At 41.8% G+C, this 576,716-nt stretch overlaps 1 protein-coding gene, 5 long non-coding RNA genes and 1 other non-coding gene across 26 annotated transcripts; 5 read left to right on the plus strand and 2 right to left on the minus strand.

Moving 5' to 3' along the window:
• The first annotated feature begins 118,376 nt into the window (after positions 1-118,376).
• Positions 118,377-138,628, plus strand: LOC108406077 (uncharacterized). 4 transcript variants are annotated; one of them, XR_001855351.3, is made up of 5 exons: positions 118,378-119,156; positions 120,932-121,080; positions 123,141-123,324; positions 132,035-132,239; positions 136,154-138,618. It is a non-coding gene; the product is annotated as an uncharacterized lncRNA (long non-coding RNA). The 4 variants fall into 4 exon arrangements; XR_012127925.1 differs by having other exon boundaries at positions 118,377-119,156; positions 121,006-121,080; positions 132,035-138,628; XR_012127923.1 differs by having other exon boundaries at positions 132,035-138,628.
• Positions 138,629-179,322: 40,694 nt separating this feature from the next.
• On the plus strand, positions 179,323-210,036 carry LOC140845132 (uncharacterized). Of its 2 annotated transcripts, none has more exons than XR_012123843.1 (3): positions 179,323-179,480; positions 183,425-183,505; positions 209,501-210,036. It is a non-coding gene; the product is annotated as an uncharacterized lncRNA (long non-coding RNA). The 2 variants fall into 2 exon arrangements; XR_012123848.1 differs by lacking the exon at positions 209,501-210,036 and adding an exon at positions 186,568-186,683.
• Positions 210,037-225,563: 15,527 nt separating this feature from the next.
• ZNF438 (zinc finger protein 438) lies at positions 225,564-434,360 on the plus strand. 10 transcript variants are annotated; one of them, XM_073228980.1, is made up of 9 exons: positions 225,564-226,072; positions 230,372-230,441; positions 276,839-276,908; positions 283,177-283,236; positions 341,491-341,563; positions 395,681-395,748; positions 415,958-417,767; positions 419,110-423,331; positions 430,932-434,360. In XM_073228980.1, exons 4-8 carry the CDS (start codon positions 283,218-283,220, stop codon positions 419,741-419,743), a joined length of 2,604 nt encoding a protein of 867 aa, XP_073085081.1. In that variant the 5' UTR covers positions 225,564-226,072; positions 230,372-230,441; positions 276,839-276,908; positions 283,177-283,217; the 3' UTR covers positions 419,744-423,331; positions 430,932-434,360. The 10 variants fall into 10 exon arrangements, with proteins under 10 accessions (XP_073085081.1, XP_073085080.1, XP_073085079.1 ...); XM_073228979.1 differs by lacking the exon at positions 276,839-276,908; XM_073228978.1 differs by lacking the exons at positions 230,372-230,441; positions 276,839-276,908.
• A 21,115-nt stretch (positions 434,361-455,475) lies between these two features.
• On the minus strand, positions 455,476-492,477 carry LOC140847770 (uncharacterized). Of its 7 annotated transcripts, none has more exons than XR_012127932.1 (4): positions 492,289-492,475; positions 491,624-491,909; positions 479,378-489,003; positions 455,476-458,886 (listed from the first exon to the last, which is right to left on the minus strand). It is a non-coding gene; the product is annotated as an uncharacterized lncRNA (long non-coding RNA). The 7 variants fall into 7 exon arrangements; XR_012127927.1 differs by lacking the exon at positions 455,476-458,886 and having other exon boundaries at positions 468,587-479,503; positions 486,647-489,003; positions 492,289-492,477; XR_012127930.1 differs by lacking the exon at positions 455,476-458,886 and having other exon boundaries at positions 468,587-479,503; positions 488,847-489,003; positions 492,289-492,459.
• Positions 492,478-494,541: 2,064 nt separating this feature from the next.
• Positions 494,542-505,569, plus strand: LOC140847771 (uncharacterized). The gene is made up of 2 exons (XR_012127933.1): positions 494,542-494,682; positions 504,384-505,569. It is a non-coding gene; the product is annotated as an uncharacterized lncRNA (long non-coding RNA).
• A 16,673-nt stretch (positions 505,570-522,242) lies between these two features.
• LOC140845140 (uncharacterized) lies at positions 522,243-559,714 on the plus strand. The gene is made up of 3 exons (XR_012123863.1): positions 522,243-522,278; positions 529,905-529,995; positions 558,024-559,714. It is a non-coding gene; the product is annotated as an uncharacterized lncRNA (long non-coding RNA).
• Positions 536,999-537,105, minus strand: LOC118967722 (U6 spliceosomal RNA). The gene has a single exon (XR_005054940.1). It is a non-coding gene; the product is annotated as a U6 spliceosomal RNA (small nuclear RNA).
• Positions 559,715-576,716: the final 17,002 nt, after the last annotated feature.

The following is a 576,716-nucleotide window of genomic DNA, read 5'->3' on the forward strand; positions in this document are numbered from 1 at the left end:
GCATTTTAGTTCTTCATATAGTTTAAACTTTATAAGACTTTGTCATCATTATCATCATCACCATCATCATTTTGTAAAATCAGTGTTCAATTATATTTACCCCAAATAGTTATTCTTTCTCCAGTTCTTCATGATTTTATGATATTTGGTGTTTTCATCTGTGATCATTTTCCTTCTTTTGGCCTACTGGCAAAAAAATTATCTCAGTGTCAGTTTTTGTTGTTTTGAAAATCTTTATGTTACCATCATCTGTGAAGAACTTTGGGGGATATAATTCTAGACAAGCAGTTGTAATTCAGTACTCTTAGTTCTGTCATACCATTGTTCTTTGGTTTCCATTATTGCTGCTGAGAAGTTGCAAAACAATCCATTGGTAAAAATTTTCTCTGGCTGCTTTGAAGACTTGCTTTGTATCTTTTTATTTTAAGCAGTTTCACATTGATGTGCCAGGAATATTTATCTTCTTTGTATCTTTTCTTCTTGATGTTTACATAGTTTATTGATCTGTATTTTGATGTCTTTTCATCTTTTGGGGTAGTCATCTTTATCACTTCAAATATTGCTTCAGCTTCATTGTCCCTGCTCCTCACAACACTTTAATTACATGTTTTTGGACCTTTCACTATGCCTCACAAGTATTTCATATTCTTTTTTTTATCTCCCACTCATTTTGACTCTGTTCTTTAGTATTGATATTTCACATTGACCTGTCTTTGGGTTTACTTATCCTTCTAATCTCTTGTACATAATGTTGTTAAAACCATATGTAGGGCTCTTAATTTCAACTCTTGTCTTTTTCAGCATTTTAGCTTATTTTTGTCCTTTTCTTCTATTTTATTGAACATGTTGACCGTGATCATTTCAGTTATTATCTACTGAGTCCAGTCACCAAATGTTATAGAAATCTTCCTAATCTGTTGAGTTTTGGTTGTATGATCCCTCTCTTGGTGTGCTAATTTTTAAATTAATTCTGGGCATTGTATATTTAAAAGTCATACAGGCTCCAGATCATGTAATGTCTCTCCAGAGAGATTTCACCTTTTCCTTTGCTAGGCAGGTAGATTGAAGACTGATCACCTAAACCCAATCAAACACTAAGCTTTGTTCACAGGAGGTAAGGCCCACTTACCTCTCCAGGGTGAAGCTCTCTAGGGCTTCCAGGTGGATTTGTTCACTGGAGCCTTTCTTTCTGTCTAGTCCTTAACTTTATTATTATTGTCTCTTCAATCAGAAACTCAGATCTGTTTTCTGTGACCTTTGTTCCTAAATTCTTAGTTTCTTACCTCATGCAGTTTCAGATTTTAATAGATACATTGCAGAGTACCTGCCATGTGCCAATACTCCATCTGTCCCTTTCATGACTTTGTTAAAGGAAAATTCGTTTCATGGAGAGCCATGGTTCAACAAAAGACCAAAAGAGAAAATGAAGTAGAGATGTTTATTACTCCCAGGTCCTGGAGCAGGTACATGGCACTCTCAAGGGGCCACACAGAGAGATCAAGGCTAGGGGCAGGCAGAGAAAGAGCAGAGCCTGGGCACATGCCTTTATTAAGGTCTATGAGTGGCATGCTTTGGTGTCCTGGGCTAAGGCCAGATCAGTCAGTTCAAACCAAAAAGAGTGGGGTTTTGGTAAGCTCAAAGGGGTGCAAATGAAGGTGGCCCTGAGAGATGGGGGAGACTATTTATCACAAAGGCTGTTTGGGAGGTCATATCAGGAACTTACATTTGCTTGTGACTCTGGGGGCTGTTATCTAGTGTATGCACTTGCGTAAGGGAGCTAGTGTCAGTTAAGGCCGCTTGGCCAAACTAAATATATTATAGGGCAGCAAATACCATGGAGTGGCTGAGTTAAACTCTCAACAGCACCTTTTCAGCTGAGTACTAATCCTTCAACCCTTGAATTTTGTATCTTCAGTGCTGCAGTACCACCTAAAACTCTGCTGGTGTCTCTCCCCAGTAGCCATCTGTCCAGGCAATTTCCAGATTCTAGGCTCCAGCATTGGCAGATTTCCCTAGGGAAAAGCACCTACAGATTCCCAGATAATCTTTACGCTGTTGCTTCTCCTCCAGAATCTTTAGAATCTTGGCCTCCTTCTTCCTGGTTGCTTCAGTATGTCATCAGTGCATTTATATAGGTATTTTGTACATCACATTTTCAAAATTTTCCTTTTTTTTCTCAATGGGAGCATTGGTGTACTTTATTGCAACCTATCATATCCTAAAATGAAAGTTGATCTTTTCACAGTAAGCTTTATAATTGAACCATGTTTTAAGGGATCCAGGTTTTTTATGTGTTTCTGAGTGAGGTCAACCAACAGTATTATTTAAATACTATGCACTTAATGTCAGATAAATTATATATAATTTGGAAGGAGCCTGGAAGAAATTCTTACTTAAAGGAAATGAAATATTTTTAATGTTTGTAATCTGAACAAAGCATTTCAAGAAATGTTTTGAAATTGCAAATAATGTAAGAAAATCTCTATGTTGCAGGAAGGAGATACTACCCAACAACAGAAATTGTGCTATCTCTTTTCTCCCATGTGATACCTTCTAGGATTAGGGATAGGGAAGTATCTGACCAGTATCAGAAACATAAGGAATTCTGCTGACTCACAGGGAAAGCCACCTTGCTAATGACCAGGATCAGAAAAGCAGAATGAGAATTTTCTATCCTTAGACATGAAAAGCCAAAGAGATAAAAATCCCTCTAAATGAAGACCAAATTGGTAATGTGGATAAACTACTGGGATATAGATATAGATGTAGAGTTAAGAATAAGTAATAAAGGTTAAGATAAACTTTTTTCAGTACATGTAAACAGCTAGAGAAAATATGAGAGAGTTCCAGTTTGCCAGGAGGGTTATCTTTCTAAGTATAATGGAATCTGGTGCCTCATTTCTCTTCTTAATATCCTCAAGCACACACTTATGTTTATAATCAAGGTAATATAAGACTCTGGAACTATCTTGGACCTGTTAACAGAAAAGAAGGAATTTGAGGTTCAGGAATCATCAACTTAATGTCCAGCCAGTCATTTCTAGGCCCACTGACTGTGGACACTGATCCTCCTTTAACATTTAGAAGCCTTTCAACTTATTTTTCTGGCCGTATTCTCCCCTGCTACCCTACTGGCACTTATAACTTACACTCCAGCCATCCCAGACTACTTGCAGTTCTGCAGATATGCCCTGCATGGTTTAAACATCTAAGCTTTTGTGCATTTTGGTCTCTCTCCCTGGAATATACCCTCCCATTTTATCAACCCACTTTGTTCTTCTTTTTCCAATCTCTCTGTTTAGAGTAATCTTACTTATTTTTTAGTACTCTCCCATGCCTCTTCCTCTTTTAAATCTTTCTATTCCCTGCCAGATGTGACCTGTTCTTCCTTTAAACTGTTATAACACTTCACTTACATGTCTCTTAGGACTTTTATTATAATGTGCCTTGAAGAAAAAAATGTTTGTATTCTTGTATTATCCCTCTTACTAGACAGTCATCCCTTTGAGGAACAGGCTGTGATTTTAAAAAATCCACAGCAGGGCCCTCTAGAGGGTTACAAATACTAGTCAGTTTATAAATATTTGTCTAATTAAATATGGGTGACATGTGGCCCCCATAGGCAGTTCACAATACAGATGTTGTTTTCCTCCAGGTTAGCTGGAGCATGTTTCTCTGACTCCTTACTTTTTCTTTAAAGGTACACCTGATTAAGTAAGACCCGCGCAGGATAACCTTTCTTGTGGTCACTCAGAGTCCAAAGTCAGTTTATTGCCAACTTAATTATGGTGGTGATATCTCATATTTACAGGTTCTACCTGTACTCAAGGGGCACTATCACAAACATAATGGGGGCATTTTAGAATCCTGCCTACTTTACCCCTCCCTTTTCTACATCCTTTTTTGTATATCTCACCCAAATGGTGGTCAAAGTGTGATCCCTGGAATATCAGCATCTGTATCCCTTGGAACTTGTTAGAAATGTAGGTTCTCAGATCCCACCCCAGACCTATGTATCAGAATCATGGGGGGCCCAGCAGTCTGTGTTTTATCAAGCCCTCCTGGAGTCTGGGATGCACACTCAAGTTTGAGAACCACTGCCTCACCCACTGGTCATTTATCTAATGCTATGTTAGAAGTAATTCCCTCTTTTCTCTGCTTTGATTAAAAGCAAAACAAAAAATAGCCTAACCATATTCTACTAGCTGTTTTATCCTGTTAATGAAGAACTTAAAACACGAATCCCAAAGTCACCATGCGGGGGGCTTTCCATATGACTGTGACTTGCTGGCAGCCACCCTTTCACTCTCTCCTGTTGTCATTTGCCAGCAAGGGGAAAAGAGGAGTAATTCTGCATACAAGCCAACTGAATTGATTGGGTGACTCTGCTTATCCTTTCCCACTTCTACCTTCCTTTTAGAATTTAAATAATTGTCATAACTCTGGGTTTATTATTATTTCTGTTGTTGCAGCTGCTGCTTTGTGGGAATAAGTAGAGAATTCTTATGTAATAAATGAGACATTTCCTAAGGCTGATAGTGGCTAATTAATCTCAGACATTAGCACTGAAATTATATAAAATACATGCTACAGAAATAGAGATATTGCTACATCTAAGTAGAGCCATGTTATGTATAAGAATTAAGGTACAAGAAAACTTTATGTGCAGGCTCTCCACGATATAGGAAGTGAAATTTAAGCACTACATGTTTGCTCCATAACCAAATTTGTAGTATAGTTGAGTTGCTGAATAACTTAATTTCATTATATTTCAGTGAAATTTTAACCACAGAAATTAACCAGTGTCCAACCTGATGTTTTCCAAATCCAGAAATATTTTAAACAGCAAATGTCTGTATATATTTCCCATATATTATGGAAAACATCTGACAAAATTGGCTAACCAGCACATTTCTGTAAAAAGAGATCTACTTTTACATTGACTTTCTTTCCTTGGCTTGCTCCTATCCAAAGCAGGTTTCATGAGCATAGGTAAGGCTTTCTGTATGTTTTGGCCTATTATTGAATCCTCAGCACCCAGAAGATGGTACTTAGCAAATACGTGGACTAACTACTTTTTCTATCATTTTTTAGAGAGGTCTTCCCAGGGTGGAAAATAAGATTGACTGAGTTGCCCCAACATCCCTGTAACACATGAGGACCATTGGCTGCTTCAGTAAGAACCCATCCTCAGCAAGAACACAGCCTGGGTTTTAGTTATAACTCAACCATGTAGATTACATGTGAAGCTAAACTTACAGCTCAGTCCAAACTTCTTGACTTGTAACCAGAGATTTTCTAATGTAGAAATGTATTCCATGGGGCATGTGCACATGGGTGTGTATCTAAGGAAATACATTTTTATATACTTCCTATATTCATGTTTATTTTCAGTCATATTCAACTAAAATCAATGAATTTATGTGGTATCTTCTGCAATAATTAGCTCCCAGCAAGGTGTTGACAGAGACAACTTCAGAGCCAGCTCACCGGGAGGCAAGCAGTGATGAGACAAAAACTGGATGTTGGGAGGTAGCAAGAATTCTCAGGCCCCTATCCTTCTTCTCCTCTTCAGGGAACAGAAACTATAACCCAGGCCCAGAAGTTAAGGGAGAAAGTATAGTCCAGACCAGGGCTATTTGTATTTCTAGAATTCACATGAATATAATTAGAAATGGTGAAAAATTAATTACTGTATATACTGTGCAGTGAGCAGTCAGTGTCTAACACTTCCTTACAGAAAAGGGAATGCATCTTTCTTCTTCTTTTCACACAGTTTATAAGGGCTTCCAACTTCTGGCACCATAAGTGATGGTGGCCTCAATATGGCAACTTGTGCTTTAGATTGATCTACCTATATTTCATAGTGTTGCCCAAACTTTCAAATTTCATGCTGCATTGGATAAATGAAGTGAAGCTTCAAATATCATTTTACCCAGAAACTCAGAACCCTTGGAAATTTATGTAGCCCAAAGAGTTCCTAAAATATAGAAGGAGGAAAGCAATACTAATTCAGAGCCAAACCTGTCCAGTTCGGGAAAAAAGAACCCTGCATTTCTGAGTTGCCTTTTTCCCAAGTCTTCATTTGTCCTACATCCTCCTCTGTCCCAAAGAAAACTGCTTTCCAGCATGGGAATCCCATGTTACTTGTATGCACTGGCAGGGAAGAACTTATAGCTCCTTTGGAAATGTTTCTTTTTTTTCCCTCTCAAAATGTTTTATTAGTTCCATTCTGTCTTTTAGGTATATACCATCATGGGTGTCCCTTCTAAGGCTCAAAAGAAAAAACTAAACCTATTTAGTAACTAGTTTTAATTTTTAAAATGTTTTATTTGCCTGCATTCAGTCTTTTCCTCCTGATTCCTTCCTGTCTGTACCTGTGGGTGACCAGCCACGTCCCCACGTGTCTCCACTCCCACTTTCTGTTGGAAGTGTGGACCTTTCCACAGTTCCTCAACTTACAGTTTCCTCCTTCAAGTTTTCTCTAACTTATTTGCTCTTCTTTCCCTTGCCTTCCTCACCTCTCTTCCTCTCACTGAATATTGCTCATGCTTAATTTTTCTGCTTCTTTTCTGTCAGCTTGGGGCATTTCAACTAACTTCCTAAATTGAGGATTTTTTTAAAAGAGCAAAATTGTAATCCCTAACCAGACCAGAATCACCCAATGTGGTTCTAAAAGCAGCTTCTTAAAGCTAGTAGCATCTCTGATGAACTTGTCTATTCAAGATTAGCGTATTTGTATATTTTGAAATTTAAAAACCCTAAGGTCCATACACCTGGAATACAATGTTATATGTCAATTACATCTCAAACCCTTTTAAGTCTTGTTGAAAAACAACTCTCACTCAGTATAACTCTTCACTTCCCAAACTGACACCCCAGAGACAGCCAAGGTCAGTTCCTTTATCTGCTTTTCCACATTGTGGGTAGTATACTTAGAATACAGGTTATTGGTTTATGAATTATAGATAATGTCAACTTCATATAATGGTAGGTGAGGCTATAGTTGTAACTATATTAACTAAGTTAATTCCACCCTCCACCCCCAAGCTTCCCAACAGAGTGAAATTTCAATTTTTGGCTCAATCAGCATTATTTACATTAATAGAACTACATAAATCTTCTTTGTTGCTCATTTAGGTATGATACTTTGATTGGTTCCTTTTTTTGTATAGCTCCTTATCCTTCTTACAATTAATAATTCCTTTGTTTATACTTTTATTTGCTAAGTTTCTGTGTCTCTATCACTATTTTTCTTAATGACATGACATATCTGTCCAACAACTAAAAAACTTTCCCAAAACTAAACACAACAAATCAATCAGCAAAAAAAAAAAAATCAATCAACAAAATCCTCTCGGGGGATTTTTCTCCCATGGTTTTCCATCTTCTTGCTTAAATATGGACTTGATATTCAGAGCTGCTGCACAGCTGTCACTCTGGAACATTCTTTCATTTACTCCTGGGAATTTTCTTAGTCTCCTACATCCTCTATTTCCTGTATCTCAAGTCTACTTTTTTCTTCATTTATATCCTCTTTTTTGTGAAACATATTCTCTAATAGTTTCCTGAGAAAGAGAGTACATAGGAGGTAAAATTTTTGAGCCTTTGAATATCATAAAATGTTAGAAATAATAGATAAATTGTCTGGTTGTAATGTTTTAGGTTGGAAATAATTTTGCCTCAAACTTTTGAAGACATTTTTCCATTGTGATCTAGTTTCCTGTGTTGGGAATTTTGATAATATTTGACACCTGACTCTTTGCAAGCAGCTTGCTTGTTTGTCCTTTTGGGAAAGATTTCAAGATCTCTACTTGCAGATGTTCCTTAATTGCATTGATGATTTTATTTTGATGTGGGTATTTTCTTCCTTATTGTGCTAGCCTCTTTCAAACTGGACGCATTTATCTTTTAATTTGGGAGCATTTTCTAGAATTATTTGTGTATACTTGCCCTCATTCATTTTCTCTGTTTCCTTTAGGACTTGCACATAATTTCACTTTCTAATCACATCTTTATTGAGTTGTTTAGTTCATAAGGCTCATTTATGGCAAATGATTTTCATGACTATTTCTCATTTTGGAAAAAGGCATTGGGGAAGAAATCAAGTGTCAATCGAAAGAATGATTTATCTTACTCTTACTCATTTTTTCCTATGTAAATCTTGCTTTTATAATTTTTTAAGGTAAAGAAACTCCTGTTGGTCTTACTTCCTTTTCTTGTTAGATGCTAATGCTTTTAAATCCCAGCAATATTAATGACATCATTAATAATTACTACTAGTAATGGCTGCCATATGGCTACTATTGCCTCAGGCTCCTTGTAAAATCAGAATCTCAACAGAATTGTGAATATTAAATGAGGCATAACACATAAAGCACTTGGAACAAATACTGTACATATTAAGTGATCAGTAAATCATAGTTACCCATTTTCATCCCTTTTTATGTAAGACTAGTATTATCCCCATTTTACAGATGAGGAAACTGAGAGATTAAATTACTAATACAAGGTGAAGTAGCTAGCAAATGGCAGAGCTGGGTCTTTATTTTCTGCCACACTTACTAGTGGCTCTCCTTTCATGTCCTTTTTTTCCTACTGATGGGTACAACTCACTCACCCATTCTAAAACACAGTTGTGTGCAAGGTCAAAGTTGGATCACCAAACACTAGAGACTGTGGACTTTGTTGAAGATACTCCAGAAGCCCATAGAAAATTGTCTGCCCCAAATATGCTAAATACTCTGTGTGGAGTCAGGGACCAGAAGCATTTTCCATTGCATATTCCAATGCAGATTACCAATGCATGTTCCAAAACCAGTGCACTTGCCATGTGTTCTACCCCATGACATCACGGAAAGGCTAGGCTTTGCTCAGTTAGACTGTGAGGTTCCTCAGTTAGTGGTGCACTGGAAGGGTTGTTAACTGATCCATGCAGTATGTGTTAAAATGAGAAAGGCATGGTGTCCTCTGCAGATGAAGCAAATGGAATGGCCATCCATGTTCTTTATGACACTTTCCCAAATGAATACGTTCCATTGTGCAGGCAATAAGTATGTTTTCCCAATCAGTCCACAGAGTTCAGTCCTTTGAAGCTCTCCTGCAATATCCCCATGTTGTAGCCAAGAGCTGTGGGAGCCAAGTATCTTGTACATTCTCAGGCCTTGCCCAGCTGAAGCAGGCATCCTGTACCAAGGAGTGTGGAATGCTCAGCAGAGCTGGCTGCCATAGGTTTCACCTCTGATTTTGAAACTGGAAAAATACTCTTTTTGATAAACTTGGACACACTTTTGGACAGGCCCATTGTAATAGACAACTTTTGAACTAGAAATAACATACATGAGAGTGGGATGAAAAGTATCATTGCCTTTCTCACCCTTGAAAACCTCTTAAAATTTTTAACAAATAGAAAAAACACTGGAGGAGGAGATGGACTGTGTTTTTTTTTTTTGTTATTCTGAGCATATGTCCTAGAAAGGAGAATGTCCAGGACAAACAATTTAAGATAATGAGATAATGGAAATACAAGAAAAAAAGACAACAAAATCTTAATAGTAGTCAGTCTGTGTCCTTACCCTGCCTCATCCTTTTCTCATTGAAAACCCAGTTCCTCAGGACTGCTTTCATGTTTCTGACAATAATAGAACACCCAAGAGTCTGGAAGCCAAAGAACCAGGCTGAATGGTATAGCATTTCCAGAATGTGCTCTACCTCTTCTTGTCTTAAGGTTGACATTAATATGAATGGACTGAGGGTGGTCAGGTGAAATGGATAGGATCAGAACCAGAGGGAAGGGAAGGTGCTAACTCAGGCTGGGCACCTACTAGGAGTCAGACACACCCAGGCTCTGTCCATACATTTCCTATTAATTCCTCAACATGGTGAGATAGTCACTTCTAGTCTCATTTTATAGACAAGGAAAATAAGTCATTTAGAACTTGCCCAAAGCTACACAGTGTACAGAGGAGGAGCTTGGTATTAAATTCAGTCTTGTGTTGATCTTTTAATCAATGCTCTTTTCACAGTACTGTATCTCTCTCTCTCTCTCTCTCTCTCTCTCTCTCTCTCTCTCTCTCTCTCTCTCTCACACACACACACACACACACACACACACACACACACACACACACACACACACACAGCTATTGTAGACTAGCTGACCTCTAGAGATATAGTATAATGTGGTTAATTTAATAGGAAACAGGCATAGAGCTAGGCTGCCCCTGTTCAGATTCTGACTCTGTTAGTTACTAGGTATGTATGTGGCAGTGGACAAATGATTGTACGTAGCCTTGTGACTTAGTTTCCTCGTCCGTAAACTGGGATAATATCAGAAATTATCCCATGAAGTTCTTGCAAGGTATAACAGAATTTTACATGAAAGGTACTTTAAATAATGCTTTCACAGAAAAAGCATTCAATAAACAAAAATGATTTCTACAAATCCAGTATGGAGAGAGGGGTATTGTATATGATCCAGGGAGAGTGGTCATGGAGCATTGGTATTATACAATCTCAGTTTTTTTAAACAATCTCATTTTTAATGACTGATCACCATGTCTTCTCAAATAAGAAAAGACATACATTTCATATGATTTCAAACTGATAAAAGTGGGCACACCTATTGGGAGTAAGGCCAGTGCAGGTCTCAACAAGACAACATTTGTGCAGTGGGAACTGTGGGGAAAATGTACTCCTGAAGTGCCTCCTTTTATAAAAACCTGTCATAGTAGTGGTGGGATAAGAATTTACCCTCCCAAATGGAGGAGATTCTTGGATAAAATGCCCCTAAACTTATTGACTGATTTTATTATCAGATGCATTATAATACAGCTAGGTGAGTAATTCTGAAAGCCACTTAGTGGCAGTAATCTCCACACATCATCTGTTCATGGACTCTAGGATTTCTTGGCCCCATATCCCCCTCAGTTGCCTCCATGATGGACAGTGAAGAAGAAAGGAAGTAGGAGATTTGGGGAAGGAGAGATTGAATATTGAAAAGTCCAGTGCAACATTTCTCAGAAGGCGGAACCAGGGAGCAACACATGTAGTAAGGACGTCTCATTCTTGCCTCCTGCCTCCCCACTGGCCCTGTTGCTTTTGGCGGGAATGCAGAAGGAAAGCAGGACCACCTCCTGAACATTGTGTAGCATATCAGGATGTGGACTGGGGGTTATGACACACAGATTCCCAGCTGGCCACTTGCTGTCTGTGAGATCCAGGGCAAGTCATGTGCAGTAGCGGGCTTCTGCATATTAAAGCAGTAACATCCACACTTCCTATCATTTCTCACATCCTATGACTGTTCTATGATTCTTTTTCTCTCTGAGCCTGAAATTAATCCAGTCAACCCAAGAAAGCATCTAGTTCTGCAAAGACACACAGAGCCAGCAGCCACCCATCATAGTTCTTAATCCCTCTTGTCAGTTGCAGGTGGTGTGTACTACTCAGTGCCCCCCACCTCCCCCGCACCCCTGACAATGTGTCCCTCTCAGCCAGCACAAGAGCAGCGCAGCCTTAGAAGACATGAAAGATGGATGCTTCCACCTTGACCTTACATCTCCCTTCCCGACATATCTTCATTACCCCCATCCTTTCCAACCATTACTTCTCTCCTTCCTCTTCACCCACAGGGCAAGGAGAATCAAAGGCAATGGAGGGAGGTTCTCAGGCAAACCCTTTTTACTGTAATTTATTAAATTATACAATAGTTTTCCAAGGCTCTGTGACCCAAAGTCAGAAAACTAGCTGAGTCCCTCACAGGAAAATACAACATTAAGAAAAATGCAATCCAAAAGGTAGGCAGCAGGGATAAAAAGAACTTTCCATTTTGTATTCTAAATGTCAGTCATTAGAGTTTTAATTGTAGGGCAAATTGTTTGTTGAAATTATTCTGCAAATAACAGCTTGTTAAGGCTTTTGAGGAGAAATTATCTTGAGGAATATTATTTAACTCACTTTCTACTTAAAATTTGCATTAGGACAACTTTAAGTACAATGAAACACATTTTAATAATTGTATATAATATTTAAGTGATGGATGACCACTTTAAATTTACATGCCAACTATGTAAATGGCCTTAAATGATTTTTCACTATCCTAAATAAAAGATTGGTAAGTAGTTTGAGATATCAATCTGAGCAGGATGTGGGTCTATCATTTATTGTTTATTAAACTAAAAGGATGCTTATCAATCATTATTTAAAACAACTCCCATTTGGGAGGAAGATTGATTTGCTAAGATAAAAATTGTATTTTAGAGTTGAAATGAACTCTAACAAGTAGTTAACTTTAATAAGTAAATTGGTGGTAAGTACATACAATTTCAGTTGCTAAAGGGTTAGTTTGACTTCAAGTAACTGCACTGTTAGAGCCAAGAACAGTGAGATACCTTGGGAACTATAGGATATTCTTGATAGATGGACTGGCAAGTGTTTAGGTTCTCCAACCTACACAACACATCAACACTTCACCATAGTGTAAACCCTGAGACTCAATGTTTGTATATTGTCATCTAGACTCTACACTGTATTTCTTTGGTGTTTCATTTTTAAAAGACTTTTCCCTAAAACCTTAATATCAGAAGAAATGATACAAAGTAGAAGTAGTTTAGCCATGACCAGCAACACAACCTTTCAAAGATATTTGTGAAACAACATGAAATTCTGTTGACTCTTCTGCGGTAAAAACTTTGACCTAAGTCTTTAAGTTAATTGAGTCCCTAGAGATGAGTTAAATAACATTTTTAAAGTAATTCTATTTTTTCACACAGCTGATTTTTTCCAAGGAATGCAGGATACATTTACAGATGATTTTGACCAGATTTTGTTGATAAGGAATTAAGTTTGTTTCAGTGGGGTATCTGGCTCCTTGATTCATATTGATTACCTTTCATGAAACATATATTTCTAGTAAATTATTACAGCTGATTTGGAAGTCACTAACTTTTATTGCATAAAAGTAAAAAAAATACTGCATTGTAATATTGTAAAAAAATGTTTAAATTTGGATATAAAATTAGTTGAAGTGGTTAATTCATAATTTATCCTTGATTGTATTATTTTATAATTCTATGATACTTTAAAAACTGAAAAAAAAAAAACCACTCTTATGTAGTTACCCTATTTAAGAGTCATTTAATTTTCTGTACTTTTACAGCACCAACTTCAATTTGAGACATAATATGATGTGTCAGGGCCAAAATGGACAGAAGATAATTGCATTTGATGTCATTTAAAAATAAAAGTTACATGGGGCTGTAAGTTTTAAAGTATTTCTCTCAGAGCTGACATCGCACATATATGGAATTCATTTGCTTATTTATTCAGTATTAATCCCAATAAACAGCTACTGAAGCTTATTCTCTATAAACCACTGAACTAAGTGATGGGAAGATAACAAAGAGGAATAAAATAAAGCCCCTGCTTCACGGGAGTACATTTGTTAGGCTGATTTCTTAGCTGCTGTAACAAAGAGATCCAAAATAAGTGGCTTAAATAAAACAAAAATATATTTATTTCCCTATCGTAATCCACAGGTGTGGCCAGGGCAACTGGGGGTATTCTGCTACCCCAAACGGGGCTTCAGGGATTGCTCCAGTCATCAAATTTTCCAATCAGCAGGAGGAAAATTAGCAACTTGCGGTTAAGGGTGTGACCCAAAAATTGCATGTATTATTTCTGTGCACCTCTCATTAGAGTGAATTTAGTTTTGCATCCACACCAGACGAATGCAGTGTCTCTGGGCCCAGGACACCCAGCTGGAACTCAGGCAACTCCACTAATGACAAGAAGAAGGGGGAACTCAGCAATTACAGGAGTCAAAAAGAATATTGGCAACAACACAGATGAATCCCAAAAACGTTAGGTCAGGAGATGAGGTACTGTGTGATTGCATCTGCATGAAACTATGGGAAAGGTGAAATAGTGTGTAGCTATTAAAAAGACTTTTCCCTGAAATCTTAATATCAGAAGAAATGATACCAAAGTAGAAGTAGTTTAGCCATGACCAGCAACACAACCTTGCTGTTTTTGGAAGTCACTAACTTTTATTGTATAAAGATAAAAAAAAAATACTGCATTGTAATATTGTAAAAAAAAGTTTAAATTTGGATATAAAATTAGTTGAAGTAGTTAATCCATAATTTATCTTTGATTGTATTATTTTATAATTCTATAATACTTTAATAAGTATCACCTGTTTAATAAAATAATTCTTATTTTTGACTAAATATTACTATATATTTTTCTATTACTAAAAGTTCAAATTCTATCTCTGCAACATTCTAGTTGGATTAATCTGGCAAGTTTCTAGGCTTTAGGTTTGCTTGTTATAATTTAGAAAATGATGACCTAAAAACAGGCCTGTTGTGAGGATTAAGTGAGATAATTCATGCAGATTGCATAATATAGGGCCACACAGTAGGCTTTTAATTATGAGTTTTTCTACTTAGTCGAATTTTCTGTCTGATTCTCCTTGCATGAAGATCATACTGATTTAATTGTTGTTCTTTAATATGTGTTAATTGATTGGGCTAGTCTTTTATCATGTTTAATGCTTTATAAAGGAATTAAACAGTATTTGGGATGGCTTATTCTCCCAAGCAGACTACAGAGTAATGTTTTTCCTATAAAAGCATGTCTCAGCCTGGCTTCTCCAAATCCAAAGAGCAGAAGCCAAGACAGAAGATTTAAGCATACTAGGAAGTGCAGCCCTCAGGGCTACTGTGTGCAGGACAGGGTGGGTGAAGGCGGGATGCAGAGGAGCCTGGAGAGGGAGCGGTTATCTGCCCCCTTCTGCTCTGTGCAGCTGGGTGTTGCATCCCGCAGTAGTGCCCTCTGAGAAGTTGTATGAACAGCATCTCAAGCCAATGAATCCAGGGAGGGGAAGGGGAAGATTTTTGCCCACTGGCCCTCATATCTCATCAGTTAACTTCAGGATTGAACATGACCCAGGGGCATGTTAGGCAGAATCCCTGCACAGAGCTCAGGCAAAGCCAGCACAGGATGGTGAATGCTGGGTCTGGAACCAAGCAGGTGAGGCTGAGAGCTTCCGGACAGATCCTGAGAGAATGTAATTTGGGCTAAGTTAACATCTTTATATTACCCAGCTTGGCCATTCTGGAACATAGCAATAATGTTTGCCGAAGAGAGTCATCCCATTTATTCCTAAAGGTAGGTTCTTACATTCTCTTTGATTGGTCTCCATTAGGACCAAATTAACAACAAAAAAAGCTGTATTATAAAGAGGGGAGAGAGGGAACTCTCAGTGAAGAAAGCCTGCCTCCTGATGTAACCACAAGCCCTTCTGAGGCAGCTCACCTTAGCTAAAGAGAAAATGGGGGCACAGCGGTATTCTTTTTAAAGTCAAAAGGATTCACTACTGCGTTTGGGGAAGAGAGCTCATGTGTTCCCTGCAAAGGAGCCTGGAAACGGAAGGTCACTCATCACCCTCTGCCCTGCTCCCCCTCACTCCCAGTCTGCCTCACAGCATCTTCTCTTCTTCCCAGATGCTTATAAAGGTCCCTCAGAGCTTCATCCTGAGCCGAAAGCTGCTCCTGCTAAAAAAGTGGGTTTGAGAATGACCATGCAATGGGTGTCCTCCCCTGATCCTCGCTGCCTCCCAATTGTAAATTCTTCTGGGACCAGAAATTACATCCCAGGCACTGTAAGCATCTCTAATGGATTTATAGACAGAATTTGCCCCATCATTTTACATGCTATAAGTCTGAGAGTCAATTAAAAGTGATCATTTTGCATTCAAGGGAATAAACTGTGTGGGCCTGGTTTTGTCCCCTTGTTCAAGGGACTTTTAATGAAAGCCATGTGGAACATTTGTGATGCTGAGCTGTACACAGGGCATCTAATACGGGTAATCCATACCAGTTCCTTGTCACAATGATTGTTCTGGGATGCTCTGAGCTTTGAGTTGGGTCTTGTCTACCCACAGAATTGCTGCATTCCCTTTGGAAATATTTTACTATTCCCTTCCATGTCTAGTTGTACTAGTGTTATTATATGATATCAAATTGCCATTGCCAGTGCCTATTTATTCATTTGTGTGTACCCATGTTATTATTTACTGTATTTAGTCCATTTTGTAGTATTTTGTGACCTTCACTAGAAGTTCAGCGTTCTTGGCAGGATTTTTCCCTTTGGCCACAGAAGAACCCTGTATTTCTGTGAATCCTCTCAAGAGATGGGGATATAATAGCAGCAGCTGAAGAGATGAAGGTAACTAGGAACAAAATAAACATCAAGTTCAGAAAAATACTGAGGAAGAATTTAGAGCCAAGGCAGTTCTCTTTTGACACTGAATGTTCCATAGGATTCAGTGGTAGTTAGGCTGCCACATGGCAATTATGGACAAGAAAAAAAACACTGTATAATGACATGTAATTTAATGTTTTAAACACAGATGATAGAGTTATGATTATAGATTTTACTCTTAGACCCATGTGGGTGATTAATATTACATGCTGAAATATACAGATATGATGAGCAAAGAACAGAGATTTCTAATGTAGCTTTGTTTTTATCCAGAACAAATAAAACTTTAAGACTTCACATACACACAAAATGAAAATAATGGGTAGACAATGTCAGCACCTAAATTTCTCTTAATATTTTCAAAGTGTGCTTTTTTAATGTTAAAAAAAACAAGGACACTATTGGAAAGCCAAAGCTCATTGAGAAACACAATGTCTCTGAGTTAGCATTCCACAAAAATGAGTATCTCCTTCTGGCACGGATTGGTTTTTCTTCAGCATTCCTGGCTGACACAGCCACGTTTCTTCAGTTATACATGCTATTACCCACGAGACTCCTGGGCAGTCCCACCCAAAAGCATTCATGTTGCTATTTTACCATAAAATTCAGCCTTGTGAGTGGTATTTAAAAAGCAAAACAAATGGGGTGCCTTAGCGCAGAAAGCAGCCTCCCCTCCTGGATTGAAAAGCAGGTACACTTAACACTCCGGTTGCTGGAGTTTCCATCTTGCTGAGAGAATGGTGATTTCCACGTGCAGAAAGCTTCACCTTGGTACACAGAGGCTGCCGTAATCTTTGGGGTTTTTCCCCCAAGATGTTTTAATGCATAAAATCTTAAATCTAAAGCTGCTTTTGAGATCAGAGAGAAATATTTAAACATTTATGCATTCAGTTCATGATTCAGAGATTTATTTATAAGACCATTGATTTTGGGACACCCCACTCTTGCATTTAAACTGTTGAAGTGAGTCATATTTGTGGGAGGAAATTACTACCAGAAAGTACCACTAACTTATAAGCATCTCTTTAAAATGTCCACTCACAATCTGCAATTACTGTAAATAACAGGCTACCAGGACTTGCTCTGCTTTATGGCTCTATATATTTATTATGATTGCATTAGGCTATATCCAAACATACTTTCGTCACAGAGGAGTTCTTGGAGGAGAAATTACTCCCTTTATTAAAGTATCAATATAGATTTCCAAGTATGTAGGATTGAAAGATATATCTCCAGGTCTCCCTTCCATTGTAGGGAACAAAGCCCAGAGAACATCTGGCTCAAAAGAGAAATAATAGATTCCAATTGGTGGAAAATGTATATGTATGATTTGTGTAACATTAAAGATCAGAGGCAACCCATTGAAATTATAGCAGGCGCTTCCCTTTTCAATACCTCAGTGCTTCTCAGGCTGATTTGTGTCCTCCTGGTAGGGTCTCTGATTCTCCTCTCAGTGGCTGATGATGCCCACATCCCTCTGACTCACGCAGAGTGGCTAGTTCTCATGAGCCATGAGGCCAGAGTTTCTGAGAACATCCTGCAGTTAGAATATCCATGACTCGTTCCTCAGCAGCCAGTGCCTGAGATTTCACAGGTAAGATGTCTGGTGAGCTCATGTTGTAGAAAGGAGAAAGAAAAGGAGGGAATTTGGGGTCTGGAATCAGCCTAAATAGGGGACTGCCTTGGCAGGGGTTGGGGAAAGTGTCAGAAAGGAAAGGCTGGGATTTTCATTCATCAGCTCTGGCTATACTTGATGATTTCCATGCCATAGTTTTAACCTTGCTGAACACAACTCAGCTATGATACCAAGGCCTCCCAGTCTCCTCTCAAGCTCCCTGGATTCCTGAGCCAAACACATACCCATCTTGATGGGTTTAAGACTTAGCCAACTATGTAACCTTCTGGAACCCATTCCCATTCATTCATCACTCATTCACTCATCATATATTCAGTGACCATTTACTGCCTGCCCTCTTGAGTGTCAGCTGTGGTGCTGGTGCTAGAACACATCTGTGGATGGAACCTAGTCCCTTTTCGTCATACCACCTGGTTGTGGAGATAGTGACAATTTCAAAACCATATGAAAAATACTACATAGGGTAAGTGGGTGTTATGGGGATACATCAGACAGATGCTATACCTGATATGGGAGAGCAGGGAACACTGTCCATGAGTGCCTATGTTTAGGCAAAGACCTGCAGGGAATAGGGGATGGCAGGAGAGTGACAGGGAGCGAAGGTAAAATACTCTATGCAGAAGGAAAGGTCAAAACCTCTGAGATACAGGAAGTGCAATTAGGTCACAGTGGATGAGGCAGGGGGTTGCACAATCATGGAATGATGACAGAGGGAACTCCCTGCAGAGACCAGGACATGAGGGATATTGTGTTTCCATCAGAGCAACCATCTAACAGACTTTTTTACATGCAAGCAGTCTGTGCAGGTAGTGATGAAGGCTGATGGGGAGGCATTCATATAGGTGGGCTAGGAGTGCATTCTGCTGCACCAAGACTGCCATGTTAATATAAATCACAATAGACTGTAGGGCAAAGGGCACTGGTAGGGATAAAAGGGAAATGTCATAATAATAATAATAGAGGAATAATTGACAAAAGCCAACCAAATCATGAATTAGCTTAAGACATAGCAACAGCATATGCAAAGCAAAAATTGACAGCATTACAGGGATAAACTGACAAATCTACATCATAGTAGTAGCTGTTAATAAACCTGTATTAGAAATTAATAGATAAAGCAGACACAAATTAGTAAGGAAAAAAGATATGGTGATAAATATTAAATTGTGATTACACCTCCCCACCCCCAAGCAGCCATACATGTGTTCCTGGAGCAGCTTGCACAGCTCTTGGGAGCCAAGTGGGCAATAAGGACCTTGTCCTCCAAATATCAGGGATCTGTGCTATAATTGCCAATTGCTGCCTCTTCTCCCAAAGGTCTAAAAAAGCTGGCAGCTACTGTTGCAAGCCCCTACCTCTCTAGCTGAAGTAATTTCCAGGGCATTTAAAGGGCCAGTGCCTTTCATTTTTCTGTATTTCCCCTTTTGAGATTCAGCCATTAAAGTTTAGAATATTCAAAAGTGACTGTATATACAGAGACAATTAGAAAGTCACTACACATTCCCAAGGAAATGTGTGGATTCAGAAAAGATCTGACAAGACTTTACATTTACACCTCAGGCTGATACTCAGCATGGAGGTAGCCTACAACAATTGAAAAGAAAAACAAAAAAAAGAGCAAACCCTGGGGAAGGAAGAGGCTTATTTCCAGAGTTATGACATCATTAGATGCAAATGTCTACTTCTAAACAAAAAAATCACAAGGAATAAAAAGAAACAGGAAAGTAAGCCCCATTCAAAGGAAAAAAGTAAACTGTCCCAGAGAAACACCAGATAGTAGGCCTACTAGACAAAGACTTAAAACCACTGTCCTTAGGATGCTCAAAGATTTAAAGGAAGATGAGGAGAAAGTCAAGAAAACAGTGTCAAGGAAAATATAAACATTAGTAAAGGGATATAAAATGTAAAAAACAAAAAGAAAAATTCCAGCTAATATGTGGAAGTAACACAAATCTCCAGACAAGCAAAGTGTGGTAAATACATACTATGCAATGTTATTCAGCCTTAGGAAGAAAGGAAATTCTGATACATATTACAACATGGAAGACCCTTGCTAAGTGGTATTATGTCAGTTTGGAATTTCAATGTTGCTTTTCTTGCTCAATGATTTTAAAGAAATTGACTAATGCCAGTGTGATATTTTTCTGTTTTATAAACTGCATTCATATTCCCACCTAAGGCATGCCTCTATGTATTGGTTACTACAATATTTCAGAAAGTGTTTGAGACATTTCTTTAAATTATGTACAATACAAAATGTTGGTGTTTTGTATGAACCACAAGTGCAGCATTCCTTAATTCTTTTTTATTTTCCACAATTGTTATTTAAAGAACCAAGTATGTATTGCATGAAAACATTATGACCTTTTTCTTTTATTTTTTATACTAATAATCTCTAAGATAGCTGGGGAAAAATTATGCTAAATGAAATAAGCCAGTTATAAAAAGGCAAATGCTGCATGATTCCACTTACATGAAGTATCCAGTGTACTGAAAAATCATAGAGATGGAAAGTACAATACTGATTGCCAGGTGCTGGCAGGAGGGGGAATGGAGATCCAGTGTTTCATAGGGACAGAGTTCCAGTTTTGCAAGATGAGAAGATTTCTGGAGATGGATGATGGCGATGGTTGTGCAATGTTCTGAATGTACTTAATGAAAGGAGTGTAGAGTATTTGCAAGGGAATAGTTGAAATAATGGGTCACCTAATCCAAGCTGGATAAGAAGGGAGTGGCAAGAAATGGGGAGGAAGTGGAGAGGTCAGTGGACAGGAAGTTTGACTGGGGTTGCAGATGAGTGAGAGGTACTGGGGTTACCTGAGCAGGTAAGCTGGAAGGAAAAAAATGCTACTTGGAAAGGTTTGAACTGGTGATAATTCTGGAGTGGAGCATTTTTCCCACTTTGTATATCCTGCATGTTTTTCCATTTCAAAAGTCATAGCTGTATCTCATGCATTTTAACATAGCATTCCATTTTACAGAAGTATCAAATTTAATTAACCAATTTCTTACTGCAGTGGTTATTTTAAATCATAGTAACGAGCTTATTATTTAAACTAATAAATTATGATCCTTATAGAAATCCTCATCCAGGGGTCTCTAGAGACAAGTGGAAGAAGTCCTGGGAGACTCGGAGGAAGCCGAGGCTGAAGCTTCTGACTGGTGCCCTAGCCAAGAAGGTACAGGCTTGGGGTGTGCAGCCCAGAGTCCTTCTGCACACTTGGTCATGTATGGAGAGAGATCAGATTCCTCCAACCTGCCCATTAATGTATATGAAATACTAGTTAAAATAATTCACCACATTGCTGCTATGTGAAAAGAGCCATATTAAGAACTAGAAATGCAAAAATGCTCTCAAATATAGAAGGTATAATTATGTGAGGACATAAGTTATATTACTACAAAGTTAAACCAGAGGCAGGTTTAGCAAGAAGTGAATGGGACTCAAGTGTCAGTGCCCCACACTTACAGGGGCCCCTCTCAGTGCAGTGGGAGAGACCCTATAAACATATCTATGTGGTCATACATTTTGGTAAAATTTGCAAAAGTCAGATTTTTAAAAAACTGCAGTTAGTTCCACTGCCTCTTTCTCCCTTACCTTCCCCTCTGTGGGAATGCTCAAGGACATCTGAGAACCAACAAATGTGCTGAGAACACATTTGAGGTTAGTGAAATACATGAATGGGGCCACAAATACTTTGTTTTAGAATGGATTGATTGCCAGCTGCTCTGGTGACAGAGTGATATCTAGAAACATCTCACTATCCCCTGTGCTGACTCCCTGGGCACCCACGGCATGAGGCTTCATCATGACAGGAACATACCTTGTGGCACCCAGCCCAGGAAGTGAGTGGGTACTGTGGGAGACACAGGCTGAAAGTGTATGGAGCCAGAAGCCAATCTGTGGAAAGTCCTTCTAATCAGACATGGGATATGTAAACAGGGCTTGGTTCTAAGCAGATCCTGGTCAAAACAGAACTTTACGAAGTCAGGAATACTCTCAGTAACACAGCATAAACAGTTACACAGGCATCATATACTTTTTTCCTTTCTCTTAGTAATTGCACAAAATAACAGGATGTGCAAGAGGTATCTGGGCACAACCTATTGGCATTACTACAGGCAGAAGTCTGTCTATATATGGAGTTGTATGTTTTATTCATTTCAGTTATCAACAGTTAAAAACAGGGACCAGCCATGCTAAGAGAAAGATTGCATTGTCTTTCCATTTTCTCTATAGAAAATATTATAATTAAGTAGCTCTGATTGGTAGTTACTTAATGAAAATGTTATTTTTCTAGATTTTGGAAGCTTGATTCATTAGTAAAATTTGATTTTGTTGTGATTTCTTTATTCTAAATAGATATTTCCATACTGAAGTTTGGATCAATCACATTGAATTATTTATCCTAAAGAGGGCTCGCCAAATGTTTAAATGCCAGGCCCTGCAGAACCTAGATCTATCTACCCCAGTATAAAATAAGGAGTGTGACCAGAGAGAAACATAAGGGCTCTGTGAGATGAAATTATTAATTATAGAGATGATCAAGGAGGGGCTTCAGCTAAGCTGTGATCAAATGGAAGAATTTGAATTCTGAGATATGGCAAATGATGTTCTGAATGAAGAAGGGAATTCTCATAACCTTTTAATAATTCTATCCGTGGACCTACCTGCTCAAACACTGTTTGTTATTGACATATTTCCTTCTCTACTCATATCCATTCTGATTGCATATCTAAAAACCTTTTCTGCTGATGTTTTGCAGACGTGGGCTCAAGGGGTATGTTAGCTTGGCAGGTGTTCACCAAAGGGAATTTCATGGGGTGGATTCTGGGTAGGAGTTTGGGCTTAGAGAATTGTGACAATTATGTATGGCAATCCCAGCCTTATTATATGCATTACATAGAAACAGAGCAGACTTTCTCCCCTGCTCCTCAATTATGGTATAATTAGTGAACAGGAGCCAGAGAGAGTCCTATTTTTAAGCTCTAGGCTGGAGTCACTGTCATTCATACATGAGAAGGAAACATCATTATATGCAGAGGTCAAGGGCAAGAAGAGCTTCTCCTGTGGAGCAGGGTTTGGCCTCAATACCATTTCACCATGTCCGTGGCTTGTTGAGATCATGTGTGTACAGGTGTGTATGGGAGACATGGGGACCCAGAGAGCAGAGACTGAGACCAACCATGTTCTGTGAAGGATAGGGCACCCCTAAAGGGAGTGGGAGTGCCTGGTTGCTGTGTCTACAGTCGCCACCTTCCCCATCTGAGGCTGCTTCTCCCATTGGCAGGCTCAGCCTTCCCTTGACTTTGGGTAACTTCAGCACCCAGTGAGCATGCTATGAACCAGCCACCATCAGCTGGGAGAAGACAGCCTCAGAGACCCTAGGAGCTCAGAACTAATGCCAGAGTCAGGGACGAAGAGCTGAGTGGTTGCCAAGTCATGGAAGAAAGCACTGCAAGCAATCGCCTGGTGACTAACATCCTGTTATCCGGGCCCCTCGGGATTGGCAGCCGAGCTCTGGATTTCAGAGGCACGTGACCTCCTGCCAGGACAGCCCATGCTAGCTTTGCCCAGGGCAGGGACTGTTGTTGCATATGACCCTGGCCAGGCCCCGTCCCTGTGCTCTACTGGCCCTGTGGGTCCTCCTCTTGCAGGACCTCTGATGGGGATGTGGAACTAACACCCTGAATGACCACTTGCCAGGTGTTAAACCCTATGGTGGGGACTTTAATATTTGCTACTTCATGCAATTTTCTCCTTACAACTATCCTCCAAGACAGGTAGAGTTAGCTATTTTACAGATAAGCAATCACAGACTCAGAGGCTGGGCCTCATGTAGGTCCCATCTATGATCCTCTTCTCTCTGGCTTTATTTCCCTTTATCCACCTTTCAGGAAATGTGCTTTCTTTGCTATTCTTCAGAACTGGGGATAATAATATCTAGGAGATTGTTTTGAGGATTAAATTAAATCCTTAATATGAAACTGCCTAGCATGTGGTAAATACTTAACATACAGCCATTTCCTTATTTCATCTTATTCTGCCTTCTGCTTAGAAAACCTGCCTCACCCTCAGAATCTGGGCTTGTCACATGTCTAGTACGGCACCAGAGAACATAGGTAGGGTGTAGGAAATCCTGGAGGGATGAATTGATAGATAGTCAATGGAACCATTAAAATTCCATTTAAGGTTTGCAAAAACCTGAAGACCACTCTTTTCACCTATGCTGTGTTCCTCTTGACTGCCTACTATTTGGGTCTGTATCTGAACATCAGATCTGTCTTTTTGCTGGATTTCTGTTCACTTGCTCATCCTCACCTGTCCACAGGAATGTGCTTCTCTGAGTCACATAGTGCATTGTCATTAGGTCCCAGGTTCCCCTAGCTGGCCTGTACCTTTTCTTTCCAAAAATTCTGGACTAAGGAGGTGGAACAAGAGAGACTGGGGTTAGCTGCGTGAGTGGTCCTAGTCTTGCCAATGGGTTTCAGCCCCGGGCAAGTTCACTATGGATTCAGTGTGACCAAAGAAAATGACAGCAAAATGCTCTTGGGATGAAAGGGTTATACCCAACTTTATTTCCAGGTGGCAGGTCAGTCACTAAAATCCCGTTCACTCAGAGCAAGTCTGCATGCAGCAAGCCAGTCTCTGTCTCTGGGCCCCTCTGTCTGCACAGCTGTCCTCTGGGCCTCTGTCCTCGGTGCTGCCACCACTCCAGCCTCTGCTCTGCTCTCCTGCAGCCTTGCAGCCCTGCCACTGTATCATGCCCAGAGCACTGGGCAAAGCTCTGTTTATAGAGTCAACAGCCATGTATTGCCCACAGGTGTGCAGTGAGGTAGTCAACCAGGGCTGGGTGAGAATCCTGGCCACAAGAACTCTCATTTTATCCACAGTCCTGAAGATGCTAGTCTACCAAGACTAGACTTACATAGGACACAGGCAACATTCACTGTAGAGTAGTTAGTTAGATCTGGCTGAGCAAGGCCACCTGCTGGCTCAGCACCTTTCCAAATCATTAAGCAATTTTCTGAGAGCCTGGAGTTTGGAATCAGAGAAAAAGTGTTGGATAAAGGTACAAGTAAGAATTCTATAGAATCTTTTTCCCTCTAGCCAGAAGCTCCATTAAGGAAATTTATTTTAGTGTTTTGGAAGCACAATTTTAGTTCAGTCATTGGCACTTCCAGCCATTACTTCTCAGTCAGCAGATTCAAAGGAAGCTCAGAGGGAAAAGCCCAGGGCTCTGAGCCATCTCCAAGAGCTAGGCATCACTGCAGCCATGCCAGGAAGAGGATGCTGGCTCCTGCTTCAGCCTTGTTGAGATATGTTAGGGGTCACAAGGATGATACCTGGTAATAAAGGCAAAACCTGCTTCTAAATCTTGATCAATCTCCAAAATTAGTAGTCCTGGAAAGGGCTGAAGAAGTCCACAGGAAAAACTCCCTAGAGTAAAGAAGGGTGCATTGACTGAGCAGTTACAGGATGTCGCACAGCTGTAGTGACTACAGGGTGACTGGCTCTTCGGCTCCAGACTCTACGATCCATTCCATTTCTGGTCAGGGAGAATATAGGAAGCCTTTGGTGTCAGTTTGGGAGTTCACCATCAAATCGGTCTTGCTCTAGTGCCCCCTCTGATCTTGCACTCCTGAATCTGGTAAATGGATTCTCACCTTATGTTTTTTGACCAAGTCACACCTTTGATGCAGAAGTTCCAGACCTGCATCCTCATCCTTCTCCCACACGCCTGAGTTCCTTCCTGCCTCAGCATTTGCAGGACTGGAAGCTTGCCTTACCATCACAAGAACTTGCAGGTATCAGATCCTCCTGTGGCTTGTCAAGTCTGAAGCCGAATTAGCGTGCTCAGTGCTGAAAGCTTCAAGGATGGCCTGCTGTAATCCACTGAATCAGCCAAATTGTGTGCCATCGCCCCACCACAGCTCCATCTGTCTTAACCTGATGTTTGACGACATCCTGATCATGAAAGTATAGCAGGGTTGATTACCCCTTCTGTGCCCAAAGTTTGTATCTGCATGTGGAATCCTAGGACATAAATGGAAGCCACTAAAGCAGCAAGATATCCAGAAGTCCTAGGGAGATCACTGAACAAGAAACATGATCACTCTCCTTCTGAACTAAAACCAGTCCAAAAAGCCTGGCTTCTCATCCTGCATGTGTTCATTCATGTCAACTTTCCAAGATGTATGGTACTACACCATATGCCTTCATTTCAAAGAACTATTCAATTAAGGATCTTTAACTGCTGTGAAGCCACAAAAACTTCCCTAAACAACTATACAGACAGAGGATCACTTCCAAGACTGAGATTTTGTTACCTCATTTTAGGCATTCTAAATTAAGCCCTGGGAAAACATTTTACTGCTAATAAATAATCACTTGTTGTAATATGCATTATTGCCAAAACAATAGGCTACATTAGTATCTATTCATGTTGTTAGAAGTGGGAAATAAGACCTGAAAATACTATTCTGTATCCCAGTATTGAGGAAAAACAAATGTTAATTTTCATCGTGTCATGTTCTGTTTAAGTTATCTATTCTAAAATACAGGCATGTATTCACCTTCAGTATGATGAATTTATTTGCTACTCAGTCACACTTTATTTCTTAAAAATTTTTCTCCAAAACAATTTTATATGATAGGACACAGATGAACAAAACAGTCTATGACTTATCAGTTGATAAATAATGCATTGAAATTCACTGAGTGTTGATGAAATTTTGTATTTTAATAGAGGAGCTGTATAATAAACTTTAAAATTTGTATCTTGAAGGTTTAAAAAAATCTTAGTTCAGATTCTTGTGTGTGTTTCCTTCTGGCTGGGTTACATTTCAGAACATGTTCATTTTTTTTAAATCCTGGATTTTCTATATATTTATTCCAATTTTTACAAATATTATCAACTCTTCAACTGGAAAGTCACAACCTATGATTGAAAGGTTTGATTTGAGCTTTTAATCCATAAGAAAGGAGTTCTGAAAATTTAACTATTTTCCCCTAGTGGTTAATCTTAAAGCATAATTTAAGAAAATATTTGTCTGAAATAAATTTGGATGGCTTTGAGAGAACCTAAGGCTATTCCAAGACTTTACAACTTCATGATCAAGCCCCCCTGCAGCCACACAACTGAGTGGAATTAACAGGGAGTGAACTGGACATAAAGAATCAATGCTTTAAAATTAAGTAAAATGATTTAAATCCAAGTTAACATAGTTAACTAGATAGTGCAGTGAGATTCACAGTGGCTAAGTAGAAATCTCTGCTTTCTAAAAGAAACACTAAACCAACTAAGTTACAGAAATTGTGATGTTAAATAAAAAGGACCTTGAGTTTGCTGAACTTTGTAAGGATGGAACAGAAAAAACATTAATAAAAGGAAAATTACCCTAAACATTTTGGGTTTTATTTTTTCAAACCATAGAGTAAATTTTGGCTTCACTAGCTGACCCATGTTCCCAACGAAGCAGCCAGAACTTGACGGACTCACATCCCAGAGAAAAGAGATATTCAGGAAAGCTCAACACTTGGCATCAATTTTTTCTTTAAGACATTCAGTGAATCTTAAGCTGTATAGCAGGCAAAGTCTAGGATACTAAGCAGAAATAACTGAAACAGAGTGGGAGTTTTGACAATCTCATGGCACTTGGGAAATAGAAGTGAGATTTCAGAATCCGACAGAAGGATAGGGGCCCTACTAAACACCCAGGCTTTCACATGGGACCCCTGGAAGTTACACCAAGTCTATAGGCAAACCAAGTCTTAGAAAGATTACTACTCCACTTCGAGTCAACTCAATAATCACATCAAAAAACATGCATTTTTCTAATCACAATGTTAATCATTAAATACCTGGCATACCAAGAAATAGGACCCATATGGACTCAGCTATTAGAGTTACCAGACATGTACTTAAAAATAATGGAGATTACTATATCAAAAAGTGCTGAAATCAAGATGGAGAATTTTCCTAGTATGCTAAATCTAAAATATAAAAGAGCAAATGGAAATTCAAAAAGAAAAAAGTAAAACAATGTCAATTTATGTAAATAGATGTATTTTATAATTAATTGTATACAAGTGAAAAGAGGATTGGGAAATATAAACAATATGTTCAACAAAAGTAACCTAATTAACAATGCACCTAACAATGATTAAATGTATTTTTTCCAGGTCATATTTGCCAAGTTTTATCAAAATTCCTCATTTGCTAGGCCACAAAACAAATCTCAACAAATTTCAAAGGATTGAAATCATGTTATCTTACACAGTAGAATTAAACTAAAAGTAAAATAAACAAAAAATAATCACTAAAAAATCCTCAAATATTTGGAAGTTAAGCAATTCATTTTAAAATAAGCCTTGGATCAAAAAAGAAATCCCAATGGGACTAAATGATATTTGCACTAAATCAAATAAAAGTATAGCATATCAAAATAAGTTAAATGCTGTGCTTAGACAAAAATGCACAACCATCAAATCCACATGTTAAAAATAAGAAAGTTTAAAAACAGTGATCTCACTAGTTAACTCAAAAAATTAGGGGAAGAAAATTCCCAGCAAATTAAACTCAAGAATGTAGGTAGAAGGAAATAATAACGATAAGAACAGAAATTAATGAAATAGAAAACAATAGAGAAAATCAACAAAGCTGAAATTTGGTTCTCTAAGAGACTAAGTTCTTTGAGGACTGAAAAAAAAGAAAGCTTACATAATCAATATCAGGAATAAAAAGTCACTATAGATCATACATTTAAAAGATAGTAAGGGATATTGAAAATACATTTCAATAACAAATTTGCAAATTTTGATGAACAAGTTCTTAAGAAAATACAATTTACTACAACTGATCCAAAAAAATGGAAAATCTGAATATCTATTTAAAACAAATCTGTAATTAAATACCTTTCCACTTACAAATCTCCAGGAACTGCTGACTTCATTTGTGAACATTTCTAAACCCCGAGACATATATACCTCTTCCCTTATAAAAACCCTTCCCAAGAATGGAAAAAGAGAGGTACTTCCCAATTCATTTTTATGAGGCCAGCATAATCTTGCTATCAAACCCTAGCAAGAACAGTACAAGGAAAGAGAGTTATAGGCTCATTTTTCTCATGAACATAGATGCATGATCCTAAACAAAATATTAGTAAATTAATTCCAGCAATTTATAAAAACAAAAGCACATTGTAAAAGTTGGATTTATTCCAAGAATGCAAGGTTGATTTAACATTATAAAAATCAATAAAATGCAATTCACCATATTAACTGAATAAAAGAGAAAACTTGTTGATCCTGTCAATAAATGTAGAAAAGGCATTTGATGAAACTAAAACTCCCATAATAATTACAAGGAAAGAATTTAGCAAAAAGCATAAAGAAGGGAAGTTCCTTAACTGGATGAACAAGTACATACAAAAAACTTGGAGCAAGTATCATACTTAATTCTGGTATATAAAAAGTTTTTCTCCCAATACCAGGAATGAGATAAAGATGCCTAGTATTACCATTTTTATTTAACATTGTAATAGAGGTCTTAGCCAGTACCATAAGGCAAGAAAAGTAGAATGATTAGAAAGGAAGAAATTAAACTATATGTAGAATATTCAAAATAAGCTACAAAGTATTATGCTTTATAAGATAACTTAGTAAGGACACTAAATAAAAAATCAATACAAAAATCTTTTTTATTTCTGTGTGCTAGCAACAGAGAATTATAAAATGGAAAAAAAATGAAGTATGCCATTGATAATAGCATCAAAATACCAAACATCTAGAAAGATATCTCATAAAAAATGTGATGTATTCTATGCAGAAAATGACAAAACATAATGGAAGTAAATTAAAGAATACCTAAATATATGGAGATTTATACCACAGACTGGAAGGCTAAAATTGTTAAGATGTCATGTTTCTACAAGTAGCTCTCAATAAAAATTTCAGAGGACATTTTTTTTTATGTGTGAAACCAACAACCCAATTCTAAAATTTTTATGTGGATAGAAAGTCCAGAAATAGCCAAGATAATATGAGAGCAAGCTAATTTAAAGAACTTAGACTCTCATATGACAAAACTAATTATGAGATTATAATAATAATAAATTCAATGTGCAGTTTGCACAGGAAGAAGCAAACTGAAAAATGAAATAGAACAGAAAGTACAGAAACAGACCCAAATATATAGTAATTTGATTTATGACAAATATGATACTAAAGTGAAATGCAAAAAAGATGGTCTTTCCAATTAGTGGTGTTGGACCAGTTGAATACCCATACCCATATTGAAAAAGAGAATTATACTCAAAATCAATTCCAGATAGATTGTATATCAAAACCCAATAAACTTCTGAAAGAAGTCACAGGAAAACCTCTTCATATTTTTGGGGTAGGGAAAGACTTCTAAAGAGCACTATACGTAATAGATAAATAGGACATAATAAGCAAATAATATATCATAATTGGTAGAACTACAGAAAATTAAGAAACTGTTGATTTAATGAAAATGTTGAGAGTAAAAAGGCAGGCCAAGAAGTTGGGTGGTGACTTTTGCAGTACATATAATCTAAAAAGGACACAAATGTAAATGTATAAAAACAGCTTTAAATATGCAAAGAATTCTTACAAAGAATGAGAGAGAACCAATTGGAAATGTGAAAAATATACAGACAGCTACTCCACAAAAGATATCTAAATGGCAAATAAACATATAAGGAGGTGCTCAAAATCATTACTTAACAGGTAAATGCAAATTCAAATCATAAGATACCACTACACATCCACCTGGATGGCTAATATGAAAAGGACTGGTAATACTGGGTTTTGGCAAGAGTGTGGGCCGGCTGGAAATTTAATACACTGTTGGTGGGTGTGTAAATCGGCTGAACCCACTTTGGAAAACTGGCATACTGGTAAAAGTAGAAGAGATTTATACCCTTACAAGTCTATTGGTCTTAAGGAAATAATCAGAAATTTTGACAGACGTTGATTATTTAAAACTCAAAAAATTCAGCATGTTATAAAGAGAGGTTAAATGTGACATAACCATCACTTTCACATACTCACCAGGCATTTGTTTACTATGTGTTTACGAGACACCAGGCACTGGTGATAAAACACTGGACAGACAGACAAGGCTCCATGCTCTTGGTGAGCAAACATTCTAAGAATGTCTAATGATGGAGGAAAATGTTCAAGATAAATAAAAGCTTGTTCTGTATATATAGACTTATATATATATATATGACATATATACATACAGGATGGTCATGAGGACCAAATTAAATCAAGTATAACAAGTGCTTGGCAAAGAGCACTTTCAATACGTGTCAGTTTTTCCTTTCCTTTGCAGTCTGCACACTGACTTTGTCCTTTGCTGTTCTCCCTCTTTGTTATGGATGGTTTGGTCTGCTGCCATCACATATCTGCATTTCTTTTTTTTTTCCAAGGCATTTTGGGTTTATTATTATTATTAAAAAATATACCTATTTAGTTCAAAGTCTTTCTTAAAGACTTTGTAAACTCTGAGAATAAGTTACAATTTGAAGTTATTTTAATTTTCTGAGAAATTCATTTTAGGCTTTTTTTTTTTTGAGAGGGCATCTCTCATATTTATTGATCAAATGGTTGTTAACAACAATAAAATTCTGTATAGGGGGGTCAATGCTGAATGCACAATCATTAATCCATCTCAAGCCTAATTCTCGTCAGTCTCCAATCTTCTGAAGCATAACGAACAAGTTCTTACATGGTGAACGAATTACATAGTGAATAAGTTCTTACATGGTGAACAGTACAAGGGCATTCATCACAGAAACTTTCGCTTTTGATCACGCATTATGAATTATAAAAATCAGGCCAAATATGAATATTCGTTGGATTTTTATACTTGATTTATATGTGGATCCCACATTTCTCCCTTTATTATTCTTATTCTTATTTTTATTTTTAATAAAATGCTGAAGTGGTAGGTATATGCAAGATAAAGGTAGAAAACATATTTTAGTGTTGTAAGAGAGCAATTGTAGATGATCAGGTGTGTGCCTGTAGACTATGTGTTAATCCAAGCTAGACAAGGGCATTAAAACATCCATGGATGCAGAAGATTTCTCTCAAAACAGAGGGGGGTGAGGTTCTAAGCCTCACCACTGTTAATCCCCAATTTCTTACCTGATGGCCCCCCTGCAACTGTGCCTGTCTTAGGTTGTTCCTCCCTTGAGGAATCTTACCCGTCTCTGGCTAACCAGTCATCTTCTGGGGCCATACAGGGAGATGTAAAGTTGGTAAGTAAGAGAGAAGCCATATTGTTTGAAAAGGTTAGCTTTTTCTTCTTTGCAGATTTATGCCCTGTGGCTTCTATGCCCAGCACTTGTCTCGAGGTGTCTTTACCACCTGGAGGAATTATGATGCTCGGTAAATTCGATATGAGGCACGAATTCTATTTAAGGGTTGTAATTAGGAAGGAAGAAGAAAAGCTATAGAGGTAGCATATGGAAGAAGACATGGGAGGATTGATTATTTCTTTGACATATCTTCTTGTATAGTACCTTAAGCATGTATAGGTTTTAAACTACTAACTAACTTGCGCACACATATTAACATAATAGGAATATGGTGACATAAACTAAGCAAATCTATAATTACCAGCCATCTCCAGTGAAGCCAAGAAAATCAGTTAGGCACCCTAGGCATTTGTGAAAATTTGTCTATGATATGATGGATATTGTCCAACTGTACTTGAACAGTCTGAGAGAAATCAGACAAATTAAAGCAACCCATTTCTGGGATCTGTTCACATCCCATATGTTCTTTTAACTGTAGATAGTCTATAGTCGTAAGATTTTGGAGTGCTACAACTTGCACCCCTCCCAACTCCTGGTTGAGTTCCAACAGTACAGATCCACTTAAATTCGTTGTCTCACTGTATGCACATGACAGCCTAGACATCTCCCTCCTCATTCCAGTGACAAGTCCAGGAAATGGTGGGATGGACACAGCCACAACCGCAGCATCGCCCAGATCCCTGTGGAGGCTTTTTGATGATCATCCCCTGGCTCGAGTCCTCCAGAGAGTGCTGATGCCGGAAGCTCCTCTTCATATCGTATCTTAGTTCATTTTCTGGGTAGCCAAGCTAGGCTTTGATCTTCTGCATAAAAACAAACAGACCCTTTGCCCACACTTTGACACTGCATTTCTTTATAGTAAGTATACTTTAACTTTCAACCAAAATTGCATTATTTTGGGGGTTGCCTCGTATTTTGAGAGAATTCCCATTGCTTTAAATAGTTCAGACCTGCAGGAGAAAGATCTTCAGGCAGAAGGGCTCGCCAGAGCATCTCCAAGCATTCCTTGAAAGGAGTTGCTTTCTTTACCGTAGAAACTGATAAATGCTGAGTTTCTATGGTTACTATTAATGTGAAAAATCTCCAGTTTTAACCTCCTAAATAAAAGCAAGGGGGTGTGCTGATCTTTAATAGCATGAGAATATATCATTGACAATTTCCAGGCTGCTCTTACTTAGGATGCTTTTCTTTGTAGAGTGCAGTTAATTCTGGGCCAGACTCAAGCATAAACTCCAGTGTTCAAGAGTTTCTCAAGCAGCCATAAAATTACATGCTTGGCAGGAACTTGCCCTAAAACGTGCCCTTCATGGTAGTCTTTTCTAAATTTAAATGATTATTGGGACTATGACCTTTCTATTCCTAGTATACACCATGTATAAGGTAGAACCTCTCCCTCTGGACAGCTAACAGTTTCCCTCAGCAATTAATGATATGGATTATCTTGAAGCCTGAAAATTTTGACTCATATCAACTTTTTTACTTCTTATGTTATTATGTGTTGGTTACCTGGTACTCTTATTTGAGAACTGCCAGGCACCTGGGGGGGCATCTGAGGGGATAATCATTACATTTACACACTAGTTAGGGAGTTGGTCCACATGCAGAGAACAGCTAAAGGATGGTGATGGGACAGCATGAAGCACTACTGCTGCAATCAGGCCAAGCACTGACCCAGTGCAGAAGGCTATGAAAGTGCAGACAAGACAGGCAAAGCTGGTTTCGAAGGGTGTCTTAGGCCGTCGTGGCTGCTAAAACAAAATACTAGAGTGAGTGGCTTGTAAACAACAGAAGTTTGTTTCTCACAGTTTGGGAGGCTGGAAGTACAAGATCAGGATGCCTGGTGGGGATCTGGGGAGGACCCTCTTGCAGATTGCAGCCTGCCAACTTCTTGCTGTTTCCTCCCATGGTGGAAGGGCCAGGGAGCCTTCTGGGGTCTCTTTCATAAGGGCACAAAGCCACTCAAAAGGGCTCCACCCTCATGCCCTAATCATCTTCCAGGAACTCACTTCCCAACACCATTGCATTAAGGGTTAGGATTTCAACATATAAAGTAAGAGGGTCCAAACACCACACCATGGCAAAGGGAATACCAAACATTTATTATATATCTATATATATGGGTATAAAGAGAGTTACAACAGCTAACCTAATTGAGCACAGTGTGTCAGGCAGTGTATTGAGTGTTTTGCATTCCCTGTGATGTGAGTACTATGTTATCCCAGATTTATGTATGTGACATTTACATATGAGAAGACAGAGGCAGAGAGGTAAAGTAGCCTCCCCTTGCTAATAAAAGTCAGGACCAATTCTCGAACCTGGGTTAGGTTTTATCAGAATGGTTCTAGGGACTGCTCCCCATCAGGAAGGCATTCCAGGCATGATAAAGTTACAAAAAGGACCAGGCCTTCCCTTCCCTTCCCTTCCCTTCCCTTCCCTTCCCTTCCCTGACACCCTCCACCCCCTTTAGTTTTCCAAGCTCCTCAAAGCCTGATTACCTAATCCTTTCTCCTTTCTTTTCACAACTTACTTATTTCAGGTTATGAGAAGGACTAATTGCCCTGTATTTTTCAGCTGTCTTTGCCTTTCTCTGTTTTGGAAGCCACTTGAACCACGCACATGATAAAGGGCATGAACATTTGGGGAACATCTGCCTATCGATCTCTTTCTTTCACTCTCCACCTTCCTCCCTCCCTTCCTCTCTACTTACCCATCTCTCTTTTTTCCCCTTATTCTTCTTTCTAATAATAAGCATCTTTAGAAAAAAAAATTTAATACTTCAAGTTCTTTTTTGCCTATCAATATTCAGGATGATCTTTGAGATCAGGTACTATTTACCTCACACATTTTGAGTTTTGATGAAGCAACTAACAGCCATAGAATTTCCTTATGAACCCTAAAGTTTTTTCCTTATCTACTTAAACAGGCCAGCACAACCCATCATGTAGTTGCAAAGCCCTACTTTTTAACATTTCTAACCCATAAAGAAGAGAAATTTAGACTTAATAACTTTGGGGCACTTCCATATTTAGGTCCAAGTCTTGCTCAGTTCATCTAGGCCAATGTACAACAGGCAGAATAACAGATGGGCATATGGGGGATTGGGCTGAGTTTTATGGGTTATGAGCATTATGCACCATACTTAAATTACAGTATATCCACAAAATGGAATACTCCACAGCAATAAAAAAAGAATTGCCTACTGCTAGATGTGACAGCATGGATGAATCTCACAGACATAACTTGGAGAGAACAAAACAGAAACAAAAGATTACATACTTTGTTATCCCTTTTATATGAAGTTCAAGTACAAGCAAAAAGTATCTCTGATGATAAAAGTTAGGTGGCTTCCACCTAGCTTCCAGTTATGAGTGTTTGGAAATCAGCAGCCAATTTAACTACACTTCTTTTGTGAGTGTTCTGTCTTTTTCTCTAGCTGCTTTTAGAATCTTCTGTTTTTCTTTGGTTTGGCTGTGATTTTTGAAAAGTTCAACCTGGTTGGAATTCACTGGGCTTTTACTGCATCTAAGGATTGATGTCTTTCAGCAACTCTGAACAGCTGTCTCTTTGAACACAGTTTTTTCCACATTCTGTCATCTCTGTAGATATGAACTCTCATCACTAATATGTTAAACCTTCTCACTTCCTCCTTTCCTCTTAAACTCTCTTTCACATTTTCCATCCCTCTTCTCTCCAGAGTTTATTCATTTCTTTGGGTTTATATTCCATTCACTTCATTTTCCTCATCAGCTGTTAGTCTAATCTGCAATAAAGACAGTCCATTGAGTTCTCAATTTCAATTGTTATGTTCACTTTAAGCATAGTAAGTAAGTTATTCTATGCCTGGTATTTTCAATATCTGAAGTATTTGAGAATTTGTTTCTTTTTTATGTTGTTTCTGCTGAATTTTGCCAACGAAGTCTTCTTTCTTTGAGTGTTGTGTGAATTTTTCCTGATTGTTCTGGAAAGTCATCTGTGCAGGAATTTTTGAGGACTGATTTGAAGCTGAGTTCCTCTAGAAAGGATTTTTCCCTGCTTCTCAGTGTCACCAACTCCAGGCCATTTTAACTTAACATTTTCAGCCTGCATTTTCCTGTACCACCCAAGTAGTATGAATTTAGACTGCTGGCTTATGGTTACAAATTCCCAGTGGGAAGAGGAGGATTTATTTCTTCCCACCTCCCATCCAAAGTGGAGACAAGTTTCCTTTCTGCCCTGTTCTGAATATCAAAGTTTCCTTCTCATTCATTAGGACCATAGCTTAGAGGTTCCTATGAAAGTCCCCTTGGGCAGACCTATGCTTTAGCGTCTGTGCTCTGCACTGTATTCAGTTATCAAAGCAAAACTCAGCATCTCTAGAGTTTGGCCACACACCTTCAGGACACAAGTGGGATTTGATATTAGCCTGCCTCCCAGGATGCCTGTTTTCACTTCTTTTGGGGTTCTACATGTTCCTTAATTTAGCCTGCTCTGGGATACATTCAAGTTAATGAGGAACGTTTTTCAACATTTAACTAGTGTTTTAGTTTGTAGGCAGAGGGATCATCCAGGATACTTAACAACATACCTCTGGAAACAGAAACCCCAAAGTCTGTTCTGTAGAGGTTGATTATTTTCTGCCTAGAGTTTCAATAATGCTCTAATTTAATCACTCAGTTATATAAGGTATATGCAGGTTACTCTTAGATGAAAGAGTCTTTCTTACCTGACGTCAGAATTTAATTTGGCAGGTGACTAAGGCTTATTTGAGGTAATGTCAGTGGTAGAAAGCCTCAATGATATTGAAATTACACCTTCACATTTTAAATCAGTCCAAACATTCTTCACTATTTCCACATTGAAATAGTTGGAAGTTTGGAATGGGTTTTTTAATGCAATTATTCTTCCAAATGCATAACATGGCACCAGTCCGAGCACTGTGACTATCTCCAAAATGAGCAGAATGAATCCAAATCCTACTGTCAGAGTCTGGCCTGTGGGAGAACGATCTGTTGGTTTACAGAGAAGGATAAAGACCATGGAAGTTGTTCAAGTCTGTTCTGTGAATTGTCTGCTTTCGCTCCCTCCTGCTCTTTATTTCCTACTTCTTTCCACAGTGTATCATATTTTCATAAAAGTCACCAGCTTGGAAACTCCATTCAGAGATCAATCACAGCACTCATGAGTCAAGCAAGATAAAACAATACATCCCAGACAGTCATTTCTCAGAATTAGAATTTTTCTGTTTGATAAGGAATCTGTTTGTGAACAGTTATTCTATGATTGTAAGTCTGGCAGGGAATCAGATTAGGAAAAAATGAAAAAAATAAATACATTTTTTAATAATTATGTTTAAATGAGAAATGCACAGGACATAATTGATATTTCAAGTATTCTTTTAAAATATTTTTTCTTTTTTTATTCTGCTGGGTACCTGTGAGTTCACTGTCAGTCCTTGCTTCCCCAACCCTTGAAATCACCACTATCCTAAATTTTGTGTTTATCCTTCCCTTGATTTTTTAGTTTACAGTTTTATGAAATACCTTTGTATGTTTGAACAATATATTGTTTAGTTTCGTCTGTCACTGAACTTTATAAAAAGGATGTGTGGCCTTCTGAGACTTGTTCTTCATTCTACATTGTTATGAATATTAATCATGTTATTGTGTACATCATTCTGTCACTGCTATGTAATATCCTATTGTTTGAAAATATCACAGTTTATTTTTTTATTCCCTTGCCAATGGTCGTTAGTGTTGTTTCTAATTATTTTTGCTGTTTTGAACAGTGCTACTAAGTACATTCATATATATGTTTCTGGACACATACGTGCAAGAGTTGGGGGAAATTCTTACCTAGGAAAATTACTGAATTATAAAATGTGTAAATATTCAACTTTATAAAATAAAGCCAAATTGTGTTTAGAAAGTGGTTGCACCAATGTCTGTTCTAATCCTTAGTATGTAAGAGGTCACCTTCATTTGCATACTCTCCAATAGTTTGTATTGTTAGATTTACTTATTTTTGACAGTTGAGTGTATAAAAATATCTCCTTTGTGGTCTTGATTTGCAATTTCTCTGATTCCTGAAAATCAAGCATTGCTTCCTTCATGTGCTGATTGGTCATACAGATTTCTTTGTGAAGTGCCTTTTCATATGTTTTGCTCAGTTTTCTATTGATTTGTCTTTTCATTACTATTTTTCTATTGCTTTGTAGATTTTTTTTTTTGAGAGGGCATCTCTCATATTTATTGATCAAATGGTTGTTAACAACAATAAAATTCAGTATAGGGGGGTCAATGCTCAATGTACAATCATTAATCCATCTCAAGCCTAATTCTCGTCAGTCTCCAATCTTCTGAAGCATAACAAACAAGTTCTTACATGGTGAACGAATTCTTGCACAGTGAATAAATTCTTACATGGTGAACAGTACAAGGGCATTCATCACAGAAACTTTCGGTTTTGATCATGCATTATGACCTATAAACAATCAGGTCAAATATGAATATTCATTTGATTTTTGTACTTGATTTATATGTTGATCCCACATTTCTCCTATTATTATTATTATTTTTATTTTTAATAAAATGCTGAAGTGGTAGGTAGATGCAAGATAAAGGTAGAAAACATAGTTTAGTGCTGTAAGAGGGCAAATGTAGATGATCAAATGATCAGGTGTGTGCCTATGGACCAAGTATTAATCCAGGCTAGACAAGGGCAGCAAGACATCCACGGATGCAGAAGATTTCTCTCAAAGCAGGGGGGGTGAGGTTCTGAGCCTCACCTCTGTTGATCCCCAAATTCTCACCTGATGGCCCCCCTGCGACTGTGCCTGTCTTAGGTTGTTCCTCCCTTGAGGAATCTTACCCATCTCTGGCTAACCAGTCATCTTCCGGGGCCATACAGGGAAATGTAAAGTTGGTAAGTGAGAGAGAAGCCATATTGTTTGCAAAGGTTAGCTTTTTACTTCTTTGCAGATTTATGCCCTGTGGCTTCTATGCCCAGCACTTGTCTCGAGGTATCTTTACCACCTGGAGGAATTATGATACTCGGTAAATTCGATATGAGGCACGAATTCTATTTAAGGGTTGTAATTAGGAAGGAAGAAGAAAAGCTATAGATGTAGCATATGAAGGAAACTTGGGAGGATTGATTATTTCTTTGACATATCTTCTTGTAGAGTACCTTAAGTATGTATAGGTTTTAAACTACTAATTTGCACACACATATTAACATAATAGGAATACGGTGACATAAACAAAGCAAATCTATAATTACCAGCCATCTCCAGTGAAGCCAAGAAAACCATTTAGGCACCCTAGGCATTTGTGAAAATTTATCTATGATATGATGGATATTGTCCAACTGTACTTGAACCATCAGACAAATTAAAGCAGCCCATTTCTGGGATCTGTTCACATCCCATATGTTCTTTTAACCATAGATAGTCTATAGTCATGAGATTTTGGAGTGCTACAACTTGCACCCCTCCCAACTCCTGGTTGAGTTCCAACAGTACAGATCCGGTCAAATTCGTTGTCTCACTGTATGCACATGCCAGCCTAGACATCTCCCTCCTCATTCCTATGGCAAGTCCAGGAGACGGTGGGCTGGATGCAGCCACAACCGCAGCATCGTCCGGATCCCTGTGGAGGCTTTTTGATGATCATCCCCCGGCACAAGTCCTCCAGAGAGTGCTGATGCCGGAAGCTCCTCCTCATATCGTATCTTAGCTCATTTTCTGGGTATCCAAGCTAGGCCTTGATCTTCTGCATAGAAACAAACAGACCCTTTGCCCACACTTTGACATGCCCTCTATACCACTGTGCAGAACTCATTGGAGGTCAGCACACAATAACTGCTTTTTTTTTTTTTTTTTTAATTTAGAGAAAGGAATATTATCAGAAAAAAGTACCTCCATAGCTGATCATCTGACACCCTTTAAGTGATCAACATTAAGGATATTTCAAGCATGCATTGATCTTTGATTTACCAATAGTTTTATCCTGTTAAGGAGTAATCCCCCTTTTCTTTCTTTCTTTCTTTTTTTTTTTTTTTTTTAATTTTTAATCTACACTTACATGAAGAATACTATGTTTACTATGCTCTCCCCTATATCAGGTCCCCCCTAACAACCACATTACGGTTACTGTCCATCAGCTTAGCAAAATGTTGTAGAGTCACTACTTGTCCTCTCTGTGTTGTGCAGCCCACCCTCCCCTTTCTCCCTCCCCCCATGCATGCTAATCTTAATACCCCTCTTCTTCTTCCCCCCTCTTATCCCTCCCTGCCCACCCATCCTCCCCAGTTCCTTTCCCTTTGGTACCTGTTAGTCCATTTTTGGGTTCTGTAATCCCACTGCTGTTTTGTTCCTTCAGTTTTCCTTTGTTCCTATACTCCTCAGATGAGTGAAATCATTTGGTATTTCTCTTTCTCCGCTTGGCTTATTTCACTGAGCATAATACTCTCCAGCTCCATCCATGTTGCTGCAAATGGGTGGATTTTTCCACTTCTTATGGCTGAGTAGTATTCCATTGTGTATATGTACCACATCTTCTTTATCCATTCATCTACCGATGGACATTTAGGTTGCTTCCAATTCTTGGCTATTGTAAATAGTGCTGCGATAAACATAGGAGTGCATCTGTCTTTCTCAAACTTGATTGCTGCGTTCTTAGGGTAAATTCCTAGGAGTGGAATTCCTGGGTCAAATGGTAGGTCTGTTTTGAGCATTTTGACGCACCTCCATACTGCTTTCCACAATGGTTGAACTAATTTACATTCCCACCAGCAGTGTAGGAGTGTTCCCCTTTCTCCAAAGCCTCGCCAACATTTGTTGTTGTTTGTCTTTTGGATGGCAGCTATCCTTACTGGTGTGAGGTGATACCTCATTGTAGTTTTAATTTGCATTTCTGTGATAATTAGTGATGTGGAGCATCTTTTCATGTGTCTCTTGGCCATCTGTATTTCTTTTTTGGAGAACTGTCTGTTCAGTTCTTCTGCCCATTTTTTAATTGGGTTATTTGTTTTTTGTTTGTTGAGGTGTGTGAGCTCTTTATATATTCTGGACATCAAGCCTTTATCGGATCTGTCATTTTCAAATATATTCTCCCATACTGTAGGGTTCCTTTTTGTTCTATTGATGGTGTCTTTCGCTGTACAGAAGCTTTTCAGCTTAATGTAGTCCCACTTGCTCATTTTTGCTGTTGTTTTCCTTGCCCGGGGAGATATGTTCAAGAAGAGATCACTCATGTTTATGTCTAAGAGGTTTTTGCCTATGTTTTTTTCCAAGAGTTTAATGGTTTCAGGACTTACATTCAGGTCTTTGATCCATTTTGAGTTTACCTTTGTATATGGGGTTAGACAATGGTCCAGTTTCATTCTCCTACATGTAGCTGTCCAGTTTTGCCAGCACCATCTGTTGAAGAGACTGTCATTTTGCCATTGTATGTCCATGGCTCCTTTATCAAATATTAATTGACCATATATGTTTGGGTTAATTTCTGGGGTCTCTAATCTGTTCCACTGGTCTGTGGCTCTGTTCTTGTGCCAGTACCAAATTGTCTTGATTACTATGGCTTTGTAGTAGAGCTTGAAGTTGGGGAGTGAGATCCCCCCTACTTTATTCTTCTTTTTCAGGATTGCTTTGGCTATTCGGGGTCTTTGGTGTTTCCATATGAATTTTTGAATTATTTGTTCCAATTCATTGAAGAATGTTGCTGGTAATTTGAGAGGGATTGCATCAAATCTGTATATTGCTTTGGGCAGGATGGCCATTTTGACGATATTAATTCTTCCTAGCCATGAGCATGGGATGAGTTTCCATTTATTAGTGTCCCCTTTAATTTCTCTTAAGAGTGACTTGTAGTTTTCAGAGTATAAGTCTTTCACTTCTTTGGTTAGGTTTATTCCTAGGTATTTTATTCTTTTTGATGCAATGGTGAATGGAATTGTTTTCCTGATTTCTCTTTCTATTGATTCGTTGTTAGTGTATAGGAAAGCTACAGATTTCTGTGTGTTAGTTTTGTATCCTGCAACTTTGCTGTATTCTGATATCAGTTCTAGTAGTTTTGGAGTGGAGTCTTTAGGGTTTTTTATGTACAGTATCATATCATCTGCAAATAGTGACAGTTTAACTTCTTCTTTACCAATCTGGATTCCTTGTATTTCTTTGTTTTGTCTGATTGCCGTGGCTAGGACCTCGGGTACTATGTTAAATAACAGTGGGGAGAGTGGGCATCCCTGTCTGGTTCCCGATCTCAGAGGAAATGCTTTCAGCTTCTCGCTGTTCAGTATAATGCTGGCTGTGGGTTTATCATATATGGCCTTTATTATGTTGAGGTACTTGCCCTCTATTCCCATTTTGCTGAGAGTTTTTATCATGAATGGATGTTGAATTTTGTCAAATGCTTTTTCAGCATCTATGGAGATGATCATGTGGTTTTTGTCTTTCTTTTTGTTGATGTGGTGGATGATGTTGATGGATTTTCAAATGTTGTACCATCCTTGCATCCCTGGGATGAACCCCACTTGGTCATGGTGTATGATCCTTTTGATATACTGTTGAATTCTGTTTGCTAATATTTTATTGAGTATTTTTGCATCTACATTCATCAGGGATATTGGTCTGTAATTTTCTTTTTTGGTGGGGTCTTTGCCTGGTTTTGGTATTAGGGTGATGTTGGCCTCATAGAATGAGTTTGGGAGTATTCCCTCCTCTTATATTTTTTGGAAAACTTTAAGGAGAATGGGTATTATGTCTTCTCTGTGTGTCTGATAAAATTCCGAGGTAAATCCGTCCAGCCCCGGGGTTTTGTTCTTGGGTAGTTTTTTGATTACTGTTTCAATTTCTTTGCTTGTAATTGGTTTGTTTAACTTTTGTGTTTCCTTCTTGGTCAGTCTTGGGAGGTTGTATTTTTCTAGGAAGTTGTCCATTTCTTCTAGGTTTTCCAGCTTGTTGACATATAGGTTTTCATAGTAGTCTTTAATAATTCTTTGTATTTCTGTGGAGTCTGTCGTGATTTTTCCATTCTCATTTCTGATTATGTTGATTTGTGTTGACTCTCTTTTTCTCTTAATAAGTTGGGCTAGAGGCTTATCTATTTTGTTTATTTTCTCAAAGAACCAGCTCTTGGTTTCGTTGATTTTTGCTATTGTTTTATTCTTCTCAATTTTGTTTATTTCTTCTCTGATCTTTATTATGTCACTCCTTCTGCTGACTTTAGGCCTCATTTGTTCTTCTTTTTCCAGTTTTTATAATTGTGATGTTAGACTATTCATTTGGGATTGTTCTTCCTTCTTCAAGTGTGCCTGGATTGCTATATACTTTCCTCTTAAGACTGCTTTCGCTGCATCCCACAGAAGTTGGGGCTTAGTGTTGTTGTTGTCATTTGTTTCTATATATTCCTTGATCTCTATTTTGATTTGTTCATTGATCCATTGATTATTTGGTAGCATGTTGTTAAGCCTCCATGTGTTTGTGAGCCTTTTTGTTTTCTTTGTAGAATTTATTTCTACTTTCATACCTTTGTGGTCTGAAAAATTGGTTGGTAGAATTTCAATATTTTGGAATTTACTGAGGCTCTTTTTGTGAGCTAGTATGTGGTCTATTCTGGAGAATGTTCCATGTGCACTTGAGAAGAATGTACATCCTGTTGCTTTTGGATGTAGAGTTCTATAGATGTCTATTAGGTCCATCTGTTCTAGTGTGTTGTTCAGTGCCTGTGTGTCTTTACTTATTTTCTGCCCGGTGGATCTATCCTTTGGGGTGAGTGGTGTGTTGAAGTCTCCTACAATGAATGCATTGCAGTCTATTTCCCTCTTTAGTTCTGTTAGTATTTGCTTCACATATGCTGGTGCTCCTGTATTGGGTGCATATATATTTAGAATGGTTATATCCTCTTGTTGGACTGAGCCCTTTATCATTATGTAGTATCCTTCTTTATCTCGTTACTTTCCTTGTTTTGAAGTCTATTTTGTCTGATATTAGTACTGCAACCCCTGCTTTCTTCTCACTGTTGTTTGCCTGAAATATGTTTTTCCATCCCTTGACTTTTAGTCTATGCTTATCTTTGGGTTTAAGGTGAGTTTCCTGTAAGCAGCATATAGATGGGTCTTGCTTTTTTATCCATTCTATTACTCTATGTCTTTTGCTTGGTGCATTAAGTCCATTTACATTTAGGGTGACTATTAAGAGATATGTACTTATTGCCATTGCAGGCTTTAGATTCGTGGTTACCAAAGGTTCAAGGTTAGCTTCTTTAGTATCTTACTGCCTAACTTAGCTCGCTTATTGAGCTTTTATATACACTGTCTGGAGATTCTTTTCTTCTCTCCCTTCTTATTCCTCCTCCTCCATTCTTCATATGTTGTGTGTTTTGTTCTGTGCTCTTTTTAGGGGTGCTCCCATCTAGAGCAGTCCCTGTAGGATGCCCTGTAGAGGTGGTTTGTGGGAAGCAAATTCCCTCAGCTTTTGCTTGTCTGGGAATTGTTTAATCCCACCATCATATTTAAATGATAGTCATGCTGGATACAGTATCCTTGGTTCAAGGCCCTTCTGTTTCATTGCATTAAGTATATCATGCCATTCTCTTCTGGCCTGTAGGGTTTCTGTCGAGAAGTCTGATGTTAGCCTGATTGGTTTTCCTTTATAGGTGACCTTTTTCTCTCTAGCTGCCTTTAAAACTCTTTCCTTGTCCTTGATCCTTGCCATTTTAATTACTATGTGTCTTGGTGTTGTCCTCCTTGGATCCTTTCTGTTGGGAGTTCTGTGTAATTCCATGGTCTGTTCGATTATTTCCTCCCCCAGTTTGGGGAAGTTTTCAGCAATTATTTCTTCAAAGACACTTTCTATCCCTTTTCCTCTTTCTTCCTCTTCTGGTATCCCTATAATACGAATATTATTCCTTTTGTATTGGTCACATATTTCTCTTAGTGTTGTTTCATTCCTGGAGATCCTTTGATCTCTCTCTATGTCAGCTTCTATACGTTCCTGTTCTCTGGCTTCTATTCCTTCAATGGCCTCTTGCATCTTATCCATTCTGCTTATAAATCCTTCCAGGGATTGTTTCACTTCTGTGATCTCCTTCCTGACATCTGTGATCTCCTTCCGGACTTCATCCCACTGCTCTTGCATTTTTCTCTGCATCTCCGTCAGCATGTTCATGACTTTTATTTTGAATTCTTTTTCAGGAGGACTGGTTAGGTCTGTCTCCCTCTCAGGTGTTGTCTCTGTGATCTTTGTCTGCCTGTAGTTTTGCCTTTTCATGGTGATAGAGATAGTTTGCAGATCTGGTACAAGTGACCGCTGGAAGAGCTTCCCTTCTTGTTGGTTTGTGGCCTTCTCCTGGGAGAATAGCGACCTCTAGTGGCTTGTGCTGGGCAGCTGTGCGCAGACAGGGCTTCTGCTTCCTGCCCAGTTGCTTTGGGGTTTATCTCCACTGTTGCTGTGGGCTTGGCCTGGCTGGGGCTGTTCCTCCAAAATGGTGGAGCCCCGTTGGAGTGGGAGCGGCCGGGAGGCTATTTATCTCCGTAAGGCGCCTCTGTGCTCCCTGCTGCCCAGGGGGTTAGAGTGCCCAGAGATCCCCAGATTCCCTGCCTCTGGTCTAAGTGACCTGTCCTGCCCCTTTAAGACTTCCAAAAAGCACTCTCCAAACCAAAACAACAACAGCAGCAATGAGAGAGGGAACAGAAAGGAAAAAAAAAAGGAAAAAACACGCGATTTTTTTTTTTTTTTTTTTGTCCTCAGGTGCCGGTCCCAGGCACCCGCTCACTGGTCCTGCTGCCCTGTCTTCCTAGCACCAGGGTCCCTGTCCTTTCAAGGCTTCCAAAAAGCACCCACCCACCAGTCCCGCAGGGAAGGAACGCTTGATATTCTTTGTCCTCAGGCGCTGGTCCCAGGCACCCGCTCACCAGTCCTGCCGCCCTGCCTCCCTAGCACCGGGGTCCCTGTCCCTTTAAGGCTTCCAAAAAGCACTCGCCAAAAAGAGAGAAAAAAGGGAAAAACGCGCAATTTCCTCCATCCTCAGGTGCCGGTCTCAGGCACCCGCCCACCAGTCCCACAGGGAAAAACGCGCGATATTCTTTTTCCTCAGGCACCGGTCCCAGGCACCCGCTCACCAGTCCCGCCGCCCTGCCTCCCTAGCACCGGGGTCCCTGTCCCTTTTAGGCTTCCAAAAAGTACTCGCAAAAAAGAGAAAAAAAAAAAAGGGGAAAAACGCGCGATTTCCTCTGTCCTCAAGTGCCGGTCTCAGGCACCCGCCCCCCGGTCCCACAGGGAAAAACGTGGGATATTCTTTGTCCTCAGGCGCCGGTCCCAGGCACCCGCTCACCAGTCCCGCCACCCTGCCTCCCTAGCACCGGGGTCCCTGTCCCTTTAAGGCTTCCAAAAAGCGCTCGCCAAAAAGAGAAAAAAAAAAAGGGGAAAAACGCGCGATTTCCTCCGTCCTCAAGCGCTGGTCTCAGGCACCCACCTGCCGGTCCCGCAGGGAGAAACGCGGGATATTCTTTGTCCTCAGGCGCTGGTCCCAGGCACCTGCTCACCGGTCCCGCCACCCTGCCTCCCTAGCAACGGGGGCCCATCCCTTTAAGGCTTCCAAAAAGCACTTGCCAAAAAAAAACCGCTCCGGTTTCTTTCCACCTGCCAGGAGCCGGGGGGAGGGGTGCTTGGGTCCCGCCGGGCCGGGGCTTGTATCTTACTCCCTTTGCAAGGCGCTGGGTTCTTGCAGGTGTGGATGTGGTCTGGATGTTGTCCTGTGTCCTGTGGTCTCTATTTTAGGAAGATTTTTCTTTGGGATATTTTCATAGCTCTATGTGTTTTTGGGAGGAGATTTCCGCTGCTCTACTCACGCCGCCATCCTGGCTCTGCCTGCCGCTTTGTGGATTTTTAATGTAATCTTCATAAGAAACATTTATTTGTTAAGTGTGGCAGATATAATCTCTTAGATGTAGTTTTGTTTTTTACTTCCTTTAAGTGTAATCTTCAATAAATAAAAAAGAGTCCCATCCCCGTGTCCCCAAAATGTGAACCATTCACTTAACAAATAGTGAACATGCATTTTATGCTAACTGCTGTCCCAGGTGCCAAGATATCACTGTGAATACAGCATCAAGACCTTTTTGTGAAGTTGACTTTCTGGTGGGCTCATTCTTACCTATACTACCCCCATAATGTATGGGAACTTTCAAAGCTATTTCAGCTTTTGTCCCCAAGAAAATGGAGCCTCTGATTCTCACTCTGCCTTCCTGATGGACTCTAAGCAGACAAACAGGAGACCCTTTCTGACTTGATGGAGAAGGGCAAGATTAGCCCTCATTTTCTTAAAGCTCTTTGAGCAGCATCCCCATTTCAAGGGACTGACGGGCTCTGCATTCCAGCTCACTGGAGAATAACAGCCATGTCACGGTGAGGTCCTGTCCTCCAGCGCTCCCTGAGCAGTGTTCAGGAAAAACAAACACTCTTAGATAAATCCAGCCTAAGCCTCTGAATGCTGTTTCAGTGTTTGTCTCCTGCAAACTCTAACTGGAGAAGGGAAGCCTCCCTGAGCACCCTGAGGGCAGCATGCCTGCAGGTGAACCACTCTCTCTCTGGACTCCGGCCCTCCCTGCGTGTATGTGCCTCTGTGAGCTGGGGTGCCTGACTCAGGAGCTTCGAATTTCTCTTGTCTTTGGAAATGACCACAACATTATTTGGTAGGGAGGATGGAAGCTTTTGCCATCTAAATATCTGCCCTTGAGAATAACAGGCAATGCTCCTTGAGTAGGTAGGGGCATTGGTGAAGTTTCCACGTGTGGCTTAACCACCAGCAGTCCAGAAGAAAACAGGAGTGACTGACTTCCTCATGTCAAGTGTCATTCCCTAGCACAGCTAGTATTAGCAAACACTTACTGAGCCTTTACCTCTACTCATAAATACTCACTCTTTTCATCTTCACAACAACATGCAAGGCAGCTGTTATCCTCATCTTCAGGAGGAATGGGAGCAAGAGAGGCCAAGGTTATACAGTTTGTAATGTTAAGGTGGGAAGGACCCTGACTCCCCACTTCCTGCCCTCAAGGGAAGCTGGTTTACAACCCCCCTGACAGTTAAGGAGAGTTGGACTCAGCCTGCCCACTTCTGAGACAGGAGGCTTCGGCACGTGCCTCCCAGTGGGACACAGGGTAGCATCACTGGCAGGATGCTGCTGTGGGCACATTATCACCTGCCAGTGGACCCTGAGGCCAGGAAAGAAGAAAAGGGCCTGACCCCTGACTCCACCACGCGACCCCTCTCCGCCCTCCCAAAGATGGGAAGGGTGTCATTGACCAAGTTGCTCTGTTTTGTTTTGCTTTTACCTCCTTTCAACCAGGCACTGAAAGAGCTCTGGGTCTTGCAAGCTCACCCCAGGGGAAGAGGTATCGAGTGGGCCAAGAGGAAAAATGAATCAGCTGGGCAAGGCCAGTTGGCTGTCCCATTTCCTGCAGCACTAGCTGTCTGGGTCTATTTCTCTGCATTTTCCCAGCCCCACCGACCTGATGAGTGGCTGCCGGGCCCAGAGGGTCCCAGGCCTTGCTGCCTGTTCAGGCCCTGCCTTCTCAGCTGGTGCTGCAGAGGCTAGGGCGCTCACCTAAATGCAGTGGGCCCTGCTCCAAAGCTGAGTAATGGTCATCGAAGTGCTTGAGCAGCAGTCACCTTGATGTTTGATTTTCTTCAGGCCTGTCACCCAATTGCTCTCAAATACGCTGTGTCATTTTGAGGGCTTAGCACTAAGCAGATTTACCACAAGGCAATAATCACAAAGCAGAAATTGGAAAATCCTTGATTAAAGGCACTTTTGTCTTCCTTTTATTGGTCTTTTGGGTGTTATCATCTTCTACCATGAGTAAGATAGCAGCCGGCAGCCAGGAGAGCAGGGTCTCCACTTAGAACTGGTTCACCTTCAAGGATATAACATTTTGACTCCATCGGTTTTACTGCTTTTGGCACAGAGTGCTAGTTCTCTCTGAAATGTGAGTGTGAACTTGTGGCTCTAGAAAAAAGGTGCTTTATGGCTGAGCAAGTTTCTGCAGCTGGCACGTGCAGAAGCCAGGGTTCTATAGGCCTTTCCCTTTTGGTTTTCTAGTTTATTAAGTCAGGGTTTATTAAATTCTGTCTGCATGTGGTGATGCTGCAGATGTTAGCTTTACCTTCCATCTAGGAAAAGGTGCCAGAGAGTTTCTTTTGGGATACTCTCATATGTAAACTATTAGCTAAAGATAATAACACAGGGATTTGCCAACAAGCAGGATGGCTAAGGACTAGTTGATAGAGACGGTTTTGTTAATCGAGTGTTCTGGAAAATAACTTTGGCATAGTCATTCACACCAATTTGCAAAGAATTAGAGTTCCAGACATAGCAAAATTGTGCCAAAACCATGCAACCATTCATTGATGAAGTCAGGAAACATCTGAGGAGCTTGTTGTAAAAAGCAGCTGTTTTGCACACGAGTGTAAGCTGTGGGACTGGGTCAAGGTGGTGAGGCAAACGATTGTTCAGTACTTAATGATGACCATCAAGAAGTAATTACTCAATGAGGCAGACATTTAGGGAAATTTGGAGAAAAGCCGTAAGTCATCTTAACTTTTATAATAGAAAAGAACAGTATATGGTGTGTGGGTTGCTTTAGGAAGTGCACGGGGAGTCAGAGCCTGGGCTGAAATTTGAGGAGGGCAGGATTATTGAGGAGTCCCAGGAAAAGCTTCAGGATAGGTAACAGAGCAGTCAGAGCCTCGGGGAGCAACTTATGAGAAAATTGGATTGTTCATTTTAGATTGGAGCCCAGCCATGAGCCAGGCTCCAACCAGATCCTGAGATCTAGAGAGGAGAGAACAGGACCACAGTCCCAGATGAGCAGGGACATCTGTACAGTCCCAGCACAGAGATGCAAGCATGAAGCAAAATTAGGCAGGGGACTAGGCATGTTGGGTAAACCGACATGGTGCAAGATGCCTTAGGAGTCACGATGTTCCTAGAAAGGGCCCCAGGGGAGCAGACGCCCAAATGATAATGATCGAAGTCCATTTCCAGGAGAGCGAGGAGCCAGGCCTGACTCAGGGTAGGAATTTGGGCTGTTTGCTGCTGCCTGAACGTCTCCCAACCAAGGCTGCAGGGGCAGGGGCAGGAAGTTGGGCATATCACTCCCGAGGAAAGAGCAGGAGTCCCAGCCTCACATGGCTGCACAGGGCAGGCAGGCAGAGCAAGTGCAGGAAGCCAGCAGGCATCCAAGACAGTAGGAAGACACTGGCGAAGACAGGAGCTCAAGTCCAAAATACTTTCCTGGGTCTAAGTAAGCTGAAGATAAGCTCAGCCTGTAGTCCACAGTTCCCAGCAACTAGTCTCCAGTGGGCCCAAGACTGAGGAAGATAAAGTCTGTAGATTCAAGACAAAAACACCAGACCTGAAGGCCAGAAGCTCCAAAGGGAGAGGTAGAAGCCAAATATTTACAATACCACCACAACAAATGAACCTAAGGGGAAAAAGAGAGAAGACACCTAACAATACCGTATGGTTACAGAAGTAGCCCATCTGTGAGTTCATGTTTTCAGGGCCATGCACAACGACAGAGGTGGGGTGCCTGACCATGAATGAATATAACAGAGAGGCACGTGAACCTACAGAATGCAGAGCAGAAGTGCAAAGGGCCGGACTCCACTGAGACTTGCAAAGACACCAAAGTCAAGAAAAGGCTTTCAAGCCGTCAGGGCAGTAAGATCAGCAAAGAAGGGACAGAGTCTCACTTGTCACATGAGGGAACCATCACAGGAGATGGAGAAAGAAGACAAATAGAAGCGACAATTGCTGTTTTACTTCCTGCTTTATGTTTAGAATATTCTTCACATCTAGTGGGGGTAAATAAAATCCTACCTTGTTAAGTGGGATGAAGCCTTATTGAAATAGGGAAGGACATAGCCAGACCCCACTGCACTGCTCTAGTCAAACTCAAATATCCTCCAAATGGGACAGCTCTCCATTTCCAGGAGCACCAGGACTGGGGTGTACTGCCCCCCTGCACCCTGATGCCAATACTTTAAACAAATGTCCAGACTTTGTCTGAGAAGGAGTGAAGCCCCTGGCGGGTCTCCAGCACGTAGACTCAGGCAAGGCTCCCAGAGCCCCCTGTGTCCCTCCAGCATGGAGCCTCTTCTCCCTAGCCTGGCCAGCCTTGGTCCCCTCCTGTCCAGAAGATCCCATGGCTAAGGCCTGCACTTGCCAGCTCGCTGACCCATTGGAGAGACTGCTTGAGGCAGCACAGCACTTCTCAGCACTGGCTGCCTATTGGAACAGTCAGGGAGCTTATAAAACGTGTAAGCCAGCTTGCCATATGACACATGGAGGCACAATCTCTGGGCCCCAGGGTTTTTATTCTAATGTGTAGACACGGTTGAAAACACTGAGTAAAGTAAGCTGTATGTTAGTTGGAAAAAGTTAACTCGGGTTCATATTTGCCATTTATGCCACTAGGAATATCATTTAGTTTATTATTTTCCCCATCTGCAAAGTGGGGACAAGAACACTGCTTCTGCCTAGATTAACAGGTTATCATGAGGTCAGCTGGATAGCATATATGGAAGTAACTCGGGATGGATAATGCTATTTGTGTAATTATTATACCCTGCCATAGTGCCTAGAAAGAGGGAGAAAAGCATTCAAAGTCAGCCAAATGGTCACCAGAATGAAGAAGGGCCTCGCTGAGTATAAGCTGCCTCATTTGGGCTTCTTTCTCCCAGTTATTGTACATTTTTGCACAGCCAGTTGAAATATAAAAGGTTTTCATTAAGAAAATAAAACCAAGAGCATTTAGATCTCCTTCATGAAAAAATGTTTAGGCTTATCTTATTCTGTCTGGATAGTGAAAGTTTCTAAGGTGAGTAGAGAATATTCATTGCACAGTGTCCTGCTAACTTCAGCAGAATGTGTCCAGGTGTGGAGAAACATTTAATTTAGGATTTTGTGACTGTCGCCACTTTGTATCTCATTTAGGATTTTGTGACTGTCGCCACTTTGTATCTCATGGACACAACCTTAAGGCTGCCAGCTTCTAACAGCTCATGTTTCTTTCTCTTCTTTCTGCACTTACGTAAAGTTTAACAGTTTAAGATACAAGAATTCTTATGTTAACAGTAGTGAGGAATACTAGAAAATGCATAGTTTAAAAATACTTTGCCCAGATTTTGGCTTTTAAATACAATTATCAACTAAAAGGAACCAGGGCTCCTTGGAGAAATTGTTGATTCCAGGTATAGAGTAAGGGAAATTGTAACCATGAGCTTGGAACGTCTCAAGGTGCCAGAAAGTAATGAAGCACCCTCAGGATGGCAGAGATATGTCAGAAGGACACAGGAGCCAACCAGCGGCGGCCCCCGCTGGCCAGATGTGGGACAAATCTTGAGCACCAAAATATATAATGATATTAACAGTGAGTGAAATATGAATGTGTGTGTCCACACTCATATAAGCTTTTATTAAAGCTCTTCCTTATAAGGGAGCGCCAATTCATAAAAGTAGGATGAGTGATGGGGTCAGGAAAGTCACCATTTGACAACTGTCATAGTAATACTTATTCAAGCAGAAATCATCAACAAATGCCTAAAGTAGTGGGTAAAAATTTGAGAAGGATATTTACATAATCTAAAAATATCTCCCCACAGATTGCTTATTAATTACAAAGGGAAAAGTAATAACATTACAGTGGGAAAACCTGATTGGCCCCATCTTAACCAAGGCATCAACACTGACACACCCTAAGGTCCATCCAACAGAAATCCCATAGGCTCCACCTTCAAAATATATCTAGCCAAACCGTGATCATCTCCTGCCAAGAGGTTGCCATTCACCTCCTCGAGGGTGTCTCTGCTTCCACCTTGTCCAAATACAGTCTAAAAGCACAGCAGCTGGAAGGTACCATTAAAATGTGACTCAAATGATGTCACTTCTCTGAGCAAAACTTTCTTGAGCCCTCATCACATGCTGAACTAAAGCCCATGCCCCTGCAATGGTCACAGACCCTGAAGGTCTGGCCCCCACGTCTCTGGCCTCCCAGTACAGTTGCCCTTGCTGCTTTATGTTGACCCCTCTACTCTCCCTTGAATGCATCAGGCATGCTCTCTTCTCAGGGTCTTGGCACCTGCTGTCCTTTCTGCCCACAACGCTCTTTCTCCAGATATCTGTCCACCCTGCTCCCTTGTCTCCTTTAAGTCTTTGCTCAGATGTAACCTCTTCAATGCAGCTTTCCTCAGGAACTATCTAAAATCGCAACTCCCCTGCTCCCCTACCCTGCCAACCCTATAGTCTTCCCTGTGTTTTCCTCTGAATCTGCTAACTCTTTTCTAATGTACCCTGTGATGAGTTATTTACTTAATTATTTATTTGTAGTGTCTCACACCCTAACGTTTAAGCTGGGAGAAATATATTCCCAGAACATAGGACATAGTGGGAACTCAATACATAGTTGCTGAAATGTCAAGTGAGTATATGAACTGATTCCATGCCTACTATAATCTGTGTTAGGCATGGCATGGGATACAAAAACAAAAACCCCCAAATAAACCAAACTAAAGAAAAATGTTTGCCATGGTCCCTAGCAATCCAGAACCCCAGCAATTGAGCTGCAGAAGTGAAGTGAACACAGAGAAACATTAGCGCACCATGGAGAGCTAAGTTCTTGGTGCCTTCTGGCATGTGAGCCCAGTTCCAGGGAGGCTCTTCCCAGGGACTGGCGTCCCAGAGGAGGTGAGGAGCTGGCTTGGGAAGGCAGGGGGGCAGAGCTAGGAGAGTGACCCCCCATCCCAGGCACAAGGACCCTGTGCTGAGAGACTTTGTCCAGAGCCAATGGGGAGGGAGGTCATGGGGTACATGCTAGCTGGGTGGCCAAGTGTGGGTCAGACCAGACTGTGCAGGCATTTGCAGCCCTCAGGGGCCTTCATATTCCCACCCCACTCAGTCTATCCTGGCTCTGGGGCTGGGTTCGCTGTCTTGGGTTTCACCCCCTGGATTGCATTCCTGAGACAGAGATTTGAGGCTAGTGATGTGTCCCTGGGAGTGATTCCAGGAGAAGGTGAGATAGGAAATGGAAGGAGGCTGGTACTTGGGCACAGATGAGCAGGCAAGCACTGCTGGCATGGGCCAATCCTGTCGGTGGCCTGGGGAAACAGAGTGGACGGACCTCAGGGGATTCCCTCGACTCCCTTTCTTCATTTGTGAGGGGCCGCTGGGGCATGGGGACATCAGCTCCTGGGCACCCGAGCCTGCCTGGAGCAGAGCTGCAGGACAGAGTACTGCAGGTGCCCATGGTGCCCAGGGAGAGCTGCGGGCACCCAGAGGCAGGCGCTCGCAGCAGCAGCAAGCTCTCGGGTTACACATTTTATACTAAGGAGAAAGGCAAGCTGTAGAAACCATAAGCATGACTTTTTTTTTTTTTAAATAGAAGGGAGTAAGAATTCTCTTTTCACCACCTCAGTGCCTGTCCCAATTTAGAATGTATGTGAAACTCTAATTCTTGAAAAGACCCGGAAAGAGCTGGCACAGGTCGCAAAGCAGACCATGGAGGCCTGCTGACCACTCCCTTTGCAGTTCAGTGACTAAATCACCCCTCCCGCTAATGAGACTGTCAGTCACTATCAGTATCATCAAGCCTAGAAAAGGTGTCCCCCACCCGCACCCTGTGGTGACTGAGTATGGGGCCAAGAAATAAAACAGGAGTCACACCTAGTTCACATGCAAGGGTGAACAGTACTTGTAAATTGAACGTTTTGAGTATTCAAATTTAGTTTCAAGACTCCCAGGTACAAATGAAAACCCACTTATCTCCCGGCTGACATATTTGAATGTAAACAAGATCACAAGGCCTTGGGCAACCAGATGCCGAAAGGGAAACACCTTTGACCTCTGGCTTCCCTTGGAAATAATAAGCATTCACACAACGCTCCCCATTGTCATGCCTGCAAACACTGTGGGCAAAGCTTCCAAAGGTCAAGAGCTAGAGCCCTCTGAAAAAGGGGAACTCGGCTCTGGAAGGAAGAATCAGGGTTGTAGGGAACAGCCTGCACACGGTTCTGATTGCTGAGTGGGAAACACCCTTGAACTCTGCAGGTCTGTCCAAACCATTTCCCCAGAAGCAGCCCCACCTTCCACCTGCTGGTAACTGGAGAACACCGAGGCACTTCTTGTTCTGGCAGATTTTTCTTGACTCCTGGACCTGCCAGGAATGTGACATTGTGGGCAGCCAGCCAGGCCTGGGCTGTGGGAGGCTGAGGCATTTCAGCAGCTGCTTGGGGAAGGGCAGCACATTTTAATTGTCTCGGGGCAATTACCATAGAGCTCAGTTCTCCCCAACCTTTCAAGAAAGTAGTGTAAAGGGACCCTTTATGGTCCCATTTGGATATTCAGTGAATGAGTCAGTAATCAGGACCGTGGACTTAACCTAGGAGGAGGAAGGGAGGTCTGGCTTTCTCTTCAGGGGTGCTGTGTTGGGCCCTGCCCAGGGACTTCCCTCCTGTCTTGGAATTGTGTCCATAGCTGCCCAGAAAGAAGCCCTCTGCTTCTTCACCAGCCGCTCGGGGCACAAAACGAGGTCCCTCATGGAATTGTTGCAATGATTCCTTGTGTGTGTCAGGAAGGCCTTCTCACCCCTTCCCAGGCTGCAGTTCAAGGGCGAGAGAAGATATATCCTCCAGGCGGCCACCTCAATGCCACCCTGGTGCCACATGGCCTGGGCGGGCCTCCCCCAACCTCTGCTGGCCTCCAGACCCCGTCATCATCTCACCTCAGACCCTTGACCCCCTTCTTGGGTCTTCAAGCATCATCTTGTTTGCTTCTCACAGATGCACTGGGGCTGGTTTTCTGGGAAAGGCAGGGAGCACAGAGAGGTTGTGAGTTGGTGAGGGGCACACAGTTGGCAAGTAGAGGGGCTGAAATTCAAAATTGGAGCTTTGCCTCCAATCCCAGGTCTCCCCCCTTTATACTCCAGTGTCCTCCTCGGCCTCCCACAGAAACAACTACTGTAAGTACCAGCCTGCCATCACATATTAATGGAAAAGGGATGGTGTCCCCCTCCCTCTGCTCTGAGAGTTGTCTTACCCAAGGACTGTTGCCTTGCAGGGAGTGGTTCCTGGGTGGGAAAGATACTAATGACAATGACAGAAGCTGCCATTCATTCAGCAGGCGCCCAGTCACTAAGCTCAGTGACTTATAATCACCTTTTTCAAATTGATCCTTTCAACAGCCTGTGATTTAAGTAATATAATCACCCCCATTTACAGATGTACAAGCTGAGGCTTGGTGAATGACTGTGTCCTAGATGCCCAAGCCAGTGAGTGGTTAACCAGGAGATGCAGACCCACCTGGGTGCTCCTGCCCTTGCCCTGTGTTTCCGGGCATCTATGTCCCACCACCCAGCAGCCGCCTCTCTTAAGCTGTAACTACAGACCACCCAGCCAGTGCACGGAAGTCCTGCTACTAACAAAAGCTAACACTTTGGAAGTACAATTAGGTGCTGAGCACTGTTCCAGTCACCTTCCCATATTAACTCAGCCCTCACAACCCCTCATTTCACAGGTGGACAGCTCAAGGCATAGAGTCCAATAGCTTGCCCAAGAGTACCAGGGTGGCTGGGGCCCCGAGGTTCATGATCTGACCACTGCGCTCATTGCTCAGCTGCAGGTAACAGGCCTCCTTTTACCCTCCGGGTCAAAGGTTGAAGGTAGACCTGATTCAATAGACACCCTATCTAGAAACGAGGTACTATTTGGATTGATTTTTTTTTTTTTTTTTGAGGCAGAGGGTTCACTCTGGCAGGGACTTGGAAGACATGGCAGGAGCATCTGCGTGATCCGGCCTCAGAAGCCACCAAGAAGCGTTCTGCTTTTGGAACTGGGCATCAAGGCCGTATGGACATATGCTTTGCTAATAGCACTGCTGGCAACCTGCGCTGCTGGCAGGGGCTGCCAACAGGGTGTCTGTGCTGTGCGATGGGGTGACAGGAAGCTTTCATCCTTGGTAGTGATCTCCTGCTGAGACAGGGAGCCACCTGATGCCACCAAAAATGGCTGCCTGTGCCCAGAGTGTGGGGATTCTCAGACAGGACAAAGCACATCCTCTCATTTCACATGTGACCTCGATTTTAAAGGATTGCATTTACAGTGGATCTTTTCCTCTTCAGCTGTGAGCTGTAGCAAAAGGAAGGACCCCTGCCTGCGAAGGACCTCTAAGGTCCAAGGACCTGAACCTGAACAGTGTCTCATGCATTTTGTGGGACACATGGGGTGTTTTCCTGCATACACTACAGACAAATACACGCACACAATCCAAGAACCCCAGAGCTAAAACCTGTCTTTCCAGCATCCCTTCCTGCCTTCCTAAGTAATGGCAGGAGTCATTTCCTTTCCCGGGAGAAGGGAGAGAAACCCACATTGTCGACTACCTTTAATGGGCCACTTACCATGCCAGATGCTTTCAAAGGCTCACTTCACTTAGTTGTCGCAGAATCGTCCCACTTAATCCTCACAGAGATCATTTGACCTGAGAGTTACTATCCCCACTGTACAGACTCAAAGCCGTTACGCAACTTACCCAGTGCTGTAACGGTCTAGCTACAAATGCCTTGAAAACTCTTGGGTTGCTAAGGCTCAAAGGAAAGGGGGAAATGAAAGACATAACTTTACCCGACTCAAGCTTTTCTAGGAGTGTCCACATGTTTCCACATAGTAATTAACAAACAGAATGGCACTGGGTCAGTCCCATCATTCTGCCCCCCTGATTATTGGATAAATGCATTTTTCAAACGGTGTTTTCAAATTGAGTTGTTTTGTCCCACAGTGGGAAATGCAGTGCTTTTTTACCTTGGTGGGGCTCTCCCAAAAGAGGGCAGTGATTTTCACAGAAATCAAAGAAAACATTCTCTTACAAATCAGTAACTAACTTTCGTTTCTCACTGTCATGGGAAGGGTGCCTTTATGGGAAGATTGCCAGGAGACAACAAAGAAATCTAGGTAGTGGTGACATCACAGGGCTCCACGCCTCCCCTGGAGAAAATGCTTCACGAGGTTGAAATGACATTAGGTAGACAAACTCTCAGGATCCAACTTATCAATATTTGATAAGCGCTACAGCCAAGACATGTGAAGATAGGTTCGTCCTGCCCACCTTGCTGCCTAGACAACCACAGCAAAGATCCGCAGTCAGGCAGTAATAGATTTGCGTATGTGGCCATTGTACTTACACTCACCCATTCATTTATTCCACAAACTTATTTAGTTATACATAAAGCACTTTTCTGGGGGCTGGAGGAAGAGCAAGGAACAAAACAAAGTCCCTGCACTGATGGTATTTCTATTTTACTGGGTGAGAAAAAAGATAACTATATACACACATATATAATATACTACCTAACATCCAATGTAATAATTGTATTACATTAGTATATTATATAATAGCATATATGAGTATATATAATTTAATACTTACTAATTCTAGTTTAAATGTTAGTTATTTAAATATGTAATAATTATATATATATAATATACATACACACACACACACACACACACACACACACACACACACGCACAAATACATATAAAATCTCAGTGCTGCCATGGAAAAATATAGGTAGGGAAAAGTGAGGATGGGGGCAGAAGCAAAGGGTGTTACTCTTTCAAGTTGGATGGTGTCAGGGCTACTGTAAAATGTGACATTTGAGCAAAGACCTGAAGGAAGGAAGGACATGGTCAGTCTGACGTGGGGGTGGGGTGGGAGGCCTGTTCCAGCCGAGGACTCAGGGGCCTCCGTGTGCCAGAGGAGCAGCCAGAGGCCCCACCCCGGCAGCTGGGGTCCGGCGGTGCTGGGGCCCTCCTGGGAACTCCAGCGCCCACTGGGAGCGAGCAGAGAAGCACTGGGGGGCTGTTCCTGATGAAGGATGCCCCGCCCACTGAGAACAATAGGGAACAGAAGCGCTCTGATTGCTGAGTGGAAAATAGGCCCAAGGGCAGCAAAAGCAGGAGTTAGGAGGCCATTTAGGAATGTTTTCAATAATTCAGGCAAGCGATGATATCAAATATCTGCCTGTAGGTCCACTAAGCTGAGTACAAAAAAACTTCCTCCTGGGTGTCAGGGCCAGAGAGCCTGGTGACTGAGCAGGAGCGGTCAGTAGGGCGCCCGCCGGGGAGAGAGCCCGGGGAAGGGGCAGGGAAGGGCCATGGACAGCCCCCGACCCCACCGGGGCTGAGCAGTAGGGCAGGAACAGGAAGGGGATGGGCGCCAAAGGAATGTGTTTTTATTTCATTTGATTTTCTTAAAATGTTTTTTATTTAGGTTAATATGTAACATTATATACGTTTCAGGTGTACAACATTACAATTCTACACCTTTATGCACTACAAAGTGATCACCACAGAAAGGCTAGTTACCATCCACCATCTGCAACTGAGCCTCCTCGCCCATTTCACCCACCCCCAGCTCCCTTCCCCACTGGCAACCACCTATCTCTTGTCTGTATCTAGAGCTTGTTTTCATATTGTTATGTTTATTTAGTTTTTTTAGACTCCACGTATATATAAAATCAGCAGATGATGAAGATGGAGAAAGAGAAATTGGAGATTTCTCGTGAAATTGTGAAATTTCCCCTAGGAGAGGGACAGCAGAACCCCAGTAGGGATTTCCAGGCACATCAAAGTCCTACTTGATGTTAACATCTTGAATTTGAAGTGAGACAAGTCAGATTGGTTGTGTATTTTTCTCCAACTACGTTCAGCTGCCAGGTTCAAGTAGAAAATGGAAGGTTGGATTCAACTGAGTTAATTTCACAGGGAAGAAGAACAAAGGGAGAGAGGCCAGGATGTTGAGAGCTCCCAGTTGAGAGCTGCAAGCAAAGACTATAATTCTAGGTCTTGGGATCTGAACTGTATAAGGAAAGAAGAGAGGCATGAGTGGGTTGATGGATAGTAAAAAGTTGTAGTTCAATGGATTGTAGCTCTCCATGGCATCAAAAAATTGTTGGAATCTTAAGGGAGTAAAGCACAAAGATAGGAGAATGGGTTGTTGGAGGCAAAATTTATTTGCTAACGGAAAAAAGGTGTATTAGTTTCCTATTGCTGCTATAACAGGTCATCACAACATGTGGGCTTGTAACAGATGTATTATTTTAGAATTCTTAGAGGTCAGCATTCTGAAATAGTTCTCACTGGGCTAAAATTAAGGTGACAGCAGGGCTGTGTTCCCTTGGGGAGGCTGAAAGAAAGAATCCATTTCCAGCCCACAGTTGTCACCCACATTCCTTGGCTCATGACCCTCTTCCTCCAATTCAATGCCAACAATAGTGGATTGAGTACTTCTCACATAGCATCATTCTGACTTCCTCTTCTGCTTCCGTCTTCCACATTTTAGGACCCTTGTGGTTACATTGGGCCCACCTGGATAATCTAAACTACTCTCTCTATTTAAAAGGTCAGCCTATTAGCAAACTTAATTCCCCTTTGCCATATAATGCAACATATTCACAGATTCTAGGGATTAGGGCATAGATGTCTCTGGTGGGGAGTCATTATTCTACCTACATAGAAGCTGTGTAGATTTTGGTAAAGGCAAGGTCCAGGTATGAATATTGTAGTGGGTGGCTTCAGTGTGTTAGAGGACAAGAGTCACTGGAGAAAAGAAGGTTCAGGAAATGAGAGGCTAGGATTTTGGAAGAATATTGAAATAACCAATAATTAGAATAGGAATAGTACTGGAGAGAATAATAGTTAATTGGGTAATAAAAATCATCAAGGAATGGAGAGTAATGACCAGGGATAAAGCAATTTTCAGTAATAAACTGTTGGGTGACAGGTGGAATTGGAAATAGATGCAGCTGAAGTTGGGGTCATGGGAAAAGAGTTTTTCCAAGCTTTGCATCTCTAGAAAAAGATTCATAGAAGGTAATTATAATCAAGAATTCCAGAAATGCAGAATTCCCTTACTGCATGTCTCAAGGTAAGCTATCATAACTATAAGGTATTGTTCTAAACTTTTCAAAACTTTTAAATACCTATTACATTTATATATGGTCAACTGCAAAATGGAAACAGACAAATCATATTGTTCCTCTTTCAGAGTTTGGAAAATAAGAGATTTATTGATAGCAAATAAGTGGAACCATTAGATCTATCTTGTGCCCATTCAATTTTTAGCTGAGTTACTAGAGAAATGATGGGAAATAAAAAGCATTTGGGGAAGTATTGGAATAATTTCTTTCCTACAGGAGATTAAACTCTTGGTTCAAAAATCCCTTTGGGGGATTAAATATAAGCATTTTTGCACTTACAAAGGCAGATAGGCACCTACATGTGCAATTTTACTTCTAATTTCATGACATCCCCATTTTTCCTAAAGTCCCAAGGGTATAAACCTCTTGTCTAAATGCTGGGATTTATACAGTAGAATGGACCAACAACATAAATCACAAGAGAAGGTATAATTAGGTGCCAAATGAGTGGTACAGAAAATAGTAGTTATGAGTCCTGAAGAGCAGTGCATCACTGAACTTGGGAATAATTATGGGAAGACTGCACAGAATCTTGAAGAATTGAGATGACTGCATAGAAAAGAGGAAAGACAGAATGCAGGGGGGAAGAAGGAGAGGAGAGAAATTGGAAATGAGCTTAGAGTATTTGGGGGACAGTGAACAGCCTGACTATCTGTAAAATGTGGGCAAAGGGACTTTGAAGGTATATTTGTGAAAGAGAATTAAAACTTTTCATGAAAGGAACCCCAAGAACCTATTATTAATACGGTTGATGGATTTGTTTCAGGATTAACAGTTCGTACATCATTGCAATTGATTTCCACATATGTGTTTTAAAAGAACATATTGAAGCAGAAAAAAGAACACTCTCATACTCTGAGTGAGAAGATTCTCATAAGATTATATAGGATCAACTTGAATATTAAATTTTTTTCTGTGATTTTTCTGTACCTTTTAAATGTTTTTAGCTTCTTCTGAAAAACTGGTTTATGAAGACAAAACAAAGCCCCTCCTTTAAGCTGGGATAGCAATGCTTTCCTTACTTCAAGAGCTGGTATGGGGTCCCAAACTCTTTCCCCAGACTTTCCCTTGCTGTCTTAAAAATATGTGCTGTCAAGAAGTAAAAAGCTAACCTTTGCAAACAATATGGCTTCTCTCTCACTTACCAACTTTACATTTCCCTGCATGGCCCCGGAAGATGACTGGTTAGCCAGAGACGGGTAAGATTCCTCAAGGGAGGAACAACCTAAGACAGGCACAGTCGCAGGGGGGCCATCAGGTGAGAATTTGGGGATCAACAGAGGTGAGGCTCAGAACCTCACCCCCCCTGCTTTGAGAGAAATCTTCTGCATCCGTGGATGTCTTGCTGCCCTTGTCTAGCCTGGATTAATACTTAGTCCATAGGCACACACCTGATCATCTGATCATCTACATTTGCCTTCTTACAGCACTAAACTATGTTTTCTGCCTTTATCTTGCATCTACTTACCACTTCAGCATTTTATTAAAAATAAAAATAATAATAATAATAGGAGAAATGTGGGATCAACATATAAATCAAGTACAAAAATCAAACGAATATTCATATTTGACCTGATTGTTTATAGGTCATATTGCATGATCAAAACCGAAAGTTTCTGTGATGACTGCCCTTGTACTGTTCAACATGTAAGAATTTATTCACTATGTAAGAATTCGTTCACCATGTAAGAACTTGTTCGTTATGCTTCAGAAGATTGGAGACTGACGAGAATTAGGCTTGAGATGGATTAATGATTGTACATTGAGCGTTGACCCCCTATACTGAATTTTATTGTTGTTAACAACCATTTGATCAATAAATATGAGAGATGCCCTCTCAAAAAAAAAAAATGACCTAATAAAACTAAATCTTTTAAAAAAAAAAATATATGTGCTGTCATGTGGAAGTAAGTAAAAATATCAGTAAATTGTGGCTACTTTGATAGCACTTAGAGAAAGAGTCAGATGTTTGAAGAACACTTATTATCAAATGAAAAACAGATGAATGATGATCAATAATGCTTTGTGTAGCCCTGAGTTGCCACAATGGAATCTAAATCAGAGACATTACAGGGAGAATCCCATGCACAACTCATCAGAAGGACTGAGTTACAGCAAAATGAGGTCCAGGTTAGGAATGTGGAGGCTGTGGAGAAATTCCCTGCAAGCAGATTATTCTGAGCTAAATTCTCCTTGGCAATATGGCCATAGAGAAGAATCATGAGTATCACAGAATCATAGTACACTGGGACTGGAGGGATAGAGATTTTCTCAAATCTCACTCCCTAATTGATGTTTGAATTTCCTATCCAACCTGCCTTCCTCTTCTCTAAATAAATATATGTAGAGATGGGCAAAGTCAGTGGTATGCTGGTTAAATGCTTAACAATTGAATTCCCTAAGGAAAAAAAAAGACTCTAACTTGTAGCATTTGCCCATTTCTATGGTGTAAATACACCCACCATTGCCTATTCAAGTTACCAACATGGTATCACTATTATGTATATTTCCACCATATAGATGCAATAGAAGTGAATAACCACAGGAGCATAGGTAATAATAAAGCATAGTGAGATCATTAGGAAGTGATGAATTTCAAATATTTTACCTTTAAAAAATATGATTAGTTTAATTGTAATATTATAGGATTTAATTTATAATAATGGCTGTACATAATGAATTGGCTTCTGTGAGCCAGCACAGGCTTAGTTCCAGCAAACCGTTGGGAACAGCCCTGGAAAGGGATACAGGGTCGCCTTCCTCCTGGAGGACCCTCAGCAGGTTCTGATCAATGGTGATTCCTCCGTATCACCAGTCAGCATTCGGTACTCAGCCTATCTTCACAGCTTCTCCCATTTCTCTATAGTTTCTCCCAACAACAAACACCATTCAGAAAAAATTAGCTCCAGTAGATTAATGATCTAAATATAAAAACAAAACTATCCTAGAACTAGGAGATATAGAGCTGGATATTCTTATAAACTTGAGGTAGGATAAACTCATTAAGCATGACATAGTATCCAGAAACCATGAAAAAAATAAACAGACCTGATTTAATAATTTAAGACTTTTGTATAAGAAAATATTTCATTTTTTAGAAGTTCAAGGAAAGCCATAGAATGGAAGAAAATATACATAGTATATCTAACTGTTTAGTAATCCTGCTGTATATAAATGCTCTCTGAAATCAAAAGGAAGAAGACAAAATTCCAATAAAAAAATGGGTCAAGGATATGAACAGGTTTCATAGAAGAACCATAAATATTGGTAAGTATCCGAACAAATGCTTAGAGAAATTACAGTAGAATGATTAGATGGCTTTCTCACCTAACAGATTATTAGTAAATATTAAAATGTTTGCTAATCACAGTATTGGAGAAGGTGTGGGAAAACAGGTGGTCATACACTGTTGGGAGAAGTGTAAAGCAGCCCACCCTATTTGAAGAGAGAGAAACAGCACTACCTAGAAGAGAAAGACATTAAATTAAATTCACATACCCCTTGACCCAGCAGTTTTGTTATGAATTTATTTAAATTTTTTTAAATGAGTTAATACATATGTACAAAAATGTTATAGCATGGTTACAACTGCATAATGTTGCAAACAATAAAGATTCTCTAATAGGAGATTGTTTAGAAACCTGTGGTGTGGCCACACAATGTGAGACCATTAAGCTGTTATAGATTTGAATGTGCAAATAGAAATACTCTCCAAGATATATAATTAAGTGGAAAAAGGTACCAAGCATATTTAGAATTATTCCATTTACATACATTAAAAAGGATATGTGTGAATATATTGGTATAATCACAACTTTTTCTGCAAAGAAACAGAGGAAACTGTTAACAGGCATTACTTTGGGTAGACACTAGAGGTTAGAAGATGAAGGGTGTTTACTTTTCATTTTCTATCTTCTTATACTTAAAAAAATCCATTATGTTCATGCATCTTTACTTAAATAATAAACTCTTTTTTTTTTTAGAAATAAATAAGAGTGTCTTCATTTTGGGTCTCCAGAAGCAGAGGATTTGAGTGTGAGGATTCCTTGGGGGACAAACCTAGGAAATATGACTAGGGGAAGAAGGAAGGGATATGGAAGGGAAGGACATCAATCAGGAGTTTATTGTCAATCAGTTACCCCAGTGGTCAGCGGGAAATTCTGATCCACTATAAAACTCACACCTCCGAGTTAACTCACCAATGGCAAAGGAGCCAAGGTGTGTATCTGTTAACTCCTGTGAGTCACTGACGTCTTCTCTGGAGCGTTTCATTCCATGGGGTCTATACAGACAGAGCAAGCTCTAGTGGCTGTGGGAAACCTCAGGCAGAGTTGGAACAGCCTGTATGGTAATTAATGGCAGGTGGAGCAGACACAGGTGTGGCACTAAGCAGATCTGCTACAGAGATAGTCATAGCACCAGATTGCAGTAAAGAAATAAAGGTGCATATTTGCTGACCTAGCAAGTTCACATGTAGGAATCTGCCTCCTGATGTAATAACACATAGCCCTGATCAACAGCACAGGAAGACATATTCTACTGCAGAATTTTTAAGACAGTAGAACCCAAAGAAAGAACCAATGTGAATGTCAATCAGTAGAGAGCAGATTAAACACATCATGGTGTACCCTAGTATGAAGCCAAGGAAGAGAAGGAGGTATGTGTTATTAATTTTCATTAAAAAAGTTCCTGAGACTCACCACATTGTGTAACAATATATTTAGTAGGGTCTCACTTTTGTAAAGGGAAACAAATGAAACAGGCAGGTAAAAACAAAAATTCCCAGTCCTATGTGTGTGCATGATGTGTACATAAAAAAAGGTCAGGAAAGATAAGCAAGTTGCAGGAGGGAATACAATTCAAAGTATACATTATTGTATGTTTTAATGTATTATTATGTTTACTTACAAGAACCCACATTACTTAAAAGGGGGCTAGAAAGAGTACCCACTTCATAGATTATTGCCAAGACTGAGATTATACCTGTAAAATACTGAGCATGGAGCCACATAGTTAGTCTTCAATAAAAAATTGAATATTACTGTCAAAGCAGGTGACTTTCCACAACAAGAAGAAACCTTGGTGTAAAGTGTGTCAGATGTTCACCTCTTCCCACACTTACTGACTCACTTATTTGATGACAGCAAGGGCCTCCCACCAGGCAGGCATAGGAGGTACCTCAGGAGAGAGGACCAAGCCCTGCCCCTGTACTCCCATCTACCAGGCAGACAATAATCAAGTAAGCGTGCCACACGTCAGGTGGTCAAAAATGATCTAAAGGAAAATAAAGCAAGGTGAGGGGACCATAGTGTTGGGGCCATCTTGCTAGTGTCTATAAATGGTCTCTGCTAAAGTCGTATTTAAGCTGAGACTTAAGGAAGCAAGGAGAGAAACCTGTGAATATTTGAGGTATATGTTTTCAAAGAAGAGGCACCAGTGAAGGACACAGCCCCGAGGTAGGCACATACGTGGCTTGCTGGAGGAAGAGCCAGAAGGCCAGGGTGGCTGGAGCAGAGTGGGGCACAGGGTCGGGTGGGGGGAAGGCCAGCGAGGTCCACAGAGCATGTGGGTCCTGGTGGGCTATGGCCCAGCAGGAGGGTCTCACTGACTGAGGTGTAAATGTCTGAGGGGGTGGGCTGGGCTTGGTATTTTAACATCACTTTGGTTGCCACATGGAAAATGGGTGAGGAGAGAGCAAAGTGTGGAAGGCGAGGGGATGAGGTTGTTTACACTAGCAGGAGAAAGAAGACCCATGCTACGATCATGGCAGTGAGTATGGGGAAGGACAGATGGGATGATGTGGAAGGGTTACAAGGTGAAACCAGCCTGGTAATTAATTAGATGTGAAGTATGAAGAAGAGGGAAAAACGAGTCATGAACAAAGCTGCCATGGAATGGAAATTGCTATAGGGAGCAGCTAGTAGGAAGTCTTAAAAGAAAGGAACCCCCAGGATGGAGCCTCCAGCCTCTTGCCCAGCCACATCCCCTTCTATCTGTTACACACTTCAAATCTCTGGCTGCACCAACTTACTGAGTTACTCAGAATGCCCTGGCCCTATTTGGCTTACTAGAGGACTCCTATTCATCATTCAAAACCCAGCTCTGTATCACCACCTCTGAGTGGCTTACTGCTACAGCTCAGTGAATGCTGCAGCTCAAATGAATTATTTACTCTTCTGCGCCACTCCAGACCTGCTCACAGCTTTCCAGCCAATGTTAAGTAGCACATGTGTGTTGCCGATGGATTGTGGGAGTGTACTTAGGTCACAAGGTGTCCAAGCTGGGCTTAGAGCAGCTGGAGTTCCTGGCCAGTCATCTCCAGCTATGAACAGCACATCCCTGAATCCTACACCAATATTACCATTTTCTGTTTGTACTATTCCCTGGGGGGAAAGGGGTATGCACTCTGCTAGTTGTACAGGAGGCTAAATTGGAAATATTTTAGTCTCAGTTTCAGTGGAGGCCCCAAAGCAATAGATGAAACATTCCATAGAGAGCTGCAAGATTTGCAAAAAGTGCTTATGAAAACCAGTTTTATACTCTCAGCCAACCACCCACGTCCAGACTATAAAAGACAAGGGAGAGCCAAGAAAAGAACTGAAGTTTACAGTAGAGAACTTTCTGGAGAGAAAGCTAAGATGCAGGGCTCACCTAGAAGAATGGGGTGACTCGCTCTACTTCAAACCAATGTAGAGGGGCTTTGAGGAAGTATTTGGAGGGTTAACCTGTGTCCTCTGAAGCTTGAGAGGGAGGTGTGTGTCATGCCCCACTCACCCGCAGGCCCCTGGGGCCTTGCCTGGCCTGTTTGCTTCTTCCTTGCTCTCGGCTGCATCTCCGGTTCCTGACCTGGCCTTGGGATCTTGCTCTCTCAGGCCTGTTGGATCCACCTTATGCCAACTGCTCCTGACTGTGCTTCTGCCTTGTGAAAACCCTGCTCCCTGCCTGTGGCTTGTCTGAACTCTAGGATCTGATAACCCAGTTTCTGGCCCTGGATCTTTCCAGCCATCTCTGTTGAATTGCAACCCAACCCTCATGTGGTCTTATTGGTCATGGAATCTTGGAGTAATTGAGTTTTTATTAGTAAAAATGGGGATGAAGTTAGGAGGTAAGAAAAATCATCTGCTGCCCAAGATCATAAGCTGCCCTGGAAGGAAGGTGTTTCTGAGGAATTGGGTCAGACACCTACAAAATGCCTTCAGGTGTGGGTGTCTGTGACAGACTGTCTGTGACACACTGGTCACGGCCAGCAGCACCATTCTTTGAAACTCAGAAAAGACCACAAATGAATAAAAGTTGTCTAATAATGTATCATTCACACTGATAAAGCTCTGGAAACAAAAAGAGAACTTTGTTGGTTAGTCTGGCAAGTGTTTTGCTTTGAATTACTAAAGCATCATAAATGAAAGGCATGTTCCTGGAATCTTTAAGCTAGGTACACAAAACACTCTTAATTTTGTAGGTGGTTTGTTAAGGGGACATTTACTTACCGTATGTTTGCCACACATTCGAGGAAATGAGACATCACCTTCCCTAAAGCATATTTGAAGTGTTCTCCCTGCATAAATGGTCTCACCAACCAATATCCCTTCACTTTCTCATTATCATATACAAATCCAATCACATGCCTTGCCTATTTTCTTGGAAGCAGGCAGAGTACAGCCCCAGTGGGAGGCCAACATAGGCCCACAGGAGGGTCACAGGGAGGTCTGGGTCAGGGGCCCAGAAGCTTTCCCAGAAGCTTCCAACCTTCTTCTTCTTGAGCCCAGGTTCTGGGATCCAGAGGAGGCAGCACAATGGTTCTGCGTGCAGCCCTCTCCCATCACAGAGAGGAGGAAAGGTGCTTAGTTAGGCAGCAGAAAGGACTCTGGGCATTTCTCTTTCCTTCTCCCTAGGCACAGAGCAGGCACTGGGGTGCCCTCTTCAAGTTGGGGGTTAGCTTCTGGGAATTTCTAAGCCCCCACACAGGACTACATTCTTCTTCTTCTTCAGTCCCAGTACTGCCTCTCCCTCCCCACTACAGGAAAACCCCACGCCAGCCTACACAACATGACACAATGTGGCCTTGTGATTTCAGGGCCATCCAGAAGGTGCCCATGCCCCTCTGAATCCTTCAGTGGGGCACAAAGGCTTTTATTCCTCAAATAGAGATGGAGCTGCAGTGTGAACCAGAGATTCCCTACCTCTGTGCCAACCAGGTTAACAGGTATATTGACAAACTGACCCCCTCAGTTCTCCCCATCCGGGAGCCTCTAGCTGTAGTGCCCATGACCTGCAAATATTACCATTCCCTATGATGCCATGATGGGAGGACAGTGTCAGTAACAGCAGATCCCTCCGGGAGGAGGCTCTGAGGAGGGGGACCAAGTCCTGCCAGAGATACCCTGTAGTCCCTCAGCCTTTGGGCCCATGCACATTCCTAATCCACAGGAGGAGCTGCCAGTGGGTGCTGGGCAGGCCTGAGTCCTGATGCTCCCTGAGCTTTGGAAGTGCAAGATTTCCCATAATCCCAACCTCCCTGAATCCTTCCCAGCTGTTTTTGTTTTCAGCTTTTACCCAAGGGTAGGATCTGCCTCAGCAAACATCGTGCCCTTCCTCAACCTGGCCTTGTGTTCCGCATTCAAAGCAGGCAGGGGAGCACATGGCTGTGGCCTTAATCCTGTGGTCATGGGGGAAATGGCCTCACATTATCGCTCAGCAGGAAGACTCTAGAAGTGACAACCATGCTCATCTTGGCTGGGGTTTGTAATATAGCCTCCCCACCCACAACTAATGCAGGAATATTTTTATATTAAAAGTATTCTGTTTTCTAAGCAGCAGCTAAACTGCTTTCCCAGAGGCAGTTTTGAAACATTTCAAAAATGGTAGCTGGTGAGTCAAATATCCCTTTATTCTTTCTGTTTTCTCTCACTCTGAAAATATATATGTATATATATATATGCACATATTACACTTGGAGGCATATTTTCTACAATGTAAATAACAAAGAGAGCCTGTGGCATTTGGAATTCTGGTGTTAGAAGAGATGGGTGCACACACACATTTCAGTGTGTGGTTTGCACACTGTTACCCACCTTGCGCATGGAGCACCTGCAGCCTCTGCCACCCTCTTCATCTGTATTTACTGATCTGATCAGAACGGTGTTTGGGCTGATGTCCTGCTCTGGCACCACTGCACATATAGAGGTTCCAAGGCCAGCAAATCCAGCTTGGACCCAGGCCATTGCCTGTTCCCAAGAGCATGTGTCTATACACATATCAGGGCCTGTTCACTGCTGCTTGGCATAACTGTTGTCAAGGAGAAATGAGAAGCCTTGGGTACCACAAAAGCAAAAACAGAATAATACTTAACATTTATTTATATGTGCTTATTTCTTAGAGTTGTAAGAACTGTCTTGCGATTTTGGGACTGATTTCACAACAGTCTTCATTTTTTCTCCCACAGAGTCCAGGAGGGAATCTCGCCTCTCACTCGGTGTTCAGGCCTGGCCTTGGCTGTGTGGTGCATTGTATCACCCCCTTGCACATGGGCAGCATCCTTTGCACATGGCATGGTTGTACGGGATAAATAAAGCAAGTGCTGCGTGCTGCATTCCATTGCCATGGCTCTCCTAGCAGCATGGTGCCACTGACCTGCCCAACAGTCACCTTTTGTCTTTAGCTCTATCAGGCCATGTGGCCATATAGCCTCACCAGAAAATTCAAAGGATATTTTGCAAATGAAGAGTGATTTCGAGCTGGAGCTTTGAATCTGTTGCTTTCTTCCAATCTGCTAATAGCAAACTAGACAGACACCAGATTTTCACTTTAGGAGCAGGACCTCCCCAAAGAGGCCCTGGATGTGGAAAAGCTGAGTCTGGAAGGTCCTCATCCTCCCCCAGGTTAGTGAACCACCTGAGTGCTGTTGGCCAAGTCGTTTTAACTCTAGATCTTACTCTCCTCTTTTTCCAAGTGAGGAATTACTTCTAACAGTTCATGGTGCTTGTTAACAATGCAGATTCTTGGTCCTACACCAGTTGTCCTCCTGAACCAGTGTCCCTGGGAATGTGCATATGAATTCTAACCAAAGGCAAATGGATGGCACTGATGAAAAATTGTAAAAACACTTACTAACTAGCTTTCCAATTTTGTTTGCTTGGCACATGAGGATCAATGCATGTGTGAGGATTGGTATGTGTATTGTCAGGAACACCTTTTTTCTTTGATAGATTTTTACAACAACTCCTTTTCTTTGCTATTTCTGATTGACTATCCTCCCTACAAAGCTATATATTAGGTGTTCTACCATTAAAACCTTTTGAGCACATACTTCCAATATATACACTTCAAAAATGTGCAATATTAGCACCTATTCTTATTTATGTACTTTAGTTTAACATAATACTTAGGTTTCATTTATTACAGTGCTTTGAGTTCACTGTAATAAGGGAAAATATGTTTCACAAAGATATGTAGGTTCAGGTGGGAGAGGTGCCTTCTCTTTTTTTACTAAACTATGATACTGTTTTTTTAAATTTCTTCTACTACTTATCCCAAGGTTTCTTACAGGCTAGTCAGTTTCTATTTTTTCTGAATGCTGAATGGTTGTCATTGCAATTTAGTTGGAAAGGGTGGCACTTTTTATATTTCTAACAAACATATTCAATACATGATAAAACTCTTCATTTGGAAAAGTTGGGGGGCCTTAGAAAATTCTGTGTTCAGGATTTTATGTGATACAGATAGGAGTTTTTACATTTGTTTCTGGCCATAAAAAGAAACGTGAATCAGAAACATTTCTGAACATCTATTTTCAAAATGCTCTTCTCATAGCCTGGATTTATTTCAAATGTTGTTACTTTCTCACTCATTTTAATATCATGTTCTCCCCACCTTAATCTTAAATGGATAGATTAATCATATTTGATCTCTGAAAATACCTGCTGGCTTGTATGCTAGCCCCTTATAACCACAAAAAAGAAAAACCCAGAATATTTGGAACACTGGTATTTGTAAAGGAATGATGACTATTTCAAGTTTAATACTGCTTTTAGGTACTTTGCCATGAGATAATTTATAATTCTCTAAAGGCACCGAAGATTTTCAAAGTCATTCACTTATCTCATTAAGATTCTGTATCTTTTCTTTTTCAAGTAATCACATTGATGACATCCTGTACCATTGTGTGGATTTCGGTTGAGCTTTCTTGCTGCAGTGACATACTCACAACCGATGAGGCAATGAGTGTCATAGGGGGAGCAGCTCTGTGCATTTCTTCAGGGTCTTTCTTTTTTAATTCTGTCAATGGTGCCAGTGCATGATGGATGCCAACCCCCACCCCCACCATTTATTCTTACTTTAAAAAGCCTTCATTGTTGAGCATATATTTTTCTTCACTAGGTCATATAAAAGCATTTCTTCATGTATTTTATTATTGAAACAGTATCTAGCAGCTCAATTATGGGGTCATGTTAGAAGCATCTCAACTTTCATTCACTCAGCAACAGTTCCTTCAGCAATTGCCTCATAGTTTGCAATTTTTACTAACACTTTGTGTCTTCTAAAAGGATTGATTTCTAACTAAAGAGAGCATTTTAATGTTTTGCCATTGCTTTATGTAAAGTATTCCTCTGCTGCAGTTTCTCTAATGGCTATTTGCTATAAGAAATCTCAAAAGTGGATTCTAAATATGTATAAAAATTCAGTAAATTGTTTTAAAATCCTGGACTGAGAATCATACAACTTTACACTTCAATCAAAACTAGAGGCTGTATTTTTATATTCTGGATTCTTCATTGCAAATAGCTTGCTGATCATGAGAATTTTGCTCCATCATCTTCTAATACTGCAGAGCAATACTCTACACTTAAGTCAGTGTTCATCATTAACAATAATGGATATGAAAAATTATATTTCAAATAGAATTTTTAAAATAACTTTAATTTGAAATAATTTGGGGTTTACAGAAAGGCTGCTAATATAGAACAAAGAATCCCCATATACCCTTCAGGCAGCTTCCCTAATGTTAACATTTATATATCCATACTATATTTATCAAAAATAAAAAATTAGCAAAACTATTATAAACTACAGACTTTGTTTGAATTTTTCCATTTCTTCCATTATTGTCCTTTTTCTGTTTCAGGATCCAGTCCAGGATATGATGTTTTAAATTAAAAATTTTTTAATTTGACCAAAATAGTCAGTAGTCAATGCCACATAATAATTTTGTAAAGATTTGTTTAGTTGAACTTAAATTATATTATTTGGCATTCCTGTTCTGCAAAATGTTAACTGCAAAGTGTTACAAGATGCTAAAAGCAGGGTGTCTCAGGAACTCTTCTGTGTGGAATTATGCTATCTTCTACTGTACTTGAAATGAAGCAGTCTAGCTTGTGGACTGAATAAGATGACAATCTCCACATATGTATTAAGCATTGAAGAGTCTTTATTTCTTCCTTTTTCTTTCTTAAAGACAAGAATTTAAAAAAAAATCTTGAAGATAAAAATTCTCAAATTTTCTTTCATTTATTGTCTTTGCAATAAAGTAGACATCTTTTGTACCTCTGGGGTACATGCATCCCATTTAGAGAACACTGTACTAAATCATATTCAGGCTTCTCTGGTTATTCAGAGAATTTACGCTAAACACCTACTAATAGTAATAAGGTCTAAACTAGGAACACCGGATAATTTCAGTGTCTGGTTTTCTACTGACTAATTTATGTATTCCTGAATGATTATCAGATTGAGTAATCTATTAACGTAGTTCGTATACACCAGTACATTTCTCCAGGAAGCACTGACTAAACATCACTCAACAAATAGTTCAAACTTCATATGCCTTTGGCAGGGTGGTGTAGGAAAGACTTGGAGATAGGGGTGGATAGCCTTGCAATACCCTCTAAGTCACACCAAAGGCTGCCTACCCTCCGTGACTGGGCCAGCCTTATGTTTTAACTACTGAGACTGGCAACTCAATCCTTGATAGCTATGTCATTCATTTATTGCAGGAACAAATGATGTCATGATGCTGTCATATGCTGCCTGATCCCTCTTCAAGAAGGAGGGATCTGCCAGCTACTGGGAATGTGCTGGAAGGCCTTTACTGTCACCTCTCTTTGGGGATTGTCTCAGATGAAGGAAACCACCTCCCAAGGTTCCACCTACTTCCAGGGTAAGCCATAGTCCAGTGACTGATCAGTCCTCAGGGTATGAAGGCCTGGCCCCTCATCCCATCTTAGGACAACTTTGAGCGACCATCCTAGCTTCAGAGCTCCCTGGGGATAGCCAAAGCTTTTGCTGGGAATCCATCACTCCCTATGCCCAATCCTGCTTCATTTCCCTTCCCTTCTACAAGAGTTTGCCCTGATAAACATCCTCTGCATGAGTCTCAGCTCAGTGTGCCTTCATGAAAACCCACCTGCCATGTCTGCAAGTGGCCAAAAGTCAAGCAGTACAGACAGTGTGCAAAGGAAAATAAGCCCACCAGAATCTGTGGATGCTTCCAGAGATGGTCTTCTGTGTGTTAATGTGTATATATAAAAATATGTGCAACTTGGTGGTACAAGGCATACACCACAGGTTCTGAAATTCTCATCTAACCTAGAGAAATGGTGCTATAAACAAATTTCTGGATGCTATAGTTCTTTTAATTGTCTTAATTTTTTTCTATTATTAAACTACAGGCTGTAGATTTCTTAGTTCTCACAGAACTTCTATCATTTTAAACTGACTTGTGTATTAAAAATAAAAAACTTAAGTAGGATTTTTTTGTACTGTTGCCAGACCCTCTTCTGGAATAGGTTATGCATTTGATTCTTTGAGATTTTGTTTTCAAAAATGTAGCACTTGACTTTTTGCCAAGTAAAAAAATAAACATTATTCCAGTGCAAAAAAAAAATATGTGCATACATAGCTATACATTTTGGTCCCTGTCTTATAAAAATTGTAGCACCTTATATTTTTAAAAATTTACATCTGTAAAAATTTTTGTTTATTTTTACATATTGCTACATAACATTTTTAAATTGCTGCCTAATATTCCATTGTATGGATATCCATAATAATAGCTACCATCTGAGTGCCAACTATTTGCTGAGCACTCTTCCACCCTCTTAATATTTATTCGGTGCCTGTTGATAGAGTGTGTATTATGGTCTAATCACTATTCTAGGTGCTAGGGATTCTAGCAAAGATTATCTCCTGCTTCACTTCAACTTGAAGAATTAGCTGCTGTTATTATCCCTATTTTGTGGTTGAGAAAGCTAAGGTTTAAGTAACTTGTTCAAGGTCACATGCCTCGTAAGTAGAGGCACCAGAATCCTAACCTGGCAGCTTGTCTCCAGCGCTTCTGCTCTAACCACTCTTGCACTTTCTTCTGTCCCTTCTGAATGGTCAGTCATGCTGTGTGCAGTTGGTGGCTCTTATAAACAATGCTGCAGTGAACATCATTCTCATGTATCTTTGGGTGCTGTCTCCCTAGTTTTAAAAAGGACTGGGAAAGGGAAACAGGTGAGCTCATTATTGAACAGGATACCTGTTAGCTGTCCCAGGTCATTACCCAGGTCATTTTGAAAGGTGCCTTTCTTCAAAATCAGGGTTTTAGGGAATCAAAGGATACTACATTCCATTCTCGATATAAAAATTGTATGTTAAGCTTTTAAAACACTTTCATGCAGGCTCTGAGCACTGGACGCATATTTGCAGATAGGGTAATACCTGGATTATCATTGCCAGAGTCTCTGGTGGAAAGTGGAATGTTTTTATTGAAAAGTCTCTTGTTTGTGTTTCAGACAGAAAGGAAAGCAGAGCTGCAACCTGGGTCTGGTTTTAATCAAAGCATAATCTTTATGAGACGATGTAAGGTTGAGAAATTTTTAATCTGATATTTTTTAAAGAAAAATACAAGCATGAAAATGATACAAATCAATCAGTCTTGAGAGTGTTGGAAAAGAAATCTCTTGCATTAAAGAGAAGCAGGAAATTCCAGAGAAGTTTCACAGAGGAGGTGGAAAACCAAAGTGCATATCACTATTTATTAGGTTATTACTTAGTATAGTGTAATAATTGGTTTTGTTGAACAACCAAATTCAGTTTAGAGGAAATTGCAGAGCTTGTACTCCCTGAAGTGAGAATATAACAATTTACTGAACATATTACAAACTCACTATGTGTCCCATGATCCATTGGCTCTTGAAATAAATAATTTATCCCTTCAGAGAATCTTCCCATTCTGGTCATAGACCAATCTTAGATGATTTAATGTCTAAGTAATTTGGAATGTCTCTATAGATGTTCTTGAAATTTTCATATATTCATGTAATAGTACATTCCACTGACTGGGGTGGGGGGAGTAATTTGGCATGACTTCAAGGTCAGTGGTTGAAATTTAAAGGCATTTTCATATAATGCCCTGGTATACTGGGAATAGTAAAATCTCAGTCTTCCAATAAGCTGCAAAACTGTTAGTGGATTTCTAGGTAATGTTGTTTAGTGTTAATGCTCAGTGGAATATATTTTTCATTAAATATGAAAGTGGTCCAAGTATGTTTTATACCATGTGTGTTAACTTTACTATTTCCTGGAGTGTCTGTAATTTCAAAATTAATCCAGTGTTCTTTTGTATGTTTTTGCATGAATTTTTTTTAATAGTCACAATGACTCAACTATGGAAACTAAAAACTGGCAAGAAAAAGCCAATAAAAGCATAAGGAAAGTTAAAAGTTTCAGAGAAATGAGATTTACCAAATGATATATAGTTCCCTCTCCACCAAAGCTTTCAATCTTAATTTTATTCTAAAATGGCTCATTTAGTGTTGATTTGAGCCAGTTTCATAACATGAATCAAATCATGAAGGTTAAAAGACTAAATCAAACACCATTTCAAAATATATCCTTGGATTATAAAAGAGTCTCTTTTCTATTTCCTATTGTCTTGTCTCTTTCCAAAGCAAGAAATTTAAATTTTTATGTGACTAAATAGTCACATGTCAGAATAGAGTAGGACTTAAAACTTCAACTGTTTTGGCTTATGCATTTCACTTTCCTAAATCCACTGCAAAAAGAAAAAGAACACTGGATAAATTAAGTATCTAGTATTTTCCTATCATTATTCTCCATTTATTTTCCTTTGCTTTAAATTATACATGTTTACTAGAATGAATACTATTGCCTATTCTCCTGTTGCTTAAATCCCTTTGTCTACAGAAAGTGGTAAGAGCTCATCCATTATTTAAGTTACTGTTTCTATAATTGAATTAATACATATATCTACATGAGCAAGTAAATTGGTAGAGTGAAGGTCCACACAGATTTTCTGCTTAAATACCCACTTCATAATCTCTGGACAGATGCTTAATAATGAAAACACATTGCCAGAAATGCCCAGTTTTAATGTTTGGTGATGGTGTAAATAATACTGTAAGAAGAAAAACCTAAATCTCTTAGCAAAATGATGTTTTCTTAGTTTAAAAGATTCCTCTCTTACTCTCTTAATCCTCTAGGGCCCACTGTGGAAAGTCAGAGCTATTAAATCTCACTTTGCTGAGTATAAGTCAGGCTGATGTATGTCGAATGCTCTGGATTATTCAGTATAAAACTTTGGGGTTTGAGCTTTCCTTCATTATCAGTCCAGCTTCACTCTGCCACTTTTGGGTGTCCCCAGCTTCAGTTCCCTGGCTCTGACTGCAAGATTTTCACCAGCCCCAGTGTCTGCTTCTGTGAATGAAGGAGGTAGAGTGCAAGAGAATTTCAGGGCAGCTCTGTACAGAAAGTAAGTGTAAAAGCTTGAAGTTTGTGGGAAAATAATATCTGTCACTTGCCCTGTAGGTGTCCACTGTTGAACCTGCACATGTGTGTTTGTTTAATATTATAAATTGTCACATTTTAAAAAATTTTTTATCATTAATCTAAACTACATGAAGAACATTATATGTACTAGGCTCTCCCCTTCACCAAGTTCCCCCCACAAACCCCATTAAAGTCCCTGTCCATCAGTGTAGTAAGATGTTGTAGAATCACTACTTGTTTTCTGTGTTGCACAGCCCTCCCCTTTCCCCTACCCACCACATTATACATGCTAATCATAATATGCCCTTTGTTCTTCCCTGCCCTTATCCCTCCCTACCCTCCCATTCACCCCAGTCCCATTCCCTTTGGTAACTGTTAGTCCATTCTTGGGTTCTGTGATTCTGCTGCTGTTTTGTTCCTTCAGTTTTTCTTTGTTCTTATACTCCACAGATGAGTGAAATCATTTGGTATTTGTCCTTCTCCGCTTGGCTTATTTCACTGAGCGTAATACCCTCTAGCTCCATCCATGTTGTTGCAAATTGTAGGATTTGATTTCTTCTTGTGGCTGAATAATATTTTTCCATTGTGTATATGTACCACATCTTCTTTATCCATGCATCTACTGATGGACACTTAGGTTGCTTCCATTTCTTGGCTATTGTAAATAGTGCTGCAATAAACATAGGGGTGCATCTGTCTTTTTCAAACTAGGCTGCTGCATTCTTAGGGTAAATTCCTAGAAGTGGAATTCCTGGGTCAAATGGTAAGTCTATTTTGAGCATTTTGAGGAACCTCCATACTGCTTTCCACAAAGATTGAACTAATTTACATTCCCACCAGCAGTGTAGGAGGGTTTCCCTTTCTCCACAACCTTGCCAACATTTGTTGTTGTTTGTCTTTTGGATGGTAACCATCCTTACTGGTGTGAGGTGATATCTCATTGTGGTTTTAGTTTGCATTTCTCTGATGACAAGTGATGTGGAGCATCTTTTCATGTGCCTGTTGGCCATCTGAATTTCTTCTTTGGAGGACTGTCTATTCAGCTCCTCTGCCCATTTTTTAATGGATTATTTGCTTTTTGTTTGTTGAGGTGCATAAGCTCTTTATATATTTTGGATGTCAAGCCTTTATCGGATCTGTCATTTATGAATATATTCTCCCATACTGTAGGGTACCTTTTAGTTCTATTGATGGTGTCCTTTGCTGTACAGAAGCTTTTCAGCTTGATGTAGTCCCACTTGTTCATTTTTGCTTTTGTTTCCCTTGCCCGGGGAGATATGTTCATGAAGAAGTCACTGATGTTTATGTCCAAGGGATTTTTGCCTATGTTTTTTTCTAAGAGTTTTATGATTTCATGACTTATGTTCAAGTCTTTGATCCATTTCTAATTTATTTTTGTGTATGGGGCTAGACAGTGATCCAGTTTCATTCTCTTACATGTAGCTGTCCAGTTTTGCCAGCACCATCTGTTGAAGAGACTGTCATTTCCCCATTGTATGTCCATGGCTCCTTTATCATATATTAATTGACCAAATATTTTTGGGTTAATGTCTGGAGTCTCTAAGCTGTTCCACTGGTCTGTGGGTCTGTTCTTGTGCCAGTACCAAATTGTCTTGATTACTATGGCTTTGTAGTAGAGCTTGAAGTTGGGGAGTGAGATCCCCCCCACTTTGTTCTTCTTTCTCTGGATTGCTTTGGCTATTCGGGGTCTTTGGTGTTTCCATATGAATTTTTGAACTATTTGTTCCAGTTCATTGAAGAATGTTGTTGGTAATTTGATAGGGATTGCATCAAATCTGTATATTGCTTTGGGCAGGATGGCCATTTTGATGATATTAATTCTTCTTAGCCAGGAGCATGGGATGAGTTTCCATTTGTTAGTGTCCTCTTTAATTTCTCTTAAGAGTGTCTTGTAGTTTTCAGGGTATAGGTCTTTCACTTCCTTGGTTAGGTTTATTCCTAGGTATTTTATTCTTTTTGATGCAATGGTGAATGGAATTGTTTTCCTGATTTCTCTTTCTATTGGTTCATTGTTAGTATATAGGAAAACCACAGATTTCTGTGTGTTAATTGTGTATCCTGCAACTTTGCTGTATTCCGATATCAGTTCTAGTAGTTTTGGAGTGGAGTCTCTAAGGTTTTTTATGTACAATATCATGTCATCTGCAAATAGTGACAGTTTAACTTCTTCTTTGCCAATCTGGATTCCTTGCATTTCTTTGTTTTGTCTAATTGCCATGGCTAGGACCTCCAGTACTATGTTAAATAACACTGGAGAGAGTGGGCATCCTTGTCTTGTTCCCGATCTCAGAGGAAAAGCTTTCAGCTTCTCGCTGTTCAGTATGATGTTAGCTGTGGGTTTATCATATATGGCCTTTATTATGTTGAGGTATTGCCCTTTATACCCATTTTGCTGAGAGTTTCTATCATGAATGGATGTTGAATTTTGTCGAATGCTTTTTCAGCATCTGTGGAGATGATCATGTGGTTTTTGTCCTTCTTTTTGTTTATGTGTTGGATGATGTTGATGGATTTTCAAATGTTGTACCATCCTTGCATCCCTGGAATGTATCCCACTTGGTCGTGGTGTATGATCCTTTTGATATATTTTTGAATTTGGTTTCCTAATATTTTATTGAGTATTTTTGCATTTACATTTATCAGGGATATTGGTCTGTAATTTTCTTTTTTGGTGGGGTCTTTGCGTGATTTTGGTATTAGGGTAATGTTGGCTTCATAGAATGACTTTGGGATTATTCCCTCCTCTTCTCTTTTTTGGAAAACTTTAAGGAGAATGGGTATTATGTCTTCTCTGTATGTCTGATAAAATTCTGAGGTAAATCCATCTGGCCCGGGGGTTTTGTTTTTGGGTAGTTTTTTAATTACTGCTTCAATTTCTTTGCTCATAATTGGTGTGTTTTTGTGTTTCTTCCTTGGTCAGTCTTGGAAGGTTGTATTTTTCTAGGAAGTTGTCCATTTCTTCTAGATTTTCCAGCTTTTTAGCATTTAGGTTTTCATAGTAGTCTTTAATAATTCTTTGTATTTCTGTGGAGTCTGTCGTGATTTTTCCATTCTCATTTCTGATTCTGTTGAAGTGTGTTGACTCTTTTTCTCTTAATAAGTCTGGCTAGAGGCTTATCTATTTTGTTTATTTTCTCAAAGAACCAGCTCTTGGTTTCATTGATTTTTTTCTATTGTTCTATTCTTCTCAATTTTGTTTATTTCTTCTCTGATCTATATTATGTCCCTCCTTCTGCTGACTTAAGCCTCATTTGTTCTTCTTTTTCCAGTTTCGATAATTGTGACATTAGTCTATTCATTTGGGATTCTTCTTCCTTCTTTAAGTATGCCTGGATTGCTATATACTTTCCTCTTAAGACTGCTTTTGCTGCATCCCACAAAGTTGGGGCTTTGTATTTTTATTGTCATTTGTTTTCTATATATTCCTTGATCTCTATTTTAATTTGTTCATTGATCCACTGATTATTTAGGAGCGTACCGTTAAGCCTCCATGTGTTTGTGAGCCTATTTTGTTTTCTTTGTACAATTTATTTCTAGTTTTATACTTTTGTGGTCTGAAAAGTTGGTTGGTAGAATTTCAATCTTTTGGAATTTACTGAGGCTCTTTTTGTGGCCTAGTATGTGGTCTATTCTGGAGAATGTTCCATGTGCAGTTGAGAAGAATGTGTATCCTGTTGCGTTTGGATGTAGAGTTCTATAGATGTCTATTAGGTCCATCTGTTCTAGTGTGTTGTTCAGTGCCTCTGTGTCCTTACTTATTTTCTGTCTGGTGTATCTATTCTTTAGAGTGAATGCCATGTTGAAGTCTCCTAAAATGAATGCATTGCATTCTATTTCCTCCTTTAGTTCTGTTAGTATTGGTTTCACATATGCTGGTGCTCCTGTGTTGGGTGCATATATATTTATAATGGTTATATCCTCTTGTGTGACTGAGCCCTTTATCATTATGTAGTGCTCTTCTTTATCTCTTGTTACTTTCTTTGTTTGGAAGTCTATTTTGTCTGATACTAGTATTGCAACACCTACTTTTTTCTCCCTATTGTCTGCATGAAATATCTTTTTCCATCCCTTGACTTTTAGTCTGTGCATGTCTTTGGGTTTGAGCTGAGTTTCTTGTAAGCAGCTTATGGATGGGTCTTGCTTTTTTATCCATTCTATTACTCTGTCTTTTGATTGGTGCATTCAGTCCATTTACATTTAGGGTGATTATTGAAAGATATGTTCTTATTGCCATTGCAGGCTTTAGATTCATGGTTACCAAAGGTTCAAGGGTAGCTTCTTTAGTATCTTACTGTCTAACTTAACTTGCTTATTGAGCTATTATAAACACTGTCTGGTGATTCTTTATTTCTCTCCCTTCTATTCCTCCTCCTCAATTCTTTATATGTTAGTTGTTTTATTCTGTGCTCTTTTGTGTTTCCTTTACCTGATTTTGTGGGTAATTGATTTTATTTTTTTCCTTTTGTTAGTATTTGGTTGGTCTCCTTTCTTTGCTGTGATTTTGTTTTCTCTGGTGACATGTATTTAGTCTTAGGAGTGCTCCCATCTAGAACAGTCCCTCTAAAATACCCTGTAGAGGTGGTTTGTGGGAGGCAAATTCCCTCAACTTTTGCTTGTCTGGGAATTGTTTAATCCCTCCTTCATATTTTAATGGTAATTGTGCTGGATCTAGTATTCTTGGTTCAAGATCCTTCTGTTTCATTGCATTAAATACATCATGCCATTCTCTTCTGGCCTGTAAGGTTTCTGTTGAGAAGTCTGATGATAGCCTGATGGCTTTACCTTTGTAGGTGACCTTTTTCCTCTCTCTAGCTGCCTTTAAAACTCTGTTCTTGTGCTTGATCTTTGCCATTTTAATTATTATGTTTCTTGGTGTTGTCCTCCTTGGGTCCTTTCTGTTGGGAGTTCTGTGTACTTCCGTGGTCAGATAGATTATTTCTTCTCCTTGTTTGGGGAAGTTTTCAGCAATTATTTCTTCAAAGACACTTTCTATCCCTTTTTCTCTCTCTTCTTCTTCTGGTACCCCTATAATGCTGAGATTGTTACTTTTGGATTGGTCGCACAGTTCTTTTAATATTGTTTCATTCCTGGAGATCCTTTTATCTCTCTCTTTGTCAGCTTCTATGTGTTCTTGTTCTCTGGTTTCTATTCCATTGATGGCCTCCTGCATCTTATCCATTCTGCTTATAAATCCTTCGAGAGATTGTTTCATTTCTGTGATCTCTCTCTGGATGTCATCCCTTAGCTCTTGTATATTTCTCTGTAGCTCCATCAGCATGGTTATGACCTTCATTTTGAGTTCTTTTTCAGGAAGACTGGTTAGGTCTATCTCCTTCTCAGGGGTTGACTCTGTGATCTTGGTCTGTATCAAATTTTTTTGCCTTTTCATGGCGATAAATATAGTTTGCAGAACTGGCATGTGTGACACCTGGGAGAATGTCCCTTCTTGCTGGTTTGTGGCTTTCCTCTCCTGGGAGAACAGCGATCTCTAGCGGCTTGTGCTGGGCATCTGTGCACAGACAGGGCTTCTGATTCTTGCCCAGCAGGTATGGAGTTAAGCTCTGTGGTTGCTGTGGAGTTAAGCTCCATGGTTGCTATGGGCATGGCCTGCTCAGGCTGCTGCTCCGTTATGGTGGTGCCGCATAGGAGGGGAAACAGCTGGGAGGCTGTTTATCTCCATGAGGGGCCTCCAAGCTGCGCTGTCACCCAGGAGGTTATGGTGCCCAGAATTCACCAGGATTCATAGCTGCTGGGCTGAGTGTCCCAGGACTCTTCTGTCCAGCTGTGGCGTCCCTGTCCCTTTAATACTTTCAAAAAGGACTTGCTTTTCTTTGTCCCAGGTGCTTCAGCTGTGGGGACCTGCTCACAAGTCTTACTGTCCTGTTTCTCTAGTTTCCAGCACCCCACACATGCACTGTGTGTCTGCGCTCTGGTGCAGATGGCTAGGGCTGGGTGTTTAGCAGTCCTGGGCTCCCTCTCCCTCCCTGCTCCGACTCCTCTCCTCCTGCCAGGAGCTGGGGTGAGGGGTGCTCGGGTTCCACCAGGCTGTGGCTTATATCTTACTCCCTTCATGAGGTGCTGGGTTCTCACAGGTGTGGATGTAATCTGCCCATTGTCCTGTGTCTTCCGGTCTCTCTTTTAGGAAGAGTTGTATTTGTTGTATTTTCAAAAATATATATGGTTTTAGGAGAAGATTTCTGCTGCTCTACTCGAGCTGCCATCTTGGCTCCACCCTAAATTGTCACATTTTAAGGGAAAATTTATTTCATTTTAAAAGATTGCCTAGTACATTGCAGCTTATGGAAGATAACCTTCTGTGAATGATAAAATGAACTTACACATACCCAGTCTGTTTACAACAATTTATTTTAAAAATAAACACTTGGGAGCATAAGAACAAAGCAAAAACTGAAGGCAAAAACAGCAACAAACTCACAGAACCCAAAAATTGACTAACAGTTGCCAAAGGGAGAGGGACTGGGGAGGAGAGTGGGAAGGGAGGGAGAAGGGGACTAAGAGGCATTACGATTAGCACACATAATTCAGGGGGCATGGGGAAGGCAGTACAGCACAGAGAAGACAAGTACTGACTCTTGAGCATCTTACGACACTGATGGACAGTGACTGTAAGGGGGTATGTGGGGGGGACTTGATAATGGGGGGAATCTAGTAACCACAATGTTGGTCATATACTTGTACATTAATGATACCAAAATAAAATGAAATAAAAAATAAAAATAAACACATGGTGAGGGTAATATGGGAAAGAGACAGAGAGAAAAAAGAACTGATCATAGCAATTGTATGGCTCAGAAAAATTTATTTATGGAATTAGATCGCATAACTGTGGAGGCTGGCAAGTCCAAAATGTATAAAGCAGGCCAGTAGGCTGGAAACTCAAGCCAGAATTGAACTTGCAGTGTGAGTCCATAATCCATAAGGCAGGCTGGCAGGGTGGAAACTCAGGCAGGATTTCTGTGTTAGAGTTTTGAGGTTGAATTCCTTCTTCTCCCAGAAACCTATTTTTGCTTCAACTGATTGGATAAGGTCCACCTACATTATCAAGGGTAATCTCTCTATAAAGTCAACTGATTGTAGGTGTTAATCATATTTACAAAATAAATTTGCAGCAACATCTAGATTAATTTTTGTTCAAACAACTTAGTACCATAGCCTAGCCATGTTGACACATACCATTAACCCCCAGAGTATTGTTACTTTCCCCACTTATAAATGAGAAAACAGACTCAGAGAAGGCAATAACTTGGTCAAGGTCAAACCATGAGAATGAAGTGATATCAAACTTTGGCCTGTATAACCTCAATGTCAGTGGTCTTGATCACAAACTCTGGCTGCTATTTTAGACTAACTGCTAAATTTGACAGAGAAGGCCTAAAGGAAAGGTCCCTAAATCTGGTAAGTTTGGTTCAAGACAAAGGTTTTAAAAGTAGAGCAGTCAAAATGGAGTAACAAGAACCATATTTACCCTGGTTACATTTACCCTGAAATAACTGAAAATAGGCAATGCATATGAAAACAAGAGTTTGAAAGACACTGGACATGTGGCAGTAAAAGGAGAGAGATCCCTGGGAGATTAGAAACAAACCTCTTGAACCCTACAATTATCCAAGGCTTACAGGGAAGTTTCCAAGTAGTGGGGAAGTGAGGGGTCATCCAGGCAGACCCCAGTGGGCTCCCTGAGTTGAGGAGACAGAGATGAAAGTTTGGGGAGGCCAAGGCAGCTAGAATGAACAGGAGAGGAGGGAGTTATATGGAGAAAAAACTCCATAAAATGTAGAGACTCTCCCTTGAGGCTTTAGCTGACAATCTATCAGCACATGTGCATGAAGGACTCCCAAGGCCAGGGGAAGAACCATCCAAAAGGGTAAAAGTAAACAGCTTCCAGAGATCACACAAGGTCAGAATGAAAACAAAACAGCATAATACATGCTTCCAGGTGGAGCACCCAGAAATGTTTGCCTCAGTGGTGTGGCAAAATTAGATCTAGACTACATTATCTTTGGTTCTGCCTAACAAACTTTAAAAACAAACCAAAAATGATTGAACTATTTCCAAGTAATTTAACTGTGCTCCAGAATAGAGTTCAAGAGTAGTTACAGTAATACAAAACTATGTGTGTAGCATAACAAGGTAAAATTCACCTAAATAGCACCTAAAATTCACAATGTCTGGCATCAAATTAAGATTACTAGACATGCAAAGAAACAGGAAGTTTGACCCATAAACAGAGGAAGAAATAAACCAATTGAAACTGATCTAAAATAACAAAGATGATAGAATTGGTAGACAAAGACATTTAAATAGCTATTACATGTGTATTCAATATGACCAATAAATTGAAGGAAATATCCTGCATAATTAGTAACAACATGGAAAACATAAGCTCCAAGTTGAAATTTCTATGAAAACTACAATGTCTGAGGAGAAAAATACATAGGTGAGACATTGCAGAGGAAAATATTAGTGAACTTGAAGGCATAGTAATAGAAACTAAACAAAATTAAACTCAGGAAACAGACTCAGAATAATAAATAGAAACTGTAAGCTGTGAGAACTTTGAGTGGCCTGATATATATGCAAGTGGAGTTCCTAGTCTTAGGAACTTCAAACTAGGAATTGAAGGGAATTCCCTCAACTTGATAAAGTTTACCAATGAAAAATGTATAGCTAACCTTATACTTATGATGAAGAACTGAATAGTTTCCCCTGAAGTTTAGAAACAAGACAAATCCAGTCATTACTTCTATTCAGTATTGTATTGCAGGTTCTAACCAGATTCATAAAGCAAGAGAAAGAAATAAAAGATATACAGGTTGGAAAAGAAGTACAACTCTATGTATGACATTATCATCTATGTAGAAAATCTTAATGAAATTAAGACTATGAGAACCAATAAGTGGCTTTAGGAAGATGGCAAGATATAAGATCAATATATAAAAAAATAGTTATTTATATGTGTGAAATACAAATGAACACTTAGCTATTGAAATATTTTAAAGTTCCATTGATGATTGCATAAAAATTTCAAAAAACTTAGGGATAAATCTGGCAAAACATGGCATTTGACTTGTACACTTAAAACTATAAAACATTGCTAAGAGAAATAAAAGCCCTAAATAAATGCAGTGTTTTATCAGTGGCATGGGTCAGATAACTCAGTAGCTAATATGTCAAATTTCCCCAAAACTAATCTATAGAAAATAACGCATTCCTGATCAAAATTCATTCTGCAGAATTTTTTTTTGGTGAAAATTGACAAGCCAACTCTAAAATTCATATGGAAATGTAATGGACCTAGGAAAACCAAAGCAACTTTGAAAACAGGAACAAAGATTTTATATTACCTTACTTTGATATTTATTAGAAAACTTCAGTAACTAAGATACTGTGATATTGGCATCAAGACAGATAAATAGATCAGTGGAACAGAACAGAGTAATTAAGATAATATAATATTGGTATCCAGGTAGAAAATATGATCAATAAAAAAAATGTAGAGCCCAGAAATAGACTCACACCTTTATAGTCTATTGATTTTTTTACACAGGTATAGAAAAAATTCAGGGAGGAAAGTAATGGAAATGGAATAATTGAATATTTTTATGCAACAAAATTAAATCCAGTCTAATTCTTATTACACTATATTAAAAAATTAAGTCAAAATAGATCAGAAATCTAAATGTAAAACTGAAATTGTAAAATTTATAGAAGAAAATTATTGTGGCCTCTGTTGGCAAAGATTTCTTATATTCAACACCAAAAGAAAAATATGCACACATACAAAATTAATAAATTGGACTGGATCAAAATTAAGAACAGCTCTTCAAAGGTTAAGAAAATGAAAAGAGAAGTCACACAGTAGGAGGAAAAGTTTACAAATGCCATATCTGATAATGAACTGATAGCCACAATATATTAATAACTCCCAAAACCCAGTAATGAAAAGCAAAAAACTGTTTTTTAAATGAATAATAGATTTGAACACAGAATTTACCAAGAAAGATGTATAGATAGCAAATAAACACATGAAAAGATACTCAATATCATTATTTATTAGAGACAATGAAATGCTACCATACGTCTATTGGGATGTCTAAAGTTACAAAGACTAACTAACCATATTAAGTACTGACCAGGAGCAAAAGAATTAGAACTCCCAACACATTGCTGGTAGGGATATAAAATGGTGCAATTACCTGAAAAATGGTTTGACACTTTCTTAAATAATTAAACATGCAGTTACAATGTTATCCAACCATTCCACTTCTAGATGTTTACTAAGGCAAAATCAATGCTTATATCCACACAGAGACTTGTATATGAATATTTATAATATCCTTGTTTGTAATAGCAAAAAAGAAAAGAAAAAAGGAAATAACAAAACAAAATAATATTGAATACAACACAAATGTTCATCATCAAGTGAATGAGTAAACAAGTTGTGACATATCCATACAATGGAATACTACTTAGCAATAAAAAGGAAGAAGATACTGATTCACACAACAACAAGGATAAAGCTCAAAATAATTACACTGGTGAAAGAAGCCCCACAAAAATATCACACACTATATGCTTACATTTATTTAGAACTCTAGAAAACATAAACTTATGTAGAGTGACAGAACATTGGTTCACTGGAGAAGAGAGGAAGTGGTGAAATTAAATACAGAAAGACAGGAGGAAAGGTTTGGGGGTAATGGACCTGTTGATCATTTTGATTGTGGCAATGGTTTTGTAAGTGTACACATACTTCAACATTTATCAAATTGTACACATTATATATATATATTACACTGTTTATTCATTATGCTTCAGTGAGGCAGTTAAAAAATAGAGCAGGTCTTGCTAAGCAAAAGCAATGCAGTAGGGGCCCTGAGACAAGAAGAGGCAAGACCTGAAGCAGCAAGACCACTCAGGAAGATGCTGAGAAATCCAAATGTCTTTATATCTAAAATCAGACCGACTGACACCAATTTTATAAAAATAACTTTAATACAAACTTATGAATTTAGGTCTGTTAAGGGATTCCTGCCCCGTGGAGCTGCCTTGTGGTGGAGATAAGGACTATGATAAGATTTTAAAAATGGACATAGGCCCCATCAACATGTTTTCACCAGGAACTGAGAAAAGAAAAGACTGGTTCTGGAGTTCAGGTGATTACATATATTTTCCCTGGAGGAAAGCTAATGATAAGAATGTCCCATGAATTTTTATTAATCTTTATTAAGATGTATTTTATGTTACTGAACAGAGCTGTCCTGAATCAAATTGTGCAGACAAAAGTATCTCATCTCTCCTGAGGTCCCACTACTTCTGTCCCCATTGCCATCCACTGAGGTCGTTTTCCTTATAGCTCCCACACCCAGTCCCACTACTAGCTCCTCAGCCACTGGGGTTCCCTCCCAGTGATGTCTGCTTCCCTGCATTCTTAAGTTAGCCCATCCCTTCCTTCCATCTTTCTATCCATTCAGTGTGTAGATCATATAGGAGGAATGAGGATTACTAAATGGATTCACACTCAGGCTGGTACATCGAACTAGGGCTAACTCCCTTAACCTCTGAAGAGAAATGTTTATTTTCCAAAGAGATGCTTACTTACTCCAAACAATGACTCTCTAAAGGTAGAATTTGATACCAAATTATGGCTAGTTCTTTGGGCATGGGATTAAAAGGTGTGTCTCAAAACAAATCTCCAAATTTGGTGTCTCCAAATCTTTCCAAGGTAAGCCATAAACACTGACTTCTCACATACACACTGCAAACTTTGCACAGGAAAGAATGGGATCAGGTATGGATTTTTTTTAAACATAAGAAACCAATACACTGATCTAAAGCTGCTGCCACCTTGGTAAGTTGTTTCAGATGCTGCTAATGCTCAAAGTTCAACTTAATAGTTCCAGTGATTTAGCTCAATATCCTTGTTAATGACCTAGAGGATGGAGAGTATGGCAGTGTGGAAAAATTTGCTGATGACACCAAAGTGTTTAGGTTGGTAAGAGCTGAGGAGGATTGGGAGGAACTTAAGATAGATCTAATAAACTTGGATGGCTGAACAAATACAGAGACTGATAATATCTATTACAAAGGTATTAGATATTGAAAGAAATCATTTGAGCACTACATAATTTAAGCAATACATATTGATGGGCTTAGAATTTATGTTAGTCTCAAAGGAAAAAGACCTATGATAAGAATCAAATTAATGAAACTATTTCAGTAAAATTATTAGATCTGCAATGGTGCTCCAAAATAGTCTAGTTCATGCAGTGGGCAGGGCTGAGTGCCTATCTATCAAGCTTTCTTCTGATGACTTAGCTGTGGTGTTTTCCCTCAGTTACTGCCATCTCTGCTCTGTATTAGGGAAGATGACATTTACCTAGCCCCAGAAAATGAATAAAAAATGATCTAAACCAGCAGTCCTCAAAATGTAATTTCCAGACAAGCAGCAGTAGAAAGACCCAGTAGCTTATTAGAAATGCAAATATTAGGCCCCATTCCCATTGTACTAAATCTGAAACTGGTGGTAGATCACAGCAATCTGTATTTTAACAAACCTCCAGAGATTCTGATTCATGTCGAAGTTTGAGAACCACTGGTCTAAACCCACTATGAGAATCTCATTCCTCTAATCTTTGCCAATGATTACATAAGGATAAGAATTGATTCCCTTTAGGTCATTGAGATACAAGTGAAGTCTGCTGGGGAATTCAAAGAAAGTACTTTGTCTCTGATAAAAAGAAAAAAGATACTGCAGCATTTGGCCATAGTTGTGTGAGGATGTGATGTCTGGAGCTGCAGCAGCCATCTTGTGGCTATAAGGGGGCACAATTGTGAACTTCAGAGCAAAACAATCATGTCTTTGTGCCACTGAATTAACAAGCCGTGGCATTATTCCACCTCTAGGGTATCTGGCTATGTGGAAGTAAACCCCACTTTTGGAAAGGTATGCCATCCCTTGCATCTGAAAGCATCCCCAAAAGTGCATCTCTTCCTTCTCCATTGCAATATAGAGGAAGCAAACCTCAAAAGACAACTGTTCAGAAATAGTGAAACAAACTGGAACACAGTTCTCCTTGTCTTTCAACCACCTCACCATCTATAATCTCTAATATTAAAGAAAGTGTATTTTTGAGCCTCACTGCTCTTATATTCTCTGTTAATAAAACAAACATTTACTTTTTCACAATTATTTGTAAAGGATCTTTACTAAAGATGTTTTAGTAATAGAACTATTTATTATCCTATATATATGGTGTCAGTACACAATCCATCTAGCTCAGGGCACTGAGTGACTAAAAGGCACATTGGGAAAAAGTTGAGAGGTATGGTAGTTCTTGAACTTAACCTTAGAAATTTAAAGTTGCACACAATGCACTTTCATTTGCCCTAAATACCCATTATGAGTTGTCCATTTATGAATCTGCTCACCTTTAATATTTCTATTCATATTAGGGATTAAGAGGTCACAAGATAGTGGCAAACAACATCTGTGGGATCACTTTCATGAGATACAAAATGCCAATACACCTGAATGGTAGAGGTCTGCATAGAGAGCATGCAGAAGGCATTTCTTGCTGAGTGTGTCTTGACGTGCTGGCAATGCGCATTGCTTGAGCCTGTGAACAAAGTCACCAGAAAGAGGGAAGAGTGAGAAGAACAGTCAGATAAATGCATCATTTTCTCAGCTTAACTTTAGACAAATGTTTTACAACGAAGCTCCCCAAGTGACTAACTGCAAATGCAGATGGCTCTGTCATCGTACCCTGGAGGGTGGGGGACTTGGGCTTTGCAGGACTGACAGCAGGACCTGTTCCAAAACCAGCTGTCTTCCACTGAGAATTCCCAGTCAGCCATCAAAGAGGACTAGCTCCATTGAATCTAGCCCTCAGAGAGAGTGAAAGGGAGAGAAGACCCCTCAGAAACAAAAAGCAGAACTTGCAGGATTGTAGGGCTTAAGACCAGTACCTTCTTTGCACACAGAGGCATTAAGGAAACCAGCAGCATCTGGATCCCAGATGTTCCAAGAGGATCTCCCTCTGAGAGGAGGCTGTCCTAGTCTGTCCTGGAGCTCAGAGCAGAGAGAAGGTTCCCAAGCACCCAGGCAGGAGGGTGAAAGGGTTCGCTCTGGCGATAGGCAAGAAGTCAGGCTTCTTTATCCAGGCTGGAGCCTTGAGGTCAAGGTTGCTGTTGTTCCATTTCCTCCCCTTGGAAGAGGAGCTTATTCCTGTCCCACGGTGGAGTGACAATGACATAATGTAGGTGATGGGAGAGGTGTTTGATCATGTGGCTTATAAAATTCCTGTGGCAGAGACATGGCTATGTACTCATCACAACCTATTTCCTAGACTCCTTTGCAGCTAGGCAGGGCCATGAGACTGAGTTCTGGCCAATGGAATGTAGGCAGATGTGACCTGCATCATGTCCAGGACTCACCTGTAAAAAATACCTCAGCCATGCTCCACAACCTCTTTCTCTAGTTTGGACATATGTGTAGAACCCAGCAGACAATTTCAAAGCCCTAGGAAATGATGATCCATGAGATGGAAGGAGCTCAGATCCCTGAGAAACTACACAGAAGGCCACCTGCCTAGTAGGATCAGCCACATCAGATTTTGCTAATGAAAAATACAGCTGTTATTGTGCTAAAACACTCTGGAGTGTGTGTAGTATCAAACATTACTTACTCTAATATAGGCTCTGAATATATGCTAGGCGAAGAAACTGAGAGAGAGGGTAACTGAAGTGGGGCGGGGACGGGTGTCAGAGATGGCAAATGCATTTAGAGAGGTGACACACAGTGCTCAGCACATGCAGCTTCTGCTCACTTAGTGATCCTCCCTTATCAATGCTTGTATGCTCTGAATGAAATCTCTGGGAACTGACTGGTCACCCCCACCTCCAGCTGGCTGTCAGTGTCTATACAGATAGCCAATGGGGCATACTAAACAGACCTTAGTGATTCCAGGGTCTGAAAGAAATTAGCTCAGGCCAGTCACCACCATGTAAGTTTTCTTTTGTAGAAGGCAACAGTGGTAAATACAACCCACACCATCTTGAGAAGCCTGTGTGGTCACTGCCATTCAATTCATCCATGCTGATTGTTGGCAAATGTAGGGAGGATTGGTGAATGTATAACAGGTCAGTATTAATTTTCACTGGCTTAGTAACTAACCTGTAAGGTTTTTTTATAGAAATGTGTTCAATGTGAAGGGAGTGATACTGAATTCTTATTCCAGAAATTGGATTGCAATCTCTGAAATAGATATTTGCAGGGAAAAATATCCTGCCAGATGTTTTTTATGCATGAATAACCCAACCTTAACAAATTCATTTCTAAGGCTCAGATGTTACCTTGCTTTTGTTTTTTATTGTGGCAAAATATACATAATATAAATTCACCATTTTAATTATTTTTAAGTGTATGAGTCAGGGGCATTTATGACATTCACAATGCTATGCAACCATTATCACTATTTTCAAAATATCCATTTCTTAAAATCTGTTTTCATCATCCCAAATGGAAATTATCTAACCATTAGCAATAACTCCCCATTTCCCCTTTCCCCAGGCCCTAGAAACATCTAGTCTAGATGCTGTCTCTATGAATTTGCCTAGTTTAGATATTTCATGAGAGGGGAATCATGAGATATTTGTCCTTTAGTGTCTGGCTTATTTTACTTAGCATATGTTTTCAAGGTCCTTCCATGCTGTTGTAAGTATCAGAATTTCATTCCTTTTTATGGCTGCATAATATTCTTCTGTGTGTGTGTGTGTGTGCACGCACATGTGCACCACATTTTGTTTATCCATTCATCTGTTGATGGACAATGGCTGCTTCCACATTTTGGCTATTGTGAATAATGCTGTGGTGGACATGGGTGTACAATTATCTTTTCGTGTTCCTGCTTTAGATTCCTTTGGGTACATACTTAGGAGTGGAATTGTGGGATCCTATAGTAATTCTACATTTATCTTTTTGAGAAACTGCCAAACTGTTTTCCACAACAAACCTGCAAGTTTTTCAAAACAGAGATTAAAGACAAACTTGAGAGGAAGCCTCTTGTTATGCCTGGGGAGTGCCTGAGCGATTACAGGGAGGGGTAATCTGGAGACCTCATTAGCAAAGAGTATGTCTCTCTAGTCCCTAGTACTCTCTCCGGGGCAAGCTTACTAAAGTGGTCACACCTGAGTGGCCCCTAGATTCAGAGCTGGATTGACTATGGAGCTAATGAAGCTGAGCTCAGAGCCCTTCACTTGCATTGGCTCCTTTCAGTGCCCCAGGAAGGGCTCCTACATACAATATGATCTTTTTTTTAAAATTTTATTTGCAAGAGTAAGATATTTTAACTAAAATCAGTTATAAGACCACTGCCCCTTTCCACTTCAACTTCCATTCCACATACTCTCCTTGTGTTGAGTGGCATCAGAATGCCACGGGCATTTTGGAAATTTGGCTGAAGGGAAACTGAGTCGGGGATACATTTAATTTTGGTTTAAAAGCTGTATTTATGCAGACTGTGGTTTCTTTATGGCAGAACTAAATTAATACTAGTTGTCTCAGAATGGGGATACTCCTATCATTCACTATAGAAACTCACCAACATGATGACCCACAGGAGAACTGAAAGGGTCCTACACTACCCGGCAGGAGAGAAATGGTTTGAAATGTAGAGTCATAAACAAACCTGTAATAAATTCTCCCAAACATCAAATGCATAAAATCACAAGTAGAAGATTTGCTTTTCATCAATGCTGAACCAAAACAGAAGGCCTTTCCTGTCAAGATTTATGCTTGGCAACAGAGCATATACAATTATCAGTGTACCATACATTTTGTTCTTTTTTAATGAAACTTTCACAAAATAAAAATGATGGAAATTACTGCAGTTGTAGGGAGGGAATATATTTATCAGTTCATATTTGAAAGAGACTTTACAGAGACAACAATCCTAGAAATGTACATGGTATGACTTATGGTTGAGTAATGGCTGAGGAGATGAATGAAACTTTCCTAATCTATCAGTAATAAAAACCACATTTTGATCAGATGTGCTAAAAGAAATAACTAGCTTATCTTTCCCTTCTTTCTGTAGGAAATATTACAAAATTATTTTCACAAGGCAATGTCTACAAAGTATACAGACTACAACAAAGGTAGGGGGAAGTAACATAAGAGTGGCATCAGATAGGTGGTAAAATTACATTGCTTTCTGGATCATGTGATGTTTATGACATTTGTGAGGCTTTTCACAATGTGTGATTTATTGTGAATTTTTTCCTCATTCTAAATAAAAATACACTTTCATAACAAGTTTTATATTTGTCATTTTGGATTCTGTTTCTTAAAAGGTAAATCTTTTCAAGATTGTCTGAACTGCAGTCCCCACAAAATGTGGGTCTGCCTCTGCCTAGATGCATCATGTCTAGCCTCCAATGACTCACATTCATGCAAACTCATATTCTTTTCTGTGCTTCTCTGGCATGCCAGGGTCCTTGTCAGAAAAACCTTTAATAACCTGCATTCCTCCCTATGACCCTCATTCTGCATTTCACCAGCCCAGCTTTCCTACTTCTGTGACTCTTCATCTTAGAGTAGGGCTCCACCTCCCATCTGAGTTCCTGCTGCTTGCTTTGATTTAGTAGCCTCCCATGGTGGGCTAAATATTGGCCCCCAAAGATATCTAGGTCCTAATCCCTGGAACTATGGATGCTACCTTCTCTGTAAAAAAAGGATTTTACAGGCAAGATTAAGGACTGTGAGATGGGAGATTATTCTGGATCATCCCAGTGGGCCCTAAATATCCTTACAAGAGGGAGCAGAGGGGGATGTAACACAGACAGAAGAGGCAGTAATATGACCACAGAAACTGGACTGGTGCTGCCATGAGCCATGGAATGCCAGCAGTGCCAGAAGATGGAAAAGGCTCTCTCTCGGAGCCTCTGGAGGCAGCAGGGCCCTGCTGACACCTTGGTTTTGGTGTGAAACTGATTTTGGACTTCTGGCTTCCAAAACTGTGGGAGAAGAAACATGTTTGAAGCCACCTGGTTTGTTATAGCAGCCACAGGAAATGAACACACCTCCCAACCTACAGTCTATTCTAAAGGATTAAATGTTCCCCATTCAGGTAATTCCTGGGTGCAGTATTTTGGTCGCAAAACCCTGTTTCATGAGACCCCCTGTCCCATGTCCTACCATCCTCAGGGGACAGAGAGCCCACCTGTGGAAGCTCCCTTGCGCCCTGTGGCCAGTGGCGCCCCAGCGGGAGAGGCGGCCCTTTTACGAGCACTGCTCTGGTCCCGCTCCTCCTTTCCTGAGGAGTCTCTTCAATGGGGTCTGTGAACTGCCATGATCACTTACCCAATAACTAAACAAAAAAATGCTCCAAACCTGCCTCCTTGAAGAATCTTACCTTCCTAGGGAAGAATGTTACCTGCAAGTGTTTTGTTTTCCCACCTTGTCTTTCCCCTCTGGGGAATGTTGATTATTTATTCTGGAAGTTGCTGGAGGAAAAGACTCCTGGCTTTTGAGTCAAGTAAGTCTCTGAATAGCTTATGATTATGTGCAGGGCTAGGCAGAGCTAAAGATGGCTAAGACATGCCTCCCACTCTCAGGTTGCTGAGACTCCACCAGGGTGAGAAGGAAGCAAAATGAGAACACAGGCTAATATTTACAGTAAAAGAATGTGCAAAACTCCATGACACAGTGTGACGGGGGTGCAAAGCAGGGACAGATCACATGGAGAGTCAGGAAAGCTTCCCTGAGTAGGGTCCACTTGAGATGGACCTGGAGGGGTGGATTTTTCCAAGGAGAGCAGACAGGGTAAACTGAGCCACTAACACAGGAAAGCCCAGGCTCTAAGGAAACAGCAGTGGAAAGGAAATGAGGGACCATAGTTGAGTGCAGGGGTCAGCAAACATTTTCTAGAAAGGGCCAAAGAATGGATATTTTAGGCTTTGCAGGCCACATGCTCTCCATCACGATGACTCAACTCCGCCATCATAACATAAATGCAGCCATAAACAATATTTAAATGAATGGATATGGCTGTGTTCCAATAAAACTTTATTTGAATAAATAGGGAGTGGGCCAGAACACCCAGCTAAGGAAACTATAGGCCCTGAGAAGCCATCAGAGGTCTGTGAGCAGGATGACATTGTAACATTACCAAAGCTATATATTTGGAAAGGAATCTGGCCCTTAGAGTAATACTAGAATTGTAGGAAGTGGAGTTGAGTGTGGACAAAACAGCTGGGAGGCTGTTTGAGTGTTTTGGGTAAGAGGCCAGAATTAGGGTACTAAGCGCAGAGATGAGAAGGACAGATTTATAGGGCATGGCAACTGAGTGGCTGCTGAGAGAAATGGAGAGAGCTGGGGGACCAGGATTTAGGGATGATAGGGAGAGCCTGTGAGCAAAATGACAAGGGGGATTTGGGGTTTGAATGTACCACCGGATGGTTTCTGCACTCGGCGGGGTGGGGGAGGTGTCATTAGGCAGCTGGTGTCAGGCAGCTGAGCCTCTTTGCACATGCCTGAGGCCACAAGGGACACAGTTGACAGGGGGCTCCAGTGTAACCCCCATGGCACCTGACAACCCCTGTGTCCAGCAAGCCTGGGCTCCGAGCAAGCAAGGACCAGGACCCAAGCTGCTAGACATCTCAGAGGATAGCCAGTGCAGAGCAAAACCAGTCCCGCCAGAGGCAGGTTGAGGCCATGCCAAGTGATCATGGAAGCTGTGTGTGGGGGCCAAATTGCTTTTTAATTACATTGTGCTCCAGATAAGGCAAAATTTTGTCTCTTGCAAAGCATGTATGTGGAGTCAGGTAAGTCCAGAGGAGGTCAGGCCTGGTTGAAATCCAGGAGCAAAGAGTCATGTTGCAGAATTCATTACCATCCCTTCGACCTGGGAACTGAGAGCCAGAGGGGCAGGGCACAGCGGGGAGACTGTGTGCGGCTCCATGGAATGTGACCAACACATTCTGAAGAATTGAACCCATTTAAAAGGAATAGGTGATTCTGAAAGAAAATGTGCTATTGTACCACAAACATCTCATCATTGCCCTCTGGAGCTTAATATAATACCCTCCTGGAAGAGTCATATAAAGAATGGCTTTTTGCCAGTGTCCTATAGAGAACACTCTCCCTGCTGCTCTGCATGCCGAGACAATTCAGTTGAGAAGGAGCCACATTAGAATTTGCCACATTTATGTTTGACAAAGAGGCAGTTTACTCACTAGTTACACACCTTCTTGCTGAGATGCAAACTCTGAGGTCTGGCAGATATTGAAAATGCTATTTTGATATTTCATGCACTTTCTTGGGAATTTATTTTGGAAGTGGAGCAATAAGCAAAATATTCTTGATTTAGAAATTAAATATAATGCTACCATGTGTGGTTATTTATTTCTCAGGTAATCAGTCAGGAAAGGCTAGTAAATATATTCACAGTGGTTTCAAACATGATTCCAGTCAAGTGACTAATCTATTTTCTTTTCATATGTTATATGATTTCTTAAAAGGATGAAATAGTAAAAGCATTAAAAGGGACTCTCAAACTCAGATCATAACTATGAATATAAGATGGCCAATTCTATAATGGAATGAAATGGCTTTAATTTTGCTGAAACACATTCTGTTGGTGAAACCAAACACTGTTCATTATATTAACATGCACAGTATTTCATATATAACTGGTTATTCCAAGGCTTTTTGGCAACTTACAATTTTTTCAAGATGAAGTTTCAACCAACCATTCATCAAGGTCCCAGGTAGTCCAGTTCATGCACACCCCCAGTCATTGCAACAGTTAAGTTCTGTTGTACTTACATGCCACCTGCTCTGCTTATACTTTTGGGCAAAATAGTTAAGAAGTGATTACAAGAAAAAGGGGGATGGGTTAGGTAGGTAAAGAGCATAAAGAGGTACAAACTTCCAATTACACAATGAATTAGTCACAGGAATGAAAATATAGCAAAAGGAATACAGTCAACAACATTGTAATATCTTTGCATGGTGACAAACAGAACTGTACTTAGTGTGGTGAGTATTTCGTGATGTATATAATTGTTGAATTGCTAATGTTGTACACCCGAAACCAATATAATATTGTATATCAACTAAATTTAAATTTTAAAAAGTTAGCTGGGCCTTTTGGAAGCCGTGATGGGAAGGTCCAGACGCTGCTCTAACAGCAGTTTGGAGGACCCGTTTAGAGACATAGGTTGACCAGGAGTTGTAGATTCCTGCCTGCACTTGAAGACCCACCACGAGCAAAGGCTTGGAGGCTACAGTACTGAGGCCTTGTGCCTATAACCAGGTGACTAACCAGCTGGTCTTGCACTTCAGACCAGCTCAGCTTCTCCTGGCTCTGCTCGGGGGTCAGAACAGCTTAGGGTAAACTAAATACAAAGCATCTTTGGGTACTATTGGTGTTGGTGTTGAGAGAAAGGTAGCTTCTCTCCCATCAAAAGGCCTCAGACACAGACCTGCTGGGCTGATAACAAGGAGACTTGCCCGCTGATGACCAGGAAGGTTGTGGAGTAGGGCAAGTTGTCTAATTTTCCCTGCATGTCCCTTGTTGTGCATTTCCAGGCACCCTCTTCCTTTCCCAGGGACCCAAAGATCCCCTGCTCTCAACCATCCTTCCCCATCCCTACCACCAAATACCTAAAAACCTTAACTCACACAAGTATATGCATGAGTCACTGAAATCTTAGTGGGAAACTTTCAATGAGTATCTTCTCCTGTCATACTGGCATAGAGCCCTGAGCTCAGATGGTAGAATTAAGGATTTTGTTTCCTGCTTAAGGATTTCGGGCAGTTAACTGGGAGCAGAGGAGGACACGGGCGGAGCATCTCTTTATGCAGATGGCAACCCCAAGTTCATCCCCACCCTATCCACACCCTAGGTGTATGTAGTGAATATTTGGAGACACAAGATAGAAACAGGCTGATTCTTAGAAAAGAAATGTGGATGGGAAAAGCCAGTTCACCTGGGCTTATTTTCATGAATTACATGGTTTCGACCATTGTACATGACTTTCAGAAGTAGGAGGCAAATGGAGATAATTACAAAGTCCCCCTCCACAGAGATGAGTCATCTGTCTCACTGTGGATGACAGACATCTCCAGATCAACGCTTCATGATTCCCCTCTCCAGCCGCTCTGGTTTAGCCCACTTTCTCTAGCCCCAGCTGACACCTCTTTAGGGCTGTAGCCTGAGAAAGGAAGTGTCCCACTGTGATGAGAGGGTTTTCCCTGGTGACATCCATCCAGCTGGCCACAGTTGGGGCTCGTCTAGGAGCCCACACATACAGGATATCAGAATGTGCCAAGATCAGCAAAGATAAGATCTTTGCACAGAATTCCTCCAGCCTAACGGACAAGGACACAGGACTGAGTGGCAGATCTGAGTCCAGCCCTGGCTTCCAACATCTTTGGCCCATGGAACCAAACTGCACTTAGGGAGTGGCCTGGCTGAAGAAACAAGTCAAGGTTCTAGCTAAAACCCTTTGAGTACTTTTGCAAATCAGACGGAAGCAGCCCTATCAGCAGCCAGGAAGGCCAAAGCATCCTGTGGATAAGCTCCAAGTAGTTTGGATATAGGAGAGTTGCTCCCACCAGGGAGCTCCAGCATGATACACAAGCGACAGCTTTTATCTGTTTAGTCCCACACGCTCCTGGACGTTATCTTTTCTCGTCTAATTGGCCTTGATGCCAAGCTTCGTGACATAATGAAATTAGAAAAAGCAACTGTGAAGGGAAAGAAGAAAAGCAACTTGTCGTGTGACATGTGATACAATACCTATCCTGATAGGATGCAGAGCTCCGGATTGCCTCATCTCAGTGGCTGTGCAGCAGTGGAAGAAATTCCCAGCTGATCCCCACAGGGGCTTCCCAAAAACAGACAGTGAAGGATGGGTCTAGCAACCTCAGAGAGGTGGTTCTTACTTGGCACCCCAAACTGTCACTACCTGATTAGCCTCTAGAAACATTCAATCTTCCCATCTGTAACTCTGGGGAGGGGAAATTCTAGGGCAAAATACCTAGCTGAAACCAAAATCAGTCCAGGGGAGAAATAAAGTTTAAAACCTGCTTATTGCTTAGAAGAAGTTGTCCCGCGTCTCTCTCTCTCCTGCTGCGGCTGAAGCGAGCGAATACTCCACCCAACCTCTCAGGTCCAGATAAGCCCTTGCTTGCCCATGCAATTACCCATTGATCTGGAGATGGACTACCTCTCTCCACCCCTTGCAAACACCTGTTGATATGAAGATGCACTAAAGCCAGACTAGAGATTCTGGAAATACTGCAATTTTACCCACACCACCTGTGGAAGGAGGAATATTTCATTGGGCTGGAAAAGATTTCTGCTCAGAGAACTGGGCTGTGCTTTCCAATGGCTATTATTCCAGCGGGCAGGAAAATAGCCTCCTGTGATTGCATTCCTGTGTTGGGGTAACAATTCATTTGATAAACAGTTAATTGTTGGATTCTATTTATCTTGTTAACTATCAGTGAGTCATACATTCTGCCTCTGGTCAGAGGACAGCCCTGGGAGGCACAGGTAGGCTTGGTGACACTCCTCAGCCAGTTCTGTTGTCCAAGGACCCTCCTCAAACTTGGTCTACAAGCCAATGGCCTGCTCCTCACTTCCACGTTCTCAGTCTCCCAGGGAGCCCTGGACCATGTGCTGTGAGTTAGACTCTGCATGTGCATTCAAAAAGCCCACCTTGTCTGCAGGTACTATGTCACTGTATAAAACAAGGACAAGAAGGTTGGAGGAGATGGAGAATCTACTTGAATTTTCACAACAGATGTTTTTGTCTTTATTTCCCCATCTCCAGGAGGATAGTAAATGCAAATTTTTCATTTGAGCAATTTCCATCCACTTTGGAGGGCCCCTGTCCTCTAGCTGCGAAATGTGCCCAGCTGCTCCTCAACCAAACTACGTGGGACGGTTCTGAAGGGAGAAAATCTAGTTTGCATACTTCAAATTAGAGCACACATTAAAGTGTGCAGGCAGCAGAGGTTCACACCAGCCCAGTTGCAACTCATGTGGGCCTTAGGGAAGGAGATGCTTGAGGCTTAGCAGCTCCAACGGCCCAAAGAGGTGGAAGGAGATCTAGTGTCGATTAGAAAAAATGTAGAGATCACTATAAAATGTTTTGAAATTTAAATGGAGCATCTTTCTTATGCAGGTGTACCAGGGATCAAAATTTCAAAGCCTCCATCCTCACATAGGCCCAGCTTCCAGTTTGTAGAAGGCGAGGAATCCTCATTAGCTTCCCTTTCCTCAGCACTGAACAACCTTCCACAGCTGAACTGCCAGTGCTCACTTCCTCAGTAAATTCAGTGTCCCTGGAACTCCAAGGCAAGCAGAAAACTCCGGAAACGGAAACCATGAAACCTGCAGAGTTCCCAGAGGAAACTGGACTGCCTGGAACCTTTCTAAAACAGGTGATAACTGAGCAAATTACAAGTCAGGAAAACCGTCTTTGGTGAGTGAGCACTTCTAAGCTTGGGGATATTTTCACTTGACTGAGAACGTTTGGACTCAAGGTTTTGGTTTTAAATCTGGACTGGAAAAAATATGTGGTGTGATTTTCCCCTCAGGAGAAGAGACCAAAGGACAATGACTGTGCTTTAGGGAAGGCCAGGGCCGGTGCCCTTCTCCTCTTCCAGCTGCTTCATGACTCTCCACTGACTATCACTCTGCAGCTATGGCAACCGGCAAATGTTGACCATGGGGCTGGCCCTCCACAAGTTCAATCACATAGAATTTTGGTGACAGGGATTTTCAGTTTAGTAAAATTCCACTGTTTTTCTCAAGTGGATATAAAGTCCTGCTGACTTCCTTTGTTTCTAATTAAAGACATATGGGCCAAGGATGGCTGCCTCCTTCATTTTACCTCTGCAGAAAGCAGCGTGGCCTAATGGCATCCCAATTTGCCTGTCACCAGTTTGCTGGGCAGTTTTAAACAGGTCACCTGATCTCTTTGCAACCTGAGAGGAATATGCACCTCGTTGATGGGTGTCCTGCACTATTTCACTGTTTGGTGATATCGACTGGTAATAAAAATGCTTTAAAAGCAAAGCCCTGGGTTGTCAAAATGCCCATCCATCACCATAAACAAATTTATTCCATAACACTTCAGGTCTTTAGAACTAAATTGAATAACTGCAAAAAAGTCTCTTTGAAATAAAAGAGAGAAGGACCAGGTAATAGCCTGCTCTGAACAGTGAGTACACTACCCTCTGGGAGTGGAGATCTTTTCCTACTTGGGAGGCTTTAACTCTGTGAGCACTGAAGCCCTGGGAGAGCATAGACTGGTAGCAGGTTTAAACACACCAAGAAGCAAGCTATGAGTTTGTTATCCTGGTCACTTTGTGCCTTTTCCCTGCAAAATACACACTGAAAGAAGTCATATTCTTTTATTTCAGATACAATGAACGCTGAGCACCAGGCCAATCTTTCCAAATAAATCAGTGTTTAATTAATGTATGGTGCTTCCAGAAATGATAAGAATTGGAGGAGACAGAACTAGCATTTACTCAGTACAGACTCTATGCCAGACACTGTACCAAGTGCTTGCATTAGCTCATTAAGTCCACACAAACCTACGGGGAAGGTAACTCGGTTCCTCTACTTTAGGGAAAAAGAGATTGCCTTGCAAAGAGATTAAACAACTTGCCCAGATTCCCACTGGTTGGAGGTAACAGAACTAGAATATGAACTCGGGCAGTGTAGCTTCAGGCTACTGTCTTAACGATATGCTACCCAGCCTCCAGGCTTCCTTTGCTACCCTGATGGAAGAGCCCTGGCCAGGTTAGAATTCTGATTCACTGGCCATTCATTGACCTGGAATCTGGAACTCATTCCAGAAATACTAATTTCCTCTCCCATCTTTTTCCATTAGTCCTATCTTACAGCCATAAAGGAAGACATATTTTGAAGAAAGACTCTTCTCAAGTTCAGGAAAGAGCAAAAGGACAACCTATTTAAGATCTTTCCCTCTAAATTGCATGAAGATTTAAAAGGGTAGAGCCTTGTTAATTGTGTCTGATTAAAGCTGGAAAAAATATAAAGTGTATTGCTTCATGGAAATTGAAAAAAAAAAGTAAGAGGATAGAGCCTGTCAATATTTCTAAATATACCAATCCCAAATTGTTGGGGATAGCTGCATGAGGCATTTTGGTAACAATCCTTGTCAGAGTCTAAAAACTAGTCAGTGTGACTCACCAGAAATGTGCTCAAAGGTTCTCCTGTTAAGTACACTTGGAAAATAGAACATCCACCTCCTAATGGAAACCCTCTGAGGTGGTTCCCTGGGGATCCAAGGGTGACTTTGTTGTTACATCTTCCTGGGAGTAGCTTTTCTCTATTTCCTTCTGGAAGGAGGTCAGAAGCAAAGAGGAAGGGTCTTCTCCATCCTAGACCACACTGAATGAGATGGAAACCTGTCGTAATTCCAACCCCTTCAACTCAAATTCCCTGAAATGAAACTGTCCCAACATTTAGTGGACAGGTTTAACTGCCAAAAGGACAGAGGGAAAATATACTGGCAGGAAAGGGTCTCCAAAGGATTCACACTTGACTTGGCCAGGTTCTTTGCACAGCACCACAGGTAAGCTGCTGCCTGCATTCTGGCCACCATTCATGGTGACCATAAGCTGTGGGCACATTGGGCTTTATCAGGGTAAATACTGTGTTTTCATGGTTTTGCTGATGGCGGTATATACCCAGAAGATTCCAAAAAGTGTCAGCTGGCCACCTGCTGTGAGAACAATCCCAAAGCCGTTTCCACTAAAGGAGACTCATGTAAGAGCTGGTCAGGGCTGTGTGAGCATGCTCTTTTGTTTTTTTAAACTGGTTAGTGCTGTTCAGAGTCCTGAGGAGGATTTTTGCTCTCATCTCTGCCTGCAGGCAGCACACAGCCCCACCACCACATCCTGCCTCACCACCTCCTCCTCCCCTTTCCCAGCTCCAGAGGCCAAGATGGGAGGCTCTCATGACCCTGTGCTTGGTGGGAGGAAGCCAGAACCTGATACAGCTGGCTTTCCTGGGGCCTGGTCAGAGCATTTATCCCTGGGTCTGTGCTGCTTTGCTCACCTATTTTTAGACGTGTGCTGAAGACCTTTCCGAGCGTGCAGACATAAGCCTCTTTCAGGGCTCTGCCATGCCAGGGAGGAGAGTGTTGTGCTGCTGGCCTGCTGCACACCTGAGCTGGGATCCAGGCGCCAGTTAAATGTGGTTTGCTTCAATGTCAAACGTAAGAGAAGCCAACACCCTGAATCAACTCCCTCTGCCTTCCAAGAACAACACCTGAATTTTCTCTTCTACCTTAGCAGCAAGCAGGGGAGGGTGGAAGGTGGCTGAAGAAATCCGGTCACATCTAAAGGATGGCAAGAATGTACCCCTAAGGAATAGCCCCTCACAGAGCACTCAGGCCACGCCTCCCCAGCCTGGGCACACCCTCCCGTGCCCACACCACTCACATGTCTCCAGAGCTTGTCACTTGTTGCCTCTGAAGAAATGACTTTGATTATCTGCTGTGTCCCTCAAGACCTGGGTCAAATGCCACCATAACCTTTATCACCTTAGAGGGACTGATGAGTGGCTGTCACCCTCACCTGACCGGGCCCAGTTGAGAGAGGGGGGCTGTGGGGAAGTTGGGGCTCCTATGGCCAGGATCCTCACTGAACTTAAACCACCTGATGACATAACTGGCCTGTTGCTGGGCTGCCACTTCCACATCTTTAGGCAATAAGCTATTATTGCATTATATAGAGAGCTCGGCCCAGTGCTCTGGGCAGAGGCAGAGATGCTAGTGCTCAACCTACCACCGGAGAACAAGCCTGGAGCTGAAACCCATTGGCAAGACAATTGGCATAGTTGGCAGGATTCACTGTTGACCAAGGAAAAGACAGGCTGCCCTTATGGGAGGGATAAATCAGCGGGCTGCCCCTATGAATGGGGAGACAGTGGATCATCCCCCAGTGGGTATGTAGTCTGAGGTGGATTGCCTCCTAGAGGACTGGGCCCCACCCCAGGACTGGAGGCAAGTGGAGGTGACACCTGAGGCAGTAGGAGTGGCTTTTGATATAGTAAGCAGATCCTTTGAGAAGCAGAGTGCCTGTGAGGCAGCAGGGACTGTGGGTTGGCTGCTTCTCACAGTCTTAAAAAGGTCTACAGAGGAGACCCAAGAAATGGCGGTGTGAGAACGAGAGCTGAAAACTTCAGTAGATTCCTTGAGAAGAGAAATGGTATTGATGCAACAAGGGGCATGAGAATGCAAGCTGCAGACTTCTGTGGATGCCCTGAGGAGGGAAACGGTATTGATGCAGGAGATGGCGGCACAAGAACGTGAGCTGCAAACCTCTGTGGATTCCCTGAGGAAGGAGATGGCATTGATGCGGAAGGAGGCGGCACAAGAGCACCAGCAGCAAGGAGCCATTGGAGACGAGATAGAAGCACTGTCAGGTGCTCTGAAGGAGGAAGAGGCCATCAAGGAAAAAGAGGAACTCCTGAGGGAAGCACAGGTGGAGGTGGCACGAGAACATCAGCTGCGAAGCATTGAGCTGAAGGTAAGAGAGCTTCTGAAGACTGAGGTAGCATTGCTGCAAGGCACAGTAGAAAAGGTAAAGATTGTAGCAGAGGAGGCACTCGGGGGAGGGGAGAGAAAGGTGCCATCAGCCCCAGAAATGGAGGAGCTGGAGCAGGATGAAGGGGTAGTGCCAGAGGCACTGGCGCCTCCTGTATTGAAAGCACGCCCAGTGGTTGTAAAGAAAATAAAGACCCAGCAGCTGAAATTTCCCCAAGGAGAGGAGCAGCCCCCTCCCCAGGTCGTGGAGCACTCTATGCTCTGCCCCTATACTCAGGCTGAGCTGGTGGATTTGGGCTCCTGGTTTAGACAGAAGCCCTCGGAGTCAATATCAGTTTGGCTCCTGTGTTTGTGGGACTTAGGGGTGGATGGAATTGTTCTGTCGAGGTCAGAGATAGGAAAGCTGTCTTCCCTGACAGTGCAGCCTGCCTTGAGGCAGAGATTACAAAATGCACATCAGACCCCAGGAAGTCACTCCCTCCTCGATTGGCTTATGGCTGCACTTCATGCTGTGTGGCCCAATCTGGGTGATCTGCCATCCTCTCCTGTTAGATGGCAGACATATGCTGAGCTCTCATAGCAGGTGCTGTGAGAGCTAGGCATAAGAAATGCCATCTAAAGTCCAGAGAATTATGGCCAAGATGAAGAGATTTTCCAACTGGGATGAGAAATGTTGTACTTCAAATAGCTCCTACATCCCTCTTTGGGTCTCTAGTGGCCATTCTTTCCCCTCACTTAGGGCAGCCCATAAGCGAGGTGACATGTACAGTAGCAGACTTAGGGGAGGCAGAAGCAACGAGAATCCAGAAAGAAATAAGACCTGTTACTCACAAGAAGAATTTACAGGGCCCTATGAAGGTTATGAAGACCCAGATGTGGATTGATTTAATACAGCAGGAGCAGATGGAAGGAAATTAGATGGAAAGTCCAATAGGATCTTACTGGAGCTATGGCAACAGCTGAAACCAGAGCAGCAGTTTCAGCCATTAAGACCAAAGAGGCAGAGGTCAGAGACAGAGCCACGAGTCCGACCTGTGTGTTTGCAAGAATTCCTGCTGGAGAATGAGCCAACCTCACTTGAGCCCACACAGGAAGGTGATTGGGGAACATGGTTTGACTGAGCAAAAGGTCAAGTTACCTACCCTGAAGGACCAGGGGGTGACCAGAGACAACATGTTGAAATAGCTATCCATTGGTCCCCAGTGAACATACAATGTGTCCCGGCTCTGGTGGACACAGGGGCTGAATGTTCACTGATTCATGGTAACCCTGAGTGGTTCCCTGGGACCCCCACTATCGTAGATGGATATGGGGGTAAGGCTATCAGAGTGAAAAAAGCCCAAATCCCTTTGGGAAAAGGGCATCTACCCCCAAAAGAGTGTACTGTGAATATATCTCCTATCCCTGAGTATATTTTGGGGATTGATATCCTACAGGGTCTATGGTTGCAGACCACTGCAGATGAGCTCAGACTGAGAGTATGTGTGGTGAAGGCAGTTCTGAGGGGACATGGTAGGCACCTGCCCATAGCTTTGACTGTGCTTTGGTGGGTGACTAATACCAAACAATATAAACTGCCTGGAGGGCATAAAGAGATAGGAGAAACTCTCCAGGAGATGGAAAAGGTGGGTATTATAAAGCCCACCCGTAGTCCTTTCAATTCCCCAGTGTGGCCAGTAAAAACAGATGGCTCCTGGCTTATGACTGTGGATTATAAAGAACTAAATAAAGTCATACCCCCTATGCATGCTGCGGTCTCCTCTATTGCAGGCTTGATGAATATCCTCAGCCATGAACTAGGAACATACCATTATGTGGTGGATCTTGCTAATGCCTTCTTTTCCATTGATATTGAGCAGGAAAGTCAGGAACAGTTTGCTTTCACATGGGAAGGATGGCAGTGGACTTTGACCATCCTTCCACAGGAATACCTCCATAGCCCCACCATCAGTCATGGACTTATATTCCAGGACTTCGTTATATGGGAGAAACCACCAATGGTGTGGCTATACCATTATACTGATGATGTCATGCTCACGTCCGATTCTCTTTCAGATCTAGAAGGTGCAGCACCTAGATGTGCATCTGCCTTTACTACAGCAAAATGGGCAGTCAAGGCCGTGCAGGCCTTGAGTGTGATAGACCCATCAAGGCCCTGTGAGCTGGATGTTGATATCACTGAAGATGGTTATGGCGGGGGTCTCAGAGGCTTGAACGAACTCGCCAACCCACTGGATTCTGGTCACAACTCTGGAAAGGGGCAGAGGTACAATACACTTTGATAGAAAAACAGCTGGCTGTGGTATATCATGCCTTGCTGGCTAGAGAGCCCGTCACTGGAATGGCCCTCATAAAGGTAATAACCACCTATCCCATCTTGGGGTGGGTACAAGACTGGACCCAAAAGTCAAGGAGTGGTGTGGCACAAGCACCCACACTAGCCAAGTGGAATGCTGACCTACAGCAGTGTAGCGCCCTCTCTAGAAGCTTCTTGAGTGAAGAACTCCAATGCTTGTTGGGGCCGGTGACATATACTAGTGAAAAGCAGGAAGAACTTGCTTTTGAACCATTAGTAGTGGAGAGTCCCTATTGGGAGGGAAGAGCCCCTATACCCAAAGATGCATGGTACACAGATGGCTCCAGCCGTGGGCAGCCCCTAAATTGGAGGGTCACAGCTTTCCATCCTAAGACTGAGACAATATGGATGGAAGATGGTGAGGGGAAGAGCAGCCAATGGCCAGAGTTGCGAGCTGTGTGGCTAGTAGCAAGGAGCCCTCCCCTATAATTGTCTGCACTGACAACTGGGCTGTCTATTGGGGCTTGACCCTGTGGCTACCAACCTGGTACCATGCCAACTGGCTGGTTGGTCACTGACCCCTTTGGGGGCAAGAATTATGGCAAGACTATGGGCCTGTGGTCAGACTAAAATAAATTACAGTATACCATGTGACAGGTCATTTGCCACTGGCATCCCCAGGAAATGATGAGGCAGGTAAACTGGCCCAGATATGTTGGTTAGAAGGAAAGCCTGCCTCTGATGTAGCCCAATGGCTACATCAGCATTTGTTGCATGCAGGGCAAAAGACAATGTGGGCTGTAGCCCATCAGTGGGGCTTGCCTTTGACCTTCAAAGAAGTTAGTAGAGCCCGGCAAGAGTGTGTCGTGTGCTCCAAAAGGGACTTACACCGAGTTCCACAGCAACATAGGACAATAGCTAAGGGGCCTATACCCCTTGTCAGGTGGCAAATAGACTACATTGGGCCTCTACCTGTGTCAGAAGGACATTGGTATGAGATAACTTGTGTGGACACAGCTACTGGACTTCTGGTTGCTTTTCCTACCCGTTGTACAGACCAGCAGGCAACCAAAAGAGGCCTGGAGTGTCTCTTTGCTGCCTATGGCCGACCACAGGTGATTGAGAGTGATCAGGGCACCCATTTTACTGGACATACACTGCAAGAATGGGTACAACAGCTGGGAATGAAGTGGAAGTTTCATGTGTCATACAATCCTACCACAGCAGGCATGATAGAGAGGCACAATGGCTTGTTAAAATCCGGACTAAAGTCAGATACCAATAGTCTGCTGGATGATCAGTCCTCTTATGGACCGTGCTATGGCGTTTGAGTGAGAGACCCCGAGAGGGAGCTCTGAACCCCATAGACATGTTAACACATATTGCTGCCTCCCCTATACAACTGCAAGTACAAACAAAGGAAGAATCACTGAAGTCGAGGTTTGGCCACTAGAATAACATCTTGCTGCCAGCACCAACTGCACTGAACCCCAGAGACTCCATTGAGTGGATGTGGCCTTGGACCTTTCGACACATGGACCAACGATGGCTGGCTCTCCTGGCACCTTGGGGACAAGGCCTGGAAGCTGGCCTCCTGTGTATTCCTGGAATAACAGCAGAGTGGCCACCAAAGGTTACAGTAGTATATCCTGAACAGCCAGAAGGTAAAAGCATCTTACCGGGAGTTTTGTTTTATCATTTTGGCCAGTGCATGCACCTCCAGTAGCGTTATATATAGAGCTTTCAGTAACCCCCATGGGGAAAGGAGTAAAACGTATGGTATACTAGACCTGGAAGGGACCCCCTTCCTGCTACAGTCCTATCAGGACCACTCTCTTGCATGCATCCTACCTGATGGACAAGATTTACCTATGTTGGTGACATTCAAACATGTGTCCTATCGCCCCTAAAGTCTGTGTGGATTGGGAACTTCCTCTGGCTTGAGAATTATAATTTTTGTATCAAAATCTTGCTGTATCTTAATTTTTATTATCTCTAAGTTGTTATCCTCTGTTGCTATTGTGGAATCTGGTTACAGTGCTCCAGCTTTCTCACACAGGGACCATTGCGGAAGATTGAAAGTGTGTAGATTGTAAGGTGAGAATCCTGGAGGGGTGGACTGTGGGGAAGTTGGGGTTCCTATGGCCAGGATCCTCACTGAACTTAAACCACCTGATGATGTAACTGGCCTGTTGCTGGGTTGCCACTTCCACACCTCTAGGCAATAAGCTATTATTGCGCCATATAGAGAGCTCAGCCCGGTGTTCTACGCTGAGGCAGAGATGCTAGTGCTCAACTTACCACAGGAGAACAAGCCTGGGGCTGAAACCCACTAGCAAGACAGGGTCCATGTCTCTCCACCTTATATGCAGCTGTGCCAGGCAATACGTGTGTGCAGTGGGAGTGGGGAGCATGACAGGGATGCGTGGGAGATGAGGCAGCAGGCGGGGCTGGGGCCAGTTTGTGAGGCATTACAGGTAATCCCACGTAACAGGTGTTCAGTGAAGGCTGAATGAGTGTAAAACAGATGACATGACATCAAAAGATGTTATAATTTAAAGCCAAGAACCAGTTAATAGCCACAACTAGAAAAAATAAAACTAGTTACTTCATGTTCCTGGGTTTATTTGTACTTATAAAGCTTATTAGTTTAAGGAAGACTTTATGAATTGACTCTATTTATCAGTTCAAGACACTTATGACACCTAAATTGGGTTGGTTGGGCCAAATGTTACATGTTCAAAATTGAAACAGAATTGTAAAATATTGAGTCTACATCTCTGACCTGTCACCATTATCAGCCATGTTCAGGCAGAATATCATACCCAAAATAATCAGAGTTGATGAGAGGAAAAAGGAAAAAGAACTAGAATTCACAAGCTGGCAGTGGCCTTTGCATGAAACAAACTATTGCCAGTCACTCAAGCACAATATTCTGGCAGTGATTTTGCAGATATTTATGCAGAACACCAGAGCTTAGTCACCCTTACTCCTGGGCCAGGCCAAGCAGGGGGATCTGGACTGGGAGCTGGACAAGGAAGGCAGCTGGGGGCACAGGTGGGACTTGGTCCTTTCTGAGGCTGGCTTTCTGGGCAGGCCTCCAAGGTCCTGCTTTGTCCCTCCCACACCTGTGGACACTTGATGCAAAGAATTTGTCCCCTCCTCCTTCAATGTGACCTTCTCTGTTGCCAGAGTCCACTCCCTCTCTGGGGCATCTGCCTAGCCTCTTTGGGTGGCTGAGTCCCCCTGCCCATCTCCTCCTGTTGGATTTGACAGTTAGTCCTAAGTGCAACTCGTCTGACCACTTTGTCAGCCCCACACACCTCAGCTCGCAGGAAAGTCATGTGCTCAGCCCTGGTACCGAGGAGTCTGTTGTGTATGACCTGAGTCTCCACTTTATTAAGATGGTAATTGGCCAGGCATGAGGTAAAACTACAAAGCCAGCATCAGAAGGCAGGGTTTTAGAGCCAGGCATAAAGGTCAGGCGACCAGGTAAATTCAGCACAGAGGGGCCCAAGACCACAGAGAGGCACGGGTCAGGGACTGGCATGGGAATAGGTGACCAGAGCAGGCCTGACTCTGACTGGGGACAGCCCCTCAAGAACAAGCAGATTCTCAATGCAATGACCCTAATATTACTGTTGGCCCAGGTCTGGCAAATCAGCCTCCAGGTGACTCTCTGGCTTGGTTAAAGAGGGGCTCATGGTTATCCCACCCCAAAAAAGGAGCTAAGTTCTACAGAGTTCTGGGAAGATCACTAGACCAATGGTTCATAATCCAAGGGTGTAATCAGAGTTATCCTTGGAGTCTTTTCAAAATCCACATATAAGGGTCTCACTCTACAAAGGGCAAATTAGAATCTCAGACAAGTTTGGGGTGGGGTGAGCAGGCAAATATAACATTACACTCAGATACAACCTGCCATTCCCTGTCCCAAAGTGGGTTGCACCATTCTGAGGGCAGAGACCATGTCTTTTTACTTTATACTTAGCACAGTTTCTCCCATAGAATAGGCCTCAAATAACATTTGTTAATTGATTGAATGAACGAATATATGACTACATAGACAAACACTTCCAGTGGCTGAAAGGACTGCTGGTTCTGTCAACAAATACAGGGAAGCAACCAAGTTTCTCATAATGGATTTTTAACTACAGTTGTAAGGAAGCCTTCTAGTTACCCATTCATAAAAGCAGCTAACTATGATAACACTAATGTGTATTTTACCAACTAGCGTGGTACAGCAATATACGATGAGGTTACTGAACGAAGCATGGATTTGTATTAACATCATAGATGAGAGCATAAAATGAAAGAAGGCAGTCCACCTAACTCGCAATTAATTATATAATCTGAGGCTTAATTCTGGCTTTGCAAACAATAGGAACCATAATTACATGTCTAGAGCCCAAATGGAATCCCACAAGTGTTTGACAAGTAGCACATAAGGATGATGGAGTGGTTTACCCATGAGCTTGACCACAGGGCCACCCTGGTGAGTCACGATTTCAGGTCGTGGTACGATTTCTCATTATTCTCCATTCTTCTACAGAGAGTATATTGAGCTCTGGGCCACTTGATGGATGTGACTCTGTGAATTCAGACTGGACTGCTGTCTTTAAGGATCTGACCCATATATAGAATAGCCATGCAAATTAGCATGGGCCGTGGGCCAGAAAAAAATTAATCCAGGCCTAGAAGCAATCAAGTAAAAGGTGTCAAAGGGCAATCAAAGAGGGAAATATGATTGGTGATGCTCTAGTTTCCAGGCCTCTCTAGCTCACCACTTTGTGATTTTTTTTCCTTCTGTATAGAAAACTCAAAAATGTCAGAAGAGCTGGCAAAAATCTTTTCAAATATTTATGAGAAAGATATTTCATGTCAAAAGTTGAATTCAGGGATTGAGAGAGGCCTTGCCTGCCATCAGATCTCAAATGGCCTCTAGGCCAGCCCCAGTCTTGATCTCTGAAGCCTGCTGTGCCCAAACAGTACTTGCCACACTGGGTTGTTTTGTTCACTGGTTTTATGGTGTCTGTCAGTCTCCCTCATTGGACTCTAAGCTTCTCAAGGTTAAGAATTGTGTCTGTCTTGCCCGCCTCTGATTTCCAACAGGAATTTTCAGAGTGCAGTTAAATGTATTGTTTAATCTTTAGAACAATCATGTTAGGTAGCTATTATTAGCTTTGGTATAAGAAGATTACTTAAGTGACGTATCTGAGAGTGCAAACTTAGGAAGTGGCAGAGATAGGGCTCATATGAAGAGGGCAGAGCCCACCAGCTTTCTTTCTGCTCTACAGATAACTAAGTCAATCTATCCCTGGAACAGCAGTTAGCTGCAATGACAGTTCTGACACTTTGCCAAGCCTTCCCCCCAACACTTCTCCTTCCTGTCACTGGTCTTTCTGAGTCCACTGCCAGCACGCTCTGTCTTCCTTGCTGACTCCCACTAGAAGATATTCTCTATTTGGATATACCTTTCCAATTTATAATTAGACATAATTTAAAAGTTCTCCAGGAATGGATAAATTTCCAAACAGAAATTAGTCACCTGCCTAGGATTTATGGCAACAAGCACCATCTGAATATATTAGTGACTTCCATGTGATTTCAGTTACATGTGGAATCTAAAAAAATAAAGCAAATGAATAAGCAAACAAAGCAGACTCATAAACCCAGAGAACAGACTGGTGGTTGCCACAGGGATGGAGGTAGGATATAGGTGAGATAGACCAAGGGTAAAAAGAGGTGCAAACATCCGATTATACAATAAATAAGTCACAGGGATGAAATTACATCATAGAGAATATAGTCAATAATATTGTGATAACTTTGTGTGGTGACAGATGGGAACTTGTGAGCATTTTGTCATGTATATAGCTATCAAATCACTATGCTGTATACTTAAAACCAACATAATATTGTACATCAACTATATGTCAATTTAAAAGAAAGAATAGAGTACATCAGAATATTAAAAACAAAAGTAAAATAAAAGCATATTGCAATTAAAAAACCAAATATTTTGGTACATTGTTGTAAATAAAATATAGCATTGTCTAGGTACTGAATAGATAGTACAATGAAATAGGTGTAAGAATATGGGTATTTATTATAACAAAAAGATGTCATTTCAACTTAAGAGAAAACACTGATTATATATAATACATGATGATAAAATAACTGATTAGTTCAAGAAATTTCAGTTGGATCTTTCCCTTCTTACCGCTAAAATATAGATGCATCAAATAAGTAAATATAAAAAACAAGGCCACAAATGTACTGGATAAAAGCAGAGATGAATATTTTTACAATCCTGGAATGAGGAAAGTTTTCTTTCACCCCAAGTTTATACTAAGACCACATATAATTTTATATTTCATATAGCAAAAAACCACAAATAACATTTAAAGAGTGATAATAAACTGGGAAAAGTTATTTGGAAACTATATAACAGACCAAAAGTTATTATCTTTAGTATACAAGAGCTCCTTGGAATCAATAAAAGGAAACAAATAACCCAATAAAAAGGGGAAAGGATACATATGTATAGGCTTTTTACAGATGAAGAAGTACCAAATATATGAAAGTATGCTCAACCCTTAATAATAAATATTATTACACAAATAACAATAATTAAAGTGTGTGTGTCTCTGTGTGCTTACCTATCAAATACACAGAATAAAGAGACAGAAAACAGCATTGGTGGCATTCAGGGAAATAAATGGGTGTTCCTGTGCACTGGTAGTTGAAATGTTAATTGGCATAACTTCTGGAGGGAAGTTTATATATATACACCCACATTTAAAAGATATACACTTACTCTTAGCCCAAGAACTGTAATTCAAACTATTTTTATTTTAATTGTGGTAAACTACATGTACTACAAAATTTACCATTTTAACCATTTTTAGGCATACAGTTCAGTGACATGAAGTACATTCACACTACTGTGCAACCATCACCACCGTCCATGTGCAGAACTTTTTCATCTTCCCCAACTGAAACTCTACACCCGATAAGCACTAACTCTCCATGCCCCCTGCCCCCAGTCCCTGACAACTATGTTCTACTTTCTGTCTCTAGGAATTTGACCACTCAAAGAAGCCATTTAAAGGAGAAAATTTTACAACAGCTATATATATATATATATATATATATATATATATATACACACGAAAGATGTATTCATTCAAAATGTATTTCCTGAGGCCCTACCATATGCTGTCTAACAGACACCATAGATGAGGTTACCTGTCTCATGCACAATGGCAATCGGGAGCAGGGAGACAGGCACAGCAGCAGTAAAGCATTAAGTTGCCATAAGTACTATGGAGAAAAGAAACATTAATGTCATCGTGATTTTGTATCACTATCCAAAATTTAGATAGGGCAGTAAGAAAAAGGTGTCCCAAGCACTGTTTATAGTAGCCAACAAATTAGAAACATCTAAACGCCTAAGCAACATCCCCACTAAAGTGCAGAGTCCATCTGGCTGGAGGTCAGCACATGACAGTTCATTGCAGGAGGTAAAAGCCTTTCTCAGAGCTAACTTCATTAATCCAGGGCATTTTGGAGTACAGAGTAATTTAGTGGGGTACATGTCAATGCTGCTTTATCCTGAGAAAGAATGTGTAGATGGCAGTTTCAAGTGTTGGATGCCCAACTCTTCCTAAAACTGTAAAACAGCAGAGCAACCAAGAGGTTGATCTGTATCTTTGTGTGGTTTTACTTTTGTCCTGGCAGGATAAGCAACACTAGAAAAAAATTACAGTGCGTGCACGGGAAACACTCTTCCCTCTTTCTTTACTGACATTTTGGAGAGCAGGCGTAAGAGGCAGTACTGTTGGTCGTGATAAAGCTGAAATATATGGAACAATTTAAATACATCAAGTGCCTGGCCTAACCTTAGCCTAGGCAGGAAATTCAAGGGTAATATGACACTTTGCTGTTAAGTAATGCCATTGGAATAAAAGCATGTTTGGGATGACTTTTGGCTTTAACTTGGAATTTCTGTTTCATTTGCTTCCAGAAAGAACATTTTTCCCACCCCTGAAGTTCTTGACTTGTATTTCAAAAGTTTTCATAACTGCGCTAAGTACAATGTATACAAACCGGCCTTGAAAGAAAGCTGTACGTCATAGAATATGCTGAAAACCAAATTCAGGATCTCAGTGTTAACTGGGAGTCCACAGCAGCTTCGTGTAATGTAAAGAGCAAGTCACAGGTTAGAGACCCCACTCCACTGCTTCTTAGCTGTGCGAGCTCCGGAGGCTTGTTGGCCCCCCCATTCTCTAAAAGAGGAATGACAATAATACCTGCTCAGAGGGGTTTTGTGAGAATAAAATGAAGAACGTGAAAGGTAAAGCGCTAGCACACAAAATGGCTTTTCCCTTATTCCCTGGGCTTCAAAACTGAGTCCGATATTACTGACACACTAGAAAAAGAGTAAAATAAAAAACTGAAATGTATTTTTGTCTGAATAACTTGGACATAGTCTGACTGATTTCCCTTGTTGATTTTAAGTCATATACTCCTCAGTCCTGCCTCTTCAACGGAGTTTCAGGACCAACTGAAGCACCATCTTCAGTTTCAGAGGGCCTTAGACTACAGGAGCCTCTCTAGACAATTGGGATAGCAGGGGGCACTCAGACCCATGGGACAAATTGCTAGAAAATCCGCAGATGCTTAGCTGGGGGAAGATGATGGGGGACCTGAAAGCTGTCTCCAAATATTTTAAGGGTAATATCATGTGGAAGAGAAATTAATTTATTTTGCATGGCTCCCTAAGTGGAGACAAAGCTCCATATTACAGATGAGAAAACTATATTTAAAAAATAAGATCATAGGGAAGGATGCTTCTGAGGACGAAAGTTCCACACAGATTCTATCAGAGAATAGAATCTCCCTGGGAGTGTATGGGGAATTAGGCATCAGAAAAGGACTGGATGAGATGTTCTCCAGGCTTGTTTTTCAGGTCAAAGAGGCTGCAATTCAGGTAGCTACATAAATGCAACATTTTGCTGCAGGAATTTAAGTAAGAACAGCCACAACGAGGTGTAAGGCACGCACAGGAGCACACGGATTATGTTTACGTGTGAACTCTAACCTTCTGTAACAAAAGAATGTCATGCCACATTGGAAACAGGGCCTTTAACTGCTAGAAATGAAAATGTTCGTACTTTAGATCAGGGGATCATATTTTATAGATTCATGTAGACACGGGCCAAATGAAACTAACCAAGATCGTAGTCATTAAGTTACACTTTAATTTTATCTCCCCCTCCCCCCGTGATTTTGACATGTGATTAAAAATGAACCTGGACCTTTGACCTACCAGTTTTGTTTTTTTTTCTTATTCACCTGCAAACCTCTGCTGATTATTTCATAGATTGGTCAACTTAGTCAACTGCTTTTAACGGCTAAACATTAAAGCCATTTAGAGAATAAACAGGAAGCTAGTGTTTAGGTGGGAGTTCCTAGGAATTTTATACTACTGACCACAGAGGCCAGAAGAGAAAGGAAATGGGAAAAACAGTATAAATACCTGGGTGACTAATGACTGTGCAGCTTAGCTGACTTTTCTGAACGTTTAACGGGAAGCCTCTTCCAGGGAAAACACCCTGAACATTTCTCAGGAGCCCGCGTGGCACTGAAGGGCCCGATAGGAGTGTTTACTGCACGAGCTTGGTCGGTTTTGTTCACTACCTACGGGACAGAAAGATTTTCTGCCAATTTCTCCAAGCGATGGGCTCTATTTGCATGCGTGGTGCAGACATTTTGCCGAGCACCAGGGTTCCCAGGCCCCCGATTGTAAAGGATTGTAAGGCCACCCCTTTCCTCGTTCACATGATGGCGCCTAAGAGGATTTAGAATCAGGCGGGCACATTTGCACGGCCTTGTTGTGAAGAGGCAGCTGGAGCGCGGTCGGCCGGCCTGGCGCAGCCACCGCGGGCCCAGGGGACTGCTTTGTGCGCCGAGGGGCCGCCGCGGGGGCGCCTTTGTACGCGACGCAGGCCTTTCTCTCCTGCCCCCAGTCTCCGCCGGGCCTCCGCCGCCGCCCCCTACGCAGACTTTTCACTCCAGCCGCCGGATCCCCCTGCGGCCGCATTCCCAATGCAGAGGAGCGTGCGGGGCTTGGGGCTGGCCATCTGCACGCGGAGATTGACAGCAGCCCGAAAGGTCAGTGCCTCAGCGATTTCTGCCTGAACAGCAGGCCACCCAGGCCTCCCCGGCAACAGGGACATCTGCTCCCCTTCATTTAGAACACTGGTTCTGATTTCACCCGAGCCCCTAGCTTAGCACGGTCCTTGGCTCCGGGGGAGGGGCCGAGCATAGGCACCGCCCGCCCGAGTCCCGGTCTCCGGCAGCAGCTGAGTGGGGAGGGGGCGGGGGGCGGTGCTGGTCCCTCACGTGACCCGGGTGTCGTAGGCGGGGGAGGGGGCGGCTCGCGGAGGGGGAGCGCCGGCCTTAGGGCGACTGCGATTTGTGGGCGTCCCGGGTGTGCAGAGGGACCGGCTTCTCGGGTTCGGGGAGGGGGCCTCTGGACCACCCTCTGTAGTGGAGGCTTGGGCGGCTCGTGGCCTCTCCTGGGGGCAGATGGAGTCTGGCCTGACCCACCTGACAGGGAAGAAGCAGCGGATGGGCAGGAAAGTTTGTTGGAACTAGAGCAAGAAATCCAGCTCTGCCCGTCCCCACGCGCGACTTTGGGCGGGCAGTTCTAAACAGGCCGTCCGTGGGCAAGACCCGAATGCTGCCTGGCCGGCTCATATCAGTACTCATCCTGCCTTTTGGGCAGAAGGGTGCAAGGTTGAAAGAACTGCATTTCTGTTGAGTTTTCTGCACTGGATCACAAGCTCCTTGAATGCAGACACTGCGCCTTACTCATCATTGTGTCTCCAGCTCGTAGCACAAATGTATGGAGACGAAATTCACGTGTGTGGTCGGGCGCGGGAAGCGGTCCTGCGTACGCTGAGTGTAGCTCTTCCCTCTCGTTTTTTGATATGACAGAAAACCGGACGTGGTGGGGAATGAACATGTGCATAGGGCTATTAGTTAATGAGTTTGTCCTCGCTTCCCCTTCTTCCCCCCTTTCCCTTTCACATTTGATTGAGTTCCTCCATGCCAGACACCAGGCGACAAACCAGGGATATGAGAAATGGAACTCAGCACTCAAGGTGTGGCCAACTTTATAAGGGGCGGTTTGTGCAAGTGAACAGCCAACCAGGACTCTGGTGATGGGTACTGCGGATGGCAGTAGGAAGGTCCCTAAGCCTAGCTTCCGGGTGAGAGGGGTGTCTCACGGGAGCCTGAAAGAGTGAGTGGCCGCTTAGCAGGAGAAGGGCCCTTTGTCCCATTGTGTGACACCCCGAAACCTGTTTACCTCCTGCTCATCCTTCAGGCCTCAAGTGAAATGCCACATCCCTGGTGGTTTGACACGATAAGGTCTTCCTGTTAAAGAGATCTGCAGCACCTCCCACTTCTCCTCTGTGATACCTGTGACCTGTGCACTGGGCCTGTACATTATCACTGTTCAACTGTAAGCTGCTTGAGACAGAAACTGGTCTTTCCATTCACAGGTTGTCTCCACACCCACCACAGTGCCTGTCCCACTGTGTCCCTAAATGTCTGGTGAACCGAGATCAATCATCAGCCTTTTCTTAAGTTAATGAGAAACCCATTCATCCATTTTCTCAGACTGCTCCACTCTGAGTATCACATGGGAACAGAACCCTTGGTTTAGAATACATTATTTTTAGACATCTTGCAGCTCTGTGACTTCAAAACTGTCTTCTGCAGAATCAGTGTGAGGTAGGTGCTCCTCAGAAAAAGATGCTGCCTGTAACAAGTTTGGGGAAGGCAGGTTGAGCCCTGAAAAACAGATTTCTGAGCTGCAGGATTTCTCTGAGCCTTTAATACGCTCATGCAGTGTCCTAACCCAGATTCTTGTTTTCCAGAAGCATCTAGTAACATTTAGCAGCTGGGGTATGGATGAAGCTAAATGGTAACTTTGCTGCTCCGTTTCCACCAGCTCCACCTAGGTCCTGGGAGGTGGAAGGGGCAGCTGCAGGGAGAGCAGGACCAGATGGATTTATCAGCATGCAAGGTGGGTCTCCTCTTGGTTTCTTTGTTACCCTGTGGACAAATTTGTTCCCTGTTTTTGAAAGTAAGGAAACAACGGAGGATGTAGATTAAAGAGGCATTGGAGGCATAGGGCTACCTGAATTGGAATCCAGCTCCACCACCTCTTAGCTGTGTGATTTTGGAGGCAGCCCTTAGCCTCTCTGTGCCACAGCCACTTTATTTATGAGTGGAAATAATAGTACCAACCTGATGGTGGTGTTAAGAGTTTAAAAGCTCTTGTATGTATTTAGAATTTTCATGTTGGATATACATTGTATTTCATGCTAGTAATTGATTAATTAAAATTAAATATTCAACCTCTAATCAGTTAATTTAACTAAGTCTTGTGTTAGTGGAGAAGATCACAGAGGACTATGGCCTGAGGGATGAGTTTTTCTCGGATGAGTTTTTCTCTGCTTGCTGCCTTCTGAGCTCAAGAGAAGCATTCTTGACCTTCACCATTGCTTTTCCAGTGAGAAGGATGCTAATTCTTTAACAGCATTTTCTGGGCTCTCTCACTAAGTAAATTTAAGCTTTGATTTCATTACATTTTATTCCCAAATAGAGGAGAGGAGCAGCTGTATATAAAGATTAAAAACTTTTGCTTACAGTCAGTTTTCCAGGACTGATTTAGTGAAAATTGAAAAGTTCCTCAGCAACGGGATTATGATCCAGGAGACCATAGTATTTTAAAGAATAGAGACCTACTTACAGTTAAAAAGTAACCAGGATTTTGCTTTGTTTGTTGTAGCCTCATTTGACTGTGAAAAAAATCAAGACAGATTCAAGAACAAATTTTCAGGGGCTATATGTTAGACCACAGTGTGAAAATTCACACTGTTTAAAATTACACTTGATCTGCCCAGCCTGAAAGAAATCTGCTTCTGGAAATTCAAAAGTACTCTAAAAATGAGTGTAGAAATGGTTTCTTACCCATATGTATAATATCAACAGTTTTACTTCTTTGAAAACTTATTTTCTCCAAAGGATATTAACTTGGGCAGTTTGCTAGGCTAGACATTTGGAGTAAATCTGTTCTCAGATATAATCTCCAATGCATTCATGAAAGTTTCATACTTTGAAAGAGGAAGCAAAAGACATACTTAAAAACTGTTGGCTCTTTTCACAGATAGAATCTTGATGCCCAGAACAGTGTTTGTGGCCCAAGTATCCTGATATCATTTAACTCTTGCAGGGGGTCAGTCCTTAGGGATCAGCAGTTTGCTAGAGATCAAAAGATTCTAAGAAGATGCTTTAAAAAAATCCATTTTTAGAGCTGGAGTGTGTACCAGGCACCTCTTAGGTGCCACTACCTTTAGCTAATAGGTATTAGCTAATTGTCAGATCACAATGTTGTACACCTGAAACCAATATAATATTGTATTTCAACTATAGTTCAATTAAAAAGGAAATACACTACCTGTACCTAATTCCAGATGCTGATGCAATCTCTAAGCAGCTTCTTGTAGGTGCATCCTAACAGGACTTGCCTCATGCCCCTGCCTCACGCCCCTGCTTGAGCTTCCACAGCCTGCCCTGGGCCACTCTCTGAAATGCACTGGACTTAGTTTGGGGGCACACCTGTGACTCATGAAACATAAGTGCTAATGGATAAATGCTTTCCTTTCCTCCCCCTATGAGCAGTCCTTATGTCTTTCACACACATCCTCAGGCAGCCCAAAAGGAGCCAGCAACCATTCACTAGGAGCTGTGGCTAACCTCTTATTTCACCCTTGTATTTGTTTTCCATCCTTCTTGCCCCTTACTCATCAGATTACACTCCCCAATAAAGTGTTTGTGCTCAAGCCCTTGTCCCAGGATCTATCATGGGAGACCCAGGCTAAGTCCAAATCATTTGAACATTTCCATTTTAATTGAGCTATAGTTGAAATACAGTATTATATTGGTTTCAGGTGTACAACATTGTGATCTGATAATTATATACTTCATCAAATGCTCACCATGAAAAGTGTAGCTACCATCTGTCACCATACAAAAATATTACAGTATTCTTGACTATATTTCCTATGCTGTTCTTTTCAGGCCCAAGACTTGATTTATTTTATAATTGATACATTTTGACAATATTTTTTACCAAATGGATGTATAGTATCTCAGCTGTCTTCACACCTTCTCATCTCACCCCTCTTTACACTGTGAGTCTCCATTCAGCTATTACGTGTATGAAACAGTCGATGTACCTTCCTCTCTCCTTGCTTTGGATAAGGTGAGTCTTCATGAAAATGGTTAGTCATGTCTGCCTTTGCTTCAGCGACAGCAGGACCCAGAATGAAGTTTGTAGTCCGCATCTGGCAACTGATCAGCTACTTTAGCCCTGTGCTTTTGTCTACTAACTTTAACCTGGCTCTGTTTAATTTTTCCAGTCAGTATTTTTAACTTCCTCCTAAATGTTTTATTCACTCATTTTATCTTGCTCTATTTATGGATTTGGGAGTATAAATAAGCAAAGATCAGTGTGAGTATGCCTTAAAAAAATTCATATTTCCCAAATGTCTCAAAGTCACATGTAATATTTTTACCAAGTGACAAAGCTGTTTAAAATGACAAGAACATCATGGTCTTTAAATATGGCAGTGGAAAGTTTTATGGTCCTCATTTGGAGAACATTTACTGAATTTGTTTAATCACTAATAAGCCTCGGAATTCATATCGGCCTCCTTCCGGGGACCGGCCACATTGGTAAAGTTTTTATGGATGCAGTGGCCGGGGGCATGTGAGGACATCACATCCAAAGTATGAAATGATTTTTTTCAACTTACACTTCCAACCACTAAGATGGAAGCACAAAGCCTGATAAGTGCATATGAGCTCTGGAAGCAACCTATTCCATGCCTGGAATACTGCTTTCACCAAAACTTTTAAATGTTAGCAGTGCTGAGGGAGGATCAGAACAAGGAAGGGCTCTGCATTAGGTCTAGGTTGCTGTGCTAGCAGCCCTACCACTTGTGCCACGTGCACCAATAGGCCTTCTAGTATTACAGGTGTCAGTGGTGGGAAGAGACTCCATGCGGAGTTTTTGGCAAACCCCAATGGGAAAATCACAATGCGGATACCCAGGGGTTGGGAGCAAGGCTATGCCATCTGCAGCAGAGAACTCCCCCACTTTTTAGTCATAGCTGTGGCATGCTGTGGGGACCTGGTAGAGACAGAGCACCAAACCATGGGACACCAACTGATCATGTGGCCAAAGCAGTGGGTCATGACTAGGCTCTGTCAGAACTGCCATGTTGCATCACAGGAGAGGTAAGGAACAATCCATTGTGAGACTGCACTGGTTGCTCTGGAATTAAATACAGGCAGGAGCAGAGGACACACCTAAGCTGCACAGGAGCCCCATGCCCCCCTCTTTTACTTCATCAGCACCCCCCCATCAGCTCACACCTGTGACCACATGGGGGAACCTTTATGATCAGCCAATTGAAGAAGGAGTCCAAGTTTGCATCATGGGCCGGCTCTGTAGGTGGGAGCAAGCTGAAAATGGGTGGTGACTGCCCCACAGTCACCTTGAAAAGTGGCCTTGAAAGACAGCGATGAGGGAAAGCATCAGGTGGTGTCCCCAGCCATCCACTTTGTGTGGAAAGAGAAGTGGCCCAGAGGCAGACCCATGGGTAACAGCAGATGGCTTGACCAAATGGACAGGTCCCTGAAGGAGAAAAACTGACACAATAAGGAGGTCCACATAGACAAGTTTGTGGACCTGTGAGAGGTGCACAGTGTGAATATCTTGTTGTCACACAAGAGGGAGGACCAAGCATGCAGGAGATAAAATGACTAATCAACTGATGGCAGCCAGAGGCACATGAATAGAAGAGTCATGGTGGCAGGGATGGAGGCTATGCACAGGCCCACTAGCCTGCGCTCCCACTTGCCAAAGCTTTTCTAGCTACTGCTCTGCCAAGTGGCTAACATTCTAGCAGCAGAGAGTGATACTGAGTCCCTAGTACAGGGCCATCCCTCAGGGGGCCCAACCAGACACTGTAGCAAACTGGCTGCACTGGACGTCTTCCACCCTGGAAGAGGCAGTAATTCATCTGAACAGGAATTAACACATATTTTGGATATGGGTTTACATTTCCAGTTCCTTAGAGTCTCAGCTAGCATCACTATCCCAGGCTTGCACAGTGGTAAGCCCACTGTCATGGGATCCCACACAACATCAGATCAGACCAAGGAACACACTTTTCAGCAAGGGAGTTGTTGGAATGGGCACAGGGCCATGGACTCCACTGGGTCTTTCTCATGCCCTACCATCTAGAAGCTGCCAGCCAGCCAGAGCATAGCATAGACAGACCCATTGAAAGCTTGCATGATATGCTAGCTCAAGGGTGATAGCTTGTGAGGCTGGGGTACCATTCTCCAGGAGGCGGAGCAGGCCTTAATCAAAGACCTGTATGTGGCATTGTGTTCACAATGTAGGACACGCGAGTCCAGGCACAACAGAGTAGATGCAGGAATGGTCCTGCTGATCATCATACCCACTGACCTACTGGAAGACTTTGGGCTTCCCATCCTCACAACACTGAGCTCTGTGGGTTCTGAGGTCCTGGTTCCTAAAGGTGGAAAGCTTCTGAAAGGGGACACAGCAACTGCCCCGTCGAACTGTAACTGTGGCTGATCCATGGGCACTTGTAGCTCCTTGTGCCAAGGGGCCATAGGCCAGAAGAGGAGTCCCCTGTCTTGGAAGGGATCATTGAACCTGATCATCAGGAAGAAGAGAGGCATCCTGTTATATCCAAGGAGGGCAGGAACAATGTAGAACCTAGGGGATCTACTTCGGTACCTCTTGGTACTCCCTTCTCCAACTCTGAAAGAAGACATACCACAGCCTGAGAAGGGCATAGTGGCCAGGGTCTCAATGCAACAGGGATGAGGGTCTGGTCTCCTCACCAGGAAAGGCACCAGATTGGCAGAGGTCCTTGTTGAAAGTGAGAAAAATCTGCACTAGATAACAGAGGAGGGAAAAGATGAGTAAAGCTGTCAGCCTGAAATGAGCAGTATCTATTATTTGTCCCACTGACCTTCTTTTCTAAGTCCTTACTGGGAACAAAAGCTCACCGGTATCTTGGAGGAGCTTTTCCCAGAACCTATAAGCAAAAGAAGAGCCAAATGCTGCAAGGGGTGGACTGTAGTGGATGCTTTCATGCACTGTCCAGATTCCTATTCAGGAAGATTCCTGGTCAGGAGTGAAGGTCTTATTCCCCAGCTGCTGGGAGTGCCTCAGAAGTTGGCCCTCAGCTGTTAGTTTGTGGGTTTGCCTCATCTAAAGAAAACTGCCTGGTGATCAGAAAGTCACACCTCCTTCCAAGGACAACCTGTATTGAGTAACCCTCTTGCACCAACTTGGGACACTTCTGAAAGGCCACCCCAGGTCCAGAACTCCACGTGGGGCAGCTGATGATTTCCCTGAGACTGCTTCACATCTCACCTTCTTCCTCTGTCTACTCCTGTCCTGCTTTTCCCCTCTTCCTTCACAGGAAGTGATCCCAAGAGCACTCCCTAATAAACTGTTTCCCTGGGAACATGACCCATAACAGCCAGTAAAACTTGGGTTATTACCAGATGAGATAATTCATATTCATAGGCCAGTGAGACCTGTGAATGAAAAAACTCTGCTTATAAAAAGGTTATTTCTTATTAATACCCAACTGTAATTATGAGCCTCTTACTAGTTGCCAATAGATTTTGATCAAATACATATATATGAGCAAAGTGAACTCTTTTTGAGAACTTTTGAATACATTCAATCTGGGCACATCTCACTGCAAATGCCAGTTTTCCAACCCTGATTTCAGTTCTCAGTTTGGATTTTAGTCATTTCATAAAAAAGAGTGTATTTACACAGAGAGCTAAGTAGATGCAATCATTTCATCAAAGAGACTGTATTTCCACAGAGCTAAGTGGATGCTGACATTCCTCAGAATTTTGATACGTGGTCAGAAACTAGAGGAGAACTTGTGGATTCATAAACTCATTCCTAGGATCCTAAGGTTTTGTGCCTTCTTGGCATGCATGGCTTGTTTTTCAGCCCAGTCAATTCTTAAAACTGAACCAACCAGATAAAGCAAATGTTTAGTAATTCAGATGGATGCTGGGGTTCACATTCCATGCAGAAATTAAAACATTTGATTCATTTTTATCAAACATTATTAATCTTTTCTTAAATTATGACATTATCTTCACCCAATACCAGCTCTATAAATTCTGTGGAGGTTTGGGGAGCTCAGAACAGATCAAGAAAATGGCATTAGTATGTCCCCAGCCGCCATCTCTTTGTGTGAGTGTTCACTTACTTCTGAGTTCCTGGACAAATCAGCAAAGCAGTTTTTCTTCCTTGCCACTTCCAGTTTAGGACATAGGAGACTTTGGGAAAAGAACAAGGTGGTTTCTCCAAGTTGCACAACAAAAAATTATTGGTCTAAGGAAGTAGTTTAGAAAGCCTCTTCAACAATTTAGCACTCTACACAAACAGAGTAAGTCTCTATGCTCCACTGCAAATTCTTCTGTACAGACTATATGCTGAGCCTATATCCCCTCAACTATATATTATCATTGAGGTGACAAGTATAGAGAAAATGCACACATGATCATTTGCTGACACGAATCGTGTAACAAGCCTAAATGGCCGTATTCACAGGCAAATGCTTCTGACAAAGATACCATGGAAGATGAGCATCCACACTTTGTCTTTTGACGTAAGAAATTGAGAACTTCTTTCCCTTTTCATATGATCCTTCTGAGGCATATGAACTAGACTTTCCACTTGATATCAAACTCCTCAGATCTTTTGTTAAAAGGGGCATATAGGCTATTCATCATGCGATGGTGTCATGTCACATGGTCCCAGTGGACCACACCTGACCCTTTTCCCTCCCAGCTCCCCCTAGCTCTGCCTTTCATGGTTTGGATGATCCTATCAGCTCAAAACATCTCTGGTTAAAAGGAAGGTAAGAACCAACCCCCTGAGCTCCTCAGCTTTGAAGGGAGGGCACAATAGCTCTATGCTCCCATCATAAGATGGCTGCAGAGTCTGGGAAGAAGGGGTGGATGTGGAATGGAGAGGTGAGGAGAACCAAGCAGTTAGGTGAATGTTTTAGGCCAGGTTCTGTCAGGTTGAGTCAGAGCTCATCCCTTCTAGGCCATGTGCTCTCTCAATCAGAGGAGGCCCCTTCCTCACAGCACCTGCACAACTGACTTGGCCAGCACAGGGCCGGTGTCCAGGTGAAGAGCTCTCGAGCCAGCAAAGGGCAGGTGTCTAGGCAAACAGCTTCCAAGCCTCGCTCTCCCGTTTGCCTCATCAATATGCATTTTGATATCAAAATACTTGCAACAGTACTTTTCCTCTTCCTCTCAAAACCGTTTGCATTTCACCCAACACTTCTCCACGGAAAGGCTGCCTGCTATTCGCAGGAAACTTCTCTGCTTTTGGTGGCCTTGTTACTCTCAGCTGTGATCAGCCACCTGCTGGGCCATTAGTACCCTGGGCTTCTCCCAGCATGCCAGCTTTAGCTCCTCATATGGTCACACATGGAGTAAGGCTGCAGCCCCCAGTTGGTCTCCAACTTGAAGTGAATGCTCCCCACCCTGAGATCCAAATGACTCCTCCTCAGTTTCTTTATGTCTGTTCTGCACAAGAATCTAGAGCAGCTCCCGGATGCCCTGGCGGCGGGTGAGCGCCCTCTAATCAGAGACAAGGCGTTTCTTTCTCACCACAGGTTCCTTGGCTGTTGGAAGAGTGCTGGCCCAGGGGTGCCCCTCAGTGACTCTTTGTTGCCTCCGGTCCAGCCAGCCCTCACGGGCAGTCCCTGCGCAGGGCCCTGAGCAGGCAATAGGACACAAAGATTGCACTGCAGGAGATCAGGGTTGGGATGCAGACAAAGAGCAGAGACTAATGTTTAAGCAGATCATTTGGTTCGACATTTTTAAACGCTATGAGACAAGAGATGGAGATCAGGCAAAGTGATCCGGAGATGACATCTGTGGAAGCCCTGAGGACAGTAGCATCCATTTGCACTCCTTGAGCCAACAGTGGGGCCACCGGCCATCTGCTCCCCTTCCTGCCCTTATCTGTTTAATCTAAGTTCTTCTTCCTCCCCAGCCAGCCAGCTCTTCTGTTTGGAGGAAGCGAATCTGCTTTCTGTAACCCCCAGGACTGGCCGGATACTGACTGGCCATCTTTGTCCATTCTTGCCTTTCTCTGTGAATATATGTTCATTCTGTCCCCCAAAACTTGCTCAAATCCAAGGGATCTCGGCAGCCTTCCCTAATGAATTCTCTTCTAATCCCTTTATTTCCCTCCTACTCAGATTTATGCTCTTAACTTGTACAATCTGACTCTAAGGATGCAGATAAATCACACTGGCCCTGGGCATGATCTGGACTTCTATAGATAAAAGTTATTCAAGGAAAGTGTCAGGATTCTCCAGATGCACCTTTATAAACACAGGAAATGTAATGGTATAGCATTGCTTTTCGATGTGGAAATCAACACAGTAGATCCTGTCCACCTCCTTTTCCTAGGAACTCCTGGTGTCTGCATTTCAAAACATAGTTCTCTACGTAAATTTGACACTGTTTATAGATATGAATATCTGGGGGGAAATCTGAAGGGGAAGTGTATTAAAATACGCTGCATAACCACTATCAATTTTTATATTTGACTCCCAACTGAGTAATAGTCTCTTTAGGAATTTATACACCTTTGTATTCTTATAGAATAGATAAGGAAACAAAATAATAACAGTAACTTTATAATTGTGCCTACAGCTTGACAGTTCACATCTAACGTAAATGTCACCCACATGGAGAAACTGCCCTGAAGCTACAGGAGAATTCCTGTTGTTTTTCTTTCTGCTCCCAACATACCTCATCATCATACCTCTAGGGCAGCACTTCCTGTAAAATTCTGCAATTTATGTTACACACCTGATTCCTTAGCATATAAATGTCTTCAAGGTCGGCAACTGTGGCTCTTTGATTTCACAGTATGCTTCTATGGTCTGGCTCATGACAGAGCTCAGTATACTTTACAAATACCTAATAGGTAAATAAGTGAATGAATGTGGTATTTCTGTATTAAGTATTTGATAAAAGCTTGCTATATGATTCATCAGTTATAATAAAATAAAGAAAAATACAAGCAGATAAGTCTTGCTAGTAACTGTGGAAAACTACCCGTGGGAGAAAGTTTGGAGTTGTAGATAAGTCTCTAAATTTTCCTATGAATTTTTTTATCCCTTTTATAGATAATGAGGAGTTCATTATATTAGTTGGGACAGCACCTCTGCAGGGGTGTGAGGTCGATTTAACTAAGTCCTGTGGTTCCCTAAGAGTTAGAAAAGAAAAAGCATTCCAAGAGTTTAAAAACTTATACAACAAATAGTTACAATGTAAATTATGGGGTATTAGATGCTTCTCTGAGTATTTTCTCCTTCATGCTTAAATGTTAATCTCTAAGTTATGTGCTGTAATAACAGATCCAACTGAAAAAGTGTTTCTGGCACTAATGTGTAAAATATGTACATGCAATTTGAAGACTGAAAAACGGCACATTCTTTGGTGGGTATAAAGAATGGTATCAAAGTTACTGCTACTCTAGGGAAACAGAACGTGATTATCTACAAGGTTAGCTGATTTTAAATACTGATTGCCAAACTGTTCAATAAAATATGAATACTTATCATAGCAATCGTATCACATGTTACATATCCTATATTCCCAGGGTAACATGCCCCTTCTTAAAGAAACATACTCTAACTAGGTAATGTCAAACATAAAGTGAGTGGAAATTGAGACTGAAGTTTTTCTTTCCTATTGGCTGCTCAATTGGACTTTAACCTCTAAGAAAAGACTTAAAGTATAAACAACAGTTGGTATCCATGGTAACATGCATAAGAAGGTAGTTATTTTTTCTTTACATTTTTAAATTTCAGAGTTTAATAGCATATTATATGCATTGCTTTAGGCCCACAATTCCTCCAGTTGGTCATTAAGTATTAGGAAATGCCCTCTCTGCCAGTCCTTATAGCTTAAATAAAATGCCACTTACAAGTCTCATGAACAAAAGAGCTACAGTGTCAGGGTGAGCGCAGGTTGACTATTGTGATTTGGCCTAGAAGCAAGTACCCCAGACCATGTAGCCCAGAAGCCAGGCTTATGACCTGATATTGCATTCACAAGGACACCTTTTCAGTTACTGTTAATTAGACTCAAGAGATCACTCTGTCAAGGTGAACACACCAGAAAAACAGTGCCAAACCCATGTTCTCATACCGTCAACTGGCTGCTGTAGGAATGCTGCAGGGACAAAGAGTTCTGGATAAATGCAATATGTGTTAATCCCATCTTATTGTGGAGCACCACTCCCCAATGTACCAATTTAGAAGTTCAAGTTTTCTATTTGCTTTAAGAAAGACTCATTCACAACAGATCAGATAATTGAGGTGTCGAGGGAGAATTCACTTAAAAATCTGATGCTCTTTCTACACATCACTATTAAAGCATTTTAGTAGTAATCTGGAAAGTTCTGTCCAAGTTGAAACCAAAACCCCTTTTTCTGGCTACAGAGACTCCCTTTCCTCAGCCCCTGGATACCTGGATGTCTTACACTAGACAGGTGCCTGCCTCACGACTTGGGCTTGGCTGCAGAGATAGCCTTCATAAACCCAACTCCAGATGACTTGTGCAAACAGAGGGAAAAATACTTGCTGAAAACTGGAGCTAATCTAGGAAGCTATAAATTTAGATTGGATTTTTCTTCTAAGAGTTTATTTGTAAATCAGATTTTGGAACTGGAGCAAATATTTTCCCATAGGAACTTAGTAATAGATGTGGCTTTGCAAATTCAACCCCTAATGTAAATGAAATGTTACACATTAGCAAAAATATCCTTTACCAGTTGTATTTTTTGTCTTTTTCAGGTGCATTATGGATTAAATGGGCTTTGTGGGTTGATCTAGGACCTAGACCATCAAGTACAAAGGTTTCTTTGGGAAATCAGTCTCCTAAAAAAACTGGACTTGAGGAATCCTCCTGCTGCCAAAACCTTACTGAGAAGAGAAAATTCCCTCCAATGAATGGCTCTGGCGATGACACTCAGAGACGAGGAGGGGCAGGCTATGCTGTGTAAGTGACATTCATAAATTTGGTGTTTGTACTTTGGAAACTACCAGCACTTAATTTAGAAAGTATTACAGCTGTATTAGGCAGAAGGCGAACTCAACAGTGTTTAGACCAGGAAGTCAAAAAGGAAAACAAACAGTAAAGCAAAATATAGAACCAAGATCTGAACAGAGATAGTTGGCGGAAGTAAGCAGTTCATGGCAGGGTCATGAGCAAGACCCATGTTTCAGTGCCAAACAAGGCAATGAATATAAACATTTCTTTACTAGATTCAGTAAAGAAATGCAAGGGCAGCAAACCAAAGGACTGTGATGCTGATCACGCGAACTTTCTATTCTTTTGTCCTTTTTTTATGTAGACTCTGACAGTGAATATGTTCTCAACAGTCTAAGCTCTCATGAAGTCATGTATCCATCCCACTCTGCAGCCATGACCCACATTCTAGGTACTTCCTCCACCCCCCACCCCCCAAGAAGCTGTGAGCAGCCAAAGCTCTCTTTCTAGGTAATTTCCCAATTGTTTTTGCCCCCAAATGGCAAAGGAGTTCAAATATTTTTTCAGCCAGAATGAGGAGTGAGGTGAGATCAGGAAGAGGAGCAAAAGACAGAGCTGTGACCCATGAGAAAGACCAGGAATTAGTTTAAGAGATTGTCAGGGGATAAGGGCCCCTTTGGAAGAGAGAAAGTGCGCATACAACATGATTCCTGGGAAAAGGAATTAAAGCATAGGGCCAGGAGGAAGACAGGAATGCTGAGTGAGTTGCATGAAATGATGCTTGAAATCTCCCAGAAAAAAAAAGTTAGAAATGAAAAATGTATGTGATTAGTTTGTATTTTTATGGTACCTCGGAGGGAGCAGAAGATAAATTCCTAAGCAAGAACAGCAATTGTGGGGCTGACCAACGACTCCCCAGATTGCCAAAATTGGCAGTTTCTGCCCAGTTTACATAATACCTAAGGTTTGGGAAAGTCTCTAGTGCTCTGTAGTCTCCCCAGAAGTACTTGACTTTCTGTTCTGTTCACCAAGCACTTGGGCACCTTGGAGATCTTGACTTTACCGGCCCAACTCTAGCCGTGACCTCAGGGAACCACAATAGCTGGATTGGAGTACAAACCCCCTGTGTTTTGAAGGAGGGGAGAGGGATTCAAATGCTATGTCCTTTGTCATCATATGTATCCTATCATTTGGGGCAATTTGTCTCAATTGCCACCATTAGAACAAAATGGCAGAAGACAGATTTTTTTAAAGCTATTGAAAAATGTTTCCCAGGGTCAGTTAAGAAAAGGCCCACACTATAAAATATTATTTCCACTGCACTAAACTCAAAAGTGGCTGTCTGCAAAGAAGCTGTTGGAAGAGAAACGAAAGTGACAGTCTGATGGTTGGGATAGATTGAAAGCATTAGGTAAAATTACATCAATGGTAGGAGACTTTTCTCACTCCTCTGGACCTGGAATTTTGAGCATTTGTGGGACTGGATCCAGTCTCATTTTTCAGCACTTCATCTAGAGTCTTAGTGCTTTCAATATATTAATTTCAGAATAGTGTTTCTTGCTACTTAGCTCAAATAATCCCTTTTTGGGTGAACTAAGTGAAGGGGAATAAGAAAGTCAATTTAAAAAAGAGTTATGTTCAATCTATTGAGATTGTTGGAAACCTAACCTCTGGGACGGCTGCCACTGTGGCCATTCCCTGGTGGCATAGTAACTCCTTAGCTCCATGATGTTTGGAAAGTGTGGTTTGGACAACACAGATCATAAAAATAAATCAGTCTTCCAAAGGTTCATCCCAAGAAGTTCACACTAAGGTGAACACAATACTGGTTGTCTATATCAGAAGGGCTCCATTTCCAAATAGGATTTGAGTTGGGAAAAGGGCTTGTATATGCTATCCTGGCAGTTATTTCATAAACTTAATTGTGTTTATTAATGTATATTATCAGAGTAAGTAACCTTTTACCATTTCACTGATTCGGGTACACTGGAGGAAGATCTTTCTGACTCCCTGACTGTCTGGATTATGAAATAATTTGGAGCACAATGATTGTTTAAAATAGTTTCACTTGACTGTTTGTTAGCCACAGTTTTGAGGGAGCTGCTTCAACAAAGTAATACAAGTGAGTTGTCTTAGCTTGTCCATCATTTGCATCTGTTCCACAATGTTACCTTAAATTGGACTGGGTTATATTCCCTTTCCTTCTGAGAATCACAGATCATCAAGAGGTGGAAAGGGAAGGAGAGATCATATAGCCCAAAGGCTGACAAACTTTTCTGTAAAGGGCAAGATCGTAAATATTTCAGACTTGGCAGGCCATATGGTCTCTGTCATAACTACTCAACTCTAGATGGCATGAAAACAGTCATAGATGATATAAAAACTAATGAGTGTGGCTGTATCCCAACAAAACTTTATTTACAAAAACAGGCAACAGGCAGGATTTGGCTGATGGAACCTAGTTTGTCAACCCCTGACCTAGTCCCATTTCCTCACTCTGCAGATAAGGAAAAGGAAATCTAGAAGACTGGGAATTTCCCAGAGTTGTTAGAAGGTTCATAGCAAAGCCAGATTCCGAACCTACAAATTATATGTAGAATCTAGCTTTATTTCCACCATACCACATCAGTTCTGACTCATTTTGTGAAGCTTCTACCCTGTAGATGACATGGATTTGAGTCAGAAAGTAGTATTTCAAGAAATTATGCACCAGTAAAGTTCAATTATTTAATAAAAAGCACTTTGAAGAAGAGATTTTGTAGGAGACTGTCACTAATTAGTGGCATTACTCTGGGTGCCATTGTTATGTTTAAAGATGGCATTAAGGGAGTTAAAAATGGAAAGATTGGTATTATGTCACAGGGTCTCATTTTAACATGGTTTTTCGCTAGAGTTGATTTGAATAAAGCTAGCAAACTAGGGTTTCCAATTCACCAAAGAACAGTCAGCCTCTACTGCAGAAGTTCTTAATATGGAATGAAAAGGGTCTGTGAATCCCTAAATTCATGCAGAAGTTTCTGGGCTTGTGCTGTTTTCTCAGGACAGTAGGTACAGCTTTCTTCACATCTCCAAGTGAATTTGTGACCCTGAATTATAGGATTCTTAAGGTGAGAAATTCCTGCCCAGCCAGGATGCCGGAACTGGCCACCAGAAGGGGGCATAAACAAGCTCCAACCAGTCACATCCCTGTCCTCACACATGCCCTCAGTGGCCGGCTCATGAAAGGGTTTTTAGCTAGCCACCAGAAAATCCAGAGGGGAAGGAAAAGTAGTCCTGATTTTGTCAGCACAGATGAGTACCCAGCAGCGTCAGAGGGCCCCGCGCAGTGAGGTTCCAAGTCAGGGGCAGTGTCATTGCAGATTCATAGCAAGACCTCAGTCAGTGACTGGGGACAGGGAAGGCCAAGGATTGGTACATAAATTCAGCTCCCAGAAGCTAGTAAATAGGCTTGACTTCCAGCAACATAGTGGACCGAGTTGACTCAGACATCTCTCCTGTTACTAACACAGAGAAGTCCTGGATGAAATAGAATGAAAAGAAAGCTTGTTGTTTTTCAACACAAGTTAAATTATAAAGAAAGAAATGCAAACTCTCACATGCCAGAAGCCAAGAGTGAACTCAAAGCATAATGGTCAGCTTCAGCTGAAGCCACAGTAGCTCAGGAGGCTAACAGCTAGACCCTTCATTCCTGAGCGTGGGTGAGAAAGTGGCCTTGGGTCTACTGATGGAAGGAGTCAGAGGAGAGGTTTAACCCTGCGGCTACAAGGGCTATTGGTTTATGAGAAGGGGTCCAGAAAAATCTATCCAATGGCTGGAATAGGTTTTAAGCTTTTTGTGTGGCCCAGGGCTCCAGGTAGGAAAAAATAAACTTAAAAGCCAATTTGTAAATAAAATTAAAAGCCAATCTTGCATTTGATGTTCAGTGAAGGTATCTGAATTTACAACATACCTGGATTGGGAATCTCTGGCTGAGGAGAAAATGGTTCAAACTGGAGTATGCTTGATGTCCACAGATGCCTTCACAGAACTAGGGCAGACAGCTGACAGCCCAGGCCCATGTGCTCCTGGGGAAAGATGCCATCTATGGAAGAGGAGCTTGTACAAGATTTCACATACACATGCACACATGGCACTAAACCATCATGGGAGAAACAGAAACCTGAGGATGATTGAACAATCTAGAAGAGACTCTAAAATAGACATTTAAAAAATATAAAATACAATGTAGAACCATTAGGAAGAATAAATGAAAGACAACAATAACAAGGGTTTGAAAAAGCACCATATAGACCTTATAGAAATGAGAATTATAATCATAGACCTGTGAAAGTTTCTACATAGCTGAGAAGAACTTTACTGAGCTGGAAGGCAGTGCTGGCCAGAATGCTAGGTACGCAGAAAGATACAGACACAGAAATCCAAGGTCACGAGGAACACACGGACAGCTTAGACTTCAAGGCAAAGGCATCAAGACAGCTCATGTCTCCTAGGTTCCCACCCTACTAGGCCTCGGGTTCCTGAGGTCAGAATTGTCAGGAGATAGTGGGCCTACACCTGGAAATCTCAGGCCTCGGGAACTCCTGGTGAGCAAAACTTGGAAAAAGGGGGCTATCTTCCTGATAGTCCTGACTTACCTGCCATCACCTCAGTCACCTGTCCTCCAAGGCTACCCTTCCTCCCTTGAGAGGAAGAGGGAAGTGTCCACCTTCCCTCTAATTTCTTATTAGGTCTGTGATCCTTCAACTGAGTATAGCCTTTACATGGCCTTAAGAGCTGTCAAGAATGGTTTTCTAAAAGTCATACTGAACAAGGTTTCCCTGAGCAAGGACCTGACCCCAGGAAGAGGAGCCATATCACCAGGCCTGTAGACCTCATCAGGAACCTCAGAGAAGGCAGTTTTCTCCCCCGAGCAGGATACTTAACAAAAGGATGGACAGTAGGATGCTCAATCTCAAGGTCACTGAGCAGCTTCCCTCTGTGGAATCCCCTTGGCCAACTGTTGGTCCCTCATCCATGACCTATTTCTGGCCTGGTCTTTGAAAACTGGCTGCTACTCCAGAGACCGAACATCTGATCCCTTCTAGTTTGGACCTCAGATAACTGAACCACATTCTCCTGCCCGCTTCTCCCAGGCCTGATGCCCCCTGCCCCCAGCCATTTTGGGAGATATTTTCACAGCCAAGTAAGACCTTTCCAGAAGGTGAATCTGCCCTTTGCTTCTGTTGCTAGGAATCAATTCCTTTTCTGAGAACCTTCCAACAGGTAGGAGAGCATTAGGGGAAACACCTTTGCTTCAGGGGTCCTGGAACAGCTTGATTTAGAAGCTGGAGATGAATTTTCCCAGGAGCTTCACCATGGAGAAGCCTGAGGAGCTGTGCTCAATAGCGCTTTGCCATCGTTTGGGCAGCACACATGAACGGCCAAAGAAAACACTGCTGCTAGCACTGTGACAATGGGGTGACCCCTCTGGGGACAGAGCCTCAGAGGGGCCCTGCCACCACTGGTTGTGAAAATGCCCTCTCCCTCCTTGGCCTGTTCAACATGCCCTGGTTCCAAAGCTGAATCAGCAAGGCAAGCCAATTCTGGGACAAAATGAGCACCTTTGTTATCTTAAATGACTTGTACCATCTCACTCCCTGTATGAAGCAAAATGCCTCTTAATAAAATCACCTTGGTTTCCATAAGTATGTAGTACATTATCACAGTGATGATTTTATTAGGCCACTGGAAGTTGTCCTCCAAGGGTATTAAAAGGTTGGCACCAAGGATGTCAATCTAATAGGGGAAAGCTGAATGACCACTTTTCTACCAGAAACTAAAAGCTTAGTTTGACTCTGGCTATCTGAACAGATCTTCATATTAAATGACATCTCAAGGCCAAATCTGTAGTCAAAATATTATTATCCCAAAATAAAATCCCAAGGGGACCCACTTAGATAGGCTACTTCTAGTAAAGTATTATGGGAATAAAACATTTTCAATTCAGTTTTTGCTCTTGGGTTAAAAGACACAAGCAGGAAGATGACCTATTTTGAGTTTGTCTCTCTGTTCCCCATAAAGCAGACCCCATATACTTTGGATCATCTTTAGCTTTGATGTGTACACATGATACTTTGTCTGGGACCTTTTGGTAGTGATATAGCCACAGCCCAGACCATTCGAAAGATGGGTGGAATGGAAGGAGTACAAATGCCCTCTCTGTTGAATGCCTTCTAGGGAAGCAGAGTAATGGCTGTAAGAAGAGCTGCCTGGGTCCAAGTCCCAGTTCTGCCATTAAATGGCTGTGTGACTTTGGGTGTGTCACTTAACCTTTCTGTGCCTTGGTCTTCTCACTGTATAAAGAAGATAATATGAGCCTATATTGTAGAATTGTTTTGAGGATCAGTGTATAATACCTGTACAGCACTTACCTTATACTAAGCTAATTATTAGCTAAGTGAACCTTCATTTCCAGAGGAAGAATATAATACCACACACCTAACAGAAGAATCCCACCTAAATTCCATATGCAGAGGAAATTCTTTTCTGGCTATGTGGCTGCTGAGGGAGATACAGACATTTCCAAGAATATTTGGGCATTCTTAACTGAAAGGACATATTTTTATTAAACAACAATGGGACATTGGTAGATTACAGATGTAGAGTATCGAGTGGGAACAGTCTGCACTGCCCTAAGTGCAGGCTCTCCCAGCAAATGAAGGGAGGATTAGTGCCTTGCTCAGAGTGGTATTGCAAAATAAAATAAAATAACCCATGAAAAGTGATCAGCACAGTGCTCTGCACAAGGTAATCACTCAACACATGTTAACCTTGGATGTACCTAAAACTCAGGCCAGGGGCCCTAGGCAATCCAGGAGGGTTGTGTGGTATGTGCTGGAGCCAGGACTCTGGGGCTCCATGGCCACTGCTTTCACAATATGCCTCTCTGCTCCTCTTCTTGGGATTCTGCGAACATGAGGGCCTCCTAGCCTGTTCGCAGGAGCTGACTGCATACAGCACAGGTTTTTTATAGCATGCTCCCCTCAGCCAGCAAGGTGGCTGGTACCCATCTGAGGGACACCTCCCTCCAGTGACTCAGTGATGCCATTCTCAGGGGGCTGGGGGGTGTTGATAAAGAGATCACTGACCAGAGAACTGCTCTACAATTCTACAGCGTGTTGGTCCTCCAAAGCCCCAGCCCCAAAGTCACCCTGCAACCAGGAAAAAAATAAAGTATTCTGTAAACTGCTTTTAAACACACCAATTATTGGGCCAGCCAATATTATGCAACAGAACCCTGTAACAGCTCACAGAGCAACCACTTGATAACACTGCTTATTCAGGTTTTAACTATTGAGTTTTTATTCTTGCTGCTAACTGATGGGATTCCTTAGCTCCTATCCATGACTGCAGATGGCTGCAGTGGCCTACCACCACAGTGTTTGTGGTCTAAGATTACTCAGAGACCTTGAGGAGCAACATGATCTAGCACCCTGGCTTTCTTATTTTCCTAAACAACAAAATAACCTTAAGGAGTAGAAGGCAGGGAGGTCCCTAAAATGTCTGTATTTAATCTACACTTGGATCTGGGAATACCAGGAATAAAATGCTGATAAGATAATGTTGTAGCTCTATCTGCAGATGGGTCAGCCTTTGAAGTGGCTGACTGGCATTGTGCTGTACTGTCTAATTAATAGAGGATTTTCCTATGCATTATCTCATATGATTCACCAAGCCCCTGTAGAGTCAGTAGGACATTTTATAGTTAAGGAGATTGAACCTCTGAGAGGTTGTAACTTGTGCAAGTTAATAGAGCTCAACAGATGTACTGACTATTGATCCTTTCGAACCAGATCCTGTCCCAGTGTCCTGCCAGCTCCACCCCACAGAGCCGCCCCATGCCCCACAAGTCTGTGCAGAGTGTAGCAAATGTAACTAACCCTGGGTCCAAGGAGCCCCCAGGAGCGATGCAGTGAGACCATGAAGATTATTAGAACAATTCAAACAGCTTGATAGGATTTAATTGTTTGGAAGGTATTCAACATGGTATTTCCAAACACTAATGGAGAATGCTGGAGACCGTTTTCCCAGATAATGATGCTACTTTAATTTTGGAGAGTTATTTCATGTTTACAAAACACAATTTTCTTCTATGATCCCAGACACAATCCGGAATTGGTGTGAAAGTTTGCATTTTTATTAAAGAAATAATGACTTACTGGAAATAAGAAACGATGATGGAGATGAACACAAAAAGGGAGACGGGCAGGTCCTGCCTCCATCCCTCTCCCCACTTACCTGCCACTTGCAGGCCAGGTATACCCAGCAGGCTGGATATCAAGCCCTGAGCCCATTTCCTCCTGCCCTTTAGGGCCCCAGCCACTTGACTTTGTTACTGAGCCAGCTTTCTGACCTCATAGGGATATGTCTTTTACTGCCTGGAAAGGTGTTTTACTGACTCAAACTGATGCCCATGGAGGCATCTGAAAGCAAGCTATGAGTGAGCCAAATTGTACAGGTGTAGCTGGTAGGAATGAGGGGCTGAGGAAAGCTTTGAAGCCTGGAGGGGTCTGCAGAAGGATGAAGTATGAAGCCCTCCCCCAACTGGATGGAGACAATCCCCAGGTGAAAGTTAACCTTTTTAATTTTGTTTTTAATCTGTAGCTAGAGGGGCTGTCCTGCCAGACCTTGGCAGTGTGCTCTTTTTGGGTGGATTTACCTGTAAATGCCACTCAGGCCTCCACATGGGAAGCAAGGCCTTGAGGAAGGATGGGAAGAGATTGAGCTGCAGCGGGGCCCCAGCCAGGGCAGAACAGCTGAGGCTGCCTGAGTGCAAGAGGAGGGTCGGCAGCCCAGGTTACAGTGCTCAGGGAGCCCGGGGCCCCGGGCCCACTCCCGCAGGAGCGGGCACCTTTCCTCTGGTGCATTAGAGAGCCTTCCCACAGTCTGTCCTCACACAGCCACCAGGGTGATCCTTTCGAACCAGATCCTGTCCCTAGCTGCCTCAAACTGGTCTACCCCTAGAGGGCTTACCTCCTGCCACTCCTCTTCATCCCGTTGATCCAGCCCATGGCCTCCCGCGTGCTTCCATCAAACTGGCTTGCTCCTGCTCAGGGCTCCTGCACTGGCTGTACCCACTGCAGGGGAATGCGCTTCCCCAGAAATTCAGAGGCCTGATGTCCATCCCCAAATCCTGAAAACTTGGATCAGATTTCCCTTTCCCCATGCAAACTGCCCAGCCTTCCTGTCTCCTTACCATGCAATTTACTCATGTATTATGTGTGTGGTCTGAGTTCTGTCCCTAAAATCTAAACTCCCCAGGGGCAGGGGTGTCTATCTCACTCATTGACATGTCTCCAGTGGCCACATAGTGCCTGGGGCCTGATTAGGGTTCAGTTAGCATTCGCTGGGTAAACAAAAACATCCAGGGGGCTGGGTGCAGAAGTGATGGTCCTCAGTTACAGACTGGGGCTGCTCCCTGGTGTCCTGTGTCCCTTTTGTGTGAGACAGGACCCTCTGGAAGCTGTAAGTGCCCACATCAGCATCCAGGGTTCTGGAAGAGGGGCTTGAAATGCTGAGCAGGAAGTCTTGGAGGCTCCAGGAGAGGCGGTGAACTCCAGCGTGGGATAGGGGCAGCCAGTCACTCTAACCCCTCCATTGCCTTCGCTAGGTGACCTCAAACCTTGCTGGCCCTGAACGGGATTGGCTCTAGCACTCAGCAGGATTGCTCCAGGGTAAGGTTTTCAGAGCTAGCTAGGAAAATATCAGGACCAGAGATGCTACCATAATTAGGAAGGATCAGTCCAAAATGAAAAAAATGGGGCTCCCTGTTAAAAATGTGTAAGAATTGCAAGATGGTGGCAGCAGGTCACTGAACCAAGTGCAGGGTCCTTCTGAGGACTGACCACTAATTGCATCTCACAGATCTCCCTGCCACAAAATTCCCCATGACAAATATAGATCACCTACTATGCCTGAGATGTGTAGCATGTTTCTCCCTAAGGAAAGAAGCCCTAGGGTGCAATGGGAGACAGTCCCAGAGAAAACCTAAAGCTACCAAGAATGGTGTCCTTGGAACTGTCCAAAGGCCCTGATGTCATACAGAAGGATGGGGGTGGGATGAGGAGGTAGCAGAATGAGGTAACATCAAAGGTGGCGTCTGGGGCCAGGCTGGGTTGATGTCCATGAGAAATGAGCAGGCAAGATTCTGGATCATTCTCCACCCAGAAAAGCGGTCTGTGATCAGCAAAAGCTATGCAAAGAGAAGACAATAAAGAGAACTCCAATTTGGAGGAAGAAAACCAAGGTTGAGTCATGGGTTGTGGCTCATTATGCTGGAAGCCTAAGGCCTTTCCAAATGAATTGGCTGAAAGGGGGCACGGCCTTACATTCCTGACACTTGGTGGGCATCCAGCAATACCAGATGCTGAGGTAGGTCCTATCACTTCATTTCAATGGCGCTTCCCAGTTTAAAAAGTGCTTCCATCTACATAGTGACTTCACTGGATTCTCTATGCTACCAGGTCAGCAAAGTATTGTTATCCTCAGACAGGTCGACAGGTTATGACCAGCCCAGGTTGACAGAGTTGGTAAGGCCACTGAGGGCACAAGAACTCAGCTCTGCTGGCTTTGAGTCCAGTGCTTTCTTCCTTTCTTCCATGATGCTTGTCTTGCCTGAGGGGGGATTTTCCCTGGCAAGTTCACTCTGGATTCTGGGAGACTGAATAACAACAAATAACAACAACCAACCCCCAAACTCTGGGGTAACAGGGTTTATACGAAGCCTTGTTCGCTTGGTGGCAGGTTGAGTGCTGGAATCATGTCTGCCTCCAGGTCCGTGGCTGTCTCTGCCTCCCGGCAGAGCACTGGGCAGAGCTCTTTGTAGAGTAACACCAACTATCAGGGCTCCTGGCCAGCGGGTATGGAAGCCGGTGCCTGTGCAGCATCAAGCACCTTAGAGCCAGGGGAGGCTCCTGGCTCTAGGAACTTCCAGTTTCCTACAATGCTCTTGTTACTGGATGCTACTGTCTTCCCAGAGTTCAGGGCCTGAGACAGACAGACAAATGCAGGCCAGGACATCTCAAGCAGATGGCAACACATTGACCACTTGCCTCCAGCATACCCATACCAATACTCTCCAGTGCAGTGGAAGGGATGGTGAGCTGCTTCGAGACGCAGAGCACTAGCCCTAACCTTGGGGAAAAGGTAGCTTTTCAGAGGTCTTGGCTGGTTCCCTCATACAAACATAATAGGAAATGCTTTTGGGGTCATCCAGTAAATGTGAACTACAGATAAGTACGAATTAATAAAAACGTAGTATCCTGAGTGTGTCTGTGTTTTGAAATGGTCCATTAGCCTCTTGTCAGAAAGACTCCTTCCTTCCAAGCATTGCTGGTTCCTGCACTAAAAGGTGTGCATACAATTCTCCAGATCTCATAATCACGCACAGCTAATGGCTTTGTGAACTGTTACCTGCAGATGCGCAGTGCCAGTGGGTTTGAGTTAGATACCTCAATCACTGGCATTTTCTCTAAAACTTCACAAGTGCAATTAGCCATATTAATGAAATAATCTTGTGTTTTTTTTTAGAACTGAAGCTGCATGTGAGTCACACAAAAAGAAAACGCATCTTCCAATCATTTCCACTGTAGAACAGGCACATGTTAAAAACAGCTGAATTTATTTTTCCCTCTTCAAATTCTGCAAAATTTACACCCGGGTTTACTTTCTATGCCAAGTTTCAGAGCTGAGCAAATTTTTATGGTCTACTTATAAACCCTAGAAAAACAAGGTTTATAGGAAATGTTGACACAACCTTAACTAAAGTGGTGCTAGCTGACACCTCGGTATTTTCAATTTGGGGATTTCTACTGGGAAAATATAAATGCTAATTCAGCAAAGGTAGCCAACTATAATAAAAATGTAGTCTTCCTGTTCACCTCATGAGCTTCTACTTCAAAAGGTGCTAGTGCAACATGGAGGTGAGTTCGAAAGAGAATGCCCAGTACATGGGGCACCTGCAAATAGCTCAGTCTCCTGGTAACTGTAAACTTTGCCTGGGAATGCATGACCTCACCATGAGTCATGGCTCCCACTGCAGTCCAGTCAGAGAGGTGGCGGAAGATTCTAGGTCTTTACACGAAACATGTCTGCTACCCTCTCACTGCACACCGCCAAACCTGCCCTTAATATAGACAAAAGTAGATTTATTTATGGACCGGTAAAGCAAATCTCTCAAACGCAGAGAAGCCAGAATGATGAAAGTTGGCATAAAGGCACATGATAGAAGATTGCTTTTCAGTGCAGGAGGCTCAGGCTGGGGCCAAAAGTGGTGCCAATAGAACCCAGGTATAAGGGCAAGCCGAACGTAAGGACAAAGAGCCAATGACAAGTCTGATTTCCCCATGCCCTTAAACAGCCCAGATGAGGAGCACATGTGTTCCATATTTAGGCTTTGATTTTTACTTTTTTTTCTTCTGGCACAGGAGGAGGTCAGGCCCACAGATAAAGACTGACACACACAAATGGCCCATAAGAGGGGGCAATGTGAATTAAGCTGAAGTAAATGTTTTAAAATCCTCAGCTAGATAGACTAAACACCACCAGCCTAGCAGACAGGAGACCCAGCTGTCTGTCCAGGCACTCCCACCAAGGAAACAGGACTCTGGGCCACCTGAAAAGCCTTCCTTGTGTCTCTGTTTTGTCATCTGTGAAATGGAGGAGGTGGTGATTAGGAAGTAGCGTCCCTGCAGTGTTTTGTGAGTTTTAAACTGCAGGATAAATGGGAATATCATGTTGCATTCACTGTATTTATACTTTGGGAAACTATGCTCAGAAAAGGGAAATATTTTCAATTGAGGGACAAATCCTTCAATATAGAGGAGGAAAAAACCCACCCTAGCATATTTGTAATTGCATTTGGCTCATCCTAGAACTGATTTAGAAAGGCATTTACTGCTGATAACTTTGCTTTTGTGTAAAGTCTAATTGCCACTAAAAAGGCCATTAGGGTTACCCCCCAATTACCATCACATATGTCTAAACTTTACCAGCTCCCAAGGGACCACTAAGTTATATAGCTTCATGAACAGAGAGGATTTTGGATGAAAAATTTTTCCTCCCAGGTTTCTAAGCCTGTTGGCAGCATTTTCCCAGAATGTTTTCAAAAGTTTTCGCAAGCTATCCTCATAATATTGGCAAAAAATATGAAGCATAATTAAAGACTAATGCTTAACTTCTGCAGGCCGTGCCTTTTTTTTTCCAGGTTGAAAAGGAAGACAGTGAGTTTCTGGATGTAACTGTCAAGACTAAATGATTGTTCATTTCCTGCAAATTGGGAATAATGTAATAACATCCAGCTGGGGAGGTAGGTTGTGTTACTTGCTTTTTCCTCTTCCAGAAGCTGGGTCCTTTACCAGCTTGGAAATATTTCTGTATGAATGTGCCGAAAACCTATGGGGAAATGGAAAGAACGACAATATTCTAGACATCAGCAGTCAGTTTGATAGTCTTACTGGTACTTGAGAAGATTCTAATAGTAAAGGTATACAAAGACTAACTTAAAATGAGGTCTTTGGGGGAAAAAAAGGAAGGAGGGATTTACAAAGCCACAAAAATCTTCCTCTAGAATTGGGCTGATTAAATTATACCTGCTAAAATATATACCTGCCACAATTACCTGCTAAAATTATGCATGCCAGTGACTGAGTTTGAGAGAAATAATTTACAATAATGAAATATTTTCACCCAAGAGAAACAGATTAGTACAAATCAAAGTATCTGTGTCTTACTAATGCAGTCATTACCTGGAACAAAAGAAAACATAAATTCAATGCTGAGTTTAAAACTGGAATTCAGCAAAATGTAATCCCAGGCACTTATTTTAAATGCATGATTATATTTTGTAGTATAATAAATTTCATTTGGGGGATTAAAGATGGTGGCATGAGAGGGGAGACAGAGACCTCCTCCTAAAACCATGTATAATATGAAAATATAATTAATACAACTAGTCCTGAAAGAACAACAGGAAAGAGGGCTGCACCAGACTGCATACACCTGGAGAAAAGAGCAGACCTCATGGAACAGGGTAATATACTAAAGCTGTGGCCTGGTGGGACCCAAGCCCTTCCGCCACCCCAGCTCACTGGTGGTAGGAAGTGAAACAGAGCGGGGAGGGGGTAGAGGCCTGGGACTGCTGAACATCTAGCCCTGGAGATCTGCTCTGTGAGCACAAACCTACATTCCATGATGCTCTGGTGATTAGTGAAGTTGGAAAGCTAAGTCAGGCGGAATACCTGGAGAGATGGAGATTCCAGCTTCTTGTGGAAAACAGGAATTCACATCCAGCTGAGCTGGGTGGGCAGTCTGAGAGACTTCCTAACAGCAAGAGGGCTGCTAAAGGGGCAAGGATTGCACAGAGCTTACTGCTCAGGAAAAAGGACAGGTAGACAAAATTGCCCAGCAGGTTGGGAACTTAAACGATCTTCAGGTGCTCCATCCTCCTGGCTGACTATGCAACTCGAAGGCCCTCCACCATGATACACAGCCTGCTGTGTCTTCCTCCAGCTAGCCTTCATTTAGCTCACACAACAACAGCCCCTGCCCTGGCATCAGGCCAGCCAGAGGGAAGCCCCACCTATGGCAGCTACCAACACAAAGCATAAAGGCTTACACCTGTGTGATAGGCCCACTGGTTCAGGCAGTGGAGACAGGCATAACAGCTGGGAAACAGGAAACACCTCTTTCCTCACCCCAGGCACCAGCACCATTCCCCTGCCACCCACAACATAGCTCCAGGGGCTGACAGCTCCAGAGAGTAGACCTTCTGGGCACTAGAGGGTGCCCCATACAAATAGGAAACGTCAAAGGAACTGGTTCAAAGCAAAATCTCAACACCAGATAAAGGAGTGAGACTGAATTAATAAATCTTCCTGAGAGAGATTTCAAAATAAAAATCACAAACATGCTCATGGAGGTACAGAAAAATATTCAAGAACTCAGAAATGAATTTAGGACAGAGATCCAGTCATTGAAGAGCACAATGTAAGGTATTAAAGGCAGATTAGATACAATGGAAGAGACGATAAATGAAATAGACACTAGGGAAGAGGAATACAAAGAAGCTGAGGCACAAAGAGAAAAAAAGGATCTCTAGGAATGAAAGAATACTGAGAGAACTGTGTGACCAATCCAAATGGAACAATATTCATATTATAGGGGTACCAGCAGAAGGAGAGAGAGAAAAAGGGATAGAAAGTGTCTTTGAGGATTGGGGAAGGGATAGTCTCTCAGACCATGGAGGTGCACAGATCTCCCAACACAAGGGACCCAATGAGGACAACACCAAAACATATAATAATTTAAATGGCAAAAATCAAGGATAAGGACAGACTATTAAAAGCAGCCAGAGAGAGAAATAAGATGACATACAAAGGAAAACATAGTACGCTATCATCAGACTTCCTGCAGAAACCTTACAGGTCAGAAGGGAGTGGCATGTTATATTTAAGGCAATGAAGCAGAAGGGCCTGGAACCAAGAATACTTTATCCAGCAAGATTATCATTTAAATTTGAAGGAGGGATTGAACAATTTCAAGATAAGCAAAAGCTGAGAGAAATTAGTCCCCGCAAATCATCTCTAAAGTGTATTCTGGAGGGACTGCTATAGATGGAAGTGTTGCTAAGGTTAAGTAGCTGTCACCAGAGGTAATAAAAAGGGATACTAAAAGAGTACAGATTTTGATACCTAATATATAAAGAATGGAGGAGGGAGAAAAGGAGGGGAAAAAAAGAACCTTTAGATTGTGTTTGTAATAGCATACTAAGTGAGGTAAGATAGACTCTTAGATAGTAAGGAAGTTACCCTTGAACCTTTGGTAACGATGAATCTAAAGCCTGCAATGGCAATAAGTACATACCTATTGATAATGACTCTAAATGTAAATGGTCTGACTGCACCAATCAAAAGACATAGAGTCACTGAATGGATAAAAAAAAACAAGACCTAACTATATGTTGCTTACAAGAGGCTCCCTTCAAACACAAAGACACACACAGACTAAAAGTGAAGGGATGGAAAAAGATACTTCATGCAACTAATAGGGAGAGAAAAGCAAGAGTTTCAGTACTTGTATCAGACAAAATAGACTTTAAAAAAAAGAAAGGCACAAGAGACAAAGACAGACATTACATAATAATAAAGGGGTCAATCCAACAAGAGGATATAACCATTATAAATATCTATGCACCCAACACAGAAGTACCTACATATGTGAAACAAATACTAACACAATTTAAAGGGGAAATAAAATGAAATGCATTCATTCTAGGAGACTTCAACACTCCACTCACTCCAAAGGACAGATCAACCAGACAGAAAATAAATAAGGAGACAGAGGCATTGAACAACACATTAGGACAGATGGACCCAATAGACATCTATAGAACTCTCCACCCAAAAGCAGCAGGATACACATTCCTCTCAAGTGCACATGGAACATTTTCAAGAATAGGTCATATACTAGGGCATAAAAAGAACTTCATTAAATTCAAAAAGATTGAGAAGTGGAACTAAGATGGCAGCATGAGAAGGACAGTGGGAATCTCCTCCCAAAAACATATATATTTTTCAAAATACAACAAATACAACTATCCCTACAAGAGAGACCAGAAGACACAGGACAACAGCCAGACTACATCCACACCTGCGAGAACCCAGCGCCTGGTGAAAGGGGTAAGATAAGATACAAGCCGCAGCCCGGCAGGACCTGAGGCCCCTCACCCCCGCTCCCGTCAGGAGGAGAGGAGTCGGAGCGGGGAGGGAGAGAGAGCCCAGGACTGCTAAACACCCAGCCCTAGCCATCCACACCAGAGCTCAGACACAGTGCCTGCATGGGGTGCTGGAAACTAGGGAAATAGGACAGTAAGACCTGGGAGTGGGTCCCCACAGCTGGTGCCCCTGTGACAAAGAAAAGCAAGTGCTTTTTGAAAGTCTTAAAGGGACAGGGACCCTACGGCTGGATGGAAGCATCCCAGGTCACAGTCCAGCAGCTGGAAATTCCAGGGAACTCTGGGCACACTAACCTCCTGGGCAACAGCTCTGAGACCCCTCGCAGAGGTAAAGAGCCAAACAGCCCCCAGTCCATTACCCCTCTGGGGCCCCGCCATAGCAGAGTAGCAGCGTGAGGCTGGCCACACCCACAGCAAGGGAGCTTCCTCCATATCGCAGGGCAAGATACAGAGACCCAGTCTACACGCAATTGCCCAACACAAGCCACTAGGAGTCGCAGTTGTCCTAGTAAAGAAAGGCCAGGAGCAAGTGGAAAGAGTCTTGGCTGTTCCAACTGACAGACAAGTCAATAGCATACTACTGCACCTATCAACATGAAAAGGCAAAAAAGTCTGATCCAGGCAAGACTAACCCAGACATCTTCGACATCTTCTACATCTTCCCCTGAGAAGGAACCTGGGGAGATAGATTTAACCAATCTTCCTGAAAAAGAATTCAAAACAAAAGTCATAACCATGGACTTGCAGAGAAATATGCAAGAACTAAGGAGAGAGAATACAGAAATAAATAATCTCTGGAAGGACTTCAAAGCAGAATGGACGAGATGCAAGAGACCATTAATGGACTAGAAAACAGAGAACAGGAACACAGAGAAGCTGATGCAGAGAGAGATAAGAGGATCTCCAGGAATGAAAGAATATTAAGAGAAATGTGTGACCAATCGAAATGGAACAATATCCGCATTACAGGGGTACCAGAAGAAGAAGAGAGAGAAAAAGGGATAGAAAGTGTCTTTGAAGAAATAATTGCCAAAAACCTCCCCAAACTAGGGGAGGAAATGGCCTCTCAGACCACAGAGGGACACAGAACTCCCATGACAAGGGATCCAAGGAGGGCAACACCAAGACACATAATAATTAAAATGGCAAAGATCAAAGACAAGGACAAAGTATTAAAGGCAGCCAGAGAGAAAAAAAAGATCACCTACAAACGAAAACCCATCAGGCTATCATCAGACTTCTCAACAGAAACCCTACAGGCCAGAAGAGAATGGCATGATATACTTAATGCAATGAAACAGAAGGGCCTCGAACCAAGACTACTGTATCCAGCACGATTATCATTTAAATATGAAGGAGGGATTATACAATTCCCAGACAAGCAAAAGTTCAGGGAATTTACCTCCCACAAACCACCGCTATAGGGCATCCTACAGGAACTGCTATACATGGGAGCACTCCTAAAAAGAGCACAGAACAGAACACCCAACATACGAAGAATGGAGGAGGAGGAATAAGAAGGGAGAGAAATAAAGAATCATCAGACCATGTTTATACTAGCTCAACAAGCGAGTTAAGTTAGACAGTAAGATAGTAAAGAAGCTAACCTTGAACCTTTGATAACCACCAACTTAAAGCCTGCAATGGCAATAAGTACATATCTTTCAATAATCAACCTAAATGTAAATGGACTGAATGCACCAATCAAAAGACACAGGGTAATAGAATGGATAAAAAAGCAAGACCTATCCATATGCTGCTTACAAGAGACTAACCTCAAACCCGAAGACATGCACAGACTCAAAGTCAAGGGATGGAAAAAGACATTTCATGCAAACAACAGAGAAAAAGCAGGTGTTGCAATACTAGTATCAGATAAAATAGACTTCAAAATAAAGAAAGTAACAAGAGATAAAGAAGGACATTACATAATGAAAAAGGGCTCAGTGCAACAAGAGGATATAACCATTATAAACATATATGCACCCAATACAGGAGCAACAACATATGTAAAACAAATACTAACAAAATTAAAGGAGGAAACAGAATGCAATGCATTCATTTTGGGAGACTTCAACACACCACTCACTCCAAAGGACAGATCCACCAGACAGAAAATAAGTAAGGACACAGAGGCACTGAACAACACACTAGAACAGATGGACCTAATAGATATCTATGGAACTCTACATCCGAAAGCAACAGGATGCACATTCTTCTCAACTGCACATGGAACATTCTCCAGAATAGACCACATACTAGGCCACAAGAATAGCCTCAGTAAATTGCAAAAGATTGAAATTCTACCAACCAACTTTTCAGACCACAAAGGCATGAAACTAGAAATAAATTGTACAGAGAAAGCAAAAAGGCTCACAAACACATGGAGGCTTAACAACACGCTCCTAAATAATCAATGGATCAATGACCAAATTAAAATTGAGATCTAGCAATATATGGAAACAAATGACAACAACAACACAAAGCCCCAACTACTGTGGGATACAGCAAAAGCAGTCTTAAGAAGAAAGTATATAGCAATCAGGCATATTTAAAGAAGGAAGAACAATCCCAAAGGAATGGACTAATGTCACAATTATCGAAACTGGAAAAAGAAGAACAAATGAGGCCTAAGGTCAGCAGAAGGAGGGACATAATAAAGATCAGAGAAGAAATAAACAAAATTGAGAAGAATAAAACAATAGCAAAAATCAACAAAAAAAAGAGCCAGTTCTTTGAGAAAATAAACAAAATAGATAAGCCTCCAGCCAAACTTATTAAGACAAAAAGAGAATCAACACAAATCAACAGAATCAGAAATGAGAATGGAAAAATCACGACATACTCCACAGAAATACAAAGAATTATTAAAGACTACTATGAAAACCTATATGCCAACAAGCTGGAAAACCTACAAGAAATGGACAACTTCCTAGAAAAATACAACCTTCCAAGACTGACCAAGGAAGAAACACAAAAGTTAAACAAACAAATTACGAGCAAAGAAATTAAAACGGTAATCAAAAAACTACCCAAGAACAAAACCCCCGGGCTGGACGAATTTAGCTCAGAATTTTATCATAAGAGAAGACATAATACCCATTCTCCTTAAAGTTTTCCAAAAAATAGAAGAGGAGGGGATACTCCCAAACTCATTCTATGAAGCCAACATAACCCTAATATCAACACCAGGCAAAGACCTCACCAAAAAGAGAACTACAGACCAATATCCCTGATGAATGTAGATGCAAAAATACTCAATAAAATATCAGCAAACCGAATTCCAAAGTATATCAAAAGGATCATACACCATGACCAAGGGGGATTCATCCCAGGGATGCAAGGATGGTACAACATTTGAAAATCCATCAACATCATCCACCACATCAACAAAACGAAAGACAAAAACCACATGATCATCTCCATAGATGCTGAAAAAGCCTTTGACAAAATTCAACATCCATTCATGATAAAAACTCTCAGCAAAATAGGAATAGAGGGCAAGTACCTCAACATAATAAAGGCCATAGATGATAAACCCACAGCCAACATTATACTGAACAGCAAGAAGCTGAAAGCTTTTCCTCTGAGATCAGGAACTAGACAGGGATGCCCACTCTCCCCACTGTTATTTAACATAGCACTGGAGGTCCTAGCCACGGCAATCAGACAAAACAAAGAAATACAAGGAATCCAGATTGGTAAAGAAGAAGTTAAACTGTCGCTATTTGCAGATGACATGATATTGTACATAAAAAACCCTAAAGACTCCACACTGAAATTACTAGAGCTAATATCGGAATTCAGCAAAGTTGCAGGATACAAAATTAACACACAGAAATCTGTGGCTTTCCTATACACTAACAATAAACCAATAGAAAGAGAAATCAGGAAGACAATTCCATTCACAATTGCATCAAAAAGAATAAAATACCTAGGAATAAACCTAACCAAGAATGTGAAAGACCTATACCCTGAAAACTGTAAGACACTCTTAAGAGAAATTAAAGAGCTCACTAACAAATGGAAACTCATCCCATGCTCATGGTTAGGAAGAATTAATATAATCAAAATGTCCATCCTGCCCAAAGCAATATACAGATTTGATGCAATCCCTATCAAATTACCAGCAACATTCTTCAATGAACTGGAACAAATAATTCAAAAATTCATATGGAAACACCAAAGACCCTGAATAGCCAAAGCAATCCTGAGAAAGAAGAATAAAGTTGGGGGGAATCACACTCCCCAACCTCAAGCTCTACTACAAAGCCATAGTAATCAAGACAGTTTGGTACTGGCACAAAAATAGAGCCACAGACCAGTGGAACAGATTAGAGACTCCAGACATTAACCCAAACATATATGGTCAATTAATATTTGATAAAGGAGCCATGGACATACAATGGGGAAATGACAGTCTCTTCAACAGATGGTGCTGGCAAAACTGTACAGCTACATGTAAAAGAATGAAACTGGACCTCTGTCTAACCCCATACACAAAAGTAAATTCAAAATGGATCAAAGACCTGAATGTAAGTCATGAAGCCATAAAACTCTTAGAAAAAAAACATAGGCAAAAACCTTTTAGACATAAACATGAGTGACCTCTTCTTGAACATATCTCCCTGGGTAAGGAAAACAACAGCAAAATGAACAAGTGGGACTATATTAAGCTGATAAGCTTCTGTATAGCAAAAGACACCATCAATAGAACAAAAAGGAACCCTACAGTATGGGAGAATATATTTGAAAATGACAGATCCGATAAAGGCTTGACGTCCAAAATATATAAAGAGCTCACCCACCTCAGCAAACAAAAAACAAACAATCCACTTAAAAAATGGGCAGAGGAACTGAACAGACAGTTCTCCAAAAAAGAAATACAGATGGCCAACAGACACATGAAAAGATGCTCCACATCACTAATTATCAGAGAAATGCAAATTAAAACCACAATGAGGTATCACCTCACACCAGTAAGGATGGCTGCCATCCAAAAGACAAACAACAACAAATGTTGGCGAGGTTGTGGAGAAAGGGGAACCCTCCTACACTGCTGGTGGGAATGTAAATTAGTTCAATCTTTGTGGAAAGCAGTATGGAGGTTCCTCAAAATGTGCAAAATAAACTTACCATTTGACCCAGGAATTCCACTTCTAGGAATTTACCCTAAAAACGCAGCACTCAAGTTTCCAAAAGACAGATGCACACCTATGTTTATCGCAGCACTATTTACAATAGCCAAGAATTGGAAGCAACTTAAGTGTCCATGAGTAGATGATTGGATAAAGAAGATGTGGTACATATACACAATGGAATTTTACTCAGCCATAAGAAAAAAAACAAATCCTACCATTTGCAACAACATGGATGGAACTAGAGGGTATTTTGCTCTGTGAAATAAGCCAAGCAGAGAAAGAGAAATACCAGATGATTTCACTCATCTTTGGAGTATAATAACAAAGGAAAAACTGAAGGAACAAAATAGTACCAGAATCACAGAACCTAAGAATGGACTAACAGGTACCAAAGGGAAAGGGATGGGGGAGGATGGGTAGGTAGGGAGGGATAAGGCGGGGAACATGAAGGGGGGAATTAAGATTAGCATGCATAAAGGGGGTGCTGGGAGAAAGGGAAGGGCTGTACAACACAGAGAAGACAAGTAGTGATTCTATAGCATTTTGCTATGCTGATGGACAGTGACTATAAAGGGGTTTATAGGGAGGACCTGGTATAGGGGAGAGCCTAGTAAAAATAATATTCTTCATGTAATTGTAGATTAATGATAACAAAAAAAAAAGGAAAAAAAAAAAGAAAAGGGGATTACTCCTTGATAGGATAAAACTAACTGTAAATCAATGATTAATGCATGCTTTAAATATCCTTAATTTTGATCATTTAAAGGGTGATCAAAATGATCAGGTATGGAAGTACATTTTTCTGATAATATTCCTTTCTCTTAAAAAAAAAGCAGTTCCTGTGTGGTGCTCTCTAATAAGTTCTTCACAATGGTAAAGGGCATATCAAAGTGTGGGCAAAGGGTTTATACAGGATCAAAGCCTAATTTGGCTACCCAGAAAATGAACTAAGATACGATATGAAGAAGAAGTTCCATCATCAACATACTCTAAAGAGTCATTCCAGAAGATGATCATCAAAAAACGTCAACAAAGATCCTGGCACTGTTGCAGTCATAGCTGCAATCATCCCACTGGTTCCTGGAATTGCCATTGGAATGAAGAAGGAGTTATCTAAGCTGGCCTGTGCATACAGTAAAACAACAAATTTGACTAGATCTATACTGTTAGAACTCAACCAAGAATTAGGAGAAGTGCAAGTTGCAGCGCTCCAAAATCTTGAGACTATAGACTATCTACTGTTAAAAGAACATATGGGAGGTGAACAGTTCCCAGGAATGTGTTGTTTTAAATTGTCTGATTTTTCTCAAACTATTCAAATTCAGTTAGACAATATCCATCATATCATAGATAAGTTTTCACAAATGCTTAGGGTGCCTAACTGGTTTTCTTGGTTTCACTGGAGATGGCTGGTAATTGTTAGGTCTGCTTTGGTTATGTAACTGTACTCCTATTATGTTAGTGTGTGTGTGCAATTTAATTAGTAGTTTAAAACCTATACATGCTTAAGTTACTCTACAAGAAGATATGTCAAAGAAATAACCAATCTTCCCATGTTTTCTTCCATCTGCTGCTTCTATAGCTTTTTTTCTTCCTTCCTAATTACAACCCTTACATAGAATTCGTGCCTCATATCGAATTTACCAAGTATCATAATTCCTCCAAGTGGTAAAGATACCTCAAGACAAATGCTGGGCATAAAAGCCACAGGGCATAAATCTGCAAAGAAGTAAAAAGCTAACCTCTTCAAACAATATTGCTTCTCTCTCACTTACCAACTTTACATTTCCCTGTCTGGCCCCGGAAGATGACTGGTTAGTCAGAGATGGGTAAGATTCCTCAAGGAGGTACAACCTAAGACAGGCACAGTCGCAGGGGGGCCATCAGGTGAGAAATTGGGGATCAACAGAGGTGAGGCTTAGAACCTCACCCCCCCTGTTTTGAGAGAAATATTCTGCATCCGTGGATGTTTTGTTGCTCTTGTCTAGCTTGGATTAATACTTAGCCTATAGGTACACACCTGATCATCTACATTTGCTTTCTTACTGCACTAAACTATGTTTTCTACCTTTATCTTGCATCTACCTACCACTTCAGCATTTTATTAAAAATAACAATAATAATAATAATAATAATAAGGGAGAAATGTGGGATTCACATATAAATCAATTATAAAAATCAAATGAATATTCATATTTGACCTGAGTGTTCCTAGTTCATAATGTGTGATCAAAACTGAAAGTTTCTGTGATGACTGCCCTTGTACTGTTCACCATGTAAGAACTTATTCATTATGTAAGAATTTGTACACCATGTAAGAACTTCTTCGTTGTGCTTCAGTATATCCGAGACTGGTGAGAATTAGGCTTGGGGTGGATTAATGATTGTGCATTGAGTCCCCTGTACAGAATTTTATTGTTGTTAACTATTAACAGCCATTTGATCAATAAATATGAAAGATGCCCTCTCAAAATAAATAAATAAATAAATAAAACACAGCTAGTTTTCCCTGACTTCCAAAAAAAAAAACAATTATCAAAATTGGAAAAAGAAAAACAAATGAGACCTAAGATCAGCAGGAGTGACATAATAAAGATCAGAGAAGAAATAAAATTGAGAAGAATAAAACAATAGCAAAAATCAATGAAACCAAGAGCAGGTTCTTGGGGAAAATAAACAAAATAGATAAGCCTCTAGCCAGACTTATTAAGAGGAAAAGAGAGTCAACACACATCAACAGAATCAAAAAGGAGAAAGGAAAAATCATGATGGACCCCACAGAAATACAAAGAATTATTAGAGAATACTATGAAAACTATATGCTAATAAGCTGGAAAACCTAGAAGAAATGGACAACTTCCTAGAAAAATACAACCTTCCAAGACTGCACCAGAAAGAAACAGAAAATCTAAACAGACCAATTACCAGCAACGAAATTGAATCAGCAATCAAAAAACTACCCAAGAACAAAACCCCCGGGCCAGATGCATTTACCTCGGAATTTCATCAGACATACACAGAAGACATAATACCCATTCTCCTTCAAGTTTTCCAAAAAATAGAAGAGGAGAGAATACTCCTAAACTCATTCTATGAAGCCAACATCACTCTAATACCAAAACCAGGCAAAGACCCCACCAAAAAAGAGAACTACACACCAATATCCATGATAAACGTAGATGCAAAAATACTCAACAAAATATTAGCAATCGAATTCAAAAATACATCAAAAGGATCATACACCATGACCAAGTGGGATTCATCCCAGGGATACAAGGATGGTACAACATTTGAAAATCCATCAACATCATCCACCACATCAACAAAATGAAAGACAAAAACCACATGATCATCTCCATAGATGCTGAAAAAACATTCAACAAAATTCAACATCCATTCATGATACAAACTCTCAACAAAATGGGTATAGAGGGCAAGTACCTCAACATAATAAAGGCCATATATGATAAATCCAGAGCCAAGATCATACTGTACAGCGAGAGGCTGAAAGCTTTTCCTCTGCGATCGGGAACAAGACAGGGATGCCCACTCTCTCCACTGTTATTCAACATAGTACTGGAGGTCCTAGCCATGGCAATTAGACAAAACAAGGAAATACAAGGAATCCAGATTGGTAAAGAAGAAGTTAAACTGTCACTATTTGCAGATGACATGATATTGTACATAAAAAACCCTAAAGACTCCACACTGAAATTACTAGAGCTAATATCGGAATTCAGCAAAGTTGCAGGATACAAAATTAACACACAGAAATCTGTGGCTTTCCTATACACTAACAATAAACCAATAGAAAGAGAAATCAGGAAGACAATTCCATTCACAATTGCATCAAAAAGAATAAAATACCTAGGAATAAACCTAACCAAGAATGTGAAAGACCTATACCCTGAAAACTGTAAGACACTCTTAAGAGAAATTAAAGAGCTCACTAACAAATGGAAACTTATCCCATTCTCCTGGCTAGGAAGAATTAATATTGTCAAAATGGCCATCCTGCCCAAAGCAATATACAGATTCAATGCAATCCCTATCAAATTACCAACAGTATTCTTCAATGAACTGGAACAAATAGTTCAAAAATTCATATGGAAACACCAAAGAACCCGAATAGCTAAAGCAATCCTGAGAAGGAAGAATAAAGTGGGAGGATCTCACTCCCCAACTTCAAGCTCCACTACAAAGCCACAGTAATCAAGACAATTTGGTACTGGCCCAAGAACAGAGCCACAGACCAATGGAACAGAATAGAGACTCCAAACATTAACCCAAACACATATGGTCAACTAATATTCGATAAAGGGGCCATGAACATACAATGGGAAAATGACAGTCTCTTCAACAGATGGTGCTGGCAAAACTGGACAGCTACATGTAAGAGAATGAAATTGATCACTGTCTATCCCCATACACAAAAGTAAATTCGAAATGGATCAAAGACATGAATGTAAGTAATGAAACCATAAAACTCTTAGAAAAAACATAGGCAAAAATCTCTTAGACATAAACATGAGTGACCTCTTCTTGAACATATCTCCCCGGGCAAGGGAAACAAAAGCAAAAATGTACAAATGGGACTATATCAAGCTGAAAAGCTTCTGTACAGCAAAGGACACCATGAATAGAACAAAAAGGTATCCTACAGTATAGGAGAATATATTCATAAATGACATATCCAATAAAGGGTTGACATCCAAAATATATAAAGAGGTCACACACCTCAACAAACAAACAGCAAATAATCCAATTAAAAAATGGGCAGAGGAGCTGAATAGACAGTTCTGTAAAGAAGAAATTCAGATTGCCAACAGACACATGAAAAGATGCTCCACATCGCTTGTCATCAGAGAAATGCAAATTAAAACCATAATGAGATATCATCTCACACCAGTAAGGATGGCTACCATCCCAAAGACAAACAACAACAAATGCTGGTGAGGTTGTGGAGAAAGAGGAACCCTCCTTTCTCCTGGTGGGAATGTAAATTAGTTCAACCATTGTGGAAAGCAGTATGGAAGTTCCTCAAAATGCTCAAAATAGAAATACCATTTGACCCAGGAATTCCACTTCTAGGAATTTACCTTAAGAATGCAGCAGCCCAGTTTGAAAAAGACAGATGCACCCCTATGTTTATCACTGCACTATTTACAATAGCCAAGATATGGAAGCAACCTAAATGTCCATCAGTAGATGAATGGATAAAGAAGATGTGGTACATATACACAATGGAATACTACTCAGTTATAAGAAAAAAACAGATCCCACCATTTGCAACAACATGGATGGAACTAGAGGGTATTATGCTCAGTGAAATAAGCCAAGTGGAGAAAGACAAGTACCAAATGATTTCACTCATATGTGGAGTATAAGAACAAAGGAAAACTGAAGGAACAAAACAGCAGCAGAATCACAGAACCTAAGAATGGACTAACAGTTAACAAAGGGAAAGGAACTGGGAAGGACGGGTGGGAAAGGAGGGATAAGGGTGGGAAAAAAGGAAGGGGGCATTATGATTAACATGTATAGTGTGGGGGGGCACAGGGAGGGCTGTGCAACACAGAGAAGACAAGTTGTGATTTTACAGCATCTTACTATGTTGATGGACAGTGACTGTGAATGGGTATGTGGGGGGGACTTGGTGAAGGGGGGAGCCTAGTAAACATAATGTCCTTCATGTAATTGTAGATTAATGATACCAAAATTAAAATTAAAATTAAAAAAAATTAAAAAAGATTGAAATTGTACCAACCAGCTTTTCAGACCACAAGGGTATGAAATTCGAAATAAATAATGCCAAGAAAATAAAAAAGCCTGCAAACATGTGGAGGCTTAACAACGTGCTTCTAAATAACCAATGGATCAATGACCATATAAAAACAGAGATCAAGCAATATATGAAGACAAATAATAACAATAATTAAACAACACAAAATCTGTGGGATGCAGCGAAGGCGGTGCTAAGAGGGAAATATATTGAAATACAGGCCTACTTCAGGAAAGAAGAACAATCCCTATCAATAGTCTAAACTCACAATTAACAAAACTAGAAAAAGAAGAAGAAATGAGGCCCAAAATCAGTAGAAGGAGGGACATAATAAAGATTAGAGCAGAAATAAATAAAATCAAAAAGAATTGAAAAAATAAACAAACCAGATAAACCCCTACCCAGACTTATGAAGAAAAAAGAGTCTGCCCACATAAACAGAATCAGAAATGAGAAAGGAAAAATCACTACAGACACCACATAAATACAAAGAATTATGAGAGAATATTATGAAAAATTATATGCTAACAAACTGGATAACCTAGAAGAAATGGACAACTTTCCAGAACAATACAAACTTCCAAGGCTGACCCAGAAAAAAACCAGAAAATCTGAACCAACCAATTACCAGCAAGGAAATTGAATTGGTAATCAAAAAACTACATAAGAACAAAATACCTGGACCAGATGGTTTCACTGCTGAATTTTATCAAACATTCAGTGAAGACCTAATACCCATCCTCCTTAAAGTTTTCTAAAAAGTAGAAGAGGAGGGAATACTCCCAAACTCATTCTACAAGGCCAAGATCACTCTAATACCAAAACCAGGCAAAGACACCACAAAAAAAGAAACTTACAGACTAATATCCCTGATAAACATAAATACAAAAATACTCAACAAAATATTAGCAAACAGAATTCAAAAATCCATCAAGAGGATCATACACCATGACCAAGTGGGATTCGTCCAATGGATGCGAGGATGATAACAACATTCAAAAATCCATCAACCTTACCCACCACATCAACAAAAAGGACAAAACCACATGATGATCTCCATAGACACTGAAAAAGCATTCGACAAAATTCAACATCAATTCATGATAAAAACTCTCAACAAAATGAGTATAGAGGGCAAGTACCTCAACATAAAGGCCATATATGGCAAACCCAGAACCAACATCATACTTAACAGTGAGAAGCTGAAAGCCTTTCCTGTAAGATTGGAAACAATACAAGAATGCCCACTCTCTCCACTTTTATTCAACATAGTTCTGGAGGTCCTAGCCATGACAATCAGACAACACAAAAAAATAAAAGGCATCAGGATTGTTAAAGAAGAAGTTAAACTGTCACTGTTTGCAGATGACATGGTATTGTACATAAAAAACCCTAAAGACTCCACTCCAAAACTACTAGAACTAATATCTGAATTCACAAAGTTGCAGGATACAAAATTAATACACAGAAATCTGTTGTACTCCTATACACTAATAATGAAGTGACAGAAAGAGAAATCAGGAAAACAATTCCATTCACAATTGCATCAAAAAGAATAAAATACCTAGGAATAAACCTAACCAAGGAAGTGAAAAAACTATACCTTGAAAACTACAAGACACTCATGAGAGAAATTAAGAAGATATCAATAAATGGAAACACATCCTGTGCTCATGGACAGGAAGAATTAATATTATCAAAATGGCCATCCTGCCAAAGGAATCTATGGATTCAATGCAATCCCTATCAAAATACCAATAGCATTCTTCAACAAACTAGAGAAAATAATTCTAAAATTCATATAGAACCACAAAGACCCTGAATAGCCAATGCAATCCTGAAAAGGAAGAATAAACTGGGGGGAATTACACTCCCTGACTTCAAGCTCTACTACAAAGCCACAGTAATCAAGACAATTTGGTACTGGCACAAGAACAGATCCAGAGACCAATGGAACAGACTAGAGAGCCCAGATATAAACCCAAGCATATATGGTCAGTTAGTATACAATAAAGGAGCCATGGACATACAGTGGGGAAATGACAGCCTCTTCAACAGCTGGTGTTGGCAAAACTGGACAGCTACATGCAAGAGAATGAAACTGGATTACTGTTTAACCCCATACACAAAAGTAAACTTGAAATGGATCAAAGACCTGAATGTAAGTCTTGAAACCATAAAATTCTTAGAGGATAACATAGACAAAAATCTCCTGAATATAAACATGGTCAACTTTTTCTGAATGCATCTCCTCGAGCAAGGGAAACAAAAGTAAAAATGAATACCTGGGACTACATCAAACTTAAAACTTCTGTACAGCAAAGGACACCATCAACAGAACAAAAAAACAAAAAGGCATCCTACAATATGGGGAGAATATATTTGTAAATGACATATGTGACAAGGGGTTAACATCCAAAATATATAAAGAATTCATATGCCTCAACACCCAAAAAGAAAATAACCTGATTAAAAAATGGATGGAGGATATGAACAGACAGTACTCCAAAGAAGAAATTCAGATGGCCAACAGGCATGTGAAAAGATGCTCCACATCACTAATTATCAGGGAAATGCAAATAAAAACCACAATGAGATATCACCTCACACCAGTTAGGGTGGCCACTATCAAAAAGACTAAGAACAACAAATGCTGGTGAGAATGTGGAGAAAGGGAATCTCTCCTACACTGCTGGTGGGAATGTAAGCTAATTCAACCATTGTGGAAAGCAATATGGAGGTTCCTCAAAAAGCTAAAAATAGAAATACTATTTGACCAAGGACTTCAACTCATAGGAATTTACCCAAAGAATATAATTTCTCAGATTCGAAAAGACATATACACCCTTATGTTTATTGCAGCACTATTTACAATAACTAAGATATGGAACCAACCTAAGTGTCCATCAGTAGATGAATGGATAAAGAAAAGGTGGTACATATACACAGTGGAATACTACTCAGCCATAAGAAAGAAAGAAATTTTACAATTTGCAACAACATGGATGGAGCTGGAGGATATTATGCTCAGTGAAATAAGCCAGGTGGAGAAAGACAAGTACCAAATGGTTTCCCTCATTTGTGGAGTATAGCAACGAAGCAAAACTGAAGGAACAAAACAGCAACAGAGTCACAGACTCTAAGAAGGGACTAGTGGTTACCAAAAGGGATGGGTATGAGAGGGCAGGTGGGGAGGGAGGGAGAAGGGGATTGATGGGTATTATGATTGGCACACATGGTGTGGGGGAGATCATGGGGAAGACAGTGTAGCACAGAGAAGGCAAATAGTGACTCTGTGGCATCTTACTACACTGATGGGCAATGACTGCAATGGGGTATGGGGGGGGACATAATTGCAGGGGTGAATGTAGTAACCACATTGTTTTTTCACATGAAATCTTCATAAGAATGTATATCAATAATATCTTAATAAAAGTAATTAATTAATTTAAAAAATTTCATTTGGTGTTTCATGAATGTATTGTGATTATATCAGATGTTAGATACTGAGAGATGGAGTCAACATTTTGCTTGGAATGGTGGCTCCTGTTTCAACTCATCATTATAACTAATTAGAGAAAGAAGAGGTGGGACAAGACAGGATGATTGGATTATTCAGGTTTCCAGCTTCCCCTGGGAAGGTAAGGAAAGAAGGAGAGGTCAAGGCAGAAGGGAAGTCCTTGCCAATGGAAACTTCCAGCATCATTGCCCATTTCTTCCAGACCTGTGATTCGAAGAAAAGAAATCTGGGGTATGAGAGGAGTGTAGAGATGGTATAAGTCTCCTGGATCACCGTGGGCATGATTCTCAACCCTGGCTAGGCATCAGAATTACTGGTAGGCCTTTAAAAAATAGAAACATTTGGGTCCCATCCAGTTCTGAGGTAAAGTTTGTACATGACATCTGTATTTTTTATATGTATACTTTTAAGAAACAAAAACCCACAATAAATTCTGCATACTGAGCCAGGGTTGAAAACCATGGGTAGCAGATAGTTGGGAATAAAGAGAGGTGAGTTTGACTATAGTGCACTTTATCTAAGTCTCTTTCATCTTATTTGAATCTGAGGAAAGAACGGCACGTCCTGAAGTCTATCAGATGTCTGCAAGGTGATGCGGATGACAATAATAAAATACCTAATGCTGCTGGAGCTCTTTTGGGATGCTTGCCTGACAAGGCACTTACACATCCACTATGCCATTTCTTTCCCTTAGTGCTATGAGGCAGGCACACAAGAATCATCACAGATCAGAAAATATGCCACACCCTGCTAAAGCCCCAACAGGGCTAATGGGTGGGCTGGTCCCCATTTTGTGTCTCTTCCCCAGCTGCAGTTTTTTACACCAGACAAATGTTTTTGCAGCATGCCTGGGGCGGGAGGCAGGGTACTCTGCTCTCCTGCGATTTTTATGCTCCTGTAGCCAAGACGTGAGAATTCGGCAGTCAAACACTCAGCTCCCCAGCTGCCTGCAAATGGAGAGGAGGTTTGTGTTTTGTGTTCACCTCAAAGAGTTGGCTTCCATCCAGCAGGTAAGAGAGATTTTTGGTTTCCATTTTACAAAAGTCCTTCTCTTAAGTTAACATATCACATCTTCCATGTCTATTGTGCTGCTCCCTGGGATTCAGCAGAGAAGACTAGTGAGGAGAAAATGACATAGTCAGGACAATAGCCAGATTCCCCTGGCAGGCCTTGTGGAGAAGCACCGTGGTGGACTCCTCACCTGCCAGCTTCTTTCACATCAGGAGAAGCAAATGGTTGCCTCCTTAAGGATGGATGAAACCGCCGAGAAATCTTCCAGTTGAGTTTGGTTTATTTCCCAGATGCCTGACTAAGCTTTCAGAAAATTGCTTTTATGACTCACCTATTCTGATGGAAAGAAATAATGATCACAGCGTTTGATCATAGATGGGTAGAGTTAGAAGTCACCCTTTTCTGGGGAAGACTTCATTGGGATTGGACTTGAGAACAAAGATATTTCAAAGTATGGCTCTGGCAGCTCTGCTTTTACTGATATGATTTATCTAATTAGTGAAGTTACTTCATATTTTATGTTAACATAAAAAAAAACTTCCTGAGTAAGATTATCTTCTGAAGGTGACATTTTAATAGCTACCACTGTGGCCTAAGGGTAGTGTTAAAATGATGAATCAGTCTCTCCACAGACCCTAATATTTCACAGATCAATAGAATTTATTGTCTGTATTGGTTTACCTTATCATGCAAAAATTTACTCATAATAAGTATCCCTGTGGTTTTTATAAATTAGTGGGCTGACCATTTTATCAGAATTTATCTTGTATATGTGTGAGTTTAAAAGATTGGTGTTTTAATTACGTTTAACTCATGTCTGGTTTCATAATAGCCTATAGTAAAACATCTTTTTGACAGTGGCATAAAGGAATATTTTATAGAGTTGAATATACGGAATGTAGCTAAACTTTTAATCCATGTATGCAGAGCCACTTTTTGGAACAGGAATGGCAAATGGGTTTCATTTGAGTAGTGACCAAGTAGGAGCTCAATGAACCATTAACTCGAGAAAGCTGGTCTGGGCTCAGCAAGCAAGCATGCAGAGATTGACTAGTGATGCCTGCTGTGGAAGGATGATGTCCTGGTACCATCTCGCCACCTCTGCTGTGGGAAGCAAGGGAAACTACTGAACTATGTAGTGAATGAACATTTCACTACAAAGACTGTTGAGATGTGTCAAGAATTCCTCTGATGGCATGTTTTTTTCCAGAGCAAAGACTCAAAGGATATTGATATATTCAAATAGTTTTAGATTTAAGAACATTATTTAAAATGTTTAATGCATAGCTGGGTGTGTAGAAGAATAAGATATTCATTTTTCTCCACATACTACGCTGTTATGTGAAATTTTGGAATTAGGTCTGTCATTATTATGGCAGTGAATGTCAGTCAGAATCTTCAAATTAAATAAGCTGCTCACAAATAAGCTTTTTTCTCGAATTCCATCAGCACTGAGTTACCCTCATCCTGGTTAGTTTGATTAATGTAGTTTTCATTGCATTCAAAGCAAATGCCATCATTTACACTGGTATTATGGCACCCACAGGGAAGTCATAAAGCCTTTCATATTTCCAAGTTCCATCTTACAATATTAGTGCAGATACAACTCTAGCGAAGTCATTTGTTTCCTGTTAAAGATAATATAAATGGAAAAGCAAAGTGGGGGTTATCCCTCTGGAGAAACCATGAATTTAAGATGAGTAATATTGTGAAAAATAACTTATTGATTAAATGGCCTTTTCATCAGAGTGAGTTAGGTTAAATTGCAAAATTTAATTTCAGATGGAAGAAAACATCCCTAAATTATACTGCAAATAATGACATATTTATACATATATCTTTAGCATGTTTTCTACCAAAGATATGTCATTTCAGGTCATGTTCATTGTGTGTTTCCTGGTTGCAGATTATTTTTCTTACTTTTCAAATGGATAAACACTTTTTATTATTCATTGATTGGGTCCTTGAAGACATGAGTTAACTAGGAAGGGTCTGGTTCTGGGACTCTAACACAGCCAGGCAAGTGAACTGTAGTGAACAAAACTCTCCAAGAATTTGTTTCTGTAATACTGCTCCCACTCTCTCTTAGCTAACCAGTCTGTTTCCTGAGACACTCAGTCAGCAAATCACGGTCCCACATTTCTAGCTGCCATCCTGACATGACCATCAATCATCCTGTCACATTCAGGTAAAGGGTTTCATGGGGTTTTTTTGCTTTAAATCATGAAAGTAGCTTGCTTGAACTACAGGAAGAGGCAGGATATGATTTTTCTGAATACTTACATTGCTGTGAAATAGGGTACACTATCTTTTCTGTTTCTGTCTATCATCAGTCTTTGGGGATGTCTGGGGGCTGTGTGATGGGGCTGGCACTGGGGCCTGCCTGGAGCCATGTGGCATTCCTCCTTTGGGGTCATTGTTTCAGAGATGGTTTTATTCACCAAAATGGAAATTTTCTCCAAACTTATGTATACGCAGAACCTCTGAAAGAATGCCTGTGAGGAGAATTTGCTTTTGTGGCCAGCAAAATAGATTCCCCCCCAAAATAGTCTTTTTTTGAATGTAGATATTTTGAGCTAAGTGAGTAGAAAATGGTCATTTGCTTATATTTCACCATTTGGCAGAACCTTCTTTTAGAGTCTGTGTCAGGCCTGCTGGTTGCCTATTCAGTATCCATTCTCCCTTATTATTATCAGCGATGTGTCCAGTGAAAAGATTTCATTTGCCAGACTTCCTTGCAGGGGACACTGAGATGGAAGTCTATGTAGTCGGGTGGAACTTCCTCTGTCTGACTGTTCCTTGACTACCCTACCTCAAGGGAGAATTTTCCTCTTTCATCCTTTGTCAGCATATTACTAGCCCATGAAACTGGTCTTAGCTCATGTGAAGCTTCACCCTTCCAGTGAATAGTTTGATAAAGGTTATTAGAAAATAGAGGAGAAAAAAATTTGGTTATGTTAATGCATCAGCCTATAAAACAAAAATGAAAGCGTGCCACTGAGGTTCTTATTAATTTAAATCTAATTACAAACATATTGCCTTGGGAAAATCTATGTATGATAAATCCAAGTAGGAAGGTGATGTTTCACCATTCTATGCATTTACAAGGATAGGTTGGTTCTTTTAATCAGAAAACATTAAGCACTAAGAGTTACTAGCAAAAGTGCCAGGTGTTGGGAAAAAATTATGAGACATGGTCTGGAATCTTCTGGAGTAGACAATCTAATGAAGAAGATGTACAATAAAATAAGCATTCAGGGTGGACATGTACAGCTGCAAAAGGTGTGCACTGGCCAATATCAGTAGACATTTTCACATAGACTATGACATAAATGGTGCCCCACTGCAAGGCATGGCCTGTCCAGTCATATAGGTGATGGCCCTTTAGAAAGGTGGTCTTTCTAAAGTGTGCTAGGTAAGCTAGGTAGAGGATGTATTGTATCATGAGAGCACATAGCAACAGAACCCAACCCAGCCGAGGAGGGGACTTCTTGGAGTAAATGCCATTACAACTAAGGCTTAAAGATTAGCCTGAGTTAGACCAAAAGGAAGAAGAATTGTCCAGGGACTCAAAGGCCAGGCAAGGGATCATGAAGCTGTGTTCACCAGGGAATGAATATAAAAGATGTCATAGCGGCTCAATTCTGCTGGTCATTTAGAAGGCTTCTTTCTCTAGCTTTACAAATTAGATCAGCTGCACCCAAACCTGACAGATTCTGCAAAAAAGGAACTCCTCACCTACCACCTCTGTTTTCTAACTAGGTCTCAGCTAGTTAGAATTTGTTCTAACTACACCATAAAATACAATTTGTTCACAAAGCTCAGGCTAAATGTGACACTCGGGGAAGATACCCTGATTCAGACAGATGGGTCCCAACCACAGGCTCCTGTTCCTGCCACCTGTTCAGCTTTATCAAATGTCAAGCATTTTTGACTCAGGGAAACTCGATCAATCTGATCTGTGACACTCTGCCTAAAGTCTTTTAAAGCTTTTGGGATTAAAAAGTGATTTTGTGGGATAAAGTTTGAGTGTCTTAGCATGGTTTACATGCTATGCTCACCTCCCACAAAGCAGGGACGTTTCTGTCTTGTCACTTAGCATTTAGCACATTAGCTGGCACAAAGTAGCATAATGGAATGAATGAATGAATGAATGCATGCATGATTGAACAGTTGGTCAACCTTGCCATGCCCAGTTTTCCCATCCAATCTACTCCAAAAAGAGGAGGACTGCCTTCCAGGCAGGGTAAGCCCCTCTATCCTCCTCAGTTCTCACAAGAGACTGCCGTCCTCCCCACAGTTCCCACCCTTTCTGGTCTGCCCTTCCCTGGCATCCTGGAGTGGTGGCCCTCCAGGCACAACCAGTCACAGTCATTTCCAAATCCCTGCAACCTGACACTTATCAACAGTTTGGTTTATTATCCTAAAGAGAAAATTGCATTTGTGTGAAAAGATATATACATGAGAATATTTGCTGCAGCACTGTTTATAATATGAAGGCCCAAAAGTCCATTAATAAAGGGCTGGTCCCATACATTATGGAATATAACACACAGTTGAACAGGAAGCAATCTTAAAATGGAAAAGAGAGAGTCTATTATATTTCATCAAATCTGAGATACTATCATCTTTAAGATGCATCATTTTTTATGATACTAAGGAAAAAAAATAAATGCTGTCAATTAAAAGACAATGCTTTCTTGTTACTAGAAGACTATTAAGTATTAGAGCTCTTAGACTTAGGCATTTTTTTATTATGTATCACTCTTGTGCATAATAAAGAGTAATAAATTAACGTGTCTGAAACTTGTTCATATTTAGAGTCCAACTCTTCTGAATACTTATGAACTTGGAGTCATCGTGTCTATGCATCCATCAAGAGTGTTTGGATGCTAAATTTTTAAAGAATATGTGAAAGAGTTGAAGGCTCTGGGCTCGTAAGCTCTAGAGTTCTGTAGAATTGTCCAACTTCGGATTTTTCTTTCAGGAATACTGATGAACTACTTAAGGTTCACTTCCAACAAACTGCCTCCCACACTCCTCTCTCAATAATTTTGTTCCCAAGGGTTGAAAGAAACTCACATCTTGCTTATCAGTTTTCTCCTAAGCCATTAACACACATTGTGTATGTTTGGATGCTTTTATGAATGTGCCTGCAATGGCTGTTGCCTGACTGGGCACAATGCAGCTCAAGCGGCAGCTCGGTCCCAGGGGTGCAAAATGTTTTTTAAAACAAGGCACTTTAGAATCAATTTAATATTTCATGTCAAAAATATGCTGAAGAGTGACAAAAACATGTACAGTAAATACATGTGTAGTATATATAAAAGTATGTACTTTTATCTATTTGTACTAATATGAAATACTGTAACATGAGGGATATTCACCCAAATACTATCAGTAGTCATCCCTGCATAGTGATATTTGAGATGGTTCTACTTTCTTTGTATTTTCCTGTAAACTTAGCACTTTTTTTACAGTCAAGATGGAGCATGGTTTCAAAAATAATAAACTTATTTCTTAAAAGAAGAGGTAGTATTTATGGGAAATTGCCTAAAACATATAATTTGATTCTGCACCCTGGGATAAGTATTAGGAGGTCTGTAAGTCTCCTAAAATAGAACCATGCTTTTTATTTCCACATCACACCTTGCATAAAATCTGAACTCCTGTCCAGGACCCACACACATATTTTCTGCCTGCAGTCCTAATGCTGTATCTTCTCTCCACTCACACCACACATCTGCAGTCCTTGAACACCCAAACTCTTGTCCCCCAGTGCTCCACCTGAACCCTGACACTTAGCAATCAGCTTGATAGGAGGCCATCCCTGACCACCCATATAAAGTGGACTTCCCCTTGCTCTCCATTACCTGACCCTACTTTGTTTTCTCCAGAGTACTAGTGGGTGATAGTGTTTTGACTTCAGCCCCCTTGACAGCTGATAGAAGAAACATCTTTACAAACTCATTGCCTTTTTATTTTAAATAGCCATTGGGAAAGTTAGCACCGTATTACACAGCCTTCTTTCTGAAGACCCATGGAAAACAAATTCTCTTCTAGTCTCAATACCAAGAAGAGTTGTGCTCTATTTGGGCAATTTGGTTTGTAGATTAAATAATTGATTGACGATGTGATCAGAGTTCCCTTGTTTGGAATGTGTGCCCCTGAAATTTAGAACCAAACTTGTGGTCCATTTTCAGCAAATGCATAGGCACCCCTACAAATATATTTATTTTTTATTTTGGTATTATTAATCTACAATTACATGAGGAACATTATGTTTACTAGACCCCCCCATCACCAAGACCCCCAACAAACCCCATTACAGTCACTGTCCATCAGTGTAGTAAGATGTTGTAGAATCACTACTTGTCCTCTCTGTGTTCTACAGCCCTCCCTGTGGCCCCACACATATTATACATGCTAATCATAATGCTCCCTTTCTTCTTCATGCCCCTTTATCCCTCCCTTCCCACCCATCCTCCCCACTCCCTTTCCCTTTGGTAACTGTTAGTCCATTCTTGGGTTCTGTGAGTTGTCTGCTGTTTCATTCCTTCAGTTTTTTCTTTGTACTTATACTCCACATATCAGTGAAATCATTTGGCACTTGTCTTTCTCCACCTGGCTTATTGAACTGAGCATAATACCCTCTAGCTCCATCCATGTTGTTGCAAATGGTAGGATATGCTTTTTCTTAGGGCTGAATAATATTCCATTGTGTATATGTACCACATCTTCTTTATCCATTCATCTACTGATGGACACTTAGGTTGCTTCCATTTCTTTGCTACTGTAAATAGTGCTGCAATAAACATAGGGGTGCATCTGTCTTTTTCAAACTGGGCTGCTGCATCCTTAGGGTAAATTCCTAGAAGTGGAATTCCTGGGTCAAATGGTATTTCTATTTTGAGCATTTTGAGGAACTTCCATACTGCTTTCCACAATGGTTGAACTAATTTACATTCCCACCAGCAGTGTAGGAGGGTTCCCCTTTCTCCACAACCTCGCCAACATTTGTTGTTTGTCTTTTGTATGGTAGCCATCCTTACTGGTGTGAGGTGGTATCTCATTGTGGTTTTAGTTTGCATTTCTCTGATGACTAGTAATGTGGAGCATCTTTTCATGTGTCTGTTGGCCATCTGAATTTCTTCTTTGGAGAACTGTCTGTTTAGCTCCTCTGCCCGTTTATTAATTGGATTATTTACTTTTTGTTTGTTGAGGTGCATGAGCTCTTTATATATTTTGGATGTCAACCCTTTATCGGATCTGTCATTTATGAATATATTCTCCCATACTGTAGGATACCTTTTTGTTCTATTGGTAGTGTCCTTTGCTGTACAGAAGCTTTTCAGCTTAATATAGTCCCACTTGTTCATATTTGCTTTTGTTTTCCTTGCCTGGGGAGATATGTTCATGAAGAGGTCGCTCATATTTATGTACAAGAGATTTTTGCCTATGTTTTATTCTAAGAGTTTTATGGTTTCATGGCTTACATTAAGGTCTTTGATCCATTTGGAGTTTACTTTTGTGTATGGGGTTAGACAATGATCCAGTTTCATTCTCTTACATGTAGCTGTCCAGTTTTGCCAACACCAGCTGTTGAAGAGGCTGTCATTTCCCCATTGTATATTCATGGCTCCTTTATCCTGTATTAATTGACCATATATGTTTTGGTTAATATCTGGACTCTCTATCCTGTTCCACTGGTGTGTGGGTCTGTTCTTGGGCCAGTACTAAATTGTCCTGATTATTGTGGCTTTGTACTAGAGCTTGAAGTTGGGAAGTGAGATCACCCCCACTTTATTCTTCCTTCCCAGGATTGCTTTGGCTATTTGGGGTCTTTGGTGGTTCCATATGAATTTTAGAACTATTTGTTCCAGTCCGTTGAAGGATGCTCTTGATATTTTGATAGGGATTGCATTGAATCCGTAGATTGCTTTAGGTAGGATGGCCATTTTGACAATTTTAATTCTTCCTAGCCAAGAGCATGGGATGAGTTTCCATTTGTTAGTGTTCTCTTTAATTTCTCTTAAGAGTGTCTTGTAGTCTTCAGGGCATAGGTCTTTCACTTCCTTGGTTAGGTTTATTCCTAGGTATTTTATTCTTTTTGATGCAATTGTGAATGGAATTCTTTTCCTGATTTCTCTTTCTATTAGTTCATTGTTAGTGTATAGGAAAGCAACAGATTTCTGTGTATTAATTTTGTATCCTGCAACTTTGCTGAATTCTGATATTAGCTCTAGTAATTTCAGTGTGGAGTCTTTAGGGTTTTTTATGTACAATATCATGTCATCTGCAAATAGTGACAGTTTAACTTCTTCTTTACCAATCTGGATGCTTTGTATTTCTTTGTTTTGTCTAATTGCCATGGCTAGGACCTCCAGTACTACGTTGAATAACAGTGGAGAGAGTGGGCATCCCTCTCTTATTCCCGATCTTAGATGAAAAGCTTTCAGCTTCTTGCTGTTAAGTATGATGTTGGCTGTGGGTTGGTCACATATGGTCTTTATTATGTTGAGGTACTTGCCCTTTTTACCCATTTTGTTGAGAGTTTTTATCATGACTGGATGTTGAATTTTGTCGAATGCTTTTTCAGTGTCTGTGGAGATGATCATGTGGTATTTGTCCTGCTTTTTGTTGATGTGGTTGATGATGTTAATGGATTTTCGAATGCTGTACCATCCTTGCATCCCTGAGATGAATCCCACTTGGTCATGGTGTATGATCCTCTTGATGTATTTTTGAATTCGGTTTGCTAGTATTTTGTTGAGTATTTTTGCATCTACATTCATCAGGTATAATGGTCTGTAATTTTCTTTTTTGGTTGTGTCTTTGCCTGGTTTTGGTATTAGAGTGATGTTGGCTTCATAAAATGAGTTTGGAAGTATTCCCTCCTCTTCTATTTTTTGGAAAACTTTAAGGAGAATGGGTATTGTATCTTCTCTGTAAGTCTGATAAAATTCCACAGTGAATCCATCCGGTCCCTGACTTTTACTCTTGGGTAGTTTTTCATTACCACTTCAATTTCCTTGCTGGTAATTGGTCTGTTTAGATTTTCTGTTTCTTCATTGGTCAGTCTTGGAAGGGTGTATTTTCTGGGAAGTTGTTCTTTTCTTCTAGGTTTCCCAGCTTGTTAGCATATAGAGTCTCATAGTATTCTCTAATGATTCATTGTATTTCTGTGGGGTCCATCATGATTTTTCCTTTTTCGTTTCTGATTCTGTTGATGTGTCTAGATTCTCTTTTTCTCTTAGTAAGTCTGGCTAGGGGCTGATCTATTTTGTTTATTTTCTCAAAGAACCAGCTCTTGGTTTCATTGATTTTTTTCTATTGTTTTATTCTTCTCAGTTTTATTTATTTCTTCTCTGATCTTTATTAAGTCCCTCCTTCTGCTGACTTTGGGCCTCATTTGTTCTTCTTTTCCAATTTCAATAATTGTGACTTTAGACTATTCATTTGGGATTGTTCTTCCTTCTTTAAATATGCCTGGATTGCTATGTACTTTCCTCTTAGAACTGCCTTCACTGTTCCCACAGAAGTTGGGGCTTTGTGCTGTTGTTGTCGTTTGTTTCCATACATTGCTTTATCTCTATTTAAATTTGTTCATTGATCCATTGATTATTTAGGAGCAGGTTGTTAAGCCTCCATGTGTTTGTGAACATTTTTGCTTTCTTTGTACAATTTATTTATAGTTTTATACCTTTGTGGTCTGAGAAGTTGGTTGGTAAAATTACAGTCTTTTTGAATTTACTGAGGCTCTTTTTGTGGTCTAGTATGTGGTCCATTCTGGAAAATGTTCCATGTGCACTTTGGAAGAATGTGTATCCTGCTGCTTTTTGGTGTAGACTTCTGTAGATGTCTATTAGGTCCATCTGTTCTAGTGTGTTGTTCAGTGCCTCTGTGTCCTTACTTATTTTCTGTCTGATGGATCTGTCCTTTGGAGTGAGTGGTGTGTTGAAGTCTCCTAAAATGAAGCATTGCATTCTATTTCCTCCTTTAGTTCTGTTAGTATTTGTTTTTCACATATGCTGGTGCTCCTGTATTGGGTGCATATATATTTATAATGGTTATATCCTCTTGTTGGACTGACCCCTTTATCATTATGTAATGTCCTTCTTTATCTCTTGTTACTTTCTTAGCTTTGAAGTCTATTTTGGCTGATACTAGTACTGCGACACCTGCTTTTTTCTCCCATTGTTTGCATAAAATATCTTTTCCATCCCTTGACTTTAGTCTGTGTATGTCTTTGGGTTTGAGGTGAGTCTCTTGTAAGGAGCATATAGATGGGTCTTGCTTTTTTATCCATTCTGTTACTCTGTGTCTTTTAATTGGTGCATTCAGTCAATTTACATTTAGGGTGATTATTGAAAGATATGTACCTATTGGCATTGCAGGCTTTAGATTCATGGTTACCAAAGGTTCAAGGGTAGCTTCTTTACTAACTGTCTAACTTAACTTGCTTATTAAGCTATTATAAATACAGTCTGATGATTCTTTATTTCTCTCCCTTCTTATTCCTCCTCCCCCATTCTTTATATGTTAGGTGTTTCATTCTATACTCTTTTGTGTTTCCTTTGACTACTTCTGTGAGTAGATTTTATTTTTTGCCTTTAGTTAATATTTGGTTGGTCTGCATTCTTTGGTGTGATTTTATTTTCTCTGGTGATATCTATTTATCCTTAGAAGTGCTCCCATCTAGAGCAGTCCCTCTAAAATACCCTGTAGAGTTAGTTTGTGGGAGGCAAATTCCCTCAACTTTTGCTTGTCTGGGAATTGTTTAATCCCTCCTTCATATTTAAATGGTAATCATGCTGGATCTAGTAATCTTGGTTCAAGATCCTTCTGTTTCATTGCATTAAATATATCATGCCATTCTCTTCTGGCCTGTAAAGTTTCTGTTGAGAAGTCTGATGATAGCCTGATGGGTTTTCCTTTGTAGGTGATCTTTTTTCTCTCTCTGGCTGCCTTTAATACTCTGTCCTTGTCCTTGATCTTTGCAGTTTTAATTATTATGTGTCTTGGTGTTGTCCTCCTTGGGTCCCTTGTGTTGGGAGATATGTGGGCTTCCATTGTCTGAGAGACTATTTCCTCCCCCAGTTTGGGGACGTTTTAAGCAGTTTTTTCTTCAAAGACACTTTCCCTTTTTCTCTCTCTTCTTCTTCTGGTACCCCTATAATGCGAATATTGTTCTGTTTGGATTGGTCACACTGTTCTCTTAATATTCTTTCATTCCTGCAGATCCTTTTATCTCTCTCTGCCTCAGCTTCCCTGTTCTCTGATCTCTATTCCATTAACGGCCTCTTGCACCTCATCCAATCTGCTCTTAAGTCCTTCCAGAGATTGTTTTATTTTTGTGTTCTCCCTCCTAACTTGATCCTTGCATATTTCTATGCAGGTCCATCAGCATGGTTATGACCTTTATTTTGATTTCTTTTTCAGGAAAATTGGTTAAATCTATCTCTCCAGGCTCCCTCTCGGGGGTTGTCTGGGTAATTCTGGACTGGATCAAATTCTTTTGCCTTTTCATGGTGATAGAGGTAGTCATAGGCAGTTGGCGCGTGTGTCAGCTGGGAGAACAATGTCCCTTCCTGCACATTGCCCTTCTCTGCTGCCTGTGCCAGTTACCCACACACATGGAGCAGCTTCCGATTTTATTTCCTGAACCACCACAGGTGGGGCAGCTGTCAGGGCAGCCCAGTGTCCCTCAGGGAGAGCAGGCGTGCCTGGTGTGCTTTCCTGCAAGAACAGTGACCCTTCACGCCCTGCTCCTGCTTCCTCTGTCTGTGCTGGGCTGCCGCACCAGCGGTGCCTCTGAGTCTGACCTGGGTGGCTGTGGAGGAGGCTCTGGGCGGCCACTGTGGGCATGGCCACTCTCAGGCTACTCCCCTGCTGTGGCTAGGCAGCGCAGGAGGGGAAATGGATGGGAGGCTGTTTATCGCCATGAGGGGTTTCAGAGCTGCATTGCCTCCCAGAGAGCTGGTGCACCTGAAATTCCCCAGGATTCCCAGCTGCTGGGCTGTGTGCCAGGACTGTTCCATCCAGTTGTGGAGTCCCTATCCCTTTAAGACTTTAAAAAAGCACTCTCTTTTCATTTGTACCAGGGGCACCAGCTGTGGGGACCTGCTCACAGGTTTTACTGTTCCATTTCCCTAATATCCAGCACACCATTCACTGTGTGTCTGCTCTCCCAGTGCAGATGACTAGGGCTGGGTAACTAGCAGTCCTGGGCTCCCACTCCCTCCCCGCTCCAACTCGTCTCCTCCTGCCGGTGGGCTGGGATATGGGAAGTACTCAGGTACCACTGGGCTGTGGCTTGTATCTTACCCCCTTCATGAGGTGCTGAGTTCTTGCTGATGTAGATGTAGCCTGACCGTTGTAATGTATCTTCTGGCCTCTCTTTTAGGAATAGTTGTATTTGTTGTATTTTCAAAAATATATATGGTTTTGGGAGGAGATTTCTGCTGCCCTACTCATGCTGCCATCTTGACTCCTCCCCTTCTGCAAATATTTTTTGTATATTATTTCAACAAACTGGATTTTGGACCAACCATGGGCATGGATTAACCTTATTTTTCCTACCCTAGCTTTCTTGCTCTATGTGCACAGCTTACTTATATTTTACTTTCCCTTCTTTTGTGACATCTATTTTAATAGTCACTTGCATGTTTAGAAATATGGTCAGGTGTATATAAATTGCCTGTTGTTTTGTGGTTTTTTGTGGTTTAACAGTAGGGTGGGAACATGGGGCCACAATTTTAACCTTCTCCTCACATCCACCCAACATGCCTTTCCAACTCTGCCCTGACATGTGCTGTTTTCTTCTTGATTCTCCACTAGAGTCTTTACCACAATTTATTACAAAGATTTGCTTGGGGGTCTTGCCAGCCTTGAAGTAGAGCATTGTGAAGCAAGCCTATTCCCTTAGCCATGTCAAAATGCAAATTTACAATTAATAAGGCTTGGTCAAGCCTTATTCCATAACCAACACCCTCCACTGATAATTGTAGAAAGCTTTTACTATCCACTTACTCATTTTCAAATGTTTTGTAATTTTTATGGGTATGATCTCTTTACCATCAGAAGGGAAAAAAGATAAAGACCTACATGTAGGTTAATCTCTACAAGGTTTTAGTCTTGTGTTCCCAACCATCCTTACAATGGAGTTTTAGAATATGAACTAAGATGTTTGTATACAACAGAGAATACCAAAAAACAAGACATTTATTTTAGCCTACAGCTGATAATAAATCATATTATAGACAAAATATTCCCTGACTCTTATGTCTTACATATACTTCATCAAAAAAAAACAACCAAATCAGAAAGAACACCAAAAAAGTAGGAATGTCCATATCAAAAATGGAATGAATTCTATCACTAAACAGATAAATCTGTTTGTTACTAGAAAGTAAGTGTGTTTGACCACTGCAGCTTTAAGGGAGAATTCAAAGAATCTGATCTGTGGACCATTCAAGATTCACATGAAATTTAGAGAAAGAGCAGACATCTTATTTAGAATGATTAATGGTCCATGCTGTGATGAGCAAGTGTGAAAAACATATGCCGCCTGGTTTTATGTGTTTTGACTGCCAGATGGTGCCTAACTCCACCCCTGACCCTTCCCTCACTCCCACCCATGCCAATTTCTGCCTTATCCCAAACCCTCTCCCCAGTAATCCCCAGTCCCAAACCAGTAGTACAGGGTGGGGAGCAGTGATGTGTAAGGCTCTGGTATGAAATACACGTGTCTGTTTTGCATATCATTGTGTAAAATGGAAAACTGATATTAGACTGATTTGTTTTAGGACATACGTTGACAGCATCTAAGTGTCACATACTTGTCTCTCCTGACGCTCCTCTTTCTGTCCTCATTGTCAGGACAGTTCCTAGAACATAGTAGTTATGTAATAAATGTTACTGTCTGAATGAATCAATGAATGAATAAATAAATAAATACATGATCAGCCCATAGAACAACCCAACAAAAAAGGAAATAAGTGAATTTGGCATAATTTGGTCTCTGCAAACACGTGTTTTATCCCACTGCTCTTGAGTCATTATGTAATAGGCTGTTGTAGAATTTGATGGAAATTCACTTCAACCTTTTCATTTTGTTATTTCCAAACTATACCGTTTTCCTTTCTTGGAGAACTGTGACATCATTTGCTTTACTCTGGTCTTCCTGAAGGGCTTCTCTTTTTTGAAAGATACCCCAGTGATACTGTGATCACATATGGAATCACTTTTCTTTACCCAGATAATAATTCATCGGGCTTTACAGCCCAGACTCTCTTCAGGCTATATCATGTTTTACTGGGTATCAAATCCTCTCTTTTTATATACAAATATATATTTTCACTATGAAAGTAATGTAGCCACACAACACTATATATATATATATATATATATATATATAGAGAGAGAGAGAGAGAGAGAGAGAGAGAGAGAGAGAAAATAAGGATAAAGGGAGAAAAAATTCACTCAAAAGACTCCAATACAACCATTAGGATTTTGATAAATTTTCTTCTAATACCTTTCCCTATACATCTGTTTTTACACAGTTTTATTTACATGGTTGTATTCAGTAAACACAATTTTATTCTCTGATTTTTTTTTTAACCAGTAAGGAAAGTAGAAACAAAACTAATTATTTAGCAGAGACAATTTAATATGAGAAATTAGCCTAGCAGGTATTGGAGAACTGAAAGCGCATAACGAAAACCATGAAATAAGGTATAATAAGGGCAGGAAGCAGCCACTACCTCTAGGGCTGGAAGAACAAAGCAAACGGTCAGAGTAATCTGACCCTGGAAGCTTGGGGGAGTGGACTGCAGAACTGGGCCCCAGACCTCAGGAAGGAAGCACCATCAAGGCCTCTGCAGGTTGCTCTGCGGGGCAAGTTACAAGGCTGCTTCTGGATGTGGGTAAAAAGCTGGAGGCTAGAACCAGCCGCTGGTGAAATCACCTGCCACTGTCCAGAGGGAGGCACGTAGTCAGGTAATTAACAGGACAGGAAGCACAGGTGAGTCTGCCCTTCTTGGGGCCCCAGCCTGCAGGTTCCCTCTAATGCCCCCTATTGGTGAATCGAATAGGGAGAACAGTGGGCAAAGCAGAAATTTATTTGCTAAGTTCCGGCTCCGGCATTCCAAAGCAGTGCGGGTTCCAAGATGGGCAACAATATCTGAGTCACCAACACCTATCTTAAGTTTAGTTTGGGGTGTTACTACACAGCCTACATTTTTAATGGCTGTATCATGTTTACTACAATGGTTGTACAGCATTTACTTAACCATTTCCATATTGTTCGACATTCCAGTTTAAGACCAAGATTTTGCCTTCAAAAATAAAGATGCAATGGAAAAGGTGCGTTTGTTTTTCCATTCCCTAAGTTCCTAAAAGACTAATCTTTGTGTCCAAGGACAGATGACAAGTGTTATGACACACTGCATATTTCCAAAATGCTTTTCAAAACAGTTGTTTCCACCATGAGTAGGGGAAAGTATCGCTAACACAGAAGAGGGGCAAAGCCTGCCACAGCCACAGCCTATGCGGTGCCCTTGTACAAGTCAAGACATTGCCTTTGTTCCTCAAAGGTCCACATCCTGATCTTAAACAAACTAATAAATTAAAACTTTACATAGCTTATAGCAATTAAGATCTATGTTAACAGTTTTGCAAACATTCTAGACTAGTATAAGGTGATTTGATCTGCAAACTTTTTTAGTATAGGTCAAAAACCATCTTACTGGTTTAAGCAATTCAGTTGGAGATGCTTTTTTTTCCTTTCTCTCTTCATCTTTAATTGTTCGTTGAGCTCATGCACCCCAGGGGCTCAGCCCCTTATAAAAGCAGAAACTATTCAGAGGAGTCCTACCAAGACTTGTACTTAAAGGCCTTAACTCTCCTAAAGCCATAGAATTAAGTAATGTGTGGTGGGATCCATTCAGTTGGTGAGCTTGACAATAATAAATTAAGAGTGTAATGCATATACAAAACTCATGGCAGACTGTATGCGAAAGCAGTTACCTTTTCCAAAATGTTTGAGATAGCGTGAGTAACTCTCTGCCTTTGAGTTTATATCCTTATCTTTTTATTTTTAATATTAAAAATACTACCTTATTATTTTTTATTTCTTAAGATACCAGTGATTTGGAAAAAGTCTGTAAGGGATTACTTAATGTCTTAAAATAATGTCTTCTAAACTAATTTGTGTTGATTATCCAGGGGAGGGGAGGATACATAATGTGAGAAAACAGACATATTCTTGGTGCATGCATGTGCAGGTTATTTTGACATAGAAAGAATTATATAAAATTTTATTCTTTACAGTAATAGTATGCATTAACCATACAATGAAATATTGCTGGATTCTATATCTTTATAATGTTTCTATATGTTTATAATTCTATATCTTTATAATCATATAAATAAATTTATTTTTAATATAGTTATATAATGTTTATATGTTTTCATGTATTTTATAACTTGTGTAACTTTATATATTTTTATACAATTTATATATTTTTATAGAAATTTGTATAATAATGTTACATAATATAAACATATGTATTTATATAATTTATACAATGTTTATATAATTTATATAATGTCCTTTGGATAAATAAATTCACAAATCAGAAAAGCATCCCTTTGGGTCTCATTATTTGAATCAGAACACATTGTATATAAATATAGACACACACTATGTATCTACACACATGATACCCACACGAATGTACAAATTTGTACATCCATTTGTATTTGTATTCATGAACTCCTTCTTGAAGGGATAGAATCTCTTAATAGATGACCATTTCCACTTCCTTTAATTAACTTTAATAAGACAGGCTTCATGTAGCAGTTTGTTCTATTAAATCTAATCCATCTCTTCTCAGCTCCCAAATTTATGATCTCTAATTTCAGCACACCTCATAGTTTTAAGAACCATGAAAATGATGGCACGCATTCATGCTGACTTACGATGTGTTGTCAAGATATTTTCTTTGTTTTGTCCTTTGCCCACCAGTCCATGGAGGTCTGTTGAGTGCTTTTCTGTTTTCTCGAAGGGATAGAAGGGAAGGCAAGAAGACAGGGAGCAGCCTCAATGTGGCCCCAGACCTTCCTCAGGGCGTGGGGTGCAGCTGCCACCATTTTATGGTCATTCCTAGTACATGTTAGGCAATAGCAGAGCCAGAGATAAGGGAGAGGAGCCCGTGTTTGTGATCAGCATCGGGTTTCAGGGCTGATGACTTTACTCCTCAAAGATAAATAAATAGAAGCAGCAACATTTGGAGCCAATCTTGAGGGACAGTCACAATTCTGCAAATATGTGGTTGGGAGGAAAGAAGGATAATGGGAGAAAACAGAAGGAAATCCATTCTTATTAGAATCTCAGCGGAGTCACAAAAAGCCTGGGCTTTGGTGTCAAACCGACTTGGGTTTAATTCCCAGGTCTGCCTGTTGCCAGTGAAGTGACTTTGGGCAGCTCCATGAGCCTCAGTTTCCACATCCATGAAATGGGGATAAGGCAACTACTTAACCTTGGGATTGTCATAGGGGTTAGGACATCTGTTCTGTGTGAAGGGGTGAGCGCATACTATGGCTCCATGCATGAGCATAGCAGGGGGCATCTGAAAAGACCTGGGAAAGCTTGGGAAGTAAGTGAGAGTGTGGAGTGGCACTACAGGGGTGCCTGAGGAATTTAGAAGTGAGATCAACACTGTGCCTCTGTGGACAAAGAGGACACATTCTTTGAGATGACATCAAGAGGATAACATGATTTGTTGTCAAAAACATTGTTATCAGAAGTAAGAAATGATATAAAGAACCTAAGAATGGAGTTTGGGATGACAGCAAACGAGTATTTGGAAAAAAATTTCAAAATGCTTAGGGAAACAGAATCAAATGAGTTGAGCTATGATGAATGTTTGGATAGTAAATATAATGTAAGTGGTTGCTATCATTATTAGCAGCAGCATCACATGGGCCCTAATGAGGAAAAGGCAGGAGGAAAGGGAAAGGTTCAGAGGGAGGGCAGAGGATGGAGAGCAGGAGGCCAAGCGGCCAAGCACGCATCTGTCTGAGGTCTCAGGGGGTTCCAGGCCACAGGGCAAGTTGAAAAGAAGGTTGGCCAAGTGTGTGCAGGTTCTGCAAATAGGCTTGGCAGGGGGCCCGGGCAGCCCTGAGCTGGTCCCCCTCCCTGATCTCTGGCAGAAGTGGGTCAGAGCCTACCGACCTTTTCAGATCACCCACTCAGGTCATTCTAAAAGGATAATCAGTCCAACTCAAGCACACCTGACCTTCTACAATTTCATCCACTCAGTCCTTCAGCTCCCTCCTTCCTGCTACCTCTGCCTCTTCTAATTTGAGGCTCAAACTGTTGTTCCACAATGAGGATAAAACATCTTAAAATATAAATCCTGAGAGTAGTATGTTGCCTAAAATTTACTGCTCGCTGGGTGTAATGAATCCAGCAGTAGCCATATTTCATTTTTTCTGGAATCTCAGCAGAGTGCTACGAAGTCTGGGTTTTGGTGTCAAAGAGACTTGGGTTTAATTCCCAGGTCTGCCTGGTGCCAGTGAAGTGACTTTGTGCAAGTTGCTTCAGCCCTGTGAGCCTTGGTTTCCTCATCCATAAAATGGGCATAATGATGATATTCAGCTGTGGGACAGTTGCAAGGATGAAGCCATCAGGAGTGGCTCCCTGTGTGGGCACAGCTGCTACTGGTACTGTTCATGAGTGAGTGCTTCAGGAGGCAGGGGGATGCTGACCACAGAGAGGGGGAAGGGCAAGGACAGGAGAATGAGCCTTGGCTGGGCTTGAGGTTGGCCTCCATAACTTCTGCTTTGCACAACTGTACCCTTGTGATCTCTAGCAAACTTCGTTGTCCAGCTATGTTATGCCCACCCATGTTGTTCAAGTAACTTATGAGCATAGCTTCATTTTAAAATCATTTTTTTCCCCAGAGGCATCCTAAATCAAGGTATGGAGGCCTGGAGAAGGGAAGGCATTGGAGTTCTAGACCTGCTCACTTCAAACTTCAAAAGGTCTGTATGAAATTTCTAAAGAAATGGGAATTCCCTACTGCATCAGATTAGTAACAGTAGTAAAAGTACCGCACCTCAGAAGACCAAACAGTGTCATTTGCAAAAGCCCTTAAATGAGAAGGCCCATTCCCACGTCACACTTCTGGCACCTATCCAAAGGCACCCAAGTCTTCTCTGTGCTCCTAGGCTGCACCCTAAAATATCTGCATCAGTCCCCCATGCTGGCCAGTTCCCTTCCCCACCTGGTCCTGACTGTCCCAGGTCATGGCCCTAGACCTGCTTCTTGCTCCTGTGACCTGTGGTCCGATGCTGTCCCCAGCAGGCTAACCTCTGCCTGCCTTCCTTAGCTCCGTTTCTCACCTGCTCCTTTATCACACGGCTTCACAGTAGTTCTGACCCAGCTCCAGCCTCCCCCTGCTGCCCGTGCTCAAGCCAGAGCGCCTGCCCTCCAGCTTCTCTCTGCCTCCAGAAATGGACCCCAGACCCATATCACAAGGAACTTTCCCCACTCACAATAAACTTTTCCTGTCCCTCCTGTATTTGTCATTTTCCTGCTTCCCAAAAGCAGTGATCTCTTCAGAGGTAAGGACCTTGACAGAGTCAAGTCAGCATGATCCATGTGAGCATGGATGTGAGGGCAGATGACTATTAATACTCTGCATAGACGCTTTGTGACTCAGAACATCTTAGAAATATTGCTATTGTGTACAAATATGAATGCTGGCAATCAGAAGGAATTACATTTACCTTATTTCCCACTAGACACAGGATTTTTAAGAGAAGTGGCATTTCATGCACTTACTTTTTTAAAAAAGTAAACGTGAGTTTTCTCTTCTTGTGACCATAATCTAATGAGCATAAACACATTAATTTAGGCAGACTTAGTGAAAGCTCCCCAATTCTTTCCAGTAACATGCAAAGAAAGCAAAGAAATTCCTGTTTTGTTACCTCTTTCATTCTTTCCTCCCACCTCCTCCAAAGGTCCCCCATTTCTTCCTCTGCCCTCACCCACACACACATGTGCACAGGCACAAACAAGGAAGATGGGTTAAAGTCAGAGAATTCAGAAAAGTCAGAATAGTATTATTTATGGTTGAGAAATCTATTTTTCTATAACAGTTTTCTACTTGAGAAGCCAGCTCCAGTGCTCAGTTCCTTTTCCAATGAGCTTTGTGTGGTAATATTGTCTATCTCCATCCCATTCCTTGGAAGTTAATTTTTATTTCACTTTATTGATGCTGCTCGATTGGAATGTGTACCACTTGAGCCCCTGTGGAGAGCTGAGCAGGTGTGAGTAAAGAAAAACATCTTTTGTTAATAGAAATATACCCTGGGAGTTCACCGAGTCACTGTAATTCCAACTGCTTTTATGAAAATTCTGTAAATTCTCATGTTGTGAATTTCAAACAGAGTTTGGGATGCCAACAGCCTTTAATACAAGCCAAAGATGTGGTTGTTTCTGTGACTGAAACACATGTTCTGCTTTCTTTCTTGCAAAAAATAATTAATTTAGCTATTTAATTAGAATGTTTAAACTGCAGAATATCATGTTAACTTTGAGTTCGACTCTCCCTAAAAAGGAAATCTTACTGTGATCAGCCTATCTATCTACAGGGTTTGAAGTTCCTGGGTAACTTTCTGAAGCCTGAAGGAGTTCACCCGTTCATCTGGGTCCAGAATGACCTGGCAATCGCATTGCTCTTTCCCAGCTCAAGTCCTTGCATATTTAATTTAGAAGCCAAGGGAATGGGAACAAGTCTCTCAAACCTCTCAGCTTCAGGGGGTGATGTTTTAATTGTCTGTGTCAGAGCCTCTTGGATCAGCTGCCACACAGAATTGAGGGCTGAAGCCAACCCCAACTTTCTTCCTGGTTTGGGGCCAGACGTGTATGGTGTCGTACTCCTCCAAGCTGGAAGGAAAGACGTCATCTTGGTATATTACAAAATTGCATGTGTCATTAGAAAAAGATGTCAGAATACTTTTTTAAAACTGTTTTCTCAGGTTGTATTGCCCAAGTGTATCTTGGCATAGACAACTTCAGCTTCAAAAATTCCAAGCTGTATAGAGTTTCACATAGCTGAAGCTATTATATTTGGTTATATGCCACTAACACCTTTCCCCCCTCCCCCTCCTTCATTCTTGCAGAGGAGTGAAGTGATGACTGAATTCCTACTAAAAATTTCGTTCTCTTCTCCTTGCAACCATGGGGTCTATTCTTGACAGGATCACTTATCTGCTCCAAAAAGAAAATGTTGAGTTCACAATGGTGTGTGGCCTTTGGGGATTTATTGGATAAAGCCTTTAGAGTCAAAGCTTTCTCCATTCCAGGACAACTTTCAGAAGAATGATCCAGCAGTCAGCCCTGATAAGCCTGCCAAATTGCTCATAGTTGGCTAGAAACCACAGGCGACAGGAGGCCTTTCTTTCCTCTGCAGAGCGGTGGAGCATCACTGGACAGGAGCTAAGCACCCTCGCACAATGTTCAGGCTGAGGATAAGGTCTTGTAAAGGACCAGTTTCAAATGGCAGTTCAACATCTTCACTTCTACGCAGTCATGCAGAAAGGAAGGTCACATGTAGAGAACAGATGTGCCTTTTTTAAACCTATGTTTTCATGTTTTCCTATACTACTTGGCAACTGGGTAGAGAAATAACAAGGGCTTTGATTATGTTTTTCCCCAAAGTTCTCCACCAGAATCTTACGGGGCATGGCTATTCCTCTGATAGACTTGAGGATGCTCCCATACAACCCAGGGAGTTCTCTGGAAACATAGTCCTTAAGGGCAGGGACTGAGTCTAGTCTCCCAGGAAGTCCCAGTCTTGCCAATAATCTCAGCACATAGAAACTGAGCAGGGCTGGACTGAGTGCAGTCGTGTCTGCACCCAGAGCCTGGCTTTATTTCCAGGCTGCATTACCTCAGCCTTTGAATGTTACTATAAGCAGTGTTGGAATTTAATTTTGGTCCCCTTGGTCACAGTGTGTAAGAATATTTGCTAGAAAATTACAAATGAGAGTCAAAAAAATGATGTTCAATAATCGGCTCTGCTCTGGCACTTTCACAGATGCTGACAGTTCTGCCCCCAGCACCGATTCTAAGTGAGCTGTGATTTGAATATGCCTATAAGATGGTGTGATCCCTGAAGGGAGTGATCTGGTGACTGGTGGAGTGGGAAAGAGCTGGAAGGTATGTACAGGCCCAGCCGTGCCTGGCATACAACGCCCCTGAGTTAGCTGCTCACCTTCTACCCAAGCAGAGCTAAACCAACGCAGGCATCTGATAACCAAGAAGGAATAACATGTTGGGAGTCAGGAAACCCAAGTTCAAGGTACAGAGCTGCCTGAATGAGACCTGTGCCCTCAAGAAAGTCACTTCTATTCTCAGAGCCTCATTTATCTCCCCCTACAGAACAGGTCTAGATGGGACAGTATCTGGCTGTCTGTCCTAGAACGTGACTCTTCCTACACACACCTTAGTGCTGCACTGCTCATGGTGGCTGACCCAGTTCTCCTTCCCACACCAGGCAGACCATAGCCCACGAGTAGCAGGGCCCTGGGAAGTATGACGGGAGCATCCTGAGCTTCTGGGAAAGAGTCAGGGACCTAGGACTTTAAGGGCACACCCACGTGGGACAGGAAAGCCAAGACTGGCAGCTGGCTCTACCTCAGTACAGGAAAGGAAGAGATGAATTATGATTTCTCATTTCTCTGGCATCTCCACTGTAGGAAACAGCACACCTAACCACCAGATTCTATGCGAGTAAGAGTTGGTTTCCTTCAACTGTGTTCTTACAACAGCTCTCCTACTCATCCTGTCCTCTCTCCTGCTGACTGCAGAAATGCTGGGTTAAAATGTTTCATAGTAACATGAATTGCAATCATTTAGGTTAACAGATTTACATTTATGCCTAATTACCATGCAGCAAAATAGCAATTACGTGCATTAGAAACATTGCAGTTGCAGTGAGGTTTATTCAGTTATAATACTTTGGCCTGTTCGTGGATGCTCAGTCTTCATAGTTCTGGAAAACAATTGAAACACTGTCCTTTTATCATCCAGGCACTGAAATTTCTGGGTAATAAAACCTAAACCACTGGTTCTCCAATATTAATATGTAGAAAAATTAGTTAAAGTTGTGGAGTGTTTGTGCAAACGCAGATCAGTGGGCCCACCACCAGCAGTCCTGCGTCAGCAGGTCTGAGGAGGAGCCTGGGGTCTGTCCTGCTAACTGGTACAACAAGCGAGGCAGATGCTTGTGGCCGGGATTGAGAGGATGCAACTGGGGAGATACTGACCTAAATCCCACCCTTCTGCTTGTCACTGACTTTAGACTTGTCTGGTTCTGCCTGCCTCCCATCTCCAAACCTAGAGAGAATGGACTTCCTGAGCACCAGCCCTAGGTCACGACCAAACATCATCTCTGGTGGCTCAAGAGTCACCTGTGATAAACCTGAGTTCCAGCCTTTTCTGTTAATTCTTGCTCTGTCCCTTTGCCTCCTCATGTAACTAACTGCAGTGAGCTGAAATTGTTTCTACTTTGTTATATTATTTGTGTCTATACACCTTAATATTCCTTTTGGAAAATGATTTCCAGTTCTAATGTGGGATTCCAGTCTCTTTTCTCCCAGCCCCTAGTGAAGGCTTTAGGAGTTCTTTGGTCTCCCCATACCTCCTAGATGATGGAAACAGAGATCTCTAACTCTGGGGACCTAGAAAAGGAACCAGAGTGGGGTTGCTGTCAGGGCTCAGCCTTCAGATGGCCACTCCCTGGGCTGCTTTTTTTTGCCTTATGTCAATTAATTCTTTTTCCCCAAGAATTTTTGGGTTTGTCCCATTGCTTTGATTTCCATGTACCCACCTGTTTCTTTGGATCAAGGTTTCCTTCCTTCTCTGGCTCCTAAGCCTTGGGATCAGCCATAAATTCCCTCCCACTCTACAGCTCCTTAAGTTAGCCACAATCCTTTAATCCTTTTGAAGCTGGAAACAGCTGGGAACAGGCTGAGGGTAAAAAGCAAAATGAGACCCATGGTTAAGTCCAAAGCCTCCCAGAGGCCACGTTGTTCCTCCAGGCTCGCGGGCAGGGGCCTGGGGCCTGGATGCTAACCCTGGTGCTCCTTGGTCTCAGAGGCCCTCCCTGACCTTGAAGCCTGAATCCCATGGCTGACCCTCCTTGGCTCTCCTGGTCCTTCTCAGCAGCCTTTCTTCCTATTTCAGTCTGCAATTAATTGATTTCATGCTCCCCTGGCCCTGCCCCATCTCCCCAGGAAAGACAGGTATGGGGACAATGCTAATGGTGAATTCTAGGACTCCTCGAGATCCCCAGAAAGGTCCCTTTATATTTTAGAGAAACAGTCTGTTATTCCAGTACCTTTTTTTTTTTTTAACCAAAGTAAGGCTACATTCTCTTCCTCCCAAGAGCCAGGGCTGGTATGAAAGCATGAAAAAGCATAGGACTGTGAGGGCTGGTATCTAGCTGTAAGGAACAACAAGTGGCAGCTGACAGCATGCAAGTGTCCATCAGAAAAGTTGTGGTGTCTGCCTGTCTAGCATGCTGTCCCTTCATCCCTGCTTCAGGTAACAAAGAGCTTTTCAACAGCTATGCCCTCTTAATTCATGTCTCTGCTCTGCCTTGGGTGGGGGGTGAGGGGCTGTCTGCCTAATTCCAGGGTTCAACGCTGTAGTTATAAGCCCCAGTTCAAATGCAGCCATTGCAGCAGCAAAGGCAGACTTTGGAAAGGCTGTTCTGTGTAGAGATATCTGTGCAGCCTCCGGAGTGGAAGGAACTGGATTAAAATCACAATTTACCACTTACACAACCCTGGGCAAGTCACTTAACCTTTCTGTATCTCAATTTCCCCATCTGTAAAATTGAGGTAGCAAAAACCTACCTAATAAGGATTTCTGTGCGGATTCAGCATGTTAATCCATAGAACATGTTAGTCCATTTAGAACATGGCAGGAATATATTAGGTGGTGTCTAAGTATTAATATTATTTTGCCTCCATCTACCTCACTCCTGGGCTTATTTCTCAGTTCTCTCAAAGATGCCTGACACTTCCATTCAAATTGTTGCTTGCTCATTCTCTCTTTTTTTCTTAACTATCTAGTCAAGAGCAACATGTTTCTCAGTAAGTTGCTTTGTGATTTCTTTCTAAAAATGCATAAAATTTCTTAACATCACTTTGGTCACATTAGATATCTTACAGATGCAAATCAACTCTTGCAATTGATCAATAGAAATGAGGTTTGGCAGGCCCGGAAAATTGCATTAGTTCATGATCTTTTTCTGGGCAAGGGCCACTGGTTCAGCCCAATAGAATTAATAACCTTCAGGAAAAAAGGAAAAAGAAAACAGTTTGATTACAACACTAATGCTAGGAACCTATGCATTGTATTTTTAAGGAAATAAATATTGCAGGTGTGGATAAAATGAGAGTTCCTGTGGTCAGGATTCTCACCTGGCCCTGGTTGACTAGCTCACTGAACACGTGTGGGCAATACATGGCTGTTGACTCTATATAAGGAGCTCCGCCCAGTGCTCTGGACAATACGGTGGTAAGGCTGCAAGGCTGCAGGAGAGCAGAGCAGAGGCTGGAGAGGTGGCAGCACCGAGGACAGAGGCCCAGAGGACAGCTGTGTGGGCAGAGGGGCCTGGAGGCAGAGACTGCCTCAGGGCATGTAGACTCACTCTGAGTGAAAGGGATTTTAGTGATTGACCTGCCACTGTGAAAATAAAGTTGGGTATAACCCTTTCACCCCAAGAACATTTTACTTTCATTTTCTTTGGTCACACTGAATCCATAGCGAACTTGCTGGGGGCTGAAACCCATTGGCAAGACAGCGGGCCTTGGGGCCACCTTCCCCGGAGAAGTGAAGCTCAGCTTGGAGCAGGTATCAGTGCCTTGGGGGCCACCTGTACAGCAGCCCACAGCCTCCCCCACTTGCACCGTGTAGCCCCACCAGCTCAGTGCTAATGTAAATGTTGCCAGACTACCACTCTTTGGTTCACTGCAGCATTTTCTAGACTTGAGAGCAGCCCAATCCGGCCCTTGAAGTTACTGTTTCAGGAACCGATTTTTGTTTTTATACTGCTCTTTACAAAGTTGCATAGTTTTCAGCAGTCCACTCCAAATTTACTTCTTTATAAACTCAGTTACCTTAATACATGGTTTCATAGAGCACAGAGTTTTATGAGAAAAGACATGTCACATGAGAAACACCCATATTATCATTCAGTACTTAATTTCAATGTGTCTTCATTATCTTCGTATGGATTTCAAGTCTTTGAGTCTTGAAATTACCAAAAGGAAACTTAGATTGTTCGTTGGTCTGGAAATGAGATGGAGCTTTGGTTCAGTGTTGACTGGTTTCTGAGGTCAGTTGGTGGTACCATCCAGACTTCAGTTTCTGAGCTACATGTTGGTAATATAATTTTTGGTAAGGTAATTTTTATAAAACCAGTGTATTTTATTTTTATGTTCTATTTGTTCACTCTCATAGTTTCTCTCTCTTTCTCTCCCTCTCTCTCTCCTTCTCTTTCCTTCCTTCTTTCTTGTCATCCTAGGATAGGAGGGCTTATTTTATTAAAGCTTGTTTCTTAGTGACTATTTTGTTTTCAGTGTTGTCAGTATGATCCCTCATGCTATAAGATAAGAGACTATTTTATATTTCTTGAAAAAGAAGTGAAGAAAGAAGCTACATATCATATTAATAATATGAACTTAGAGGGATTGCTCTGCCAATATTTTGCACATAAGTCCTTGGTTACCTTGTCATGTGATGTGTGAGTCCTTTGCCCTTAAAGATGATGACATCAATTAGGAAAAGTTCATTGGTGTTCATACAGAATATGAAATACATACAGATCAATTCCTTGTTATAATATTTACTGAATCATTTTCTTTATATACATCATTTAATTTAAAATTCATAATAAAATCTAACAAATCAGTAGCCAATGTTGGTTTAAGGTTAGTTATGTGTCAAATATTCTGAGGATTTCAGTGCCCATTTATCAACTCATTTAATCCTCAAATCATGCCCAAGAAGCTAAGTACAGTAGACTTTTGAACAACATGGGTTCGTTTGGCATGGGTCCACTAATATTATGCTCATTTTTCAGGAAAGGAAACCGAGGTGCAGAAAGGCTAGGGCATGGTAAAGCTGGCATGGAGAGCTAGACATTCTGACCCAAAAGTCTGTAGGATAAACCTCCCTGGCCCTCACCACCACTGTACTGCCTTAGCCATGAAAGAAATATCATTCCCATTACATAGCTGAAGAAACTGAGGCTTGGAAAAATTAAGTATTTTGTCCAAAGTCACAGATGTTCAGTGGCAGAATAGGGATTTCAACTAAAAAACATAGACACTTGACCACTTCACTCCTTCCTGAATTTTTGTGCTTCTCTGTCAACTCAGGCTCCTGTAACTCCATTAGATTCCCTTGTCTCTTGAATATTTTTAAGCCTTCAGGTAAAAAAGTCTCAGGGCTTTTCATTTATGACTTTTGGATGTATATATTTTTCATTTATTTTTTACGGTGTATGTAGAAATAAGAATATCTGATTTAAATAGGAAGTCTGTAGTAAAAAGACATCAATTAAAAGAGTTCTCAAAAAAAGTTCTCAAATGTTCAAAAAAAATTTTTCCCATTTAGAAACTCTTCTGAATTGACAGATGACTGGATGTTCCTGATAGCTTTGAGATTCCCCCCAATTTCTCTTTGGGATTCCCTAGAAGATAAACAAAAAGATTAGAAGTGGAAACTAAAGCTGCAATGACCAGATGTGAAAGGCCAGCCTGATTCTCCTCTTATCATTCAAAGGGTTGTACAGAGGAGCATCTTCTTAGATTGAAAGTCACATACTCCTCAGCCTGAAGCAGAACAGGACAGTTGCTCCCTGAAGAGACTTCACAAGCTTCTAACTCGCCATTCTCTTACTGTGATACACCAGTTGGCACTCACAAGAAAAACAGGCATATTCCCCAACTTTGGAACCAGTAAAAGCCACACTCTGCTTCTGCCTACCAAGGTCTCCTTTTTGTTCTGTCAGCTTCTTCAGTTGTTCATTCATGGCCTGGGTGATGGTAGAAGGTAGAGCAGAGAGAAGTGGATGGGAAGTATCAGAGAAACAGTTTAGCAGCTCCCACTGGAAGAAGGTATTTTCAGATAAAGAGGCATGCTGTTCCCAGGAGAAAAAGGGATAGGGCTAGGCTGATAAAACTTAACTGGAGCTCAGGAGATCTACTTTAGATGAATACCAGACTTCATAAATTGAGCTAGGCTCTACACATCAATCCTGTTCTTCAACCTGGCTAGGAGATGGGTGCTTGCCAGTGTCCAGACCCCTGTTATCAGGCCAGCGCATCCATCTTTCAGGTGTTGTGAGCTGAACCCTTCTCCAGAGCTGACAGGAGCTGCCTCACCTGGAAATGCAAGGAAGATTATGCCCTTTCCAGAGATGACATTCAGCCAATGACTGATGCTGTGCAAAAGGCCAGATCCTCATTGAAAGTGGACCAGTGTTGAGGGGCTGCCCACACTCCACAGCCCCCATGGGCTCATTTTGAAACTAGACTTCAGCAGAAGCCACATATTCACCTAAATTCTTCCTCAGCTCCATCCTGGTTCTCTCACTCCCTTGTAGGTTCTATCTGCAAGCACTCTCACTAAATTACCCTACAATCATCCCTGTCCCAGGCTTCTAGGGACACAAAACCTCAGATAATCTACTGACTTAATTAATAGTAGTTCTAGGTATACTGAATATCTTATAAATAAAGGTGATACAAAGACCCCTTATATGTGTAGTTTTTCTTTCTTATTTTATAGATGTCCAATTCATTCCAAAAAATACAGAGCCAGTATATTTTGTGGCTCTTGAAATGCATTGCCAAAATTTTTTTTATAGGATTTGTCCTGATTTACTACCTCCAGCAATGTTTCAGAGTAGAAGCAACAACAAAGCAGCCAGCATGTGAAACCAGCCTTATTCCAAACTGTTAAGGTTACCATATTGCTGCTTTTACTTGTGCACCCTGGATTGCTAATGAGGTTGAACATTTCCCCGTGTTGTTTACTAATTGTAGCTCTTCCTTAGGTGAATTTCAAATCTGAGAAGCAAATTCTTTGCCAGGTTTCCAAAAGTTTCCACAACCACAGGATTAATGTTGTCATGTGTGAGGGCTTTCCAGTTCCATGTAAGACAATTCTAAGTTTAAAAACTGGGCTAAGTCATCAGGATTGTTTTTCTTGTGTAGAAAGGTTAAAGTAAAGCAGATGTGGAAGTAGCCTCCAATGCCTTTTCTCATGATCTTATTATTTGTCAGGGATGTTAACTCTTGAACTACATGCAAAAGAATGCTGAAGGAATAATTTAATCATGATTACAATTACTTTTTGTCTCATTTTATTAATAAAAACAAACAGAGTAAACACCCTGAGCATAATTGTAACACATGACTTCACTGGCCTTACTCCCTGGGCCCCCGTGACAAGCTTTTTGTTTTCTCATTCTTCTTCACTACCTTCTTCCCTTTCTTCCCCTCACGTGCCCTGAATGCAGAAATCCCCCTGAATTTCTGTCCTTGGGCCTTTTATTTTTTCCCTTTTACCTTCTCCCTTGGTGTTTTATTTAGAGTGTGAAGTTAAGCTATCTGGAGTGATTTTTCCAGATCTTTCCATTCCAGTCAGGAGTGGGAAATTTCTCAGCATTCTGCACAAATCAGCAGTGCTCTCATGCTGATAGAAAACTTCCTAATGAGGACACACTCTCTTCAGATAGTGCTGTTTACTAGGAAATGCCACAGAGATAAAAGAGATGTTGCTAGATAATTCCTGATACCACCACCTGACCACTGACTTGGTGTGTGAAGAGAGCTTGCTTTCCACAATTTTTGCTTCTTGGTATGGGAATAGAACAGAAGTTGTTGGACAAATCCAGCCCAAAACAAGTCTACCCTTAAAACTTTAAATTACTTACCAATATCTAAACACTAGGAGATGTCATATCCAATTTCTAGCTTCTCTTAAAAAGAAAAAGATATGATATATTAGCCTACAAACTCCTACATGGGAAGAATCTATAAGCCTGGTAATGGTTCCTCTCTTTAAATGAGGCATGTGCCTCCAGTTTACCACAGTCCCCACGGCTCCCAATTGCCTCCTCATATTCCTTTGCCTCTTTGCTTGATACCCTACCCTCTTTCCCTCCCTTTCTGTTATGCACTTCTTCCCTGTCTGAGATTCTCTCCCTTCATGCTTCTTTCAACTTACCTCTCTATGTGGCATATCCTCTTCCATTTAAAAATCCTACTTGGTGTCACCTCTTCAGTGGAGCTTTTCTTGACTGCCCACTATCTCATTATCTAGTTAATCATTGACTCCTCTCTACTTCTCTCTGTGACATGTATGCCTGCATGTATTTATCTATAAATATTTGGCAACCCGTGTATATTGAGAGACTAGCACGCAACAGACACTCTGTAACGGGCATATGAAACCAAATAAGCTACAATCCTGGGCAGCATGGAATGCAGTCTGTGGAAAATGCTAGGATAAAATGTTGAGCAGGGTGTTGTGGAGAATAGAGGAAAGGCCTCTTCATCTGAGCCAGGCTCTAGAGTAAGTGCCTTACTTAATCTGATATTTGAAAAACAAGGAGGAATTACCTCAGCTAATACTTTGAAGAAAAGTCAGTTTCAGGGAAGGAAAACAACTGAGAAGGCACATGATCATAAAATGCACAATGTATAAAAAGAATTACAATCAATTCTACATTGCTACAGTTAAGAACATTCCCTGGAGTAGCAAAAAATGAGGCAGAAATCATTTTTAGCTACTCCCTTTATTTAAAACCATGTTTTTTTCCTTTGATTCCACTTTAAATGGTAGAATTAATTAAATATCACAACTAAATAAATAAAAGCAATTATATTTTAGAAAAAAGATTTAATTTTTAACTTGAGACCTACCTTGTAATCTTAGTTATGTGATTTTATGTGCATACTGAGCCTGCTATTGAGCTTTCCTTGGAAGCAAGAGTTTGGAAGCAAGAACGTAATAAAGGCCATTTTAACAAGCCTGTCATGTTGCTTTATTTTCACAGCCAGAAACATAAAAATTAAAGAAGAAAATGTTACAATTATAGTCAATCAACATTGGATAAGGGCATGCGAGCTCACTTATTTTGGGTAAAATAAGAACCTGTTTTATCCAAAATATTTCCAAATTATTTTCTGGAAGTCACAACTAAATCAAATCTGATTCCCCAAATCTTGCAGAGGTTGTTGGCAAATATAAAATGTTAGTGAATAAAAATTTCCTCCCGAAGTTCGAATGGAATTTTGTGCCACAGTATCAGGAAAACATTACCTGAGTTAATCTTGCAAGCAGACTAGATGACATTTTATATTTTTCCCCCGAAATCACTTTCAAGAATTAAGTCAGAAAAAGAAGACACTTTTTTAACAACAATTTCCTCTCCCTATGGCTGGATTTTGTTATAACTGCCTGAAGTATGCTTAACGCACATTAACATCAGTATTTACCTCTTAAAACTTCAGGTTCCATATACAAAATTTCAAATATATCTGCCAAATATGCCAAGTACCAGTGAAAGTTACTGGTTTTGAAAATTTGAAGTAATTCGTAGTTTCCTTGATGTATTAAAAATAAGGCCCCTGAATTCTTCAGCCAATTATTTTTCCATTTGATAACTAACAAACTTCAGAATAGAGCATAAGAACTTTGTCATGAATGTTAAAATAATCACATAGTAAAGAATATACCCTAGTACTTTTCATGGGGTTGACTCTCTTGATAACAATATGAGGCATTATCATAGATTGCTGGCAGGGTTCCAGATGCTTAGAAGTGGATATTTCTGATTTTTTTCCCTTGCTGAATTCCTCACTGTGAATCCCATGTTGCTGGAGCACCATCAGTGCTCATTCCTATCAATTTTTTTTGGCTCATTTGTTCAGAAAAATTTTGACAGTGCTTCAAAAATATTATTATAAATATATTAGCATAAATGCATTGTGTAGCACAAAGTTCTTGGGGGCAGTCATAAGATGCATCAACTTAATAGTAAGGAAAAAAACAGTGATTTTTGATCGTTTGCAAAACTCAATGTGCAATAACATCAGGTAAGGCATTCTCAAGGCTGACTATAGAAAAAAATTCTAGAGTAACTTCAAAATATCCTTAACTTTTTTGTAGCACTCAGAAAGCAAAGTTCCCTGAGAATTCCCTAGTGATGTGAAACCTGGGTCAAATGGTATTTCTATTTTGAGTTTTTGTAGGAACCTCCATACTGCTTTCCACCATGGTTGAACTAGTTTACATTCCCACTAGCAGCGTAGGAGGGTTCCCATTTCTCCACATTCTCACCAGCATTTGTTGTTCCTACTCTAATCTATGTTGGCCATCCTAACTCCTGTGAGATGATATCTCATTGTGGTTTTAATTTGCATTTCCCTAAAAATTAGTAATGTGGAGCATCTTTTCATGTGCCTGTTGGCCATCTGAATTTCTTCTTTGGAGAATTGTCTGTTCATATCCTCCACCCATTTTTTAATAAGTTTACATGTCTTTTGGGTGTTGAGGAGTGTAAGTTCTTTATATATTTTGGATGTTAACCCCTTGTTGGATATGTCATTTATAAATATATTCTCCATTACTGTAGGATGATTGTTTGTTCTCCTGATGGTGTCCTTTGCTATAAGAAGCTTTTTAGCATGTAGTCCTATTTGTTCATTTTTTATTTTGTTTCCCTTGCCCGAGGAGATGCATTCAGGAAAAAGTTGATCATGTTCATATTTAACAGATTTTTGCCTATGTTTACTTCTAAGAGTTTTATGGTTTCATGATGTACATTCAGGTCTTTGATCCATTTTGAGTTTACTTTTGTGTATGGGGTTAGACAATAATCCAACTTCATTCTCTTACATGTAGCTGTCCAACACCCGCTGTTGAAGACATTGTCATTTCCCCATTGTATATCCATGGCTCCTTTGTTGTATATTAATTGACCATATATGCTTGGGTTTATATCTGGTCTCTTTAGTCTGTTCCATTGGTCTATGGATCTGTTCTTGTGCCAGTACTAAATTGTCTTGATTACTATGGCTTTGTAGTAGAACTTGAAGTCAGGGAGCATAATCCCCTCCCCCCCATATCATTCTTCCTTCTCATGATTGCTTTGGCTATCAGGGTCTTTTGTGGTTTCATATGAATTTCAGAACTATTGGCTCAAGTTTGTTGAAGAATGCAGTTGGTATTTTAATATGGATTGAATTGAATCAGTATATTGCTTTAGGCAGGATGGCCATTTTGACAATATTAATTCTTCCTATCCATGAGCAAGAGATGTGTTTCCATTTATTGATATCTTCTTTAATTTCTCTCATTAATGTCTTGTAGTTTTCAGAGGATAGGTCTTTCACTTCCATGGTTAGGTTTATTCCTAGGTATTTTATTCTTTTTGATGCAAATGTGAATGGAACTGTTTTCCTGATTTCTCTCTCTGCTAGTTCATCATTAGTATATAGGAATGTCAGATTTCTGTGTATTAATTTTGTATCCTGCAACTTTGCTGAATTCAGATATTAGTTCTAGTAGTACTGAAGTGGATTCTTTAGGGTTTTTTATGCACAATATCATGTCATCTGCAAACAGTGACAGTTTGACTTCTTTCTTGCCAATCTGGATGTCTTTTATTTCTTTGTGTTGCCTGATTGCCATGGCTAGGACCTCCAGTACTATGTTGAATAACAGCAGGGAGAGTGGGCATCCTTGTCTTGTTCCCTATCTTAAAGGAAAGGCTTTCAGCTTCTCGCTGTTAAGTATGATGCTGGTTGTGGTTTTGTCATATATGGCCTTAATTATGTTGAGGTATTTGCCCTCTCTATGCATTTTGTTGAGAGTTTTTATCATGAATGCATGTTGAATTTTGTCAAATGTTTTTTCAGCATTGATGGAGATGATCATGTGGTTTTTGTCCTTCTTTTGTTGATGTGGTGGATGATGTTGATGGGTTTTCTAATGTTGTACCATCCTTGCATCCCTGGGATGAATCCCACTTGATCATGGTGTATGATCTTTTTGATGTATTTTTTACTTCGTTTTGATAATATTTTGTTGAGTATTTTGCATCTATGTTCATCAGGGATATTGGTCTGTAATTTTCTTTTTTTTGTGGTGTCTTTGCCTGGTTTTGGTATTAAAGTGATGTTGGCCTTGTAGAATGAATTTGAGATTATTCCCTCCTCTTCCACTTTTTGGAAAACTTTAAGTAAGGAGGGTGGGTATTACGTCTTCACTAAATGTTTGATAAAACTCAGCAGTGAAACGATCTGATCCAGGTGTTTGATTACCAATTCAATTTCTTTGCTGGTAGTGAGTCCATTCAGATTTTCTGTTTCTTCCTTGGTCAGCCTTGGAAGGTTGTATTTTTCTAGAAGGTTCTCCATTTCTTCTAGGTTATCCAGTTGGTTGCCATATACTTTTTCATGGTATTCTCTCATAATTCATTGTATTTATGTGGTGTCTGTAGTGATTTTTCCTTTCTCATTTCTGATTCTGTTTATGTGGGCAGACTCTTTTTTTCTTCATAAGTCTGGCTAGGGGTTTATCTAGTTTGTTTATTTTTTCAAAGAACCAACTCCTACTTCATTGATTCTTTCTATTGTTTTATTCTTCTTGAATTTATTTATTTATGCTCTAATTTTTATTATGTCCCTCCTTCTACTGACTTTGGGCTCATTTGTTCTTCCCTTTCTTGTTTCATTAATTGAGAGTTTAGACTGTTTATTTTGGATTGCTCTTCTTTCCTGAGGTAGGCCTATATTGCAATGTACTTCCCTCTTAGCACAGCCTTCGCTGTGTCCCACAGATATTGCAGTGTTGAATTATTGTTGTCATTTGTCTCCATATGTTGCTTGATCTCTGTTTTTATTTGATCATTGATCCATTGATTATTTAGGACCGTGGTATTAAGCCTCCATGTGTTTGTGGGCTTGTTCATTTTCTTTGTGTAATTTATCTCCAGTTTCAAACCTTTGTGATCTGAGGAGCTGGTTGGTATAATTTCAATCTTTTTGTTTTTATTGAGGCTCTTTTTGTGGCCTAGTATATGATTGATTCTTGAAAATGGTCCATGTGCACTTGAGAAGAATGTGTATACTGTTGCTTCTGGATGGAGTGTTGTGTATGTCCATTAGGTCCATCTGTTCTAATATGTTGTTCAGTGCCTCTGGTACTTACTTATTTTCTTTCTACTTGGTCTGTCCTTTGGAGTGCGTGGTAGGTTGAAGTCTCCTAAAATGAATGCACTGCATTCTATTTCCCCCTTTAATTCTGTTAGTATTTGTTTCACATATGTAGGTGATCCTGTATTGGGTGCATAGATATTTATAATAGTTATTTCCTCTTCTTGAACTGACCCCTTTATCATTATGTAATGTCCTTCTTTGTATCTTGTGACTTTCTTTGTTTTGAAGTCTATTTTGTCTGATACAAGTACTGCAACTCCTGCTTTTTTCTCCCTATTAATTGCATGAAATATGTTTTTCCATTCTTTTACTTTCAGTCCATGTATGTCTTTCGGTTTGAAATGAGTCTCTTGTAGGCAGCATATAGACGGACCTTGTATTTTTATCTATTCAGTGACTCTATGTCTTTTGATTGGTGCATTCAGACCATTTACATTTAGGGTAATTATTGATAGGTATGTACTTATTGCCACTGCTGGCTTTAGATTCATGGTAACCAAAGGTTCAAGGGTAATTCCCTTATTATCTAACATCTAATTTGACTCAGTATGCTATTACAAACACAACCTAAATATTCTTTTTTTCTTCCTTTTGTTCCTCCTCCATTATTTATATATTTGGTATCATATTCTGTACTCTTTGTCTATCCCTTGACTGACTTCAGGTGTAGTTGATTTGATTTTGCATCTGCCTAGTAATTAATTGTTGTACTTTCTTTGCTGTAGTTTTACTTCCCCTGGTGACAGCTATTTAGCCTTAGGAATACTTCCATCTATAGCAGTCCCTCCAACATGCACTGTAGAGGTGATTTGTGGGAGGTGAATTCTCTCAGCTTTTGCCTATCTGAAAATTGTTTAATTCCTCCTTCAAATTTAAATGATAACCTTGCCAGGTAGAGTATTTTTGGCTTGAGGCCTTTCTTTTTCATTGCATTAAATATATCATGCCACTCCCTTCTGGTCTGTAAGTTTTCTGTTGAAAAATCTGATGATAACCTAATTGGTTTTCCTTTGTATGGGATCTTTTTTCTCTCTGTAGCTGCTTTTCAAAGTGTGTCCTTATCCTTGATCTTTGCCATTTTAACTATTATATGTCTTGATGTTGTCTTCTTTGGGTCCCTTGTGTTGTGATATCTGTGCACCTCCATGGCTTGAGAGACTATCTCCTATCCCAGATTGGGGAAGTTTTCAGCAATTACCTCCTCAATGACACTTTCTATCCCTCTTTATCTCTCTTCTTCTTCTGGTACTCCTATAATGTGAATATTATTCTGTTTGGATTGGTCACACAGTTCTCTCAATATTCTTTCATTCTTAGAGATCCTTTTTTATGTCTGTGACTCAGCTTCTTTGTATCCCTCTTCTCTAATTTCTATTCCATTTACTGTCTCTTCCATTACATCCAATCTACTTTGAAATCCCTCCATTGTATGTTTCATTTCAGATATGGAATTTTGTAATGATTGAATCTCTGTCTTAAACTTGTCCCTGAGTTCTTGAATATTTTTCTATACCTCCATGAGCATGTTTATGATTTTTATTTTGAACTGTCTTTCAGGAAGATTGGTGAGTTTGGTTTCATTTGGCCCTTTTTCTGGGGTTTGTGAGATTTTGGTCTGAACTATGTTCCTTTGACATTTCATATTTGTGTGTGGTGCCCTCTAGTGCCCAGAAGCTCTAGTCTCTGGAGCTGCTCAGCCCCTGGAGTGAGTTTGGGGGTCACAGGGGAGTGGCGCTGGTGCCTCGGGGTGGCACCAGCTTTCCTGCTTTCACGCTGCAGTGCCTGTCTCCAGTGTCAGAGCCAGTGGGTCGAGCACACAAGTGTGAACCTCTGTGCTTTGTGTCCCTAGCTGTTGTAGGCGGGGCCTTCCTCTGGCTGGCCTGATGCCAGTGCAGTGACTTCTGGTTTGCGAGGTGGTGCCTGCAGGCCAGGAGGGAGGTGAGGCTGACTGTGTGTCACAGTGGGGGCCCTCAGAGCTGATTAGCCACCTGGTGGATGGACTGCTCCTCAAGTTCCCAACCTGCTGGGCAGAGCACACCCAGACAACCTTGTCCACCTAACCGTTTTCCCGTGCAACAAGCTCTGTGCAATCCTGGCCCTCTCTGCAGCCCTCTTGCTGCTAGGAAGCCTCTCAGACCATCCATCTTTCCTTTGTCCCAGAGCTGCCAGATGTAGATCCCCATCCTCCACAAATGGCCGGAATCTCAGTCTCTCAAGCACTCTTTCTGTCCCAGCTCTGCAATCCCACCAACCTCCAGAGCACCACACAATGTAGGTTTGTGCTCCAAAGCAGACCTCCAGAGCTGGGTGTTCAGCAGTCTTAGGTTTCCACCCCCTCCATGCTCTGTTTCTCTTCCTCCCACCAGTGAGCTGGGGTGGGGGAAGGGCTTGCATCCCCACACATCCTGGCTTTGGTACGTTACCCTGTTTCATGAGGTCTGCTCTGTTCTCCAGGTATGCAGGCTGGTGCAGCCTTCTTTCCTGTTGCTGTTTTAGGATTATTTGTACTAACTATATTTTCATACTATATGTGGTTTTGGGAGAAGTTCTCTGTCTCACCTCTCATGCTGCCATCTTGAATCAATCTTCCTCTAGTTAGTCCTACTATCCAAAGGTTTATAACTAACTTTCATTTAAGGAATAACTATGCATCCTTTTTACTGAAACATAGTTTCATAAAACTTGGGTTGGATTTATTTGAGAAAATACTGTATTGTAGTTTATTATGTGTCCTGAATGTAAGGTTGGAGGCACTGGAGGGAGGGGTGAGCATATCAGACACTGATGACGTGCCAAAGTCCCTGGCTGCTGCCCCCTCCCAACCTGAAAAATGTGTCTTAGGCTAGCCAATCCTTGCACCGCTGTAAATCTAAGCTCTCCCTCCCCCTACCTTCTTTAAAAACTCGCTGCCTGCCCTGCTGAGCATGACTTCCCCAGCCTGTGATAGCCAGACCAGGAAACATCACCCAGGAATTGCGCTCAAATAAACTGCCTGGCCCTTTGTTGCCTCTAGTAGCCTGCTTATTTTGACTAAAATTTATCTTACATTTGGTGCCAAAAAACCCGGGAAGGAGCATGAGCGCGGGGCCCCGACCAGCCACCGGTGGTCCCGCCCCCTCCTTCCCCAACCTGGGACCTCAGCCTGCTCTCTGCTGTGTGGACTATTTTCTGGTGAGTCTCTCAGTTTCCTGAGGTCTGTTTCCCTTCCTAACTCCGTTTCACCTGGTCCATTCGAAATTGTAGCTACATCCAGGTTGGGACATCCAGCCGCTTGGGCATCCAGCCCACCCTCTCTGGGCATCTGGCCTGCCCCTGGCCCTGCAGTGTGGGAGACGTCCTTCACCCAGGCTCCCAGGATGTCTCCCCTAACTTGGCACACCTGGGACAATGGGCGCTCCTCTCAGCGGGATTAGTTGGGGAGGTGACGCAGACATGGGGAACCAGCCCTCAAAAGCAGAGCTCAGACCCGGTTGCAGTGTCTCATTTCTAATTTGGCTGCTCTATATTTGTCCTGGGAAGTTCCCAAACAGAAGCTAGTCTTTCTTTGCTCTCAGTCTGGGCCTCAGTCCCTTGGACAACCAATCTCGCTGGCCCCCTGAGGGAACATTCAATTTTAGCCTCCTCACTGACTTGACTAATTATTGCCACCCGAGCAGAGAGTGGGGTGAAATCCCATATGTGCAGGCTTTTTGGACTTTGCGCTCCCACCCAGACTTTTATGTTAAGTGTTCAAAGACCCAGGTTCTCCTGGCCCGATCTCCAGTTAAAGACTGTCAGCCTCTTACTCTGCCCAGTCCTTCTTCCTTTTCAGATCTGCTGGAGGACCTTGGTCTCCCACCTCTCTCAGCTCACTACCCCCACCCCTCTCCACCACCATCTTTAAGTTCTTTCTCCTCCCCCGTGTTGCTGCCATCTTAAAGTTCTACATTCTCAACCACACCGTCTCCCAGCTCCTCTCCTCTTTTCCAGTGGCTGCACCACCCCCTCCCCCTCTCCTTCCACCTTCACCACCCTCTTCCCCCACCAGACCACGCTCCTCCCGCCCTCCGGTTCCAGAAGCCATGGATAAGACTCCTCCCAGCACAGACCTGCCTCCTTTCTCTCCCGACCCTACACCCCTCCCCACACCCACCATTTTGTAAGTGGTCTGGCATGGTTGTTGGGAGTGGGTGAGCTGGGCGTAGCAAGTGAACATCTTAGTGATTGTGTATTGCAGTGTGTGTGCCTGCCTGCAGCCTGAAAATTTTTTTAGTGACTTAGAATCTTAAAGTTTTGCTAAATTAAGTAAACATATTTTGTGCTTAGACATTATGCTGTAAAGCACATGGTGTCAGGAATTATAGTGTGTTCATTAATTTGTTGATCTAAAGAATGCTAGTGTAATAGTTTACAATAGCCCACTTCTCAAGGTTCACTGAAAATTAAAGTTCCTAATGGTTTTGAAGTCTAATTAAAGATATCTATTTAAGAGCACAATACAGCAAAACTAAAATTTTGTTTTCAGTTAAAAAGAAAGTTTTCTTAACTGTTAGTCTGCTCTTAATGTTAAAAGATTGCAAAGAGTTCTCTAATTGTTTAATCAAAACAGTTTCTCATGCTTAAAATCTCAATGAGTTGTCTGAATATTTAAGATAATGAGATTTTAATATGAAAAAACTGAAAGCTAAGCTCTGCTAATAACTGTGTAACCTTCTGTATTTGCCTTTAAAATCTTTTGTCGTCATTCTAGTTAAATAGAAAAGTATTGTTTCATAGTAACTTATGATTCTGTTTAGACAAATGCCTTAAAAAAAAAACTTTAACAGCTTCCCAAAATCAAATTCATAAAGGTGCTTTTATCTCTAGTTAATTCTGATATTTTCCAGAGGGCCCCTGGAACATGTCAGAGGAATTTTTTCTCATTAGAGAAAGTATTTGGCCAATTTAGCTTAGTTATCTGATACAAAATTACCTGCTAAATTACCTAAAAAGCACTGTCAAAGGGAATAATACTAAACTTTGTTACTGAATGTTTTGTGTTAGAGAAATATCCGAATTTCCTTATGTCAATTGTCTTACAGTAAGCTCTCACCAGATCTTTAACCATTATCATTTGTAAGTCTTTTGTCATTTATAGTCACTGTTTTATTACTCCTAAACTAGTGAAGAACTAGATTTCACCAGAACAAGTATTAGTTACAGAAGAAGTAAGTTAAAAAGGCAGAGGAAGGACCCCAAACTCCACTCCATGACCTGGTAACCATGGCCTTTAAAATCTTTAATATCCATGTTGAAGAACATGAGAGGAGGACAGTGTCCCAAACCCAAGCCTTCATGGTGGCCCTGTGGCCAACAGGACAGGGGTCTCATCACACCAAAGACCAGTCCAGAGCTTGTGAGCCTCCAGGACCCTGCTTCCAGTGTGACCAAGAAGGCCACTGGGCAAAGAGATGTCCCAACCCGACCAACAAGCTGACTAAACCCTGCCCAGTTTGTGGTAAGAGATGTCATTAGAAAGTAGAGTGCCCAGTTGGGGAAAGTCATCCTCCCATGACAGTCTCGTAGGAGGCAGGTCCCCCTGAGAAACTCTCCTCCAGACCTGCTGAGCTTATTTAAAGACTGAAGATGCCTAGAATTGAACACCCCTATCACCTTTGCCAAGCCTGGTGCCACTCTATAAGTAGTGGATAAGTCCATCTCCTTTTTAGTGGACATGGAGGCTGCCTACTCTGCTTTACCTTCCTTTCACAGGCATTTCCATCCTTCCCAGGTCTCAGTCGTGGATGTCACAGAAACCCCCTCTAAGCCTCTAGAGACAGGTACAGTAGCCTACATGTTTGAGAGCCATCTTCTTACCCACTCATTTCTAGTCATCCTGTCCTTTCTTTTCCCTTTGTTAGGGAGAGATCTCCTCTCCAAGCTTAGTGCCTCTATCTCCCTGTCTCTTAGTCATCCCCAACCGAGCTCACTCATCCTCTTAGCCAATGTAAGTTGTAGCCCTGAGCCCTCCACAGACCCTCCTGTACCATCAACTGGCATTAACCTGATAGTCTGAGACACCTCTACTCCTGTAGTGTTGAGCCATGATACTCCAGTCCTCATCCATCTCAAAGACCCATCCTCCTCTCCTTGTAGACCCCAATTTCCTATTTCCAAAGCCCATCACAAGGGCATGCTACCTATCATTAACCATCTTCTTTCCCAAAAGCTTCTGGTACCAACTAATTCTCCTGTAACACTCCAATCCTCCAGTCAAGAAGCCATCGGGGGCCTACCAGCTTGTTCAAGACCTGCAGATAATCAACAAGGCTGTAGTCCCTGTTCACACAGTCATCCCTAACCCTTATACTCTCTTATCTCAAGTTCCCCCAGACACCTCTCCTACCTACCTTACTTCTCACTCCTAAGAGAGATACCCCCTTGTCCCACCCAATGCTCATCTTTCCATTCTTTCATCCAGGCTGCCTGCTACGAATAAGCCTCAGTCTGTCTCTCATTGTCCAGACTACAGTACTAGACAGGGCAAAGCCTGAGTGATCATGCTAGATATATCTGTCCTGAGAGGCAAAGACAACATAACTGCTAGAACCTCCAGCCACCGATAGAGAGGTCAGATAGTAGAAGTGAACAAGACCATATGGGTACATCAATACTTGCCCCTTCCCTCCAAGCCTCCTCTGGCCTCCCACCAGCCTCAACCCTACCCGTGCCACCCCTCCTCAGCCAGAAGTAGCTAGATCAAGTCGGCATCCATTGTAACCAAAAGGCTGGAATGTAAGGTTGGAGGCACCGGGGAGGGGACACTGATGACGTGCCAAAGTCCCCAGCTGCTGCCCCCTCCCAACCTGAAAAATATGCCTTAGGCTAGCCAATCCTCGTGCCGCTGTAAATCTATGCTCTGCCTTCCATTACCTTCTTTAAAAACTCACTGCCTGCCCTGCTGAGCGTGACTTTCCCAGCCCATGATAGCCAGACCGGAGAACATCACCCAGGAATTGCGCTCAAATAAATTGCCTGGCCCTTTGTTGCATCTCGTCGCCTGCTTATTTTGGCTAAAACTTATCTTACACTGAAAATGGCTCTAAGCCCGGGGAGAGGAAATCCCAATGCAAAATACCTCTAAAAACCGAAATCAGTCATAGAGGGGAAATAAAGTTTAAAACCCATTTATTGTTTTTGAACTGCAGTCTGGGGCCTTTTCTCTCTTTTCTGCTCCAGCAGAAACCAAAAACCAGCCCTCACCCTCACCTCTCAGGTACAGATAAGCCCTCTGTTGCCCAGGTAATTACCCATTGATATGGAGATGAACTTCTCTCCATCCCTGAGGAATGATGCAAATGCACTAAAGCCATACTTCTTTCTACCACTGAATGCTTATTGATATGCAGATGTACTAAAGCCAGGGGACATATTCTGGAAATGTTACAATTTTACCCACAATGACCTAAAATGCATTTTATCAGTTTAATTCTATTCATTTACCTCAGCCTGTGTTTGTGTGCATCACACTCCTAATCATGGCAAAACCCTAGAGGAGGCTTTGAAAACCATAAACATTTGGGAGCTATTTTGATGACAGTCATCTAATTTTAGAAGTAAATTATGGCAGAGAACAATAGTTTGATTATGTTAAACTATAGTTTGATTATATCAAGTATAGTCTACATTACTACTCTATATTTTTAACTGTTCTTCTTTTCAAAGGTTTTCTCAATTATGATTTAAAGGCATGGAAATAAATACATATAGTTTATAGATGTTAAGTAACAGACATGAGGATCCATTTCAGGAAATTAAAATGGCTACTTGAGTAATTTTTCTTTTAAGTTAGGTTTATTAAGAAATACAGATTTTCTTATTCACATAAATTATGGAATATTTAAAATACTGGAAAATTGGTAATAAAATTTCACACAATTGACTTGAAAAAGAGGTTTGTTTAAAGTTTTTCACCAACTGTCTGGAATGTCAACCAGAGGAGAAAGTATAAAACATATTATCTATTTTTAATGTGGTGTTAGCACCCCTTTATTGTATTGCTTACTTTATGGTTTTCTGTAAAATTATCATATTGATTTTTGATATTTTTTTATTTGTTTGTGTGGGTAAAATTGAAACATTTCCATAATATCTTGCCTGGCTTTAGTGTATCAGCATATCAATAGGTGTTCAGAGGTGGAAAGAAGTATGGCCTTAGTTCATTTGCATCTTTCTTCAGGGGTGGAGGAGTCATCTCTATATCAATGGGTGATTACGTGGGCAACAGAGGGCTTATCTGTACCTGAGAGGTGAGGGGGAGGGCTGTCGGTGTTGTGGCTGCTTGAGTAGAGAAGAAAGATGGCCTGGGACTGCAGTTTGTGAGTAGTGAACGGGTTTTAAACTTTGTTTCTCCCTTTGACTGATTTTGGTTTTTAGAGGTATTTTGCTCCGGGATTTCCTTTCCCGGACTGACAGTTTGATTGATTTTTTGTTTATTTAAATAAAAAAGCATAGACCAAGGAAGAAAATTTTGCCATGCAAATGTTAATGGAAAATTACTTGGGATACTTTCCAGGTTTTAAAATTGAAGTTGACACTTCTGTGGAGTTTTTTTTTATTATTGAAATCAAAATATCTAAGATTTTATGAGAACAACTGAAATCAGGAGATGGACCTGAATGTTAAAAGATGGGAGGAGAGAAGAAGTGAAATTTGAATAATGGAGAAACTTCAGCAAATGTCTCCGTTTCTTAGCAGCATCTTTTCTGTTTCGAAATTAAGTCTTTGTTGATGTGCTTTCTTTCTTGCTTTCCTGCTCAAGGAAGAATGTTGATCATTTTCTGAATTTACCAGCAATTGGTGTGTGCTGAGGGTTCATTTATTTCTTACAAAATGTTGCTAACTCACTCCTGTTCTCTTAAATTTAAAACAGCTGCTACCCACCGGCAGGATCTAAATCTTAACAGACATAATTCCAGATTCTTTGTATGCCTGTATTACACTATTGTTAATAATAATCACTGTCCATCAAGGTGGCAAGAGGACAATGTGCATCTACGCACATATTTTCTCTGTTCATATATAAAAAGCTAAAGCTTTTATTTTGTTAATAAGAACCCATGATTTAACTTAAAAAAGAACCTCTAATTGCTGATGCTGTTTAAAGCACTATAATTTAGTTTTGCTTCCAGCACCACTGTACTTTCAATGTTACTTCCTTTCTCTGCAGTTATGTTTTTAAATATTATCTGTGAATTAGAGTACCTTATTTACTGAGAGAGAGCAGCAGACAGGTCCAAACTCAATGTTAAAAGGCAAAGCAAATTTGGGGGAAAAAATGTGTTCTTTAACTTCAAATTGGATTATTTTATTTTCAGAGTACATTTTTATAATTTAGGACTTATAGTCTTATAACATTTATTTGTAACGAAAACAACAATTCCAACTTTTAATGAATTCTTCATTGTTTAAAATATGAATTTTGACATAATTATTCAATACCTGGATTTTCAAAGGTACAAGGCTTTTTTCAGTTTTATCTTGTTTTTACATTGTTACCTCACCTAAAAGAAATTTTGTTTTTCTTTCACTGACATTTTCCTGCAAACAACTATTCAATTTCTACAAAGACAGATTCGTCTGTTTTGAAAAATGCTAATGATTATTTTCATGCATAAGATAAATCACTGAGAGAGACAATGAAGAGTTCAAAAGGTACTTCATGTTCCATCACAGTGAAATCCAAATCATTCTTCTCCGCAGTGAATTCATGGTTTCCTGCAAGATAAGATCTCATCCTGGAAAGGACTTCATCTCTGAAGAAAAGAGAACATAATTTCTCAAGGGAACTCTGGTATCATAATTCATAAAATCAAATATATCAATAAACACAGCTCTTCTTTTAAAATAGTCATCCAAGTCCAAGTTGGACTTGGAGTCCAACATATTGATGTTGAATTGTAATATGTTATAATAACATAAATATGTTGAGAACAAATATGTGTTTAAATACTAGAAAGTTTTTCATTCTCATGAACAAAATTAAAATGCCCAGTAATCCTTAATTAATACATTTAGAATCCCATCCTTAGTGATGAGAATTAACTTTGCAATTTAATTTGACACTTTATAGTGTGAAAAAGAAAGATAAAAAAATAAGCCTCTTGAGGATAGGAAGACAATTTCTAGTCTCTCACCAGCCAGTCCAATTTAATCAGGCCTCTCTCTCCCTGTCTTTTTTTATTTTTACTGAAACCATTGGTGTTTCCACCCCAACTCTGCCCAGTCCTCTTTTTAATAAACAGAACTAACTTTAAAGATCCAAAGTTTGGATTTCATTTCATCTTGAAGTGTTTGCCTGGATTTGTTGCTGGTCAATATGGTAGTCCAGAATTAAAAGATATTTTTAAAAAATACAGACTATTAAAGAAGATACATGATATTCTAAATAAAAGATACCAGGAATCAACTATAGCAAAGATTTCCAAAAGTTTAATACTTTTTAAAGTGTTAAAGTATTTCAAGTACACCAGCTTATCTTGGTATTTATTACTCATTTTTTCACCAAAAATGTATTATAATCTATAATCCACTGAAGATGGCACAGGGCCACCATTCAGTCCCAGCCTAGAGGAGCTCACAATTTAGTAGGAGGGTCAGACAGGTAAACAAAAAGGGTTCAGTATTGAACAGTAAATTCTTAAAGGGTTCCTGGTTGGTGCAGGGAAAAAATGAGATGACTTTGCAGAGGAGGTGACATCTGATCTGAGGTGTAACAGAAGGATGAGCTGAGGGTGACAAATGGATCCTTGGCAGAGAGAAGACCATACACAAAGAAGAGGGGAAAGGGAATCTGGCAGTATAGATGTATGGAGCTGTCCAAAGGACAGAGTCACTGGTGGTAAAGAAGCTGAGAAGAGAGAGGGCCTGGAGCCAGCCTATGAAAGCCTTTGTATGCCAGGCTAAGGAGTTACTACTTTAGTCTGTAGGCAAAGGATTTTAAGCAGGGAAATGACATAATCATCTTTAAGATTCTGAGAGATCAGACTCTCTAAGAAATAGTCACTGAAGTCCTGAGATTTGCATGCAGCAATTCATATGGGGAGTAATTTTGGGACAAATACCTGTAAGGGACAAGTGGGAGGAGGGATGGGAAGAGGGGGAGCACAGCTGTCAAACAGATACATCTGAGGCTACAGATGATCCCATGGGGAATTCAGGAGCTAAAATGGCCATGCAGTTGTCTCACTTTGAGGCAAAACAGCAAGGCCTTTTTTATCCACTCTGAGAAATGACTAGAAGCTAGCAGTATCCAGGGAGGGTGGGGTAACCTTGGGCAGGGCTGATTCCTGCAGATGAGAGCAATTCCTGAAGAGGCACACAGCTATGAGCCGTCACTGACCCACACATCCAGCAGCTGGACCAAGTCTGTCCATCCTGAAGAGGTATCTGAACAATGTGTCACAGAATTCAATACAGAGTTTTCTGGTTTTTGGTGGTGGTGGTGGTGATTTATTTTTTCAGTCTAAACCTGACCATAGGGAGAAGGATGGTCTTGAATGAGGAAAGATTGGTTAGAAGGAGATCAGATGGGATTTTGTGAAAAAGGATGATGTCAAAGATGATGTCAAAGATGCCTTGGTAATTCAATGAGGGAAAGACAATCTTTTCACAAATACTGTTGGAGCAATTGGCAAATTATATGGAAAAGAAAAGAACCTCAACTCTTGCCCCAAACTATACAAAAATCTAACTCAAAATGGATCATAGTCCTAAATATGAAAGCTAAAGCTATAAAACTTGTAGAAGAAATCAAAAGAGAAAATCTTTGTGACCTTGGATTAGTCCAAACTTCCTTAGAATACCAGAAAATAAACAATAGAAGGGCCAAAAGATTGACACTATTAAAGTGAGGAGAATGTGAAGGAACTACAACACTCATACAATACTGATGTGAGAATGTAAAATTGTACAGCCACTGTGCAAAGCAATTTGGTAGTTTCTTAAAAAGTTAAGGATATACTAACCATGAAATCCAGCTCCATTACAAGATATTTACCCAAAATAAATGAAAACATAAAAGCTGTATTCCAAAATTCATAGCTGTTCAACCTATAATGGACAAATGACTCAAATGTCTGTCAACAGGTGAATGGATAAGTTGTGTTATAACCATTGTATAACCATACTGTATACTACTTGGCCATAAAAAAGGTTTGAACTATGAATACAACAGTATGGATGAGTCTTAAAGCCATCATGTTAAGGAAAAGACACCAGATACCAAAGACTATATTATTCTCTTTATATGAATCTATTTCTATAAAGGCAAAAGAATCACTGGTAACCAGGGGCCATGGTCAGGGAGGGGATTAACTACAAAGTGGCACAAAGAACTTTCTGGGTGATGTGACTATTTGACTATATATCAGAATTGTAGCAGTGGGGGCACCAATGTCACTCACCCCGACACAATGACACACCCAAGTCACTCATTGAACATTTATTATTTCTGAATTTTATTCTATGCATGTTACTCGTAAAAATAAGTGAAATATACAAAGAATTAAGTAGCACTTAAATGGCTGCAAACCTTTTCTTCAGGTTGGTTTCTCAGAGGGAAGTTCTTTCATATAACCTTCAGTATTTATTCATCGACTGAGGACTGACAGTGTATCAGGCTGCACCATGCTTTTCATAAATGGCCAATATTACTTAAAGAGGGGGAAATCTGGTGAATAAAAAACTTCAGTTTTAATGTTTTAGCTTCTAGTGAATCGATCACCAAATCCATATTAAGAAACTGGTCTACATTTGACAAGGATAAAACACAATTGACCCTTGGTCAATGCATGGATTAGGAACACTGACCCCCACAGTAAGAAGTCTGGGTGTAACTTTTGGCTCTCCAAAACTCAACTATTAATGGCCTACTGTTATCTGGAAGCCTTGCCAATAGCATAAATAGTTGATTAACACATATTTTGTATGGCATATGTATTATATACTGTATTCTTATAATACAGTAAGCTAGAGAAAAGAAAATGTTTTTTCAAATTTGTCAGGATCTCCAAAAACTTTCCCAATATATTTATTGAAAAAAATCTGCATATAAGTGGACCCAGACAGTTCAAACCCCTCCTGTTCAAGGGTCAACTATAATATTCTAAATTTCAAAAAGCCTTTAAAATAATTTATAAAGTAAAATTTCAAAATAATTTAGTATAAAAGGGGCATCTGTTTTCTTGGATGTTTTTGCGTGTAAAAGTAAAATGTAGTAGGTACTCACTTAATTGGATAGATACAGCAGGAATGAAAATTTTAAAGTGAAAAAAGTTATTTTCTATAAGTAAGAAGACACTAATAACAAGGAAAATGTCTAGCTAAGGAAAATATTTGACATTTTTCTCAACTGTTAGAATCAGAAAACACAAACATCTCTCTGAGGGAAGGTTTCATCCTCTATGTCTTAGGCTCTTCAGGTATCATCCTAAATTTCTAGTGACATTAGTTCTGCCTCTCTACTTTGTATTCACTTTAAAAAGTAGCTTTGCTACAATCAGAAAATAAGCAGAGTATGAGAACTTATTTATGACAATAAAATGTTATTCAAATATAGGGTATTTTCCTGTACACATATCAGCTTTTGTCTCATCCACAATTTTATTCGGTGACACACCCGAGTCACAAGAACTATCACATTTAAAAAATTTTTTCTAAATTAAATCTAATCTGACTCACCTTCCTCACATCTACAGAAACCTAAGCTGATCTCTAGCTTCCCTGGGCACACATACATCTCAAGATCCCATGTACACATGAGCCTCTCACAGGCCCTGTGATTGGTGTGAATCGCTCCCAACACCTGACACACCCCAACCCCCACTCCCAGCTGTCAGCTCACCTTTCACCTTGGTGGCTCTTTAAGTATGGATCCTGGACCAGCAGCATCATCTGAGAATTGCTCTTTATTTTAAAGTTCGTACACAACCCCAATGTACGGTGAGGGCTGATGATCATTGTTCTGGATATAAGAAAAATGATGAAGATAAAGTTGTTGAGCCTCTCTATCATGCCTGCTGTGGTAGGATTGTATGGCACATGAAACTTCCATTTGAATCCCAGCTGTAGCACCCATTCTTGCAGTGTATGTCCAGTAATATGGGTGACCTGATCACTCTCAATTATCTGTGGTTGGCCATAGGCAGCAAAGAGATGCTCCAGGCCTCTTTTGGTTGTGTGCTGGTCTGCATAACAGGTAGGAAAAGCAGCCAGAAGTCCAGTAGCTGTGTCCACACAAGTCATCATGTACCAATATCCTTCTGACACAGGTAGAGGCCTAATATAGTCTATCGGCCACCTGAGGAGGGGTATAAGCCCCTTAGCTATTGTCCCATGTTGCTGTGGAACTCGGTGTAAGTCCCTTTTGGAGTAGATGACACATTCTTGCTATGCTCTACTAAATTCTTCAAAGGTCAAAGGCAAGCCCCACTGATGGGCTACAGTCCACATTGTCTTTTGCCCCACATGCAACAAACACTGATGTAACCATTGGGCTACATCAGAGGCAGGCTTTCCTTCTAACCAACGTATCTGGGCCAATTTATCTGCCTCATCATTTCCTGGGGATGCCAGTGGCAAATGACCTGTCACATGGTATACTGTAATTATTTCAGTCTGACCAGAGGCCCATAAGCCTTGCCACAATTCTTGCCCCCAGAGGGGTCAGTGACCAACCAGCCATTGACATGGTACCAGGTTGTTAGCTACAGGGTCAAGCCCCGGTAGACAGCCCAGCTGTCAGTGCAGACAACTGTAGGGTAGGGCTCCTGGCTGATCACAAGAGACACAGCCTGCAACTCTGCCCATTGACTGCTCTTCCCCTCACCATCTTCCATCCTTATTGTCTCATTATTAGGATGGAAAGCTATAGCCCTCCATTTTGGGGGCTGCCCATGGCTGGAACCGTCTGTGTACCATGCATCTTCAGGTAGAGGAGCTCTTCCCTCCCAATAGGGACTCTCTGCTACTAATGGTTCAAAAGCAAGTTCTTCCTGCATTTTACTAGTATATGTCACCAGCCCCAATAAGCATTGGAGTTCTTCACTCAAGGGGCTATTAGAGAGGGTCCTACACTGCTGCAGGTAAGCACCCCACTTGCCTGTGTGGTTGTTTGTGCCACACCACTCCTTGGCTTTTGGGTCCAGTCTTGTACCCACTCCAAGATGGGATAGGTGGTTATTACCTTTATTGGGGCCATTCCAGTGATGGGTTCTGTAGCCAGCAAGGCATGAAACATGGCAGCCAGTCGTTTTTCTCTCAAAGTGTATTGTGCCTCTGCCCCTTTCCAGAGTTCTGACCAGAATCCAATAGGTTGGTGAGTTCATTCAAGCGCTGCCAAAGACCTGAGACATAATCATCTTCAGTCACATGAACATCCAGCTCACAGGGTCATAATGGGTCTATTACACTCAAGGCCTGCATGGCCTTGACTGGCCATTTTGCTGTATTAAAGGCAGATGAAACTGTATCATCCCAGTCTCACCTGATGCCCTTTTGTAACAACCATATAAGGGCTACAGAATTTGTGCCAAGTGTGGGATAAACACTCTCCAGTAGCCTAGAACACCCGAAACCTCCTGTAGCAATGCTACAGTTATAGGGGTAGGAACGACCTGGACTTTATCTATAACTGCTCCTGGTTTAACTTTGGTCTTACCCGGCCAGACGACCCTCAAGAATTTGACAGACAAACCAGGTCCCTGAACCTTGGTGCTGTTCACAGCCGATCCTTTCTCCTGTAGATATTGCAGCAGTCTAAGTGCTGCACCTTCTAGATCTGAAAGAGAATCAGACATGAGCATGACATCATCAATATAATTGTACAGTCTCACCGTTGGCAGTTTCTCCCATGTAGCCAAGTCCTGGGCTACAAGTCCATGACAGATGGTGGGGCTGTGGAGGTATCCTGTGGAAGGATGATGAAAGTCCACTGCTGCCCTTCCCACATGAAATCAAACTCTTCCTGGCTTCCCTGTTCAGTGTCAATGGAAAAGAAGGCATTAGCAAGATCTACCACATAATGGTATGTTCCTAGTTCATCAGGCCTGCAATAGAGGAGACAGTAACATGCATAGGGAGTATGTCTTTATTCAGTTCTCTGTAATCCATAGTCATACACCAGGAGCCATCTGGCTTTTTTACTGCCCACACTGGAAAATTGACAGGACTATGTGTGGGCTTTATAATACCCACATTTTCCAGGTCTTGGAGAGTTTCTCCAATCTCTTTATGCCCTCCAGGCAGTTTATATTGTTATATATTAGTCACCTGCTGAGGCATAGACAAAGCTTTGGGTGGGTGCCTAGCATGTCCCCTCAGAACTGCCTTCACCACACGTACTCTCAGTCTGAACTCACCTGCAGTGGTCTGCAACCAAAGACCTGCATGATATCAATCCCCAAAATATACTGATGAATAGGAGATATATACACAGTATACTCTTTTAGGGGTAGATGCCCTATTCCCAAAGGGATTTGGGCTTGTTTCACTCTGATAGCCTTACCCCCATATCCATCTATGATAGTGGGGGTCCCAGGGAACCGCTCAGGGTTACCATGAATCAGTGAACATTCAGCCCCTGTGTCCACCAGAGCCAGAACACATTGTATGTTCACTGGGAACCAATGGATAGCTATTTCAACATGTGGCCTCTGATGCCTCCTGGTCCCTCAGGGAAGATACCTCAACCTTCCCCTCAGTCAAACTGTATTCCCCAATCACCTGCCTGTGTGGGCTCAAGTGAGGTTGGCTCGCTGTCCAGCAGGAAGTCTTGCAAACACAGAGGCTGGACTTGTGGCTCTGTCTCTGACCTCTGCCTCTTTGGTCTTAATGGTTGAAATTGCTGCTCTGGTTTCAGTTGTTGCCATAGCTCTAGTAAGATTCTATTTGACTTCCCATCTAATTTCCTTCCATCTGCTCCTGCCCATATTAAATCAACCCACTAAATTTGGGTCCTCCTAACCTTCATGAGGCCCTTTAAATTCTTCTTGTGAGCAGCAGACCTTATTTCTTTCTGTGTTCTCATCGCTTCAGCCTCTCCTAAGTCTGCTACTGTACATGTTACCTTGCTTATGGGATGCCCTAAGTAAGGGGAAAGAATAGCCACTAGAGACCCAAAGAGGGATGTGGGAGCTGTTTGAAGCACCATATTTCTCATCCCAGTAGTGAAAATCTCTTCATCTGGGGCATAATTCTCTGGACTATAGATGGCATTTCTTATGCCTAGCTCTTGTAACACCTGTTGGAACTCAGCATACGTCTGCCATCTAACAGGAGAGGATGGCAGATCACCTGGATTGGGCCACACAGCATGAAGTGCAGCCATAAGCCAATCAAGGAGGGAGTGATTCCCTGGGGTTTGATATGCATTTTGTGATCACTGCCTCAAGGCAGGCTGCACTGTCAGGGAAGACAGCTTTCCCATCTCTGATCCCAACAGAACAATTCCACCCACCCTTAAGTCCCACAGGCACAGGAGCCAAGCTGATATTGACTCTGAGGGTTTCTGCCTAAACTGGGAGCCCTAATCCACAGCTCAGCCTGAGTGTAGGGGTGGAGCATAGAGAGCTCCATGACCTGGGGAGAGGCTGCTCCTCTCCTTGGGGAACTTTCAACTCTTGGGTCTTTATTTTCTTTAAAACCACTGGGTGTGCTTTCAATACAGGAGGGGCCAGTGCCTCTGGCACCACCCCTTCATCCTTCCCCAGCTCCTCCACTTCTGGGGTTGACGGCACCTTTCTCTCCCCTTCCCTGAGTGCCTCCTCTGCTACAACCTTTACCTTTTCTGCCATGCCTGGCAGCAATGCTAACTAGCTCTTCAGCAGCTCTCTTACCTTCACATCAGTGCTTTGCGGCTGGCATTCTCTTGCCGCCTCTGGCTTTGCTTTCCTTGGGAGTTTGTCTTTTGCCTTGATGGCCTTTTCCTCCTTCAGAGCACCTGGCAGCACTGCTGTCTCATTCTGTAAGGAATCTTTTACCTCTTCAATGGCACCTCACTGCCAGTGTTCTTGTGCTGCCTGCTCTCACATCAATGCTATTTCCTTCTTCAGGGAATCCACAGAAGTTTGTAGCTCGCATTCTTGTGCTGTCATTTCTTGGGTCTTTTTCAGGTGCATGTCCTTCTCTTCTGTAGATGTTTTTAATACTGTGTGAAGCAGCCAACCCACTGTCCCCACTGCCTCATGGGCACTCTGTTTCTCAAAAGACCTACTTACTATACTAAGGGCTATCCAAACTGTCTCAAGTATCACTTCCACTTGCCTCCAGTCCTGTGGTGGGGCCCAGCCCTCTAGGAGGCAAGCCACCTCAGACCACATACCCTCTGGGGGACAATCCACGGTCTCTCCATTCACAGGGGCAGCCGGCTGAAGCACCCCTCCCATAAGGGCAGTCTTTTTCTTTGGTCAACAATGAACCCTGCCAACTTTCACCAATTGTTTTTGCCAATGGGTTTCAGCCCCGGGCGAGTTCCCTATGGATTCAGTGTGATCAAAGAAATTGACAGCAAAACGTTCTTTGGGGTGAAAGGGTTTGTTACCCAGGTTGTTCTCCCAGTGGTAGGTCGAACACTAGCATCTTTGCCTCCACTCAAAGCACTGGACAGAGCTCTTTACAGAGTGCAATAATAGCTTATTGCCTAAAGGGGTGGAAGTGGTAGCTTAGCAACAGGCCAGTTACATCATCAGGTGGTTTAAGTTCAGTGAGGATCCTGGCCATAGGAACCCGAACTTCCCCACACCTGTTATCTTGGGTTTTTTTTGTCACTTACAACCACATCTTATCCTATTGTCAAAATCAGTACTTGCCATATGACTAGAAAAGAGAATCTCTCCAAACTAAAGACTAATTAAATGGCCACATTCTATGTAGCCTCAGAGCTTACTTGTAAGTGAAATTTAAACATGACTGTGACTACCATTTGTGGTATAGAATAACACTTGGATTTGATAATTAACAGGAATTGACCTCCCTTCTCTCATGTGTTACATGAGGACAGAGAAGCTGAGGGAAAGAAACTTGCATGACGCTCTGTTGTGAGAGCATGTGTTCTGTGAATGCAATTAATACAGCAGTTGCATATGCCAGGCCATGTCATGAACCGAATCTTCTCTTTTGCACTTTAATTTTTCTGAAGTATTTTTCTTTTGTGCTTAAATGCCAAAAAACAATTCTTATTGGAAAATCCATAATGCAAAAATAAAGGTTCTTCTCTAGAAGGCAGATAGAAAAATTATGAAAAATCTATTAGTAGGGGAAAATGTGACTATTGAACAACCATTAATTCACTCAGAGTATTATCAAGTCTTTCGGCCAAGGTGTTCATTTTGCAAGTTTCATGATCCTTCTAACGCTAGAGACTTAAATGATCAGGCGCTTTATGCTCAAGATCCATTGTAAACTCAAGTGCTTTCAAGGGCCAAGTGGGTAGGTTAAATAGTCCTGAGGTAAGATGATGGGAAAATGGGGAACATCTGTGCCTCTGAGGTCGGCAGCTTTACTTCAATGATGAATGCTCTGGGTGAAAGAGGAACAAATATCATTAGAGCTTCTGATTTTTCAGAAGAGGCCAAAATGCTTGCTTTTTAAGTGTGCTATTTTTTGATAATCCATTCAAGAATTGAAAAGCACAATGTGGACAAATCAAACACCTCTACAAGCTGAGTACCAACTCCAGTTTAAAGTCTAAATGTAATTGGATCTGAGCTTGTAAAATGGATTTTAAGTATTTCTTAAGTTTGGTCTTAATACAACTGTTTAATTTAGTATAACTGGTTTAAATTTAATTAAAAATTGTCTGAACCCAACATAAAGGGTAAATAATAAAAGATAATTTGTCAAGTAGATAAGACACATGCTGAATTAATTGCCATGAGGACCATCATATGCCTTTAGAGCCAGATAAACTTCACTGAGATAAAACTCAGAAAACTTGTAACATGGTTTTCCCAGGCTAACAAGGCCTTGGGGATAACCAAGTTTTGGTGACAGCAGTGATAACTTCTGCCTCCTATATTCAACACACCTGTCACCTCAGGGAGATGACATCCCTTCTTCAATTGAATTCAATAAATTTGTCAAACACCTTTTATGTGCCAAGAACTGTGTTATGGGCCAGCAGGGACACAAAGTTGAATAAATCAGTCTCTGATTTCAAAGAATTTATAGCTTAGTGAGGAAGAAAGAAGCATAAGCAATTATAATATGCGATGTGGTACTAAACCAAAGATGCCATCAGTTACAAGATAGACCATTATTTTTGTACCACTAAGGAAAAATTCGTTCTTGTGAAGATGAACTAAAGATTTCACACAGAGTGCTCAGCAGTGGTGCTCAATAAAGGTTGGCTATCATTAGCAGAGGTAATTCATGATAGAACTTGAATTTGAGGAAAGAGTAGGTTTTTTTCTAAGGGAGAAAACAGATTTCAGGGAGGAAGAACAATACACAAAGAACTAGAAGCCTGTTTCTGGAACATTCCACCTGTCTGCTGTTTTTCAGTAGGTCATGTTTTATCCTTGATTGATTGTAAATGTTCTTGACACCCTCTTCTTTGTCCTGCACCTTCCTCCCCTGCCCTCCAATCCCAACACACCTACAAAGGTAGCTTGATTCTTTCAGCTTTATACTCAAAAGCATGCACCTGGCCTTGCACTCAATCACGAACTTGGCTCTTCAAAGAAATGACCTTGGTTCCTTGTCTTCCACTTTGCTCCTCAGTCCCCCATCCCACCCTCCTGTTTTGGGGAAGCCTTTGTCCAACATCTTTTAAGAGGATTAATTGCCATCCCCTAATGCGTGTCAGTTTCTTTCAGGGGATTTCATGCAAAAAGGGTTCTGGGTGGTCTGCTCTGATTTCCCAGAGTTTCCCAGAGGGGTAACATTTTATTAGGACATTCACATTGAATAATATGGTGTGAGCCTAACCCCCTTTGAGGTTTGGAGAAGTTACTGGACTTGCATAGAAGAACCCAGTTAATAGCTGACGCTTTCAGTGTTTGCTGTTTTGCTGCATTATTACTCAAAATGTGTTTTGCCAATGGGTTTCAGCCCTGGGCAAATTCACTATGGATTCAATGAGACTGAGGAATGACAGTGAAACATTCTTGGGGTGAAAGCTTTTATTTCCTGGCTTGTTCTCCCGGCCATAGGTCAAGCACTAGAATTCCCTCTACATCCAAAAGTCTGCAGATCAGTATTCCTCCTTTATCTCTGCCTCCACCCAGAGTACTGGGTAGAGATCTTTATATAGTGACTCAGTCAATAATAGCTTATTATCTATGGGTGTGGAAGTAATTGCCTAGCAGCAGGCCAGTTACATTATCAAGTAGTTTAGGTTCAGGTGAGGATCCTGGCCATAGGAACCTGAACTTTCCCCACAAATATTTTTCCTCCTAAAGGATTTTTCTCCTTAGTATTATTTTTATTTACACACTTGTCTTGCCAATGGGTTTCAGCCCCAGGCAAGTTTGCTGTGGATTCAGTGTGACCAAAGAAAATGACAGCAAAACGTTCTTGAGGTGAAAGGGTTATACCCAACTTTATTTGCAGGTGGCAGATCTTTTTACAGTCAGCAGCCATGTAATGCCCACAGGTGTGCAGTGAGCTAGTCAACCATAGCCAGGTGAGAATCCTGGCCACAGGAACTCTCATTTTATCCACAGATGCAAAAGTTCTTTTCTAAAAGGGGAGTAGTGTGTGTAAAAAGAGCTCCACCCAGTGTTCTGGGTGCAACATGGTGGCAGGGCTGCAAGGCTGCAGGAGAGTAGAGCAGAGGCTGGAGTGGTGGCAGTGTCAAGGACAGAGGCCCAGAGGACAGCTGTGCGGGATGACTGTGCAGGCAGAGAGGCCCAGAGGATGGCTATGCGGGCAGAGGCCCAGAGGACAGCTGTGCAGACAGAGGGGCCCAGAGGCAGAGACCAGCTTGCTGTATGCAGACTCGCTCTGAGTGAATGGGATTCTAGTGACTGACCTGCCACCTGGAAATAAAGTTGGGTATAACCCTTTCACCCCAAGAATGTTTTGCTGTCAATTTCTTTGGTCACATTGAATCCATAGTGAACTTGCCTGGGGCTGAAACCCATTGGCAAGACAGCATGTTTAGTAAGAAACCCTTGAATTTGAGTTCATACAACCATTTCTGAACACTTATTTCCTGAATACCTACTTAGGGTTAGATATGCAGCTAAAAGTTGAAGAAGACCAACATTGTTCCTGCTTTCACAGAGATCACCATCCAGCAGAGGAGGAAATTAAAGTAATTTTCAAGGCGAAGAGCAAAGGCTGCTTAGGGAAAGCATCTCAGGAGAGGTTCTGGTAGAGACCAAAAGGATGGACAGAACTAGCTACAGAAAGGGATGGGGAAGAGAGGTGATAAAATGAGACATGAAATATTTTGCAAACCATGTGACACACATCTGAAAGATTATGTGGCTATTACACATACATTCTTCTGTAGCTCTCTTACCTCTGTTCCTAGTCTTCCTTCCACTGAGCTCCCTATCTCTGTTCCCTTCTCAGAACCATCTTTTATTCTGTATAACTCTTGTCTTATAGGTGTTTATTATATAATTTGTACAATTTTGAGTTTGTGCTGGGGACAAGAGCCTTTCTGAATGTAAGAGAGACTGATTATTGTGTTCATTACCTGGGAAGAGGTCAGGAAAAAAAGGAGGTTGCACAGTGGGATTTGGTTTCTCTTGGCCTTGATTCTGAAGTGTGAAATATGCATAGAAGGCAATAGAGATCAGTGTGTTTGGCTGTGGATTCTGGAATATGGGTCCAAATCTTGATTCTGCCACACAGAGGCTGTGTGACATGGGACACTTGACTTAGTCTTTTGTACCTTGCTTATGTTATATGTAAAATTATTATAATAATGTTTTTCAAACTTTTTGGGTTGAGATTATCATACCAAGTATGTTAACATAGCAACTCAGAATACACACATATTACAGTAACACTAGTTTCCCAAAATTTGTGTTTTAGTACTACCCTTATTACATGTGTGTAGCTGTGGGTTGAAAAGGGGTATCAGCTCTGGAAAAGTTCACCCTGGATTCCATGAGACAAAGAAATCACACTGAACATTTGGGGTAAAAAGGGGTTTATACCAAGCTTTATTCTCACGGTAGTAGGTCAAGTGCCAAAATCCCATCCATCTCTGGGGCAGTTTGTAAGCACCGTGCAAGTCTGTCTCTGTCTCTGCCTCTGCCTCAGATGCTACCTCTGTTCCAGGCTCTGCTCTTGCCTTCAGCCTCTGCTTTCCTCTGCTCTTACCACTGGGCAGAGCTCTTTTTATGCAACATGTGCCTGCCTAGTAGGCTAAGTATTACATCATTGCACGTACACAGTGGGTGAGTAGATTAGAATCAGGTGAGGATCCTCACTATGGAACTTCCATTTTCCCTACAATGTGATACAATCTGATATTATAAAAATTGCCCTTATTACATGTGATACAATCTGGCATTTTATATTTTGGTTTCTGATTGGTATTTTCCAGGGCAACAATCCATTAATGGGTTACAAAATCAATTTAGTGGATCATAGTAAGCACCTTAAAAATGAAATAGAAGCATCCATGAGGAGACAGGCTGGAAAATAGTGAAGAAGAGCCCCGACATTGTGGTCAGTCTTTTGGAGATAGAATTTACCTATCTTGGACTTTCCAAGACCCTGTTTCTTGCATTGTTATATGAAACTCAATAGAGATCAGTGGTTTGGGCTGTGGGTTCAAATGTTGACTCTGCCACACAAAGGCTGCATGACGTGGGACACTTGACTTAGTTTCCTGTACCCTTGTGTGTAAAATGGAGATAAAACAGCAATAACTCATCCAGTTGTGAGGATTAAATGAGAAAATGCAGTGCCTGGCACATATAAGCACTCAATATAAATTAGCCATCTCATTTCAATCTCTTTTATTTCCCTCTAGGTTCAGCTTTCCTCAGCTTGCTAAGTAGGGCAGAGAGAAGAGTGACAAAGTAGAGGACTCTGGGAGCCAGATTGCTAGGGGAAGCAATCACCAAAGTGAGAGAACCACCAGGGGAAGAAGTTAAAACCTCAAGGGCCAAGGTGAAGGTCCTTAGTTGTTTCAGTGCTAACTCTTAAATGTCCAGGGTTTTATTTTCTTAAAGAAAGCAGTTCCCTTTACAGTCCCTTTCTCTGCTACCAATATACTTTTGGCCCTAGCTCCTGGCTACTTATCTAGATCAGATTCCCTGTTGATTTCAGAGACTGAATATCATTGTGTATTTCTCCACAAGTTTTTACTTGACATTTCCTGAGTTTCTTCTTTTTATTTGGGTACAGTTTCTGCTTGTCAGTCATTTCTTGTCCACATTACTTCCTTCCTGAATCTAGCAATATAGGGAGCTTTTGTTGTTGTTTTATATCTTGGGATATCAAGAGAAAAGAATAAGTAATAAGATAGAAGAAAATGCAAGTGCTCATACCACTTACAGAGGCAAAAGTATTCTACATTAAAAATATTTAATGCACTTGGAAAAGTTCACCCTGGATTCCATGAGACAAAGAAATCACACTGAACATTTGGGGTAAAAAGGGGTTTATACCAAGCTTTATTCTCATGGAAATCCTAAACCATTTCCACTCCAAAAATGACAGATGACATTTAGTTGTGGGACACTCCCATGTTTATCTAGAATTACATTAAAAAAGAATTCCAGTTTTGGGGATGACACACATAAAACTTTTTAAGCATGTAAATAGTGAAATGAACAATTTCGAGGTTAGAATTGTTTGCAAGGAAAAATAGAAATATAAAATATAAATACTGATACTTAAAAATATGCAGAACTTTTAAAAAGTGCTAATTTTCTAAGCCTGTGCTCCACAGAAAAACCTTGTTAAAATTATAATGTACAGACTACAAATTTCTTACATTATTTGATAATGATCATTAACCACTTGTATGAAAGCAAATGTACAAATATTACCCAAATAAAAAAACTTCAAAATTTTAAATAAGTAGGTTTTTCCCGAGTAATACGAATGCTTATTTTTAACTAGTTCAGATGTCAAGACTTAAAAGTTTAACATTCCCCTGTCATCACTCTTTCCATGAAAATACTACAGTGTTTTCAATGAAAGTGTGAACAAATCACTGTTTCAGGTTTTACTTACACTGGAGCTGTCTGGCAAAATCCTATGCCTGATGGAGCCATTTGCTGTGCTTGCAAATAAGTTTTAAAAAGTGAGCCTTGCTTTCTTCCATACTTACTCCTTAGGGCCTGTTTCCAAGGCCTATTTTTCCTATTCCTTAATTTATTTTTCCCAGAGATAGGTTTGTCTGAGCCACTTCTTACCACTGGTTCTTTTTTCCTGCATATAAAAGTAATACAAGAATCCTACAAGCCAGAAAAAATCTGTTAATATATTGTCAGTTCTTCAACCCTCATTGTCCGTCCATGGGACCGACCAGAATTCGTCGTTTGTGAGCCTAACAGCACAGACCCGGGTTGGGCACGGGAACTATCGCCACGTTAGTGGGAGGTGGTAGCAAGTTTAGCATAGCGAAGGCGTGTACATCTTTGTTTATACAGATCACAGTTCCTTAAATTTGGTAAAGGTTAACGGCAGACTGTAAGCAGCTTCATTGCACCTAAACAGTTAATCCAGTAGGAACGACGAAATTTAGCCAAAACAGCGGGGCGGCAGCAGAACAGAGCTGTGGGATCCTCCGCCCGCGCCAGAGGAGGAGGTAAGAGCGGTCTCGAGGGGCGGGGCGTACGCGGGCGGGGGCGGGGCTGCAGTAGGGGCGCGGGCCTGTGGAGAAGTGACTCCTCTCGGCCCAGGACATCTGGTGAGGCGCGAATGGCTGTTTGCACACGTGGGGAACTTTTAACGAACACGTGAGGAAGGCACGCAATGTCTTTGGGAAATCTACCTCACAACTCGGCGTCCTACTTCAGACCCCTGGCTGAAAGCTTGTTTGTTGTGTTCCCGGGGATCTTCGCCCCCTTTTACTGAATCTCCTCTGCCCCTGGCCACACACTTGAAGAGATTCTCTCAGACATCCCGATCTAAGTGTCCGGCCTGCGCAGCACGCCAGAAAGCGGCCACGCATTCCGTCTGCGTATGCGCGCAGGGCCCATTGCGGGGGCGGGACCGCTGGGGAAAGGGGCGCGTCTCCCGCTGCCGCGCGGGGGCGGAGCCGTTGGGGGCGAGCTCCTGGCGCCCCGCAGCCTGACCTCCCCGAACGCCGGGTCCCGTGACGTCACCTCGCCGTGACGCGCACGCTGTAGGAAAACTGTAAGTTTCCGAGGATTCCTGCAGCTCCCTGGGCCTGCGTGGCTCGCCTTGCTGCTAGCATTCCCGGTGTTGGTGGTGGCTGTGGGCGTTTGATCCCGGGGCGATCAGGGGAGCCGCCGAACGTGGTGAAGGGACAGGTGCCAGCTCAGAGCGGGAGCGCCCGCGCGCCTCTGGGGCGGAGGGCGCAGGACTGAGGAGGCGAGGGCGCGCGCCAGCCCGCACCTTCTCCACTGGGGCCTAGAGGGCTCCAGAAGCCGGCCAGCGGCGCCAGGGACGGGGCGAGACCCCATGGGAGAGTTCCTTTTTTTCTAACTTGATGAAGGGACCTTAGATTTCCCTCAGCCCTGGAATTTGAGCGTTCCTTCAGAGACTCCATATCCGGGACGCCTTTGGGAATACCTCAAATCGCTAAGGACAAATTGTAAAGATAACCACCCTCTACCTCAGTTTCCCTTTTGTATACAAGGGAGGCGAAGCAGCCTCTGGCCTCTCTGGTTATCATTTGCATAGAATCGGGAAAACTGTGAGAGCACATGAGGTAACACAAGCATGTAAACTCGCTAGGAAAATCTTATAAAAGGCTATCGGCTATTCTGAGAGTGTGGTGTGACCAGTGGGCTTTTGCCGGGTCAGATAAGTAGGGATCTTCACAGTTTGCTTCAACATCTCCTTCCCCCAACTGATCATTGATGGTTCTTGAGCCTGATGGGTTGGCTGAGCTATTGTCACAGAACTTAGTGGCACAGTGATAAAAAAATTATGTAACTGGTATCATTATCACTGTTATCTTGGCAAATAACAAGAACTCTTTGGGTTTTACAGAGGAAGCTTTTAGCACGTTGGAAGTAATACATTATACTTAACACAGATACACTGAGTTTTAGGGTTGTTATTGTGTGGACTTGGAATATCCAATTGTCATATCTGAATTTTTTGTCTTGTGTAGAGTTATTATATTATTGAGTGAGTACTATACTGTAATGCTTATCAAATTCAGGGACAGGGTCAAAGTCAGGGACAGATATCTGTGAGGAACATTGAAGGGAAGAATAGTGTGCACACACTTCAGGTTGTATTTATTCAGAGGGCTGAGAGATAACATTTCTGTAAATTCAGCTCAAGGGCATAATATCCTTCCTTTCTAGTTTGAGAAGCCTTAGAGTCAGAAAGCAAGGGTTCTAATTTTTGTGCTACCAGTTACTAGCTTTGAGTCCAAAGAGAATTCACCCACACTTGGGACTTCTTCTCTCTAAGATGAGAGATGATGGAGTATCTGCTGTTGCTTTTTCAAGGATCAGATGAGATCATAAATGTGAAAATAAAAGACGGTGTAAGTACGGTGTTCCTAAGAAACTGGCGTAGGTCCCCTAGCTGGGCAAGAGGTGTGTGCATTCAGAAGTCAGGTCCTGATTCAGAACTAGAAATAGAGCAGCAGACAAGGCAACGTCTCCAACTTAGTGGAGCTCATGTTCAGTGGGGAAATAAGCAACAACAAAATAGGTCTATAATGTAATTTCAGGGAGTAATTAAGTACAGTGAAGGAAAGGAAGATAAGAGAATGACAGTGGGACCAAAGGAGGTGGGTGATTGTTGAATCAGCTGAAGTGAGAGGCAGAGCCTGAGGTAAAAACATTTTTAGGCAGGAATAATGATAGCAGTAAACCCTTCCATGCAGCTTACTCTATGTGAGGCACTCTTCTAAACTCAATTAAATTGAGTTTTGCAGAATTCAGTAAATCAAATTTTTACAACCACCATATGAGGTAAGTCCTAATATCTTCATGATGACGTGAACACACAGAAAAGTTAAGAGTTTGTGCAAGCTTGTGCAGTTAAAATGCAATACAGACAGATTTGAACTTGTGCATTCCACCTTCTGAGTCCACGACCCAAACAGCGTTACTGGATTGCCTCACAGCAGGAGCAACAGGGAACACTGCTCTGAAGAGGCAGCTAACCTGAGGTGGCCAAGGCATAGCAAGGTGTGAATGTTTAGAACACAGCAAGGAGTGGGGAAAGTGGTAGCAGATGATGTTGGAGGGTCAGGCAGGCTGTGGTGAAGTAAACATTGTTATTGGTGCTACATATGATGGAAGACCAGTGGAAAGTTTGCATCAAGGGAGTAGCATCTGCTTGCAGCTTTATTGGATGGAGCATTAACTGTAGGGTCATGGAGTAGGGAATATTGAATATGGGGAGTAAGGAGGCCATTGTCATAGTCTGGAGAAGAGGTGGTGATGTTTTGGGCTCAAGGAAGTAGTTGTAGAGGTGGTAATAAGTGGTCGAATTCATGATATACTTTTGAAGGTAGAGCTACTGATGTGGAGCAGTGATGACATCAGGTTTTAGCCTGGAACAATGAGAATAGTGGTGCTGTTGAGTGAGAAGGGAGAAAAGGGCTTGGGAATAAATTAATGAATTATGCTTTGGGCAATTTTAGATGCCTGGTAGACATGGTAACAGTACTAGTGTGAGCAATAATAGTAAGCTTTCTGGAAGCATAAACTATACTGGGCAAGGTTTTAAGCAATTTTACAGATATTATTTAACCATTATAACAGTTGTATGTGCTAGGAACCATTGTGGTACCCATTTTACAAACAAGAACATAGGGGTACAGGGAGGCTAAAATTGACTTACCTACAGTCACCCCACTTCAGAGTGATGGAGTTGGGAATCAAACCCATACAGTTAGGTTTCAGAGTCCCTGCACTTAATCCCTGTAACTACTTTCAAGTCAATATGTTCAGTAGGCATTGGATATATGAATCTGGAGCTCAGGAATAGTCAGGACTGGAGACACATATTTATATTTCTGAAGAGAAAGCCTGCTTTTTTTCTTCGAAGCCTTTGCTGGCAAGGGAGAAAAGAACATAAGCAGTGGGGCTGTGCTAACTGGCCTTTCATTACTTGGTTAAGTTCATGGAGCCAATGTCCAGTATCTCCCTTTCATGAGGGCCCATGAGGGTTAAGTCTGTATCTCTTGACTTCTCTATCTCTAGCCCCAATCCAGTGGCTGCCATAGAGTAGATGTTAGGGATGATTTTTATATAGAGGACATTTGGTTAGGTTTTGGGAGCTCGGAGATAAATAAACCATCGTGTTCTCCCTGGAGGAGCAGTCTAAAAGGAAAAACCTGTGAGAATAAAAGTAGAACAGACTAAATGCATAAATGCATGCTGATTAGTTCATTCTGGCCTTCTACAGCCCCTTCACCCCATAGACTTGAGGGTTGGAATATGAAAGGGTCAAAGGAACAAAAAAAATGCCTGAGCAGTTGTAGGATGAATTTGAGGCTCCTCAAAAGTTAATTTCCATAAAAGAATTACTCAAAATCTTGCATATTTTGCTATATTTGCATTAGTTTTATTTGGCAGTCATACAGTTTTTACCAAATGAAATAAGTTCTGATATTTCAGTATCATTGTGGAGTGATGAGTTTTTCCAGCTCTTTTACCTCAGTGTTGACAGGGCTCACTAGTGGAATAAGGGAGTTGGCTTGAAATGTTGCAGCTTGCATAACAGGTGATGGAGGGCCTGTGTGAAGTATTTAGGCAGGTTTCCACTGGGTTAAGTGTGTCATGCCAGACTTCCACTTAATGGAATAAGTTTTTTTCTCTGCTGATCATCTTTTTACTGTTAAGATACATTTTTTGTCATAGGAAGGAGCTCTGGTGATATATGTCAGGTGGAATTAGAGATCACATCTCATATCTGGAACATTATAGAACATAGAAACTAGAATAACATACCCCAAAATATGTGTCTTATTTCTGTAGATGTCTTTTAGGGTGCATAATAACCTTAGCAGGTCTGTCACAATTTTATTACTTCTTTGCATGAGTATTTCAAATGCGAATGATTAGAAGGTTACATAAAATTATACCACTGTAGATTTTATTCAGAGGTTTTTTTTATGACAATATATATAAAATTATATTTTGTTTAGTTTTTAGGTTTCAGTGGGAAACTTGATCTGAATAACAAAGTCCACCATCACTCTTAAATAGGAATCCTCTGCAAATACAAATGTAGAGATCTACCATCTGGTTTTGCAGTTCACAAAATTTTAAGTCTCCTATTGTAGCTCCTTTAAATTTAATGGAGTTGAAATTATTAGTATTTCTTTATACCACAATTGCACTTAGCTTCTTTAAGAATATAGTTACAAGTATATTGCATAAAATATCTTAAAGGGAGGCGGAGCCAGGATGGCGGCGTGAGTAGAGCAGTGGAAATCTCCTCCCAAAAACACATAGAGCTATGAAAATATAACAAAGAAAAATCTTCCTAAAATAGAGACCACAGGACACAGGACAACATCCAGACCACATCCACGCCTGCAAGAACCCAGCGCCTTGCGAAGGGGGTAAGATACAAGCCCCGGCCTGGTGGAACTCGAGCGCCCCTCCCCCGGCTCCCGGCGGGTGGAAAGAAACCACAGCGGTTTTTTTTTTTGGCGAGTGCTTTTTGGAAGCCTTAAAGAGACAGGGCGCCCGTTGCTAGGGAGGCAGGGTGGCGGGACCAGTGAGCGGGTGCCTGGGACCGGCGCCTGAGGACAAAGAATGTCCCGCGTTTTTCCCTGCGGGACCGGTGGGCGGGTGGCTGAGACCGGCACCTGAGGACGGAGGAAATCGCGCGTTTTTCCCCTTTTTTTTTCTCTTTTTGGCAAGTGCTTTTTGGAAGCCTTAAAGGGACAGGGACCCCCGGTGCTAGGGAGGCAGGGCGGCGGGACTGGTGAGCGGGTGCCTGGGACCAGCGCCTGAGGACAAAGAATGTCCCGCGTTTTTCCCTGCGGGACCGGTGGGCGGGTGCCTGAGACTGACACCTGAGGACGGAGGAAATCGCGCGTTTTTCCCCTTTTTTTCCCTCTTTTTGGCGAGCGCTTTTTGGAAGCCTTAAAGGGACAGGGACCCCGGTGCTAGGGAGGCAGGGCGACGGGACTGGTGAGCGGGTGCCTGGGACCGGCGCCTGAGGACAAAGAATATCCCGCATTTTTCCCTGCGGGACCGGTGGGAGGGTGCCTGAGACCGGCATCTGAGGACGGAGGAAATCGCGCGTTTTTCCCCTTTTTTTTTTCTCTTTTTGGCGAGCGCTTTTTGGAAGCCTTAAAGGGACAGGGACCCCGGTGCTAGGGAGGCAGGGCGGCGGGACTGGTGAGCGGGTGCCTGGGACCAGCGCCTGAGGACAAAGAATATCGCGCGTTTTTCCCTGCGGGACCGGTGGGTAGATGCTTTTTGGAAGCCTTGAAGGGACAGGGACCCTGGTGCTAGGGAGACAGGGCAGCAGGACCAGTGAGCGGGTGCCTGAGGACAAAAAAAAAGAAAAAATCGCATGTTTTTTCCTTTTTTTTTTTTTTTCTGTTCCCTCTCTCATTGTTGCTGTTGTTGTTTTGGTTTGGAGAGTGCTTTTTGGAAGTCTTAAAGGGGCAGGACAGGTCACTTAGACCAGAGGCAGGGAATCTGGGGATCTCTGGGCACTCTAACCCCCTGGACAGCAGGGAGCACAGAGGCCCCTTACAGAGATAAATAGCCTCCCGGCCGCTCCCCCTCCAATGGGGCTCCACCATTTTGGAGGAGCAGCCCCAGCGAGGGCACGCCCACAGCAACAGCGGAGATAAACCCCATAGCAACTGGGCAGGAAGCGGAAGCCCTGTCTGCACACAGCTGCCCAGCACAAGCCACTAGAGGTCGCTATTCTCTCAGGAGAGGAAGGCCACAAACCAACAAGAAGGAAAGCTCTCCCAGCTGTCACTTGTACCAGCTCTGCAAACTATCTCTATCACCATGAAAAGGCAAAACTACAGGCAGACAAAGATCACAGAGACAACACCTGAGAAGGACACAGACCTAACCAGTCCTCCTGAAAAAGAATTCAAAATAAAAATCATGAACATGCTGACAGAGATGCAGAGAAAAATGCAAGAGCAATGGGATGAGATGCAGAGAAAAATGCAAGAGCAGTGGGATGAGATGCAGAGAAAAATGCAAGAGCAGTGGGATGAGATGCAGAGAAAAATGCAAGAGCAGTGGGATGAAGTCCGGAAGGAGATCACAGATGTTAGGAAGGAGATCACAGAAGTGAAACAATCCCTGGAAGGATTTATAAGCAGAATGGATAAGATGCAAGAGGCCATTGAAGGAATAGAAGCCAGAGAACAGGAACGTATAGAAGCTGACAGAGAGAGAGATAAAAGGATCTCCAGGAATGAAACAACACTAAGAGAACTGTGTGACCAAGCCAAAAGGAATAATATTCATATTATAGGGATACCAGAAGAAGAAGAAAGAGGAAAAGGGATAGAAAGTCTCTTTGAAGAAATAATTGCTGAAAACTTCCCCAAACTGGGGGAGGAAATAATGGAACAGACCATGGAATTACACAGAACCCCCAACAGAAAGGATCCAAGGAGGACAACACCAAGCCACATAGTAATTAAAATGGCAAGGATCAAGGACAAGGAAAGAGTTTTAAAGGCAGCTAGAGAGAAAAAGGTCACCTATAAAGGAAAACCCATCAGGCTAACATCAGACTTCTCGACAGAAACCCTACAGGTCAGAAGAGAATGGCATGATATACTTAATGCAATGAGACAGAAGGGCCTTGAACCAAGGATACTGTATCCAGCATGACTATCATTTAAATATGATGGCGGGATTAAACAATTCCCAGACAAGCAAAAGCTGAGGGAATTTGCTTCCCACAAACCACCTCTACAGGGCATCCTACAGGGACTGCTCTAGATGGGAGCACCCCTAAAAAGACCACAGAACAAAACACCCAACATATGAAGAAGGGAGGAGGAGGAATAAGAAGGGAGAGAAGAAGAGAATCTCCGGACAGTGTATATAACAATTCAATAAGTGAGCTAAGTTAGGCAGTAAGATACTAAAGAAGCTAACCTTCAACCTTTGGTAACCACGAATCTAAAGTCTGCAATGGCAATAAGTACATATCTCTCAATAGTCACCCTAAATATAAATGGACTTACTGCACCAATCAAAAGACATAGAGTAATAGAATGGATAAAAAAGCAAGACCCATCTATATGCTGCTTACAAGAAACTCACTTAAACCCAAAGATAAGCATAGACTAAAAGTCAAGGGATGGAAAAACATATTTCAGGCAAACAACAGTGAGAAGAAAGCAGGGGTTGCAGTACTAATATCAGACAAAATAGACTTCAAAACACAGAAAGTAACAAGAGATAAAGGATACTACATAATGACAAAGGGCTCAGTCCAACAAGAGGATATAACCATTCTAAATATATATACATCCAATACAGGAGCACCAGCATATGTGAAGCAAATACTAACAGAACTAAAGAGGGAAATAGACTGCAATGCATTCATTGTAGGAGACTTCAACACACCACTCACCCTAAAGGATAGATCCACTGGGCAGAAAATAAGTAAGGACACAGAGGCACTGAACAACACACTAGAATAGATGGACCTAATAGACATCTATAGAACTCTACATGCAAAAGCAACAGGATATACATTCTTCTCAAGTGCACATGGAACATTCTCCAGAATAGACCACATACTAGCTCACAAAAAGAGCCTCAGTAAATTCCAAAATGTTGAAATTCTACCAACCAATTTTTCAGACCACAAAGGTATGAAAGTAGAAATAAATTCTACAAAGAAAACAAAAAGGCTCACAAACACATGGAGGCTTAACAACATGCTACTAAATAATCAATGGATCAATGAACAAATCAAAATAGAGATCAAGGAATATATAGAAACAAATGACAACAACAACACTAAGCCCCAATTTCTGTGGGACGCAGCGAAAGCAGTCTTAAGAGGAAAGTATATAGCAAGCCAGGCACACTTGAAGAAGGAAGAACAATCCCAAATGAATAGTCTAACATCACAATTATCAAAACTGGAAAAAGAAGAACAAATGAGGCCTAAAGACAGCAGAAGGAGGGATATAATAAAGATCAGAGAAGAAATAAACAAAATTGAGAAGAATAAAACAATAGCAAAAATCAACGAAACCAAGAGCTGGTTCTTTGAGAAAATAAACAAAATAGATAAGCCTCTAGCCCAACTTATTAAGAGAAAAAGAATCAACACAAATCAACATAAACAGAAATGAGAATGGAAAAATCACAACAGACTCCACAGAAATACAAAGAATTATTAAAGACTACTATGAAAACCTATATGCCAACAAGCTGGAAAACCTAGAAGAAATGGACAACTTCCTAGAAAAATACAACCTCCCAAGACTGACCAAGGAAGAAACACAAAAGTTAAACAAACCAATTACAAGCAAAGAAATTGAAACAGTAATCAAAAAACTACCCAAGAACAAAACCCCGGGGTCGGAAGGATTTACCTCGGAATTTTATCAGACACACAGAGAAGACATAATACCCATTCTCCTTAAAGTGTTCCACAAAATAGAAGAAGAGGGAATACTCATTCTATGAAGCCAACATCACCCTAATACCAAAACCAGGCAAAGACCCCACCAAAAAAGAATTACAGACCAATATCCCTGATGAATGTAGATGCAAAAATACTCAATAAAATATTAGCAAACAGAATTCAACAGTATATCAAAAGGATCATACACCATGACCAAGTGGGGTTCATCCCAGGGATGCAAGGATGGTACAACATTCGAAAATCCATCAACATCATCCACCACATCAACAAAAAGAAAGACAAAAACCACATGATCATCTCCATAGATGCTGAAAAAGCATTCAACAAAATTCAACATCCATTCATGTTAAAAACTCTCAGCAAAATGAAAATAGACGGTAAGTACCTCAACATAATAAAGGCCATATATGATAAACCCGCAGCCAGCATTATACTGAACAGCGAGAAGCTGAAAGCATTTCCTCTGAGATCGGGAACCAGACAGGGATGCCCACTCTCCCCACTGTTATTTAACATAGTACTGGAGGTCCTAGCCACGGCAATCAGACAAAACAAAGAAATACAAGGAATCCAGATTGGTAAAGAAGAAGTTAAACTGTCACTATTGGCAGATGATATGATACTGTACATAAAAAACCCTAAAGACTCCACTCCAAAACTACTAGAACTGATATCGGAATAGAGCAAAGTTGCAGGATACAAAATTAACACACAGAAATCTGTAGCTTTCCTATACACTAACAACGAATCAATAGAAAGAGAAATCAGGAAAACAATTCCATTCACCATTGCATCAAAAAGAATAAAATACCTAGGAATAAACCTAACCAAAGAAGTGAAAGACTTATACTCTGAAAACTACAAGTCACTCTTAAGAGAAATTAAAGGGGACACTAATAAATGGAAACTCATCTCATGCTCATGGCTAGGAAGAATTAATATCATCAAAATGGCCATCCTGCCCAAAGCAATATACAGATTTGATGCAATCCCTCTCAAATTACCAGCAACATTCTTCAATGAATTGGAACAAATTCAAAAATTCATATGGAAACACCAAAGACCCCGAATAGCCAAAGCAATCCAGAGAAAGAAGAATAAAGTAGGGGGGATCTCACTCCCCAACTTCAAGCTCTACTACAAAGCCATAGTAATCAAGACAATTTGGTACTGGCACAAGAACAGAGACACAGACCAGTGGAACAGATTAGAGACTCCAGAAATTAACATTTATGGTCAATTAATATTTGATAAAGGAGCCATGGACATACAATGGCAAAATGACAGTCTCTTCAACAGATGGTGCTGGCAAAACTGGACAGCTACATGTAGGAGAATGAAACTGGACCATTGTCTAACCCCATATACAAAGGTAAACTCAAAATGGATCAAAGACCTGAATGTACGTCATGAAACCATTAAACTCTTGGAAAAAAACATAGGCAAAAACCTCTTAGACATAAACATGAGTGACCTCTTCTTGAACGTATCTCCCTGGGCAGCAAAAATGAGCAAGTGGGACTACATTAAGCTGAAAAGCTTCTGTACAGCGAAAGACAACATCAATAGAACAAAAAGGAACCCTACAGTATGGGAGAATATATTTGAAAATGACAGATCTGATAAAGGCTTGACGTCCAGAATATATAAAGAGCTCACACGCCTCAACAAACAAAAAACAAATAACCCAATTAAAAAATGGGCAGAGGAACTGAACAGACAGTTCTCTAAAAAAGAAATACAGATGGCCAACAGACACATGAAAAGTTGCTCCACATCGCTAATTATCAGAGAAATGCAAATTAATACTACAATGAGGTATCACCTCACACCAGTAAGGATAGCTGCCATCCAAAAGACAAACAACAACAAATGTTGGCGAGGCTGTGGAGAAAGGGGAACCCTCCTACACTGCTGGTGGGAATGTAAATTAGTTCGACCATTGTGGAAAGCAGTATGGAGGTTCATCAAAATGCTCAAAACAGACCTACCATTTGACCCAGGAATTCCCCTCCTAGGAATTTACCCTAAGAACGCAGCAATCAAGTTTGAGAAAGACAGATGCACCCCTATGTTTATCGCAGCACTATGTACAATAGCCAAGAATTGGAAGCAACCTAAATGTCCATCGGTAGATGAATGGATAAAGAAGATGTGGTACATATACACAATGGAATACTACTCAGCCATAAGAAGTGGAAAAATCCACCCATTTGCAGCAACATGGATGGAGCTGGAGAGTATTATGCTCAGTGAAATAAGCCAAGCGGAGAAAGAGAAATACCAAATGATTTCACTCATCTGAGGAGTATAGGAACAAAGGAAAAACTGAAGGAACAAAACAGCAGTGGAATTACAGAACCCAAAAATGGACTAACAGGTACCAAAGGGAAAGGAACTGGGGCGGATGGGTGGGCAGGGAGGGATAAGGGGGGGTGAAGAAGAAGGTGGGTATTAAGATTAGCATGCGTGGGGGGGGGGGAGAAAGGGGAGGGTGGGCTGCACAACACAGAGAGGACAAGTAGTGACTCTACAACATTTTGCTAAGCTGATGGACAGTAACCGTAATGTGGTTGTTAGGGGGGGACCTGATATAGGGGAGAGCATAGTAAACATAGTATTCTTCATGTAAGTGTAGATTAAAAATTAAAAAAAAAAAAAGAAAGAAAAAAAGAAAGAAAAGGGGGATTACTCCTTGATAGGATAAAACTATTGGTAAATCAAAGATCAACGCATGCTTGAAATATCCTTAATGTTGATCACTTAAAGGGTGTCAGATGATCAGCTATGGTGGTACTGTTTTCTGATAATATTCCTTTCTCTTAATAAAAAAAAAAAAAAAAAAAGCAGTTACTGTGTGCTGACCTCCAATGAGTTCTGCACAGTGGTATAGAGGGCATGTCAAAGTGTGGGCATAGGGTCTGTTTGTTTCTATGCAGAAGATCAAGGCCTAGCTTGGATACCCAGAAAATGAACTAAGATACGATATGAGGAGGAGCTTCCAGCATCAGCACTCTCTGGAGGACTTGTGCCAGGGGGATGATCATCAAAAAGCCTCCACAGGGATCCGGACGATGCTGCGGTTGTGGCTGCATCCAGTCCACCATCTCCTGGACTTGCCATAGGAATGAGGAGGGAGATGTCTAGGCTGTCATGTGCATACAGTAAGACAATGAATTTGACCGGATCTGTACTATTGGAACTCAACCAGAAGTTGGGAGGGGTGCAAGTTGTAGCACTCCAAAATCTCATGACTATAGACTATCTATGGTTAAAAGAACATATGGGATGTGAACAGATCCCAGAAATGGGCTGCTTTAATTTGTCTGATGGTTCAAGTACAGTTGGACAATATCCATCATATCATAGATAAATTTTCACAAATGCCTAGGGTGCCTAAATGGTTTTCTTGGCTTCACTGGAGATGGATGGTAATTATAGATTTGCTTTGTTTATGTCACCGTATTCCTATTATGTTAATATGTGTGTGCAAATTAGTTAGTAGTTTAAAACCTATACATACTTAAGGTACTCTACAAGAAGATATGTCAAAGAAATAATCAATCCTCCCATGTTTCCTTCATATGCTACATCTATAGCTTTTCTTCTTCCTTCCTAATTACAACCCTTAAATAGAATTCGTGCCTCATATCGAATTTACCGAGTATCATAATTCCTCCAGGGGTAAAGATACCTCGAGACAAGTGCTGGGCATAGAAGCCACAGGGCATAAATCTGCAAAGAAGTAAAAAGCTAACCTTTGCAAACAATATGGCTTCTCTCTCACTTACCAACTTTACATTTCCCTGTATGGCCCCGGAAGATGACTGGTTAGCCAGTGACGGGTAAGATTCCTCAAGGGAGGAACAACCTAAGACAGGCACAGTCGCAGGGGGGCCATCAGGTGAGAATTTGGGGGTCAACAGAGGTGAGGCTCAGAACCTCACCCCCCCTGCTTTGAGAGAAATCTTCTGCATCCGTGGATGTCTTGCTGCCCTTGTCTAGCCTGGATTAATACTTAGTCCATAGGCACACACCTGATCATCTGATCATCTACATTTGCCTTCTTACAGCACTAAACTATGTTTTCTACCTTTATCTTGCATCTACCTACCACTTCAGCATTTTATTAAAAATAAAAATAATAATAATAATAGGAGAAATGTGGGATCAACATATAAATCAAGTACAAAAATCAAACGAATATTCATATTTGACCTGATTGTTTATAGGTCATATTGCATGATCAAAACCGAAAGTTTCTGTGATGAATGCCCTTGTACTGTTCACCATGTAAGAATTTATTCACTATGTAAGAATTCGTTCACCATGTAAGAACTTGTTCGTTATGCTTCAGAAGATTGGAGACTGACGAGAATTAGGCTTGAGATGGATTAATGATTGTACATTGAGCGTTGACCCCCCTATACTGAATTTTATTGTTGTTAACAACCATTTGATCAATAAATATGAGAGATGCCCTCTCAAAAAAAAAAAAAAAAAAAAAAGGCAAAGACTTGTCCAAACCTTCACAACTAACAAGTGACTAAACAAGGAGAAAAACACAGTTTTCCTGAGGTCCAATCCATTCCTTTTTCTACATGGCCACAATGAGTGGTTGGTGCTCATGACTAATGTGTTTGATCTCTGGTAAATTGTCCAGCTTTAGACAATTTTGTTTACTAAAACACAAATTATCATAGCTAATCTCTCCTTAAGTAAACACCCAACCTCGGCACATTTATGGTTTAAAGTTTCATTGCTCACTTATTTCCTCTTTCCTTAGTTTTACTTAGAAAATGCATGTCTACTGGATTTTAGAAAACTGTTCCCCATAGGCTCTTTACAGTTGTTAAAAAAAAAGAATTAAATAACACCCCACTAAAGAGGGTTTTCACTTTGGCACACACACACACACAAAAAAAAAAATAATAATAATAATAATAATAGAGGGAGAAATGTGGGATCAACATATAAATCAAGTACAAAAATCAAATGAATATTCATATTTGACCTGATTGTTTATGGGTCATAATGTGTGATCAAAACCGAAAGTTTCTGTGATGAGTGCCCTTGTACTGTTCACCATGTAAGAATTTATTCATTATGTAAGAATTCGTTCACCATGTAAGAACTTGTTCGTTATGCTTCAGAAGATTGGAGACTGACGAGAATTAGGCTTGAGATGGATTAATGATTGTACATTGAGCATTGACCCCCCTATACTGAATTTTATTGTTGTTAACAACCATTTGATCAATAAATATGAGAGATGCCCTCTCAAAAAAAAAAAAATACAAAAACAACAACGAAAAAAAAAAAAAAGCTTCATCCGGACACCCTTCTGTGGCCCTGAGCTGTGCTAATAAAATACATAAACCAAAAAAAAAAAAAAAAAAAGGAAAATATCTTAAAGGGCCTGTTGATTGCTCAGGCTTTGTCACTTTTTAAGTTTATGCTCAACAAGGGCAGGTTGATGGTTATTTAATTGTGCCAGATAGCTCCCAGCAGAACAGAGTGATAGTAAGTCCTATCTGAGGACAACAGAAACCACTCTACTCTAACACTGACCTGATGAAGTGCAGTATCCAATAACATGTAAAATCCAAATTTCTTTTAAATTCGTATCTACATAGCAAACTTAAAAACTACTACTTTATGTTAAGAGTACAAATGTAAGTATATGGAAATTGTTTCTTATAGCACAACATGTGTCTAGCCCAGTGATGGTATGTGGTTACCTTTAAATAATAATTCTTCAAATTCCATTTCTTGTCATTTCCTTTGTATTTGCATATTACCTTAAACATATATATACACATATATTTGCAGTTATAGCTGATACCAGTTTGTGTATTTAGCACTGTAAATGTTTGAATATATTTAATTTAAAAAATTTAGATAGATAAGTACTACTTAATTTTGATTCATTCCATATTTGGTTGCTTAAAAATGAAAATCTGGAGGTTTAATTTTTTTTCCCACATAAATATTAATGACTAATCATTTGTAAGTCTGGGTGGAGACTAAGCTTTTGTGACAGGTTAACTAAGTTGTCACCCGAAAAGAACACCCAGGAAGAAAGTTCTTAGAGAGCGCTAAACAAATACAGCATGTTGATGGAAGGGATAATTTAACTGTCACTCCCTACCTTAGCCGTAATTCTGAGATGGTACTACAGGATAGCATTCTTTTATGTGGTTCTTACGTTGCAAAACTGCTAGTTTCAAGCTGCATTCTAAGCCACCCATCTGGAGAAAGGTAAATGGGAGATAAGTACTGGAATGTAGTAGAACTATGGATTTAGCTCAGTGGATCTCAATTGGGGATGTTTTTGTCTGCTCCCCCCTGCTCACCCTGGGAATGCATAACAATGCCTAGAGACTATAAGATAAATTCTAGCTGAAATAAACAGGCGACAAGAGGGAACAAAGGGCCAGGCAATTTATTTGAGCACAATTCCTGGGCGAAGTTCCCCAGTCTGGCTATCACAGGCCGGGGAAGTTGCCCCTAATCAAATAGGCGGGGAGTTTTTATAAGCACAGGGAGGGGAGGGGGAAGTGGGCCATGCCAGGGTTATGTGGGGAATTTTTTGTTGGCTCAGGGTCAGGTGATGGACAGCTAGAGGTCTCCTCTGTCTGGATGGAGGGGGTCTGTATCCGGGGGTTTGTCGGCACGTCATAGACTGGAATCCAGGAAGAGCTGTTTGTCCTTCCCCATACAGCACAGAGCTACTTGGTGCTGTCTCTGCTCCGCCTGCATTGTCCTCGCCCTTCTCCTTCCAGTGCCTCCAGCCTTACATTCCAGCCTTTTGGTCATAATGGGTGACAACTCGATTTGGCTACTTCTGGTTGTCAAGGGGCATCGCCGGGGGGGCGGGTTTCTTAGCATGTAGTTACATTGCTCTGACTGCAAATATCCTGCCTTGCTTTCTCCAGAGGCTCTCACCTCATTCTAAAGCCTATGGTCTCTGTCTCATTCTCCCCTCTACAGATGGAAACTCTAGCTACTGCTAGGGAAAAGGGGCGATGACTGCTCTGGCTGCTTCATGCTGAGAGGGGGTGCAGTAAAGGGTGCAGCTAGGTTTCCATCACTGGTCAGTTGAGAGGGCCTCGGAAGGTTGGTGCTTCTATTCTGGGTTTCATTTCTATTACTATTTGCGGTTTTGTGGCTTCTAGGCAAGATAGAACAAATTGTGTTATTAGGTTAAGTAGCAACATCTGGAGTTGGATTTTCTATTCTGGAAGGACAAACTTGATGAGATTAAGAATGCATGGCTGAATATGAGAACTAGAAATATGAAGAGTCTAATTGAGAATCACAGCCAGGTACCATGGGGAAACTAGAATTCTGGATCGAGTTTACATCTCAATGACTAGTATTAGGATTTAGTATAGATAAGACTGCATTATTGAAACAATACTTTTCTCTAAAATCACCCTCATTTTTATCAGAAGTAGCCAGATTAAGAAAATAATTAACAGTTGGCTTGATTATTTGCATAAGTGCAGCAAGAAGAGTAATTGATTACATGGGATCTTTTAAATGTGCTTTGCTGGAACTTTTTGTAAGGAATTTCAGATTGAACTTTTAAAGGCCTCTCAAGGCCAGACAGCCAAGCCAGACTTGCCATCAGGTTGTGCCTGCAGTACCTGTACATTTGGGTGAATTCCTCTCTTCTTGAGGTTCTCAAGACATTCCTGAGGTTCCTGCACCTGACAGGAAGTGACCTTCCTTACTCACCTGGTAAGGCTGCTCAGAATTCTGTAAGCAAGGTACCAGGCCAGTTCTTCTAAGGGGCTTTGTTGGCTTTATAAAGTCAATCTTAGTTCCTTAAAGCTGTCTGTTCATATCTGAGTTTACACACATTTTTCTCAGGTATGACGTTCTAGTCAAAGCCTTGGTAATATAACTAGTGTTTTTAATTGGTCCTCTTACAAGGAAAGCAGATTCTTATTGAACTTGTGCAAATAAACATACTGCCATGAAATATAAAAATAGTCACGGAGAGTTTTTAAATTTTGGAGGGATCAGGTAGAGAGAAAGATAAAGTTTCAATTCATAAAGTTTCAATTCTGCTTATAAAGGCAGTTTTTACTAAACTGTTGTCAGCTTAAGAGAAAAAGCTTAAAACACTTTATCAACAACATTTGAAACAAAAAGCCACAAAATCATTTTCCTTAGTTTACTTAATCCTATGTAATTAATACCTGTTCTGCTGAAATCTAGTTTTTTACTAGTTTAGGAGTAATAAAACAGTGAGTATAGATGACAAAAGACTTATAAATGACAATGGTTAAAGATCTGATGAGAGCTTACTGTAAGACAGTTGTCATAAGGAAATTTGGATATTTCTGTAACATAAAACATTCAGTTTAGCATCATTCCTTTTGACAGTGCTTTCTAGTAAATATATATCAGATAAATAAGCCAAATTAGCCAAATATTTTTCCCGATGAGGAGAAAAGATTCTTCTGACGTGTTTTAGGGGCCCTCTGGAAAATATCGGAGTTAACTAGAGGTAAAAGCACTTTTTTGAATTTGATTTTGGAAAGTTGTCAAAAGAAAGTTTCTTTGGCATTTGCTTAAATAGGATTATAGGTTGCCATGAAGAAATACTTATCCATTTAACTAGAATGACAATAAAAGATTTTAAAGGCAAATACAGAAAGTTACACAGTTATTAGCAAAGTTTAACATTTAGTCCTTTGATATTAGAATCTCATTTTCTTAAATACTCAGACAATTCATTGAGATTTTAAGCATGAGAAACTTTTGATAAAACAATTAGAAAGCCTTTTGCAATCTTTCAACATTAAGAGCAGACTAACAGTTTAAGAAAACTGTCTTTTTAACTGAAAACAAAATTCTGATTTTGCTGTGTACTTGATATCAAGACTCATTTGCTTTAATTTCACATAGCATGACTATATCAATTTTTCTACAAGCTTTCTACAACTTTCTCTTTACATTCAGTGTTCTCCCCCTTTAAATAAATAGTTGTACTTTAGAACAATTACTTTCTTTTACCCTCAACAAAACAAATTTCCATTCTTTATACTTTCTCTTATTAAAACACACATCTTTAGCATACAGAAATATTTCCTTATTATATTAAGTAGTTTTCATTAGAACTTAAAACCATTACTTTAACCTTCAGTGAACACTGAAAAATAGGCCACTGTAAACTGTTACACTAGCATTCTTCAGATTGATACATCTATGAACGTATATTATCATTTTTGGAAATGTACTTTACAGCACAATTTCTCATTAGGCAAACTTTAAGAATTTTGGTTACCACAAAAATTCTCAGGCTGTTTGCATATATATACACTGTTATACATTAATACAGTATTATTATTAAGATGTTTATTTGCTACACTTGTTTACGTATTTTTAGCAACCATGCTAGATTACTTACAAAACTTTTACTAAACATTAGATAAAGTCAAGCTTTTCTTTAAGCATCTTCTTGAAATGTTTAACAGATAACATCAATTTAAATGACTTTAAGTAAACTTTGGCAGCTGATAACTATAAGGACATGTCTGTTTCAGTTAAACTTAAATTAGCATTAATGCTTAATATTTTTTATTAGATTTTCTGGAAGTTTTAGAATGCCTAATTTTCACAAGTGCTTGTTTTTAAATCAATTTTTATTAATACCATCCAGAGGTAGGAAAATATTTTTTATTTACACACTTAGACACACAAACATACAAATTGAGACATAATGACTACAGTTAGCAACACTTTTTATATAAAAACATATACACAGACAAACTGATATAAAGGTTTGAGTTGCTAATATTTAATTGCTTTCTTTCTTTTTAGCTTCTTGTCTGTGGCTTCCAGAACCAGAGGGCGGGAGGAGCATGTTCCGGTGGGGGAAGAGGGCGGTGAAGGCAGAAGGAGAGGGGGAGGGGGTGGTGCAGCCACCAGAAGAGGAGAGGAGCAGGACAACGGCATGGTTGAGAATGTAGGACTTTTAAGATGGCAGCAACATGGGGGAGGACAAAGAACTTAAAGATGGTGGCGGAGAGGGGTGGGGGTAGCGAGCTGAGAGAGGTGGGAGACCAAGGTCCTCCAGCAGATCTGAAAAGGAAGAAGGACTGGGCAGAGTAAGAGGCTGACAATCTTTAACTGGAGATCGGGCCAGGAGAACCTGGGTCTTTGAACACTTAACATAAAGGTCTGGGCGGGAACGCAAAGTCCAAAAGACCTGCACATATGGGATTTCACCCTACTCTCCACTCTGGTGGCAATAATTAGTCAAGTTGGTGAGGAGGCTAAAATCGAAAGTTCCCTCAGGGGGCCAGCGAGATTGATTGTCCAAGGGATACTGAGGCCCGGCCTCAGAGCAAAGAAAGACTAGTTTCCGTTTGCGAACTTCCCAGGACAAATATAGAGCGGCCAAATTAGAAATGAGACAACACCACAGTGGGGTCTAAGCCTCTGCTTTTGAGGACTGGTTCCCCATGTCTGTGCCACTCCCCAACTAATCCCGCTGAGAGGAGCACCCAGTGTCCCAAGTGCTCCAAGTCAGGGGAGATGTCCTGGGAGCCTGGGTGAGGGACATCTTCCACACCACAGGGCCAGGGGCGGGCCGGATGCCTACAGATGTCCTGAGGCCTGGGGTAGGGACATCTCCCACACCGCAGGGCCAGGGGTGGGCCGGATGCCTACAGACGTCCTGGGGCCTGGGGTAGGGGCACCTCCTGTACCGCAGGGCCAGGGTCAGGCCAGATGCCCGCAGACATCCTGGGGCCTGGGGTAGGGACGTCTCCCACACCACAGGGCCAGGGGTGGGCTGGATGCCTACAGATGTCCTGGGGCCTGGGGTAGGGATGCCTCCCGTACCACAGGGCCAGGGGCGGGCCGGATGCCCGCAGACATCCTGGGGCCTGGTTAGGGACATCTCCCCAACCGCAGGGCCAGGGGCAGGCCGGATGCCTGCAGAGGGTGGGCCGGATGCTCAGGCTGAATGCCCCAACTTGGATGTAGCTACGATTTTGGATGGACCAGGTGAAAACGGGTTAGGACAGGAAACAGACTGGGGGAAACTGAGGGACTCAACGGAAAATAGTCTGCGCAGTGGAGAGCAGGCTGAGGTCCCGGGTCAGGGAAGGGGGGGGCAGGGCTTCTGGTAGTCAGTTGGGACCATGCGCTCACGCTCCTTCCTGGGTTTCAGCACCAGCTGTAAGATAAATTCTAGCCAAAATAAGCAGGCGATGAGAGGCAACAAAGGGCCAGGCAGTTTATTTGAGCACAATTTCTGGGCGAAGTTCTGGGATACCCTCTGGCTATCACAGGCCGGGGAAGTTGCCCCTAATCAGATAGGCAGAGAGTTTTTATAAGCACGGGGAGGGGAGGGGGAAGTGGGCCTCGTCAGGGTTATGTGGGGAATTTTTTATTGGTGCAGGGTCGGGTGATGGACAGCCAGAGGTCTCGATGGAGGGGGTCTGCATCTGGGGTTTGTCAGCACTTCATGGGACTGGAATCCAGGAAGAGCTGTTCGTTCCTTCCCCATACAGCACAGAGCTACTTGGTGCTGTCTCTGCTCCGCCTGCATTGTCCTCGTCCTTCTCCCTCCAGTGCCTCCAGCCTTACAGAGACATTTTCGGTTGTCACAACCCTGTGTAGGTTGGTGGAGGCCAGGAATGCTCCAAGGCCTGTTTTTCCTATTCCTTTATTTATTGTTGAGTACCCTACAATATAAATATAAATTTATTTATTATTAAGTACGCTACAAAGCACAGACAACCTCAATAACAAAATTATCCTGTTCAAAATGTCAGTACTACTGATGTGGAGAACTGTAATATGTCACTTTCTTTGTCTTTTTTCTGTTTCTCTTTTTTTGATGCTTAGGCAGAGGTTGAGGTGGTAGTTTTAAGTGGCAAAAACCTGACTTGAGTAAAAGACTGTTGAACAGCTTTTGGTTTGTTAGAAAACTGAGTTAATTTGGTTCATTTATTGCATGGAAAATAATTCTTGCATCTAATAGCCTTGAATTTTCCTGGTTGCCAGTGTGTCTGGTGTTTTTGGTTTGTTTTTAGCCATGAGCTTTTTTTTCTTAGTAAAATTAATTTAACTTGGGCGTTATATAAACCTGGGTTGTAACAGGTTTGCTGGTATATGAATCCCTTTCATTTTTGTATTATTGAATTTTACTATCTCACAGTTATATGGTTGTTTATATATTTCAAAAATCCTTTTTGCATTAATTTTCATCAACACCCCATGAAGTGTGTAGGGCATATATATATTACCCTCACAGTTGGACAGATGAGGAATCAGACTTAGATCAAATGACTTTCCATATATATCATAGCAAGTTAGTGACAAAAGCAAATCTAGGACTCAGAGGTCTTGATGCTTAGGTTACCAGTTACTGTTATCCCATTTAATCTTTCTGACAGTCCTGTAAACTAGTGCTATAATTCCTATTTTATAGATGAGGAAAGTAGTTCGGAGATATTAAGTAACTTATTCAAGGCTACCCAACTCATAATGTAATTTGACTATTTCCACTGAGCTTGCTGCCTCTCCATGTATTCTTCTCTAATAAATAAATTTGACAGCTTCTGGATAAATTTTCCAAATTCAACCTAACCTGAGTGAATCTCTTGACATTGTAGGGGAGGAAAAATTCTCCTCTGCCCTCTTTGGGTCTCTGGCTAGGCCTAAGAATTAAACGTACATAAAACAGGTTAACAGGAGAAAACATACAAACTTTATTAAACTTTTACATGGGAGCCTTCAAAGAACTGACCAGAGCAGGAAGCTTTTGTACATTTTAGACAAAGAAAACAGCACATTTGTGAAGAATTGGCAAGATAAAGGGGTTTGGGCTAGGGATAGTAAATGGTGAAGAAGTAACTAGGAAGGTAAAGGTTAGCTTAACAAGGTTAGTTCGTGCACATTTCTCAGCCCCCAAGTCCCCATCTCTGGTGATAAGAATGTCTTCCTTCTGTTATAGGGAGGTTACCTCTCATATGGGAATTCTATCTCTTGCTTTCAGGAAGAAAAAAGGAGAGTCAGAGTGTCCTCTCTCCTGCTATTTCTTAAGTACCTTTAATTCAAATAATTCAGATGTCAAAATAACCTATTTTGGGGTGACATTCTGGTCTCCTTCAGCATCTAGTGAGATGCCCATGTTGTGACTTGAATCAGTTGGTGATGCAGTGTTTGTAATCCTACCTTGACTGGATTTGAGTGGAAGCTTCACTGGGCTTTGATAAACCATAAGGTAGTGCTACATGTATTTAGAATTTATTTTTGAAGAACACTTAGTCCAGATGCAGCCCAAAGAGATGGCTCTTAGCTGTGTTTGCATGTTCTTTAGTGAGGTAGTCCACCTGGCATCATTCATTTTGCCATTCTGATAGAGGAGTTTATATCTGGGATAGGATTCTTATCCTCATTTCTTTATTAGAATCCATAATATTTTCTTCAGCCATCTTTTATGTCAAATTTGAGTCTATTTGTCATACTTTTTCTCCATGCTGACTTTTTCTCCATACTTTTTCTCAGACTGACTTGACTTTAACAAACAAAATGATAACAATGGTTGGTTCTGTTTTCCTTTCTGAAACATATAGAGTTCATTTAGTCTAAATGAATACATCATTTTTATGAGGTCGTGAGAGCTAATGATTGTCACTTCATTTTGTAGAAAGCTGAAAAAGATGATCAGTTTGCCCAATAAATCAATTTCAAAGATAGAATTTAGGATTTAGGTTTTCAGATCTTAAAAAAACAAGTTGCAGTGACATTTCCATTAGAGCAAAAACAATGTCTTGTGGAATATTTAATCAGTTATCATTTTGTTTGAAGATTACTTGATGAAGTTCATTTCTTGGTGTAAGTTTCAGTAATTGGAAATTTTAGTGTTTCATCCATTGGCTGGATTTAGACCATTGATAGTATGAAATTGTGGGTCTGGATTGAGAGGGAAAGGAATACACACCTTGTTAGTGCAGTTGTGTATTGTGCAAGAATATTAAAATGTGAAGATTCCCAGTTTTCCACAAAACTGCATTATCATAACAAGAATATTTCTTTTACCTCCATGAAGAAAAATGCCAAATCCAAGTAGTCATAGTATTTATTACATTTCTGAGGAAAGAAACACCCCTTAAGGGTGGTTGAAATAAAGCTGAATATCATACTTTTCAGCAAGGGGAAATGTGCTTGCAGGATATAGCCCTCCAAAAAGGCAGAAATATATTTAGATAGGATTTTGGGAAAGCATGAGGTTTTAGAATTGGCTTATTTTCAAAAGTGAGACAGTTTAAAGATTGGCCAACTTTAAACTTGGAGTTTAAGGGACTGGCTGGCATTGAGGAGCAAGGGTACTAAAGTGAGTCAGTTGCTGATTGGCTGACATTTCAGCTGAGTACTTAAGTGGACACGTTGAGTAGAGTGTAAGGATTGACTGATTGGGGCATATTTAATTCTGGGTTCTGTGGTTGCTTACTTGTTTCCAGCTTGGGCCAAGAGCCATAGAATAATCTTTTCCTTTCTTGAAGTTGGAGAATTGGTACTTTTTATTTCCCACATTTATGTCAAAGATTTATGTTAGCAATTGTGCTAATATAACACTTGATTTTGCCTTCTTTCTGAAACTTAAAAAAAAAATGAGTGCAGTGAATATTATTTGTTTTCTAACTACCAGTCTCAGGATGACATGATATTTGGGACCCAGGCTGCTTCAAGGATTATTTCTATATATAAAAAGGTAACATGTTATTTATGGAAATACTTTAATGCTTTAAACATCATGGTGAAAGCTGTGTTACTTTTATGTTTATGTTTCTCCCTTGTGGGAGTGTGTCATATCATATACCTGCCAAAAATAGTTGTGATGGATGCTGGAATTATAAAACTAAAAGTTCGTTATATTGCTGTTGTTCAAAATACATCTAGAAGTGATTGCTTTTGCATGTTAACTAGGAATTATTCTTATCAACATATTAGAAGATTTAATGATTATATTGTACCTTTTATATAATGTAGGTTGAATTAATTAGTATTTTATATAAGGTAGCTGAATCGTTTACCACAATTATATCAAAGCACCATTTTTTATAAAGTATTTCAGTTTAATTTTATTTTAGAATATTTTTATTCAGAATGAAATAAAGAGCTGTTTATGACTGTCTACTGGAACTGTGACAAAAAGTAGATATTTAAAAAAAATTGATCTCTCACAGTAATATTTTAGTTTTAAAAGCATTTTCCTCTGGAGATGTTAAAATAAACTTAGAGGGCATTCTTTATCTTAGAAATTAGAGAAGTCAAAATGAGTTTTTGGTGTCCTTTCTTTTTTGTTTCTTTAAAATACCCTAATACTGTATTTACATATGAAATAAGTTCATAATATTTGAAAAATAATGAGTTCAGTTGTGTTTATATTGCATTCCCTATTTCTTTAACCTACAGCTTTTGTGTGATCCTTCTGTATTCCTGATAGGTCTTATCTAGGCATAAAGCAGCATTTGTGATTTAGGTAAAGCATTTTTATGTGAAAGCTCTTTGAAAATATGAAGCCTGATTCTTGTTTTTGTTTACAGTCCAAATTTCTGACCTGCTGTATAGTTAACTTGAAGAGGTTAATCTTAACGAAGTACTAAAATTAATGTCATATTGTTTATTAAAGGATATGCAAACTCTTATCCTTAACATTTAAATTTTATAAATTTATACTAAATAGGTACTTAAATTTTCCAGGAAAAACCTGTCTTTGATGCCTGAATATGGTTACTGGGATTATTTATGTGCTATCTACAGGATTTCAAATGTGGTTTTTACTCTGTGCAAACACCGTGAATAGTTAGTTGAACTTTTATTGCCCACTGATGTGATCAAAAGGAGAATCCTAGGTTAAGTGATCTTTTGTAGTAAAATGGAAAAAACATGAGTTAATGACTATAAGTCCAGGGAGAAGAAATCCCTAGGCAAAATACCTCTAAAAACCAATATCAGGCAAAGGGAGAAATAAAGTTTAAAACTGGTTTATTGCTCACAAACCTCAGACCTGGGCCATCTTTCTCCTCTGCTCTGCTCCAGCAAAAGCAAACCTGGCCCTCCTCTTGGGTACAGATAAGCCCTCCTTACCCATTGATATGGAGATGAATTTCTCTCCACCCCTGATGAATGATGCAAGTGCACTAAAGCCATACTTCTTTCCACCTCCTCTGAATGCCTATTGATATGCAGATATACTAAAGCCAGTTGAGATATTCTGGAAATGTTACAATTTTACCCACAGGCGCTTTACAATTTACTCATTGCCCCTCTTCCAACCAATCTAATAACATACAATAGCAATAAAATCTTGACGATCCTCAAGCCAGAGGATTCAGCCTATGCAGATTAAGTAAATGTACTTTACAGCACAATCTCTCACTAAGCACAAAATATGTTTCTACACTTGTTTACTCATTCTTAACAACCATGCTAGATTGCTCACAAAACTTTTACCATTAGACAAAGTCAAGCCTCTCTTTAAGCATTTTTTTCTTGATTACAGAAACATAATCATGATAATTTCTCCAGCCAGAGGATTCAGCTAGGTTCAAAGTCCCATGCATATTAAGTCCAAAGCTTGTCCATTCCAGCCATCATGCGGCAGCTGCAGCCAGGGTGCACATCCAGGCCACAAGACTGTAGAAGCAAATAACCATGATTATGGGGGGTCACTTTGCTGTTACTCCAGGAATACACAGGAGGCCAGGTTCCAGGCCTTTTCCCCAAGGTGCCAGAAGAGCCAGCCATCGCTGGTCCATGTGTCGAAATGTCCAGAGCCAAATGCATTTTATTACTAATTGCTGCAACCATCCTTGCAACACATGTTCAATAAAGTAGGTGCCTTGATTGCTCTCAATCACCGGCAATGGGCCACAGGCTGCAAAGAGATGCTCTAGGCCCCTCTTGGTGGTTTGCTGATCTGCACAACATGCAGGGCACTCCTTCCGGGATCGGCTGACTTCTTCAAAGGTCAATGGCAAGCCCCACTGATGGGCTACAACCCACATTGTCTTTTGCCCTGCGTGTACCAAGCACTGATGTAACCATTGGGCCACATCAGAGGCAGGCTTTCCTTTTAGCCAGTGTACCTGAACCAATGCATCTGCTTCATTATTCCCTGGGGATGCCAAGCAAATGGACAGTCACATGATATATGGTAGATGTCTGTGCCACACCACTCCATGGCCTTTGGGTCCAGTCTCTCACCCATCCCCCAACGGGATAGGTGGCTATTACCTTGGTTGGAGCTTTTCTGGCGATGGGCTCCGTAGCCATCAAGGTGTGGTACACAGCAGCCAGTTGCTTCTCTATTAAGATGTACTGGACCTCTGCTCCTTTCCATAGTGACCAGGTTCCAGCTGGCAGCAGAAGCAGCAGCAATGGCAGAAGCAGTAGCCTTAGGCTTGGGCCACAGGCTAGGGTTGGCATGGCCAGCAGCGGTGGTGGTGCCTCCACGACCACACGAATGTAGACATGTCCCTCGGCACAAGCGCCACTTCTTCCCATCATTTCTTGGGGTGGCCCTCCCAAAGGTCGCACCCATTATAACGTATTTCAGGTTGAGAGGAACCCTGCTGACTGCACTAGATGTAAGTCTGGGGAGAGGAATATCAGTCAAAGGAAGTTTAGCAAATAAAAATACAGGATACCCTGTTAAACTTGTTCATATGTTTAGTATGTATTTTTGTATGTTGTATTTAAACAACAAATAATTTTTTAGTATAAGTATATACCATGCAATAGTTGGGACATACTTATACTAAAAATATTTTTATTGTTTATCATTAATTCAAATTTAATGAGGTATTTTCCTGATAACTTTAATTGTACCTTCTGTGAATTGTCTGCTTATGTCTCTTATGAAGCTTTCAATTTTATTTCCTGTCTTTTGTTGTTATTTTTCATGAGATCTTGACTTGTACTGGATATTAATCCTTTAGTTTATTTAGGTGTTGTAAAGATACTTTTCCATTCTTTTGTCTATCTGTTAACTTTGTGTAGTGCCTTTTGTTGAATAACAAGTCCTTAATTTTTATGAAGTCAATTCCTTCAGGATTTCCCCATGCTGTTTATACTTTTAAAATCTTACTTAAATCTTTCATCACTCCAAGGTCATAAATATATTATCCTCCTTTTTATCATTAGTCTCATAGTATTACCTTTCATATTTAGATCTTTAATCCATTTGGTGGTATTTTATGAGAAGAGTTATTAGGAAGTGAGGTGAGATAGGTAATAGAGGGGGACTTCGGCTATAAGTGGACAAAAAGCCAATGGAGATCTTCAACAGAGGGTGCCACAGTCTGAAATCTGAAATATACTTTAAAAAAAGCTCTCTGATGACTATTGAGAAGAGGTTGTGTGAGGTATGCAGAGACTGCTAATTCTTCTCCAGTGTCTAGTTTATCTTTTTGTCTTTTAGTATCAGAACCTCTCTGGTTTAGCTAGATACATGGCTACCCACTTAGAAAATGTATTTTCCAACTTCCCCGGCCTAATCTGGTGACTAGGTTTGGGCCAGTTAGATGTGAGCAAAAGTGGTATATGAAACTTTGGGGATATCTTCTTAAAGATAAGGTGTTTGTCCTATTCCTCTCCTTATGGCACTGCTCTTCCAACTGACTGGAAAGCAGCAACAGCTAGAATGAAAACAGCTGCCTTCAACCCAGAGATAGAATTCCTGTGATGACAATAGCAGAGCCATGCCCCATCAGCCTAGGTCCCTGGATGACCTTGTGCAGCAGAACCAACTTCTACTCATCCTTCCCTGAGCCACCTGCCTATCTCTATACTATTTCAAGGAAGAGAATAAACTTGTTTGAGCCACTACATTTGTGGCTTACCCCATACCCTATTTAATGCCAAAATTGGTACCTGAAGTGGGGTGTTGCCATAATAGCTAAAATGCATGGCACTGTTTGAATATTTGGTCAACATGTTAGGCACCAATTTATATGGTAGACAATTGGTGACTGTTATTATACTGTGATAAAACATTTGGTGAGACTGTCACCCCTGATAACTTGACAGGCAGTCAATTTGTCTATCCAGTATGTACCTCCAGGGAAGTGCTTAGAAAGAATGCTAACATGAAACTGCTCAGATGAGTTAACTACTCCTTCCTGCTTCAGTGAGGAACTACAAGAGGGCATCAAATAGGAGGATAATTAGCAAGTTTCCAATTAGAGTTGGTAGGAAGTAGTACCCTTTCCTAAAGGAGGGTCTCTCTGCTCTGAATTGACTGAAAAGGACAGTAGCACGGGTATTGCAGAGCTGGAATAAACTGCTTCTGTGTTCCCAACAGCAAGAGGTAATATTCATTCTGAGGAATCTCCCACTTGATTTTCTTGATCAGACAGTGGAAGTCAGTCCAGGCAAGAATCAAATTAAGGATTTACCTTCTCACCCAAACCAGTCAGTTAAGCTAGCAAATATAAAGTCTCAGTTCCCTAGAACAACAAAGGTTATTTTTAACTCATAAAGTCTCTGTGGCTCTGCTTCATATCCTCTAATACTCCAGGCCAAAGGAATAGGCATTTTGGGGACATTGCAATTCTGTGGCAGAGGGAAAAAGATATGACAGAACCATCTGCTTTGACATGGCATATATTACTTTTGTTCATATTTTATTGACTAAAGCAAATCAAATGGTTGAGCCTGAAAACAGTCAGGCAGGAAGGACCATTTCAAGTCACACAGCTTTCCCTGCTGTAATTGGGGTGTGGTAGTTTAATCATCTGGCTGTGAATCGGATGACCTCAAGATAGCTAGCCTTAAATTGAGGGAGAAAGGGATGGATCTGCCCAGAGGCCAGATAATAAAAGGAGAGAATCGACAAGCTTAGTAGCTACAACCAGACTGTCTTTACTTGTGGTTACTTTGACGTGGCACTGACTAAAGACAGACGTGTTAAGTTTTTGAGAGAATTATGTTGCCAAAGGTGCCACGTGTTTGACTTGCAAAAACTTGAGATGGTTTGACTTTGTTTGATACCTGTAGGGTGTCAGAGCAATTTGTAGAGCAATCCTTGAGGCCCAAATATACACCAGCAGGAAATAGGTCATTAGCTCTTTGCTGCCTCTTTCAGGCACTTTCACTCCCAAGTCTACCTCATTCTGGCCAGAGGGATAATGGAAAAAAAGTATCTGAAAGATGCAAAACCAGGTGACAGAAACCAAGTTTAACCAATGGACTTGCTTCCCTGGTAGAGCAGGAATTCTTTGCCATTCCTGTCCAACAGTATTTCATTATTGGTAAGAATATGTATTTGTCATTATTTTCAGACTGGAAAACTTAATTGCATCCATCCTATTTGCATTCTGCCGTATATTGGTGTGGTGGATGGGCAGGGGTGGAGAACAGAGGTACTCTTCTTAGCTTGTAGGTCACCAGACTGGGATGGAGCCATACCGTTTAGAAAAGAGAGGACTGTTCCAGAGTGGGAAGAAGGTTGCACTCTGACCTCTGATGTTTAGCTAGGCACATAGCCCCTACATAAAAACTGTATTTTTTAGGCTCACTGTGGCCAGATGAGGCCACATGTCTAAGTTGGGAGTGGAAGTGATGTCTGCAACTTCTAAACCACATTTGTATTTAAAATCTGCTTGTCTCTCATATTCTTTTTACCCCACTCCCATGAACAAGGTGTTGATGAGCCAGCTTCCATCATAGGGCAGTCCCCCAGGGAGTGGTGGGACAAGAGAGAAGAAGCCCCAGTCCCTAGACTGAGGAGAGCCGCCACCTTCCTGAGACCACTTGTTGCACCCGACTATTATATGAGAGAGCAATAAACTCCTCTTTTGTTTGAGCCACTATATTCTTGGTTTTGTTATAGCAGTTTAGCCTATATTGGCATTATTACAGATAGCAATGGTGTAAGCTATGGTGTAAGGAAACAGACATAGAAAGTTAGATTTGGAATTGTTATTAGTGACTTTTTTTTTCAGTTGCAGCTTTTTATTTATCCCTTCTATGAAAGTTTATCTTTCAAACTGTCTAATGAAGAGTTTAGAAATAAATTATTTTACTTGAACATCACTCCTGTTAGGATTATGATACCTTACTTCTTATTTCATATGCATATGTTTTATATATTCAGGTAAAAATTTTGTATCCTGATATTTTCATATGATACTCATCTTTGTTGCTTTCAAGTTATTATACTTACGTAGTTACTGTTATATAACATTTGGTTTTATCATACTTAAAATTTCATTATTGTTGGCTTCTATGGACTGAATTGTCCCCCTAAATTTGTATGTTGACACCTCAATCTCTCATGTGATTTTGGAGATCGGGCTTTCAGGGAGGTGATTAAGGTTAAGTGAAGTCATAAGGGTGGGTCCCTGATCCCATGGCAGTGGCCTGGTGCCTTTACTTGAAGAGGAAGATACACCAGAGCTTTCTCCCTGGTGAGGGCCCAGAGAGAAGGCAGCTGTCTGTAAGTCAGGAATGGGGCTCTCACCAGAACTAGACTGTGCTGGCACCCTGATCTCAGATTTCCAGCCTTCAGGACTGTCAGGAAATACACATCTGTGTTTTCAGCCACCCCATTAGGGCATTTTGTTATGGCAGCCCAATCTAAGATAGAACCCAGGCTTTTAACTGGGCTACATGCACTACATCTAGAAATCATACAGTCACTAGCAAAGCAGACTGTGAAGAAGGGCCCCAAAAGGTTGGACAGCAAGAAGAATAATGTTGCTCAGCTGAGAGAGAAGCATTTTAAGATTAAGGATGTGAATATTAAACTGATTGGTCCAGTACATTCTGAATGCATTTTGAATTAAGAAGTCATCAGTATTTTGGAGAGAGTAGTGTTGTATTTGAATAAAATCCAGACTGTAGAGGGTTAAGGAAATGAGGGGGGCAATAAAAATAGTTTAAACTTTCTGTGAAGACACTTGGCTGGGATGGGGAGGGGGCAAATAGGACAGTGGCAAGAGAAAGACATAACATCTGGGGAAATATATATTATTTGTTCATTGTTTGTTTTATGATGGGAGAGATGTAAGCACTTATGTGCAGTGGGGGAAAATCAGAAGAGAAGGAGAAGTTGAAGATGTAGAAGAGGAAGGTAGATAACTGATGGTATCAGATCCCTAAGGAGTGGGATGGTTTGAGTTCCGGAGCACTGGCTGAAGGTTCACTTTGGGCAGGAAGGCAGATACCCTTCCTCTACTCTCTCAGGAAGGAGGTAGCAGTGTGCACTTTGTTGGTCAATTGGAGTAGAGGAAACGAGGTCGTCTGACCTAATAACCTCTCTTTTGTCTTTGTAGAGGTAATGCCATTTGCTTCGTGGAGGGAAGGGTGGGAAGCTTGAAGAAAGAGATGGAAATTTGGAATTGATTCTGTAGGATGTGAGAGAGGGAGTTGATTGAGAGCTCAAAAAGGGATTGATGGGTAGCAGTGAGCAAGGGCCTACTGAGATGGGGGACTGTGTGTTTGCAGAGTCTCCAGTCCACATGGATGGGGCCTTTGATAGCAGTGATGTCTTGCCTGGGTGTGGGAATGAAGTAGATTCATAGATTGGCTTAGGGTAAGGACAAGCCAGCAAATCTGGGCACGGGAGTGGGCAAAACTGGATTATTAGGTTATAGTGGACAAGAAGTGAAGCTTGGAGCATGGCTGATGGGTCAAAAAAAAAATAGGGGAGTGGAGAAAAACTGGAAGTGGAAACAGTAAGATCAAGTATTATTCATTCATTCATTCATTCATTCAGTAAATATGGAATATTTGTCTGCCAGACACTGTTCTAAGGTAGTATGGCTACCTAGATCAAAGTCCCCACCCTGGTAGAGTTTATTTCTAGTGGGCAGGTAGGTAGGTGACAAACACATACATATAATTTCAGATGGTAAGAAAATGTTGAAAAGAAGATTAAAGAGGGCTAAGGGAGTAGAGATTGGTGCAGACACCATTTTCGGTAATGTGAACAGGAAGAGGCTCTTGGAAGAGGTGACCTCTGAACAGACTTGAATGTAGTCACCACACAGCAATGGGAGAAACATCCCAGGGTAAGGAAGCAGCATGGCAGAACCCTAGCTGGAAGCTTGCCTGAGGAGTGGCCAGGGCACAGGGGTGAGTGAGGAGGGGAGAGGTAATTAACAAGGACATGATACTTTAGGGCTGCAGTAGGGTATAGGATTTTATTCAGGTGTCATGGGAAAGCCATCAGAAGTTAGAGACATGTTGTGATCTGTCCCACTTTTTTGAAGACTCATGTTAGCTGCTTTGTGGAGAACTGATTGGGAATGGGATGTAAGCAATCTAGAGAGCTACAAGGTTAAGAGACTGTGGAGTTTAAGATTTCATTAGTTGAGTGCTTCTGGGTGAAGGATCCCACTGCTGCTCCCTTAAGCAGACACACCCACTCCACAATAGGCATTCTTTTCAGTGGATAAAGGCCTGACCTGACCCTTGGCTTACACCGCACCCTTTCCTGTTTTCAACTCTGCTCCTCACCAGCTTTGTTACTCATTCTCCCATTTTGTCCTCACCTTGTCTTTCAGATCTGATGCACATTGTTGTGTGCCTAGCCAAGACTTCCTCTAGATTCAGGTTTTCAGATCTTTTTTTTACAGTTTGATTTCAGCCTTCAGAAAACTTACATGGAAGCCCAGTATGGAAAACAGGTGAAGAGAAGTGGAGGTGGGGAGTGCAGTGCTCTGTCCACTTATGGCCATGCCCAGAGCCCCTGAGGCAACCCTGAGACGCCCCAGAAAACCCCTAGCCTCCCAGTTCACAGTGTGGAGAAGCCCTGCATTGATCTCTGATGCTTCCTTTTGTGGCAGGTTGTCCCTGTGATTACCTTGGAGAATGGTTTGCTTCTCCTGCCAAGCCTTCTTAATCCTTAGGCACCCAGCTAGCACAACAGCAAACCTCACACCCTCCAATTACAAAGTGGTGTGCTGAGGGCACTCAGAACGGTGAGGAGGGTGTCGTACATCTTTCTGAATGTTAGTTTTATTTGCAGGCTGTTACTTAATTTACTAAACTTAACAGTAAATATTAATGTGGTTTTAATTATAAACCATGAGTTCTATCTGTCCTCAACAAAGTCTTCTAGTGACCCCAATTAAGAATGTCAATTTTTTTAATAACAAAAGAAAATAGATGTATTATGGTTTAGAATGTAATATCTGAGTGAATTCTTTAAGGAAAAAAACACAAGACCAAGAAAGGGCTATGCCTTTAGTTTTTTGGAAATTATCCGGTCCCTCTGCTTTGCATTAGGAATATTTTGATAGACAAGTTTGGAACTTCCTTTTTAGGTTGTTGGATTTGTAATTCTGTATATTTGTTTTTATGTTTAATAGAGATAATGTAACATTTTTATTCAGCATGGATTAGGAACTGGCCATGATAGAGACTTTGAACCCTCAGGCTTTTCTGGTTAAAGGTGAAAATATGAGTATTTTCTTCCTTTAGTCCAGTTTCAGTTTGACAATGTCATTAAAATAGGCATTGCTACCTATAAAAAAAAGGATTTATAAGAACCAAGTGTTGGCCTAGTAAGGCCAGTACTCAAAACGAGGCTATCCTAGGCTATCTAAGCTTTAAATAAGCTTGACACTGGATTAAAAAAAAAATTAAGGTTATCACTTATATTAAAATCTGTAATGTTTCCTCTGAGTTAAGGGTGGATCTTTAAGCAATAAGCTAAAATTTTATTTGGACTGTTTGCCATTAAGAAATTGATTTAGGGGTAGGAATTTTGCATAACATTGTCAAATTGTAAGAATAACAAGGGCAAGGACCTGGCCATGCTCACTGATGCATCCTGAGCTGCCAATAAGTCGCATAGGGCCTGGCCTACCATGTAACACTTAATATTTTTTGAATGAATGAATGAATGAGCCATCTTTGGTATAACTGTGGAAGTAATATAGGCTGGTTATAGATAGAGGCCAGCATCAGAGTTGAAGGAAGGCACCTTTCTGGGTATGCTGCATATGGGGCCTCTTTAAATTAATAAAAATAGGGGCACAGCTGTAAGTTTTTTTAGTCTGTCAGCCACTTGTCAAGTCTTTTTAATCATATAATATGCCAATTCTGTTCGTAAGAAGGGGTTAGCAACATTGAATCTGATGCAAGTAGCTGTACTAAGATTAAATTAGATACACAGAGTGGGAGAAATATGTGCAAATCAAATATCTGACAATGGACTTGTATCTAGAATTTATAAAGAATTCTTACAACTCAATAGTAAAAGGGACAACCCAATTTAAAAAAATTGGTAAGGAATCTGAGTAGATATTTCTCTAAAGAAGACTTACAGATGGCTAATAAGCACATGAAAAGACGCTCAACATCATTAGTCATAAGAGCTTGCAAATCAAAACCACAAAAGATAGTAATTTACATCCACTAGTTGGCTATAGTAAAAGACAGATAATAACAAGTGATGGTAAGGATGTAGAGAAGTTGGGACCTTCATATGTTGCTGGTGGGAGTATAAAGGTGGGCAGCCATGTTGGAAACCAGTTTGGCAGTTATTTTAAAGGTTAAAATACAAAGTTAACATATGTTACCCAGCAGTTCCTCTGCTAGGTATATACCTAAGATAAATGAAAACATCCACATAAACACTTGTGCATGAATGTTCATCACAGCATTATTTCTAATAGTTAAAAGTAGAAAAATTCCAAATGTCTATCAGCTGATGAATGAGTAAACAAATATGGTATATCCATATATTACTCAGTGTAGAAAAGAAATGAAGTACCGACACCTGCTGCAACAAGAATAAATCCCAAAATACTATGCTGAGTGAAAGAATCCATATATAAAACATCATATATTGTATGAGTCTATTTATGTGAAATGTATAGAACAGGTCAATACATAGGGGCAGAAAGTAGACTGTGGGTTGGGAGGGTTGGGGAAGGGAGATGGGAAGTGGCTGCTAATGGGTAGAGAGTTTCTTTTTGGGATGATGAAAAAGGTCTAAAATTGTAGTGATGGTTGCATAACTGTATGAATATACTAAAACCAATGAATTGTACAATTTAAAAGGGTGAATTTTAGGGTATGTGAATTATATCTCAATAAAGCTGTTAAAAAAAGAATAAATAAGGTAATATTGTGGGAATATACTTTGAGCAACTCAGATTATTATTGTAGTTTGACACTAAGGCCTCCAAATAGTAGCAGGATAGCTTAGATGTTTTTCCTTGCCTGCAGACATGTGATTTTTTATACAATGACTCAACTTTATAAAGCTATAACTGTAATATAAAATATTGAAAATGTTGAAACATAAAATGAAAATTGCTTGGCTTTCTATTTTTATTTAATAAGATTTTCTGGATCAGTTAATTAGCAGTAAGTAGAATGTGTCATTAAGGAATTAGGTTTTAGAATCATAAAATTTTAGAGCTGGGAGAAACTTTAGAAGTCATCTGTTCTAGTTCTTCTCACTAGTTAGGTCTACAGAGGTTAACTAAGATATTTTAGGTCACAAAGTTAAGTAAGTACTAGAACTGAGTCAATGTCCCTTCTGTTGACTACTATTGATTTTGGTGCTATTATAGTATAGGGACTAATAAAATCAATAGCAGCTACTTAAATGCTTCCTATGTAATATGTACTCTTTTGGGTAGTTTATATATGTTATCTTGGTTATTCTATACAACAGTTTATAAAGATGACTCATTTTACCTATGTATTAGTTTCCTATTGCTGCTGTAACAAATTAACAAAAACTTTATGGCTTAAAATGATGCAGATTTATTATCCCACAGTTCTGAAAGTTGGAAACCCAAAGTGAGTCTCACTGAATGTTAACAGGGCTGCATTCCTTTCTGGAGGCTTTAGAAGACATCAGTTTTCTTGTCTATGGCTTCTGTAGGGTGTTACATTCCTTGGCTTATGGCCTCCTCCTGTCTTTAAAGCCAGCTATGATGGGTGGAGCCTCACATGCAGTCTCTCTGGTTCTGACTCTTCTGCCTCTTCTCCCTTTAAGGACCCTTGTGATTACTTTGGGCCCAGCAGGATGTTCCAGGATACTTTCCTTATTTTAAGGTCAGTTGATTAGTGATCTTAATACAACCTACAGCCTTAATTCCTTGCCATGTAACACAACATACCACAGATTCCAGGGATTAGCACGTGGATATCATTGGAGTTGTTGGGTGGTGTAGCTCTGGGCCAAAACAGCTTTCAGCTCTGGGCAAGTTCACTCTGGATTCAGTGAGACTGAATAACAACAATGCAATGTTGGGCGTAAAAAGGGGCTTATACCAAGCTTTATTCTCATGGTGGTAAGTTGAGTGCTAGAGTCCTGTCTGCCTCCAGGGAAGTCTGCAAATAGCAAGTCCCTTTCTGTCTCTGTCTCTGCTGTGTAGCCTTAGCCTCAGGTGCTGCCTCCACTCCAGGCTCTGCTCTCACCTCCATCCTCTGTTCTCCTCTGCTCTTAGCACTGGAAAGAGCTCTTTCTATAGCAATAAAGTCAATAATGGCTTATTGCCAATAGGTTTGCAAGTATGTGCTTGCATAGCAGGCTAAATATTATATCCTTGCACATACACAACAGATGAGTAGATTAGGATCAGGTGAGGATCCTGGCCATGGAACTTCCATTTTCCCTACATGTGGGCATTATTCTGCCTACCACAATCTGTTAGTTAGCTTAAGAGATCTGGGATCAGAGAGGTTAATTATCCAAGGTTGTAACATTAGTAAATGAAAGAGCTAATATTTTGATCCATGTCTATTTCTTAGCATACCTTTCATGATAACGTCCTCATTTCTACAAATGCCACTTGATTCTGGTCTAGATGAGTAAATAGTATGGTAAGGAGTGTTCATAATGAATAGCTCTTACTTATTAAAGTAAAATCAACATTTACTTTAATAATATTAAGAAACAGGCTATGTAATTTTGGAGCAATTAAAAGCATGGTAGAGAAGCATATTTATTGAATGGGGAAAATGTTTTTGATCACCAAAACTTTCAGTTCATTAATAACCTTCCCCTTTTCTCTAGTCATTAATTCCCTTCCTTCATCAAATCTTTCCTTATCCAGCCTAGCTGATCCAGTTTAAATTACTCTCTAGCAAATTCCCTTTGGAACTCTTTAATGTCTCTTGTCTGGCAAAGCCTCCAGACTGGATAAGCCCCACTAGCTGCCTGTTGGTTTCACTCTAATGATATTTAGCAGAGTCAGGATTGCCCAGCAGTCTTCCCATGTGCTTCTATTAGCTCTCCCCACAGCACATCTCCTCCATTCTTTCAAGCCTCTCACCTCTTACCAGTGTTACTTGACATCTTAACTGGTCTCTAGGCAGTGGACCACAGGAGAGCACTCCTTCCTTTTAGGCCCACTCTTTCCTTGGCCTTTGTCACACCACCCTTCCCTGGGTTTGCTTTTCCCATTCCAGCTGACCTTTTCAGCCTTCTATGTGGGTTCTTCCCCTTTTGCCTGACTTCTAAAAGAGGAGTCCCTCAAAGTCTTCTTTTTTCTCACTTTGCAGTTTTGATTTTTAAATATGGTCTATTTGAATAAGTATCCCATATTTATGTCTGTAGCCTAACCTTGGCACTAGTGACATTTTGGGCTGGATAATTTTTAGTTGTTGGGGGCTGTCTGTGTGCTATAGGATGTTCATCAGCATCTCTAGCATTTGTCCACTGTAGAGTCCCCTCTAACCTAGATGTGAGAACCAAAAATGTCTCCACACATTGTGGGATTTTTACTTGGGGGGCAAAATCAGCCCCAGTTGAGAACCACCAATCTAGCCTAAAGCTCTCTTCTGAGGATCTAAGGGTAACATCTTTTTGGCAGCTCTGTCTGAATATCTCATGGGCATCTCAAATTCAACATGACCTATGTGGACTCTTGTTGTTTGTCCCTGATATACTTACTATACCCCCAGCTTTACTCATTTCTGATCATTTATGACCTTGCAGGTTATCAGAGATACTTTGGCTTTTATTCTGAGTGAACTAGAGAGCTCTCAGAGTTTTGGGCTAAAAAATGATAGGCTCTCACTTAGGTCAGATCTGTGTTGAGAATGTACTATGAATTGGAAGGTTGAAGCAGGAAGACTAGTTCAGGACCTACTGTGGAGATCCGGGGGAATAGGTGGTTAGCAGCTTAGACCAGGGGGGTAATAGAGGAGATGGTAAGAAGTGGTATCTTCGGTTTAAGCCTTAAGTACAAATGTCTCTGAGAAGAGGAATGCATTGTATCATCATGAAATTACTATCTTAGTGTGATTTGTTTATCAAGTATTTTCTGAGAACTTGGCAGGGGACAAGTTTTGGTGGATCCAAGTGAGAAGAGAGTGGCCAAAGCCAAGGAACTTGTGGGGATGTTACTTGAATGAATGCAGGCCAGAATGGGCAGTAAAATGCAAGACCACACAGGAGAAGTGAGACACCCAGTACAGGGAGGCCCACCTCACGGTCTTGCCCAGGACTGGCCCTCCTGCTGTAGAACATGTACCTGTGGTGGGCCACATGGAACACACTGAAGCCAGGAGACTTGCCTCCACTAGATATTGGAAGCAGGTCATTAGCTCAGCAGCAGTGAGTTGCCTACTGGCCTTTGGAGTGGGACAGGGTTTTGTCTTACAGGATTGCTCTACACATTTCAGAACACTTAGGATCTCTAGTTCTTCACTGATGGCCATGTGTGCTCCCTCATTGTGACATCTAAAAAGTCCCCCTCCCGGGAACCCTCCTACACTGCTGATGGGAATGTAAATTAGTTCAACCATTGTGGAAAGCAGTATAGAAGTTCCTCAAAAAGCTCAAAATAGAAATACCATTTGACCCAGGAATTCCACTTCTAGGAATTTAAGAATGCAGCAACCCAATTTGAAGAAGACAGCTGCACCCCTATGTTTATCACAGCACTATTTACAATAGCCAAGAAATGGAAGCACCCTAAGTGTCCATCAGTAGATGAATGGATAAAGAAGATGTGGTACATACACACAATGGAATATTATTCAGCCATAAGAAGAAAACAAATCCTACCATTTGCAACAACATGGATGGAGCTAGAGGGTACTATGCTCAGTGAAATAAGCCAGGTGGAGAAAGACAAGTACCAAGTGATTTCACTCATCTGTGGAGTATAAGAACAAAGAAAAAACTGAAGGAACAAAACAGCAGCAGAAACACAGAACCCAAGAATGGGGTGGGGGAGAGGGGGCATTACAATTAGCATGTATGATGGGGGGAGCATGGGAGGGCTGTGCAACACAGAGAAGACAAGCAGTGATTCTATAACATCTTACTATGCTGATGGACAGTGACTGTAATGGGGTTTATGGGGGAGACTTGGTGATGGAGGGAGTCTAGTAAACATAATGTTCCTCATGTAATTGTAGATTAATCATACCAAAAAAAAAAAAAGTCCTTCTCCCCACCAGTTTCCATGCTCCTATGGGAATCAGATATGCTCAGCTACAAACCACTTGGCGAAGCCCCCTTTTCTAGTTTAAAAATTAACTTCCATAACATGAAGCCAAAAGGCTGTGACATGCCAGGCCCTTAAAGAATTCTTGGATTATTTGTTTGCAATATCAGAGACTTATAAAGTGCAGTGCTGAATACTGCCTCTAGTACTTTAAAATTAGCATTGATTTTTATTGTTGATGCATCCCTTGCATGTTTTCTGTCTCTAATATGTACCTTAAAATATTAATCCTTAATTCTTTAATGGAGGATGTAGGTGTCTTGGGGTCATCTCTAAAGACAGTGCTCAGCATACCTGCTCCAGCTGTCCTCCCTGCATTGTTATATAAGGAAATTTGAATTAAAATAAAGGAGTCTGGATGAAAGGGAATTCCCTTACTGTGTATGAGCAAAGGGAGTGGGAGTAGGATTGGAAGAGGGAGGTTAATGGCTATATGTGAATGTTTGTGCACATCATGTCTTGACCAGGTGTAGCTGGTATCAAGAGCTAAATATTAAAAAATTGCATTTTAGAAAAAGTAGTAGAAAATGGAATGTAACATTCATCCAATTTGTGAAAGATTTGATAACTTGGTATTGGAAGAATAAAAAACTCACCAAAGAAGAAATCAACAGTTTAAATACATGAAATTTCAGACTTATTCACAATGAGAAGCTAATACAGAAGACTGGAAGGAATGCTCATATCAAGTGTGACTAAGGGTTGACATCTGTAATACCTGAAGAGTGTTCTCAAACTTAATGAGGAAAAATGTATTAAGATGTAGTACTTAAGTGGACAGAGAATTTTAGCAGATAATGAGTAATAAAGATAGTAAAAATGTGGGAATATGTTCATCATCACGGGTAATCAAAGAAATGTATTTAAATCAGCCTTGAGTTACCCATCCTATTCTTTTGAAGGTATTGGGAATTAAAATAAGTCTCAATTCCAGTGAGGTTTAAGGAATTGGGGCCATTCCCATCTCCTTGTTTCTTGTGCTGTGGATACTCCCAGCCATTGCATTTCCCTGAACATGATATGTGATTTCAGACTCATGCCATGTCCATACTGCATCTTCCCTCTTTCCCCATGACCTGTTGACTTCTTACCCTTGAGGCTGCTATCAGATGCAGGGGTGGGGCAAGGCATCCCACCCAACTCAGAGCTACATTGAAGTCCTGGGTTGAGTCAACCCTGTCATTTGACTTGAGGGTTCTTGAGGGTAGGGGTGGTCAGTTGTAACTTGAGACTTGGCAAAGAGTAGTTATTGAATAAATGCTGAACTAAATAATTGAAACTTGGTTTTAATGAACTACAACATATCAAGATGATGGAATAACATAGTGACTGAAAATGTAATTATGAGTGTAATTTATGGCAGAATTTTGTAACCAAATACAAAATGGTATGCTTACTGTGATTTCAACCACACTTGAAAAGTAATATGCAAAAAATGAAATTTTAAGGATTTTAAATTATAAATAAATACTTGTCCTTATTCCATAAAAATAACTTTTTAATCTTTATGATAAAATGTTTACTTTAAAAAATCAACTGGTAGGCTTAACATCCCCCTTTCCCCATCAAAACTAAGTCTCATTGTCTTGTTGAAGTATCTGGTTTAATTATCAGGAAATAGGGTGTGCCTCCCCAGAGTGGAGGCTCACAAGGAGATCACATTTATGTGAATGTGAATTAGGTCTTCCAGCATATTTGAACTTTTAGTAAGCTTGAATGTATATAGCTTGAGAGATATTCTTATTTTTTGTTTTATTTTCTAAATTATTTCACCCTGTAGTTTTATGGTACTTAATATGTTGTAGTTTATAAGTGCATTCACTTTATTAGTGCTAGGTTCTACCATTGATTTCTTTAACATATTTTGAGTATGTACTCTCTGCCAGTGGTTGAGATACAGAATGCCTTTAGGGAAGTCCTTGTCTGGCAAGAAAGATAGACATCTGATCATGTAATAAACAAAATGCAGTACGACTCAGAGGGAGGAAGAAGCAGCTATTTTCCAAGGAGACTGGAAAGCTAAGGTGACTCTTCTCCAGTGAGATGATTCTTGGGCAGGACTTCAGGAGATGAGCAAGATTTTTGCCAAAAGGAGAAAAAAAGAAGAGCATGAACAGAAGGGTGGAAGTGTGGAAGTACATGATGTGGAAGTACATAAAGTGTGGAAGTCAGAAGCCACTGACTTTCTAGAGGGATATGACATAAGATTTGTATTTTGGAAAGAAAACTGAGGTTGGTATGGAGAATGATTGTAACAAGGCAATATAAGAGTGGTTCTCATTCTTTTCTGCTTTTATTTTACATGCTTTCCTATGTGACATGCTTTATTTTTGTATGCTTTCCTTAGATATTAGATTGCAGCATAGATAAGACAAGCTTTTTATTATTCATAGTTCTGGCCAGCCAACCATATGGCCTTTCTCCAGATTTACAGCTGCACAACAAGAGTGTCTTTTCTAAAATTCTGGATGAGAACCAGTAGGTTTGAGGAATGAGATCAACTAAGAGGCCATTGCAATGTTCCAAACAAGAGGTGATGGCTTAAATCAGGGCAATAACAGAAATGGATAGGCAGAAATATATTTGGGACATTTTCCTATGTAGCCTTGGTGACAGAGTTGATATGTGGGGTAGGGAGTAAAAGAAATTATAGATCAATGTTTCTCAAATTTTAATGTGCATCTGAATTGTCTCGGAACTTAGTTAAAAGGTAGATTCTGATTCAGCAGGTCTGGAGTAGGGCAGAGATTGTGTCTTTCTAACAAGATTCCGGGTGATTAACATTCTGGTCCATGGACCAATCTTAAAGTAGCAAGGGTAAGATGAGTGTCAGGCTCCAGTGACTAGATGGTGATGTAATTAACTGACATGGGGAACACAGGAGAAAAGAAAAGTTGGGGAGGATCTGGAGGTTAGAATGAAGTCCTTGTGGACATTCAGGTAGAAAACTGTAGATAGCTGAAAATGTGAATCATCAAACCAAGAGAGAAATCAGGCTTAGAGATACAAATTTAAGAACCGGTGTCCCAGTTATAGTAAAGCCATGAGAATAAGTGGCACTACCTGCAAGAAAGTGATAAAGGTAGTATTAGAATATATACTTATTCCTCTTTTCTAGAATTTTACTGTTCCATTTAAGTGACTTTAAATCAGCAATGGGGAAGAAATCAGATAGCTTCCTCCCTTTGAACAGGTACAAATTCAGGAGTGGAGAAGCCTTCTTTGAAAGCCCCCTTTGTTCGATGGTAGTGACCATATATCAGGTTAAATATTCCATAGATCAGATTAAAAATGTATTGAAGTACCTTCTGTAAGAAAACTGATTCATACAAATATGTATTAAACATCTTCAAAATGGCAGAAACTTTTCTAAACTCCGGGGTTAAAATAATAGCAAATAAAATGTATCTCTGACATGACAGAGAGGCAAAATGATTACAATGCACTGTGAGATATACTATGGTGGGGGAATGTAACAGGGATACATGACTCAGTATGCAGACAAGAGACAGCCTTCCTGAGGAAGTAGCAGTTAAGCTGAGACTAAAAGGCTGAGTGGAGGTAGCCTCGAAGAGGACAGGAAGGGCATGACAGCACAACTTGGAGGAGAGAAGGCCCTGAAGGTTGAAGAAGGGGAGTGTGGCTGATCCATGGAGTGTGAAGAGTAGACAGAAATGCTAGATGGGATTGGATTGATGGCAGTCTGTGGCAAGGCCCATTCCCCTGGGACTCAGGAGAGGGTGGAGGGACAAAATGATTTATTTTCCAAAGGAAAAGCATTATTCTGCCTGAATGTAGTTCAAACAATAGACTTATGTGTATGGTTTTCCAAGAGCTTTATGGACTGACCTAGCAATGGAATGACTTATAGTGACACTGTTTCTATAGGAAAAATATTTTGAAAAGGTTTCAGAAACTGTCTTATAATTTAACTTCCAATTTTTTTTCACTATTTGGGGACTGCTTGGACAGGCACACAATTCTAATGCTTTCTGTTATTTGTACTCAAATTGTGCTTTCTCTGGTATTTATCTAAGTGGCTACCATGTTGATTTTCCCCCCTCTGAATCAAATTAAAGGTATCATTCCACAGATGAGGTTGAAATGTTTTCTTTACTTGAACAGATTTAAAAAATGTATGAAAATACAAATAGAAATCTTTTTATAAATTGGTTTTCAGAGGGTTTGTTCTTTAAAGTGAGGATTCCCTCTGTGAATTATATTGTGGTTATAGTGTTAAAGTATGAAAAATGAAACTGACCTCGAAACTTAGAAAGTGAAAGGGATTGGTATGGTTTTACTGTTGAAGTCAAATGGAACGTGGAAGGTAAACAATGCAATGATGAAATGCCAGCTTTTAAAAATAATAACCATTAGTTTATCAACATCATCATATTCATGACTAACTGATATTATCCTTAAAAACACTAGATTTTTTAAAGCAGAGAAGATCTGTTAAGGCCAGTCCCTTTATAAAGTAGACCTATATGGCTTCATTTTGTTTAAAATAAATGAAACTTCAGGGTGAAACTCCCACAAATTCCCATGTCTCCAATAGGCAAGGTTAATTTTATCCACACCCATTTCAGTGAAAATACCTTTCTATATCAGAATGCTTTTGGCTAGCAAGTAACAGAAGACCCAACTGAAACTGAAAATAATAAGTATATTTTATGATCTCATGTAACTAGAAATCTGGAAAAAATAATGGTTTTATAGATCGTTCTGTAGCAGCTAACTGATGTCATAAGGCTTTCAGGATCTTTCTGTCTTTCCATCCTGCCATCCTGGATAAGTTAGCTTTTATCCTCAGGCTTGTCCCCCCTGGTCTCCAGATGGGAGGCAGCTCTAGGCACATATCCTTAGCACATATTTATATCCTCACACCAAAGCACCCAAGACTGTAAAAAAAGGTGTCTCTTCCCTTAATTTGTGCTGCTATAACAGAAAACTGTAGGCTAGGTGGTTTAAACAAACATTTCTCACAGTGCTAGAACCTGGAAAGTCCAAAATCAAGATACCTAAAGATTTGATTCTTGGTAATGCCACTTCCTGGTTTGCACACAACCACCTTTTTGCTGTTTGCTTACTTGGTGGAGAGAGCTCTAGTCTCTTTTGCATTTTAAGGACATTAGTCCCATTATGGGGGCTTCACAATATAACCTAATCTAAGCCTAATTACCTCTCAAAGATACTTCCAGATACCATCACATTGGGGATTAGGGCTTTAACAAAGGAATTTTGGGGGGACACAAACAAAGGCCATAGCTTCTCTCTTACATTTTTTAAAGAGAAAAACACTTTCCCGGAAGCCTCCCAGACAACTAGTCAAATATCCATCATATAACCCATTTCTAAACCAGTCAGTGCCAAGGGGTATGGGAGTCCTATGAGTGGCTTAGACGAGTCAAGATTCACGGCCCTACAAAGAAGAACAAAATTAGAATTCTGTTATCCAGGAAGGAGGATAGTGGGGAAGGCAACCACTAGTGCTTTCCAGACCTTCAAGGCCAGGTCTTCTGCCTGGGTTTTGGGTCCTTTTCTGCCTCTTAGATGACTTCACTCTGTTAATCATTATATCTTACCTGTATTTTTAGTGTCTCTCTTTCACGCTCACTCTTCAAGCTTATTGAAAGAAGAGTCCTCATGTACTGTCTCCATTTCTCTTCCTCCAGGTTATTCCTTGTATCTCTTGCCATCTGGATTCTGCTCCTCCATTGTAAATAAACCTCCTCTTCTGTCATCATCAGTGCCCACCTGATTGTCCGATCCTTTGCTTCTATTACTGGTAGTGTTTGGCTGAGACCAGTGCTTCTCCAGAGTTTCTAGTTCAGTAAGTCTGAGCTGGGGCCTATAGACTTGAACTTCCTTAAACTCTCTATTACTGATTTTACTAACCACTCCCTTTTTCCTTGAGTTTCAAAACCTGCACTTCTTGTTCTCCTGTATCTATGTTTTATTGATGAATGATGGTGTCCTTTTTCTCAAGTAAGAAATCTGTACTTCACTCTGGTTCTTTACTCTTCCTTGCCCCCAAATGCAGTCAACTGATGTACCATACTCTCTAAATTAATCTCTCACGTGCATCAATTCCTCTCCATCCCTATTGTTCCTGCTTCAGTTTGAGCCCTCATTTCCTTTCACCTGTACTGCTGTAAGGCTGTCTAAAGTGCTTGTCCTGTGTCCAATCTCAGACTTTCTCTTATTTATACTTCATACTGTTGTAGAGTGGCTCTTTTTTTTTAATGCAAGTCTAATCAAATTATTTCTGAGCTATAAATTATTTGGACTTATACACCTTCCAGATAAAATCCAGGCTCCTTCCTGTGCAAGCAAAAGGGCCTCAGGATTGGGTCTTTGTCCACCTGTCTAGTTTGTGCTTCTCTCTACTCCCCTCCCTTCCTGTACTTCAGTATTGCCTCAATTCTGAGTTCTCTTGGGCTCTTGAGCCTTTGAACGTTTTCTCTTTGCCTGAAACACTTTTCTTTCCCTCTTCACTACATTGGTAGCTCCTGCTTATCTTCCAAGATTTAGCTCAGGGATGCCTCTTCTGTTGCCCCACTTCCAAGGCCCCTATAACATTTCTGACACCAAATACCATAGTGTATTTCTTCCCTACATATATGTATAACAGTAACAATATTATACACAGCAGTAATAGTAGTATAACTCCAATTGGGTACCCAGACCCAATTCCAATATGTGTAAATATTTGGGAGGGGGTTTTCCCACACATACTTACACCAAGCAATTCTCAAACACCAGTAGGGTGTCAGAGAACTTAACTCGATTCTGATGCTATCTGTCCGGAGACAGTACCAGATTCCTACGTTAAGGGCTCTGTCCTAACAAGCTTCCCTCTACTCCCCACTCCAGATGCCAGTTGCAAGCCCCAGGCAGTTACCTGTGCTTCTGACCTACAGATTGGAGGTTCCCATGACCTCCCCCTTAGGTTCAGTTAATTTGCTAGAGTGGCTCAAAGAACTCAGGAAGACACTTAGGTTTACCAGTTTATAAACGATACTGTGAAGGATACAAGTTAACAGCCAGATGAAGAGAGACATAGGACAAGGTCCCAAATAAAGGAGCTTCTATCCTTGTGGAGCTTGGGGCCTGGCTTGGTGGCACATGGAGGCAATCTAGTTCCCCAAGCACAGAGGCCCTCTCTGACCAAGAAGCAGGATCCAGCTGAGCAGAGCAAGCAAAGCAGAGTGCAGAGCAGAGCAGAGAGAGCTGAGACCTCTTCTCACAGGTTTTGTGAGGACTTCATTGCATAGTCATAATTGACTAAATTCCTGGCCATTGGCTGTATCCTTGGGTGGGGGTCCAAAAGTCTCTAATTAACATGACAAAACACCCATTTTACCTTTAAGACTCCGCAGTGTTTTCAGCAACTCTGAATGAAGACCAAAAGTACCTGGGAAATATGTATTTCTTACAACTCATTATATCACAGCCCCTTTTTTCCATTCCTGGGAGCTAGGTGCTTCTTTTCTGTATAACCATATAAAGTATATGAATTATACTCATTTAACACTTAAACACATTGCAGAATTCCAGAGGTTTATTTGGTGGTTGCCTCCTCTAGACTAAAAGTTCTTTGTGGGCAAAGATTGTTCTTTTCATCTGCTTCTTAATATAGCACCTAAAATAATAATTAATAAATGTTTGTTGAGTGAATAAATGTTAAGGGCTACTTTTAGTGACAGAAACTGGTCATAAATCCAAATCTGGATAATTTAGGATTGCAAAACAGTTTGGATGGTAACAGAAACACTTTAGACTTTATATCTAGTTGGATTTGCTCAAGATTCTGGTGGAAGTTGAGGTCTTAAGAGTCTGTGAAAGGGCAGGGATGGGGGTTGTTGATATATTGTAGAAATCATTTGAGTGATGTTCAAATTAGGTTTCCACTTAGTTTCCTTGAGAGTTTGGATGAAATTTAGAAATTGGACTGCTGTTAAGTGCTCTTTTATATATTAAGAACTCTGTCCAATAAGGTGAGAAATTCTGATTCCAAACTTCTCTGATAAACGTATATGTAGACCAAATGTACCTGGGAAATATGTATTTCTTGGTCTTTGAGGAAGTTTTTGCAAATCTACTGACAACTGGTGGTAGTTACCAAGTTGCCATCTCTGTGATATATGAATTTTATTTTTAACATTTTAAAGGTTAGCTTACTCATCCATTATTTTTGAAAAATATTTATCTGCCAAAATTTTCATGGTGTTGTATGCTCTAAGCCTGCATTGTCCATGTGGTAGCCACCAGCTGCATATGGCTATTTAAATTTGAATTTGAATTAGTTAGAATTAAATTAAACTAAAAATAGAGGATGAGTGAAATGGGTGAAGGGGATAGAGTTACAAACTTCCAGTTATAAAATAAAGTAGTCACGAGGAAGAAAGTAAAGCATAGGGAATATAGCCAATAATATAATTTCTTTGTATGTTGACAATAACTATACTTACTATAGTAAGCATTTAATAATGTATGTAATTGTTGAATCGCTATGTTGCACATCTGAAACCAATGTAATATTGTATATCAACTATATTTCAATAAAAAATTGAATTCCTCAATCATGCTAGTCACATTTCAAGTGCTCAAAATTGTATTGGACCATACAGATATAGGATATTTTCATCATGGTTTTAGTAATAATTTAGTCAGAGGATTAGAATATAATCTCAAATTCCTATTTTAAAAACAAATCCAAGAATGTCCTTTAAAAAAGTATTTCTATTATAAAATAAAAGGCTTGGAAAACTACCCAAATCAAACATATGGCTTAACAAATTATTGTAATTCCATTAACACCTAGGTCAGAAAATCGAACTTTGTCAGTCACCCTTGAAACTCTTCCACGTGTCCCTATATATGAATCACAACCTCTTTTCTCCCACAACCATTATCCTAATTTTCATAGTAATCACTTGCATTTTTTAAAAATTATTTATGGAGTTAATTTGCTTCCTTAGACACTACAGTTTATTTTTTATTTTTTATTAAGGTATCATTGATATACACTCTTATGAAGGTTTCACAAGAAAAACAATGTGGTTACTACATTCACCCATATTATTGAGTCCCCCCCATACCCTGTTGTAGTCACTGTCCCTCAGCGTAGTAAGATGCCAGAGTCATTACTTGTTTTCTCTGTGCTACACTGTCTTCCCTGTGACCTCCCCCCACACCATGTGAACTAATAATACCCCTCAATCCCCTTCTCCCTCCCTCCCCACCTGCCCTCCCCCACCCCTCCCCTTTGGTAACTGCTAGTTCCTTCTTGGAGTCACTACAGTTTGGTTTTAACCAAAATGAAAACATTTTTTTAGAGATACAGTTCTCAAGGCATAAAATTAACCCGTTTAAAGCATAGAATTCAGTGGTTTTAGTATATTTACAGAGTGGTACAGCCATCGCCACAATCTAGGTTTAGAACATTTTCATTACACCAAAAAAACCCACCTTTACCTATTAGCAGCCTTTGCCCACCCCTACCCTGTCGACTACTCATCTACTTTCTGTCTTTATAAATTTGCTTATTCTGATTTTTCATGTAAACTGAAAAATACAGTAGTATGTGCCCTTTTGTATCTGACTTCTTTCACTTAATGTAATGCTTTGAGGTTCATTTTTGATGTAGCACAGCCTACTTCAATCTTTTTTATTGCCAAATACTATTCCATTATATGGATATGTTACATTTTGTTTATCCATTCATTAGTTGATGGGCATTTAGGTTGTTTCCACTTACTGGCTACTATGAATAATGCTGCTATGTACATTTATCTGCAAGGCTTTTGGGTGGGTTCATGTTTTTTGTTGCATCAGATGGTACTTGTGTGTTTTAATCTTTTGAGAAACTGCTAAACTGTTTTTCTAAGTAGTTGCACCATATTGCAGTCCCACCAAATTCTCACCATTTGTACACATCTTCATCAATACTTGTTATTATCTCTCTTTTTGATTTTAGCAATCCTAATGTGTATGAAGTGGTATCTCATTGAATATCAAATTGACCATAAATATATTATTTTCATTTTCATTTCCCTAGTGATGTTGAGCATCTTCTCATGAACTTACTAGCCATTTGTAAATTTTCTGTGGAGAAATCTATACAAATCCTTTGCTCATTATCTTATTTTTAATTAATGAGTTGTAAGAGCTCTTTATTACTGGTGTAGTTCTCTTTTAGATATGTGCTTTATAATTATTTACTCCCATTCTGTGTGTATTTTCATTTTCTTGATATAAAAGGTTTTAATTTAGATATATCCCAGTTTTTCTATTTTTTTCTTTTGTTGCCTGTACTTTTGGTATCATATTTAACAAATTATTGCCTAATCCAAGGTCATAAAGATTTACTGCTCTGCTTTGCTCTTACGAGGTTTATAGTTTTAGCACTTACATTGTAGAACCTGAACAATATATTATTATAATTTTTACTCTATAAAATCTTACATCTTTTAAAGAAGCTGAGAGAAGAAAAGAGAGCAAATACTTATTTATAGAGTTAGTTATATTAGCTTTTCTATTTTTCATTCTTTTCACATATTTCTGTGGAATAGTGTTATGTTCTTATTCCAATATAGCCTTGCTTTTACCTGCTGCTTCTGTGTTGTTATTGTCAAATACAAAATTTCTGTATGTTATTAGCCCAACAGTTGTATGCATATTATTTTATTGAGTTACCCTTTAAATTAGTTAAGAAAGGGAAGAAGAAACAAGCAATTACAGTGCCTTTTATAATTATATACATAATTACCTTCATTGGCACTCTGTTTTTTGTATGGATTCAAATTACTATTTGCTGTCATTTGCTTTCAGCCTGAAGAAGTCTCTTTAGTATTTCTTGTAAAGTGGATCTCCTAGCAACAAATTATCTCAGTTTTTTTCTGGGAATGTTTTGACTTCACCTTCATTCTTGAAAGATAGTTTTGCTAGAGCTAAGATCCTTAGTTCACAGTTTTTTACTTTCAGTACTTTCAATATTTGATCCTGTAGCTTTCTGGTCTCCTCTGCTTCTGATGGAAAGTCAGCTACTAATCTTATGTCCTGAGTCATTTTTCTCTTGCAGCTTTCAAGATTTCTCTTCGTCTTTGTCTCTCAGTATTTTGAGTATATTGTGTCTTGGTGTTTATCTCTATATTTATCTTCTTTGGAGTTTGTTGAACTTCTTGGATGTATAGATTAATAATGTTTCTCATCAAATTTGGGAAGATTTAAGCTATCATTTTTTAAAATCTTTTTCTGCTCCTTTCTCTGTTTCTGTGGTGTTCTGTTCATTTTTCTTCATTCTTTTTTCTCTGTTCTTCAAATTGCATTTCTATCAATCTATCTTTAAGTTCTCTTGTGAGTTCAAATCTATTTTTGAGCTACTATAGTGAATTTTCCATCTCAGTTTTTGTACTTTTCAACTCCAAGTTACTATTTGTTTCTTTTTAAAATAATTTACGTATCTTCATTGATATTCTATATTTGATGGAACATTGTCATCATACTTTTCTCTAATTCTTTATACATGGTTTCCTTTAATTCTGTGAACTTTTTGTAATAGCTGATTTAAAGCATATATCTGTTAAGTCTAACATCTGGGCCCTTTTAAAGTCAGCTTGTATTGATTGCCTTTTTTTCCTGCAAATGGTTTTGCTGTTTCTTTGCACATTTTTGTAGTATTTATTTAAAAGTGGACATTTAGATAACACATTAGGTAGCAACTCTGTGAACTGTTAATCTTAGGGTTGGGGGTTAATGTTGCTCTCTTGGTTGTTTACCTGTTTCTAGTGACTTGACTGAACTGACTGTGTGAAGTCTATTTTCTAATGTACAACTTCTGATGTCTGCTCAAATTTATTTTCTTGTTCTTTCCTTTCAGCATCATTTCACCCCTTGGTCAGCATAAGCCACTTACTAGTCAAAGGCTGTGCTTCTGTTCTCCTAGCTAGGTAAGAGTTCAATTTTTACTGTTAAATGTGTATATGGTTTGGGGAATGCTATCATAGAAAAAGGAGTTTAGGTATTGGCCAGTGATATATTTCATAAGGGAAAAACAGGATAAGTTATGGATTTTCTCCTTTAATTTTAGTGGATTTAAAGATAATTAATTGGTTCTTTATAATCTCTTGAGAGTGACCAATTTAAAAAAATTATGAGAATTAAACATATTTGATGGGTTTTAATCCATTTCAATTATTATTATTAATGAAGCTGAAATTGTTCCATTTTGGCCAGTGGGAGAGCCTTTGAGTTGCCTCCTGAGTTCTAAAATCAGCTATTTCTGCAAGAAGCCCTGGTTTCTAAGGGATGCTCATTGATGCTGAATTGGTCATTGTTTTTAGGATTTTCTGTAAACAGCTCAGAAATATATGCACATATTTAAGATAAAATACCTCAAAGATCATATTGATATGTCCAGTTAAAACTGTAGGCTACAGTGCATAAATTTTCCTTCTGTATCTTCTTTCCTCTGTGCCAAGAATCCTAGTTTTCAAGGACATAAGTGATTATAGAATTAGAAAATCCCATAATTACTCATTTATTTTTATCCCATGTTGCACAACAGTCTCAGAATGACAACAATAATACTGCTAAAAACATGATTCCTGAAAACATTAAAAACATACTTTTGCATATACTTTCACCATCTTGAAGCACTTAGGACTGACAGTGTCTTCTAAGACATTGTTTTTTTAGCAACATAAAGCATTCACTTAGCAACATTCTAGAGTACCTTTGTCTCAGACTTCCTGCTAAAAAGGCGGTACAAGAGGACTAAGACATGACCCTGTTCTCTCAAAGCTGGGTTATTGGGTCATTCTGGTGTAGGAAGGTGTAACCCATAGAACCTGAGGTTTTATTCTTCTTCAAAGGTAATGTTCATGATTTTTAACTGCGTGCTTCCTAAAATAAAACACTTTCATTTTCTACTCTGATCAGGGAGTGGCTTCCATTGGGTGGGGTTCTTGATACTTCCTAATCTTGATACACATGCTACTATATATGTTTTATATATATATACTATATGTAGATAGATATTCTATATATACTACTATATATACACACAAACATATACACACACTATGTAGGAGATGTTATAAACCATATACTATCACATCTTTTGTGCAGAGGTAAAGGGTGAGACAGAGAGAAGGAAAGGCAAGGAGAGAGAGAGAGCTTAGTTTAAGGAATTGGCTCATGTGGTTGTGGGAGCTGCCAAGTCTGAAATTTGTAGGACAGGCCACCAGGCAGCTAATTTCATAAGAGGTGATGCAATCTTGAGTCCAGAATTTGCTGGATAGTATAGTAGGCTGGAATCTCAGAGTTTTTATGTTTCAGTCTTGAGACAGAATTGCCTCTTCCTTGGGAAAGTTGGGTCTTTGCTCTTGAGGCTTTCATCTTATCGGATGAGGCCTACCACATTATGGAGAGTCTGCTTTATTTAAAGTCAACTGATTGTAAATGTTGATCACATCCACAAAGACCTTCACAGTAGCATGTAGACTAGGGTTAAACCAAACAGCTGGCACCATAGTCTAGCCAAGTTGACACATAAAATTAACTAACACAATCAGGTTAACCATTTAATTTATTGTTCAGACAGATTCTCTTGAGAATAAGGAGTACTGAAAAATAATAAAGTTACATAATTTTACTGACTGATAAATTGTTTTAATCATATTGATAAACTTATAGTCCTATTAAGTTGTTTTAAAAATATATCTATTTCTGAAAAATATTAACATAGTTCCATGTACATAAAACCAAAACTGTTCCATATTGATTTTTCTCAACGTAAAAAAAAATATAAATGGAATTCGCAGTAGAAGTTCATACACATCATTTAGATTCTTGGTCATAATTTATATGTAATATTGTATCTCTATTTTTCTGAAAGAAATGTTTTGAAACATGGCTGTATTATTTTTAATTGTTTCATAAAATTGTCTTCTTCATAGTTTCATTTTATGGTTGCCAATCTTAAAGTTGTTGACTCTTTTCAATAGTTACTCTTCACTGTAAATCATACTTTTTAAATTTGAGAACATAATATCTCTGTAGTAGAAACCTGGTAAATGCTCAAAGCAAATTCTCCTAACTTGAGGTTATTCTAAATTTTGGTTTTTATAAGTTTAATATGAAAATATTTCAGCCCATGTATTTTCATAGATACTGTCTTTTTTTTTTACTCTCAATAGAGTACCATTACTCAACAAAATTTTTAGAAGACAAAGCTTGTCAAATAAATTGTATCTATTTGGAAATTTTTTGAACATTTTACCAAATTTAGATGCTGCTAGATTGTAAGCATTTTGAAGTTCAATTCATCCTAGTATGTAATATACATTTACCTGATTAAAAAAAAAAAGTTCTCTGTGTAAACTGAATCTTGAATTCAAGATTCCCAAGTGACTGAACAAAATGAAGCCAAGATTTAGACTGCTTGATTGAAAAAGTTTAGTGCTATTGATGATTTTACAAAGTGAGTCTTAGAAAAGCCCCAAAGATTTTCAAGATATGTAGCAAAAAGAGAAAACATCCTGCCATGCTGTATTTTTTTTTTTACTCAGCATCATCTTTGTCACATAAAATATTTTAGTTCTGTTTCTTTATGTGTGCATGTTGATGTATATTTAATAATTTGGAAATTTCTATTGGTAGACTATCACATCTTTGGAGGATGCAATTTTTAAACGTTTGCTTCTACTTTATTAGTATATTGCAGCGTTTGTGGTCCAGTGTAAATGATATGTGAATCACAGCCATGTCCAAGTTTATTCCATAACTCTTAAATTAATAAGAACACTGTTTTATATTCTGTGGTTCTATACACGACCAAAATTTTTATTTATCACTGTACAAACAAATAAGTTTATCTTCATTACTCACAGATTCTGTTTTTGTGGATTCTCCTACTCACAGAAATTTATTCATAAACCCAAAGTCAGTACTCATGGCACTTCTGTAGTCACTCATGGACATTTGCGGAGTGAAAAAAAATTTGGGTTGCTCAATTCACACATTCCCAGCTGAGGGTAAAACAAGGCAATTCTCTGCCCTCTTTTTATTCTCATGCTGCAAACAAGTATACTTTTCATGGTGCCACATTTTTTGCATTTTCATGCTTCTTATTGGTGATCTGTTTAAAATGGCCCCCAAACACAGTGCTGAAATGTTATGATTGTTCCTAAGTTCAAGAAGCCTGTGACATGACATGTTTTATGAAGAAAATGCATATTTTAAATGTTTCATTCAGGCACAAATTAGTGCTATTGACTGTGTTCAATGTAAGTGAATCAACAATGTATATTAATGAAATGTCTTTAAACAGACACATAAAATAAGGTTATATTTGATCAGTTAATGAAAATGTTGTGGCCAGTGCCTCACAGAAACCTAACTCTCCTTTCCTCTAAGAACAATAGCTTGCTATTCGCTAATTCAGTGCTCATGGTGACTTTATGAAACTTAGCTACTGTGAGTAATGAAACTGTCATTTAGCTTTGTTGTAGAGCTTTTTAACTGAGCTTAAATAGCAGTTATAGAAAGTTTTACAAAATGAACTTCCAAAAGCTTTACTTTGATTTCATGAATTGGATGAAAAGAATCAAATCATTATTGGAATTAACTAATTTTTCTATTTGATGTATCTCCTGATATGATAGGAAGTTCTCATTATTTAGTTGTGAATTTTTTCTGCTAACAGAACCAAAAAAATAACAGCTGTCACTTAACTTTGATGATATAAATGAGATAATTTGTAATCAGAACTGAGAGACAAAAAGCAGTCATTTGATCTAAATGAAAAGTCATGCTTTATAGAATAATATGTAAAACATCTTCTCTATCTTATTTTCTTAAATTGGTGTCTTTAAAATTGTCATTAGCAGGGGCAGCAGCATTGAATATATCTTTCACTTCTACCCAGGACTGAAGGAGTTAGCTTGTTCCTAGCTACTCCTGTCCTAGTGCATTTCCTTTTTCTGAAAGTGGCTTGAGTGCTGGCTTTCAGAATCATATTTTAGTTACAGCCCATCCAGAGATGGGTTACAGCTCAAGTTTTTCAGATTTAACCACATGTTACATTTAACCACATGACTGTGTGTTCAATGTAAGTGAATCAACAATATATATTAGTGAAGTGTCTTTAAACAGACACATAAAACAAGGTTATATTTGATCAGTTATTGAAAATTGGCAACTGGATTCACTGCACATGCATTTCACACTGCTTGATAAGATCATGGGTAGAGCCTAGAAGTAAAAGTCCTGGCCTATTAGCATGCTACCATAAAACAAAACAACGAATCACTGGAAAGTGGAAATTCCAGGACAAATAATAAAAACTTGGTGGGACACTAGGGCAATGGGCATAAATTGGGACTGTGTTAGGCAAACTGACACACATGGACACTTTAGAAGACCATGTGAATTTTTTCAAAAATCTCCTAATCCCAAAACTCTTGATTACTATTTCCCTGTCAAAAACGCTGTGCCCTCAGTATGATTCACTTGTTTGTGACTGTTTAGTAATTTCCACAGCATTATGAACATGGAAGAGAACGTGAAGCATTCTTAGTTTTATTCACTGTGGCATTTCTTTTTTTCTAGAACATTTTCTATTTATTTTAAAACTTTTATTCAATTTTGCATGCTAGAGATGTTTAATACATTATGGAATTATTCTCCCTTAAATTAGTTCTTTTGTTCTTAATAAAAATATCATACAGTAATTAAAAATGAAATTTGGGAGTGAAAGGAAAGCAGTTTTTACATGTTTGATAAAAATGGATTACCTGATGCTGGCAAAACTGGACAGCTACATGTAGGAGAATGAAACTGGATCACTGTCTAACCCCACACACAAAAGTAAATTCAAAATGGATCAAAGACCTGAATGTAAGTCATGAAACCATAAAACTCTTAGAAAAAAACATAGGCAAAAAACTCTTGGACATAAACATGAGTGACTTCTTCATGAATATATCTCCCCAGGCAAGGAAAACAAAAGCAAAAATGAACAAGTGGGACTATATCAAGCTGAAAAGCTTCTGTACAGCAAAGGACACCATCAATAGAACAAAAAGGTACCCTACAGTATGGGAGAATATATTCGTAAATGACAGATCCAATAAAGGGTTGACATCCAAAATATATAAAGAGCTCATGCTCCTCAACACACATAAAGCAAATAATCCAATTACAAAATGGGCAGAGGAGCTGAACAGACAGTTCTCCAAAGAAGAAATTCAGATGGCCAACAGACACATGAAAAGATGCTCCACATCGCTAGTTATCAGAGAAATGCAAATTAAAACCACAATGAGATATCACCTCACACCAGTAAGGATGGCTACCATCCAAAAGACAACAAATGTTGGCGAGGTTGTGGAGAAAGGGGAACCCTCCTACACTGCTGGTGGGAATGTAAATTAGTTCAAGCATTGTGGAAAGCAATATGGAGGTTCCTCAAAATGCTCAAAATAGACTTACCATTTGACCCAGGAATTCCACTTCTAGGAATTTACCCTAAGGATGCAGCAGCCCAGTTTGAAAAAGACAGATGCACCCCTATGTTTATTGCAGCACTATTTACAATAGTCAAGAAATGGAAGCAACCTAAGTGTCTATCAGTAGATGAATGGATAAAGAAGATGTGGTACATATACACAATGGAATATTATTCAGCCATAAGAAGAAAACAAATCCTACCATTTGCAACAACATGGATGGAGCTAGAGGGTATTATGCTCAGTGAAATAAGCCAAGTGGAGAAAGACAAATACCAAATGATTTCACTCATCTGTGGAGTATAAGAACAAAAGAAAAACTGAAGGAACAAAACAGCAGCAGAATCACAGAACCCAAGAATGGACTCACAGTTACCAAAGGGAAAGAGACTGGGGAGAATGGGAGGGTAGGGAGGGATAAGGGCAGGGAAGAAGAAAGGGGGTATTATGATTAGCATGTATAATGTGGGTGGTGGGGGAAAGGGGAGGGCTTTGTAACATAGAGAAGACAAGTAGTGATTCTACAACATCTTACTATGCTGATGGACAGTGACTGTAATGGGGTTTGTGGGGGGGGCTTGGGGTAGGGGAGAGACTAGTAAACATAATATTCTTCATGTAATTGTAGATTAATGATAACAAAATAAAATTTAAAAAAATGGATTACCTGAGTATGATTATAATAATACTTTGTATTTTATTATAGGATTAACTAAAAGGATTTACCATATATCTTATGTCTCTTTGATGAAGCCTTGGGAAATAGGTAAGTGACAATCATTTTTTGAAGACAAATTTCTAAAACACTATATAATTTAATATCTTAGGTTCCTAATAAAGTAGGCAGTGAGGCATATCTTACTTCAGTGATTTACCTCTTTTCCTCTTCAGGTTCTCCTCAATCAAAACTAATGTTTTAACAGTAGCATATTTAAATGATATTCCTAATATACCAATAAGTCATAATTTCTAGAGAGCTGAAGGCTTACTATCTATAATAATTATGAGGCCAGTTTAAATAAGCACACGAGTTTGGCACATTCCCAAACTTAAAGCAGTAGAAAAAAAAAAAAAGTAAATGCAATATACTACCCTGGATATTGGGTTTTAGAACTGAAGAAAGACATTAGTGGAAAAACAGGTAAAATCTAAATAAGGTCTGTAGCTTAGCTAATGGTAATGTGCCAATGTTAGGTTCTTAGTTTTGATAAAACCATGATTATGTAAGATACTAACTTTAGGGGGAACTGGATGAAGGTTATACAGGAACTCTAGTTAATCTTTGTAACTTTTCTATAAATCTAAAATTATTCCAAAATAAAAATTTACTTAAAGCAGGAAAAAAGGAGTTTTATTTATTTGAAAATTATATTTAGAAGTAGTTTTTCTATGTATTAGTTTGAAAAAAGAAAATTATTAATTACCTTTAAAAAATCCAGATACCATAAAATAGAGATGCAGGGAGATATGTAACTATAGGTTTTATTTTTCGGTTCATAGGAGGTGTGGGATTTCACTTCTTGGACATTGGCATGGTGTCACTGAACATCTCCTTGTACTTGGTTACAGACTTGCTCTTTGATTCCTTTAAAGTACTTGTATGTTCTTTGGTAGTTTAGTAAAGTGCTTTCTAGTAACATAAGCTGGACCTTTGAATGGTTCTCAGTGCACTGTTTTTTTCTTGTTCTTTTCTTTAATGCAGTGTTAAAAAAAAAAAAGCTTGTGTGGCTCCGTGGTTTGGAGTTGAGACCCCCTTAGTGTGGTTTTGTTCAGATGTAGTTGAGCTTCTAGGTCAAGTACTAGACACAGTTGACCTATTGTTAAAAAGAGTGTGAATAAAGATGAACATAACTCTTAAATACCCATTTCTATAATAGAGCTAAAATAATTGATTGCTGTCAGATAATAGAAATTCTCAGTTTCCAAAATGAACTCTAGCATTGTAACTCTTTTAAATTTCTATAAATATTAAAAGACTATAAGAAGGGAACTCTAGTTTGCTGAAACTATTATATAACTTTTCCTTAATAAAAGTAAAATAGCCCTGCTGGTCTTATAAATGGCTTCCTGCCTCTGTTGCCAACTTTAATGATTTTAATTAAACTTATATTTCTTAATGGGAAATAGAAATACATTATACTTAAAGGATATAGACAATCAAAATAATAGACCCAGGCCTGAATGATTCTTGTAGAATAATTATTAGGTTTGGAGAGTTCTGTTTTGCTTGGTGACATATATTCACCAAGAATTGGGGTTATCAATCTCATGTTAATAGAATTTACATCATTACTTTTCAGTTGTGTAACATAATTGTGTCAACCTTGGTAGGGAGCTTTAGAAAAATGGAGAGTTTTTGCAGGACAAGTTAAAATTCTATTGCTCATATAATGGTTTACACATAAAAACAAAAAACCGTTTATTCTGTATTAGAAGAGCAATAAAAGTGTTGTTTTTAGAGGCATGTTTTATCATTCAGCTGGCTGACTGTTATTTTGTGGTCATCTAAAATACAAATGAGAATGGTTAAGATGTATTGAGCACTTTTTATGTACCAGATACTTTATGTACAATGATCTAATTATTTAATCTTCACAAACACCTGTGAGATAATTGGTATTCCCTTTATAGATGAGGCTGGGAGAGTAATAGACATCTCTAGGTTAACCCTGAGGGCAGAAAGAACAGGGCCCATAGTTTGCAGTACCTACAGTTTGGTTTGTCATGCTACCAGCTTCCAGGAAATCCTGAATCCACGGACACATGGTAAACTTCAGATTACTTCAACTCTTCAGGTAAAAAGTTGGCTGATCACACTGGGTGACGTAGAGCAGACTTCCCTGGAGTGACTAGCCCTGGAGTACAACCTCCTGTTCCCTGTTTCAGCCTTAATCTGGCTTATTCTACAGTTCCCTAATGTGTCAGTTGTTCTCTGTCACCTGATTAATGGCTGAACACTCACTCATTGTGTGCTTCATTGATCACATGCCAGGAACTTTTGGCAGCTCTGAGGAACATGATCTCAGCGTGCCTCCTTGTCAGTGTTGGGCAACTAGACACTGTTAGCTGGGGTGGGAACTTGGATCAAAAGCTAGGACACATTCCAGAGGCCACGGTTGGGGTAATTCAACAGCTGACACGTGAAATGCACCATCCAGACTCAGTTAATAGGTCAGGAATCAGATATAGAGTAGGCACGTGACTTTGAAAGCTGGTTTCTGAAGAAGATTATGATGGTTAGCTGTGGATTCTGTAGTTTGTGGATATAAAATAATTCTCACTGCTTTTTGAGGAAGAATAAGAAGTTACCCGATTTTGTTCTCTATAGCTCCGTACATTAGGCAGAAATTTCTGTTACTTTCCCCCCCCCTCAGTTCTAGCTATGTCTTTCCAGAACTCTAAATCTCCAATCCCTCTTACACCTGAAAGCGTAAGATACACATAAAAACATAAAATCTCCTTTGCTGTCTACTCTTCTTTATGGTCTCCAAAAGTTGGCATTCCTTAGGACTCAGTCCTCAGCCACCTTCTACATTTATGCTGTATGTTGTTTCTTGTGATCTCTTGCTTTAAATGCCATCTGTCCTCCCACATTAATTTTCTTTCCTCAAGCTCCACCTTCTATGTCTTTCTATTCAACATTTCTATTGAAAGTTAATAAACATTTCAAATTTAACATGTGTGAAACAGAACTCTTGAACTTTCCTCCTGAAATCTGTTCCTGCCTCCTCCTTCATCTCAGTAAATGGCCCACCCAGTTGCTCAGGCTAAAAACTAGAAGTCAACTTTGACTTTTCTCTTTCCTTCTTAATCCACATCCAGCCCATCAGGCTTATATGTCCTCCTTTCAAAACATGTAAAATCCCCCTCACTGCTGCCCTAATGGAATGTCACTTATAATCACCACGAAAGATTCCCTAGATGGCTTTCTAAGTCTTCTAATCGGCCTCCAGTCTCTTCTTTGCACCACTCCAGTCAATTCTCCATATAGGAACAGCAGAGGTGTTTTAAAGAAATGTTAAACAGTTCCTGTCATTCCCTGTTCAAAGCCCTTCAGTGGCCACCCACCATACTCAGGATAAAGCCCCAAGGCTCACTGTGTTCTACCAGGGCCTGTGTGTTCTTCCTGTTGACTTTATTCCTACCATTCTGCATCTTGCTCACTTGGCTCTGGCCACAGTTGCTTTCTGGCTGTTCCTTAAATTCTCCAAGTCCATTTGGAATAATAGGCTAAATCCCTCCTACTCACCTATCCTGTACCCTCATTCCAGTCAGCTCAGTCTCTAGCCTGGTATCAGTGGAGGTCGATGTAGAGCGAAGAAAAGTACATATCCAGGTCTCTCCAGCACATGCAGTGGGAGAGGTCACACTAGAAATTTTGCAGTGTTTTTATTCCAAGTTTCTGTACCTTGAATTGTTCAAGTGTGGGAGGGACTAGAGATTGAGAGCTCCAGAAGGAGAAGCTAGAATCAGTGCAGGAAGTCACAGTGAGTTCTGCCAAGTTTATGAGCACTGTAGTGAATAAGTTGGTAACAGTGACTTCTGCATGCAGCTCGACTGTACTCTGTCACTGCATTGTGGCTTTTCCATCACTGACCGTGGGCACATTGAGGCTGATCAGCCTGGGGGATGTTGTGTAGGAAAAATGTACTGAGTAGAGAAGGGTTTCTAGGTCTTCCCATGTTAGAGATTGTATCAATTTTTAGACTTTTCTGTTTTCAGAGCAGTAATTCTCAGAGTCCTCCTCAGATTCATCCTCCTATGTTTGTGTTGGGAAGCTCTCACCAGTAAGGAGTAAAGCACTTCTAGGAGAAATTTTCAGTAGTTGAGGGAAAAGAAGAGCTACTATCAAGGTCAGCCTCCAGCAGATTGGCCAAGTCCTCATCTAAGGAATTTACTTTGAGTCAATTTTCTTTCTCCCATGTTCTATTTAAAATTTATTGTGACTGACTTTGGTCTAAAATAAACAATACATACATACACAAATTCCCTAATGGGTTTTAGTTATTAAATGGAAGTTGACCGAGTTTAGAAATAAACAATGTGATATTTGAAAATAACTTTTGATCAGTTTGCTAGAAATGGAAAATTCACCTCACCTTACCCTTTCAACAGAGGGTCTTTGAGAAGCAGCGACCATGTTTGAATATTTCAGTGAGAGTGATATAGTAATTCCTTATCTTTTCTGCGAAAGGCAAAAATATGATTTAACCAATAGAGAACTTCACGTTGTTAAGTGCTTTTAGTTAGACCTGAATAAGGCTATTCATGCAAATTTAAGTTTCTTTTTACTGCTGAACTGTGGAACTTGGAATTAATGACATAAGAAAGAATAATTTTCTAGTTCTCTGTGATACTAAAGTACTTTATATTTGATCAGTCCTGGTAGCTACCACTTAAATAATAGGAAGACTATCTAAAAGCTGCCTTCAGCTAGACACAGCTTCCTGCAGCACTGGGCCTGACTCAGCCCAGCATGTTTTTGGCACACTGTACGAGGTCAGTGTTCTTAGGAATATACTGCTCTCATTGTCTAAGGATGGCCTGAACTCCTTAACACGTTTTCACCATAAACCTCTTTTCTGTCTTTTCTGAGTTTTTTACTTTGCTGCCCCCTTTTCCCATTGTACGTATTTTCCTCCTTCTTCTTCCTGGTTAGTATTTTGGCTTCACCCAAACAAAATTGCTGCACTGACCCAAAACATAGAGTTTAGATTATATCCTGTATTGATATTCCTGTCTTCTTTTGAGCCAGGTTGCTTAGGAACTTACAACCTCCTTGATTGTAAAGGTAACATAGGCATTGCACGTGTCATGGCTCCCGACCTCTTGCATCTTGGCAATTGAAGTTAATTTTGCATCTGGCCTTAGCAGAAGATGAATATATCCACACTCCCTTTAATGCCAATAATGAAATAATAAATAAAACGAAAAAGTTTGCTAAATGTAATGTACTTCTCTGTCAAATTCAACTGCTTAGGACAAATCTGAGAACAAGGGATGAAGTGAAAGAGACTTTTAATCTATATACAGATGATGTTTGAAAGTTCAGATCTTAAAATGGTATGTTAAGTTCGCTTAGAGCCTCATTTACTCATTTTTCCTCTTTATAGTAGTAAACACATAAATAGCACTGTGTTTTAAGTGCTTTAAGTATTTTAGCTAATTTAATCATCACTGAAATCCTATCAGGTATATACTGTTATAATCCGCATTGAATAGATGAGGAAGCTAAGTCTTGGATGGGTTACCTCATTGCCCATAATTACATAGCTTGTTTTGTCAGAGCTGGGATTCAAACTCAGGTGAATAACCACTTGTTATATAATGAACCTTGAATTCTCTAACTCTTAATTCTTGGAAAAGGCCTGGTTAACAGATTTCTCAGACCACAACAGGTTAGAAGTTATAAATTTTAAAGAAAATATAATGAGCTAAGATTCCCATTTCAGTGTGTCATTCCTAATAAAATAATTGCTCAATAATACAAAGATATATGTATAGGGGAGTTCTATATAATATTATCATAGCAAAGTCATTATCATAGCAAAATAACTGAAAATAATTCAGAAGTTCAATAATAGGAGAAATAGTTAAACTAGGGGACTGCTATTCAAACTTTAATGTATATATAAATCCCCTTCTATCTTGTTAAAATGTAAATTTTGATTAATCTATGGGGGGGCCCAAGATTCTACACTTCTAACAAGTTCCCAGTGGTTCTACTGATCCACAGGCATCACTCTGAGTAGCAAGGAATTTCAGTACATTCATAGTATATGTTTGTTAAGGACAGGCCTCAGACTAGGGAGAGGTAAGTGTGGCTCTGTAGCTGCTTCACTTATCTCACCCGAGTCCTGTCCCTAGCTAAGAATCATGTTTCTAAAGACTATTCAGTGACTGTCAGTTGTGCTTATAATATAACTTAAAGGGGATTAAAAAATGGTATCAGCACCATTATCTCAATTTAAATTAAGAAAAACTATATGTATGTATGTATGTATGTATGTATGTGTAGGCTTAGCAAAAGTCTGTGAGGAGAATGCCAAATACTAAGAGTTGTTTTCCCCTGAGTGATAGGTTTATAGATGGCATATATTTTTATCTTTATATGTTTGGCATTTTTCAATTTTCTGTAGTTAGTCTGTATAATTTTCTAGATATGGTGATTGAAGTTATTAGACTCTCAGAAAACTGTTTTCTCAAACTTGGTTCATGACACCCTATCCTTGAAAGAAACATTTGCTTCCTGCCACCCACGTACCTCTCTTCAGCCTCCCAAAAACATCTGCTCAGTTTTCTTCTCAATAAATATATAAGCTATTAAATGATTTGGTGGGGGATTCCGTTTAAGGCTTCAGTCAGGGCATCTATCATCACAAATATTAAGGTGCAAATATTTTTAAGAATAAGGGTAATAAATTCTCTTTGGGTAATTATGGGTTAGGTGTGGAAAATCCTACATTTCAATATTTATATTATTAGTTTTTCAGCATATCTGAGAGGCAAAATCTGTGGGGTTTTTGTATTCAATTCCTAAGAAAAAAAAATTAAAATAAGTACCTTTATCTTGCCACCTCTCTTAGTAAGGTGTGCTGAGCAGGTTTTAGAGGGAGATTAGTTTTCCTTTCAACCTTTAAAGTTCAGTAACTTGAAATCTAGAAGTGAAGTACCTGACCCTCCCAATGGAGCAGGGAAGGAAGTAGTAAGGAGATAGGATAGAAAAGCCTGATCTGTTAAAATCTCACCCTCCTTGAGAGGAGGCAGAGCAAGAATTCCTGAAGTCTGCATAAGCATGCTCTTGAGAATCTGGCTGAACACCAAACTGTGCATAGTGTGCATGTATAGGATGAAATCCCTAGAAGCTGAGAAGGACAATTTGTGAAGAATGAAAACTGACTGGGTCTTTGTAAGATTGAGCCCTAGAATAAAGGTTCCTGTACACAAGTCCTGAAAGAGCTCAAAACCAAGCCTGCAAATAGTAATACTAATCCATAAGTAACTTAACTGTCTGCCAGAAGAAGTTCAATTCTCTTTAAGTGAAGAGAACAAATCCAGTACTCAGCAACATAAAATTCACAGTGAATTACATCCAATCAAACATCACTTGAGAAATAAAGAAGCAGGAGGAAAATCCCATAATCAGGAGATAATACAAATATATCCTGAAATGACAAAGAGAATAGTAGAGAAGTACATTAAAATAGCTATTATAAATATGGTCTTTATACATAAACATAATGAAGAATGAAATAGAAGATATGAAAAAGAAAAAATTGGATCATCCAGAGAAAAAAAATTACAGTACCTGAAAGGAAAATTTTACTAGTTGAGATTAAGTGCAAATTAGCTCTTTCAGGAGAAAAGGATGGTGAACTTGAAAACATAGTGAATGTCTAACCAAAAGCATAGACAGAAAAATATTGGAAAAGATAAACAGCAACATGGTGTCCTATACAATAACAACTATGGGTCTAATGGTCTAACATAAATGTAATTGAAGTCTCAGGTTTTAAGGGAGGGCAAAAGAGAAAAAAATTTTTCAATAAATAACTGTAAAAATTTCCCTAAATTTGAAGAAAATTATAAACCCATGGATCCAATAAATTTAATAGACCCCAGGCAAGGTACACACCCAACACACATGCACAAGGCACATAAGAAAATTGATGAAAATCAGTGATAAAGGGAAAATCCTAAAAGCAGACAGAGAGGAAAAAATAAAGACAAAGGAATAAAATTAAGAATGGCAGCAGATGTCATCAGAAATGGTGCAAACCAGAATGCAATTTAATGGCATTTTTCAAGTACTAAAAAAAATTATCAATTTTATATTCCACATACTTATATTCCACATACAATAAAAACTTCAGAAAATAAAGGAGGAAAAATAATAAGAAAGAAATAAGAATTTTTTAAGGCAAAATTGAGAAAATTCATGACCACCATACCTATAGAATAAGAAATATTAAAGGAAGTTCTTCAGGCACAAGGAAAATGATACCAACTGGAAATATATAAAGAAATAAAGGATACTCAAAATGGGTCACATATGGATAAACATGAACAGTTTTTTCCTCCTATTTTAATTTCTTTAAAAGGTAACTGTTTAAAGCAAAAAATAATGACAGTGTTGATCTAACAGGGCTTATAAAATAGGTAAAAGTAAAATGTATGATAGTAATAACTCAAAAAATGAGATGGTGAAAGGAAGCATACTGTGGAAGGGACCTTATACATAAAATGGTATAATATTGTTTGAAAGTAGGTCATTACTTGGTTAAACCATTACAATGGTTAAAGAGAACATCCATGAAAAAAAAGGTTTAAAAGAAATTTTAACTAGTGAGGAAACCAATGGCAGATATAAAATGAAATCTTAAAATAATCCAAAAGAAGACAGGAGAAAAGGGAAAAAGGAACAAAGAACAGAAGGGAAAAATAGAAAAACCTATAAGGACATGGCAGGACCACATTTAACTGTATCAGTAATCACTTTAAATGTAGGTGATCTATTCCAATTAAAAGGCAAAGATTATCAGATTGGATAAAAAAAAAAGAGTAAACTCTTTTGTCCTCAAGAAACCCTCAAAATAGGTTAGAAATAAAAGGGTGGAAAATATGTACATTGTAAGCATTAAGTGTAGGATACTAGAATGGTTATGTTAATATCAAAATGCTGTTCAGAACAAGTGATGTTAATAAGGTTAAAGAGGGAAACTTCATAAAGATAAATGGGCCAGTTCATCAAGAAAAAATAACCTTAAATTGAAATGCAACCAAAAGTACATTGTCAAAATACACAAAGCAGAAACTGATAGACGTGAAAGAAAAAATTGACAAATCTTTGCTTATAGCTGGAGATTTCAAAACTGTTATCAGTAATTGATGGAATAAGTGCAGAGAATATCAGGAAGGATATAGATAAGCATAACAACACTGTAAATCATCTTGACTTCATTGACGTTTATAGAACATTTCACTCAACACTAGCAGAATATATATTCTTTTCAAGTGCACAAGGAACATTCACCAAGATAACCCACCATAGGATAATATATACAAGTCACATTAAGTTTAAAATGGTGGTAATTGTGCAGTGTGTCCTCTGACCACAATGTAATTAAATTAGAAATCAATATTACAAGGATATTTGGAAAGTCCTCAATATCTTTTAATATACTACACCCATCTAACACACACGTTGGTCCAAAAAAAAGAAAAAAACAACCCCAAGGAAATTAAAAGATGTTTTGAAGTGAATCAGAACAAAAATATCAAAATTTGTGGGATGTATCTGAAGCAGTGCTGACACAAATATTTAACTTTAAAAGAGAAAGGTATAAAATAAATGATCCAAATATTCACCTTAAAAAACTAGAAAAAGAATAGTAAACTAAAACCAAAGTAAGTACAAGGAAGGAAATAATAAACAAAAGAACAGATAGCAAAGAAATAGAAAACAGATAAGCAATAGAGGTAATTTAGGAAACCAGAAGCAGGCTCTTTGAAAAATGAACAAACTTCTAGCTAGTGTAATCAACAAAAATAAAGAGGAGATGCATGTTACTAAGTATAATATCAGGATTGAAAGAGGGGACATCACTATAGATTCTACAGAAATTAAAAGCATATAGAAAGAATATTACAAACATCTTTTGGAACTAAGTTTGACAACTTTGATGAAATGGGCAAATTCCTTGGAAGAAACACATTACTGAAACTAATTCAGGAAGAAATATAAAACTATAATATCATATCTATTAAAGAAGTTCCATTCCTAGTCAAAAACCTTTCCACATAAGTAAACAAAAACATACATGTTTTAACTGATGATTTTATCAAATATTTGAGGAAGAAATAATTCAGTAAACAGAGTAAGGAAGAACACTTCCCAACTCATTTTAGGAAACTAGTATAACACTAATATCAAAATTACATAAAGACATTACAAGAAATCTATGAATAAAATATCCTTCATGAGCACAGGTAAAAAATTTATTAACAAACATTTAGCAAATCAGAGGATTCTGGGAAAAACATGGCAGAGTAAGAAGGCAAAACTCCCAAAAACACATAAAAAAAGAAAATACAACAAATAGAACTAAACCTGAAAATGACCTGAAGACTGCAGACATGACCACCTACATCTGGGGAAGAAGAGAAGACCTCACAGAAAAGGGTGAAGTGACAAAAAAAAGATCCTGCAGGACCCAAGTCCTCCTCTGAAACCAGCTGACAGGTGGGAGGAAGAGGAACAGAGCAGTGAGGGGTAGGAGCACAAGATCACTGAACACCGGCCCTGGAGACCTGCTCTGGGAGCATGAACCCACATTACATGGTAACTCTGGAGATTAGTGGGGCTAGATAACAGAGACAGGTGGAACATGTGGGGAGACTGAGATTACTTGGAGCTATCTACTCAGGAGAAAGAGCAGGTGGACAATACCTCTCCAGCCCTTCTTCAGCCCAGAAGGTTGAGAACTCTGGGGAGCACCAGATGCTCCATCCCTCTTACTGGCAATGCAGACCTGAGGCTCCTCCCTGTGGTGCATGGCCTACAGATGGTCCACCTGGCCTGGAAGTGGGACCAAACTTTGCTGTTGGTAGGCAGAGGGAGACCCTCCTAGCTTTCTCAGTCCTGTTTAAGCCCAGGTAGGGAACTGCCAGTGGGAGCCAATCCCAGGAGCTCCTTCCTCCCAGCAGGCACCAATCCTACCTGCCTGCAGCACCCGCCACCACTGCAGGCCAAGTGGCGCTAACTCTGACCACAGCAGCTCCAGCAGTGTAGCACCGAGGCTTCTCCCTGTGCACATAACCAGCTGATGGCCCACTTGGCCCAGCATTGGTGTCAAACTTTGATGCTGTGTAGGCAGAGGGAGACCCTCTGAGCTTTCTTGGCCCAAGCCCAGGAGCTCCTTCCTCCTAGTGGGCACTGGTTCCTCCCATCTGCAGTTCCCACTACTGCTGCAACCCAGGAGGGTGTGGCCGTGCCCACAGCAACTCCAACAGAGACTTCTGCACTTATCACAAAGACACAGCCAAAGCAAGCAGGCCACCTGAAATCAGATCACTACAAGCCAGACAGAAAGATGCCCCACCCACTGTGCACTAACAGATTGGCTCCTGCACTGGAAAGTGAAGTGTATTGAGCTTCTGGGCATCTCCTTCATTAAGTTATTACTCCATAGGAAACACTGAAAAAAATGAGTAAGAGGAGTTTGTTCCAAACAAAACTACAAGACAAAACACCAGAAACAGGGCTGAATGAAACTGAAATCACCAATCTTCTTGATAAAGACTTCAAAATAAAAGTTATAAACATGCTTACAGATATACAAAAAAAATACAAAAGATCTCAGCAAAAAGATAGACAATCTGCAAAAGAGCCACCAAAGCTGAAGAATACAGTATCTGAAATGAAACATATAATGGAGGGATTTAATAGCAGACTTTACAGGTTCAAGAAGTTGTAAGTGATTTGGAAATTAGGGATCAAGAAAACAATGAAGATGAAAAACAGAAGAAAGGATCTCTAGGAATGAAAGACTAATAAGAGAGCAGTCTGACCAATCCAAACAACAATATTCACATAATAGGGGTACCAAAAGGAGAAGAGGGAGACAAAGGAATGTAAAGTCTCTTTGAGGAAATAATTGCTGAAAACTTCCCCAATCTGGAGAAGGAAATAGACATACAAGTAATGGAAGCACAGAGATCTCCTAACAAAAGGAACCCCAGCAAGACAACACCAAGACACATAATAATTAAAATGGCAAAGATCAAGGATAAGGAGAGAGTGTTGAAAGCAGCCAGAGAGAGAAAAAAGATTACTTATAAAGGAAACCCCAATAGGCTATCAGCAGACTTCTCAGCAGAATCTTTACAGGCCAGAAGGGAGTGGCATGATATATTTAATGTAATGAAACAGAAGACCTTCAACCAAGAATTCTCTACCTGGCAAGATTATAATTTATATTTTAAGCAGGGATTAAACAATTTCCAGACCAACAATGTCAAAGGAAATTGCCACCACTAAGCCAGCCTTATAAGATATGTTAAAGGAACTGCTGTAAATGGAAATGTCCCTAAGGCAAAATAGCTTTCACCAGTGAAAATAAACCCACAGTAAAGGTAGTAGATAAATTAATTTCCAGGCAAGTATGAAATTAAATAAACTTCTCAAAAAACCAGTCAAGGAATACATATGACACCTAATATGTAAAGAGTGGAGGAGGAAGAAAAAGAAGAGGGGGAAAAAGGTACTTCTAGATTGTGTTTGAAATAGAGTAATCAGGAATTTGAGATGAACTGTTATATGCTAAGGAAGCTATCCTTGAACCTTTGGTAACCACAAATCTAAAGCCTGCAGTAGATACACATACAAGAAGGAAGAAAGAGAGAAGAGGAAAAAGGAAGAGAGAGAGGAGGAAGGAAAGAAAGAAAATCAAATCACAACACTAAAGAAATTTATCAAATAATAAGAGTATAAGGAAAAAAGGAACAGAGAGGAGATGTAAAAACAACCAGAAAACAATAAAATGTCAATAAGTACATATCTATCAATAATCACCTTAAATGTAAATGGACTGAGTGTACCAATCAAAAGATGTAGAGTGGCAGAATGGATAAAAGAAACAAAACCCGTCTATATGCTGCCTATAAGAGACTCATTTCAGACCCAAAGACATACACAGACTAAAATTGAAGAGATGGAAAAAGATAGTTCATGCAAATAATAGGGAGAAAAAAGCAGGAGTAGCAGTACTTAGACAAAGTAGATTTCAAAACAAAGAAAGTAACAAGAGAGAAGGGCATTATAGAATGATAAAGGGATCAGTCCAACAAGAGAATAGAACCATTATAAATATCTATGTGCCCAATATAGGAGTGCCTGAATATTTAAAACAAGTACTATCAGAATTAAAGGGGGAAATAGACTATATCACATTCATCTTAGGAGATTTCAACACACCACTCATATCAGTAGATCAACCAGACAGAAAATAAGGAAACAGAGGCACTGAACAATACAGTAGATCAAATAGACTTAATAGATATCTACAGAACACTCCACCCAGAAGCAGTAAGATACACATTTTTCTCAAATGTACATGGAACATTCTCCAGAATAGATCACATACTAGGTCACAAAAAGAGCCTCAGTAAATTCAGAAAGATTGAAATTGTATCAAACAGCTTCTTAGACCACAATGGTATGAAACTAAAAATAAATTACACCAAGAAAACAAAAAGCCTACAAAGACATAGAGACTATACAAAATGCTTCTAAATAATCAGTGGATCAATGACCAAATTAAAACAGTGATCAAACAATACATGGAGACAAATGAAAACAACTCAACAGCCTGAAAACTGTGGGATGCAGCAAAGGCAGTTCTAAGAGGAAAGTACATAGTAATACAGGCTTACCTCAACAAGAACAATCCCAAATAGTCTAAATTCACAGTTAAATGAACAAACCAGTAGCCAGTCAAATCCAGGAGTATATAAAAAAAGGGGGTTATTTTAGGGATGCAAGTTTGTTTAACATTGGAGAATCCACTAGTACAGGTCTTCATTTTAACAGGGACAAAAGGAAGAAATCTATATGATCCTGTCAATAGGTGCAGAAAAAGTATTGGACTAAATTTAACAGCCATTCATAATAAAATTTCTCAGGAAGCTAGAAACAGAAGGGAACTTTCTCAGTCTGATAGAATACATCTACACCTTAACCTCTAGCTAAAATCTCACTTAATGTCAAAAAATAAAATGCTTTTCCCCTAAGACAGGAACCAAAGCAAGAATGCCTGCTCACAGTCCTCCCTATGTGTATGTAACATTGTAATGGAGGATCCAGCCAGTTTAATGGCGATAAAAAGAAACAAATGGCATGCAGACTGGCAAAATGTGTGGCAGAAATAAACTGTCTTTATTTGTAGACAGTGTTATCATATAAAGAGAAAATACTAAGAAATCTCCAAAAGCCACTAGAATTTATAATTGAATTCAGAAAGATTGCAGGACATAAGGTAGCTATAGAAAATCAGTTGGATGTGTAGCAAGAAAAAGTTGTGTATTAAACTTTAAAATGTATATGGAAATGCAAAGAACCAAGACAAAAAATAACTTGGCAAAGAACAATATTGGAAGGTCCTTACTATCTAATTTCAAGACTTCCTGTATGTTTTGAAGCTACCTCTTTAAAACTACAGTGATCAAGACAGTTCTGGCCTACGGTAAGCATATGTATTAATGGAATAAAATAGAGAACCCAGAAATACACTCATACATATATGGTCAATTGATACTTGACCACAGTGCCACAGCAATTCAATGGAGAAAAAAGCCCTCAACAAATGGTACTGGAACACTTGGATATCCACGTGCAAAAATAGTAACTTCAACTCTTATTTTTACTTACAGAAGTAACTTGAATCATGGATCTAAATATAAAATGACCAAAACTATAAAACTTTAAGAAAAAAATTACAGAAAATATTTGTAAACTTGGGATAAGCAAAGATATCTTAGGACACAAAAGGCATGAACCATAAAAGAAAAATGACAAATGGGACTCCATGAAAATTTAATCTTCTATTCTTCAAAAGACATCATTAAGAAAATGAAAAGGCAGTTTTTAAACAGAACATATTCACAATACATACACCTGACAAATGACTTGTGACCAGAATATATAAAGAACTTTACAGCTCATTAATAATAACACAACACAGTTAAAAAAAGTAGGCACAAGAAAATAATGCCAGTGCAGCACAAGAAAAAGGATTCAACATCATTAGACATCAGAAAAATGCAAACCAATATGGGATACCATTGTATATTCATCAGAATAGCTAAAATTAAAAAGTAAAAAAGAGCAAGTGTAAGTAGACCAGTTGGAACTTTCATATATTGCTGGCAGAAAAGTAAAGTGATAAAGTCATTTTAGAAAACAGTTTTGACAGCGTGTTATAAAGTTAAACATATTACTCCCATAAGACCCAACAATTTTACTCCTAAATATTTACCCAGGACAAATGAAAACATGTTAACACACACTTGTACATGAATGTTCACAACAGCTTTATTCATAATTTCTCCAAGCTGTAAGCAACCAATGTCTACCAACTAGTGAATGGATGAACACATATTGGTATATCCGTGCATTGGATATGACTTGGCAGTGAAAGGGGATAAAGTACTGATAGATACAATGTGAATGAATCTCAAAAACCTTTGCTGAGTAAAATAAGCCAGACACAAAAGAATTTAAACTGTCTTCCACTTACTGGCCTGGGAAGATTATTTATTTTATCAGAAAGGCTGGAAGAGACAAATCTATAGTTACAATAAACAGAGAAGTTATTGCCTGCAGGTGGAAGTGTACGATGATTCACCTGGATGGGGCATGAGGGAACTTTTCGAATGATGGATGTGTTCTGTGTGTTCAGTCTCCTGAGTGGTGGTGATTACATGGATATACACACACACACACACATATGTAAATGAATTGAAATGTAAATATTTTATTGTATGTAAATTATACCTTAGTACATTTTTAAAATCTTTCCCAACTTTTGAAAGTTGTTTTACTAGCAAAAGACTAATTATTTTTTCCTGTATGTTTCTTTTGTATTATTATTATTAAGGTTTTAATAGCAAAAGACTAATTATTTTGAAATATAAAGGTTTCACAAGAAAAACAGTATGGTTACTACATTCACCCTTATTATCGAGTCCCCCCCATACCCCATTGCAGTCACTGTCCATCAGTGTAGTAAGTTGCCACAGAGTACCTATTTGTCTTCTCTGAGCTACACTGTCTCCCCATGACCCCACACACACCATGTGCACCAATCATGATAACCCACAATCCCCTTCTCCCTCCCTCCCCACCTGCCTTCCCTAACCCCTCCCCTTCGGTACCAATACTCCCTTTTTGGAGTCTACGAGTCTGCTGCTATTTTGTTCTTTCAGTTTTGCTTCATTGATATACTCCACAAATGAGGGAAATCATTTGGTATTTGTCTTTCTCCACCTGGCTTATTTCACTGAGTATAATACCCTCTAGCTCCATCCATGTTGTTACAAATGATAGGATTTGTTTCTTTCTTATGGCTGAATAATATTCCATTGTGTATATGTACCACATCTTCTTTGTCCATTCATCTACTGATGAACACTTAGGTTGCTTCCATATCTTGCCTATTGTAAATAGCGCTATGATAAACATAAGGGTGCATATGTCTTTTAGAGCCCAAGAACTTGTTTTCTTTGGGTAAATTCCTAGGAGTGGAGTTCCTGGGTCAAATGCTATTTCTATTTTTAGTTTTTGAGGAACCTCCATACTGCTTTCCACAATGGTTGAACTAGTGTACTTTCCCACCAGCAGTGTAAAGGAGGGTTCCCCTTTCTCTGCATCATCGCCAGCATTTGTTGTTCCTATTCTTTTCTATGTTGGCCATCCTAACTGGCATGAGGTGATATCTCTCTGTGGTTTTAATTTGCATTTCCCTGATAATTAGTGATATGTAACATCTTTTCATTTGCCTATTGAACATCTGAATTTCTTATTTGGAAAATTGTCTGTTTATATTCTCTGCCCATTTTTCAATAGGGCTATTTGCTTTTGGGGTATTGAGGTGTCTGAATTCTTTATATATTTTGGATGTTAACCCCTTGTCAGATATGTCATTTACAAATATATTCTCCCATACTGTAGGATACCTTTTTGTTCTGCTGATGGTGTCCTTTGCTGTACAGAGGCTTTTTAGTACTATATAGTCCCATTTGTTCATTTTTTATTTTGGTTCCCTTGCCCAAGGAGATGAGTTCAGGAAAAAGTTGCTCATTTTTATATTCAAGATATTTTTACCTATGTTTTCTTCTAAGAGTTCTATGGGTTCATGACTTACATTCAGGTCTTTCATCCATTTTGAGTTTACTTTTGTGTATGGGGTTAGACAATAATCCAGTTTCATTCTCTTGCATATAGGTGTCCAGTTTTGCCAACACCAGCTGTTGAAGAGGCTGTCATTTCCCCATTGTCTATCCATGACTCCTTTATCATATATTAATTGACCATATATGCTTGGGTTTATATATGGTCTCTTTAGCCTATTCCATTGGTCTATGGGTCTGTTCTTTTGCCAATACCTAATTGTCTTGATTACTGTGGCTTTGTAGTAGAGCTTGAAGTTGGGGAGCGTAATCCCCTCCACCCCCGGTTTTATTCTTCATTTTCATGATTCCTTTAGCTATTTGGGGTCTTTTGTGGTTCCAGATGAATTTTAGAACTATTTGCTCTAGTTCATTGAAGAATGCTGTTGGTATTTTGATAGGGATTGCATTAAATCTGTATATTGCTTTAGGCAGGATGGCCATTTTGACAATTTTAATTCTTCCTATCCATGAGCAAGGGATGTGTTTCCATTTATTGGTATCTTCTTTAATTTCTCTCATGAGTGTCTTGTAGTTTTCAGCATATAGGTCTTTCACTTCCTTGGTTAGTTTTATTCCTAGGTATTGTGTGCTTTTTGATGCAGTTGTGAAGGGAATTGTTTTCCTGATTTCTCTTTTTGCTAGTTCACATTAGTGTATAGGAATGCAACAGATGTCTGTGTTTTAATTTTGTGTCCCACAACTTTGCTAAATTCAGATATGAGATCTAGTAGTTTTGGAGTGGATTCTTTAGGGTTTTTTATGTGCCATATCATGTCATCTGCCAACAGTGACAGTTTGACTTCTTCCTTGCCAATCTGGATGCCTTTTATTTCTTTGAGTTGTCTGATTGCCATGGCTAGGAACTCCAGAACTATGTTGAATAAAAGTGGGGAGAGTGAGCATCCTTGTCTTCTTCCTAATCTTAAAGGAAAAGCTTTCAGCTTCTCATTGTTAAGTATGATGTTGGCTGTGGGTTTGTCATCTATGGCCTTTATTATTGTTGAGATACATGCCCTGTATACCCATTTTGTTGAGAGTTTTTATCATGAATGGATGTTGAATTTTGTCGAATGCTTTTTCAGCATCTATGGAGATGATCATGTGGTTTTTGTCTTTCTTTTTGTTGATGTGGTGGATGATGTTGATGGATTTCCGAATGTTGTACCATCCTTGCATCCCTGGCATAAATCCTACTTGATCATGATGGATGATCTTTTTGATGTATTTTGAATTTGGTTTGCTAATATTTTGTTGAGTATTTTTGCATCTGTGTTCTTCAGGGATATTGGTCTGTAATTTTCTTTTTTTGTGATGCCTTTGCCTGGTTTTGGTATTAGAGTGATGTTGGCCTCGTAGAATGAATTTGGGAGTATTCTCTCCTCTTCTACTGTTTGGAAAACTTTAAGCAGGATGGGTATTAGATCTTCACTAAATGTTTGATAAAATTCAGCAGTGAGGCCATCTGGTTCAGGTGTTTTGTTCTTAGGTAGTTTTTTGATTACCAATTCAATTTCTTTGCTGGTAATCGGTCTCTTCAGAATTTCTGTTTCTTCCTGGGTCAGCCTTGAAAGGTTGTATTTTTCTAGAAGGTTGTCCATTTATTCTAGGTTATCTAGTTTGTTAGCATATAATTTTTCATAGTATTCTCTAATAATTCTTTGTATTTCTGTGGTGTCTGTAGTGATTTTTCCTTTCTCATTTCTGATTCTGTTTATGTGTGTAGACTCCCTTTTTTTCTTGATAAGTCTGGCTAGGGGTTTATCTATTTTGCATTTTCTCGAGGAACCAGCTCCTGCTTTTACTGATTATTTCCATTGTTTTATTCTTCTCAATTTTATTTATTTATGCTCTAATTTTTATTATGTCCCTTCTTCTACTGACTTTGGGCCTCATTTGTTCTTGTTTTTGTACTTTTGTTACCTGTTCAATTGGGATTGTTCCTTCCTGAGGTAGGCCTGTATTGCGGTATTCTTCCCCCTTATCTCGGCCTTGGTGTGTCCCACAGATTTTGCAGTGTTGAATTATTGTTTTCATTTGTCTCCATATATAGCTTGATCTCTGTTTTTATTTGGTCCTTGATACATTGGTTATTTAGGAACATGGTATTAAACCTCCATGTGTTTGTGGGCTTTTTCGTTTTCTTTGTGTAATTTATTTCTATATTCATACCTTTGTGGTCTGAGAAGCTGGTTGGTACAATTTCAATCTTTTTTAATTTACTGAGGTTCTTTTTGTGGCCTAGTGTATGATCTAATCTTGAACATATTCTATGTGCTCTTGAAAAGAATGTGTATTCTGTTCCTTTTGGATGGAGTGCTCTGTAGATGTCCCTTAGGCCCATCTGTTCTAATATGTTGTTCAGTGCCTCTGTGTGCTTACTTATTTTCTGTCTGGTTGGTCTGTCCTTTGGAGGGAGTGGTGTGTTGACATCTCCTAAAATGAATGCATTGCATTCTATTTCTCCCTTTAATTCTTTTAGTATTTGTTTCACATATGAAGGTGATCCTGTGTTGGGTGCATAGGTATTTATAATAGTTATTTCTTCTTGTTGAACTGACCCTTTTATCATATGTAATGTCCTTCTTTGTATCCTATGACTTTTTTTTGTTTTTAGGTCTATTTTATCTGATATAAGTACTGCAACTCCTGCTTTTTTCTCCCTATTGTTTGCACAAAGTATGTTTTTCCATCCCTTTACTTTCAGTCTGTGGATTTGAAGTGAGTCTCTTGTAGGCAGCATATAGATGGGTCTTGTATTTTTATCCATTCAGTGACTCTATGCCTTTTGATTGGTGCATTCAGACCATTTATATTTGGGTGATTATCAATAGGTATGTACTTATTGCCATTGCAGGCTTTAGATTCATGGTTACCAAAAGTTCAAGGGTAATTCCCTTACTATCTAATGTCTAATTTAACTCACTTAGTATGTCATTACAAACACAACCTAAAGGTTCTATCCCTTGACTGACTTTAGGTGTAGTTGATTTGGTTTTGCACCTGCTTAGTAATTAATTGTTGTACTTTATTTGCTGTGGTTTTACTTCCCCTGGTGACCACTATTTAGCCTTAGGAATACTTCCATCTGTAGTAGTCCCTCCATGCACTGTAGAGGTGGTTTGTGGGAGGTAAATTCTCTCAGCTTTTGCCTATCTGAAAATTGTTTAATCCCTCTTTCACATTTTATTGATAATCTTTCTAGGTGGAACAGTCATGGTTTGAGGCTCTTCTGCTTCATTGCATTAAATATATCATGCCACTCCCTTCTTGCCTGCAACTTTTCTGTTGAGAAGTCTGATGATAGCCTGAAGGGTTTTCCTTTCTATGTGATCTTTTTTCTGTCTCTAGCTGCTTTTAAAAGTCTGTCTTTATCCTTGATCTTTGCCATTTTAAGTATTATATGTCTTGATGTTGTTTTCCTTGGGTCCCTTGTGTTGGGAGATCTGTGCACCTCCATGTCTTGAGCGACTATGTTCTATCACAGATTGGGGAAGTTTTCAGCAATTACCTTCTCAAAGTCACTTTTATTCCTTTTTATGTCTTCTTCATGTTCTGGTATTCCTATAATGCAAATATTGTTCAATTTGGATTGGTCACATCGTTCTCTCAATATTCTTTCATTCTTAGAGATCCTTTTTTCTGTCTGTGCCTCAGCTTCTTTGTATTCATCTTCTCTAATTTCTATTCCATTTACCATCTCTTCTACTCTATCTAATCTACTTTTAAATCCCTTCATTGTATGTTTCATTTCAGATATGGAATTTCTTAATTGAATCTCTGTCCTAAATTCGTCCCTGAGTTGTTGAATATTTTTCTGTACCTCCATGAGCATGTTTATGACACTTATTTTGAACTCTCTTTCAGGAAGATTGGTGAGTTCAATTTCATTTGGGTCTCTTTCTGGTGTTTATAAGATTTTTGTTTGAACCAGGTTCCTTTGACTGTTTCATATTTCTATGTCATGCCCTCTAGTACCCAGAAGCTCTAGTTTCTGGAGCTGCTCAGCCCCTGGAATAATCTGGGGGGTCGCAATGTAGTGGCACTGGTGCCTGGGGTCAGAAGAGCTGTTTCCTGCCTTCCGGCTGTATTGTCTGTCTCCGCGGTCAGAACCCGTGGGTTGAGCACACAGGTGAAAGCCTCTGTACTTTGTGTCTGTAGGTCCCATAGGTGGGGCCTCCCTCTGGTTGGTCTCACGGCAGGGCAGGGACTGCCACTTTGTGAGCCGATGTTGGCGGGCCAGGAGGAAGGTGCAGCAGGCTGCATATCACAGTTGGGAGCCTTGGCGGTGAGTAGCTAGCCAAGGAGGTGGAGCGTCTGATGGTTCTGAAAGTTCCCAATTTGCTGGGCAGAGAGTTCCCAGAGAACCTTGTCCACCTATCCCTTCTGTGCAACAAGCTCCATGCAAACCCCGCCCCTTCAGCAGCCCTCTTGCTACTGCTAGGAAGCCTCTCAGACTATCTGCCTTTTGTAGCCGGATGTAGATCCCGATCCTTCATAAATGGCTGGGATCCCAGCCTCTCCAAGTATTCCACCTGTCTTAGCTTTCCAACCCCACTAATCACCAGAGCACCATGCAATGTAGCTTCGTATTCCCAGAGAAGATCTCCAGGGCTGGGTGTTAAGCAGTCCCAGGCCTCCACCCTCTCCCTGCTCCATTTCCCTTCCTCCCGTCAGTGAGCTGGGGTGGGGGAAGGGCTTGGTTCCTGCCGGATCAAATCTTTGGTAAGTTACCCTGTTTCTTGAGGTCTGCTCTGTTCTCTAGGTGTATGCCGTCTGGTGCAACCCTCTTTCCTGTTGCTCTTTTAGGATTAGTTTTTAACTATGTTTTCGTATTATATGTGGTTTTGTGAGGAATTCTCTGTCTCACCTCTCACACTCACATCTTGAATGAATTTTGCAAAAGACTAATTTTTGTCTAATGTTAGAAGATTTCTGTAAGAATGAAACTGAGTCAACCTGAAACATCCTTTCAGATAAATCAGTATACACAATTATAAAACATAATATCTGAATTAAATATACTTTAACAAGAAAAGACAGTAGGCCAATTTTCAGTATACTTTCTGGCCTATGATTTGATGTATCGGAATGAGACCCTAGCATCCCTAGAATTCATTGATTATACCTTTATAATTCCTTATATTGATATTTGGTAGAATCTTTAACACTAAGATGAATCCAGCAAACATAAAGCAATTACATGTAATCCATTCTTGGTTTTGCTTTTGCTTTATTGTTCTTTTCAGTTTTTCTCCATAAGGAATATATAAAAGACTCTGCAGTGTCCCTTAGAATCTAGTCTTCCTTTTAAGAATACAACCCCTAGAATTTGCCTGAGCAACATGGCTGCCCATTTAGAAACTACATTTCTCTCCTTTTCTTCCAGCAGGGTGGGGCTTTGAAAAGTGAACAGGGATGTGTGTAAAGATGTCTCCTTAAAGACAAGCAACATACCTTAGACTTTCTCTTCCCTTTCTACTGGCTGGGATATTACATCAGATATAGCAGCCACCTTAGGTCCAGAAGTGGAAGTCATATGGAGGATGATAGAAGCAGCCAGGTCCCAGAATGGTCTTGTGAAGCACACTTCCCTTTGCTGCCTTGTATCATAACATGAAAAAGAAAAATTTCTCACTTGAGCTACTGTATTTTTGTGTTTCTTTGTTATAGCAGGAAGTTTATACCTTAATGCAAAATAGAAAGCATTTAAAACTTAAGTTTTCTTTAAGTACTCTTGGTCCATATTCAGTATGGCTTTGTATTTATTTTTAATTAAAATAATTTCTAAAATAGTGTATGATTGTATGTCAAGAGTTCTTTGTGATCCAGTAGTATTTTGGGAGAGTATCTCTCAAATTCTAAGTAAACTTTAGGTACTAAATATTAATGAGTTGGTATACAAATTTTCCTCAGTTTAACAGCATAAGTTGAAAATGCATTTATTACAATAAGTAACCTCCTGAACAACTTAGTTTAGCCTAGCCTACCTTCCTCATTCTCAGAACACTTACATTAACCTACAGTTGGGCAAAATCATTTAATACAAAGCCTATTTTACAATAAATTGTTGAATATCTCGTATTTTATTAAATACTGTACTGAAAAATTGTATGATGAATTTTTGATTAATTTTGGTAAAGTTCCACAGGTCTTTTAAAGAAGTTCCCTCTGTATGGTAAGCTAAATATTTATCTTTTAGGTTGTTCAACTTTTCTGTAATTGTTTTTTGTCTGCTCTATTAAAGATATAAATCAGTGATTTCTTCCATTAATTCCTCTTTGTTTTTATGTCTGTTTTTGTTTTGTTATGTGTATTAATGTATTTATTGTCAATATCTTAACTGAGGATTATACTTCTTATCAGAATAATATGACTTTCTTCCTAATTTATATCTTGTGCTTTGTATTCTAGCTGACATTAATATTGCTACCTTAGTTTATATTTCCCTGTGCATATTTAAACTTCTTGTATTTATCCTTTCTTTGTCATTTCTTTTAGATATGTTGCCTTAAAGTGATGTATAGTTGGATTTCATTTTTTTAACCTAGTGAGAACCTTTGTCTTTCAATGGATATTTTAACTCATGTATGTTTATTGTTAATCTAAATGGTTTTACTTAATTGATCTTATTTTAAACTTTCTCTTTTGCTATTCTGTATCCATTGTGTTTTGGGCTTCTGGCTATTTGGTTTAGTTTGTCTTTGTTTAATTTGGTTTTGATTTTTTATATTTGTGGTTTATCTAAAAGGCCCACTCTGAAATCTGCTAGGGTTTAGTGTGAAATATTTCTTGAAACCTTAAATGTATATAATACCTATAATTAATAGTCAAAAATAAGGTGGTATCTTTTGTTTTTCTTCAGTATGAAATGAGAAATTTAATAGGGCTCTACTTACCTGCTTTCAACTTTTCATTAATATGATTTGAGATTTTTATCTCAGACTATTATTAAATTATAATTTTAAGTAATTTATAAAGTATTTCTTTCATTAGTTTTGTATCAGCATAAAATTACAAAAACCCTAAGACTGTCACAACTTTAAATAAATTGCCATTATTTTCCAAGTACGTATTAAAATGGGCCTTTGAAAAGTTAATAAAAATATACTCATGTCATATTACATTACTTCTTATTTTCTTGATCTGTTACCATATTATATCTTAAAATGACACTTTTCCTTTTCACTGCTGCCTACTTGCATGCCATTTCCCCACTCATTCGGCCAGATAAGTGAAGTAGAAAAGGTCAAATTGCAAATTAAAATATCAGATTTTGTATTCAGTGTTTGCTTTAGCAAAGTATAAGATTCAGAATATATTTTTGATTATTGGATTAATGGATTTTTTTGGTGGTTGGCAGGGAAACATTATCAGTTATTTACTAACAAGCTTGTTTTGTAAGCTGTGCTTGTCAATTGTTCTATCAAGAAACATAGGGCATGGCATTCACAGTCCCATTAATGTTTGTTCAGTGATTAAAGTTGTCCTCTTGCTGCTGTGAGTCTCTGATAGGCTGGCTGTTATCCCTGCCTTGAATGTTGCTAATCATGTGACCTTCTCAAGTGAGGTTTGTCTCTTTCCGTCTCTATAATCAGGGTACTTGGATATGGGTCTTTTACCCTTTTTTTTTATTCTCAGGATATACTTGAGAACTATTTAGGGAAGCAGGGTCTTGGAGGACACTCTGCCTTGTCTTGGAAACAGTGTGTAGAGAAGCCTGTAGCAGTTGCTAGGAGTAATGTCTTTAAGAAAACAGTGATGTTGCTAAGTTATTTTTGGAGATGAAAGACTAGTCTCTCTCATATTTTTGCAATAGGTAATTATGTAGCTGGACTACTAAAATGTAAGGAGTGAGGTGAAGATGAGAACAGCCTCTCCAGGATTGTGGGTCAGGGTAAAGTCCTTGGCAAGAGACTCATTTTAGTGTGGTATGTGGAAAGCACATGGGCTGAGGAAGCAGAAAAACTTTATTCTAGCTTTGGTTCTGTTTTTATTGGTGACCATGGCAAACCACTGAACTTTTCTGGGCCTCAGAGTCAATCTATTAAATGAGATGATTCTCTAAGGTCCTTCCTCACTTTAAAATTCCATGACTGACCAGGGTACAAGGGATATCAAAGAAGTTTCCATTTGACAGCATTTTTATTTTTAATTTCATGAAGCAAAGAACTCAAATTAATTTCATCTTGTAAAGTCAAGAGAAATAAATGGCTTATCTTTCTGAGTAAGGAGTAAGGAGAATTAGGAGAAAGGATCATATGTGACTTGTGTATTTATGCTCTGACTTAATATTAGCTAAGTGACACATGTTGTGGTGGAGAGTCCCAGTTACAACAGCTGGAAGTAGTCTGATAATAGAATGACTCAGAGGAATGTTAAAGTCACCATTTTGCCCTGAGAACACTGAGCTTGATATTTATCTAGATTCCCAGAGGGTTGTTACCTATTTCATTGGGATTTGTGTGTGTCTTGAGGTTGAGGATGCTGGGAGATAGGCCCACTGTGTGATAACAATGAGACATCAGACTAAAGGTCACGCTGAAGCCTCTCATTGATGAGCTGTGGCATGATGATAAGGCTGCTAGCACTGAATTTGTTTCTCAAGATCAGCATTAGGTTGCTGCCCAAGCTGCCTTTTTGTCATAAGCTTAGCTGGGCAGGGTCAGAAGAAGGGTGGGCAGAGAGAATTTTGAAATAATGAACATGTCACAATTGTGAGAGAGCTAAGAAACGCTGATTGTATATAGTCCATACTGCAGCCAAGGGTGATTCGTTTTGAAGAAAGGCTTTGTTCTGGTTAGATTCTGGAGGGGTGAGCCCCTGACAAAGGCTCCATCCAGAGCAGCATGGACAGCATTGTGCCACAGACATTGGTTGCTTCTTTTCTCTGTAGTCATCACTTTGAGGAGTTTTATTTTCCTCTCCACCAAGGGATTCTTTTCAAGGAGAAAAAGAGACTTGTTTTGTTTCAGAAATGTATTTTGTTTTTGTAAATAAAGATACTTCATGAATAAACCCAAATAAAATTCAAAATAAGATACTTGGATAAAAAAATGTAGGTGATAGGCTTTTATTAAGTGCCATTGTATATACAGTAGGCTCTTCTTGGGATGCAAGATGAACAGGCAGACAGATAAATAGCTAATAGTTATTTTCTTTGTTCACTTTTTATAGAGCATTTGCTCTATGCAAGGTCCTGTGCTAGATATTGAGACTACAAGGTAAGATAGAGTACCTATTCTCAAGACATTTACAGTCCAGAGGCAGATGAGTAGACACATAACCAGAGCCCAAGGTACATGGAGGAATAAGGAGGGAAGAAGTCATTAGAATGCACAGAAAAGAATGAGGCAGGTAACTGAATGTGTTCGAAGAATAGAATTAAGCATTGTCAAGTAATCTATTCCTTCAGTGGTTGTAGTAAGCTGTGCTTATGGTTCTTTTCCAGCTGTATTTCTGATGTTAAGGATAATAATAATAGCCGCAAATTTTATAGTGCTTTACTCTGTGTCAGGCACAGTCCTAGTGTTTTACATATAACAAGTAATCCTTGCAGTAACCCTGTAAGGTGGCTATTCACATCAGCCCAAAAACTGAGGCCTAGGGCAGTCGAGTAACTTGACCAGTGGCAACTAGTATGTAGCAAACCTGGGACTTTGTGCCAAAGTTCATGTTCTTAACCACTGTACTATGTTCAGATTTCTAGAATTAAGAGAGCCAACTGCTTGTTAAAAGTTTTTGTAGGTATAGCAGCTTAATATTAATGAGTCCATAGCTGAGTGTCTAGGAGGGGGAAAAATTGCTGAAACATACTTTTCATTTTCTAGAAATAAAGCTGAATATTATTATTGGAATTGCACTATATTAGTTACAAATTATAACCAGAATATTTTATTTGAAATACCTTTTGATTAAATACTGTTTCCCATTAATTTATAGAAAAGGCTTTTGTGAATTTTAAATGTATTCTCAAAGAGATTGTGTAGTCTCCCACAGTCCCTGAATCTCACAGCTCTTTACGGTGGGGATTCTTATTCAGCCCAATGTCCTTCTAATCAAGTAAGAGGCTCTTTTCTCTGTCTCCCATCCATTGAAATGTTAGTGTCTTTCCACAGTAGTAGACCTTTAATTTATAAGCTGGATTTGTAAATTGAAGGGGCCCAGGCTGTTTGGGCCTGTGGCATGTCTGGCTTACCTCCATGCCTGAACCACAGGAGGCCTGCTATATACTACTCTGAGGGAGTTAATAAGAGCTTTTGTGACCTGGTTAGCCCACAATTTATAGGCTCAAATATAGATGGTCTGAAGGAAAAAAGAACGTGATGAAAAAGAAGTTATGCTTGTGAACTAGAGGGAAAGTTAGAATTTTAAAACCAACATCAATATGGTACAGATAAGAATAAGAAGTTAAGAAGAGCCAAGGAGGAGAGACTTTATTTAGAACAGTCTTCAAAACATTTGAAATTGTTATGATAATTTTAAATAGGCAGCCCTTTGTCTTTAAAAGGAATCAAAGACTTGACTTTCCATATGTAGTTTATTGAATGTAAACGCAAAATTTAAGGGGAAAAGGTAATCTTTAAGTGTAAAACTGTTTTGATTTAATTGTTTCCTGGACTTTGAAAGCCTCCTTGCACCTTGATTAAATACATTGAATGGTTTTAAAACTTAATTAATTTTTTCTTTTTTACACAAACTGGTATTTTTAATATAGCAATTAAGAATATCATTAGGAAGATTATTGAAAGCAGTGTGTACCATGAAGCTTTAATGGTATTACTAAATTTAAAAAAATGAGGTTTTAGACCTCATTTGGACACATAAACTAAAAATAAAAGTAAACTATTTCATGTAATACTAAAATCAGCTATAGAATTGAAACTTACTGGTATTTTATGTAAATATATTTTCTGTTTTTTTCAAAATTAATTTTGTTTACAGAAGGAATACATAAATAGTCTTTTAAAATGCATTACAAATCAAAAGTTCTCCTTGATCACTTACCCTCCTTCCCATCTTCCCAGAGGTCATCATTTTGCCATTTATTCTTCCAAATCATTTTCTTACTATTTATATGCATGTATTTGTTGGCATAAGACAGTTATTTACATTTGGCATAGGTGTTAAAAAATAACCCACAGAATGTACTGTTTGCTGGTTCATTTTAGATATGGCCTTCCATTATGTTTTGTTTTTAATAGTTCAATAATGTTATATTTATTCACTTGTTACTATGTGCTTGGCAAGACAGCTAGCATTTTTCATATAATTTAGTCTCATAATCTTCATAGTAAATTTCAGAGGTAAGTAAAAATAGCTGATTTTATAAGAATGAAAATTTACCCTTATATCTCACATTTACATTAAATTACTAATACCAGTAGTTTATCATTCTTCATCAAGATTTGAGAAGTAAAACCTTTAGAATGATTTTTTAAAAATTGGTAAGAATATAACTTCTAGTTCTGTTAGTTTTATTATTCTAGTACAGTCAGCCTTTCTCTTGGAGCAGGTGGCTTTTTAAGCCACAAAGCTGAGAATATGAGCATGACTCCTGCTCACCTTTTAGGAATGAAGAGGTGGTATGTGTCATATCTGACTCATTCTAAATGAGGAACAGACAACCCCAGACATTCCTCAGTAGTTAATGGTTTGAAAAATCTATGCCTGTGATGAAGTCCTTTTGGGGAGGATGGTTGCAAGTTACAAGACCTAGGTGAAGGAGGTTTGTTTTTCAAAGATGTTTTTCATTGTTACTTTAGTCATACTGGAATGAGGAAATAAAGGCTATGCAGTGGGAACTGAGAATTGTCATGGGAATTGGTAGAAAGGGAGTGAGTGATATTGGTGGGTTGAGAGAAGAAAAGGTTGTGCTTCTTAGGTATACCTGATTTTGGAGTTTAGATGAAGATATTTTCAAAGTATCATGACCAAGTAAAGAGCTTTTAATGAATGGGATAGCTGTCTGAAGGGTTTAAATCTCAGGTCTACTGCTTAACCATCTCGGTGACCTTGAAAAAGCCTCTTTATGCTGTTTCAGTCAAATGTTGATAATATCCACTCCATAAACTGTGGGGTTGAAATTACATAAAGCATTTTCTACATTGGGGAGCGCTGCACAAATGTGCAAATATTAGGTAATATTCTTACTATGTTCCTTATTGTAACTGTTGTCAAGCTGTCTACAAGTTTGCCTCTTTTACTCTTGCCTCTGTCATGAAGATTTAACCAGCTTTCTTCTATCCTTTATGACTTGAAAGAGAGTACTACATTAGGGCTCTGTTATTTTCACAATGGAAAATGAGGCCTTCTTGCTGAACCATTTAACCAGTATTAAAGGCTTAATGTGTGTCAATCAGCGTATTTTCAGGACTAATTTGAAAACTGAAAAGATCTTGTACAGTAGCTCAAGGAGAGGAGATATGCTGTAGGTCCCAATAAATATTGTTCGTTGCCATTAATACATTAGTGTTCAGAGACATTTTTGACCCTTTTGTCTTCAAGATAAAAGTAAACAAGTATTAATATCTCCCTACTTATAAAAGTATTTGTTACTAAATTCTGTTGCAGTGGGACATTGTTTAAAAAAACCAATCAGAAATTATCTTGCTGTGGTTTTTCTTTGATTATAAGACTTGAGTTATTTTCAAGTCTCAAATAACATTCAATGAGGATATGAGCTTTATATGATAATCAGAATAAGACATCAGTTAAAAATTGTTAAGAAGCACTGAAAGTCAGCCCTCATTTCCAGATGAGGACATAGCTCCACTGAGTTACTATTTGGTACCCTTCTGGGTCCACACTGTAATGGGGAACTGATCCTTGGTTGGAAGCCCAATCATATGTCTCATTTATTCAGAGTTTGTTTATTATAAATTTTGCTCCTTTTCATTCTATTAATATTTTTCCTATTAAACTGTATACCAACTTAGAGTCCATGGAAAGAGCACCTTTAGCTTGTTGCAGAGTCATGGGGCTGCCTATGTGTGAGCCAGAGCTAGAGAAATTAGACATTAGTTGTTTAACTTAAGGGTCACTAGAAAGTCTACAATTTAAATTTCATTTGCCATCCACCTGATGTGCCATTTATTGTACAGAAACACTACTGGTATAAGCTATTTCTTGAAGAAGATATGTGTGCTTTGGATGAGGCACTTTGGAAAAAAAAAAACAAATCTTCCTGTTTTACTGTTTCCTCTTCTGGAGAGTTCTAAAATGCTAATCCTTTTGACTTTACTGGTAGTTTGCTTTGTCATCTCTATTCACTTTCAGTTATTTCTTGACCTGCTCTTTGTGGCAAACCATCTCTATCCTCAAGTTATACCAATGAAAGAAGTTAAATCTTGTTTCAAAATGACCTATGAAATTCCATTCCATATTTTAAACCTAGCCCATTAGAAATACCTCTTTTTTCTTCATTTTATTTTGTTATCCCACTCATTCCCTTACTGTCTAAGGACTGTGGCCTTTTTGTTTTTTTGTTTTTAAATAATCTCTCTCAAACTCACCTGTCTTTGGAAACTGAACATTTCCCCCTTCTAAGAGGCAGTTTGTGTAAGAGTAGCTTGTTTTCTTGAGATCCCAACCAGGGGGTCTCTAGAGGAATCTAGGATCTAAATGGCCACATTTGCTTTTCCAAATTAGTAGCTAGAAATATTTTACTTTGCCTTGACTATTTAACTGTTACTCTTAAGGTACTCTTTTTTTTTTATTTTTCTTATTTTGATATCATTAATATGCAATTACTTGAACAACATTATGGTTACTAGATCTTAAGGTACTCTTAAAAAAATGTTGACAGTCAGTTGAGTACTCTCACCTTCTGTCTTAAAATACTGTGAAGAAACTTATGTAGAGTAGATAAAGATAGAGTAAGAATTTCTGATTTGATTACATATTATTTATTGTGGAAAGAATGTTTTCCCTACAGACAGGCTAGGAACAAGATGTTTAAACTTAAGCCAGGGTGGAGACCTGTTTGTTTGGTCAGCTTCAGAGGAGCCACGTTTCCCTGCTTATGATGAGTCTGCCAACTATTCTGTCCCGCCACCCCTGCCTGATTCTTCGTGTTTCTTTGGAATTTTCACTTAGGGCTCTGTTGGCTTGAGGCAGTGATACAGTGCAAACGTGGCAATTAGAAAGGCTACAGGCTGTTTTCTGGAGCAACATGATTTTATCGTGTCATGAATTTATGCTGTGCTGTGTGTTTGTGTCTGTGTGTGGGATGGGGGGTATAAAATGGCTTTTTTCTTTCTTCAGTACCCCTCGGCTGTTGGCTTATGTGTTCGCATAGCTGGGTGGTAGCAGGACTCCATTTATCACAGGTGGTGGGAGGGCCTACAGAAATATGAAAGGGTTACTTTTCACATTTCCTGTATAATTCTCTCTAATCTTAACTGAGCTGTGATTCCTTTCTTGATGTTAAACATTCCCATGCTCCTATAACCTTCTAGCCTTCTTGCACTGGCCAAGTTTGTCCCAGGTGATCATGTAGGCTAACCTCCTGTTTTTAAAAACTAGAAATCATTCCTTCCTCTATGAGATAGGCTACAAGCTCATTCCTTTGCAGTCCCAGAAGAAAACCCCTGTGATTTAAAACAAGAACAGAGCAGTGACACATTAGTTTTAAAATTCAAATTTAGCAGTCACGTTTGTTGCCAAGTTAACTGTGTAGATTTTTAAATCTAGTGATCTCTGGTTCAGTGAAATTTTAGTTAAATGAGAGCCCATTGATATATTAAACGTTGCATTCTTCCTTCTAAAAACACACTTAAAAATGGATTCTGATTCTAAACAGGTAAATTTTTACCCTGCCTGCCATCTTACTTTTAGCTAACAGCTGCTTAGCTGAAACTGCAACATATCTGCTTCAATTCATTTCAGAAGGTTGTAGTTGAGCATAGGGGCACACTTGTTATTTTCTACCTATTCCTGGTTTTAAAAGTATATAGCACCTCATATTTATTCCACAATTTTTTAAATATACATTTTTGTGGTTGGCAAAAGGTTTTCTATTTTTGCCTTTTCCCCCTTAAGTTTTAGAAGAAAATGTTATGCTCCTGTGAAGCATAAGAATATGTCAACAGCTGCAGATGAATTGATAGGGACAGGGAGAACCTGTGGCCGCACTAGCCTAGTCACAGCTAATGAGCTTTTGCTTAGACACAGCTCTGGGGAAACTTACTTGTATTGCTCATAGCACATCTTCATATCCTCGTTGAACAGCTAGGGAAACTGGGGTTTAGGGATGGACAGAAACATAAGTCTCTGTAAAGGAGTTTCTAGAGTAATTTAAATTTGCTGGTGTTTAGGCCAAAGTAAACTATTTGCATGGCTTAAAGCAATGAGATAAAATATTTTTTATGTACCTTAGCCATGTATAATATGGCTTTACATGGAGGTGGGTAGATGCATTTTTAGATTGATTCTGTTTGGATGTGCCTTAGAAAGCCTACGTGAATGGCTGATATTTCTCATTCACCTTTAATTCCCCAATGACTAACACAGAACCTGTGATGCAGTAAGCTTTCAATGATGGTTTGTATTGAAAGAATGGAATGAATGAATTGGACAGCCAGCTTACTTTTGTGAATTCTTAATTGTTCCGTATATGCATGATTTTATGTACATGTCTAACATTATTGTCCTCTTCCTGTTAGTCTCTAATGATAGATCCTGTTCAGAGTCCTTTGTCAGGAAACAGTTCCTTCCCTCACAACATTCTGTGTCCAAGTCTTCTAAGTGATCTACACCCAGCAGGTCAATCATGACACTGCTCTGTCATAGAAAAAAAGTAACATTTAGTCACAAATTACAGATAGTCTGTTAACATTTCCTGAAACCAATAAACCCATGCATTATTCTCATAATGGGAAAATGCTTGTATTTTCTCCCAAGGATTAACTCTTCCTAGAACCATTATGAAGCACTGAATGGTAATGTCAGTCAACAGATACTTACAAAATGCTGATGTAAATAGTATATGCCTGTAGTGTGGGCTCTCCAAAAATGTGAACAATCTTAATCCTGCCACCTGAAGTCTCCTGGGCTTTGCAACAAATAGGATATGTACTAGTCAAGTTAAACGGTAGTTTAAAGTACATTGGATATGGTTATGTGCCAAGTGAGAAACTTGAACAAGAATCAAGATGCTTAGTAGAGGGAGAGATCATTCTGACTACAATTAGAGAGTGGAGAGATTTCGTAGAGAAGGCTTGGGATTTGGATATAAAGGACTGAGACTGCTTGATTTTTATAAATTTGGATGATTGTCATCACATTGTTCCCAGTAGCAGAAAAGAACAACAAAAAGCTTAAGTATACAGTGGAGGCTTTTCTCCATTGATAACTTATTTCTTATTTTTCATTGAAGTGGAATTTCAGAATGGCTTCCACTGAAGACATACACAGTGCTTTTGAGTTACCATAAGGATCCACTTCAGTAGGAAGTCCTCCCAAATTTCTCACACAATTAAAATTTTAGTCAAAAGACAGGAGGAATAAGATACATTGAAAAGTTATCACTCATGACTACTATACTGTGTTAATAAGGGCCCCATCCAATCTCAATGGCAAGTTTAATAGAGTTCCTTGCTGAGTTATATCTTGACTTGAGAGCTAACATATAAGGAAATAGATCCAAATATACTAGATTTTTTTTTTTGCCAAGATATAGGTGGTTATGGTCACTATAGATAAATATAACTTAGCAGGAATTTTATACTAACCTCTCAAAGGTTTTATCCAATTAATATTCCAAATAACTTTAATTCAAATTTTTTGGTTTTATAAAAGCAAATTAAAAGATGAGTAGAGCTTATGTTGAGATCCTTTGATTTTATTTACCTATTACTACTTACTATTAAAAGCAAACACTTTAGTGCATTTCATTTTAGAACTAAGCTTCCCTCTCTAGATTTATTCTTTTGTACAAATACACAAGAAAAAATAATATAGCAAAGAAATGAAACCAGTTTTTCCAACATAATAAACATAGAATCTTAAGATAGTCTGCTGATTTTTTTTTTTCTGTCTTTGGCCAGTGCAAATTTATGTGGCCTTATGCATATTTCTGAATATCCCCATTTGTTCAATGGTTGCTGCAAGTATGATAATGAAGGGAAAACTAACCAATGCTTGTTTCCCACATTGTATTTTTGTGATGCTCTAGAGTCTTTCAAGATTGTGTTAGGTGATCCATGATTAAAGAGTTTGGTGGTCAGCTAATTTTCTGAAAGGTGGGAGCATCTCAGTGAATACTGATATTTTATTTAGCCCAGCATTTTCCAAATAGACTTGACTTTGGAAATGCCTACTGCCTGCCCGCCTCCCTGCCTTCCAGCTTTAGGCTTTTCTTCCTTTTCTTTTTAAGAACTAAAATCTCCTGTAGAGTAATTTTCAAGGTCTTTATTCTAAAGCTAACACATACACACACATTATTTAGGTCTGTTGCTTATGCCTATCTTTCTCTTAATCTCCACCTTTTCTAAGGCAAAGGATAGACTATAGAAGGAAAAAGAATACTTTTTAAGTCTTGCTAGCTAGCCTGATATCAAGTGTAGTGGGAAAGAGGCTGATGCTCATATCTAAAACAAGGTTTGAGATTTGTCTGAGGATTTCAAGAATTCATCCTTTCTGTATCTTCCATAGCTCTGAATATCAGAAGTTGACCAAGTGTAATGATTTTTTACTTCCCCAATTTAAAAACTAATTGTAAAATGACAGTAACCAAGACAATATGGCACTGGCATAAGGATAAGCACATAGATCAATAGAGTGGAATTGAGAGTCCAGAAATAAACCCTTACATTTTGGCCCACTGATATTTTACAAAGCCACTAAAACTATTCAACAGAGAAGGATTATCTTTTAAACAAGTAGTTTCTGGGAAAATTGGGTATCCATATGCAAAAAAATGAACTTCATAGAAATCAACCATCCTCAAAAAAATTAACTCAAAATTAATTATGGACCTAAATGTAAGTGTTAAAACTATAAAACATCTGAAAGAAAGCATATAAGAAACTTCATGACCTTGGGTTAGGCAAAGAGATGTTAGATATAATGCCAAAAGCATGAGATTTAAGAGAAAAATATTGATAAGTTGGACTTTATTAAAATTAATACTTTTATGTTTCCAAAGATACTGTTAAACTAAAAAGACAAGCCACAGAGAAAATATTTACAAATTATGTCTGATAAATGACTATATCCAGCACATATAAAGAACTCCAACAGTCCAATAATAATAAGACCCAGTTAAAAATGAACAAAAGAACTGAATAGACATTTCATCAAAAAGGACATGCAAATGAATAATAAGTACATGAAAATGTGCACATCGTCATTGGTTAATAGCAAAATGCACATTAAAAACAGAATGAAATGCTATTCTGCACCAACTAGATCCACCTGTAGTCAAAAAGACAGATAATAACTAATGTCGAGAATATTGAGAAGGAAGTACTCTTATAAACTGTTGGTAGCAATGTAAAATGGCATATCCAACTTGGAAAACTTGGGCATTTCTTTAAAACAATTAAACCAACTTATCATATATATTAGGTTTTCCAGAGAAACAGAACCAATAGGATGTGTTTGTGTATAGTAAGAGGTTTAATTTAAGGACTTGATTCATGTTATTGTGGAGGTTTGGCAAGTACAAAATCTGATAGGGGAGGCTGGTGGGCTGGGGACTCAGGAAGGAGTTCCAGTGTGAGTCTGAAACCAGTTTGCTGGACAACCAAGAAGAGCTGATGTTGCAGATGAAGTCCAAAGGCAGTTTTCTGGGGAATTTCGTCTTGCTAAAATGGATTAGCCTTTTAATCTATTCAGCCTTCAACTAACTGGGCGATACCCACCCACATTATGGAGGGCAGTTTGCTTTCTGCAAAGTCCACCAACTTAAATGTAAATTTCATCCAAAAACACTCTCTCAGAATGATATTTGACTAAATATCTGGGCACTATGCCCAACCAAGTTGACACATCACATAAATAACCATCACACTATAAAATCCAGCATTATCTATTCTCAGAATCAACCCAAGTGAAATGAAAACATATCCCTACAAAAACTTGTATACAATTGTTCATAGTAGGTTTACTCATAATAGACAAAAATGAGAGACAATCCAAATGTCCATCAACTGGTAAATGAGTAAACAAAACATAGTATGTCCATACATTAGAATACCACTCTGCAACTGTAGAAAAAAAAAGGAAAATATGAATATATGATACAACATGGATGAACCTCATAAATACTGTACTAAATGAAAGAAGCCATATTCAAAAGACTGAAAATTGTATGATTTCCACTTGCATGAAATGTCTAGACACAGCATCAGAGGACGTTTGGAGGTGGGAGTGGGTACTGAGTGCATATGGATTCAAGGGAGAGTGGGTGATGGCTGTATTTTAAAATTGGATGGTAGTGATGATTGCACACCTCCATAAATTGACTAAAACATCATTGAACTGTACACTTACAAAGGTGAATTTTATGGTATGCAAATTGTACCTCAATTTTGTAAAAAAAAGAAAAGAGATGACAAATAGACTAAGAGTAGGACACACAGTGCAGCTCATAAGAGCTTCTTTTTGCTTTAGGTGGATCACAAATTCTGCTCTAAACATTTGAAAGGGACCTCTCACAAGATGAGATGTGTTTTTTCATGTTCATCAGATTAAAATTTATCAACATTTTAGGTGAAACCTAATAATTATATCTCAAAGAGAAATATATCCTTTTAGTCACGTGTAGCATACTCAAATCTGTCCTCAATAGCATCCCTCTAGTAAGGTACTGCAGACTCTTCTCCAGACCTGTTTCTTAAACCTCCCTTCAATAGAGTCTAGTGGCTTAACATCAAAGGCACTTCACTAAACACATTTCTAAACACATTTCTGCTGGGGAGGGGAGCTGTACAGGACAAAGATAAGAATGCTGCTCTTTAGTGGTGTATCTTAATCCAGACACACAGTTTTAGAATAGTGAATGGCTGGACTAAACAGATCTGAAGCAGTCCTGCCGAAGCTTTTTGGAAACACCCAGTAACAGGAAGTTTAGCATTCTACTCCCTGGCAAGAACCTGAGGAATAGTTATTCTCAGTTACAGGTTAGTTATGGAGCCACTTGCTTTAATAGTTTTAGCTAGGTTGGGAGTAGGATTGTCATTCTCTTAGGAAAGTCAGGGGAGCATGAGGAGGAAAACTATTTGAATAAACTGTCTACCACCTATAAATGGAGGTGGACTGAAGAAATATTTGCTGTGGGATTATGAGTCTCCTTGAGAAATAATTTTGGCTGCTCTTCAGGGCTTAGGCTAATGGATCATTCAGACTTTAAGGACAGTAAAACCTGGCTGTAGACATTAGCTTGCAGTAGTGTGTATTTCACTGTAAATTTTTGCACATGATAACATGTTTGCTGTAAAACATTTCTGACAATTTAATTCATATGTCAAGTATAGAATATGTGGAATACAAAATTTTTATGAATTCATCTACTTGCAAAAATTTGCTTGTAATCCCAAAGCAAATACTGTGCCTTCTGTCACTCATGTACATGTGTCACACAGGGGAAAATCTGGCTCTCAATGCCTGTGTTTCCAGAAGGGCTCCAACAAGGCAATGCCATGCCTTATCCTTTCAGCTGCCTTACTGTAAAAAGTGTTCTCATGGTCTGTTTAGTGCCACTGTTCTCATGCTTTTTGTTAGTGATTTTGTTCTTTAAAATGACCCCTGAGTGAAATGAGGAAGTGCTGGCTGCTGTGGCTAAGTATAGGAAGAGCGTGATGGGCCTTATGGAGGAAATGCACAGCTCATCTGCCCATTTTTTAATTGGATTATTTGATTTTTGTTTGTTGAGGTGCCTGAGCTCTTTATATATTTTGGATGTCAAGCCTTTATCAGATCTGTCATTTACAAATATATTCTCCCATACTGTAGGGTACCTTTTTGTTCTATTGATGGTGTCCTTTGCTGTACGGAAGCTTTTCAGTTTGATATAGTCCAGGTTGTTCATTTTTGCTTTTGTTTTCCTTGCCCGGGGAGATATGTTCATGAAGAAGTTGCAAATGTTTATGTCCAAGAGATTTTTGCCTATGTTTTTTTCTAAGAGTTTTATGGTTTCATGACTTACATTCAGGTCTTTCATCCATTTCAAATTTACTTTTGTGTATGGGGTTAGACAGTGATCCAGTTTCATTCTCCTACATGTAGCTGTCCAGTTTTGCCAGCACCATCTGTTGAAGAGACTGTCATTTCCCCATTGTATGTCCATGGTTCCTTTATCGAATATTAATTGACCATGTATGTTTGGGTTAATGTCTGGAGTCTCTAATCTGTTCCACTGGTCTGTGGCTCTGTTCTTGTGCCAATACCAAATTGTCTTGATTACTATGACTTTGTAGTAGAGCTTGAAGTTGGGGAGTGAGATCCCCCCTACTTTATTCTTCTTTCTCAGGATTGCTTTGGCTATTCAGCATCTTTGGTGTTTCCACATGAATTTTTGAACTATTTGTTCCAGTTTGTTGAAGAACGTTGTTGGTAATTTGGTAGGGATTGCATCAAATCTGTATATTGCTTTGGGCAGGATGGCCATTTTGACGATAGTAATTCTTCCTAGCCAAGAGCATGGGATGAGTTTCCATTTGTTAGTGTCCTCTTTAATTTCTCTTAAGAGTGTCTTATAGTTTTCAGGGTATAGGTCTTTCACTTCTTTGGTTAGGTTTATTCCTAGGTATTTTATTTATTTATTTATTTATTGGTATTTTATTTTTTTTGATGCAACTGTGAATGGAATTGTTTTCCTGATTTCTCTTTCTATTGGTTCATTGTTAGTGTATAGGAAAGCAACAGATTTCTGTGTGTTAATTTTGTATCCTGCAACTTTGCTGTATTCCGATATCAGTTCTACTAGTTTTGGAGTGGAGTCTTTAGGGTTTTTATGTACAATATAATGTCATCTGCAAATAGTGACAGTTTAACTTCTTCTTTACCAATCTGGATACCTTTTATTTCTTTGTGTTGTCTAATTGCCATGGCTAGAACCTCCAGTACTATGTTAAATAACAGTGGGGAGAGTGGGCATCCTTGTCTTGTTCCTGATCTTAAAGGAAAAGCTTTCAAGTTCTCACTGTTAAGTATAATGTTGGCTCTGGGTTTATCATATATGGCCTTTATTATGTTGAGGTACTTGCCTTCTATACCCATTTTGTTGAGAGTTTTTATCATGAATGGATGTTGAATTTTGTCAAATGCTTTTTCAGCATCTATGGAGATGATCATGTCATTTTTGTCCTTCTTTTTGTTGATGTGTTGGATGATATTGATGGATTTTCAAATGTTGTACCATCCTTGCATCCCTGGGATGAATCCCACTTGATCATGGTGGATGATCTTTTTGATGTATTTTTTACTTTGGTTTGATAATATTTTCTCGAGTATTTTTGCATCTGTGTTCTTCAGGGACATTGGTCTGTAATTTTCTTTTTTTGTGGTGTCTTTGCCTGGTTTTGGTATTAGAGTGATGTTGGCCTCGTAAAAAGAGTTTGGGAGTATTCCCCTCTCTTCTACTCTTTGGGGAACTTTAAGGAGGATGGGTATTAGGTCTTCACTGAATGCTTGATAAAATTCAGCAGTGAAACTATCTGGTCCAGGCGTTTTGTTCTTAGGTAGTTTTTTGATTACCAATTCAATTTCTTTGCTGGTAGTTGGTCTATTCAGATTTTCTGTTTCTTCCTGGGTCAGCCTTGGAAGGTTGTATTTTTCTAGAAGGTTGTCCATTTATTCTAGGTTATCCAGTTTGTTAGCATATAATTTTTCATAGCATTCTCTAATAATTCTTTGTAATTCTGTGGTGTCCATAGTGATTTTTCCTTTCTCATTTCTGATTCTGTTTATGTGTGTAGACTCTCTTTTTTTTTTTTATAAGTCTGTCTAGGGATTTATCTGTTTTGTTTATTTTCTCGAAGAAACAGCTCCTGCTTTCATTGATTCTTTCTATTGTTTTGTTCTTCTCAATTTTATTTATTTCTGCTTTAATCTTTATTATGTCCCTCCTTCTACTGACTTTGGGCCTCATTTGTTCTTCCTTTTCTAGTTTCATTAATTGTGAGTTTAGACTGTTCACTTGGGATTGTTCTTCTTTCCTGAGATAAGCCTGTATTACAATATATTTCCCTCTTATCATGGCCTTTGGTGTGTCCCACAGATTTTGTGGTGTTGAATTATTGTTGTCATTTGTCTCCATATATTACTTCATCTCTGTTTTTATTTGGTCATTGATACATTTGTTATTTAGGAGCATGGTATTAAGCCTCCATGTGTTTGTGGGCTTTTTCATTTTCTTTGTGTAAGTTATTTCTAGTTTCATATCTTTGTGATATGAGAAGCTGGTTGGTATAATTTCAATATTTTTGAATTTAGTGAGGTTCCTTTTGTGGCCTAGTATATGATCTATTCTTGGAAATGTTCCATGTGCACTTGAGAAGAATGAGTTTTCTGTTGCTTTTGTTTGGAGTGCTCTGTACATGTCCATTAGGTCCATCTCTTCTAATATTTTGTTCAGTGTCTCTGTCTCTTTACTTATTTTCTGTCTGGTTGATCTGTCCTTTGGAGTGAGTGGTGTGTTGAAGTTTCCTAAAATGAATGTGTTGCATTCTATTTCCCCCTTTAATTCTGTTAGTATTTGTTTCACATATATAGGTGCTCCTGTGTTCAGTGCATAGATGTTTATAATAGTTATTTCCTCTTGTTGGACTGACCCCCTTTATCATTACATAATGTCCTTCTTTGTCTCTTGTTACTTTCTTTTTTTGAAGTCTGTTTTGTCTGATACAAGTACTGAAACTCCTGCTCTTTTCTCCCTATTAGTTGCATGAAATATGTTTTTCCATCCCTTTACTTTCAGTCTGTGTGTATCTTTGGGTTTGAGGTGAGTCTCTTGTAGGCAGCATATAGATGGGTCTTGTTTTTTTTTTCCATTCAGTGACTCTATGTCTTTTGATTGGTGCATTCAGACCATTTGCATTTAGGGTGATTTTTGATAGGTATGTACTTATTGCCATTGCAGGCTTTAGATTCAAGGTTCAAGGGTAACTTCCTTACTAAGAGTCTACCTTACCTCACTTAGTATGCTATTATAAACACGATCTAAAGGTTCTTTTTTTTTCCCTCCTCTTTTTCCTTCTCCATTCTTTATATATTAGGCATCATATTCTGTAGTCTTTGTGTATCCCTTTTTATTAACTCTGGTGACAGCTATTTAACCTTAGGAACACTTCCATCTGTAATAGTACCTCCAAAATACACTGTAGAGATGTAGATTTTGTGGGGGGTTAATTCTCTCAGCTTTTGTTTATCTGGAAATTGTTCAATCCATCTTTCAAATTTAAATGATAGTATTGCTGGATAAAGTATTCTTGGTTCAAGGCTCTTCTTCTTCATTGCATTAAATATATCATGCCACTCCCTTCTGGCCAGCAAGGTTTCTGTTGAGAAATCTGATGATAGGCTGATAGGTTTTCCTTTGTATGTGATCTTTTTTCTCTCTGTAGCTGCTTTAAAAGTCTGTCTTTATCCTTGATCTTTGCCATTTTAATTATTATATGTCTTGATGTTGTCTTCCTTGGGTCCCTTGTGTTGGCAGATCTGTGCACCTCCGTGTCTTGAGAGACTATCTCCTATCCCAGATTGGGGAAGTTTTCAGCAATTACCTCCTCAATGACACTTTCTATCTCTTTGTCTTCTGGTACTCCTATATTGTGAATATTGTTCCATTTGGATTAGTCACAGAGTCCTCTCAATATTCTTTCATTCTTAGGCATCCTTTTTTCTCTCTGAGCCTCAGCTTCTTTGTATTCCTCTTCTCTAATTTCTATTCCATTTGCCATCTCTTCTACTACATCTAATCTGCTTTTAAATCCCTCCATTTGTATGTTTCATTTCAGATATGGAATTTCTTAATGATTAAATCTCCATCTTAAATTTGTTCCTGAGTTCTTGAATACTTTCCTGTACCTCCATAAGCATGTTTATTATTTTTATTTTGAACTGTCTTTCAGGAAGATTGGTGAGTTCAGTTTCATTTGACCCTTTTTCTGGGGTTTGTGAGATAATGGTCTGAACCAGGTTCTTTTAATGTTTCATATTTCTATGTGGTGCCCTCTAGTGCCCAGAAGCTCCAGTCTCTGGAGCTGCTCAGCCCCTAGAGTGAGGTTGGGGGTTGTAGGGGAGCAGAGCTGGTGCCTGGGGGGAGGAAAGGTCTGTTTCCTGATTCCCGTCTGTGGTGCCTGTCTCAAGTGTCAGAGCCAGTGGGCTGAGCACACAGGTGAAAGCCTCTGTGCTTTGTGTCTCTAGCTGTTGTAGGCAGGGCCTCCTTCTGGCCTGCCTGATGCCAGCACAGTGACTGCAGGTTTGCGAGCTGGTGCCATCAGGCCAGGAGGAAGGCTTAGTAGGCTGCATGTCACAGTGGGGGGCTTTGGAGCTGAGTAGGCAGCCAGGGGGATGGAGCGCCTGAAGCTCCTCAAAGTTCCCAACCTGCTGAGCAGAGCGCACCCAGACAACCTTTTCCACCTCTCCCTTCTTCCCCGCAACAAGCTCCGTGCAAACCCCGCCCCTTCAGCAGCCCTCTTGCTGCTAGGAAGCCTCTCAGACCACCTTCCTTTCCCTATTCCCAGAGCAGCTGGATGTGGATCCCCTCCTCCACAAACAGCTGAATCTAAGTCTCTCAAGCACTGTCCCAGCTCCCCACTTTCCAGAGCACCACACAATGTAGGTTTCTGCTTGCAAAGAAGATCTCCAGGGCTAGGTGTTCAGCAGTCCCAAGCTTCCACCCCCTCCTGGATCCATTTCTCTTCCTCTTGTCCATGAGCTGGGGTGGGGGGAGGGCTCAGGTACCACCAGATCAAGGCTTTGGTACATTACCCTGTTTCTTGAGGTCTGCTCTGTATGCAGTCTGGTTCAGCCTTCTTTCCTTTTGCTGTTTTAGGGTTAGCTGTATTACCTATATTTTCATACTATTTGTGGTTTGGGAAGAGTTCTCTTTCTCACCTTTCATGCCACCATCTTGAATCTCCAGTTTGAACCTGTTTCTTATTTTCTGTCTGGGGAGAATAGGGACAAGATACTTTTGTTTTTAAGAAGAACAACTCTTGGCTCCTTTTACTTCCTCTAAATTCTGCTTGATAATGAAATAGTTCTTATGTTAATTCATCTTTCTTTATGTCTACCTTATCCTACACAGCTAAAAGAGACTGACACTTTCAACTTTCTGCTTAGAAATCTCCTCAGCCAAATCTACCACTTTAATTGGTCATATTTTTCTCTTTTCTATGCAAGGAACAGTTTTGCAAATTTCACCACTGTGTAAGGGTGTTGTCATTTCTCCATTTGTTAACATTTTCACTAATGTCCTTCAAACTTTCATTAACAGTCTTCCTGAGGCCCTTTCAGCTTCTGCTCACCATTGGATCTGAAAGCTAATGCTGCATGTTTTAAGATTTTTATTAGAGAACCCCACTTCCATATATCAAAATCTGTTATGCTTATCTAATTCTGTAACAAATTACCTGAAAATTTATAATCTAAGAACAGCAACCATTTTACTCTACCTCACAAGATTTGTGGGTCAGTGAAAAGGGCAGCCTTAGCTGGTAGTTATTCTCCATGTAACATCAGTTGAGGTTAGTTTGTAACATTAAGCTGGAACCTAGTTTGGAGGGTCCAAGACAGCTTTACTCATATTTCTGGTGCTTTGACAAAGGGTATCTGAAGAGCTAAATTTAGCTTGGACTGTCAACCAGAGTATGTACACACGTCTTCTCCAGTGTGCCATTCTTACCATAGTTAGACTATGATAGCAATACCACAAAAGACAGGAAGAAATAGATGTATTTTGTTGTAAATTTCTTATATGTGAAATGGTACAAAGTTATTAGAATTTAGATTATGATAAGGCAAAGCTCTGTATCTTAAATACCAGAACAACCCATAAAACTATAAAAGAAATAGGTATATATAGTAGGCCAATAATGGAGATAAAAAGAAATTCCAAAAAAATATTCAACCCCAAATAAGGGAATAAAAGTGAGAAGAGGAAACAAAGAACACATTGGGACAAATAGAAAACAAAATGGTTAATTCAACTTTAATCATATGAATAATTAAGTATAAATGGTCTAAATACCCTAATAGCAGAGGTCATAAGGCTATATAAAAAAGCAAGACCTACACTAACTACACACTGTCTATAAGAAATCCTCTTCAAATATGAACACACAGGTTAAAAGTAGAAGGGTTGAAAAAGATATACCATAAAAATGATAATCATTAAGAAAACTGATGTGTCTCTATTATATCCAACAAAATAGGCTTCAGAACAGGGAATATTGCCAGCAATATTGAGAGGTATTTCATAATGATAAAACAATCAACTTATCAAAAAGACGTAACAATCCTAAATGTCTATGAGCCCAATAGCAGAGCTTTAAAATACTTGAAGCAAAAACCAACAGAGAGAAGAAATTGACAAAATTACAGTTGTAGTTAATTTCAGACACTTCTCCCTCAGCAGTTGATATATAAGTAGGAAGAATATCAATTAAAAAAATGGGAATTCAGAGCAGCACTTTGAGCCAGTTGGACTTAATTGACATTTATAGAATACTGAACTCAATAATAGCAGAATATACATTCTTTTCAAGTGTACATGGAATTTTCATTAAGGTAGTTACTGTGTTCTATCAAAAAACAAGGCTCAATCGATTTAAAGAATTAAAATCATACCAAGTATGTTCTCTCACTATTACTAAATCACAATAGAAATGAATACAGTGGAATATCTAGAACTCCCCCATTTTTGGAAACAAAACTGTGGTTCACAGAGAAACCACAAAGAAAAAAAATATTTTTTAACAGTGAAAACGAAAACTCATCATACCAATATTTATGCAGCTAAAGTAGTACTCAGAGAAAAATGTATAGCTTTAAAATACACTAGAAAAAAAGAAATTATCTACATTTTCACCTAAAGTAGCTGGAAAAATACAAGGAAAATAACCCAAAGTAAGTAGAAAGAAATTAAGAAGTAGAAGTCATAAAATAGCATATTATAAAACAAATAATAGAGAAAATTGGTGAAAACAAAAGCAGGTTTTAGTATTATTTTTAACAGATCAGGTTATTGGCCCTCTTTAGTAGTAGTTCAGTGCTTTCAGTGTTATTCCAAGATGTAAGAGGCTAAAGTTGTTGTGTCTTAAAGTCTAGGCCCAGAAACTGCTGTCATATCATACCCACCATATGTTATTGGTCAAAGAAGTCACAGAGGTCACCTAAATATATGTCGCCACAGAGGGGAGGGATATATATTCCCACTTCTGAATGGGGGAACGTTCCAAAGTATTTGTGTCACTCTTAACCACAGTCATATTTTTGAAGACTTCAGATTGCTATGAAAGCAAAGAGAACTAAAGGAACTGAAATTTCAGAAATGAAAAGCCCATATGAGTGGAGATAGCTAACACTCATCTTTCCTGAGTGTGTTTGCCCAGAATGGACACTGGCAAAGGATCAAGCTTCTGTGAAAGTGAGACTCAACTAGGGGAAAGAGAAACCACTGGAGTTTTGAAAGTCAGGTACTCAAGCCTAGATAGTCCTCAGATACACAGCTGTCTTCCCCATAGGTTGTTCGCTAAGCCTTGGGACAGTATGTGAGGCTAGAAAGTTGAGCTAGAAATATACAGTGAAGTCTTCTACAGTCTTGCAGTGCTTAGGAGACAAGTCTCCATGGGCTGGGGTAGCACATGCAACTGTAATAAACATATAACTGATCTCACCTTTGAGAAATTTTATACCAGAGGTAAACTCATTAGATTGAAGTGATCAGCTCCTCACCTTCCCTGTCTAATAGAGAAATAGATGGGCCCTCATTGGGAGAAAATTACATCAAGTAGTTTGTACTGTTACCTTCACAATATTAAGAATACACTAAAAAGTTACAGGATGTGTAAAAAGTCATATAAAGGATGTGTCCAAAGAGACACTAGAAGCAGATCTATTATTAATAATACAGATATATGAGTTAATGAACAAGGATTTTATAGTTGATATAAAATAAATTAAAGGAAATAAAGAAGAGGTTAACAAAATGGATGAAAAGATAAGGTATAGCAACAGAAAGTTGGAATCTATTTTTAAAAATCAAATGGGTATTCTAAAGCTGAAAATACTCATCTGAACTTTAGATTTGAGTTTAATAGCAAAGTAAGCAAAGCAAAAAATAAGTAACTAGAACTAGCAAATTAAAGGACAATTCAGTGGAAAAGTGTACAAGCTAAAGCATGGAAAGAAAGAGGAATCAAAATGACAAAACAGCATAAGAGACATAGGGATCAAGTCATTTCATCTTATATACATGTAGTTAGAATTTCAGGGGGAGAAAATGAGCCGTATTGAAAAGATAATGACCAAATATTTTCCAGATTGGTGAAAGATAACAATCTGTAGGCTCAAGAAGCACAAGAAACTTAGTGAACTTCAACCAAGATTAATATAAAGAAACCACCCCTTGGTACAACATAGTGAAACTCATGGAAACCTATATAAAAGGAAAATCTTAAAATAACCAAAGGAAATAAACCATATTACCTTCAAAGAAGCAACAGTAAGATTGATGGCTGACTGCTCTACAGAAATTATTAAAATCAGAACACAGTAGAATGAATGACATTCTTAAATTTTAAGTGCAAAAAGGAAAAATACTGCCAACCTGAAACTCTCTACCCAGTAAAAATATTTTTTAAGTGAAGGCAAAATAAAAATGTTTTTGGACAAAACATGAGAGAGTTTATCACAAGTAAATCCCATAGTAACAATAATACTTAAGTTATTCAGTATGGAGAAATATGATCCCAAATGGAACCATAGAACCTCAGGAAAAAATAAAGAGCATAGAAAACATAAATATGTGAGTAAATGTAAAAGATTTCTGACTTTTTAAAGCAACAATATCAGTGTCTTGTGGGGCTTAAAACATGTAGAAATAAAATATATGAAAACACTAGAACAAAGGGTGGATAGATGTACATGGAATTAAACTGATATTTGTATCTTGTTCAGGAAGTGATAAAAGTCAACTGTGATAAGGAAGTATTTGTAATCTCTAGAACAATTGTTAAGAGTACAAAAATGTTTAAATGAAAAACTAACAGGAGATATAATAATAATTGATTAATCAAAAAGAAAGGAATTCAAAGAACAGATGGGATGGATAGAAAACCAATAATAGGAAAGTGTTCTTAAATATCAATAATTAATTAGCACGTAAATGGGCTTAGTTCTCCATTAAAAGCCAAAAATTTTTGGATTAGATTCAGAAAACTCTATATGGTATGTATTAGACACATATTGCATACAAGAATATGAAAAAAAATCGTACACTATGAACATTAACAGAGTCTAATATGTTAGTACCAGACAACAGACTTTAAGACGAGAAGAATTATGGAGAGACTTTAAGACAAGAAGACATGAAGGAGAATTTTATGATAATAAAAAGGTAAATAAAATAGGAAGACAGAACAGTTCTAAGTTTCTATGTTCCTAACAACAAAACTTCAAAATATAAACCTAAAATTGATAAGAAATAAAGGGGAAATAGACAAATCACCATCATAGTTGGATAATTTAATAACCTTCATTTAACCACTAACATAAGATTTTTTAAAAAATCAGTGAGGTTACAGAATATTCAAACAATACTATTTAGATAATTTGACCTGTTTCTGTTTATAGAGCATTACCCCCCAACAACTGCAGAATGCACATTCTTTTCAAGTAAACATGGAACTTTTACCAAAATAGAACATGTGCTAAACCAAAAAGCAAGTCTCAACAAATTTAAAAGGACTGAAATCATACAGTATATATTCCAGAGTGGAATTAAAATGGAAATAAAGAACAAAGATTTTTAAATCCGCCATTTGCATGAAAAATAAACAACACACTTTTAAATAACCCATGGGTCAGAGAAGTACGATCATAATTAGAAAGTATTTTTGAACTGAATATCAAAACTTGTGATACACATAAAATAGTGCTTAGAGAGAATTGTATAGTTTTAAAGGCACATGTTTAAAAGGTAAGGCTGAAAAATAGTGATCTAACTTTTCATCCCAAAAAGCTAGAAAAACAAGTGCAACTTAAATTCAAATAAACTACACTGAGGGAAATAGCAAAGAATATACAAAGAAAATTAGCAGAGTTGTTTCTTTGAAAAGATTAATGAAGTTGATAATCACTAAGAAAAAAAGAGAAAGCTCAAATAAATAATGTAGTTGTAAAAAGGAAACATTACTAGAGATCCAAGAATTACCTAAGGATAAGAAAATATTATGAACCATTTTATGTTAATACATTAGACAGCTTATATGCAATGCACAAATTCCTTGAAAAATACAACTTATCAAAATGACACAAAGAGAAGTAAAAATTCTGAATAGTGCTGTATGTTGCATCGAATCCAAAATTAGAAATCTCCCCACCTCTAATAGTGTTCTTCAACTATATTAGGTCTCAGTATTAAGCTTCTGCATGGTTTTAGGAAATTCAAAACTTCACTGTGGCTGACAAGTTCTACACTTAACCCAGTTTCTGTATTTCCATTTCACTTTCCTTCAGGTTAATTTTCATTTTTGTTGGAGTTTAAGGGGACCAATTAATTATACCACATATTCCTTCTTCCAACTTGTAAACCCATTGAGAAGTAAACATAATTCAAGATTAGGATAAAAAAATGTTAGTTTCATCTGTGAGGAAATTGGGTAAAAGAGTGCATAGATCTGCATCTTGTCTTCCTGCCTCTTCCAATTGGATTAACTTAATTTGCCCTTTTGAGTTTACCACGTGGATGAGAAGAAAATGTATGTGGATTTGGTTAAGTAAGTTCGAAGAGAGAGCAAGAGACTGGTGACATGTAGCCAATCTTTTGCCATGTGTCATCAGACAGGTAAGTCAGAGAAAGATTGTTTGGTGACAGAGCAAGATTGTTTGGTGAAGCTTTACTCTTACAATGCTCTCTTTTTCCAAGAATTTAGACCTACCCTGTTCAGATGGAACCCCGAGTTACACTGCTAGTGACTTATTTCTGGTTCTCATGTCATCTGGACGCCCTATTCTGTTTTGAACAAGTTTTTATAACTTTGGTCTTTCTCCGGAACTCTTCCCGCTCCTCCCCAGAAATTTAAACCTGGCTTTTGTAGACACTGCCATTTTTTTCACATCTGTCTCAAGAAAAAGTATTGAATTTTTCTACTTCTGGATTTTAAAGGAGGGTTGATGCGTTTCTGTGCTCTCCACAGTCAATTCAGTGATGGGTGCACCATCTTGATGCTTCAGTTCCTTCCCTTCTAACTCATGCTACCATCTCCCTATTTTAATTCTTGTTATTGGTTGACTTGTAGGATATTGCTTCAACTTCCTCAATTATGTGGGCATCAGACTTGAAACTGTCTTCTCCATCCCATACTTTGTGATTATAATTTATTTCTTCTAATTCATGTGTTTGAGTTTCTGGTACTTAAGAGTTCATTATTTTTAACTTGCTCTGTTCTATTAGCCAGAATCATTCCAAGATCTCAAATACAGAAAGCCCCCTCCCTTTTCTTTTCTCCTCTTTTCTGGCAATATTTTCCTCTCAAACTCTTAAATTGAGATATTCTTTTATTCGTACACTGTATCTCCACTCTCCTTCATTCCCTCCCTCTTCCTCCTATCTCACTAGATGGCTTTGTTGCCCGATCTAAATTCCCTCAACTTACTCTCTTACGTATGGTAATTTTTATTTATATCCATTACCCATCCTTTCCCTGCATTCCTAGTCATAGAGAAAGAACTGTTTCTCCTCTTTACTGTGGCTAACTCTCTAACAGTTCTTGTTTCCATCTTCTCTTGGATTTGCTCCAATTTTTATCACTTTCCCTCTTCTTTTTAGTAGCACTAAAAAAATGGTAACAACAGAAAATCTTGTTAAAGATTCAGCTTTACTTTTTCAAACTATGCCTGGCTTCTTAGAACAGTAAAATTTACCAGTTAATTCCACTTCTCCTTTTCCTTTAATCCTCTAGTTACTGGAAGTTTCTGTTCTCTTTTATTGCCCTCCTGAAATGTCTTTCTAACGTCTCCAGTGACTGTTAAGTTTTTCTTAGTCCTCCTGCCCTGGAAAGGAGGACTGGACACTCCCTCGCTCTCCTCTTCTTCCTTGACTTCATTGATGGACATCGATCTTTTATGAAAAGCCCCCTTCTCAAACAAGGAAACCTTTCAGGATGTAAGCCAACTGTCCTAGTGACTTACTACATCACGAGAGACCACAGAGTGGTGCCTCCTTTGAGTAAATGAATTTAGGGTTTTCATTGATTAGTGGTTAGGCTCTGAAGTTCTAGGATGATATGTCGTAAGCGAGCCAAGTCTTTACACATTGGTTGATTTCTGAAGGTCTATGTGCGTAACACATGGTTTTGATCAAAAACAAAGGTTTATTGAGGCCCGGGACACTGCATTTGTAACTATATAACTGAATGGTGGTAATTGTTCCTGTTCTTAGTCTTGCATAACTGGTGGTGTGATTATCCTGGTTCTCACTTTCAGTATGTCTTCAGTGAATTTTTCTTTTCTTGGTATCATTAATCTACAATTACATGAAGAATATTATGTTTACTAGGCTCCCCCCTTCACCAAGTCCCCCCAACATACCCCTTCACAGTCACTGTCCATCAGTGGAGTAAGATGCTGTAAAATCGCTACTTGTCTTCGTGTGTTGTAGAGCCAGCGCCATACCCCCTCCACATTATACATGCTAATTGTAATGCCCCCTTTCTTTTTCCTGCCCTTATCCCTCCCAGTCCCTTTCCCTTTGGTAACTATCAGTCCATTCGTGGGTTCTGTGCTTCTGCTGCTGTTTTGTTCCTTCAGTTTTCTTTTGTTCTTATACTCCACATATGAGTGAGATCATTTGGTACTTGTCTTTCTCCGCCTGGCTTATTTCACTGAGGATAATACCGTCTAGCTCCATCTATGTTGTTGTGAATGGTAGAATTTGTTTTTTTTCTTAGGGCTGTGTAATATTCCATTGTGTATATGTACCACATCTTCTTTATCCAATCATCTACTGATGGACATTTAGGCCACTTCCATATCTTGGCTATTGTAAATGCTGTAGCGATAAACATAGGGGTGCATCTGTCTTTTTCAAACTGGAGTGCTGCATTCTTAGGGTAAATTCCTAGAAATGGAATTCCTGGGTCAAATGGTATTTCTATTTTGAGCATTTTGAGGAACCTCCATACTGCTTTCCATAATGATTGAACTAATTTACATTCCCACCAGCAGTGTAGGAGGGTTCCCCTTTCTCCACAACCTCACCAACATTTGTTGTTGTTTGTCTTTTGGATGTTAGCCATCCTTACTGGTGTGAGATGATATCTCATTGTGGTTTTAATTTGCATTTCTCTGATGACAAGCGATGTGGAGCATCTTGTGTCTGTTGGCCATCTGAATTTCTTCTTTAGAGAACTGTCTATTCAGCTTCTTTGCCCATTTTTTATTTGGATTATTTATTTTTTGTTTGTTGAGATGTGTGAGTTCTTTATATATTTTGGATGTCAACCCTTTATTGGATCTGTCATTTATGAATATATTCTCCCATACTGTAGGATACCTTTTTGTTCTACTGATGGTGTCCTTTGCTGTACAGAAGCATTTCAGCTTGATATAGTCCCAGTTGTTCATTTTTGCTTTTGTTTCCCTTGCCCAGGGAGATATGTTCATGAAGAAGTCACTCATGTTTATGTCCAAGAGATTTTTGTCTATGTTTTTCTCTAAGAGTTTTATGATTTCATGACTTACATTCATGTCTTTGATCCATTTTGAATTTACTTTTGTGTATGGGGTTAGACAGTGATCCAGTTTTATTCTCTTACATGTAGCTGTCCAGTTTTGCCAGCACCATCTGTTGAAGAGACTGTCATTTTCCCATTGTATGTCCATGGCCCCTTTATCGAATATTAGTTGACCATATGTGTTTGGGTTCATATTTGGAGTCTCTATTCTGTTCCATTGGTCTGTGGCTCTGTTCTTGTGCCAGTACCAAATTGTCTTGATTACTGTGGCTTTGTAGTAGAGCTTGAAGTTGAGGAGTGAGATCCCCCCCACGTTATTCTTCCTTCTCAGGATTGCTTTAGCTATTCGGGGTCTTTGGTGTTTCCATATGAATTTTTGAACTATTTGTTCCAATTCATTGAAGAAAGCTGTTGGTAATTTGATAGGGATTGCATCGAATCTGTATATTGCTTTGGGCAGGATGGCCATTTTGACGATATTAATTCTTCCTAGCCAAGAGTATGGGATGACTTTCCATTTGTTAGTGTCCTCTTTAATTTCTCTTAAGAGTGTCTTGTAGTTTTCAAGATATAGGTCTTTCACTTCCTTGGTTAGGTTTATTCCTAGGTATTTTATTCTTTTTGCTGCAATTGTGAATGGAATTATTTTCCTGATTTCTCTTTCTATTAGTTCATTGTTAGTGTATAGGAAAGCCACAGATATCTGTGTGTTAATTTTGTATCCTGCAACTTTGCTGAATTCCGATATTAGCTCTAGTAGTTTCAGTGTGGAGTCTTTAGGGTTTTTTATGTACAATATCATGTCATCTGCAAATAGTGACAGTTTGACTTCTTCTTTACCAATCTGTATTCCTTGTATTTCTTTGTTTTGTCTAAGTGCCATGGCTAGGACCTCCCCTACTACATTAAATAACAGTGGGGAGAGTGGGCATCCCTGTCTTGTTCCTGATCTCAGAGGAAAAGCTTTCAGCCTTTTGCTATTCAGTATGATGTTAGCTGTGGGTTTATCATATATGGCCTTTATTATGTTGAGGTACTTGCCCTCTATGCCCATTTTGTTGAGAGTTTTTATCATGAATGGATGTTGAATTTTGTTGAATGCTTTTTCAGCATCTATGGAGATGATCATGTGGGTTTTGTCCTTCTTTTTATTGATGTGGTGTATGATGTTGATGGTTTTTCGAATGTTGTACCATCCTTGCATCCCTGTGATGAATCCCACTTGGTCATGGTGTATGATCCTTTTGATGTATTTTTGAATTCGGTTTGCTATTATTTTGTTGAGTATTTTTGCATCTACGTTCATCAGGGATATTGGTCTGTAGTTTTCTTTTTTGGTAGGGTCTTTGCCTGGTTTTGGTATTAGGGTGATGTTGGCTTCATAGAATGAGTTTGGGAGTATTCCCTCCTCTTCTATTTTTGGAAAACTTTAAGAAGAATGAATATTATGTCTTGTGTGTATGTCTGATAAAATTCTGAGGTATTTACCTCAGGGCTGGGGGTTTTGTTCTTGGGTAGTTTTTTGATTACTGCTTCAATTTCATTGCTGGTAATTGGTCTGTTTAGATTTTCTGTTTCTTTCTGGTTAAGTCTTGGAAGGTTGTATTTTTCTAGGAAGTTGTCCATTTCTCCTAGGTTTCCCAGCTTGTTAGCATATAGGTTTTCATAGTACTCTCTAATAATTCTTTGTATTTCTGTGGGGTCTGTCGTGATTTTGCCTTTCTCGTTTCTAATTCTGTTGATGTGTGTTGACTCTCTTTTTCTCTTAATAAGTCTGGCTAGAGGCTTATCTATTTTATTTTCTCGAAGAACCAGCTCTTGGTTTCATTGATTTTTTCTATTGTTTTATTCTTCTCAATTTTATTTATTTCTACTCTGATCTTTATTATGTCCCTCCTTCTGCTGACCTTAGGCTTCATTTGTTCTTCTTTTTCCAATTTCCATAGTTGTCACATTAGACTATTCATTTGGGATTGTTCTTTCTTCTTTAAGTATGCCTGGATTGCTATATACTTTCCTCTTAAGACTGCTTTCACTGCGTCCCATAGAAGTTGGGGCTTTCTGTTGTTGTTGTCATTTGTTTCCATATATTACTGGATCTCCATTTTAATTTGGTCATTGATCCATTGATTATTTAGGAGCATGTTGTTAAGCCTCCATGTGTTTGTGAGCCTTTTTGCTTTCTTTGTAAAATTTATTTCTAGTTTTATGCCTTTGTGGTCTGAAAAGTTGGTTGGTAGGATTTCAGTCTTTTGGAATTTACTGAGGCTCTTTTTGTGGCCTAGTATGTGGTCTATTCTGGAGAACATTCCATGTGCACTTGAGAAGAATATGTATCCTGTTGCTTTTGGATGTAGAGTTCTGTAGATTTAGGCCCATCTATTCTAGTGTGTTGTTCAGTGCCTCTGTGTCCTTACTTATTTTCTGTCTGGTGGATCTGTCCTTTGGAGTGAGTGGTGTGTTAAAGTCTCTCAAAATGAATGCATTGCATTCTATTTCCTCCTTTAATTCTTAGTATTTGTTTCACATATAGTGGTGCTCCTGTATTGGGTGCATATATGTTTATACTTGTTATATCCTCTTGTTGGACTGAGCCCTTTATCATTATGTAATGTCCTTCTTTATCTTTTGTTACATTCTTTATTTTGAAGTCTGTTTTGTCTGATACTAGTATTGCAACACCTGCTTTTTTCTCTCTGTTGTTTGCATGAAATATCTTTTTCCATCCCTTGACTTTAAGTCTGTGCATGTCTCTGGGTTTGAGGTGAGTCTCTTGTCAGCAGCATATGGATGGATCTTGCTTTTTTATCCATTCTATTACTCTGTGTCTTTTGATTGGTGCATTCCGCCCATTTACATTTAGGGTGATTATTGAAAGATAATGTACTTATTGTCATTGCAGGCTTTAGATTCATGGTTACCAAAGGTTCAAGGTTAGCTTGTTTACTACCTTACTGTCTAACTTAACTCGCTTATTGAGCTATTATAAACACAGTCTGGTGATTATTTCTCTCCCTTCTTATTCGTCTTTCTCCATTCTTCCTATGTTGGGTGTTCTGTTCTGTGCTCTTTTTAGGAGTGCTCCCATCTAGAGCAGTCCCTCTAAGATACCCTGTAGAGGTGGTTTGTGGGAGGCAAATTCCCTCAACTTTTGCTTGTCTGGGAATTGTTTAATCCCTCCTTCATATTTAAATGATAATCATGCTGGATACAGTATCCTTGCTTCAAGGCCCTTCTGTTTCATTGCATTAAATATATCATGCCATTCTCTTCTGGCCTGTAAGGTTTCTGTTGAGAAGTCTGATGATAGCCTGATGGGTTTTCCTTTGTAGGTGATGTTTTTTCTCTCTTTGGCTGCCTTTAATACTCTGTCCTTGTCCTTGATCTTTGCCATTTTAATTATTATGTGTCTTGGTGTTGTCCTCTTTGGGTCCCTTCTGTCTGCTTCCGTAGTCTGAGCAACTATTTCCTCACCCAATTTGGGGAAGTTTTCAGCAATTATTTCTTCAAAGACACTTTCTATCTCTTTTTCTCTCTCTTCTTCTTCTGGTACCCCTATAATGCGGATATTGTTCCTTTTGGATTGATCCCACAGTTCTCTTAATATTGTTTCATTCCTGGAGATCCTTTTCTGTCTCTGTGCATCAGCTTCTATACATTCCTGTTCTCTGGTTTTTATTCCATCAATGGCCTCTTGCATCTTATCCATTCTGCTTATAAATCCTTCCAGAGATTGTTTCATTTCTGTAATCTCCCTCCGGACATCATCCCTTAGCTCTTGTATATTTTTCTGCAGCTCTGTCAACATGTTTATGATTTTTATTTTGAATTCTTTTTCTGGGAGACTGGTTAGGTCTGTCTCTGCAGATCCTCTCACAGGGGTTGTCTGAACTATTTTTTAGTGGACTAAATTTTCCTGCCTTTTCATAGTGATAGCAGTGGCTGTAGGCAGGTTGCGGATGTGTCAGCTGGGAGAAGAAAGTCCTTTCCTGCTTGCTGGATGCCTTGCCCTTCTCCACTGCCTGTTTCGGTTACCCGCACTCCTGGATCAGCCACCGGGTTAATCCCCTAAGCTGCTGTGGGTGCGGTCTCCGTCAGAGCAGCCCAGAGCCCTGCAGGGAGTGACAGGCATGCCAGGTGCACTCCTCCATGATAGTGGCGCCCCTGCTGGGCAGCTATGTGCCAGGAGTGGCCTTTAGGTCTGGTCTGGGTGGCTGTGCTTCGGGCTGGGATTCCGGTTTGCTGCTGGGAGCAGGATTGCTCCCTCTTTCACTGCTGCAGGTGCCTGCGGGCCTCTCCCATGCCCCTCTGGCACCACTGGTGCTTGCATGGGCGGGCCACTCCCGGGCCACTCGGTTGCCACTGGTGTGGGCTAATGTGGACCTCTCCCAGGCTCCTCTGGCACCACTGCCACCAGCGCACGCAGGCCCCTCCCAGGCTGCTCAGTGGACACCGTGGTGGGCTCGCACAAGCCTCTCCCGGTCTCCTCTGGCACCACTGGTGCACGCGGGCCGTTCCCAGTCACCTTTAGCACCACCCCCCCCAGTGCACGCTGTCACTCTCCCACTACTGGGCAGGTGTGTGGGGGTCCCTGCCAGTTGGGGGAATGACTGGCAGGCTGCTTAGTGCCATGAGAGGCCCCAGAGCTGCACTGCCGCCCAGGGGGTTAGGGCGCCTAAAGTTCCCCGGGATTCCCAGCTGCTGGCTAAGTGTGCCGGGACAACTTCGTCCAGCTGTGGGGTCCCTGTCTCTTTAAGACTTGCAAAAAGCACTTGCTTTTCTTTTGTCTCAGGGGCACTGGTTGTGGGGACCTGCTCACAGGTTTTGCTTTTCTGTTTCTCTTATATCCAGCACCCCGTGCACCTTGTGTCTGTGCTCCGGGTGTGGATTTCTAGAGCTGGTTGTTTAGCAGTCCTGGGCTTTTACTCCCTCCCCATTCTGACTCCTTTCTTCCCGCCAGGTTCTGGAGTTGGGGGGTGTTCGGGTCCCACCTGGCCATGGCTTGTATCTTACCCCCTTCGTGTGATGTTGAGTACTCACAGATGTAGATGTATCCTGGCTGTTGTACTGTATCCACTGGTGTCTCTTTTAGGAATAGTCGTGTTTATTGTTTTTTCATAAATATATGTTTTTGGGAGGAGATTTCCACTGAAATACTCACACCACCATCTCCCGTGATCCTCTTTTCAGTGAATTTTTAACTTTTTACTTGTATTGCAGTTGTCCTTGTTTCTTCTTGACTATTGCAGTAACAAAACAGGCCTGACTGCCTTTGGAATTTTCTCATAGTAATTTGTACTGCAAAATCAGAGCCATCTTTCTAAAATTCAAATTCGAGTGTGTTTTCTACTGAAAACCTTTGACGGCTCCTTAAACGTGTAAAATAAAACTATATATTGAATGTATATTCAACCCCTTTATAATATGATCTCAACCACAGATTCCAGTCCTTATCTATCTCTTGGTCAGTTTCCCACTGCCTCCCCCTCTTCTGTATCCCTCCCTCTCTTCTGCTCTTCCTCCCACTCAACCCCCATTCCTGCTTTTCTCTTCCTTCCCCCGAAACTATACTTTTATTATAGAAGTGTTTTGACTATTTCTGAACTCACACTGTACATTGTAGCCTCTGTGCCTAATATAATTTTTGTTTATTCCTGGAATGTTCTTTGTTTCCAAACCTTTCCTTTATTTAATTGTTCCAAGTCCTATCTCTTTTAAATCTCTATTTAAATTTCACCTTTATGGAGTATGTTACTTTGCTATGCAGCCAGTCAGACTGCATAACAAAATACCACAGACTGGCTGACTTAAGCAACTGAAACATGCTTTCCATGATATAGTACTGAATAGGGCTCAATTGTTGGCTAAGTTTTAATAATTCAGTGTAAGTCAGGCTTAAATATCTAATAATGTATTTTCCAGGATTTTTAGGAGGTTGACATAAAATTATATGAAGGGAATGTGTTATATCTCCTATATAGAAGTCTTTGAACTTAGTTTGAGGTTTTTATCATAGGTTCTTAAGTTATGCATTGTATAAGTAATGTAAATTTTGTAGGATTCCATGCAACTCTTTTATGGCCTGTGAGGTATAATCATTTAATTGGCTTCTATAAGCTGCCTGTCAATTCTTTCAATTTCATTACTTTCTTGACTTTTGTTTTCAGGTAAAGACAAATGCCATGTCTCATCCAATACTGAAAAAGTGAAGTTTAAAAGACATTTGCTAAGTCAAATCACGTAAGTGCTTGAATCCATCTTAGTAACCAGTTTAAGACTGATTTAAAATGTAAATAATTAAGTCTACTACTCCCATGGTGCTCCCTCAAATCTCAAATTTCTCAGACTATCTCATAGTCACCTTGTATATTGAATTACTGGTGTAGGAAAATAGTGGAAAGATGATTTGTTATTAAATTTCATGTGCTTATTAGAATTACAGTGTTTAAACTTGTCATATTATTCTTAAAAGGAGACACACCTCAAAATCATCCTTTATTTTGTGTGTTTTTAAAATAGTTTTTCCATTGTAGCTAATATTTTGTCTGTCAGTTTTTAAAGTCTTTATATGTCTTTTCTAAATGAGTAAATGTTCTTGGTCATTAAAGGGAGATATTTAGTAATTAACTATCACTTTAAACTTAAATGTTTAACCATTCAAAAACCTAGCTTTAAAAGGTCATCTTAACCATCCTCAACTGTTATAATTATTATATTAGGAGTAATGGTCTTCTGTTCTCCTCTCTTCCTTTATCCTATATTCTGCTGCTGTGTAGATCTGCATATAGAACCACTCTAGTTTTAATACTCTGTAATTTAAAAACCCTTTAATGGTTCTGCACTCACCATTGGACAGAATCCGTGCTCCTTTCCCTGGCATACAATGCCCCCTACTAAGCTCCTAGAAATATGCCCCACTGAGCCTACTGGACTCTCTCCTATTCTTGAATTCTCATTATTCTTCATAGCTTGTGTCTTGACTTGTACTGTTTTTTCTTGACCTTTTTTTTTTTTATAACATCCCTGCTCCTCTCTTAATCTTTCCTCAGTCTGCTGAAATCTTGGGCAAGCTGTCAAGGCTCAGTCCAGGTGTAAGCTTCTCCATGAAGCTTTCCCTGATAGCTCAAGCTAAATTCACTAGTTCACTCTCTCTCAGCTAACTTCATCTAATATTTTGTTTTTATCACTACTGTAGCACATTACCATGCAACTTTTTTACTTATGCTTTTATCACTACTGTAGCACATTACCATGCAACCTTTTTATTTATGCTTATGCTTGTCTCCAATCCTAGGTTGGAAGGACTATAAAACCAAATCTCTTGTCTGACATACTTTTGTCTCTCATGGCATTCATCATAGCCTTTAATTGTGTTCAGTAAATACTTGTTCAATAAAGTAAGAATGTGCCTGGCTTTTTTTCCCATCATCTCCTCCACCTTTCACCCTTACAGACACGTATGGTCTGTACTCACGGCAACTATTTATTCCTGTTATGCATTCCTGGCAGACCTCCACTCTGCCATCTTATCCTAGGGAAACACTGACCATAGTGTAATTAACAAGATACGGTCAGTTCCCAACCAAAGAAATAAACTGTATTCCAGAAGTCCATGTCTAATTCTGTTGTTTGGAATGAAGAAAGCATTTTCCACAAAAACAATGTTATAAATAGCGGTTAGGTTCTCAGCCAACCCTCCCAAGCCTGTTTAACTTGTAAGTACCCCTGCTGCTTTAACTATAGGCAGCCACCATACACAGTACTGTTCTGTTGATAAATTCTGGCTCTGGATCTAGAAGCCCATCTCCTGCACTGTGGAAGCCCGGGAGCATGAGCAGTAGGAGGGCCTGGCTGGGGCTCTGGCACTAGCTTAGCACCTTGGACACTGTCATGACAGTAGCTTTTTCATTGTCAGTGATTGTGCAAGAGACATTTCCCTATAGGTTACTGATAATCGTGTCTTCTCAATTGAGGGCAAGGGGACACTTGCTCTTCTGATCTTTCCCACAGTAGACTAGATTGGTAAACAGGGCTTCACCACTGTCATACCGCATGCGTGGGTCATTTTTAAGTCAGGTATTGATAGATTAAGAACAGTTTTACTATTTCCCCCTTCTGCTGTTCTGCAGACTTACAAGAATTGAATTCATAAACATGGAAAACACTTCTAAGTATAGGAAAAACACATTTATAGTTATTAACCCTCTATTTGATATCACATCAGTTTTTGTGGACAAGTGATTCACTTCTACATGGGTGGAGTGGTTCTTCCCAGGAAAAACACATTGGTGTGCACATAAACAACTCTGGAGATTGACCGTCTATGTTATGAGGCTGTAAGAAAAACACTTCATAAATTTTAGAGACTAATTTGTTCAGTCATCATAAGCTTTGAGCACATGAGTGAATGTCTACTTTATCCTTAATATTGTTGTAGATGTGAGGGGCTGGGTGATGAGAATCGAATGTATGAGCAGTTTGTTTTCTCTCCAGGAGCCTGAAATACAGGGAGTAGAGTATAAAAGAAACAAAGAGCAAACAATGTTATTAATTGTCATAAAGTTACCTTCATGAAGGTAACAAATGCTTCTAAGATTATCAGAGTGGCAGCATCATTATGATTCAAACTAGTTGTAAAGACAGTAGTGGGATTTCAGTTAGTCTTAAAGGAATGGTGAAGATTTAGATAAAGAGCTAGGAGAGGAAATGATATCCCAAGTTGGATTAACAGCATGAATAAAGAACCAGAGATACAAACAAACAAAATAGCATTACTGGCTGGAGCAGAAGGTTTAGTTCATTTTGGGTGAAATAATAGATGGGAAAATATGGTAGCAATTCACTCTGGCAGTGAATAAGAATCATCCATAGATAGTTTTAAAAATACAAGTCCCTGGATCATACCCCAAAACTAGAAAATAGAATTTCTAGGGCATTAAATATAAGCCTGTTTATCTTTCAGAGCTCCCCTAGTGGTTGAGAACCACTGAATTAGAAAGATGGTCCAAATTTAGGAGAGCCATGAATGCCTTGCTGAGGAGTTGGACGTCTGTCCGTAAGCAGTGGGAAGCCCTCAGAGGTTTCTGAGATGGGGGACATGATTGAATTGATGTTTGCCAAGATAAATGATTTGTTAACTGCAGGTGAATGGAAGAGAAATAAAAAACAGCTTGAATTAGAGCAGTGGTGGTGGGAAAAAAGAGAAGGTCACATTTTTAAGTGTAAAAGATGTGTGGGAGTTGATGATGTCAGCCTTGACCTCGGCATGATTTGTTTTATAAACTGATTATACAACTTCACTCTCATTAATCTGATCTCTTTTCACTTACAACTTGGCAACTTAAACAGTAATTTCAGCTAGTTTGCATTTAATGGAAGGAGACCATTGTCTACTCATGTACTCGTCTAACTCATAATAGTAAGTGAAGTCATGTGTATGAGGAATATGACCTTTAACATAATCATTATAAAGAATTTAATAACCACCCACATGTGCAATAACACAATTCCAGTTCTGCAGGACTCTGCTAAGAGCCAGAGCCACATATATAAGATAGTTATTGGCCCATAATTCTCTAGCATTAAGTTGAAATTTAAGAAATATTTTAAATCATGTTATGCATTTTAACATATTTAGCATGAACTTTGATAATTGCTTAATTTTCTTGGTGGCAGATCTCTGTGGGCTTCCTGACAACAGACGCTGTGCCTACTCTGAGCTTAATGCTTCTCTCCTGCCCGCATTCACACTGAGTGAGCCCCTTGCCTCCTATTGAGGTCCGTCTCCTGCTAGTGTAGGTCCATGAGAGCTCCTACCCCATCCTGACCCAGGTGAACTATCAGAGAGAAGATTTGGAGGAGTCCGAAGTTAAGTTCTCTTGTAGCAGTGACAAGCTGAATGATCCTGGGGACTCTCCTATCTGGTATGGGATGGGACAGCAGTTAGGGTGCCCATGTTCAAGAGTCTCATGCCATGTCATTAGATGGAAAGATTGCATATCTTTGATGTGTTTCAAGTGTTTTATGTTGGAAACAATGAGCCGTATTTATTAGATGGCAGAGGATAAGCTCAAGGCATGCCATTTTGATGTGACTTATCCCCTTTAAAAAAGACTCAACATCATAGATTTTTTTTAATGACTCCCTCAGCTATTCTGAGGCAGTATGTACATGACAACAGTTTTTGCTATGGTCTTCTTTCCTTATGACAGCAAATTTATTGTTGTATTATCAATATCTCCACAGCCTTTGAGTTACCTTTCTATGGTGACTTAGATTTTCACTAATAGTCCAAATGTGGAAACAGAATGGGTGGTCTGCTCAGATTTGAGGGATCCTGTAGGAAAAGGGAACTAACATTTGAGTGCCCACTCCTTGCCGTGTTTTTTACATGTATTTTATAATCTTAATTCATTTTACAAATGAGGAATGTGGGATTTAGAGAAGTTTACAAAATTTATCTGACATGAGAAATCAAATCGGCAGTAGATGTTGGTGTTGATTGCAGGTCTGGCTATCTGCCTTGTCTAAACAGCCTCATCTTACAAGTCTGCATGGCTTCTGTTTTTTGGGAAAGATTGGTGAACTCAGGACAAGGGGGTTTAAGTACAAACTTTCCTCTGCTGCTAACAACCCTGAACAAGTTATTTAACACTTAGCTTCAGTTTTCTCTTCTGTCACATGGGGACTAAAATGTGCTTTAGGGTGGTTGTGAGAATAAGCTAGTGAATCTCAGTATGATTTTACAGGTATAAAAACCAATGGATGATTGAGAGATTTGTAATTCAAGCAAAAAACAAACTAAAAAAATTTTCAAAATATTAAATGAGGTGATTTGGGCAGATTTTGTGGTATTTCACTTTTTAACATTGCTTTACAAAGTTTCCGAAATAACATTTATCAACTTTGCAGATCCTAAACAGTATAGTGTGCCAGACAGCATCACCGAATTTAATATCTCAATGTAGCAGAGAGTTCTGGCAACATATCAAGTCCCTCCTTCCACTTATCAAAGGTAATCATTAGTTTCTCTACCACATGAAATAGGTCTGAACTCTGGTAGATTATTGAAGAAGTATTCTTAACCAGTAAGGACTCGGAAGAGTTCGAAGGGCAGGCACTAAACAGCAGTAGACTTATTCACCAGAGTGGAGGTGCATTCTCAGAACAATTCTTTATATTTTTGAAGTTATTTTAACAAACCCAAGTAATAAAGCCACATTTTGTAAAACTGCTTTTCAAAAATATTTCCAGGTTTTTGGGCAACTTCTGTAGGTTACAGGACAGTGAATACTGAAAGAAACCTTGAGCCATTGCAATCCACTTGCTCTTCTTTCAAGTACATGTATGAGAGAAAAGAAAGAATTGTAGGGAGCTTACTAAGTTATAAGGATGAATGAAATGGCAGGCAGCAACCCTGAGAATTAACCAGGCCATGTTTTAGGCTCTCCCAAAACATTTACCCAGTTCAGTTCTCCCGTACAGCAAAGTGACACAGACACATGTCTTAGTAAGTCTAGCTCACAGAGTAGAGGAGTAGTATTAGACTTCAATATGGATCCAGAAGAATGCATCTGTTCATTCTTATATTAGTAAGTGTGTTGGACTCTTCTGCACCTGCCACACTCAGTACATCCCAAGGAGGGGCCCCTAGTCCTAAGGTGCTGACTGCCACATGGCTCCTAGGGCCAGAACTGTGTCTACCTCCTAAATCTGGTGAATGGATGACTCCAGATAGAGCCTGGTCATGTGACATGGAAGGGAAATAGACATCAAAGTGAAGGACACTCACAAAACAGAGACAGTAGCCAGATTGGTCCATACGTGTGTCATGTTTGGCTTGTACAATCTTTGCTTTAAACATGAATTAGTTATTAACTAATGTTATTTTACCTAGTAGCTAATTTAATTTGCCATTGACTAATTTAATGTGCAAATCAGATTTCTGGGTTCTCTTGAAAACAGAAACTGGCCGATCAAGAGTAAGATGTGGTAACTGTCATCCTACCTTTTTACGTGGCATTTGTTAGCCCCAGCTGAGTAGTAGCTGTCTCTGCCGGATGGGGGATGTGCTTTGCTGTTCTCATAGCACCACCCTTGGCTATTGGTGTCCTTTAAATAGAATTAAAAGTAAAGTTAAATGTTACTCATACTGCCATTTGTGTGAAAATTTGAAAAAACAGCTTGAGTCAGTCTAAGGAAAGTATAAGTGAAAGACAGTGTTTTAGTTTCGTAGGGTTACCATAACAAAGTACCAGAAACTGAGTGGCTTTAAACAACAGAAATTTATTCTCTCACTATTCTGGAGGCTAGACACCTGAAACTGAGGTGTTGGCAGGGCCATGCTCCTTCAGAGGCCTCTAGGGGAGGATCTTTCCTGCCTTTTCTAGCTTCTGGTAGCCCCAAGAGTTCCTTGGCTTGTGGTAGTATAACTCCAGTCTCTGTCTCTGTCTTCTCATGGCTGTCCTCCCTCTATGTCCAAATTTTCTTCTTTTAAGGACAGCAGTCAAATTGTATTAGGGACCACCCTAATCTGGTACAGCCTCACTTTAACCCAATTACATCTACAAAGACCCTGTTTCCAAATAAAGTCACATGCGTAGGTACCCAAGGTTAGGACTTCAACATAACATTTTGGAGGATGTAATTCAATCTGTAACAGATGGTATGTTTTTTTGTGGAGTGCAGAGTAATACTTTAAGACAGAGTACCTGGATTCATATTTACTATTTGTTTGCTGTGTGATCTTGGACAAGCTGCTTACCCATCTCAGTGCCTCCATATCCTCATTTGTAAAATGAGGATAATGGTAACTCCCTCACTGGGGGGAAGTGAGGACACAGTTAGTTAATACATGTAAAGAACTTAGAGCAGTGCTTAATGCTCTAATGGCACATACTTGGTGCTCAATAAACTGAGCTATTACTGTCATTAGTATCCTTAGCTCTTACTCATACACAATTTCTAGGCATACATGAAGTGTCAGTGCCAAAATCTATTAAGATAGCACATGAAACAAACCATGGACAAACTAGAAACAATAGAAAGAGATAATGCATTAAAAAACAAATAAACAAACAAACTTGAACCAATAAAAAAAAAGATTGGAAGACCTTGGGATTTTAATAAGATTTACTTTTTAAGGCAAATAAAATAATTATAATTTGTTTAAAAAGTTAAGCCTCATCACTTTTTTTAGATGGCCTGTCTGGCCCCTGTATGCACCCAGGCAAGAACTTCAAACCCAGAAGCTTAGACATTGACTCGTAGGTTGGCAAGCACAATGGCCTATAAATGATGATGGGAAGTCACTCCAGGGAGAGCATCCAAGGAACACATGACTTGTGAGCATTCCTGCCTATCTCCTTGGAAGCATATTACCATCTATCACCTTTTAAATGGCTGGGTTGAAATTACCCTGGTTTCCAGTCTCTGGGTTAGAGATTGAGGCCTAATAATTCTTTGAATTTAAATCATGCTTTTCCTCCTAAGGGAACTAATATTTTGATATATATCATTTAATTTTTCCAGATAGCCTATATGTAAGATAGCCATATAGCTTGACTTTTATTAAAAATTGAGAGCTCTGATAAACAAGTCTTAAAGCAATAAAAAGACTGTTTGACATACCTGGAAGAAAATTTTTGTATAGGTTAGTGGCTTTTGGTTTGTAGTACTACAGAATGTATATGCCTCATTCTCCAACTGCTACTTGGACAACACAGGAATATTCAAATGAAATCAAAGTATCATATCTAAATGGTGAAAGGGACATGCATATATGTTATTTTTGATTTGTGATTTTATTTTAATAAAAGAAGGCTATTGAATTTTGGCACAGAAGTGGTGGTTTGAGTATTAGTAATTTGGAACATTTTGATTAAATGATGAATTCATCAGGACTCCTTCATTTGCAAGTGAAAGAAAGCCAGCTCAAGCCAACTTATGAAAATAAAAGGAATTTAATTGTTTAGGTATCTGTGGTTTCTAGAGGTGCATCTGGCTTCAGCCATGGTTGCATCTAGAACTCATATGATCTCATCTAAACATTTTTCAACTCTTCTAGTTTCTTTATTCATCATTCCTCAGACAGGTATATGATCAGTAAGATAACCATCAGCAGCTTGAGACTGTCATCTTCCTAGTACGCCTAACAATCAGATCCTGAAAGAGAGTTTGTTGGGCCAAACACCTGACTATCTGCCTCAGAGAAGGAACAGATTGACTGTTTGACTGCACATGTGATGAATAATCACTGTGGCTCCAGTAACAAAGTACTCTGGTGGGCCAGTGTAGGGCATATTTTCCCAGTGTTATGATAGAGAGGCATGGCCCAGCAACTGAAAGCCCCACTAGGGTCTCATGCAGTGAGGGAGGCTTTATCCAAAGGAATTAGAAAGCAGGAGATGGGAATGTGTGCTCAGCAGACCAAAACTAGAGTGATCTGAAAACATCACAAATGGTATGTGAAATAATTTAGAGTTTGTAACTTCTGATTTTAAGATGGCAAATAACTTTCTGCCTTCTCCTATTTTAAAAAATTCATTCAAAACAAGAAAATAAAACAGAAATTCTAGTACTTTCTTTGACAAAGTAGGTGACCTCAGTAACTGTAATCCATAAATATGAATACAAAAGGTATATGATACTATCTATGCCTTAGTAGAGTTGAGGAAGGTGAAAACCCAAGCACCTACAGAGGATCATAACAATAACAGGACTCAATTTTGCCATGTGGAACCTTAGAAGTCTCTGTGATTAATGGTATCATGTTAGGCTGAAGGAGGAGGAAAGGCCTGGGGCTAGAAACAGAATATTAGCTGAAAGTCTGTAAAAGGATCAGTTGGACACTCCGGTCCTTTTCTCACCCCGGCCAGATTACTACCTTCCCCACACTCCAGAAGATGGGAGGTTGAACTGGAGAGGCTGAAACTGCAGAGAATCTAGGCTCAGGAATACAGGAACAGTGGAGGGTAGCATTAAGTGAAAGTCTGTCCTGCTCTTTGAGCACCAGGAGCCAAACTTTTAAATACCAAATAGGGTATTAGAGGATTCTCTAAAGAAATGGAGTGGTCACAGAGAAAGACCCTCTAGCAGTTCCTGCATAGAGAAGCCAGCTTGCTGTTCAGTTACTCTTCAGTGAAGCTTACCCTCAACAAGCTCAACCCTGCAGACAGAGCAGCCAACTTGCTTTACTTGTAATTGACACTTAAATAGGAATAGTCAGCCAAGGATCACTAGGTATTTGAGAATGCCTCCACTGTGAAAGCAGAAATAAAGTATACAAAGAACTGATGAGACAACTATTGAGACAGCAGTAGGGAACTTAAGAAATGAACTGTAATTATTTTTGAAAATGAGAGGTTTTTGCTTAGAAAATAGTATTTTTTAAAAAAGAATTGAAAGGAAAATTAAAGAAGAAGAAGTAACTTGTAAAAATTAGAAATATGGATATGGCCTTAAGTTCATTAGAGGGATTGCAAGATAAATTTGAGGAAGAAATAATTAGAGATACAATCCAGAAGATCCAGTAGCTCACTCTTACAAGAGAAAATGGGAGAGAATTATCAAAGAAGTAATACAAGACATTTTCTTAGAATAGAAGGAAGGCATAAACCTTAAATTTTCCAATCAAGAAAAGCAATTGTCACATACAGAGTGTTTTGAGCAAGAACAAACATGAGACTTCTCAACATCAATATGGATGTGGAACATACAAGTTTTTAAAGTATATTTTTAAGGGATAATTTTGATCATAAAAGAAGCATTTCTTCCTTTACCTGAGAGTTACTGTCAAATATCTCTAAATGTTTTCCTTTGCATGTTTAAAATATTTCACTTACAAATTTTCCATTATTTAAACTTTTCAACTTATGTATAATCTGAGGTACACTTGTAAATTTGTGTTTCAGAGACTTGGGGTATTTTCATGGTGCTTATTCAAGTTCCTCATTTTTTGTATTCACTAATTCACTCAACAAATAGTGATCTTTTATCAAGGTACCGTGGAGTTGGTATTTCTTATTTTACGTGGTAGTCCAACATCTTTCCATAGTTCTGTAGTCAGTGACAATCAATAACTGTGACTTATTTAGAAACTCACTGATGATGCTAGGATGTGTGATAGCAAGACTTACAAAATTTTTGCCATTTTTCCTTTGTCCCAAAATATAGTGATTTGAAGTGACAAGGTTTGAGTGCTACTATTAAAATGTTTGGTCTTTCCTATGTGTATAAAGCTAAGTAATTATGAGTAAAGAAGTTATCAACATATAGGATATTAGTTTCTTTTGTCAATAAAGAAGTCAGATTTCTGATGCTGTTTTCTTCTGAAAATTAAAGGGGGCATCAAAAGTTGAGATTTAGCAGATATTTTTCAAATTTTAATTATTTAAAGCACTAATATTTTAGGACTCCATGAATATTATTATTGGCTATATAGCTAAAATATTTTGTTATGACATTTTTAGACTAAAAGTCTTCTCCAAATTGCATTTTGTTTTTTTAAACATTCTGAATTTTAAATCTATAAATGTTACAAAAGAATTGAATTTTTTAGGTGCAGTGGAGTCACACACACATCCTACTCTGCCCTTTTGGATTAATTTCTAAAGCCTAATGAAATGGAAGGCAAGTATCTTTTCCCACTTAAAAAAGTTATACTTTATCCTTTAGTGTATTGTAATGAAACCAGTACAATACAGAAAAATCAAGAAATAAGAGTGCCAGGATTTCTCCTGCTAGTATAACTTTTTCAAATTGTGCTGTGTTGCTTTTGCTATAAAAACTGAAACAACTAGTCTATGACGATTCTCCAGATAACAGCATTTTATAGAGGATTTTTGTAGTTCTTTTGGCTCAGTGAGGTCAAGGATTTTAAATTAAATTATAGAACTGGAAGGCAGCCTCTTACTCACTTTGCAAATGAAGGGACTGAAGTCCTGAAAAATCATGATTTATCCAGGGTTACACAGTTAATAGCAAAGGTTGTGTGAGAATCATGGCCTCTTGGCAGGCAGTTCAATGATCTTTGTAGAGGACACTTATTCTCTCCACCATCGCTTTACATGCAGTGTCCATAATTTATTTCATAGGGATCAGTTAGCAAATTACAAGTTTGTATTTAATTTCCTAAAGCTAATGGGACATTTAAAATTAAGAACATTGACAGTGACAAAAAATCTGGGATGGCAAAGAAGCATTTTGAAGATTCCTTGCCTCAGGTAGAAGATGCCCTTTGATTAGACTCTGTTCCTACTCTCTAGAAGGAAGTCCTTTATTCATTATTCTCTAGGACCTGATTCTGCCTTGGAAGGTTCTTACTTGCCCATTTTTCTCCAAGATCACACTTACATGATTGTTATGGAATATGCCTTCCCTGGAGACTATATATAATCTTTGTTTCCTACTTTCTGCCCATGTAATTCTGGTGCTTGAGCATTGTTTGAAGAGTCAAACAGTCAAGGCTTATAGGCAAGGCTTGTGGGGTTTTTGACAATATTACTCCCTCAGAAAGTTAGCTGGCTTCTGATCTACTTGTAGTTAATTCCATGTGCTAAAGTGACTACAAGTCCCATGTGTCAGGGATAGTCTTAGCTTATTTCTCTTGTGCAGGTTAAAAAATAATGCCCTCTTTAATTTTCAAAACATCCCAGTTTGAACAATAAATTATACGGTCACTCTAGACAAAAAGCACACCAAAATATCCTAAAACCTCATTTATTTCTGTGCTTTCTTACTCTATTCCCCTCTTGCTCAACTTACTTGGGGTCATTGTATGGCCATTTGCAATAGGTTTCATGGGAAGTTAGCATTCTTAACCTGACCTGCATCAAGCCAGACTTCCCTCTGTTTACTTGAGAAAACATACTGGGCCATTTTCACTCAAAGCCTTTTTTAGTCATAAGTTTTACTGTGTGAAACCCAGAACCAGTCAGCTTTTCTAGGCCCTCAAATTTCTGAATTCTCTCTATTCCTTTTCATTTCTGCTCTCAAATCTGTCAGTTCTTGCCTGTGCACATTTCTTTTTTACAAATTCTTGATAAACGGAGTAAGTAATACTGTTATTCTGATACTCTGTTTTCCACGTCTTACAGCTAATGACTTAGTATACACTCTACCATGGAAGCTCTCTCAGACATTTTTAAAAATGAGGTATAAGTTACATATAGAAAATACAGCTCTTAAGCATTCAGTTCAATGAATTTTGATAAGTGTATACACCTGTATAAACAACCACCCAAAATAAGGTATAGAACACTTCCATTACCCCAGATGGATGCCCCTTTGCTGTGAATTCCCTACTTTGCCTTCTGGGAGGTAACCAGTTTTTGACTTCTATCATTATGGATTCCTTTTGGTAAGCAATATTTTTATTAAGTGTTTTGTGACTGCATGACATAACTATCTTTCCATCCTTTACTCAGTTTCTTCATTTCCTGCTGCCTGGCTGCTAAGCAGTTGCCATATACTTTAGATTTCTTTTGTTTGGTCTGCAAAAGATGTGATCTTTTTATGTTAGGTAGGGAAATCTAACAGCAATAATAAATGGACACCCAAAATATAATGGCATACACCTAATTATATTGTATTTATTGCTCATGAAACAGTGCATCGAAAGCATTCCTGGTCAATAGGTGACAATAACCTGGGCCTTTGAGTCCTCCAGCAGCTGGGAAAAGAGCATGAGCACATCACCTGTTTTTGAAAAGCTTCAGCCTGAGAACTGACATTCGGACACTTCCACTGACATTCTTTGGGGGAGAATAAGGCTGGCTGCATTTGGTACAGTGGGGAAGGTTTGGGAATGTAGACTCTGGCTGAGCAGCAGCTTCCCAGTGACAGCTCCACAGTGTGACCGGGGAAAGCAAAGTTTGGATGGTGTTAATTGTCTACAGGTTAACATAGTTGATGTCACAGCTTTTATTTTATTTTAATAACATAATACCATAATGCTTTTCTTTTTTGTCTTCATGTAACTTCCTTTTCTTTGTGTTATATATTCTTTTAGGCTTTTTGAATAAACATTTTAGTATTCAGAACTTAAAAATGGTATTGATATCTCTCTGGTAAAAATGTTCAAAGCAAAAGCAGCTTATTTTCCTTAGATTATTCTGATGAAATGAATCTGGCATCAATAGACATAATTTAATCTTTAAAAGGTACGGATCCCTGATAACACCGTTTCTATTCAATGTTGTACATGAGATCCTGGCCAGCAGAGTGAGATACGGGGAGGGCATGGAAGGGACACCTGAAAGAAAAGGTGTAGTAATGGAAAGGAAGAAAAAGACTGTCATTATTGACAAATTGTGTAACTGTCTATGTAGAAACTTTCGAGAACTCTACACTAAATTCTTAGAATTAGTTTAAGATTAGCAAGGTTCTTACATACAAAATCAGTATAGGAAAGCCAATTGCATTTCTACACACCAACAACAATAACAAAACAAGGAATGTAATTTTTAAAAACATTTTATTTTGAAATAATTATCATCCTACATAGCCATGGTGTATTTTTTCAAAACTAAGAAATAAACGAACATTGATACTACAGTAGTGTTAACTAAGCTATGCCTGTGCCTTCATTCTGTTGCCCAGTTTTTCTGCTGATATCCTTATTCTGTTTCAGGACCACATCCAGGTAGCTGTAGCTCTTTAGTCTTCTCTTTCAGGGACCTGACACTTTTGAAGAGTAGCGGTCAGATCTTTTGTAGAATGAATATCAATTTGCATTTGTCTGAAGTTTTCTTATGATTACATCACCCCATATCTACATGATATTACTGGTCATATTAACCTTTATCACATGGTTAGGGTGATGTCTGCCAGGTTTCTTCACAGTGAAGTTACTGTAAGTTCATAGAAAATGCAAATTTTCTAATAAACAACTTACAATAACAACACAAAATAAATAACATTTGAATAAATCTAACTTGATGTCTGTAACCTTTATTGAAAAAGTTATAAACTTATTGAAAGACTTTAAGTATGATCCATTTAAATGGACAAAAACACCATATTGATGGATTAGAAGACTTAATGTTACAAAGACATTAATTTTTTTTTCAATGCACTCAGAATCAAATTCCTAACAGATTTTGGGATTTAACATTACTACTACTGCTGTTTTTATTATTTATTATTATTATGATGATGATGATGATACTCACTATTATAACTCTGACCTTGAAGAGAAGTGGCCCAAAAAGTACATAGACTCTCCTGAAAAACAAAGCATTTTTCCTTCCCTGTATTGTGACTTAATATAATACAGTAATAATTAAGTCAGTGTATGGTGTAAGGATATACAAATTAGCCAATGGAAAGAAGAGAGAATTCAGACCCATCTATATATTGAACTTTTATTTATAACAAAACTAGATCAGTGGGAAAAGAATGGATAGATTTTTCAACATATGGTGCTGAGGCAAGAAATTGCTCACATGAAAGAGAATAATACTGAATTCCTATCTCACATCATACCCAAATGGGAATGGTTAAATATCTGTTGTAGGCTAATAATTATAATCAAACTTAATTCTAAAATTAGAAGCAGAACTCAGGAAAGAAGTTGAGGAAAAACAAAACCACCAAAGAAATGAAAACAAAATTGGAAGGAGCACAAGAGAAAAGGGATAGTACAGAAAAATAGGAGGGTATAGAGACTAGAAATGAAGGAAGTGCACCAAGTCTAATAGACATGTGGAAGAGTGATTTCACACCTTTACTTTTAAAATATCAGCGTTTAGAGTATACTAGAATGGCATCATTTATTAAGTGCTCTCATCCTTCTAAGTTATATTACAGAAATCATAAAATGATCTATAGGTTACTTTAATGATCTGTTTACTGAAAGCTCAGTAAGTCATTTGTAAAAAGCAAAAAATTAGAAACCACCTGTCTTGGAAAGGGATTTATCATTTTTTCAGTTTGTGGAAGTTTATCAAAAAAGCTTAACTAAAATTTATCAAATGACTGTTATACCTAATACTCCTTTACTTAGAGACATCTTATTTAACCCAATATACATAGAAAAGTTGCTTAGAAACATTAATTTTAAATTTTAATAAATATTTGCCAATATACGATGAGTTTTTAAAGAGATTTTTTGTCTTAACATATGTCTGAAGTATGTTTTCCTCAAAACCTTGCAGCTGTTTACGTAGATCACTCAATTTAGGAAAAATCGTTGCCATTTAATCTAGTTGACAAAGCTAGTCTTCAATTTCAAACCTGTCTTCCAAATCAGACCTAAGTAAAAGTCCAACTTAATTTTTGTAAAAACTCAAATAAATATGTTAATGTATGTCTCCATGACAACCATCACACAGTTGAATTCTAATGCTAATACAAATAAATACATTAGGCATGGAGTCTTACCATATGTTGCCTGGATACAACAAGGTACTCCTGCCTTCAGTATTTCTTTGCTTTGCACTAACTAAAGTTTCCCAGAGTTGAGATGACTCACTTACATGATAAAGAGGTAGAAGAGGTAAATTCCTTTACTACTGCTTCATTTTACTGTACATCTGAATTTATGATACACTAACATGGGCACATATACTCCATTTCTTAATAAAATACTATTTTATGTATATGTTTAAAGAACAAATCCTTATTTTAGTGCTTTGACTAAAATTTTTAGATTTGATATTCTGGAGAATTTTTGTTTTTATATTCCAGAGAAATACACTAGACAGGATTAGTAAATGGTATGCATTTCTTTTGTGAAGTGGGAAAAGAGTGATTGTGAAGAAGGGGAAGAGAAAATGAAAGAGGCTGGCATGGTACCTTGGCTGCAGGTACATTCCCAGAATGACCAGTAGTAGGAAAGATGGATTTTGCAGATATGGAATTTGACTGTCTTAAAACTGTCTGAGCCCACATATCTCATGGAAAATTTTCATGCCCCAAATGTAGTTCAGTTGGTAGACCTCTGATAAGAAAGACAGGTAGAACAGATCCATCATATGTATAATTGTAGACACAAGACATACAAACTAAGGGTTTAGAGAATAAAGTTTTCTGAAATAGAGGACAACTATAATCTGAATATTGAAAGGGCATAGTAAAGTTGCTGTGTGTGAGTTTAATAAAGTTGCTGGACCTCAGAAGTAAAGAAAGATTCCTTTGCGGAGCCAGGCAAATAAGCTGAGTTATTTATAAAGGGAGAGATTATGTTGGCCTTGGATTTCATTCAGTGCAAGAAAATGGAGTATACCTAAAAGATTTTTTCAAGAAAGAATAGGTCACTTAGAGATTTTTATATTCATCCAAACAATCCTTTAAGTGTAAATTAACAGGCAAATAGTTTTGACTTAAAGGTATTTCAGTAATTATTCCTTTGAGCCTTTATTGAGGCACTACCAAAGGACAGACTTTTTTTTGCCAAGTAAAGATATACTTGGAGCTGTCAGAATGGGATCTGACAAGACTTTGGCTTTCTTTGTCCCAGTACTAGAAGCTTTTTATCATCTGTAATAGCCTTTGACAAATGGGCTGTGTTTTCTGATAATACTGCCTAGAAGAGAGCTGATCTGACTTATTGCTCAGGCCTTTAGGTTTTCTGAGAAGTAGGAAAAAATCATGACTTATCAGCAATCTCATCATTGATGGAAAGGATGTGAGACAAGATGTTTGAGAATATCAGCCATATAAATATACTTGTTTGCATACAGGTTTGACTCCTTAAACACAAGGATGAAGCACTAAGTTTTCATGACACCTATCTCTAAAAGTTAGTTTGATGAAATAGAATCTTGAGCTTGGACTTTGCTGATACTGTGAATTATGATATCAGAAATGCTCCCCAAAAACATTTACTTTGATTTTTTTCTAGGCAAAACAAATCAAATCTGTAAAAGACTTTGTATGCTTGAGTTCAAATTCTAAATATGTTTGGGTGGTGAGAAAAGTAAAATATACATCTGTCACTGTGGAGCAAAACTACAACATTTGTGTGCTGTAATAAAAAATAAGTATCCTATATTCCTTTTTGAGAAGCCATGTGAAGAAGAGTATTATTTTTTTCCCAGTTGCAAAGAGGCTTAGTATCTAACCTAGTTTTCTATTTACTATATTCTTGACTTCTTTGGTTGACAGCAGCACATTTGAAAAATGGAAGTCTGTAATAAGTTTATCTGCAAGAGAGCCAACAGTGCTCTTTTCTACTGATACTGTGGCCAGGCTGTTGGATATTCAGGCCATGAATTGAATTCCTCAGTTCGATTGAAGGCCAGAGGACACTAACTGATGTTCACAGAGCAGGTAGACCTGCCAAGTAAATGATGAAGTTTTATTAATTTTGCTTCCCTCATAAGAAAAAAGGATGGTACAGCAACTTCTTGAGAAGGAAGCGCCTATGAAAGAAATAAAAATCAATCCAGAAAAATTACAAACATCTAGAAAAAAAAAAAAGACTGGAGTCATTTTTAGCCCAAGATCAACAAATATGAGAAAGAGCTCAAAGGTGTTTTGTCTCCCTCATATGTTAGTATATATGATGAAGGATGAAGAAGTATTTCATCTAAACAACTTACTTTTCCCTGAATATGCTTTGTCTGTTGGTCTTGTTATGACATCTTGGATAAGATTCCTTCAAAAAATGTAGGGACCACTGACAAAAGAATTATTAATGAGCCCAAGGCTCTGTCCCTCACCAGTGACTAAATAGAAGAGTTTAGAGCTTATTTCAATCAGAAACTGTCCATCCTTCAGTAGGGTGGCAAGAGACTAGAGCAGAAGAGGAAGAACAATAGCTGGCCAATGGTATTAATAAACAAGTGGAGGAGGAAGAGAGGTAAATGAGGGGGAAAATGGAAGAGAAAGTGGCAAATCACAAGGGCCTCAGACTCAGTCTGCTCATAATACTGATGAGGCACAGAAAGTCAGGGAGGTCACAGAAACAAAAGAAGCATGAAACATGTTAAGTAAATAAAATAACGTTTCCTGATACAGTGACGTTGTTTCACCAGTGGTTACCAATGGAGAACCCCGTTGTGAAGGACACTAATGAAGAGGATCATAGGATCAACTTGATAAAGCAAAAGAAAGGCCTCAGGAAGAAGACAGATTTGTCCAAGAAAATTATAGGAAGAATGTTAAGTCAAAAAGCACATGGAGAAAAGACTTCTAAAAAGGGAAGCCAAGAAAGAAGCCAGCAAGAGGCAAGGAAAGGGAAAAGATGAAGGGAAAGATGACTCTTAGGGTTAGAGTGGTGAAGAGGAGGAATTTGATCCATTCAGCCTCAGATCCTGATAAATACAGAAGTCTGAACAATCAGAGGGTAAGTCAGGAAGTGCGAGGAAGAAGCAGAGAATGAAAGAAAGGAACAACAGTAAAGCTGAAAACGCAGAACAAACAAGTTGCAATAGAAAGGTCAAGTGTGACACCTAAGAGCCTTTGGATGCAGGCCTGTCTTTAACAGAGGACAAAAACCTTGTGTTATATCTGCTCACAATTAAAGCTGAATACTTCTTGCTCTACTCTTCTTGAAACCCTTGGTCATTATTATGTGCTCCCGAAGTCAAAAAAGAGTTGGCTTTGGAGCATGTAGGTAACAAGAGCCCCGTGCTTAAAAGGTTCAGTACACCTCCAGACAGAAGGTATTGTATATCTAACCCATTTCTTGCCCCATCACAACATATATGTAAAGTGAGAGTGGATTAAAGAAATTTCCTGATCCCATTTCCAGCATGTATGCTCTGGGACTACCTCCATTCCTTTATTTTACTGCCAAGTTGTAGAGTCCTTGTCCAATTTTTTAGAAATTCTTTTCCTTCTTACTATATAGAATGTACTATGTACTATAAAACGGTTTGCTCAGAATTTTGGTATACTAACTATTACCAAGGACAGAGTGAATGATGGAGTATTCCTAGTAAATAATGAGTATTTTAAAATAGAGATTATTAATAATAAGCCCATTTCCCATTTTTAAAAAGACTACAGTTAAGGAAAAATTTAACAAAAGTCACGCAAAATCTCTTCATTGAAAACAAAACATTACTGAGAAAAATTAAAGAAGACTTGGATAAATGAAGAGAGATGGCATGTTCATGGATTTGAAGATTCAGTTGGATGACAGTTCTCCCTAGCTAGATTAGCTATAGATTCAACGTAATCCCCATCATAATCCCACAGGCTTTTTTTTTAATTGACAAGCTGATCTTAAAATTATTTGGAAATATAAACAACTGAGAATATTCAAAACAATCTTAAAAATCATAGCTGGAGGGACTTGATTTCATAATATAACCATAAAGCTACAGTAACCAAAACAGTGTGGTGCTGCTGTAAGGATCAATAAATAGATCAATGCAACTAAATAGAGAGGCCAGAATAGACCCATAGTTAAATAGTATATAGTTATTTGATTTCCAACAAAGATCCAAAGCACAACACAGTGAGGAAGGATTTTCAATAAATGGTGCTGGAACGATGATATAGATATGGAAAAAATTAATCTCAATTTCTACCTTGTACCATGCACAAAAATTAATTTCAGATGGACCATATTACTGAATGTAAAAGCTAAAATCATAAGGCATTTAGAAAAAAATCAGAGCTAATCTTCATGACTTGGGAGTAAACAAAGATTTAAATGCAGAGAGCAATAACCATAAGAGAAAAAAATGTATACATTTGACTATCAAAATTTTAAAACCTCATGCTCATAAAAAAAAACTGTTAATAAAACAATAAAACAAGCCACAGACTGTGGAAAAACATGCCTGTCAAAGGACTACATAGATAAAAAAGTTATATAATTCCATAACAAAAACATAATCAGAAGCAAATAATTTGAAAAGACATTGTAAAACACAGTCCACAAATAAAGATATTTGAATAGCCTATAAGCATGTGCTCAACATCATTAGTTATCAGGGAAATGAAAGCTAAAGTGATAGGGAGATACCCACTAAATGGCTAAAATTAGAACCATGGTACTAAATGTTAATAAAGATGTTGAGCAACTGGAACTCTTACACATAGTGTTGGAGGGTTAAATGGTACAAACTCATAAGGAAAAAGATCTGCAAGTTTCTTACAAAGCTAAACATACTTAACTGAAGATTTAGCAATTCTACTTCTAGGTATTTACCCAAGAAAAATGAACATGTAAGTCCACAAGAAAAGATGTTCATGAGAACTACATAGTATGTGTACATGTACAAAGGCCAAAAATGAGAAACAGCCCAGATGTCCATCAATAAGAAAATGGATAAACAGAGTGCATTGTATTCATACAATGAAATACTACTCAGCAATAAAAAGAAACAAACTACTGATACCTGCAGCAACATGAATGAACATACTAACTGGAAGAAGTCTTACACAAAAGAATGCACACAGTGTTACTCCATTTTTTTGAAGTTCTAGAACAAGCAAAAGTTAAAGAGGGAAAAGAATCAAAAGAATGGCTGCCCCAAGGGGATGGGGCAGGGAGTGACTAGGAGGATTATGAAGGAATTTTCTTTGAGGTGATGGTAATGTTGGGGTTACAAGGTATATGCATTTGTAAAAACTCATGATCCACTTAATATTTGTGCATTTCATTTATATAGATATTTGTAAATTTTATTTTAAAAGAAAGAAATAAGAGCTTTAAAAAGGAGATAATATTTTATGTCCACCAAATTGACAGAAGTGTTCATAAGGAAATGGAACATGCTGATCTCTTTTACCCTTGCTAGTGGTAGTGTAAATTGGATCAAGCATATAAATAAAACAGTTTTTCATTATCTAATAACTTGTGTATATACAAACCTAGCAATTCCAGTCTGAGACATAGACTCTTATAAATGTACACAAACATGCATAACAATGTTCCAGAAAACTTGAAAAAACTCAGATGTCCATCACTGAGGGAAGGAATAAATTGTGCTATATTCAAGCGTACCATCATGGGTAGTAAATCTCATGAACATAAGAGGATACTTCCAATATGATTCCATCCAAAATCTTGTACAATTAAATAGTATATTCATTAGGAATACATACAGTAACAGTATAAAGGAAAGCAAAGGAAAAAAGTTCAGGGTAGCTGGGGAGAAGGCATGGCAAGGAGGATTAGCATTGGAATGGGAAAGGCCGTACAGGTGACCCAAGAGTTACTACTAATGTTCTAGTTCCTAAACTAGATAATGGAAAGATAGTATTCATTTTATTATTTCTCTTTATAACTTAGATATATGTTATAATAATACTGTTTGGTATATATTCAATATTTAATAATAATTTCATGAGAAACAAAATGTACATTAGATAATCTTTAAGAATTCTTCTCTAGCAACACTATCATATGTAGAATGTAAGAAGTTGGCTTTCTGTTATCGTTAATTCAGTCATTTATTCAAATGTTTATCAAATGCTTGTACACAGCCTGATAGGGGTGGGACATTGCTTAAGCCCTTATTTGGAGACTATTGTTTTTGGTAACTGTATCTAAAAAATTAATTAGAAAATTACTGAAATCTAAAATGATTATGATCTTATATAGGCCCAGCTTTAACCTCAGTCCCCAGTGCCAGTCCAGGGGACTTTTGGAGGCATACTTTTATGAACTGGAATTTCACTTAAAACAGGTCATGAAGAATGTCTCCCATAATTTATTTCCTTGAAACTTAACTATGATAAAAATTCTCAGGATTCTGTGGCTAACACTTAGATCTTACTGTTCTTCTGTTAAATTTTAAACATTTTCAGTGTATTTGTAGATTTTTTATTTCAACATTTCCTGCAAAATCTGTGAATATTTTTCATTAAGTGAACTCGCCAGAAAATAAAGATTGAACTGTGTAGCTATAATGTGGTCCTAAATTTGTAGCTTAAGATTAAAAGGGCTTACCCCAACCTTTTACTCTTTATGAGTATTCAAACATTCCTTTAGATGCTAAATAATAAATTCATAATGCTGGATATCCAGCAAGATGACAGTCTGGTTGCCTATATGAAGTACTTAAATATACCCACTTGCAATTCCAAAGCCTTATTGCTTCATTTATCACAGAAAGTGCCAGAGTTCTGAAATATTTTGTAAGAAAAGCTACTCTGCTTGCATGAATTCTCATAGGAATGACCAAGAATATTATGCCAATTCAATCCTAAGTATTGAAGTGAGGGTTCTAAATGATATTTAATAGTATGATTTATTTTCTATCTTAAACTTTGTAAGGCACAAAACAAGATTCTATACTTTCATATTACTTTTTATTTTTAGAGCATCTGAGTGATGATAAAAATCCAAGTTTAAGAACTGTCAGATGATTTATGATATGTCATTTATTTTTCAAAGAATTGGGTTGTCACCAGTAAGCCTATTAGAATTGTGGGTTTAAAGTTCCTTGATTTTAAAAAAGACCAGCTGCATAAACAAGTGTGTTAGCTTTGTAATTTAAGTCTATGTGATTTGTTTTGGTTTTTTTTACTACTTCAAAGTACCAAAGGAGGCAGTTTTTCTTAGGTCATAAATACTTGTTCATGTCATTATGATCTCAAACTTTCAAGAACATTTCAAGATCTACTTTTAAAAATATTAATATATTTTGTGTTCTTTACAACCTCAAGACATTTCTCCTCTCTCTGCCTAAGTCTGCCTTTCTTCATGAACTGACATCAACAAAGGTGGAATGTGAATAAAATGGAGAAAGACTACTTAAAAAAATTGGAATTCTGCAGTCAGGGATGGATAATCTAATGATTTTCTTGGTAAATCTAGCTAAAGGTTTGTCAGTTTTGCTTATCTTTCCAAAAAACTGAATCTTAGTTTCACTGATCTTTCTATTGTCTTTTAAGTGTGTTTCATTTATTTCCACTCTGATCTGTACTATTTATTTTCTTGCATTAACTTTAGGCTTTGTTCTTTTTTTAGTTCCTTGAGGTATAAAGTTAGGTTGTTTATTAAAGATCCTCCTTTTTTCTTAGCATAGGCATTTGTTGTTACAGATTTCCCTTGTAGAACTGCTTTTGGTGCATCCCATAAGTTTTAATACTTTGCATTGGTATGAATAATTATACACCAACAAATTAGACAATCTAGAAGAAATGAATAATTCCTAGAAGCATACAATCTACCAAGACTGAATCATATGAAGAAACTGAAAATCTGAACAGATTGATTACTACTAAGTAGATTGAATCAGTAATCAAAAACCTTCCAACAAAAAGAAGTCCAGGACGAATGTCTTCACTGGTAAATTCTTTGAAACATTTAATGCCAATCCTTCTCAAACTCTAACAGAAAAATAGAAGAGGAGAGAACACTTGGAAACTCACTTTACAAGGCCAGCATTACTCTGATACCAAAGCTAGAGAAGAATACTGAAAGGAAAGAAAATTACAGGCCAATTACTGTGATGAACATAGATGTAAAAATCCTCAACAAAAGATTAGCAAACTAAATCCAACAGCATATTGAAAGTTACATACTGGGAATTATTCCAGGGATGCAAGGATGGTTCAACAACTGCAAATCAATCAGTGTGATACACCACATTAACAGAATGAAGGATAAAAATAATATGACCATCTCAACAGATGCAGAAAAAGCATTTAACAGAATACAACATTCTTTCATGATAAAAGCTCTCAACAAAGTGGGTATAACAGGAATATACCCCAACATACCAAAGGCCATGGATGACAAACCCACAGCTCACCATACTCAATGGTGAAAAGCTAAAAAAACTTTTCCTCTAAGATTAGGAACAAGACAGGGATGCCCCACTCTTGTAACTTTTTTTATTCAACACAGTATTGGAGGTCCTGGACAAAACAGTTAGGCAAGGAAAAAAATAAAAATCAGAAAGGAAGTAAAATTGTCTCTACAGATAACATACTATAATTAGAAAACCTTAAAGGTTCCACCAAAAAAACTGTTAAACTAATAAATTCAGTAAAGTTTCAGGACGCAAAATCAATATAGAAACACCAGTTGCATTTCTATATACTCCTACCTTTGTAGGAGCCTTTTTCCTGGGAGGGGTAGAAAAGATGTTTTGTCATTACCAAATTCTTATAGAGATAGACTTGAGAACTATACGGGTGTAGGCTCTTATCTCTTCGTAACCACACATCAGCTCTTGCCTTCATTAACCCTAATGTTCTCTCTCTTTGGAGAGTCTTGTTGCCTAGAATCTACAACCATTTTAAATATGGTCTTTCTTCTTTCCTGTGCCTGTAGCCTCAGTTGAATCTTCTTCCCTGCTCTCACACATTGAAACAATATCCTAGATCTCCAGGAAGGCCTTAAGTCTTTCTGCATACAATGTGTCCCACATGTGGATAGGATGCAGAGAGCTCCAGGATCCTGCTTCTCCAGAAGCGCTTAGTTGAGCCTCGGGAACCTCAGGAACTAATGTGAAAGACCTAGCCAGGCACTGTGAATAAGAGTAATTGAGCCTGCCATTACCTCTATTTTGGTCATGAAGACAGTCTCAAAAATCTCTTTGAATCCCTATTATCACTGCTTTCTATATGTGTCATAGTTGTGTGGCTATACTGTGATGTACTTACCAAAATTGGAAGAAGACATGATGTAGCAAATGACAAATATATTTTTATTTATTCTGGGATGATGGTGTGTTCTACTTATTTTGACTCTTTCAGTTAGAGAGGGAGCAGGACTACTAGCAGTTAAAAGAGTCCTCAGTGGTTCCAGCAGGGAATGACATAGCAACAGGCACCAGGTAGTTACTTGGCAGAGAAGATGAGAACAAAAGGATGTACCTGAGGGCTTTTAGGTGGTAAGACTGACATGATAGAGTGAAAGCCTAGATCTAAGAGGTGAGGGACAAAGTATGAGGCATGACTCCTAGATGTTGAACTTTTGAAAGTAAATAAATTGTAGGGCCATTTCTATGCCAGAGATTTTTCTTCAGTGTACACTTTGTTATGAACAACTTCAAATAACATGGATGGATTTTTTTTCTGTTTTGAAATAGCTCTTTCTTAACAAGGCAACCACATGTAGTACAAAACTATGCAATTTACTAATAGCAAATATTTAGGGAAAGTCAAAACATTTTTTGAGAAAATGAGACAAATATTTTTCTATTTGCCAGATGAATTTTCCTCTGGGAGTCCCTTTTTTTTATTTTTTATTTTTCTTAATTTGGTATCATTAATCTACAACTACATGAAGGACATTATGTTTACTAGGCTCCCCCCTTTACCAAGTCCCCCCCACATCCCCATTCACAGTCACTGTCCATCAACATAGTAAGATGCTGTAAAATCACTACTTGTCACCAAGTTCAGTCACTGTCCTTCAACATAGTAAGATGCTGTAGAATCACTACTTGTCTTCTCTGTGATGCACACAGCCCTCCCTGTGCACCCCCAACACTATACATGCTAATTGTAATGCCCCCTTTCTTTTCTTCCCACCCTTATCCCTCCCTTCCCACCTGTCCTCCCCAGTCCCTTTCCCTTTGGTAACTATTAGTCCATTCTTGGGTTCTGTGCTTCTGCTGCTGTTTTGTTCCTTCAGTTTTCTTTTGTTCTTATACTCCACATATGAGTGAGATCATTTGGTACTTGTCTTTCTCCGCCTGGCTTATTTCACTGAGCATAATACCCTCTAGCTCCATCCATGTTGTTGCGAATGGTAGGATTAGTTTTTTTTCTTAGGGCTGTGTAATATTCCATTGTGTATATGTACCACATCTTCTTTATCCAATCATCTACTGATGGACATTTAGGCCACTTCCATATCTTGGCTATTGTAAATAGTGTAGCGATAAACATAGGGGTGCATCTGTCTTCTTTAAACTGGAGTGCTGCATTCTTAGGGTAAATTCCTAGAAATGGAATTCCTGGGTCAAATGGTATTTCTATTTTGAGCATTTTGAGGAAACTCCATACTGCTTTCCATAATAGTTGAACTAATTTACATTCCCACTAGCAGTGTAGGAGGGTTCCCCTTTCTCCACAACCTTGCCAACATTTGTTGTTGTTTGTCTTTTGGATGGTAGCCATCCTTACTGGTGTGAGATGATATCCCATTGTGGTTTTAATTTGCATTTCTCTGATGACAAGCGATGTGGAGCATCTTTTCATGTGTCTGTTGGCCATCTGAATTTCTTCTTTAGAGAACTGTCTATTCAGCTTCTTTGCCCATTTTTTATTTGGATTATTTATTTTTTGTTTGTTGAGGTGTGTGAGTTCTTTATATATTTTGGATGTCAACCCTTTATCGGATCTGTCATTTATGAATATATTCTCCCATACTGTAGGATACCTTTTTGTTCTACTGATGGTGTCCTTTGCTGTACAGAAGCGTTTCAGCTTGATATAGTCCCAGTTGTTCATTTTTGCTTTTGTTTCCCTTGCCCAGGGAGATATGTTCATGAAGAAGTCACTCATGTTTATCTCCAAGAGATTTTTGTCTATGTTCTTCTCTAAGAGTTTTATGGTTTCATGACTTACATTCATGTCTTTGATCCATTTCGAATTTACTTTTGTGTATGGGGTTAGACAGTGATCCAGTTTCATTCTCTTACATGTAGCTGTCCAGTTTTGCCAGCACCATCTGTTGAAGAGACTGTCATTTCCCCATTGTATGTCCATGGCCCCTTTATCGAATATTAGTTGACCATATGTGTTTGGATTAATGTTTGGAGTCTCTATTCTGTTCCATTGGTCTGTGGCTCTGTTCTTGTGCCAGTACCAAATTGTCTTGATTACTGTGGCTTTGTAGTAGAGCTTGAAGTTGGGGAGTGAGATCCCACCCACGTTATTCTTCCTTCTCATGTATTTTGATGTATTTTTGAATTCGGTTTGCTCTTATTTTGTTGAGTATTTTTGCATCCATGTTCTTCAGGGATATTCGTCTGTAGTTTTCTTTTTTGGTGGAGTCTTTGCCTGGTTTTGGTATTAGGGTGATGTTGGCTTCATAGAATGAGTTTGGGAGTATTCCCTCCTCTTCTATTTTTTGGAAAACTTTAAGGAGAATGGGTATTATGTCTTCTCTGTATGTCTGATCAAATTCCAAGGTAAATCTATCTGGCCAGGGGGTTTTATTCTTTGGTAGTTTTTTGATTACTGCTTCAATTTCATTGCTGGTAATTGGTCTGTTTAGATTTTCTGTTTCTTTCTGCATCAGTCTTGGAAGGTTGTATTTTTCTAGGAAGTTGTCCATTTCTCCTAGGTTTCCCAGCTTGTTAGCATATAGGTTTTCATAGTACTCTCTAATAATTCTTTGTATTTCTGTGGGGTCTGTCGTGATTTTTCCTTTCTTGTTTCTGATTCTGTTGATGTGTGTTGACTCTCTTTTCCTCTTAATAAGTCTGGCTAGAGGCCTATCTATTTTGTTTATTTTCTCTAAGAACCAGCTCTTGGTTTCATTGATTTTTTTCTATTGTTTTATTCTTCTCAATTTTGTTTATTTCTTCTCTGATCTTTATTATGTCCCTCCTTCTGCTGACCTTAGGCCTCATTTGTTCTTCTTTTTCCAATTTCCATAATTGTGACATTAGACCATTCATTTGGGATTGTTCTTTCTTCTTTAAATATGCCTGGATTGCTATATACTTTCCTCTTAAGACTGCTTTTGCTGTATCCCACAGTAGTTGGGGCTTTGTGTTTTTGTTGTCATTTGTTTCCATATATTGCTGGATCTCCATTTTGATTTGGTCCATTCATTGATTATTTAGGAGCATGTTGTTAAGCCTCCATGTGTTTGTGAGCCTTTTTGCTTTCTTTGTACAATTTATTTATAGTTTTATACCTTGTGGTCTGAAAAGTTGGTTGGTAGGATTTCAGTCTTTTGGAATTTACTGAGGCTCTTTTTGTGGCCTAGTATGTGGTCTATTCTGGAGAATGTTCCATGTGCACTTGAGAAGAATGTGTATCCTGTTGCTTTTGGATGTAGAGTTCTGTAGATGTCTGTTAGGTCCATCTGTTCTAGTGTGTTGTTCAGTGCCTCTGTGTCCTTACTTATTTTCTATCTGGTGGATCTGTCCTTTGGAGTCAGTGGTGTGTGGAAGTCTCCCAGAATGAATGCATTGCATTCTATTTCCTCCTTTGGTTCTGTTAGTATTTGTTTCATATATGTTGGTGCTCCTGTATTGGGTGCATATATATTTATAATGGTTATATCCTCTTGTTGGACTGAGCCCTTTATTATTATGTAATGTCCTTCTTTATCTTTTGTTACATTCTTTATTTTGAAGTCTGTTTTGTCTGATACTAGTATTGCAACACCTGCTTTTTTCTCTCTGTTGTTTGCATGAAATATCTTTTTCCATTCCTTGACTTTAAGTCTGTGCATGTCTCTGGGTTTGAGGTGAGTCTCTTGTCAGCAGCATATGGATGGATCTTGCTTTTTTATCCATTCTATTACTCTGTGTCTTTTGATTGGTGCATTCAGTCCATTTACATTTAGGGTGGTTATTGAAAGGTATGTACTTATTGCCATTGCAGGCTTTAAGTTTGTGGTTACCAAAGGTTCAGGTTTAGCTTCTTTACTACCTTACTGTCTAACTTAACTCGCTTATTGAGCTATTATAAACATGGTCTGATGATTCTTTATTTCTCTCCCTTCTTATTCCTCCTCCTCCCTTCTTCATATGTTGGGTGTTTTGTTCTGTGCTCTTTTTAGGAGTGCTCCCATCTAGAGCAGTCCCTGTAAGATGCCCTGTAGAGGTGGTTTGTGGGAGGCAAATTCCCTCAACTTTTGCTTGTCTGGGAATTGTTTAATCCCTCCTTCATATTTAAACAATAATCGTGCTGGATACAGTAGTCTTGGTTCGAGGCCCTTCTGTTTCATTACATTAAGTATATCATGCCATTCTCTTCTGGCCTGTAGGATTTCTGTTGAGAAGTCTCATGATAGCCTGATGGGTTTTCCTTTGTAGGTGACCTTTTTTTTTCTGTCTGGCTGCCTTTAATACTTTGTCCTTGTCTTTGATCTTTGCCATTTTAATTATTATGTGTCTTGGTGTTGCCCTCCTTGGATCCCTTGTTATGGGAGTTCTGTGTACCTCTGTGGTCTGAGAGGCCATTTCTTCCCCTAGTTTGGGGAAGTTTTCAGCAATTATTTCTTCAAAGACACTTTCTATCCCTTTTTCTCTTTCTTCTTCTTCTGGTACCCCTATAATGTGGGTATTGTTCCGTTTCAATTGGTCACTCAGCTCTCTTAGAATTCTTTCATTCCTGGAGATCCTTTTATCTCTCTGCACCAGCTTCTCTGAGTTCCTGTTCTCTGTTTTCTAGTCCATTAATGGTCTCTTGCCTCTCGTCCATTCTGTTTTGAAGTCCTTCCAGAGCTTGTTTTAATTCTGTATTCTCCTTCCTTAGTTCTTGCATGTTTCTCTGCAAGTCCATCAGCATGATTATGACTTTTGTTTTGAATTCTTTTTCAGGAAGACTGGTTAAATCTATCTCCCCAGGTTCCTTCTCAGGGGAAGATGTAGCAGATGCCAAAGCTGTCTGGTTAGTCTTGTCTGGATCAAATTTTTTTGCCTTTTCGTGTTGATATGTGCAGTAGAGTGCTATTGATGCGTCTATCAGCTTTCCACTTGGCTCCTGGCCTTTCTTTACTTGGACAACTGCGACCTCTAGAGGCTTGTGTTGGGCAATTGCGTGTAGACTGGGTCTTTGTATCTTGCCGGGCTGGTATGGAGGAAGCTCCCTTGCTGAGGGCGTGACCAGCTTCAGGCTGCTAATCTGCTACAGCAAGGCCCCAGAGGGGTAATGGATGGGGAGCTGTTTGGCTGTTTACCTCTGTGAGGGGTCTCAGAGCTGTTGCCCAGGGGGTTAGTGCACCCAGAGTGCCCTAGAATTTCCAGCTGTTGAACTGTGACCTGGGATGTTTCCGTCCAGCTGTGGTGTCCCTGTCCCCTTAAGAGTTTCAAAAAGCACTCGCTTTTCTTTGTCACGGGGACATTGGCTTCAGGACCCGCTCAGAGGTCTTGCTGTCCTGTTTCCCAGCACCCCACGCATGCACTGTCTGCGCTCTGGTGCGGATGGCTAGGGCTGGGTGTTTAGCAGTCCTGGGCTCCCTCTCCCTCCCCGCTCCAACTCCTCTCCTCCCGCCGGGAGCTGGGGTGAGGGGCGCTAGGGTCCCACTGGGCCGGGGCTTGTATCTCACCCCTTTCACCAGGCGCTGGGCTCTTGAAGGTGTGGATGTAGTCTGGCTATTGTCCTGTGTCTTCTGGTCTCTCTTTTAGGATTAGTTGTATTTGTTGTATTTTCAAAAATATATGTTTTTGGGAGGAGATTCCCACTGTCCTACTCATGCAGCCATCTTGGCTCTGCCTCCTGGCTCTCTGGGAGTCCCTTTTTGTCCTAGTTTACATCCTCAGTGCTTATTATAGTGGACTTGGCCTTGCTGATGATCTCCAGTGCTGGAGAGACCATCTGTCATTTAAGTTTCCTCATTTTTATGTTAAGTAATGAAAATAGACTCTGAAAGAATTTTCTGGCATGTAACTGCCTTCTAATGAGGAATAAGTGGAATGAATTCAGTTTTAGCAATGGTTAGCCAAAGTCTTAAAGTGTCGAGTTCTTCTAAAATGTTTTTACTCTGCAGTTATGTAGAATGATAGTTTTTTATTATAATTTCTAAAAGCCTTTTTGGGAATTTAAGACTATGCTGAAATAAATTTTAATCTCTACCTTAAATTTTTTTTCAAATGACCCTTGAAGAATTACTTCCTGGGCATACACTTGGAATTGGAATGTCAACACCCAGTGTAAGTCCAGGGAAAGGAAATCCCAGGGCAAAATACCTCTAAAAATCAAAATGAGTCAAAGGGAGAAATAAAGTTAAAAACCCATTTATTGCTTACAAAACTGCAGTCTGGCCCATCTCTCTCTCCTGCTCCAGCAGCAGCAAAACCCACTCTTCCCCTCACATCTCAGGTACAGATAAGCCCTCCATTGCCCAGGTAATTACCCACTGGTATGGAGATGAACTTCTCCACCCCTGAGGAATGATGCAAATGCACTAAAGCCACACTTCTTTTCACCTCTGAACGCCTATTGATACGCAGATGTACTATAGCCAGGGGAGATATCCTGGAAATGTTGCAATTTTACCCACACCCAGAACCAACTGACAGTAAAGACCTTGTGTAGAAACACCCAAGTGAGTAGTGATTTAAGTTGCAAGAACTGCTAGAAGGCTGGTTATTAGTGTTTTGTTCCTGGTGTACCATAATAGACATACATTTAAATCTATAAATGCCATTTGTGTACCGCAAAGCTTGAGGCACATTTAAATTAGGAAAATCAGAAGAGTCATTTAGAGAAAATCATAGGGACTTGACTTTTGTAACCCTCTTCTGGGGCATTTTCATTAGTGTTCGTTCTCATGAGCCAGCACACACAGGAGGGAATCAGGGACCATTGTTCCTCATTTTTTCCATAAGAACACTAAGCTTGCGTCCATCTGAATCAAAGTTTCCATTGTTCTGTTAATATAGGTTGTCTAAGGAATAGCTCTTTTCTGATAAGCATTAAACTGTATTACACTGTTTTCTGTATGTTTATTCTGTTGTATGTTTTAATTTCTGAGAATTGTCATTTGAAATAGGAACTTTAAGAAAAGGATGGGGAAACATTTGAGGTTAGAGGCAGTTGTGAGTTAAGAGCAAACTCAGTGGCTAACTTTGAACCTCAGTTCTACCATTTACTAGCCATGTCAGCTTAGATAAATTACTTAATCTTTTGGTGCCTAGTTCCTTATATGTAAAATGGTGATTGTAAAATATCCATACCAATGCTGTGGTGAGAATTATCAAGTTAGCACACACTTAAAATGCTTAAAACAGTTTGGAACATAGTAACCTCAAATAATGTTAATTGCTGCCACTGTTATATCAATAAAATAGCTCTCTAACTCCCACCTGAAAATTAAAGTGTTGTAATTCAGCTATAGTTGCTGTTTTTGTTTATTTTGTTTGTGGTTTGGGCTTTTATAGTAAGAAAAAAAAAGGGCAAGGTTACATGGCTATTAAGTGGAATGAACAAGGTTTATTAAAGAGTTGGTTTAGGGTATGAGTTAGCAAACTATGGCTCTCAGGCCAAATAGGGCCTGTTTTTGTATGGCATGCAAGCTAAATGATTTTTACATTTCTAAATTATTGAAAAAAATCAAAAGAAGGTAATATTTTGTGGCACATGAAACATATAGAATTCAAGTTTCAATATCCATAAATAAAAGAAGTTTTATTGGCAGACAGCCACATTTATTCATTTATATTGTCTATGGCTGCTTTCATACAGCAGCAGAAAGGAGCAGTTGTGACATAGTCTGTAGGGCCCACAAAACTGAAGGTATTTACTATATGCCTGACTTGTGGGATTATTAGTAATATTGATTAAATGAATGAATTCCTGCCTTTTGCACTGTCCTGCTTCAACCAAAGATGTAAGCTTGCATAAGAAAGCATATGACTTTAATTAGTGATTCTTGTGGCCAGGAAACTTTTGTTTCATTTTGATTTAGAAAAAGTATAGTTTTCCACCTTGGTGAAAATTCTGAAAAACACAAATTCGCGAATAGACTTCATTCAACTCTAGGAGATTACATAAATGTAGGCATGCCAAAACCCATACATATTCAGAAGAGTATTAAGATTTGGATTCCTCTCAAGAATTGTCAAAGTGAAAGGATCCAACAGTATGTGTGTGTGTGTTTGAGAATACTTGCCATCCCATAGTTCTTCTGAAAAGATTCTTGAAATAAAATGAATTCCAAAACAATCTGCTAAAAAGATGAATTTGTTAATGATAACATACCTTAAAGGTATAGTATAACCCCATTTCAGAAGTTCCTTACAGCTATTGTTTTCAAGGCTTTGGCTTTGAGACGCAGCCTAATATTTATGAGAGAGCCAGAACTCTAGAGGCTTTTGGCAGTTGTGCTCAGAGAACATATGCTTTGATTTTCTCTGAGCTGTCTGTCATTCTAGGCAAATAACTTTTTCTTTTATCCTAATGCTATTTTTAACAATGATGTGGATCTTTTTTGTTTTGTTGGTTACATAATCTTTAGTTAGGATCTGTTTTGCCCTCGTACATCTATAAATTTTGTAGATGTTTAGGTTTATGTTCTTTAAAGTATATTCATCAAACACTTTTGGGAGACTTCTGCCCTCCAAGGCCCTGGGAACAAGACAGACTTGGACCCTGTCATTGTAGAGTTTTAAGTCTCTCAGCAAAGATAGATATTAATCATTAAGTTAATGTAACTGAGATCAGTGTTGGGAAAGGAGAATTAAGTTTTGCAATGGGGACACAGACTAATAGGAACTAAACTAATTGGGAGAAGACAGAATATTTTCTTTAGAAAAATGTTTTTTTTAGTTTTGTGCTGATTGTGAAAATCTATCCTTAACTAAATGTCTGTTACTAAGCTGAAATAATTTGGAGTTTAGCAAAAATATTGAAGCAAGATTTTTAAGAAATTACATCTAGTGTCCCTCTTACTGATATAGGCATAATCTACTAATTGCTGTTTATTGATACATATTAAATGGTTGATTGACCAAGCTTGTGCATTTGCTTTTGACAGAAAAGTATTTATTGAGAGTAATGACCCCTGTGAATTTGGGATGAGGAAAATACAAAAGGTGAAAAAAAAACTACCATTTTGTTTGTTAATTACTACTTGAAAATCAAAATGTCTATTTGCCCTTGAACAGAAATTTATTTTTAAAGTGGATTCTAAGTTGGGTTTCTTTTTCTCTATTTTACAATTACTTACTGTTAAAATAAAAATAGATGGTTACATAGTTGCATAAATATGCATCATGTATATGTGTATAGGAATATATACAGATACACACAGAGACACACAAACAATGTACAAAGAAAAAGGGGAATTTCCATCAGCTCACATCGAAGGTAACCACTGTTGACAATCTGATGTTTTTTCTGTGAGAATACAAAATTTTTTTAAATGGGATTAGATTGGACCCTCTGTCCCACAATTTGTTTCACTTAAAATTATTTCATGGACATCTTTCCTTGCTGCTGTTTACTGAGAACCACCTATCTCTCTAGATGTACTTCATTCTTCTTCTTCTTCTTGATAATGTTAAGTTGTACATCTACAGAGTAAAATATTAAAAAGCTTTTAAGAGTATATGGTGGAAAGTCAGTCTCCCAAATGTGCCTCCCAATTCTCTCCAGAGGCAGCCACCCTTAGCAGTTTCTTATCCTTGGAAATCATCCTTTCATTTTACTATGCCTTTCTTAGACTAAATTAACCCCTTGCTCAGTCACTTATAGGGAAACCAAATGCTTAGTGAATTTACAGCAGCAACCACTTGCTTTTGTAATATTAGTGTTTAAGATTGTATTGTTTACAAAATGAGAAAAGATTTTCCATTAAGTTTTATTTCAGTTTTGGATTTCATGCTGTGTGATTGTTAGAGGATATATCTGTAGGTGTACAATCTTTGTCAGCATTTTAGATACTGAAAATGTAACTAAATGTTCCCAGGAGAAGCCCCACAGGCCCTGCAGGCCCAGTACTGCCTCCCACACGCCCTCACCCATTTACTTGCCTCACTTTCTGTGTTGTGAATATAGACCCCAAATCTTTGGAAGCCTAAGAATAAATGGCTTTGATGCTTTAATCCCAAAGCTAATTGAAGAATTTCTGTCTAATCTCTGAGATCCCTATGGTTATTTTAATCTGGAACTCTTGGGTTAACTTGATTCCTTCTAAGCTGACAATGCTAGAGCCTGGAGGTTGAGGGGGTGTGGCAGTGTGTTGAAGGGGAGAAAGTGCACCCATGCCTCAGCCAACCTGGATCTGAGATGTTATTTGCTGAAGCACATTCTCTGTAACACTAGATCTTCTGTCAACTGCTAATGTTAAGGTAGCCTCATGAACAAAGATTAACTAGGAATCCCTGTCTCTCTGATAAACTCACCAGAGAACATGGGGTGGTACACGTTTGGGGGAAATAGAAAGAAATGAACCAGATCCAGTCTTCAGAGTAGCTGGGTTGATAGTCGATGGCCCAAGAAACCCCAGGCTGGTGCTTCCTGTTTATAGCCAGGATTTACTTTTGTACAAATTATGCTCCTCAAAAAAAATACACAGAAGTCAAGTGTGTAATGCTATATAAGAAGATGCTCTATCATCAAAGAACTAGTAAAATATTCCTTAATGGATCATTTCTTTTGACATAGATCTATGTCTAGTATAAATATTGCATATTTAATAAATAATCCCTAATTTTATTATTTTCTTTCACATTTGAACATACAAATGCCTGGCTAAAATCCATGTGCTTCAAGTAAAGATTAAGGATTTCCCCGCTTAAAACATCCTGAATAATTTTGTCATTTTTGCCTAACTGTATGTTGTTAGAAGAACTATGCTTCTTATCACTAGTACAATCACATTTTTAATTGTATAACAGAGAATTTATCATCTTAACCATTTTTAAGTGTACAGTTTAGTAGTATTAAATATATTCACATTCTTGTGCAACCATTGTTTTGAACCTTCTTATCTTGTAAAACTGAAACTCCATACCCATTAAACAACTCCCCTTTCTCCCTACCCTGGTCCCCTGGCAACCACCATTCTACTTTCTGTTTCTATGAATTTTACTACTCTAGATACATCATATAAGAGTCACCCAGAATGTCTTCTTTCACTTAGCGTAATGCCCCAGGGTTCATCGTGTTGCAGCATGTGTCAGAATTTCCTTCCTTTTTATGGCTGAATAATATTCCATTGTGTGTGTATACCACATTTTGTTTATCCATTCATCTACTGATAGATGATACTTGGGTTGCTTCTTGGTTCTTGTGAATAAAGCTGCTATGAACATGTGCATGCATATAGCTCTTCAAGGTCTTGCTTTCATTTCCTTTGGACTTTTACCCAAAAGTGGAATTGCTAGATTACATGATAATTCAATTTTTAATTTTTTTAGGAAGTACTATTCTGTTTGCTATAATAGCTGTACCATTCCCACCAAAAGTATACAAAGGTTCCAGTTTCTCCACATCCTTACTAACACTTGTAATTTTGTTTTTCTGATACCACCCATCCTAATGGTTGTGAGGTGATAACTTCATCGTGGTTTTGATTTACATTTCCCTAGTGATAAGTAATACTGAGCATGTTTTCATATGCTTGTTGACCATTTGTATATCACCTCTGAAGAAATTTCTGTTTTGACCTTTGCCCATTTTAAATCAGGTTATTATTGTCATTGATGAGTTGTAGGAGTTCTTTATATGTTCTGGATATTACTCCCTTATCAGATAGATGATTTGTGGATATTTCCTACCATACCATAGGTTGCCTTTTCACTCTGTTGATTGTTTCCTTTGATGCACAGTTTTTAATTTGATGGAGTACAGTTTGTCTGTTCTTAGTTTACTTTTATTACCTATGGTTTTGGTGTCATCTTAATCACATTTACTTTTAAATTTTTTGAACTCCATTAATTTTTATAAAATAATAAGAGCAAAATGTGATGAAATATTCAAGTAATTTTAAAACCACTGTTGCTTAGACAAAGATGGCCACTGTTTTAGAGTGAACTCTTGGCTGCTAGGCAGCACCATCATGCATTACCTTGAAAAACTGCCTCATCAGTTAATAAAAGTGTACACATTTGGAGTATGAAAGGCAGTTAGAAATGTAGATCTATAAATTAAAAAAATAGATTGTAGGAATATGGTCAAAAAACATGAAAACAAAGCATTAGGAAAGCATTCCTAGTCATACCCTTTTAATTGGAATCCCTATTATTCACAATAAACCATTGTAAAAACTTTTGCAAGAAAAAGTGGTCCTCTTTGCCTTCTCCATTTTCTTTCCTTTCTCATCTTTACTGCCTCACAGTCAGTCAACACCTCTAAACAGAGAGACAATTAGAAATTTTTACTCTAAAATTAACTTTCAAATTTACAGAAATAAAAGATTCTCTTATTTATTTTATCTCAACTTAAATTTTAATAAACTATAGCAGTTGGTCAGCAACAAGCCCCATTAACTAGTCAATAGTTCTTGACTGTCAAGATTATCCTTAGTGCACAAAAGTTTTCTATGTATCTTTTCTAACTACAATAGAGTACAGGAAGAACTAGTTCTTAAATGGCTTTCTGTGTTTTCTGAGGTATTTAAAGGAACTAGAATTTAAGTGATCTTTTTTTCTTCACATGTCATTTCTCCTTCTAAAATAATGGTTGCCATTGTTCCTATTTTCCTCCCACTGCCTTTTTCTTTCTTCTGTGATTGCTACTTGTTCATCCTTCCCCTGCTAATTGGTCCCACACAGCTGTTGATTGTCCTTCTCCTTGCCTGATTTTCCTTTCTACCCACCCCAATTCATCATTCACTGTCCTCAGCCCTCATCTCTCCTCTGGGATTCCTAAGGATTAAAACAAGCCAAACAGTGTGTGGGGGTATCATTCTGCTCTCATGGCACTAGAGGACACACACAGAAAATACTTCCCACTTGCCAGGTCAGGCAGCTTCATCCCCACCTGATGCCTTGACCAGGTATTGGGAAAGAGGTTGGAACCTGATCTACCAGGAAATCATTAAGCTCAGATATTGCCTCTGAACTTTGTTGTCCTCCAAACCCCTAAAGTGGTTTATATCTTGGAATATTAAGCAGAAAAAGAAGCTACTGAGATATTTCCTCCATGCCCTTAATTTTCTTTTAGTTTTAAATAAAAAGTAATAATTACAAGCAAGTCCTCAGTTGACAAAATAAAAGTATTAAACAACAGAACAAATGAAAACTGTCCATGAGGTAGGACTCTTGGCTCAGTATTCTACCCATGTGAAGTTTTTACTTCTTAAACAGAGCTTTGTAATAGGTACATCATTCTCTACAAAGATTCCATGTATGCATATTACATTTAGTTAAGCGTTGAGTGAAAATTCAGGTTTTTGAGTGTTTACTTTGTTCTCTTAGTCCTCTGGTGAATCATTGTGCTCTGTGAGAGGATGCAGTAGTTTTATCAGGGAAGTTTTATTCATTAACAAAAGGTACCATAAAAAATTTAGCTAGGGTCACAGTGTTTAATTTGGTAGTATTATAATAACAACTACCATAATTAGTTTCAGATTTGCATTCCTTCCCAGAGGATGATTTTTTAGTTTTTGATACCTATTTAAATCATGAGAGTGACAGGAAAATTAATGTCATGACCTTTATAGCTTGTTTATGGTTTTCCCATGTTGTACCCTAAAGGATTTAGGGAGTAGTGTACATCTAAAATAAACCACTTATTATGGACAAGTAAAAATTGGGTTAATTGAGTTCACCTGATCCTAAACTGGTAGCACCTCACCAAGACACCATTTTATGTTAGACAAAGGAGCAGCATTTTTACAGTTTAAAGTTATCTTTTAAACGACACCTGTACATTCTGCAATGTCTTGAAAAGAAAAACATTTTTAAAAAGCTAGTTTTTCAAATAGTAGGATATTTTGGTCCTATTATTTTATCTGGTTTGTCTTTTTCAATTAGGAAATTACTTTGTCTTTTCATTTTCATAGCAAGAATGTGCTGACACCAACCGATGGGCCAGGCTCCCCGACAGTAACACCACTTCCTCTGGGTGGTGGTGGCAGTGACACTGTCTCTTACAGTTCTCTGTCCCTTTTCCAGTCTGTCAGGGACTTCCCACAAATGTCACCATTCTTAATCTTTGAGATGTGAATTTGGTTGTCATTGTATTGTCACGGTTCATATAGGTTAACAAAGAGCAGCATTCATATATTCAGATAGAGTTGAGAAAAAATCTAGACATGCTAGAATCTTTGCAATTTTGGGATAGTTGATGGAAAAATTCCCATGACAGTTTTTGAAAATAGTGGTTTTGAGGCACTTTCATACATTGCTGGATAAGTCAGTACAACTTTGAATGACAATTGGGCAATTGGGCAATATCCATAAAAGTTTTAAATCAGCCTCGCTTCATCCTGCACGTGTCAGCAAAGATGCCTGTATAAGAATGCACACTGCAGCTTTGTTTACAAGCAAAAGATAGACAATCTCATTGTCAGTCAGTGGGTGACTGGGTAGTGAATTGTGCTTCCATCCAGTGAAATAGTATACAGCCTTTCAAAAGAATTAAGAGGATCCATCAGTGCTTATATGGGGCCCTATTGAAAATATATCAAGTGAAAAAAAAAGCACATGTAATTGCTCTAATTTGGGGAGGGAAAGGAGGATAAAGCCTATTTCTACATGTTAGCTTATATACACACAGACTGTTTCTGACAGGATACCCCCAAAAGTGCTACAGGTTGTTGCCTCTGAGGAGAATTAGTTACTGAAAGAGAGGGGAGCTTGCTCATTTTCATTTAGCTTTTTCCGTGTTGGAGTTAATCACCTTAGAATAACCTAAGTGTTAGACAAATGCCATTGGGGGTAGGAAATTTAAAAATTATGTAATGCTGAGAAGGTAAATCTGTGACTAGAGTGTTCCAGGGAAAAGATGAAAGTTTGAATAATTTCTATAAAGGAAGAAAAATCACCAGAATCATTTAGGCAGTAGTTCATACACCTATAAAAATATGAAAAAATGTAAAGCATGGATGAAGTTAGCAGGAAATAGAGAACTGTTGCTTTTTTAATTAAACAGTCATTTTAAAGCAGATTGATTGGATTTTTATTTAATGCTGAAACTATACAGAAGAAAAAAGCTAGGGTTGGGAGCAGAGCTGAGAGAGAAATGGATGGTCTGGGTGGTGTGAGCAGGTGAAAATGGAAGAGGCAGGAGGGAGAAGTAGTTTGTTGAAAGCACAGCATTTGGTCTGTGGTGCTGGAACCAAAACTCTGGTGCTTGGCAGTAGGTAAAATTTAAGGGAGAAAAGGAATGTGAAGAATCCAAAATGATCTCAAAATTTCATCAGTATTCTATAACCTGCTTAAAGATGATTTTGTCACTGCATGTAGGCAAGAGAAAAGCAAGAAAGTTAGAAATATATAATTTTAAAGTAGTGAATTAAATCCAAACTGACTGAAACACTGCTGGGCAGACTGATCGAAGGGAACAGAATAATGAACAGTTGCACAATATGTAATATCACAGATAGGTAAATGACAGCCTCTTTGTTTTATGGTATGTGTTTTACTGCCAAGTGTCATTTATTTCCACTTGATGCACTTCTTTTTGATATGCTTTCGTCTTCACCATGATGGTAACCTCACTGGCCTGAATGACTCCTTCATTCTTTCAGCACTGAGAAGCCAGGCTGGAAATTCCAAGGATGCTGCTTGATATAGAAAAAGCCCAGTATTTTTCTTACATCTGCATCTTTTACATGTGAATAAAATAAGAAATGGAAAGATGCTTGTTTGTTAAACTTGCCTGAAAGTCGGATTGTTTTAATACTTGATTATAATGCACTGAGGCTTTTTAGCGGAAAAACAGCATTGTCAACATAATGCATTTATAGATAAAGTTTCCTAGGACTTGTTATTTATAGGTGATGACATTAAAACAACGTTCATGTGTCTGAAAAGCCCAACCTGATACTAGACAAATTGAAAAAGGTAGGACATTTTTTACATTTATGTAAGATAATTTTTCAGTCATTTTAAGAGTGAGTCAGTCTTCCTAAAAACATAACCAGGCAATCTGTAGAGATCAAAGGAAATTTATTACTGAAAAAAATAACTTAGTCAATTTTCTCTCTTTTAGTTGTGGAAAAGTATAGAAATGGCAAAAATAGACAATATCAGATTCCAAAAGTCAATATTTGTTAAAAAAATTACTTAGAATTTTAGAAACTTAACTATTGAAAACTAAAGTATTTAAATGGTATAAAAAACACTAGATGAAACTGTGCAAATATTGTTAAATAATTTTTAGCACTCTTGTTTTTACAGGACTGTTGACATTCATTTATTCAACAAACATTTATTAAACCTTTTTATAAACCAGTCACCTCTATGTTCTGGAAATATAAAGATAACTATGGCATTGTCCCTGCCGTCAAGAAACACAGTTTTAAAAAGACCTTTCATGGGCCACTGGGTACAAATGATGGTGGAACTCAGTTGAAACACTAGAAGGAAAAGTTTGGGAATTTTTCCAGAAAGAGCAAAAACAAAAGAGATAAAACAGGAAAAGTGAAAGAAAAAGCATAACTTTCCAGATTGAAAAGGCCTACCAAAACACTTGGAAAATGGATAAAAATACACTGAGAAACTGCCTTGTGAAATTTCTAAACATTGTTTCCATAGAGAAAAAAATAAAAACAGATTGCATAAAAAGGACAACAAATAACTTTGGATTTCTTAACACAAACACTGGAAAAAAGCAGACAGTAAAACAATGCCTTTAAATTTCAACCTGGAATTCTATACTCAGGAAAACTATTAAGCAAGATTTTTGTTTGAGAGGTAAAGAAATAGAGATAAATCATAATCCTCCACGTTGGAACATAAATAGATACTACCTAAAACTGAACAACCAAGAGAAATATAAACATGTTATTGACTGTGTAAGTCCGGGGAGAGGAATTCCCGGGGCAAAATACCCCTAAAAACCAAAATCAGTCAAAGGGAGAAATGAAGTTTAAAACCCGTTTATTGCTCACAAACTGCAGTCCCAGGCCATCTTTCTTCTCTACTCAAGCAGCCTCAACACCGACGGCCCTCCCCCTCACCTCTCAGGTACAGATAAGCCCTCTGTTGCCCAGGTAATCACCCATTGATATGGAGATGAACTTCTCCACCCCTGAGGAAAGATGCAAATGCACTAAAGCCATACTTCTTTCCACCTCTGAACGCCTGTTGATATGCAGACATACCAAAGCCAGGCAAGATATTCTGGAAATGTTTCAATTTTACCCACAACTGATATAGAAGTACACATACCAGAAGATTCAGCTCAAAGAATTGAAAGTGCTTGTCTCTGGGGAAGATAAGATGAATAATCTCCAAGGATCAAATGTACAGCATGGTGACTATAGTTAGTAATACTGTGTTGTGTGCTTGAACTTCCCTAAGCCCATAGACTTTAAGTGTTTTCACCACACACACACACACACACACAAGACAAAAGGTAACAGTGAGATGATGGCTATGCTAATTAACCTGATTGTGGTGATCATTTCACAAATTATACATGTGTCAAATCATCACATTGTGCCCTTTAAAGATAAATAGTTTATTTGTCAATTATACCTCAATAAATTTGAAAAAAATAAAAATTTTTAATTAAAAGGGTTAAAGTGTAAGTCCAGGGAAAGGAAATCCCGGGGCAAAATATCTCTAAAAACCGAAATCAGTCAAAGGAAGAAATAAAGTTTAAAATCTGTTTATTGCTTACAAACTGCAGTCCGGGGCCCTCTCTTTCATGCTCCAGCAGAAGCAAAACCATCCCTTCCCCTCATCTCTCAGATACAATGGGCCCTCAGTTGCCCATTGACATGGAGATTAACTCCCCCTCCCCAGGAATGATGCAGATGCACTAAAGCCATAGTTCTTTCTACCTCTCAACACCTATTGATATGCAGATGTACTAAAGCCAGGTGAGATATTATGCAAATATTACAATTTTACTCACAAAAGGAAAAAATTGTTCCAGCGCATCATAGAAAGTAAATTGGAAATCTGTGAGACTGGAGGCTATTGTAATACCAGCAGGTCCTGAGACAGTAATGGTGGGGGATAGAGCAGAGGCCATAGCTTTGAAAATACTTCAGAGGAGACAGGAGCTGCATGTAGTTTGCACGTAGCCAAGTGGAAAGTTGTAGTAAGCAGAGAATATTTCATGCTGAAATCTGGGAACTAGAAATAGAAAATTTAGAGCTGTAGTTAGAGCCACAGAGTTGGAAGAAATTTTATAGAAAACCTGAGTAGGGAAAAGAAATAAAAATCTAAGATATTTTCCTGAAAGGACTTTTATTCAGGTAGAAAAATGCTCTCCCAAACACTATAACCTGCCTAGTTCAGAAATCCATGACTGAACATATGACATCCATATATTCCATACATGTTAAGGAACACAAGTATCTCTATGTGCATGCACTTTTTGAGGGTAAATGATTAGATCTTACAACTAGAAGTAATGTTTGTATTTCTAAGTATATTCTAGTATATTCCCTTTTATTTCTTGGAAATGCCAGAGAGAGAGTAATAAACATGTCTTTTCTTTTGGAAGAATCCTTGTGAGCTTTATTAACATATAACACCCTATTCTTCAAAAATAAAAATAAAGAAAGTGTTTTCAATGCTTCATATCTAGTTTCATGCTTTCTTCAGCCAAATGGGTTAAGTATTATCATCTCTCCTATTCTAATTTAGGGAAACTGAAATAGAAAGATTAAACGACTTGTCCAAGGTCACAGGTAATAAGTTTCAAGTGAAAACATTTATCTCCCCACTCAGTTCACTTGTCCTTCCACAGCCTTTGAACTGATTGCATACTTCCTATTGGATTGGAACATGGTCCTAAAAAGTTAGGGTCAGTCTAGTCTTTTAGACCTTTTGGTTTGGGGAACAGTAGTAGCCATCTGGTGAGACCACCTTAACAACAAGTCTAAAAAATAAAGAGGAATAGGACTGTCCTTCCAGAGTTTCCCCAGTTCCAAGTTGCCTTGGAGGATCTTACACTAGTCCCTCAAGATGATCCTCTAGCATTTAACTCTGTCAATAGCTGATACTCAGAAATATCGATATTTAAACAGGTGCTTTTTATTGAACTCATAAACAATATGCAGCCATTTAGGAAAGGAAGGAGATTGTCAAATATTAATACATTATATTAACATAAGCATTAAGAATCGTCTAAGTGGAACAAAATTTATTTTGTAAGTGATCTTTTAGCTTTTGTAACCCTTTAGTACCAATTTGAGAATTGTATTATCTGTTTCTTAAATAGGACAGATTGAGATAGGAATAAGCATTTATTACAGTTGAGCAAATTGAAAGGGTATCTCCCTGCGACCCTCCTTACCCAGAACGACTCAGGAGACATGGGCCCACGCAAAAGATTTTATTATCTAAAAGAGAGAGTGGCTGCCCCTGACGGGGGTGGGGAAAGAGAGAGAGAGAGGGAGGGAGGGAGCAGCAGAGAGAGCAGAGAGAGAGAGAGAGGGAGGGAGGGAGGGAGAGGGAGAGAGAGAGCACAGGGAGAGCAGGGGGACAGAGAGACAGAGACAAAGAGAACAGCGAGACAGACACACAGAGACAGAGAGAGGGAGGGCAGCAGCGTGGTGCCTTTTATTGTGGCGGATCCACGGCCTGTTGCTTTGGGGGAGGGTCCGGATGTTTAGAGATAAGGCGGGGTAAGCCCAGCAAGCCCCAGGCAAGCCCAGGCATAATTCTCACCGGTTTATGTGCTTGGGACCATGGGGCAAATGGAGGATAAATTATTATATTCTTACATTCCTCCCTTTTCTGTTTTATAAGTGGTAGAGGATTTGGGAAGGGGTGAAGGTCAGTCTTCAGTAACTGCTTCCTGCTGATTAGGGGCGATGAAGTTCATTTTTGTATTGATGGGGGGCAGTCCTCAGATGAGCCCTTGGTCTGCAGTGGTGATGGCATTTTCCAGGTTCAATAAGGATCATCGTCTTTGGAGAGGGGTTGGTAGTCCTGTAATATAAGCTGGTTAAAAGTTTGGTTAGAAATTTTTTGCATTTGGGCTGATTGCTATGTTTACATAGGGTGGCTGAATTGATAGCATTCTTTGGGGACATATGCGTAGGCAGAAAAGCGACCTGTAGGGCAAAGGGAATCCTTGATGGTGCAATCTTTTGGACAGTCTGAAAGAGAAGAAAGGGTTGGTGTTGGGAAGATAGGTCTGGTGAGAGAATAAGTGTTGAGACCAGGGTTAATAATCCTGAAGAATGACGTATGGCGGTTGTAAGGGAGGTTTTAGGACTCTGCTGGCAGAAACTTCTTCAGTGATGAGTGGAATTGGAGATGAGCAGCGCAAAATGCGGAGAGTAAGAGGTCCTGTCAGGGTGGAGGAGTAGGAACCTGTGGGAGATTTCGGGGGAGGGGAATAAGCTGAGACAAATGGCTTAAGGTGGGTGTTGTGTATCCAATGGGGAAGACCCTGGAGTTTAACTGCAGTTGGCAGTGGAAAGGATTACTGTGTATGGTCCTTGCCATTTGGAAGTTAGGGATGGTGTTGCTTGGTGTGGCGGGGATAGAAGCACAGAGTCTCCTGGATGATAAAAAGTAGGAGAAGTGGGGTCTTGAGGTTTTGGTGTATGGAGGTCAGCATGGGACCAGAGTAGAGAGCAAATCTGTTGAAGTAAAGGGTTGACAAGATGAGGAGGAAGGATAGGAGGTTTAGAGTTGAGACTTGGAGGAAGCACAGGGCGGCCATACATGAGTTCAAAAGGAGAAAGTGTAGCAGGCTTTTTTTGGCAAGGCCTGGAGTCGGAGTAGGGCCAAGAGGAGGAGTTTTATCCAGTCAAGGTGGAGCTCCAGGGATAATTTAGTAAGGATAGATTTGAGGGTTCTATTGGTCCTTTCCACTTTACCTGAGGATTGTGGGTGATAGGGGATGTGAAAATGCCATGGAATATTAAGGGCCTTAGTGGTTGCTTGGGAGATTTGAGAGATAAACTCGGGGCCATTGTCTGATTGTAAGGAAGTAGGTATCCCAAAGCGTGGGATAATTTCAGACAGTAGGACATTGGAGACAGTCTGGGCTCGTTTATTAGTTGTGGGAAAGGCCTCAACCCATACTGAAAATGTGTCTACCAGTACTAAAAGATACCGGTGGCGTTTTACTGGGGGCATGTGAGTAAAGTTGAGCTGCCAATCAGTCCCGGGAATGAGCCCTCGTGCTTGATGGGTAGGAAAGGCGGGTGGTCGAGAAGGTGAGTTGGGATTGACTTTTTGACAGATTTCGCATGAAGTGGTGAGTGTTTTGAGGAAGGCAGTTTCTGAATGAGAAAGAGGCAGGTAAGGTTTGAGAAAGTGTTGTAAAGATTGGAGGTTAGGGTGGAATAAGTGATGTAAGTAGGAGAGTATGGCCTCAGTGGCTGGTAGTTGTGGGAACGGATTTTTTTGGGCCTGGAATGAGGGCACCTATTACAAGGGCTAACGCTGCCTTTCAGGCTGCCTCATCTGCCCTGTTGTTACCAAGGGAGATGAATGACTGATCTGACTGATGGGAGAGGCAATGTACTAGGCCTATGGCTGTTGGAAGATGTGAGGCTTCTATCAGTGGTATAATGTGTTTGGCATTGGCGATAGAGCTGCCCTTGGTGTTGAGGAGTCCCTGTTCTTTCCAGATTGCTGTGTGAGACAGCAGGATATGGAAAGCATATTTAGAATCAGTATAGACAGTAAGAGAGGACCCCTGCGCTAAAGTGAAGACTCGTGTAAGGGCAATTAGTTCTGCTTGTTGGTTTGTAGTGTTAGGAGGTAAGGGCTTTGCCTCAATAGTTTTGTCCAAAGAGACAATGGCATATCCTGCCCGTCAAACACCTTCATGGATAAAGGAACTGCCATCAGTAAACCAGGTATATGTGGCCTGAGGAATGGCACCCTCCTGAATGTGGGAGGGACAGGGTAGGAGTTCATCTAGAGTTTGTAAACAGTTATGGAAGGAGGCTTGTGATCCTGCCTGTGGATCGGGAGATAATGGAAGAAGAGTGGAGGAATTAAGGGGAGGACAGGTTTTGAAATTGAGGGAGGTGTCTTCAACTAGGGCAACTTGAAGTGATAGAATCCTGCAGGGGAAAGAGTCTGCAGGCCTTTGTAGGTAAGGAGTTCAGAAAGAGGATGAGGGGAGAAAATAGTTGTGGATGACCCGAAGGTGATTTTTTTGGATTCTTGAATGAGGACGGCAGCCGCTGCTAGGGCTCGCAGGCAAGGAGCCCATCCCCAAATAGTAGGATCTAGTTTTTTGGAAAGATAGGCAACCGGGGCAAAGGAGGGTCCTACCATATGTCCCAGAACTCTCAGGGCAAAGCCCTGCCTTTCTGAGACATAGAGAAAAGGAACGTGTGAGATCAGGCAAGTGCAGAGCAGGGGCTTGTAGAAGGGCCAGCTAGAGTCTATAGAAGGAATTAGCCATGGGTGTCAGGTGGGGCTCAGCGAGAGGTCCTCAGTATGCTTCATATAGGGGAGCAGCTAGGAGTGAAAAGTTGGGGATCCATGAACGAAGGAACCCAGCAAGACCCAGGAAAGAGAGAATTTCACCTTTGTTATGTGGAACGGGCATAGTTTGGAGAAGTTTTTTCCTGTCTATGGTAATGGCCTTGTAGCCCAGGGAGAGCTGAACTCCCAGGTATGTGACCTGAGCGGCAGACAGCTGAACTTTGGAGGGTGAAACCGGATACATAGCCATGTTCTGAGAGAAAGTTTAAAAGGAGAATAATATCCTGTTGAGAGGTTTGTAGGGAGGGACTGCACAGGAGGAGATCATCTACATATGGAAGGAGGGTGGCGCTCAAGAGAGTAAGGGATCTGAGGTCTTATGCTAGAATCTGTCCAAAAAGGTTGGGGACTATCTCTAAAGCCTTGGGGAAGGACTGTCTAGGTCAATTGGGTAGAAGTCTGGGTGACAGGATTGGTCCAGGTGAAAGCAAACAGATTTTGAGAGTTGGGATGGAGGGGTATAGTGAAGAATGGATCTTTGAAGTCAAGGACAGAAAAATGAGTGGTGGAAGCAGGAATGGTGGACAATAAAGTATAGGGGTTAGGGACCACAGGATGGATGGGAACAATGGCTGCATTAATTACTCTTAGGTCCTGGACAAGCCTATAAGAACCATTAGGCTTTTTAACTGCCAGTATAGGAGTATTGAAAGGGGCATTGGCTGGTCGTAGTAGCTGTTTGTATAAAAGTTCCTGGATAATTGGCTGCAGGCCCAGTAAACTCTTGAGGGGCAGCAGGTACTGAGGTTGAGAGGGAAAAGAGGTGGGGTCTTTAAGTTTGACAATTACTGGGGGGCAGGTGGTGACAGAGGGGGTGAGGGTGTCCGAGACTACGGGGTTGACCAGATGGGGTGGCAGAGGAAAAGAAGAGGGAGGTGGGTTTGCAGCAGGTTGAAGGGCGAGTAAAAGTGGGATTGAAGGCGAGTCGGGGTTGAGGTGCAGTCCGGGAGTGAAAGTAATGGAAGCTCCAACCTTATGTAATGGGTCTCTTCCTATAAGGGGGATGGGACACTGGGGAACCACCAAAAAGGAGTGAGAGAAGGCAGTGCCTCTAAAGATGCAGTGAAGCATGGGAGTTTGTAAAGGTTGATGAGGTATGCCCTCTACCCCAACTATAGAGGACTGTGAGAGGGAGGTGGGTCCCCAATACTCCTTCAGGACTGAGTAGGTGGCCCCGGTGTCCAAAAGGAAAGAGATGGGCCTCCCTGCTACCACAATGGTTACCCTGGGCTCCTGTACAGTGATGGTAGTAGTCGGGTGGAGGAGTCCCAGGCCCCCTCAACCATCAGTTGCTAGACCCAGAAGGTCTATGTGTGGAGTGTTAGAGCTGGATGGCCTGGAACCTCTCGGTGTGTGAGGACAGTTAACAGCCCAGTGTCCCTCCTGATGGCACTTAGGGCATGGACCGGGGGGCTTCCAGGGATTTGGGCAGGCTCTAGCCTGGTGACTCGTTTGACCACATTTGAAGCATAGACCAGGAGGTCCTCCTGGCTGCTTCTTAGGAAGTGAGGATACCTGAGCACCAGTGGTTGGGGTAGGTTGAAAGGCCTTAGCCAGCATTTGATATTTTTGTTTACGGGCCTTTTCATCTCTTCCATTATATACTTTGAAGGCCACTGCCAGGACTTCTGCCTGAGGAGTTAAGGGTCCCTTCTCTAGATGTCTGAGTTTAGCCTTAATGTCGGGGAAACTCTGGGTGAAGAAGTAGGTCATTAATAATTGTCTCCCATTGGAGTCTCAGGGTCTAGGTTTGTATATTGTAAAAGAGCTTTGGTGAGGCAATCTAGGAACATAGAGGGACTCTCAGTTTTATCCTGAATAATCTCTTGGAGTTTTTCATAGTTAATGGCCTTATTGGCTGACTTCCTGAGACCCGCCATGAGACAGGTGATGAATTGATCTCGATTGGTGACTTCCCCTGCCATATTATAGTTCCAATTAGGGTCTCAGTCAGGAACTGCTTCAGCACCAATTGGATGAGCTGGAGTAGTTTGGTGAACCTCATTGGCATGAACTCTAGCCTGTTCCCAGACTTGCCTACACTCCTTGGGCAAAAGTGTGTTGGATAGGATCATGTGAATATCATGAAAGGTAAGATCATATGACTGAGTTAGGTACTGGAACTCTTTTATGTAAGTAGCTGGGTTGGAGGTGAAAGAGCCTAATCTTTTCTCAATTTGAGATAGGTCGGAGAGAGAAAAAGGGACATGCACCCAAATGACACACTCTGTACTGGCTACTTCCCGTAGTGGGGCTAGGATCTGGGTTTGAGAACGAGTGACAGGCAGGCTTGGTAGGGGATCTCGGGATGGGAGTGAAACTGGTTGCAGTAGAGAAGGCGGGGTTTTTGCGCCCCCCCTGACGGGAGCTTGTGGTGGGAAACTGGGTGGGGATTGAGGGGGAGGAGGCTGGGCAGTTTCTTCAGCAGCACTGTTCGTACTGGGTGGTTGAGGAGGAGGAGAAAGAGGAGGTGCCATGGGGATTTGGGGTCGGTAGGGTGGAATTCATCAGCGGGCTCAAAGTCAGAAGATGAAGTGGAGTCTGGTTTCTTGGAGGGTGAGGACTTTACAGCAAGTAGTAGGTGTTTAGGATTGCTGGGGGGACAGAGAGAGGCTTAGTTCAGAGGTAGGAGAAAGCCTGGATATATGGGATCTCTTTCCATTTGCCCATACGCTCACAGAAGTTGTATAAGTCGCAGAGAATTGTAAGATCTAAAGAGCCATTTGGGGGCCATTTGGACTGATTGTCCAAGGAATATTGTGGCCAGATATCATTACAGTCATGAACAAGCTTAAAAGGTTTGAGGTCTGGAGTGAGGTGGAAGGGCTTTAGATTATTGAGTAAGCACCCTAGCAGTGAATCTGCAGGAATGGAGGGGCCAGATCCCATGGTGAGAACAAGACCGTTCAGAAGTCGCTGAGGCATCCCTGAGCAATTGAGAAGGTCACAGAGAAGATCAGGCACAGTTAGGGGGTCGTAACCACCTCTAACTATGGGGTCGAGGTGAAAATGCCGGGGAGGCTCAGTACCTGGTACCAGGAGTTTTGGAGTCGAGTAGATACGTAGATAAAGGGAGACCAGGCCTCAGTGGATGAGGATTCTCACCATGGGGAGGCAGAGAAGGGTTGACTATGGAGATCAACCGTGACTCTGAAAGTCGTGGTTGGGGGTACCCCTGTCCCAGAGGAGCCCTTGGGGGTGCCAGACACTCAACGGTCACTTCCCAGGTTCCAAAGGGACATCTAAGTCGACCATGAAGGGGAGACTCACCAAATCGAAGGCCAGTGTTGGGCGAGAAGATGAGCGACTGGGGAAGTGGATGGTGAGCCTGTAGAGGAGGATTGGGCAGTGAGGATTCCCAAAGCAGCTCAGGTTCCCACAGGAAGAGCAAAGTCATCTGAAGTCATGGCACCAATGAAAGGGTATCTCGCCGAGACCTTCCTTACCCAGAATGACCCAGGAGACACGGGCCCATGCAAGAGATTTTATTATCTAAAAGAGAGAGTGGCTGCCCCAGACGGGGGTGGGGAGAGAGAAAGAGAGGGAGGGAGAGGGAGAGAGAGGGAGAGCGCAGGGAGAGCAGGGGGACAGAGAGACAGAGACAAAGAGAGCAGTGAGACAGACAGACACACAGAGACAGAGAGAGCAACAGAGAGACAGAGAGAGAGAGAGAGGGCAGCAGCGTGGTGCCTTTTATTGTGGCGGATCCGATTGGCCTGTTGCTTTGGAGGAGGGTCGGGATGTTTAGAGATAAGGCGGGGTAAACCCAGCAAGCCCCAGGCATAATTCTCACCAGTTTATGTGCTTGGGACCATGGGGCAAATGGAGGATAAATTACTATATTCTTACACAAATGATGAATACTGTTAGTCGAATTTATGTATTACAAGCTTATATTATTTTAACAAAATTGAGCCTTAAGGTATTTGTTTCCTCTTATTTATGCAAAGATATTGAGAAACATGAATTCCATCATTGCTTAGAAGAGGTAGTTTTTTAAATCAGGGAAATATAGTGCAACCACTTTGGAAAGTATCTATAGTGATATCACCTCTCTCATTCCTGATATTGGTCATTTGTGTTTTCTTCTGATAAATTGAGCTAAAAACTTATCAGGCTTACTAATATTCTCAAAGAATCTGCTTCTGATTTAATTTTTATCTATTTTCTGTTGTCCATTTTATGTATTTCCTCTGATCTCTTATTTTGTTTCTTTTATTCACTTTGGATTAAATTTGCTTTTCTAGTTTTTTAAGGTAGAAACTGAGGTCACTGACTGTAGGCCTACTTTCTTTTCTAATATAGATGCTTTTCCCCCCTATGTACTGCTTTAATGGAATCAATTTTGGTGTGTTGCATTTGCATTTCATTCACTTCAAAACACTCTCTAGTTTTCTTCTTGATTTCTTTGTCCCATCTGTTCTTTGTTCTCCTTTTCCATTATCCCTTGGAAAACTGAATATTCTTATGGTTCTTTTTGTTGTTGTTGACTTACTAGCTAAAATTCTTTCTTTTGTGATTTTAGTTGTTCCTTTGGGCTATATAATATGCATGTTTAACTTATCATAATCTATCTTCCAGTGATATTATACCTCTTCACCTGTAGTATAAGAATCCTACAATCTTCTGTTCACATATCTCCTCTCAGATTTTACCCTATTACACATTTTATTTTTACATGTTATAAGCCCCACATTGCACTACCTATTTCTATTTAAAGAGATTTAAGTATTAAGAAAAAAGCCTTAAATGCTTACCATGTATTCCATTATTCTCTGCATAGATCCATATTCTGATCTGGTATCATGTTCCTTCTGCCTGAAGGACATTATAGTGTAGATGAGTTTGTGATGAATTCTTTCAGCTTTTGTATATACAAAAATGTCTTTATTTCTCCTTTATTATTTAAAGATACTTTCTCTGGATGTAGGACTGTAGATAAACAGGATTTTTTTCTTTCAGTACCTCAAAGATTCTATTCCACTCTCATCTCACTTGCATTTTTTCCAACAGGAAATCTGCTGTCACCCTTATCATTATGCCTCTGTATGTAATGTATCTTCCTGTGTGCCTTTATTTTCTTCTTACAGTGGTTTTGAGTAATTTGGTCCTGATATGCTTTGGCTTAATTTTCATCTTTCTTTTGCTTTGGGTTTTTTCAGCTTCTTGGATCTGTGTGTTTATAACCTCATTAAAATTTGGAAAATTTCTTGCTGTTATTTCTTAAAAGAATTGTCTCTCCTTCCATCTCTTCTTCAATTACTGATCTATAAGGCTGCTTGAAGTTGTCTGACAGCTCACTGATGATCTGTTCATTTTTTTTTAACTCTTCTTCCTATGTTTCATTTTGGATAGTCTCCATACTATGCTATCAAGTTTGCTAATATTTTCTTATGATGTGTAATATGCTGTTAATCTCAACCAGTATATTTTTCATCTTATATGTGGTTTTCATGTCTGGAAATTTTGTTTGGGTCTTTTTTAGATCTCACCTGTTTATAATTAATTTTTTGAACATATAAAATGCAGTTATACATTTAATATCCTAGTCTACTAATTCTAACATTTGTGTCAGTTCAGGATTAATTTTGATTATTTCCTACATATGCTCATATTTCCTTCTCCTTTCTGTGTTTGATTATTTTCATTAGATCTCATACATTATTAATTTTATTTTGTTGGGTGATGGCTATTCTTTGAATTTCTGTAAGTATTCTTGAACTTTGTTTTAAATACACAGTTAAGACTTGGAAAAAGTTTAATCTTTTTAGGTCTTGCTTTAAAATTTGTAGTGAAACTGGAGAGATGCTTGGTGTAGGGCTAATTGCCTTTAATAAGGCAAGACCCTTCTTCATATACTATCCAATGTCCTGTGAATGAGGTGTTTTTTTCAGTCTGGCTGGTAGGAAAAAGCACTATTCCTATCATGCTTTGAGTACTGAGTGCCTTGGATCTTTACCTGCCTCAGGCAGTTACCTCACTTGTGCAAGTGAATAGTCCACAGGGACCCTTTTCGCTGCTCTCTCCCCTTCTCTGCAGCTCTGTTTTCTCCATTATGCTGGGAATCTCCACCAGGGTTCTCCCTTCCTCAGCATTGTCCTGGAGCTCATCTTATTTATTGCTTGTCCCTCAGAGATCAGTCTTTTGTGACCTAATGTCCAATGTTTTGAAATACTGCTTAATATATTTTGTGTGTGTTTTGGTTATTTCAGGCATGAGGACAAATCTGTTATTCAATCAGTTACTCACTCTTGGCTGGAAACAGAAGTCATGCCTTTTAATTTTGCCTAATTTTTGTATTGAAAAAACATTTAAAATTTTGAATGAAAAGGTTCATTAGCCTTTACCTTAATGGCTCCTGTCTTTGGTGTCATGTTGAGAAACACTTATGTGTTTGAAGGCGTATGAAAATATTTACCTATATTTTTTCAAGGACTTTATCTTACTTTTACATTCAAATAGTTTATTAACATGGGACTCCATATTATAGGTGATTTGGGAAATAGTTAAAATGAAGAGGAGAACACGCATAATTCTACCATCAAACACAATGCCACTTTGTCTTATTTTCACATTCAAATAGTTTATTAACATAGGACTCCATATTATAGATGACTTGGGAAATAGATAAAATGGAGAGGAGAACACCTGTAATTCCACCACCAAACACAATGTCACTCTATATACATTAACATATTTGCTACCATGGATTTCTCGGTACTTTTGTTTTTTTGATAGTTGTAATCCTAGTTGTATGCCATTTAGAATACTCACTCAATGTATTATGTCATCAGCATTTTCCATGTTGCTACATAATCTTTATAATCACATTTTAATGACAGTTATATTCCACCAAATGATTATATTGCAATAATACTACCTTTACCTGTATTGTTAAACATTTTAGTTATTTCTTCTTAAATAGAGTGTATGAAACATAATTATCAGGCAGGGCATTTTGGGGGAACCTTAATTTTCCTACTTGCACATTTCCCTGACTCTCTGAGGGCAGAGATACAAATACAATCCATCTCTCAATGTGTCACTACTTCCCTCTCTAAGCCCATACCAGAACATTCAGTAAAATCCTGTGTGTATAAAAATGAAAAGGAAATTAAAACATCAGTTTCCTAATAGTCAAGTCCATTTCTTATTACACATACAGTTATAAATAGAAAGACTTTTTTAAAAGCTTATAATTTATATTTTTCATATGTATTAATGTGGCAGCTCAATTATTTTCTAATTATTATTTGTGCCTGGTTGTTTTTAGGGAAGTTACTATTCAACTCAAGTACATCATAATGCAGAACTCACTCTCAGTGCCACCAAAAGATCAAGGTAAGAGCAAGGCATACTGAGGAGAGTGGTAATGCATATGTTGTAAATAGTGGTAATAGATACATTTAATGTCACTGTTCTCTAACCATTATGTGACTTATTTCCTGGAACTAAGAAAATTCTATAAAAGTTAGTTTTCTTTGGTAAATTACTTGAGTGTATTGATTCCTGGATTATAGGGACGCATCTCCTATACTGAGAGCTCCTTGAGAAAAGGGCCATCTCATCCCACACGGAACTCACAGAGCCAAGCTGTTAGCTGGCACTTAACTGAGTCTAACAGATGTCTAATGAAATTATCGAGTATTGGCTTTAGTGAAACAGAATGACATGTGTTTTAGTGAGAAGACTATATGCACATATATATATATTCATCCACATACACACATGCACACACAACACACATGGAGAGAACTTTGCTTATACATTTCTTTGACCTGTTTCTTCCCATACCCATTTAATAAGAAAAACCATTTCCCCTCTGTATGATTCATAAAAAAGAAAAGTATGACTTTTTAACAGGAGCCTTCAGAAAAGCAGTTTACAGATGGTGATTGAGTCCTTTCTGAATGAAGACTAATTAAATTTTCCTCACTATCAAGGGTGACCTCTAACATTTCAGAGGAATTCAAGTCTTTCCCCTGCCCCTACATATTCTTTACAAACAGAAGTAGTTTTGATATATTTGTAGCAAAAAGAATGCCATTAATGATGCAGAATTGGGTTTCCTCAGTAGAAGATATAACTTTAAGTGAACGGAGGGGATTTGCTGTAAAGAACTCTTAACTGGAGCAGACACTCTTTGATCTCTCTGCCAAAAAGAACGGTAGCGCCACAGCTGTAAAGAGCATGGAATCTGGGTTTGAAACTCAATTCTTCCACTGAATTGCATGATGTCTGTCACATTACTTGAACTCAGCTTTCTTATCTATAAATCTACCAAATGAACATATTAAGTCCTATCCACCTATAGGTTTTGTGGAGATGAAGAGAGATATATGCACATCACTCTGCATATTGCTTATTGTGTAGTAGGCACTTACAAGATGATAGTGATCATTACTGTTAATGGTTATCATTAATATCTGGGCTCTCTCCATCTTTGGAGGCTGATGCAATGAGATGGGCGTGGCTGCCTCCTACTTGGGATGCCTACAAGGTTCTTAAAAGGCTGAGCATGATCCCAGGGGACCCGTGGGAAGTAAACACACAGAAGACCCTCTGGCTTGGTTCACAGATATTTGGGCAGAGGGAGAGTAGAATCCTTGAGACTCACACAAGATGCAAACCCGAACACTAGGGCAAGAGAAGAGAATGGCAGTGAGACAGCGGAGAGCAAACCCTAACTGGAAATAAAAAGTGTACATTTCCCATGAGCTTTTTCTGGTCTCTGTCCTTTAGAAGGTTTCTGCTGTAGTATGTAGCTGATTGAGCATTTGGAAGGTCCGTGTCCTAGCTGGTATCACCTTCTTCATATAAGCAAACAAAGAGAGGTGTGAGTGCTTATGAGGAGTAGTGGGTCCACATGTCAGGAAAACTGGGCTCCTTTCCCAGATGTGCTTCCAACCAGCTGTGGAACCTCAGACAGTAATTTTGCCCCCAAGCCTCAGTTTCCTTATTAATGGAACCAGGATTGCTAGACATTCTTTTCCAGCTCTAAGAGGACATGAGTCTGTGTGAGTAACTCAGCAATGAGCTGCTTGGCTTCTGGCCGGTAACAGTGCAGTAAGCATGTCACCACTCACTGCTCTTGTCTACTTTGCTTCTTATCAAGGTTTATTTTGTTTTGTTTTTGTGTCTACTTCTCTGAGCTGTTGCACAAGCATAGTTACCCCTATTGACTTGACCAGAAAATAAAGTGCTTTCATGCTTAGCTAGAAATTCAACAACTCTAGTAAATTCTTTGTTAGTTTTCTCTGAGACCAAAGATGCTTAAGCCCCAAGCCCAGAATTTGACAAAGAGAGATATTAGCTAAGAGGGCTCAATTAATCAAGTGCCTCCAGTGTGATAGTCATTCTACCTACAACTTTACATCCTTTTGAAAATTTACTCCTCACAATAAGTTAGATATAATTTCTATTTTAAAGGTTCAAGGAGATTAGGAACTTTTACAAAGATCACCAACCAGTTAAGAGACTGAGCTAAAATTTGAACCCAGATCTATCAAAATTCTATCATACTTGTCCTATGTCACACTGTAAATTTATAAAGAATATTTCTAATCTATTTTTAGATCACTCCCTTTTTCAAACATGTTATGCTTAATTATATATATGAATGCTTAAATCTAGTTTAAACCATAGTAGACAGAAATTTTAATTTGTATCATGGGAAATTATATCAGAAGGAGAAATAGTATAGTACAGTGAAGCCTAGGAATTACCCAGTTGTTCAATTTATGTGTGCAAATGCTTTCTGTGTGTCCTGGATTACTACTATTTTTTAACAAAGAAAAATACCAGATTTTGTTTATATTTCTGTCATCAAACATAATCATGAGAAGTTTGCGGGGCATATGTCATTTATTAATTAAATGCTGCGTGATTTATTTAGCAAACCATTTGATGGCTATCTATAAATTATGTGTTACTTTTGAATTTCAGACCTTATAAATATATACATGTATCATACACATTAATGTTTGAAATTGAGGTAGGACATCACCAGCAGAGTTATGGAGTCTTAAGAAAATCCATTACATCACATAGTATCTCCTAACAAAATTTCATATGGTGGAAGCAGATTTCACGATCACCAAGGTAAAATACCTACCAGGAACTATGTCAGATGCTCTGAGGGATCCAAAGATAAATCAGAGCTGGTATCTTTAGAAAATACAAAATCCAATTAGAAGAACAGACAAGTATGTAATTAACTGAGTATAGCATGACGAATGCTGTGTTAACAGTGAGTATGACAAACTTTGAGAACCTGGATGAAGGGAGAGTTGGTTAAGCCAGAAGCTTTGAGGCTGGTTAGGAAACAGAAAGGAGATAACACTTGCTCAGGACATCAACACAGGTATAGAAGTCATCCAAGTGGAATTTAGGAACCAAGAGATACAGGTTAAACGCTAGGAAAGAACTAAAGGAAATGAATTAGAAATTCTCATGCCTTCTAGTTAAATGTTTTCTGATTTTGAACAAAGAGATTTAAAATTGTAATATCACTCTTATGATAATTTTAACAAGTGATAAACCATGCTTTTGAGGGGAACAAAAGGCAGGTAGACAACATGGTAAAGCCAACTACAGTTGCAACTTCCACTGCAAATTTGTTGAAGGAAAGACAAAACTACCACAGTGATTGAATACACAAATGAATTTATTTGCTTCCCTGATGAGGAAACTCACGGCAGTGAGACCTTCACTAAATGGCTCTGTGACAGGGACAGCTTATATTATTTATGTGGTAGAAAGTTCACTATGTTTTTGCCAATTAGGGATTGAAGTTTGTACCTTGGAGAGGGCAGGATGAAGTGGTTAAAAGAGCTTATTAAATTAAGTGCTGTTCATTGATCAGTAAAGAATATTCATTTAAGTCCAGGGAGGGTCTGTTTACTGGAATCATTCAAAATTCCGAGTCATTTGCCATTTCCTAGGCAAGTCTTCTGAAGTAGAAAGGTCTCCTTATACAGGTCTTCTAATATATTTCTCAGCTCTGTCATAACATTTGTATTGTTTAACCAGAGTTTTCAAATTGTGAGAGCTATTTTTATTCAATGAGTGTAATAATAAATGGGGGTGGAAGACAGCAGATGCTTTGCGGCAAGACGCAGTGAGTCTTAATGACCCCCTCCAGAACCACTGCAGTTAGCTAATGTGTACTGTACAACTCCTAATTTCAAAATCTGCATATTACTTAACTGCGAAGCTCTGTCCATTACTGTCTGTCATGTGAATTCAGATTTGGGGCTCTGGAAAAAAAAAACTGGATTTTCTAATACAATAATACTTAAATTATGGCACAGTCTAAAAATATATCCTGTCTTATAGATACCTAAATACATACATACATCTTACAAACATAAACATTTTGGTATTAATAAATATAACATTTTAGAACTCAAGAAAGGAACATTTGGAGTAACTAGTTAATATTCATACATTTTTTAAGTTTAGAAAAATTATCTTACGTTAGACTCTTAAGTTTTTTTAAACTTCTTGATGAATTTTCTCTCTTTGGTAGCCTTTAAAGCACTCTGGCATGTAGAGGGTTCTCAAATATACATTAAATTTTGTTGTAAATGTTTTAAACTCTCAAATACTTGGTAAAAGTCTTATTATTTAGGTCCTGCAAAAACATTTTAATTTGTATTTTTTAGTGAAACAGCAAGCTGGAGTTCTCAGATGTATGCATTCATTTAACAAAAATGTATTACCATTGGGGAGGCAATAAGCAAGGAGCAAAGGGCAAGAAAGGAAAACCAAAACCAACCAGTATTTTAACTAGTAAAACTGGGCTGGGCATCAAAAGTTTGAGTTTACTTTTTATTGAGAATTTAATCTAAACATGGTTTATTATCTTGTTATGTAACAGTTTCGCTCTTTCCAACATGGTATTAAAGCAGTTTGTTGAGTGCTTGTTATGTTATCTTCTCCTCCTGCCCATCCTCTTCCCTCCCAGTCAGGTGAAGGGCTCAGGTCAGAGCTTTTAGGCCAAGGGCTGGACAGTCGAGCTCTGGTTATTTTTCTGGCCTTCTTTTTAGACTTCATGATCGTGGCTACATCAGTGAGCCTTAGACCCTTCATCTTTCAAATAGGGATAATAATTCTCTCCCCAGAAGTCAGATGAGATAAGGTACAGTCAATTCTTGTCATTTACAATAGTTACATTCTACAAAGTCACCACAAACACTGAATTAGCTAATCTTGAGCCACTGCCCCTAGGGGACACAAAGGGTAGGTTCCTGTGAGCCTCTGGTCAGAACAGCATTTTTGTCAGCTGTCAATACAGAAGCTAATTTGATGCTGATTCTTTGACAATTGAGCGTTACAATTCATGCCTAAATAAAGCTTATCTAATACATGTTTTTTCGTAAGGCACAGCACAGTCTTCTTATGCTCAGGAACACTGGACAGTAGAGCAGCTATTTGCTTGATGTATTTTAATGCTTGACAGCTGTATTTTAACAATGAAATCACCAAAAAAATGAAAAGAATATGAAAAATGTCACACTAAATAGACTGCAAAAAGGACATTTAATTTGCATATAAGAGCTGAAACAAGGCAGCGTGTCAACCATTGCTTAGAACATGTGTATCAGGTGACTCAAATTTTCTGCCTGTGCATGTCCACAATTGACCACCGAAGTGCCACCAGTATGGATTTGGGGATTGCAAATAAATTTTTAGCAAGCAGGTGAATTCACAATACAGAATCTGTGGGTAATGAGGATCAACTGTGTATGAATGCACCTTTTAAACACTTTTTTAATAAAGTTCAATGTAAGTCTTCAGAATAATTTGCAGAATAAAAGCTATTTTGAATAACATTTAACTCAGATGTAATAACTTTGTACAAAGTTGATATTATCAATGTCAAGTTCTTTAGGTAATAAATATATTATTTGAAAGTGACAAGTCCTTAGCTCAGTGAAGCTACCAAAACAACTAACTATTGCTGCGAATTCTTTGGCTCTTCATGCCTCACATTCATTGCCCAGTAGCAAGGAGAACCACTGTAATTTGAAGTTGGCCTTTAGTGGTTAATATGGCGTTGTGACCTCATTATTGGGGAAAAATATTCCCTATGTATTAACCAAAATACTATGTTTCCAAATATGTGACATTCATATGGAAACATTTTGATATTAACTAGTGGTGTAAATGCTGTTCTTGGACTTTTGGTACTGTTTTACATTGCAGATGAGGTACCAATTAACATTTTTCAAGCTGGTTTTGGTTAACTGCTTAATGTTGGAAATTGGAACTTCCCAGTGTAATAATCTCTGCAAAATACCACAATGGATTATTAGCATGTTATGTTGTTGACAGAAGTACAAATGGAAAGCACACACATACCTATAGAAATTTCCTTGTAGAACAAAATGGAAATGACCTGGGTGACCTAAAAGTTACCAGGTAGACCTTATGCTGGAACTTATTTTCCTATTTTGAGGTAAAACACTAGAGTTTGGAATATTCTTGCTAGTAAATTCAGATGTATGGATATTTTTGTTGTTTGAAATAGCCATTCTTCCACTGCTTAAAAAGCAGACTTAAATCAGATAATCCACTTGGGCATGTATCAGTGTCAGTGTGGCCATTTGGCAGCAGAATCTCTCAGAAACTACAATTAACCATGCAAATATATTTCATACATCACATTTCAGTTTGTCAGAACCCCTGCTGCCTTTATATCATTAACATAAATGCAGGTGCAAATAGCATTTATGTACTTTGATAGAAAGCAGTTGGAGACATTTCACTGTGGGACACAACACTTTCAGATTGTGTACATCTGTTCAAATAATGTATCCAGCCCCAGTGACACGAACACAAGGATGGAAACATCTGCCCATGAGACCCTTTGCCATATAGCAGATGCTTACATCTTTATTTATGCAGATGGTTGGTGTGATGAGTTGAGCAGGGATAAAAGCAAAGAAGTTTGACAGGGGTATTTGGGATGTTATGTAAGCCTTTATATAGGTTAGGCGTTTTATGTTTGTAAAAGTCTAATGCTAATGGGAATAGAAATTCATAAATTAAGTAATGCTTTTAAGAAACACATTGTTCATCTTTAAATTAATGGGCACCAGAATCCTAAAAACATCTACAGAAATTCCAACATCCAACTTAGATTAGTAACAGCAAATTATGATTATTTTGGTTTTGATAAAGTCATTTCAAATGATTTTGAATGCATTTTATTAAAAGAAAAATTCTTTAAAAGCACTGCACTGTTTTTTTTAAAGAGTATGTACTACCAAGAGAATCTTACAATATTTCTTAAAATTGGAGGAAAAATACAAATGTCATTCATTTAAATATAATTTATGAGATAGTCTATGAATAGAAATTCAAATAAATTTCTGAAGCATTGCATATTTATGAGACTGTTCAGTCAAGCTTTTATTATTTACCCTGTATTCTAACATTTCCAATTAGTGATACTTTAATTATAATTTTAGTAGGATAAATTACCCTTTAACACTGTTTTCAAAATTCTGTCTTATGAAACTGCCATATTATATTCTCATAAGGCAACAAAGGTGGAAGAAACAAAAACTTACATACCAAAAGCAAGACACTTCCAGATTTTATTTTCTATTTTCATTTATACATACAACCCCATATCATACAATCTCAAAAGAGCTGGGACATTAAATTTCATCTAGTTCAGCAGTTCTCAAACTTTTTAGTTTCAGGATCCCCTTACACTCTTAAAAATAACTGAGGACTTGAAAGAATGCTTGTTTATGTCAGTTTCATCTATTGGTGTTTACTGTATTTGATATTATAATCTGAAAAAATATGTGTGAGTTCATTTTAAAACAACAATAAGCTAATTACAGCTTAACATAAATAACACAATTTATGTAATTGTCCATATTTTCCCAAACCAAAGACCAGTGAGAAGAGTAGCCTTGACTTATGTTTTTTGCAAATATCTCTAAAGTCTGGCTTCATTAAAAATGGTTGTAGTCTCATATCTGGCCCTTCATTCAGTATGTTGTGATACATTATTTATATTGAAGTATTTGAAGAAAACCCAGCTTTACAATAGCTGGAAAGGGAGGGAGTCTTTCAATCACCTTTTCAGATAGCCATGCATGTTTCTCTTTGATACCACACCAAAACATTATAGATAACTGTGACTGAATATCCCCAAGTCTGGTAACTTCTTAAAGTTTAGTTGTAATATGAAATGTGAAAACGTCTAGCTGTACTTCTTGTATTCTGTTACATTTTGGGGTGTCTGACACTGGAGTCTTTTACTTATCCATGCAACATCAGGCATTGGTCATTTAGAAAACATTCGTTCACTGAGTTATACATCTGATCTTATATATCATTTTATACAGCATTTTACAAATTATATTTGTCAATGGAACCACCAGTCTCATCTGAAAAATCATTAAGTATTAGGAAGCTTCAAGCTCCTGGTGATGGATTCAAGTTCTCCAAAATTCTAATTGCCTCTCAGAAGAATGATTTTGATCACTGGCAATGGTTACTGCCAGATGTTTCTTCTAGTGGTCACAAGCTCCATTCATTCACTCTTGAGGGAACGTCTGCCACATACCCAAGTCTGAATATGTTCTTTCAATGTGTATGTCAGATGGTCTTTCAAGTAAAATGCTATTTCGTGAAAAAAGCAGCTAGTTCTGCTTCACAGCTCCAGCGACTGCACAGAGCTTTTCCTCAAGGCAGCCGTCATGCTTCAGTACAAAGGACCCTACGAGCGTGCGCCACTTTGTCACACAGTATTCAAAGGGGATGTAAGGATCATGGTTAATAAAACTTTTGTACTGGTTTTTTGTTGGTCTACTGGCAGAGCATAGTGGTGCAGAATAAGGCTGCTCCTCGGACAGTTTGCTGTCACTGCCTTCATTTAGATGAGGGTGCCAGAGCAGTTGCTCCCAATTATCTCTTTTGCCCCCTCCGTGCAACCTGTGCAAAGGTCAACACAGTGACAAGGCAAAGTGGTGTCTTATTACTCATACAAAAAGAGAGTGCTGGGGCCCTCCCCAGGGTCTGCAGACACCACTTTGAGAAATTATCCAGTGTAACCCTGTCTTGTTAAAGGGAAAAACTGTGGCAAATAATGGTTATTATCTTGTTCAGACTCGTTTCAATAGTAAATGGAAGATCCAAAGCCAGAGACGTCTGCTCTTTTTCTTATATATAATGTAATTTGTCTTGATTCCTCCTTACCCCCAAGAAAGGAAAATTCCCCAGATCCAAACCATAGGCCACAGCACTGATGTTTGATCAACTTTACTAAAGGGGCAGGACTTAACCAAATGAAGAATTTAGATACATACTTTCAGCATTTTTAGACTTTTTCATTCAGCCCTAATGTGCTTCAGTGACGTCAGTTTTACAGGCAGGTGGTACAAGATTAGAAAATATCCAAGAAATGTATGTTATTTCTAAATTTATAAAAGACCTTAGTGATGATTGTTTTCTTCATTTTTGTTCATCATAAAAAAGTACTTGAAGTCAATACTTAAAAGTGTCATTCAATTTATTGTATAATTGTTGCTTTTAAAAAGTCACGTTTTAGTATAAGCTTGATATGGTCCCCAGAAGCTCTGTAGAAGAAGGCCACCCATGTAAGAAGCCTGGCTTTTAGAAATCACTCTGGGTAGCTTTCATTACCGACCTCTAGCAACCATGCCACCCATTCCTGTTAAAGAAAGGAAGCTAACTCTCTCCTGACAGCTACACACTGATTGGGTCAATCAAAAAAATCTTTATTTTCTCACCATAGAGATGGATTATGTGGTACTAACTAGCCGTCAGAGGAGAATGACACATAAACAGATAAATTGCAAGACTCCGTAGTAAGTTCAGTGTTAGAATGGGTGGGAAAGAGCAGCTTTGGTGCCAGACAGACATGGGTTCAAGTCCAACCCTCCCAAACCAGGAGTATCTCCCTATGTACACATGATGCAAGTGTGTAGAGCCTGGGGCACAAGAGAACATAGGTGCAGAACCACTCCACCTCTTCAGGGAAAATGGAGAGGTGGTGCTTACCTTCTCCTAACCTGTAGGTGAGATTAAATGTTTCCTTCGGCCAGAGATTGTAGTTGTCACCCAACTAACAATAAAGATAGTGATGGAGAAGCCAGGCAAAACTCAAAAGGAAAGGATTCCAAAGTGGTCCCACAGCTTGCAAACTTTGATGGCTTCCCTCTTGGTAGTAGCTCAGGTCAGCACCTGATTGCATTAGTTGTGCCTCAGAATCTGCATATGCTGGTTACTCATCCACAGTCAGTCTGGTCAGTTCCGCTAAGGTGACTACCACAGACCCAGTGACCTCAGTTCCACGGAGTGCCAGGTACTGCATTTTCTCTTTCTTTATTTTCTTCAAGGTGTCAGTAGTGTAGGTGGTCGCTCTATGTTAAGGTAAGCTGTGCCTTGGTTAAAGGAATAAGTAACAGTCAGGACTTGACCAAACAGGAGTTTTAGGGAGTGATTGTCCACATAACAAGAGAACACATGGTTCTGTGCATTTGTACTTACAAATCACAAACTATTTGACATAAAAGCTGAGGTGTAGGAAAGCTTGCTAAATCGGTGTGAGCTATAGATAAAGCAGAAGTGAAGATAAAGCATCTGTAAAGCTATACAGTAAAGCAATGGGACAATTATTTCATTTTTAATATGCTGCTTATACACTCCTAAAAATGCCCATTCTCTCTTTATTATATATAAAGTCAATCTACTTTTGAAACCTCAGTGTAAAAATAAAAATACCTTTGTGAATTCAGTCCCTTGCTTTTGACTATGCTATGTTGAAACATTGTGATCTTTACCACTTTAGTTTCATCATCATGGTGTTCTGACCAAAGGCAACAACCTCCCACCCTTCTGCATGTGTCCTAATTTAATTGGACTAACCACACATTCTGATGTTGAAACCTTATCTTTCTGTTTATCGCACTAAGGAAAAGGTTTTCTTCACCAACTGTCACCTTGTTAGTCATCCCAGATAGTTAACTGTTCCGACTGATACTAAAATACAAGATTAAAAGAGAAGAGGCCTGTTTTTAATTTGCTAGTGGAGGATGTTTTGCTGTCAGACACTTGTGCAGCTACTAAAGTTCTTTTGCAGGTATACCTCCATGTCCCCCGATCCTCTCAGGAAACAACTGACTCAGAAAACATGGGACTCTCCTGGAAGGACAGTGTGCACAGGTATTTGTTGTGGGTGATAGGATGTCAGATGAGTGATTTGCTGCCTTTACTTTGATGAAGTTATCAAGGCCTTCTAAATTCAACTACATGACTCAACTGAATATTAACACTTCTAGTAATATTAACAATAAAAAGGACAATAGGAGAATGGGCTTAATAAAGTATTTCAGAAGTTTCCATTCGTCCTGCTTTGTGTCTCCCAAAGATCATTAGCTCTTAGATAAATTTCTATGCAACTAAGTCATTTGGGCAAAGATACAAAATTGACTGTTTGGTGATAATGAAAAAATCTTGTGCGTGTTACAATTTTTTTTTTTGCCAAAAAGACAACTTTATCTTTATAAATTTAAAGTTTTCCTATAGTTTTAGATTGTTTTTCACAAGAAGCACGAGAAATCAAAAACAATTCCTCCTACAGTTAAGGACTGATAAAAGGGAGCTTAATTAAAATGAAAGGGAAATTCACTGAAATTGAGGATTATTAAAATGTACTTTAAATAATAAAGCTTTTAAAATTTCCTTTTCATTTGGGACATTAATCATGTGGCCTGAAAAGAATAATTAGTTACTTGAATTTAACAAATCACATTGTGTTATTTTTTTCCTTTCTGACCATTAATCTTTTGGGTAATTGGCTTTTAAATTCTTCCATAAAGAAGGCTTGTTTCCTCCTCAGAGGTATTTACATTTCTAATTCATTCAGCCTCATGGGCTGTGGTTCTTCTGGTGCCAGCCTTTTTTTCTATACTCAGGCTATCTTCAACTTATTTCTTAATGATTTGCTTCCCAAAATACTGAAATCTATAGGAAATTGCTTTCAAAATCCTGGTTGTCCTGCCCCTACCCTCTGACAGTCCACATATTTTCCCCCCTGTGTTGAGAAATCCCATGGCCATTACTCCCACAGCCCTCCAGAGATGTGGCCAGTGTCCCTGGGCCCCCTCTAGGCCCCATCCCTCACAGGGCCATTGAGCCCTGGGCTTACTCGCACCCCTTGAACAGTCTGCTGGGGGAGTTGCTTTCTTTCCTGCTAGATTTGAGAGCAACAACAATTAGATTAATATTCAATATAAACCAGAGGCAAGGGAGAGTGTCCCCACAAAACAGCTCTTTAAAATGCACATATGTTAACTCCTATTCACTGAAATTCTTAATCTGATTAGCACTATGTCAACTGGGATGCAGAAACTGAGGGCAGGGAACAAGGGAGCCTGATAGGCTGTTTAGACCTAAGACAGTTGAGCCTCCAAAGTGGGTGGCAGGAGAGAAATAATGCTTTATGGTTTTATTGGCTAATTCACAAGTAATAGCCATTTCTTCCCCCTTTCCTTCATTCACCTCTCAAATAAGAAATATCAGGTTAAGGATTCAGTGCTATTTCCATAGGATTAGCATTCAAGATTTGTACTTGTTCTTTCCCACCAAAAATAAATGTCAGGAACCTCCTACTTTTCAGCAAGAAAAAGTGGAAAATGAATGTCTGCTGAGTATTAACATAAGGTGAGCACTACCCTGGCATCTTCATGGACCTTTTTTCATTTAATCCTGACAGTGACCTTTGTAGCCAGATGTTATTGTGCCCTTACCATAAATGAGAACATTTAGGCCCAGAGAGTAACTTCCCCAAGTCATGAGACAGAACCAGGGCTGGAAATTTTATCTGTCTGAACCCCAAGTGAACCCATGATCTTTTCATTAGACACTATGCTAGGATCCATAACCATGCATGATCACTTCCAGCCAGCATGTGCAGGTGGAGAGAAGAGCCCTTGAAGTCAAATGGGCCAAGATTTGAATTCTAGCACTGTTACCAGCTTCAGAATCTTTATCTGTACTGTACATAACTGATTCCTAACTCAGGTTACTGTGGGGATTAAATGAGATAATGCACATAAAGTATTTTGCATAGTACTTGACACATATTCCTTATCATTGGAATAATGTTTAAGAAACATGATTGAGAATGGAGCTAGAGAGTATTATGCTCAGTGAAATAAGCCAGGCAGAGAAAGACAAGTACCAAATGATCTCACTCATATGTGGAGTATAAGAACAAAAGAAAACTGAAGGAACAAAACAGCAGCAGAAGCACAGAACCCAAGAATGGACTAACAGTTACCAAAGGGAAAGGGACTGGGGAGGACAGGTGGGAAGGGAGGGATAAGGGCGGGAAAAAAGAAAGAGGGCATTATGATTAACATGTATAGTGTGGGGGGTTGTACGGGGAGGGCTGTGCAACACAGAGAAGACAAGTAGTGATTTTACAGCATCTTACTATGTTGATGGAAAGTGACTGTGAACAGGTATTTGGGGGGGACTTGGTGAGGGGGGGGAGCCTAGTAAACATAATGTCCTTCATGTAATTGTAGATTAATGATAGCAAAATAAAACTAAAAAAAAAAAAAGAAACATGATTATTGACAAGTGCTAGGAAATAAAGAAGCTCTAGGGCTCAGAGAATGAGAATTCTCTTTCTTCCTAAGCCAGGTGATGAATTGACTGTTTGGCAAGACAGCTTTCAATGGCCCGGGCTCAGTGGAAGGTGCCTGGATGTTGCTGCAGGAGGGAAGCACAGGGAGTTAGGTGAGAACAGAGTTCAGCAGAGCAGGGCAAGTGTGAAAGGAGGAGAGTGGACAAAACTAGACTTAGGATACAAGATATCCAGTTGGGAGTGTGCTGGTTTATTTTGTATGGTGTCAGATTTCCTGAGATTTGGGTCCTAGATATAATGACTCTAAGAGGTCTTCATGCTACAGATGTGTGGAGTAGAATGATAGTTGGCATCATGAGTCCTTAGAAACAAGAACACTGTGTCTGTTGCCAGCACATTTTATAGTGCCCATCCTACACTCAGTGTGCAGTAAATTCCTGTTGACTCTGCTGCTGCAGAGCCTGGAGAATGCCTTGGGAAGCAGGTAGGCATGTGTTATGGGTTTTTCAACAAAATTAAGGTGAGCTCCCGTGTGTTCTGAGGCATTTATTTTAGACTTCTCCAGGATTCTACCAGAGACCATCTTGGACCACAACTGCAATTTATTATTTGAAAACCAAGTGGGAGGGAGAACAGGGATGCCAAGAAATAAAATTGAAAAGAAGGTTTTTCAGTTCCATTATAGTAAAACCTAAACAACACCTAGAAGTTTTGGCTCTTTTGTGGCTAAGAGGCACTTTTGTTCTGAGTCCGGACCCAGGCAGCCTGTTTCAAGAGCTGAGACAGTCTTCTCTCTCTGGGCCCCCCACTCCAGCTTAGCAGCTGGCCTGTGGGGCCCAACAGGGGGAAGAGCAGAACCGTGCCCAGACCAGCGACACGACCAAGCCTCAGCTCTGCCGGGCTTGTTGCAGCTGTCTAGAGGATTGACCGCCCCATGTACTTGTCCCTGATAGTACCTGTGCTGGCTGTGCTATCAAACGGTTCGCTCAAGTTGGCTAAGATGCCGGCACTTTGCACTGTGAGCCCTCACTCTTTCCTCTGCTGCCTCTGCTGTGCAGCCGGTACCTGTTAGATCCAATCCACTGGTGCTGATGGAGGAGGAGGAGGAAGACACACATTGCACCTTCTCCAAACAAACACCTGGCAACCCTACTGGACTTGTCAGGATCCTGTGGATAGTAAGTGGCAAATTCAGCTTTTAAAAATCTGCTTTTACCTTCAAATGGCTATTAACTTTTCATGAGTTCTTTCTAATAAGAAGGCTTTCAGAAAGAAAGTATCATTTAGTGGTAATTGAAGTTTGGGCATATGACAAGTCATTTCTATTTCAAAATATTTTTTTCCTCCTTAAGGTTCAGAGATATTACTGTATTTTGGAGTTAATTAGGAAAAGCTTATATATAATTTTCTCCTCCTTGAGGGGAGAATACAGCAGAGGAAAGTCATTGCTTCAAACTGGAATGGGACAGAGTTGGTTGTGTGGACTTAGGCATGTTACTGAACTTCCTCATGTCGCATTTTTCTTTTTCTGTAAAAGAGGAACAATAATATTTATTTGCAGAGTTTGTATGAGGGTTTAATTAAAAGCCCTACCACTGGTTCTAGACCATAATAAGGATTCAATATCTCCTAGTTTCCCTTTAATCCACAGTTAGCTTAATTTCTCACCAACTGTAAATATTACTTTTCAAAATATGCTTAACATATTAAAAACAGCCCACATTTAAAATCCTAATATTAAGCATTCATGTTGTACAGTTGTGCAAAATTAACTTTACTGAGTGAGCCTTTTATGTGTTCAGTTAATAAAAGGCCATGTTTACTGCATGAGAGTCCTTTGAGTCTCTTTAACTATGTTATGGGTAGTTTCACAGGATTTCCAGAAATTATGAATGTCTCTGGAACTTTCTAGTTCTTATTATTTAGTATGAGATCTATAATTTAATAGGTGACAGGTGAGGGTTTTTAGATCACACTGTCTGTGAAAGGCCTTGTAAATCCATAGTGGAGGAAACCACTGTTTCAGCTACATTGCTAAGAAAGATTTCCCACAACATACTGTCTTAGTGTTTTAATTTTAAAACCTTAATGGCATTTTCAGCTTCTCTAAGGACTCCTGTTGTTCAAACTATTTTAAAAGAAAAAAAAAATCTGTAGGTGTTCTAACATAACTGACCTTTATTGCAGATTGCCTTGTTTTATCCTAAAGAGCCAAATTTTGGAGGACCAATTCTCAGGTCTCCATTTGTCCTTGGGAGGTAATGAGCGCTAATACTTCTCAGTACTTAACTTTGGGGGGTAGTTATGTACTGCCTGTCAGATTGCTAGATGACTTGCCTTATCATTAGCAATTCTTGTCATTAAATAGGCAAGGAAAATAAAAAACATAAAACACTCTCTGTGTGTAATCTAGACAGTAATTTATGCATAGACACACAGTTACCCATCAGAGATATCCCAAAATACAACACTTATCAAAAAGGATTTGAAAGGGTAATTTTCCCTTTTCTTTATTCAACAAATAAGTATAAGCACCTCCTGTGGGCCAGGCACAGAGAGTATTTGCTGGAAAATTAGCATCTGTCCCATCCTGACCTTAGTCCCCCCTCTGAGCCTCAACCCCAGATGCCACCACTCATACTAGTTTCCTCTGTTTGCTTAAGGGATATTCTGTGCATAACCAGGAGTGTGTGTGTGTATCTCACTATTTTTTTTAACCCATCTGATAGCATACTATTAATCTCGTATCTTGGAGAGTAGTCCATGTCAGTCTGACTATTCTCCTTTTTCACTGCTGTATAGTATTACAATGTACAGTTGAATGGCTGTTCCATTGGTACCCTAGTGCTGGACATTTAGGTAACCTCTAAGGTTGTTTTTCTTTCTATTTTTGTGACCTTGTCCTCCTTTCTTCAACGAATCAGTTTCATTTCCTATCACTGTATCCTTAATGATTCTGGGAAATGGGACTCAACACCACCTTCATAGATTCCCTTACTCTCTATGTACTTCCTGAAGATCCTTATTGATTACGAAGCCAATTGATAAAGTAATCTGCCCCAGGATCCACTTATTTAAATTGCCACAAACTCCATTTGGCAGGTGCCATGCCCATTGTCTAGGACTCTGTCATTTCAGGTTGGCCAAGCTACTCACTGCACAGTGTTCACCCTTGCTGAGACAGCTGGTTAGCCTCAGGGGTTTCCTTTGCTTCTGAACCACAATCAGCCTCCTTTTCTGTTGAATGTCATTGCTTTTCCTGTGTGATTTTATTTCCACTATAGAAACTTTAGAGGATCAGTCAAATCACATTAACTTTAAATGCATCATAATGAGCTCACTGCCTTTTGGCATGGCTCTGTAAAGTATATCTGGTTTCATTTCTGGAAATCCTAAATGTCAGAAGGTTGCTTTTTTACCCTTGGTCATAAAAAGTAGGAAGCCCCTTCCCAACATAAGTCTTCAGGGGCTTCGAGGTGACCTTGACCATGGTTGTTGCTTCAGCTGCTTCTCATGTTCTTTGTTATTTCTGCTCTTCTTCGAGTTGACATCACTGTTCTCCACCTCTGAGGTGGTTTTTCCATTCCTAGGGGTTCTTCCTCTCTTTGCTTTTAATCCCTCTCTTTTTCCCTCCATGTGTGTCTGTTTTCTTTAAAGCAGTTTCTTCACAGTTGCTTGTTTCTTTATTTTAGTTGAACCCCCAGCAGCATAATTCCTCTCTGATTTTCTCAGATGCTCAGTCACTTGGTCTCACCCACCCCCTTTATTGTAGTGAGTTTATCATGGTGCCACCCGTTCTGGCAGTGAGTGAAATTAAGTTGAAAAAAAAATGTTCCAGAGATATATTCTTTGTTTATTTTTTAAATTCTCAAAATGGGGAATTATTAAAATTCTCTTTTAAATTGTGCCCTTTTTGTTTCCTTTTTTTTTTCTTTAAAGAACATCTTCTGGATTCAATCTGTAATTTATTTATCTCAGCCATTAGTCACTCTATTTCCATTTACAAATTCAACTAATAATCATTTTCTTCCTGCCTCATCCCCAGCACTGTCCAACGCCCTGAAGACACAAACTCCCTGACCCTCAAGAAATTCACTCCATGAAGGCAAGGAGGTAGACCATAAAGTAATCTGTACTATCAAGCAAGTGTGCTAAAGAAAATGAAAATAGGGAAAGGGGTAGGGAGTTCAGAATGGGGGTACAGTTTTAAACAAGGTGGTCAGAGAAGAGCTCACCAGGAAGTCCTTTTGAGCAGAGCTTGAAGGAAACGCTGCAGCAAGGATGAGGGATTTATCTAGAGGTTGTTGAGTCTGGGCAGTGAAAGTAGCAAGTGCAAAGACTGAGAAAGTTGGTATGTGGCACATTTAAGGAATTCTGCGAGACCAGTATGGCTGGAGGGGAGCATGCAGAGGAAATGAGAGTGGCGCCCAGGAACTGCATAGCATGAGGCCTTTTACACCATTGCAAGGACTTTGGGTCTGACATGAACCTTTGGACAGTTCTGAGCAGACAAGCTGGGTGATATGGCTTATGCTGGGATATATTGTTGTTATATATTATTTCAAGCAGATTTATGACTGATTAATGACAAAATAGCCTTTCTTCCACTTCTTCTTGCTATAAATATTCTGTACTAGAATATTTAGGACTATAAACTATATAAAAATGATTCAGTGTTATTCTCTCCCCTTCTCACCCCCAATCTATTGTGGAAATGCAAAGCCCATGATTATTGCTATTGTAATTATTTAATAAGCCTTGTCTTGAGGTAACCAAAAACTATCAGTGATTTTAAGGTTTCTGCAAACTCTCTCAGTTCTAATTTAATATTTATTTGCAATTTACTTCAGTACTTTGAAGAAGATGAGACAATAAGGTTTAAAATGAAAGCCATTTAAATTTAAATTATGTGAAAACAGAACCAAAAAAATAAGTAAAATTATGTTGGCAGAAGAAGCAAATGTAACAGGTCCATTTTGGTGACTATTGTAAGGTGATTGGTCAATCCATCTACCCATGACCTTCATAGGAGCCAAGCTGAAAAGGAAAACAACAGATGACATGATTGTCCATGTCTGATTTTTCTAGACCACAGCACTTGTCTTTTTCCTTCTTCCTCCAGTACAAGCTACCATGTGAAATATGTTTGTAACATAATTTTTCTTTACCGGTGATTATTTTATAAAGTAATTGGTTAATATATATTTCAACCTTATTCCTACTGTGCTACTTATTTGCTAGTTTGGAAAGTGTCATTTTTGCTAGAAGAATCAACTTTCTACTAAAATTGATAGTTCACTAATGGTAAACATTAAAATCAAGGTTGATTTTTTAAATGTTTTTAGTTATCTGTTTCAGTAGATTTCCGGATGCCTAATAAGGCAGAAATTGGGTCTGCTCATCATTGTATCCTTGGTATAGCCTAAACAAATAACTCTCAATTCTCTATCCATTACTTTAAAATCTTCAAAGCTCTGAAAACAGAAACTTTTACCAGAAGTTGGGTACCAAAACTCATTCAGGAGTAAAAGCTAAATAAACCATTTTAAAATCTTCATTTGTCCCACTTTTTGTGAACACACATGTATTTTGCTTCAGAAGTGGTAATAGGTTTAATTCTGGGCGCTCTGCAGACTCTGCTGGGTGTTATGTAACATTTCGTATATGCATCTTATTGCTTTTCTAAAATTTGAAAGTGTAAATTCCAAAACATCTGGCCCCAAAGGTTTTAGAAAAGAGATCATGGGCCTGTACTAGCCAACCCCTAGAACAGTTGTAGGTACCTAGTGAAGACTAGTTGGAGTGAACTTTGACCAAATGAGGTACATATAAATGGGAAATTTCCTGCAGCCAGGCCTTATGACCTTGAACCTCAGGGAACAAAATAGTTGATTCAGTCCTTAGAAGCAGTGCATCAAAATTTTTCCTTAATTTTCTCTTAAGAGTGGTTGTAGTTGGTCTTCGGTCAGTCTAGTAAATCCCAGGAGTACGAAGTGTTACTCTGTCAGTTAGAATTGTTCCTATTAGTATCCTAAAAAAGTGCTTTTTGCATGAGTCATGTATTTTTATATTGTCTCTGTATCTTATCACTTTGTATCTTTTTGTTTTTCTTCAACATTTTTTAAGGTGTCACATCAGCTTTTTTAATACTGGTGATTTAATTGCAAAACCACACATAAACAGTTTGAAAGGTGTGAAAAGAAATTCACAAGTCACATGGGGAAACATCAACAAAGCTAGCATTCAGTCTGGAATTCATCCACTGTGCAAAACAAATTGCACTGCCAGTGGGTCAAATGCTGTATCCTGAAACTGAATGAGAAATGAGTTTGATACAAGAAACCAAAGTTACAGTGGGAAATATCAAGATGAATTAAGTATAGGCTTCACCCTCACAAAGTTTAAGTTTAATAGGGAAAACAAGACATGTATATAAAATAAGTTAGTACACAGCAGAACATAGCAGAGGGGGTTCCAAAGGAGAGAGACCTTGACAGCTTAGGAGATTAGAAAAGGAGGTGGGGTTGTTCTGACCTATAAAGAAGAATCAGAATTGGATCAATGGAGAAGCTGGACATGCAGAATACAAGGATGAGGAGGCCTGCGTCCCAGCTCTCAAGAAGCTCTGTGTTTAGTAGTAGAAACACATAAGCAGATACATTTTATGGAAAATGCTGAATGTTATATCAGAGACAATGGAACCATAGAGGAGAGTAATAATCAGTCCTTGGGAAGATGGGCAGGAGATGATCTTCCGGCTGGGTGTGGAGGAGCAAAGGCATTCGCCCAGAAGGATGGGGTGGGCCTAGGAATGAGTTCTAGGCAGAGTAAGTGACAGGCTGCTTCCTTGTACTCTCCACAACAGGACAGTTACTACCACTGTGACTTTCTATATTGTCTTTGCAGGTGAATCAGACATCCTTTCTGGGACAGTTCATAATGGGAAAGGTTTGCAGAGTAAGAGTCAATTCAGGACCATTGCACCAAAAATTATGCCCAAAGTCCTAACGTCCAGAGTGCTGTCATGTCATTCACCGTCACTTTCTAAGCAGGTGACTCCAGGACCCTCCATCAGCTCCAAGCCACTGGAGGTGCCCACCCAGAATTATGCTCTGATGCAGGTTGCTGGCCAGGAGGGAACATTTTCTCTCGTCGCTTTGCCACATGTTGCCTCAGCTCAGCCAGTGCAGAAACCCAGACTGCACCTGCCTGGAAACCCCAAAGTACCTATTCCTCGATACCAACCCCTACCAAATAACAAGGCACTGAGAAGGAAACCTGTTATGAGCTTCTCTGAGAGTGGCTGTAGCAAACCTCCTGTCCAGACCCAAACGTCCCTCTCTGCACCTGACCACCCTGAGCCCCTGCAGAAACCCGGGCCACGTGAACAAGTGCCATCCCCATACCGAGCCCCAGCTGGCACTGGCCCCACTGTGCTGACCAACGGAGACTCTCAGCCTCCCGGGCCCAAAGACCATGGAGATCCTGACCCTCCTGTCTCCCCAGCACTGTCCACTCCAGAGGAGCCCTCTGCCAGGCAAGGCCTCATGAAGATTTTGGGAAAATCAGACTTGGCAAGCAAGAAAACATCCAGGAAACCTTTCCCTGTTACCAGTGAAAAACATAAAGAGCAAGTTGATCTCAGAAAAGCTGTGACCATTTTATCACCAGCCATTTTTGGAAATGCAGTTCAGTTGATCCCTTCGGTCACCAAAGGTAAACTGCCAATCTTACCTTACTCAAGAATGAAAACCACAGAGGTGCACAACAGTGAATCCGATGTCAGCACGGCAGATGTTTCTTTACCTGAGCTCAAGGCAGACTGTGATACTGCCCACCCCATCACACAAGGTTTGAATGCCACCCCCAAAATAGCCAGCAAGACACCCATTCCAGAGGGGTTGAAGCAGAGTCCCAGTGAAAGTGACTTTTGTCCAGCCACCAAACTAGATCTGGGCCACGAAATGAAGCTGCACAGTGGGGCAGCAAAGAGAAGAGGAAGGAAACAAAAGGTAGCAGACGAAATCTTGGCATTTCAGGGGAAAAGGAGGAAATGTATTGTTAACAAGTGTGGAGTAAAAAACGATCCACAAGAATCCAGAGACCAAAAGCCTGGGGTGATGAAAAAATACCGTAGCATTATGCCTAAACCCGTCATTGTCATGCCTGCCCTGGCTCCCCTAGCTTCTGCGGCTGCAGCTGTGTTACCTCCTCGAACGCCTGGCGGCTTAGGACAGAAGGACTTGTTAAATAATTCCTTCACTCCTAGATATGCTGGCTGTCAGCAGGACAGCAGCCCTTGCCCCAAGCCCAGCTCTGTGTACAGGAACGGATTCCCTGTCATCAAGAAACCTTGGCACAGATGTTTTGTCTGTAACCACCACTTCCGGTTCAAACAGCACCTCCGAGACCACATGAACACACACACCAACAGACGGCCCTACAGTTGTAGGGTTTGTCGCAAGGCATACGTGCGTTCCAGCAGCCTGAGCACGCACATGAAACTTCATCACAGTGAGAACCGTGTGAAGAAACTCGTGTGCTGTGAATTTTGTGCAAAAGTGTTTGGTCATGTCAGAGTCTATTTTGGCCATCTCAGAGAAATGCATAGGGTCGTCATCAACACAGAACCCCCTGCCAGCGAACCACAGCCAGGGGACATGCCGAAGCACAGAACCCTGAATGCACGAGGGATGGAGGGGTCAGCAGTGGAGAGGTGAGTACTTTGGAATGGAAGCCTGGCAAGTTCTGTTTGGATTTGGGGAACAGACGACAATTTCATATCCAGAAAGATGAGTTTGTAAAAACATCCCTCAGATTAAGATTTTAAATTAGCTACCTCTTCCCCCTAGTTCTGTGAGGAATGACCTCTTTTCTCTTTGCTTTCTGAGCAGTCAGATTTTTTAATCACTCTGACCCCTATAAGCCAGGGCACAAATGCCAGTTTGTGCAATGCAGGGGACAGTCATGTGAGAGGTGACTTTTGCATCTGACATAGTAAACTGTAGATAGTTGCTGGTACTCTCTGCAGGTCATTTCCACCAAACTCTTGTCCCCAGAATTTACATCTAAACAGCATCATTTGGCCCAGAGTATGGCGTGACCCCTGGCGAGGACTCAGCGTACACATGCTGCATGGACCTTACCCTAAAGGGCCCTGACATTTGCCCTCCTTTTTCCATCAGGTTGTATTAACTTTTGCTGTGTCCTTCCCCTGTGCAGGTATGGCTTCCTTACATTATACACAGGCAAGCCAAGTAATTTGAAAGTCTGGCAGGCAGGTCCTAGAGCAATAAGTAAACCAGGGAAATGCTTTCCACAGGATAACAGTTGAACTGAAATGAACTCTTATCAGCACCATGAAAAACATTTCCAACACTTTAGATTCTCTGCTGCTCATCCCTCCTAATTGTCCTATTCTAAATACTTTATATTCAAGTTTGGCTTACTTTGTCATATTTGTTAAAAATAGGGGTGCCTGTCATATTTCTTCCTGGATTTTCCAGAATTTCTCAGTTTTTCTTTAGGCATGTCTTTCCCTTTTAGATGTCTGGGTCTTTTATTCATGTGAATAAAGAAACCTCCTTAGAGGTACCTCATTCTTCATTGTTCTCCTGTAGTACATTTTGATTTTTTGGTAAAATGTCCAAACTGCATTTGGTGCTCCAGGTTAGGGAGGATAACAGGGGTGGTGCAGGACAGTTACGTTTAGCTGAGCCAAGTGGGGCCCGACAGCGCAGCCCTTAGTATTGGTACCACCTGCCTCGCACGTTGATCGCACCTGTTCTGTGGTAACCAGAACAGTTAGCTCCCCTGGGGCAGGGAACACTCTTCTACTAAATGGACACTGGTAGCTTGAGAATTGTGTGGCCTTCGGAGTGACAGCTGGTTGTCACTGTGGCCTTTGCTCCCCAGGCACTGTTTCCCTCGTCCTTTGTGCTTTATTGTCAGTGGGTGTGTTTTAGATCCTTTAAGCTGAGAGCTGAAAGGAAAAGTTGCAATTGTGTTTCTCCATGAAATCTTACAGTCTATGTAAGTCTTACTTTCCCCCTTTTCAGGGAGAACAAGTCAAGCCCGGAAGAGGACCTCCTTCTAAACCATGCAGACAAGGTCAAGTTACAAATCAAATGTGGCTGCTGTCACATCACTGCTCAGTCTTTTGCTGAAATAAAGTTTCACTTACTTTATGTTCATGGGGAAGAAATTCAGGGCCAGCTACAAGAAGAGATCCTACCGGGAAGCAAAGTTGCTCGGGAAGAGCTGGTTAAACACACTGCTCTGTGCTGGAAGCAACATCCTGAAAGAAGAAAGCTGCAGAGGCTTTATCCCTACAATGAGGAACACCGTGCATCCCCCATACTGAAAAAGCAGCTCTCCCTTCATCATCAGAATGATGCGGAAATACTTACGAAAAAAGAAGGAGCCCAGCCTGGACCCAGTCAGCCAGGAGAGGCGCCCCAGGGCCCAGTACACCCCAGTCCCCACATAGCTCTCCCAGGGGCCCCCGCCTCAGGTTTTAACTGCGTTCTTTGTGCACAGATGCTGGGAAGGAAGGAAGAACTCCTCCTGCACTGGGCACAGCAGCACCATTGTGAGAACCCATCCCAGCTGTGGGCGATTTTACATGTCCTGTCCATCCAGGGACTGGGTGCACTTCCCAGCAAGACTGAGCCCGGAAACACGGGAGCCTGAGCAGGGTCGAGAGTTTTGGGATCACCTTTCTCTCCAAGCTGTGTGTTTTCTGGTGGTGCTCCATTAGAAGAATCAAACAAGTTAGGACCTGCATTAATGAGCAGAAGTGATCTTTTGGTACATAGTTTTATTTTCTTATGAAATATGTATGCGTGCCCTTGGTGCATAGTTTTCTAACTATGTACAGTTTTATTTTAAAATTATGTGTACTAACTGTTACTGTCTTAGCCTTTTTCAGAATAAATAATAAGATCAAACTTTGGAGATTGAAATGTAAAGGATTACAGACCATTCTTCAAATACAGTTTTCAGTAAAAGCATGTATTGTTGGATTGTGAGTGTGTGTGTGTCCTTTTTTGTTCAAATGTTTTCTGTTTAGAACCACAAATGTGATTACGTTTCCAGGTGATAAAAACATTTCTTTCTCAACCATAATATATTATTGTTCATCAAATTCTTTGCTGTATTTGAATATTCTGTAGAGCAGTGTACTTAATAAGGTTCTCATCTACCGTAATTTAAAATCCATGTTTTCAGGACTTAAAGTTTTCTATCTAATTTTGCTATGTTCTTAAACATACACTGCATTGGAGATTAGTGTTGATGTTGGTCTTATAGCCATAGTGTTCCACATTAAAGTAATCAAAAAAAATTTAGTGCCTTAGCTGATAACAAAAAAAAAAACAAAACTCTTTTTGCTTTAAAATTATTTTTAAATAGTCTTTTGGACCAGAAAATTTATAGCCTGGAAGTGAACTAAGTAGTACAAGCCAGATACCGTGGTGTCTCTCGTGCTTTTCTCCACCCCCACCCCCACCCCACGTAACTTCAGAGGCTTGTTGCTAGCTGATCAATTTTAGTTGCAACAGTGCCTTTCGAGCCCAGGTTGTCTTTGAAAGTCAAGAATAAATGATGGCCTCTTAAATTCCTAGGAAATTACCTTGAATCAGAAAAGTTGCCATTTGAAGTTTATGGCCATCCTGGCTGCAAAATCATTTTATGAGAACAGGGGAGTTTGAGCAGTCATCTAACTAAAATTTCAGCCCTTGGATGAGAGCACTGTGCATGTGGCCAGTGCTGTTTGCCTGACACTTGGCCAGGCATCATCATAATGTTTTTCTGTGTTACAGGAAGTTCCTCAAACAGAGAAAGAACTAAATTCTAATTGATAAGCTGGTGGGTCTTCAGTCATCTTTTTTAATGTCTAGTGTTCAGAGGCACAGCTTGGCCCAAATAGTCCAAAAGGGAAAGCTCAATCCTTGACTTTTTGCAAGTAGTTTCACAAATTTGAGAAGAAGGTAGGGGTGGAAATCTCTGAAAGATTCTGCTGTGGTTTATCAATCGATCACACTCTACCCAGTTTCCAAGAGATGATTATCAGACTTCCACTGTTTGGTATTTTTAGAACTGCATAATGATACCATTTACCATTCAGTGCAGTACCTAGTTTGTTTTTGAAAGATTTGTCTTGAAGGCAGTAAAAAATGAGATCTACCACGAATACTATTTGAATTCAAACCATGAAACTTGAATTTGAACTATAAAATAATTTGTAGACTACTCAGATACTAAGCAATATTTCCGAAATACTGGCCAGTTGGCCAAGGGCAGAGGAGTAGGTGTGGAGTGTGGATAGAAGCAAAGGTGTGGGGACAGAATGCATCCACCCAGCACACAAAGGAAAGTCTGCAGTCCCCAAGGTTGTAGAGAATCCCCCCCTCCGTGGCCAGTGTTTAACCTCATATTCCTGCTGTGAAAGCATAGACAGCCTCTGGAAGGAAGCAGAGACTTGGGAGTGGGACAGAGAACAAAGGTAGGGAGATAAGACTGGCTCAGGATTAAGTGCCCTGGCTGGGTCCCTCTCTCATCAGCGCACTGATCCACAGGGGAACATGAGAGGGGAGTTAGCACTTGTCTTTAAACAAAACTCTTTTTTTCTACTTGAAGTATAGTTGATATCCTGTATTACATTGGTTTCAGGTGTACAATGTAGTGATTTAATAATTACATACATGACAAAATGCTCACCACAGTAAGTATATATAATTACCTTCTGTCACCATACAAAGATATTACAATATTATTGACTATGCTCTCTATGCTGTACTTTTCATCCCTGTGACTTACTTATTTTATAATCAGAAATTGGTACCTCTGTCCCCTCACCTGTTTCACCCATCCCCCTACCTCCCTCCCCTAGGGCAACTGCCAGTCTGTTCTCTGTATTTATGAGTCTATTTGTTTTATTTTATTTTTTAGATTCCACATACAAGTGAAATAATATGATATTTGTCTTTCTCTCTCCGGCTTATTTCACTTAGCATAATACCCTCTATGTCCATCCATGCTGTCACAAATGGCAAGATTTCATTCTTTTTTAATATTCTACTGTATATATTTGTACATCTTTATCCATTCATCTATCGATGGACACTTATGTTACTTCCATATCCTGGTTATTATAAATAATGCTACAGTAAACAGGGGTGCATTTATCTTTTCAAATCAGTGATTGTTTTCTCTGGGCAGGAACCCCAGAAGTAGAATTGCTCAATCATATGTTATTTCTAGTTTTAATTTTTTGAGTAACCTCCATACTGCTTTCCAAAGTGGCTGCACCAATTTATATTCCCACCAACAGTGCATGAAGCTTCCCTTTTCTCCACATTCTCACTAACAATTATTATATCTTGTCTTTTGGATAGTAGCCATTCTGATTGGTATGAGAAGGTATCTCATGTAGTTTTATTTGCCTTTCCCTGATGATTACTGATGTTCAGCATCTTTCCATGTGTTTGTTGGCCATCTGTATATCTTTGGAAAATTATCTATTAAGGTCAGGAGAGAAAGAAGCTTGCAGTGCAGAGGGGCCTCACTGGATGCCTGTGTATATGGGTTCATTCAGAATAAAATGTTTGTTATAGTTCTCAGCTTCTAGAAATACTCCCCTGCATTATAATGCAGGTAAGATAGGAGTTTCTGGCCCTTAATAGTAGCACTTCTTCCTTGAGAATGGTGGGAAAAGGGACTGAAAGGAAAGGAGCGACACACAGCAGCAATTCACCGGAGAGTTCCGCTTTATTAGGGAAAGGTGCTGGGTTATATAGGAAGGGGCATGAATTGATTGAGGTGTCACTTCTACGGGGCTGGTGGCTGTTGGCTAGGTGGTGGGATTGGGAGGGGGGCGAGAGGTGATTGGGCTTCAGGTGGCACCGGCGGGAACTGAGGACCCTGAAGAGAAGCCGGAAGTTTGCCATCTTACTGGTGGGGACCCTTCATTCCCCCCTTTCTCCTCTATGGGTTTGTGGACGTTGCTTTCTCTCTGGCTGCTTCCTGCTGAACAGGGGCAGAGAAGGGAGTGAGGGCTTGAGGATTGGGAGGAAAGGGTTGATAGGACTCCCTGCAGTAAGGACGAGTAGATGTGGACTTCTTCACGTTTGGAAATTAATGAAGGTTCCCTGTACCTATAGGTTGAGGACTTGTTGATTCCAATGGTGCCAAGAGGATATGGGTGTCAGGAGCCAGGCGTCTGCGGCCATTGTTCCAGGAACAGTTTCCAGTGGAGAGAGGGGTCCATCTCAGCATGTGGTGAGGAGGTCACGTGAGGGTGAGGGATCTTCTGTGGCCAGAAGCTGGTAGTTCCTGAGTAAAAGCTGGTTGAAAGCTTGATTAGAGATTTTTCCGACTTGGGATTTGATGAACTTTATTATACAGGGTAAGTAGAGACAGGCAAGAAGAATGATTATTATGGGGCCTGCAATGGGCCAGAGCTAGGTGAAGAGGGGGTTTGTTAGTATTGAAGAGAATGGGTTGGAATTGGAAGCAGAATGGAGGCTGGAGGCAAGGTCGGTGAGTTTGGTGATGTCAGTTTCTACAATGCCGGATTCGTTGATGTAATAGCAGCACTCTTCCCAGAGGAAGACGCAGGTGCCGCCCTTCTCGAATGTAAGCAGATCTAGGGCCCGCCGGTTTTGAAGGGGGACTTTAGCTAGCGAAGTGACCTGTCTTTGGAGAGAGGCTAGAGAATCGGCAGTGGATGTCAGGGCTCCCTCAAGTTTGGCATTGAGATCTCTAACTGCCTATAGAGAGTGACCTAAGGCTTCTCCCGAAAACCCTGCCCCAATGGCTGAGGTGATCAAAGAGCTACTGACCATGATGGGAAGAAAAGCAGCTCTTTTTGTGCACGAGTGCAAGGGAGGTTGGAGCTCAAGGAATTCTGCCATGCTGTAAAGTGTTAACCGTGGGATTAGGGTGACGAGAATGCAGGGTGTATCAGAGTTGGGAGGCAGTGAGTTGAAAAGACTGCCATTACACTAAAAGAAGTGTCCCGGTTGCATAAAAGTCTTAGAGTCGGAGGTAGGGGTGTAGATAGAGAGGCAGTGAAGTGCGCTGGAGGGGGGTGGAGTTGGGCCTACACAGTGGTGGATGGTGAGATTATCTGCGTATTCTGGTTCCCATAGGGGTATGTCTGCCAGGGGGCAGAGGGGTTGTCTTTCTGCATGGAAGGAGTAGTTGGAAATATTAAGGGGCACGGCGGCCAGCAGTGGGCGCTGTAGTGATGCACACAAGAAACAATTGGCTGTGTTAAGGGTGTGGTTGAGAAAGATGGTGGTGTCTTGAATGAGCTGTAATGAAGAGTAGGAGAAATGGGAAGAGGGGTGGGGATAAGAAGATGAAGAGGCGCCGTCAAGAGTTTGGATAATGACTTTTTCGGAATGTCTGATATCTGATGCAACTTGAGAGATTTGGGAATGAGAGGGAACATACTTTTGAGAGATATGAAGGGTACCGTGGGGGGTCGAGGACCCCCCCCCCATAGTAAACTGAGGCTGTGACTCTGGCAGCTCATCAAGAGTCCCAGGGATCTGGGATTGATAAGGAGAATGAGCCGTTGGGATATTTCATGAAACGGTTGGAGGAGTAATACTGTGGGTACTGGAAGTTACTCATGTAGTGAATTGCACAAGACCAGTAGGGACATCTCTTGTAGGTGTCTGGCTATCACCTGCAATAGGCTTGTTTTTGGTCATAGAGGAAGCAGAGGTAGGGAGAATAAGGGTAGCTGCTAGTGAACACTTCGGTGGAGGAAGGAAAGTGGAGGTATAAAGGCTCAGAGCAGCTTTTCAGAGGGCAGTCTGGTGTGGCAATGAGGGCAGTAACTTTTGTTTGATGCTGTGTGTAAGTCTGTCTGACTTTGAATCGCCATACAAAGGAGGCTGGGGTGGCGGGGAAGACAATAAGAATGAGGAAAAAAGGGAGAGAGCAGTAAAGGAGGAAAAAGTCATGATTTGGGTATGGATGGCAAAGGGGGTGAACGGGATTTTGGAGGAAAGAGGACAGTATGGTCAGGAGTCTGGAGGGAGGGAGAGTCTATAAACTTTTGTAGGTTAAGAGATCTTTTAGGTGATGTGGGGACAGAATGGTAAGGGTGAATGTCAGTTTATGAGCTTCTTTCTGCAAGAGCTGTCTAGCGGCTAATGCTCGTAGGCAGGGGGCCCATCTCCGAACTGTGGGGTCTAATTGCTTGGAGAGATAAGCTACTGGGGCAAAGGATGGGCCATAATATTGGCCTAGGACTCTTAAAGCATGACTGGACCTCTCATGAATGTATAATGAGAAGGGCTTCGACAAATCAGGAAGATGGAGAGCTGGGGCTTCTACAAGGGCTTGACGGAGCTTAATGAAGGAGTGTCGGGGTAAGGAGGATAATGGTTTTTTAGGGGGGGGCTCTTGCTGAGGTCGTATAGGGGTCTTGCCAACAGGGAGCAGGGAGAAGTTAGGGATCTACATTCTAAAATATCTAGCTAGGCTTAGAAAGGGCTTAGAAAGGAAAGGATTTCTGTCTTAGTTTTGGGAATGGGCAGGTCAGAGAGGAGCCATTTTCTGTCTAAGGTAATGGACTTTCTTTGTTGAGATAGAAGGAATCTGAGGTAAGTGACAGGAGGGGAAGAGATTTGAGCTTTGACGGGGGATACTCGGTAACTTCTGGAAGCTAGAAGGTTAAGTAGGGAGGCAGTGTCAAGTTGAGACTGTTCCCACGAGAGACTGCAGAGTAGAAGATTGTCTATGTATTATAATAAGGTGGACTTGGAGTGATCATGATGAAACTGTTTGAGGTCTTGAGCTAGGACCTGTCTAAAAATATGGGGACTATCTCGGAAGCTTTGTGGCAAAACTGTCCAAGTGAGTTGTTCAGAATGTCTTGTGTATGGGTCCGTCCAGGTGAAGATGAAAAAATCTTGGGAGCAGGGGTCTAGAGGGATAGAAAAATGGGTCCTTGAGATCTAGGACTGAGAAGTGGGATGCTGAGGCTGTATGGATTTGGAACTAAGGGATGGATAGGGACAATGGCTATGTTGATGAGGCGAAGGTTTTGGACAAGGCTGAAAGATCCGTTGGTTTTTTTAACAGCTAATATGGGGGTATTAAATGGGGAGTGAGTGGGTCTGCTTGAATGATGGGTTGGAGGCCTATGAGGGCTGAAGTGGTTAGGGGGTATTGGACCTGACAGATATACTGAGAGGGGTCACATAATTTGATAGAGGCAGGGGGACATAGGGCCATGGAGGAGCTTGTAATGTCCCAAATTTTGGGATTTACAGGGTGTATGAGGGCGGAACTGGAGCTTTCATTGGATAGAGGGGGGTTGTCGGCTATGAGGGCCATCAGAAAGGGAGTACTGGGGGCTGTGGGAGTGGATATAGTTATGGAAACATGGAGGAGGGAAAGGATGTCTCGTCCTAGTAAAGGGATGGGACACTGGGGCATAACCAGGAAGGAGTGGGAGAAAGGTATGGGATTGTCTTGAATTGTGTATAAAAGGGTGGGTGGGGGGTTTAATGGGAAAATCTGTTTACCTCCTACTCTGACTATAGGAGTAATGGCTGGCGTGGTAGGGCCCCAGTATTCTCGCAAGACTGAGAATGTGGCTCCTGTATCTAGGAGGAAGGAGATGGGGTGACCGTCTACTGTTAAAGTAACCCTGGGCTCCTGTTTGGTGATGGAAATGGTTGGGCGAGAAGCCCCCAGGCCCCATCAATCTTCTTCTGCCAGCCCCACTACGGCGGGCTTAGGATGGGGGTTGTTCGTCCAGCTTCCCCTTCGGGTGGTTGGGCAATCAGACCCCCAGTGGCCCTTTTTGTGGCATCTGGGGCATGGGGTGGTAGGAGATCTGGGGGAGGGGCATGCCCTTGACCAATATTCCTCTTTTCCGCACTTGAAACAAGCTCCTGGGGGGGCTTGTTTGTAGAGGGGCACCCAGGTTGTGGTTTTATCAGCTGGGCCAACATCTGGAAATTGGCCTGATCAGCCTTTTGTTTACGGTGTTCTTTCTCCTCTTCCCGCTTATGGAAGACTTTAAAGGCCACTGTTAGGATCTCAGTCTGTGGGGTAGCGGGGCCCTGTTCTAACTTTTTGAGTTTAGCTTTAATGTCGGGGTAGCCTTGAGCTAGGAAGTATGTCATAAGGACATATCTTCCTTCAGGTGTTTCTGGGTCCAGGCTGGTATACTGTAATAGGGCTTGAGTGAGTCTGTCTAAGAACTCGGAGGGGATTTCGTCTCTCTTTTGAATTATGTCTTGGAGCTTTTGAAAATTGACTACTTTACAAGCTGCCCTTTTTCAGACCTGCTATTAAGCAGGAGGCAAAAATATCTCAAGAGCAGACACTCATGGCGGTGTTATAATCTCAGTGTGGGTCTTGTTCGGGGATAGGGGCCCCAGCAGTGGGGCCAGGGGGATAGGTGGGGTCAGTCCTGAGGGTTTCGGTAGCCTGCATTTGGGCGAAGTCCCAAACTCGTCTAGCTCTTCAGGGAGGAGAGTATTGGCCAGGAGCATGAAAATGTCATGATGTGTGAGGCTGTAAGACTGGAGGGTCTATTGAAACCCCCTGATGTATGTCATGGGATCAGTGGAAAAGGAACTTAGGCGTTTCTCTAGTTGGGCTAAATCTCTTAAGGAGAAAGGGACGTGAACACGCACGATGCCCTTGGATTCTGCTACCTCCCGGAGGGGGGCGATAATTTGGGGAGGCTCTCGGGACTGAGTCTGAGGGGGACTGAAGGGTTCTGGCTCAGTCTGTGGGGGAGTGACACGGTCTAGCCGTGCCTAGTTGAGCAGGTCCTGAAGTGCAGAAGGGGGGCAAAGAAAATAAAGAAAGATAGAATCGGACCCACATGTCGCCAGCTAGCAGCTCAGCTGCTTACTTCTCCCGCTCTAGTTGGGCTTCAACTCGTGACTCTGAATTAAGAGTCCCATGCTCTACTAACTGAGCTGCAGCAGGGCTCTAGTTAATTGCTTATGGAATGCGTAAACAGAATGTTCTTTGTTCTCCATTCCTGCCACATCCGCAAGTGGGGGAAGGGCATATTTAGAAGCAGGGGCGGTGTTTCTATACATCTTCAAGGTTTCCTTATTTTCAGAGTGAGGAGTCTTGGCAAGATATGTTTTTGTGGACAGATAACTTCTAAGGACTGCACCAGTTGTTCTCTAGCTTGTGCTTTCCCATGCTGCATTCAGACATGGGGGAAGGTGCTTTCCCATTCTCCCTACAAACATGTGAGAAGACAAAGGCGGTCCCTAACAGGGGAGAAACAGGTGATGAGGGCAAAGACGGAGGAGGCCCCTGGGACCTAGTTAAAGGGGGGCTGAAAGGCTCAGGCTTAATCTGCAGGGAATGAAGGTGGAGGAGGTGAGATGGGGGAGGAGATGGTTGGGGAGGAAGGGAGAAGGGCTGTTGTAGGAGAAGAAGGGGAAGGGAGTGAACAGGAGGCTTCTGCAGGGGCGGCGGCTTGCAGGCTAGGAGAACTTGGGAGGGGGCGGGGAGAGGAGGAGGCGGAAAGCTTTGATATAGGGAATCTCCTTCCATTTTTTCAGGCGCTGGCAGTAGTTAAAAAGATCGCGAGTGATGTTAGGATCAAGAGTTCCCCCTGCAGGCCATTGGTTTTTATTGTCTAGGGGGTATGTCGGCCAATCTTGGGAGCAATATTTACGGAGAAGTTTTGGTTTTATATCAGGCGTCAGGGAGAGGGTAGCCAGATGCTTAAGCAGGCATTCAAGAGGTGAACTTTCAGGGAGGGATGAGGAGGCTCCCATGGCTAAAGGACAGAGAAGGAGACAAACAGGGGAAGACGAACAGAGATCCTCGGACTGGAAGCAGACCACAAGGAGACAAAGGGCATCCCCGATGATCCTTGGTGGTCTGCGGAAACTCGTATACGAGTCAGAATTTCTTGGGAAGTGTGGGTCATCACCCAGACTTCCCTAAGAAGGCAGAGTGCCGTAGTCACGAGGTACCTAGCACTAGGCGTTTTTGGCGGACAGAACAGAAGGAGGAGGGGGGGAAAAGGGAGCGTTCTCATCCACAAAGGAGTCACCTCGTTTATGGCTGTTGGAGGGGGGTGCCTGAGAGTCGGCCGCAGCCATGAAGGCCTGAGGCGGGGATTTATGACTGTCGGAGGAGGGGCCTGAGCGTCCGCCGCAGCCGTAAAGGCTTGAGTCGGGGATTTATGGCTGTTGGAGGAGGGGCCTGAGGGTCCACCGCAGCCGTGAAGGCTTGAGGCGGGGAGAGTTCCCTCCTCATCCCCGAGCGTCAGGGCCTTGCCGGACGATCACGGTCAATGGCACTGCGATAGCTCGGGGAAGAGTGGCCCACTCTGGGGGGAAAACTTACCTAAAGGCCAGAGAGGAGTGGTGAGTGTTAGGAGCCAGCGCCGGAAAAAGAGGACAAGGGCAAGCTGCTGCTGGTGTCGGGGGGAAGACGGGGCCCAGTTGGGGTGTCCCATCTCCCGGGTTTCGGCACCAATGAAAGGAAAGAAGCGACACATAGCAGCAATTCACCGGAGAGTTCCACTTTATTAGGGAAAGGTGCTGGGTTATATAGGAAGGGGCATGAATTGATTGAGGTGTCACTTCTACGGGGCTGGTGGCTGTTGGCTAGGTGCTGGGATTGGGAGGGGGGCAAGAGGTGATTGGGCTTCAGGTGGCACCGGCGGGAATTGAGGACCCCGAAGAGAAGCCGGAAGTTTGCCATCTTACTGGTGGGGACCCTTCAGGGACTTCTGAAGAAAAGAAGAATAATTCAGCTCAAGGACTTTGGGAACAGCTCCAGTGGGTAACAGTGGGCCTTAATTGATGAACCTTCCCTGGGCATAGACTTGCTGGCACAGTCCCAACCCAGCACTTAACCCAAAGGCAGTGAGAGCCAAAGTGCTGTGCTGCTTGTTCTGTGTGATCTGCAGCTACCTTCCTACAGCTCCATCCCTCACCTGTAAGGAGCGAGTGGTGATCACATCTCAAGGCATTATTGTGAAGAGTCCGTGGCACACAAATAAAATGGCTGGCACATTTGGGCCACGTGATAACTAGTGGCTGATATTTACTGTGCTTTTGGCCAGGCTTGGAAGAAGAGGCATGCTATATACCACAGAAAGATCATTAGAAATGTCTTATTAGCTAGGCCTCAAATCCAGAAGACAAGGGTGAGAATTAATGAGAACCACAGAAATTTTCATGTTTGCATAAGACTGAATGTTAATTTTTAAGTAATCAAACTGGGATTTGGATGGCGTAGAGGTTTGGTAAGTGTCTATTTAATCAATATAGAAAGCAAAATTCACTAAATTATTTCTGATTCAGTCCCCACTCCTGGCCTCGTATTCCTCCCTGTGGCCCCCTCTTCGCCCGCTCCTGTCCCTGATCTAGCTGCCAGCACAGCACCCACCCCAGTGCCCTGAACTTGACAGGAGACTTGTCTGCTTCCCACGCTAGACCACTAGCCTCTCGAGGGCAAGAACTGTGTCTTTGTCCAGTATGTATCACCACAGGGTCCAGCACTTGGCATGGACTAGTGCACTGTAAGTAGTTGTTGAAGAAATGGATACATTAGCTAAATACAAACAAAATTGGCACGCCCTTCTTTGTGAATAAAACCAGCTTTAGGAGCAACCAGACTCATAGCAAGGAAGGCATCGAGGCCAATTTGATCTTAAATTCAGCACAAACTTTGTGTAATGTCTTCTGCTTCTTGGAAAATTGTCCCAAAGCCAGCAAAATGAGATTTTTTTCCTCTTCTTTTGGCCCTAAATTATTTCTGAAAGTTACAGCATTTTAGATTTGTATTGTTTTATTAGCTGTCATTTTTATTCATGTCCCCTTTTGTTTCTCTTTCTCTGGACCTCTTCCTGGTTTAGCTTGCCTGTTCCTGTTAAGCCGCTCCTCATATGGAAACTTGTCTCTTCATCAGCACACCATAAATAATCAAACCTGGGTGCGTTCCATTGCCTTCTCTGGCTCCACGCTCCTGCCGCCCAGCTGCACGGCTCCAGCATTCTGTGGCCCCAGTGACATGATGGTTGGCAATAAATGTTCAACTTCATTTATTTATTAGAGTTCTCAGCTCTGGATTGGTTTTCTCCATTCACACTGCTGACATGCTTTGTTAAGTACATGTTTTATAGACTCTTCCCTCTTCACTAAGCTCCTGAGAAGAAGGGCCCTAGTAAGGATGAACTGGGATTTAACAGGACAGGTTTTCATCTTCAACTTCATACTGACTTTCCATTAGACAATCAGCAGCTTATCCAAGCTTGTGGTGCAACCCAGTATATATTTTAACTCTGTCCACCTCATCAGGAATGTTCCCTTGAGGTGAAATCTTTATCATATCTCATATTTGGTCTTGGCCATGGCTATCTTCATAATAAAACTATAACCATAGTTTTGCAAGCATATTTTAAATTTGTGTTTAGTATGCAGGTGTTAGCTTAATAGTACATCACATTTTCTGTACTCTCAAGTGTGAAAATGTTTCAATGAGTGCCTAGCCCTGGGAAAACTCACTATCTTTTGAAGGAAACCAATTGTGACAACTGAAAGAGAAGTAAAGATTACTTATTATAATTATGATGTGAGGCTAATCAGGTTCTGTTTTGCCTTTTAATGAAACTTGCTATCTTCGAAATTGCCCCCCTCCCCCACCTGCCACCCATTAGTTAACTTAGCAGTAAAGAAGTCACATATAATAGAGGAGCAATAGTGCCTCTTTTAGTATGTTTCAAAACCAAATTACAAGCAATTAGCATTATAATAGGTCATTTTTAAAAATAAACAACCATTAAGTGTTACTCGGAAAAACTAAAAGGTTTTACCTTCTGTGTTATGAGTTTATTCTTCACTTAGGGGTTGCAAGGAGACCACCAGGTGTTCTATAGGCATCTGTAGAAACAGAGCAATGAACTTGATCTGATTGCTGCCTGAGTTGTAATACAGATCTTACAACAAATATTTGGGCAAGGAAGAGATCCAGGTGGCTCAAACACAAGAGCTGCATAGCCGTCCTGAAGCTCTGGCTGTATCCAGAAATCATATTTAAGAGAATGTTCTTAGCAGACTGAAACACTGCCTTTTTCTAGTCGAATCCAAATTAAGCACAGTTCAATTTTTCATAAGACATTCATGGAACCAAGCCTTTTTAACAATGTTTACACCCAAAGAAGTTGAAATATCCAAGAAAACTAAGTCTGTGGTGTTTTTCCTGAGGTAAATGGTGGAGTGAGGGAAGCAAGCGGGAAATAATACTGTGTCAAGATGTGGCATGAGGAGCTTTCTGATGATGAAAGACCCAAATGATGGCAGAAGGTAGTGGTAATTCAGTGTCGAGCATCAAAATGCCACTGATACTCTGGTAAAAGCCGAGGTGTGCTCTCTTCAAGGGTTGAGGGAGTGTTTGGGGCTCCAAGGCTGTCAGTGTGTGGGTAAAACTGAAACATTTCCAGAATATCTCACCTGGCTTTAGTATATCTGCATATCAATAGGCGTTCAGAGGTGGAAAGAAGTATGGCTTTAGTGCATTTGCGTCTTTCCTCAGGGGTGGAGAGAAGTTCATCTCCATATCAATGGGTAATTACCTGGGCAACAGAGGGCTTATCTGTACCTGAGAGGTGAAGGAGAGGGCCGGTGTGGTTACTGCTGGAGCAGGAGAAAAAAGATGGCCTGGGACTGCAGTTTGTGAGCAATAAACAGGTTTTAAACTTTATTTTTTCCTATGACTGATTTTGGTTTTTTAGAGGTATTTTGCCCTGGGATTTCCTTTCCCCGGACTTACAATTGGCATAGTATTGGCAGGATTCCTGTGAACCCAAAATCTGTCATAATGGGTGCGACCTTTGGGAGGGCCGCCCCTAGAAATGATGGGGAGAAGCAGCGCTCACACCGAGGGACATGTGTCTACACTCATGTGGTTGTGGAGGTGCCACCACCGCTGCTGGCCATGCTGACCGTGGCTCAAGCCTAAGGCTACTGCTTCTGCCACTGCTGCTGCTCTTGCTGCCGGCCGGAGCCTGGCCACAACAATGGAAAGGAGCAGAGGTCCAGGTCACCTTGAAGCAACTGGCTGCTGTGTACCACACCTTGCTGGCTACAGAGCCCATTGCCAAAACAGCTCCAACCAAGGTCATAACCTCCTATCCCATCGCGGGGTGGGTGCGAGACTGGACCCAAAGGCCATGGAGTGGTGTGGCACAACAGACACCTCAAAAGACAATGTGGGCCCATCGGTGTGGCTTGTCTTTCACCTTTGAAGAAGTCAGCCGAGCCCGGAAGGAGTAGCCTGCACGTTGTGCAGATCAGCAAACCACCAAGAGGGGCCTAGAGCATCTCTCTGTAGCCTATTGTCGGTCGCTGGTTACTGAGAGCAATCCAGGTACCCACTTTATTGGACATGTGTTGCAAGGATGGGTGCAGCAATTAGGAGTAAAATGGACGTGGCCCTGGACATTTCAACACATGTATCGGCAATGACTGGCTCTTCTGGCACCTTGGGGAAAAGGCCTGGAAGCTGGCCTTCTGTGTATTCCTGTAATAACAGCAAATTGGCCCTCGACAATCAAAGTTATTTGCTTCTACAGTCCTTGTGTCCTGGATGTGCCCCCTGGCTGCAGCTGCCACATGATGGATGGAAGGAAGAGCTTTGAACTTAATCTTCATGGGACTTTGAACCTAGATGAATCCTCTGGCTTGAGAATTATGATTGTGCTGCTGTTGTCAAGAAAATAATGTTTAAAGAGACGCTTGACTTTGTCTAATGTTTGGTAAAAGTTTTGTGATCAATCTAGTATGATTGTTAGGAATGAGTAAACAAGTGTAGAAACTTATTTTGTGCTTAGTGAGAGATTGTGCTGTAAAGTACATTTATTTGATCTGCATAGGCTGAATCCTCTAGCCTCTAGGCTTGAAGATTATCAAGATTTTATTGCTGTTGCTATTGCATGTTACTAGATTGGTCAGAAGAGGGAGATCGAGTAAATTCTAAGGCGAGATTTCTGAAAGGGTGGTTTGTGGGTAAAATTGAAACATTTCCAGAATATCTCACCTGGCTTTGGTACATCTGCATATCAGTAGGCGTTCAGAGGTGGAAAGAAGTATGGCTTTAGTGCATTTGCATCTTTCTTCAGGGGTAGAGGAGTTCATCTCCATATCAATGGGTGATTACCTGGGCAACAGAAGGCTTATCTGTACCCCAGAGGTGAGGGGGAGGGCCGGTGGTGTTGTGGCTGCTTGAGTAGAGAAGAAAGATGGCCTCGGACTGCAGTTTGTGAGCAATAAATGGGTTTTAAACTTTATTACTCCCTTTGACTGATTTTGGTTTTTAGAGGTATTTTGCCCCGAGATGTCCTTTCCCCAGACTTACAGAGTGTCACAGGTCACAGTTAATGCATTCAGAAAGAACAAAGGGCCTTCTAGCTTAACAAGGACAGTGAAAGAGATTCCTTATGGCCTTCAAAGTCTGAAAGGAAACACTGAATTTCAGTTGGTGGCATAGCTGATAGAGTAGGCAGATTAAAAAGCCAGCTCTCCTAAAGTAAAAGTGTTTGACCCTATTTCAGGAAAACAGGCTAATTGCTTGCTGTCTGCACCTTGTGGCCAGGAGTGTTGGGTAAGGTGAGCCAGCTCTGGTGCTCTGGAAGGTCTGAGTTAAACCTTCCACACAGTTAGCACAGCAGCCGAATGCCCCAAGTTGTTAGCTAATACCCACCAATTTCCTACCAATTGCTGTCACAGCCAGCGGCAAGCCCTTATGTCATCCCAATACTGTCTGTCAGATTCATCAACATGGCTGAGAAAATGTCTCAGATGGACAATTCTTCTAGAAGATCATTAATATAGGACACAGAAAATATCTACACCCACTAAAAGTCTGTGGAAACTGTACCAAGCAAAATATTTCCCCCTCCATGTACACCATGGGCTCTTTTCCCTCATTTCAGACCACTTTTTACTATGTAGCTGTCGTTAGATAGGCCTAAACATGTACCTGGGGAATACAGGTGAAAACAACTCTCTGGCTCTCAGATGCCACCTCGGCACTCACCCTCTTTCACACTCCCAGCCCAGCCCTCTCTGCTTCTCTGGGTGACTGGGGCTGCCCTCACTTCAGTCTGTAGGCCTCATCTCTCTGCCTGTTCCACTGCCCATCTTCCCCTTCCACACAGTCACTAGGATGGAGCCCTTCCTCAGGGGCCCCAGCTGGGTACCCACTCCCACATACCCAGCTGAGCCCTCCTCCCACACAGGGACAGTTCTTCATTGGGCCCCAAACTGGGAGGTAGCACTCAATTTCTTACAATGACCTTTTATTCCTGTTTACCCTCTCATTGTACCCAAACTTGAGTCAAGCCCAGAGGGAGGTGGGCAGCAAGGCATGTGAGCCATAGTGCCATGTCTGACTCCTGCCCAGCAGCTGGCAAGTTCTGTGCCAGCCTTACCCATGCTGGGCAAGCTTCCTGCACAGACCTCCATCCTGGGGCTCACAGAGCTCCATCCTGGAGCTGTCACCCCCAGCAGGAGCCAAGTTCTCCTGGGCATGCCCTCCTTCCCATGGGTTACCTCCCCTAAATGCACTGATACCAACACCCTGAGATGCCACACAAGAACTGCTCCCTTCGTCCTTCAGAAGCACTGTTCTGCCTTTTGTCTGTTTATGATGCACACAAATGAGCATTAAGTGAATTTCATTTTCCCAGGGTTTGAGTTCTAACCTCCATGAAGAAGGCAAAAAATCATACCCTGTCAAACCTACCTCTTGCCCATGAAGCACAATATCTGGGGCTTTGTGAATGTGGGTCCATAACTCACAGAACATATGCAGAAGGAAAGTTTGTGGTACTCTTTCTTAGAAAGTGCAAAGAATGAAATTTAAAAGAAAACCTTCAATCTGCATACTTTCAGATGCAAGGGATGGGGGGGGGGGCCAGAATAGGATGGGGCAGAGGCTGCCTGTGTCCTCTCACTGGATTGCCTGCTGTCCGGCTGCAGGACCACAGGTAATTCACTCCTAAATTAAATATAGGCATGATGTCACTCAGTGAGGTTGTCCTGCTGTGGAGGCAGGGGATGCTAGCTAAGGGTTCTGGTTTGTTAAGTTGTGCTCTTCAGTCTCAAAGACCTTCTGCTGCTTCTTTCAATGTCCTTGATTAACAACTAGTCCAACAGAGGAAGTACTACTATGCACCTTGGGTGACCCACAAGGTTCCTGCTTAAGGCCAGTGGAAGCAATTAAATGCATGTGCTTCCAGGGCTATAAAAGTAATGGCCATGCTTGACAGCCAGAGATGCATCCCTTGAACACCAAGACAGAGGCTTACTCATCTATGAAACAAACAGATGTTCCCTCTCCAAAGTAGAAACCATTGCCAACTCACAGTTTGATTTGCCCAGGACAAGTTCCTCTCAAGGACTAACTCTTCTAGGGTGGTAAGCAGGGCACAGCCCCACCAACCATGGATGATTGGATTTACTAGTGGAGGGAGATTTGGGATTGAACCTTATCCTTGGGATTTACTTACGTTTGAAGCAACGCAGTTAGCAGTCTGTCCTTCAATACTGAATGTATTTTCCCCACTTTTATATCTTTATGACAAATTAAGGGCTTATGTAAGGTGAGGGATTGAAAACATTAACAACTGAATCTCATAGAGGATCTGCTTGCCTGATATGGCTGGATGGAAAAACACAGGGACCAATTTTACATTGTTTCTCCACCCATTCATATCAGCCATGAACTGTGATGCTTGCCTAGTTCTGCAATGGGTGGGTCATATGACTTCCCTGCCCCCCAGTTCTCCAAGCCATTTTGAACAGGTCTGCTAATTGAATTCAGTTGTTTGCAGTTTAAAATGTTCCATGTTTTCCACAGAGCAAGAATGTATTAAACTCATTTCATGTCGTCCAAAAAGAATTGGAGCCTGCATTTTTATTACCAAGTGCCTTGTATTCACCTTTATCCTAGATTTTTTTTGAAATGCTTACAATGTAATTAAAAACAATCAAGTCAAATTATCTATTTGAATTGGTCCCTTTTAGGGAAGATTAAGTTGAAGAAAAGGTGCCTGCAATTATTTCCCTGCTGCTGAGCTTTTCTGCCTTCCGCACAGAATTACACCATGTGTCTGGTCACCAAGAGCAGTTTGTAATGTCACTGGTGATTTAACAATTACAAAATATTGTAATTAAATGTTCAAATGCTCTCTTGCATTTTCCCATTACAGATGATCATGGAACTTGAGTAAATTCAGCCTTTTAGAAAAGAGCTGGTTTTGGTAATATTGTTCCCCTCAATGCACACCTCCGGGGAAAACTATGATCTGAATCCTGAAGTCAGAACCAATTAAACTCTTGCATTTTCCCCACTGCCGCCTAAAATGAGCCACATTTTTCAGGCATGGCTCAAGCGGGCTTGTCAGGTTTCTGGGGCTCCGTGCCTCTGGGCGCTGCATGCCTACCATCCCCTGTGAGAAAGCATTCCCTAAGAACAGTTGCAAAATAGGGAAGACAAACAATAAATCCACAAACACAAAGGCAGAGCCCAGGGTGGGTGGTTCTGGGTACCACGTTTGCTCAGCATCAGGCAGTCTGGACCTAGGAAAGAAGCTCCCTGACACAAGAGTTTGACACTTTGATGGTCACAAACGAGGTGGACAGCTAAAAAGTTAGTGGAACAGAACATGAAACCTCTGTATTCAACGTCAGAAGGGGAGAAAGGCTCCAACAGAATTTGCCTTTGGGCTGATTAAATGCAAAAACAAACCTTTAGATAAGCTGTCAAATATGAAATTAGCAAGCAGGGACCACTGATCAAGTCTCCTTATTTTCAAAGTAAGTTTTAATGATTCCCCAGATGACTTACAGAAAAAACTTTAACGTCCTGAGTTTCTCCTCCAGAGAGTCAAATGTTGTGTAATTTTGATCCATCTGACTTTTTTCCTGACTTTGGTATCAAATAAACAAACAACAACCAAAACTTCCAGTATAATTAAGATGAAGCAGTGAGTTGTCAAAAGAAAACTGCCTCCTCTTCCCACGAGGATTGTTTTTCTTCTGTTTGCTTTGGAGGGTTTAAACAGCTCTGCCCTGCTGAGCAATAAATGCAAACCCCAAATTTGCAATGCAGAATGTTTTCGTGGGGTTTATTTTGTTTTGTTTTTACAAAGCAGACTGTTTTTTGACATTTTCCTCCGTGGTCTAAAGTGGGAGGTCTTTGACATGTAATAGAGAGGCCTATTTTACCACAATTAATTTATGAAGCAGTCAGACATCAGGTTTACAGCATCAGTGGAAGCCATAGAGGGGCAAGGCCACTAATGAAGTCTGCAGGAGCCTGCCAGCCCCTCATCAGTTTCCTGACATCTAGGACCCCCATCCTGCTGGGAGGTTTGTTTACTAGTATGACTCAGCATAACCTTTTTCTTTTTGCTCCTCATATCAATGTATGTCCATGTATTAACAAATCTTTACAATAACCACAAATCCTTTTTAGACATGTCCCCAAAGTTCAGCAGAGTGGTGCTTTTTTTTTTAAAAATGTGATTGGAGTAATAATTAACTAATTCTTTCTCATTAGTACTGTCTCATTACTAGTCAAGCAGAGAGCATGGCAGCACATCCTTTGCATTTATTTACAAAGGGATGTTCCATGACGTCATGATCCTTCTGCATGTAAATGCTTTCCAGATGTGTACCAGCACCGCCCCAGGGTAGACGGGAGGTCCCTGGTGGCTGTGCTGTCCTCTGCGCGTGTGTGAACTGTGGTGCAGGAAGGTCTCAGAGTGGCTGTCAACCCCAGCAATGTGGACCCTCATGGTCAGATGTCTGAACAGAGACTGCAATACCACCTAATAGCTGGAGCAGGAAGAAGACAGACCAGTACTCACCACCCAGAACACACATGGCGGATCTGCAGGGGAGGTTAAGGGAGGCATCAGGTACAGGCCCAGCTGCCCAAGAATCGTGAGAAGTCCTCGGTCTTGCTGGCTTTAGGTTCCCAGACTACAGCCTCTACACACAGGGAGGCAGCTCAGGCCTTCGCAGCCTGGAGAGGCAGGAAGACCCAAGACCTGAGGCTCTTGCCAAGCCAGCTCCAGTCAGCTCCACACTTGCGGCCCACAGGTACCCGTGGGCAAAGGCCCCAGGCCTAGGAACACTGCAGAACTGAAAGCTTGCAGAGCAGCACCCGGATGAGCCAGAATGCGGGAGACGGAGAAAGGGCGTGGAGAGGCAGAGGGTCTCTCTGGAAGGGGAAGGTGTTGGGACAGCCTGGAGAAAAGGCCCTCTGGAAGGAATCCTGCTCGGGAAGCAGCTTCACCAGAGGGCACGCCCGAGGGGCTGGTCCAGACAGGGCTGGGACCAGGGCCAGAGGCTAATGGGCCCAGACCTTGAGCCTCCTGCTGCCCCTCAGTCCACAGGGAGTTACAGGTAAACCGCAGGACTCAGCACTGTTTTCTAAAATGAGGGATGCTTGTGCCTAACCAGATTTTCCATCTTCGTGCTTTGGGTAAAAATCCCATTGTAACTTTGAAAGCCCAGTCAGATTTATGACTAGAGAGGGCTGGCTAGGTGAGAATTGAGCTGTTTATTATACCTTCTCCATCTCCCTTCCCCAGCCATTACCCTGCAGGGGGCAGGTTTACGCTTAAAAACCCCTGAGCTGGGCTGAGCTGCACCTTGCTCGCAGACTGTGGAGATAAAACAGGATTTAAAGGCAGTGCATTTTCTACCAGGCAACCTTATCTGGATTGACTGCTCTGGGTTTTTAGCTAAGTGTGAATGTGAAGGATAATTATGGTCGTGTGTTACCTGAGATTACAGGGTTGTGTTCCAACTAATGACACCACGAGAACCAAGCAGTTGTTAATATTTAATCAGTCTCTTGGCTTAAGAATTGGATAAATGAGGTGTGTAATGACACAACTATAAAAGACATTTCAGATAGGAATGGTGCTGGTCTTAATACTGAAGGTTAAAGCTGGTGGAAATACACCACTGGTCATTTCAGAAATATTAGCACAGAAGACTTTGTGGGGGATCAGGGTTAGGGGAGGCTCTCCCTTATCAAAGTGAAAGGACAGAGCTCCAGTGCCCTACCAGTATGGACTTCCTCTCTTCCTTCAGGGCTCTCCATATCGGATATCAGGCCAGAGGTGAAGGGCCCCCACCCATAAGATGGCGAACCTCCTGCTTCTCTTCCGGGTCTTCGGTTCCCGCTGGCACCACCTGAGGCCCAATCACCTCTCGCCCCCGCCCCCCAATCCCAGCACCTGGCCAATAGCCACCAGTCCCGTTGAAGTGGCACCTCAATCAGCTTATGTCCCTCCCTATATAACCTAGTACTTTTCCCCAATAAAGTGGAATTCTCCAGTGAATTGCTGCTGTGTGTCGTTCCTTCCTTTCATTGGTGCCGAAACCCGGGAGACAGGACACCCCAACTGGGCCCCGTCTTCCCCCCAACACCAGCAGCAGCTTGCCCTCGTCCTCTTTTTCTGGCGCTGGTTCATCACACTCACCACTCCTCTCGGGCCTTTGGGTAAGTTTTCCCCAGGAGTGGGCCGCTCTTCCCCGAGCTATCACAGCGCCATTGACCATGATCGTCCGGCAAGGCCCTGATGCTCAGGGACAAGGAGGGAACTCTCCCCGGCTCAGGCCTTCATGGCTGCGGTGGACCCTCAGGCCCCTTCTCTGACAGTCATAAACACACTCACCGCTCCTTTCATTAGTGCCAAAACTTTTTAGGCAAAATTTCCCCAGGGTGGGCCACTGTCCCCTGAGCCATTGCAGCGCCATTGACCGTGATCGTCCAGCAAGGCCCTGACGCTCGGGGACAAGGAGAGAACTCTCCCCGCCTCAGGCCTTCAAGGCTGCGGCAGACCCTCAGGCCCCCCCTCCAACAGCCATAAACGAGGTGACTCCTTTGTGGATGAGAACGCTCCCTCTCCCCCTCTCTTCCACCTTCCGTTCCTTCTGCCGAAAATTCCTAGTACTAGGTTCCTCATGACTCCAGCACTCTGACTTCTTAGAGAAGTCTGGGTGACGACCCACACTTCCTAAGAAATTCCGACTCCTATACGAGTTTCTGCAGACCACCAAGGATCATCGGGGACGCCCTTTGTCTCCTTGCGGTCTGCTCCCAGTCCGAGGATCTCCTTTCGTCTTCCCCTGTTCATCTCCTTCTCTGTCCTTTAGCCATGGGAGCCTCCTCATCCCTCCCTAAAGATTCACCTTGTGAATGCCTGCTCAAGTATCTAGCCACCCTCTTATATCACCCACGCCTGATATAAAACCAAAACTTCTCCATAAATACTGCTCCCAAGATTGGCCAACATACCCCCTAGACAATCACAACCAATGGCCCACAGGGGGAACTCTTGATCCTAACATCACTCGCAATCTTTTTAACTACTGCCAGCGCCTGAAGAAATGGAAGGAGATTCCCTATATGGAGGCTTTTCGCCTCCTAGCCCAAAATCCTGGCCTCTGCACCACATGTTCCCCGCCCCAAGTTCTCCTAGCCTGCAGGCCGCCTCCATCCCCTCCACACACTCCCAGTCCCTCTTCGATTACCTTTGACCTGGCCAACGAACCTCTGCCATACAGGCTTCCCCCTTCGGCCCCTCCCCCTCCTACAACCCCCCGGCCCTCTTCCGCCGTCGCCACCGCCTCCACCTCCTCCCTGACAGAGGCCTCCCGCTCACTCCCTTCCCCTTCTTCTGCAACAGCCCTTCCCCCTTCCTCTCCCACCATCTCCTCCCCCATCTCACCTCCTCCACCTTTGCCCCCCTCACCTGCCCCTCCCCCACGGATTGAGCCTGAGCCTTTCAGCCCCCCTTTAACTAGGTCCTGGGGGCCTCCTCCGTCTTTGCCCTCATCACCTGTTTCTCCCCCACAGACTGAGCCGGAACCCTTCAGTCCCCCTCAGACTCGATCCCAGGGGCCTCCCCAAATTATTGCCCCCCTCCGAGAGGTGGCGGGACCCGAAGGCATCATGCGAGTTCATGTACCTTTCTCCTTAGGGGATTTAGCCCAACTTGAAAAACGCCTTGGTTCCTTTTCCACTGATCCCACTACATATATCAAGGAGTTTCAATGGACCCTCCAGTCTTACAGCCTCACACATCATGACATTTTCATGCTCCTGGCCAATACCCTCCTTCCTGAAGAGCATAGACGAGTTTGGGACTTCGCCCAAACACACACTACCGAAATCCACACGACTGACCCCACCTATCCCACTGGCCCCACCACTGTCCCTGAACAAGACCTGCACTGGGATTATAACACTGCTGTAGATCTCTGCTCTTGGGATATTTTTGCCTCCTGCTTAATAGCAGGTCTGAAAAAGGCAGCTCATAAAATAGTCAATTTTCAAAAGCTCCAGGACATAATTCAAAAAAAGGAAGAAACTCCCTCCGAATTCCTAGATAGACTCACCCAAGCCCTATTACAGTATGCCAGCCTAGACCCAGAAACACCGGACGGAAGACATGTCCTTATGACATACTTCCTGGCTCAAAGCTACCCCAACATTAAAGCTAAACTCAAAAAGTTAGATCAGGACCCCGCAACCCCACAGACTGAGATCCTAACAGTGGCCTTTAAAGTCTTCCATAACCGGGAGGAGGAGAAAGAACACCGTAAACAAAAGGCTGATCAGGCCAACTTTCAGATGTTGGCCCAGCTGATAAAACCACAACCTGGGCGCCCCTCCACAAACAAGCCCCCCCCAGGAGCTTGTTTCAAGTGCGGAAAAGAAGGACATTGGTCAAGGGCGTGCCCCTCCTCCAGACCTCCTACTACCCCATGCCCCAGATGCCACAAAAAGGGCCACTGGGGGTCTGATTGCCCAACCACCTGAAAGGGAGACTGGACGAACAACCCCCATCCTAAGCCTGCCATAGTGGGACTGGACGAGGAGGATTGACGGGGCCCGGGGTCTTCTTGTCCAACCATTTCCATCACCAAATAGGAGCCTAGGGTTACTTTAACAGTAGACAGTCGCCCCATCTCCTTCCTCCTAGATACAGGAGCCACCTTCTCGGTCTTGCGAGAATACCGGGGCCCTACCACACCTGCCATTACTCCTATAGTCGGGGTAGGAGGAAAATAGATTTTCCCATTAAACCCCCCCCCCCTTTATGCACAATCCAGGACAATCCCATATCTTTTTCCCACTCCTTCCTAGTTATGCCCCAGTGTCCCATCCCTTTACTAGGATGGGACATCCTTTCTCTCCTCCATGTTTCCATAACTATATCCACTCCCAGAGCCCCCAGTACCCCCTTTCTGATGGCCCTCATAGCCGATGACCCCCCTCTACCCAATGAAAGCTCCAGTTCTGCCCTCATACACCCTGTAAATCCCAAAGTTTGGGACATTACAAGCCCCTCTGTGGCTCTATGTCCTCCTGCCTCTATCAAATTACGTGACCCCTCGCAGTATATCTGTCAGGCCCAATACCCCCTAACCACTTCGGCCCTCATAGGCCTCCAACCCATCATTCAGGACCTTTTAAACAAAAATTACCTCAGACCCACTCACTCTCCATTTAATACCCCCATATTAGCTGTTAAAAAAACCAACGGATCTTTCAGCCTTGTCCAAGACCTTCACCTCATCAACATGGCCGTCATCCCTATCCATCCCTTGGTTCCAAATCCATACACCCTTTTATCACAGATCCCTGCCTCGGCATCCCACTTCTCAGTCCTAGATCTCAAGGACACATTTTATTCTATCCCACTGGACCCCTCCTCCCAAGATTTTTTCGCCTTCACCTGGACGGACCCATACACAAGACATTCTGAACAACTCACTTGGACAGTTTTGCCACAAGGCTTCCGAGATAGTCCCCATATTTTTGGAGAGGTCCTAGCTCAGGACCTCAAACCGTTTCATCATGATCACTCCAAGTCCACCTTATTACAATACATGGATGATCTCCTACTCTGCAGTCCCTTGTGGGAACCATCTCAACTTGACACTGCCTCCCTACTTAACCTTCTAGCTTCCAGAGGTTACCGGGTATCCCCCATCAAAGCTCAAATCTCTTCCCCTTCTGTCACTTACCTCGGATTCCTTCTGTCTCAACAAAGAAAGTCCATTACCTTAGACAGAAAACGGCCCCTCTCTGACCTGCCCGTTCCCAAAACCAAGACAGAAATCCTTTCCTTTCTAGGCCTGGCTGGGTATTTTAGAGCGTGGATCCCTAACTTCTCCCTGTTGGCAAGACCCCTATACAACATCAGCAAGGGCCCCCCCTGAAGAACCATTATCATCCTCACCCCGACACTCCTTCATTAAGCTCTGTCAAGCCCTTGTGGAAGCACCAGCTCTCCATCTTCCTGATTTGTCAAAGCCCTTCTCATTATACATTCATGAGAGGTCCAGTCAAGCTATAGGAGTCCTAGGCCAATATTATGGCCCATCCTTTGCCCCAGTAGCTTATCTTTCCGAGCAATTAGACCCCACAGTTTGGGGATGGGCCCCCTGCCTATGGGCATTAGACGCTGGACAGCTCTTGCAGAAGGAAGCTCATAAACTGACATTCGGGGCACCCCTTACCATTCTGTCACACATCACCTAAAAGACCTCTTAACCTACAAAAGTTTACAGACTCTCCCTCCCTCCAGACTCCTGACCTTACTGTCCTCTTTCCTCCAAAATCCAAACATTTCTTTCCTCCCCTGGCCGCCCCTGAATCCAGCCACTCTTCTTCCTCTACTCTACTCTCCTCATACTCCCTCACATGATTGCCTGGAAGCCCTTCACAACTTCCTTCCGTGCCACTCCATGATCTCTGAAGGAGCCCTCTCACAATCCGACCTCATCTGGTTTACTGATGGGTCCTCCTTTAAACATGAGGGCACCCACTACGCAGGATACGCAGTAGTCTCCCTCACAGACATCATCAAAGCACAAGCTCTACCCCCTGGTACAACCAATCAACAGTCCGAACTCATTGCGGCCACCAGAGCTTGCACTCTAATCTGGGACACATCTCTCACACTGTACACTGATTCCCAATACGTATTCCACATTCTCTTGTTCCATGCGGCAGTATGGAAAGAACAAGGCCTTCTCACCACAAAAGGAAATTCCATCACTAATTCAGCCTTATTTACCAAACTTATAGAGGCTTCACAACTCCCACACTGACTGGGCATAGTCCACTGCAAATCACATCAAAAAGATGACTCCCCCATTACAAGGGGTAACAACAAAGCTGACAGAGTAGCCTGGTCGGTTGCCCTATCAGAAGATGCACCAGACAACGATCCATCTGCCCTTGTGGTTTTAGCCTTATCACAAGACACCCTCTGTTCCCAGGACAAAGAGTCCCTCTTCCGCTTCTTACATGATCTGTTCCATCCTAGCCCCCAATCCTTGATCCATTTTTTACAATCCTTTTTTTCTCTCCTGAAGACAAAACCCTACTTAACCAAATCACCCGCAGGTGCACCATCTGCCAACGCACTAACCCTAATACCCCCCTCAAGGCCCAACCCTTCCTGGCTCATCAAGCAAGGGGTAATGTCCCCACCACAGATCGGCAAATAGACTTCACTAACATGCCCCCCATACGGCGTACCAGATACCTACTTGTGTTAGTAGATACATTTTCAGGATGGGTCGAAGCTTTCCCCACCACTAACAAACAAGCGTCCGCGGTTGCCTCTATCCTCCTCACCCAGATCTTTCCTAGGTTCGGGATGCCCACTTCCCTCCAATCAAATAACGGCCCTTGTCCCAACCTGCAGGACTATCAACGGGGGTCGATGACCTAGAGGAGAGAATGAAGGGGTAAGAGACACAAAGAACGGACAGCAAGACAGAATGTCTGATCAAGCTGACACAATTTATTGTTTGCAGGCTCAATTTATACAGGTAGCAAGGAAGGGGTGGGTCAGAAGGTGATTGGGCCTTAGGTGGCGCCGGCGGGAAGGTGTAGAGGGGTGATTGGGCCTTGGCTGGTGCCGGCGGGAGTGGAAGACCCGGAAGAGAAGCAGGGAGTTTTCCCATCTTGTGGGTGGGGGCCCTTGGGAAGGAGGTTTCAAGGGTGGGACTTTCCCCTGGGTCAGAGGGTGTTTCTTGATTAACAAGATGTTGGCAATATTAATAGGCCAGTGGAAAGAACAGAAAAGCACAGGTTGCTAGGTAACTTAACCACTAGTTCCGGCTTAGGAGTTTGCTAAATGCATTTCTTGGTAATAGGGGAAAACTTGTTTCTAATGCATGGATGGATTCATTGTTTCTGATTTTACAGGAGAGACTTTACTCAAAGGTTGCTGTTGTCTTAAGGCTTTCGTAACCGAGCCTGCCCAAAGGCCCACAGGTTTGCTCCCAATATCTCCCCCTTTTTTCTTATATTGGAACAGCCAGCCTAGCTCTGGCTGGGTCAAGGCCTGTGCCTGTCTTAGGTTGTATGGCTGAGGGAAATACTTACCCATCATGGGGCCATAGTCCTGTAACGACTATACCCTGTCTTAGGTTGGTATTCCCAATACAACCATATCTTACCCGTCATTGGCTACCAGTCTTGACTTGATTTGTTGTAAGAATTAATATTTTTCAGTGAGGATTCTGTAAAGCTGAGTACTCCAAGGGGGGGGGGGAGTACAGGGGTCTGATCCTCAGTGGGTACCTGGCGTATGGGTACCTGGTGTGTGGAGAGAACTCCTTTAGTCCTACAGACTATGCTGAAGAGAAGGGAGTTGCTTGATTATGCACAAAATGTCCTTATTTTCTGAGGAGAGGAAGACACTGGACACACCTCTATGCAATCAGACATGTCCCTCAAGGCAGGTTTTTCACTGCCATTACCCTTGGTACTCAGCCAGCTTACTCAAGGACTCTTAGAAGAGTCATACTGACGTTCATATCTGCTGGAGGAGGGAGCTTCCTCATCATCACTATCGCAAGCAAGTTTGTGATAGTGGACTTGAATAGGCTTGCCAACAAGGGTGTCTATTTGCTTCTTTACAAGGCTCGTCAAATGTTTAAGAGCCCAAGGGCCAAAAGACAAGAGCAATATTAATCCTATGAGGGGGCCTAAGAGAGAGGGTAAAAGAGTAGTAAGCCATGGAGAGGTGGAGAACCAATTTTTATACCAACTTTCACTCTGCTCTCTTTCTATTCTCCTTTTTTCTAACCCTTCTCTAACTCTTCTCATACTATCTCTAACTACTCCTGTTTTGTCAGCATAGAAACAACACTCCTCTTTCAGGGCAGCACAAAGCCCGCCCTGTTGCAGAAAGAGCAGATCTAGCCCTCTGATTTTGGAGAACTACTTCAGTGAGGGACGAGATCGAATCTGTCAGGTCAGAGATTATTTTCTGCAATTCTTGGATATCTTGATCTATAGTGGCACTGAGCTCGTGATAGCGGGAGTTAGAAAGAAGCAGAGAAGATATGCCTGTGCCTGCACCTACAGTCCCTAGGCCAAGCAAAACAGCGATAGTAACAGCAGTAATGGGTTCTCAGCGGGAGCATTTAGGGAGGGAAGGGTCTGAAGATTGTTCCCAGATATGGAAGAACTCATCAGGCCGGTAGTAAATGAGCCTGGATATAACTTTTACGAGAACAAAATCCATGTTCTTGTAATACAGGATTGTAGGCACAGGGGGTGAGTCCATCTAAGCAGGCCCACCAGGTGTCATTGGGGGGAACTATAAATTGGGGTCCCCATTCAATGGGGAAGATTTCCCGACAGAGGTAGGTGTACTCATGAGGGATCATGTGAAGAGTGTTAGTTATACCAGTCCCGTTACCAACTACTTGGGCTAAGGTTAAGCCTTCCCAACTAGCGCGTCCCCAACGGCAGTTGTATGTATTATTGGAGGTGGAGAAGTTGCCAGGGATGGCGGCACCTTCATAAAAAGGGGGGGAAGAGTGGTAACATAACCAACATTTGGCGGTATGCTCACAAGTGGTGGAATTAAGACTAAGGAAGGTTTGATTTATGAGAGTGAGGACAAGGTCTTTAGAGATCACTAGGGCGGGCACTGGCAGTGTAGGGGAGGGTTTAAGACTGCTAGTTGTGAAGCTATGGTCAGGCGAGAGGGCGGAAGGCTTCAGTGGGGGAGGGTGCTTCCCACCTAGGACTGTATTTGGGCCTATGGCAGTGGAAGGGGTGGCAGGGAACTCTTTAAGGAGTTTAATAGTAAAGGTGATGTCTTCATCATAATGTTCTTTATATAAGCAAAGACCCCAAGTATATCCTTGTGTCCAGCTTGAGGCTTTTTTCCCTGTTTTGGTGAATGTGACTGAAAGAGGGTTGCACCAACCTCTAGTAGCACTGTATGTGTGCTCGCATTCTGGGAGGGCCTCAGGGTACTGAGGATTCTTGAATGGACGCCTGTTTGCAAACGGACTGTGGGAGTAATTGGCTCTGGCTATAATGTAATCCCAGGAAGAGGATGGCTTCCAATAGGTATCTCCTGTGGTCTCACACCCCCATGAAGCACAATAAAAATCTGTTTTGCCTCCACATTTATGGAGGAGTTCATGGGGTCGGTGTTGCCTGGGGCAGACATAAAAAGAATATGACCTAAGAACTGACTGGCGCCCAGAATCTGAACAACCTGGCATGGCTACATGATCTTTCTGGAAGATATTGGGTACAGAACTCTGGTCTAGAAGGTGTTCTATTCCCCAGGGGGGCCCCTGCTCCCAGGGCTAACTTACAAAGATCAGGTTGTAAAACACTTGGCCACCAGACATCTGGCGAGGTTTGAGAGCGGGACCAAACAACATCGCTTTCAGAAAGCACTATCCAGGTGTAGTTCCAGGGAAAGTGTCAGGATCTCGTGGGTTGTGGCGCTGGCTGATGGCTCAGAGCTGTGGCCATGAAGGAGGATGAGGACTTTTGGTGACTGCATCTGCAATGGAAAGAGAATTTGTCTCAGGTGGAGATGGAAGCTCCAGTCTGGACTGTGGTAAGTTAGCGGTTTTAACTAGCCTTTCAGGGAGCCATCGAGGCTCGGAGTTTTGCTGGTCATAAATGCAGACGGACACTCGGCCCCAGATAATAATCGGGGTCGGGACCTTTCCATGCAAAGGTCAGTGGATCTTTCCATTTTACTAATGCTTGAAGTTCATTGGTTTTTGGGTGCCATAACCAATCAGCAGCTGAGCGTCTGTGGGAGTTGAGCATCAAGAAGTTAATGACAAACAAGGCATGGCTAAGTTGATTATGGGGGCTGACAGTTGTATACAGGAGGGGATTGTTCTTAAGGCGGGAGAGCGTGTTTTTAAGAGTTTGATGAGCTCGCTCTACAATTCCTTGTCCTTGGGGATTATATGGGATGCCTGTGATATGTTTTATCTGGAAGTCAGAACAGAAGTGCTGAAATTTAGCTCCTGTGTAACCTGGCCCATTGTCGGTTTTTATGATCTTTGGCTTGCCTAGCACTGTAAAACAGCGCAAGGTGTGGGTAATGACATCTTTAGAAGCCTCTCCAGTAAGGGGCGACGCGAAGATAAAACCACTAAAGGTATCTATAGTAACATGGAGGTATTTCATCTTTTTAAAGGGGGTGAAATGAGTGACATCCATTTGCCAAATTTCATTCGGGATTAGTCCCCAAGGGTTCACTCCTAAATGAGGGACAGGAAGATGTGGAGCACAGTCATTACATCTTTTGACAATTTCTCGGGCTTGCTCTCTGGTAATTTTGAACATGAGCTGCAGAGTATTTGCTGAAAGGTGGTGGAGGGAGTGAGCATGCTGAGCTTGAGTTAGGGGTGCACTGCTGAAAGCTGGTGCTATTAAGGGAAGAGTACGGGTGGCTTGGTCAGCAAGGGCATTGCCTGCCAAAAGAGGGCCGGGGAGTCATGTGTGAGCCCACAAATGGCCAATAAAAAAGGGGTTGGAGCATCGGACTATGAGATATTGAATTTGTCCAAACAGATCAACAGCGTTGGAGGAAGGTTTAATAAAGGGAGTGGTTTCTAGGAGAGGTACTGAGTGGGCTATGTAGGAACTATCTGTATAGAGAGATTGAAAGGGGTATTAGAGAGCGATTGGAACACTTGGAGGACTGCGTAAAGTTCAACAAGTTGGGCAGATGAAAAGGGAGTGGGCAGGGAGACGGGGGTTTTATCTTGAATAACATATGCTGCCCGCCCTGTTGCTGAGCCATCTGTGAAGACGAGGAGGGCTTCTCGCAAAGGAGAGGGGCAGGTAACTTTGGGAAAAACTAGGGGATGTAGTCTACTAAACTGGATTAAAGGGTCAGTGGGATAATGATTATCTATGGTCCCAGCAAAGGAGGCACAAGCGATACCCCAGTCATCGTTGGTTTGTAGCAACCAATCTATCTTCTCTGTAGTATATGGAACTACAAGGATATCGGGATCTTTACCAAAATACTGTCTGCTTAGTTTTTTTCCTTTTATGATAATAGAGGCAGCTAGGGAAAAGTAAGGTATTAGGACTTTTACAGGTTTGTTGGAGAGGTAGACCCAAAGGAGAGGCTTGCCTCGTTGTTCAAGGGTCTTGGTAGACTGCCAAAAAACTCCTACTGGAGCATGGGTGGTGGCACAAATGATAAGATATAAAGGAGAGGAGTAGTCAATCTGAAAGGAGGTTTGTAGAGAGATAGCTTGATTTATCTGTTCTATAGCAGCAACTGCTAGGGGCGTTAGGGTGCGGGGAGAGAGGGGATGTGAGTCGCCTGCTAGTAAATTGTTTAAGGGAGTTAAACTTTCAGGGGGAAGTTTTAGGTATGGCCTTAAAAACTGTAGGTTGCCTAACAATTTTTGAAAGTCATGCAGCGTCTTAAGGGAAGAAGTGTGGAGCTCTATTTTGGGTGTGAAAATTCGGTGAGCTCAGAGGCTATAGCCTAGGTAAGTATAGGGTTTGGAAAACTGAATTTTATTGGGAGCAATTTTCAAGTGGGAGGCTTCAAGGGTTTCTAGGAGGTGTTGGAAAAAGGCAATGCCTTGAGCTTCATCGGGGGAAGCAATAAGTATGTCATCCATGTAATGAAGGAAGTAAATATGAAGCCATTGTCTCCTAACAGGGTCTAGAATTCGGGTTATGAATTTTTGGGCTAAGGTAGGGCTATTTGCCATACCTTGGGGAAGAACATGCCATTGATACCTAGGCATTGGTTTGTTAAAGTTGATTTGGGGAAGGCTAAAGGCAAAATGGATACAATCATCTGGGTGGAGAGGAATAGTAAAGAAGCAATCTTGCAGGTCTATAACAATCTTATAATAGTTTATGGGTATAGCAGCAGGGGACGGGAGGCCGGGCTGCAAGGCACCCATAGGGACCATAACTTTATTAATGGCTCAAAGGTTTTATAGGAGCCTCCATTTGCCCGATATTTTTGTGATGACGAAAATGGGGGTATTCCAAGGAGAATTGGAAGGTTAAATATGGCCTGCTACCAGCTGCTTCTGTACAAGCTGTGTGGCTGCATGTAGTTTTTCTGCATTCAGAGGCCACTGATCAACCCAGACAGGCTCGGTTGTTTTCCATGTTATTTTATTGGCATACTGCTGGGGTACAGGTATGATTGTGGCCTCTAGGAGAAAGGGAATCCTAGTCCCTTTCTCTGAGTATTTGATATGATGGTCACAGGAGTTCTAATACCTTGTGCATTATTTCCTAGCCCTTGGCCAGGCAAGTAGCCTTGTGTCAGCATTTGCTTGGTCACTAACTTGTTTGGGCTACACATAATAATATTCATTTGAGAGAGAATGTCTCATCCCCACAAATTGACTGGAAGCCTAGGAATTACAAAAGGAATAACTGTCCCTGAATTCCCTTCTTGATCTGACCAATGAAGGGACTGGGAACTAACTTGAGGGTTTTGTGACTGTCTGATTCCCTATAGGTGGGTGGTGGAGTTTGTAAGGGGCCAAGAAGGGGGCCACTGCTCTTTGGCAATAACAGTAGCATCTTCTCCTGAGTCTAGGAGGCCTTGAAAGGCTTTCCCATTTAAGGACAGAGTTAGCATGGGGCGGGCACGTGTAATTTGTTGAATCCAATAGACATCTGTGGTGCCTATGTCACTCGTTTCACGGTGCTCTTTAAGGCACTTATTGGAGGAAGGGATAAGGGGTAGGAGAAGAAGTTGGGCAAGGGTATATTCTGCTGGAATATATAGAGGGCCCTTAAGAGTGGAGGCTAAGATCTGAATTTCTCCTTTGAAATCTGGATCAATTACTCCAGGGTGTATTTGAAGCCCTTTCAGGGAGGCTGAAGTGTGTCCCAGAATTAAGCCGAAAGTGTTAGGGGGGAGGGGCCCTTGGATGCCCATCTGTAGAAGCTTTGTCCCTTCTTCTGGAGTCAATATTGTACTGGTGGTGGAACAGAGGTCCAATCCTGGGCTGTTTTTTGTGGCTCTCCAGAGGTCTGAAATTGATTTTGGGTTACTGCCGAGGGGATGAACCCAATTGCTCCGGGGTTCATCTTCTGCAGGGGGGCCAGCGGCTGCCCCCTGAAGGGGTTTCCCTGGTTCCTAAAAGGGAGGGGCAGACCTTGTATATCGGTTTTTGACTGGCATTCTTTGGCCCAGTGGTATCCTTTTTGACATCTGGGACAAGGGGTGGAGGGGGCAAATGGATTCGTTGGTTTAGGGGTGTTGCCAGAATCACTAGGAAGGGGCAGATTAAGGCCAGAATTGGGAGGCCGAGGGTTTCAAGGCTGTGGGCAATCTTTGGCAAAATGACCAGGCTGCTTGCAATTAAAGCAAGTTTTTTGTGTTGAGCCAATGCCTGCCCTTTGCAAGGCAACTCCAATAGCCAGTCCAATGGCATGACTAGTTCCGGCGCCTGCACAGAGGCACATGAAGTTGGACACTGACTCTTTGCGATGATGCCGAAGCAGGTCTTGACAGACTGGATTAGCATTCTCAAAAGCCAGCTGTTTAATAAAGGGGTTGTCGGGCTCTTGGATTCCGAACATGTGCTCAGCTGCTTCCATAAGGTGGCTGATGAAAGAGCTATAGGGCTCATCTGCTTCTTGCCATATCTTAGTAAGAGCAGCAGTAGCAGCTCCTTTAGGGGGTAACTTTTTCCAAGCTCTGAGGCCAGCTTGTCTGACTTGAGCCAGGAGGCCTGTGGGAAAGCGTGCTTGGACTGCTAGAGTGTTATAAGGAGCTTCACCTAAAATTCTTTTTGCTGTCCAGTCTCGGGAATTGGGTCGGGTAAGATTTTTACTTTCAATTTCTTTAGCGAATTCGGCAAGCTCGGCTTTCCAAAGAACAAAGTCTTCCCCGCTTAAGGCTGCGCGAGCAAGCTGATGGAATTCATTTGGGGTAAGCCAATCATTAGTGATAGATTCTAGCAGAGCTAGAGTAAACGGGGCGGTAGGCCCATAATTGGAAACAGCTGACTTGAGCTTTTCTAGAGCTCAGATATCTAGGGGTGAAAAGGATTTTACTGGAGGCCTGTCATTAGGACATGGGCCTCTTTCGGCTCGGTCTTTGGGGCCATCATCTAAATAGTCATCTTTATTGTCACGCCATGAGTCTCTCTGGGTTCTATCAACAAGAGTACTACTCATGGGACCTTCTTCTTTCATATCAGGATCAATGCTCTCTTCTTCAGGGTTATTGGGGTCAAATAATCTAGGGGAGGGGCTCCGGGGAATAGAAACCCCACTCCGTAGGGAGACAGGAAAAGTCAGGACAGGGCTGGGCGATTTTTTTGTTTTGTGAAAAAGTGATTTCGGGGGGGGGAAATACTTTTAGAGGAAGAATTTGGGGTGTGGGTTAAATGGGTTAGTTTGGAGAGCTCTTGATCTAGGTCACGGATGGCTTGTAGGAGTTGGATTTGTTCTTTTCTATTTTTGACCATCTGCCTGAGGGCTGAGAGGTCATTTGCAGCATGTAAATGCTGACAGGAGAGAGAGGAGAAGGTGGGAAACACTTGGTCAAGAACAGGAGAGTGATAAGGTGGTGGGGGGATGAAGGGGGGTAAGGTTACTGCTTGTGGGTGAAGTGCAGAGGCAAGGGCAATGGTAGGGGCTTTAGGTGGCCAGTCAGGATTATTATAACACACTGCCTCTTCCTCCAAAGTGGCTTCATCAGCGGGATTAAGGGGCTCATCAGGATTTAAGTCGATGAGACTAGGGTAAATATTTGGGGGAGGGATAACAGAGAGAGGATGGGAGTCAGCGGAATTATCAGGGGAGGAAACCTTTTCCATCAGTGACGGGGAAAGAGACTCAACCATCGGTAAGGGTGGGAGTCTGTCTGATATTTGGGAGGGGTTTGCAGCAGAATCTGAACGATGTGTTTTGAGAGAAGGGGAGGCAGGCCAAGAAGCCTTGGAAGGGGGACGAGAGCGGGCTCTCAAGGTTTTTTCTCCCTCAATGACAACTTTCTGTAAATCGGGCCACTCACGATGAATGCACAGGACATCATTAATGAGATTCCAATAGCTAAATGCTGACACAGGTACTTTTTCTGGACCAAAAACTCTGTAATAGTCTTGAAGGCAATCGCCCACTCGTTGCCATTTCTTTTCACTGATGGTTCCTTCTTGAGGGAACCAAGGACAGACATCTTCAATAAAGACTAAAAAGCATTTCAAATCTTTTTTCTTAACCCTTGTTCCTCATGTCCTGAGGGACTCTTTGAGTCTGGCTATAAATAAATCTTCCTGCAAGGATGCTTGCCCCATGCTTACCTTCCTAAATGCGTTGCCAATTGAGTATACACAAGTCTGTCTCACGCCAGGTTCAGAACGTGGTGACTCTGGCGAGGGTCTCATAGCTGCAGACACCTCCTTTCATGGGTGGGCCCACCCTCCTGGGGGTGACGTTCTCGCCTCTCTGGTCTGTCAGGCCCCACATTGGGTGCCAGTTGTCCCGACATGCAGGACTATCAACGGGGGTCGACGACCTAGAGGAGAAAATGAAAGGGCAAGAGACACAAAGAACGGACAGCAAGACAGGATGTCTGATCAAGCTGACACAATTTATTGTTTGCAGGCTCAATTTATACAGATAGCAAGGAAGGGGTGGGTCAGAAGGTGATTGGGTCTTAGGTGGCGCCGGCGGGAAGGTGTAGAGGGGTGATTGGGCCTTGGCTGGTGCCGGCAGGAGTGGAGGGCCTGGAAGAGAAGCAGGGAGTTCGCCATCTTGTGGGTGGGGGCCCTTGGGAGGGAGGTTTCAAGGGTGGTGCTTTCCCCTGGGGTAGAGGGTGTTTCTTGATTAACAAGATGTTGGCAATATTAATAGGCCAGTGGAAAGAACAGAAAATCACAGGTTGCTAGGTAACTTAACTACTAGTTCCGGCTTAGGAGTTTGCTAAATGCGTTTCTTGGTAATAGGGGAAAACTTGTTTCTAACACGTGGATGGATTCATTGTTTCCGATTTTACAGGAGAGACTTTACTCAAAGGTTGCTGTTGTCTTAAGGCTTTCGTAACCGAGCCTGCCCAAAGGCCCACAGGTTTGCTCCCAACAGGCCCTGAGTTCACTGCCCAAATCATTCAGAACCTCTCCAAGTCGCTCTCACTCCCCTGCCATCTACACTGTCCTTATCCACCACAGGCTTCGGGAAAAGTAGAAAGAGCCAATAGGACTCTAAAAGACATCCTGACCAAACTATCTCTGGAATTACACCTTGACTGGGTTCGCTTACTTCCCTTAGCTCTACTCTGCATTCGGGCCCTCCCAAAAAAACCTTCCTTCTTGTCACCCTTTGAGATCATGTACAGCTGCCAAATTTTACCCCTGGGGCTCCCTTCCCACAAAGGACCAATTCCTCCCAACATGGCCCTTCCGCTACTCTTTCTCCTCTGCACCGAATTATGGAAATATCAGGATTGGCTCCTCCCGGATCCATCCGCTTCCCAAAACCCTCCTGTCTTATGACCCGGTCAACTAGTGTTTATAAGCCTCCAGAAAATAAGCCCCCTCTCACCCCAAAATGGGAAGGTCCATACCCAGTCATTCTCTGTACCCCCTCAGCCGCTAAGCTCTCACTGCCTGATAACTCTGTCACCCCTTAGATTCATATCTCCAGGTTGAAACCAAACACCCAGGACCCACCTCCTCTAGACACCAAAGATCCAACCCAGAGTCCTTCGGATACAGCCCAAGACGCTGTCTACTCTTCCACGCTCCATCCCTCTGATCCTTTGAAACTCCACATCTCCCGTTCACCCCCTTTGCCATCCATACCCGAATCATGACCTTTTCTTCCTTTACTGCTCTCTCGCTCTCGCTCCTCATTTCTATCGTCTTCCCGGTCACCTCAGCCTCCTTTGTATGGCGATTCAAGGTCAGACAGACTTTCACACAGCATCAAACAAAAACCACTGCCCTCATTACCACATCAGACTACCCTCTAAAAGGCTGCTCCGAGCCTTTGTACCTTCATTTTCCTCCCTCCACCGAAGTGTTCACTAGCAGCTACCTTTATTCTCCCTACCTCTGCTTCCTCTATGACCAAAAACAAGCCTGTTGCAGGCGATAGCCAGACACCTACGGAGGATGTCCCTACTGGTCTTGCGCCATTCACTACATGGGTAACTCCCAGTACCCACAGTATTACTCCTCCAACTGTTTCATAAAATATCCCAACAGCTCATTCTCCTTATCAATCCCTGATCCCTGGGACCCTCGATGGGCTGCCAGAGTCACAGCCTCAGTTTACTATGGGGGGTCCTCGACCCCCCATGGTACCCTTCATATCTCTCGAGAGTATGTTCCTTCTCATTCCTAGATCTCTCAAGTTGCATCAGATATCAGACATTCCAAAAAAGTCATTATTCAAACGTTTGATGGCGCCTCTTCATCTTCCTATCCCCGCCCCTCTTCTAATTTCTCCTACTCTTGGTTACAGCTCATTCAAGACACCATCATCTTTCTCAACCACACCCTCAGCACCGCCCATTGTTTCTTGTGCGCATCACTACAGCGCCCACTGCTGGCCACCGTGCCCCTTAATATTTCCAACTACTCCTTCCATGCAGAAGGACAACCCTGCTGCCCCCTGGCAGACATACCCCTATGGGAACCAGAATATGCAGATAATCTCACCATCCATCACTGTGTAGGCCCAACTCCACCCCGCTCCAGCGCACTTCACTGCCTCTCTATCTACACCCCTACCTCCGGCTCTAAGACTTTTATGCAACTGGGACACTTCTTTTGGTGTAATGGCAGTCTTTTCAACTCACTGCCTCCCAACTCTGATACACCCTGCATTCTCGTCACCCTAATCCCACAGTTTACACTTTACAGCATGGCAAAATTTCTTGAGCTCCAACCTCCCTTGCCCTAGCACACAAAAAGGGCTGCTTTCCTTTCCATCATAGTCGGTATCTCTTTGACCACCTCAGCCATTGGGGCAGGGTTTTCGGGAGAAGCCTTGGGTCACTCTCTATGGGCAATTAGAGATCTCAACACCAAACTTGAGGGAGCCCTGACATCCACTGCCGATTCCCTAGCCTCTCTCCAAAGACAGGTCACTTCGCTAGCTAAAGTCACCCTTCAAAACCGGCGGGCCCTAGATCTGCTTACAGCCAAGAAGGGCGGCACCTGCGTCTTCCTCTGGGAAGAGTGCTGCTATTACATCAACGAATCCGGCATTGTAGAAACTGACATCACCAAACTCACCGACCTTGCCTCCAGCCTCCATTCTGCTTCCAATTCCAGCCCATTCTCTTCAATACTAACAAACCCCCTCCTCACCTGACTCTAGCCCATTGCAGGCCCCATAATAATCATTCTTCTTGCCTGTCTCTTCTTACCCTGTATAATAAAGTTCATCAAATCCCAAGTTGGAAAATTCACTAATCAAACTTTCAACCAGCTTTTACTCAGGAACTATCAGCTTCTGGTCACAGAAGATCCCTCACCCTCACGTGACCTCCTCACCACACGCTGAGATGGACCCCTCTCTCCACTGGAAACTGTTCCTGGAAACAATGGCCGCAGACGCCTGGCTCCTGATACCCGTATCCTCTTGGCACCATTGGAATCAACAAGTCCTCAACCTATGGTTACAGGGAACCTTCATTGATTTCCAACCTGAAGAAGTCCACACCTACTCATCCTTACTGTGGGGAGTCCTATCAACCCTTTCCTCCCAATCCTCAAGCCCTCACTCCCTTCTCTGCCCCTGTTCAGCAGGAAGCAGTCAGAGAGAAAGCAACGTCCACAAACCCATAGAGGAGAAAGGGGGGGATGAAGGGCCCCCACCCATAAGATGGGGAACCTCCTGCTTTTCTTCCGGGTCTTCGGTTCCCGCCGGCGCCACCCGAGGCCCAATCACCTCTCACCCCCCCTCAATCCCAGCATCTGGCCAATAGCCACCAGTCCCATTGAAGTGGCACCTCAATCAGCTTATGTCCCTCCCTATATAACCTAGTACTTTTCCCCAATAAAGTGGAATTCTCCAGTGAATTGCTGCTGTGTGTCGCTCCTTCCTTTCAAGAGGTTTGGTTGATGTCACTGGAGTATTTAAATGGATCCCAGGAGACAAGCTCAGAGTGTTTTTATGCCAATGGCGAGCCAAGTTTACTGGCTATATGTGCTGGTGGATTTTTATTTGCTTTTCATCTTTGCTTGACATCTGGGAGAGACCAAGCCAAAAGTCGGCACAGTGAACATCAATGCCACCTTCCTGTGGCTGTTTTCACAGCACCCCCAAGTCTGTGCGCTGCTGCCCAGTCTGGGAGGCTCTTGCCCAACAAGGCCTCAGCTGCACTGTCCCTCCATTGGCAGTCACTGTGTGGTCTCACGGGGCTTTGCAGATCTCTCAGGGGCTCATGGCTCCTCAGCGGGAAAGGCCATTTTCTAATTGAGGTGCCCAGGCAACCAGCTAGCTGAGTGTTCTTCCACAGCCAACACCTGGGAAACACGGACAATGGCTCACTAAAAGCACCGGGCACATTTTAGCATCCAAAGTAAAGCTGTATTGACCAAGGCAATGGCAGTTCTGTGATATGAATCCAAGTGCTGTGTGTGGAATTTATTATGATCAGATCTTCAAGGGTCATTTGTAAAGTTGCAAAGAAGCCTGTCCTCTTTGTTCCTCATTGCACAAGTTACCTGAATTCACCTGTGCCCTGTGCCCCAGGTAAGCCCTTCCCCATCCCTTCCCTGTCTCCCTGGCAGCCCAGCCTCCATCCCCTTCTCTGGGGCTTGGGCCGCAGGAAGGAGTATTTCAGAAGCCTCTTCTGGGCCTTGCCTGTCTATTACCATCCCGCAATATCCCAGGCCAGCCCGCGGGCCTGTGCCCCAATGCTGGCACAGGGAAGAACCCCCCTGCATCTAGGCCTTCTCCGAGGGTGCCCACCAGGACCTAGGAGATGGGTGATGAGGGAAGCAGCCTGGAGATAGGAAGTCTGCTGTCTTTGTGGTTCAAATGTCTCCCTCTCTGTGAGGCCTTCCCATATTTCCCTAGAAAGAGTCTATCTGCCTTGCTCTAGAACCCCAGCTTCCTTTGCAAAGCTGAATGATCCAGTGGAAAATTTTGGGCCCAGGAGCCACGTGGATCTGGTTTGAATTCTGGCTTTGCCCCTTTCTCATGTGAACTGGGGAAGGATTCACCTTCACCTGCCTGCATTTTCTCCATGTGTGATGGGGCGGACACTGCTTCAGTCAGAGCACTGATGGGAGGAGGGAGAAGGCCAGCCCCCCTTTGCAGGCACTCTGGAGATGTTTTTATTCCCCTCATTCTGGAAGTGTTATTTATTGGTGCCACAGACTGAATTCCTAAAAGCCAGGAACTAGGGTTAGTTCATCTTGCATTTCCAGCTCTTAATGCGATTTAAGCCCACAGTAAGTACCCCACAAACACTAGTCATCATCTTCACCTATTTAGCTTTGCATAGGTGAGGGCTCCTCTATGGTTTCCCAAAATCAAAGCTTCACATTTCACCATCTTGTCTTTAAAGTTGAGAGAAAATATCCAACATGAACTCATACACCTAACAGTCTGGTAGATAAACCAAGTGAACTGCTCTGCTGAGAGGAATACAGCCCTCTCATCAATTGAGGATACACTATTGTGCCTTTGCAGGCCTGCAACATACACCAGGGTTACTGACAGTCCGTGTCAACCTCCCTTGGCCCAGCTCATGGCAGATACATCATAAGCAAGTCCATCTGGAGCGGGAAGATCGGCAAAAGTTGGAGGTTAGAACCATTCAGGATTTGGCTTCACAGATGAAAGGCAGCACATTGGGCATAAACTGGGGGACCTGTCATGGGGATATCTCAACACATTTGCACTTAAATTGCTTGGAATGACAGAGGAGTAGTTTTTAGATCATAATCACCATTAACCAGTTGGAAAAAGTAAGCAGGTGAAAGCTACCCTACCAAATGGAGACTCAGGTGCTGACTATAAGCCTGACTAAGTGGTCCTTCCTTGCAATAGTCAAGCCCTCCAGAGTCTCTGTGCCTTATTTGGAGATCTGGCCAATTGTCTTAACTGAGGGTCTCAGCTCCTGGCAAGTTCACTCTGGATTGAAAAATGACAACGGAATATTGTGGGTAAAAGAGTTTATACTCAGCTTTATTCTCATGGTGGCAGGTCAAGCACTAGAATCCCATCCACCTCAGGGCAAGTCTGAGTACAACAAGCTGGTCTCTGCCTCTGAGCCGCTGTCTTGCAGCCCTGCAGGCCCAGAGCATCAGGTGGAGCCCTTTATACAGAGTCAGTAATAACTCATTGTCCACAGGTGTGCAAGCCTGCGCCTGCAAGCATTGCATGTGCGCGGTGTGCAAGCTGACTAGGGTCAGGTGAGAATCCTGGCCATCGAACTTCCATTTTCTTCACACCAAGTAAGAAGCCCAGCAGAGAACCATGCCAATGAGAGAACCGTAGCATGTCCACCTTGTCTCCACTCCTTTCATCACACCTCCCCCAGTACTCAGACTTACTGCTCTTTCTCATTAGGCTGATGTTGAAAGGCAGTTCTCAGCTAAGTAAATAATGCTGGAATGCAGCCAAGGCACTTGGAAGTGAATTAATCCTTTCCCCCATCAAAATTCCAACAACAGTCTGGCTTTGTTTAGCCACTTGGTATTGTTATTTCAATGATTTTTCACAAAACACTAAGGGAATCGCTCACTTTAGAAGCGGCCAGAGTGGTTGTCACAACTGGGCATGTGGTCTTGATCATAGGGGCTGGCTGCACGGTACCCTTCTGTGGATAGAGTGAAGGTTCCTATGGCCAGGATTCTCACCTGGCCCTGGTTGGCTAGCTCACTGCACACATGTGGGCAAAACTTCATTATTGACTCTATATAGAGAGCTCTACCCAGTGCTCTGGGCAACATGGTGGCATGGCTGCAAGGCTGCAGGAGAGAACAGAGGCTGGAGTAGTGGCAGTGCTAAGGACAGAGACTGAGACGGCTGCATGGGTAGAGAGGCCCAGAGGCAGAGACCGGCTTGCTGCGTGCAGACTTGCTCTGAATGGATGGGATTCTAGTGATTGACCTGCCATGGTGGAAATAAAGTTGGGTATAACCGTTTCACCCCAAGAACATTCTGTCATTTCTTTGGTCATATTGAATCCATAGTGAACTTGTGCTCTCACTTCCACAGTGAACTTGTCAATGGGTTTCAGCCCTGGCCAAGTTCGATATGGATTCAATGTGACCAAAGAAAATGAAAGTAAAATGGTTTTGGGAATGACCAAGGGTTATACCCAACTTTATTTCCATGGTGGCAGGTCAGTCACTAGAATCCCATTCACTCAGAGTGAGTCTGCATGCAGCAAGCCCGTCTCTGCCTCTGGGCCCCTCTGCACAGCTGTCCTCTGGGCCTCTCTGCCTGCACAGCCATCCCACACAGCCATCCTCTGGGCCTCTGTCCTCAGCGCTGCCACCACTCCAGCCTCTGCTCTGCTCTCCCACAGCCTTACAGCTGCACCACCATGTTACACCCAGAGCACTGGGCAGACCTCTTTATATAGAGTCAACAGCAATGTATTGCCCACAGGTGTGCAGTGAGCTAGCCAATCAGGATCAGGTGAGAATCCTGGCCACAGGAACTCTCATTTTATCCACAGCAAGACACTTCATATTAGAGTAAGGTGGTCATTATTCTGCATGGCATGCCAGGGCCTTGGAGATAATTAGAGCAAACTTGGATGGTGCCTAATTGTGCCCAGTAAGGGCTAATCATGCCTCATCACCATATTCCTCTCCCCAGTTCCCAATGGCCAGGTGACCTCCACACCCTTGCCTCTTTCAAGTGAGAGATGTGCACACTGGGGGACACAATGTGTCCTCTATCACACAGCCTGGGCTAGAATGCAAATTTCCCAGCACAGCTTGCAGTGTTCCTTCCTCTGCCCGCCCCCCCTCACCCCCCATAGATGACATGTGTGTACTGTCATAGATCCCTGGTCCAAAAGTAGCCACGGCAGCCACTGAATACATCCGTCAGGGTCTTGGAAAGCAAGTGGGCCCTGCTTAAAAATTGAAGCCAGAGTGCAGGAACTTTCAAAACACCAATGCCTGGTCCCACCCCGGGGACTCTGACTCCATGGGCCTGCAGGTAATTCTGAGTCAGCCAGAGCTGATTCCCACTGCCTGAGGCAGAGCTGACTGGCCAGGGAAGTGAGAGCTCAAGTTTAAGAGGGACTCGGGTTCTCCGTCTGTCCCTCCATCTGTCTCTCTATCTGTCCCTCCCCATATTTAGCAGGCAGGCCTCCTGCCATGGGGCACTCACCCCCTGGTGCACACTGCCCAGTGGAACTTTCTGCCAATAGACAAAGGCTCTAGTCTGCCCAGGAGGGTAGCCACAAGCCATACGTGGCTGCTGAACGCTTGGACTGAAGCGGGTGTGACTGAGGAGCTGAATCTCTTAATTAATTGCTAATCTTTTAAGTGGCCACATCTGGCATGGAACTGTCATCTCAGAAAGCCAAGTTGGAAAGGTTGAAGATGGGTGAAGGTGGGCTTGACTGGATTTGGGGAACGAAAAAGAGGAAGGAAGGGATGCCAGGCGCCCAATGCCCAGCACTGGGGAGCCATGTGGATGGTGACAGCACTAACCAAGCTAAGTCAGCCCAGAGGCTGAGGGCTGCGGTGGAAGCTCAGGGCTTGACTGACAAGATGGCATTGAGGTTCCCGGAGCCCACCCATGTGGCAAGGCCATCCTTTCCCTTTGCTTTCTCTTTCCAACCTGTGCCCACCCCTCACCTTACTCAGCACCCATTTGGAGGGATTAGAAAGTGTGGCTTATGTCCGGAATGAGGAGGACCCTGCCATCTGGGAGGTGGTGAGGGGATGCCCACAGCCTGAAGCAGCTAGACTGGTGCCAGGACCTCCCCACTGACTGGCATAGCTACCACCTCCTTCCCTCCCTTCTGCCTGCCCTCCTCTGCTCCTGGGAAGCTCACTGGGCAGGAATGGGTACAGCCCCTGGGTGGTGACAGGGCAGGTGATGAGGGACATCCCTGCAGAGCCTGAGCTCAGCTCTGCTCCTTGACTGGTTGGTGATCAGAGCACAGGGCAGGTGCCAGCCCCTGATGCTGTGGCATCAAATATGTGCTCAATTAAAAACAAATTATTCCAAGGATGCAGCTTAATAAGTTTCAGCAATAGGACACTGGAATGATTGCTGTGTGGCCTCTGTGACATTTACACTAGTATCCCGCTGAAACATGCACCATGGCAGCCCCTGTCTATTTATGCTCCTTCAGGCCCAGGACTCTCCCTGTGGAAACCTGCCCCATGCCAAGGCAGGGACAGAGGGAGGCAACTATGGAAGGAAAAGGACTAAGTAACTCATGTCACCTTGAAACTCATCACAAGAAGTGGGGCCTGACTCACTGACAAGAGGGCTGAGTGGGGCCAGCACCCCCCAGTGAATCAGCAGGATTGAGTCCACGGCTAGGGTCTGCGAGGCTGCTCTCCTCCCACCCCTTCCTCCTTCCCCGCTCGCTGCCCCTGGCATCTTCTCTCCTGTCTTCTTTAGAGAACTTCGGACATCCCAACTGGGGAGTGGTGGTGCCACTCATGCACACCCTCACTCACTGCAAGCCTCCGTTTCTTCACCTCCTGATGAAGTCCTTGGACAAGATTCTCTCTAGGTGGCTTCCCACTGCCATCCAGTCCCACTGCTGGAGCCACCACCCCTTTTCCAGGCCTAATGTTGGCCCCTAGCTCTTAAAATAGGTTTTAAAGGAAAATTTTCTCAAGAGTTCTAGAAAATCATTAATCTAAAGAATCTAGAAAATTTTCTTCAGCTCTTTGGTAGGAATCATTGCCCATAATCAAATCACTTATTTGCTTATTTTTCTCTCCGCTCTAGCCTGTGCTTTTGTTCTGCTTAACTCCTATGTCCCTGAGGCCCAGGAAGTGCCCACCATTAAAAGAGCTGAACACATAACCACTGAGGAATGGAGGAACCTTATCTTGACTTGGGTTTAAGCCCCACGCACTTGAGACAATGTCATGCATTTGAGGTGTGGCTCTTCACACAAAATGCTGCGTTGGGATCCTGCTTCTGAACTTGGGTGAACTTGAGAGAATCAAAGGGAAGCTGTCCCCTGAATCCTCTGTAACAAACAAATGGGGTTTGCTTGTTGGCCCTGGCCATCCTGGACAGAGACAGATAAGATGCACTTGGCGGGAAGGGACTCGTCTCAGAACATCTGCAGAGCTCCAGCAGGAGTTAATGCACCACACTAACAAAGTTAGTTCTGGGCCCTTTGCTTTAAAAGCTTCACCAGCTTTCAGTATAGAAGATTCCAAAGAGGAGGCAAATGCTCACATGGGGAATCCTCTTGAAATTCTCCAGGAGTTGGTTAATGATAAACACAGCCACAGAAAGTAAGTGTTAAAAGGAATGTTTTCTCAATCGCATATGCTATTGGATTGAACATTTCTGCTCTGGCCTCTTGGAGTTTGTTTCTAAAAAACAAAAAAAAGCAAAATATATTAACAGAGGAAAATGTCTAAATAAAAAGTTCAATCCAAAATTGCATTTAATTAAATGCAGTCACTTTCTAGGCTGAAGATTTCAGGGCATACCTGGAGAAGGGGGGAACTAGAGAAGTGAAGTAAGTTGGCAGGAACAAACCATTACTAAACCCAGCTCATTTCAGTGAAAAAAAGGCATAAAGAGTGAAAGCAAGTTTTAAAACTGAGGTCTCCAAACATGACTCAGGGTGCAGCTTTGTGATGTCAGTTTTCAATTTGCTTTTATATATGGATACATGGGGGCTCATCTCAAAATGAAGCATGAGCACATCAGACATGTCATGTGAGCACAAGGTGACAGGGGTTCTTCCCCAAAATCTAGACAAACATTTGAATGCATATTTTGAAAAGGGAGATAATCTCCATTTGGTCTGTTTTATAATGCATTTGTGTAAGGGGATTGCATAAGGAAATGAGATTCAAAAATAAACCTGTCTATGTCACAGACATGGGTTATAAAGGCTTAGGTTTCTCTTTCAGGACTTCCTGAAGTTGGAAAATATGAATTACATACACTCATTAAAACTCTTTATGTTATATTCAAAGAGTAAAATTAGAAGCCATGTTAATGGTCCACCCATGCAACAACTGGCCAGTAGATGGTGGAGCCTTGTGGTTAAGAGAGTACATGGTTTGAGTTGACAGGTCACTATATGTGTCCCTGGCAGAGAGGAGGTGTAACAGAGAACACATTGTCAGACACAGAGAATATGCAGCCCCAGAAGAAGAGAACGTGCACGTGAGACTGCCTGAAGCACTTTCAGAGCTGCACGTGTTTCCCTAAACTGCTACTTTGGAGGGGGATTGGGGGAGGTGGGGCTCTTTCCTTAAGGATGAAGAGTTCATCTTTTCCAAGTTCGGTGACAGAAACCTGTCATTTTAAATCCCAGGGAAGACCAACATACTTTCCAACTTTCTTACAACATAGCTGAGTTTTCTGTGCATCCGCCTGTTAACTAGCTGTCATGCCAAGTGGAGCCTTTTGTCACTGCTTCGAGAGTCTCTGGGATTCCGAGCTGGGGACAGCTCTCCTAGTGTGCTGGTCTCCCTTCCTGGGGAACAAGTTGCTTGGGGAGTATGATGACAGGAGCCCCTAAAGGTTGGGAGGGCCTGGGGGCTGTCCCCACTTACACAACACCAGAAGGCTGCAGTTTTGGTCCCCTGTTAAGGCTCCAAGCACACTGGTGGGAAGGTGTCCCAGACTCTGAGCCTCAGAATTTGATTCCTGCCCCTCAAACTGTAAACCGCCAGGGGAAGGGCTAGCTGCCCACGAGTGTGAATGGGCAGGTGGTCGTATGGGATGGAGAACGTGCCCCAGGAGCCCCTGGGGAGAGGATGGGTGCAGGAAACGTAGCTAATGCTGTCCTTCTCCTGTTCTCTTAGATGAGGATGGGAAGGTAGGAGACGATTCTGTTTGGTCTGAGCTTCCAAGTGCCTTTCTCTTTCCAAATTCCTTGCAGCAATTTAATTGCTTCTTTTGGGGACAGGCAGGGCTCCACTGTTTTCCTGGTTGCCAGGGTGTGCCATGGGCTACCCAGGGGCTGTGGAGAAAGGAGGCCACTCTGAAACACCCTGTAGCAGACAGAGCTGCCACAATTCAAAGGGAACAGTCAGATCCCAAGAAACCAACCCTGAAGCAAAATGTGGAGCATCCGCAGCTTCCACTCAGGCACCTCCACAGAGATTCTGCTTGTGCTAGAAATGCACGGACAAGGAAGTGTGCCCAGGGGCTAGCTCACCTAACAAGAACCCAATAGATACCAACCTCCTGGGTACCGGGCTGGGAGTGCACCAGCTGGGAGGGGGGAGACCCGAGGTGCCTACAAGCTCTGTGCTCTGTGTGAGGCAAAGTGTTTCTCACCGCCCATCTGAACTTAGGGTCCCAGCCTGTCACCTGCCAGCCTGTGGTTGGCAACAGCCCCTGCTGCCTGCCTGTTTCTTGGGGTGGCCCTGGTTTCCAGGCTTTCCTAAGGCCCCAGCGAGAAGAAGAGAAAGGCCCTGTGTTACAGCCCAGATTTCCCCAGTTGGTCACCCCTCTCCACCCTTTATAGCTGGGATCTGGAAAACGGGGACCAAATTTAGCTGTGAGGTACCTGGGGAAGTGGGCAATACCTGGGGGCCAGGTATCTGAAGGTGTTCAGCTTAAGAACTGAGAATCATGACAATGAGTTCCCTCTGTTTGGAAGGCACATGATGCCCTAGAGAGGCAGGGCTTTCAGTGAACAAACCCCCATCAGCCCCAAGCAGGTGGCAGGTGGCAGGACCCAGAGACACAGTGGCCAGCATGAATGAAGGTCCTCACCCCTGTGGCCCCTACCTCCCTCTGAAAGGAGAAACAATGACCTCAAATAAGTAATGGAGAAAATAACAAATCAGGAAAGGGGAAGGAAATATCATCGGGCCAGGTGGGGGCAGTCAGTTAGAACATGAACTTGTACAAGGAAGCAAGCCGTGGGGTATCTGGGAAGTGCATTCCCAGTGTGGGGCAAGTACTCTGAGGTTGGGGCAGGCCAGGCCTCATGGGACCAGCAAGGACCCTGGAGTGGTTGGAGGGAGTGAGGGGAGAGCCTCAGGACATGAGACCAGAGCACAGGCTTCTGGTCTGGGTGAGGTGGGGCCTTGGAGGGCTCTTGGGAGGGGGAGTGCAGCAGGACCCATGTGGTGGGGACTTGTTCTCCCTCTGCGGGAACACCCTGAAAAGCAATAAGCCAGGGCAGAGGCCAAGAGACTCCTGCAGAGATCTCTAAAAGGCAGAAGGCAGGGTCTTAATCTGGATGCTAATGTGGCGTGAGTTGCATCTGTTTTGAGCAGACAACCTACAGAATTTGCTGGTGGACTGGATGGATGTCAGGTGTGAAAGAAAGAAATCATAACTTCAAGGGTGTGGGCCCAAGTGCCCCAGAGGATGGAGTTGGCATCAGCTGAGGTGGGGAAAAGGTCTGGTGTGCTGGTGATCAGAGTGAAGTCTGAGATGCCCATTAAACACCCAAGTGAAGATGTCAGCAGGCAGTTGTACATACCATCAGGTTTAGAGACGTGCTGCCCGAGACAGAAGGTTGGACTCACTGTATAGACAGCACCACTGTCAGGGGAGTGGGCATGGCCAGAAGAGGCTCAAGGCTGAGCCCTGAGGGCAGGTGAGGTTAGACCCACTTTACCCTCCAAGGCCTAGGGAAGTCTGTTGTTCAGGGCTGTATAAGCTGTTCAGCCTGGCTCTTTACCAGCTCCTATGGCATCAGGGGACAGGTCCCCAGCCCACTTTGTCTTGACTATAGGACTTTTTGCAGGCTAGGAGCATCAGTGATGGCCTAGTGACCAAGTACCACGTGGGCCAAGGTGGGTAGGAGGCTGCACACTGACCAGCATGAACACACAATATTGCCAACCATACACCAGCTTTCTGCTTTCTGTGTGGCCCCAGGGCCAGCCTGCATCCAGGTCCAAAGGACAGGTCAGTGGCTGAACAGCATTTACAGTTCTGCATAAAACCGGTCCGTTGGGGCCGATAAAGAGCAGGTCGAAGTGGTTTCCCGCCTGACCCCAATGCCCACTCTTGGACCCCGAGCTGCTCTGCATGGAAGAGCCGAGCTGGCTCCCTCTCCCACATCGAACCCCAAGGCAAAGGACTGAGGATTCCCACCCCCTCCCTCCCCTTGCCACCCTGCCCGCTGCAGGCCTCTTCCCACTGGGTGGCTTGGAATTCCTGTCCCCATTCCTCAATCCTATTCCTCAGGTATTTGGTTGCATTTCTAAAACCCAGTAACCTGGAGAGGCTCTAGATGTGTAGATTCTCATGTTATTCTAGAGGAACCTTTTTGGTCACTTAAATCTCCACTGAAATTTGACTGTGGAGATCCACATATCTGGTGTTTGTTTTTAGTTTAATTTTGTATTTTTGAGCATGTGACAAGAATGAATATAAGCCCTGAACTTTTTCTGTGGGGAGGCAGTAGACCAGTTAAGAGACTAAAGCCCAGCTTGTGATCTACAGGCCGTGTGACCTTGGGCATTACTTGGCCCCTCTGCACCTCTCCCCACCTGTAAAATGGAACTGATAACCATTCCTGGCTCATGGGGTTTAGTGAGTTAATAAGTGCTAAGTTCTTAGAATAGTGCCTGACACATAATGAGCCCACACTAGAGCCCAGTGACTATTATAATTCCTGGTAGGAGAGTGATAAATGGGCAAAGCCCTCTAGCCTAACCCAGGTTGGAGTCATGGTCAGAAAATAGAAAGTTTTGCATTATTTAAGCCTGGCTATTTGCGTGTGCACACTCCCGTGTCACAATAAACTGCAGTGTTAAGGGGTCAAAGAGAGACCTACTTTGAGTTAACTGAAGGAGCTGTCTCTTACAGTTGGTTTAAATACAGCTTCACAAGGTATACTCTGGAGCAGTATGCATTAAAATAATCGAGCCTGTGAATTAAATCTGGGTCTTGGAATCCAAAGGGACAGATGCCGAATCATAAGGCAGCTGGATGGGCAGGAAACCGCGCACATTCTGGCATTTTCTTTTCTTCCCCAGACTCTCTTGCACATCCTTGGGCATCTGTCACTTCCAGGGACAATCAGGTGTAGTCAGGAGAGGTGCAGTTCTTGGCTTGGTGTCTGGGTCCCAACGATTCAGGTTAGCAGGGCAAAAAAGGCCCCTGTTCAGGGAGCACATTTTAACTGCTGCTGTTTTGAAAACCAGCTGAGCTGCCGTGTGGCTCACCTGGTTGCTGGCTGGAGGGAACTGGGGAGCTGCAGGGATTTGTGAGCTTGTGACCTCACAGTCACGCCTCCCCAGCCCCGGGGGACCAGCTCCCTCAGGCAGTCAAAAGACATTCTTTCCTAGAGGGAATTCTGGATTTTGCTGAGCATCTGTGACTGCAGTCACCATTTGCCTGCTCACATTTTTGTCACTTCTGCTTCCACCTGTGTGAAGTTCAGGAGCAGAGCCAGTGCCAGAGCACCTGGGGCTACCTGCTTCAGCCTCCGTCGAAGCAAGAACATTGCAGAAAAGACCCATAGGCTTGAGTACCAGTGCACATTTAAACAAAAACTTCATTAACATGAAAAATGTCCATGTGCCACCTAGGCTTACCTCACTTGCCTCAGATGTCCAATCATCACACTGTGGGACTTGATGAGCCAGAAACTTTGGCTGCCAGACCCAGAGGGTCCTTAGCACCATCAAATTACCCTGTTTGAGAAATGAGTAAACTGAGGCTCAGGAGCAGCTGAAGGCCCTGCTCAATCTTTGCCTGAATGGAATCTTAGTGACAAGCCAACTCCCCAGTCAGCTACACCTATCTGCCCACCCTTTCCAGAAAACTGCTTTCCCCAGGATCCCAACTGCAATACACCAGGGGCCTCTCTCCCACCTCATCCCGATCTCCTGGGAGCTCAGCACATCCTCTGGCTTGGGCACCTCCCCTTGCTGCTCTCCAAACCAGCTTCCTGTGACCCACCCCCAGTCTGACCCCCATCTATAGACAACGGCTCTCTGTGGGTCACCCTAGAGACACAAAGTCTTGCAGGAGAAGCACTTGGCCGTTGGTGCAGCCCTCTGGCCTCAGCCTCTGTCATCGTACTCCCAGGGTTTCATGAGGTTCTCTAGGGGCTGGGTGGGGTTCTGTCGGCTGGTCTGAGAATTGGGTTCCATGGAATTCTAGCGTTCCTTGAGAGGGTCTATAAAAAGCAGACTCTGTGATCAAGGAAATTTGGGCCACACTGCTTAATGTTCCTGTCTTTTGGAACATTACAACCACATTAGGTTATAAAATACTCTAAGAAATCCTAGAATAGAGAAATTTGGTGATTCCAGATTTCACTTACCTAAACACCGAATACTTTTCTTGCAGAACATAGTTGGAAATGGTAGAGGACCCTGGATTATACTAAGGCCATTCCAGCTCTATACCCTGCTCTCTTTTCCTCTGGTCTGGTGGTGAGCTCTCACTCAAAATTTGGGACAGATAGACTGATTTTTCAGTAAGAGTAACAAATTTTTGATAATTGTATGTTAGATTTCCTTTCCCCTCTCTCCCATAAGAAACTTCAGCACAGGGGAAAAGAAGCTTCTGGCCTCAAATGGAAGTAAAGAGCTAGAGCTGATGAATTCCAGAAGCAAGTATTTTTTTGTCTTGCAAGTACGTATAACAGAGAGAAAGAGAGAGAGATGCCACAGAGGCTATGTAAATATAATTATTTCTAAGCAGAGTACCTTCAGCATTTTCCATTAAGTAGCAAAGAGGTCAGTGGGAGGCCGACTGTCCAAATATGGCAGCTGATCCCCTGAATCAGCAAGTAAATTAAAAAATGATCTTTGGGACAGAAATTTCTTGCCACACATTCTAGTAAGTATCTCCAAATGTATGGGGCATTATATTTAGGGCTGTGGTTGTCAAACTTTTTTCAAAGCATGAAAAATCCTTTTTCAAAGGAAACTTGACTCAAAACCCCCTCACACAACTCCCAGGCCAGCCCCCAAGGCATCTTCAGGAAATCCCAGGAATCTAGCCTGGAAACTGTGGTCTAGGGCCTTGCTGTTCAAAGCGTCCTCACACTGGGAAGTTCTGCATCACCCAGGCATAGGTGAGACATGCAGCAGCTGGGCCCCACTCCGATCGGAGAATCCGAATCTGCATGTTCATACTGTCTCCAAGGGGATTTGTGTGCACATTAAAATTTAAGAGGCAGAGCTAGGAGATTTATTCCCGAATATTTCTTCCTCTATTGGGTGATCCTAAAACTTGGATGAGGTGTCTTGAAAGTCAGTCTGGCAGTTTTAGGTTCCCAGCCCAGCTACAGCTCTAAGCAGGGTAATCCAGGATAGCACGTCATCTGCTTGAAGCTTCTCGGCTGTAAAATCAAATCTATACCCCTCCCCTCACAGAAATAGTGGGAAGAAGAGAGGCAGTTGCCTTGAGAGACAGGGCAAGAGCAAAGCGTTGAGAGATCAAGGACCAGATTCCCTGGGTTTGGACCCAATGTTCCCACCACCCCTCTGGGAGGACTCCTCAGGTTAATTAAGATTTTGGGCTTGTCTGTCCTCATCAGTCTAATGGTGTGTGTGTGTGTGTGTGTGTGTGTGTATGTATGTTTGGTGGGGGATGGGGGGCAGGGGCAGGGATAAGGACAGTGGGGATGACAAGGGTACCCATTCAATGAGTGGATAGGCTGGAAGCTTCTAGAATCTTCTAGATGCTTGGTCAGGGCTTTCATTCCCAAGTCAGTGGGAGCTAGGCCCCTGCAGGGGCCTCACTTTAAGGGATGCACAATGGGACCCTGAGTCTATTGAACAGATTAATTAGGGGTCACACAGGAGTCACCAGTGTTCTTTCAAATAGTCTCACCACTCAAAGTATGATAGAAAAACCAAACACAATGTAATCTTTCTGATTTACATGTAACTTCTTTTTAGACCTAGAAAAAAGTGTTTCTATTGGGGCTTCTGCACTTGCTGCCTCAGTGATCCTGCGCAAGTCTCTGAGAACATTTAGCTCATTTTCCCATCTGTCACGGGAATCCTGGAGGCCTAGTGGGCAGAGCGGACCCACGGGGCTGTAGGCTTCTGGACAGGTGAAGGCAAGGGCCACCCAGTGCCGCCCATCCTCGCCCCGGTGTGAGTCCACCCGAGAACGCGGATCCGGCAAGTAGAGAGGAGGGGCTTCTTCCCTCCGAGGAGAGGGCTGGGGCAAGAAACAGAGGGACGCATGGGGCAGCGCCCGGAAGAGCCCTGAGCGTGGGTCCTGCTGCGCCGGGTGCAGTGAGGGGCTCCCAGGGCTCTCCCAGGGCTCTGGCGTGGCTGCTCCCGGCGCAGCCTCCCTGCCGCTGCTGCCGGCACCAGGAGAGCTTTCTGCCCGGCATTCTAAGCCTGCACAGCCTCTCTGGTTTCTTGGCCTGACGAACTGCTTGATCTCAGTCCAGCCATTTTTTGCTCTTCAAACAAGAGAGGGAAAAAAACCCAGAAAAGTGTGAAAAACAGACACAGAGAATTAGGTCACTCTAGAAATTTTAAGACATCAGCAAAGCTCTTGTTTTGCACGATTTAATTTGGAGACCTCTGACCACACCCAGGCCTTGAATGTGTAAGAGTCAGGGCTCAGTGGGCAGGCAAGGAGAAGGTCAAGGTGACTGCAGCTGGCGAGGCTCTAATGACCGCTTCTCTTTGCTGCCGGGCCTTCTGGACCGGGGACATTCTTTTCTGTCTGGAATGGGGCCTTGGGATCCTGATGTGGTAACTGAGGCAGGCTGAACCCCTTTGGGTAATCCAGCATCGGTTTTACCAACAGAACACTGAGCTGCCCTCCCCTCCTTTGTGAATTTGGTCATCGTACTTCAGTTGCCTTGATTTTGATGCCGACGTAGTATTTACTGGTTTGGAGCAGTCACTGTAGTTTGCCCTTCGACAGCCCCTCTAATGATGAAAGCTGATTTTCCACTGTGCTCTAAGCCTTTAAGCTACTTTTAGGACTATCTTTACTCCAAGTGCCTCTTTCTGTAGACAGTCTCTAGCCACAAGGAACACGTTTACACCTCCAGGCAGTGGACTGCATTTTAATTGAGTTATAAGAGCTGGGACAGGTGCACAGACAAAAGGCCCACTCTTTCACTAAATTAAAGGGGGCTGATGAGCCTCTGCAGCAAACCACTGTCTCCCTAGAGGGTTTGGAAGAAAAGGGGGCTTATAGGTGGTGGTTGGATTTAACCAAAAGGGGAGCAAAAGGAAAAAGTGGTGTGATGTGGTGGAATGAGTACTGGTGTTAAGATTAGCTCTGAGGCAAGTTTTATAACTTCTCACGTAAGGTGGGACGGTGGGAAGACAGGATATTGCGAGTGTCCGATAGTGGCTGGCTCTAGCAGAACTTAAAAATGAGCAGATTCCATCATCTCTGGGTTGATTATCTGGAGATAAAGATGGGTTTTTCTGTAATTGTCTACATTATATTGCTGATTCTTGATCTGCATTTACAGACCCCAAATTCCTGGAAAGCCTTGAGATTCTGAAAATCTTCTCTGGAAACTGTATCAGCCAGTCTCCTTCAGAGCCAGGGAGCCTTGCAGAACACAGCCGCCAGCAGGGCTGTGCACCCCATGGCTGTGTGGAGGGTGTGATGTCAGGTGTACTGAGTATCTCCTGTATGAGGGAGGTGATGCTGGTGGGGGCAGAGACAAAGAAGGAGAGACAGAGACAGAGACACAGAAGGACAGAGACTTGCCTGCCAACAAGCAAACGAGCTGGACTCAAGCCTAATGAGCCCCAGGGCCTTTGCTTGCACTCCCAGCCCCTCAGGCCTTCGTGGTCTGTGTGTCTGTGTCATCAGGTCTGAGTCAGATGGGGCGGGGTGGGGGCGGGGTGGGGGCAGGGTCCTCCTCTCCTCCCCTCTCTTCTTCCCTCCCTTCTCCAGTTCCCCTCCCACCTGTGCAGCACCATGGGCCCCTCGCACACATCGAGGGGTTGGACTTGGTGCTGATCTGGGCCCTGCCTCATGGATACACTGCAGGGGATTAAGAAGGGCCAGGACTCTCTGCCTCAGACTCGGGGAATACTCCAGAAGCAGCCATATATTCGCCCTGAATTCATTTTCCTAACGTTTCTGAGAGAAACTGCTCTCACATGGAAAGCCAAAAGGAAGAAGAACCCAGAGAAAGCTAATAAGAAAGGAAGGAAGGTGGACATATGTGGATTCAATTAAATTTGAACTTTAGTTTTGGTCAGATTGTAAGTTAATTCCTGCCTCCTAGACTATTCAATTAAAGGCAAACCCCACAGGCTGCCTGTTGTTTTAACCATTTTTCTTCTGGTGGAGACATGGGGACTCTGCACAGGGAGCACAGAGCAATAACCAGTGATGGGATTCTCCTGGGGGAAATGAGGAAGAACATGAATGATAAATATCTTGCCTTCAGAACATCATACATTTTTCAATACCCAAAACATTAGATTTTCATCCTTCATTTGAATGCAGGCTACTCGGTAAGAGCACACACTAGTTTACATTCCCCACACTTCTTACCTTCTTTATGGGATCAAGAAGGGAAATGGAAGACAGATCTACCCCTTACCCGGGGCATGTCTGCACAGCATTACTGCCATGCTGGTTTCCTTTGACTGAATCACACTCTCCCCTCTGTCTGCCTCTCCATGCTAGGGAGGACCACAGACCAGGGTTTGCACGCTTAACATGGCATAATAATGATTTGCATTTCTCTGTGGTTATTTCTTCCCAAACAGCTTGAGGCCTGAAAGGGGGTTCACCAAACCAGAAGCCAGCTCAGGGCCTGCTGCTGTCTTGACTGGTGCCCCTGAGATCAGGGGATCAGGACAAGGGGCCACAATTTTGGTGTTTTGGTAACATTGCTTCATACTGACAATATTATCCTGTTATCAGAGAGCAGGTACCAAAAACCTCACCAAGTGGCATAAATTCAGATTTAAGTGATATGGATTGAGCACCTGACACGGGCTGGTTGTTCTGCTAGGGGATTTTGCAAAGAGCCATGAAGGCCGGAGAAATTAGACCCACTGCTGTGGCCTCAGGAAGGGGCCCAGCCAGCCCTTGAGACTGACTCCAGGAGCCTCCCTCCACCAGGACCTTTGCCAGCTTCATTCCTTTGTGGAACATGATTTGTGCCAGGGCCTCCCACCACCATGTACTATCTTGATGATTTTCGCCATATCCACAAAGCACCTGTAGTCTGCTATTTGCTCCATCTTTTTTCCTTAAGGGAACTCACAGTTGCACTTCAATAAATTAGTTTATAAGGAAATGTCATTATAATACGAAATGGGAAAAGTCGTATCACACATCAGATACAGAAGATGATGCAGTGAAAACCCGACAGTGCCGTCAAAACAGAGCTGCTGCCTGAGGAAGCCTCTGAGCCTGGCCTGCTCCCGCCACCTGTCGGGAGGAGGATTAGCTGTGAGGAAGGTGTGCTGGGGTCCCGCTGGCATGAGGTGAGGCTCCCTCTGATGTCACCGGGCAGCACTGAGGAGAATCGAGGGTAGAGCTGTTCCTCACCAGGGACCCGGTTACTTGGGGTGGCTACTCTCCCTCGACTCCTGTGCCAGGACACCATGTCACTGTCATCCTGGCCTGCCTTCCACTGCAGAGCACCACAATGTGGCTTCAGTCCTTTGAGCCACCAGGACCTCCAGCCCTGTGGCTACATCAAGGTCTTGGTCAGACTGCATGTGGGTAACATTCTAATATTTCCAGAATATCTCACCTGGCTTTAGTGCATCTGCATATCAATAGGCATTCAGAGATGGAGAGAAGTATGGCTTCAGTGCATTTGCATATCCTCAGGGGTGGAGAGAAGTTCATCTCCATATCAATGGATAATTACCTGGGCAAGGAGGGCTTATCTGTACCTGAGAGGTGAGGGGAGGGTCTGGTTTTCCTTCTGCTGGAGCAGGAAAGAGAGAAGGCCCTGGACTGCAGTTTGTAAGCAATAAATGGATTTTAAACTTTATTTCTCCCTTTGACTGATTTTGGTTTTAGAGGTATTTTGCCCTGGAATTTCCTCTCCCCAGAATTACATGGCCCAATAGCTACATCAGCATTTGTTGCATGTGGGGCAAAAGATAATGTGGGCTGTAGCCTGTTGGTGGGGCTTGCCATTGACCTTTGAAGAAGTCAGCCAAGCCCTGAAGGAGTGCCCTGCATGTTGTGCAGATCAGCAAACTGCCAAGAGGGGCCTAGAGCGTCTCTCTGCAGCCTATGGCTGGCCACAGTTGATTAAAAGCAATCAAGTCACCCACTTTATTGGACATGTATTACAAGGATGGGTGCAGCAATTAAAAATAAAATGGACTTGGCAGTGGACATTTCGACACATGGACCAGCGATGGCTGACTCTTCTGGCACCTTGGGGAAAAGGCCTGGAAGCTGGCCTCCTGTGTATTTCTGGAGTAACAGCAAAGTGACCCCCACAGATCACAGTTATTTGCTTCTACAGTCCTTGTGGCCTGGATGCGTCCCCTGGCTGCAGCTGCCGCATGATGGCTGGAATGGAAGAACTTTGGACCTAATCTGCATGGGACTTTGAACCTAGATGAATCCTCTGCCTTGAGAATTATCATAATTTTATTGCTGTTGTCAAGAAAAAATGCTTAAAAAGAGGCCTGACTTTGTCTAATGTTCAGTAAAAGTGTTGTGAGTAATCTAGCATGGTTGTTAGTATATAACTGTAGCAAGTAATAATAATAGTGTGTTAGTGTATTAAACATATTTTGTGCTTAGTGAGAGATTGTGCTGTAAAGCACATTTACTTAATCTGCATAGGCTGAATACTCTGGCTTGAGGATTATACTGATTTTATTGCTGTTGCTATTGTATGTCACAGCAAAATTTCTGGTGGGGTAGCCTGTGGGTAAAATTGTAATATTTCCAGAATATCTCACCTGGCTTTAGTGCATCTGCATATCAATAGGCATTCAGAGGTGGAAAGATGCATGGTTTTAGTGTCTTTGCATATGCTCAGGGATGGAGAGAAGTTAATCTGCAAATCAATGGGTAATTACCTGGGCAAGGAGGGCTTATCTGTACCTGAGAGGTGAGGGGAGGGGCCAGTTTTGCTTCTGCTGGAGCAGGAAAGAGAAGGGCCTGGACTGCAGTTTGTAAGCAATAAATGGATTTTAAACTTTATTTCTCCCTTTGACTGATTTTGGTTCTCGAGGTATTTTGCCCTGGGATTTCCTCTCCCCAGACTTATACTGCACCTCTTTGCAGTTTTCAACCCCACCTCCTGGGGAAACTCCTTTCCTTGGCTCAGCACTGTCACCCTGCCTGCCAGACTCTTCCTCCTGTTCACCCCAGCTTCCTGTTTGGAATTCCTCCCTCCCTCCATTCTCTTCAGGCTGGTGCAGTAAAGAGCTCAGTGCCAGTTAGGCACCTCCAATCGTGAGGTCACAAGACTGTCTCTCTGGCCTCAGTGTCCTTGGATGTGGGCTGTGCCCTAGACAAGCCGTGAGGGTGAGTGTGGGTCCCCAGAGCCTGCTGCCAGGCCCCAGTGGTACAACCTGTTGTTGATCTGCACTCACCCTAATGGCTTTCAGACCATAAGATGCTTGGCCCCAAAGGACAGGCTGAGTCTGGGGCTGAGTCTGGCCCTGGGGCTGCTGGCAGAGCTGTCTGAGAGAATAACAAACTCCCTTTTGTCTGCACCAAAACCAGCAGCCTTATCGTCCTCTTCACGGTGACAGACATGGTAGTTGGCCTGAAGCACAGGCTCTGACGTGACGAGAGCCCAACCCAGAGGGAGCTGCCAGGCTTTCGGTGGCTGAGCTCTTGTGGGGGTGTCCCCTGAGTAGACAAAGGTGCGCCCCTCTCCCCTGCCCAGCTGCCTGCTGGCAGATACATCCGCTCCAAGGCTCTCATGAATCCTGTGTGTCCAGACCTCCCACCTGCCAAGTGTGTATCTGGCCTGAGACCCCTTCTGGAGGCAGTCCATGGACAAGGCGAGGATTTCGAGCTGGTCCTGTTGGGGAGTGTTGGGAGGAGAGCCACGGCCCCCCAGCTGCAGCTGCGATTGGCTCTGCCCCTCTTCTCCTGCTGGCTGAAAGCAGGACTGGACCTCTGCCCCTGTGTGCCCTGGTGGCCCACCCATCCACCAAGGCACCACAGGGCTGATGGGGCCACAACCTGTCACTGAGAATCCCCCTGGCAGAGGAGGGTCACTTCACAAACACCTGTTTCTAATTTTTCAGCAGGCTTAATGCTCAGGTCAGGGAATACAGAAGTGGTGCTGCTTCATTAGGACCCACTCCCTGGTGTGACTTTGTAACATTTTTGTTCACAAAGACAGTCCTGTGCCTTTCAGCAGGGTGTTGGTGGGGGGAGGCCTGCAGTAAGAACACTGACCAAGGACCCCTGTGGAAGGAGTTGTGCAGGACTGTAAAATCGCAAAGTCCCCCCAGCTCTGAGCTCTGACTGCCCCTCATACCTCAGGGCCTTAGGCCAGCCTGGGGTGAGGACAGGGCTGACATGGCCAGCCTCAGACCAGCCCTCTGACTCCAAAGGCCAGGCTCTCTCACCATGGCTGCACAGATGAACTCCATGCATATTCTTGTGTTTTCACACCTACAGGAGTGTTAACACTTTCAGATTAGGTTATAAAGCTATGTAATTAGATTAACTCCATTTTTCCTGGGCTAGGCTGTCCTGGTCATGGGTCTCAGGCTTCCCTCAGAAAAGAGAGGGTCAAATCCAGCCCCAAAGACACAATTCTACTCTTTGTTTGCAATTGAGGTCTTGGGAAAAAACAAAACCCAATGCCTGGTCCCAGCAGGCATGGGTTAACCACCTGCTGGGAGGCCAGTGTGGGTGGCTGGCTGGATCCATGAGACGCTGGTGTCATGAAATCCGGTGCTGAACTGTAAGAAACTGGAGAAAGCTCACCTCTGTCGCTATCAGCCTTTGTCCTGGGTGACCCCAGCCCATGACAAGGAGCCCACTGGCTTAGCTCGGGAAGGACCCAGGCAGACACAGGCAGCCTCTGGGACAGCTGGGCTTGCTCATGTCGGCCTGGGATGTGGAGACAGAAGGAAAACAACATTCAGCAGTCAGATTTATCCTGATAAGACTTTAATAAAGCACCTCTTTGACACACCACACAGCAATGGTTATGTGAATCTGTTTTAATATACCTTGTCACCCTTTGCTTGTGCAGATGCTACAGAACTGTTATGGACATGGTCCAGCATCTAGTTTTACAAGCTTGTTGCTTAGGAGTACAACTGTGTGCTGGCTCAGCTGGTGCCCCAATCTCTGAAGGAGTTTAGGGGGGAAAAAAAGATTAAAGTGACTATAAAACCACAAACTATGTATAAAATGTATTAGGGACTTTAATTTGTGGGTTTCTCTTTTTTTCCTCATACAGTTTGAGGTAGCAGTTTCCAGAAGAGTCTGTATGTAAAGCTGCTTTGTAAAAAGACTCCATTTTCAAAGGTTCTGTGGGTCACAAGATGGTGGGCCTGGTTCCTTGGGTGATCCAGGCAGGGGCTGAGGGCCCATCTAAGATGCTCCCAGAATCTTGCCAAGGGGGTTGGGGCAGGGGAACAGGGCTGCCAGCATCAGCACAGGGGCTGAGAGCCATAGGGCTCCAGATCTCTACTCAACCCTCACCTGCCTCTCTAACTTCACGTTAGAGAGGCTGTGTCACAGGGGCTTATCTATATTTTTGCTTTGTTTCATCCTAAGGAGTTCAACTTCCAATGTGACCTTTAGGCACAAGCTCATCAACTCCCCCGACGCTCTGTGTCTGCGGTACTTCTGAGGTCTGGGTGGCTTTGAGGGAGGAGTACAGCAGTGTGGGGCTGGACAGGGTGGGAGACCTCAGTTTTCTGTTGGTGGTGACAACACCCCCCACTTATGGACTTCTCACCCTGTCTGCGTTCTGAGGGTGGTGAGACACCGTGTGTGGGGCGGTGCTGCTGCCTCTCCTCCTGGGAGTGCGTCTTGCTTCGTACACTAGGGTAAGCTCCACCAAGCCAGACACCATCCCTTACAGCTCCTTCCTTTACCTTAATGGTAAGAGGACTCCATACATAACCTGGATTGAATTAAAAGTCCTGGACCCAGTGTTCCAGCCTCAAACACCTGGACCTGGAAGAGGAGTATAAGAAGAGCAGCCAAATGCCTGGGATGAAAGTGTGGGTCACAGGCTTACTATTTTAGTCTTAATTAGAAAATCATACATTCAAGGGCAATGTGAATCCCACCCTAAGGTTGTCATCCTCACTGAACCAATTACATCTACAACGACCCTATTTCCAAATAGAGTCATGTTCTGTGGAACTGGGTGTTAGGACCTCAACATATGAATTTTGGGGTGTTGGGAGGGAGACAGTTCAGCCCATAACACCAGCCTACCTCTTGGACCTTGGATGAGTGGGTGAATGCTTCTGAACCTTATTTTATCCATGTGTGACGTTGCTGATCTTTAAGATTCTTTCCAGCTTTTAAGCTCAGTGAGTCTAAACTCCTATAGAGTATGATGGTCTATTCCATTTCCATAACAGTTGTCAATAAATTTTTTTCATTGAGTATCATTTTTTAAAACACTTTATCTGGGCTTCAAGAAACTTGTCATTTTCTGTCTTTGTAGTTATTTGCATGGGAGATATTAAATATTTTTAATGTCTAGTATGTCAGGACTCCAACCAATCAAATTGCCAGTGGCTGTACTGGGACATATTGGGGTGTACTGGTGTGTCCTGGCTGACTCCTGGCCCTGGGCCTTTCTGTATTTGCCTTTGCTCTCCTTTTAGACTAAACATTCTTTCACAGATTTCTTTCTGACTTTAAAATGAATAGACATAAGCATTATTGAAAATGTTAAGGACTACAATCTTAAAAACAAAATAGCACTTCTTAGTGAGGCATTTTGGTATCAAAGTGGGTTCTTGTGTATATTCTCTTCTTTTCATATTTTATCCTAGATATTTTTCTGTGGTTAAATATACTTTTTGAAAACCTGATTTTTATTTTTGCAAAACATTCTATTCTATGGATGTGCCATTTCCATTTTTTAATAGTATAAATCACCTTGTTGCTAACACAATAAGGGTAAGCACAATGGTATTTCATCTTTGTGTATGTTCTAATTGTTCCATGAGGTGACACTCCTTAACATGGAATTACTGAATGAAAGTTTATACTATTTCAAATGTGTCAAACTGCCCACCAGAAACATGGTGACAATGAAGGCTCTCACCAGCAGCATCTGAAATTACCTTTATTTCCTATAGAAATGTTCAATCTTTTCTTATTGATCTGTAAGAGCTCTTTATATACCTAAGATATTAGATTTCTTTCTAGCACATGTGTTGAAAATATGGACTTCACACTTCTTAAAGTAAAGGGCTATGCTTTGTTAAATGTGAATCTCACATAATATTACAGTCCATGACTTGTGCACAGTGATAGCCAATCAACATCCAAAGGATGTGAAGAAATGACTTCTGCCATGAAGAAGCATATAATTTAGTGAGAGGAATATAAACAAATACAAAATCCAAGTGAAATAAATGCTATACTGGAGGCACCAAACACTAAGGGATCAAAGAAGAAAGGGTGATGAATTCCAGCCAGGAGAACTAGAGGTCCAATTTTATTTAGGTTGACTGTCATTTTTTAACCAGAGAAGACATGCCAGGCTGGAACAGCAACATAAATGCACATATAGAATGAAAATGTCTGGCATGTTTGAGAAAGGAGGTTCACTAACTCCCAATGCTAAGAGGGCCTTGAAGGCTAGAGGCTTTAGGTAGACAGTGGGACCAAATGGAAAATGCCTGCCATGACCTATGTTTGGAAAGATGGTGTTGGGAGCTATATGAGTGAGAGATGGGAGAAGAGAGAATCTTGCAGGCCAGAGGCAGTGGGACAATATATTCTAAGTGCTGAAAGAAAAAGCTGCCAACCAACAATATTTTAGCCAGCAGAGTTGTCCTTTAAACTTAAGGAGAGATAAAGAGCTTCCCAGACCAATAAAAGCTGGAGGAGCTCCTCACACTGGACTGCCCTAACAAGGAATGTTAAAGGGAGTTCTTCAATCTAAAAGGAAATGACACTGCTTAGTAACATATATATATATATGGATGCATAAAACTGGTGAAGGTAAATATATAGTTAAATTCAGGACACTCTAGTAGTATAATGGTGATAGGTAAAAATCACTTATAACTGTACTATAAAAGCTAGAAGACAAAATAATTAAAAACAGTAACTACAATATTTTGTTAATGGATATATACTATAAAGATGAAATTGTGACATCAAAAACATGAAATGTTGGTGGGGAGGTTTAAAAATACAGAGCTTTGTGTGCATCTGAAGCTAAAATAAACTCAGACTGTTACAAATATAAGATGCTTTATGTAAGGGTGATGGTAACAACAAAATAAAAACCTATAATAGATACTCAAAAGAGAAAGAAAAGGAATCGAAGCATGCCACTACAGAAGATCTCAAAGAAACCAAGACAGAAAGAAGGAGCAAGGGAATATAAAACAACCAGAACCCAGTGAATAAAATGGCAATACCAAGTCCCTCCTTTATGTTGTGTCTTTGTCTTAATCTTTCTCCACCATCTCCCCACCCCTACTCTCCCCACCTCAAGTGTAACGGACAGGGGGCAGGGGAGTAGACCTGCGGTCAGAGGGCTTGGATTTGGATCTGCCCTCTTCCAGCCATGAGATACCAAGCCACCTACTGAACATCCCTGGGCTTCAGAACCTCAACCTGCAAAATGGAATATGGATGTGCCTTATCAGGTCCCGCTTAAAACCCAATGATGCTGCAATGTCAGGCACAGAAGAGGCAGGCAGGCTGTGTATCCCCTCTTGCCTGTATTTCTAAGAGACAGGTAATGACCCTGTCATCTGAATTTCCGGAGGACATTCAGTTTATGCTCTTTTGCATTGTGGCATCTGTCCCTGCAGGCAGAAAGCCCTCTGTTCAGACTTCCCCATCTCCCCAAGCTCACAGCAGAGGCCTGAACATCCGGAGATAGATGGATCTTTTTCAGCCTGGGTGACAGATGGTTCTCTTTTCTGTCGCAGGGAGGGGGACACCATCCAATTTGCCAAACATGAAGAGTATTCAGATGTAACGATCAAAGCCACCACCTGAATCAATTATTTTAACAGGATTCTGTGTGTACACATTCTCTCCTGCCCTCCTTTTATGGCTGGAAGGGGAAAAACATTCCCTAATTCATCTGTGGGCCATTTCATACTGCTTTGAGCAGAATGAAAATGATGAACACACTGCAGCTCCTGCGGAATAAATAGTTCTTGTAAAGTTAAACTAAGTGAGGTAATTTGCAATATGGATTTTTCCCTCTGAATTATTAGAATATGTTCAGTCAGCACATTCAGCCTGTCTCCAGCAATACATTAAATTAACAGCACTTGTCTCAGGATGTGGACAGGGCCTTGCGTTTGTCTTGGCAGGTCGGGCTTTGGAAGCAGGAAGGGGAGAACACAGGCAGTGGATGTGTGTGATGGGACAGATGTTCGCTGGCTTACTGCTCTCTCGAGGACATTACCTGGGAGCGAGTAACAGGACTGTACATCCCACGGCCACTGGGCTTTCTTCCAGCCTGCATCTCACACTGGTGCTGCTCCCATAGGGTTCTCCTACAGTGCCTGCCACCCAGTAGGTGTGAATCATCCAACCTCCCTCTGCCCAGCATGCCTGCCTGAGACTGTGTGAGACCTTTCACATCTCCCAGGACCTGGCCAGGCTTCCAGAGGTGTCGACACCCAAGTCAGGCTGGACATCTAATGGTTGGGGGAGAGGGGAGGTGGGCAAGGACTTGTTTGCAAGTTCTTAAACAATATATAATAGTCCTTCTTGACTATAAAATAAGCCCCTCTATAGCTAATTGTGAAATTGGTAGGATATAAAGAATCCAACTACCACGAGTGATGAATGGGAGCTCAGATCACTCTGTGTTGATTCACTCAGCCCCTCCTACCTTCTACCATGACTGTATTCTGTAGCAAATTTTTGGTTCCATGGGCCAGGGTCATGTGCTTTCCTTTGCTTTCACTGTAATGATGCAACAGTCCATGCACCATGTCACATAGCACACAGCCAAACGAGCTGGGACTTGGAAGCATCAGGTCTGAGGTCTCCCAGGTATTAAATGATTCAGGGCACTCACCCAGTGCCTCCCTGACCCATGTAGGTTCTGCCACAATCCTGTCCTCAGGCTCCAAGGATGGGAGGGCACTCTATAAGCAAAAATATCTTTAGTGTCTCTGAATGAGGTGCCAGAAGACCCCTGCTCCCTATGCTGTGTACTCCACTGTCACAGCTACTTGCTCAGTGGCCCTGAGCCCTCCCATCTCTTCCTCAGTATGCAAGAGCAACTCCAGCATGTTCATCTCATTTACTAAAATCTACTGTTGTGCTCATGCTCCAAGAAGCTTACTTGGCACTGTGAGGATGGATTCCAGGTGTCCTTGCCAGGAACTGACCCCCCAAGTCATGAGTGATAATTGGCTATCTTGAGCTTGTCAAGATTTTTGGGCTTATCCACCCTAGTGGCCCCATTTCTAACCTCAGCGGCCTGCTCTTTCCTATCAGCACTCTGAATTTGACATGGGAGACCTGTCAAGGCTGTACATTCCACATTGTTCATAGTTCTGCTAAACTTTTAATTAGATCATGGGTCTTATTTTCAGTGCCGTCTACTCTGCAGACTGCAGGTGATAACTGTCTCCTTAAAAGCTGCCACAGAGGCCCTTCGGCTCTCACAGTGTGCCTTGAGTTGGTAATTGGCTGTTTGAGCCCAGCAGGTAACCACACTTGGCCGATCCCACAGTCTTTACAGCAAAAACTGTCTCCATGCTGATCACATGCCATGGCTACCACATCTCCCGACACTTCGCTGGCTACCTGCACCTCATCCAGTCCTCAGAGGCCACAATCTGAGTGATTAAGATGCTATTGCATATAATTGTTATCATCACCCACTGACACATGGCTATCAATACAGACAGTTGGTACTCCTTTCTGAGAGACTTTCTGAGGAATTTAAGAGTGGTGTCTGAGAACTGTCTGCCGGGGAGACAAAAGCAGAACACTACCCATCAATTCTTGTCCCCCATTGGTTGGGGGGCCCATAGGCATTAAGCCCCCCAAACTTCCAGGTGTAAATGTGTACATGTGTATATGCCAAGAGATTTCCTGAAGGGATAGGAGACACCCAGAACCAAGAATCGAGAGATAAGTACACTACAGGAGCCTGAGGCGAGGTCCCATCAGGTTGCACCTATCAGAGCCCACTGGTGTCCGTGGAACTGGCCACTGCAGTAGGCACTGGGTCACAAGGTGGGGGCCAAGACGCTTTGAAGCGATGCATGAGGGGCATCGGGTACAGCTGCCCGTGCTAATGGGGGAGTGACCAACATGAACAACAGCAGCACGGCTGCCAGGGAGAGCAATACTGAAGGAGGGTCACTCTCCGGGTACTTGGTCAACGGCAGGACTTCAGTCACAGAGGAGACAGGCTGGTGGGAGAGAATCCAAGGCATGGACAAACTTCTCAACTGCAGACATGGTCCACAATGAGGGCTCGAGCGCCCAGGGGGCCAGCCAGGGGAAGCCTGGCAGCACTCGGCCCTGGGCCCGCACGGGGCTGCCTGTCCTCCCAGGCAGGAGGCACCTCTGCCCTCCACTGTCCTGGAGACTGCGTCTAGAGCAGTTTTAGCTCCTAAACCACGCCACTGACAAAGCATGGCAGTAAAACTTCATTGCTCCTTATGGCAGTAGTCTGCTTTTTTAACCTTTGGCTTTCCTTTTTCCTGGTACATTTATACATCTGGTTCCGGTAAAACAGAAAGATTCACTCCATTTACAACTGTACTTGCAGTTCGGGCCAGGGTTTCCCTCCGCAGCCCCTCCCCAGCTGAGGCGGAAGAGACAGCGCCCCGACTGGAGAGAGCCTGGGCCTGCGCGGAGCGCCCTCCGGAAGGCGCTTAGCAAGGGATGTTCCAGGGGGCCGGGCTGGGGCCCGGGGTCGCGTCCCCGGCTTTACCAAGACTCCATGGAATACCTCCTAAGAATGTGGGTTCTTGGCCCTGTATGGGATTCGTTACTATTTCCTATCCTGTCCTGTGTTCTCTTGTGTTCAATATGGAGGAAGCCTCTTACCTGCCAATGCTCCACAGAGTCTGTATGTTGAACGGAGCAAGAAAAGTGCCAGAAGAATGAGAGGCTGTTTCAAGGCCCGCAAAACCTGCTCCCTGGGCAGAGGATGGGAGAGAAAAGCAGGACGAGGCTCCCTGTTCCTTACTGCGGGACTTAAACCAGGCCTCCTCACCGTGCAGGGGCACACCGCTCCTGCCGGGCCCACAGGAGAGGCCCTGGGCTGTCCTTCAGGTCTCATCGTGCAGCAGGAAGCTCACAGGCAGACGGACACCAGATGTGCCCCCAGGAAGATTCTTGCAGATGCAGCTGTGGAGTACAGCCCACAACAAACACTCACCCGGCACAGCCAGCTGGGCTGGGAGCAGGCTCTGTGCAGCTTTCCCGTCTCCCCACTGTGCTCTCCCCAGAGCAAAATGTACGTGCTGCTCTCCCCACCTGACAGAGCCAGAGATCACTTCAGAAACAAACTGCTCAGGTTCCCAGTGAGCCACACGACTCCGGATCCATATGACTTTGCAGATAGAAATGGGCAAAGCCCACAAATACACAGTCACCCCCCATACACACACACCCCATGTACACACACACACACATATTCCCCACAGGCATGCACACACCTTCTCTCATACACACACACATACACATACCGCATACATATTCTGTCCCACCCATATTCATGCACACACCACACCCACACACATTCCACACAGAGATACTCCCCACAAGCACACACACAAATATACCACACAATGCACACACACATACACACACACTACAGACCTAAACACACACCACACCAAGCCCTCAACACACCATACACACACAAACAAGCATGTCCCAAAACGTGACAAAAGAGAAAAAATATTAAAATATTCTGATTAGTGTTCAAAGAAATACACATTTTTAGAAAATATGCAACTGGCCACATTAAACAAAATGCCACTCTGTGTGGGAAGTCCACAATGTGGGGTCCAACTGCCCGGGCTGAAGTGTCAGCCCCACTGCTCACTTGCTGGGTGGCAGCAGGCAAGTTAGTTAAGCTCTATGTCTCTTCCAGTTCTGCTGAGGTACCAGCACCTTCTTCAGAGTGGCCTTGTGAGAATTTAATAAGGAAAGACTCGTGAAGGGCCGAGAACCATGCCTGCCACATCAGGAGAGCAGCACACGACCATCAGTGCTGTCGTCACTGTCGCTGCTGCTGTTGGAGGGCTGCAGAAAGATACTCCCCACCCCTTTGCCTCTCTGGAAGGTGATCTGGTCATATGTGTATGTATGCCAAATCCTCAAAAACTGGGACACCCCCTGACGCTGTGATTCCTGAATCCCCGGGACATAAGCAGAGGTGCTGGCAGACTCATGCATAAGAATGGTCACTGCAGCAGGACTAGCAGCAAAAATGGGAAAATGGGAACAACCTCAAGTTCCCTCCCCAGGAGGCTGGTCCTGGGGCCGCCAGCCTGGCCGCTCAAGCAAGAAACCTTGGAGTTAGCCCTACATCCACTTAACAGTTCTGGATGTTTCTAGCTCCTCCCTCAGGAATCTGACCCCTTCCATCTTTCACCCCTCAGGACTCTGCTTAAGCATGGCTTCCCCAGCGAAGCTCCTGCCTACCGCCCGCCAGCCACACACCAGGTCCCTGTCACATGTAGGTGTGATACTCTGTCTGCTCTCAGCATACTCATCACCTTTGCGGTGACTGGTGCCCACTTCTGCCTCTCCCACCAGATTATAAGCAAAAGAATCTTGTTTACTACGGTATCCCAAAGGCTAGAGCAGTGCCTGGCACACACAAGGTTTCCTGACTGAGGAATAAGCCACTGAAGAAGGAATGTGATTCATCCTTAGAGCCATCATCTCAATGAATCGGTATGACAAAATGCTCATGATACAATATTAAATAAGAAAAAAGTACAAAACTGTGTATGAAACATGAAATGAACATTATTTTACATAAATATATGTGTACAAACCTAGGCACTGAATTGTTAGCAGTGATTGTTCCTGGCCATTTAAATTTTTTCTTTATACATACATGTATTTTCTAGATATTTTACAATAAGGACCTTTTCCTTTGTAATTGTGAAAGCAGTGGATAAGATAGATTAGCTATAGCAAAGTACCCAGAGTTTTCAGAATGAACCATTATTTGAGACCAGATCTGGAAGATCTGAGGGATCCTGTGAAATATCCACGCTGAACTTACCCACGAGGTGCATCTCTCCTGGCATCAGCATCAGAGCCGCGCTGCACAGTCTCCTCTGGGAATGGGAGCCCTCCTTTGTCAGGGGCACATTAAGCTGAGGGCAGTGTTGCTGGCAGGCAGTGGCTTCAGAAAGATTACTTGCATTGTTCTCTTCTTCCTGATGGAAAAATTCAGGGTAAACGAGTCTTTTTTCCTAAGTTACCATACTCACACCTTCTTGGTAATGCCACAGGGGCTGTACCAAGAGGACTCATTTCTGTCACCTTGGCATTTTTTCACTGTTTGCAGTGACTGTTGAAAAGTGCCACCATAACGTCCCCACATGGGGCCATCAGAGCACCACTAGGCCAAACTCCCCAGTCTTGGGAATCCATGCAGGACCAGGGACCCAGCACGCAAACAGGTAGTCCTGGGATGGACCCAGGGAGGATGCACCTAGTGGGAGCAGCCCCTCTGGAACTTGGGAGAGTGGTTTCAAATCTTGATATGGACCCTGAATCTCTGCATTGCCTGATTTTCCAGTGTCTTGGTTTTACTACAGGTCAAACTGGGACGTTTATGTACCTCTCTGAGGCAGTTTAGGGAGTTGTGGCATTTACAGCACTGTCATTGAGGGTATTTCTTTCACACCTCCAGCCCACAATTCTTTTAAGATGATCACCATATGAAGAATGGAGGGGAAAGCAGTAGGGATGTTTAGTCTGGCAAAGAGTAGAAAAATTCAGAATGGTGGGATGTAATTGTCATATGCATGAAAGACAAATTTGTTCCCTGTGGCATCCCAGGGCAAAAGTGGAACTGGTGGCATAAGCTCTAGAAAGCCAGAATTCTAATTCACTTAAAAAATCCCCAAAACCTTCCAAGATCAAAAAACAACCCAAAAAGCTTTGCAACACAGTACTGAGTCACCCTACACTGTGAATATTTCAGTGGAGCTGACTGATCACTATGAAGTTTGGGGAGAGGGGATTCCTGAGTTAAGTTGAAGGTCAGACAGAGAAGCTCTAGCATCACTCCCAATTCTAAGAAGCTATGTTTCTGCCTCTTGGCCTTTCTGTTTTGGATCTGCTTGAAATAATTTAGAATTCATCTTTATCATTTTATCTAAGCCTAGACAAAGCTGTAATTGCCAGGAGGCCTCCCTCCCTGCTCACCTCTGATGGTGGAAATTTGTCTTGTTAATGGCTGTCTCCTTAACATAGGAAAAGCTCACAATATGAGTCCTGCCTTCCCAGAATAAAAGCCAGGAGTTGAATTCCCAGCCTCCCTTACAGGAAGGAGGAAGTCTTGACCCTTCAAAAGACTTGAGTTTGGAAGTAAATAACCTGAAGGAAAAAATGAGGATGGCGTTCCACCAGGTATCTCCGCACTTTCGTAAAATCATTCTGAAGGATGGCAGAGACATCTGGCTTTCGGTGGTGACAGCTGTTTCCCAGATATTCAAGGCCAAGCCCTGGGACCAGAAGTTCCACTCACGCTTGCAGAGGTGAAATCAAGCAGGTTTCTGGCAGTTAGCGCTTATGGGTGCACACAACTAATGGAACTTGAGGTGAAGGGACAGACTTCCTTGCCTGGTCCCTAGAAGGTCTCTGGTGCTACCCTCTATGCTCTCATCTTCCAGCAGGATTTAGAGGATCAAATTTAGGTGTCAACAGAAGAAAGGAGTCTGGGCCCCTGAAACCCCAATTGGACTGTGAGGTGTGTGAGAAATATGCCTCTTACTGTTTTAAGCCACCTTGATTTGGGGATTTGTTATAGGGTTAGCCCTCCTGACTAATGCACTTAATAAATCCATTTTTTTTTTGCTGAAATAGCCAAAGTATATTTTATTTTCTAATGACTAACGGCTCTGAGTGTCTTGCTTCCCTATTTGATCTGCCCTTGAGAGGTCCTATTTATTGATACCATTAAGGTAATGTTAACCTTAAAAAAAAGCTATCAGTTACTTGACCAGCAAAATGGGTTTGTTCAGGAATAACACAGAACTGTAATACAGGACAAACCAACTATGGCAAAACCAAATGCATGTCCACAGAATGAAGGGACAGAGATTCTTTTATAGAAGAAAAGTGGTGTTGAAGGACTGTTCTAAGCAAAAAGTCCATTGGAGGAAGCTGGAAGGCCCACTATGTTGTCACTGCTGGTTGGTTGAGTTGTAACACTCTCTCATTGGCTGAGCTGGACTGGGGAGGCAGAAACTCTTAGCTCCTCCCACTGGGTGGTAAAGTAACTTAAATACTACAAGTTGCAGATACTGTCTTTCCTGTGGGGTCTGCAATTGTCCAGGAGTGGTGGGCATAAGAGCTCCCCCTGCAGGTCTCCCAATGCCATGTCAGTGAGGCTATCAATTTCTGCAATGTTAACACCAGCAGGTAGGCACTGGGTTCCCTAAGAATAGGGGCACCAAGCTTCACCTAGAGCTCTCCTCCTACTGCAGTTTGGAGGGGAGCCATCCAGCACCCAGCACAGAAATCCTTGTCCTTCATCTGTAGGCCACAGTCTATGTAAAAGAGTGTGGGCTTCTCCTCTCTGGTTATGGCGGGGCCTGTGTCTTCACCCTGACTCTGCGGGACACTGAGGAAAGTCAGGCATGTTCCTTCCGATGCCCAACGGACTCCATATAAGGAATCCTGTCCCCTCTTCTCTATTATGAGGGGAAGCCACCTCTGGGTCAGGAGCCCAGAGGGCCATCTCTAAGAAAATTACCTTGTGCCTAGTTGTAAAACAGCCTTTGAGTTAGAGCAGTAGATACCCTTGGACATGTCTGACAGCTTTACCTTGTAAATAACTGCTATCCACAGCTGGCGGGCCTGTGGCAGCCATGTTTGTATCATGTGATTGACCCACTGCTCCAAGTTGATTGGACCATGGCTGGCACGTGATCCAAACTACCTCAATTTCCAAGAGTGCCTGAAGTCCCCAAATTCGGAGATGGTCTCTGGCTGGTGATGGGCTGCCAGGAGCCCCTCTGTTAAATAGAGCAGGTGTAAACGGCCAGACCGTGAGCGGGATCGTCTTCTGTGCCATGTGGACTGAGAAAGAGGCCTACTGGAAGCCAACAGGCTAACAAAAGCAAAAGAACAAAACAGCAAAAATAGAGAAGGAAAGGTGAATGAAGGAGAAAGGAACTTTCAGAGCCTGGCCAGGTTGTTGATCCCTGACCAAACCCTCTATCCATTGAATAAATGTTCTCTAGTTTGCTTAAGCTAAGCTCAAGTTAGTTTGCAAAATCTAAAGTGGAAGGGTCTTAACTGTTACAGGAAGAGTATAAAATGTCACCCCAGCATTGCCATCTCCTGGAAACCTAGGCACCCCCCCCCCCCCGCCCCCCGGCTTGTCTTGCACTAGGAAACCTAAAAATACTCACACTAGGGAAAATACAGTCTAACAGCCTCACGTCAGAGCATGGCAAACACAGAGCCCAGGAAGTGAGATGACTTACCCACGCTCCGCCAGGCAGCCAGAGCTGGGGCTCGATCCTGGGACCAAGCTGCAAGGAGAGTAAAACCCCAAACCTGAAATCTCCTACGTTAGGAGCAACCCTTCCCTATCGTTTTGTCCCAGCCAGGCTGGAGCTACCAGGATAAACAAGCACGTGTTGCTAGGCGGGTGACAAGTGACGCGACTAATGCCCCCGCCCCGCCGGTCCCCGCCTCGATGATGCCGCGCTCCCCGGGCGCCAGTGCGCGCTCGGCCGGCGCGGAGCAGCTGCGGAGGCCGGGCCGCGGGGGAGGAGGCTGGGGGCTCAGCGCCCCCAGCCCGGCCCACCCCACCCCACCCCTGCGCTGCAGGGAGGGCCAGCCGGCCGAGCCTTTCAGAGTTAATTAGCCCTCATGAATATGGATGTCAGCGCCTATTGAATACGGTTGAGAGGTCATAACCTGACCTCGGCGAGGCGTGCATAGAGAAAAGCCTGCTCTTCTCAGCTCGGGTCCTAATTGAAAGCCGGGTTTGTCAGGCGCCGCCCCATTTCTCCCGAAGAAACACTTAGCGGGCCGCCCTCCTCGCAGCCCGGGCCCCACTAGCAGTCCCTCTAATTCCCTTCAGGTATGTGCGGCCAACCCCACATTCGTCCCCCTGAAATGTCGCCGTAATGATATCTGCACTGGGAATTCTTTCTGAAGCTTTTCTTTTTCCTGTGATGGTTTTCATTTCCTGTCATTTAGAGCTGGAAGCATTTATGGAATATCACATGGTTTTCGTTTACACAGGAAATCAGCTGCAGTTGTGAGAAGATACTGACTTCTTGTGTTTGTTTTTTAAATCCTCTCCACCCCCCAAAAAGAAAATTGAAGGAGAAAAAGACTAGCAGTTATTTTTTTGAAAGTTTCCCTTTTTAATCCAAAGTCTCTGTTCTCCAAAGTGGTCTGTGATGATACAGAAAAGAGTAGTTTATTTCTGACACATGGTCTATCACTTTATGTTGAGAAAGCCCAGAGGGAAAAGCTGCTTTTGCCTTTTCCAGGACTTAAGAGTGAGCTCAGGGGGCGGGGCGCCCGCAGCTGCGCGGAAGCCCCGCCCCTGGGTCGGGGAGCGGGGAGGAGCTGAGCGCCCAGTCGGGGGCATCCCCCGGACGGCTCCCTGGATCCCGGCGTACACTTTCCCGGAAAGATGGCCCTTGCCGCCCACTTAACCTACTAGGGCCACTCCGCTTACACCTAAAAAGAGCAGCTTCCTGCTCCTCAGCCCTCTCCATCCCCAAAGCCCTCAACAACGTGAGTCAGTTTTTGACCCAGCCCCAAACCATCACCCCAGGCTTAGGGCATCTCAGGGCTGGATCAGAGATTGAGAATGATGTGGAAGAATTTGCGATTTGTTCTATAAGGTCCACCCCCGGTTACCACGCAGTGCCGAACTGGCAAGCAGCACCCCACAGGTTACCCAGTGGGCCGCTTCTTTACACCCTCCACCCGGTTTCCAAGGGCAACTAGACTACCCTGGGCAATATCGCCACCTCGTGGACAGCATTCCTTCCCAGGCATTTACTCACACCCTTTTCTGGGATGCTGAACAGTCTCTGTGGGCCAGGGGACAGCTGCCTTGAGAATCAGGGCTACAGAGGAGCCCCCACTGGGGATACAGATGGTCCCTATCTCCTTTATTGCCCCTGGAATGATCTGAAAACAGAAAACAAGAGGTTCTACTTTCATGTAATTTATTAAGACATTCTACAATAACGGATTTCTTTGATAAAAGGCTGAGCCCCCAGTTAAATGGAAAATTTACTTCTTCCATTAAGTGTGAAAAGATATAATTTAGGCATCTACTTTAGGCTGAACCAGTTTATTACCTTTTCTCAAGGGTAAGTGGCTCCTAGAGAGGAAAGAAAGGGAAGAGACAGGAGGTCCTGGAGGGGCAGGAGTTGGCACTGTGGCCATCCTTAAAAGGCAGGGGCCTTCCGTGTGGTGGGACCAGGAGTGAGGAGGTGGTGGTTCTGGGAGGCAGGGGAGGAAAGAGTCTGTGCACGTTTCAGGGGTGGGCAGAGGATCCTCAAAGAACATGGAGTCCCCGTTGGGCCCAGGCCCCAGCTGTCCCGGGATGATTGCTGTGTCCCTGGCAGCTGAGGCCATTTAATGAAGAATCTCAGACAGCCGCACCATGACCATCCCCTTCTGCCCCTCCCTCCCAGTCCATAAAACCAGCAGCCATGTGTGAACATGAGCCCCATGTTTTTATGGGCTGTCTACTAGCGGCTGCAGGACAAGTGGGGGCCCAAAGCTTATTGTTGCAGCCACCTCAGTCTCCAAATATTAACCTGTGAACATGACCCATTCCCTGAAACCAGATATTTGCAAGGACACCCAGAAGCCAGCTGCCTACCAAATCTCTCCATCAGGTAGGTCATGTGTGCTGTGAAAATCCCACTTGGGATTTTTCTCATCTTCTGAGGGGTCAGCAGCAAAGCTCCCTTCCATGACACGGGAAGCCTGGCCCCGGTTTGGGGTGTGCAGAGGGAATCTCAGCCAGGGCTATAAGCTGTTTTCCTCCTGGGAAACTGCATTTACCTCATGTTGCTTCTTACCTAATTGGAGAACTGTTTAAGTCAACATGGTGCTCCTTTGAGGTTCTTCGGGACTTTGGCTCGGCGGTGAGCTCTGCCTTGAGGAGCTTGTGGAGAGCAGTACAATCCCTGCTGAATGTGCTGACTTGGTACATTTTGAGATGCATTGTCTTGCTTTCTCTTGCTACCTTTTTATTCCTCTCTCTCTCTGGAAGTATAGGTTTTATTAGCCTCTGTAGGGGAAAATTATCACAAATTTAGTTACTATAAGATCCAAGCCTTGCCTGGCTGTTTTAGGGTGCTCAGGTTTTAGGGTGGCTCCCAGAGAACCACTAGGACTGGGAAGTGGCACACCCACTCTCTGCTCAGAGCCCTTCAAGGGCCCTTGGCTTGACCATCTGGAAAAGCGGAGGATTTTCTGAGGGAGCAGAAGCTTCAGATGCCTGAGAGCCTGTCTAGCCCAACCCCGCAGGCTTCTGTGAAGTACCACATTCCTGGCCCAGCTTCCGCCATCTGCCCCTGCCTCTCCCAGAGCAGCCCTCCTGAAAGGGTGAGTGGCCCTGGCGGCCTGCACCTAGGGCTTTCCTATGGCCGACTCAATCTAAAATAGATTGACATTTCCATCAGCATTTGCTCCTGTTGCATTTATTAAAAAATAACAAAACAAAAAAAACCTGGTAATATGCCAGAATGAGATACATAATAATGTTTAGCAGCAACTGTGTCATTTGGTGGTGTTGACAGTAAAATAAAGTAACATAATAAACATAATTTGCTCAAAAATGGCTAAGGAAAGGCAGATGGTTAGCACATTTCAGCAGGACCTGCTAGTTCAAGTTTGCACGGATGTTTAGACGTTGAGCTGCCTGCAACAGATGCTCACTTGGGTCCCCCACGTGATGGGCACCAGGCAGACTCAGGGCTGCGGGGAGGCGGGGAGAGGGTCGACTCCCCGCCAGAGGCATCCGGCCCCAAGCCCTTTCTCAGAAAAGGGGGTGCTTGGCAGCGCGCGCACTGAGGGCCCAGCCAGAGCCAGCCCGGGCAGGAGCCTGCAGGCACTGCCTCCCCTCAGCCCAGCGCCCACACCATTAGCATTCACAGCCTGTCCCCTGCCCAGCGCCCATCCTTTGTGCATCTGGAAAAAGCGAGAGCTTTCTTCCCGGGAAGGATGGCGCCAAAGCGCTCCAGCTCCTGCCTGTGAGCTTCCCAGTGGCTTCAGGGGCCAGTGGGCCTCAGCTCAGCACCCAAAGCAGGTGCCCCAGAGCGCCTAAAAGAAAGGAAAGTTATTTTTGCTAGAGGAGGCCCTGGGCCTGGGAAACAGTGGTGGGGATGGGATTAGGGTTGAGGGGTGGGTAAGTGGGGGTTGTCTCTTTCCTGCCCAGGTTGCAGGGGTTGGGGCTTCAGGTCACTGACATCCAAGATCCTGGTGGCTGGGACCTGCTTCCCCCTCCAGCTGCTTTTTGCGACTGGGGATGCCAGGCTTGTCGCTGAGAAAGGGACCTTTACCATGGTTCAGACTGGCCTAGGAAGCTCCTGGAAGTTCCTCTACTTCCAGCCACCTGTATACAAAACTCTGGGGCTGACAATGGAGACGTAAGAGATGGGTCAGACTGTTTTTTGGACAGGAAAGAATTTGGGAGACCCAAGTGTATGTGAAATAACCTGAAAGGCAGACTCCTGGATGTAGGACAACTTGCATGCGTGCTGGGCCACAGCTGTGTAACATACCTGAGTGCAGCTCCTCTTGCCGAGCTGTAACTGTTGTTACACTGGACACAGTGACTGTTACATTGCATTAAGCACCATGTCCTGCAAGTGCTTTGTGCCCACTAACAACAGTCATTGGAAATCTTGATGGTTTCATAGGAAAGGCATTTTATCTGGGTCTAGAGGATAATTAGGATCTCATCCAAGTGTCCCTTAGCCCCTCAAACAGCATGACCAAGACTTAACTGTCCCCCAATTTGCTTCTCAGAAGCTCCTGACTGATCTGCTCCACCCTCACTCCTGCAGGCCAGCCTCTCCTACCTACTCCCAACAACCCCCACCTCCCCACAGCCCCTAAAGCAGAATGAGCTGCCCCTCAGCTCCAAACTTGTACCTTGTCAGGCCAAGGTCAAAGGGCAGTGAAGGCAAGGCAAGTAGGAGGCTGGCTAGGGGGAACCTGTGAAGGATAAAGGGGAGGGCTCAGGAGGAGGTGGGGAGCACCTCAGCTCATGGACCCCTGCAGTGGTCAGTCGTGGTGTGGGGAGTGGCCTGGGTTCAGGGGCTGGGTGGCTTGCAGCTGGAAGCTGTCAGCTGACTGCTGTCCCTGAAGGACAGTGGGTCAGTGCACCCCCATAGCGCCACCCTCACCTGTGGGATCCTGTTGCACGTGGAGCAGTAGGCCCTGGCTCTCCAAGCCCTGTCATACTCATCTCTCGCCCACCCCATCCTCACTGCTGCCCACTGTGTACCTTTCCCGATCAGATCCTCAGACAAGCCAGGCTTCGCCCAGTGGTGTGGCTGTTAGGCCTGCCTAGAATGCTGACCTCATCTCCCCATGGTGGATTCCTCTTTAATGCAGATCTCTGTTCAAATGTCAGCAAGACCTTACCTGGCCCTTCCACTCTAAAGCACCTTATTTCAGTCTGCATAACCCTTATCCCCCCATTTTGTATATTTCTTCTTTACCTGTGTAGGTATCCAGTGTGACTTTGGAGATCAGGGGTCTTCTGACTATTTACCATTGCTTTGCTACAGCAGTGCTTGGCACCTGGTAGGCACACAATACTTACACAATGCAGGCATGAATGCAAGGCCCAGAAGAGCCTGGAGCACTGGAATGCAGAGGCTGAGTGTTCTGGGCAAGGCTCTGCCCATTTATCAGAACAAGAAGAATTAGTTGCTGAGCGTTTGTGGGCCTCAGCTCTGCTCTCCTGGGCATCTTACACAAGTCTAATAGGAAAATCTAATAGGAAGGTGCTCTGAAAGGCCCAGGGCACCACACACATTGAAGGTGTTTATTTGTTTCTAAACCTTTTAGAGCTCTTAGTATAACCACCACTGTAATGTGCTAACATGCTCATGAAGGGTGGATCAGAACATTTTCCTCCAACATCCCTTTTCTCTGAGTAGTTGTAAAAAATCCTTTAGCACAAAAGGCCCGCTTTGTTGTGTAGCCCAGGAGACTGGCTCAGCTGTTGGCAATTTAGTTGTTACCAGCAGACTTGGTTCTAGAACATTCTGGTCATTTGCTCTGTGACCTCGGGCACTTTTCTAGCATAATTCTTAGATTATTTTGTGGGAACAGTGGGAGGATATAGCTATACAAAGTTCTTCTTGCTGACATTTATAAACAAATGCTTCCAATTGATACTTATATATCCAAAACAAGCAAAACAGCTCCCTAGAGCCACACCTAACAACAACCTTAAAAACCCTGAAATTTCCAATTATCCCAGATCTTCTTGACTTGCAGAACATGACCCTCTCAGTACCATGTGTGCCATGCTAGCAAATCATCCCACAACTATTACAAAAATCTCAACCCGGACCATGGTGGCTGTGGCACAGATGTTGTATGTAATGGCTAGAGCATGTTTAATATCAATAAACACTATCCCTGAGACAGAAAATCGGAATACAGAGCTAGAAACGGGGATAACAAGGGGTATGCAGACCTGCAGGGAAATGGAACAAGTCTCAGGACTGCATGCAGGCCCCCCTGCCCACATGGAATGCCCAATTTCAGAGCACACTGTAATTTAGGCACTGAGTGTTGGCAGGCCCCAACGGCCAAGCCTCTGTGCCAAATAGCCAGTTTGCTTCTGGAGATGGATGCCTGGAGTTTGTGCTAAGTCTAAACATCCCAATTTGTGGTTCTTGAGCCCTGGGCCCGCCCTTTGGCATTTGTCTGGCAGATGTCCTGAAAGATTTAACTCTGTACGTGCTGATTTCTGAAGCTGCTTGGACTGTGCTCAGTTCCAGGTGGTACGGGCTGGCCGCTGTCAATTTAGAAGAAATAACTTCCAGCTAGATACCATTCCTCGAAGATACCCAGCTAGTGTTTCCCTGCCCTCATTTTCTGCCAGAACAGGCACTTTTAGAGATGACAAACTGTCACACTGAACTCACCAGCTGACAGTGCCCTTTGAGTTCACCAGATGACAAAGTGCCACACTGAGCTCACCAGGGCTTCATGGAGGAAGATGATGGGGCAGTTCCCATGCCCACTTAAAGGAGGTGATGAAGCCAGGGCCATAGGCCAGAGCACCCCTTGACTGGAGATCCTGGCTAGCCTTCATTTGCAGATGTGCCATCCAGGGCCAGAGCCCTGGTGTGTCTGTCCAAGGTCACATGGCTGGGGGAGCAGCCAGCACTGGGCCCCAGGCCAGTTTATTTGATGCCAATATCCACTTCCCATTTTGTCCTGTGGTTGTGCCTGATCTTTTAAGTGTGAATCATCGTTGGGCAGTTAGTACATCCTCTGTTAAAGGGAGATTCTTTCATCTAAATATCAGAGTTAAAATACAGACTCAACACGGAGCAGCATGGCAGCCCAGAGGCCCTGAGGTAAAGGTTTATAGAATGGAAGCGAGAGAAGACCTGTGGTTATAGACTGGACAAACTCCAGGGACATTTGTCCCTAGAAAATAGGAGTGCAGGGGCTTCTATGTGGCTCTGCAAGGGTTACATATCTAGAAGGTCTTCCTTGGGTCTATTCCAGTCAACTCCAGGGTAAGTTGAGTTGCTGAGTGACTCAGAGTGTCATGTGCTGTTATGAGTGTGGGAGACAGGCCCCAGGGGGACACCTTCAAGGGACTGCCAACCCTGGGGCTATCCCAGCCAGGGACGGCCTTCTCTGACCACCTGGAAAAGGCTGCCTCGGGCCTGCTGTGGCCCAGACCTCAGTGGCGGTGCTGGCTGCCCGACCTGTTGCATTGTGAGTTGCCTCCCTTGGCCTTAGTGCCCCTTGGAGAACTACCTCTAGGGCTCGGCAGGTATCCTCACTGACCTGATCCCCCAACACTGGTGGAGGTCCCCTTTCAAACTCAGTATTTCCCTTGTGTGGAACCTTCTTTCAGAAGACATGCAGGTCAACCCTAAAGTGGTCAGTCTTGATGACCTCACTTGCTGTTAGGACAAAGAGACCCCCAGCCTGCACCAACCTAAGGTCACCAAGGACTTGTAAATCCTGTCCATCAAGGCCCCACAAACAGCAGTGTCTCATTCGGTTTGATGTTTGCTCAATATTGGTCTCCAGAATGACTCTGCTCGTCTTCTGAGGGTCTTCCAGTGGGGCCATCTCTGCAGTGCTCTGCAAGTGAACTTTTGCAGAAATTCTGATGTGAAACTCCCAGGAAAGAAAGGACTTTTTTGACTAGTGAGATTCTGCAAAGTTTTCCATTAAGATTCATGCCCCCTATTTCAAAGGAAAATTGTTTTCCAATGTGGCCTGTCATGACTGTGGGAGCCAGTGTCTGGTCTGCAGCAAATCCTGGCCACTGTCCCTGTGCTTTTGGAGCCTGCTTTAATGAAGGAAGGCAGAGAAACACCCCAGCTAATCAGAGTCTCCACAGCAGCTGGTGAGAGGTGAGGCATGGACACCGGCACCTGACAGCTTCCACCTTCCCACTGATGGCTGCCCCTGAGTGAGCGTGGCCTGGAGCCCCCAACCCCAGGTGGTCGATGCGAGTCTGGGTGCATCTGTCTTCATTAGGCCAACATTTGTTGAACGCCGGCCACATGCCATGCACTGTGTTGGATGCTGGGGCCACAAGACCGGGGCAACAGGCTGCCACCCCACCCTTGGCAGATGCAGGAGGGAAGCTGTTTCTGGTCCCTTCACAATGCTCCAGGGCAGGGGAGTGTGGTGTATCTCATGAAGGCATCTTAGGTAGCAGGTGCTGGTGGGGAGTCTCTCACAGCAGTTCCTTCTATGGACCACTCAGGTAACGACAGGGACAGAGGAGCTAGCCAGGGCACCAAGTCACTGATATCTGACTAGATTTCCATGTGTGTGCTTGCCTGGCTATTTGTCTAGTGCAAACTTAAGTATTGGCAGACCAGATGAGGGCCCAAGAAGGCAGGAGCAGCAGCCAGAGCCTGGGCCCCTTGAGGTAGGCATACCAAGGCAGGGGGTCGAGTCCCTGCTTCAGTACCTGGCCTTCCTTCCTGAGTACCTCCCATTGGCTGTGCAGAAGGGCATCCCAGCCATGCTCCTCCCACAGGTGAGACAGGCGCTGGGATGCTAGGTTGTCAGGTGTGTTGGAGTAAATGTATTAGCTCTGAGTCTAGTGCCCAGCAAGGACTGGCCCAAGCCAGAATCATCCTCTCCCAGCTCCTGCTTGCTGCTCCTGGAAGACCAGCGGGTCCCAGATTCGCTCACCTGGACCCAGGCTGAGCTCTGGGCCATGAGCTGCAGCACCAAGGCCTGGCCAGGCCTTGAGACGTCTCTCAGCATGCATTCCAAACACTCCCCAACATACAGTTTCCCAAGCCTGTGGATTAATACATGCCATTTAAAAATAACTGGAAGTGATAGATAATTAATTTCAGAAATATCCCTTGCCAAATAACTCCTTAAATGTAATCTCCCTGGGTGTCAGTTCTGCTCATTGTCATGCCTTTAGCTCTCATGAAAAGCACTGTTGAGTTTAGCCAAAGTGTCCAGTCAGAATCTTTGCCGTTTTCAGCAGCCTTCCTCATTCTGGGTCATCTGATGTCCCAGCAGAGTCCGTCCTGGTTTTCTACAGTCTGGTACTGTGCGGGGTGGGGGTGTCTTGCAGGGCATTGGGTGGGGGACTCCTTGGATTTTTCCCTTAGACAACCACAGGCAAAGCTGAGAAATACTTATTTCTATGTTTATGTCCTCGCTGATCTTTATTCCTGATTGTTGGGCAAAGTGCTGATGTGGAACAAAAATCCAAGCAACCAGGATGTCTTGCACTGCCCCAGCATCAGTCCATGGAGAAAGCAGCAGCTCAGGTTGCCCTGGGCTGTGTCAGCTCAGCAGGCTGGTACCCGGGCCCATCTTCTGGGTTTGCAGTGGGACAGCAAGTGCTCTGAGGTGGACTTACACCAGCAGAGTCCAGTGAGTGCCGGAAGGAGAATGGGGGTGGTGGGCCCTGCATGCCAGGAGGTGTGCGTGGATTTAAAGAGGGGTGGTTTGGTGGACTGCGTATTGTCCTCCTCTTCCCATTTTGGCTGGCAGTTTCCCCTGCCTTTGCTGTGTGCATAGCCTCCTGAGGTCACAGCTGGCCATGACTAGCTAGACACTGGAGACCCAAGGAGCCCCTGCCCTTCAGCTGGACAGCTGAGAAGTATGTATGAGGGGGAAATAAAAATAAGCAAATACCCTCCATTGGTGGAGGAAAGATTCTCATGAGCAAAAAATCCTCATTTCAAATGAGGGGTTTGGACAATGATTCCTATAAAAGTCCAAGAGAGGGAGGAAGCCCCCTCTTTGCAATCCTGGAAATTCTTCATCAAGGAAAGGAGATTTGAGCTCTGTCCTGAATTATGCTACAGTTTGGAAGAAGTGTTTTTGGGTTGGGGTGGCAGAATAGCACATGGTACATGCGACAGAGGGCTCCACAGCCAGTGGAATGTAGAGGGGGGAAGGCAAGTCAGGTGAGAACATTGAGTCAGAGCCAGACTGTGCAGGGCCTTGAGTGTCAGATTCAGTCTGGCAGAAAATATATTTTGAAGGAAGCGATGAGTGTGAGTCCCGGGCTCATAGAATGGAAGGTGTTGTAGGGGAGCTTTTACCAGGCCCTACATGTGGTACTTCAGGAAACTCAGGCTATGGGGTACAGGCTGATTGGCTAGAGTACAGAACAGTTTCGTTGATCTGCAGGCAACTCTGAGCTATCAGAGGGTGCCTGTACCCCAAACTACTGTTAGGTTCTGAGTGACATACCAGCTCAAAGTAACAGTGACTTAAGAATGGTTATTTTTTTCTCACATTCTAAAAATTCAGGAGTAAAAGTTCAGGGGCCAGATGGTTTCCATAGTGTCATTGCTCTAGATTGCTTCTAGTGGTTTGATCTGCAGTGCATGACTTTTATTCCCAACAAAGCCCTCATAGCTCAAGATGGTGCTGCAACTCCAGTCTTCACATGTCATTTCAGTCAACAGGAAGGAAGAAATGAAGAAGCCTAAAGATTTCCATAAATTCCTTGACAATTCTCCCACTGAGAAGTGGGGGTTATGTCCTTCCCCTTGAGTTGACTACTTTGTTTCCTGGAAGATGGCAGGAGTGATGTTGTATCTGTCCCCAAACCCAAGTCTTAAGAAAATGGCAGCTTCCACAGTCCCTAGGAACATTCTCTCCAGAAGTGACACACCTGACATCCTGACTGTCATGCTGGAGAGGCACATGCAGGGACTCTGGTTGACAGTTTCTGTTGAGACCTGCATTCCAGCCGTCTCCCCTGAAAGTGCTAACAGTGAAAACAAAGCCGTCTTGGCCCCCCTAGACCAGCCCACCCACCAGCTGAATATCACCAACTGACCCAGTGGAGGGAGAAACAGAGCAGCCAGTAGGCTCTATCCAAGTTTTGGATCCACAAAATTGTGAAAAACAATTAAAGTGATTATTGTTTTAAAACACTGAATTTTGGGGTAATATTTTATGCAGCAATAGATAACCAGAACAAAATTTGGTATCTGGAAGTGGGTGGCTACTGTAACAACAACCTAATACATGGCCCTGGCCTGGGGATGAGGCTTTGGGCAAAGGTGGGAGGACCTTGAAAAGATTGTTAGTAAAAGCTGGAAGGACCTCATAAGGAGTCTGCTGATGAAAGCCCAGAGGACAGGGAGGAAAATATTACTGGAGGCTGGAGAGAAAACTTGGCAGCAATGTTGCCTGTGGTCACATGGGAAATAGGACACCAGTGAACTCAGGTGTCTGGCTGATGAGACTCTAGGCAGAAGACGGAGCATCCATCAGCTTGTTGCAGGTGCCTGTGATAGACTCTGAGAAGAGAGAGGTAGAGTGCTAAGGGACAGTCAAGGTGCCAGCAGAGCTCAGGAAACAAAGGGGCCAGGACATTCTGGGTGTGATAGTAAAACTGTCATTTCCTTTGTCTCCCAGTGAAAGTATCTCTCAGTGAGAAGTGGCTTCAGAACAAAGATTGAGGGCACTCTATACAACATAGCCCCAGGGTAACAATCTCAAGCTTATGGCTATTTGATTTCTTTTAAGACCTTACAAAGATTTAAGGATATACCAAGTAGGTCTTCTGAGAGTCTTGAAGATATGCCTTACAGACTTTCTCAGTTAGATAGGGCTTTTAGGAATTTTAAGGGCATTGCATTAAACAGCTTCTGACTATGAGCCACCAGAAGCCACACCCCAAGAAGAGGACTTGGCTCTAATCCAGGAACTGGAGATATGTGCCTGGCTGGATTCCCAAATTGCTGTGGACCAGTCGCTGATCAGGCTTCTTCTCCTCCCCTTTTGAAAGGAAGGTGTTAAATGGAGTTTTCCTATCCCCAAACCACTGTCCTTTGTTGAATGTGTAGCAACCATGGCACTCTTTATCTAGTTCACAGGTCTTCAGACCAAGAGGAACCAGACTTGAGCTGGTCCTGAAGGAACATGCAAGTGGATCTGGTCCTGCTTCAGGAAGTGCAAGGCTGGATCTTGAGCCCAAGCCTGAAGCTGTAGTGGGAAGAGACTTTTGGGGGTCCTGGAGTCTTGTATGTGGAACACATGTAAGTGGTTAGTGCCAGAGGGTGGACTGGACTATGGTGGATTAAATATAGCAGCAAGTTCTTTGACGTTTGCCCACAACGCTCTGGGTTTGGATCACAAACTAGCTGGAACTGAGGATTCTCATCGAGACAACTTTGTAGTTTAGTTTAAATGTGAATTAAAACATTGTAGGATAATCTTTGGGGTCTATAAATAATTTGTCAGCCCTTCAGTTCAGAAGCCCCCAGCTGGACTCTGAAGGATGGTAAATGAACAGCCCTGTATGGAGGAAGGAAGGATGGATAGAGACAGGGAGAGGGAGCGAGAGAGAGAGAGAGAGAGAGCCCATGGCTGACTCCAGGCCTACAAGCACATTCCCAGCATTCCCATCGGGGCAACAGACGGTGCTCCTCACTGGAGAGGATGACAGTCTAATGGACTCTGGTGTGACTCTTGTGGGTGACACATATGAAGAGGAGCATGTGGGGGGAGGCATGTCTGCTGACAGGCTATGAGAAATGACTTAGAAACAGTGGGTTTCCCAGCTCTCTGTGGACATATTCCTAAGTCTTTCCCATGGGGGTTCACATGTCCAAGGCGGGAAGACAATGTGCTTCTCCACGGATGGAGAAGCCCCACCACATGCCTCCTGGGAACAGCTTCCCTTGTTCTGCAAGCCTCCCTTATGTTTTTCTTGAGCTCTATGACCACAAGAAAATTTATCTGCTCAGCTGTTTTTCTGAAGGCACGTTTAGCTCTGTCTCTCAGGAAACAGTTTAGAAACGAAGATTAAACCAAGATTCTAAGGTCAGGGCCCACGTGAATTCCACTGTGGAGTGGGACGACCGTGTACAGGAGAGAGTCCCCAAATGCTTCTATTACTCCCTTCCCAGAAATTCCCTTCCTCTACTCTACATCTGCCAGAAACTTTGTGTTTGTCTTTTAAGCTCTTCTGTTAAGTAACTGAACTAAATGGATTATATTGCACACAGCTGTAATTGCCTGGAGTTAAACAATAAAGAAGTTTTACTGCTCTTCTGCAGGCTAATAATTTTAAAGAATGTAAAGCAAAGTGTGCCAATTTAAGGTTCCTTTGGGGGCAAAGCTGGAACTGTGGAACACCCATTTGCTGGTCATGGCTGTGCTTCCTGTTGAAGAAACATGACTTCAGATGCCGAGGGAGAAAGAGGAGGTGGAAAGCTGGTCCCGCCAGTGGGAAGGTTGGGGGCATGCAGGAATTGAGGCAGGGATCCAATCCTGATGTTCTCTTCCTAATTTTTTCCTAAATGAGCCAATGCTCATAGAAATGTCACGCATTTTCCAAATGATGTTCCAGGTAGAGTCTGTCAACTCACTTTCTGAGAAAGCACTGAAAACTAAACTTTAGGAGCAGATGTCAGCATTTTGGGCCCTCCTGACTCTGGTAAAGGTGCATATGGCAGTTGGCCCTGGGGAGTCGATGGGACAGGAGCTGGCACCGACCAGGGGGGCAACATGGGCTCACCATACTCTACAACAACAGCAAGGTGGGAAGGGTGTACTGTACACTTGAAAACACAAACTTTTACTCCAAACTAGGTGAGAACTCCCATTGTAAGGGGAGCAAATAGCCCAGGCTGCTGTCAGGACCCCAGTGCAGACCCAACTCTCCTCCCCCGGGGCTGGACCAGAGAGCCCACATCTGTAGCTCCCCCCTGCATTGGCCTCACCAAATTTCCGGTGGTGCCCAGAAACTGGGCCTGGCCCACTCTCTCCAGACCACTGGGCTGAAGGAGCAAAGCCTTGTGGGTCATTGGGGCTGGAGCAGAGCCAACACCTGGCCCACCTGCATCTGCACATGCTCCCTGTGCTGCCCCCGGGGCCTGTCCTCTCTCTCTACCCCATGGGGGCCAGCATGGGGCAGCAGAGCTAGGGGCTAGACTGCAGCTCTTGTTTGAGGAAGTAGCACGGCCGCTCCCCTAATTGTAAGGGTGGGAGCACAGAGCAGCAGCCACTGGCCTTTCCTTTGCCAACAAAAAGGCTGAAGTTTGGTTCTCCCAGGTTTAATTTCAAAGAAAACTAAAAAAAAAAAGCCCCCTCATTTTGCCTAAGTGCTGCCTTCCCAGGGTGAAAATGGAGACTTTTATTTGTCTCTGCCTGCTGCTTTCTCCACCCCACCTGCTTCTGAGGTGGTCTAATGGGTAAATTACTCATGTCCTGCTAATTGGTTCCAGGGTCTGGGACAGGAAAGTTACCAGGAGGCCAGTTACCGCAAGGGCAGACAGCGCTTGGTTTTGTGCTCCTCCTCCCAGGGGCCATGAACTTGGCATGTCCTCTGCTTCCAGTCAGGCCCTGGGCTCCGGATGAGTGCTTTCTGGGGAGCTCAGATCTGGGCTCAGTTGGAGCTCATTTGGACAAGAGTGCCAAGAATAGCTCTCCTACTCAGGCCTCTTGAATTGGCCATGGGGGTCTGGCCTGGGGTAGGAGGGAGCTGTTCCTGCCACCCCATCAGTGGGCACGGCAGGCCACAGGGCCTTACAGGACTCAACTGGACCATATTTTTAAAGGAGTATTTGATATTTTTAAAGTTACAAAAGTAAAAACCCAGTCTTTTAAGTTTAGCTTTCAATAAATCTAGCATTCATTTTTAACCTAAAATGTTTGATCTCACTTTGAGTGTTCATCTTACTCAGCTTGTCCATTTAAAAACTTGGAAGGTTTTGTGGATCTTCCATCATATTCTCAGCTATCCCAACAATTGGATCCAGGCAGTTTTCCCTTTTCCCTTTCCATCCAAATGTCCTATCATCTTAGGGGAAATTATGACTTGGGGAATAGTGTCCCAACATGAAGTTTCCGCAGATCTAAATATTGTGACTTGGTAATCAGCGTACTCCATCCTGCTGTACGTGCTTTAGAGTCTGGGCAAGCTGCCTCTTTCACTACACAGACTGCAACATCTCAGGAAGGTCCCTTCTCTCCATGTCCCTTCTCCTTCTGTCCAGAAGGCATCAAGGAAGGCTGCTTTCCTTAGAAGCCCAGGGCCCATCCAGGACACCTCTGTCATCCCTGAGCTGACCCGAGGGCTTGGCTCTATCCTCAGTTGGCTGCCCTGGTCTCACCCCAGACCTGGGACTAAAGCAAGATAACTTGCTCACTTGGGGCACTCCCTCCCCACCTGGTCACACACCTCAGAGCTTCACCTCCATAAGCCAAATCAGATCTGTTACTTGGATACCTGAGTGTCATCAGCACATAGCTAATCTTTTAGGATTTTTCCAGTGGCATATTACATAGTTTGTGAAACTCTTTTTGTATTGATGGATCTTTCCACAAGAAGTGATTTTTCAAGTATGACTTGAGAGAGAAATTCATTGCTGGAAAATTAGGGAACCTTCAAACTTTAAACACATATACACACACATACACATACTGTGAACTTTTACAATAATAGACCTTTAATGAAGTAAGTCTTTGGAGAGTTTTTAATGAGTCCCCTCCCCATGTTGTCCTTGGACTATAAGCAGTGGTTGTTAACAACAATCAGGGGACTTGAGTTACCAGTTAACAGCATCCGGGTGTACCCCACCATTTACAGGCCTGAGCCCCACTAATGGCTTTGAGCAGTCTCTGCTTGGCTTGTTGAAAACCAGTAGTTGTGTAGCACTCTGACTAGGTAATTTGAAAGTTGCCCTTTGGGATCTATATATTTTAATTTCAGGGCCTTAATTCATGGGCAAGTTTATTCAATGAGGAACAGGCATGGGGAATTGCACAGAGCTAAGGAAAACGTCCACTAGGCCAGTTACACCAACTCTGAACCTTTAACAGCTCTCTGCTGGGTATGTATGTCCTGCCTGTAAGAAAGCATGTATTGCTTCGCTGTCAGTTTGGTTTGTCTGTGTGTCAGGGAGTAGGGATTTCTGCTTTCACTCAGGTTGATTTATTTTTCTTTTCCTTGGTAATTGTTAAAAAACAAAATAAAACCTGCGAGCCTTTTGGAACTTCTGGCAAAGTCCCTTAGCTGAGGATAACTAAATCCAGGAATTGTTGAGAGCAGAGCCAGAGCCCCCTTCTCCACAGCCCTCTCTTTCCTGGGATGCATCTGGGTGCACAGGGTCCCCCAGGATGCTGAGTGAGCAGGAAGCCATCTCTGGGCAGTCAGCAAAATAAACCCAACCAGATTGGGTTTGTGTTGGCAGGAGGCAAAAGAATACCTTGCTGATGGCATGAAAGGACAGCTACCTCATAATGAGAACAAAATTCTCCTTACCTCTAATTACATGGAAGGGAAACAATGACTTAAAAAAGTTTGAAATGGCCTTAACACGAGTCCATATAACGAAGCCAGCATCTTGAGTTTTCAGTGTCAAATACTTCATGCAGTTTCCCCTTCACAGGAATCTACGTGGTCATGGGGGTGATTCTGTTCCAGATATGTGTCCTGCAGCCCTGGGTGGGGCTCATACTTTGTGAGTGGGGGAATGGAGTTCTTAAAAACGAGGGAAGAATTTTGCTGAGGTGGGTATGATCAGAGTGGAAACTGCTGCTGACCTTGCTCTGTCTGCATGCCAGAATGCCCTTGGCTCTGGCTCCGTCCCCTTCATCAACAACCAGTGAGGTGGCACAGAGAGGGCAACAGGGCCACAGGATGTGCAGACTCTTTCTTCCCCAGTTCTCTGTGTCTGCATGGGCCATGAAGCTGTGCAAAGCCAAGTGGGCATCACTGTGGCCTCAGAATCTCCAGACACTGGGCTCCATGTGGCCCTGTGGGCTGCGAATCCCTTCAGAATTCCCATCTCTTGTTTTTTTACATCAACACAATTGCATTGCCCTCCACTGGGCCTGGAGGAGGCTGCAGGTAACAGAACAAGGGACTTGATGTGAACTGCGGGTACTGACGAGAAGAGGACTTGGGCTCCCAAGGGTCATTCACCACAGGCACAGGCATCCTGGGCAGGCATGAGGTCTTCTCATGGTGCCCTGTGCACCTCGTTTCAATGTCTATGACATCATGCTGACTGCCCCGGCTCTCTTATCATCTGAAATCCTGCCTGACTTGTGAACACTGCCCAAGGTTCTTTTCACGCGGGGCCTTGCATTGTTTAGGGTCCGTGCCATATCTTCCTGGGGGACCATGTTGTGTTCATCTGGGACCCCCAACTCCCCAGCCCCTAAGGCCTGGCACTGACTTCCATGTTCTGAAAGTGAACAACACTCACATGCTAAACCATTTACTCTTTTTAATTTATTTTATTTATTTATGCCCACCTTCTTCTAGAAAGCATGTAAGGTGACTCATAAGACATGTAAGGTATGGCTAGATGGGATAAATTATATTCTGACTAAATGAATTCCAGTTCTTTTCAGGTCTGAGGACCTCAGAGTTGGTACATATGAGATGAGATCCCTTCTATGTAAAAAGACACACATCAAGAAGCAATGCTAACTCCCATAGTCCTGGGTCTAAAAAGAAGACCTACCACTCAGTTTTGTGGTGACTGGCATTTCCTAGTTTCCTGCATATACATCTTGTTTGCTCACAGGAGTAGATGGCACTTGAAGAGAGGTATGATCAGCTCTGTGCCCCGCAAAAGGCGGGCTGAAACTTGGGCCCCCAGGAGGCATGCCATAGAAACTTTGGTCTGGTCTGAGCCCAGCCCTAGAGATAGCTGTCCATACTACAGCAAGTGATGTGACGTTTTCATCACTCATCCCATGATGGGGGCCCGTTGCTGCAAGCCCTGAAGGCTTTTTAAACATTTGTAGCATTTACTAGAATATCCAATTTCTGTATCAGTTCAGTTAGGGGTCTGGATTTTAAGCACAGAAACTGGCTCTAATTAGTTTCTACAGAAAAGGAGTTCCAGGGAAAAGTAGAAGTTAACTCACAGAATCAGTGGGAACCATTGGGAACCAGATTCTGGAAATGGCAGAAACAAGGGGTTGGGTAGCAAGGCCACCCTGTGCTGCTCTGACTTATCACCAGCGGTCCCTTGGCCTCAGCACCCTGGAGTCCCAGAGCTGCCTTTGTCATGCCAGTCTCTCTGCCTTCTCAGTGTCTGCACCCCACTCCCTCAAGAATTAAGCCCTGGGGTTTCAGTCTGGGCCATGAGAAGGTGATTTGACTTTGTCTTCCCCTCCAGTTGTCCAAGATCCATTTTAGGTGTCCACCTCCCTCTAATCCTGGAGTCCTTCACGCCTTGAGCACCATTCCAGGGCAGACACAGCCCAGTGCCCCAGGACCTGCCCTCAGCGAGCATTTCTTTTCAGGCAACCTCAGGTAATAATTTAGCTATTTTCCCACCATGGTTCAGAATCTCATCTCCAAGCAATGAAATTGCTGTCCTTAGCCAGATCATAATCTGGGCTCTTTCCCTTTTCCCTCAGTCAGTTATTGGCAACCCACTTATATTTGGCAATGTCTCCCCAGCCAGACTGTCAGCTCCACGGGGGCAGGAGCTTTATCAGTGGTGTTGTTGGCTAGCACGTTGTTGGACAAGCAGCTAGTACTTGATGAATAAATAAATGAATGAATGAATAAATTATTTCAATAGCATTCTGTATCATAGAGCTATGCTTAGGAAATTCTTCCCTGGAATTCTAAAATCTTCCTTGTACAGCCAATATCAGCTGTCATAGAGCCGTGTGACAGGGAGCAGTGGGATCGCAGATCTTGGTCTCCTGAAGGCCAGGGGTCGCCTGGCTGTGATCCTCGGGCCCATCACGGTCTCACACCAGTGATGGAGCAAGGGCTGGGTTTGATTATCTGGACCCATCTGTGCTAATTTGGGTGGGGAGCAAGATCAGGGGCTTCTTGTTTATAGCCCTCAGGGAAATGGATGCAGGATGGCCTGGCCCGTGGATGTGGGCGGGCACTCTTCGACCTTCATGCTAACCTACTGCCTCTGAGTGACCAACTGAAACTTCTGAGATTCAGGTTTGTGAGTACAGTGGACCCTTGAACAACACAGATTTGAACCAAGGGCCCAGTTATGCACAGATTTTTGTTCAATAAATATATAGGAGAATTTTTTTGAGATTTACAACAATTGAAAAAACAAACTGCATAGTCCAGAAATATCAAAAAAATTGATAAAAAGGTCTGTCATGAATGCATAAAATATATGTAGATACTAGTCTGTTTTGTCACTTACTACTATAAAATCAACAGTAGGCTATCAGTAGCTAAATTTTGGGGGAGTCAAGAGATATACATGGATTTTTGGCTCTATGGGGTTGGTTCCCCTAATTTCTGTATTTGAAATAGCAGTTATTTGCAGGGCATTTTGCTTAGAAATTTTTATAGGTGTGATGGAATTAAGTGTTCTGTTGAATCTTTGCTGATTATTTACAAGGCATTGCTTAGAAATTGTTCAAACAAAATTCCCTCCGTTGTGAACACACTTTTGTTTGTCTATGAACTAACATTACAAATAGTATTCATAGAAGTTTACTCGTTGGTGGCCAACTCCTCTGTTCCTGGACACACTAGTGAGCCGAGTACTAGCCAGGGGAAAGTCATTAGGTAACAGTACATTTCTGTAGAAAGCTGCCTATTAGTCAAATGGATCAGAGCCAAATCCAGAGTCTTAGAAAGGGCCCTCTGAGATTATCCACACCAATTTATTAATCTAAGAGGAAACTGAGGTCCCAAGAGAGTTCTTAAAGGCCTGTGCTGGACTGGGACTCTAATGTGTCCCACTCCTTGAAAGAAAGTAGGACAGTTGGTGTTGGTTCTGGCCAAGGAGGCTGAGAAGCTGATGACGTGAAAACCTCCTAAAGCTGAGAAGCTTCTCAGCACTTTATAATGCTGCGTGGTTTCTCCTCTTCTGAGCTGATGTTTACTTTCCCAAGCGCTCTCGTCCGCGGTATGCTAATGAGGCCTGGGTTTGAGGAACCGCACAAGGCTCTCTGGACTTGGCTGGGCCCTCTTGGTGCAGAGTCTGCATCTGGCTTTAACCCACCTGCTCTCCAGCCTGTTTCCCGGATGCCCGCACAGGAGGGAGGAGTCCTTCCCCATGAGTGGGCGGGAGACAGCCAGCCGGCCAGGAGTTGCACAGCTGGGAATCATTCAGGGCCAGCCTGTGGTGGGAATGGGAGGGGGGAGGGCTGAGAGGGCCCAGCCGAAAGTGGAAACTTGTTCTCCATCAAATGCGGGCCAACTCCATCTGTCCCACACCTTCTTCACACGGAATGTTCTCTGGGTTTCTTTGGAAAGTAACTTTACACAAGCCCATCCAAGCTGAGGCAAGGAGTTGAAATTTTAGCATAGGCCCATTGGGAAGCAGGAACAAAAATCAAACAGTTCAAGATATTATCCTTTTCGCCCATTCCAACACTGACTTACATGGCCTCCAGCTGGAATGCGGAGCTCTTACCGTGGAGCACGCACTGAAGCAGCTGGAGCTTATCAGTCGGCCCCACATTAACCCATTGGTTCCAGCAGCTGGGATTTCCTGAACCCAAAACACTAATTTCTGCAAATTGTTTTATCTTCCCTCTGATTTTGCAGGGAGCAGGGAGCACGTGTGGGCAAAGAGGCTACTGTGGACAGCAGCAGGTTGCTTCTCCATTAGCTTCATGTTTGTGGATTTAGGAGTGTGGAGAGAAAGGAAAACGCAATCTGAGCAGCCTGTTTATTGTTCCAAGCACGTGTGCAGAGGTCTCCATGTTCCTGCCCAACACTGTACCTTTCCTGGCCTCTAGCCTTTGGAAAACAAAACCCTAAATCACATGGGCCCTCATCACCCATCATCACTATTAAATAAATGTGGGGCTGTTACACTGGAGAGGTAAAATTCCTGCTCTAAGGAGGAGTGCTATCAGGTGCCGAGTGGAATCACCCTTCAGCTGGGCAAGGAAAATGAAGAGTCAGCCGGGACATGGCCCAGGGTGTCCCGTCCAGCGGGACTTAGTTATTTGTGGGGACGAGGGGGATCCGACCTGAAAGAAAATGGGGGCGAGAGAAGAGCGAAGGCAAGACAGTATTCTGATCAAGCCTTCAAATTTTATTGTAAGACGGGGGTAGATATACACCAGTGTTCAGGGGCAGAGTGGGCCATAGGATACTTGTAGGCAGGGGATTGGCTGCATAGCAGGGGTGGCACAGCGAGTTACATTCTGATTGGTATATGATAATGGGGAAGGAGGGGGAGAAGAGTATCTCTTGGCGCGCGCGGGCTTCCTTGTTGGCGCGCGCGGGCTCGTAGCTAATCTCCAAGAAGTGAAGCAGGAACCTCATGAACTGTGGCCATCTTGTTGTCTTTGTGTGGCTCCCAACATCTCCTCTCTTTCTATTTATTTTAGAAAGGTGGGCCTTAATCGAGTGAGGGAATAGAGGCCTGGCTCCTCCAGCAGGGTAACATCCTGCAAATGCTCTCGGTATCTTTTAGGGAGGAGAGGCAGAGCTGAAAGCCAAATTGACCTTAATATATCAAGGCTTTATGTACATATGGATACCAACCTCTATGCAAGCCAGGCGTATTCTCAGGGAGGACCAGAGAGGTTCTAGGAAGAACCCTCCCTTGCGGTACTTTGTCTCGCACTCATCTCGATGCCCATACCCTCATAGTTAGGGGTATGTCTGGCTCTGGCTGACCAGCATATGGGCCACATTAAGTACGGTGCCAGAATCGATGGTACCATGGTTGAGGCGCCTGTAAAGTTGAAAACCGGAGACCGGGAGCATTGGTTGGCTCGGTGTAAGACTCTTCATCACAGGCTGTAAGTCTGTGATAATGAACAGCAACCGCTGGCTTGACGAGCTGGTCAACTTGCTCTCGAATAAAAACTGTCAGTTTTCTTAAGGCCCAAGGGCCAAGAGACACTAAAAGGAAGAATCCTGCCAAGGGTCCAAGGATGGTGGGGATCAGAGTAGTTAACCAAGGGGTGGCAGAGGTCCAGTTTTTATACCAGGCCTCATCCTTTTCTCTTTGTTTTTGCCTGGCTTCTAGGTTTTTCTTAACTTTATCAATGCTATCTTGCACTAACCCTGTTTTGTCTTTATAGAAGCAACATTCTTCTTTAAGAGCAGCGCAGAGGCCTCCTTCTTTCAGGAAAAGGAGGTCTAACCCTCGGCGATTTTGGAGCACTACCTCAGAGAGAGAGACAACAGATTCTTTCAGGCTGTCTAAACCCTCTTGCAGATTTTGTATGTCTTTATCAATAGCCTGACTAAGAGCATAATATTGTTGTTTAGAAGTAATTATGGAGGCAATGCCTGTTCCAGCCCCAGCTGCTCCTAATCCTAATAATACAGATAAGGTAATGGCGGTTACTGGCTCACGCTTAGTGCGAGTAGAGCCCGAGTAATATGGAAGGAGGTCTTCGGTGGGATGTATGGAAATCTTGGGCATGAGCATGACTAAAACACAATATTCATTGTTAGACATTAATAAGCGCGGGTTAACGGAGGGCGTTATGCCAAAGGAGCAAGCAAAATAAGTACCGTTGGGCGCGACAAGGAATTCATAGGACAGCGGGGGTGAGAAGGAGCTGTTACAAATGGGTACTAGCTGAGGGGGTAGACGCAAGAGGGGGCTATGTATACAGAGGCCTATTCCCGAAAGCTGCGTCAATGTGAGACCCGGAGAGGTTTCTGAAAAACGGGAGGGGTCTGACCAGCGAGTCTTGCTGGAGTCATTGGTAAGTATGAGGTCTGCTGAGGTGTTTACTAAAACTGCTATCCCTTCGTAAAACGGGGGAACGGGGGAGAAACATAACCAGCACTCGCTATATCCAGTGGAGTTAAGGGATTTTGCAGTCACATTAGCCAGGCCTTTAAGGATTTCGCCTGTGGAGGGTAAAACCGGGGGGAGCAAGGCCTGGAAAACAGTACTAGTAGACAGGGGAGAAGGGTTAGAAGGTCTTGGGTCTCTTGCCTTAGGGGCAATAGGGCCAAGGACAACGTGCTTGTTGGCGTTTGGAATGGATCGAATTAATTTGATTTTAAAAGTGAGCCCAGGGTCCTTTCCTGAAACATAAAGCCTTAGCCCCCATTCATGTCCCCTGAGCCATCCATCAATAGGGGCCCTTTTTCCCTTGTCAGTAAAGGTAATGGAGAGCGGTGTACATCGCCCCCTTGTGGATTGGGTGCTTTGACATTCTGGGGTAACAGTTGAGTTAGGCTTGGGATTCCAAGCCCTACTTACAGTTATATAATCCCAGGTGGAGCTAGGCTTCCAACTAGCATCTCCCGTAGTCTCACACCCCCAGGAGTCACAGAAATAGGAGTCTCTATATCCACATTTATAGTTAAGGGCTCGATCTCTATGAGCTCCCGGGCAGACATAAAATTCTGTTTCTCTGAGGTAGGTTCTCCTAGGGGTGTTGTTACACCCAGGAGAGGTGGTAGATTGTCCCTCAGGGTAGGTCTCAGGGGAGGTGGAAAAAGGAAAGTAAATGTCTGGGGTCCCCCAGGCCGCAGAAGCTCCAGCGGCCAAGTCACAGAGATCAGGGGCAAGAACAGGCCATGGGGGGGTACTTGCTAAGGTGGAAGAACTGAAAACGACGTCTCCTGCTTCATTGGTGACTGTCCAGGTGAAATTGGAAATCTGATGGGTCCAAACGGGGCGAAAGGTCATGACGAGGGTCAATAGTGTACATATCTTCATTTTTGCCTCCTGAAAATAAACAGAAAGGGAAGGCTTCTCAGGGGTTAATATGCCCTGGACTGGAATTATTATTGTTTCTGCCTCTATTTGTGTCTAGGAGTTTAATGAGCCTATCTGGGAGCCATCGGGCATTTTGTGCCTTAGCATCATATATACAAGCATGTCCTTTCCCCCATATGAGCACAGGGTCAGGCCCGTGCCATGTATTGGTCATCGGATCTCTCCACATAGCTTGTGCATAATTATCTGCCGTGGAGGGATGCCAAAGGCGATCAGCAGCGGTTTTACCCGCGGAGTCATAAGTAAGGAAATTGAGAACAAACAGTGCATGATTTAGGAGTGTCTTTGCATTACCTGTTCTCGGATAGAGTACTTCTCCCCCCGACTGAAGTTTGAATAACATGTTTTTAAGGGTTAAGTGGGCTCTTTCAACAATGCCTTGGCCTTGGGGATTATAGGGAATTCCTGTTACGTGCTTAATATCTAACTGCGCACAGAACTGTTTAAAGCTAGAGCTGGCGTATCCAGGCCCATTGTCAGTTTTTAAGATTTTAGGTTGTGGTAGATATGCCAGGCATGAGAGAACATGGGTAATAACATTTTTAGTTGCCTCTCCCGTTTGCAAGGATGCACATAGGAAACCACTACATGTGTCAATAGACACATGGATATATTTTAATTTACCAAAGGGAGGGTAATGAGTGACATCCATTTGCCATATCTCTCCTGGAACTAACCCCCGGGGGTTGATTCCGTTATGAGGCTCTGGGAGGAGAGTTAGACATCCTTGACATTGTCGAACTATTTGACGGGCCTGTTCTCGGGTGATTGAAAATTTGAGTCTAAGAGTGTGAGCATTGAGATGATGTAGTTCATGAGCCCGTTGGGCTGCAGCCAAGGGTGAGTCTGGCGTGACAGAGGCTACTAATTGAGTCGCCAGATCAACCCTGTCATTGCCTTTGGCAAGCGGCCCTGGAAGGCCAGTGTGAGCGCGTATGTGCCCGATGAAAAAAGGGGCATCGCGGCTTAAAATTAATTTTTGCAATTTTGCGAATAGGGGGGAAGCATTTGTAGAGGGACGTATGTAAGGCACTGTCTCTAATAGGGGAACAGAGGTTGCTACATAGGCACTATCAGTGTAAAGGTTAAAGGGGGCATCTATTAAAAGCTCAAAAACCTTGATTATTGCAGTTAGTTCAACAAGTTGTGCAGAAGAGAGGTCTGTCTGTATTCGAGTAACTTGCCCATTAATACTGAAAGCGGCTATACCGGAGGAGGACCCATCAGAGAACACCATTACAGCCCCAGCAATTGGCGTGGTTTTAGTCCTTTTGGGAAAGACAACCGGGGTCTTTTGAAGGAACTGGACTAATCTGTCTGCAGGGTAATGATTGTCTATTGTCCCCTGGAAGGAGGTGCAGCTAATTGCCCAATCATCATCATGTTGAATAAGCCATTGTAATTGAGATGTATTGTATGGGAGGGTTATAACTTCAGGGTCTCTCCCAAACAACTTGAGAGCTGCCTCTCGGCCTAAACGTAAGAGGGCAGCAACTAATTGAGGATAGGTAGCTAAGACTCTAGGGGGGGAGGCTGGCAAATGAACCCAAAATAGTGGATGGTTCTGCCAAAGGACTCCTGTAGGGGAGAAGGGGGTAGGGAAAATGAGCAGCCACAAACTTAGATGTGGAGAGAAGTAGCTAATGGTCTGTTCAGAAATAGCCCGCTCTACAATGGTTAATGCCCTTTGTGCTTCTGATGAAAGCGAGCGGGGGGAGGAAGGATCAGGGTCTCCACGTAGGACATCAAACAAAGGCTTTAACTCTCCGGTGGTCAGCTTTAAATAAGGCCTGAGCCAGTTGATGTCTCCTAGCAGACGCTGAAAATCATTAAGAGTGTTTAAGGAGCTTCTCTTTAACTGAATTTTTTGAGTGAGGATTTTATTAGAAAATAATTCAAAGCCTAAAAATAGTTGGGGGGGGTGGACCTGGACCTTTTCTGGGGAAATTTGTAGTCCTCGATCTCGGAGGGCAGTGACTAGCTGTTGACTGGCCGCATAGAGCTGTTGCTGGTCAGGACCGGCAAGAAGAATATCGTCCATATAATGGATAATATACAAAGTGGGGAAGAGCAACCTAAAGGGGTCTATAGTCTGGGCTACAAACTTTTGGCAAAGAGTAGGGCTGTTGGCCATTCCTTGTGGGAGAACTCTCCACTGAAACCGGGGAGAAGGCCCTACACAATTGGTAATGGGTATACTAAAGGCAAAACGTTTGCAATCATCAGGATGCAAAGGTATGGAGAAAAAGCAATCTTTTAGATCAATTACTAATTTGACATACCCTTTAGGAATGGCTATTGGAGAGGGAATTCCCGGTTGTAATGCACCCATAGGGACCATGGTCTTATTAACCGCCCTGAGGTCTTGTAGGAGCCTCCACTTGCCTGATTTCTTTTGGATTACAAAGATTGGGGTGTTCCAAGGGGATGTAGAAGGTTCAATATGTCCAGCAGCCAGCTGTTCCTGCACTAACTCTATGGCTGCATTTAATTTTGTAGTGGTAAGGGGCCATTGATCGATCCAGACAGGAACATCACTTTTCCAAGTAATCTTGTCTGCCTGGAGTGCAGGAGGAGCAACGGCCCTTACGAAAAATGTTTTTCAAACCCTAAACCTGAGCGGTCTATCTTAGGCGTGGCCAGTATCGGGTTGGGATCTCCCTGTTTTAGTTTGCCCAACCCTTGACCAGGGAGGTAACCCTGTGAAAGCATCTGCTGTGTTACAACTTCATTAGGGCTACACATGATGACTTTCATTTGAGAAAGGATATCTCTTCCCCAAAGATTTACTGGCAACCCAGGAACTACGAAGGGTTGAATGAATCCGGTATTTCCTTCTTCGTCTTCCCAGTTTAGTAACTGTGAGCTCTGTAAGGTGTTTCTTGACTGCCCAATTCCTTGTAGATGGGTCAAGGAAGCGTGTAAGGGCCAGCTGGAGGGCCATGAAGCCTGAGATATGACCGTAGAGTCGGCCCCCGAATCTAAAATTCCTTCAAATACTTTTCCTTGGATCTTAAGCTTAAGAGTGGGGCGTTCTTTAGTAATAGCTTGGATCCAATATAAGTCTGAAGAACCTGGGGTAGAGGAGCCTCGCTTCTTATGAATAGCAGGGTGAGATGTACTTAAAGGGAGGGGGAGTGCCTGCGCAAGGCGCTGACCTTTCATAATGCTGACAGGGCACTGGGGAGCACTAGCAAGAATTTTTATTTCTCCAGTATAGTCATTGTCAACTAAGGAAGGGTGGACAATAAGGCCGTTTATTGTGGTGGAAGCTCGCCCTAAAATTAGAAAATAAGTATCTTTGGGAGGTGGGCCATAAATTCCTGTGGAAATAATTGTAACTCCCTCTTCAGGCGTTAATATTGTTGAGGAGGAGGCACAGAGGTCAAGTCCTGCACTCCCGGGTGTGGCCCGATAGAGGGCGGGAGTGCTACAGCTAGGCTGTTCCCCGAGGCCGGCTGAAATGGAATTGGCTGGGGGGCCCGGGGCTGGCCCCTCAGCCCGTTTCCCTGAAAAGGGGGGGTGAAAGGATTTGTGGTACTATAAAAAGGATTTGTTGGATTGTTACGGCACTCTTTGGCCCAGTGCCGCCCCTTATGGCAGCGAGGGCAAATATCGGGGACTGACCCAACTCTAGGAGGAGGAGCTGAGGTAGGGCATTGGCGAGCGAAATGGCCTGGCTGTCCACATTTAAAGCAGTTACGCATAGGCGGTGCGCCCCTGGGGAAGGAAGGAGGATAAGAAGCCGGGGGAGTCTGAACAGCGGCACGTACAGCTAAAAGGGCTTGGACTTTGGATGTAAAAGGATCGACATCTCTACACATTCTCAGCATTTCATCAAGAGTTTTGTCTCGAGTCTTACCGCGGAGGACGGCTCGACATGCCGAATTGGCGTTTTCATAGGCTAGCTGTTTTACAATCTTATCATTGGCAGCTGCGGAACCAAGGGTCCTTTCGGCGGCCTCTAACAGTCTGCTAACAAATTCGCTATAGTCTTCTTGCGAGCTTTGAGTGATCTTAGTTAGAGGAGTGTTAGCAGTCCCGGAAGCAGGGAGTGATATCCAAGCGCCCAAAGCGGCATCTTTCACTTGAGATAAAAGACCAAGGGGAAGGCGCTGCTGTCTGGTTTCAGAGATATATCTGCCCTGTCCCGTAAGCTTATCAAACGTCCAGGACGCTGTTGGGGAATGAGGGTCTTTTACATTGGCAGCAGCGATGGTCTGACAGCGGTCAGCAAAATCTGCCTTCCAAGTTAGAAACTGACCACGGGTAAGCACAGCCTGGACTATACGCAGCCATTCACCTGGGAGTAAATGTCCTCCTCGAGACAGCGAATCAAGAACAGAAAGGGTAAAAGGGGCATTGGGGCCATAAGCCTTAACGGCCGCGTTCAGCTCTTTTAAGCTTTTGAAATGGATTTTGTGAAATTCTCTAGGGCCATCGGCAGGCTCGGCCGGCTCTGGCTCAGCCTGCTCTTCCCCCTCACTTTCTAATTCCTGAGCAGCAGGGGCGTCTTCACCATCGCTTTCAAGATCGCCCTCTTCCGGGCTACGTGTTGTGGAGGTGGGGCCAGAGCGGGCGGAGGCCCGGGTAAGAACAGGAAAGAGCAGTTTTTTAGGTTTTGTGGCTGTAAGCGGTTTCTTAGAGAGGCTCCTTTGCGAAGATAATGAGGGACGAACTGGTTGGGAGACAACCAATTTTTGGAGATGGCAAGTTATTCTTTGTTCTACTATCTGTGCTATTAGGTCTTCAGTGCTGGTAGGGGGGCTAACAGGACCGGGAGCCGGAGGGGGTAGCGGAGGGGCCGACGGGGGCAAAAAGGCCGAGGCGCAAACATTGGGAGGCCGAATAGGGGGAGTGTAAGAAGGGGGGTTAAGCGACGGGGCGGCAAGGGGCCAATCTGGGTTGTGATACCTGGCCGCCTCGTCTTCTAGTTCGGCCGCGTCTCCCGGATCTAAAGGTTCGCTATTTTGGCTCTTAGTCACGACCGGAAAAACCTTTTGTGTATCGACAAAGTCCGAATCTCGAGGGAGAGGCGGATAAATGCAACATTTGGGAGGGGTATCATGGAGGGCACCGAGCAAAGATGGTGTTAGGCTAGGGGAGGGGGATTTAGCTGATTTTGGAGCAGGGGGATCACTCGAAAGAGACGATTTTGAGGCCGCCCGAGATAGGGGGCGGAGGCAATATTCTGCCACTGACAAGAGTTGACGTTTATCAGGGTCAGTATTTTCAACAATATCTCTGATAAGACTCCAATAGGAAAATACTGAAACAGGAACAGAGTCAGGGCCGTTTTTGATAAGATAATCATTTAAATCTCTACCTACTTTCTGCCATTTTTTAGGATGAATTTCGGGGCCATTAACAATAAACCACGGACAGACTTCATCAACAAAAATAAAAAACTTTACCAAGTCTTTCTTTTTAACTCGAACTCCTCTCTCCCTAAGCGAACTTTTTAGATCTCTTATGAAGACCGCTTCTTTACTTAATCTAGTTCCCATTTTCTTATAAGGCGGCCGGTACTCACCAGGGATGACGACCTCCGTGAGCGGCGAAAGGCGTCTCCTATTGTTTCATCAAGAAGGGGTCTGGCCAGACGATATCTTACTCGGGGGTCCGCCTGCGAAGGATCCGCGCCTCTGGCCCCACGTTGGGCGCCACTTGTCCCGTCCAGCGGGACTTAGTTATTTGTGGGGACGAGGGGGATCCGACCTGAAAGAAAATGGGGGCGAGAGAAGAGCGAAGGCAAGACAGTATTCTGATCAAGCCTTCAAATTTTATTGTAAGACGGGGGTAGATATACACCAGTGTTCAGGGGCAGAGTGGGCCATAGGATACTTGTAGGCAGGGGATTGGCTGCATAGCAGGGGTGGCACAGCGAGTTACATTCTGATTGGTATATGATAATGGGGAAGGAGGGGGAGAAGAGTATCTCTTGGCGCGCGCGGGCTTCCTTGTTGGCGCGCGCGGGCTCGTAGCTAATCTCCAAGAAGTGAAGCAGGAACCTCATGAACTGTGGCCATCTTGTTGTCTTTGTGTGGCTCCCAACACCAGGGTAGGTGTCAACAGAGGCCAGAAAACAACAGGTAACTTCTTATTTCCTTTTGACTGCCTTAAGTTTTTCTCCTGTCCCCTGGTCAAAGAGGGTTGCATAGAGCATGCCTGCTGGTGGCCAGACTATAAAAGGAAACCAAACTACTATGAACTAGAAAGCAAATTCCCACCCTGACCAGGTAGTCTGTTTCTACCGGTGCTAAATGACTTCCTGCCCTAATGCACAGGGCCGCAGTGAGCATGAATGAGCCAAGGTGTGACAACACCCAATCCAGGGCTGGGCTCCATTTAAGATCCAACCTTAGGCAGTTCCTGCTGCCCATTCAAGGTTTTCTGCATCTTATGCCCAGGCAGAAGTTTCCCACCACAGACCACCACCAGGTATGTACATGTCCTGTCTTGCCAATGGGTTTCAGCCCCAGGCAAGTTCACTATGGATTCAGTGTGACCGAAGAAAATGACAGCAAAACGTTCTTGGGTGAAAGGGTTATACCCAACTTTATTTCCAGGTGGCAGGTCAGTCACTAAAATCCCGTTCACTCAGAGTGAGCCTGTATGCAGCAAGCCAGTCTCTGCCTCTAGGCCCCTCTGTCTGCACAGTCGTCCCACACAGCTGTCCTCTGGGCCTCTGTCCTCGGTGCTGCCATCACTCCAGCCTCTGCTGTGCCCTCCTGCAGCCTTGCAGCTCTGCCATGGTGCCATGACAGGAGCACTGGGCGGAACTCTTTATATAGAGTCAAATTGCCCACAGGTGTGCAGTGAGCTAGTCAACCAGGGCCTGGTGAGAATCCTGGCCACAGAAACTCTCATTTTATCCACATGGCCTATATTCAAGTGGCTGGTAGGCAGAGGTTCTGGTATTTCCCAACTAGTAGCCAATGTTTGGAACTCAGGAGCCGAGCATGCATATAGGTGGCACACATTTGCTGTCCTTTACATCTGCTGCCCCTTCCTGGCAGATCAGGAGATCAGAGGCCTCTGTTTGCCATAAGCGCATCAGCTGGGTGGGACTGCCTATGTAAGACCCTCCTTCAAGGCCCAGTGGAGTAGGCTGAGGCACCTGGGATTTGAGAATAAGTGACAGAGGTCTTGACATTGACCTTGCTGAGTCGGGTGGGGAGGGGACACTATCACAGTGCGTGGGGCCTTCCTACACTCTCATCTGGGGTCTTAGGATTTGGGTTCCTGCACATGTGAGGGAAGGCAGCTGGCCCAAGACCAGAGCTGAGGTGGATCCCCCCATTCTCTGGCTTCAAGCCAGAGACAAGGAAGCACCGCAGAGTGTGAACCACCTGCTGGGAGGCCGAGGGAAGAGCTCTGGAGAGGGAGGGTGGTGAGCACTGCTGTGGGCCCAGAAAGGCCTCCAGGATGTCCCAAATGCTGTGAGAAGAGGGACCCAGGACACAGCTCTGTGCTGTCCTCTGTTCTGGAAATGGTACCATGTGTCAGAGCTGGGCAGTCTTGGATCTTGAAGCACAAACTCCCCTCGGAGGCACACTGTGAAGCATCTATAGACTGGTTTCCTCTAGGATGAAGCCCTGGAGGTGCTGAGAAGCAGGAAAGAGCAAGGGTAGAGGCTGTCATTGTTTATCTCCTTTACAGTTATGCCCCGGGCAGCCCAGAGAGCAAATGGTAAATTGGTCTTTAAAAACGTGAAAAAAAAAAGGATGTAAGAGTAGCTAATACTCTTTCCCTTAGACCTGGCTTTCATTTGCTTATAAACACTCTACAAGACAGCCCAGATTTAGTTAAAAGACCCGGATGATGTGGAGAGAGATGGAGAAGCAGTTGGGGAAGTGGCTCAGGCAGGCTTGGAAATGAGGTTCAGGAAACGGGACAAAGCAGCTGCTAGAGGCTTTGCTTTGTAGCTGCTGGGACTGGACCCACCCAGCGGGAGGCCTGGAGACAATGGAGCAGGCGCCCGGAAGGCACAGGGCCAGGCGCTCAAACACCCAAATGCCAGCAAAGAAATAGCATCCCCGCCCCTCTCTCCCCAGGGACCCAGGCTCTGCCTGCTGCAAGGAAAGCCTGCAGTGCCACTCCCTCCGGAGCCCTGCTCCTTAATAGGAAGAGAGGTGGGGAGTATTGAATTTCTGATCAGGCCCGATGCTCCAGCCCAGCTCTGATTCCTCACCAGCCATGGACCATTTTTATAACTGGTGAATAAATAATGCTTATCTATACAATATCGCCTGCAGTAACTCCAGTGTCGTCCCATGGGGATGGGGAGGGCTGGGCGGAGCAGCCCTTTCGTGCTCTGTGGTGGATCCAGGGCCTGACCAAGCCAGACTTGGGGACATTGTGAGTGCAGGCGGCAGGTTCCCCGGGGCCTGGCTGGGGCGCTGGGCTGGGGAAGAGGGGCAGGGGTCGAGGGAGGGGCTTCCCTGAGTGGTCTGTAATTGGCACCAAGCCCACCATGGCTCTGCCCACCCTTCCCATGCCCACTAGGTGGGGTGCAGGCCCCCAGGCACCTCTAGGAGGGTGGAACAAAAACCTTTTCTGTATCGCCTGTTTCCCCAGAGAAGCCACGCCCCCTCCTAGCTGGTGACTATCAGGTCCAGAGGCAGGGCTGAGTTGGAAAGATAAAGCACTGCTTCACTGTTTAGTGAGCAGACGGGCAGGCACCTTCCTAAATGGGGGCCGCCACAGCATTTTCTTGTCCTGCTGTCCCTCCAGGCACCATCTCTAGACTCACGATCAGCAGAAGCCACCGGCTGCCCGCTGGGGCCAGATAATGCACACTTGGTGCAGCAGTCACGTCTGATTCTTGTAAGCTGTCATGCTTAATGGGCCCTCAGCCTCCGGAAGACTCCTCTCCCTGGAGATGGAGATCTCAGCCCTGCCCCCATGGTCCCCCTTCTGTTAGCTGAATGGCTCCAGTTCCTGACGTCTGCGAGGGGCCGTCAATTAGCGAGTGAAGTCAGCAAGTGGGTGCCTGTCTGCCGGGCGGCCACTGCTGTAATTCCTCGTCCTCCCGTCCCCAGCATACAAGTCTAGCTTCAGGATTACCAGTGGGCAGCTGGATACGAAGGGAAGACCCAGTGGGGGCTTCCAGAGGCCAACACGAGCTCCGTGGGCCCCGGCATGGTCCGGGAGGCTGGCTCTAAGGAGAAGCAGGGCTTCCTGGACCCTGTCACCCCTCCCGGCCTGCAGCTTCCTTCCTCTGGTTTTGTAATCTCTGTTAATTGCCAAGCACTTTCCATTGTATGTGATTTTATCGTGGACGTAAGCCTCCGTCAGTTCAGCAACTGGGGACTGAGCCAAATAGTTTTCTGATCCACTTCAGCCTGCAGTGTGCTCTGGGCTGCCTCAGCACAAAGAGGCGTTTCTTTCGCGCGTGCAGCCCTGGCTCCCCCGACCAGTCTGAGGCTCCCTCTGCCGGCGGCCCGGCTCCACGGCACCCAGCAAAGGCCTCAGGCCATCTACTCCTACAGAAGTGAACCCAGAGACTGAACAGGCATTCTTTTAGGCGCCCTAAAATAACTGAAGGGGAAGTAAAGATGATTTGTCCAGCTGGTCATGTTTAATTTGGTAACACCTGCTTTCCTAAGCTGAACCCCAAACATTCTGTGTGTGTGTATGTGTGTGTGTGTGTGTGTGTGCACCAGCTGTGTGTCCACAGCTTAGACACTTCCTTAGAAGGAGCCAGCCAGCGCTGAGTAACATGTGGCACAGCTTCCCATGATGCTCCAAGGAGCCTTCTTGTTGTCCATCAATTTTTTGTTGCTTCCTCAGAAACCTTCCTGAAGTCCGATGTTGAGCATAGAGCCTTGCATGCAGCGACCATAAATGTCTCTGAACAAATGCATGCATGACTATGAATGTCTCAGTGAGTGGCTTGTAGCTATGTTGGAGAAAGGTCTGGTCTAGAGGAATATTGAAAAATCAAACAAGCTTATTATATAGTACACCAATTTCTCACAAAAGTTGCCCAACCTGGTACCTTGATGCAGACCACCCAGGACCACTACGTAACCCCTGCGAACAGCACACCAGGACTTGCAAGATAGACATTCTAAAAGCATCTTCCTGTACACCCATCACATTGAATTTCTCATGAGTAGATAGACATATAGGCACGTAAGCACCAAGTCAGGCCACACAGAATAAAAATAGACCAATGACCCACATGGTGTTTTTTGGTTTTTTTTGGTTGTCTCTCAGGCCGGATTTCCTGAGGAGTAGGAGTGTGAAAGCCAGAGCATTTGCTGCTCGCCTCAGGAAATCCTGACTCCCCAGGTGGCTGTTATAGCAAACACCTCTGTAACCTTGCCGCAGAACCGGGAAGAGGCCTAATCAGAGGCCCCTTTTGCTTGTTGTCTTTGGGTGCTGGGGGAAAGGGACAATGGCTTCTGTGGTAACTGGCTGGTCTTAAGGGGAAGTCATCAGCCGCAGCTCTGAGAAGAGTGGGCCTGGAGCTGCTGATGGGCCTGGGCTGTGCTGGGCAGGCAGGTGCCCACACACCCCTAACCTCAGTGGGGGGAGGGGGTGTGCACAGCAGTTTTCTGTAATGACCCAGCCGGTTTGAGGTCAGCTGTAACAGGCCAGCTATCAGAACTGCCTGTGGCAGCCAGGGAGGGCCCCTCCTTCAGGTCACAGGAGGGCCTCCAGATGGATCTCCTCACACAGCCTGCCTGCACCCCCACCCTACAGGGACCAGCCCTGCCAAGCCCTTGGAGCCTGCCTTCTGGCAGCATCAGGTCCAGACTCCTCTCTCCCATGCCCTGTCTGGCTTCCTTGCCCTGCCCCCACAGTGGGTCCGTCTGGCCTGCAGCATGTGCAGCATGCATGCAGGCTCCCTCCTGGCCTTGCCTCTTTCTCCCTCAGCAGCCACAACACCCATGGTCCTGCCTGCAGCCCGCAGCACCCAGCATTCATCCCCTTCACTCATCTGTCCTTGTCTAATGAGGACCTCTTCCCTCTTCTCAATGCCCCCTTCACTGAACTCCTAGGGCACTCCGGTATTAGGCAGAACTTGCTGGTGGTGGTGGTCTCTGCAGTACTAACAAGTTCTCTTAGAGACGCACCTCGGTGGTGGCGGACAGGACAAGTCACCTGCAGAAGTTGGCTCTTGGGCTCTGGCCCAGGCTCTTTGCTCATTAGCCCTTTGACATATTATCCCACCCCAGGGGACACTGGCAGTGTGGAGCCTCTTTTGTTTGTCATAGTTGGGGTGGACCTCCTGGCCTTGGCCTTGGGCAGAGGCCATGGATGCAGCTAACCCTCCTGTGATGCACAGAACAGGCCGCACCTGAGGGTCCTCTGGCCCCAAATGTCAATAGTGACAGGCTGCGAAATCCTGCCCTCCTGTGGTCTCCTCACCTGTAAAAGAGGACGCTTGTGAAAAAGTCTGCTGAGATGAGATGTCTGAAAGCAGATGAAAGCTGTGCCTGCTATTTTATATTCTCTCCGCCCTCTGACACTATTTCTTTCTGTGAAGTAGGGACAGTGTGAGGGTAACAGCCAACCCCAAGGGAATGTTTATTCTGGTTTATCTCACTGGATCCTCATGGAAGCCCAACTACACAGGTACTTGAGGGTTTCCTGCTTTCTAGAAGAGAAAAGAATGCTAGAGCCACTGAGGAAGCAGCTGAGGGCATGCGCTCAGCAGTAGAGCCGACTTCTGAGCTTGTGCTCTAAACACTGGTCACATCACATCACTTCAAGACAATTTTCATGGAAGCATTTGAAAACATCAAAATGCTGTACAAATGTGACTGTGACTCTCCATAAGGCCTCTCGTGCCACCTCCTCCAACAGCACACAGCCAGCATGCAGCTGAGACCTGATAAACGCCACCAGATTAATTCAACGTGAATTACTCTAGTGAATCAAGAGAGGCTGCAAGCAGAAGACTGCTGTGTGGACTGGAAGCTGAATCACCAGAACCTTGGAAAGCACTAGAAGCTGGGAAGAGCCTCAGTGGTTCCAGAGGTGCCTGAGTAAGGGGTGACTTACAGCCCACACCCAGCCTGACCATCATTGTCAGAGGACATTTAGCCCCTGTGCACTTTACCAGTGCACTGCGCATGTGTGTTCACGTAGCCAGGGAATGGAATCAACAACCAGAGCCCTGGGCAGCCTGCCTTCCAGTGGCAATAGCTCCACACCAGGATGGGGAACACAAACTTGCAGGAGTGGACAGCCCACATCACAGTGTGGTGTCCACAGCATGACTGTCTCCTGCTGTAATGCCATATTCTGAATTGAGAAGGACTTTAGTCTCCAGGGAGGGGTTGCCAAGTCCCCTGTGGGGATGGAAGGTCCAGCCTCAGCTGCATACCATCTATCAAATCACAGTCCATCTTTGTCTTCCTGTATTCAAAGGGCAGATGAAATCGCTGTTACTTGCCCATCATGACCTGGCCAGATTTGGAGAACAAAGTTACTCACTGCCATTCATCATTTCCTCTTTGTTTTTCCATTTGGGAAGTAAGAGATTAAATTTGTATCTGGACATTTCTTTCCAAGGTTCTCCTCTGAAAATAATTCTGAGATTAGGAATAGTTATTCTTATGCCCTATGCATTAAAGACTTTAAGATTAATGGCATTGATGAAATCTCAGCAACACACAGGAGACAACATAATCCTTCTGGTATGATAAACATCAATCCAATAAGATAACATATTGCCCATTCCCCTGTAAATAAAATGGGCCACATCAATTTCTCTTTTGCCTGTGAATGATGACCAATTTATCCAGGATACACTGAATAATGATTTTCTACGGGGACAGCCGCTCTTATGATAAAGTGCTACTACTCTAGCTGCATTATTATAAACAACATCCAATTTATGGAATTAGAAAGCAGATGCATTTCTCAGTAATGTGTCACCATTATCTAGAACGAGCCATAAAATCTAGGCTGTCATGTATTTTCTGGCTGCAAACTTCAAGCAATTAATATTCCTATAAAACAGCCTTGATCACAAGCCCAATTTAGAAATTAGTTGTTCAATATGATGATTAAATTCCAGAGCTGGAACTTTCTGTGGCCAACTATGAATAGCCAAATGTGACAAATCTTATACAACTTCTCAGACGGAAGGAACAATTCGAGACACTGGGGATTTTCGGTAAATTTCAAATGAGCCACCTTCACCTTAGGACATGCCACAGTCTTACTCAGCCTTCCAGGGGGAGATGAGTCACCAGTATTTTCCTGCATCAAAATACCATGGCTGATCCCTAGGCCTGAGTCAGTGTTACAGAGGTGGCAGACCTAAGCCTGGATGTACCCTTAACCTTGCCGGATGGCAGAACCTCAACAATGCAGTCCCCAGAAGGTCCTAGATGCTAGCTCCCTGCTCTTCCCCAGCTCAAAAGCTTCAAGCTTGTGTGACCCTAGAACTAGGGAGTGAGAATGTAAGACTTAAGCTTGGAGGAATATTTGAAAACATGACCCTCCAGAGTACAGAATCTGGGCCACCAGATGCTGAGCAGAAAGTGACAGTGATGGGGACATTGTCATTGACTAATAGGTTATTTTAAATATATGAGCAAGGCCATGCTTGAAGTTTTCATATGTAATATGTTAGCAAAATAGTGTTGTTTTATCATTCAGTTTACAAAATGTATTTCAGCATTCACTTGCATTTTACTATGTCATTTGTTTTCTTAGTCACTTCAGAAGTGCTGTCTTTTGTGTATCTGTAGGTTCCCTGGGAGCTGATGAATTTCCTTGTATTGAACATGGCCTGTTGCATTTAAAATAAAAGAGCCAAAAAGAAACCACAACTCACTGATGGTAAGTGTATGGGGAAGTGGATGGACACTGGTACACACTGTCATGAAACGCAGAAAAGACAATTTGGCAATAAGATCCAAACCTACATCCTTTGACCCAGCCATGTCACTTCCAGGAATTTATCCTAAGGAGAAAACTTAGTGGAGAATTTCTGATCTCAACATCACTTAATACTTTCCAGTGTCCAGTATAAGGGGATTGGTTAAGTACACATTGGGACATCCACTCAATGTAATGATATACAGCCATAAAAATCAGGCAATGGAATATGTGATGGTATAGTGCTCAATGCAGAGAGCCACTTAAACAGGGATGTACAGCATATCATCTCAGTTTCATATAAAAAGAATATGATCACCAAACATTAACAATTATTATCCTTGTATGGTGAGATAATTGAGTGATTTCCTGTTTTTCTTCTTTGTGCTTTACTGATTATTCTGTAATGATGGGTGGTACCCTTGTTATTAGAGGAAAAGAGTGTGATTACTAAAGAACATTAGCCATCTTATGAAGATTGTAAGAATTTATATGATATATTCAATTATAGCATGGAACACTATAAGGTCTCTTAGTCATGGAATGGGTTGGGGGGACTTGTTTTTAAATTATAATTTACAATATTTGTTGCAAGTGTACAACATAGTGATTCACTATATATACTATGAAATGATGACCATAATAGGTCTATTACCATCTGTCACCAAAGTTAATAATAATTATTGTCTATACTCCCTGGGCTGTACTTTGCATCCCTATGACTTATTTTATAACTGGAAGTTTGTACCTCTTGATCCCCTTCATCCATTTTGCCCACCCCAAACCCTTTCTCCTCTGGCAACCACCAGTCTGTTCTCTGTGTCTATGGGCCTGGCTTTAGCTTTTGTTTGCTCATTAACTTTGTGTGTTTTAGATTCACATATAAGTGAAATCATGTTGTGTTTGTCTTTCTCTGTCTTCCTTATCTCATTTAGTATAATTATGTTCACCATCAAGGTTTACCCATGTTGTTCCAAATGACAAGATTTCATTCTTTATTATAGCTGAATAATCTGATATATATATATATATATATGTATGTATGTATGTATGTATGTATGTATATATCACATCTTTATCCATTCATCTATCAATGAACACTTAGGTTGCTTCCATATCTTGGCTATTGTAAATAATACTGAAATAATTACAGGGGTAAATCTATCTTTTCAAGTTAGTGTTTTTGTTTTCTTTTGATAAATACACACAAATGGAATTGCTGGATTATATGATTTTTTTTTTTTGAGGAAGCTCCATACTGTTTTCCACAGTGGCTACACCAATTTGCATTGCCACCAACTGTGCACAAGGATTCCCTTTTCTCCACATCCTTGCCAACTCTTGTTATTTCTTGTTTTTTGGTTTTTTTTTATAATAACCATTCTGACTGGTATGAGGTGATACTTCATCATGATTTTGATTTGCATTTCCCTGATGATTAGTGATGCTATCTTTTCATGTTAGGTATCTGGATGTCTTCTTTGGAAATATGTCTACTCAGACCTTCTGCCCATTTTTTCCCCCAGTTGAGTTATATGAGCTCTTTATACATTTTGGATATTAACAGACATAATTTACAAGTATCTTCTGCCATCCAGCAGGTTGTTTTTCTGTTCTGTTAACAGTTTCCTTTGCTGTGCAGAAGATTTTTAGTAGTCTCACTTGTTTATTTTTGCTTTTGTTTCCCTTGCCTGGGAAGACTTATCCAGAAAAAAATTGCTGATGAGATATGTGTGAGTTTACTACCTAGGTTTTCTTAGTTTTATGGTTTCAGGTCCTACATTTAGGTCTTTAATCCATTTTAAGTTTATTTTTGTATGTGGCATAAGATAGTGATTCCGTTTCATTGTTTTGCATGTTGTCCAATTGCCCCAACACAATTTATTGAAGAGACTGTCTTCCCCATAGTATATTCTTTCTTCCTTTGTTGTAGATTAATTGATTTTATAAACATGGGTTTATTTCTGTGCTCTCTATTCTATTCCATTGATCTGTGTGTCTTTTTTTGTACCAGTACCATACTGTTTTATAGTATAGTTTGAAATCAGGGAATGTGATACCTCCAGCTTTGTTTTTCTATCTCAAAATTGCCTTGGCTGGTCAGGGTTTTTCATAGTTTCATACAAATTTTAGGATTATTTGTTCTGGTTCTGTGAAAAAAGCCATTGGTATTTTGGTAGGAATTACATTGAATCTGTGGATTGTTTGGGGTAATATGGACATTTTAACAAGATTCTTTCTATCCATAAGCATGGAATATCTTTCCATTTATTTGTATCTTCTTCAGTTTGTTCCATCAATGTCTGATAGTTATCAGACTACAAGTATTTCATCTCCTTGGTTAAATTTATTCCTAGTTATTTTGTTCTTTTTGATGAAATTGTGAAGGGGATTTTTTTCTTAATTTCTCTCTGTAATAGTTTGTTACTAGTGTATAGAAACACAACAGATTTCTGTCTATTGACTGTGTCCTGAAACTTTACTGAATTCATTTATTAGCTCTAACAGTTGTTTGGTGGGGTCCTATATGTATTCTATATATAGTATTATGTCATTTTCAAGTCATGACAATTTTATTTCTTCCTTATCAATTTGGATGCCATGTATTTTTCTTGTCTGGCTAGGACTTCCAGTGCTATGTTGAATAGCAGTGGTGCGATTGGGCATCCTTGTCTTGTTCCTGATGTTAGAGGAAAAGCTTTCAGCTTTTCACCATTGAGTATGATGTTAGCTGTGAGTTTCTTCTAAATGGCCTTTATTATATTGTGGTATATTTCCTCTGTATGCACTTTGTTGAGAGTTTTTATCATGAATAGGTTTTGAATTTTGTCAAATGCTTTTTCTGCATCTATTGAGATGATCATATGGTTTTTATTCTTTTGTTAATGTGGTGTATCACACTGATTGGCAGATGTTGAACCATCCTTGCATCCCTGGAATAAACACACTGGGTTGTGGTGAATGATCCTTTTAACATATTTTTTCATTCAGTTTGCTAATATTTTGTTGAGGATTTTATGTATTTGTATTCATTAGGGATATTGGCCTATAATTTTCTTTTCCTGTAGTGTCTTTGTTTGCTTTTGATATCAGGATAATGTTGGCCTTGTAGAATGAGTTTGGAAGCATTCCTAACTCTTCTATATTTTAGACTAGTTTGAAAAGGATGGGTATTAATTCTTCTTTAAGTATTTGGTAGAATTCACCTGTGAAGCTATCTGACCTGAAATTTTATTTGTTGGGAGTATTTTGATTACTGATTTAATATTGTTACTAGTAATTCAGATTTTCTATTTTTTCCCAATTCAGTCTTGGACAATCATATATTTCTAGGAACCACATTTCTTCTATATTCCCAATTTGATAGCATATAATTTTCCATAGTAATCTCATATTCCTTTATATTTCTGCATCAGTTGTAACCTCTTTCATTTATTACTTTATCTACTTGCATGCTCTCCTTCTCTTGATGAATCTGGCTAAAGTTTTATCAATTTTACATTTCCAAAGAACCTGCTCTTAGGGTCACTGATCTTTTCTATTGATTTCTAGTCTCTTTTAAGATTATTTATTCTCTGATATTTATTATATCATTCCTTATGCTACTTTTAGGCTTTGTTCTTTCTCTTTTAGTACCTTTAGGTGTAGGGTTAGGTTGTTCAGTTGAGGTTTTTCTTCTTGAGGTAGTCCTATAATGCTATGAATTTCCCTCTTTGAACAGCCTTGCTGCATTCCATAGATTCTGGAATGTTGTGTTTCCATTTTAATTTGTGCCAAGGTATTTTCTGATTTCCTCTTTGAGTTCTCCATTGACCCACTGGTTGTTTAATAACATGTTACTTAGTCACCACATTTATGTTTTATCCAATATTCTTCTTGTAATTAATTTTTAGTTATATACCACTATGGCTGGCACATTGTGGATGCTTGATATGATTTAAATCTCCTTGAATTTACTGAAACTCATTTTTGGCCTAATATGTCATCTATCCTAGAAAATGTTTCATGTGCACTTGAGGAGAATGTATATTTTGCTGCTTTTGGATGGAATGTTCTGTAGATACCTATTAAGTCCATCTTGTCTTATGTGTTGCTTAAGGCTGATGTTTTCTCATTGGTTTTCTGTCTGGATGATCTGTCCATTGATGTAAGTGGGGTGTTAATGTTCCCTACTATTATTGTGCTGCTGTCAATCTTTCCCTTTATGTCTGTTGTTAATATTTTATTTATTTAGGTGCTCTTATATTAGGTGAATAAATATTTACAAATATTACACCTCCTTGTTGGATTGACCCCTTTTTCATTATGTAATGCTCTTCTTTGACTTTTGTTACAGTCTTTGTTTTAAAGTATATTTTGTCTGATATGAATATTGCTACCCCAGCTTTCTTTTCATTTCTGTTTGCATGGAATATCTTTTCATCATTAAATTTTTAGTTATGTGTATTTTTAGAACTGAAGTTAGTCTGTTGTAGGCAGCATATAGAGGGGTCTTGTTTCTTTCAACCATTCAGTCACCCTGTATTTTTTGATGGGAGCATTTAATTCATTTGCATTTAAAGTAACTATTGATAGGTATGTAGCTGTTGTCATTCTGTTGTTTTATGGTTGGTTTTTTTTTTGTAGTCCTCCTCTGTTCTTTTCTTCTTTTCCTCTCTTTTCTTGTGGTTTGATGTCTTTTTTAAATGCTATGTTTAGATACATTTCTCCTTATTTTTTGTGTATCTATTACAGGTTTTTGGTTTTAAACTCATGTATAATAACCTGTAGATATAAGCAATCTCTTTTAAGTTGATAGTCACTTAAACTGACTCCATTCAAAATCACTACATTTTTATTACCATCCATCCACATTTTATGTTTTTGACATCATATTTTACATTCTTAAATTTTGTGTATCTATCTCTACCTAATTATTGTAGATATAGTTGATTTTACTAGCTTTGTAAGTGGTTGATCTACTAATTTTGCTATATATTTGCTTTTGCCAATGAGATGTTTTTCTTTCATATTCTTTTTCTTATTTCTAGTTATGGCCTTCTCATTTTAGTTTAAAAAGTCTTTTTATCTATTCTTGTAAGTTTAGTGGTGATGAACACCTTTAGCTTTTGCTTATGGGAAACTCTCTTATCTCTCCTTCAATTCTGAAAGATGACCTTGCTGAGTAGAGTATCCTTGGTTGACAATTTTTTTTCCTTTCAGCATTTTTACTATATCGTACCACACGTTTCTGGCCTGCAATGTTTCTGCTATCAGTTGTTAGTCTTATAGGTAACTAGTTTTTTTCTTTGGCTGCATTCAAGATTCTCTGTCTTTACCTTCTGATATTTTAATCACTCTGTGTCTGGGTGTGGATCTCTCTGGGTTCATCCTGTTTCAGACTCTCTGTGCTTCCTGGATCTGGATATCTGTTTCCTTTCCTAGGTTAGGGAACTTTTCAGCTGCAATTTCTCCAAATAAGTTTTCTGCCCCTTTCTCTCTCTCTTCTCCTTCTGGAGAGAATGTTAATACACTTGATGTTGTCCCAAAGATCCCTTAAGCTATCCTCATTTTTTTAAAATTATTATTTTGTGTTCTGTTTGGGTGATTTCTACTACCCTCTATTCCAGGTTCCTGATCTGTTCCTGTGTATCATCTAATCTTGTTATTGATTCCCTGTAGTGTATTTTTCAGTTCAGTCATTGTATTCTGTGAGTTCTGTTTAGTACTCTATTATCTTTCTCTTTGTTGAAGTTATCAGTGTGTTTGTCAATTCTTCCTCTTAGTTCAGGGAGCATCTTTATGACCATTACTTAGAAATCTTTATCAGTAAATTACTTATCTCTGTTTCATAAAGGTTTTGTTTTTCTGAGGTTTTATCTTGTTCCTTCATTTGGAACATGTTCTTCTCTGTTTCTTCAGTTTGCTTGACTCTCTGTGTTTTTGTATATTATGCAAAACTATGTGTTATACTCCTTGTCTTGAAGGAATTGATTTGTGTAGGAGATGAACTTTATCATTTGACCTTGCCCTAGTTCTTATCTCTCAAGCTGTCTCTCTGATCATTTCAGGCCTGTGGGGCCCAGAAATGCACTCCCCCTGGAGACCTGAGCCCCTGTGTGGGCTGCACATGACCAGTGGCTCTGGATGGGTCACAACAGCACTGGGGGCCAGGTTGCCCGCTGCATCTGTCATGGGCTGGGTGAGCCATTCTGAAACCAGAGGTTAACTCTCCAAATAGAACTGGATTAATTCTCCAGGTCTTTGGACCTATTTCCTTCCTCAATCTGTGACTTTTCTAGGAGTGACTTTTAGTAACCATGTATTTGCATGATGGCTGTTAGTCATTCCAAACTTTACAATACCCATTCCTCTGCTAAGAAACTATCCCTGTGGATATGTGGAACTTGTGGCCTTGGCCTATGTTCTGATGTTATAAAGGATGAGTTAAGGCCCCAGTGTGCCCAGTATTTTAACTCACCCACTCATTCATTTAATCATTCCATATTTGTAGGAACCTACTATTAGTAAGGCATTGTATTAAGGTGCTGGGATACAAGAGTGAGCACAGAAATCAGTGACGTATCTCATTAATAATATGTGATTGCAAATGGAAATGTCCTAAGGAAGGGAAAGAATAATGTTAAAGGGGAATTTGTTATAAAGAAACCACCTAGACTGAGCAGGCAGAGAAGGTTTTCAGGGAATTGATGCTTGAGCAAAGATCCAAAGGCCATGCAGGGGCTAGCTAGTTAAAGTGGTGGTGGTGGTGATGGTATCTGATCATTCTAAATGGAAAGAACAGCATGTGCAAAGGCCTGTTTGATGGGGCTGCGTGGGCATGGGAGGAATTAAAGAAGCCAGTGTGGCTGGTGCACAGAGAACAAGGGGCGATTGAATAGGGGCCTTGAAGTCTTGCTAGATAATTGGTTTATTTATTTGTTTGTTTGTTTTTTTGTTTGTTTTACTTTTTCCACAGAGCTTAAAAAATATGGAACACTTCATGAATTTGCATGTCATCCTTGTGCAGGGGCCATGCTAATCTTCTCTGTATTGTTCCAATTTTAGTATATGTGCTGCCGAAGCAAGCACGGTTTTTATTTTAAAATCAATGGGAAGCCCTTGAAGGGCTTTAAAAAGGGAGTGCCAAGATCAGCAATAGATTTTGGGAAGATCATTGTAGACCCAGTATGGGAATCACACTGGAAGGGAATCCAACAGGATCCAAAGAGGCAGCCATCACAGTTGTCCAGGCAAGAGATAAGGCAACCTTAATTAAGGTGGTAGCAGTAGAGGTGGTGAGCAGTGGGTGGATGTAGATATATTTATGCAGTAAAATGGTTAGGTCTTAAGGATGGGTTGGTTTGGGAAGCAATAGTAAGGGAAATGATAAGGTAACTTAGTTTTCTTGCTCTTGTCACTTCCAGAGTGGGTGTTGATGCTGTCAACTGATGTGGAACCTCAGGAGGGGTCAGATAGGGGCTGGCAGCCAGGGCTGGGAAAAAAACATGGGTTTACTTTTGGACAATTTGGATTTGAGGGGTCTGAGACAATTTGAGAAGAAGTCATACAGGGAAATGCCTTGGTGGGTGGAGGGGTGAGAACAGGGATGAGACCAAAGAAAATACTATAATATCGAGCTTACAGATCTTTGTGAACACATATTTTCTGTCATGTTTTCCTTTTCCTAATGGTTCTGTCAGATGTCCAGTGTGACAAGCAGTGAGAGATACTTGAATCTCACTGGCATCTCCTGAGGAAAACAAGGGAAAAACAGAACTCCTTTTTAAAGATTGTGTTCAAAATAGAATTAAAGAAATATTTTGTCCTCTGAAAATCTGATATAATAACCTAGATGTACATAATCTAGGGATTTTTAATGAACCAGCATGAATGATGAATTAGGAATTAAAGTTTAAATAAAACTCTGAGTTGTTAGGTCTCCCTAAAGTTCTCTGTGACTCTAGCTCAAAGGGAAAGGCCCTGGGCTTTTCTCATGCCAGATGGAGGCCCATATGTGTTCAGGAAGGTTCTCCGAGTCCCTGCCTAGACCGCTCATTAGTGAACTTGTGCTTATGATGTCTCCCTCACTTTCTGGCTCCGAGTCACCTTGAAAGTTTAGGTGGTGGATGTTTTCCAATGCCAACAAGCAGTTCTCTGATTCTCCCAGCACAAGTGGGTGTTTAGCAATTCAATTTGTGACACTAAGCATCCAGAGGTAGGGCACACCCCACAGGCAAAGACTGCCCACGCACCAAATGCCAGCCCTTGGGCTTCCCATATGCCTGATTGACCAGATCTAACTCAGGGTTTCTCATGATGATTTCTCAGAACTCAGGAACACACTTTATTTACAATTACTGGTTTATTACAAAGGATATGATAAAGGACACAAATGCACAGCTAAGTGAAGAGACACACAGGGTGAGGTCCAGGAGGGTCTTGGCCACAGAAGCTTCTGCCCTATGGAGTTGGGGTGCTCCACCCTCCTGGCACATGGATGTATTCACCAACCTAGGAGCCCCTGAATCCCCCTTATTGAGATTGTTATGGAAGCTTCCTTACATTGACATGATAAGTTATTAACTCAATTTCCAGCTCCTCTTCCCTGTCCCGGAAGGTGGACAGTAGGACTGAAAGTTCCAGGCTTCTAATAAAGGATTGGTCTCTGTTGACCTGTCTCCAGCCTAAGGTTCAAGTCACCTCATTAGAATAAAAGGTGCTCCTGTCACCCAGGAAATTCCAAGAGATGCAGGAGCTCAGTGTCACAAACCAGGGGCAAAGACCAAATAGAATGAAAGATCCTCCTACCACCCCATTACTCGGGAAATCCCAAGGGTTTTAGGAGCTCTGTGTCAGGAACTGGGGATGAAGACCAAATGCATATTATTGTGGTGTGGGTGGCAAGTCGACACTGGTGGTGCCCCAGGGTAGGACCCCTCCGTGGGATTTCTAGAAGCCATTTGCAGCTAAGCTTCAGCAGTACCTGCCTCCGACCTTTCTGAGCACCACCCTTACCTGCCGACAAAGGGAGTCCTCCTCCGTGCACTCACTGCCTCTGACCAAGACTGGTCAGGAGGCCCCAAACTGGGCAGCTGAGGACTTGCCAGTTGGGGACGTGCGAGAAGGGGAAGAGGCCCTTCTCATTCTGCAGGTTGGTGTCTCTGGTGTATGCTTGTCTCACAAGAGTGGGAACTTGTGGGATTAATATAAAGAAAACACATCAGAATCCTTGTTCTATGAGGTTTGCTCAGAAGTTTCCAGATCCTTGATGACATGACTGTTCTAAAAAGAGGAAAAGCAAGACCAGAAGGTGAATGTGCCCAAGTGTCCAGAATGCTGGGCATACAATAAGTCTCATGACTCCCTTGTATTCATCTACTATGGGCTACAGTTTGCTCTCGGGAGCGTCATGTCTCAATGGGCTGGAGACTGCATGAGAACTAAACACAGATTCAAGAACTGATAGTGCTGAATTTCCACTCGAAGATTACTTGCTCAATAAATATGAGGAGTACCTTCTGGGCATGACTCTTGTGCTGATAGTAATAAGGAAAATACTCCACACAGCCGTCAAGGTCAGTAAACCGCTTTTTTCCTCCCATTGGCAAAGTCAGCAGAGCACCCCTAGCTCTCTCCTCCCCTCCTTCTCTGGGCTCCTCATTTGCCCTGCGCATGCCAAAATGCCACATATCCAAATAATATAAATTGCTCCCCTTGCTTGTGCTCAGGGCTCAGACCTTGGGAGAGTACTTCCCTTTGAGCCCACCAGTGTAAAATAAAACCTCAACACTCCAAGACCTCCGAGTGCCGCTTGGTTCTTCTGTCAGCAATCCAGTCCAGGTTTTCCAGGGTTTCCATAATGCTGGTACAAGACTTACATTACTCTTGTATTCCTTGAGTCCCCTGGCTGGTTCTTTCAGATCTTCGGCATTTCGTCACGTTCCCCCAAATCTGCGGGTCCTAAGTAAGGAGGGACCAATAAGTGGCGCTCGAACAGGGACCTGACACTCAGAGCGCGGAAGCTCCTCAAGATCGTCAATCCGGTATGGCTCCCGGAAAATCATGCGTAGGGACAGGGTAGAGGCATCAGGGACACTATAATGGGCCAAAATGAAACTAAAGCAGTTAAACCGGAGGACTACTTAAAGCTACTCAGTGCTCTCTTAAAAACTTCAGGAGTAAAGACTTCTAAAAGAGATTTTGCTCAACTTCACAAATATATTAAAAAACATTGTTACTGGTTGTCCTCAGAAGGAACCCTCAAACAAGCAGATTGGAATAATGTGTTAAGAGATTTTAAAAAGGTTCATAGGCAAGGAAACATTATCCCTGTGCCTGTTTGGTCACTATGTAATCTAATCACCCTTGCTTTACAACCTTTACAGACTCCCCCGCCATCTGAAACTAAATCTTATAAAAAAGAACATGAGAAAGAGCTATTAGAGGATATGACAAAACTAAGTGCACAGTCCTCATTACATTCCACATTTGACTCCTCATCTTCTTCCTATTCAGAAGCTGATGATGAGGGTCCTATTCTTTCTTCACACTGCAAAACACCCACAGCTCCTGTTCTTGTTGCATCTGCCTTTGCAGCAGGGATACTAAAAGCCTAGAGAGAGGGTGACTTAGATGCTTATTTGACACCCTTAGTGACACCAGTAAATATTGTTCCTTTTGGGCCAAATAAGAACCCTGACTTCCCTCAAGGAGGGGTCAAGGCACATTATGTACCTATTCCTTACAAGACTTTAAAAGATTTCAAGCAAGCTATTTCCTCTTATGGTACTAATTCTCTATATATGTTGTGGGTCTTTTGAGGGGGTTAGCAGAACAAGAAAAGATGATTCCTCATACTTTGGATTTATTAGCTTGTACTTGTTTAGATTCTTCCGATTTTTTACAGTTTAAGACATGGTGGTACGAGGAGGCAAAAGCACAAGCCTTGAGAAATCAGCATGCTGATCCTCAGATTCTCATAACTGCTGAACAATTAACAGGGCAAGGAGATTGGTTGCCATTAGATAGACAAGCAAAGCACGATGATACAGCAGTAACATAAGTGCGTTTATGTTGCTTGAAAGGTTGGGAAAAGATACAAGCAACTAGAAAGCCTGCTTTACCATTTAGCAAACTCAGACAGGGAGTTAATGAGGCATATGTTGATTTTGTAGCAAAATTACAAGATTATTTGAGAAGGACAGTAGCACATCCGGATTTGAGAGACCTGTTATTACAAATGTTAGCTTATGATAATGCAAATACAGAGTGTCAGAGAGTCCGTAGACTTTTAAAGGCTGCTGGAGCTAAAATGGAAGATTATATTGAGGCCTGTGTAGATGTAGGCTCTCCTACATATCAAGCTAACTTATTGCCAACTGCTATGAAGGGAAATTCAAAAAATATAAAATGGTTTGGTTGTGGCAAACAAGGACATATGAAGAAGGACTGTCGGTCTAAAAAAGGGAGAAAAGGGCCAAATGCAAAAAACAAACCGCTGTTTGTCCAAAATGTAAAAAAGGGAAACATTGGTCCAATGAATGTCACTCAAAATTTGATAAAGATGGCAATCCTATCAATGGGTCTCAGCCTTTAAACCCTCAACTGGGCCAGCCTCTCGGGCCCTAGAAAATAATACAGGGGTGCCTTCCCAGGTTAAAAGAATCTGGCATGATCTATAAGCATCAACTAAAGGAAGTACTGCTGTAGATCTTGCTTCTTCTCAATCTGTATATTTATACCCATCACAGGGAGTTCAACTACTTGGTTCAGGAATTTTCAGCCTCTTGCTGGCCAATTCTGTGGGATTACTTTTGGGCCTCAGTAGTTGGACATTAAAAGGATTAATAATAGTAAAACCTGGGGTTATTGATCAAGACTATATGGGTGAAATTAAAATAATGGTGTCCTCTGAAAAGGAAATATATATACCTCAAGGAGAAAGAATTGCTCAATTACTTTTATTCCCTTATCTCCCGCCTTCAACAACACCTCCTGAGCAGGAACAGGGTAGATTTGGAAGTACAAATAAACAAATATGGCTTAATACAAAAATCACATCTGATAGACCACAATGCAATGTCTGAATTCAAGGCAAGTCTTTTACAGGGTTGTTAGCAGGAGCTGATGTTTCTGTAATTGCTCTCAAACATTGGCCCAGGAATTGGCCCAAACAAGAGAAGCACATTCAAGTTTCAGGCGTCAGTACAGCCTCTCAAGTATGGCAAAGTTCGGCTACCTCACATTGCTTGGGCCCTGAAAAACAACTGGCCTTATTAAAACCTTTCATTGTTGATATAGCAATTAATCTCTGGGGATGAGACTTGATGCAACAATGGCAAGCTACACTGTCTTTCAGTGAGCCTCCACCTGTTCAATCTTTTTCTTAGGGTTCATTTATATATGGCTGCCAGCTCCTATACCATTACAAGGGACCTGTTTGGGTGGATCAATGGCCCCTCAGTAAAGAAAAACTGGCAGCCTTACACACATTAGTTCAAGAACAGCTTCAATTAAGTAGACTAGAATTCTTCACCAGCCCATGGAATTCCCCTGTGTTTGTTATTAAAAAGAAGTCAGGAAAATGGAGAGTCTTACATGATCTAAGGCAAATCAATGCAGTCATTAAACCCATGGGACCTTCACAGCAAGGCCTCCCTTTTCCCTCCCTTCTCTGGCTATGATTCCAAGCGACTGGAACATGGCTATCATTGATCTTAAGGATTGTTTTTTTACAATTCCATTGGCCACAGCAGAGAAAAATTTGCTTTTACTGTGCCTTCTTTAAATTTACAAGCACCTTCAGAAAGATGCCAATGGAAAGAACTTCCTCAAGGAATGTTAAACAGCCCTACAATTTGTCAGAGTTATGTACACAGGGCTCTTCAACCAATACGTAATAAATGGCCCTCAGTTTACATCATTCATTATATGGATGATATTCTCATAGCCCTACCTAAGCATCTGTCCCTTACTGCTCTTCTCAATGAAACTGAAGTTGAACTGAGACAATGAGGTTTAAAAATAGTGCCTGATAATATACAAATACAATACCCTATGAATTACATGGGGAACAAAATTCAAGAAAACTCAATAATTCCTCAGAAAATTCAGATAAGGAGAGATCATTTTAAGACTAAACGATTTTCAAAAACTATTAGAAGATATCAACTGGATCTGACTGCTTTTAGGTATTCCTACTTATAAACTACTACTAATGCTCTGAAAGGACCCCCAGATCTTAATAGTCCTAAAAACTTGACCCCAAAAGCCGAAGAAGAACTCAAGTGGACAGAACAACACATTCAAAAAGCTCAACTATGAAAAGTTGACTTACACAAGCCCTTATTTTTTGTTAATTTACTTTATACCCCATTCTCCTACAGGATTGCTCTGCTAGTATGATGGTTGGTTAGGATGGATGTTTTTACAGTACCAAAGCCCTCATTACAACCTTACATTGACAAAGTAGCTTCCATTATCCTCAAGGGACGACAGAGATTAAGACAGTTAATTGGTCAAGATTCTCCATTATTCTTCCATTATCTAAACAAAATACTATTCAGGTATTTCAAGAAAATACTAATTGGCAAATTGCAGTCTCTAATTTTTTAGAGGATATTGACTGTCACTTCCCTAAGAATAAATTATTTTCCTTTTTTCAGTGCCATCAGTGGATCCTTCCTCAAAGAACTTCTCTCAATTCATTATTAAATACTGTTAAATGTTTTACAGATGGTACAAAATCTTTTAAAGTAGCCTATACAACTTGTTCTGGTCTCTCAAAAACTTTTCAAACATCTTTTATTTCGGCACAACAAAATGAATTATATGCTGTATTACAAGCTTTGCAAGATTGACTCTGTCTATGCTGCCTTTTCTGTTCCTCTTTTAGAAGCTGCGATGTTGGGCACTGTACAATCCCTTATTAACACTTTATTCTCTAAACTACAGGCACATATCCATCAGCGCCTACACCCCTTTTTTATTACTCACATACAATCACTCTCTAATTTACTGGGTCCTTTATCATACTATAATGATAAAGTACACAAGCTTGTTTCCCTGGTTAATCACTCACTGGCTCAACCCATGCTTCTTCCTTTACTTTACAAAAACTTTTTTCTTTCTCTGCATCAGAGGCTCAAGATATTTTAAATTCCTGCCTGACCTGTTCTCAAATTAATTCTCCCCCACCTGCAAGACAGAACTGTTGTTCTTAGGGGTACATATCCCAATGCCTTATGGCAAATGGATATTACTATTGTCCCTGAATTTGGAACTCTCAAACATGTCCATGTTTCCATTGACACTTATTCTTCTGCCTCATGGGCCATGGCCTTTGCAGGAGAATGATCTCATTATGTTAGAACGTACCTTCTTTTTTTTTTTTGGTATTGTTAATGTACAATTACTTGAACAACATTATGGTTACTAGACTCCCCCTGTTATCAAGTCCCCCCCACATACCCCATTACAGTCACTGTCCATCAGCATAGAAGGATGCTATAGAATCATTACTTGTCTTATCTGTATATACTGCCTTTCCCATGTCCCCCCACAGTTACATTATATGTGCTAATCATAATATCCCCTTTTCCCCCTTCTCCCTTCCTTCCCACCCAGCCTCCCCAGTCCCTCTCCCTTTGGTAACTGTTAGTCCATTCTTGGATTCTGTGAGTCTGCTACTGTTTTGTAGAACTCATCTTTTACAGGCATTCGCAGTACTGGGTGTTCCTACTACTATAAAAACTGACAATGCTCTAGTTTACCTTTCTTCCATGTTACAAAAGTTTGTCAGTTACATAATATCACTCATAAAACAAGTATTCTTTATAATTCTACAGGTCAAGCTTTGATTGAATGTCATCATCTTACTCTTAAGCACTATTTATTAAAACAAAAAGGGGGACTACTCCCCAATATGATATGGCTAACTGCAAACCAATGGTTAATGCATGTTTTACATGTAATTAATTTTGATCTTTTAAAGGATGATGGACACTTGGCTGTGGATGTGCATTTTTCTGACAATGTTTCTTTCTCTAAAGCAACAGAGGTCCCTGTATGGTGGTCTCCAATATGTTCTTCACAATGGTACAAGGGTCATATCAAGGTGTGGGGCAAAGGTTTTGTTTGTATTGTTACAGAAGGTCAGCACTTGATTTGGCAACCCAGAAAATGAAACAAAATATGATATGAAGAGGAGCTTCCAATATCGGGGTCCTCTGTGTGACAGGGACAGTGGGTGTAGTCAGAGTAGGGTGAGGGTCTCCAGAAAAAGCAAGGCAGGATATTTACAGTCAGAGCAATGTAAGTAAGTGCAAGTAAACCCCCTACCAAAACTCTGTGTTAAACATTAAGCCCTAGGCTCATTCTTCTGTGAGATCAGTTAATATTCCCCAGATAAAGAAGAGTAGCACATGTTTTTATTATGCTGATCATTTGTAATCATGTGTGAGATTCACTTTAGCATGCTAAAAGGCCCAGGCCTATGTGCTGTCTTTCCTCCTTCAGACCTGATGAGGTATTTGCAATCTGGGCAATTAATAATGGCAAGTAAGCCCAGCCATAAATAACATAGTAAAAGGCAGGAAGAATTCCACCTTAGAGATAAGATTGCATTTTAATACCCAGGAAGTCAAGAAGTAAAATTCTTAATTTACTCTTTAGCAAGCAGATAATACCTCAGCCCACCTTGGGGGCTGGGCAGGCGACCTTGTTTAATATGCTCCCAGACCAAGACACCGGTATCGCTATCTTTGGGAGAAATCAGAGCAGGACATTCCTTATGTTAAGTTAATTCTAAATATTCAGGGACCACTTAACAAGTCAACACCCCTAAGCCTTTTTTTCACATACCCCCAAATCCTCGGGTGCCTATAAAACCCGTAGATGATGCACCACCCCAGGCTCTCTTGTCCCCTCCTGGGATGAGCCAGGAGTTCTGTCCTCTCACTGTGTCTCTCAATAAAAGCCTCTCCCTGGCTCACCTACCTTGGATGTTTGCTAAGTTCATTCTTCAACTCTGTAAACAAGAATCCCAGCATCATTTTAGGGGGCTTGTCCAGGATAACTTTGGTGGTGAGTATTGGCATCTGAGCCTGCCTTTTTCTTTCACTGTCCTTATAGAAGGAAGCTGTCTATGGCATGCAACATGGGGTGCTCATCAGCCACTTAAATGGGACTAGCCTGGCTGCTGATCTCAAAGTCTCAAGCAACAGGTTCCTCTGCATCTCCCTCAGTGGATCCCCCGTCTCCCTTGGGAGCTGGGAAAGTCTCCTGAGTGGAGGCCAGGATTCCCCTTCACAGGCATCTCCTTGGATGCGAGGGACTGAGGAAAGCTGTGGGCAGCTGTGAGAGTCTAGGCTGAGGCTACACTTCAGTGGCTTCTCAAAGGCCCATGTGTCTGGAATCAGATCCCTACAGCCCGACTGGGTATCCATGAGGAGTGTCTCTCTCTGCTGTCTGACTTTCAGCCTGCTTCTTCAGGCCACCCTGGCCTCTGAGTGAGGCAGGAGATGTTCCTAACTCTCTCCTAACTTCATCAGTTTCACAGAAACTGTTGCCCACCACCACAAAGTAGGAGATCCATGCCTTGCTCTTATTCCTGACTAAATTCTGTACTCTTTATCTCATAAAATGTGTCTGGACACCCTTTAGCCACTTAAAAATGATGACTAGTGTCGGCTACCAGTCTTAAATCTCAGATGAAAGGTTTCCTGGTGTCTGCCGCTCCTTGATCCCCTGCCTCCAGACAGATGGGAATGTCAGGGAGTGGCTGAGCCAATTTCCTACTTTCCTATCCTAATCTGCAGACTCCGAGGGTAGACCAGACTAGTAGACAGTGGTCCTTGGATCTCAACTCTGGCTGATTGGTCTGATGGTGCTGAGTGAACCTCCCGCTAGGCTGCTGCCTATGCAGGAGTCACAGATGACCCCTGACCTCACAGATCAGATTTCTTACAGTGGGTGACTAGCAGGATAATTCCCAGGCAGTGGCAGAAACTGATGTTTACGAGTATAGAAACCCCCATAACTGTCCATGGCAGCCTCTAAATTTTATCTCTGGCTTTGGAAAAAGTTGCCCTGCTCCCCATTTAAAGCACTCCTCTTGGGACTGTGCCACTTTGTCCTGTGTAATGTAAATGAAGTTTGTGAAGTAGGTCAAGCTGAAACCTGAGCCCAACATGTAAATGGCTCTATTCTATTTATCTCCCTTCCTTAGAGGTAGTCATCCTGGGGCTAAGCATTTCCTTTTCTGCAGCCCCCAGGGAATCAAAACAGGCTTGTGACTCTGACCAAGGCTCAGGCAGTGAGAGGTCACAGAGTCCCTGCACTTATCGGACAGGCCCTCTCAAGGATTCCCAGACCCTGAAAAAGAAGTGCCTTATCTTCTGCACACAAGCCTGGCCTCAATAAAACTCTCTGACTAGAGAGACTTGACCCCTGAAAGAAGTATGCAATATAATAACTACAAAGAAGGGAAATAGTCAAAAGTCCTGTGGACTACTACAATATAAAATTGGACATTCTAAAACTTCCAAAATTCTGAGAGAAGATATTAAGCATTAATGCTAATTTAAGTTGAACTGAAATCAACATGTCTTTATTATTATCAGCTGCCCAAATTTACCTAAAGTCATTTAACTTGATGTTATCTGTTAAATATTTCAAGAAAAAACTCTTAAATTGACTTTGTCTAATGTTGCAATCTAGCATGGTTGTTAGGAATGAGTGAACTAAGTAAGTGTAGCAAGTGAACATCTTAATAATTATGTGTTACAGTGTATTACAGTGTACACCTACCTACAGCCTGAAAGTCTTTGTGGTAACCTAAAACCTTAAAGTTAAATAGACATATTGTGCTTAGTAAGAGATTGTGCTGTAAAGCACCTGGTTCCAGAAATTATAAAGTGTGTTCATAAATTTGTTAATCCAAAGAATGCTAGTGTAACAGTTTACAATAACCTACTTCTCTGTGTTCACTAAAAATTAAAGTTCCTAATGGTTTTAAGTTCTAATTAAAGCTACTTAAAATAATAAGAAAAACATTTCTGCATGCTAAAGAATGTACCTTTTGATAGAAGAAGGTAACTTTGTTCTAAAGTACAGCTGTTTATTTAAAGAGGGAGAACTCTGAATGTAAAAATGTGGATAAAATTGAAACATTTCCAGAATATCTCACCTGGCTTTAGTATATCTGCATATCAATAGGCATGCAGAGGTGTAAACAAGTAGGCTTTAGTGCATTTTCATCTTTCCTCAGGGGTGGAGAAGTTCATCCCCATATCAATGGGTGATTACCTGGGCAGCAGGGGTCTTATCTGTACCTGAGAGGTGAGGGGGAGGGGCAGTGTGGTTGCTGCTTGAGCAGAGAAGAAAGACTGCCTGGGACTGCAGTTTGTGAGCAATAAACGGGTTTTAAACTTCATTTCTCCCTTTGACTGATTTTGGTTTTTAGAGGTAATTTGCCCTGGGATTTCCTTTCCCCGGACTTACAATTGGCGTAGTATTGACAGGATTCCTGTGAACACAAAATCTGTCATAATGGGTGTGACCTTTGGGAGGGCCGCCCCTAGAAATGATGGGGAGAAGTGGCGCTCATGCCGAAGGACATGTATCTACACTCGTGTGTTTGTGGAGGCACCACCACTGCTGTTGGCCACGCTGACCCTGGCCCGTGGCCCGAGCCTAAGGCTACTGCTTCTGCCACTGCTGCTGCTCTTGCTGTTGGCTGGAGCCTGGCCACAACCATGGAAAGGAGCAGAGGTCCGGGTCACCTTGATAGAGAAGCAACTGGCTGCTGTGTACCACACCTTACTGGCTACAGAGCCCATTAAGGGAACAGCTCCGACCAAGGTAATAACCTCCTATCCCATCGCGGGTGTTAGGGTCTAGGACTCCGGGGTTTCCCAGAGAACAAGACACATGGACACGGAGATGAAAATCCAAGCAAAGTCTTTATTCAGCCAGCAAGCTGGGGTCGACAGCACCTCCCCTGACACGCAGGCCGAGTCCGAGCTACCGACCCCGAAGCAACTTTGGGTACTGATTATATAGGATCTTCACAGCCGTTACACCAAAGCCCGCGCAGTTCTACAACTAATAGGTTTAAAACACACTCTATATTGTAACCAATGGGAAACATTGTAACCTTTTTAGGGAACGCGCCAGTTGCCTGCCTGCTTCAATTGTTAACTCTTGCTTACCCAAGCATGTCTATGTGACTTATCATGGGCAACATCCCCAGGCGTTCCCAGGCTGTTGCCCACTTCTAGTTATCTAACTTAGGGTAGGCGCATTTCTCAGAAGCCTCAGGTAATTTACACAAGAAAAGACTGGGTGGCTCTTGCTCTAGGCAGTCAGGTTAAGTGTCATTAGTTCTTTTTCCTGACTCTTGATGCTCTCTGCACTCCGTTACATTTCCCCCCTTTTCCTGATCAGACTAAGGAATCTTCCGCAGTGGTGTCTAGGGCCTGATATTTTTGGCGAAGGACCAGGAGTTGGACGGTGTCAAACCTCTCCTGCACAAACTTAAGCAGCCTGTTTATTATACACGGGCCGATGGTAAGCAAAAACAGCAGGATGACCAGTGGCCCTGTAACGACCGAGAGGAGGGTAGTAAACCATGGCTTGTGCTTGAACCAAGACTCAAACCAGCCTTTGCTGCTGCTGCTTTCATATCCTTTACGCTGCCTATCAAGATCTTTTTTTAGTTTGGATAGGGAATCTCTGGCTGCACCTGTCTTATCTACATAGAAACAGCATTCTTCTTTTAGGGCTGCGCATAGCCCACCTTCTTTTAAGAACAAGAGGTCCAGGCCTCTTTGGTTCTGTAGGACCACCTCTGACAAGGAGGTGAGGGATTGCTCCAGGTCTGATATTGACTGTCGGAGTTGTTCTAGGTCCCTGTCGACTGCCAGCCTCAGGGCTGTGAGCCCTTTCTCCCACGTCACAAGGGCTGTGACCCCAGTGCCTGCCCCTGCTATCCCTAGGGAGAAGAAGGTCCCAATGGTCAGGGCGGTAACAACCTCCCTCTTGCTCCGGTGGGGGCTCGGCCTTTCTTCCCAATAAGAAAGAAGAGATTCATGAGAATGATACATTAGGCGAGGTAGAATGGCCACCAGCACACAAAACTCACTGTTAGCATTGAACACAGAGGTGGATAGGGCCAGAGTGAGGCCTGTCTTTGAGCAGAGCCACCAGCCCGAGGAGGGTATAATCCACTTTCCCTGCTCCCACGTAGTGTTATTATAGGAGGAGCATAACTGACTCTGGGTCATCGGGACTGTGCCTACACACGTACCAATGACTGAGACTTGAGCGATTGTAAGTCCCCACGGTCTCCCGTCCCAGTAAGTGGGATGGGAGTTGTTGATAGTGTAGGAGCCATTTATCCAGATTGCCTCATAGAAGGGGGGTGAACCTGGGTAGCATAGCCAACAGGGATCGGTGAGGGAGGAAGTGGTGTGGTTAAGAGTCTCTACTACTGCCTGCACCATTTCCCACATGGGATTATCTAACCCGGAGGGAGTGTGCTGCGCCCATAACCCAGAGGTCGATGGACCCGGTCCTCTCGTGGGCTCTGGAGCAAGCGTTCTGGTCGGCATTTTCTCATCCTTTTTGTTCAGGCCCTTGTCCTGGATTGAAGGTTTCTGGGGATTTATAACCGGGTTGGGACCTACGGCGGCGGTGGGAGTTGACACGGTTAATTTAATGATGAGGGTCGAGCCGGCATGCCCCCCATATTTATAATACACCATTCCCCACGTTAGTCCGTTTATCCAGCACGATACCTCAGTGTTTTTGCCTGTCTCAGTGAATTGAACTCTTATCCAATCCTGGTCCGTTTTGTCACAAGCCTTGGTTTTGTAAAGGGTCATAGGCTGGTGATGAGGGATGCCCTTGTTGACATAAGTAAATTTGACAGAATCGATTTTTGTAACTGTCCATCTCCAATCCCCATCGTTCGAGGTTACACAGTCCCAGCTGGCACAAAAGAAGTCATGCCCCCCCCCCCACAGTGCCTTCCTTTACCTGTTCCTGGGCAAGAATAAAACCCATGGGCGCGAGCCAGATTTGGAGGGATGGATCGGTAAACGGGGTTAATCTGCCGAAAGCAGAAATACAGGTCAGGCCACCAGGTTCTGATTGGCACACTGTGTTGTGTGGAGTTGATGACTTCCCCATTGTCGCTATCAATCAGCATCCAGGTCAGGTTCCTTGGTTGATGGGAGTTGGTGCCTCTGATCTCCACAGATGTGGCTCCCGTGAAGATCCATACTAAGGAGCTTATTAGCAGGATCTCTTTCATCTTTGGCTTAAGTGTAGTTTTAGGGGATTGGCAGGATGCTGCTGCACCTTCCACTCTTCTTTTCGGTTCCTTGGATTGTTATGAGGTAGGATCCGAACGTGGGTGTGGTGCACCCATGGAGCGATAACATCAACCTTGAGAGCAGTGGGGGTGGTAAACAATACAATGTAAGGTCCTTTCCACCTGGGCTCAAGAGTCCTCACTTGGTGTCTTTTGACCCATACCATATCCCCTGGGACTATGCCATGTTCTGGGCTCGGAATTTTCCTGCCCTCATAATATGCTCTGACCAGGGGCCAGATTTCCTGCTGCATTTTAGCAAGAGCTTGCAATACATTCAGATAGTCAGGGGATGGGTCCTCTGCACCGGGAAGCTGCACTCGCCGGGTTATGGGTGGAGGGGCCCATACATTATCTCAAATGGAGTTAAACTATGTACATAGGGGGAGTTCCGAGCGCGGAAGATGGCTAAGGGAAGGAGGGTCACCCAGTCCCTGCCAGTCTCCAATACCAATTTAGAAAGGGTCTCCTTCAGGGTCTGATTCATTCTTTCTACCTGCCCAGAGCTTTGTGGGTTATAAACACAATGTAACTTCCAATCTACTCCCAAAGCTAGGGCTAGTCCTTGCAGGATTTTGCTAACAAAAGCCGGGCCATTATCGGAACCTATTGCTTCAGGGACCCCATATCTGGGGATGATTTCCTCAATTAATCTTTTTGCTACTACCTGGCTAGTCTCATGCTTGGTTGGAAAGGCTCCACCCACCCAGAGAAAGTATCTACCATAACCAGCAAATACTTGTATCCATACTTTCCTGGTTTTATTTCGGTGAAGTCTATTTCCCAATTCCTCCCTGGAGCCCTCCCCCTTTCCTGGGTACCTGCCGGGTGCAGCCCTCTTGGGGCTGGTCTTAGCATTGCACAGCTACTGCATTCTTTCATGATCTGACGAGCTGCCTCATTCTAGTGGGGAAACACCAACTGCGCAGACTGGAAAAGGCTGAGCAGCTTTTTCCAGCCTAGATGGGTGGACTTGTGCAGATTAGCAAGCATGTACTGCCCCAATGCTTCTGGCAGGATCAACCTACCTTCTTGGTCCCTACTCCAATTTCCCTCCCCAAACACTTTACCTGAGACTTGTTTCTTAATCCACTCAAGATCCTGGGGGGAATACTCAGGTTTGGGTGGCAAGGTGTGCAGTTCAGGTATGGGTATTTCGAGGGCTGCAAGTACAAGGGAGTCCGAGAGGGCTGCCCTCTTAGCTTCCGCATCAGCATGGCTGTTGCCTATGGCCTCAGGTGTCTTCTTTGATTGGTGGCCCGGTACATGTATAACTGCTACCGCTTTGGGTTTTTCGACAGCAGCTAATAGTCTTTGGACTTCTTGCAGATTCCTCAGTCCGGAATCCTCTTTCTCGGTAGATGGCACCGTGGACATGGACAGTGCCAAAGGCATATCTGCTATCTGTGTAAATGTTGGCCCACTTGCCTTCTGCTCTTTCCAGGGCCTCAGCAAGAGCAATAAGTTCCGCCTTCTATGCGGAGGTGCCAGGGGGCAGAGCTGCGCTCCAGACAACTTCCCCTTCATGGGTTACTACTGCTGCCCCTGCTCTCCTGACCCCCTCCTGCACAAAGCTGCTCCCATCCATATACCAATTTAGCTCACAGTTTGGTAACGGTGTGTCTTTCAGGTCTGCTCGCACCTGGATAATTTTGGAAAGGATGTCTCTACAGTCATGGATGGGGGTCATCAGATCTGGGTCCGGCAGAAGGGTGGCAGGATTTAGGGTTACCGGGTCAGAGAAGGCAATTCGTGGAGAATCTAGTAGGAGCCCTTGGTAGTGGGTGAGTCTTGCGTTCGTCATCCATTTTCCTGGAGGATGCTTGATGATCCCCTCTATGGTATATGGGGCTGTTACTCTCAGGTTCTGGCCAAAAGTCAGCTTGTCTGCCTCCTTTACCAGTAGAGTGATAGTTGCTAGGATACGCAGACAAGGTGGCCACCCGGAGGCCACTGGGTCTAGCCGCTTGGACAAATAAGCCACAGGTCTTTTCCACAGACCCAGCTGCTGAGCCAGGAATCCTTTAGCCACTCCCTTCTTTTCATCTATAAACAGGATAAAGGGTTTTTCTGGGTCTGGCAGAGATAGGGCGGGGGCCCGGAGGAGAGCTTCTTTTAGTCTGTCAAAAGCCTCTTGTTGTTCCTGAGTCCATTGCCAGCCCGGCCCTTCTTTGGTCGCTTCATATAGTGGTCGGGCTTTTTCTGCGTACCCTGAATCCAGAGCCTGCAAAACCCGGCTGAGCCAAGAAATTCTCTCACTCCCTGGGGTGAGGAAGGGATGGGATAGTCAGGACAGTTTGTTTCATGGCCTGCGTTAGCCACCTGGCCCCATTAGATATTTTGTACCCCAAGTAGACTACTGACCTCTGACAGATGTGGGCTTTCTTGGCACTGGCTCGATATCCCAGTTCGCCCAGTTCAGCCAGCAAGTTCCCCATGGCTTCTTCGCACTCTTCACGGGTTTCCGTGGCCAGCAACAGGTCATCCACATACTGCAGCAGTGTCACAAGGGGGTGGCTCTTGTGAAAGTGCACCAGGTCCTGGCTTAGGGCTTCATTGAATAAGGTGGGAGAGTTCTTGAAGCCCTGTGGTAGTCTAGTCCAGGTAAGCTGCCCTTTTCTTCCCCCCACCCCCGGCTCTTGCCACTCAAAGGCAAACAAAGGCTGACTAACTTCAGAGAGTGGGATACTAAAGAAGGCGTCTTTCAGGTCCAGAGTAGTATACCACACATGCGTGGGTGGCAGGTGGCTGAGTAGGGTGTAAGGGTTGGGCACTGTAGATGGATGTCTTCTACCCTCTCATTGACTTTCCGCAAGTCCTGCACTGGTCTGTAATCTCTACTGCCAGGCTTCCTCACTGGAAGCAGGGGCATATTCCATGCAGATTGGCAGGTTTTAAGGATTCCTGTCTCCAACATTCTATGGATATGGGGTGCTATCCCTTTCCTAGCCTCTTCCGGCATTGGATATTGCCAGACCCGGATGGGTAGAGCCGCGGCTTTGAGTTGAACAACGACCGGGGATAGGTGTTTAGCGAGACCAATTCCTCCGGTCTCGGCCCATGCGGAAGGGAACCTCTGCAACCAAGAGTCCATTTCTCCCCGGCCCCCCTTTTCTTGATCTGCCTGAAACAGACGATGTTTGTCGGCCAGGGACAGAGTTAACACATGCACTGGTTGTAGGGGCTGCCCTTCTTTGTCCATGATTTTTATCCCTTTGGGTTCAAAATGAATGCACGCTCCAACCTTGGTTAGTAAGTCTCTACCTAACAACGGTGCGGGGCTCTCAGGTATGACCAGAAATGAGTGAGAGACCTGATGCCTTCCTAGGTCCACTTTTCTGCTAGTGGTCCAGGCACATTTCTTGGACCCTGTCACTCCCTGGACTATACTTGTGCATCCTGGGTTCAGGGGACCGTGGGCCTGGTTAAGAACTGAATATTGTGCCCCAGTATCTACCATGAACCCAATGGGAGTCCCCTCCATGCACAGGGTTACCCAGGACTCGGGGAGGGGTGCCAAGCCCCATCCCCGTCAATCCTCCTCTCCTAGGTGCAGGGTCTTAACAGGGTTCCCTCTTCCTTGTTCCCTCCTTTGGGTGCACTCCCTCTTCCAATGTCCATATCTCTTACACAGGGCGCATTGATCTTGTCCTAGTTGGGATTGACGGGGTCCTGTTCCTCGAGGTGGCTTAGGGCCCTCCTTCACCCCGGCCAGGAATATCCTGGCCATCTCCTCCCTCTGCTTCTTGTTCTCCCTCTTCTGAAATTCTCTGTCTTCCTTCATATTTTTCTCCTGCATTACCCATTTCTCTTTCCTCAGCCTTTCCTCTCTATCCTCCGGAGTTTCCCTAGCATTGAAGACTTTCTCCGCCTGCTGCAGCAGTTCCCTAATAGAGATCTCCCCCAGGTTCTCCCGCTTGTGGAGTTTTCTCCAGATATCGGGGGCTGCCTGGTTGATGAATGAGAGGACTACAGCTGATCTATGTTCCTCTGCTTCCGGGTTTATGGGGGTATACTGCCTGTAAGCATCAAACAGCCTTTCCAGATATGTGGCTGGGCTTTCCATTTCCCTCTGAACAATAGTTTTTACCTTAGCCAGGTTAGTGGGCTGTCTGGCGGCTGCCCAGAGACCGGTCATCAGAGTCTGGCGGTAGACCCGGAGACGCTCCCTACCTTCTGCAGTCCCGAAGTCCCAATCCGGGCACTTAAGTGGGAACGCCTCGTCGATGATGGGCTGGAGGGCAGTGGGTCTTCCATTCTCTCCGAGAACATTTTTCCTGGCCTCATTGAGGATACGCTCTCACTCTTCCGTCGTGAAGAGAGTGCGGAGCAATTGCTGGCAATCGTCCCATGTGGGACAATGGGTAAACATAATGGACTCCACTAGACCTATAAGACACTTGGGGTCCTCTGAGAAGGGAGGGTTCTGAGTCCTCCAATTATAGAGGTCACTAGATGAAAAGGGCCAGTATTGATATTGTTGAGTGATGCCTGTACCGATGGCGCGCACAGGCAGAACCGGCACTGCTCCTTCTGAGGTGGAGGAGGGAGCCTCCCCTTCTTGTTCCCTGCCCCCCCGAGGCCTTAATTGCATTCCTCCTGTTCTACCTGGTGCCCAGCATGGGGCCAGGGCGGGGGAGTGTGGGGAAGCTCTTTCTGGCCTCCTGCCTCCCTCTGCTGAAGAGTCTGGGGAAGCTGCGGCTGCCTGGTTCCCACTGGGTTCCCCAGCCTCGTTTTCTATCCTCCTGGCAGCTTCACCCCTCTCCTCCACATATGGGGGTGGCTGCTCAATCGGCAGAAGGGGGTAGAGAGGAGAACTGTCGGGGAGGACAGGTGGCGCACTCGGGCGCACAGGATTTCTGGCCCTGCGATCAGAGGGCTTTAATTTTTCCTGACCAACTAAGACGGAGGTCTTTAGTGGGTCGGTATGAGGTTTCCCCACCAAAAAGGGCCTCAGCCAGGATGGAGGATTCTCGGCTAGATTTTCCCAGACCAAGATATAGGGGAGTTGATCAGGGTGGCCCTCAGGGTCTGGTCAGGAGATAATGGTTTTGACTTTGCTGATAAGGTCCAGGGAAAGAGACCCCTGGGTCAGCCAGTCTACTCCAAAGGAAGGCCACTCGACCGAGCAAAAGGTGCCGAGCTTGCCCTTCTTGATGCCAAGGCTCATATTTAAGGCCTGTTCCTTGACCTTCAGGAAATGGGAAAGGATCAGACGCTTAGGTGTAGCCTGAGTCTGACCCATAGTGAGAAAGAAGAAGAAAAAGAATATGAGGGAGACAAAGGTGAAGGATGAAGATGCCACTTCAAACAAGATGACTGTTGTATGTGCTTATGAGCGGGTGCCTGTCGTTGCACAGCTTTTCTTCTGTGGGGGACATGAATTTATCTGGGATTTGCAGCTGTGACCCCCTTATCCTGTCATGGGAGGCTTCTAGTGGCGGGCACCCTAATGGCTCTTAATTGCCCGACCCGTGCCCGCAGGGAATGATGTAGTGGCAGAAAGGAGGAACGGAGAGAGCAGGAGAACCTTAGAACAAGGAAACTTAAGATGAGAAGCGCAAAAAAAAAATATAAACCGAAACCAAAACACAGTAAAACAATCAATGATAACACCAAGCACACACACCACATCTGATCGCACTCGTTCGGACCGGTCCTTCTTTCACTCTGGTGCGCACCACCCTCACCACTTTCAGGGTCCTCAAAAACTCTTGTGATTCTCCTGAAAGGCGTCCACTCGGACTGCCGCAGGGTGATGAGCTCGATCCTTTCCTCCTCGGGCGCCAGGTTCCTGCTGATTGGACTTGCTTTCCTAAGGCTGAGTCACTCAGACCCTAAGGCCAGGATTAGTCACCTGGACTTCACCCAGGGTCACTAACCCGGAGGCCGGGACTACCAACCCGGACTCTCTCCCTTGGGGTCACTAACCTGAGACCATACACGGGATGGCGACTCCCGCTTTATAATGGATTTATGCAGACACGAGGGGGCGACCCTCGAATTACACTGCCCCGTCCGGACAATTAGACCTTGCCTCCAGCCGTCCTTTGTTCTCAGGGAAGCCGCACGGATCCCAGACGAGCCCCCAAATGTTAGGGTCTAGGACCCCGGGGTTTCCAAGAGAACAAGACTCACGGACACAGAGATGAAAATCCAAGCAAAGTCTTTATTCAGCCAGCAAGCTGGGGCCGACAGCACCTCTCCTGACACGCAGGCCGAGTCCGAGCTGCCGACCCCGAAGCAACTTTGGGTACTGATTATATAGGATCTTCACAGCCGTTACACCAAAGCCCGCGCAGTTCTACAACTAATAGGTTTAAAACACACTCTATATTGTAACCAATGGGAAACATTGTAACCTTTTTAGGGAACGCGCCAGTTGCCTGCCCTCTTCAATTGTTATCTCTTGCTTACCCAAGCATGTCTATGTGACTTATCATGGGTTACATCCCCAGGCGTTCCCAGGCTGTTGCCCACTTCTAGTTATCTAACTTAGGGTAGGCGCATTTCTCAGAAGCCTCAGGTAATTTACACAAGAAAAGACTGGGTGGCTCTCGCTCTAGGCAGTCAGGTTAAGTGTCATTAGTTCTTTTTCCTGACTCTTGATGCTCTCTGTACTCTGTTACAGCAGGCTGGGTGTGAGACTGGACCCAAAGGCCATGGAGTGGCATGGCACAACAGACACCTCAAAAGACAATGTGGGCCCATTGGTGTGGCTTGTCTTTCACCTTTGAAGAATTCAGCTGACTCCGGAAGGAGTGCCCTGCATGTTGTGCAGATCAGCAAACCACCAAGAGGGGCCTAGAGCATCTCTCTGCAGCCTATGGTCAGTCGTCGGTTATTGAGAGAAATCGAGGTACCCACTTTATTGGACATGTGTTGCAAGGAGGGGTGCAGCAATTAGGAGTAAAATGGACATGGCCCTGGGCATTTCAACACATGGATCAGTGATGGCTGGCTTTTCTGGCACCTTGGGGAAAAGGCTTGGAAGCTGGCCTTCTGTGTATTCCTGTAATAACAGCAAATTGGTCCCTGCCAATCACAGTTACTTGCTTCTATGGTTTTGTGTCCTAGATGTGCTCCCTGGCTGCAGCTGCCACGAGATGGCTAGAATGGATGAGCTTTGGACTTAATCTGCATGGGACTTTGAACCTAGCTGAATCCTCCAGCTTGAGAATTATGATTGTGTTGCAGTTGTCAAGAAAATAATGTTTGAAGAGAGGCTTGACTTTGTCTAATGTTTGGCAGAAGTTTTGTGAGCAATCTAGCATGATTGTTAGGAATGAGTAAACAAGTGTAGAAACGTATTTTGTGCTTAGTGAGAGACTGTGCTGTAAAGTACATTTACTTGATCTGCATAGGCTGAATCCTCTGGCTTGAGGATTATCAAGATTTTATTGCTATTGTATGTTATTAGATTGGTTGGAACAGGGGGAAGGAGTAAATTGTAAGGTGAGATTTCTGAAGGGGTGGCCTGTGGGTACAATTGTAACATTTCCGGAATATCTTGCCTGGCTTTAGGACATCTGCATATCAATAGGTGTTCAGAGGTGGAAATAAGTATGGCTTTAATGCATTTGCATCATTCCTCAGGGATAGAGAGAAATTCATCTCCATATCAATGGGTGATTACCTGGACAGGGAGGGCTTATCTGTACCCAAGAGCTGAGGGGAAGGGCCCGGACTGCAGTGTGTAAGCAATAAATGGATTTTAAACTTCATTTCTCCCTTTGACTGATCTTGGTTTTTAGAGGTATTTTGTCCTGGGATTTCCTCTCCCTGGACTTAAAACTGGTTCCATTCATTCTGGGCTCTAATTGTGGGCCTATTTTTATTATGTATTTGTATTCCTATTTTGCTTCAATGTATTCACAATTTAGTTAAAACCTTACTAAATCCTGTACATGCTTATGTTACCATACAAAAAATTATGTCAAACAAATAAGGGGAAAATGTGGGATTAATATAAAGTAAACACATCAGAATCCTTGTTCTGTGAGGCTTGCTTAGAGTTTCCAGATCCTTGATAACGTGGTTGTTCTGAAAAGGGGGAAAAAAAGACCAGAAGGCGAATGCGCCCATGTGTGTCCAGAATGTCACGCATACAGTAGGTCTTAGGACTCCCCTTGTGTTTTTCTACTATAAGTAAATACTTCTCAGGAGTGTCATGTCTCAATGGACTGGAGACTGCATGACAGCTAAACAGATTTAAGAACTGATAGTGTTGAATTCCTACTTGAATCCCTGCATGTATTCTATAGATGTTAAGATTTACTTGCTCAATAAATACGAGGAGTGCCTTCTCGGCATTACTCTTGTGCTGCACTGCCTTGAGTCTTCTGTCTTCTGGCTGGTCCTTTCCGATCTTTAGTATTCCATTGTGTTCCCCCACATCTGTGGGTCAGAAGTAAGAAGGAACTGACAGGAACTCTTCTGTCACAGGCACCTTACAGCAGGAAACATAGGACGATGCTCACCACTCATTAGGCTTCTAATCTATGCAAACATTTACACATTACTGTTACCTCAAACCCTGGAGGGAGACATAACTCCCCCATTTTATAGATGGGTAGCCAGAAGCCCATTGGGGCTTGAAAACTTGCTCAAGGTCACTGTTAAGTGGCAGAGGTAGAATTCAAGCCCACATCTGTCAGGTGCCAATGTACATTCTGTGCCCTTTCATGATGCCTCCAGGTTCACATTAGTGGGGACAGAAGCGAGGACTGATGCCTGGAGGCTGGCCAGACCCAACCAACCACCTTCCCTTAGTCCACAAACTGAATCAGAGAAAAGACAGCCCAGAAATACCTGAGCAGTTTGGTTCCTGGTTTGCAGCCATATGAGGTGCCGTCGCTGGTCCGGCAAGATGGCAATGAATTGCCTCAACAATTTCCAAGCTCCTATTCTGGGACCCTATTGGAGGCTCATATGTGTGTTCATGAGTGCAAACTTTCCAGCTGAGAGGGAGCCCTGGCATGGGCCTCTCATCAACCCAAGACATGCCAGTCAGGATCCTGGGCCCCACCAGGACCCTGGGCCCCCATCACATGTAAGCATCTGGATGGGACTCAGGCAAGAACCTGGTAGTAAGTCCACTGGTTGGTGCAGACACTATGTATACAAACAGCTTTCCCTCCACTCCCCCATGGAGTCCCCCATGGAGAAGGGGGCCACCCAGTGCTTCCTCATACCCACTTCTACTGACCTTGATAGCACTTAACTCACTTCCTTTGCCCAAGGAGACTGATGAGGGAGGGGGACACAGTGTCCCACTGGGGCATCTCTGCTTCTTTAGTCAAACCCACAAATGGTTCCATGTTTACTCAGCCGCCATCCTGGCTGCAAAGCCCCCTCAGCCCTGGACTCCACACCTCACTCCCTTTTTTGAACCTAACACTTCCTGGTCTCACCATTACCTTTTGTCAAACACCAGGTGCTTCTGCAATCTGCCAGGGAAAGCAATAACTGATGGGCATTACACTTTGAACTACTTTCATGCCTCTAAGTTCTTTTTGAGCTCGGTGGGTGACTTTACTGTAAGTTTACCCATCACATAAACTTTACCGGGTGTACACATGTCAACTGCAATCTCCTCCTGGAAATGTTTTATTTTGGAGGCACAGTTCCATGTATGGACATCAGCATGCCTGCCATTTCCAACGGCTCTACCAGGGCTGTCATGTCACATTGTTCCAGGGTTTGCTGAGTCATTACAGGATTGCTGGGCACTTGGGTTGCTTCCAGCCTGTTGCTGTTATAAATAGCATTGCTGCCTCCCCATTGCTTTTGCATTTACTCACCCACTGCTTACCGTTTAACTGTTTCCTGGGGCCAGTCCCATGTCACCAGAGGTAGTGATGTGGTTTCACCTTTTATGTCTGCTCACTGCCCACAGGGGTGCTGAGCCCAAGAATACTGCATAACACAAAAATAGCCATTTCTTGTGCCCTGACTATGTGTCAGATGGCGGGTGGTGGTGGTGGTGGTAAGCCCTTTGCATGTATTATCTCATTTAATCTCACAGTGATCCTGTACCCAGTGCCACCATGATTTTTATGTTATAAATGGGAAAGACAGTCCATAAAGCAATTGGCTAATTTTCTTTCATGTAGCCAGTAAGAGGTGGGGCAGGATCTGGCCCTGACCGCCAGACTACAATGCACCTGCCTGGCCCACCTAACAGAACTCACCTGGGCACCACAGGCAGTCTCTTGTGTCCTCACAGGGTGACTCCTGGCTCATCCCAGGCTGGTATGCAACTTGGCAAGAGCGTTCCTCAAAATCAGCCCCATTCAGATCACATAAGTGAAGCTGCTCATGTACCTGCACCACTAATTCCAGATAGGAAGCCACCTGGGCATCTTCCCTGTGATGGCCTGTCTGTCCCACCAGGCTCCAAATAAACTCTAATTCCATCCAGCTCCTGAGTTCCCAGGCTGAGTGTTTGGAACAGCAGATGTGGTCTTTCTCTGATTCCTATGATGATGGGAGGAGGAAGGGAGGGACGGCGTGGAATTCTGCTTGTGGGGTCCTTTGAACGACAAGTATTTTAGAGGAGGAGAAGGGCAGATGTGCCCTCTGCCTAAGAAGCCCTGAATGCCAGCCCCAAAGGGCCCGTGGTGAAGAATTGCTGACAGGGCCATAGCTGGAGAAGAAAGGTGAAAGCCCAATCCCTCCTCTTTCTGAAACTCCTTCCCAGAGAAAATCTTGTGAGATACTTGGAGAAGAGAAGCCATCAGGGCTGGAAAAGCCTTCCAAACAGCACCTGATTTGGCCACCTGCCTTCAGACAGGTGAGTGTAGTATCTCTGCTTCACAGGAGGGACCACTTAGGTGCACAGAGGTGATCAGTGAGCTCAATGAGTGTTCAATACTGCACAGCTCAGAAGCTACGGATGGGGAGTCATAAATATGTAAAATTGGATACACTCTGGAATGGCAACCTACCAATTATCATACATCTTTTAAAGAAGTATAATTTTTCTTTCTGATTATAAAAACAGTGCATTCTCATTTTAGAAACTATCCAAAATGGAAAATTGAAATTGAAATTGTCCTTATCTTATCACTTGGCAATAACCCAGTATTAACACTTTGGTATATTATACACTTCATTATGCCCGTGTGTGGATAAAATGAGAGTTTCTGTGGCCAGGATTCTCACCTGGCCCTGATTAATTAGCTCACTGCACACCTGTGGGCAATACATGGCCGTTGACTCTATAAAAAAGAGCTCTGCCCAGTGCTCTGCATGCAACATGGTGGCAGAGCTGCAAGGCTGCAGGAGAGCAGAGCAGAGGCTGGAGTGGTGGCAGTGCTGAGGACAGAGGCCCAGAGGATGGCTGTGTGGGACAACTATGCAGAGAGGCCCAGAGGACAGCTGTGCAGACAGAGGGGCCCAGAGGCAGAGACTGGCTTGCTGCATGTAGACTTGCTGTGAGTGAATGGGATTTTAGTGACTGACCTGCCACCTGAAAATAAAGTTGGGTATAACCCTTTCACCCCAAGAACATTTTGCTGTCAATTTCTTTGGTCACATTGAATCCATAGCGAACTTGCCTGGGGCTGAAACCCATTGGCAAGACAATTGGCATAGTTGACAGGATTTGTTGTTGACCAAGGAAAAAGACAGGCTGCTCTTAAGGGAGGGGTGCTTCAGTGGGCTGCCCCTGTGAATGGAGAGACAGTGGATTGTCCCCAGTGGTTATGTGGTTTGAGATGGCTTGCCTTCTAGAGGACTGGGCCCTACCCCAGGACTGGAGGCAAGTGGAGGTGACACCTGAGGGAGTAGGGGTGGCCCTTGGTATAGTAAGCAGATCCTTTGAGAAGCAGAGTGCCCGGGAGACAGTGGGGACTGTGGGTTGGCTGCTTTTCACAGTATTAAAAAAGTTTACAGAGGAGACCCAAGAAATGGTGGTGCGAGAATGCAAGCTGCAAACTTCTGTGGATTCCCTGAGGAGGGAAATGGCATTGGTGCGGGAGGAGGCAGCACGAGAGCGCCAGCAGCAAGGTGCCATTGAAGACAAGGTGGCAGCACTGCCAGGTGTTGTGAAGGAGGAAGAGGCCATCAAGGAAAAAAGATGAACTCCTGAGGAAGCACAGGCAGAGGTGGCATGAGAACATCACCTGTGAAGCATTGAGCTGAAGGTAAGAGACCTTCGAAGACTGAGGTAGCATTGCTGCGAGGCACAGTAGAAAAGGTAAAGATTGTAGCAGAGGAGGTACTTGGGGGTGGGGGGAGAGAAAGGTGCCATCAGCCCCAGAAATGGAGGAGCTGGGGAGGGATGAAGGGGTGGTGCTGGGGGCACTGGTGCCTCCTGTGTTGAAAGCATGCCCAGTGGTTGTAAAGAAAATAAAGACCCAGCAGCTGAAATTTCCCCAAGAAGAGGAGCAGCCCCCTCCCCAGGTCATGGAGCACTCTATAGTCCACCCCTAAACTCAGGCTGAGCTGGTGGCTGTGGGATTTAGGGGTGGATGGAATCATTCTATCAGGATCAGAGATGGGAAAGCTCTCTTCCCTGACAGTGCAGGACGCCTTGAGGCAGCAATTACAAAATGCGAGGTGACACATACAGTAGCTGAAGCAATGAGAACCCGGAAAGAAATAAGACCTGTTACTCAGGAGGAATTTGAGGGGCCTTGTGAGGACCTGGATGTGGGTTGATTTGATACAGGCAGGAGTAAATGGAAGGAAATTAGATGGGAAGCCAAATAGGATCTTACTGGAGCTATGGCAACAACTGAAACCAGAGCAGCAGTTCCAGCCATTAAGACCAAAGAGGCAGAGGTCAGAGACTGAGCCATGAGTCCGGCCTGTGTGTCTGCAAGACTTTTTGCTGGAGAGGCTGGAGAACAATGTTCCAGCTTCTTGCACAGGGACCATTGCAGATGACTAAGGGCACTTAGATTGAGAGGAGAGGGTCCTGGCGGGGTGGAGTGTGGATAAAATGAGAGTTCCTGTGGCCAAGATTCCCACCTGGCCCTGGTTGACTACCTCACCGCACACCTGTGGGCAATACATGGCTGTTGACTCTATAAAAAAGAGCTCTGCCCAGTGCTCTGGGCATGACACAGTGGCAGGGCTTCAAGGCTGCAGGAGAGCAGAGCAGAGGACAGAGGCCCAGAGGATTGCTGTGTGGGATGGCTGTGAGGACAGAGGGGCCCAGAGGCAGAGACTGGCTTGCTGCATGCAGACTTGCTGTGAGTGAATGGGATTTTAGTGACTGACCTGCCACATGGAAATAAAGTTGGGTATATCCCTTTCACCCCAAAAACGTTTTGCTGTCAATTTCTTTGGTCACATTGAATCCATAGCGAACTTGCCTGGGGCTGAAACCCATTGGCAAGACAACGTGCCTTTTACATAATCATGTTGATTACATATATTTGTAGACCACTTTTCCCCCTTACCATTATAAACATTTCACCTAGTTAAGAGATCTTTGTAAATATTATTTTCATAACTGCATACATTTTGTTTGATATCAGGCCAAACTTTTCTTAAATATTTCCCAATATAATAGCTGCTCAACTCCAATTTTCTGCTATTATAAATATTTCTGGGATCAGTAGCTTTTGTGTAAGCTTTTTCTGCATATTTGTGAATTTCTCTACTGTAGATTTCCCAGAGGTGGAATTCCTGGGTCCAGTGATGTGGGCACTTTGAAGGTTCTTGGTAAATTGCACTTCAGAGACTCTGACCTTTTACACTCCTACCAGCAGGGCCTGCTCCACCCTGTACTCTCCAGGTTGTGTTATCCCTAAAAAGTTAAAAATACTTAATAAAATGATCAAAGCCCATCAGTATCTTTAGTCATGATTTTCTCTATCAGTCATTTTGCTGATAATGACTACCTTTATGGATGGTGTCCTATGTACCAGACCCTGTGCTAAGCACCCCATGTGCTTTATCTCATGTGATCTCCCAGCGCCCTGGTCAGGTTTTATTATTGACTTTGCTTTGCAGGTAAGAGACCTGAGCCACAGAGAGCTTAAGTGAGCTCCCCAAAGTGCACAGCTAGTAAGAAGTGAGACTTTGGTTAAAGGGTCTGTCTCCTGTGCCTGGCCTCCCACCACCTGTCCTGAATGCCAGGGCTAACCCAGGCCCAAGCCTGGGTCTCTCTGCCCTGCATGGATCTCATTTCTGGAATTTTTAAAAAAATTGAAGTATAGTTGATATACAACATGGGTTTTAGGGGTATGCCACAATGATTTGTGCTCACCATGGTAAGTGTAGTTACCCTCTGTCACCATACAATGTTAATAACATTGTCTATATTCTCTGTGCTGTTCTTTACATCCCCATGACTTGTTTTATAAGTAGGAGTTTGTACCCCTTGGTCTCTTTCACCCATTTCTCCCTCTCCTCTGGCAGCCATCAGTCTATGAACCTGGCTTTGTTTTGTTTTGTTCGTTCAATTGTTTTTTCTTAGATGAACCATATGTTGTATTTGTTTGAATTATTTCACTTAACATAATACCCTCTAGGTCCATCCATGTTTTCACAAATGGCAAGATTTCATTTTTTATGGCTGAGTAATATTACACTGTATATATGTATCACTTCTTCTTGATCCATTCATCTATCAATGGACACTTAGGTTGCTTCCATATTTTGTCTATTGTAAATAATGCTCTAATGAACATACAGGTACAGATAACATACAGATAACTTCGGAGTTAGTGTTTTTGTTTTCCTCAGGTAATTACCCAGAAGTTGAGTTATTAGATTTTATGGTATTTCTATTTTTAATTTTTTGAGGGGCCTCCATACTGCTTTCCATAGTGGTTGTACCAGTTTACATTCCCACTAACAGTGCACAAGGGTTCCCTTTTCTCCACATCCTTGCCAATCCTATTCATCTTTTGATACCAGCTGTTCTGATTGAGGTGAGGTGATCTAATTGTGGTTTTGATTTGCATTTCCCGGATAATTGCTGATGTGGAGCATTTTTTCACATGTCTGTTGGCTATATATCTCCTTTGGAAAAATGTCTAGTTAGATCCTCTGCCCATTTTCCATTTTTTAATTGGATTATTTGGGTTTTTTTGGTGTTGTATGAATTTTTTATATAGCTTGCATATTAATCCATTGTCAGATATATCATTTGCAAATACAGTCTCCCATTCAGTAGGTTACCTTTTTGTTTTTTTGATGGTTTCCTTCAATATGTAGAAGCTTTTTATTTTGATGTAGTCCCACTTGTTTGTTTTTCCTTCTGTTTTCCTTTTCTGGAAAAAATTTTCCTTGGAAAAAACTTCCTAGGGGGGAAAAACCCAGAAAAAAATACTAATGCCAATGTCCAAGAGTTTACTACTTATGTTTTTTGGTCTTACACTTAGTATTAATCCATTTCAAGTTTATTTTTGTGTATGGTGTCAGACAGTGGTCCAGTTTCATTCTTTTGCATGTAGCTGTCCAGTTTTACCAATACTATGTATTGAAGAGATTATCTTCCCCATTGTATATTCTTCTTGCATCACAAGTTAATTGACCATATAAGTGTTGGCTTATTTCTGTGCTCTCTATTCTGTTCCATTGATCTTTATGTCTGTCTTTGTGCCAATACAATGCTCTTCTAATTACTATAGCTTTGTAATATAGTTTGAAACCAGGGATCATTCCTGGTTCTGAGTCAGGAACCCATCTTCCTCGGTGGTTGTATCATGGGGAAGTCAAGGAATAAGCCAATCAGGGTCAAACCAACAAAACCAGCAGCAGCCTTCCTAGATTCATCTAGAATCTAGATTCATGGTCTCATAGATTAATCTCCACAAAGAGTTGAGCTATTTGCAGTATACCAAGCTCCCTGTAGGACTTAAGGTCAACAAAACATTTTTTCTCTCAAAAGAGGTGAGATCTGATGGACTTGAGGATTCGGAGAAGGGGATGACAGCTGGCTGGAGGGCTCCACTAAGGAGGTGTCCTGTAAACTCCATAAAGGGTGAGGACAGTTTCTGTTGGCAGAGATGCGGAGGGACCCTAGACCGAAGGCTTCCATGACCAAAGGATACTGAAGGGATGGTAGGATATTCCATGTGGGACATGAATCAAGTTGATCTGAAGCATGGTGGTCGCCAAGCTCAGAGGTTTGCCCTTGATGTAGGCAGCTGGACTGGAGGTTGTGGCCCCTGTCCAAGGGATGATGCCAAATGCCCTTGGGAATGGAGGGCAGATTGTGAATTCAGGTGAGTGATGAACAGACTTGAATGAGGAAGATGGGTGTAGGAATGGAAACAAAACAACAGATTTGAGAGAGTTTATAGAGTAGAATTGACAAGACCGGATGATTAGGCTGCAAGACACTTTCATGAAGCTTGAGTCCCTGGCTGCACTGTTTCTCTGCCTCATCAATCCAGGAAGTGTCCCACCAGCTCTGCCCACATAACACATCTGAAAGGCATCAGTTCCTTCTAATTCCTAGGCCACCACCTGCCCAGGACCCCAACAAGGCCCATCCACTTCATTTCCAACTGACTTCTCAGCTCCCAGGACGGCTGCCCTTACGCCTTCTCCTCCCTCTGGGCAGAGTTCGTGGAATCTTGTGGTTTATCATCTGAACCAGGATACTTGTGAATGTGAAGGGAAGCAGCACACATAATTACATCAGGCAAAAGGCATAAACCAGGCTGTCCCGGCAATCATGGAGAGATGGACTCCCTAGCTGGAGGGATCATTTGCAAATGTAAGTTATGTCACATCACTGAGCCAGGAACCTGTGAGGCTTCATGCTTCACAGCTTCCCTCTGCAATTAGAATAAAGCCCACATGTCCTCACCCCTGAAGTCTTCCCAGCATTGCTTCCTCCCTCCTCCCTTTTCTGTGCTCTGGCCACATAGACCTTCCAGTACTAGGGCCTTACACCTGGCCAATCCTGATGCCTGAACACCTTGCCCTCGATCTCCATGAGGCTGGCTCCTCCCCACCAATTATGCCTCCTTCACATACCATCTCCCCAGACGGGCTTCTTGCAACCTAGCTATCTTCTCTATCTTGCTAGTCAATGCCCCAGCACTTATCACTGTATGAAAAGTTATTTACAGACTTCAAGTTTCAACTCCAACATGTAAAGAGCTTGGAAGTGATCACTCCCATACTCATGACAAGAAAAAGCCAGACAAAATGAAAGTTAATACCTTTATTGGATTCACTAGAGAACTCAAGTTGCTGGGACAACCACCATTCCCAAAATCTGCAGAAACAGGCCAAATCCAGTCATAGTTGAAAGCTGATTACCTGAAGCAGAAGCTGCTGGACCCATAAACTGGGAGGGACCCTTAGCTGGTCATTTCCAGGAACTGCTGGAGGGGAACGAGGAATTCTGAGCAGTTGTTGAGTTGGGGATGAGCAGGGCAGGAACAAGCTCCTGTGGGTGGCAGTCTTAGGGGTCCCGTGCTTTTTTTGGTTGTTACCCGTAAGAGCTCTACCAGGTTGTCATGGTGAAGATCTGAGAAAGATTCAGGGCTCTGGCTTGGGTAAAGGCAGAGTAATCCTGTGAAATATAGCAGACATTCTCCATAACAGAGGCCTGCCCTGAGGGGAACAGCTTTACCTGAGTCTTCTAACCTTCTTGCCTCACTGGAGGAGAAGGGTAATACACAAGAGGGTGAACTGAAGGTCACAGACCAGAGGCACATGCCCACTGAAGGACTGAGATTTAATCGGAAGGTCATAGCATGCTCCGCTCCTTTACATCAGCAGAGTCCATATGACAATTGTGTGTTGCAGTGGCAAGACACAGACTTTCTGTGAGAGAAGTACTTAGGGAGGACCAGAGTCAAGGAAGAGGTGACGAAAAGTAAACACAAAAACCTTAGAGTCTCTACAGAAAACATTAAAGCCAGATTATCACAAATCCTTACATAATAAGCCTGTTTACCTAAGTCTCTGTTACCCAGTATGGCATGTCCAGCTCTCAACGAAAAAAATCAAAGTCTGAAGAGACAAAGCAAGCATTAAAACCAGACTCAGATTTAACACAGATGTTAAAAAATGATCATTCAGAGAAGGTAAAGTATGATTAACTTGTTAAGGGGTTCGCTGGAAAAAGTAGACCACATGAAGGACAGATGCAATAAATGTAGCAGAAGGTTAAGGAGGACTCAAAAAGACATGCTAGCAATTTAAAAAAAGAACAAATGGAGAATACTGTTGATGATTCATCAGTAGACTCGATACAGCTGAGGAAAAAACCAATGAGCTTGAAGATCCACCAATATAAAAACAATAAAAAAAAAAGAAAAAATCAAAAAGATGTTTCTGAACATCCAAGAACTGTGATGCAGGTAGAAAACTTGTAAGATACACATGATTGGAATACCAGAAGGAGAAAAGAGCCAACACTGAGCAGAACAAATATTTGAAGTACTAATGGCAGAGAGCTTTCCAAGATGAATGACACACAGCAAACCACAGGTCCCGGAAGCTCAGTGACGTTAGACTAGCTCCCTTGGTGCTTGTCACTTAATGACACTGACCCTTCTTGAGAGCATTAGTCCTGGTCATCTTTGTATTTCTGGAGTTCAGACAGGGCCCAAAACATAATAGGCATGCAGTAAATATTTGTTGAATAAATGAAGGAGTCGAATTGGTTTTGGACCGGGTGCCTGCACTCTGATTCCATAGCTGCGGGTATGTGTAGGCACCACAGCTCACAGAACTTTGACGCGCTAGCTGTCTCATTGTTGGCCCTGGCATTCTGTATGACCAAGAAGCATTTTGATGAGCAATGGGTAACCTATATGGGTAGAGGGCCAGGTCAGCCCAGCTCACCAAATGTCCCCATAGCCTGGGCAGGTGACCTGTGATCCACTACGTTATCTTGTGGTCACCACACCAGTTTAGGCCACCATCATCTTCTACCCAGAGCACAACATCAGCTTCATGACCCACCTGCCTGATTCTAGCCTAGAGCCCTCCAGGCCATTTCCCACACTTCAGCTGGAGTGATCTTCATCATCAATAATATTGATGCTTTTACTTTCTCATTTCCAATGCCTCAAGGTTCTCTACTGTATTTGGGATAAAAACCCCAATTTCGGAGCATAGCACACAAGATAGTTCATTATTTTACCTGTGGTCCTCATCACCTTGCTGCTTGCTGCAGCCCCAGGACCATAGCCTCCCCACCTTCAGCCCTGTGGAATTACATGCAGTTCTCAGGAGATACCACCTCAAAGCCTTGGTGCAGACAACTTCTCCCTCCCTCCCACCCACTTACCCTCCCTCCCTGCTTCTGGCTAGCCTATCTATCTTATCAGCTCAGGCTGAGCATTTCCTGGGGAATTGTGCCCACACCTCAGTCTGAGTTCAGGCCCCTCTTATGAGCTGGCCCCTGTTATAAGACTTAACTCTCTGTTTACTTATATCTTTGTCCCACTAGGATGTAAGCTCCGTGAGGAAGTATTAGTTATCCAAAACTAGGAAGTGACGCACAAAGATGCCTGCTTGCCTGACACCAGTCAGGGTATCACCTAGGAAGCCTGTCTGTGGTGTCTGCTTCTTGAGGAAATGCTGTCTTGCTCGACCGACTGCTTGCTATTGACAGGGCCCAGACTCTAAAGTTATATGTTCACTTATACGAAACAGATAAATAGCAAATTTTTGTCCAGTAGAGGTGCAAGTGACTTCTGACTGGTGGAAAAGACTAACAGTGAAATGGTAACAGTTTTATTACTTGTGGCATGTGAACCAGTTTTGAATGTAATTTTGAAATAAGATTCCCTCACTCCATTGCCACTGTGTCCCCTCTATGCATAAACAGAAACATGAGTGTGTCTGTGTATATGTATATTTTTCTCCTAGCCTCTTCTGAACTAAAGCCACCATCCCGTTGGTTGATTCTGTCATTAACCATTTAGGGATCTAAGAAAGCCTTTGGCAAGTGGGTGGTGGCCATGGAAATGTGACTTCAGCAGCTTTCAGAAAGGGCCAGTTTTGGGGACTGGGGTCAGATGGCAGTTTCTGGGTGTGGAACCTTCTGGATCCACTGCAGCTCTTCTGCTATGACCTAGCCCAGCAGAGTGCTAGGAACTGGCTGTTTCTACCCATTTCCTCCAAAGGGCAACCTCTCTCTCTCCAGGTTGCATTTCTTGCGTGTCTCACACTGTCTTGCTGCCTGCTTCCCAGAGGCCCCTAAATGTCACCTGTGTTCACCATGTATCTGGATGAGACTTTTGTTTTTAGCTTTGTGATAAGTATGCTTTGCCAGAAAGCCCAAGACAGCCAACTACACCATGCCAACACCCATATCTCGCATAGCGTTTATACCAATGACAGGTGCTTAGTAAATATTTGCAGAACGAACATGAGAGGAATGAAGTGATTTGTGTGTAGAGGATAGCATGCACAAGGGTAGCACCAGGGTCTGGGTTGAGGTGGAGCCTGGAGCTGAAGGTAAACTGGGCCCTGCTGCTTCAAAGCACCTGGAAATGCCTCTGAATCACCTTCAAGTCTGAGCTGGTTTGGTGTCTTTCCTTTGAAAGTGCCTAGGTCCCCACATGACCTAGTTTCTCCCCACGGAGTCCCTGCCAGGGTAGAAAGGGTGCGGGCATGTGACAGAGAGGATGGGAGGACTCGGACCTGAGGGGAAGAGACCGTGTGACCTGCCAGGTGGGGGAGGGGCTCAGAAACGAGGCGCCCTGACACCAGGCCCTCCCCACCTCTGCTATGCCTCTGGGCTGTGGGCCCAGTGAAGGCCAGGCCAGGCCTGAAGGCAGGGTGGCTGGGTCACAGTGAGCAGGCTGTGTGGGGAGGGAGCCTGTTCCTTTAGGGTCCTGGGAGACAGGGAGGAACTGGGGAGCTAATTCAAAAGTTCTCTCTCATAGTCCTGATAGGCACAAAATCCAGAAAACCTGTATTTGAAATTATTTTTCTGAGCATGCCATTTTCTCTGGTGATTCAGCAAATTGAGTAGATATGAATCATCCCCCAAGGGTGGCTAATTAAACATTTGATAAATAGAATTTAGTGCTTTTCATCTGCAGAGAGCTTTCCTGACATTAACTAATTGATCCAAAAAAGGATCAATTTTACAGATTTGTCACCTTCATTCTACAGATGGCAAACCTGGCAAAGACGAGACGGTTAAAGAAGCCAAAAAAACAAAAGTGTGAATAGAGGAGGGTATTCTACAGCAAGCCACTCCGTGGCCCTCTGAAACCCCAGATCTCTGCAGTTTCGCTTAATTGTGTCACTTCTCCCACGGCAGCGGGGGCCTCTCTAGGATTTGCTTCTGGAAACACTCCCGGGGCGGCAGGGGCCAGACTGAAAGGCAGGATCGCTTACTGGATTCAAGTTCTTTGTGCTATAAACAAATTCACGAGTGGAGATGGGGTCACTCAGGGTCAACTAGGTTCTGGGGGCCGTGGAGGTCGTGTCCCACTGCGGTGCCTAAGAACTGGCTCTTGCTTTCAAGATCGTGACTCAGGTAAAAGGCCGGCGGGGCGCCCCTGCTCCGCTCCTGCGCGTCTGCTGATGAGCAACAGCGCCACCTGCTGACCCTACAGCTTTTCCCTTAGCACTGCCGACGCCGCGCGAAGGGCGGCATTTTTCTTCCGTAATTATTCCCTCCCCTGGCCAGTCCCAGCTCTGAGTCCTGGCTTCTTCAGCTGGAGTAATGTAGCTGACAGGTTGTTTCAGAATTAATATAAATACGGCAGAGGACCGTTTGGATATAAGCGGCAAACATCTTACCCCTGGATTAAAGATAGTGTTAATGAATTAAGTCTTGATTAACCAGTGGGAATGAATTCTTACCTAATCCAGTGGAAACTGAAGGCTTTGTATCCTGGAGTGGCTGGCTGTCTGGGAGTGGGTTTCTGGGGATTCGTCTGGAAGCTGTGTTTGCATAGCAAGCACTGTTTTCGTCCGTAGACTGTGTGCTTGTTCCAGGAGAGGAGAAACTAATGGAGATCAGGGGATTGGCAAGGCCACTAAGTATGGCTCCATGAAGACCCACATGGGGCACTGGGTCATCCTGCCTCTGTTCCCACCCAGTGTCTCAAGGGCAGCTGTGGGGGTTCCAGCTGAGTATTTTACTCCCTCCAAATGAAGAGAGATGGAAAGTTCACTTACTTATTCTCCCAAACATTGAAAACAAGTTCTGAATTACCCCCAGGCCTACATCTTCTTTCTCCTAGAGAACAAGGAAATGCAACTTCTCCTTCCTGCCCTGCCGCCCAGTAAGAAGTCAAACAAGAGTAGCTGACCATGGACAGGGTAAGGAACCATGTGCACACAGAGGCCCAAGGAGGGGCCTGGGGCCATCAGAATTCTAAAGTGAAGTGAAGCAAAACACTTCTACAGTCAGGAGTCAAGAGAAAGAGGGCACCAGTCTCTCTGCTGCCACGCAGGAGCAGGCAGAGTTCAGTGTAAGAGGAAGGGAGATGGAGCCCCCTTGCTCCACCCAGCTTCTGGAAAGGATTCTCATGACAGCCCTATGAGGTTCTGGAGCCCAGCACAGAGAACTCCACCTGGAGCGGGAGGCCCCCCCACCTCCCCATGAATGGCCCCTGAGGGCCATTGGCCTATTTTCCTCCACCTTATACATGCTGGAGTTATTCTGAAGATGAACTTGAAACTATCAGTGATGGAGCTTCAGATTTCTAGGCTTGTTGCTGCATTCTGCCAATGTGGGCAGTGTTGGATATCAGCTGAGAAGCATAATGCCATGCCTCCTGCTGAGTCCCTGTGCAGGCAACTGTCCCACAATTCCTACTGGCAGAGTTCTGGACTGCAACCCATGTCCTCAGGAAGCCTGAGGTCAGAGGCTCGAGTGTCAGGGGGTTCCTTCCTTCTCTTAGTGAACTGACCATCGAGTGGTCCAGCTGACATGGGCCAAGAGTTTTTAAAATGGCTAATTTCCTACATTATTGAAAACTGTTATGTGGAAGCACAGCTTTGCACATGTTGTTTTTTCATACAACCTCAAATGGGGTGGGCACTGGTATTATCAACCCAATATTACAGATGAGCATGAAACAGAACCAGAGAGGTTAAGGAACTTGCTCAAGTTCAATAACCATACGTGGTAGGGCAGGGCAGGGGTTGGGAGTGTGAGAGTCCAGAGCCTGTGTGTCCTTCTCCAAGTGGCTGATCCTCCTCCCTGTGTCACTGTGCCTGCGGTGCCAGCAGCCCCTCCAGTCATCTTAGCCTCCAACATAAATGGTGGTGGATGGTAGGGGACAGGTGGGCAAATTGGGGTAGTTTCTAATATTTGAGTCAAATTTTGGATCAGAGACTGTGAGAACTAGTGTCTGCTGTGTGGAGGCAGCAAGGAATGAGAGGCAAAGTCAAATTCAGCCTCTACCATGTACTAGCAGGGGGAGGATGGTAAGAAAGTTGACCTCTGAGGACCTCATCTATACCTTGGGGTTACCAAGCCCCTCCCAGGGCTGCTTCCCACGATGTGATGAAATTGCAGGCAGAAAGCTGGTACAGGACTGGGCATGTGATAATGTTCCCACCCATTCCCAAGTTCCTTCTAATGGAAGAGATGATAATGGACTTTCATTATCTTGATTATTCAGCAATAGTCTGATACAGGTGGGACACAGACAAACACACCTGGACACAGTCCTGCCACAGCTAGAACTAGGTCTGCTGTCTCAGCCAAGTCCCCACAGCTTTGTATGCCTTGGTCTTTTATCTACACATGTCCTATCTATCTCATAGGGCTATTCACATATATATATTTTTTAAGGAATAAAAAATTTAAAAGAATTTACATTTAACATTTAAAAGAGAAATGTCAGAAGCTTTCAATGCAGCTGACCCTTGAACAATGCAGGGGTTTTAGGGGCACTGACTCCCCACACAGTCAAAAATCCACATGTAACTTTTGACTGATTCAAAACCTAACAGTCCACTGTTGACTGGAATCCTTACTGTTAACATAGTCAGTCAATGCATATTTTGTATGTACAATGTATTATGTACTGTATTTTTACAGTAGTGTAAGCTAGAGAAACATCTTACAGTACTATACTGTATTGAAAAGAATCTGTGTTTGAGTGGACCCACACAGTTCAAACCCATGTTGTTCAAGGGTCAACTGTATTTTCAATGCAACAGAATAATTTCTTGTCCTTTTGGGTAGCTTCTAAGATTAAACTACTATTTGGTGGAACTACCTTGTGGTCACTGGATATCAACCAAAAATGGCACTCTTGTACAGAAAACCCTAGGCCAGCATTTTCCATGTACCATGCTGTGTGCTGGAGCTTACAGAGCTATCATTATAAGAAGGCTATCTAGAAGGAGATGTCTTCGTATTCTGTGTGAGTTTCCTAGAGTCGCTGTAACCAAGTACCCCAGACTGAGTGGCTTAAACAGTGGACATGTGTTGTCTCACAGAGCTAAAGGCTGGAAGCCTGAGGTCCAGGTGTCAGCGGCGCTGGTTCTTCTGAGCCCTGTCTCCTAGGCTTGTAGACGGCTGCCTCTTCCTGTGTCCTGCCCCGGGCTTCCCTCTATGCATGCCTGTTTCTATGTCCAGATCTCCCCTTTATTTAAGGATACCTGTCATATTGGATTATGAACCAGCCTGATGACCTCATTTAACTTGATTATCTATTGACTATCTCCAAATAAGGTCCCATTCTGAGGTACTGGAAGTTAGGACTCCCACACATCTTTTTTTTGAGGAGGGAAGAGCAGAGGCAACCCATAACTGACTCCCACCACACCTCCCTTTATGCTTCCAACAAAGTACCATCGTACTCTCCTTCCTTGGAATACAAGCTCCTTGTGGAATCAGAGTCTACATATAACTCACATTTATGACCTCTATTGAGCCTTACTCTTTACACTCTGTAAACACTTGGGTGATCAGTGGTAAATATGTGCTCATGGCTGAATGTGGACCATTGCCAATCATGACAGGTTTGGAGTGTACACCATGTGAGACTGGAAACACTTCAGCCACTAATTTGGCTGTCATCACAGTTAGATCTGACTTGTGGAAAGATCCTACCTAACAACCAGAAAAACATCTTTCCCACCTGGACCTGGAGAGTCCTGGCAGATGGTGCTCCCTGCTGGCTCTTTGTGATTCCTGATTTACAAAACACAGTGGCCTCATCAGGAATCACAAGGGTTCAGAGGGGAAGGAACCAGTAACAGTGGGGCTGGAGGAGGCAAGGGAAGCCACAAGGAGAGAGGTAGGACCCCTGTTTTATAATCCCCAAGGATGGGCTCCAACGCTAACAATGCTCAAATGCATTGAGTGTCATATGTAGAAACCACCAATCCAGAAGTACCAGCTGTGGTCATTTCTCACCCCTGCCCCATTTTATTTATCTTTGCTTCCAGATAGGCAAAGGGG

Source organism: Manis javanica, chromosome 2 (assembly GCF_040802235.1).
Source record: "Manis javanica isolate MJ-LG chromosome 2, MJ_LKY, whole genome shotgun sequence".
NCBI classification, from domain to species: domain Eukaryota; kingdom Metazoa; phylum Chordata; class Mammalia; order Pholidota; family Manidae; genus Manis; species Manis javanica.

What these genes read in the sequence shown, in the direction of transcription:
- ZNF438 (XM_073228980.1), top strand. An exon ending in CATTTGCTAAGTCAAATCAC is followed by an intron (nt 341,564 to 395,680) that starts GTAAGTGCTTGA and finishes GGTTGTTTTTAG; the next exon opens with GGAAGTTACTATTCAACTCA. An exon ending in AGTGCCACCAAAAGATCAAG is followed by an intron (nt 395,749 to 415,957) that starts GTAAGAGCAAGG and finishes TTGTCTTTGCAG; the next exon opens with GTGAATCAGACATCCTTTCT.